Raw genomic sequence first — 576,716 nt, forward strand, 5'->3', positions numbered from 1 at the left:
CCAATCCAAGAACATGGTATATCTCTCCATCTGTTTGCATCACCATTGATTTCTTTCATCAGTGTCTTATAGTTTTCTGAGTACAGGTCTTTTGCCTCCTTATGTAGGTTTATTTGTAGGTATTTTATTCTTTTTGATGCAATGGTAAATTGGATTGTTTCCTTAATTTCTCTTTCTGATCTTTCATTGTTGGTGTATAGGAATGCAACAGGTTTCTGTATATTAATTTTGTATCCTCCAACTTTACCAAATTCATTGATTAGCTCTAGTAGTTTTCTGGTGGCATCTTTAGGATTTTCTATGTATAGTATCATGTCATCTGCAAACAGTGACAGTTTTACTTCTTCTTTTCCAAGTTGCATTCCTTTTATTTCTTTTTCTTCTCTGATTGCCATGGTTAGGACTTCCAAAACTATGTTAAATAAAAGTGGTGAGAGTGGACATCCTTTTCTTCTTCTTGATCTTCAAGGAAATGCTTTCAGTTTTTCCCCACTGAGTATGATGTTAGCTGTGGATTTTTCATATATGACCTTTATTATATTGAGATAGGTTCCCTCTCTGCCCACTTTCTGGAGAGTTTTTATCATAAATGCATATTCAGTTTTGTCAAAAGCTTTTTCTGCATCTATTTAGATGATCATATGGTTTTCATTCTTCAGTTTGTTAATGTGGTGTATCACTTTTGCGTATATTGAAGAATCCTTGCATCCCTGGGATAAATCCCACTTGATCATGGTGTATAATCCTTTTAATGTGTTGTTGGATTCTGTTTGCTATTATTTTGTTGAGGACTTTTGCATCTATGTTCATCACTGATGTTTGCCTGTAATTTTCTTTTTTTGGTGATATCTTTGTCTGGTTTTGGTATCAGGGTGATGGTGGCCTCGTAGAATGAGTTTGGGAGTGGTCCTTCCTCTGTTATTTTTTGGAAGAGTTTAAGAAGGATAGGTGTTAGATCTTCTCTAAATGTTTGAATTCGTCTGTGAAGCCATTTGGTCCTGGACTTTCGTTTGTTGGAAGATTTTAATCAGTTTCAATTTCATTACTTGTGATTGGTCTGTTCATATTTTCTTTCTTCCTGGTGCAGTCTTGGGGGACTGTACCTTTCTGAGAATTTGTCCATTTTTTCCAGGTTGTCCATTTTATTGGCATATAGTTGCTTGTAGTAGTCTCTCATGATGCTTTGTATTTCTGTGGTGTCAGTTATAACGTCTCCTTTTTCATTTCTAATTTTATTGATTTGAGTCCTCTCCCATTTTTTCTTGATGAGTCTGGCTAAAGGTTTATCAATTTTGTTTATCTTCTCAAAGAACCAGCTATTAGTTTTATTGATCTTTTCTATTGTTTTCTTGGTCTCTATTTCATTGATTTCTGCTCTGATCTTTATGGTTTCTTTCCTCCTACTAACTTTGGGTTTCGTTTAGTCTTCTTTCTCTAATTGCTTTAGGTGTAGGTTAGGTTGTTTATTTGAGATTTTTCTTGTTTCTTGAGGTATGATTGTATTCAAAGAAGGATTTCTTTTTTTTTTTGGAACAAAGAAGGATTTTTAAAAGAGGTTGGTTAATCTTAATCTTTTCTTAATATTAATTTAGTATTTTCTACAGTGTTATTTATGAAAGAATTTAGCTTTTATATCTCCAGTGAAAGGGAAAACATTTCAATATTTTACAGGCCATGAATTACAGCCTAATGCTATCGTTTGGAGTTATAAGTATTTGTGATATTAGGTTTAGGTAGGAAAACTCTCAAGCATGGAATTAGTAGTATGAGTTTCTGAAAGGCTTAAAAGTTTAGATTTCATGGTGTTGGGGGGAATCAGATTATGGACTTTTAAACTAGAAGTGACTGTAGAAAAATCCATTAAAAAAAAAGCATCAATGTCTATTCAAAAAAACAAACCAATATATAAATCTGCAGTTTATTTAATCCCCCAAGTGCCAGGTCCCCACAGGCAGCCTCTGCTCATGCTGCAAACCCACCTTTGGGCTGTACTCAACACCTGGGTGCATCTTCCCTAACAATGAAATGGAAGAGGAAACAACTTATTTTATTAGAATATTTTAAGGGGAAAAGGACAAAGGGCTTTGCCCACCACAAAGAAAAACTTCACACAATTCTCTGTGTAGTATCTTTATTTGTTTTCTTAAAATCTCTTAGACTTCCAACACCACATGCCTCCTCTGTCCCCATCCAGCCTCTAAAAGCCTCCTATTAACAGGATCCCTCCAATTCTGGCTCTAAACTCACATTGGGCCACCAGCATACCTGTCAGCCAGGAGGTGCCATGTGTTTGGAAAACTGTTCAGGGACCATATTGCAGTGGCTTTCAAACTTTTAATGGCTGTTTCAGAGTAAGAAAAATAATTAGCATGGTGATCAAGAATACATATATACACAGGAATATAAGTGAAATAAAAATGTTTCGTGAAAGAACTTTTACAGTGGACTTATTCCTCCCTTCCCTTCCCCTCTGCTCTTCTCCTTTCCTAATATATTATATTAAACAAAGAAATATTAGTCCTAACCCACCAATTTCTCTCCACTGGAAATTTGAAAAACATTTTACTATTGTTTAAAAGTCCACATCCCGAGCAACTTATCAAGGTATTTATACCACTAAAAACAGATTCCTTTCTGGGATGTGTCTTAGTCTATTAGGGCTGCTATAACAAAATACTATAGGCTGGCTAACTTATAAGCAACAGAAATTCATGGCTTACAGTTCTCGAAGCTGGGAAGTCGAAGTTCAAGATACCAGCATGGTTGCTTTCTGGTGAGGGTCAGCTTGCAGGTTCATAGCTAGTGTTTCACTGGGTAGAAGGGGCTGAGGAGCTCTAAGGGTGCTCTGTTATGAGAGCACTAATCCCATTCATGAGGGTCTCACTCTCATGAACTAATCCCCTACACCATAGTCCCAACCTACTATACCATCACATTTGGGGGTTAGGATTTCAACATATGAATTTGTGGGAGAACATAACTTCAGATCATAGCAGGATGCTTCTACTGTTAAAAAAAAAAAAAAATCCCTATCAATCATTACCTAAAACTTGAGAACTGAGGAAGTTAAACTCTTGGAGTTGATTATTTAGTGCTTCCTTTGTGATACACCACTTTTAACCTTGGTGTTGATTATTTAGTGCTTCCTTTGTGATATACCATTTTTAACCTCTCTGTTCCATTCTTTCCCAGGTCCAGGTGGAAGATGCCATTGGCCTTGAGAAGTGCTGTACTAATTATCTCTTCCAGAGCTGCTGGCCCGCTATGGTTCTCTTCCTGAAAGGCAAGTCCTTTTTATTATTTTTTTCTTTACATTTCTAAAAAGTGGGAATATTATAAAATATGTGTAAATCTATGTTTAATTTGTCATTTAAGTCATTTATCACTGAAAATATTCCTTCTGTGTCATATTCATGAAGCCTACTCCCAGTAGTCTTCCTGTTAATCCTCTACAGTGTTTTGGCCTGATGCCTAGGGAAGTTCTCTCAAAGCTGTTTCCACACTGGTCGTGGGGGATGTATTGTTTGAATGCACCATCAGTCTCACTACCACTACTTCTTTCCCAGGTGGCAGCAGGTTGAGCTTATGTCACCATTCATCATCATTATTAACATATTTATATGTGGGCACATGAATGGTACTATGGGGATTTTTACATAAATATGGAAGAGTGTGGTTCATGCCCTTGAGGACGTTAAAATTAAATTAGAGGCAGTCACCTATGCAATGCTTAATCATGTCATGTGGTGACCATTTGCTGATGCTCCTATGCCATAGTTCCACAGCATTAGTGTTTTCAAAATGGCTCAGTCAACTCCTGCCAAGATATGCAAAAACAACTAAATGAGCCTTTTCCAAAATATTTTTCCTATTTCTGCTACCAAATTCGTCTAACAGAAATAAGTCTTTGAGTAAGTGCCACTTGCCTACTGTGGAAAATACTTTATTTGGTGGCAATGTTGAAATATCCAATATGGATTATAGCTACTTACTGCAGTAGAATCAAGGAATCCTGTTTCCCCCTTCAAAACCAATGGAAAAGTTGCTACTTACCCTAGATATTCTTTCTTTGTCAGGACAATGACAATGCATTCTCTTGCAGGGTAGTTCAGATATTTCTCAACCAGCAAAGTGGTTTAATCCACCACTTTAACTGCTCAGGTGAGAGGGTCCTTTTGCATCTCAAAGAAACCTTTGTGGCAATATTTTTCACAAATAAGTAACACACTAACTCTATTGTTAATATTGTTTTAAACTAGTCTTTGGGAAGAGAGAGAGCAAGGCATTTCTAACAGTAAAAATTAATGTTTATTTATCAAAATCTCCACTTAAAATCATGTACTCAAAGCTGAAGTGCTGTATGTTTTAAAATTTTAGGTTATATAGAGAGAATATTTTCCATTCATGAAGTTACCCTTAGTAAATTTTTAAAGTCAAACTTCCACAGGATCAGACTTTCCTCCTTGGAAGTGTTCTTGAACCAGTAATTTTAAAAGTCTCGTAGTTGAAAATTTTCTGTTGAATAATTATTCTGTTATCACAGTGACTTTTTATCCTGTATAGATGTTGTCATAATTCTTTATTGGCCTTATTGAAAAAAGATACATATACAATTGCTTGTATTTAATATAAACACATTTGTGTGTGCTTGTGTGTGAAAATTAGGCCAACAATGGAACCCTGTTGAACCATTCACATTAAAATGCAGTTAAATAGGAACATGTATGAATACATAAACATATATAAGTTAGTATGAGAGCTATCAGAGATTCACTGAAGCACAACTGAGTCAACATTTAATATCTCAAGTTTTTTTCCTAAATTTTTTGAATCTTAAGAAAATATCTTAAAAGTGGGAAGTACTCAGACTCAATATTTTACCAGTGACTTTCAGAGAGGCTGAAACAGGGTTTATGAAGAAGCCAAGTGTTATGATTTTCTTTAAGCAGCAGCTAAAGTTACATGGATAAATATACTATTAGTGTTTGTGTTATTGCTTACTATTGACTAGATCTCTTCATTATACTCCTGAGAATCATGTACTTAAACAATAGAAATAACAGCAATAGCATCTGTTTACCAATAAGCAGATCAATCCTGGAGCACAGACTTTAAATATGCATGAGGCAAAAAAATGACTGACTGGGTTATTAGTATTCCAATAAAATGTCCACAGCTAAAAGCAGGAGAAATGCACACATTTGAATAAGTAAGTAAGTTTGGAAAGGCCAGTTTGGCTGATATCAATGTACATTTGAAGGCTATTGTGAATTCCTTTTTTTTTTCTGTGCTTGTTTGTTTCATTTTTTCTGTATAAAGAAAAAGTAAAACAGCATGTAATTAAGAGGAGTAGTGGGTATTGACATTCAGACAATTTGTGTGTTCTTACAAATGTGTTTGATTACAACTGCTTCAAAAGTAAAGTATCCCAGATTTTCAAAAGTTTATTTTAACTTTGAAGACTAGACAGACAAGGTCATACTGATTTTACAACATCCTACATGATTTAAGTATATATACAAAGAAAAAAACCCAACATTAGAATATTACACAGCTTGAAAGTTTGCAAAGGTTATTTGTGTCTTAGTTATTTCTGTACTTACTGACACATCAGACGCCAGCAGTGAATATTATATTTCATAATTTGTTGACTAGTAAAGATACAATCATTAGTACCGTAAGTCTTCAAAATTCACATAAACCCTTACAAAGCCATTCAGAAAGAGAAAGTCAACCCTAAAATTAGAATCAGTGATTATGATAAATGCTTTTAATAAGACATAGATAAACTGGATATGTTTAAAATTGTAATTTCATAGATTAGCATATTATAGTTACTCAATATGGTGAAGGCTAGGTGATTCTTCTGTGCCTTGTTCTTATGAGATTTTCCTTGTTTTACTGTGAATTTAAATAAAATAAATTTGCTTCACTTTGTCATTGATACAAATGACACAAAAGCTACATACTATTTCACAGTAATTATGAACATTTCCACATGTGGGAATCCCTTTGTTGTCATTAATTTGGGGCATCATGGGATAAAGAGATACCCCATGATATGTCATGTTGGTGAAGAACATATAGAGCAGAGAGAAAATGCACACGCAACAGAAGGCCATTTGTATGTATTTCTAAAAGGTAACAAAATTTTAACAAACTCCCTTTGAAAATATTTTTTTGAAAAACTACCAATAAAATAAAATTTAAAACAAACATCATAAGAAGCCATGAGTAATTTTGAGAAAGTAAATCATTACAAAAAAATTACTCATAATTTTAAAAACTCACTCTGAAAAGAATCAAGAATTGTGCATAACCTGCAAGAGAAAATGGCTAGAAATTCAGTGGGACAGTAAATCTTTAAAGAAATAAGGGCCATTGGCTACATAGTGAGTGTGTGTGTAGCTTTGGACCTAAGCAATTATTTGTAACATGACCTTAAAATTTAGCAAATTAAAAATACTTAAATTCCTAATTTAAAGTTATCTTAAAAAGATGATATTGATGACATGGCAATTTCGTTTTTGAAAGATGCTAAAAACTGATCACCATTTCAGATGCTTCAAATCAACAATTTTATAATAAGAGCCTGAAGTAGAAAGCATGTGGGCATAGGACAAATACGTGGCCAGCCAGTCCTAATTTTGTTCTTATTAAAAATGCCATTATGATTGATTGACTTTCTCTTTAAATTCTTCACGATGATTGAAGACCACTCCATATATACATCATCAAGAAATGCTGTTAACACATGGACAGACAAGACAGTGGCTTCTGTTATGCAGCCCAAATAATAAGGAAAAAAAGAACTTAGCAGTGTTGCACCAGGACGTCAATGTTTTGTACACATACCATACTTTCTTTTTCAGGACACAATTTAAAACCCCAGTAATTCTGTGTCTAAGCCTTATAAAACAAATACTTGTGAAGCTTATAAATTAGATGTTGAGGACTTTCATGGAGGCAGTGTGAGCCTTAACTTGAGAGAATGGCAATGAAACCTCCATTATCAATAACAAATCATTATGATAATTGCTTATTATTTTTTCAGGACCTTTGAAGCAAAATAGATAGAAATCAATTTTCACCCTGAAAATGGTTTACTACTTTGTCATTAGTAAACACTTCTCTTCTCACAAATGTCTATGCACTGTGCTCTCCTGAGAAACCACCACTAATTTCAAACCTCAATAAAATTCTAGTTTCACAGGAAGTGCAGAGGTGAACAAAGAAATGATGACTATGCTTGGCCAAGTTATGCAGCACTGTCTGTCAATATTTGCTAAAAACAAAAAAATTAAGTAGACAAATAATTCTATTATTTTAAAGTAAAGATAAGGCTATGGAAATACCATCAAAACAAAGATTTAAATTTTGTCTTAAAGAAACATAATGTGATTTTGTTGTTAATTTTGCAAAATGGTAGTATTCAGGTCTTTATAAAGGAATTATTTGGCGATTACATAGTTATAGCTTCCTTCAAAAACAAGAGAATTGCAGGTTCAATCTACTGATACTAAATATGCTCAATCTACTGATAATCATGTTTCATATATATGTGTATATATGTGCGCGCGTGTGTATATATATATATATATATATATATATACACACACAAACATGATACTTCTTTTAGGCAAGTAATAGGACAAAAGTTAATTGGGAAAAGTATGGACTTATTCAGGCAATATATAATATATAGAATATAGAATAGCACAAAGAGAAAGATAACATAATCTCTGATTAGAAATAAAAGTAAAATGAGAATTATAATTTCAGTTAGTACAGCACGTTACAGATTCTTCTTCAAATTTTGGTTATAAACACTGACAGTGTTTGTCAGGCACAGGGAAATAATTAGGATAATATAGACTCATTACAGAAGGGAAAAAAAACTTATTGCTAACATTGCACTATTCTTTTTATAAGAATAAGTTGAGAATTGATTACGGAAGCTCTAACAACGCTTGCTTTTATTTGATAACTATGAGATTTTTTTAACCCTTGCTATCAAGAGTGCTACTTTCTTTGCCTAATATATTTCAACCAGTATGAAGAAGCCAGAAAACAATGAGAAAAGTAATTCACCGCTAATGTGATGTTGCTTAAGGAATTTAAATGATAAAAATCAAATTAAACCTTTGAAAAGGCAGGCTTAGACCTCCGTAAGAAGACAGTTAGTGGCCTACCGTAATTTGATCACTTTTTCATGAAAAATTCCATTCAGTTTCCAATAGATTTTGCAGAGTTCATTCCGTGGAGATACTTTTAGGGAAATAGAGAGGAGGGTTGTGGGCTGTGGGATCTCCTCACTCCTCCTCTGTGCAGCCCAGCAGCTCCGATCGCAGCGTGATCCTCCCATACCAGGACCAAGGAAGGATCCTTATGTGCCGTGCATAGATGGGAGGGTCGATGACGTTTTTTCTGTGGGTATCATTGTCAAAATTGCCCTGGAAAACCTAGTAAAGACGAACAGACTATCAATCAATCATATGGCTTTCTTTTTCTTGGGAATTATTTTTATTATTTTCTTGTTTGGATCATTTCTCCCATATGTGAGATTTGATAACTAATCATGTTATGTTTTTCGAGACATATTGCAGCTTCTTTTTAATGATCATTTTTAAATTGACTAGCCAATGAATGTTTAAAGACTTAAATAAGTTGAAAATGTATTTCAACTGTCTGAGGCAGGAATACATAGATGTATCATTTTTATGTTTTCTTTTAAAAGGTCAGGTTTGGGTTTTTTTAATGCAACATATCTATTTTTTGCTTCTGTCACAGGCTGCTGTTGGTTAGGCAGCTTGCTGAAGGTGGTCTCTTCTAAGGGGTGATCAGAGATCCAGGCTGTTGCAAATTACCACCATTTCTGAAAAACGCGGCATCCACATTCATAAGGGGCAACGAGAGAGAAAGCTGTTAGATTACACAGGATGTTTTAAAAAACCAGGTATGGAAGCAGCTTAAATCACTTCTGGATACATCTCATTGACCTTAACTAATTATATGACCTCAGCCCAACTGCAAAGGAGGCTGGGAAATGGAGAGGACCATGTGGCTATCTGGTGAGCATAACTGTCTCTATCAATCACAATGTCTTTGGCTTACTTCTCACATAGAGAACAAAATTAACCCATTATCAAGAGAGACAACCACAATCAATGCTAGTAACTACTTTTTTCTTGCCTTGTCTATTAATTCCTGGATCCATACAATACTCTTGTGACCACTGTGACCTATAATATCCTGACATGTTGGCATCCCATGACTTCTTCATACTTCTTTTGTTTCAAAGCTTTTTTGAGGTGTTTATGCCCATTTTTCTCCCAAGAGACTTTTACAGTAAACTTTGAGAAGTGCTTGCTTTAGAAAGAAAGAAAACAAAATTGGCAGTTGGTTCTTGGCACAGTGTGGAGTAGTGGCGTGTGGTCTGAATGACTGAGTTTTTCATATGTGCTTACTTTTGCTGTGAGCACTTGGACTGCCCCTAGACCCAGACTAAAAGGTACACCATCTCCCCTCCTTCAAAGAATCATCATCCAAGGACCTACCAGAGACCACAAGAAAACATAGGGAGAAGCTATCAGCATACATTTGACCAAAATTGAAGTTAATAAGGATGGAGACAAGATGGCGGAGTAGAAGGATGTGAGCTCACCTCTTCTTATGAAAACACCAAAATCACAGCTAACTGCTAAACAACAACTGACAAAAAACCAAAAAACAAACAAAAAAACCCCTGCTGGAACCTACCAAAATGGATATCCTACATCCAAAGACAAAGAAGAAGCCACAATGTGAGGAGGAGCCTGTGAGAATCTGGTTTCAAAGGCCAGCAGGATTTGACTGCAGGAATTCCACAGGACTGGGGGAAACAGAAACTCCACTCTTGGAGGACGCACACAAGGTCTCGTGCACAAAAGGACTCAGGGAAAAAAGGAGTGACCTCCAAAGAGACTGGGCCAGACCTACCTGCTAGTATTGGAGGGTCTCCTGTGGAGGCAGAGGGCGACTGTGGCTCATTGCCAGGACAAAGACAGTGGCAGCTCTGATGAGCACTCATTGTGCGAGCCCTCCTGGAGGCTGCCATTTCCTCCCCACACCTAGCCTTACCCAACAGTCTGTAGGCTCCAGCGCTGGGTCACCTCAGGCCAAACAACCAACAGGGTGGAAACACAGCTCCACCCATCAGCAGACAGTTTGCTTAAAGTCTTCCTGAGCACAGCCCTGCCAACCCACCAGTGATCAGGATACAGTCCCTCACACCAGGAAGCCTGCACAAGCCTCTTAGAAAGCCTCATCCACCAGGGGGCAGAGAGCAGAAACAAGAAGAATTACAGCCTACAGAATGGAAAATGCAATCAAAGAAAATTAGACAAAATGAGATGGCAGAGGGATATGTCCCAAGTGAAGGAACAAGATAAAACCCCAGAAGAACAACTAAGTGAAGTGCAGATAGGCAATCTGCCCAAAAAAGAATTCAGAGTAATGATCGTAAAGATGATCCAAGGTCTCAGAAAAAGAATGGAGGTACAGATTGAAAAGATGCAAGAAATGTTTAACAAAGACCTAGAAACAAACAGAGATGAATAATAGAATAACTGAAATGAAGAAGATACTAGGGACTTCCCTGGTGGCACAGTGGTTAAGAATCCACCTGCCAGTGCAGGGGACATGGGTTCGAGCCCTGGTCCGGGAAGATCCCACATGCTGTGGAGCAACTAAGCCCAGGCGCCACACCCACTGAGCCTGTGCTCTAGAGCCCGAGAGCCACAACTACTGAAGCCCGTGCTTTGCAACAAGAGAAGCCGCTGCAATGAGAAGCCCGCACACTGCAACGAAGAGTATCCCCCGCTCGCCACAAGTAGAGAAAGCCTGCACGCAGCAACGAAGACCGAACACAGCCAAAAATAAATAAAATAAATTAGTTTAAAAAATAAATACCGTTTAAAAAAAAAAGAATATACTAGAAGGAATCAATAGCAGAATAACTGAAGCAGAAGAATGGATAAGTGAGCTGATTGATAGACAGAATGGTGGAAATCACTGCTGCGGAACAGAATAAAGAAAAAAGAATGAAAAGAAATGAAACAGCCTGAGAGACCTCTGGGACAACATAAACACACCAACATTCACATTATAAGGGTCCCAGAAGGAGAAGAGAGAGAGAAAGGACCTGAGAAAATATTTGAAGAGATAATAGCTGAAAAACTCCCTGACATGGGAAAGGAAATAGTCACCCAAGTCCAGGAAGCACAGAGAGTCCCAGGCAGGATACACCTAAGGAGGAACACACCAAAGGCACATAGTAATCAAATTGACAAAAATTAAAGACAAAGAAAAAAATAATAAAAGCAACAAGGGAAAAGCAACAGGTAACACACAAGGGAATTCTCATAAGGTAATCAGCTGATCTCTCAGCAAAAACTCTACAAGCTAGAAGGGAGTGGCACTATATATATAAAGTGAGGAAAGGGAAGAACCTACAACCAAGAATACCCTATCCAGCAGGGCTCTCATTCAGATTCAACAGAGAAGTCAAAAGCTTTACAGACAAGCAAAGCTAAGATTATTTAGCATCACCAGACCAGCTTTGCAACAAATGCTAAAGGAAATTCTCTAGGTGGACAAGAAAAGGCCACAACTACAAATGAGAAAATTATAAATGGAAAAGCTCAGAGGTAAAGGCAAACATACAGTAGAAGTAGGAAATCATCCACACACAAATATGATATCAAAGCCAGCAATCGTGAGAAGAGGAGAGTACAAATGCAGGATACTGGAAATGTACTTGAAATTAAAAGACCAGCAACTTAAAACAATCTTGTTGGGGGCTTCCCTGGTGGTGCAGTGGTTGAGAATCTGCCTGCTAATGCAGGGGACATGGGTTCGAGCCCTGGTCTGGGAAGATCCCACATGCTGCAGAGCAACTAGGCCCGTGCGCCACAACTACTGAGCCTGCATGTCTGGAGCCTGTGTTCCTCAATAAGAGAGGCCGCTATAGTGAGAGGCCCACACACCGCGATGAAGAGTGGCCCCTGCTTGCCATAACTAGAGAAAGCCCTCGCACAGAAACGAAGACCCAACACAGCCAAAAATAAATAAATAAATTAATTAATTAAAAAAACAAAAAAATCCACAGACTACCTTTATCAAAACCTCATGGTCACTGCAAACTGAAAATCCACAATAGGTACACACACAAAAGAAAAATGAATCTAAACACAACACTAAAGTCAGTCATCAGATGACAAAAGAAGAGAACAAACGAGGAAGGGAAGAAAAAAGACCTACAAAAAGAAATCCAAAACAATTAACAAAATGGCAGTAAGAACATACATATCAATAATTACCTTAAACATAAACAGATCAAATGCTCCAACTAAAAGACATAGACTGGCTGGATGGATACAAAAACAAGACCACTGTCTAAAAGAGACCCACTTCAGATCTAGGGACACATACAGACTGACAGTGAGGAGATGGAAAAAGGTATTCCATGCAAATGGAAATCAAAAGAAAGCTGGAGTAGCAATACTCGTATCAGACAAAATAGACTTTAAAATAAAGACTATTGCAAGAGACGAAGAAGGACAATACATAATGATGAAGGAATCAATCCAAGAAGAAGATGTAACAATTGCAAATACATGTGTCCCAAACATGGGAGCACCTCAATATATAAGGCAAATGCTAAAATCTATAAAAGGAGAAATCAACAGTAACACAATAATAGTGGGGAACTTTAATACCCCACTTTCATCAATGGACAGATCATCCAGATAGAAAATCAATAAGGAAACAGAAGCCTTAAGTGACACATTAGACCAGATAGACTTAATTGATATTTATAGGACATTCCATCTGAAAGCAGCAGAATATACTTTCTTCTCACATGTACATGGAACATTCTCCAGGATAGATCACATACTGAGACACAAATAAAGCATTGGTAAATTAAAGAAAATTGAAATCATATCAAGCATCTTTTCCAACTACAAAGGTATGAGATTAGAAATCAATTACAGGGAAAAAAAAAACCTAAAAAACACGAACACCTGGAGGTTAAATTTGGTAAAGTTACAGGATACAAAATTAATACACAGAAATCTGTTGTATTTCTATACACTAACAATGAAAGATCAGAAAGAGTAATTAAGGAAATAATACCATTTACTATTGCTTCAAAAAGAATAAAATACCTAGGAATAAACCTACCTAAGGAGGCAAAAGACCCGTATTCCAAAAACTATAAGATGCTGATGAAAGAAATAGAAGATGACAGAAACAGATGGAAAGATAAACCATGTTCTAGGATTGGAAGAATCAAAATTGTGAAAATGACTACACTACCCAAGGCAATCTATAGATTCACTGCAATCCCTATCAAATTACTAATGGTATTTTTCACAAAACTAGAACAAAAAATTTTAAAATATGTATGGAAACATAAAAGACCCTGAATAGGCAAAGCAATTTTGAGAAAGAAAAACAGAGCTGGAGGAATGAGGCTCCCTGACTTCGGACTATACTACAAAGGCACAGTCATCAAAACAGTATGGTACTGGCATAAAAAACAGAAATATAGATCAATGGAATAGAATAGAAAGCCTAGAAATAAACCCATGCACCTACGGTCAGTTAATCTACGACAAAGGAGGCAAGAATATACAGTGCAGTGGAGAAAAGACAGTCTCTTCCATAAACGGTGCTGGGATAAATGGACAGCTACAAGTAAAAAAATGAAATTAGAACATTCTTTAACACCATGCATAAAAATAAACTCAAAATGGATTAAGGACCTAAATGTAAGACTGGATAGTATAAAACTCTTAGGGGAGAACCTAGGCAGAACACTCTTTGACATAAATCACAGCAGTATCTTTTTTGATCCATCTCCTAGCATAATGAAAATAAAAACAAAAATAAACAACTGGGACCTAATTAATCTTAAAAGCTTTTGCGCAGCAAAGGAAACCATAAACAGAATGAAAATACAGCCCACGGAATGGGAGAAAATATTTGCAAATGCTGTGACAGAAAAGGGATTAATCTCCAAAATTTACAAAGAGCTCATGTAGCTCGATGTCAAAAAAACAAACAACCCATTCAAAAAATGGGCAGAAGACTTAAACAGACATTTCTCCAAAGAAGGCATACAGGTGACCAAGAGGCACATGAAAAGATGCTCAACATCACTGATTATTAGAGAAATGCCAATCAAATCTACAATGAGGTATCACCTCACACCAGTCAGAATGGCCATCATCAAAATGTCTGCAAACAATAAGTGCTGGAGAGGGTGTGGAGAAAAGGGAACCCTCCTACACTGCTGGTGGGAATGTAAACTGTCACAGCTACTACAGAGAACAGCATGGAGGTTCCTTAGAAAAACTAAAATTAGAGCTACCATGTGATCCAGCAATCTCACTCCTGGGCTTATATCCAGAGAAAACCGTGGTTTGAAAGGATACATGCACCCCAATGTTCACTGCAGCACTGTTTACAATCACCACAACATGGAAGCAACCTAAATGTCCACTGACAGAGGAATGGATAAAGAAGATGTGGTACGTATATACAATGGAATAGTACTTAGCTATGAAAAAGAATGAAATAATGCCATTTGCAGCAACATAGATGGACCTGGAGATTATCATACTAAGTGAAGTAAGTCAGACAGAGAAAGACAAGTATCATATGATATTACTTATATATGGAATCTGAAAAAAAATGTTACAAATGAACTTATTTACAACACAGAGACTCACAGACTTACAGAACGAACTTACTTATGGTTACCAGGGGGAAAGGGTGGTAGGGAGGGATAAATTGGGAGTTTGGGATTGACATATACACACGGCTATATTTAAAATAGATAATCAACAAGGACCTACTGTATAGCACTGGAAACTTTGCTCATTATTCTGTAATAACCTAAATGGGAAAAGAACTTGAAGAAGAATAAATACATGTATATGTATAACTAAATCACTTTGCTGTACACCTGAAACTAACACAACATTGTATACTCCAATATAAAATTAAATTAAAAAACTGAAGCTAGTAAATGTAAGCATATAAGGTATGGTAAAAAAGAAGGGAAAAAAAAGAAACAAAACCAAAACACTGGGATCCTGATAGGAATGGCATTAAATTTTAAATTACTTTGAGAGAAATTAATGTATTTATAATATCTAAACTTGAACATTTTACCATTTTTAACCTATAGATTCTGAACATTTATTATTCATTTCTAACTATTTTATATTTGTATTTTCTCCTTGTTCAACTAGGATAGTGAAAATCTCTTCAAAGTTTTCGCTTTTAGCTTTATGAGGCATCTTACAATTGGAAGATAATTTTTAGCTTGCTTGAGATCGAAACATGCCTACCTAGTCAAAGAGAAACCTGAGAATAAAATTCGCCAAAGGGGAAAAAAGAAAAGAAACTCCATTATCTCATGACAGAATATTTAACCCATATCATTGAACATTCTGAAATTAAGGGGAATGTTTTAAAAATGGCCTTCTTCGGTTGGTTCAGTCTCACATGATCACAAAAAGTCCCCTGGAAAGACAAAAATAAAGATATTCTTCTCTAAAGCACTAGAGAGTATGACACATTAATAGACACAACAGACAAGATGCGGTAATCTTTCTGCTGGTTCCATGGAAAGATTATGAGCCATTGAGGGTGAATGCAAAGTGCCATCCCGATCTTGTGGGGGAATAATTTTTCAACTTGACACAAAATATATCTCAAAGGCTGTTTCTGAATAAATAAATATTTGAAGAAGGGAATACTGAACTGTGCCAAGTCTAGAATTCATCATCCTGGCATAACTGAATCTATGTTCTTTTAATACGAATTTTACCGTCAGCAATGTTCTGGCTTGCACTGACCAAAAAGGAACTAGTTTTGGACTGAAATGTGTTAGTAAATAACAATGTCTCTATTAGCAAAAGCTCACATGTATAGGATATACCATGCAAACACTCACCAAAAATCTTGAGAGATGTTGTCATTGCAACAGCAGAAAATAAGAGAGTACATTCTATGGTTTCCAGACAATCTCTCTGATGTATGGGTTCAGATGCTTCACTGAGACTGTGGTGTTAACAATTTAATAGAGGATCTAAAATCCAGTTTCATAGCCTGGCTAGAGAACTTAATGTATATGTTTGGCATAATAGAGTTTAAATTCATTAACAACTTTCATTGCAAATCTGCAACAGTTCAAAATATAGTGTTTTACCACTTTGGGGGAAGGAAATACAGGAAGAAATAATTTTCTTTTAAATCACTGGTCTTCAGCAGAAGTTTCAATACGGAACTATCAATCCCCAAAGCAGTAGTTGAATTATTAGTTATACCTATCTCTTTACACATAATGGAGAATACACAGAGGGAAAGTACAGCAGCTCTGAAACTACATACAGCTATGACATTTCTGATTTAATGTGTGAAATTTATAGATATTTGAGTGCTCATTAAAAAAAATTAAATGGAGTTTCATAAAACAGGATAATTAAAAAACCAAAAATGCCCACAGAAGAACAGCCTAGATCTGTATTGGAATCAACCAAACCAGGATCTAAAAGTACTAAAACTATACTTTCATTTTTGGAGGTCTCTCAGTGATGATACAGCAGAGAACACAAGGCACGCATTTGCAAATTCTAGCATGACATCTTGTGCTTGCTGTGCAAACATGTGGCACATGTGCTGTTTCTTGTCTCCAACACTAGGAAGATCCTGCTAAAGCATGCTATTTCAATGCTTTACCTGGCAAAGGAATGCAAACTCAGTATTTTTAGTTAACTTTATAAAATCTGTAAAAATTCTGGAAAAGTGCTTTCACATACACATTTTAGAGATTTAAGCACCTAGATTGAATTCAAAGTCTGAAAAGACTGATGGAGAACATTAAATCTCCATATAGAAGGGAAAACAGTGAACCTGAGAAAGAGTTGGGAAGTTTTTAGAAAGAGTATGCCCCTGTTTACAATAGCCAAGACATGGAAGCAACCTAAATGTCCATCAACAGAGGAATGGATAAAGAAGTAGTGGTACATATATACAATGGAATAGTACTCAGCCATAAAAAAGAATGAAGTAATGCCATTTGTATCAACATAGATGGACCTGGTGATTATCATACTAAGAGAAGTAAGTCAGAGAAAGACAAATATCATATGATATCACTTATATGCAGAATCTAAAAAAAAAAAAGATACAAATGAACTTATTTACAAAACAGAAACAGACTCACAGACATAGGAAACAAACTTATGGTTACCAAAGGGGAAAGGAGGGGGGAGGAGGGATAAATCAGGCATTTTGAGTTAACATATACACACTACTATATATAAAACAGATAACCAACAAGGACCTGCTATATAGCAGAAGAAACTATACTCAATATCTTGTAATAATCTATAAAGGAAAAGAATCTGAAAAAAAGTTTTATATATATGTATGACTGAATCACTTTGCAGTACACCAGAAACTAACACAACATTATAACTCAACTATATTTCAATTAAAAAAAAAAAAAGAGTATGCACAAGTTTCAGTTTTAGGAGGAGGCTTAGCTAATTAGCTGGTAACAAGTTTGCTGAGATACTCAAACATGATACGCTTAGGAGTCTCTCAGGTTTTTCCCAACACATGGGACCTGAACAAAAAGGCACTCAAGGTACTTTGGAGAGGCTTCTACAGTTACAAACCAGGAGAAGATAAGAGAGAGGATAATGAAACTGCTTCAATGTGATTGAGATCTTGGATGTGGTTTTCTTATGTCAATTCTCCTGTGATACTAGATAAAATTCAAATCAGATTGTAGTGAGGATTCAGATCTCAACACAGAGAGACTATCAGATAAAATAAAACAATTAAACGTTGCTAGAAGCAATATTTTTTGTAAGATGAAGCTTGTCATTCTTCGGTAGGGACAATGGTCTGTTCAGGCCAGAGTAGCCATCGTCAGTAGCAAGCTCCCAGGCATTACAGAGGAAGGCAAGCTTATCCTCCATGACTCAGTCAGAGGGCTGGGGCACATCCCCGGTTCTTTTAGCAGTCATGTGCTATGACTCTGCCTTTCACAAGTACTGAGAAATCCTTTGGGGATTTCTTGCACATACTACTTATTTACTAAGTCATCAGGTTTGTAAAGATGTACTTCTTTCTAATATTTGTCTTAAACTTAACTCATTAAAATATTTTTAAAATTTAATTAATTTAATTAATTTATTTATTTTTGGCTGCATTGGGTCTTCGTTGCTGCGTGCGGGCTTTCTCTAGTTGCGGCGAGAAGGGGCTACTTACTCTTCGTTGTGGTGCGCGGGCTTCTCATTTTGGTGGCTTCTCTTGTTGCGGAGCATGGGCTCTAGGCACGTGGGCTTCAGTAGTTGTGGCTTGCGGGCTCTAGAGCACAGGCTCAGTAGTTGTGGCGCACAGGCTTGGTTGCTCCGTGGCATGTGGAATCTTCCTGGACCAGGCCTCGAACCCGTGTCCCCTGAATTGGCAGGCGGATTCTTAACCACCACGCCACCAGGGAAGCCCCTCATTAAAAATTTTAAAGAGATTCACACTGTTCTAACCTTTTGGAATTTATGTTCACATCATCCAAATAGCCAAGTGGTTTTAAGCATTTTTCTGTCGTCTCCCTGAGCTCTTCAAGGCTAACAGGTCATTATTTTAGCAAGGTCTCAGGTGACATCGCTTTATCCCTGTGGCCTTCTGGTTGTCCCCTTCTAGATTTCATTATTTCTCTTCTGATATGTAGAGACTAGAACCATATTTGGGATTCCAGATATTGTGGAAATAAAAGGGTTGAATCAAGCTATCTCAAGTTTCCTCTATTACTTGCATTTGCATTGTTAATGGTGTCAAACATAGCATTGGCTTTATTGAGTACACCTGTACGCAGACCTGAGGTCCTTAATGGAGAAAGGACAGAGATAAAACCCATTTCCCTAGGGCAACATGTGTGTGTGTGTACTGGGAGGGGGTGCAAAAGCTAAGAATTCTTTACTTAGCATATATAATTTCAATTATTTGTCCTTTCATCCAGAGTGCATATAAAGAAGTTAGAAAAAAAAGTCTTTTCTAGCTCTCATCCCTGAAACACTGTTTTTATGGAATTCTGTCCATACAGTGGAAGAATCTGAGACTTGGAAGAGAAGGCATAGATCTGCTAGTGCCAACTTCCCTCTCTAACATTTCTGACATGGAACTTTCAGCTTATCTGTGGCAAGCCTCAGTATAACAAAGCAGGTATGTATTTAGACACTTTGAAATTCTGCCTTCTTATTAGGTTGAAATATGCCTCTTTCTAACATCCATCTATCAATCTAGAGCTTTATTCTCAACAAGCATAGAAGTCTAGCTATCAAAAGAAAAACACCACTGACATATTTAACAATAACACAAACCTTTCAAACTCAAATTCAACGCTTTAGGCTAATCATTCATGGCTCCTTAAAAAAGTCCACAAGTTAGGTGATTTTCAGACTTATCTTGATTTCATTCCATTGGATACCCTCCGGTTTAACTGTGGTTCTATTAAAGTGTGGTATTTGCTTGGACATAGTACCTAGTTATTATAACAATGGCTCAAAAAATAAAGCATACCTTTGTTGTAGATACAATGCTTCTATCAAAACAGTCTAAGATTTAAAACTATTATATTACATTTTGGGTCATGGTTGATTGATTTATGGTCAAATAAACTCGGAATTTTTTCATAAAATTTTTCCAAAGCCAGAATTTCCCCAATTTCTTGCCTGTAAAATGGATTTATAGGGCATGTAGAAATTTACATTTATCCCAATTTCATTTCATTGAATTCATGGCATTTTAAAATTAGCAATGCCTAGTTAAAACTATGATCTCTTTTAAAAATAGTGGAAATTTGGTAGATATTAGGATTTAAGTATCTATTTCATAAAGTAACCATTTATATATTATATGAGCATGAAATCTGATTTTTGTGGGTGACATAAAGGACTTATACTTACTAGTTTATGGTTCAGCATCATTACTTGAAGTTTTTGGACTGTAAAAAATTTCAGAGTTACAACTTGAATCAATGTGCTGATTTAAAGTCTTATGAAAAATTTCACAGAGTTAGTATGCACAAATGACGCTAAACATAATATTTATCCACATGAATAGTGTTTATAAGAGGCTTCATTTGTTTCTGATGCTATGACTAGATTATTAATATGCTTTAGGCTAAGCTGCATTTTAAGTTATATCCTGCTTTGCCTTATACTGGAGCATTCCGAAAGTCAAAACTTCTCATTAAAAAAGCAAAATAAAAATTGTTTTAAAGTGTACAGAAAATTGTTTTTTAAAAGTTTCAGTGAGTGGTGTAAATCTACATCGCGTTTAAAAAAACTTATTGGAAGTTTTGCACTTTGTGAAACTTCTGTTGGTGATTGGATATAAAAAGTTTGAACCTAAAGTTTGATTCTTTTATCCGACATAGACTCAGGCTATTATTCAGTGAATTCAGTTTTCTAGGAAAATTTACCAGTACCCTGAAACCATTTCATGATTGAATGGCTGGTATATCATTCTGGATGGTTTTCTCTGCGATCAGTTCCACTAAGCCAATGAAAATCTGTAACAAAATTAGCCTAAATATAAGTACATTCTTTCAGATGTAATAAGGAAACAAGAAACAAGTATCCAGGTAAATTCCAATATTCTAGGAAACGTTCCTTGGAAAATAGTGCATACTGAGAATCACATTCTAAAAAGTACACCAAAGCGGGGGAAAAGGCTTTTGTTGGAAAGAGTAGATTGTTAACAAGAGTCTGCATTGATGATCAGTCTGCAGAAGAATAAGCTGGGGGATGAGTCCTCACTATAGTACATCCCAGCAGTGCTGCAGCAAAAATCCTCATTGGCAGAAAGGAATAGGAAGCTGTCAAAATGTCTTCTAACCCAAAGCATCTTGAATAAAACGATTGCCCTCCAAAAGTGCAGATGAGGTAAGGCCATAGCCAACAGAAACAATTCGTCAGCAGGCGAACATTTCTGTATAGTTCAGGACTGTTGAATCTAGTATAGTCATAGTGTTTGCACATACACGTCATTCCAGTAAGGGTTGTACAGTTCATACAACTTTGTGTAATATGAGTGTGCAGTGAAAGATTAACTTTATCCAAGGTGGGGGGTGGGGTTTAATCTTTGCCCTCAGCTCCTGAGCTGATAATCTCTATAAACCCTTGGAAAATCCTGCATGATAAGAGTGTCTTTGTGTACGTGAGGGTCTTGGGTCACACAAGGTAGCCCATGATGACAATGTGATGTATGGTGGGGGCTATTAGCCACCTTGACCCACTGGAGGGCTGGAGACTAAACTCAGCCATGCAGGTGGTCCACCATGTCTATATGATTAAGCATCAATAAAAACTCTGACCATCAAGGCTGAGGTGAGCTTCCCTGGTTGGCGATACACGATTGCTGAGAGGAGTTACCACTGTCCAAGCCTCCACCGAGAGAGCAACTGAAAGCTCATGTTTGCAATTCTCCCGGATTTTGCCCCAAATGCCTCTTCTCTTGGCTGACTTTTATCTGTATCCTTTCACTGCCATAAACTGTAACTACGAATATAATAGTTTTAAGTGAATTCGGTGAGTCTGTCTAGTGAATTATCAAATTGGAGGTGGTCTTGGAGATCTTGCAACTCTCAACTGATGTAAGGAGCGAGGGTGGATTGGGAACTCCCAACTTTGCACTGAGTAATTAATGTTGAAATGTTATAGGTTCCACAGGGCTTTTTGATATTTGCAACATTTGTTTGTCTGAAAGAATTGTGTCCAGCACTTCCTCTACATCATAGGCCAGGCCTGTGACAGATACTCAGGCTTCAAAGTTCATTGTGAACTTCCCTGACATAACAGGCTATTAAAATGTATTTATCGTGGTCCTGCATACACTTTCTAAATCCTCCACTCTTAGTTTCTACTCTCTATTTTACTCACTTTTCTTAATTTCTAGATGATATTTAATTCTTATGGACATAATATTATAAATACAGCAAACAACTGTATTTCTTTAATATTGTTTCTCCAAAGGTTTATACGTTCTTTGGAGAACATTACTTTGGCCTTCTATGGGGATTAATTTGAAATCCCCTGAGAAACTACAGTCAGGTTTTCTGAAAGCTACAGAGCATGGTGACATATATAAATAATTCTGTACCATATTTCATACTGGCTACCAATTTTTATCTCTTTCAAAATACTGTTTTGTTCCATAAGCCCTTTTAAAAATCTGGTTTGAGATTTCTTTGCTTCCTAAAGCCCTCAATGAAATTATATGAGGCTTTCAAACTGCCTAACTAAAGATTTAACTTTAAAGGTCCAATTATAGAACACTTTTGTTTGATGGGGGAAGTGAAAAGAGAAACGTGGGGACAAGTTCCATGTCTTTCTTCCACCAGTGCGTGAATCATTTTAAGCCATTAAAATGAATATATGCATTCCCTGAGAAAATTATTTCCACCCCGTGGTTGCTCTCAGGAGATTTCCTGTGGCTCTGAAGTTTGCTCTCTTTTGTAATTATGTTCTAGTAGGTCTTTGGCTTCAAGGAATGCTACATTCCACTGAACCAATCCTGCCTTGCTTCATGCTCCTGGTATATGTAGCTCTCTGATTATATCCCAAGAAATTTTTTACTACACCACCTAGAATTTGATGTTCACTTAGAATTCTTGCTGCATTATTTGCCATCTATTGTTCTTTCTGTTAGGCATTTTTTTCAAAAGGCACCAATGTGAGATTCTAATAATAATTGCCTCAAAATGCAAGTATGTTGCCTTTTTTTTTTCCCCTACCCTGGCAGTAAAGGGCCTTTTATTGCTTTTCAAATTGTTATACATTCTCCTTCATTTTTCTGTAATTGATGTGAATGCTGGTTGGCTGATATTTAATTCTTGATTGGGAAAGAGAGCTGTGATATCTTTCTAAACTTCCCTGTTTCCTGCGTACTCTGGGGGTTGCAAGTGTTGGGAAAGAAGAGGAAATGGCACAACTTTGGGAGTATTTTTGAGAACATTTAACTGCTGGCCTCTCATAGATGCACTCAAATGATCCAAATTGGTATGAGATTAAGGGATATTACACCTCACTGTACCATCAACCTCTCTATAACTGACAAACAAGCATGGGTTATCCTGTGATTCCCTAGTCCACTGTGAGAACGACAAGTTGAGCTAAAGAATTGCTAAGAAAATAAATAAATGGGACCTAACCAAATTCAAAAGCTTTTGCACAGCAAAGGAAACCATAAACAAAATGAAAAGACAACCTATGGAATGGGAGCAAATATTTGCAAGTGATGCCACCAGTAAGGGATTAATTTTCAAAATATACAAACAGCTCATACAGCTCAATATCAAAAATACCCCAAACAACCCAATAAAAAATGGGCAGAAGACCTAAATAGGCATTTCTCCAAAGAAGACATACAGCTGGCCAACAGGCACATGAAAAGATGCTCAACATTGCTACTTATTAGAGAAAACAAATCAAAACTACAATGAGGTACCACCTCACATCGGTCAGAATGGCCATCACCAAAAGTCTACAAACAGTAAATGTTTGAGAGAGTATGGAGAAAAGGCAACACTCCTATGCTGTTGGTGGGAATGTAAATTAGTGCAGCCACTACGGAGGACAGTGTGGAGGTTCCTTAAAAAACTAGAAATAGAGCTACCATATGATCCATCAATCCCACTCCTGGGCATATATCCAGACAAAACTCTAATTCAAAAAGATACATGCACCCCAATGTTCATAGCAGCACTATTTACAATAGCCAAGACATGGAAGCAACCTAAATGTCCATCGACAGATGAATGGATAAAGAAGATGTGGTACATATATGCAACGGAATACTACTCAGCCATAAAAAAGAATGAAATAATGCCATTTGCAGCAACGTGGACGGACCTAGAGATTATCATACTAAGTGAAGTATGTCACACAGAGAAAGGCAAATATCATATGATATCACTTATATGTGGAATCTAAAAAAGTGATACAAGTGAACTTAGTTACAAAACAGAAACAGACTCACAGACATAGAAAACAAATTTACGGTTACCAAAGGAGGGAGGTGGGGGAGGGATGAATTAGGAGTTTGGGATTAGCAGGTACACACTACTATATACAAAATAGATAACCAACAAGATCCTACTGTATACCACAGGGAGCCATACTCAATATCTTGTTATTAACTATAATGGAGAAGAAAAAGGAACTGCTAAGATTCAACCCAACCAGAGGAGAGGGGGAAGGGGACTGGGGACCGAGTTCCACCTCCATTCCTTCTGTGGTTTTCTAGCATAACCTTTGCACCAAGTAGCTGGAGACCTGGCAGCTTGAAAAGAGCCAGAAGAACTCCTCTGAGAAATTCATATGACTTTTGTTAATAGGTCTTGACCCTGGAAAAAGACCCAGAGAAAAATCAAAGCAAAAGTTTCTAACTCTGTCGACTGTTATCTTCCTTCCCTGCAACTTGCTGGTATTTTGTATGCTCACTCAAAAAGTCAGTAGGTAGGACACACTACCATATTTAAATTCTTTTATGATGAAAGTCTCCTTAAGTAACAAGAATATCCTAGGAAATATATCACATAGGATGATTGCCTATAAAGATTTATGGAACATAAAATATGCCATTCTAAACTGTGGCTATATATTTAAACTATCTGCTTCCTAGCCACTCAGATTTTGACTGCCATAAGAAATATTCCCACAGAAAAAATAGAACTGGAAAAAAATCTCTGATTTTCAAAGATATCTCCAGGAGATATTACCAAGAGTAGTCAGAGAGTAAGGCCATCTAATTTTTCTTTTTATTCTAACATCAGAAATGCGGAAATGTCTTTCCCCTTTTCTATAAAAGTACAGAACATCCTCCTTCTCTACTGAAGCTCAATGCTCATCTTTCAGAATTTCCTAAATCATACCAGGCATTTTGCATTTTATCAGAACAATATGTGGTGTGACTTTAACCCCTTTATAGTAGCCATCTAAATGACGTGGCAGTAGAGAAATTGGTATCTGATAATTTCCACCCCACATTAGGAACCTCTTCATCACTGTAAGTCTCTTTGAAAAGCTTCACCCTATCTTGGTCAGAAATGACTTAGTACAGAGCTACATGTATGAGCACAGCAGTGATTTAAGCATTCAGCCACGTGTCTTCTAAGATAAAATGGTACTGAGGAGAAAGGAGTGTTAGGGAGTGGGAGAAGATAATCCTGGAGATGCATGAGGAGGTGGCAGAGGCGAAACTCAGAGCCTAAGCAGAGTGAGTGAGTGTGTGTGTGTGTGTGTGTGTGTGTGTGTGTGTGTGTGTCTAGGCACAGAAATAAGGCATTTTCCTTTCTCCTCTCCCCCGTGCATTCTCAGGAGACCAGCTGATCCAGCTGGGAAATTGGGGAGATCTTTAATGGAGATAGGGCTGTAAGATATAAGATATGGGATATACATATACTAAAAAAAAATTCACTGTTTATCTGAAATTCTAATTAACAGGTGTCCTGTATTTTATTTGCTAAATCTGACAACCCTAAGTGAAGAGCACAGGGAATCCTGGCCCTGAGCTGAGCAGGTGCAAACTCTGCTTTTGTCTTGAGCTGAATCCTGAGTCTTGTTGTCTCAATGAGCTAAGGGTATACTGATTATTAAAATATACTTGATATCAGGAGGGAAAAGTCAACTTTGCTGTTACTTATAGATATTGATGAACTACCAAAAAGAAGAAGAAAAAAAAGTACAATATTGTATGTAAAAGTAACATTTTCACTCACTCAGGAGGAATGCCTCCCTTTATTATTAATGTTTCATTTATCTGTGCAAAATTAATTTTGTTTCTAGTTTTATTGGAAAGTAGGAAATTAATTTCTATGTTCGGTCTTCTGGGGTTTGGTAATCTGTTCACAGTTGCAGAAAAACTGGGAGGAATGCCCTTTCATGCAGGTATAATTTCTGTATTCATCTTCTATTTTTTAAAGTTCTCTTTTAATCAGCTTTGTGTTTCAAATTACACCAGAAGCTTAATAATGATGAGAAATGCGTTGCCTCTTTAATAAGGGCCCCAAGAGGTTTTGTACAGATGTGTGTCTCAAGAGTGCACCATACATATTAATATGTTTTTTCTTTGAGTTCTAACAAAAGGAAGTACATGAGAATCACTGCCAAATGAGTCATTTTATAGGGTGGGGCAGATTCAGAAATCCTTTTATGGTTTCCAGTAAACATGGAACTGTGACAGGTATCTTTTATTCCTTTTCAGATTTAAACTATGAAAGAGTAGACATGAATATTAATTCTTTTTTTTAATTAAAGTTAGTCTTTATTATCTCCTTAAAGGAAAAAATATGCATATGTGTGTATAAAATCTCAATAGAGAATGTACTTTAAAAGATATCACTTTGGCTGAAGTTAATGAGGGCAAATATCCTTCCTTGTTTTAAAACTTTGGTATTTTACTGTTTCATTTTAAAAGTATTAAAGTAAAGACTTAATTGCTCATGTATTGCAGCTGATGGTGTGATGGTGGATAGGAAAATTGGCATGTGTACCATGGATGATGTCCTTGAGGAATTTTTTATCTTCAAAATATATTAAAAAGTAAAAATATTCATTGTTTGGTAATTATTTAGAAATGAAATGGATTCATATTTTTTGCTGTATTCTAGCCAAAAGTCAGTGCATAGTTCCAACAACCAAAATAATGACATGGTTTCTGTCTTAGACTGATTAAGTACTCATTTTCGTAGTAGGAATGATAACTACCAGATTCACATTAAATAATACTTTGTAATTCTTCTAGTAAAAATAATAAAATTTTTTCTCAGCTAAAAGTTCTCCTGCTTTAATCAGCTTCATCAGTGCCTTTTAATGAATAATAACATACTTGAATTTTCAACAATTTATTAAAGTTTGATAGCCTTGACCATTCTACTGGGGGCCTATCACCATTCAATATAGATATTTTTTACTTTTGTTGAAGCTTTTGTAAATTCACAGCACTCAAAGTTGGCCTTTTGCCTGTCCTCCAAACAATACTTTTTATATCTTACAAATAACAGTGAAAACACAGCCATACAAAATCTATGGGATGCAGCAAAAGCAGTTTCTTAGCGGGAAGTTCATAGAAATACAGGCCTTCCTCAAAAAACAAGAAAAATCTCAAATAAACAACCTAATATACCACCTAAAAGAATTAGAAAAAGAAGAACAAACAAAATCTAAAGTCAGTAGAAAGAAGGAAATAATAAAGATCAGAGAGGAAATAAATAAAATAAAGATTTAAAAAACAATAGAAAAAAATCAATAAAACCAAGAGCCAGTTCCTCGAAGGGGTAAACAAAATTGACAAACCTCTGGCCAGGCTCACCAAGAAATGAGAGGACCCAGATAAACAAAATAAGAAATAAAAAAGGAGAAATAACAACTGATACCACAGAAATGCAAAAAAAAAAACCCAAAAAGAATACAATGAACAATTCATATGCCAACAAATTTGACAACCTAGAAGAAATGGACAAGTTTCTAGAAACATACAGCCCATCAAAATTGAATCAAGAAGAAACAGATAATTTGAACAGACTGATAACTAGAAGTAAAATAGAATCTGTAATTAAACATCTTCCTACAAAAAAAAGTCCAGGACCAGATGGCTTCACAGGCAAATTCTGCCAAACGTACAAAGAAGAACTTACACTGATCCTTCTCAAAAGTCTTCCAAAAGACCAAAGAGGAGGGAACACTCCCAAAGACATTCTATGAAGCCACCATCACCCTGATACCAAAACCAGACAAAGACACTACCAAAAAAGAAAATTACGTGCCAATATCTTTCTTTGATGAATATAGATGCAAAAATTCTCAACAAAATATTAGCAAACTGAATCCAACAACACATGAAAAGATCATACACCATGACCAAGTTGGATTGATCCCAGGTTCACAGGGATGGTTCAACATATACAAATCAATTAATGTGATACACCACATCAACAAAAGAAAAAACAAAAAACACATTATCATCCCAATAGACACAGAAAAAGCCTTTGATAAAATTCAATATCCATTCATTATAAAAACTCGTACCAGAGTGGGTATAGAGGGAACATATCTCAACATAATAAAAGCTATTTATGACAAACCCACAGCCAATATAATACTCAATGGTGAAAAGCTGAAAGCCTTCCTGCTAAAATCTTGAACAGGACAAGGATGCTCACTCTCACCACTTCTATTCAACATAGTATTGGAAGTCCTAGCCACAGCAATCAGGGAAGAAAAAGAAATAAAGGGATCTAAATTGGAAGGGAAGAGGTAAAAGTGTCATTATATGCGGATGACATGATACTACATATAGAAAACCCTAAAGACTCCACACAAAAACTACTAGAATTGATAAATGAATTCAGCAAGAGAGCAGGATACAAGATTAACATACAGCAATAAGTTGCATTTCTTTACACTAATGAGAAAGGGGATGTAGAAAAACAATCCCTTTTAAAAATCATATGCAAAAAAATAAAATCCTTAGGAATAAACCTGACCAAGGAGGTGAGAGACTTATATGCCGAGAAATATAAAACATTAATAAAGGAAACTGAAGATGATTCAAAGAAATGGAAAGATATCCTATGCTCTTGGATTGGAAGAATTAATTTTATTAAAATGGCTGTACTATCCAAAACTATCTACAAATTTAATGTGATCCCTATCAAATTACCCATGACATTTTTCACTAGAACTAGAACAAATAATCCTAAAATATATATGGAACCAATAAAAGACCCAGAATTGCCAAAGCAATCCTGAGGAAACAGAACAAAGCAGGAGGCATAACCCTCCCAGACTTCAGACAATACTGCAATGCTACAGTAATCAAAACAGCATGGTGTTGACACAAAAACTAACATATGGGTCAATGGAACAGAATAGAGAGCCCAGAAATAAACCCACACACCCTCTTCAACAAAGGAGGCAAGAATATACAGTGGAGAAAAGACAGTGTCTTCAGCAAGTGGTTTTGGGAAAGTTGGATAGCCGCATGTAAATCAATGAAGTTAGAACAGACCCTCACACCATACACAAAAATAAACTCAAGATGACTTAAAGACTTAAATATAAGACATGACACCAGAAAACTCCTAGCAGAGAATATAGGCAAAACATTCTCTGACATAAATTGTACCAATGTTTTTCTTAGGTCAGTCTTCCAAGGCAATAGAAATAAAAACAAAAATAAACAAATGGGACCTAATCAAACTTAAAAACTTTTGCACAGAAAGGAAACCATAAACAAAATGAAAAGACAACCTATGGACTGGGAGAAAATATTTACAAATGATGCGACCAACAAGGGAGTAATTTCCAAAATATACAAATAACCCATATAACTCAATAACAAAATCCAAACAACCCAATCAAAAAATGGGTAGAAGACCTAAATAGACATTTTTCCAAAGAAGACATACATATGGCCAGCAGGCACATGAAAAGATGTTCAACATCACAAATTATTAGAGAGATGCAAATCAAAACTATAATGAGGTACTACCTCACACCAGTCAGAATGGCCATCATTAAAATGTCTACAAATAACAAATGCTAGAGAGGGTGTGGAGAAAAGGGAACCCTCCTATGCTGTTGGTGGGAATGTAAGTTGGTGCAGCCACTATGGAGGACACTATGGAGATTCCTCAAAAAACTAAAAATAGAGTTGCAATATCCGACAATCCCACTCCTGGGCATATATCTGGACAAAACTATAATTCAAAAAGTTACACGCACCCCTATGTTCATAGAAACACTATTCACAATAGCCAAGACATGGAAACAACCTAAGTATCCATCGACAGATGAATGGATAAAGAAGATGTGGTATATATATATATACAATGGAATACTACTCAGCCATAAAAAAGAATGAAATAATGCCATTTGCAGTAACATGGATGGGCCTAGAGATTATCATACTAAGTGAAGTAAGTCAGAAAGAGAAAGACAAATACCATATGATATCATGTATATGTGGAATCTAAAATATGACACAAATGAACCTATCTATAAGACAGAAACAGACAAACAGACATAGAGAACAGACTTGTGGTTGCCAAGGGGGAGGGGGCTGAAAAAGGGGTGGATTGGGAGTTTGGTATTAGCAGATGCAAACCATCATATCAATATGTAGAATGGATAAACAACAAGGTCCTACTGCATAGCATAGGGAACTATATTCAATATCCCGTGATAGACCATAATGGAAAAGAATGTAAAAAAGAATGTGTGTGTGTGTGTGTGTGTGTGTGTATATATATATATATATATATATATGTAAAAAAATTTTTTTTAATAGGATACAAAGATATATTGTACAGCACAGGGAATATAGCCAATATTTTTAATTACTTTAAATGGAGTATAACCTATAAAAATATCAAATCACTATGTGGTACACCTAAAACTAAAATATATATATATTTTTATGTTTTAATATTTTTAATCGATGCATAGGGTCATAGTTGGTCTGACACTTGATAGTCCTCACAGTAGTAATACAAGCATGAACTAAAGAAAAAGTAATTCTTTTCCACTGAGGAATATTCTCATTATGCAACTGTGTCTCAAAATACGGAAGTCAAACATAAACATTAGATATCCAGAATTTTCAGTAAGGAAATTTTTATTAATTTTTGATGAGTGATGGTGGTTTAGAAAGGCAAAAATTAGGAAAGTTTAAGGTTTCTGGTATTTGAGTATTGGAAAAAGTAAGGCCATAAAGCAGGCAATAATAAAAAAAATATTTTGTATTTATGAACATTTCACTTGAATAACTATGTAACATATTCCTTGTGTTTTCCACATATATTTTTTCATTCATGCAGAAACATCTGTTAACTAGAAAGACTATATTGTTTCAAATTTTAAGGTAGTTTATCAAATGTTTTGAAAATAAAGAAGTTGAGTTTTCAAGACATATATAATTAACACAAAGAACAAACATATATTCGTTCCTCATTACTGCACTTCTCTGTATTGTTTTCTCTTTTCTGCATAAACTTCGATCTTATTGAGAATGATGTTTCATAGCATCTGTGCTGGATGTTATCTGTCACTAAATATGAGTCATAGTGGCAGGGATGTTTTTCTTCCTCCAACCCACCCCCAAATTGGTGAGTTTTATGGATTTTGTGCCTGATGTTTGGTTTTTCTTTTTACTACCTGATGATATGTCCTTAGACAAGCACTCTGCTTTTGCTTTTTGTTTTAAATAAAGATTTAAAAAATCCAAATTCCTTCTAAGAAATTTAAACGCTTCATTGGCCAGAATGAACCATATATTTTACATTGCTAGTTTTAATATTATAGAACGTGAACTGACATACAAAAGAATTTTCTTTGCAACTTCAAAACTGATCCTTGAAGAAAGGCAACTAGGTTTCTAATTCTGTCTCCAAATAAACCTCATGTCTTTTTTAAATTAATGAGCTCCTTCAGATACATTGGCTTCTGATGGTTCCTGTGGCTAGTCTGTCACTCTAGCTTGTCTTTTGTTTCTAGCATGCAGATAGTTACTTGATTCTACACTTGTAGTTCTTTAAGTTAAATACTAACCCTCTCCCTGCTCAACTCCATCCCATAAGCTCCATTTCCTGTTCCTCTTCCTTTCCTGTTCTGAAACCCTTCTTCACCCTAGGTTCAGGAACAAACATCTTTGGGTAGGCAGGCCGTTTGGAGGTCATGTTAAACACGGAAATGGAAATACAGGTCTCCTTATAGCTGATCCAGCCCTGTTTGCCTCTAGACTTGCATCCAGTCTTCTGCCTTGTTTCTGACCCAAAGCCCCCACTTCACAACTGACTCTAAGTGAGTCCCCATTATGTCCTTTGTGCACCTTACCAACTGCTTTCACACTACTTACTGGTGACAATTTGCTGCTTTCCAAATTTAAATTTGTTCAATGTGCCTGCCCTTTCCCAATCCAGCAGGCAGATCTAGGTCTGCAAACAACATTTGATGAATCAATTCTTCTCTGCTGGAATATTTCTTGAGATGCAGCCTTCTTGGTCAGAGGCCTTAGCAAAATTTACAGGGATCCCATTTTATTTTTGGCAAGATCATGCAGTATAAAAGCTATAAAAGGAACTACAGGATTTCCTTGAATTTTGCAGTTGGTGTATATATTGAAATAACTGAACTTATTTTCTTTTAATCCCTGAATTCCATGATTTACCTCCGTCTATCTACTCCTGGGCAGAGCTATTTCATACAATTTAAAATTTAAAAGGGTGAGCTCATCATTGAACTTTATATTCTGCCAAAATGGAAATATTCTCAGGTGGTGTCCTAAGTTCCAAAATCCAGTAACACCCACATTTATGTGAACATAGGCAATTTTGTATTCTTTACACCAACTGTATCCTAGTCAGGTCCCGTAATATTGAATTACGACAAGGAAGAAAGCAGATAAAATTGTAAGTAACAGTTGATACCAGATGGCGTTTTTTTTTTTAAATAACACTGTCCTTATTTTTAGACAACGCTGAAACTATAGCCTTGTTTCTTTAACTTCCAATTAAGTCACTCACCAGATCCCTAAGTAAGTACACTACTGTGACTACATTACAAATCTCTAGCAAATAGATGCACAACTCACTTGCTATTTTTGAATTTGAGTGTTTTGTGTAAAGTCAATTAGTTCTTGGAAATTGCTTTCAGAAAAGAAGCTCCTTTTCTTTCCCTCCCTGCCTTACTGGAAAACAGCAAGAGGACTCTGAGTGGATGAGACTAAGGGTCTCCATGCAAGATTGAGAGACCTGTCCTTGATCTTGCTATTCAGAAACATGTGGCTGGTCCTCCTTGAAAGACTAATTCACCCCCTTTCATTTTCCCCTCCTAGCATCCTCCTCACCAATTGCCACTGAGGATCACATTTATTTACTTCCTAGAGCATTCTTCAGGTTCTAAATTTCTGATCCAGATCAAATTTCAAAACAACAGCATGGGTATTGACTACCGGACTGATGTCTCATTCAGTCTGCCTCACTGATGAGCTGGACTTTTAAGGCTTTAAATATTCAAATTTAATTTCAGCTACCTGAGAGTGCTAGCATCAGCAGGAAGGACAGCATGCCCTGTGGCATCTGTAATTACTCTTGGATTTGAATATATCCCCCAATACAGATTTGGAGGCTTTATTAAGGAGGGTTATGCTGCTGTTTCTCTTTTTCACGCTGATGTTGAGAAAAAAAAGAAGTAGAGAAGGACCAGGAATTCTTTTTTTTTCTATTGGAGAGTCAGAAACTTTTTGAAATGGACATCTATGTGCTACTTCTTTCCTAGAGTTGTTTTATCAAATGATACATTGGGTAGATGATATTTTGGTTCTTCAAAACAAGCTGACTGAATCCGTTTTTCCACCTTTCCTGAGCTCCTTATTAGACTGGGAGTTCTTTGAGCCACTGTGTCATATTCAGACTCCCCCCTGCCTCTGCCCCATACATCTAGCACAGAGTAGACAATAACTGCTGAACACAAATGTCACATTCTCCGAGATGCTTTCCCACATAATCTGTGTTCCTAACTACTTAAATCTATTTAAATTTAAAATTTGTTTAAAGCTAATACCTGTTTACTCGCTGATGTTCATAAGAGAATTGGCAAGCATATTAAAATCTAAACTTACTTTTGGAAACACTGATTCATGTTGACTTCTACCGACAAATTAGAGCCCAACCAAAGTCCTAAAGAATTATAATAAATTCCACTCTCACTAGAAAAATACAAAACTACATTTAGTTTCAAAAGCTTAATTTGAGTTTTGGTATCAATTAGAATCATCTTTCCCACACTTATTATTTAAATTAGCTGGGGTTTCTGTAAACATTTAAATTCCCAGTTCCTACCCAGAGAGTCTGAAGCAGGGCCCAGAAATCTGTATTTCTTTCTTTTTCTTTTTCTTTAAATATTTATTTATTTATCTGGTTGCATTGGGTCTTAGTTGTGGCATGCAGGATCTTTCACTGCAGCATGTGGGCTTAGTTGCCCCGCAGCATGTGGGAATCTTAGTTCCCCAACCAGGGATCAAACCTGTGTTCCCTGCATTGGAAGGTGGATTCTCAACCACTGGACCACCAGGAAAGTCCCTGTATTTCTTAACTAGCTCCCCCATGAGTCTGTTACGATCAGACAATTTTGGTAACCACTGAATTAGAGAGTTCCAAGATGTTGCAGAATAGTTCTTGATGAATATGTGGAATTCATCTTTTTAAGAACCAATAAAAAACAGGGTTTGGGATTTCCTTTTACAGAAAACCCAGAGTAAAGTTGTAATTTTTTGACTTATGCTTTTAAAAAACCTGGGTAATTTCAGGGGGAGAGACAAAATAGACTATTACCAGCATTTTTTCTCTTCTCCCAAAGAAGAAAGCTCCAATGGTGTAAACTCAGGTTTACTTAAACACCATGACATTATGACTAATATATTGGTTGGGAAAACGCAATTTCATTTCTAATTTTTCCATATAAGTACTTTTCCTGAAATTTATTATTGTTTTACTTTGGCTTCTAACCTTAAAAAGTAACTGCAGAAAGTGTGTATCAAATTTTGCAATTTTCCTGCTAACTGCAGTGAAACAGCCCCAAGAGTATAAAAACAAATATCACTTTCATGAGAGCAAAGGAACATTTGGCTTTTAAATAAAAGTGTATCTGAATCCATGTTGTAGAGAAATACAAAAGTTAGTTAAATGTTAGAAAATATTGTAGACTAGAAAGAGAAAAATAAGAATGCAGGGATTGTATTGAAACAGTATCATCACACGCTGAATAAAAAAAGATTTAATGGGGAATTTTGTCCAAAAACAGAATACTAAAGTAAATTACAATTCTTATGAAAGCTTGGAGAGAGTAATATCTCAATGAAGAGAACAAGGCACCTTTTTTGCTGCAAGTGACTTCTGGTGTGTATGTACACATACACACACACACATATATACATGTGCATTCATACATATGTATAGATACTCCTATGTATGTATATAATTTTTCCCTGTCATTGCTTTCTTGACATTAATCTTGTTTCTGGATCTATTGATACATTAGACTTCCACATACATACCCCCCCAAATCAATTAAAACAAAGAAGTCAATAAAAACAGAAAAGCATAAAAAAGGAGTTAGAAAACTCTGTGAGAGGGCAGACAGCAGAAGCAAGAAGAACTACAATTTTGCAGCCTGTGGAACGAAAAGCACATTCACAGAAAGAGAGACAAAATGAAAAGGCAGAGGACTATGTACCAGATGAAGGAACAAGATAAAACCCCAGAAAAACAACTAAATGAAGTGGAGATAGGCAACCTTCCAGAAAAAGAATTCAGAATAATGAAAATGAAGATGATCCAGGACCTCGTAAAAAGAATGGAGACAAAGATCAAGAAGATGCAAGAAATGTTTAACAAAGATCTAGAAGAATTAAAGAACAAACACCTAGAAGAATTAAAGAACAAACAAACAGAGATGAACAATACAATAACTGAAATAAAAAATACACTAGAAGGAATCAATAGCAGAATAACTGAGGCAGAAGAACAGATAAGAAAACTGGAAGACAGAATGGTGGAATTCACTGCCATGGAACAGAATAAAGAAAAAAGAATGAAAAGAAATGAATACAGCCTAAGAGACCTCTGGGACAACATTAAATGCAACAATATTCACATTATAGGGGTCCCAGAAGGAGAAGTGAGAGAGAAAGGACCCAAGAAAATATTTGAAGAGATTATAGTCGAAAATTTCTCTAACATGGAAAGGAAAATAGCCACCCAAGTCCAGAAAGCTCAGAGAGTCCCGGGCAGGATAAACCCAAGGAGAAACATGCCAAGACACATAGTAAGCAAATTGACAAAAATTGAAGACAAAGAAAAATTATTAAAAGCAACAAGGGAAAAACGACAAATAACATACAAGGGATCTCCCATAAGGTTAACAGCTGATTTCTCAGCAGAAACTCTACAAGCCAGAAGGGAGTGGCATGATATGTTTAAAGTGATGAAAGGGAAGAACATACAACCAAGATTACTCTACCCGGCAAGGATCTCATTCAGATTCTACAGAGAAATCAAAAGCTTCACAGACAAGCAAAAGCTAAGAGAATTCAGCACCAGCTCTACAACAAATGCTAAATGAGCTTCTCTAAGTAGGAAACACAAGAGAAGAAAAGGACCTACAAAAACAAACCCAAAACAATTAAGAAAATGGTCATAGGAACATACATATCTATAATTACCTTAAATTTCAATGGATTAAATGCTCCAACCAAAAGAAACAGGCTTGCTGAATGGATACAAAAACAAGACCCATATATATGCTGTCTACAAGAGACCCACTTCAGATCCAGGGAAACATACAGACTGAAAGTGAGGGGATGGGAAAAGATATTCCATGCAAATGGAAATCAAAAGAAAGCTGGAGTAGCAATTCTCATATCAGACAAAATAGACTTTAAAATAAAGACTGTTACAAGAGACAAGGAAGGACAGAACATAGTGATCAAGGGACCAATCCAAGAAGAAGATATAACAATTATGAATATATATGCATTTAACATAGGAGCACCTCAATAGGTAAGGCAAATGCTAACAGCTATAAAAGAGGAAATTGACAGTAACACAATAATAGTGAGGGACTTTAATCTCTTACTTACACCAATGGACAGATCACCCAGACAGAAAATTAATAAGGAAACACAAGCTTTAAATGACACAATAGACCAAGTAGATTTAATTGATATTTATAGGACATTCCATCCGAAAACAACAGATTACACTTTCTTCTCAAGTGTACACGGAACATTCTCCAGGATAGATCACATCTTTGGTCACAAAACAAGCCTCAGAAAATTTAAGAAAATTGAAATCATATCAAGCATCTTTTCCGACCACAAAACTATGAGATTAGAAATCAATTACAGGGAAAAAAACCGTAAAAAACACAAACACATGGAGGCTAAACAATACGTTACTAAATAACCAAGAGATCACTGAAGAAATCAAAGAGGAAATCAGAAAATACTTAGAGAAAAATGACAATGAAAACACGACAATCCAAAACCTATAGGAAGCAGCAACAGCAGTTCTAAGAGCGAAGTTTATAGCAGTACAATCCTACCTCAAGTAACAAGAAAAATCTCAAATAAACAATCTAACCTTACACCTAAAGCAATTAGAGAATGAAGAACAAAACAACCCCAAAGTTAGCAGAAGGAAAGAAATCATAAAATTCAGATCAGAAATAAATGAAAAAGAAATGAAGGAAACAATAGCAAAGATCAATAAAACTAAAAGCTGATTCTTTGAGAAGATAAACAAAATTGATAAACCATTAGCCAGACTCATCAAGAAATCAACAGAAATCAGAATTAGAGATGAAAAAGGAGAAGTTACAATGGACACTGCAGAAATACAAAGGATCATAAGAGACTACTACAAGCAACCCTATGCCAATAAAATGGACAACCTGGAAGAAATGGACAAATTCTTAGAAAGGTATAACGTTACAAGACTGAACCAGGAAGAAATAGAAAATATGAACAGACCAATCACAAGTAATGAAATTGAAACTGTGATTTAAAAATCTTCCAACAAACAAAAGTCCAGGACCAGAAGTCTTCACAGGTGAATTCTATCAAACATTTAGAGAAGAGCTAACACCCATCCTTCTCAAACTCTTCCAAAAATTGCAGAGGAAGGAACAATCCCAAACTCATTCTGTGAGGCCACCATCACCCTGATACCAAAACCAGACAGAGATACTACAAAAAAAATTACAGGCCAATGTCACTGATGAATATAGGTGCAAAAATCCTCAACAAAATACTAGCAAACAGAATCCAACAACACATTAAAAGGATCATACACCATGATCAAGTGGGATTTATCCCAGGGATGCAAGGATTCTTCAATACACGCAAATCAATCAATGTGATACACCATATTAACAAATTGAAGAAGAAAAACCATATGATCATCTATCTCAATAGATGCAGAAAAAGCTTTTGACATAATTCAACACCCATTTATGATAAAAACTCTCCAGAAAGTGGGCATAGAGGGAACCTCCCTCAACATAATAAAGGCCATATATGAAAAACCCACAGCAAACATCATTCTCAATGGTGAAAAACTGAAAGCATTTTCTTGAAGATCAGGAACAAGACAAGGATGTCCACTCTCACCACTATTATTCAACATAGTTTTGGAAGTCCTAGCCACGGCAATCAGAGAAGAAAAAGAAATAAAAGGAATACAAATTAGAAAAGAAGAAGTAAAACTGTCACTGCAGATGACATGATACTATACATAGAGAATCCTAAAGATGCCACCAGAAAACTACTAGAGCTAATCAATGAATTTGGTAAAGGTGCAGGATACAAAATTAATGCACAGAAATCTCTTGCATTCCTATACACTAACCATGAAAGATTAGAAAGAGAAATTAAGGAAACAATCCCATTCACCATTGCAACAAAAGAATAAAATACCTAGGAATAAACCTACCTAAGGAGGTAAAAGACCTGTACTCAGAAAACTATAAGACACTGATGAAATCAAAGATGACACAGATGGAGGGATATATCATGTTCTTGGATTGGAAGAATCAATACTGTGAAAATTACTATACTACCCAAAGCAATCTACAGATTCAATGCAATCCCTATCAAATTACCAATGGCAGTTTTCATAGAACTAGAAGAAAAAATCTTAAAGTTTGTATGGAGACACAAAAGACCCCAAATAGCCAAAGCAATCTTGAGGGAAAAAAACGGAGCTGGAGGAATCAGACTCCCCGACTTCAGACTATACTACAAAGCTACAGTCATCAAGACAATATGGTACTGGCACAGAAACAGAAATATAGATCAATGGAACAGGATAGAAAGCCCAGAGGTAAACCCACGCACCTATGGTCAACTAATCTATGACAAAGGAAGCAAGGACATACAATGGAGAAAAGACAGCCTCTTCAATAAGTAGTGCTGGGAAAACTGGACAGCTACATGTAAAAGAATGAAATTAGAACACTCCCTAACACCATACACAAAAATAAACTCAAAATGGATTACAGACCTAAATGTAAGACCAGACACTATAAAACTCTTAGAGGAAAACATAGGAAGAACACTCTATGACATAAATCACAGCAAGATATTTTTTGACCCACCTCCTAGAGTAATGGAAATAAAAACAAAAATAAACAAATGGGACCTAATGAAACTTAAAAGCTTTTGCACAGGAAAGGAAACTATAAAGAAGACAAAATTACAACCCTCAGAATGCGAGAAAATATTTGCAAACAAATCAGTGGACAAAGGATTAATCTCCAAAATATATAAACAGCTCATGCAGCTCAATATTAAAAAGACAAACAACCCAATTCAATAATGGGCTGAAGACCTGTATAGACATCTCTCCAAAGAAGACATAAAGATGGCCAAGAGGCAAGTGAAAAGCTGCTCAACATCACTAATTATTAGAGAAATGCAAATCAAAACTACAATGAGGTATCACCTCACAGCAGTTAGAATGGGCATCACCAAAACATCTACAAACAATAAATGCTGGAGAGGGTGTGGAGAAAAGGGAACCCTCTTGCACTGTTGGTGGGAATTTAAATTGATACAGCCACTATGGAGTACAGTATGGACGTTCCTTAAAAAACTAAAAATAGAATTACCATATGACCCAGCAATCCCACTACTGGGCATATACCCAGAGAAAACCATAATTCCAAAAGACACATGCACCCCTATGTTAACTGCAGCACTATTTACAATAGACAGGTCATGGAAGCAACCTAAATGCCCATTGACAGACGAATGGATAAAGAAGGTGTGGTACATATATACAATGGAATATTACTCAGCCATTACAAGGAACAAAATTGGGACATTTGTAGAGACGTGGATGGACCTAGAGACTGTCATACAGAGTGAAGTAAGTTAGAAAGAGAAAAGCAAGTGTCGTATATTAACGCATATATGTGGAATCTAGAAAAATAGTACAGATGAACCAGTTTGCAAGGCAGAAATAGAGACACAGATGTAGAGAACAAATATATGGACACCAAGGGGGAAAGTGGCGGGGGGGGGGGGTGGTTGTGGTGGGACGCATTGGACATATATACACTAATTATGTATAAATAGATAACTAATAAGAACCTGCTGTATAAAAAATAAATAAAATAAAATTCAAAGAAAAGAAAATCATGAGGAAACAGATGAAACCACGCTGTGAGATCCTGTGAAGACATCTGGCCTTGACTCTTAAAAATGTCCATGTTTTGGAAGAAAAAAATGACAAGAGAATTACTCTAAAGGAGACTAAAGAGATATGATAAATACATCATGTGAATCTTAATTGGATCCTCGATCAAAAACAGAAAGCTCCAAAGGGCATTTGGAGGACATTGGGTGTTTAAAAAAAAAAGAAAGAAAGAAAAGAAAACTTTGTAAATATTTCCTTTTGAAATGTGCATATATAAAATATCTCACGGGTATATATTTTCCCCTGAAACACTCAATTCATTTATTATATTTATCTCCATGAAAGCTTGTAGTTGAACTACACTTTTAAATATCGAGGACTTTTTTTCCCTTGTGGAAAGCAACCATGGAAAACAAGACATAAATAATACTAAGAATGAATAGAAGATGGCTTATTCAACTTCAGAAAAATTAATTAATGAGTTGTGTAGGACCTCTCGAAAGAAGAAGAGCACTTCTATAAAGAATATATGAAATGATACCTAAATTCCTAGTAATAATAGTAATAATAAAAACAAAGCACAATAATTACTTGGATATATATATATAAACATATATTTTTATTGGGATATATATGTGTATATACGTGTGTGTGTGTGTGTGTGTGTGTGTGTGTGTAAAATGCCTGTATTTCCAAGTGCTGAAAGAACTCATGCAATCTATTTTCTCATTTAGTTTATAAAATTCCCTTCTCTGTAGGAATGGAGATGTTTATGTCCTATATTTCCTTCTTATACATAAAGTATTTCTTTATTATAATAGCAACCACAGCACTCTATGTATTGTTTATTGGTGTTAGTTGTTTCCTTTGGTAATAAATAGTAAACTTATTAAGGCTTTTCTTCAATGTACCAAACTAATTATAATATTAAAAACAGACTGGATAAATTTAATTTTAAAACTACCAGTTATATTGACTGAGTTTAGCCAACTGTCATACTTATAATTCTAAAATGGTTTATTTTTTCAGAAATTTTACATTGGATAGGTGACGTGACGTTGTCTCGCATGAGGATTCTGGCTTACATCCTTTTCACTGAACGTGTCAGTTTACTCTCATGACTTTCCAACTTGCCTAGTGGGAGTCTTTTTCTTTCTTTACAATAAGACTTATTTGGGGAATGGCAAAATCATGTGTTATAGTAAGTGTGGCTCCTAAGTACGTGGATTTATAACTATAATCTATTTTGCTTGTGCTTATGGAGGTATGTTTCTGGGGCTCTACATTAATTTGAAGGTAGACTCGATAAGTTTAAAATGTATATTACAAAACCTAAAGCAGTGAGTAAAATAACAAAAAAAGTTATAGCAAATAAGTCAACAAGTGAAGCACAATGGAATCACTAAAAAATTCTATTAATTCAAAAGAAGGCTGAAAATAGGAAAAAATGAAAGAAAAGATAAGACATATAGGAAATAAATAGCAACATGATAGATTTATACCCAATATGTCAATACTCATATAAATATAAATGGTCTAAATGTTCCAGTTAAAAAGCAGAGATAGTTGAATTGGAAAAAAGGAAACAACTATATGCTGCATAGAAAAAAATGCATTTTAAATATAAAGTAGAAGTAGTTAGAAGTAAAAGGATGGAGAAAACATATACCAATGTAGTACTAATCAAAAGGAAGCTAGAAAAAAAAAAAAAAAGGAAGCTAGAGTACCTCTATGAATAGCAGCAAAGTAGGTTTCAGAGCAAAAATACCACCAGGAATAAAGAAGGTCATTTTCTAATGATAAAAGAGTTATTTGATTAAGAGGACATTACAACCCTAATCATTCATATATCTTTCAACAGACTTTCAAAATACATGAAGCAAATACCAATAACTGCCAGGAGAAATAGAGAAATCAATGGTTAGAGTTGGATTTTCCACATTGCTCTCTCTGGAATTTTTAGTACAAGTAGCTAGAAAATCAGGGAGGATATAGAAACCCTGAACAACACTATCTAATCACTTGGCCAACTTGACACAAAAGTTTTATGTACATTTCAGACTGAGATAATGAAATAAAATGCATAAATAACAATGTCCAGTCTATCAATTAGGGAAATTTTAAAAATGATTCACAAATAATCATTAAATCACATGCTTAATATAAATGGAGACAAGAAGTATTTCACCAGCACAATGGTTTACACCTCTTCCCTAAATCAACTTATATAAGGATTTAAATATTACAAATGTGCTTTTCAGTGAATATTGCACATGGATTATAGATGAGAATACTTATCTTAAAATTAATTTCAAGAACTGTATAATTTATGAAGTTTAGAAAATTTCATCTTATGGAATATATTTGCATTCTTTACACATCAAAATGCCTACTGTAAAAGGTGAAAACAAGAACTGAAATAGTTATTTGATATAAATCATAGCAGACACTTGTCTACACCTCAAGAAATTTGAAGACATTCTTACAAAATACCCAATATTCATTCAATCTAAGAGGAGGCCACTGATTATAAAACATGCCATTATTTTACATTCTTCTAGAATATAGTAAGGGCTATTAGATTGTGACATTGAGATACACCAATTTCTGAGATGTTAAAATGCAAAATGTGTGTTCTGAGGTGTTAAGTGAATATGTCTGTCCTGAGATGCTAAATGGGCATATTCTGAGACATTAAAAGGTAAAGAGTTGTGGTTTTGTAATCTTAACCTAAAACACATCTCCCCTAAAATAAATTTTGTGTGAACTGAATTCATACTTTATAGTCTCATTGAAATAGTCACTCCAGTCTTAGTATTTCTGGGAAAATTAAATTCTCTACCTTGCATACTTGAAGAAAGAAAGATATTCCCAACCTTTCTATTGGTTAATAATACAACAACAGTAAGGAACTAAAGGGGTTACATAAAATGGAAAAATCATTATTAACTCAGAAATGCTTAACATGTATGAAAGTGTATTATATTTTCCCCAAAATCACTGAAATAAGAGATTACGTTTCTACTGATGTCTTCAGAAAGGTACAGTTATTTGCACAGACTCTAAGCAACAAATTCATTCAATCTCATTAATCTAAGGCCATATTTTAACATCTGATCCAATTAGTTATTGATATTACCCTTGAGCACTTTCGTTCTCCAGAATCCCACAGACATTCAGACCAGTAGCTACCAGTAGATACAAAGATGTTCAACATAGTAAGAACTTTTAGCAAAACAATTAGAGATCGTATGGTGTAGAAGTTTAAGTGCATCAGTATATACTGATCATTATAATGTTAAAACACAGATTTTACAGGTCAAAATATTAATCTATGAATTAAAACACAATCAAGGAGACTGAGCAGAGAAACATCCCTATTTTAATTTCAATGAACTAGTATAATCATCAAATCTGTTCACTTCTATAATTATAATTCTACAATTCCTAATTATCAAAATAATCAAGGAAATAAAAAATGTTAAACAATTTGATCCTCTACTTCTGTATGTCATCAAACCACCAGAATGACTTACCTTATCTTTTCTTTGCTTTTCATCCTGGTATACTGTCCAGTGTTCTCCATCATTGCTGTAAGCTAGTTTGTAGGAGCCTACAAACTGCACATGACCAAAATCTTTAGCTCCTTGTGTAATAATGCCAGTCACTTTGGTAGGGACCAGAAGATCCACCTACAAAAAGGAAAAGACATAATTCAAATGCCATGATAGAGTCCATTATAAATTTGCAATTCTTTTGAACTCAGGAGATTAAGAAATATATATCCTAAAGCCAAAAATCCACTTGATTATTTGTATTTTGAAACAGAAGCCTGAGTTTATTATTGGCTTGTGATTTTGATTATGCCACTGGGTAAACCTGGCTGAAAATTTGAACAACCACTTTGAGCATTTTTAAATAAAGTGGTGGTCTTTTCAGTCTACCAGTCAATTTTATATTAAACTGACTCATCTAGCATGTGGTTTTTGTGTAACTGAGATAGTACAAAACTAGCAAGGCTGATCTTCTTGAGACTGATCATCATCTCCCAGAGTCTGTGCTTATAAATCAATTTTCTGACTTTATTGGTCAATTTTATAGTAATAAAAATTATAGCTGTGTACATATCAGGAACAAAAAAATTTGATGTTTCCTAATTAAGCATTAAAAAGTCAACCCTGTTTCCATGAATTTTAATCAGTTCAGTAATATATAATTGAGTAATAGTAATCATTGTCCAATGAAAATCATCTTTCAGAAAACTACAACCCTAAAACTGTTGAGGAGGAAGTCAAGTATTCTTCAAAAATGAGAGAGAATTAAAATATGCATCCATGACTTGTGGGATCTGTGCTCACAATGTGCTCATTGTTGCAAAATATATATTAAAGGGCATAAGACCCACGGTGATTTGGTAAGCATTAAATTCATCAACTGCAACACTGAAATGCAAAAGATAGGAATGATTTTCATCAAAGAAGAATACATAACATTGAATAGTATTTCCCCTCTTTGTTCTCTAATTCATGCATCTTTTCTTATATCTTATGATGCTAATTAAAAGAAAAATTATAGGAAACTTTGTTTTCCATGTGGACAATTCTTATTAAGACCTTTACCATTTGTTGTATTAATGTTCCTTGATCTATAGCTTCCTCTCTCCTCCCACAATAGTCACCTGCTTCTTCCTACTTCCTATGACTAAGTGCCCTACTGCATCCTTGATCTTATCATCTTCAACTGTCATGATCTCATGTGTGACCTTAGTGGCTTTCAACCACTATGACCTTTTGTTTCTATTTCAGGCTCTCCATCCTGAGAGATGTTTGTAGCTACAAATAGACAGTCATGGGTCAGACGCAGGTCATCAATGAGGAGAGGGGACTAGGGAGACTGCATTGAATAGACCATATTAAGTGACATAGATGCTCATCAATAAAGATATGAAAACGTTACCAATGTTTCATGGCATAGGATTATATTTCTTAAAAAATTCACATGGGCTTTTTGCCCTCTTTTTGTAACATTCATCAAAGACATTAGGCTCAAGCTGGACAATGGATTAAGACAGAAAACCACCCTTAATACTTTATTAAAACATTCTAGAAAGTTTATAAAAAATTATAAAATATAATGTTGTTACTACTTTCCAAACATGTATTATGTCACTTAAAATATCTTGCGTGTCCAGTGGCAATGCAGGATGGCAAAATTATGATATCCTGGGAAGGAAACTGTTGCTGCCTCACATAATGGTAAATGCTTTGTGGTAAGTCTTCAGTGACTCCTCTTAATACTGTTTTCTGGTAGGATATCATCTCCACTGTAGAGGGAACAGTTGCTAGGGAGGTAACATAACATGACATGTGACCGAAAGATCAACAGTCAGTAAAGGGAGGATCCCAGATTCAAATCCATGTCTTTCTGATTCAAAGTTCCGCATATGGATTCTAACTCAATGATTTCTTCCCATTCTCTGTGACTATTTCAGAAATTTCTGAAGAATCGCAAAGCTTTCTCACCACACTCATCAAACGTACAGCCACTCTAAGCCCCAAACAAAAGCAATCCAGGCTTTACAATATTATGAGAGCACTGTCTTTAAACATGAATTTCCTCTCTGTTCTTTAGCTGTCTGGGCTTAAAAATGTGGACTGCTGTTGCTGTACTAAATCCAAATCTAATTGCGCAGAAACGTCTAGGCCTAGCCACTGGTCTTCAAAGTGCTCTTAATGTTGCTGACACTCAATAAATGGAAAAAACGTCTTACAGTACTCTGAGTCACTGTGTTGCCATCAAGGCTGTAAACATACAGGAACTCAAACTGACACCAAGAATACCTCCAGTGGATTCTTCAGTGCCTAAATGTCCATAAATCCTAAGCTAAGATGATGCAGTGAGGAGTCTTGGAGCATCTCTCTTTCAGTGGTATTTCTTAAAGTCAGGGTTTCCTGCTGGGTGGAGATGTTTTCTCCTTAAGTTGTGTGTCTTGGCTCTTTCTAACAGATCTGTTTTTCTCCCACTTTAACGGCTCCCCTTCTCCAGCTTTTTTTTTTTTTTTTTTGATCCAGAAATGTTTTTCTTTTTTGTTCCAGTTAAGTCAACTCCTCGATTTAAATAGTCAGCAATCTGTTTCAAGCTGGATTTGGTCCTAAAATTTGCTACATTATAAACTTAGAATACCAGGCCTAAGCAAACCTTCTTTCAGTATAAAAATAATCAGCATCCCACACTTAACATGAGGTTGCTACAAGAGGGGTGTACAGATCTCACTCTGCGACACACTGAAAGGACACATCACTCTCATGTTCATCATGCAAGATGATCCCAGAAAAGCCCACTCTTCTGGACCTATGCCTACCCCTGGCCCAGGACCACTCTGTCCTCTTGCAGATTTTCTGAGTTAAAGTTGTACTGCAAATATGAGTCTGCTATTTTAGACCCTCACCTCCCAAGGTTTGGCTCAGATAGAGCAGGTTATTTAGGGCACTAGGCTGGGACATGGGTAGACATTTGGCTTAATGCACTGCACTTCATGTCCGGATCTGTATTAAAAGTACCTAACATGTAACTGTCCTCAATAAAGGTTTTGCTGGATTAAGCTGGAGCTACTTCCTAAGTATGTTCTGCAGACAAAACCAACCCGTGGCTAAGGATACTGCAGTGTATCACAGCGGAAAATGCTAGCTGCTTTCCTCTTGTTTCTCTACGTGGCATTACTGGTTAAGGAAACATCATCATAGTTGTAGCAGCAATTTTTATTGGGAAGGCAACTAGTTTAAAATCCTCTCCAATCTTCAGGAATGTGATTGTGAAAGCCAGCCTATTCTAGTAGAGCTGAATGGTCTGGGTTCACAAACTGGCTCTACCCTTACTAGCTATATGCCTTTGGGCAAGCTACTTTACCTCTCTACAGCTCAATATCCTCATTTGAAAAAATGAGAATAGTCCCTTTATTAGGGTTTTAAGGATTTTATGAGGATTAAATGAGTTAACATATGTGTGTAAAACAATATATAGGAGTATTAAAACTTTGTTAACAATAAAACAATAAATCTGGGGGAAGAATCTAATATTGGTCTCAGAGTACCTTTTAGAAACATAAATATGGAAACAGGGAAATCAGGTGGCCAGATTGTCCTAGAAGCAACTTCTTGATCATAGCATATTTTGGCCACCTTCTCAGGATGTACACAAAGACAGTCATTTCATCTTTACTGGAAGTAGAGAAAATATTGAGTAACTAAAATTCACATTTATGGGTGAAATGGTTAATTAAGAATATAATTAATTTTATGGAATGTTGTGCATCTCTATTTAAATATTAAGATTATATTACAATAGGGAAATGGTCTCACTCTTTGCAGATGACATGATAGTATACATAGAACATCCTAAAGATGCTATCAGAAAACTACTAGAGCCCATCAATGAACTCAGTAAAGTTGCAGGATACAAAAGTAATACATAGAAATCTGTTGCATTTCTATATACTAACAACCAAAGATCAGAAAGCGAAATTAAGGAAACAATACCATTTACCATCGCATCAAAAAGAATAAAATACTTAGGAATAAACCTACTTAAGGAGGCGAAAGACCCGTACTCTGAAAACTAAGATGCTGGTGAAATAAATCGAAGATGACACAAACAGATGGAAAGATATACCATGTTCTTGGATTGGAAGAATCAATATTGTGAAAATGACTCTACTCCCCAATACAATCTACATATGCAATGCAATTCCTATCACATTACCAATGGCATCTTTCACAGACCTAGAAAAAAAATTTTAAATTTGTGTGGAAACAGAAAAGACCTCATATAGCCAAAGCAATCCTAAGAAAGAAAAATGGAGCTGGAGTAATCAGGCTCCCTGACTTCAGACTATACTACAAAGCTACAGTCATCAAAACAGTGTGGTACTGGCAGAAAAAGAGAAATATAGATCAATGGAACAGGATAGAAGGCCCAGAAATAAACCCAGGCACCTATGGTCAATTAATCTACAACAAAGGAGGCAAGAATATACAATGGAGCAGAGACAGTCTCTTCAATAAGTGGTGCTGGGAAAACTGGACAGCTACATGTAAAAGAATGAAATAAGAATATTCTCTAACACCTTACATAAAAATAAACTCAAAATGGATTAAAGACCTAAATGTAAGAGTGGATACTATAAAATTCTTAAAGGAACACACAGGCAGAACACTCTTTGACATAAATTGCAGCAATATCTTCTTTGATCTGTCTCCTAGAGTGCGAAAATAAAAACAAAAATAAACAAATGGGACCTAATTAAACTTAAAAGCTTTTGCACATCAAAGGAAACCATAAACAAAATGAAAGGACAACCCACAGAATGGGAGAAAATATTTGCAAATGATGCGACCAAAAAGTGCTTAATCTCCAAAATATATAAACAGCTCATGCAGCTCAATATCAAAACAACAAACACCAAATCAAAAAAATGGGCAGAAGAGCTAAATAGACATTTCTCCAAAGAAGACATACAGATGGCCAAAAAGCACATGAAAAGATGCTCAACATCGCTCATTGTTAGAGAGATGCAAATCAAAAATACAATGAGGTATCACCTCACGTTGGTCAGAATGGCCATCATCAAAAAGTCTTCAAATAATAAATGCTGGAGAGGCTGTGGAGAAAAAGGAAACATCCTACACTGTTAGTGGGAATGTAAACTGGTACAGCCACTATGGAGAACAGTATTGAGTGTTCTTAAAAAACTGAAAATAGAGTTACCATATGATCCATCAATCCCATTCCTGGGTGTATCTGGAGAAAACTCCAATTTGAAAAGATACATGCACCCCAATGTTCAGGGCAGCACTATTTACAATAGCCAAGACATGGAAGCAACATAAATGTCCATTGATAGAGGAATGAATAAAGATGTGGTACATATATACAATGGAATATTACTCAGCCATAAAAAAGAATGAAATAATGCCATTTGCAGCAACATGGATGGACCTGGAGATTATCATACTGAATGAAGTAAGTCAGACAAAGACAAATATCTTATGATATCACTTACATGTGAAATCCAAAAGAAATGATACAAAGGAACTTATTTACAAAACAGAAACAGACAGACTTCGAAAACAATCTTATGGTTATCAAAGTGGAAAGGTGGGGGGAGGGATAAATTAGGAGTTTGGGATTAACATATACACACTACTACATATAAAATAGATAATCAGCAAGGACCTACTGTATAGCACAGGGAACTCAATATTCTCTAAAAACCTATATAGGCAATGAATCTGAGAAAGAATGGATATGTGTATATTTATAACTGAATCACTTTGTGGTACACCTGAAACTAACACAACATTGTAAATCAACTATACTACAATATAAAATAAAAATTAAATTAAAAAATATTAAGAGAAAATTAGACTCCAAATTATAGTGGGTGATTTGTTTTCCTTTAATTATAAGAGTGAAAAAAGAAGATCTATATAGAAAGAGGCTTAAATGATATATAAGTAAAGAAAAAAGTATTGCATGAGTGTTATGTAGGAATATACCTTTTTTTGTTGTAAAACATCCTACAATGTTTTAGCAAAGCATACATATTTTTAGAGTGTCTAACTTAGAAAAACAGTGTAGAAAAACTAAGAGCATTTGTTTGAAAAAGGTCAAGATGAACTACATTTCAGATTATCTGCATAACACCCTGACAGATGGCTCCCTGGGAGGAGACGAGGCAGACCAAGGAAAGTCTGATGATTTTCATGGAGATGTTCTTAAAGGGGTGAAGAAAATGAAAAGTGATATAGATAAATAGGTGTTCAAAAAAAGTGAACAAAAAGACCAAAGAGATTTACCACAGAAATATGGTGCTCTGCTGCATCTACAATGCTCTAGTTTTTGCTCTTATGTTATATCAGTTATTTTGGATTACGTATTTTATAACTTCAAGGAACTTTGTAAAATTAACTCATTAAGCAGAAATAACTTTGAAGCTAATATAATTATCTATACTTAATAATTAAATTATAGGCAAAATATTTAGACTTTTTGGTTTCAATATAGAAGTTTTTACCTTAACATTATATGAAAAATTCTATATAATCGTAGCTACATCTAAAGCCCATAAAGGCATACTTTGTTTTACTGCACTTCGCAAATATCGCATTTCTTACATACTGAAGGTTTGTGGTAACCCTGTGTCGAGCAAGTCTATCGCACCATTTCTCCAACAGCATTTGCTCACTTTGTGTTTCTGTGTCACATTTTGGTACTTCTTGCAATATTTCAAACTTTTCATTGTTATATCTGTTATGGTGATCTGTGATCAGTGATCTTTGATGTTACTATTATGACTCACTAAAGTCTCAGAAGTTTGGTATTTTTTAGCAATATTTTTTAACTAAGGTATGTCATGTTATATTTTTAGACATAATGTTATCACATGCTTAATAGACTACAGTATATAAACATAACTTTTTTAAAATAATTAATTAATTAATTAATTATTTATGGCTGTGTTGGGTCTTTGTTTCTGTGCGAGGGCTTTCTCTAGTTGTGGCAAGCGGGGGCCACTCTTCACCGCGGTGCGCGGGCCTCTCACTATTGCGGCCTCTCTTGTTGCGGAGCACAGGCTCCAGACGCGCAGGCTCCTAGTCCTTTCATTTGGCCACATAATCTCATGTGGCTCACGGGCTTAGTTGCTTCGCGGCATGTGGGATCTTCCCAGACCAGGGCTCAAACCCGTGTCCCCTGCATTGGCAGGCAGACTCTCAACCACTGCGCCACCAGGGAAGCCCCATAACTTTTATATGCACTGGAAAACCGAAAAATTCACGTGACTTGCTTTATTGCAGAGGTCTGGAATTGATCCCACAATATATCTCCAAGGTACGCCTGTAATTAACTATACTTGACATTTGGACAACATTTTTGGTTATCAGATACTGGTCATACTTTTATTCCATATTTGCAGGCTAACTAGTTAATGTGATCAACTTATGATGAAATATTATCCAGTCCCTGCATCTCATACAATTTAGTAGCTCTAAGGTTATGGATTTAGAATCCTTAAAATACTATGGAGGCCTCATAATACACTCATTCCAGCACACATGATTGCATTCCCCCTCTTACTAAAAAAAGTTTTAGTTTCCAATAATATTTAAAAACATTTAATAAAGCAATTGCTTTTCCCATATTGCATTTTAAAATTATGAACACTAATACAAAAAATATATACTATAAAATAACCTTTCAAAGAGAGAGGGAATGTTCTGTTTTATTGATATTTTCTAGTGTGCCTTTTACATGTAAAACCAAGCATGATACATGTTTGATGCCATAAACAAACTTTTTATGCTCAAGAACGTGTTTTGTAGCATATCAGACATATTGTAGACATTCCAAATATCCAGGAATCATCTGCCCTGGATTCAAAATTGAGATAATTCCATATTTAACAATTATCTACAATTATAACATAAACAACTGCATATGTCAACCTGAGCTGCACCCCATGATTGCTGTCAGCTCATGACTATGAACTTTTTAAAAGAGTTTGTTTAGAGTCATGCAGGTAGTTCAACTGCTTATCTTAACTAAGGATGGGAGGCAGCATAATTATGAACATTTTATATTTAATATTGTTATTTTAATAATCTTTCTCAATATAAAATACATGCTAAGAATAAAAATTGAGAAATACAGAGAATATTAAAAAACAGCTCTGTCTTACCATCAGATACAATCAATGATTTTCATACCCCTTAAATGTGGATGTTTTAGACAAATTTGTTGTGTTTATTTGGCATTTGAACAATATTATTGGTTACCAGGTGTTGGTTGCACTTTTAGTCCACATTTGCAGGTCAATTTATTCTTTTTTTTTCTTAATATTTCACTAGTAATTCTCTATGTCAATAAAATATTTTTAAGACTTTTTTCTATCCTAACAAGTCATTTCAAGAGTTTATCACAGTCATTTATTTACTGTAAAACATTTGCGCCTCCCTGTATCCTTAAATTTTCTATTAAAATTAAAACTTTCATAAAATCCTAGTCCTTTCATTTGGCCACATAATCTCATTTATTGGGTTGGCCAAAAAGTTCGTTTGGGTTTTTACATAACATCTTATGGAAAAATCCAAATGAACTTTTTGTCTAACCCAATACATAGGATAAATTCATAGAATCTGGTCAGAGAATATGGAAAATAGGTTTATTGCCTAAACATAAAAGTAATAAACAGTTGTGATTATTTCAGATGGTATGAAGAGATATAAGGAATCCAGATAAAATAACCAAAACTCTATTATCTAGAGTTAATTATTGTTGACCTCTTAATATTCATATTTGCAGACATTTCCTATTCCCATATATCTATCTTCATGAAAATAAGCTCACAGTATGAATGTGGTTTTGTAATTTGCATGTGTATATTTTTATATGTAAATAATAATAATACTTTGTAATGGCTGTGTAACAGTCTCACAGATACAGAAATAAATATGAAAATTATTTAACCAGTCCACTACTGATATTTTAAAAATTCTTGTTTCTAATTCTTCTTCATTGGTAAAAACCTAAAATGAACTCCTATGTGTATTTATCTTTGCTCATTGGCACAACTGTTTCCTTATCGTCATGAAGGACCTGTCATTTGAAATGTGGTATATACATTGTTTCATTTGTTTCTGGAAAAATTATACACTTCCAACTGTGGTATATGATAATTTTTTCTCTACATACTCACTAGTCCTATGTTTTATATAATTCTATATTTTTTACAATTTGAAAAATGGCATTTTTATATTTAATGTATATAAACGGTGAAAAGTGGCATTTCATTTACATTCTCCTAATTGTTCAGTCTCATTAATAATGTATATTATTATTAATGTCTCTTTAGTATCCTTTATCACTTCTGGGATTAGAGATTTTCTTGTTGCTTTTAAAGAATTATATAGCATCAATATTGGCTTCTGTTATATTTATTGTATTTTTTCCTAATTTGCTATGTCATTTAATTTTTTTGACACTAAAGTTTTTAATTTTCCTGTACTCAAGTCTATCAATCACTCCATTTGCAATTACGTATTTTCATATGCCTAAAAAGACCTTCTACTTAATTAGATTGGTGAAAAATGATTTACATGTTCCCTTATAATTTCCTCTGGGTTTTCTTTCTAAGTTTTCTTCTTTACCTCCCTCCTTTCCTTCCCTCCTCCCTTCCTTTTAACATCTAAATCATCTTGGCTTTCTGTGTACATATGATGTGACATAAGGTTCATACTTTATTTTTTATAAAGATGTAATTCGGGCTTCCCTGGTGGTGCAGTGGTTGAGAATCTGCCTGCTGATGCAGAGGACAGGGGTTCGAGCCCTGGTCTAGGAAGATCCCACATGCTGCAGAGCAACTGGGCCCGTGAGCCACAGTTACTGAGCCTGCGTGTCTGGAGCCTGTGCTCCGCAACAAGAGAGGCCGCAATAGTGAGAGGCCCGCGCACCGCGATGAAGAGTGGCCCCTGCTTGCCACAACTAGAGAAAGCCCTCACAGAGAAACGAAGACCCAACACAGCCATAAATAAAATTAAAAAAAAAAAAAAAAAGATGTAATTTTCTCAACACTTTTTCTTGAATAATCCATTTTTAAAATTTTTGTTTTTTCCCCACTATCTGGGTGATAGTTATAAGGTCTGCTCTTTATTCTCGAAATCAGTACTATAAATTATCATTGTCATCATCATCATATACCAGGATATACCTTGGTGAGAGTCTCTTTTATTGCTTTTGTATAGAATAAAGTGTATTCATTCAAGCTGTAGACTTGTTCCTGGGGGAGGGAAGTGCGCTCAAAAGGTTTTCTGGTCTTATATTTTAAAATGTTGCTTCTGCTTCTTTTAGCGTCTCCCACTAGAAGGTCAATTATCCAAAGACGAGCTCTTTACTTCTAATTTTTCCTATTTATAATATTTTCTCACTCATCATTTTGAAATATTATTCTCCTTTGTATTTTCAGAGTTTCTCCACTTTATCCTCAATATTATGGATTTAAAAAAAATAATAAATTTATTTTTATTTTTGGCTGCATTGGGTCTTCGTTGCTGCACGTGGCTTTCTCTAGTTGCAGTGAGCGGGGGCTACTCTTCGTTGCAGTGCATTGGCTTCTCATTGCTGTGGCTTCTCTTGCTGCTGAGCTCAGGCTCTAGGCGCATGGGCTCAGTAGTTGTGGCTCGCAGGCTCTAGAGTGTAGGCTCAGTAGTTGTGGCGCACGGGCTTAGTTGCTCTGCGACATGTGGGATCTTCCTGGACCAGGGCTTGAATCCGTGTCCGCTGCATTGGCAGGCGGATTCTTAACCACTGTGCCACCAGGGAAGCCCTGCATTTTATTTTTGATAATGGAATTTCCACTGCTAAATTTTTAAATTTCCTTGAAATACATAATTTAAGATCCCTCCCTCATCATCTCAACTTTTGTCTCATTCTATTACTCAAGGAAAAAATATCTTTATATATATTCTACTAATCATTTGTTTCTGTAAAAAATTTTCTACTTTTACAGTTTTCTTCATAGCTTTTGAGTAATTTCTATCCTTTTCTTGTTCTGCATATTAAAAAATAAGCCTGATATAATCTTGTATTATTTTCCCTTACTTGAACAGAGAGAGAATAGTCCTGGTGTTTGGCAGCACACTGGTCATAAGCATTCCCCATTGTCTCTCACCATCTATCAGGCTGTTTTATGAATTCTTTCTGACCTTCAGATATAAACACTGCCAAAGGTGTTATTAACAAGGCCCAGCAGACATTTGGGCAGTATAGCTTAGCTGGTCTGAAGGATGAACCTCTCTTACTCTTGCTGTTTATCCTCTACATACAGGAAGGATAACCTATTTTCTTGATAATACAAAATCCAAAGCATTCTCCTATCACAAGTAAAATCACAGTGGCAGGCAACTTCGTCCCTGTTGTTCACTGTACACCTGGCATACACAAGGTATTTCAGTAAGTATATAATGAATGAATGGCTTCATATTTTAGGATTCAGTGAGCTAACATGTAGCCAACATGTACTCTATTCCACTTTTCCAGGTTTGCATTATGGGGTAAATGGGTGTGATGGGACACTGGGAAGTAGAGTGCTGACCACAGCTTGCAGTCTCTGGCTGTAGTAAAGTGACCTCAGGTCCCTCGGTCCACAGGGCAGCCTCTGGGTCTTGGCCACCCCTGTTCTGATTCAGATGTTGGAATCCTCACACTGTAGTTACAGGAAACTCTGCCCAGAGCCTGGAAAGTCACCGACTGGCTTATATTTGTATGCATACTATATGGATGATGGTAAGGGAATCAAAGGATGCGGCAGTCACAATTGAGAAGTTGAATGTAATAAAATAATGTAAGTGATTTCTTGATAAGCTCAACATAGGAACATTTAAAATCAAGCCTGCTTTTGCAGCTCTAGAGGAACCTTCCAAATGTGGTTCTTACAAAAATGTTTGAGAAAATTCATTCAGGCTTCACTAAAACTCTCTATGTAAAAATAGTTCTAAATGAAAGTCCAACTATGATGATTTTCTCACTAAATCTCAAAGAAATTTAAAAGATAAAACAAAGAAATTGAAGACCACCCGAACAGGTTTAAAGATATACCATTTTCTTGGATTGGAAGAATCAGTATTGCCAAAATGACCATAGAACCCAAGGCAATCTACAAATTTAATGTGATCTCTATCAAATTACCAATTGCATTTTTCACAGAACTAGAACAAATAATTTAAAAATTTGTATGGAAACACAAATGACCCCGAATAGCCAAAACAATCTTGAGAAGGAAGAACAGAGCTGGAGGAATTATGCACCCTGATTTCAGACTATACTACAAAGCTACAGTGATCAAAACAGTATGGTACTGGCACAAAAACAGACACATAGATCAATGGAACAGGATAGAGAGCCCAGAAATAAACCCATGCACTTATGGTCAATTGTGGTCAATTAATCTATGACAAAGGAGGCAAGAATATACAATGGAGAAAGGACAGTCTCTTCAAAAAGCGGTGCTGGGAAAACTGGACAGCTACATGTAAAAGAATGAAATTAGAACATTCTCTAAAACCCCATACAAAAATCAACTCAAAATGGACTAAAGACCTACATGTAAGACCGGATACTATTAAACTCCTAGAGGAAAACATAGGCAGAACACTCTTTGACATAAATCACAGCAACAGTTTTTTGGATCCCTCTCCTGGAGTAAGGGAAATAAAAGCAAAAATAAGCAAATGGGACCTAATTAAACTTGAAAGCTTTTGCACAGAAAAAGAAACCACAAATAAAACAAAAAGACAACCTACGGAATGGGAGAAAAATACTTGCAAACGATGCACCCAACAAGGGATGAATTTCAAAAATATACAAACAGCTCATACAGCTCAATATCAAAAACCAAACAACCCAATCAACAAATGGGCAGAACAACTAAACAGACATCTTTCCAAAGAAGACATACAGATGGTCAACAGGCACATGAAAAGAGGCTCAACATTGCTAATTGTTAGAGAAATGTGAATCAAAACTACAATGAAGTACCACCTCATAACAGAATGAGGCATCATCAAGAAGTCTAAAAATAAATGCTAGAGAGGGTATGGAGAAAAGGGAACACTCCCACACCATTGGTGGGAGTGTAAGTTGGCGGTGAACAGTGTGGAAGTTCCTTAAAAAACTAAAGATAGAGTTACCATATGATCCAGCAATCCCACTCCTGGGCATATACCTGAAAAAGACAAAAACTCTAATTTGAAAAGATACATGCACCCCAGTGTTCATAGTGGTACTATTTACAATAGCCAAGACATGGAAGCAACCTAAATGTCCATTGACAGATGAATGGATAAAGAAGATGTGGTGTGTATATAGAATGGAATATTATTCAGCCATAATAAAGAATGAAATAATGCCATTTGCAGCAACATGGATGGACCTAGAGATTATCATACTAAGCGAAGTTAGACAGAGACAAATGTCATTTGATATCACTTATATGTGGAATTTAAAAAAATGATACAAATGAACTTATTTACAAAACAGAAACAGACTCACAGACAGAAAACAAACTTATGGTTACCAAAGGGAAAAGGAAGGGGGGTGGGATAAATTGGTAATTTGGGATTAACATACACACACCACTGTATACAAAATAGATAAACAACAAGGACCTACTGTATAGCACAGGGAACTATATTCAATATCTTGTAATAACTTATAATGGAAAAGAATCTGAAAAAGCATATATACATATATATGTAAATATATATATATATATATATATAAAAAACTGAATCAACTTGCTGTACACCTGAAACATTGTAAATCAACTATACTTAAATTAAAAAAATATAAAAACAACCAAAATTATAAACATTTAGAGTTAATAAAATACTATTATAAGGATTGAATCTAATGCCCTTATATTAATTTACTTAAATCATGATATATAAAGAGAAATTAAAATAACTTGATTTTCTGCTTTTTTAATGAGCAGATTTTTGTAATATTCTATACAAATTTTGTTTTGAAAAAATATTCTCAAACAATTATAGTTACAAGTAACTAAAATTGACATCAAATTAACAGGTAAGCTATTACCCAATTTCTCCAAAACCTATATCAGAAACACTAAAACATATGTGAAGAAAAATATGAAACTTAGAAAATTTTTAAGGAAAAGAATCATACTTTTCTCATTAGGCTACTGAAAGTGATTTTCTGCTGAGTTCATCAAAAATAAGATCACCCTGAGAAAGTAGAACTAACATATCTTCTTTATTTACCTTTCAAGCCCGATTTTGATTAGGCTGGGAACTTTGATTTATTCCACAAACAATAATTCAGGGTGGTGACTAATTGAATTAGTCTGTAATTGATAGAGTAATTATTAATAGGTTAATGGAGACTTAATACAAGTCTTTGATAAAACAGCATGATAATATCCAATAAATGTTATTTAGGTACTTTAATTATAGCAGTGCCAAAGCCCAAATGAAGTAGAAAACAAAGAAAATTACTGGTAAATTTATGCATGTAATTTAGAAAATAATAACATAACTTTTAAGTAGGAATTGAAATAGTTTTTTATTTAGTGGTTTTGAAAGCACAGTGAGAGGAGAGCCTACGTAGAAACTGTGTCAGCATCTCTTTGTAAAGCTAAAGATTCATTGAACTGGCATACACTTCAGTAGCCAGAATTTGATTGGTTGTTGACTTGAAAGAGCTGTTGACAACTACTTCACTGAATAATAAGTTTATCAAAGGAATTTGTGTTTAGTATAACCATTGTATATCTTATAGACTGACATTTACAAGCACAAAACATCTATACACAAATATGTGTATCAATATGCATATTTACATAAATCTTGTTCTGTGACAAATAAATGAAAATCATGAGAACTCTCAAAAGAAAACATCCACAGCATACAGTATACCGCAACGGCAAATCACATTGCATATCTTAAATATTTAGAGGCCCATGAAAGGTAGGAAAGTTGACAAGAACACACAACATATTTTTATGTACCATGCTTGCTTGAGGGAGCTGCGCATTTTATGTTGATATAAAGCTTTGCAATTCCCACAATTTGTAAATCATCTGTAGAGTCCTGTACATCATTTTCTTTCATCAGATCATGCGAGCCTTAATTCTAGATTTTTCCGTCTTTTTTATTTTTTATTTTTTTTAATGAATTTATTTATTTATTTTTGGCTGCGTTGGGTCTTCGTTGCTGCGCGCAGGCTTCCTCTAGTTGCAGCGAGCGGGGGCTACTCTTCGTTGTGGTGCGCGGGCTTCTCATGTTGTGTAGCACGGGCTCTAAGCGCGTGGCCTTCAGTAGTTGTGGCTCGCGGGCTCCAGAGCACAGGCTCAGTAGTCGTGGCGCACGGGCTTAGTTGCTCCGCGGCATGTGGGATCTTCCCGGACCAGGGCTCGAGCCCGTGTCCCCTGCATTGGCAGGCGGATTCTTAACCACTGCGCCACCAGGAAAGTCCCGACTTTTCAGTCTTAACTGGAGCTGTGCACGTTTTATAGTGATTGATTTTTAGGCTAAAACAACAATGTAAAGAAACCTAGATGTAATTTTTCTCCCCTTGTCCTTGCAAAAGAAAGTAGAAAGGGGCATGGCCTCTCAGGAATCAGGATGGTTTGGGAAAATGGACCATCAATGTCAACAGTTGAAAAACAGCCCGTTAGCACATTGCTCTGAAGTGATTGGAAAGGAAAGGGTGGGAGATGGCTCAGCAGGAAGAGAACTGACTGTAGATTACAGGGTTAAGAGCCACTGACACAGAAAGTGGACTGCCTTAAAGGGCTACTTATTAAAAAAATATTCTGTCCAGAGTGTACATATAGTATGGATAACAAGGATACAAATTATTTTCATTCAAATACATAGTCAGTAACACTGTCAGCATTTTATTTGTATAAGAAGGACAAGCCCGACTCTGGTGGAAATGGCAGGCAGGGCTATCTAGCCCATCACAACTCCAGTCACCACAAATTATAATTGTCATCTTAGAGAGCCTCATTAGAAGCCACAGTTAAAGTCCCTCATTGAATATGCATAAAACCAACATGTTTTATTTCTTTATATTAATTTATTTATGGTAAAATGTCTTATCTATATTCTTCACCACTATTGACATTAATTTCCATTTGTTTTGTTCCCAAGTGGAAATAAGGAACAGTTGTTGTATACTTGAAATCCCAATCTTATCAAGATTTTCCTTTAGGTCCCAATATTAATTTCCTATTTATTCTCCTTAACACCGTATCCAAGGTCTTTTGAGCTTATTAAGTGGAAAAATATAAAACTGGGTGCTGAATGCTGATAAAATCTGAATAGTATCTGATGAACATATTTTAATTAAGCCCCACAGTACAATATGGCCTGGATATATCTTTAATGAAGGCCCCAATATAAATATATATATAAAAGCCTAACAGTTATAATGATATGGCTCAAGTATAGGGTATACAACTTTCAAAAAATATGTTCTTTTTTTTTTTTTTGAATTTTTGCATTTTATTTATATTTTTATACAGCAGGTTCTTATTAGTTATCCATTTTCTACATATTAGTGTATATATGTCAATCCCAGTCTCCCAATTCATCACACAAAAAATATGTTCTTCTTGATTGCATGTGAACAAGATGCTCACACTCTCCTTCTTTCTAGAAGTGGCACTTTATTTAAGGGACTCTCGTATATATTCCTATCTCAGAACAAGGGTTCATTTCTTTGTGCAGTCAGCTCCAAACAATCTCATAGTTTTAAAAGCACATTCTTTAACTCTAAAACTATTCATGCACTATATTTTCTATTACTGTAAAATAGCTTATAAACCACAGTGTTAAATTAGGTATGGAATTAATAAATCACTTGAAACAAACTCATCATATTAAGCTTACTTATTTTTTTTGCATATGTGTTCAAGATTTTTAAAACTCCTCAAGTTATACCTCACTTCACTGAAGGCCCAGTTATAGATTTAAGTGAAGAATTTCATGAGACATCCCCCAATGGTTGAACATCTTTGCAATAACTATCTTTGCTATCCCATCTGAGACTTCAGGTGCAAAGCTTCTGACATTTTAAACATAATTTGAAAAAAAATAGAAGTGAAAGAAACAGAAAATTGAAGTATAACTCCCTTTTATTTGATATAAGTGCTTAAGGATCCTGAAATCCAAAGATATTTTAATGAAATTCAAACACTGATTTAAAGAAAAGAGGTATCATGTAGAAATTATTAGCTAGAATAACACTAAAAGTATAATTTTAGAAAGTTATTTACAGTGGAACCAGTCAGCAGGGAAGTATAAAAACAAAAACAAAAATTAAAAAAAGGTTCATCCTCAAACAGCTCACAAGATTTGTCTCTTATCGTGTGGCTTGTCGTACCTAAACAGGTTATTTTGACATGTTTTTCCCATCACGGAAAAATCTGGTACATTTCAAGAAATGCTGAAATACCTGTTAGTTTATAAATCAGAAAATAAGCTTTGACACATCTATATGGTAAACAGAATCACTATTCACCCAACACAAATGACTTTTCCAAGTCTCCCTTTAGGGGACACTGAGGACAGAGCCCACAAATATAATTTACTACCTTTTAAATGGTTCTAGGTACTTTTGCCGTAAGTATCTTTGCTGTAGACATCTTTGCTGCAGACATTTTTGCCACATAACTAATTGGCTGTAAGGCAATTTTGCCATAAAAGATAAAAATAACTAAAAAGAGGGACATTAAAAAGGACATAAAATATAAAACAATAAAAAAAAATAAAAAGGACATAAATACTATGCATAAAAATGAGTAACAAAATTAAAAAGACTTTATTATGAAATAGAAAATATTTGAATACATTTAAAATGTGTGTAGTTTCATAGCAATACTGTGCAAGTAACAGATTTTTTTGTGGGTTGTACCTACGCACTTCCAAGTTTTTCATTCATAGTTTTTTTTTTTTTCTTGCTTGTTGATTTGTCTCTTTATTGGGCATCACACTTGTTTCTTTTTTGCTAAAACTTCTTCCTTCATTAAGAGAGGTATCTGTTTCCAAATACTAGGATGCATATTTGTATCTGACCTTTGTATCCTATTGTGAAAGCCTCTATACTGTTGTTGGTTCTTGACATACTGTTATATGTCCATTGATAGATGTTCCAAAGTCCTGTGGGAAATGTGGTCAGTCAACTCTGTACCTTCCAGGCCCTTGGCCTAGGCCTCCTCCTACTCCAATGCAAAGTGTTTCAAAATAAGGAACCAACTCCTGGGGCAAATCGTCCTCATCTGTCAGCTTGATAAAGCCATCCACAACGTCGCTGCCTGGAAGAAACACTAACGCATTTCGACCAGTTGAAACCAAACTGTCAAACCAAAAACTGTCAACCAGTTATTTTATCTTTCATGGCAAAACGGTCTCACAGCTAATTATTTATGCTGTGAAAATGTGGCAAAAATGCTTATAGCAACGATGTTTAGGGCAAAAAAACTAATGGCAAAAATACCAGATATGCTTTTTAATACCCTGTATTCTGAAAAAGTGTGGCCTTATAATGCATTCTCTCCAACTCCTTTGTAGAGAAACACTTTCTTTAACAAGTTACAGCAGGTGACAAAAACGGTCAGGTAGAGAGTATGCTTTAGGAGCAACACACATCACTATTGTTGGGGAGACTGAAAGTTAAGTTGTGAAGAAGCATTCTGAAATAACATGTTCTCTTGCAAACTTTCAGGTCACAACAACATCATGTATTTTCAAGATGGATTCACGTTGTTATACAGCAGAAACTAACACACCATTGTAAAGCAGTTATACTCCAATAAAGATGTCAAACAAAACAAAACAAAACAGTACAGCTGACTTAAAAATTGCTTCAGAATTTAAAAGGCTAGATCTCATGTTAAGTGCTCTTACCATAATAAAATCTTAAAAATTTACAGTAAAAAAAAAAAAAAAAAAGTAACCCAACAATAAAAATCCAGACATTAAAAGAATGTGTCTAACATTTCTGCACTGAGAATGCTTTTTGATATTGTTTTTTAAAGATATAGTTTATTAGATTAAGGACTTTCCCTTCTATTGTTTGTTTCCGAATTTAAAAATTATGAATATGTGTTGAATATTATTAAATTATATGTCTATTCATATTAAGATGATTACACAGATTTCTCCTTTAATTAATTAATTAATTAATTAATTAATACATAACGAGCAGCCACAAACCCAAGCAACCCAAGAACTATAACACTGCCAATACCTATGTGGGTGTCTTCCACTGTCTTTCTGCTTCTCTGAACCAAGGTTATTCAATCTTACATTTCCCATTATTTCCTTGCTTTTTCAAGCACAGTTTTATTAGATATGAATGGACCTCTAAATGATATTTAGTTTTCAGTGTTTATAAAATTCATAAAAAATGACATATAGTAATCTTTTGGGACTTGCCTTTTTCATTCAATATTATATTACTAAGATTTATCTATATGTTTATAAAGCATATTTATTTTAACAACTGTGTAATATTCCATGTGCACATATAAGACAATATATTTACCTATTCTACTGATATGAGTATTTGATTATTTCCAGTTTTATCTTTTAAAATCAACGTTATGAGGCTCACAGACATAGAGAACAGACTAGTGGTTACCAGTGGGGAGAGAGAGGGGAGGGGAATACAGGGGTAGGGGAGTGGCAGGTACAATCTATTGGGTGTAAAATAGGCTACAAGGATGTATTGTACAACATGGGCAATATGGCCTATATTTTGTAATAAGTGTAAATGAAGTATAACTGTTAAAAGTTGTATAAAAATAAAAAATTAGAAAAAAATCAATGCTATGAACCTTCTTGTACTTGTCTCCTGGTATACACAGTACTCAGAAATTTTGTGATCATGTACCTATAAGTAGAATTTTTTGGTTGTAGAGTACATGAATGTCCAATTTTATAAATAAGCTGAACAATTTCCAAAATGATTTAATCAATTTACATTCCTACCAGCAAGATATATACATTCTTCACATTTAATTTTCTATCATGGGGATAACATTAGTAGATTTTTTTGAGTGTTTTCTTTTTTTAAGTTTGATCACTTTATACATTCCTGGGATGAATTCTTCTTTATTAGTAAACATATTTAAACCTTGATGAATTCCATTTAGTAATGTTCTATTTAAGACTCTTCCATTTTACAAGTGAGATTCTAAATCATTTTCTTTCTTGTGCTTTTACTCAGTTTTAGTAACAGGAAACCATGATGTCATAAAAGAATTTGGAAAGCCTTTTTCTCTGTTTTTTTGTGTGGAATATTTCATGAAACACAGAGGGTATATGTTTTTGGAAAGCTGTAAAGTCTGACTCAATGTCTTTAACAATGGTAAGTCTATTGAGGGATTCTTTTACTTTCTTTCTCTCTCTCTTTTTTGTGTATGATTTTTCTTGACCATACAGGTTCCCAGTTTTCTTTGAGTAAATACATTTTGGTAATGTACCTTTCACTATAAATAGGTATATATATAAACATATAATATATATATGAAGTAAATATGGCATAATGTTAACTTTTGTTAAATTTGGGTATTATACTGTCTTCGTATTTGTTTTCACTTCTTAAGAAGTATGTGGAGGTGAGGGCTGGGTAGATTTTCTCCAGTAATATTGACACTATGTATTCAGTTGTGCAATATGCCCTCAAAACACATTCCATCTTCAAATGAAAAGTAACATAATTAAGCAACTTCTGAATGTTTTTAAAGAAATTCTGCTTGCCCAACAACTCTAGGCCTAACAAAAGCTAATGTATTTAAGTGTTTAAAAATCAAAGTTCTTTATTTTATTTTTTGGCATTTCACATAACTTCTGTTTATTACTGCAGCCATACCACTAACATTGAGCTATTTATTTTAAAGAAAGATTTTTTTCTGTTAGCTGAATTTATTGTATAATTAGTTTTCATGTTTCTGCATTTTTGCTACCTTTGGCACAAGACAGCTATAGCAAAATCATGTAAACATGAAATAACAATGAAATCTGAAATATTTCATAAATTATATTAAAAATCTAGGTGTTTCATAATGACAGATAGATAGGTAAGGAAAGTAAATATAATTATATTCCATAAATTTTATCATCCTCTTATTATAAGTTTTATGGAAAACAAAATCTAACACAGCGACCTTAGATTTTTTAAAAAACATGCATAACAGTAACAAAATTTAATGAAGGTAATTAAAAAATATTTATTGCCTTCATAACAGGTACGGGCACCCCTCCACCCCAACCCAGCTTTTCTTATACTGCATGATGCCTAGTACAGAACTAGATGCTCAACAAATTTTATTGTTTTTCCCATTACTGAATGGGACAGAAAATTAATATGTCAATTAACACATCGACATTTGATATTTGTGTGAGACACAAATGTAAAGGGCTCTAAGCGTTTTTCCAACTCTCAATCTATGTTCTTTAGCCAATCCCTCCATCATAGTAGGTATCACACTGTGGTCATAATAATCTGTTTATGAATGTCTGTCCTCTACTAGATGTTGAGCTCCTTAAGTGCTCCAATCATGTTTTAGTAATCTTTGCATCCTCCAAGTTTATTGCAAGGTCTGCATATGTTAGGTATCCAGGAACATGCTTATTAGATAGGTGGACAGATAAGATGGAAAGAAATTGGATCAGGAGCATAGGTTGGGGTTTGTTTTTAAAAAATAGCAGGGTCAATTTTTTCTTCATAGAAAAGCAGCAAGGAAAAATGATGTGTAAATATGTAAAAAAATGTTTCAGTGAAAAAGATTTTCCTGAGAGAGAAGTTTTAAGGTGTAGTATTAAGAATTTCATGTTTATACTCCTTGGCACTGTGAACTTGGCAACACTGGGAAGTATAAACTATGGCAGGAAACAATTAGTGAGGATGACTTTAATGCTTTGTCAGTAATGCAGAATGTAGTAAAGGTTCCTAGATTCAAAGAGTGGTAATGAGAATGGAAAACCCAGTCTTTCTCTCTCCTTTTTGCACTGTTCACTCAATTTAATCAGCTTAAATCAAGGTAAAGAGCGCCAAAACGACAGCCAATGACAGCCCTCAGGAATTAGAGTGAATTAACATGTCTAGGTCAGAAATAGGTAGGTAAGGATCTGGGGACAAGTAGAAGAAACTAGTAGAATATCAAGTCCAATGTCATTTTGCCAAGTAAGTTTCAGACTCAGGAGGGTAAGGGAAGCAGTATGGGTTGGATTCTCTTGCTAGGGCTGGAAAGGTAGACTCTGCAAATGTGAAATCCACATGGGCTGAAGAGGCTGGACCAGAGGAATGACAGACACAGAGCCAAGGAAAAGAGACGAAGTCAGGCCAATTGGTCCAGAGTGTCTTGGGAGACAACATGTTAAGTTTGGCTGATGGAATTTTGGGGACCCAAGAGTGACAAGAGACAAGAAAGCTGCTGCAGAAAGTTGTAGATCCCAGAGAAGTCCAGCAATAAGCACTATATAAGTAGAGTGAAAGAAGTGGTATCAAATGGGGACTGTCAGGGGTTTTGCAGATGTCTGGCAGAAAACAACAGGTAAAGTTCCAAGCACGTAAACCCTCTGTATCATGGAGCAAAGACATGGGCATAAAACTGTGCCCCCTCAGTGGCTGGATTCTGTTCTCAGGGAATATTGGTGAGGCTAAATTTGGAAAGGGATGGAATGAATATCATGCAGGGGATCAACTGGGAGACCAAATAGGATTGTTGTCCAAAGCTGCATATGGTGACAGAGAGGAACAGCTGCATATGACCCAGAGTTCATATGACAGGATTTTATAAGTCCATTGTCTTGGAACAAGATAAACTCCAAAGTGTGGGACTCTGGTGGATGATACTGCAAGAATGCATGAGGTGCCCTCAGTTGTGGGGGTAGAAGTACACAGAAGTAAAGAGCCAGAGCGGTCGTTATGCTGATGAACTCCATCCAGATGAATGAAGAGCTAAACAGGTTATTTTGTACCTAAACAGGTTATTTTGACATGTTTTTCCCATCACGGAAAAATCTGGTACATTTCAAGAAAACGCTGAAATACCTGTTAGTTTATAAATCAGAAAATAAGCTTTGACACATCTATATGGTAAACAGAATCACTATTCACCCAACCCAAATGACTTTTAGAGCACTCTCTGCTCTAAAATGTCTTGCTCATTCCTGAAAAGTGCTGCACCAGAGGTCATCTGTTCCTCTACCTGTTCCCTGGCATAAATGCAACCCATTCACAACCAGACAGCTTCTGCCTATGACAGACTGGATATTATGATGAACAGAGGCTTACCCACATGGGTAAACACATCATAGTACTAAGCAAAGATGTGCACGTACGCACACACACACGCTGAACGAGTATGGTTTCTACAATTTTTAAATTACATTGATTTGCTCCTCAAACATTTCCTTGTTTCTCTCTTCTTCCATCCCCGACTAAGTAAAAGGAAGAATGAAGGAGAGTTAGGAAGGCTCTTTCTGCTTGGTGTCTGTAGATTCTTTTTCGTGCTAACTGAATGTTATATTCCCTGGTATGCTGATTACTCCAGAGAAAAATAATCAGAAATAAATATAATCAAACTCTCTCATAATCAATATAGGGCACTGCACTAGTTTTCTGTTCTGGCATAATGATTTCTATAGTTTACCAAGGCTTGGTATGGCATACCCACTAGGAAAAATGGAAGGTATTCTTTTGATTGGACAAAATATTCCTTAAGAGTCCTCATTTTTTTCTTTACTCTTGGTTATAGATATGAAGTGTGGGCTTTTAGTGACAGGATTTAATTGAATTTAATTGTAACATCTGTATGTTGGTGCTGTGTCCAGAAAGCTTTGGGAAATGGATAATTTTTGTATACCAGCGTAGTAAATGAGGGCCATACACTCTCTGCTCTAAAATGTCTTGCTCATTCTTATTCCTGAAATCAAGTTTTGGTTAAAAGAGAAAAAAAAACACCAAACCTTATCTTTTTGAAATGAGTAAACTGGCCTTGATTTTATGTTTGCTTGAACTCTCTTGATGATTGCTTTATGTACTTTACCTGTCTAGTGCTAGGTAAAATTTTTTTTTAATTCATTACTTTAAAATTCAGTAAATTAATTCATGCAATTTGAAGTCTGCCTTTCATAGCTGTGTGTATAGTTTTGCATTATTATCTTAAGTACTAAGATCTGGCTTGTTTTCGGTCACGCTGATGTTAGAATTGATGCATTTAAAAACTTTTCGGGTCAACTAAAGTTTACAGTGAAGCATAAAACTTCATATTAAAAAGTATAGGGTTGCAATGCAGAACATGAAAATAAAAACTGGAAACATTATTAATGCTTATTGAAAAAAATGGAGAGGCTCATAAGTGCCCTGGTTTAAAAATATGCATATATTATAAAATGCTCAGTACCACTTCTTTTGATCTAAAAAATAACAAAGATATAATCAGCAAACCACTTCAATGATTAAAAAAAAAAGAAAACAATCATTTGCATAAAAGATCAGTCATCAAGTGCTCGCTAATACTTGCAAATATTTTTATATTTTTATGAACTGGTACAATTCCAAATAACCAAGACATAGTTTATATAACGAAGTTTCTTCATCAGATGGTTTATGATATAAAATTAAAACTAGACGACATGGATTTAGACCTTGAATCTGTTGTATACTAGCTTGGTAACCTGAAGTAAGTGAATTAACCTCCTTGAACACACTTGTAAAATGAGACACATAGTTTGCAGCAGTCCCCAACCTTTTTGACACCAGGGACTTGTCTCGCGGAAGACAATTTTTCCACGATGGGGGTGGGGGTTAGGGGATGGTTCAGGTGGTAATGCGAGCGATGGGGAGAGGCAGATGGAGCTTGCTCGCCCGCCACTCACCTCCTGCTGTGCGGCCCGGTTCCTAACAGGCCGCAGACCGGTACCGGTCCACGGCCCAGGGGTTGGGGACCTCTGGTGTAGAGGATTTTCAAGTTTCCTTTGTATTTGAAAATCTCTGACTCCCTAAGTTAAATGTTCATCCATAATAACCCTATTACATTTCCTCTTCTACTCTATTTATCCAAACCTTAATCCAATACTTACTGAGTGCCTACTGTATGCTAAGCCCTCAGGTGACTAAAATTCCCTGTGGAGCTCTGGTGTCAGGGGAGAAGCAGAGCCCAGTCTGCACAGGTTACAGCAGTGGTATAGACCCTTGAGGCATAGGAACAAAGCACCTGCAGGGTGTAGATTACAGCAGGGGAATGGACCCCTCGAGGCATAGGAACAAAGAGCCAGCAGAGCCCGGGTGAGGCTGAATGTTGAAGGATTAGTATAAGTTGGACAGTGAAAAAAAGAGGGAGGGACATTCCAGACCAGGAGAAGTGTGCTTGCAAATGTACAGTATCTTTAAAGAGCTTTCTGTGTTTAGAGAAGGAGGAGAATTTTCTTGTGGCTGGAGTATATGGCAGAAGAATCTTCGGAGAATGAGGCTGGAATGGAAGGTTTGAACAACTTGTAAAGGGCTTTTCTTAGTCACTAGCCATAGGTAGTAAATGAAGAAATTTACGGCCTAAGGAATTTAGATTTTAACTTAAATGTGCTGTTTTAAAGGGAAACATAGTTAGGTTTTTATCTGTACTCTACTTGAACAAATCCTTTAACATCTCTAGATTTTAGGTTCTTTGTAAAATGCCTAAGCCCACCCTTCAACACTATGTTTCTGGTTTTCAGTCTTCTTAGGTTTATCTCTCAATTTGGGGAGTCCCCAGCTATCAATTTTTATATAAACCACCCCATTTGCAAATGGCTTGGTTTCTTCTTGCTTCAGTGTTCAATAGCATAAAAGTCTATTGCCAATACATAATTTGTGAGTCCAGTGTGCAATTCAGTAGCATTATATGCCTTTTAAAAAAAGTACCATGCATTCACATGGTATGATGTAAATGTAAATCTTTTGACTTAGCCAGACTACCAAATAGTATTCTATCTTTAATTTCTGGTGACATTAGTATGCTTACTTTGTAATGTTTACTATTTGTCAAAGTATATAGCCAATTTTTCATCTAGGGAGACATTTCCTACATCACCTTTTAGGTGTGCTAGAAAAAAGGCAGCTGCTAAAAATCAATTTTCCATTTCTGAAAAGTGCAGATCCTTTGTGTATCTGCAGCCTATATCTCAAAGTGTTTCTTCTTACAGCTTAATCTTTTAAATGGTCACTGCAACTTTGCCTCATTAACTATATGTATGTCCAGTATATGCAGACTCATCAGGTTTGTGTCCAAACCTCCACATTTTTCTTATAGTCTCTGAGGAGGGAAAATTACATATTTAACAAAGAGTCTGAAAAGAATAATGTAACACGTTCTTTTTCATATTTCTTTGGGTTAAAAATGTTTGTTTTACAGATCCTATCAGGGAATATATGTCTAGCTATCACTATATATATACATCACGTAGAGTTTATTATATATAACATAGTAATTAACTATGTATCATATATTTAGTTTATTAAGAAAAATCTCAAATAACATTTGTTATAATATAACCAATGTCTATTTTGCTAGAAAGCAAAATAGAACTGGGGCTGGGGCCCCACCCTGGAACACGGTGAACATCTCCAGACCTCTCTTAGATATGGTATTTTCTTCTGACTATACAGGATACACTTGCCTGCAACTTGCTTTTTCCCACTGAAAAATGACTCTCCTTGTTTAGATATTACCATTTCAAATCTACACTAAAATTTGTCATAAAGGTATCTTTGTAAGTTCTTTCTCATATTTGAGGAGAAAAGTAACGGCAGCATTAAGGCAGCCAAAATCAACACATTTGTGTGTTGACATTTCAAGTGATTTATGTGCTTATCAGACTGCTCAATAAAATAATGCATAATTACCAAATCTACTGACACATAAAAGAACTAATCATATTTTCCTGACTTAGGCAATTTCTTTTTAAAAGGTAAATGAAATTCAGTCAGTTTTATGTTTATTAAATTCAAATGTATTTCCCTCTGAAATTAAAAAAAAAAAATGATCAATTAAAACTGTGCTCCCACAAGAGCAAGAGGAAAACAACCCTTCTTTAATGTTTTCCTCTAGATTTGGTATCTGTCCCATTTTGCACAGAGCTCATCTGTTCTAGCCAGGAAGTACATGGAATAGCTTTCTCTGTAGAGCTGGCAGCCTGGATTCACTGGGACTTCAGTCATTTTTGGCCTGGGTATCCCTGGACAATCATGTATCCTTTCTGAGACTGTTTCCTATAAAGTGGATTCATATTAGCTGTCACTAACCTCTTCATATAATTGTTCTCTGGGTCAAGTGAGATATGAAAATATTTCTATAAAAGTAAAATGCTATACCAAGATATATTTTTAAATGATCTTCCTTTATATTTAGTTAGAAACATGTTTGTTCCTGAAGAGCAATATAAGCTGAGTTTCCTAAAAATAAAATGACACCAATTTAAAACCCAACATAAAGATGTAATAAAAAGCAATAGCAGCTATATTATGACCACCAAGGATGACATTTCTTAACCCTGAGAATCCGTTGAGAGGGAGTATTTTTAAGTCGTGGGAAGATGATTTTAAGATAAAACTAAATCAAATATTAAGGCTTTTATTCACAAATTGATTTAGGGTTACAGAGTAAACTTCAGATTGCTTACTTTCACTTCATGAGGTTCAGGATAATTGAATCCCTAGCTGTGGAGTTACCAGTTCTTCCTTAGGTGCTTAAACACTAGGAACTGAGCTTGTGGAGAAATATAATTTCTCTTACGTTTTAACAAATGCTAAGCAGAGAGAAGCAGCAGCTCCTCTCCATCTGCTCTTCCTCTTCCAGATACAAGAACAGATTAGTCCCATTAGATAAAGATCTGGAACTCACTAACTTCCTTTTCGCTCCTCTCCCCCACCCCATGTGCGAGGGTTGCCTCTGTTCCCACTGTCCAAATGTGAGGCTTTGCTAACAGCTCTGCAGAATGGAGATGGCTCCCAGACAGAGGAGATATATTGCCAAGAGAAATGTTCTGATTTTTTTCCCTTGCTGATGCTATCTTGAAATATGTATTACTCTTTATTTTGGGGGGAGGGGAGATGGAATGTTCCTGATGGTTATTTTGAGCCTTTATAGAGTGTGCTTTGGGATCAGTCCTTTGAGTGAAAGGGGACAAAGGACACAAGGGGATACAGGATGGCTAAAGAGATAAATGGATCTTCTAAGAGGTATCTGACTAAAGTATAGACTTTAGGTGTGGCCCGTGGGCTTTCGGGTGGCCCCATGATTTCACCCTCCCTGCTGTCCACACTGTTGTATATTCCCCTCCACCGAGTGTAGGCAAGACCTGTGACGTGCCTCTAACCAATAGAAAATGACAAAGATAATGGGATTTCAGTTCCTGTTCACATCACATTGTATAAGACTCTTAGCAGATTGCAGCTAGAGTTTCTTCTAGTGGCTTTCTAAATTCAGAGACCATGTTGAGAAATCTACGTGGCAGGAAACTGTGGGCTACCTCTAGAACATGGCCTCTAGCAACTAAATGTGTCCTCTAGCACATGAGGGCAGCCTCCAGCTGACAGGCAGCAAAAACAGCTGGGCACTCATATAGCAACAAGGAAATGAAGTCTGACAACAATCTGAATTAGCCTGGAAGCAGATTTTTCCCCATTCAATCTTCCAGATGTGAATACAGCCCAAATGACACCTCGACTGCATCATTCTGAGTCCCTGAACAGAGGACCCAGTTACTAGACCCCCTGACCCACAGAAATATGACAAAATAAACATGCATTGTTTTAGCTTGTAATAATTTGTTATTTGGCAACAGAAAACTAATATACCAGATAACAGGAAGAAGTCAGAAAGATGATGAAATGATTAGATGTCAAGTAATAGAGAAAAGGATGAAGGCAACAGACTAAGTGAAGGACACAGGGGAACGGATAGCATAAGAGTGTTCTGTATTATTTACGAAGAGTAAAGACCTGTATTTGTGAATGTAATGTGAAGCATTGCTGTTCAGCATACCTTTAGAATGCAAAGTCATTTCAACTTATCCTGTATTTTTCAGATTCTGAATCTTTTCTTCCTATTAAACATTTATGTTGCTTGCTTCTTAAGTGCTGTCCCTGTATTGCGTATTTCATTTCACAGCTTTGCTCAGAATCCCAATAGCAACTGGTCTACTCCCACTTTCTTTCCTTACCTAGTTGAACTGCAAAAACTCTACTTTTCCTAATAGCATAAACAGTGAGCTTTGACATTGTAAAAGTCTCTTTTATTAAGTCTAAGAGTACAATGAAGTCGTTAAATCTTTTTTTGATTAGAAAAAGCTAGATGTACTTTCTGGTAACCAATCACTCTATCTTACTGTATTTGCCTCATCGATTCACCATCTGCTTCCAAATTTCATCCAACAACTTGTTTTTTCTTCTTTGATCACAACTCTTATTTTCTCACTTTTATTTAAATTCACATGAACCTTATGAAAGTTAACATGTTCAGTGTTCTCAACACTGCACATACGATCAGAGTCTCTTGGCCAGTCACTACCAATTAATCTTGGCCATGAGTTAAACAGCACAGGGAACACGGTATCTGGACAACTTGGTGTTGATGGCACTCGGTAAGGGGGTGAGGGGAAACGGGGTTGTACGTAATTGCATTCACAGTTACAAATAGCATCTCTTAGGCTTTGGCAAGATGCTGGCATATACTTTGACTATCTGCCACCCTTATCATAGGCAGAATGTGGGTTTTCCTTACTGCTATCCTTCCCCCTGATGTCTTGGCCAAAGGAGCCTATCTCCCCAGAGTTCCCCATGTCGAATTGTGAGTATACTCACATCCCCTGCTTCAGTGAATCTATTTGTCGTCCACATTTGGCAAACTTGTAAATTCAGATATGCTCTGCAATCTATTAGTAGGCCTTTGCAGGTTTCACAAAGCTTAGCAGGTGCAACACATAAGGATTCAATGATGCAAGAATGATGGTAGATACGAAGTGCTATTGTTACAGTGCTACATTTCTAGATGGCAGTTCACAGCATGGACCTATAAAAGCACCTAAAGGTAGATTTTGTGTAACTCCAAGCCAGTTCATAGCAGCAAAGAATTGAAAGAATATGATAACTGTGTTCAGAAGTCCACTTTATAAATTCTTTAGTTAAAAAAAATCCACATTTGTTCCATAGACACAAAATCATGATGCTCAGCTGTTCAGAGAAACCAGAAAGAATCCAGCCTCGGGGGGTCATCTGGAAGTGAGAGAGCCCTACTGCCATCAGTGTGGATTTCCAGGCTGCCTTGGGCTGTGTCTGCTGCTGCAAAGTCTTTTAAAGATACTCATTACAAAGAAACAAGCAACCAAAAAAAACTGATTTGACCATTATCAGGTCAATTTAGACAATATGCTTCATGAGCGTTCATAATCAAGACTAAACACACTCTTAATCCTCAAAACTATCTTCATAATACATGGTCTTACAATGACTATTTCAATCAAAGATTCAAGACATTGCCATCTAGACACTGGTTAACAAAGTAGCAAGGAAGGGACGGAGGCAAGTAAATAAATAGCAAATTTTGCAAGCATCTAATACTGAAAATATGTTTATATTCAAGTTATTAAGTTCATAGCCAATTCCAGTTTTAAGGTACTTTACCAATGAAGACACTGTGATATATGCAGGTATTTCAGGGGTTTTTTTTTTTCTCACTGTTCAATTAAGAATCTTAAAGTGCAGCCTGGGAAAATGGAAGATGTTTTATTATACATAAATTCATTTTTAATGGTACAGAAATATTATTGTTGGCTAATATTTTATTATCACATTCTGAAAGTTATGACTATCAAACTATTTTTAAAATGATATTGTTTGATTAATTAGTTAATGATTATTTAGTTTTGTCTTCTGGGTTAGTAATATACAAACATAAAGCTTTAAAATTTTGGTCCAGATTAAGTGCCTACCCAAATCAACTACTGCTGAAGTATCTGTGGAATTACCAGTTGCTGTTTTAGAAGATTCAATTTACCTAAATAAGAGACTATCTTAAAATAGTCACTAATATGAAACATTAGGATAGGATGAATAATTCCAGTGAGGAAGGAATAAAAGAGCCCAAGTGGTAATAAACTTCCCTAAAAGCAAAACCTTAATTATAGTAAAGCAATATTTCTTGCCTTTATAAAAGGCATGCTTCCCTTTGTTGAACATAAAGATTTCACAACCTTGTTAATATTATTTGAAATTTTTTTTTAAATCCATGAATAAAACAAAATCAAAGTAATGTGACAAATGGTGTTTTATTATAAACCACACATATTCTCCTCCATTTCCCTTTAAATTAAGAAACCCTAGAGGTGCACTACTTTCTCCTATCTGCATCCTTACCCTTCCATTCTGTAAATGATATCCTTTAATCATATTAAAGGGAAGAGTGGAGAGAATCTTCAGATCATTTCTATTGAATCCCCTCATCCACCTGCCATAGACCTTCTTAAATTCTAAACCAGTGGTATTCAAGCATGCTGAATTTTAAAGTAATCCCAATAGGAAACAAATTTCTTTGAAAAACAAAATGAGGAATGATTTACTTGCATATAATTTAGGTTACACCTTATTTTTGCAAACATAATCTTCCATGGAACCTGAGTCTGCAACTGGACTATTCAGAGTGAGTGAGGAGGGGAGCAAGGCCTCCCTAAACTCACTTTTGAGTCCTTCCTTTGCCCTCTAGCACCCACTTTGCACCCTCTAAGGCAGTCTGGAGTTCTGAGGTATATAACTAGAAAACTACCAATTTAAAATAGTTCTGACATCTTCTGTTATTGCTCATATTGTACCCTTCCTCTTCTGATTCAATTCTTGGCCACTCTACTCCCTAAGGCTCTCCAGAACTATGTGCAGTTCCCTCAAGGGGAATGTGGTAACACTGTTTCATAACATGGTTACTTTAAATTAGGACATAACTGGAAACCTTGCAAATTATATATCTCCATCATTTTTGTATTTAAGCATTTTGTGCTTCCTTTATGGTGCAAATAGTCTTAGATCATCCCACAGAGCTAGGGGTATGAAACAATTTATAAGATACTTTCAGATAATCAGATTCTTTTTCAATAACTATATACCTGCTATACTTATATCATCAGCAGACTATGTTAAATAGAAGAGATTTTGATTATCAAGTTACTTTTTGGAAGAGTATTTGAAACTGAACTTACAGAAATCCACTGGGGACAATTTCACAACACTTCCCCCCCCGCCCCCATTTCATTTATTCTACCATTTCAGGCTATCCTGCAAAGGTTTTTATTTAGCAAAAAAACAGTTTGTTTTAAAAGTTTCATTTTTTTCCTCTATACTCAAACAAATGTTAAAAGCACCCATTTAATAACTTTTTTTCCTATACTGGCTGACAGAAAGAAAGATCCGAATAAAGTCTTAAATTTGGAGTTTGGTAATTGTTATAGATTCTCTTTTTGGCTGGCATTTTATGAGAAAAAACACTGTTTACCAACACCACATTGCTTAGTTCTTTCCAAATCACTTCTTGGCTGGAGAGAAAACCTGGATCTACTGGATGTATTTCCACCTAAATAATGTGCAGAGAAAAACATTTCTCATTTTGTTTTTCAAGGAAACTTGTTTCTCATTGGAATTACTTAAAATTTGGCCAAATTAGAAAATACAGTTATGTGTAAAAGTCTTTCCACAATTTCTAACCCCTTCCTTCCTTCCTTCCTTCCTTCCTTCCTTCCTTCCTTCCTTCCTTCCTTCCTTCCTTCCTTTCTTCCTTCCTTCCTTCCTCCCTCCCTCCCTCCCTCCCTCCCTCCCTTTATATCTTATTTATCTGGACTGTTGGTAAGCGAAAAATACTGTCTCTTCCATTGCAGGAACAACTGGGATTAAACATACACTCACACACACAGTTTGGGTTGTCTTTTCCCTTTCTTTATAGTGGTAATTTTACTTACAATACCTGTTTATTGATAAAAGACATAATGTGAAAATAAGCACTTAAGAATCCAGTGACACTTTTAAATGCATTTTAATTTAATTCCTAACCGCAATACTTATACACATTTTTTAAAATCCTGGCGACAACACTTAATATGTTAGGAATCCAAAGTACCCTAGCAAACCCTCCAGGCCTCCTCTCTCCTCTCCTGCTCCCTAATAACAGGTTTACAGGACTCTGGCTGGGAGTCACTACATTAATATATAGGGGAGAAGGGTGAGGAGCTAAGGGAAGGCATTTATTCTACAGATGTCATTTTCTACAGTGTCCCTGCACCAGTATCTGGCATATAACTGATGAACAATTTGCCAAGTTATTTCTACAGCAGTCTAAAGAGTAGAATTATCTGGCAATAATAATTAAAACTGCTGAGCTGTTACATGCTAAAAATAAATGTCAAATCTAGGAAGTTGAAATTTTAATCCATTTTCATATACTCTTAACATTTTTAATAAAATCCAAACTCTGTAACGCATCACGTAGTCACTTTAGGGATTAAAAATATCATAATCTTGCCTGATGAGTCATTTTAATGGTCAGTGAAATTTGTATGCTATCTGTGATCTTACTTAGTGGATATGTTTCAATTTCTGCTTTATTACATTCCATTACCATGTTTTATTCATTTGCCTATTCCTCTCCTGCTCAAAATTTCCAGCTGAGAACAGAAAATGCCTTAACTTTTATGAAGGCTCATTCTCCCTCCTACCCAGTAAGCAAGGCTGTGAGTCTGATTATGTTCTTGACAGATGTATTTTTATCCATAATGAGCTAAGACAATGTGTACCTTAAATTTACCTTGGCTTCTGTAATTGATCAATTAGGAAGCATAAAGTATAGCTACTATGTTCATATTTTCCCCTGACCTGTTTATGAGTAATCTTAAGCTTCTCTCATTTCAGTAGTAAAATTTAATGATCCCGGGTAAACCTAAAGATATTTTGAGATGAATAATCTAGATGAAAAGAGGGCAAGGTAGCTCTGATTGACTTTAGCTGTTCCTACAAGCATGCCAGCCAACATATTATGTAAGTGCCATCGGACAAGTGTAAACCTTTCTAATAATATTGGACACAGACTGATTAAGTAGTAAAATCTCACATTACGTTATTGAACAAGAATGTTCATGATGACTATATTTCTGGATAACTATAGCTGTGCCTTCTACTTTGGTATTCAAGCAGAATCTACTCTGACTGAAAGGAATGCAAGTACCCCTTCTCTCACCCCGACATGTGGAAGGATATAGAACAGGAGAGAGAACATGGCTTCCAGAGCAGCACAAAACTCTGATGGTGCCAGAAAATGCACTCACCATAGAAAATGTGAGTATTCTCCAACTGAGAGCCAGCACTGCAGGTGATGAAGGAACAAAAGCAGACATAGCAGCAGTAACGGCAAGGACCAGTATCAGTGTGGGACACACTGTAGCAGATCCAGAGTGTTCTGGGCATACTGTGGGTCAGGAAGACTGAAACGGAAGTAGGCTTGTTCAGGCTTCAGAGACGCTATTAGGTCTCTAACCGACTCGTGACCTTGCCTGGACTGCGTGCCTGCCAGTGAGCCTGCCGCCAGCGAGTACGGCGGCACCGAAGAAAAAGAAGGGAGTGGATCGTGGAATTTCCTGAGCCTCGGGGACCTGGCCAGTTCCCGGGGGTCTAGAAACTCTTATGATACACGAAATGAGATAAACAGCATTGTTGAAGAAACCTAGAGCTGCATATTTGCACGCAAACTGACGATATCAGTTTGCTGCCTGGTATTAATAAGCGAGACTCCCCTAAACTGCAACTTGAAGTCTCACTCGCAGAGTGGACGCACTGCCTGGGACCTTTCCCGACTGGGACTCCAGATTGCTGTTTTCGGGACTTCCCAGCGCTGTCTGAGTCTGGATGTAGGTGTCGGCCCAATTTGGTGATGTACATGCTTTTACTTTTCTTCCCCTTTTCATTTCTGTTTCTCTCTTTTGAATGATTTTCTATTGAAGTTAAGTTGAAATTGTCTATTTGTGTGACGAGTCGTGTCTTTTTGCTAACGAATCCTTCGAACCCAAAACGAAAGTAAAACCTTCGGCAAAACGCTGTGATGTACGATGATGTTGCTGGTCCATTAGAGGGAGGTAACATCACAATAAACAGGCAGTAACAACACAAGGTCATGAGTGCTGTGATATGTGGGAATACTCCACATGTTATAATAAAAGCATCTTTCTAACCTAAAAGGTCAGGCAAGTCTTCCCAGAATGAGTGATATCTGAAGTGAGTTCTAGAACCTTCCTAGTCAGAGTGTCACCTACCAGACTGTTGCCATCATCCGGAAGCAATTTTTAGAAATACAGAATCTTGTGCCCAGTCTGGACCCATTGAAACAAATCTGTATTTTAACCAGACCTCCAGGTGATTTGTATGTATGGGAAAGCTTGAGAAGCACTGTTCTGGAAGACAGCTTGTAAGCAGCCAAGTGAACAGGCAGGAAGACAGCCTTCCAGGCAGAGGAAACAACATGGGCAGAGGGCTGGAGGGAGGACGGATCTGTCCTGTACCGGGAACTGCAGGCACATACTGGTTAGTATGGGCAGAAGGCAGAGTTTAATGTCCCATTAAATGTCACTGGAAATGAGGCATGAGAAATGTGCAGAGGTTGGATACTGATAGGCAGATAATGCTATATAAAGGAGTTGGGCCTTCTACAAGATAATGATGAAGAGCATTGGTTTTGTATTTTAGTATGATCCCCTCAGCTGTTATATGGAGAAATTTTTGGCAGAGAGCAAGTATTGAAGCAGGAAGACCACTTAGAAGCCTACTGTAGCAGTTAAAGGGAAAAAGGATGATTACTTAAACTAGACAGTGGCAATGAGGGTGGGGAAAAGTACACACATATATGGGATAGTAATATGAAAAATGTGAACAGATTTAGTGACTAAGTGAATACAGAGAACCAAGGGGGTGTAGGTATGAGAGAAGGAGAAATCTCAGATACTCTTAAATTTCTGGCTTGGGCATTTGGGTAGTTGGTGGACCCAATCCCTGAAAATAAGGATTGAATTTGGATAGAAAAGGTAAGCAACTGGTCGAGCATGTTGAATTTAAAATATCTGAGGACATACAAGTGATATTATCTAGTGGTATTTGGATATGTGGGTCTACAGCTAGAAATTTGGGAGTCATCAAAATAGAGTTGTTTACAAAGGATTAAGAGTGGATTACGTTACCCCAGGGGAAGCATGTAATTTGAATGGCAGAGAAGGCAGAAGAAGGAGTATTGGGCAACAGAAAGAATATCCCTAAAAACGTACCAGAAAGGATTAGCCAAAAGGTTAGAAGAAAGAGAACATATTATTATTTCCACAACAAGAAGGCACTTCCTACGTCATATGTAAAATCTTGATTGCTGATATGATCTCGCTGAAAGTTTCAAAGTGATGGGGCAGAAGAGTGAGCAGGAGATGAGAGGAACGTGAAAAAATGAAGGTAATGAATAGTTGGTTGACTATTAATGGCAAGGCAGAGAGGGGATATCTTGGAGTCTCACGTTAAAAAGCTGCATCTGGGATTGTTAAATATACATATCTGAACTCGGTGGGCCCCCTCAGGTTGTCTGTTTTTTTTTTGTTTCATTTTAAACTTTTGGCCAAAATAGGAAAAATAAAGACAGCCATTTTCTTGATAAAAATCTGCTTCATGAGGCTTATTTCCATTTGACTTTGTTCATATTATACAAATATCGTAACTGGGAAATTATGGAAGTGATCATCAATAACCTGATGATCATTTGATTTAGGGCCAAGAACAGAAGGAGCCAGTGGGATCTCCTGACATTCTTTCTGAACTTGGAAGACTCAGACTGTAATATGAAGAGTTGGTGTTTTCCCTCCCTGGGCCTTATTAAGCCTTTGTTTTGAATAACAGATATCTTTAACACATCAAAGTCACTATCAACCTGTGATATGATCATCTGTAGAAATAATCTGAGCATGCTAACATTATTGTCAGGTTATTAAGCAAAATTATAGGTAGATGAATATTTCATTTAATGAGGCTAACATTTGAGTTAAGAACTTGTGAGATTAATGACATTGAGAAATGTCAAGAGTAAAAAACACTGTCATGAATAGGCTGCTGCACACACCTCGAAGTGAACCTTTATAAAAACACACGCGCCTTTATAAAGGGGAATTAGATGGCTGGAAACTGGAAGGTCTCTAGGAATTGCTGAAAAGTACAACTGGAATCAGATACCTGAAGTGATGAGAAGGGAGAACTTTTCCACTGACCAGGCAGGATGGTCATCAATGCCACATGCAGTCTTTCTTTTCACCACATTGGCCCTGACCCTGACCCTGACCCTGACCCTGACCCTGGCGCTGGCCCTGGCCCAGATGGCAGCCCACTACCACCAATTCAGGCACAGGGTCAAGTTCTATCCCGTTATTTATTTCACGGACAACAATTCGTTAGGTCAGGCGTAATTATCCCTATTCCAAAAAGGTGGGAACTGAGCATAGTGAGGTTAGGCAGCTCCCGCAAGTCACACAGCAAGCAGGTGGCCTACCTGGGACTCAGTCTGGCAGATGCCAAGACTCATGCTTGTAACAGCGAGGTCCCTGCCTCCCAGGAACTCACTGAGTACTTATTTTCACGTGCATGGTTGGGTTGCGTTTGAAATACAAGTTTCACATCCGAACTTCCCATTTCTTCCTCTTTCTTAATACTAGGGTATGCCTTTCTGAGTAATTTCTATATCAAATTAACCTTTTCCTACAATTACCTCACATGCATTTCTTTTTTTTTTTTAATTGGGGTATAGTTGCTTTTACAATGTTGTGTTAGTTTCTGCTGTACAACAAAGTGAATCAGCTAAATGTATACATATACCCCCTCCCTCTTGGACCTCCCTCCCCCCCACCCCACCCATCTAGGTCATCATAGAGCACCAAACTGAGCTCCCTGCAGAAATCTGGGGACTTTATAACAATCATTCTTTCTACTCATATAATCTCATTCTTTGTAACATGTTGCTTGTACTTTTCACTCATACTGTTCCAGGCTGCTCATTTTCTCCAGCTTTGTCTTCGTTTACTGTACTACGTTGTCCTCTCCTTCAAACGTATTATTAATTCTTCCAGATTACCTTTCCAGGACAGGTTCTATTTCCTTCAAAATTTAAATGTGTGGTTGTAGTTGCTTTTACAAGTGTAAGGTACAGTTTCTTTCATATTCTTGTCTAGTTTCACAGGTATTATTTAATGTTAGTAATGCTATATACTGTTTTGTGCTTCTCAGTTTACAGAGCATAGGCATTCTCTCGAGTAAGTATTCTTTTTCATTTACATATATAATATCCCTCATTGTATTGCTAATTCTATCATGTTCTTCCTGCATTGACTATATCTGGGATCTGCTAGCACTGGGGGTTTTCTAAATGCATGTCTAAGAGGCAATTCACACTTACATTCGATCACATTCTCCCCTACAGGAGAGAATTTCAGCTACACTTGAAGCCTGAGGCAGCCAGGAGTGCTTCTGGGAAACAGACCTAGACTTCAGTCAAAAGTAAATCTACCCCGGTGAGAAGGTGGCACATAAAGAGAGTCTCCAGAACAGGGTAGGGGTCATGTGTGCAATGGGAGTCAGCAACCCCCCCGAAAATGGCTTCATATCGCATCTCAGTGTGGAAGGTTTCATCTATGCCCCAGGAAGAACCCTGGGGCGCTGGCAGAGCCAAGTCTCTTGACTGTAGCCTGCTGTGCTACCAACTGCTTTATGTAACATTGCCTTTGCCTTTAATGATATTTCACATCATCTGTGTCCTTACACTTCTTTAGTCAGCTACATCACTATCCACTACAGACCCACAAAATGCTAAACTTGCTCTTCTCCTAATCTTCCCTATCTTGGTAATCAGCCAAAAACCTAGAAATCATACTTGATCTCTCTTTGCTCTCAAACCCTACCTTCATTCACTCTATCAAGGCTTTAGAAGTCCACCTTCAAAACTTAATCTGAGTCTCTCTACTTCTTATCTCCACTGCTGTCACCCAAGTTCAAAATCCTCTCTCATTTGAATACTGTACTGTTCTCTTAGATGATCCTAACTGGTCTCACTGCTTTTATTCTTGCCCTTCTATAGTCAGTCCTCTTCATAGTTGCCAGTATCATCTTTAAAAACCATACATGGCTCAGATTCCTTCCTCCTGGTTTAGAGTCTCCAGTGACTTCTCATCACACACAAAGCAAAGCGGGTGGCCTTGTGTGGTATGCGCCCTGCCCACCTTTCCAACCTCAACTACACGTGTGTCTGACTTGCTTACACTGCTCTGACCGTGGTGTTCTTCTTCTGTTTTCTCTAGTACACCAGTTTATTCCTGCCTTAGAGCCTTAGCTTTTGCCTTTCTCCCCAAGAACTTACTTTGCAAGCCTTGCTTCCTCACTTCATTCAAGTACCTATTCTAACCTCAAGTCTTTAAAGAGGTGGCCCCTCTGACTATCCTACTAAAATAGCAACCCCACTTCTATGCACGCACACATATACACATGCACCCTTACTCAATTTTACCAATTTTGCCCTGTTTGGGATTTACTTTATGGCATTTTTCACTACCTGGCATTATCATTAATTTAAATTCCTTGTTGATTGATTGGCATCCTCTCCGCTAGAGTGTAAGTTCCATGAGGGTAGGGATTTGGTGCATCTGAGTCTTCCCTTTATTCCCAGTGCTTAGCAGGATGCCCAGCACATGGAATGTACTCCGTAAATGTTGGTTGAATAAACTGTAATTATTCATATCCATCCTTTCAGGAAGAATTGAAAAAGGAAGGCCTGACAGGGAGGATTCCCTTAAGAACCAGCATGATAGATGTGAAGAGGATGTGATCTGAAATTGATCTGAAGAGGATGTGATCTGAAATTAGACAGACTACGACTTGGACTGGCTAGAATAGCAAGTCTGCCCTTAATTAGCTAACTGTGTGATCTTAGGCAAGCTACTTACCTCTCCAAACCTGTGGTTTTTGTTTTTTTTTTTTTCTTTGTTGACTTGTAAATAGTGATGATGAGACTTACTTTGCGTAGTTTTTGTGGAGATCAAAGATAACTTCTACGGAAATCCTAGCATTCTGCCTACCACTGCAATTGGTTAATTCCTACAGGACTGTCACCAGACAGGGTACAGTCCAGGTGTCACGACATTGACCTCATTCTGAGTTCAAGTGACAAATATCAATTCAATAAAACAAACTGTTTGGATTTAAACAAATGTTCATGCTCACATTAGAAATACAGTCCAATGGCATTTGGAATAATGCCTGTTTAATATTGACTGTACCAAGGCTTTTTTTTTTAACTGCATTTTAAAAAATTACACAGATTTTGAGCATAGTGGACCAGCTTCCCACTGAATTGAAAACATTCCATTTGTAACTGTAAACACAGTTTCTCAATTTGCTGTTCTCCATGGTTTAAGGCATATTTTAAAATTATAATTACTCTATCCTAACCTACTGAAAGAGATGATAAAGTAATCAAAGAAATTCCAAATCCTTCCAGATATGATTTAATTTTTTTCCCAACTGAAGAAGCCAAGCTCATTACTCTACAAATAGCTTTCATTTTCCATGACTCTAACTGAATATATAAAATCTATTAGGTACATTTCCATTTATATGAAGATTTTTACTGTGTTCAGATAAAATGCGCACTTCCAATCTTACTAGAGTTTCCTCCTAATTAAAGAACATATGGCTGGCAGATTTAAAGAATTTAAAAAGTTTTAAATTGCTTTACAAATATAATTTTTAAATGATAAGAAAACCTTTTCAGGGAAGGATTTTTAACCTATTACGCTTACTTTATTTCTAAGAACAGAAGCTTAAAAAGTACATCTTCCATTTTAACGTAGTCTCATATACCAGTATAATATACATTAAGGGAACTTCAAAATTAAATTTCAAACCTTTAATCTAAAAACAATAAGGGGTATTGTTCATTACAAAAAGGAACCATTCTATGATGAAATCGCAGTTGAAGTGCTAAGCATGGTTTGTGATTTACAGCAGGGCTGATTAAGAGCTGGAATGGCTGATAGTTTAGTTTTTTTTAAAGAATTCTTTAATCATGAAGACTGAAACGATCTGATATTTATCAAAAGGCTTCAGGAATATTATGCTGCCAAGCACAGAGATTCTTCTTTGTGGGTAGTGATTGTTAATATATTAAATGAAGAAATGTTGAAGTATATCAGATAAACACATGATTCACTTATTCATTCTTTCTTTCATTCATTTAACACATATTTACTGAATGCTGACCACATGGTAAGCATTGGGATTCAGCAATGAAGAAAGAAGAATGTGGTGTATAGAAGGAGAAGTTTAAAGTACATGCTCAACCCAAGTCAAATGATGCAAAATACACAAATATATCTTCTGGAACAAAATATTTTGTAAATCTAATCTGTTTTCTGGGGCATAACTCTTAAGTGGAATTAACAAAATGCTGAAGTACGAATCAATTTGGTTGAAAAGTTAGCCAATCCAATGATGTTACATCATACAGATTGAATTGTAATAAACTGAAAGCTATTTTGTTCTTTCTCTGTTTTTAATGAGACATGATGCACCTTAAAATCAGCCACATCTACAGATATTGTTTTTGACTTTCTAAGCTTCAAAATCTGGAACCCTAATAATTGGACAGCTCTATATCTACTCTGTAAGATAATATTTCATTTGGTTAAAAAAAATCTTGACTCCATTATGCTTAACAGGATTTTCAATGTGCTACTTTCACTATTCTTCCGAGAGCACGTAACTGTCATTATCAGTTGTCTAGAACAGTTAAGTCACTTTAGAAAAGTCTTTGATCACATTTGTGACTAAAAATTAGACTCTCTAATGAAGTATAATGTGAAATGAAAAGCTGCTTTAACAAGAATCAAAGAGAAAAAAAAAAGGAAAGGAAAGAAAAACTAGCTAACTACCCAACTAACCAAGGAAACTACTTTTCTCTGTCTATGGGTCAGCTGGCTGTGGGTTTGGCTAACTGAAGAACAGCTAAGGAGCTCTGGATAACCAAATAATACCAGAAATTGTTGTGTCCTGCATCTTGGCTACAATAAGATTTGCAGTTAAAAACAGAAGGAGGCAGGGCAGAGTGCATAGTGACCTCTGTACCATAGAGCAGTTTTGTAGACCTGCTACTTCTGATGATTACAAAATGTGCTGTTCTTCTTTTACAGATGAATGACCTAGGTCACTTCGATGAGCTGAAGAGTGATTTTAGTATGTGGTACACTTGGGACCCAACAGGGTAGAGCTAGTGACTGCTTCATAAGCATGGCTTTCTGAGAAGTAGAAAACACTCTTTGTGAGTGAAGCACTTCTGAAGGGAAAAAAATCTAAGTTGAAGAGAAAAGCAGGTACATCCCAATAATACAATGGCATGTTAGAGCTGGATAAATGGTACAACTCATCTACTACAAAGGGGAAGTGAATAAGACTACTCCCTGACAGGTGGCATAGCTCAGACTGAAATGCTAGACTCCGGTTCTTAGGCCAATATTTTAGCACAGACCCATACCTTCATTCTAGAATTTACTCCTAAGTTTCTTTTCTAGGTATAGGTCACCCATTTTTTCCCCAAAGGTTGCAAATAAGAACTTGAAATCAATTAAATAAAAGTATTTGATTCCTAAAATGAAAATTAAAAAAAAAAAAAGATTATTTGTATACCAAAAATGCATGTTTTCCTAACAAAACTCTCAGTATGGTATGAAGAAAATCCCTTGGCTTAGATGAAGCAAATAATAATGTATATCATCAATTTATAGTGAGAAATATCACAAGAGTACATGCATAGGAACATGGCTGGCTGGTGTTGAAATAGGGTGAGGAAAATAAGGTTTTCATCAGCACAAAAAACTCATGGAACTTCTATTAAAAAAATGAACCAGGCTGAGAAGCTTTAAGAAATGAAAAGATTCATATGAATAGCAGAAGTTCTCTTAAGAAGCAAATGTTAAAATTGTGGCACAGCCTTGAGAGTTTTCATTTAGAAGTACAGCTTTTCTAGAGAACTACTTTTCTTCTATACCTTTGTCATTTGTTAAATCTGTTTATTACCGTGTGTGTTACAGTTCATACAGCAAATTTGCTCTAAACGGCGTGTGATGAGATTTGTAGCCAAAGGAGAATGTTTAAGCCAAAGTTGAGCATAAGTCTAGTTTATCTTCATGCACACCAAAACCATGGTTAGCTCTAATAAAGCTTATCTCATTTATTTCCCTTCTTCCTCTAAAGCCTTTTCTGATCCCAGTGTTGTGAAATGTGTGGAAATTAATGTTCTGAATTTATATTCCATATTGTATTTCATATTTGACAGGTGCTGTAATTCATCTAGTTCAACAGATATTAATCGAGTGTAAACGCTTTGTGTTAAGAATATATGAGATAACAGATGATTTAAAAGTCCTAAGATTATTAGAGCTGAAAAGGTTTCAGATTATTTGTCCAACCTTCTTATTTAAAAAAATAAAGAAACTGAGAAACTGCCGAAGATTTCTGTACTTGTTGGTAGGGCTGAGACTAAAATGGAGGCCCCTTGAATTCTGATCTACTTTGCTTTATACTACACCTCAGCAGGCCAGAATCCCTGAACTTCTGAAGCTTATTATTTTGCAAGGATAATAAATAAACATTTTTATAGTTGGCTTAAGGAAAGGTAGAAATACAGGATGCTATAGAGGCTCAAAATATTATGTTGGAAACAAAGAAAACTTCAAACAAACAAGAGCATTGTGGAATTTATTACAGTAAAGGTGTGATACCTGTAGTCTCTGCTGTCTGGACACATGTAATCCATCTGCAGTAAAGTTATTTCCTCCACTTGGATTGCTATACTTCTTGCTGAAGGCTACCCAACTGCTGCTATAGAAACAAAGTGTGAGTCAAGATGGGTGGTGGTCATAGAGAGAACTAACAACAGGAATCTTGAAACTAACCTAAACTCTTCTCTTACATAAAAAGCCAAATTTAATCCTCTCAAGGATCCTCTGAAGGAGCTAGCAGATATCTTCTTTAAAAAATTATAAATAAAGAGATGAGGAAACATTACCTAAATGAAATTAATCTGGCTATCTGGAGTTAAAGTTTTTGTGGAAGAATGTGAATTCATACCCAGACCTTACTGTTCAAAAGTATATGCCCTTCTTCACAGCACTAGAACAAAAAATTTCACAATTTGTATGGAAACACAAAAGGCCCCGAATAGCCAAAGCAATCTTCAGAAAGAAAAACGGAGCTGGAGGAATCAGGCTCCCTGACTTCAGACTACACTACAAAGCTACAGTAATCAAGACAGTATGGTACTGGCACAAAAACAGAAATATAGATCAAGGGAACAGGATAGAAAGCCCAGAGATAAACCCACGCAATATGGTCACCTTATCTTTGATAAAGGGGGCAAGAGTATAGAATGGAGAAAAGACAGCCTCTTCAATAAGTGGTGCTGGGAAAACTCGACAGCTACATGTAAAAGAATGGAATTAAAACACTTCCTAACACCATACACAAAAATAAACTCAAAATGGATTAAAGACCCAAATGTAAGGCCAGACACTATAAAGCTCTTAGAGGGAAACATAGGAAGAACACTCTATGACATAAGTCACAGCAAGATCCTTTTTGACCCACCTCCTAGAGAAATGGAAATAAAAACAAAAACAAATGGGACCTAATGAAACTTAAAAGCTTTTGCACAGCAAAGGAAAACATAAACAAGACGAAAAGACAACCCTCAGAACGGGAGAAAATATTTGCAAACGAAGCAACAGACAAAGGATTAATCTCCAAAATATACAAGCAGCTCATGCAGCTCAATATCAAAAACAAACAAACAACCCAACCCAAAAATGGGCAGAAGACCTAAATCGACATTTCTCCAAAGAAGATATACAGATTGCCAGCAAACACATGAAAGGATCCTCAACACCACTAATCATTAGAGAAATGCAAATCAAAACTACAATGTGGTATCACCTCACACTGGTCAGAATGGCCATGGTCAAAAAATCTACAAACAATAAATGCTGGAGAGGGTGTGGAGAAAAGGGAACCCTCTTGCACTGTTGTTGGGAATGTAAATGGATACAGCCACTATGCAGGAGAGTATGGAGGCTCCTTAAAAAACTAAAAATTGAACTACCATATGACCCAGCAATCCCACTACTGGGCATATATCTGAAAAAGACAAAAACTCTAATTTGAAAAGCTACATGAACCCCAATGTTCATAGTGGCACTATTTACAATAGCCAAGACATGGAAGCAACCTAAATGTCCATTGACAGATGAATGGATAGAGAAGATGTGGTGTATATAGAGAATGAAATATTATTCAGCCATAAAAAAGAATGAAATAATGCCATTTGCAGCAACATGATATGAGACTCTTACATCTGATATTTTTCTAAAACCTTTGCCTCAGTGCAGCATCTGCTTTATTAGGCAACCATACTAATCCTTGTTGAGATTCATGAAGCAATGATGGCTAAGAAAACTTCCTGATATTTTTAACCCCTATTTCCCCAAGCTGACTAATTCCCTTAATGACAAGAGGGATGTCTGGTTCTTCTAAACTCTCTGAGTTTAACAAACTTGGTAGGCAAGAGGGGCATGAATGAAATGCTCAGTGAATCTCTCTACTGCTGTCCTGACTCTCACATTTGTCCTTACACTCAACCTTGTTCTATTCCCAAGAATCATAAGGTACCATCAGTACCTGGCTTCTCTCACTCACTCCTTATGATGTCCTCTACCTTCAGCTGGAGTAACTGGGGAAGCTCATAAGTTTCCCCATTCAAAGAACTGTTCAGGTCTTCTGAGGCAAGCCTTTCTCCAGTGGTGTTAGAAAGTTATTAATTTTGGAATTACAAAATTTCAAATCTCCAAAAGGTAAAGGGAAACTCTGCCCCTGGGGCTGGTTATAATGTATATCGCAAAGACTCTCATTCCTCTCTTAAAATGCAGAAGAGGGATATAACACAGGGAGTCTAACACACCTTTCTTGGGTTTTTAAATAATTACAAGTGAAGGGTTGGATATGCAAGACCTATTTTCATCTGATTTGCTAGCAACATAAATTTGAAAAAGAAGCCCAAAGTAGGCTAATCATGCTGGTTCTAGCTGAATCTTTGGTTCTGTTTCTGAGTCCTTGGAACTTGTGTTCTAATTTAGTCTAGCTTTCTGGTAAGACCTTCTTGGGGGGTCCTGGGGCTACTCCACTTTTGCCAATGGGCTGGCAAAAGTGCTTTGCAACCAAAGGGCTCCTTGGCTAAATCAGCGTGGGGAACACTGCAATTAATGGCCCTTCCCCGATATTCATGCATATTAGTGTATTAAACTGTAGATTTAACTTTGTGTAGAAAAAAAAAGGCTTTCCTTTTATAATCTCATGTATTTCCTTCAGTATTAGCTTTCTAAACATAATGCTTTGTAAAATGCTGTTATGGTACAATATACAATATACCTTTTACATATACGGAGAGGTACTTCTTAGATGCTTACAACAGATTTCACCCTCATCTGAGCCTTATACTCAGCTATTAATTCCTTTAATAATTTAGGATACTTGAATGGATCGGGAATGACTCAAATTTATATTCACCCAAAGGAAATATGGATTAAGAAGATTGCTTTCTCATGGGCCATTTCTCCAGAGATAGTTTGCTGAATTAAGGAATAAAATGTCAGGTCAAACTCATTTCTTATTACAATCTAGCAATCTAAATGGCAGCCATTGAGATAAGTCCAGAGGGGGTTACATTTACAAGGGAACGGGTTTATTGACTATTTAAAATCAATCCTTCTTTGCATCTCTTCGACTTTTAGAGGAATAATTTTTACAGGGTTAAAGTGGTCATTCTCTTTTAAAGAAATCTTGACCCTCGATATGGTTAACTTTGCAATGGGATGTAACAAGTTGGTTACACACACATACACAGACACACGCACACACAAACACATACCCCATGTAATGAGATCTGTCCCAGTGATTCATCTATCTATATAACTAGCTGCTTCTCTCAACAAGAACGGTAGTATTTGATGGGAAAGGTCTAAATATATACATAACTCATCTTCCCCTGTAGAACGATTGTATTAGAGAAATATCTTTCTAATTCTTTTACATTTCTTTACTAAAAGACTACATAAGTATACCAGTAAACAGTCATGGTATACATGCTAACAGTTTCTACTTTTAGGTAGAATAAGGAAAAAAAATTACTTGTATTTTTAAAAAGAGTTAAAAGTAAATCAAGGAGAAAAAAATGTTGTTATGGGATTATATGAAATCATGTGTATGAAACTTCTGAAAATTGTAAAGCACTATGGAGTTTAAAGACTCATTCAATAAAAATACATGGAAATATTTTAAAAAGGAGAAAAATGTCCAATGCAAAAGAAGTGCATTAAAACTAAAGATCAATAATAATAAATTTGGAAGAGAAAATGAGTGGATTTTAAAAATGAGCTAAAGAAATGACTGACAAATTCATTCTTTATATTCTAAGACTTAGTAAATTGTGGAAATTATTTATGCTCTTTATATCATACAGTAATGTATGGAGTGGAACATTAAGTACCTTTTGAAAATATTTAAGTTTATTTTAGTCCTATATGAGTTCAAGAACAAATAGATATTGGATAGCACAAATTTAGTCCAAGTACTAGTAACGTATCATAAAATCTTGTCCTTTGGAATAAGATAGCTATTAAGCAATATTTTGATGTGAATGTTTCTAACGATTTAACAATTTCAAGATTGCACAAAAAGTTTAAGTATAAGCTATTTGCCTGAATACTGCCTCACACATCCTGTAATAACATGTTAAATGTAAATGCAAAAAATGTATTTGACTATTTAGATTGTATTCAAATTTGAAGCTGAAGAGATGTGTTCTTTATAAGAAACAGTTGGGTGTCAAGGTTCCTATTAACCTGTCTCATTAGGCCTTTCTTCTTTATTGTATACTGTGGACCCAATTACTAGCTAACATAGGGCAAAATGACAAATCATCCCATTATCAACCAAAAAAGACAAAACCTGAAAAATTATTTCAATATTTAAATCACTTGCAAGATTACAGTTCAAATGACACAATAGCATTGCTCAATTTAAACTTACATCTTTCTGTAAAGCTGAAAAACAGATTAAATTTGAATAATTAATTTTAATGTTTTCATTTATATGAGGTGCATTAAAATTTTACTTGCTCTGAGCTGTCGATGATGGCCTATAACCCAGTTTCCAGGATTTAGAGATTATTTCCACACAGATTAGCCTTGGTGTTTATACCAGGCAAACCTTCTAAGAGGCAATGCAAAATCTGTAACTGTACTTCACTCCTAATTGGCCTGACTCAGGCATGCTATAACTAAGACTCTTCACGGTATACGATTCTCAAAGGTATTGTAGCTATTTTCTGGGAAATATCCTCTGTTAATTAATTTTCAATCACTTTTAAAGTACAATATAGTCCTTTAACATTATTCTTAACAGTCTACTTTAAATCAAACATTATTTCGTATAGCCAAGAAAAATGTTTTAATAAACTCTCCTTAGCATCAGTGTTTCATTTGCTTTTTCCTTCTGTCCTGTAATACCTCAAATTTTCAATCACTATTCATTCATTTAATGTCTATGTGCTAAGCACCCACCATACATAATGCCCTGAGCCAGGCACTTTTCAGAGTATAGATGTTTAAGTTCAGAACCTGGTCACTTTGTAGTTTATCACTTAGGCAGCGTGGCAAAACCTGGAGTAGGAAGAAAGAGACTGAACAGGGAGTCATAATCTATGGGTTTTGATCATGAACCTGCTACCTTCTAGCTGTGTGATGCTTTGAGCTCTAAGTAGCTGAAAAACTTAATCCATCATGGCTTAACTATATCGTGAAATTTATTATTTCACATAACATGAAGTCTTAAAATCGGGTTGCTCCAGGATTGGTTAATTGAGGGGCTCATTAGCCTCCCCAAAGACACAAGTTCTTCCTACTTTTGTCACCCTACCATCTTGAGAATATTGATTTTATCCCTTCAACTGGCTTCCTTCAATATCCCAAGATGGCTGCCACAACTACATATCATATTACACTCCAACACAACATTCAACATTCAGTATTCAGCAAAACCATGTTTATTAAGGAAAAGGAGTTGTCCCTTCCTTTGTAACTATATGCAAAAGACTGGGCTTTTGCCACCATGAGTTTACTATGTGTCCTTTGTACCCTTTGCTGCTTCACTCAAACGGAGTTAATATCAAATTTTCTCAAAAAAATTGGGACTGAGCAATGGCTTATTAGTTTGGTCTAGTTGCCTGATGAAGATATAAATTCGATTCCATGAGAAATCCTAGTACCTTTCTACTCAAAGGGAGGTCCCTAGTCCCCTTCTACTCAAAGTGGCATCACCTGAGAGCTGGTTAGAACTGCAGCGTATCCGGCCTCTCTCCAAGATGTACTGACTCAGAATCTGCCTTTTAACAGGATGCGCAGGTGATTCATATGCACACTGAATTTTGCATGGTATCACTCTTGTAGAATATAAGATTCCTATTTTGATCCCACAGATGTTTTGAATCCAAATATTTCATCAGAATTATGCTAACATTGATGCTTTCATAAGAAAGCATTTTCTGCAGTAAATTGCTTTGAGCCAGTTTAATTCTTTAATCAGTTTTCTTTTCAGAGAAAATGTTTCTCTTTTTTATTTTCTTCAAATTATTTTATTGGATCAATTCTTCTTTAAATAAATTTTACAACATTCAATTCACTTATCTTTTATTTTTCATATAAAATTATAGTGTTTAACCTGCTGCCACTGTGTCTTTTTTTGGAGGGGGGGCATTTCTACTAAATCCAATTTTCCTGGCTTAAATTTATCAGTTCTAACTTTTTTTTCAGAAATATTTGATTACTCTATTAATATTTAGACAATACAGATTTTACTATATTTGGTTTTAGCCACAGCTAATTTTATTTTTATTTGATTGTTTCTAACTGTAATTTTCTTTATGAATTAGAAAAAAATCGTCTCCAAATACTTATCTTAAAACCAATTAAACAGCTGCAGCTATCCTGATATGTTGTCTACTAAGGACTTAAATGAATAAAAGGTCTTAATATTTAGGTTCAAAATAACTCATGTGAGAGCATCTTGCTTTAGCTCTGGTATCATTTGAACTCAAGCTAGATTATATTAGTTTATGTTTGTACAATATAAAGACATTATCATATAGAATAGTATGTGTTGGTTACTATATGAGTATCCACAAATAAAGATCCTACTGGATTATAAACTCCTAAAGAGTAAGGTCTATGTCTCTCATGTTTATTCCCCTAGAAGAATCTGTGGTACAAGTGTTCAAAACAATTGTTGAATTAGAAATAATAAATATACCAATCTTCAAACACATGCTATGAGAATTCAGAGAAGGAAAACTTGCTCCTATCTGGGTTATAAGAAGTTTTTATGGAGTAGTTGGTATCCTTCCAAAAGGTAAAGCATAATCCAAACATGGAGATGGAAAATGCCCAGAGATTCTTCTGGGACACTGTCCATTTTGCTTAGGTGTAAAACACTCATGAACTAGCATTAGAATGTAAATTAGGACAGGTGGGAAGACTTTGAAAGAGAGTCTGAACATTCTGATCAGTGAGATAATTAATCTGATAGCCAAGTGCATACTAGATGGAGATAGAGAGTGGAGCAGGATGAGAAGAAAGTAGTAAAAAACTGGAGAAATTAATGCATAGGAGATTGCACAGGTAATATGAGCCTGTACCTAGAAAATAGGAACTGGAGTGGAATAAAAGGGATAGATCCTGAAGATGCTTTGTAGCACTGGTGTCCATTCCCTTTGACCCTCTTCTCTTTTCATGCTGTACATTCTTCTTGAGGAATTTAACCCTCTGTGAAGTTATTTGCTAGGAACTTTCAAATTCTAGTTTGCTTTCCCCTAACTGTAGACAACATTTTAATCACTTTAGTCTACCTGCTGGGCATTTCTACTACCATGTTTTATATGAATTTTGTTGTCCCAAGAATAATCTTCCATGTTCTTTGCCAAATTAAGATTTGCTTTCTCAGAAACTACCTGGTGACATGTAAAAACAATCTTATATACTACTGGTCATGCAGGGCTACTAATTATACCTCTTAATTTGCTCTTCCAGTTTTCTCCCTGCCAATTCCCACTCCTACTGCCTCTACTACACTCAGGGCCTTATTATCTTCCACTTACCTTTACAATTTTTTTTCCTAACTTGTCTTCCTGTCTTATGTCTCTATCCTCCCAGTTCATCCTTCACACAGCTAACAGACTAATCATTCTGATATGCAAATATAACATGTCACTCTTTGACTTAAAATCTGTCAATGGTTCCTAAATCTTGTCTTTGAGAAATGTAGTGAGTTATAATGGAAAGGGCAATATGATTTAAAATCGGACATGTAAATCTGAATCTTAATTCTACTATATATTAGTCATGTGGCCTTGAGCAAGTTATTTATCTGGTCCTCAGTTTCAAAAAACTTTCCTTATAAGACGATTTTGAAAATTAAATGAAATTGTATACATAAAGTGCTTAGCACAGCACATAATGGGCATTGATTAAATACATATGTAAGAAAATTACCATTGAAAAATAGACAATAATAAATTGTAAAATATTCTGGGCAAAACCAAGACTGAATATTTTCTTAGCCTAATATGGCTAAACACCATCAATTACCTAATGAGGAAGCAATGAAGTTAATATTAGGATCAGTGTTAATTGTTTAGGAAAACACAATTCAATTTAACTGTAGAATTACCTATTTTTGGTGAATCTTGGCTTATATCATAATAAAGTCATACATAAAGAAACCCTCTTTGTTATGTTGGTTATTGGTCTCTGAACCAAGTAAACCCAAGTAATATGTCTTGAAAAACTCCTGGTGTCCTATATAAGCACATTAGGTTGGCTCTACTGCTTTTGGATTTGTGTCCAAGTTAAGTACCATTTCTGTCTGGGCATGCCACATGGTAACTGATGGGGAGAGAAGTGGCAAGATGTGGGCACCTTTGGAAGGAAAGAGAATTAGCAGTGATGGAAGTTGAGGAAGTGAATGGGATGAAATTTATCTTTTGGTGGTGGAGGGAAAAGAAATATAGGATTATGCTTTGAGTTACATTTTTCTAGAATTAAGAGATACCTAACCTTCTTTGTAGATAATGAGTAGGAAGAAGTGAGAGAATCAACCTGTCTCTCAGGTTGCATATAACTGAAGAATCAGATGAGGTAGGGGGTGTAATCAGAGGTAATACTTGATAAAGGATCCTTGATTTAAAAAAAAAGGATATTTGATAAAGGTAATCCTTAATAAAGTTAAGTCTTGATAAGAAGGAAGAGTCCTATTCTATTGAAATAGAAAGAAAGGGGTCAAAGATTCTTGTAGTTGAAATAAATTTGTGACTATGAGTGATTTCCAGCCTTGTTTGCACATTAGCATGACTGAGGGAGTTTCAATAAAATGACAGTAATGGGGCACCATTCCGGGATTCTGATCTAATACATCTGGACAGAGGTTGGGCATGGGAATTTTTTTAAGCCCCCAGGTGACTTTAATGTGCAGCCAGGGCTGAGGACTACAGAGTTGCTTTGAGGTAGAGGAGATAAAATGGAAGGGAAATGATATTAGGAGAGATTTTCTTGATCTCAGTAGCTATAAGGAAAGTAGTGTTTTGCAGGATGAGGGACGTGTTTATGGGATGGGGGCAGGGAAATTGTTGAAGGTTGTGAAAAAGCTTGCATTTCTTGTCATACTCCTTCTGCCTACATCTGTATGTGCTAAGTAATACTTAAAGACATCAAGAACACACCCTACAATGAAGAGGAGCTTCATGGAACCATCCATACATCAAATTCCCAAGGTGATGTTTAGTGGAAATGGGGGTGACTGATTTAGAAAGAAGAGATGGCACAAGGAGTGGCTTAGTGGCATATTTTTCTTATCTACATTAGAGGAAAACCCAAGAAAAAAAATTAGAGGAAAACCCAAGAGGAAAATTTACATAAATAAATCCCAAAACAAAACAAGGGCACTGTTAAGAATGTGTATAGATTATACTTGCAGTATGTATTATGAATTTATACTTTTATTCAACAACTTATAATTCTGCCACATAAAACATCTAATATAGGAGAGCCCAATTAGGCAAACCTGATACATGAAAATATACACAAAAAATCAATGGAGAGTTTACTGGAAATTTCATACTTCAAAAAATATTTCCAAAGGTTTCTAATAGTCCTATATGTACATATGTAAGTATGTATATACATGTATGCATACATATAGTTATACATATATATTCACACACAGTCTTTAGATATATATAATATTGTTTATGTATAATTTTAAATGTGCATATATAATATCCATCTGTATTGAAGTTCTAAACACTTCTATATTTATATTTCATGAAAAATAGTAGAAATAAAAGCATAGAAATAAGCTACCTTAATGCTTTCACCAAAAGGGAGTATTCAACTTTCCTCAGGCTAAGGTGATCTTTATCACAGGTATATCTTGGAGAATTGCTTTGGCAGCCTGCAGTTAGTTGGAATAGGAAACAAAATCTTAAAATTTTATGCTGGGGTATACTAACAACATGCAATAACTTCTCTCATCTCTTTCCTGTAAGAAATGTAATATATACCAAAAGTGTGATAATACTGAAAGAACAATAAGAAAACCTTCCCTAGTGCTGGGCTGCATTAATTCAAGTCCGTGTCTAGAAACTCAGAGGCAGGGACACCCTCACAGGTCACTCTGCCCATCTCACTCCACACTGATTAGAACAGTTACGGAACACTGTGATCAGTTCTGAGGACCACATTTTAAAAGAGCTAATATCTTGTATCTTGTAATAATCTATAATGGAAGAGAATGTAAAAAAAGAATATATATATATATATATATATATATACACACACACACACACACACACATATATATATCCGAATCACTTCGCTGTACACCTGAAACCAACACAACATTGTAAATCAACTATATTTCATTAAAAATTTAAAAAACATATAAAAATAAATAAAAGAGCTATTAAATAAAAATAAATTGTATGGAGAGAAAGACAAATGAGTTGGCTAGGATTACCATACTTTATTTACAATGTAAAGGTCAGAAAGTGGCTAGAAACTCAGGGAAGTTTTTTTTTTAAAGGAAGGGCAACTTATTCATTATAAAAATCCAGCAATGGATGGAGTTTCCTGCAACTGGAATTATCTAGGCACAGGCTCAATGCTTATATGTCTATAAAGTCTATGTTCAAAGGATTCTAAACATCAGATCTGACTCATCACATCTGATTTTTGATCTGGATGACCTTAAAGTCTCTTTCTAAATCTACAATGCAATTATTAGGAAAAGAGACACATGCAGGAGACAACCAGTTAATGGTATAAAGGTGTTTGGGTTTTTCTTGTCTAAGTATTTTAAATATCTTATATGTGAAATACTTGATGTTTATATATATATTTGCGTATCTAAATGCAAGTAATATTCTTTAAAAAATTACATTTGTCAGAAAGCTCAAACCATTTGTCTACAATTTTGTTATTTTTTTAACTTCCAACCTTGTAACCTCTACTTCATAAGCATTTAGACATGAGGTTAAATGGCTTTCCCTAAGGAGCAGATGCATCAAGAGCTCTAAAAATATCTACGAAGCAAAGCAATTTTCTAAGATATAGCTGGGATATGATAAATAGCCCAAGAGCATGTATATTGGATTTTTGTTTATTCTTAGGTCGTATTTATATATTCATAATATAGAAGGGCTTAAAGGATATTCAGTTAAACATGTATCTTGAAGCACCTGACAGATTGTTGCGATGTTGTGGATTGCCAGTTTCTGGGATTTGGTTTTATCATGAACGAGGCAGCATTTTCTGTCCTCTCTAGGTTATGTCCAGGGAGGAACGCTAGGGCACCAATTCTGATTTCTAGAGTAGCAGAGTCACAGGCAACTTAACAAGTAGGGCGCAGCCGGGGCCCATGAGCTGTGGCAGCCTGCACTTCCGGACCGTGCCTTCCTTGAGTTTCTCACACAACCCCAACCATCGTTCTACTTCTCCCAGACCTCATCACTTCAAAAAATCCTGCCACAGACTGACTAGTTTCAGTAATTGTATTCGTTTGGTAGGGCTGTCATAACCAAGTACCACAGACTAGTGGCATAAACAACAGAAATTTATTTTCTTACAGTCCTGGAGGCCAGAAGTCTGAGACCAAGGTGTCAGCGGATCGCTGACTTTTCCCTGTGTCTTTACATGGTTTTTCCTCTGTGTATGTCTGTGTCCTAATTTCCTCTTCTTATAAAGACACCAGTTATATTTGATTAGGGCTTTCACATATGACCTCATTTCACTTTAATTACCTTTTTAGAGTCCCCGTCTCCAAATAGAGTCACATTCTAAGGTACTAGAGGTTAGGACTTCAACATACCAATTTGATGGTGGGGTAGACACAATTCAGTACATAACAATTTTCAAAAGTAGTAATACACTAAGCTGATTTTTTATATGAAATACTTGTTTGACACCCTTTTTATTCAAGCTTTGATCAGATGTTTTTGCCTTATGGAATCTTGGTAAATTAAAGAAGATAACTGCACTTTCAGGCAAAAGTCTGGATACTATTTTGAAGTTGTGACTTAGTTGATAATTCTACCTGTTCATTACTTATTACCAGAGAAGCTCTAACTAAAGATGACACAAAACCTTTTTAATAACTTAAAATATTACAGAGGAATTTCAGATTTGCCGGACTTATTAGCACAAAACTTCTTTAAAGTTTGTTAACATGCCCCATGAACCATAAGAGAGAGAAGTGCAAAGTGGTATTTGAAAAGTGTACTTCTTCTTTACATATGGAGAAATCAGTGTTTCCTTTTTCCTATGAAAGAACTTCTCAGAAAAGAATTCATGCAAGATTGCTAAGTGCCTTTCTTATTTAATTAAAAATAAAGTTTTATCTGAAGTGGATTAAACATAACTACTGTTTAATTAAACCAAAAACCTTTAAGAGGATCATTCCAATAAGATCAATTAGCATTCTGTTCCATATTGAACATAATAAGAAAGGCAATTCTTGTAATCCACTGGCATAACCTTTAAAATATGCTTGGCCTTTACGACATATCTATATGGCATTTCTTTAAAAATCCACATAGTTAAACAGAAAAAATTATATACTAAGTTTAATGTTAGTGCTCATTTAAAATAAAAGTTATTCAAAAAACAGAACTAATAAATCTTATTTGAGAACCGGTACTTCTGATTAACTTGAGAATTCTCCATGAAAAACATATTCCCATAGGTGAAAAAGAAAAGAGATTTAAACCTTAGATTAGGGAACTGGAATACTGAACAAATACAAGAAGAATTTGAGTTTACATATTCCTTTTTAAATCTGAAGAGTTTTGAGTCAGGGTTTTTGAAATATTTGCTTTAAATTTCTGAGTCACACAGCTTAAATATACATAGCAAGATTTTATTAATGCCAATAGCAATTTGAAAAGAAAGCTTATATTTTCAAGTATTTGTATGAAACAGCGAGGAAAACTTCAAGAAACAAAAAAAGTATCAAAGTGACCTCTGACCGCTGCTGCTTTGTGGTACAGTGATTATTAATGGAAATTTTAAAGTATGCCCTACACTTTAAGAAATATACATGACACTGTTTGCTGCCAAATATATGCAGTTATATTTTTCCATTGAAAGTATTTTGAAATGTGCTCTAAGACAACTAGGTGAGTGGTTGAGAAGATGTTTGAGTGTAACATTCAACAATGCTCGGGTGGGCTAAGTGACCCTTCAGAGGGATCTGGCCTTGGGCATGCTCACCAGGGAAAGCCAAGCCACTTGACAGGGTAGAGCTTCAGAATGCTCAGGTTTGAGCAGCTCCTTAGTTCCGAAGGTCATATTTTCAGGCCTTGAAGGGCATCAGCCCCAGCAGGTGCACCCATTAAGGAGCTGCCAGGGGTTGCCCTCAGGCTCTTTTTACATAATTAGCTTCTCTGATCCACTATTCCAGTATAGGATGTTTCTCTGGAGAGATGGTGCCTAACTCCTACATTTTCTTTACTATTTGCATATTGCACTGCTATGTCCCTTGCTATTTTGGTGATTCAACTTGATTATTTCCTGGCCCACACCCAAATTTGCATTTGAAAACTCCAATCACTTGACCAGTAAGAATTAGTAACGGGTCTTCTTCATCTTTTCCATACTTTCTTAAAAATTTTTTTTTCTTGTCTTGTTTCAAAATTGATCTAAAGCAACCTACAAGATACAATTAATTCAAAATTATTAAAATATTAATCCGTTGGCATGTGACACCTAGAGAAATAAGATTTGGGGGAAAAAAAAATGTGTCTAGAGCTCTAATACACTTTCCTGTGAGCCACGAGTTACCTCTAGACAGTTGTACTCTGTGGGATACACTAAGTTAGTGATCTGGACTCTGAGTTGTACTGGGACGACGTTTTAACATGGTAGTCAGACAAAAAAGGGTCTGTTCTCTTAACCCCCGTGGCTATTTTTCTGACGCAAGAACAAAAGTTCCCTCTCTCCCTGAACAGTCCTTTCTGGAGGGGAGGCTCTTTTGGGGGTGAAGAGGGGGCACTGGCTGGCTTGTTGCCACTCTCAACTCAGCAGAATACAGGGCAAGATTCTGAACGCACTGGAAAGAGTCCAGGCTGTCCTGTTGGATATAAAAGCTGTGTGCAGCTACTGCATGAAATTAGAAGACCAGAAATTTGATAGTTATAAAGTCTCCAGCATTCAAATTTACTCATTTAAAAAGAGTAATTTGTTATGTATTTTCTAAATAATCAATTTTACTAAAATTAGAAGAGCTGCACATCGCAGGTGCATAATTACAATTGCCATTAAACACAAACACAGATGCTCGCAACAAAATTAGATGCGATCATTTCATTGAGAAAAGAATGGCACTTGTTTCCCATTTTTCATTTTTGATTAAAAAAAAATTAAACTAAGCTTTGGTTTTTCTCAAAGACCAAAGGATATGTTGTATCCAGTATTTTAATTTTTTTCCCCACATTTTACTGGGAATTAATGATCAGGTCATTCTAGAAGTAACGGAAAGAAACTTTATCAGACTGTAGGCTAGGCCTCCTTCACTATAGTCATGATAATCATCACCACGTCATAGTCAACTCTACAAGATAGGCATCACAAAAAGCAAATGTGCCTTCAACCAATCTAGAATGGCCCTTGTTATAATTTTGTCTACTGTATCCATGTGGGGAAAAGACATTGCTTATGTGACAGGCAGTGTGGTAACAACTTTCATGGATGTCCTTTCATTTCAGCTCCACAAAAATCCCTTGAGAAGCCCTGGGGTGGTGAATTCATTTGCCCTGCTAATAAAGACAGTAAGAAGCAGAGCTAGAATTGAACCACAGAAATGGGAATCTATCCTGGCATTTCATCTCCTCACCAGTCAATAAATCCTCAGAAGACCAAGCCTTTTCTAGCCTTGGTAAGACTGGCCACACCACTGTTATCAAGTCTCAGCATATAGGTCCTGTAGGCAGAGTGAGTGACCCCTCTCTGCACTTGACCTTTTGGAAGACAAAAGTCATGGAGATTTACTTTTATTTTCCTGTGATTTTGCTTTTTATCATAGACTGTAAGACCATACTGATGTTTCTAAATTGGGCTTATGAAATTAGAATGAATTTCTCAAACCAACATGACCTTAGGAATGATTAAACTGAATCGCACATCAGAATTCTCATCTATTCATTTAACCATCTGTATAAGTAGAGCTTTTTATTTTAGACTTCATGCAACTTTAGGGGCAACAGGGAGCAAAGTTCACCCTCATGTTGATATAATGTCTAAGTCTCAACAAAGCTATGCTGATTAATTTAGCTTTCTTATGCTAGAATCATAATCTCAATTCTCTTCTCCAACTCTTATTATAGAAACTTTTCAGTTTTAATATTAAATGATGTGGTTTAAAATTTTCTTAGCTAGAGGATTAAGAAATAAATCAGTTACATTTTTTAAAAATGATGCTCCCTTAAAATTAGATTAATTTAATTCATAATAAATATTTATTTGTTACAACTAACTCCTGCTTATATTCTAGATCTCAGCTCAAACATCACGTTCACAGAATGTCTTCCCTGATCCGCAGGCCAGATCAAATTTCTATTATATGTTCTAATAGAGTCTTCTATATTCCCAGGATATCATTTTTCTTCTCTTTCTTGTTTACAGCTCTGCCTTTATGAGCAATAAACTTCATAAGGGCAGGAACCTTGTCTTTCTTCTTCACCTCTGCATCCCCAGAGTTTGGAGCTAGAATTCATTCAGTAAATATCTGCTGAATGAGTGAGTGATACTGAGTACTCTTGCAAAAATGTGCAAATTTTGTTTAAAAATCTCATAGGATAGCATAATAAAAAGTATTGAAATGAGAACCAATAATCACTCTTTGTGTCATTCCCTCCTGAGTAGCCTGAATTGAAGGTTCGGGATAAATAATGATAAACACCTAGGAGACCTCTATCCTGGGGATGGCAACTGGGAACACAACATGTGGCTCCTGGGGTAGGTACGTGTAGAGTCAGGGCAATCAAATCTGTGCTTTTGTGGAGGATCATTCTGGGTTCGGTCTGTATCAGATAGGGTCTTAAGGCACAGCTGTAGACATGATACTTTTCCTCCTTGGATACCAGGCAGGTATCAGTAAGAAAGATAGGCATTTTTATTTCCATTTCTGGGATGATATCCCATCTACTTTAGAAATAAGGAAGCTGGACTTCAGAAGAGGCAGGTCAACTGCCAAGGGGCTTCTCTACTTTTTCATACATTGTAAGGCTAACCTTTCTAAACGCCTCATTTTAAGACATTACTTTGGAGTCATACTTTATTGCCAAGGCCAACAAATCTTAGACAGGTAGGGATTGTAAGGAGACATGCATTCAACATCGATAAGGGGATGGCTCTAAAAGCCACTAAAGACTTAAGGGATTACAGTACAATGCGATTGCAAAAGTATAAAATCTTAGTCCTGTGAGAGAACTTATCTCATTTAGAGCTGCTTGAGAGCTAACAGTTTCTTCACTCCTCTTAAAGTACATCTTTCTCTTTCTGATGTTTAGTCTCTGCTTGTCAAGAAAAGATCAATGTCTTTCATTGAGAAGGTAAGGGGCTTGGCCAAACTTATAAGACCTTGCTTTCCCCAGCTCCCCTAGCTGAACCCCATCTCATTCAAAACTAGACCAAGCCTGACTTGAAGCAGGAGGTATTACGCACCTTCTCTCCCTATCTGTCGGGTCACCTCAGGTTTGCAGTGTATCACTGTACAGGTTGTGTCCACACAGGGCATCCAGCTGAGGCGGCTGGGTTCTGCTCACCAAGTGCCTGGCCTCACTGGTCCACTCAGAGGAAGGGGCACTTTCACACAAACATACCTTATGGGCATGCAGTGGCCCGAGCTTACTCTTATTCTAGGGCTGTGATGTTCCCTTGTTTTCCCCCACCAGGCTACTGTTCTGTCCTCATGTGTCAGCTCCCAGTGTCAGGCCAGTTCTACTGAACTTCGGTGTCACTCTTGAGACAAGAAGTTGTTCTGCTTCAGGAACCGTGGTTCCACAGCTGAGGTCCTGCTCGGGACACATCTCTCCTACTAAACACTTCTCTCTTATTACACTACAAAACTGCTACAAGTGGTGCTCTAGTCACGGTGCCGATTCTTTGCTGGTACCTGGGCTACTTTGTGTGTGTGTGTGTGTGTGTGTGTATCATCATTCACATGTTATTTGCCTGACGTTTACATTTTGTTTACCATTCTTTGTTTTCCTCCTCACCTGAACGTGCTTAGTCATTTTCCAGAGCTGGGCAAGGCTCTGCAACAACCCCTAGTCCCAAGCCCCCAGCCTCAGCTTTTCAGCCATTCACAGCACCCCTCTCTCTGCCCTCTGTTTTCAAATAGGACAGAATGACAGAAGCAAATTACAAATTAAAGAGCTTTGTTTTCTCTAAGTCATATCTCAAGACTGGAAAAAGCTGGGGGACTATCTCTTCCTTGAGGTTCTTAATTTAAAATCAACTGAAATAAAAGCCCTTTTGGTTGTCTTGAGCAAATGAAATGTCTCCACGGGCCTGCAGAGAATGAATCAAATGACAATTTTGCATCAAAAAAGTAAAATCAAGTGGTGGATTGTGGTGAATGAGTGGGCATATGCTCCATTTAGGCCATTCAAATTAGAGATTAAAAAGGACCCAGTGCCATCTGAAAAAAATTAGGCTGAATTTGAATCCAGCCCACTGCTACTGGTCTGCAATCTGTGTCTAAACATTCTTTGCAAAGCTAGCTAATTTTGTGCAACTATTATCATTACTACTATAAAATGTTTGCTTTCTCACCTGGTTCTTATCAATTCTACTTCATTGACAAATATCTCCAACTGGGTGAGGTCCAGAGTAGCACTGCTGTGATGATCACTATCTGCATTCTCCTTATCATAAACTATTTAATGAGGGTTTACTAGGAACAAGCCATTTTGCTGAGTATTATACCTAAATTATACATTTTAATTCTTAGAACAGCCCTATAAATTAGTAAATACTATTACTCTTATTTTGTACATTCTCTCCCCTCTGGCTTCCAGACGTTTAAAGAATTTTATGGTTGACTTCGTTTTGGCTTCATGAGAAGCTGTAGCTGTCAGATGAATCTATGTGACAGTGATATCATGCTCCTGTGCCTAGTTTTATAATGTAAATCAGGACCCACTTTTTTTTTCTTTTCATTTCCAAAATTTTCCACTCAGAAAAAAAGAAGCATTACTTTGCTACCATTCGTTGGCTAAGATTAAGTCACATGACAAAGCATGAAGTTAGCGGTTGAAAAGTTTTATACTTTTTCAGAAAGGAGAACTTCAGGGAAGAGCAGCAGCAAATCTTTTGAACAACAATATAATCTTTCATGCTTTATCTCTTCAATAGGTATCATGTGTCTAGATAATCATGGGCTAGATTCGGTACTTGGCCTCAGTAGTTGTGGCTCGCAGGCTCTAGAGTGAAGGCTCAGTAGGTGTGGTGCATGGGCTTAGTTGCTCCACGGCATGTGGGATCTTCCAGGACCAGGGCTCGAACCCATGTCCCCTGCATTGGCAGGCGGTTTCTTAACCACTGCACCACCAGGGAAGTCCCCTAATTAGCATTTTAATTCACGATATTATTTACAGATAAAATTTTTCAAGTGCTGTATTTTTCAGTTGCATTTTTTCCCAAGACCTAAAAGGCAGAATAATGTTTTCTACTACTATGTTCCCATAGAACTTCAAAGCCAAAAAACAAACAAAAACAACCCCAAAACAATCTAGTGGATAGACTTTTCTACTTAAGGTCTTTCACCACAAATTTTTCTTAAATACTGGCCATCCTCTTGTTGGTTACTATGGCCTGGCGGATAGAAGAAAAAAAAAAAAGGTGTCAATTGATATGAACAGTGAGCTCAAGAAAGAGCAAAGCATGTTGGGATTCTCTTCTCCACTAAACACTACTGGAGTGGCTCTCTGCATGTGGCAGGTTGGGAACAGTCAGTACCTATCCTGTCTCTCAATTTCACACTTGAGGGTGGAGTGGGCGCTCCAAGGAGTTGGTGGCCCCAAGGTGGCTGGGAGTTTTTAGTTTCTCCTTCAGCTCTCCATAAAGCCTCTCTAATAATCATTTTGTCATAAATTATGGTGTGCTTGCTCTACAAGGGCAGCTTGAAGAAATGTCTCCTACTTCTGTTTTTACCTTCTCTGTGACAGCTCCAACAAGATGCTTCCCTTTTACCAGGAAGTTCTGGGCTCTCCCCTGAAGAAAGCTGTGGTGAGTGAATGCATGACTCTGTTGGCAGATCCTATTACAAATACCAGGTTAGACTGGCATTGCTCCCCAAAGGGAGTAACTTTCCAGAAGGAAAGATGGGCTGATAAAACAATGGATAATCTCACAAAGGGGGTGAGGGAGAGGAGTTTCATAGCATTTTCCAGATAGTTAAGTAGAACTATTGTGGAAAAATTCAGGAGTCTAGGCAACTTTTGAAATATATGAAATAATCCGATTGAAAGCTAGAGACACAAAGTACCTATGTTTCCTCCTTACTTTGTCTTGTGATTAAATATAATATAGCCACAGGATTTGGGGTCAAAATTGGTTCCACTACTGCTAATCTCTAAATGTTCTGCCTTAATGCTAAAGAAGAGGCAGGGAAGAGAACTCATACAGGGCACTTAGCCTGTTCCAAGAACCCTGAATTCTGTTTTTTTTGGTTTGTTTTTTTAACATCTTTATTGAGGTATAATTGCTTTACATTGTTGTGTTAGTTGCTGCTGTATAACAAAGTGAATCAGCTATACATATACATATATCCCCATATCGCCTCCCTCTTGCATCTCCCTCCCACCCTCCCTATCCCACCCCTCTAGGTGGTCACAAAGCACCGAGCTGATCTCCCTGTGCTATGCGGCTGCTTCCCACTAGCTATCTATTTTACATTTGGTAGTATATATGTGTCCATGCCACTCTCTCACTTCGTCCCAGCTTACCCTTCCCCCTCCCCGTGTCCTCAAGTCCGTTCTCTACATCTGCGTCTAGTATCTCATGGTCATTGTTAGCAATATCTATTATTGTGCTATACAAATCAAAGGACTAATTAACAAAAATCCATGATAATTTAAATTCTATAATTCCACTAGAGCTATATATATTTCATACCAAGAGAATTCAGTCTTCCAACAGCCCTGTGGAATGGGCATTTACTAAATTTCTCAGATGAACAAACTGATGATGGAGGTTGGGAGGGATACCATCTCCAGTGTCATTCAGGAGATCAAGGGTCAGGTCCTAAGGACTGTGTGTGTCTTTTTATAACATGAACTCAACTGAGCCAAGAATCTTTGAGGATCCTAAACGCCACCTAGTGGTAATTTCTACAAACTGTAGACACAATATCCCAAATGTCATTGAGAGTCACTTAGGGGCATTCCTGGCAACTTGAACACATTCACATGATGGAAAATATTATACGGAGTCCCTTTACATTGAAAGAGACTGACTTCCAGCATAGATTTCCTTGCTCTATGTGTGGATCTCAAAGCGTTCATCTTACCCCCATAAATCCACTAGACACAGAAGAGTCAGAATAAAGACTAGCTTCTTTTTTTTCCAGAACAAAATAGGGATTAATAATTTTGAAGTGGAGGACAATTTAAGCATATTTGTCCGGGAGTTAACAAACTATTAGATTTCTAATATCTATTCATCTGGAATATAGGCACAGTATAAAATAATTATAGGTGAGCAATTTATTAAAACCATTATCTATTGACTAAATCATCACTATATCACCATGATAGCTTAGTTCAGTTGGAGATTCCAGGGGAAAGAAAGCAAACTAGACAATGTGAAAATAGGGTTGCTGGATTTAGCAAAATAAAATATAGGATGCCCAGTTAAATTTGAATTTCAGATTAACAACATTTGTGTGTGTGTGTGTGTGTAAGTATGTCCCTTGCAATATTTGGGACACCCTTATATTAAACAGTAATTCATTATTTATTCTTAACTAAAAATTCTAGATTTTTTATTTGGCAACCTTAAATTAAAGAAAGTGCTATATATAGTTTCACTGGTAACTGATTCATTCTGATTAATAAAATAATAGTAACACATTTTTATAGTAATTTTTTAAAGCACTTTACTATGTTAATTCATTTTGTCCTTAACACAACTCTATAAGATACTACTGTTACCATTTAGAAAATGAGACTATTGAGACACTAATGTGTAGAATCGCTCTTCCATAGTCCCACGACTGGTTAGTGGCAGAGAAAGGGTCTGAACCCAGACAGTTCTGCTATAGAGTTTACCACCCTAACATTACAAAATACCTTTTCTTATCAAATATACCAATTAATTTAAAATTAACTCTATAAACTGCACATATATCAACACGTTTTGAAAACATTATTCAACAGACTTTCAGTAAGCACCTACTTTAAACAAAGCCTCTTTATGAGACAAAAACAGTAAACTTAATACTCTATCTTCACTGAACATATTTTACTCTCTTCAAATGTTACTTCAGAAATTGGTAGTATCTCACGGTAATTGTTAGGAATATCTGTTATTGCACTACACATATCAAAGGACCAATTAACAAAAATCTGTGATAATTCCATAATAACTCCATAATTCCATACACTAGACCTTAATTCTATCTATCTATCTATCTATCTACCTCCCTACCCACCCACCCACCCAGCTACTTTTCATAGCCAGAGGATACTAGAGATACAGAAACCAATACAGATCCTGTTTCTCGGATTTCAGATCTGGTTCTATGTGAGTATGCTCAATACAACTTATTTCCTATAGAATTAGGAGAAACTAAAGATTTGTTGTTGGATTCATTCATTTAATAAAAGTCAGATCAATATAAGGCTGAAAATTTTGAATTCTGCCTACTGGTATAATGACATTTCCTTAATTTGAAGTATCTGATATTCTACTCCTAAGGTGCAGTTAGATACACACTCAAATAATTTTCAATTCAACATATCTAAGCAAGTCCCATTAAAATGGTAGCCTCTAAATGAATATGTTTATCAGTCAAGCCATAAATTACCAATTCCTTTCTCTCCAATTTCACACAGTGCAAGAATCCCTCAATATATATATCCAGAAATGTACATTCCTATGCCCATTCTAGACCTAAAAACAACAGAGTCTTTGGGAATGGCATTTGGGCATCCACATTTTCAGCCAGCTCATGCCAGCTGATTCTGAAGCAGGAGGTCTCTAAACCACACTTTGAGAAAGTGACTTTGACACCAACATGCAAAAAGATACAAGCAGCTGGTGGTGTGCTTTTTCCCAGTGAGGGCGTTAAAGCTGCTTTATTTTTAGAATTTCCCCTATTTCCCATTATGGAGCTTTGAGGCGGTTGTAGAGACATACATAAATATACTTAGTGTTACATTCTAAGTACTCTTAGATCCATTACCTTGTATATACAACTCCTTCCACATCACCAGGCATATACCTAACAGAACAGATGGGTCCTGTGGTACTCAATGAAGGGCCATCAAACCCTACAGCTCTGGGATTAAAATCCATAGTGCTTCTCATGAAAGAAACAAAAGCTGAGCCTCAAATAGTTGGTAGCATGCTGGGAGAAGGGAAAAAAGTGACTCAGAGTTTAACTGGAATGACAGTTATTCAATTACCCTTGCTTTTATTTTATTCATTTACTTTCAGCCCTCTTAACCATATTTGGTTTTGTCAGCTATGTTGCCTATAAAATGGTAATAATAATCGTTATACAATGACACAATGATAATTAATACAATTTTGAATACAATCTACAAAATTTTATTTTAATTTTAAAACTATAGATATCATATAAATAGGTACTAATTAATAATTATGATAGGTAAATATCTCGATTTCTCTCTTACATTGGATAACCTTTGATAAAATGCTTTTTATCTGCTTTTAGCTTTCTCTATCGAAAGCCACTGAGCATGTAGAAGAGAAAATGTATGGGGCAACAGAAATCATATTCAAAGAGACTGCAGTCTGACTTCTTAAGTGAGGAAAACCTGCAAGGAACGTATATGTAAAATAATGATGCGTTCACAGTTCTGAGCTTGCTTTGCTCAACAGACGGATGCTACAAAATGTCCGTTGCATGTGTTTAGTGTCCTACTTTACTGTAAAACAGTAACTATCCTAATATGAATTCTATGTTAAAGTTTAATGCATGTCAGTTACAAAAGCTTCCATCATTGGAATGAAGAGAGAGACCTTTACACCGTGAATACAGAGAAGGCAAAGCCAAAGGGTATGAACATTTGCAGGAGGGCCAACTTTACAGTTTATTTAAAGATAAGTTCCAATGAAAATCTGTCATTTTAAATGAGAGGGAAACAGATTTAAAGAAAATTATCAGATGCACTTTACAACAAATGGGAGAGAATTTTTTTTACCACTTGAGTTGACAAACATTTGTGTGCTGTTGTGAACTTCTCTAGCTAATAAGCTCATTAGCTTATAGGAACTGTTTCTTAAGAGGCAAAACTGTTCACATGTTACTTTCTGTGCTTAGAGTGGTCAAGGTACAGAGCCCATTTTATTCATGACATGGGTTGTCTATGCTTCAGGCACACCTGGGCTAACTTTAGCTTATGTGCAACGTTCTTTCTGAAGAGGAAATGAAAATAATGCTTTGAATGCACTTAGGCAATTTTAAGTGCTTGGTTTGTACATATATGGACATAGAATTGATGAAATTGTTTGTGATATTGAGTAGGTCTATCACAAAAATAGAAGAATGAAGTGAATTGGAAAACCGTATTTCCAAATACACATATTTTGCATATATTTTGCTGTACTGAAAAAAAAAAACATGAAAATCACGAACAAAATTCACGAAAAAAAAAGGCTACTAAGGTTAGACTTCTTCCTACATGATGTCAGATGCAAACAGCCATGAAAAACGGCACTCAATGGAAAAGAGAGAAACCGGAATTTTGAGTCAAGTTCTGATACTTACAGGATTAAGTCCTATAACCTCTATAAATTGTTTTTTCCTATTACACTTTACATAAATAATTACATGTCTCCAGATTATTATAAAGATACAGATTATTAGAAAAGCCTTTTGAAAACAACGAAGTGCTACAGAAATGCAAATTAATTAATACAGAATATTCTAAAGTGGTTTCTGGAGATGTTAAGGTAGTTATTTTTATTGTTATTTAATTGATTAATTTATTTAAATATATAGTTTGTTTTTTTTTTAAGATTTTTTGATGTGGACCATTTTTAAAGTCTTTATTGAATTTGTTACAATATTGCTTCTGTTTTATGTTTTGGTTTTTTGGCTGTGAGGCATGTGGGATCTTAGCTCCCCGACCAGGGATCTAAGCTGCACCCCCAGCACTGGAAAGCAAAGTCTTAACCACTGGACCGCCAGGCAAGTCCCTTGGTAGTTATTTTTAAAAAGCACTCTGTGACCAAATAAGTTTGAAAATCACCAAATAAAACAAATCTCTTTCCTATATGATTCTTAAGCATCCTATGTTAATATTCATCTGAATCAGTAAGAACAGAGAAGAGGATATAGACTTTACTAAATATATTTCAGCATAGGATTTTTTTTTTTTTTTTGTGGAGAACCTTATAAGAAACAGTGGTTTTCAGGGTACATTTTGAAAAATGCTGATAAAAATGACCATTGGGGGAGAAAGGGAATCTAATTCGTTTTAAAGAACACACACCTTCAGGATGAAAGAGTGATATACGTTATCCTAATTTCATCAGTTCATAATCAGACTGAGAAAGAGAGGACCTTTTAGAAACTCTGGGTCTGCAGTCAGGGGGACTGGATTCCGCTGGTAGAACTATGTGAAGAAAAGATGCATCTGGAAAAATAGAAATTTTGAGTGCCAGGACCAGGAGCTAAGAGAGCTAAGACTGAGGTCAGCTATGGCCCTGTGAGAGCCAGGGCAGGGCTGATACTCCACAAAGATGAAAATGAGCTGATGATAAATAGGCAATGAGCCTTCAGAGGGCAGGCTGGAGCCCTAATGCAAGACCAAAGAGGAGATAAACCAAAGAACAAGGACCCAGGAAAGCTCAGATGAGAAGAGGGCACAAGGGGAGGGCAGTCAGATGTGCACCAGGTTTCGCAGGGAGTAGCGGGCAGGCCAAATGGAGCGAGCAGCATTGGATGTCTAGACAGACCTAGGCAAGGAGCTTAAGTCATGAGTTAAGAAGTCAAAACTCTGGTTGGCCTTGATATTGAACCCACAATCTGTCCTGGCCAAGAAAATTGATATCTATTTTCCTCTGAAATATATACTAATTCCAGAAAGTGATTAAAATATATACAAATTCCAGAAAGTGATTAATTGGTAGGCAGCTATGTCCTTAGGCACATCATAAAGGATATGAGAGAATATTCTAACCAAGGGCTAAATACGGAAATGGGCAAGGGTAGATGGACCTACACTTTCCAGTAGACATACTGTGCGAAAGAAATACAATAGCAGCATAAAACGGAGACACAAGAAACTTAAAAGTCATTTCACTGAGGCTTGTTTTCCTCACAGAAATGCTAATTTAATAGTGAAAGAGAAAATGAATGCAATATTGCTATAAATAAATTTATTTTATGTCGACATTAGCTGGCAAATAAATACTTCACAAATGAAAGACACCTTACTCATAAATGTAAATGAAAACTGAATGACCTATTCATCATAGCACCATTGGCTTTGAAGAAAAATTAGAAAGATCTCTAGTACAAACCAAAGTAACCAGGCCAGGTGAGCTTAACTACAACCAAGAGTGTAGGGCAAAGAAGCGCTGTCTAAAATGTGGTGTGTGCACAAAGGACACACCATCGAGTTGTAGGAAGAAAGCTAGAATTTTCATCATATTTCCTATTTGTTTTATCTTAAACCAAAAAAATAGATATTATATTTTCTAAATATTTAACTTGTGTGGGTTCAATGTTTAACACCGTAAGGGGTATACAATTTTTACAGTGTAGAAGCACAGATATAGAGGGCAAGCTGGATCCAAAGAGGTACCAGAAGCTCTCCTTCAAGAAAGGTATGGCCAGAGCTATGCTATGCACTGGACCCTGGAAGAGCTTCCTAATCCAACAAACATTCCCTGAAAAAAAGGAATCCCCTCACTCACTAAATGGTTTACAAAATACTGTGGTAAAAATCATTGCGTGAAGTGCTTTGTGACCACCTAGAGGGGTGGGAGGGAGAGATATGCAAGAGGGAAGAGATATGGGAACATATGTATATGTATAACTGATTCACTTTGTTATAAAGCAGAAACTAACACACCATTGTAAAGCAATTATACTCCAATAAAGATGTTAAAAAAAATAAAAATCATTGCGTGAGTTTCCTGGTGTATTGACTTCCCCTTGTACTGCTGATTGGCTGTGCAATCTTTAGCAAATCTCTCAGACTCTCTGTAGCCTCCTAAAACAGAAATAACTTAGTCACTGAGAGGGCTGCTTTCAAGACAAAATGAGATCACTGATTAAAGTTGATTCCCATTTTATTTGAAAGCCTTCACAAATGCTCATCTTACTTGAAACAGTATTCCCAAGTTCTAAATTTTACTCATTGGCATATTTTCAGTTCATATTTTTAGAGGGAAATGATTACTATTCTTGTAACTATATTTTGTTACTATAAAGATAGCTAATATGCCACAAATTAAAATTTATTTGCATACAAAGGAATCAGAAGTCATTCAGTTTTCATTATCATAAAAACACGAACGGGCCTGCTGTGCACATACAATTCTTTTAAATCCTGCTGTTCAGTTTTTCAGTGGTTTCAAATATGGCTTCTAAGTAGAAGCATCCAGCTTCCCACATTCCTGTTTATTGCTTTTGGAATGTTGAATCCGTAACAATTAGGGCATCAGTAATCACACCTGCAGGTGGACACAATGCCGAATGTATCTTTCAATTCCTTGCACCTGGTATTGTATTTTGTTATAATAGGGGTTGCAAAAATATTTATTTGAATTAAAAAATTATGAAGCCATTTAAAATAACCTCCAAACCACAAAGCTTCCATCCAATTTTCATGTACCATCGGGGCTTGCCTTCCAAAGCTGCACCCTGCACTCAATCTGATCTACTCCTTCCTCTGCCACCAGAACTATTGCTTTGTGTATTTTTCACGATGTGCTATATGTAAATGCTAATGTATTAGTACTTCATAATGGCTTGGTAGGTCTCATTGCCTTGTCTTAGGGAATTCTTTTCTTTCAAGCTGTTTAAAGAGGGATATAAAACAAAGAAATGACTCAAAATGAGAATGGGTGGAAAGGTAGGGGAAACATTTTGGGTATTAAGTAGATATAATATGCAGAATATAAAAGTTAACTTTTTTAAAGGTTAATTTTAAGATTATATGGCTATACCATAACACTAATTAAATTATACGATGTTGTTAACTTCACCAGAAATTATCTGGTAGGCTTGGTAATTTTCTGACTACTTTGGATTTGGCCAATCATCATTTAGATACTAGAATCTTAGTGGTGTGAGAGTTCTTTAAAAGGGAAGGTTGCCTGAGAGGTTATCTTTTTTTGTAATAGCTACATTTTAGGAAAAGAGCAAAAACTGATCCCAGAGTATTGCTGTGACTTGTCAGCCTTCAAAACCAGATGTTTGGAGTTCGAATTATGCCCTCAGTACAGCTACACTGATGTTTATGGCACTTTTCTTTGCCCTCTAAGTATTTTCTGTATAAATATCCTACTCAATTGTGTTTTGCTCATTAAAAGTTTTTTTCCTAATGGATCATGGAGATTTCCTTTGATATTATAAAATTATTAAAAAATTTAAAGATGAATTCATAATCCAAGCAAAGTATAGACCTCCTTTGATTCATTTCATACACTCCAAAATATATTACCACTTATGAAAGATGGAAGATGTTTTACAATCCTGCATAAATTATTTCATTATTTGATCTCTTGTAGATCTGCTTTATAACTGAAACCTTCACGCAGGCTTATGTTTACTAGATAAGAAAGACTGAAATAGTGAATTGGAAATCAGAATATTCCTTCATATTGCCAAATGTTTCCCAGTGGCTTAGAGGTCCCTTGGTCCTCAAAAACCTTTCCTTTAGCTCTTCTGTAAATAAATTGTTCAGAGAGCAAGGGAAGTTAATGGCTTTAAGGAAGTTATAAAATTTATGGCTAGAATACTCCCTTTAAAAAATCTGAAATGGACTAAATTAAACAAGGCTTATTTAATTTGAAAACCTAAATTCAATTGCCTTCTTACACATTTCCACAAAATTAGTACTGAAATGAAGCTGTGTAGGGTTAGCTGCAATTTTGACAAAGGTCAGCATTAAAATGGGCAGTCTAACAACTCTATTAATTCTACTAATTTGGTTGAAATACTATGCAGACTATCTTAAATTAGCAAATGTCCCATGAAATAGACCAAAAGGTCATTTCCTAAGTGACACTCTGACATTTTTCTTCCTATTAGTCATTTATATTATGCTACCCTTTATGAAATCTGAAAAAACTTTTCTTGGTTTCAATTATGGATGATGAATTATCCATTTTCTATAGTCACCACCAATAAATAGGGCAATGAGTATATACACAGTGTATTCACTATAAGAGAATTTATGATGTCTTATTTAAAACAAGTTTTTAATCAATCCAAGTTAATTCGTAGAGTGTTCTTTGTTTAGATGCATCTACTGTAGCAAAATATTTCTTCATAATTTATAAGATTATCATCAGTAATGTTCCTACTCCTGATAGAATGTCACTAAACATCGCAATCTCATGCTGAATTTTAATCAGTTTGTATAATCTGAGCATAAGTAAAAAGGAATTTACTCAATCTGTTGAAAAGGCCCTGAAAATGAACATTAAAAGCACATAGACATTCTAAGAAGAACACGATTTCAGTAGAGAACATTGCCAAATGATATAATGTTCATTTTAAGTTATTAATAAAATTATTATTACTCTCAGGTAAAGAATCTGTAAAACAACTGATGCTGCCTAGGTAAAAATATTTAAATTTTTTGTTTGCCAATGCAAATTTATGTAATCTATCAACATTGCTCACAGTATGCAACTGATCTAATGGTATATTACTTTATATTTCATAGTTTTATTGGAAATTTCCTTTTGGAAGAAGCAAAAATATGTATGCATATCTTCATTCTTGGTCATAATTGGTGGTGTCAGATGATGCTCTCCTGAGTTTTCAGAAGCCACCAGAAAGAGAAAGAAGGGAACTACTTGTTGCTGGGTACCCACTATGTGCTTCCTCGGTTCTGTCATTTGTTTTATTTAATCCACCTTAAAACCCAACAAAATTTCTGGGTTTTTGTTTAGAAACTAACCACAGGAGATAATAATAGTTTGCTTCTAAAAGATCTCTGTAAATTAAATGTCACTAATTTTATGACAGGGTTTAAAATCTAGTCCAACCATGTGTTAGGAATGTCCAACTCTGAGTTAGGAATGACTGCCTTATTACGTTTCAACTTAGGTGTAGGTAAGACTTTCTGAAAGGCAGGAACTACAATTTAACCTTTGTAGGCTTTTGGAAAACACATTGATAGAACTTCTTGCTCAAAGTTTAAGAGACCATCAAACATATCAAGTGATGCAACAACAGTTTTTCAGAGGTCTGAGAAATGCCCCTCACTTAGGAACGCCTGTGGACTTAACACATTTCTGCCATGTTCATATAGGAATAGCATAATGATTTCATGATTAACAGTAGCTCAAGGAAAAGAATCAGTTAGGTAAGATCACTCCTTAAAAAACCCACAAGAACATTTGCTTGAGAAACTTCTGAGATTTCGACCTTAGAGAAGAGACTGGAAGAAACATTAGAGGAATAATAAGAATAAAATGTTAAAGTGATATTTGAATACATAAGAATTCCTTAAAAGAATGCATAAAGATTCCTTAAAATATATCACAATTGGGTAAAGGATTTTTTTTTTTGGTTTCATTTTCAACAATTGTATTTCCAGATACTACATGATCAGGTTTTGGAAAAAACTATCAAACTGAAATAAAATTCTCATTATTAAAGAGTTACGTGTATAGTTGGCATATAAAAGAAATTTCTTAAAAAACAATTAGGAGGAGCCCGATAACGAAGAAAGAGGATTTAAATGGCAGCCATGCTATTTCTCACAACTGATGCATTTTAGTTAAGATCACCGCCAAAATTTATAAGTTCAGAAGCATTAAATAAGGATAAAAATTGATTCTACACCAAAAATTTTAAAACAATCACCCTATACATTATCTATAAAAGTATTAATCTTATCTTCAACAAAGACACTAACAAGTATAACAATGTACAGTTGAACAGATTCTACTCTCTTGAGGAGAAAACACTAAAAATTGTCAGTTCTGGAGCATTTTCTTGCATGATGTCAAAAAAGAAAAAATAAAAATAAATAAAGATGTCAATTTACCTTGCCTTGGAGATTCTGAATATGTTTTGACACAACAAAAAATAGACATATACTATGAACAACTGGTCCACGAATTGACAGAAAATCTGTCACCAACAGAATGAATCAATTTCAGCATGCAAGTGACTTTAAGAAGACAGATGAAAAGTCATCTTAAAAAAAGTGATGGATGAAGGTTTGCATTGAACATTACACCCTGATTCATGTAAAAATACTTGTTTTATTTTGATCTTTCTAAAGAAATTTGCCATTGGCAATACCGTTATGTGGGTATTTCTAGAGTCTACCAGCCTGTCTGAGTTACTTATGGGGTGTAAAATATTTTGTCTTATTCCACATGGCATTATGATTCACAAATAATGTTAGCCACACCCAGTTAATTGAGATATGACTGAAATGTTTTCAATTTTAAAAATATTATACAGCAACAAAGAACAAGTTTAACTTCACCATTCAAGTCTAACAAACGGAAAGGATATTTTCCATGGTTTCTTCTAATTAAGAACTTGAAAAGTTCATACAGGCTATCGATTATGAAAATTTAGTTCCTTTATTAAAAAGGCCAGACCTTTAATATGAAATTTTAGATTTCTTTTTCAAATATTACTTAAAATTTTGAGGATATTAGCAGTTGGTCTCTTAAATTGGGGAGCAAATTATATGCATTTTAGGCCCAAATCACTAAATTGAATAGTACTTTGATCGATTCACTCATTCTTTCATTCAACAGTACTTATTGTGGGAATGTAAATTGGTACAGCCACTATGGAAAACAGTATGGAGGTACCCTAAAAAACTAAACTTACAGATACCATATGATCCTGCAATCCTACTCCTGGGCATATATCTGGAGAAAACCATAATTTGAAAAGATACATGCACCACAATGTTCACTGCAGCACTATTTGCAATAGCCAAGATATGGAAACAACCTAAATGTCCATCGTCAGATGAATGGATAAAGAAGATGTGGTACATACATACAATGGAAAATAGCCATAAAGCATGAAGTAATGCTATTTGCAGCAACATGTATGGACATAGAGGTTATCATACTAAGTGAAGTAAGCCAGACACAGAAAGACAAATATCATATGATGTCGCTTATACATGGAATCTAGAACAAAGAAAAAGATACAAATGAACTTATTTACAAAACAGAAATAGACCCACAGACATAGAAAACAAACCTGTGGTTACCAAAGAGGAAAGGGATGGGGGAGGGATAAATTAGGAGGTTGGAATTAATATATACACGCTACTATACATAAAATAGATAACCAACAAGGACCTACTATATAGCACAGGGAACTATACTCATTATTTTATAATAACCTATAAGGGAAAAGAATCTGAAAAAGAATATATATATGTTCACTGTGCTGTACACATGAACCTAGCACAGTATTGTAAATAAACTATACTTCAGTAAAACAAAAACAGTACTTATTGAATGCCTACCACATGTCAGGTGTTGTGACAGGTATTTAGTTAGGTACTGGACAACAGACTGAGAAAGTAGAAAAAGGCAAATGTGGTTCCATCCCTCCTGGAGCAAATAATGTAGCATGAAGACACAACATCCAATAGAGCGTGATAATGTGACAGTGAGAGAATTACAGGGGACACAGTAGTATCCAGAAGAGAACTTAAGCCAGATTTGGTGTGGGATGGAGCTGGCAGCAAAGCCTTCCCAGAGGAAAGTGCATCTAAACTATAGTTGAAGGATTTAACCAACAGAAGGTTGGGGATGCTCTGGGCAGAGGTGTTCTCTCCATTCTTTTCCTCTAGGAAGAGCACATGTATAACGGAAGGGGAAGAGAGAGGTAGTGTTTGGTTTGAGAAACTGAAGCGAATTCAGAAGTGTGGTAAGAGGTGAACTGAAGCCAAATCACGCCAAGATTTTTAGGCTATTTTAAGGAAGCTGCACTTGATTCTGAGGCTGATGGGGAACAATTGAAGGGTTTAAATAAAGGAGTAAAAGAATCACATCTATATTTTAGGGAAAAAAAAAAAAATCACACAGGTTACAATTTGGGAAACAGGTTTCCAGAGAGTCAGACATTTAGTTCCAGAAAGCTGGTTAGGAGGCTTCTGCAAAAACCAAGGTGAAAGAGGGTGGCAGACTAGATCCTGGAAGTGGCAGTGGGGATGGTGAGAAGAGAAAGAATTTTGGAGAAGCTGAATCCTTTTTTCAGTAGTTGAAATAAACAGTACTCACTAAATTGGCTAATGTGAGTGTGTGGAGTTGGTGAAAATGAGGTTGTCAGGAAGATAACAGGCAGAGGAAGGGTGGCCTGGGGGACAGTGGGAAGCAGCGGCGAGAAGGATGAAGAAAAACAAAGTGTGGTGTTATGCAAAGCAAATAAAAGGAATGGTTTATGAAAGAGGTAATGTCTTCGGAGCAAGAAGAGTGTGTTGCTCGCTCATGTGCCATCGCTATTTATCATGGTATGTGACGCTTCAGAGGTACATCACAAACATTTGTCAAACGAATGATTTAATTTAGTAGTACTGCTACATATAGGCAAGGACATGAGGCTGGGCTCTGGGATGATAAATATGTCCTGTATTACATATATATATATATATGTATAAAGCCTACCTTCAAAAAGTTCACAGAGTAGTAAAAGGAGAAAGACATACATAATTATATCCATTATGTATGGTAATGAAAGAACTAAATAAAGCTTCAGATCAATAAATATCCAGGTAGAATGTTAGGGGACAGTAAAGAAAAAAAGTGAATATTTCTGTAAGAATAGGGAAAAGTAGGGTCAAGAAAGAAGAGACTATTGGAAATTTCAGGTGACTTGGTAAGAAGAGTTTCATATGTGGCAAATCTGGTTTGATGAGGGGTGACATTTGCTATTGTAATTGTTTTCATGATTTCCAGAAATACAATGAATTACCACAGTTCTGAAACGCATACACGCAGCATAAAAATCAATAAGAGGAGAACGCGTATCTTTCAAATAAAATGACCTCATTATGGAATTAAGCTGTCTTACTTTTCTTTGCTACAGAAGACATTAACAAATTTGTGCACACTTAAAAGTACTCCATAAATAAGTGCGCTTCAAGAAGGTTGTTTTAAGAAGCACTGACTATAATCTTACCTCGTTTGCAAATGATAAACAGACTGCAATGTCTATGCTTTCCTTCTACAAGCAAGCTTTCTTATGAGAATGTAATCAAATTGCTCCATTGCTTAGCAACCACAGATAAAGAGCTAATAAGTCATGAGTCATGATTCTATGGGAACAATCTGCTGGTCAGTGGCATGATTTCAAGGCGGTTTGGATTCCTGCTGTGATGCTTTCAAACCAATATTGACACAAAGCATTAGAATAGATGAGAGTTAAAATGCAAATCCTCTCATAATCAATCAAATTGACCTACATGTAGTGTGATTTGGTCCACTCTGCTGCATCGGTCTGACAGTAGCATCTATAAATCAACATCAGAGTAAAAATAGCACACGAAAACGGATTCATAAGGAATTTTTGTTTTACCCATTTAGTTAAGCCACAGAGGAAGGCACATTTAAACTAGTATGAAGATAATGACTCCGATATTTATCTAACCAACAGGAAATCTTCTAAGGAAGAGGAAAAGTGGGTAGTGAGACATTTTTAGAAAATATTACCTGTAACCATTGTGACTGGTCATTGTGGCCGGAGGTCCAGGCATTCACTTTGCCCTGCTTGTCCAGCCGAGCTTTCCTTGGTTCCCAAGTGAACATGTCCATATTGAGAGTTCTGAAGATGCTGGAAGCAGTGATCTGATAGTCCTGTATGTGTCCTGATTTCATCCCCAGAGGCTCAGAACAGCCTGGAAGAAAATGAGAAGGGCTCTATGAGAAAAATAATTTATCATGCTGGGAAGTTTTCTGCATTCATTTTGGATAGGCAAGAGAGGATTAAGCATAATGCTATTCATTCTCCCAAAGAGAGAGCATCTAAATTCAAAAAACGGCTATAATCAGAAATAAATCGGGAACAAAATCGAAAAACAAGATAACCAATTCAAGCTATTTTGTCTGAATATATTTTGGAAAAATTGAAAACAAGACAGACAATTCAAACTACTTTTCTGTGATAGATGATTTTGCAAAATGAAAGCAATGCTGAAATGCTCTCTCCTGTCTTATTACTGATAGCCTCATGACGGTTTCCCGGTTTTCAACAGTTTCATTTTGTCTTTAAAAATGGAACATTTTCTCAGAGAGGATATTTGGTTTTCTTTTATTTGTTTTCATAATACTGAAAATGAAAGTTCCCTCAGTACAAAGTCATTTTCACAAACTGCTCCGATGGTATATTCTAAACTGGACAGCATTTGTTTTCCAAGAAACCTGTTAATCATTATCACTGATTCTTATAATACCAACATGGCTTCTTCTGGAATATAGGAAACTAATATTTATTCAGCGTATACCATATACCTGACATTGTGCTAGTGTAGAATTTAAACTAACAGATAACAGAAAAAAAATAAGCTAATTCTAGCAAAAACCATTACTGGACAAGACTTTTCATAAATTTTTATGTTTTAATCATACTCCATAATCTCTAGTATTGGATATTTTTTGAAGATTTTCAGATCTGCCACATATATTTTCAGGTTTGACATGGTACAAAATTTGGGTTTGTTTGTCCTTGAAAAATCTTGTATGTGTGTATGGACATATACACAGGATTTCCCAATGTTGAATTGCAATTGTGACAAAATTCACATTCACAAAGCTTGTAATGGAAAGCATGATTCTATTATCATATTAGCCAGCGGCTGAGTCTTCCATATGTAAAATTTTACCTTTTGGCCAAGGAACACACAGGTAAGTTTGATCATCAAGAAAGCCAAGATAAAATAGGAGACTTCTCTGATCAATGTCATCTCTTCATGCTCTGCTAATGCCCTACACACTAGCTGTGTGGCCTTGTACTCATTATTTAACCGCTTTGTCCTTCAGTCTTCTCATCTATAAAATGGTCATAATAATCAAAATTATCTTTAAAAAAGTCTTCTAAGAAATTAGTTGATAAAATATTTAGAAACAGTGCTGGCATATAGCTAGCATTCAGTAAACGTTAGCTATTTTTATTATCTCCATAAAGCTTATTCCAACAGATGACAATATTAAGTCCCCAAATCAGCATACCAGTGAGTATTAAAAGAATATCCTATGACTGGCTGCAATTTCTGAAACTACACCATTTTCAGTCCAGGCTCTAAGAGAGGTGGTTTAGAACTTTTCACTGATAAATATAATTCTTAATTGCAATTACTGGCTTTCTGTCCTAGTAGATCTAGATCAAGTCTTCCTTCCTGAGGCTCCTCCGTATTTGCCTTCACCTCCACCCTCTAGGAAATTCCTATCCTATGCAAACATGACAGAGACTGACATAGAGGGCTAGCCAACTGGATGTCTTAGCTCAAGTTTTGTTTAGTTGCAGGCATAGGAGACCTATATACCCCAAGTTCCATGATATAAGTAGTTCTAAATCCTAAATACGAATTCTGAAAAAGAAAAATTTCATGACAAAAATCTCAAAGATTTTAGAAAGCCCTAAAGTCTTAATAGCATGCTCTTTATCTTCAAGCAGTTCTGAGGTAACGTGCATTGTCTGTATTATGGATTTCTGACTTTTTCTTCTGTTATCACCACCAACCCCCCACCTTGCCACTGGAATCTCTGTACAACTGCTTGGCTTACAGAAGAGACACAAAGGAAAGAATTGCTTTTCTCCTTTTTGCGATGTAACACAGTTTTTGAAGTATTGGATAGAAAAGGGATACCTTTACTTTGACCATTTCTGCTTAGTTATAGAATTCATTTCATTACCCACTCTGCTGTCTAGTACTCAGCCCAGAGGAAGTGCTGAATAATTTGTTCAAAGAATGAATGAATGACTATTCTTCTACTAATTACGGTCATGATCCATTTCATGCTAAACATCTTAAATCATATCTCTTTCGGAGAATTTAAGGGAATTTTCTTTGTAAGTATCTGGAAAAAGATTAACTGCTATCTTCTAGGCAGGCTGAGAGCTCTTATAACAGTTTATTGAATACAATAAGGCAGCCTTGGGCTTTACAGTGTTGCACTGGATTGTGGGAAATAGTTTGGTACATTCTACTAATGTTTATTTCCAAGTGTTATAGCTAACCTCTCTGTCAATTTGCCTCACATCACCAATTTCCCTCCTCATCCATATGATTTTATATGTATAAATTAACTCTTTTACCAACATGGAGAGCACCTGAACAAAATGAGGTATTAACAACAAAATTGATTATTTCTAAAGTGAGGTGCCCTAGCTTTAAATTTTTATTTATGTGTTTGGTCACACCACAGGGCGTGTGGGATCTTAGTTCCCCGACCAGGGATCAAACCCGTGCCCCCTGCATCAGGAGCACAGAGTCTTAACCACTGGACCGCCAGGGAAGTCCCATTGTTTTTTAAATTTTTATTTATTTATTTTTTTCATAAGCATTCATTAAGAGATATTATTCTCTGCATACACTTTCAAAATCATTTTGTGGGGTTGGGAGATGAGGTATGGCTTCTTTTTGAAAACATAAAAATCCATAAAGGGTCAGGTGTAACCTCTCGTCAAACTTGAAAGTAAAATATATTCATATCTTAGGGGTGTAACTGTACCATGTCTGAGAGACTGGCCCTCATGAATCAAAAGACTGAAAAATTGGGGAAGGTGATGTTGTAGCACCTGAAAAGCATGGGACTTAACAGCAAACTTCATCATACTGTGGCTTCCTCTTGATTGCTTTATGATGAATGACTTACGGATGACACTGGCCTGTGGTGATATAGTGACATGCAACATAAACACCGTGCAGCAATAATTCCGCTGAGATTTACTGGTAGTCAATAAGCCAGTTCAAATTACCAAAATAAGGAAAACATCCCCATTTTGATAATTAATGGTACTAAAACTGTATGTTGACTGCTTCATAAAAGACACCCATATATAACATGAAAATGTGATTCTTAAAATATCAATAGATTCATTCATCTGCCCAAATGTCTCTAACTCCTTTGAATGTAATGGGTTCATTTAAAGTTTGGTTGTTTTTTAATAGTAACTTCTATTTCCTTGAAAATCATTCCCTTTCTTAACGTCACAAATAAACCCAAGAAGGGAAATAGATAAAGTGTGCGCGTTTTAACCTATATGCAACATTTTGAAATGAATAAAAAGCTCTCAGTTGTCTCTTTGCAGGGATGTGTCCTATTTTTAACTAAACGGCACTTCTGTAAGTATGACAAAAGTCTCTCATACTTGGAGGTTACACTAAAAAGTGGGGCACACGTGAATTTCTAGTTTTCTTAAAAACACAGTGGTTTGAACAAAATCTCAGGCCAAAGTGGCAAAGATAGTTTGTAAATGTTGATAATAGAAATATAAGAACAGCCACCAAAAATATAGCACAGTGAAATGCCTAGACAAGGTTTTCTGTTTAGTTCAGAATCTAGCTAGATTGAAAGTGAACGACTGTGAGATCCACTCATAAAGTCTTCATTTTTATATCTAGTCCTGATGCTCCTGGAAGACAAGGATTATTTAAATCTGAGTCCCTTGATAGATCATCTTTGTGTTCGAAAACCACTGTTTGTACAATAAACAGGTTGTTAGATAAGAATGATCTAAGAATGAATTTATAGTAGCAATCTTGGTTTTAAAAGTATTGTCTCCTTGGAAGCATTGATGAATTTACATGTTTCATAAAACCTAAAAAAAAAAAAAAAGACAAAACTAAATTCTTATGGTAGATGTACAAAGATAAAGCTTACTTTTCTATGCCGTATAGCCTAAATGTAACTGCAATTTATGAGGTCAGGCAGATTCCAGTTTTTACTGAAATTTTGTCATGAAACATAAATCATAGTTACTATTAAAATCAAGAAGGCACATTTAAATTTGACAAAAGTGTCCAATGAAAATGTGTTGTACCTTCTTTGACCACTCAAAGAAATACATTGCCCCTTCTACATTAATTCTATTCTGTAGCATGTTATAGAACTTGTTTATCCTCTCTCTCTCTCTCTCTTTCTCATTGAACCAAATCCTAGACATTTTGTAGCAGAAATGAACATCTATGAGTGTTGAAAATTTGCAAGTTAGTAACACACTACATACAAATGTACTTTTTTTTCCTTTAAAGAGAGTACAGAAATACATAATATGAGACTCACCTGACAGTTCACATCCAAGAAGCTCCATTCTCAAAGTGCAGTGTCTTCGACAAACTTGGGGATAGAGTCTCACATACTGAGCTTTTATGGGGGGCGTGAAAGAGTTAGCATAGGGTGTGTTGTTATCCACATTTCCACGGAACACCTATGTAAAGAGATAACATAGAGTTTAAAATTATTAATTGCAACAGCTTTTTCTTAAAACCTATTTTCATATATTGACCCTATATCCTACACAACGTAATCTCTCAAAGATTGGATTAAATAATCTAGGGGTCTGGAGCATTTAGAAAGCACCTTGCCATGAGAAGTGAATATAAATATAATTTTCTGTAAATTCAATATTTAATACCTTTCTGCAACCTTAGTATTTTATTTTTCTTCTACTGATATAAATAAAATATAATGCTTTTTTCCCTAAAAAAAAAAAAAAAAAAAACAAGCCTATAGACAGAATCCTCATTAAAGCTGTAAACCACTGTGACCGATGGCTTAATCTATACCTTACTATGATGGTCGTGTCAATTTAAGGCCAGTCCTTCAGACTACCTTAATCTTTCAACTTAATCTGGGACAGGGGTCTGTCTGCTCATTTTGCTACTTAGTGATTATAGTTTTTTTGTTTCATTTTGTTTTTAGGAACCAGTCTTCACTATTGCTTCCTGATCACTCAGTTTCTCTAATACTGTGATCAGATTTATGACATTTTAGGGTCTGATTCCTCAAGATTACTTCCTTATCAGTCTGTCCCAGATAAGAGGCTCCTAGTTCTTCATATATATCTCCAGTGAAAAGCTAATTTTCTCTAAAAATTAAGTGCTAAAATGTGTTATTTTTAATTCCTTTAAATCTCATTCTCATTTTACCCTCTACATAATCAGAAAACCTATTTAAATTCATTTAAGAAGGTAACTTAAAAAATCGTTCATAAAATGTAGGAGAGTCTAGTCTAATGACTCAGTTTTAAATGGAATGAGCTGCAGTGCTGATTTTTTTAAGTTAAAAATGGGGGGTAAAATTAATTTAAAAATTAGAAATATCATATGAAAAGGCAAAGGAGACATAGAATATTATATCCATTTCTTCTAAAATATTTTATTCTGCTAAATAACAAAATTTTCTTCCAATATGAAGTATATAAAGATATTTATGTTTTCTATAACTTGGTGTTTTTCTTTAAAAATTATATTTTTTCTTTAAAAATAATAGTTTTGATCTGTATTTATTTGATTAAAGAGAGTGCTAATCTGTCAAAGCAATAAAATGAAATTGAAAGCTGACTGTTGTTAAAATAAAACTTAATTTCATACACAGGACTATGTTAACCTTGTGATAAAGTGTTTATAGGACCACCAATTAAAATCTGAGAAAGATTTCAAAGGTAGCTACTGTACATTGATAATTTGGGATAACACCGTACCCTCTCCACACCACTGGTCCAATTAAAAGAATCATAAATTTATTTTCAACAGCATAAGACTTCTGCTGAATATTCAGCAATCATTTGGTAATCCATGATCACTTATGGGAGTTTACTTTCAAATTAATAATGTCATGTAAGTCTTACCATATCCTCATTGGTGCCTTTCACTGTGTACATTGCCCAAGTCTTTCCATCATTACTATAGGCAATTTTGTAGGATTTTGTATACTCTGGGCTTCCAATCCTCTTGGCCCCTTGAGTAATCACACCAGTAACTCTCATTTTTCTTTGTAAATTTATCTGAGGAGACAAGGCATAATCAACTATAATTTCATTGCTTCCAGGATAACGGTGCTGATGATATCAAATTTGAAAATGGAACACTTTTATTTATTAGTAAAGATTTTAAATAATACAAAACAAGCATACATCAAGCTAAGCTTCAAAATGTCTTTCTCTGATGGTATACTTTTTTTTTTTTTAAAGTAAAGCAATATGTAGGAACAAGATTTGAAAAGGGCCATGTGTCCCCGAAATATAAGTACTGAAAGCATTTGGTTGATTATGATATGTAAGTATGAGTTAGCAAAGTGAAAAATGAGAATGTTATCTTCTCAAAATAACCTCAATGACATTACTATGAAACTAATGTCAATATAACTGTTAATGTGTCTCAACTGCTTTAGCCTTCAAGAAATTTCCATTAAAATAAAACATGCAAACCTCTTTGAGATCTTTGAGTATTAGAATAAGAAAAGGTAAAGACAACAATGATGGCAAAAAACAAGTACAGAAGTATCTTCAGTTTCTCAATCTTTATACTGTAGTCTCTGCTATGGGTTGTGTAAGTACACACTGGCCATGGAGGGTTTTTCACCAAATACTTCTCATTTCATTATATGGAGATGTTCTAACTGATATTTTCTCCCCATTCCAAATCACCCTACAATAGTTTGCTGCAGCATAACTGTCACCTAATAAATTTTTCAACATTTTTCTCATATTTAAATAGAAATCTCCTTTTGACACAACATAATCATTCATTAAATGCTACCATGTAAGAAAAATACTTTCTAATCTCCAAAATATATAAACAGCTCATTCAGCTCAATATTAAAGAAACAAACACCCCAATCCAAAAATGGGCAGAAGACCTAAATAGACATTTCTCCAAAGAAGACATACAGACGGCCACGAAGCACATGAAAAGATGCTCAACATCACTAATTATTAGAGAAATGCAAATCAAAACTACAATGAGGTATCACCGCACACCAGTTAGAACGGGCATCATCAGAAAATCTACAAACAACAAATGCTGGAGAGGGTGTGGAGAAAAGGGAACCCTGTTGCACTGTTGGTGGGAATGTAAATTGATACAGCCACTATGGAGAACAATATGGAGGTTCCTTAAAAAACTAAAAATAGAATTACCATATGACCCAGCAATCCCACTACTGGGCATTTACCCAGAGAAAACCATAATTCAAAAAGACACATGCACCCCAATGTTCACTGCAGCACTATTTACAATAGGCAGGTCATGGAAGCAACCTAAATGCCCATCAACGGACGAATGGATAAAGAAGGTGTGGTACATATATACAATGGAATATTACTCAGCCATAAAAAGGAACGAAATTGAGTCATTTGTTGAGACGTGGATGGATCTAGAGACTGTCATACAGAGTGAAGTAAGTCAGAATGAGAAAAACAAATATCGTATATTCATGCATGTATGTGGAACCTAGAAAAATGGTACAGATGAGCCGGTTTGCAGGGCAGAAGTTGAGACACAGACGTAGAGAACGGACATATGGACACCAAGGGGGGAAAACTGCGGTGGGCTGGGGATGGTGGTGTGCTGAATCGGGCGATTGGGATTGACATGTATACACTGATGTGTATAAAATTGATGCCTAATAAGAACCTGCAGTATAAAACAAACAAACAAACAAAACAACTAATACTAAAGTTTCATTGGGTTATTTGTATGGAAATATGTGAATATAAATGTTTCAGACATTACATGAAATTTCTAAAAATCTTATATGTTCTGGTATAATGTTATAAGTCATAATCCTAGTTATTACTTTAAAATGTATATCTCAGAAATAACTAATTTTCTTGTCAACTGCATTATTATGAACTTTCATCAAATCTTTAACTGTGGTCATTTTTAAGTCTTTTGTCATTTACAGACAGTTCTGGGTGTACTCTGATGCTTTTGCAAATATGTTCCTATAAAAGGGTTTCATCTTCAAGAAATTCATGGAAAAGACTCTGACAAGTACAGGTTTCTGGTAACTGACTGTACTGCTGAACTGAATGAATAAGCATTTTCAGAACTCTAATGAAAAACTGATGAACTCATAAAAGTGCTAACAAAAGATCAAGATGAAAAAAAAAATTAATTACATGGGATTGAGTGAACTGATGAGGATGAGTATAATTTTTGTGACTTTCTGTCTGAATTAAAAAAAAAAAAATCCCACACGGACTCAGAGGCAAAGAACATACAAATCAATTTTCACTGCAAAGTAAAGGAACTGTTACAGTGGAGGATTACTGGACTGAATGTCAATATTATGACATAGTTTGAGTGTGTTTCATGTTTGGTAATTGCAATCATTGTTGCTTTTGTTGTGGTCATCCACATACAATGCTTGGTGTCAGTCTATTTATCTCTTGTAAAAATAAAATACAGTGTGTGTGTGTGGAAAAAAATAAAAATAAATAAAAATTAAAAAAATAAATTACAAAAAAATAACAACAAAAAAAAAAGAAAAATACTTTCTTCATATATGGGCAAATATTAAAAATTGTTCTATTCACTTTAAAATGCCTTTATGATGTCTATAAAATCTTAAGCTCAGTAGAAAAGCACTGTTTTAATGTTCTTGACAAATCGCCATAAAGCTCTCCTCTCCACCAATTACAAATCAGAATAATTTAAATCTGTTATACTATAATATTGTTAATAATTCAGAGACCATTTCCTGAGAAAACCAGAAAATCTTCAGATTCATGTAAGTGATAAGGATTTTCCACTCTCTGACGGGACTATAAGAGTTAACATTTGAAATGGCGGAGGATGTGCATGAAGAAACCAGCGCCTCTAGAATCATTGTTTTTATATGATTAAAAACATGTCATACATTTAAAAAGTCAAAAATTGGAGTTATGAAAGCAATCATTAAAGAGTTCCCACCCCAGACAAACACTGTGACTCATTAAAAGACCTACAATGTTTTATTTCCCTGGATTTATAGATTTTTAAATGTGTTAATGTGTTAAGGGCAATCCTGAATCTTGCACGTAGCCAGTGCCCTTTCAAGCTTCTGAAAGTTTGCTAACATGGCACGGTCCACCTTCCTCCCTATTCTGAGTTTCCCTAAGTCTCATCTTCCCTCTCTGATGGTTCTTCCCCAACTAGTGCTCATAAAACGAGTCTCTGTCTTACTCATCTGGAATTTGGATGAGTTAAAGAACTGGGGTGGATGGTCCCCAGCCTCTGACTGGCGAGCATGCCCACGTTTCACTCTTGTAAAGCAAACCTATAAACAACATTTTTGTTTTTAAATTCTGGGCCTGTGGTCCCTGTTTTCTTCAACAGTGCGAAGTGAGTTGACTCATATATCTGATTTTGCTTTTCTCATTTTAATACTTAGACATCAAAATCACTGACATGAATACATTTTATGTCCCATTCTTGTTTGGAGGTACAAATAAAAGAATACTCCCCATGAAGGTAAATTTTACTTATTACTCTTTTATCTCAATTCGTTCTCTAAAGATGATTTTGTAATTTTAGCTGTGAGATTTGGTAAAGGTTATCTCCAAAAGAGACTTTATCTGTATGTTAGGTAAATGAGCACATTGCTATGAAAGAGCCATATTCTTCCACTAGCATATGTATAGCATTTTTTTTTTTTTCACATGAAGACTCTTCATAGTCTAAATCTTTCCAATATATATAACATAAACAGTGGACACTATGAATCACGTTTCCTCCCATTTTGGAAGCCAAATTCCACACTTGATACTGCTGAACATTCCTTTTTCATTATCTTTTATCTTGTTTCAATTATCTTGTTTACACCCCTTATAGATGGCCAAATTATCTCTGTTAGAGTTTTAGCTGATGAGCTGTAGACTAATTTTCTGAAGCTTAAATTGTGTAACAATCAAAAAATGAAAATCTGAGTACATGTTTCTCTCTGAGTCATATCAGAAATGATGTTTTAAAGGACTCCTGTTTGCTCTAATATTTGCAAGCTCTGAATATATATCTCAAGGAGCTGGAATCCCAGAGAGTAAACAGCACCCAACTTGGGTGGTATCTACTTTTAGTAGGTATTTGTAATTAAATATCAGTACTGTTTTCATCAAATAAAAAATAACAACCAAAAAGTGATTCATAGAATACTGGTTCAGGGATTATTAGCAATTACTAGGTTTTAGGCTTTTGAGTTCTCCTGTATCTAGCATTATTAAACTTGGAGTAATAAGGAATTCATATATAAAAGAGCTAAGATTTCACTGTCATAGTCATACACAAATTTAATACCAGGAATCTATATTACTGTGAGAAATAAACTAAACCTTGGGAGAAGGTTATCACATGATTTTAAAAACATCTCTACCACAAAATTTGCTGCAAGTAATCCCCTTTCATCCCACTCCAACATTATTTTGTGATCTTTTTGTAAAATAACATCGGCTAAAAGGTGATCTGACTTCTGTTTATTCTGCCTGTATGAAGGTGTAAATAAACTAAAGGTCTACTAAAGGGGGTTATATCAGAAATTCCAAAATTACTCCCTGTGGCCTTGATAGATGTTTGGATATGCAATAAAATATTTTCATTTATTTATCTGGTTTCAGAGAAATTACTGTTCCACTGGGTAGTAGGTATACTGCATGTCCTTAAAAAAACAAAAGTACTTTCTAAGGTGTTTTGAGTGAACTGTTTTCCTTGCATTAATGTAAATATTAAGATACGTAATCTGGATCTAGAATGCCTAGAACCCAGGCAAAGACCAGGCAGAAGGCAGAAAAATACTGACAGTTTCGGCCCTGGCTTTTGCCACTTCCCACCAATATATCTTGAACAACTTGTCTAAGCTTTCTGAAATTTAATTTCCTCCCTAGTAAAATGGATTTTAATAGAGTTCTTACGTGTGAAAATTACATGATATAATGCATGTAGAAATTTAATAACACCTGCCACCCAGAAAGCTCTGTGGTTACTCTTTGGGTTGATGTTTAGTTTTTGTTGTTCTTTAAATGAAAAGGGGCATTCCTTTTCTGTGTCCTGCCCTTATATGAGCTAATAATCATAATAACCATATGAAAAAAACTTTGAAATCAACTTCCAAAGCTATGTACTAATAAGATATTTAGGGCTATTATGTTTAAGTGTGTGTGTGTGTGTGTGTGTGTGTGTGAATCTAACCATTAGATTCAACATGGGGGAGAAGGGGAAATTAATGGGTTCCTGACAGGTGGCAGGTTAAGATTTCAAAAAAATTTTTAAAAATCCCTAAAAAGATAAAGGAGTTTTTGAAACATAAGACAGAAACAAGCATCTAAATAATAAAATAATAAAAAACCAATTGGAAATACTGAGAATAAAAAATATAAAGTTAAATAAAGTTTAAAATGAAGCTGAACAAGTTCCCAATGGGGTGACTTCAAGCAAAGAGTCATAGTTGAAGAATAAATTAGTGAGCAGAAAGACAGGTTATGAAACCCTTTCTAAAAGGCGATGGGATAAAGATATTGCCCATATTGGCAGATGATATAACAATTTACTTTGAAAATTCAAGAGAAGTAACAAATAATAAAAACTAATTAAAAAGTTCTGCAAGTTTGCTTAATATAAGATCAACATATAATTAATCAGGCTTCCCTGGTGGCACAGTGGTTAAGAATCCGCCTATCAATTCAGGGGACACGGGTTCGAGCCCTGGTCCGGGAAGATCCCACATGCCGTGGAGCGACTAAGCCTGTGCGCCATAACTACTAAGCCTGCGCTCTAGAGCCTGTGAGCCTCAACTACCGAAGCCCGCACGCCTAGACCCTGTGCTCCACAACAAGAGAAGCCACCACAATGAGAAGCCCGCGCACCGCAACGAAGAGTAGCCCCCACTCGCCGGACCTAGAGAAAGCCGGCGCCCAGCAACAAAGACCCAACTCAGCCAAAAATGAATAAGTTAATTAATTAATTTTAAAAAAACATATAATTAATCTATATCAGCAATTATCAAAGGAAAATGTAATATAAATAATCAAAATAGTGTGATACTGGCACATGTAAAGGCAGACTGATCAATAAAACAGAAGAGAAAAATCAATAAGTAGACCCCAGTAGGTAAGGAAATTTTGTATATGAAATAAGTGATATTCAAATTAGTGGAGAAAAGATGGAATATTCAATAACTGGATTGGGACAATTTGGTAGACACCTTAAATAAATAAATTGAGATCAGTATCTGTCATTTTATCCCAGAATAAATTCCAGGTGAATTAAACACTCTAATGAAAAAAAAGAAAGAAAGAAGGAAAGAAAGAAACCACAAAGGACAGAGGAAATGTAGAATTAAGAATACTCTCAGAGATAAAAATGACTTTCTAATCATGGTACTGGTTTTACAAATGTTATTATATTAAACTAAAATTTTCTTTAAAAAGCAAAATAAAGTCAAAATACAAATGACAAACTGGGATTCATATTTTTATCAGAGCACAGGATTAATCAAAATTATTAGATCTTACCAATTAATAGGTAAAGCACAGACAACCTAAGGGGAAAAAAATGGGCAAAGGATTTCATTAGTTGACATCTAAGGAAATATATATGGATATTAAACATATGAAAAGATACTCAATCTTCTTCATGTAAATTGAATTAAATCTACCCCAAGGTACTATAATTCACCTTTTACATGAGCAAAAAGCAAAAAAAAAAAAAAAAAAAAAAAAAAAATTATTATATGGTATTAGCAAAAGTGTAAAGAAATAGGCAAGCATGTACCTTCGTGGTGGGAGTATAAATGACACAGTCTTTTATGAAGGGCAATTTAGTGACTTGAAACAAAATGACAATTGCACATTTTCTTAAACTCGGCAATTTCATTCTAGGAATGTAGCCTACAAGTATAATCACACATAGGCAAAATGATGTAAGTACAAAGTTGTTCCCTGCAGCACTATGTATAATATAACACAATTTCAAGCATTTTAAAATGTCTATCAGTAGGGGTCTAAGCCATTTCATTATGGAGAAGTCCAGAAAATGAATACAATTCAGTTGTAAAACAAAAGAACAGGAATGAAGGAGCCGGGAGGGGACAGGGAGAGAGGAGAGAAAGAGAGGAGATCTTAGCATACGATTTAAGAAATTACTGCTTTCAAGTTTTGGTGTGGTATCAAAGAAGATGATCTACAATTATCTGGAAATTATGTGAAAAGAGTACAAAGACTTTAGTAACAGGACAGCGTGCACTGCATACTCCTCTTTACTGTAAAGGGCGAATAATAAATATACATATTTTCTTGTACATAATTATAATGTCTGAAAGCAAAAATAAGAAACTGGTTAACAATGGTTTCAAAAGGAGGTAAACAGATATCTGGAAGAGAGAATTAGGAAGAAGAATTTTTACTATACTCTTTTGTGTCTTTCGAAGCTTCTAATTTGTAGATGTCTTACCTATTCAAAATACAAATACAATTAGAGTAAAAAAAATAAGATGTTATTTATAATACCACAGTAATTATAAAATATCTAGAAATTAACCTCAAAAATAATTAATATGACTTATGGAGAATATTTTTGAACTAAAGGACATTATAGAAGACCAGTATAAATTTTAATGGATGAGACAATATAATAAATTTATTCCCTCAATTTTGTTTGTAAATTCTGTGCAGTTTTCATCAAAATGCAGAAAAAAACTATTTGCCATGATAAATTTATTCTAAAAATCTATACTTTTTTATTTTAAATTATACATTGAAAAATAAACTTTCATTAATAGATAGCTAAATGAATCTTGAAAAAGATGTAACAAAATGGGGGAAATCTGCCATGTATTAAGACATTACAAGACCATTTTAATTAAAAATAATGTGGTGCTAGGAGATAGATAGAAAAATATCCGTGCAAATTGGAAAGGGGATCCAGGAAGAGTCCCGCATATATATTGACACTTGAGGCAGCACTACAAGCCAGTGGAGAAAGGATAGATTATTTAGTAAATGGTGTTGAGAGAACTGATTCTCTATATAGAGAGAAATGAAGTTGGATTGGAATGTACTGAAGACCGAATGTGAAAAGTAACACTATTCATCTAACAGAAGAAAATGTAGAAACATAATTTTTGTGACCTCAGAGTTGAAGAAGCTGTTCTTTTAAGAAGACCAGAAAAGCATAAATGTGAAGGAAAAATGGAATTGGCTCCCCAAAGAAATTAAAGGTTTCTATTCAGCCAAGTACACGGTTGGGTAAGGGTAATAGAAAGGTGACAGCCTGGGAGAAGATACTTGTAATGTCAAAAGCTGGCAGGCTTATTTAGTGCACTAGTTCTATACTTTTAGGTCTCAAGACTCCTTTACTCTCAAAAATTATTGAGGGCCCCAAAGAGAAAATACACTGATACCTGACATTGTGGTATATATATATATCAATGCTTATTATATTAGAAACTAAAATTGACAAATTTTAGAAATATTTATTAATTTTTAAAGTTAATAACTTTATTAATAATAGTAAAATAATTGATTAATTAAAAATAAGAGTAACAAACCAATTACATTTTAACATAAACTCCATAATTTTGTAAAATAATAAATTGTCCAAAGCCAAAATTTTACTGGGGAGAGGTTATTTTACATTTCTGTAAATCTCTTTAATATCTGATTTAAGAGAAGATAAGTAGGTTCTCATATCTATTTTCCACATCAAATCTAATGCAAAATATTTTTTGGCTGAAGTATGAAGAAAAGCCAGCTTCACACAGATATGTAGTTGGAAAAAGGAGTATTTTAATAACCCTTCCAGATAAGTGTTTATATTCTTCTTTGCTACCACATCAGAACTTAACAAGAAATGGTTTATTAAATTTAAGTTGCAGTGTGGAATCTGAAATCTACCAGTGGACTTCTCATATTCATTATGTTAAAATCCATTGGTTTATCTTGCACTTTAAATGGGTCTTTTACCCCTGCATGGTTTTGTAAAATCATACATTGGTCATTTGGAAAATATAGACTCACGGAGCTATGTGGACTCGCTAAAAGATTACACATTTTATTATATAATATCAAAAAGTCACATTCATTAATATCACCACCAATTTCATTAAAAAATCTTAAAACACTGGAAGCTCTCAAGCTCACGCTGACAGTTACATTTTTTCCAAAATTCTAATTTTCCCTTGAAATTTCAAGTTTTGTCTAGCAACAAATACTGTCAGTTGTTTTCCTTAATATGGCAGGACTACTTTGTTCATTTTCAAGAAAATATCTGCCAAATATCCAGGTATGAATAGTCATGGTTTGTCAGTTGTTCTCTGAAGTAAACATAATGTTCAAATAAGGAGGGGGTAGTTCAGCTTGCGAGTCACACAATCTCCCAAGTGCTTTTCCTCGAGATCATCCTCATAGTTCAGTACTCAGCAGAAGTGCTTTATGTGTGATTCCCATGTCATCACGCAGAATGTTAAAGACATGGCCAACATCGGCATTTAATAAAATTAATGATCGTTACTGTTTCATCAAGGACATTCTTAAATGAGCTGGAGTTTTCTTTTCTTTTTGGCCTCCAGCGTGTGCATAATGGGGGTGAATACAAAGACTACTAGTACAGTTTGATGCTACTGTCTTGATTTGTGCTAAGACTCCAGCAGTTTTACTCACCATTGTTCTGTGGCAACAGTACAAATGTCAACACAGAGAAGATGGCAAAGAAAATCTTATAATTATTATGGAAATAGTGTTGACCTGTGAACTTCCTGAATGGGACTTTGGGGGTCCCTGCCTCCACAAGACATATGGGTACTTCAAGTTCAGGTGAGAACTACTGATGTGAAATATACAAGGGGTTATTACAAACACACACACACACACACACACACACACACACACACACTCCAAAGAGATGAATAAAACAACAGAAAACGGAGCAAAGCATATTAAAGGGCAATTCAGAGAAAAGGAAATGCCGATAGTTAAATTTTCACTATTAATTAAATAAATGCAAATTAAATAAAAAGAGCAATTTATAGCCAACAAGGTATAGCCAGAATGGCAAAACAAAAAACTGAGATAATATCAAGTATTGCTGAAATATTCCTCTGCTGATGGCGGGAGTTGTTATTAAAATTAAACTATTCCTGGGTATTCCTCCCCCCACCCCTGCAAATTTCTGCATAGGTGCTCAATGAGAAATGCACACACATATTTATTGTAGAATTTTTTATGTTAGCAAAGAAGAGCAGCTTAAGTGACTATCCCTAGAGGAATAGAGATTGAAAATATAAAATGTATGTGTGCACATGCATGTGTCTGTGTGTGCTTTTGCACACATACACAAAAGCATACTTTCTGAGAGTCAGAAGTGATGAACTGGATTCATACATAGCCATCTAAAAACATAAGAATGTGGGAAAAAACAGAATGAAATATACACAACACCATTTATGTAAATTGAAAAACAAACACGTATACAACATAACATCATGCACTTTCCAATAATTCATGTGTCTAAATCAACCCAGGAAAGGTGAAATGAAAGATTACACATCAACTCTTCTAGGCTGAGTTTCTATAAGAGAAGAGGAATGAGACAGAAGGTGGGGAATGAGTAACAGTGCCAGGAAATAAGGAGGTTCATCCTCAAATCAGTGCTGGCAAAAGATATTCAAAGTAGGGGAAGGGATCATTGGTTCCTCTCATTTCCTCCTCTGTTCTCAAGGAAAAGGACTTAAGTATGGCCATCTGATGTACGAGTACCATTACATACAAAAGTATTTTCTGAGACTCATTCCCCAGTATAAAATACAGTGCCATAAGCATTTCAAGCATACTTATTGTATAATAACATACTTAAAAGTATTTATAGTTGTACTTTAGGTAAAAGCTAGTATTAAATAAGCAATTAGCTTTAAAAGTAGCTTTATGAATAACTAATTGTTTTTCTCTACCTCAACCTAGAAGCTGTGATACACCTAAGTAATGCATTCCAGTGTGGGTCTGACTGGTAGCTGGTATCACTACATAAAAACAATATGAACATAAAATGTGAACAAATACAGCTTGCCAAAAGGAACTACTTTCTTATTTTATTAAACTGAAAAAAAAAGCTTTCAGTTTTTTAAATGTTGTAATACTTGGGAAGTGGAAGAGGAAGAATTCCTTTTTGAAGAAAAGGAAACGTTTGCCAATTGAAGATTGTTAAAAGGTAAACTGAGGCATATTAAAAATTTTAAGAGTTTATTTGATCGAAAAGTGATTGGAATGGGGCAGTACCAAACAGGAAGTAAAGAGTGTCCCACAAACAGGAGCTTGGGGGAGACTTACAGAGAAGAGGGGGAAGCTAAGCAAAGAAATTATCTGATTAGCTACAGTTTAAGGAGTTCCATCATTTGGGAAAGCCTAGTTGGCTGTTTGTGATTGGTTGCCCTTAGGTTTCCATTTCTTAACCTTGAGGAATTTACAGGCTTAGGTTTGTGTTTGCCTATGTAGGCTGCTAAGGCATTAAAGTCAACTCAGTCTAAAACACATAAACAGCGCATACAACTCAATATCAAAAAAACCAAACAACCCAATCAAAAAATGGGCAGAAAACCTGAATACATAGAAGATATACAAGTGGCTATCAGGAGCATGGAAAGATGCTCAACATCACTAATTATTAGAGAAATGCAAATCAAAACAACAATGAGATATCATCTCATACCTGTCAGAATGGCTATCATCAAAATGTCTACAGGGGCTTCCCTGGTGGCGCAGTGGTAGAGAATCTCCCTGCCAATGCAGGGGACACGGGTTCGAGCCCTGGTCTGGGAAGATCCCACATGCCGCGGAGCAACTGGGCCCGTGAGGCACAACTACTGAGCCTGCGCGTCTGGAGCCCGTGCTCCGCAACAAGAGAGGCTGCGACAGTGAGAGGCCCGCGCACCGCGATGAAGAGTGGCCCCCGCTTGCCACAACTAGAGAAAGCCCTCGCACAGAAAGGAAGACCCAAACACAGCCATAAATAAATAAATTAATTAATTAATAAAGTTCCTCTTAAAAAAAAAATGTCTACAGGTAACAAATGTTGGCAGGATTTGGAGAAAAGAAAACCCTTTTGGTGGGAATGTAAATTGGTGCAGCCACTATGGAAAACAGTACGGAGTTTCTTCAAAAAACTAAAAATAGAGCCAGCAAGTCTACTCCTGGGTGCATATCTGGAAAAAATGAAAACACTAGCTTGAAAAGATCGATGCGCCCCAATGTTCATAGCAGCACTTTTTATAATAGCCAAGATATGAAAGTAACCCAAGTGTCCATCAACAGACAAATGGATAAAGAAGACGTGATATATACATATATGAATATTACTCAGCCATAAAAAGAATGAAATTCCGCCATTTGCAGTAACATGGACAGAACTAAAGAATGTTATGCTTGGTGAACTAAGTCAGATAGAGAAAGACAAAGACTGTATGTTTTAACTTATACGTGGAATCTAAAAAATAAAACAAATGAACATATATAGCAAAAGAGAAACAGACTCACAGATACAGAAAACAAACTAGTGGTTACCGGTGGGGAGAGAGAAGGAAGGGGGGGACATGTTAGAGGTATGAGAATAAGAGATACAAACTACTATGTGTACAATAGATAAGCAACAAGGATATATTGTATAATACACGGAAGTATAGCCATTATCTTGTGATAACTTTTAATGGAGTATAAACTGTAAAAATACTGAATCACTATTCTGTATACCTGGAACTAATATAATATTGTAAACCAACTATACTTCAATAAAAAAGGCAAATCAGACTAATGGTCTCCTTGTTTAATTAATTTAATAAGATGAATAAGAGAAATAAATGCCTGATTCATAAATTATTAGGAAAATCATATTAAAATCAAACACTTAGTGGTTGTTTACTTCATGATTATTGGGGCACACAATCAGTAGTCTGTGAGTTGCTACGGAAAAAATGCAGATTTGAAGATTAGACAGCATATTACATTAAAGTACTATGTAAATAAATAGTACTTAAATAATGATACCCTATAGCAATCATTATGCATACCAATGTTTTAATAATTTGCACAAAATTTATGTAAATTGACCACTAAGTGCTAGTGAAGAGAGATTTTTAAATTACTAATTTTTCTTTTCTTAATGATGAGGGCTATGGATTATCATATAAATATTAAAAGTATCAAGATTAAGTAATAAAAGAACCTATGAGACAGGATGATGTTGATATATGTCCATCATTAGAATTGTTAAAACATAACTTGAGGAATTTGCTGTAACTGTGTATTAGCTATGAACACAATCATGCTTAAACTAAAAGAAAAGCACATTTCTTAAGGAAACAATGGCCAAACTACAACCATCTTTTAACTTAAGGAAATGAGTATTTCACTCGAATATCAGAACTGTCCTTATGTTGAATGAGAAACATTATTTTTTGTGTGGTTATTATAAAGGACATGTGTAATTAGAGAAAATTAGAGCACCCTTGAAATTGTAAATCGTCATTATTCATGACACTTTCATCTTAATAGAGATTTTATTTTATGTACTAACATTCTACCTCTGGTGGAGTGGAGATGCAAAAAGACATGCATTCAATTAGCTCCAGGTCTGGAAGTATGAAAAAAAAAAATGTATATATATACACACACACATACACACACACATATGTATACATGTATATGTATATTTGAAAATTCCAGATAACCATTTTATACTGATGGTATTTAAACTTTTAAATTTGTAAATGAGATTTTTTTTTTCCTCCACAATATTTTTCATAATCCACCTCATTTAAGTATGCTTTCACAGGTCACAGTAAGGACAATCCCTCCAGGAGGGCTGTCAGTTGGGAGCTGGCAATACAAATAAGCTTCAGGCAAAAAGAACAGGTAACCATCTCTTTTGAGTGATATGAGAAATAACTTGAGCCTCTGAGGCAGTTCTAAATATGTGGATTGTTCAGATGTCACTGAAGGGCTTAAAAAAAAACCCAGGAACATTATTACCAAAAGTTTCTAGTTAAAAATTACAGGGAATTAGACTCTCCTGTAATTCACATTCTCTTATTAACATAAAGTATTTTATCGATTGCATCTTTAACATCTTCTGTGGAGTCCTGGGTGGTGGGAAGCATCATGAACGTGCCTAAGGAGGAAGACCTCTGGGGTGTGTCAGGATGAAAGGAGTAACTCAGACCAACAGTGCATAGGTTCATGGTTTTGAAATGACTGGCCTAGTTATAACAGAATTTCCCTTAAACAACCTCCCTATCACCAATGACCTGATTCACTAACACTTCATTCCCACTGTTAAACACATGCACTGTTCTGCACATCCTGGCACTTTGGCTGGTCTCTGCCAGGCCCATTCTCCTTGTTGCCAGCTGAAACGCACACTAACCGTGAGTCAGTTGTGTTTGATCCTCAACCTGTTTTTTTTTCAAGTTGTGCCTGTTATTTTAATTATGTAATTTGATTAAACATAATTGCTAAATGTGACTGGGAAAGGAGAGGGTTTTTTTGCCTATGAAAACATGAAATAGCTTTGAAAAACCTCGAAAAGGCAAATTACTGAAAACAATTGATATTATTGGGGAAGTAATTAATACCTAGGGTTCTATGCTTGAATAACTTTGCCAGTATGTTTAAGCAACAAATAAAATAAAAACTGAAATCAATAATGCTTCATGGGTGTGATTCATCTAAGAAACATGAAACAGAATTTAAATGCTTTTTTCTTTTAATCAGTTTTTATTAACTAATCTAATACTTAGTTCTGAAGCTCCAGATAAGAGGGGTCCTAATTTGCTCTCCACTGTTCTGGATGCTGGTCAGCCTTTGACATGTGTTCAATTAATCCAACTGTCTTCTTTGAAAAAAAGATGGGACAAGAACACAAGCAAGTAAGCATAAAAACTAGAATCTCTTTATGACTCTTTGCACCGGGGAAAATTTCCAACCAAAGTGAAACACCTCATTCAGTACATAGCACGCAACAGAAGGAATACACACACCATCATGGGTGTAACCTGTTAGCTGTTCCACGAGTCCTGGCATAACAGTTTCCTCTGAATTTCCCCCTATTTCTGAAGAGCTTTCAGTATATTGTACTCTTCTCCCCCTTCTTGGTACTTGCTGTGGCTAGAGTTTCTTCATATCCTCCAGTATTTATATTCAGGAATGAACTGAACTGTGGCTATTTTGTTTAAAGACTTCAATCTGTATATTAAGTTTCATGTAATAGTATATATGAAGGTAGTGGTAGTCCAGAACCCTCATAAATAAAGTTTCATGGTCTGAGGTAGGGATTTTAATTCTTGTGCTCTGAAATTTAGATTTTTCTTGTCTTTTTCCTGGTTACTTTATATGGCTAGGGCAAGAATTAAAGGAGTAATTGTCTGTAAAAAGCCTGGTAATTTGAATAGATTCAGTAAAAAGATGGAAGGAAGGAAGGAGGGAAAGATGGAAGGAAGGAAGGAGAAAAACAGAAACCTCAAAGAGAAGATAGAAGATGGGGAAGAAACAAGAGGAATTAAAAGAGAAAATGATGACTTTACATGAGTAGGAACATTAACCTCAATAAAGATACATTAGAAATAATAAAAATAAGGTCACTTTGCTAATCTATATATTTTTAAAGAAGCCTGAGGTGATACCAAAAAGGAAAAAAAAAAAATCCTTGATGCACAAGCACATGAGCAGTGGATGCGCCATGAAGGGGAGAGGAAAGAGGGAGGCTGTGGGCCAGAGACTGGACTTGCTTAAGTTCCCATAGGTGGCCAATGTCAACAGCAATAGCTCTTAGGCGGATGTGAAGAGGGCAATCACCTGCTCCACCAAGAAACGAGAGAGGGGGGAGGAGTGAGAGAGGGGGGATAAATTAGCATGTTGAAAAATTTTTAAAAGTTTATCAATTGAAAAAAAACTTTAAGGCAGATGTTAGGAGAGGTGCATTACTTCTAATAGCTGACTCAGGAACGAGGGGGAGGAATTTCACTTTAAGGTCCACATGAATGCTCTCCTCCACTTCAACCACCTCGCTGAGTGGCCTTCAAAGTGAATGTGACTGAGGACAGTACTGAGGGAATAGGAAAAGAAAAATAACAACTGGGTCTTCAATTATTTTAAGTGTAGTCTTAGCCAAACCTGAGAATTCCCTGATGTTCATATCCCTAACCAGGACGATGAAGGGTTGGCAGGTAGAGAAGAATGCATTATCCCCTGTGTTCTCTAATTTTTCTTATTTCAGCGTGTTGTTTGTAGCACACAAACGACGACAATGCCAACAGAACAGTTTCCAAGTTTTGCTATGAGAATACTCTATACCTTTCCCTTCATGAAGATATTATTGGTAGTGGCAGTTAGTGCCCTGAAATTTAAAATGCTGACATGGGATCAATCAAACATCAAGACAGAAACAAAATTCACATAATAAAAACTTAAAAGGTACTTCTGGGAAGCAGAATACTATGATACTCTTCATTTTTATGTACTGAAGGAAAAAGTCTAAGCAAACATATGCTCTAGCAAACGAAGTGGCACATTTTCTAGGATATTATTTTCTAGCATTGAGCAATATGAATGAATTAACCAAAAAGAGAAATCAGAGGACTAAACAGAAGGAGTGGAAACCTCTGGGACACAGGTGCAGCAGCCATTACCAAGAAATAAGTTAGTGTTCTATAGTCTTTGTGTACTTCTGGCTTTATTTTAATCTAAATAAGTACGCTCTTCCATCTGTGTTTCAAAAATAAAATTAAACAGTTTTAGAAATTAAATTTCATTGTCACATTGGAATATATCAGCAAATATTCTGAACAATAACCAAACAGACAACATTTCACGGCTTTTTTTGAGGACTTAACTTCATGATTCAAAAACTCTGTTTAAAAAGACAAACCAAATAGTGCTTGGTTATTTTTCCTTATTATTAAATTGTTACTCTAGACCTAACGGTAGCCGCTAGGAATGTTATTACCTGAGCTAACCAGGTTATCCAATTTCAGACATGCTGAAAGTAAGTTTTTAATATGACTCCAAAATCGGACACACACTGGCAATATTCCATCGTCTCCTAAAGTGCTTGCTGCCTGACACAAAAGGTTCATTGCAGTCTATAACGAAGTCTCCCTGGAAGAGGCAAGTAATATCTTTTAATCCTTCTACCTGCTCATACACTTCTATGGTAAGGATTAATTTGTAATTTGCATTGTATTTCTATGGAAAGTATGGGTACTCCACTTAAATATCTAATTATTTTTAACTAAAATATGGAAGGTAAAATGCTCTAAGCTGTTTGAACATTTTGAATCCCTTTATGAGCAAATAAATCCTGAAATTTGAAGTCTGAGTTTTTCACAACAAACCAACATCTGGGACTGGCCTTGTTGAGTTTGGGGCTTCTTATTAGCTGTTGGGAGAATGATGGTGCTATGGGAACACTGGAAAGATGAGAAACACAGAGAAGCAAAAGACTGCAATCGGAAGTCCTGTACTGCATGTCTTTAAGATGCGCATACAGACCCCTCCTTTCTAGGTGATGATCAGTGTTAAGAACCACTAAGACCCAAAATTGCTTGCCTCCACCGAGGGGTATTAGAAGGAACAACAGAAATTCTGTTTCTTTAGGGTGGGAGAAGATCACTGTACTTAAAATGTTTGTCTTCTGAAAACCCATGCTGGAAACCTGGTTGTGCCACTGTACTTCCTAACATGGCCTTGGGCAAGGTTCTTAACCTTCCTGAACCAGAATTTCTTCATCTGTACAATGGTAATGAGATGCTGTCTAACTCACAGGGTCTTCTGAGTATTAAAGGTGATGTTGACCCTTAGGTGCCTAGCATCTTTAGGGATTCTTTGATTGTTTGCTATCAGTACCATTCTTTCCAGGAAAGAGGAAAGTTGAATTTCTCCTTTACAAATGTAGGAAAACAACAAAAAGAAGAAAATGATTCTTTAATTCACACCGATCAGGCATATTAGACTCCATTTCTTTAACTTTTACTTTTCAAAGTGCTTTTATACATATTACACTATTTCTTTGCTCTTTATATTAACCCGAAGAAATACATTGTATAATTCTGGTCTCCCATATGGGCCAAGAGGGGAAGATGATGGGGGAATTTTGGTCATCTATGCTCCCTTAGAAGTAAGGAGAAGAATACACAAAGGGCAAAGGTAAGCACAGAAAAAACTCTACTCCCCACACAGCACTCTTGTCCAACATGGACTCCTTGATAAGGTAGAAAGATAATATTTTTACCTGTTTTCAAAGAAACACAGTTTCACCACTACCAAAAAAATCTGCATAGCAAAACATTAAAATACTTCAAATTTAGGAGGAAGAAAATAGAATATATCTCATTTTTTTAAAATAATAATTTTGCTGAACAGATGTTGGCAATTAGACAATCTTTAAAAATGTAATGACTGTATTGTTCGTAAACTTTTGTTCCACTTCCCCTAACTAAATACTATAATACAATTTGATCTAACATTTTTGAAACCTTGAATTAATTATTTTTAAATGGAAAAATATCATTTTTTAATTTTTGTAATTTCATTAGAGTGTGACTGGAATTTAGAAAACAAGTTATTTTTTAATGGTCAAGAACTACACATACTAACCACTGACCAGATTTATTCCTATAAAAATTACATCCATAACTCTAGCTTTACAGTTCATTTTACAACCCATTATTCTAAGATTCATATGATTTTAAAAGTGACATAAAATTTCTGATGACAAAATACTATAATCATGTTATTAGGACATTCAAAATAAGGCAAACTACATTACACTTGACTTTTTTTTTTTTTTTGGTAGCTTGAAGTGTAGACTTTCTCCAGTCTTAGATCACTTCTTCATTTTCAAACCTTCAGTGGTTCGCCTCCCCACCACCAAATTAAAACATGCACGTCTTTCACTCTGCATGCACTAATTCCTACCATGTCACTGCAACTTATATTTTCAGCTGCACTTCTGATTATTTAATGGATTTAATTTGTCCCACATGTCTATAATGTACAAACATGATGATAGAGACAGTGGGAAATGGAAAGACAGAAAAGATCTTTGCACATGTAATCTAAAGAGGAAAAAACACACAATTAACTGTAATTCGAAGCAGAATGTTACAGATGATAAAGGGACAAATGGGTTGTTATGGGCATAAAGAGAAAATATCAATTAATAGTGACTGGAAACAGAAAACTAGGTCTAGAAAGGTCAAGTTGCCTCCCCAAGGTCACATGCCAGGATTGAATGGTCATCTCAGACCCAGAGGAGAGCAAGAGAGATAGCCCAAAAGGTCAAGTTGCCTCCCCAAGGTCACATGCCAGGATTGAATGGTCATCTCAGACCCAGAGGAGAGCAAGAGAGATAGCCCAGGAGGTGGAGCACTCCCTAAGCTAATGAGGGTCTGGCGAGGCTGGACAAAAAGGTAATTCTTCTGTTGTTCTGTCTGTCTATCTGGAAGGCCCCTTTCATCTACTGGAGCAGTCTGAAAGCTTATCTGCTCTTTAAGTCTCCTTTTAAATAGCTTCCTTTGCACTTACATGTAACACTTAAAAATTATTTTTATGACACTAATACATTTGGCCTTGGATCTAATATTGAACATGCTATTTTCAGAATCATATTAGGTAAGATTCAGTTCAGATGTGAGTGATGAAAGCCCAAATTAACAGTGGCTTAAATAAGAAAGAATTTGGCTTCTCCCTCGTGTAAACATGTGACTAGGCAGAAGGGGCTGATATAGCAGGGCCCCGGGTGCCTTCTATCTTGTTGCCACTGTATGTCACCCTGATCTCATGGTCCAAGAGGGTGGCATCTGAGTTTCTGGCAGCAGGATGAAGAAAGGAATAAGAGGGGAGAAGAGGGCATGTGGGTGCAACCTCTCAAGGAAGATTCACAGAAACCACACTGTGATGCTTTTGCTTATATGCCTTGGGCCATTTGTGAATCACAAGGCTACACCTAGTGGAAAGGGAGGTTGGGAAATATAGCCTAAAAGACTATATTTTTATATAGAATATACAGAATATTACACTAAATAAGATATATAATCTTATACAGAATAAGACTATATTCTGAGGTAAAACATGCTTATTAGCTAGTAATCCTCTTGCTATGGAAATAGGAGAAAGGATGTTGGGAGACAGTTAAAAGTCTTGGCTACAACTCTCAATAAATATTTGTTAATTGAGTGAGAATGTACATTTATTAATCACTTGCTGTATGGTCAATATGTGACAACATCCATTATAAAATATTCACAACAATCTTAAAAAGCCACTCTATTTTTTTTACCACTTTATATATAAAGAAGTTGTATCTTAGAGTGGTTAAGTAATTTTATCCAAAGTGACAGTGGCCAGTTGAATCCAGAACCACTGATCTTGAACACCATATTGCTTTACCATAGAATATAACTGCTTATGCAAATTTGTTTTACTTGTGTTAGATTTATAGGTAATGTGGCTTATCTTCACACTATTTATTAATTCACTTAATAAATACTGAGCAAAGAAAAATTGTTCTAGGTCTTGGGGATACCAATTATGATAGCATTTTTTCTTATTTATTAAAGGTTTAGTCACTGGGATTGGTGAGAATACAAAGTGAGACAACAGACAGTCCCCTACCCTCATGCAGCTTACTTAATATAATAATCTCCTATATAGTCTTTAATTATAAGCAACAAGCAAAAAAGAATAAGAAGTTGTAAGAACATATATTATGAGAACTGTATCTAGTCTAGGGTGAAGAGTTGAGTCAGGGAAAGCTTCCTTGATAAACTTGCCTCTAGAAGAGAAATTGGCACATGGGAAATGCTCAGTGAATATACTGAATGAATGAATGAATGAATGAATGAATTAAAAGGGAGTTGGAGGTCACTTTGGAAGATGTTTTTGCCAAGCCTGGGAAGTAGAAGGGAATAGCCTTCAAGAAGTCCCATGTGGCTGGAACTCAGAATAAATTCTCCACACTTCCCAGAGCACTTCGTTGAGTTCAATTATTCGTTGAATTAAATCAAACAGCTTTTTTTTTCCCTCTCAAATGTCCACACAATGAAGTAAAAATTTTTTGCATAAGGTCATCTAACATGTTTTCTTTACTTAAATAAGCTCCACATAGGCTCAGAAAACGTGTCTATTGCCCAAATAGTTTCTTGCAAATAGGAGCTGCTAAATAAATACTGATTCATCTACAGCAGATTCGAAACTAAGGAAAACATTCTAAAAAATTTGTAATGTACTCTTCTTTCAACATTTACATACATCTTTCCAAATCTGGGTTAATGCTCCTAAGAAAAGAAAAGCTAAGATCCATTGGCAATATCAAAATGTCCCATTTGTTGTTTTGTTTTACAAGATAATCACTTGAAAGAACTTCTTGAAAGCTACCAATATGTAAAAATACAGGGATTTGGGAGAGGGAAGGAGAGATGAATAGGTGGAGCACAGGGGATTTTTAGGTGAATGAAACTACTCTGTATGAAACTATAATGGTGGATACATGTCATTATATGTTTGTCCAGACCATTATATGTTTGTCCAGATTGAACCCTAATGGAAACTATGATCTTTGGGTGATAATGATGTGTCAAGGTTGTTTCATCAACTGTAGCAAATGTATGACTCTGGTGGGGGACACTGATAATAGGGGATGTCTGGGGGCAGGGGATATATGGGAAATCTCTGTACCTTCCTCTCAGTTTTGCTCTGAACCTAAAACTGCTCTAAAAAATAAGTCTATACAACACTGTTAATCAACTATACTCCAGTATAAAATAAAAATTTTAAAAATCAAAAAAAAAAAAAAAATACTGGCTTAGGTTGGGTTCCTGCTAGGAAAACTAAGAAACATTTACATCTGCTTTTGAAACTCAGCACTCACTCTCATAGCAGTGCTAATGATAGTAACTAAGGAGACCTGAGTTTAACACAGTTTTCTTTTTAATCTGAAAAATGAAAATATAGCCTATTATTATAAACTCAGAGAAGAATACTTCAAACTTAAAGTAGCATTAAACACATAATACAAGCAAAAATCTGAGAGCCCATTTGTGGGGGGAAAAAAAAAGGAGATCTTTGTTATTTTTTCAAGGACCAAAATAACAACAAAATAAAACAATCTAAGTACACCAATGTTAAGTTGAAACAGCTACTATTCTAATTAAATATATCAATTTTGGGGAAAAAAGCAGCAGCCACAGCAATAACAACATTAAAAACAAATACATGGAGAAAATGTAACCAACATATAGTACAGAAATGAAATGTCCTGAAAAAGGCGTTAATGTGTAGAATGAATATATTTATCCCCAAGCTCAAAGTTCAGCTCTTTTCTTCCAAAGGGTCCTGTGCAATGGTGCTCCCAGGTAAGCTATGGTCTTATACACTGTTTTGATGAAAATGGAAATAGAAGAGAGAGAGACTTTTACCTCTGTGGGAGGATACTATATTTTAGAGTTCTCATCTGTCCTCTCAAAAATCTATTTCAACTCTGTGGACAGGCATGGCCTTGTGACTCAAAGTGACCAGTGGTAGTAAGGAAGCGTGTCACTTGGTGGTGGTGTCCACTTGATCCACTTCTACTTTCTATACAGAACAAACTCACTTTTCCAGCTTTATGCTGGATATTATTTTCTCTAGGTAAATCACCGAGGCCCAAAATATATGCATCATTTTCCAAGCAGACCAACTCCTTTTCCTGATTTCTACATTTCTGTTAATGGTACCAAAATCATGCTCAGGCTCAAAATCCTGGAATTTAATTTTTCTTACTTTTTTCCTCCCTCCCCTCCCATAACACACAGTTGAATCAGTTGTCAGTGATGCACCCTCAAACCCTCTTACAGTTTGATCTTTTATTTTTATTTCAACAGCTGCCAGTCTCATTCAGGTCCTCCTCTGGGCAGTTAGCCATAAAAGCCTCTCAACTGGTGTGCCTGCTCCTAGACTCACCTCTGCATTAAACACAGCATTTATTCAATAAAATTTTACTGAAAGCCTTGTTAGCACTAGGCTTTGTGTTGTGTACACATAACACGCACCACACCACTGACATGCCACCTTCCTAAACTCTAGTTCTGACAGTATTAATAACCTGCTGAAAACTCTTCAATAACCATCAAGTGCCACCTTCATCCAGTATTGATGTATTTCACCTTCTGATGTCTCCTTACCTTTGTAGACCCTTATCCTCTTATTCCGCACCCTCCCGCCCCCCGTGCCCCCCACCTCCCGACATGTATTCAAATTTTCACTATAGTAAACCAGTCCCTGTGGTACCTTGAGTTCCCTCCATTTCCTTTGTGACTTTGTTCATCCTGTTCCTTCCGTCTGGAATAAGCTCTTCAATGTCATCCTCAAAAATGGTGAATATACTAAATTCACCTTTAATAATTAAAATGTAAATGGCTTTTTGATGTTTTCATTATACTCTGGTTGCATAGAAAATAACTAATTCTTCCTTAAAGATTCCTAAGACCCAGCTGAGGATTTGAAAATAAAACATTTAAAGCCTGGTCTTCCAGAGATGTGGATGTTTTACGACCCGTTTACTATTTAATTATGACTTAATTATTGAAGGTCTCACGTCATAGGCAAAAATCCTTTGAAAATGATTAAGCATTACTATTTCCAGTTCATGGAGGAATGGGGATTCCACTTAAGGCAGATAACTCATACAGGCAGGTTAATAATAAAATATCACCAAAGCAGGTTAAGTAGTTAGGTCTTAGAATTGTGATGTCTTGATGCCATCCATTACTTTAAAATATCCCACACTGATGTCTCATTTGGAAGAACAATATACTATTCTCCAACATCTTTATTTAATTAAGTTGCTTCTAATAGTGAAAGGGGCACATTCAAGGAGGAGTATATCTCTCTTGCTAGACTGTGAGCTCCATCAGGGTAGCGATTACTACTTTTTTCCCTAAGGATCACCACTACCACAATCCACCTGAGGTGTCTGCTTTTTATGTAGTCCCCTGGGTTCCAACTCTGACCTATTAATCCAGGAACTCTAAGGATGGGGACCATAATTAAAAAGCTCTCCAGGTAATTTTTATGTAGTTGACATTTGAGAACTACTGCCCCAGCCTAGAGGTGCACTGCTTGCTTATGGGCAGATATAAATTTTATAAAATACAATAGCTACTTTATAAAGCTTTAAGAAAATCCAAGACTCCCCCCATACCCACTACCAGTGCCGACCCCGTACCTCCAAAAAATAAATAAATAAATAAATAAAAGGGCGCTTCCAAGAGCTTTCAAAGTAAGGACAGTACAGAGGTTAGGAATGGCTTAGCGCTGGCCTCTCACACAAGCTGTCTGTGTTTACATCCCAACTATGCAATTTACTAGATGAGTCAATTTGGACAATTTATCATTCCGTGCCTAAATGTCCCTATCTGACTAATGGGTATAAGAACAATACCAATTACATGGAATTATGGATTCAATATACACCAGGTAGTTGAAAGAGCATATAGTGCTAGCTGTTAGATGATTTTCAAGCTAATACATAATAGTATGGATAATGAGACTCAGCTGGATCCAAAGTATAAGTGACTAGAGTAACTTTTTCTGCACTTACATCTAACCACATTCAGTTAGTTTTAAACAACAACCGAATCCCCCAAATTGAAATGGTTTCAAGTTAATTACTGTCTCAAAAAACTAAAGCTTTCAGAATCAGGCCAAGTGGCTTGGTACTTGGTCACATTTTCAACACAAGGAGGTTTTCAGTGATGCCTTGGGGCAGAATAAATTTGTTCAGTGTCTACAGTGGAAATAAGGGTTTCCTACAGCTCAGTCCAAATAGTAATCCCACTAGTTCCCAGATGATAAACATAAAGAGACAATCAAACCTTTAGCTCAGACTCTCACTTTTCCCCTTGCTTCTCGGCCTTTCTACCCCGCCTGAGGACTCAGGACAGGCTGCCAGTAGCCCTCCTCTGCCCTTGCAGGAGGTGCTGCTGCAGCCCTTTCAGAACGAACTGTTGCATTGGAGGCAGTAGCTGACGCGGACTCATAAGCAAAATCTCCCATGGCAGGTCTCATAAGCACGGTTAACACCTCGGATTGAAGCTGGATCCACAGGCACGGCAGACTCACGTTCCCGAGCGCATTTGGTAACATCGGAGCAAAGTTACTAGAAACTCTGAAAGATGATAGGAACTTAGGGTTCTGTCTCCTTTAGTCCTAAGTGCCAGAAATTGGGATATATAGCCCAGAGGCTGCCCAGATGGTCACGTGAAGAGATTTGAAGAGGGAACCAGAGTAAGTTTGCCAAGAAGGCGATCAAGGTAGATTGGAAAACCAGAGATATTAAACTTTGAATGTTTTGTTTTTTCCATGACAGAGAGTTATTTTCAATCAATTCAGATGGTCTCCATTTCAATCTACCAGTATCATAAACTAAAAAAAAAAAAAAAAAAATCACTCTGATAATATTCATGAGACATTGGGAACTAAACGAACCACAAGACATTTAAAATCTCAACCTTTGTAAATACAGAAGATAAGTTGGAAATGTTTTTCTCATGGCCAAAATGTATAGCAAGTACGTATAATGAAAAAGTCTTTTATATATGAGTGTTTTACTGAATTATCTACTAACAGTTTAATAGATGCTAAAAATTGTGTTAAAACAACTCCCTGGAACTCTTCATATTCTATATTTTATGAATAATAGTAATACATTTAGTTGGGTTTTTTTGACATTTCTGTAAGGGCAAAAATGACATAGCATAAGCTTGGGAAATACTAGTACTTTAAATGTTTTTCTATGGTAAATTAATCTTAGAGAGAGACTGAGAGAGACATTAAAATAATATGATTATTCTAACAACAGTAATGTCTAAAGTTTCAAACTCTGGCGGTGTGATTATAACAACAAACTTATAAAAATTTTGCAAGAAGTTAAAATAGACATTTTTTCTTTAACATTTCTAGAACAAAACATAACCAGGATAGGAGAAGATGAAAATTTTGGTGTTTGGCACTCAGGGTTTAATTAGCAGACTTCCTGGCAAACACCTTACAAATATTACCCACGCTCATCTAACGTTGCATATAAAAGTGGTTTGCAGTAGGTACGGAGGAAAGTATGGGCCACTAGAATTACAGAAAGCTTGATTCCTCTTCTGCCCAGATGCGTGAGGAATTCCTTATATTGTGGAGAGATGTAGCACATATGGCACCAATGGGATCATGCTTAGAGGGCACAATTCACATGTAAGTATATAACAGCTGAACATAGAGATGAGCTAAGTTGTTTGGACAATCTCAGTATCACTCAGTGCAGTATGATTACCATGTGAAAACAACCACTATTTCTCTCCCATCTATTTTGTTCAGTAGTCTCTTTTCATCTATCAATTATCTGTATCTATCCAACACAGTTTGTTTTTTTTTTTTTAATTCAAGGTGCTATGGAAATAGACTTAAATCAGGTGTAATACTAACTCTCAAGTGATATAGGAGAAAGGTAAACAAAGACCCTTTTATGTTAAGTATATTAGCTGCTATGATTGAAACATATAGTTGTCAGAGTGGGAAAAAAGGACAGTGTAGTCACTTATGGCTTTGGAGATAAAAAGCAGGAATTTCAGGAATCACTTTATAGAAAAGGCAATAAAGGAGCTGAATCTAAAGAAGGTTGGTAGATGGTCAATAGAAAAACCATGAAGTGTATGTGCCTAACCACAACAGCAGCAAACAGCCAGGTGAAGCTGAGCAACAGCAAGAAATCCAGGTCAATGAGGTCTCGGGTGCTGAAAGAGAGGAAGCAGCTTAGAGGAAAGAGAAGAGATTCCCAATGCAGCTTCTTTTATATTAGAGAACAATTGCTATCTGGTTAGTCATCTATTCCATAGCTCAGAGAATCTGGAGTTAAGATCCAAAACACATCCATTAAAGCAAATAAGCAAGCAATATGCACTAGTATTAGTATAAATGTGGTAAATGACCAAAAATTAGAGACTAACTATATTTATTGTCAATATTATATATTGATAATATATTTATTATCAATATATTTATTTATCAATAAGTATATTGATAAATATATTATATCAATATAATATATTTCAGTAAAGATGCATCATGTCATTTTTACTTAATGCTAAGTGCCTTTTTGTTTTTAAACATTAAAAAGTTTTTAAAAGCATACACAACTATGTGTGGAAGCTCATTTCTAATAAACAACTTAAAGGAAAATAGTAATTGTCCATACAAGGTTACTATTTTAAACAAAGATGATTAGAAGCAATATATTAATGTCTAGATGTAATTAACCTTAGAAGTTTAGTATGAATGGGAGTGTATCTGAGAATGTAGTTTTTTCAGGAAAAAAACAGGCTAAAACATATTCTACTTGAATGAAGATGTAGTAAAGACAGATTCGATTCTGTGCAATTCAGGTTCTGTAACTAGAAAACAAGCTGGAAAAAAAAAAATCAACTTTTTAATTTTATGATTTTAAAAACGGTTTTTGTGTTTCAAGGAGCTCCAGGTGCCTATAAGTACCAAAAGTCTTCAAACATATTATATATAGGCTTTTGAAATGAAATACATGATTACTCTATTTTTTGCAGCATTTTAAATACCTAGTTCACAAAGTTTAAAAACCCCACCACAAACAAAAGTCCAGGACCAGATGGCTTCACAGGTGAATTCTATCAAACATTTAGAGAAGAGCTAACACCTATCCTTCTCAAACTCTTCCAAAAAATTGCAGAGGAAGGAACACTCCCAAACTCATTCTATGAGGCCACCATCACCCTGATACCAAAACCAGACAAAGACACTACAAAAAAAGAAAATTATAGACCAATATCACTGATGAATATAGATGCAAAAATCCTCAACAAAATACTAGCAAACAGAATCCAACAACACATTAAAAGGATCATACACCACGATCAAGTGGGATTTATCCCAGGGATGCAAGGATTCTTCAATATACGCAAATCAATCAATGTGATACACCATATTAACAAATTGAAGAATAAAAACCATATGATCATCTCAATAGATGCAGAAAAAGCTTTTGACAAAATTCAACACCCATTTATGATAAAAACTCTCCAGAAAGTGGGCATAGAGGGAACCTACCTCAACATAATAAAGGCCATATATGACAAACCCACAGCAAACATCATTCTCAATGGGGAAAAACTGAAAGCATTTCCTCTAAGATCAGGAACGAGACAAGGATGTCCACTCTCACCACTATTATTCAACATAGTTCTGGAAGTCCTAGCCACGGCAATCAGAGAAGAAAAAGAAATAAAAGGAATACAAATTGGAAAAGAAGAAGTAAAACTGTCACTGTTTGCGGATGACATGATACTATACATAGAGAATCCTAAAACTGCCACCAGAAAACTGCTAGAGCTAATTAATGAATATGGTAGAGTTGCAGGATACAAAATTAATGCACAGAAATCTCTTGCATTCCTATACACTAATGATGAAAAATCTGAAAGAGAAATTATGGAAACACTCCCATTTACCATTGCAACAAAAAGAATAAAATACCTAGGAATAAACCTACCTAGGGAGACAAAAGACCTGTATGCAGAAAACTATAAGACACTGATGAAAGAAATTAAAGATGATACCAACAGATGGAGAGATATACCATGTTCTTGGATTGGAAGAATCAACATTGTGAAAATGAGTATACTACCCAAAGCAATCTACAGATTCAATGCAATCCCTATCAAATTACCAATGGCAGTTTTTACGGAGCTAGAACAAATCATCTTAAAATTTGTATGGAGTCACAAAAGACCCCGAATAGCCAAAGCAGTCTTGAGGGAAAAAAACGGAGCTGGAGGAATCAGACTCCCTGACTTCAGACTATACTCCAAAGCTACAGTAATCAAGACAATATGGTACTGGCACAAAAACAGAAACATAGATCAATGGAACAAGATAGAAAGCCCAGAGATTAACCCACGCACCTATGGTCAACTAATCTATGACAAAGGAGGCAAAGATATACAATGGAGAAAAGACAGTCTCTTCAATAAGTGGTGCTGGGAAAACTGGGCAGCTACATGTAAAAGAATGAAATTAGAATACTCCCTAACACCATACACAAAAATAAACTCAAAATGGATTAGAGACCTAAATGTAAGACTGGACACTATAAAACTCTTAGAGGAAAACATAGGAAGAACACTCTTTGACATAAATCACAGCAAGATCTTTTTTGATCCACCTCCTAGAGTAATGGAAATAAAAACAAAAATAAACAAGTGGGACCTAATGAAACTTCAAAGCTTTTGCACAGCAAAGGAAACCATAAACAAGACGAAAAGACAACCCTCAGAATGGGAGAAAATATTTGCAAACGAATCAATGGACAAAGGATTAATCTCCAAAATATATAAACAGCTCATTCAGCTCAATATTAAAGAAACAAACACCCCAATCCAAAAATGGGCAGAAAACCTAAATAGACATTTCTCCAGAGAAGACATACAGACGGCCACGAAGCACATGAAAAGATGCTCAACATCACTAATTATTAGAGAAATGCAAATCAAAACTACAATGAGGTATCACCTCACTCCTGTTAGAATGGGCATCATCAGAAAATCTACAAACAACAAATGCTGGAGAGGGTGTGGAGAAAAGGGAACCCTCTTGCACTGTTGGTGGGAATGTAAATTGATACAGCCACTATGGAGAACAATATGGAGGTTCCTTAAAAAACTAAAAATAGAATTACCATATGACCCAGCAATCCCACTACTGAGCATATACCCAGAGAAAACCGTAATTAAAAAAGACACATGCACCCAAATGTTCATTGCAGCACTATTTACAATAGCCAGGTCATGGAAGCAACCTAAATGCCCATCAACAGATGAATGGATAAAGAAGGTGTGGTACATATATACAATGGAATATTACGCAGCCATAAAAAGGAGCGAAATTGAGTCATTTGTTGAGAAGTGGATGGATCTAGAGACTGTCATACAGAGTGAAGTAAGTCAGAAAGAGAAAAACAAATATCGTATATTAATGCATGTATGTGGAACCTAGAAAAATGGTACAGATGAGCCGGTTTGCAGGGCAGAAGTTGAGACACAGATGTAGAGAATGGACATATGGACACCAAGGGGGGAAAACTGTGGTGGGGTGGGGATGGTGGTGTGCTGAATTGGGCGATTGGGATTGACATGTATACATTGATGTGTATAAAATTGATGCCTAATAAGAACCTGCAGTATAAAAAAACAAAACAAACAAACAAACAAACAAAAAAAACCCCACCACATACGGAATTTATATTCCAGAAATGTGAACTTGTAACATAACTTGTGCTCACATAAGTCTCTTTTGGGTCCATGTATTCTACACTAATTATTATTTTGTTTAAAATGCAGAAGTCAGATGGTCTTGCTTTTGGGTATTTAAACTTTTCTAACAAAGAAGAATCTAATAGCCATTTAAGAACACTAACTGTTGAAAATACTTACAAACTTTATGACTAATGAATAATGACTACTTAGGAATTGCTGCTAAAGGAGGGATGCATTTCTGACTAGGACATACAACATGGTTTTGCCTCCCTCTAGTTTACAGACTTTTTGCGGGTCACATAATTCCTACTATTCTTCTTCATTTTTCTTCACTGTTGTTTCCTCTCCTTCCACCCATGCAGTTGTCACTACTTGCAGTTCCAACAACTAAGTGCTCAGATCATCAAGCAAAAGTGCATTTTATTTATTTATTTTTAATGTATCTCAGGCAGTACAAAACCAGGCTTTATGAGCTGATGAGCCCTATTTTTACAGTGTAGTCTGAGGATGACCTGCAATAAATAGGTCTGTGGGACAATCCAGAAGTTTTAATTTTTATCCAGTGACCTATGTGATTCCTGGGCACATTAAAGTTTGAGAAATAACTACTCACCCCGCCCCCCCACCCACTAAACTCTGGGATATAGAAAAGGAACATATTAAGTTCATATTCACATTTTCCAAAAGGGTAATGAATTATTTAAAATAGATCAAGATCTATTTTTCTGTGATAAAATACTAGCACTGAAACAACTACTCGTAAATTAACTTTCAAAGGAAAATTATGGCTTTGCCTTAATATACCCATCAAATAGATCAGCATATAATAATATAGCTATGTAATACATAGTGTAATGGGAATTTCTCTCCTTTCATATTCTATAACTATGCCAAACTAGTTTTTAGTTTAACAAAAGCTCTATTAAAAATAGACTGTTTGGATATAATAAAATATTATGGTTCAAATAGAATGGTTAGCAGATGATGTAAGACCAGGCTACACATGTTATACTATTATGTTTACTTACTTTTCTATATCCTAGATTGAAAGCATTGTGAAGGCAAATACTATCTTTTTTCTAGTGCCCAATACAGAACAGACCACAGGGTAGACACTCATTTAGTAAATGTTTGTCGAACAGATGAATAAATAAATGCCTGGAAATCCAATGTATATGCATCCCAGAAAGAACATATACAAACAAAATCACCTTGGAAATTAAAAGAAAAAAATAACAAACAATAAATGAAAACTACATGTAGCTATACAAAAAGAAGAGAAAAATAACAGGAGTAGAAAATATTTATCTTTTAAAATAAATAATCAATAATCATCCTGGCTGATCTGATTCAGTGAGCAAAGTTCCCAGAAGGTTTAGATAAGCTTTTAATTTTTATATATTACAAGGCATATTTCCATAATTGTGCAAAGTTGCTATTTCTGACATATCAGTCAAAAGGGAAATTGATATTCCAGGGTGCTAATGACCCAGTTAGTGTTGAAGGTGGTGGTTATTTATTACATGGAAAAAAATCTGGGTGAGGAAATAAAGGTCAGAAAAACTTGAAAAAAAAATAAGAAAAAAAAAGCTTTTTGTTTAACTGAATATACTGCACTAACCCCTTAAATTCAGAACCAATTACGAATATTGTGGTACTATCCATAATTGCATGCTGAGTGTGTAAATTTAAAAATGGCCATTTCAATTTTCATTTCATCAAGACAAGGAAGAAAATGAAATTGAATACTAATTAGGGCATGTGTCTCATACACGTGAAAGATTAGGGGAATACTGTGCTCATTATAAGTGAGTTTAAGTAAAGTACTCAAATGTTTCATTTGAAGGACTGAATATAAATAAAAGAATTAAATGACAAGGGAAATTACTAATGCTCAAACAAAGAATATTTGGTACATAATTAGACTTCCCAGAGCCTCCTAGACACGGTTTTCCTTTAAGAAAGGGATACACGTTTTCTTTTTAGAAAAATAACTTAGAAAATAAGATGTTATTAAAGAATATAATAACATAATACTCTGAACACAATCATGAAGTATGTATTGAATAACAATGGTGAGTTTTCAGTTTTCCTCCCATCATATGCAAGATTTCCTCATCTAATATAAACCCTTTTATTTTACTTTTACTTGTTTTTCTCTAAGAGTTCATTATCATCTTCACACCAAAAGAAAAATAATAATAACCATAGTAATAATAGTAAAAGACTGCCCTTAAAAGAAGTATTTAATTATTCTACCTAGGTTGATAAAGTTATATTTAATCTAAGTTCCTCTAAGAGTCTACCACTATCCTGTTTCACTGAGGTTATTTCTACCTATAATCACTTGGATAAAGAAAATTTAAAATTCATTCACACTCTGAAAGACTTCTGCAGTGTTAAGTAGGCAATAAACCGTGACAAAATAAATGAAAAATCAGGACATAAAACAATCATAAGGTGTTTCTCAGAGAAAAAAACTGCCTAAGTGTGTTATTTATGGTTTACTGAAATAGGAAATCACTGACGCTCACAAACAATTTGTCAAATAGAAACCCTGATGCAAACTTGTGACATTATCTCTCAATTGCTCTACAATTTCTGCTATGAATCATAATTTCTAAAGTTTTATCATGACCTCAATCCTATAAATACATTTCATAAGGTCAACTTAAAGAATGGTCTCTGGAATGATTTTTAGCACATAGAATACAAGCATTTTTTGTTGTTTTGTGTTTATTTAAAACTTAACTGGAACTTCATTAGTCTATGATCAAAACTGTACAAAGGTGCCATTTCCACTCTCTGGAATTTTCTTTGTGCATGTGGCTGTAGATTAGAAAAATCATGTGCAACTTAAGAAGGAATTTCTGCAAATGCATGCAAATTAAATTCATAAAACAAAACAAGAATATCAGGCAACCACATGGAGCCATATAGATAAAAGAAATGTATACAGGATATGTAAAAATTCATAAGAAATCTGAGCAAAGATATATCTGAAGGAGGTTTTGGCCCTGTTTTGAAAGTACTACAGAGATCACGCTACTTGGCCGTAAATCAATTTCCCTTTCTATTAACTGCCTATAAAGCAGTCTCTATCTTCTGCTATAACATCACATCATGGATTCCTATCTTAAAAATTACCTCGGACTCAAACTATGTAGTCAACAGATAAAACAGATCAGCTACCTAAACAAATCAAAATTCTGTAATAACTCCCTATTCCAATGGAATAAAGCCCAAACCTTTTGGTATTCATAAATCCTACGGCGTGCTAAACTCGCACACTAAATTTGAACGCATTCCTCTAGCAACCTAAACACAGGTCATGATTTTCTACATGGCGTTGCCCGGATTCTCACCTAGCATCTTGGATCATGCTGTTCCCTTGATATCTGGTCTCTACTGAAAGCCATCTTCCAAGGCCTATCTTAAAAGCTATCTTCCAGTGAGGCTTTCTCATGATAATTAATTACTTCCTCCTCTGACCCCAGGGTATACTGGATTTTCCCTCTCTTCAGCACACATCAACGACTTGTTAGATGTTGTTAACATGCTCCCCACCAACAGAGGTATAATCTTTCACAGAAATCATGGTTTGATCACCTTTTCTGTTTCCAAATAGGTAGTTTCCTGTCTCACTTCAGCTAAGGGCTCAAAAAGTATTTAAGTAGATAAAATGTAAGATGCAGGCATTACTGCCCTCCATGACATCTTTGGGAAATCACTTAGTCTCTTGGTATGTCATTGTTTTCCCATGTTTTAAAAAAATAGCTGACTGATGCTAATAAATGATAGAGTATGAATTGAAACACACTCAGCTATTGAAAGAGGGTGCTAAAGACTTTTGAGGTATTATCATAATCCATTGCATATTCTATATTTGCACATATGGAACTACTAATAAGACAGAGAAGGAAAAGACATAATTTTTATATTCTTGAAGTATCAAAAGTTGCTACTAAATGTTAACACAGTACTAAGGAACACATGGCATATGTAAAAACCTCCCTCTTTGATACGTACCTTAAGATTGTCATATTTATAACCCAAGAATTTTAACATTTTTAACCCTCTTAACACACTTTCCAATGGAATGTGCATGTTTCCCACAGTTTCAGAGTTTATAGCCCATTTGGACTCTAGCTAAATCATCCTTTCCTCTGTGACCATGAAGAAAAGTCACACTTTGGACACTCACTATCTTCTTTGTGAAATGACTCTGGTCATTCCTTGCCAGTAACCTTGTTCCATCCCATCTGTTACCTGAATCCATGGCCATCTGTCATTTTCTGCAGCTGTCCAGGCATTTATAAGCCCCTTCTTATTAAGACGTGCATAGTAGGGATACCATTTCTGGAGTCCAAAAAGAGCTCGGTGGGTAGATGAAGCTGTGATTTGCTGATTTGAAATGATTCCACCTTCAATTCCCAATGGGCCCGAGCATTCTGGGAACAAATGAGGAAAAAAAATTGAATGTATTAGAAATAATCCATATCAAAATATGGCTGTTAGATTTGATGGGAGATAGTTTTAAAGTGATTTCAATGTGGACCATCATACAATTCAAGCCCCTCGGAATTTACGGATTTGTTACTGATCACTACATGAAGGAAATAATTCTTGCTCCTCATGCCACGCTCTTCTTCCTTTGCTTTGAAGGTGGCACCTGAACAGACACGTCCATTCTGCACTGCAATCCTGCATTATGTACTGTTATCCTTTGCTGATCACATTAACAAAAGTGTAATGTCCTTAAAAGGTCTCTCTCATATTTTATATTCCCATTAGTATGCCTCACAAATCATAATCCCTTAATAAATATCTGTTGATCCATTATTTCTTGACTAGCCTACATCTGAGGTTTGTATCAAAATCATTTTCATACTGACTTAGCATTTCTCACCTCTATAAATTTCTTAAGTTAAATTTTTATAACCACTGTCAGTTATGCTTCCACAAAAAGGGCAATGTTTAAATCTGTCAACATTTAAAATTATTATAATAATAACTTGTGATATGTTATAAGTAACAGGAAATATGTAGACAAATTATTTTTATAGAGTAAGCAGGTAAGCACTCAGACATTATATAGAGTCGTATAAATACCACTTAGTAAATCAAGATATTAAAATATTTACATTTCGAAATCCACAACTCTACCAATTGGGATTCTGCACAGACATTTTAGCTTTTTTCTTTTATTGTTCTTTAAATTTGCAACTTGGAAATTCAAGATAAATTTCCTAATAAAAATTTTAAATACTAAGATTAAAGCATAATATACTCAAATAATATGTTCTCAGATACCAAATGTGTTTAGATTTTAAGATTAGAAATGAAGGTAAATCAATCTAAAAATTATATATGTACTATATATCATATATATTCGAATTTCTTAATTATTCCCTAAAAGTTCACCAGAAAGTACATTTATTGTGAATTCAGTTTTGAAAATTCAGAACAAGCAATAGGATATAATGAAAAGTAATACCTAGTTTTCTTAATTTCATTAACATTTCATATACTACATTCAACTTATTGCAAAATTAGATTTGTAAAACAAATATGATAATTCTATTATAAAATACACTATAATACATACTAGAATTCCTGAAAATATGAAAGGAGCGTACTGCTATTATTAAATGTTAGTGTATATAAGTCAACTTGATCAGTGATTGCTACCAAGCATATTTTAGATTTTAATTACTATTGAAGTCTAATGATTATCAGTAATTAAATGATTACACTCAGATTGAGATTGAAAATATGAAAGGAAGAACTTTGCCACTGGACCATAATATTTTAAAAAGTTACAAAGATGTTTCTCACTGGTAACCATTTTTTTCACTAAGTGTAAACATGTTTTCTTTTTTCTATTCCAAGCTCAGATAATAAGTAGTTCTAAGCACATTACTTACTAACATTTCCCCAATGAATTTAAAACCTTTAAACACTTTTTATAAAAATGAAAATGTGTGGATAAGTAATCATCTTAATCAGTTGTTATTAGTAAAGATGACATTAATACAGCAAAAATTGCATCTCTGTGATTGACAGTTGACAAATCATTCACTTGATAAGTTAAATTTAGGTAGTAAGATCTTTTCTAAAGCATTGTATTTAGCACTCTTTAGCACTTTATAGAGGTGCACTATATCACTTTGAAGTCATTAAATTAAGAAGCCATTCGTTTTTAGAATAGCAGTATTAGAAGCCACCGATAACAATCTGATTTCCGCATTCCTAAAAAATTAACGTTGAAAACTCAAATGTTGAGTCTTTGGCCTCTTGCTTTGCTTTGCATTTCAAATTTCAAGATCTTTACAGATTTCGTAAAAGCACTAAGAAACTTTCATTATGCTCTTTGATTTTAAGCAACTGCAGGAGCCTGGCTTTTTAAGAATATTGCCATTAAAAGGAGTCTCAAGGATACTTGTCCTTGATTTGTACAATGTTTGGATGGAAAAATGCAGCAGGCAGGGAGACCATTTATTGTAGGCCAGTCAGTGGCATGGCAGAGTTAGAGAGCCAGCTTTGATTAATTAAACTGCTTAGCCTTAGAAAGAACTGTGTACCATTTAGTTGTTTACTTCTAAAGATGTTATGCTGAACTGGATATCTTCACCGAATTTGTAACCATTTTAAACAAAATTAGACCTCAAACTACACTATGCAGTATGTCTACTTTGTCAGCACTCTCAACCTACCAACCTCCCCTTATTAGCTACTATATCAACAAACACAGTGGCTGTGAACTGTTGCATTATCATATAGGCCAAACACCAATGAGCAATTTAAAAAATATATTTGCAATTTTTTACTCTGCCATAAGGCTCCCAATCTTTGTCATGCCCTCAATAGTCATTCATTCAGATAAAATATAATTTAAAAAATATATTGGCATGTTATATTTATATAGGGCTTCACAGCTTACAAAATATTTTCACATGAGCTATCTCATTGTTGTGATGTCAAACTGATGAATATTTCTTTTCTCAGTCCTCAATTCCACAATTTTTTTTTTTTAAATAAAGTTTTGTAACATTCACTTACATACTATACTTTATGTTGTTGATCACTAAAGCCCAGCAGAGGGAACATGACTCTGGGGGGTTCTCGACCAAAGCATGAGTCTGTGAGGTATCAGTTTAATTCCTTAAAAATTGAGTGGTCCTCAATTTTTCTCATTTTAAAAGTTGTGGTCATGGTGACCCCTAATTCACCAGCTGTGAGGTAAGGAAAGGTAAACAGTGCTTTGCCTCTGTGACTATAAATTGTGAATAATGAGCTTGGTTCTACAAGGCCACTTGCATTTCTCTCTTTAGAGATGAGGTGATCCTGGCCTTTTAGCTCCTGTGGAGCAGGCACCAGATCTTACACTGCTGTATCCTTAGATGCTCACAGTGGCTTGGCTTGTACACAAGAAGAGCTCAGTAAATATGTGCTGAATATTGATATTGGGGGCTTTTTTTTCCCTCCTAAACAGCAAACTAATAAGCAAATCCAACTCTTACACTTTATTTCACACTGGAAAGTTGTCACAACACCAGCTTTTCTTCACTCATCATTTGGACCACAATCAAATGGATGTCATCATAATAAAAGGTTCAAAATCCAATTTCCTTTTGCCTGTGCCATCCACTTCCCCAATGTCCTATTGAATGCAACAGTTATAAAAACTAATGAAGGAGTTGCAATTCAGAATGCAAACGATCATACACCTAAGATTAACTGACCTTAAGCAGCAAACAATAAGATGCTTAAAAGAAAGATAATATGGAGATATACACTGCTATCACTATCCATAAGTGAGGGAAGGATATGAAATGATACTTGAAAAACAATATTAGATGAGCATTCTGAAGTTTGAAAAATGCATCCACATGTGTTTCCTCACATAATCAAAATAATATTTCAAGGAAAAAAGATTATCACACCTATTTCATAAATGAGGAAACCTTTGAGGAGGGAAGCTAAACTCATAAAAGATGAGTCTGGAATTTAAGCCAAATGCTCTATGCACAAACAGAAAATAATGTCAATTGATAGAGTGAAGAGTTCAGTAATTCTTTAAAAGTTGATTCTGAATTTTTTTTCTTCTGTGTTTTTATATGGGGATGTGTGCATAAACATACTAGAAGATAGGAAAATTAACATGAAGGAAACGTGTAGAATATTACTAGTGGTACACAGGATATGACAGAGCTTTTACAAATTGGGATACCTTAAAATAGTAGACAACAGTCTGTGGCAGTGAGTCACAGAAGTAAATATTGAGGTATTATGGTGGTCTGTGTCCCTTTATAGGTGTTAAAAAATTGACCTACTACCATTATTGGCCTATATACTGCTTATCTAATATGGATATGCTTATTCAGTCTTGACTAATTTATTGACCTCTTACTACATGTCCATCTATTCATCAATATATCCATCCATCCATCCATCCATCCATCCATTCTCCATTCATTAAATTCAGTTTTGAAAAATGCATATTCATTAAAGGGCTACTATATACCAAGCACTTTTCCAGGCAGTGGAGATACAGGGATGAACAAGGCAGAAAAAGTCTCAGCTCTCAGAGTTCACATTCTAGTGGAGAGACAAACTATATACAAACACTTAAATAGACAAGGAAATACCATAAAGTGATAAGTGAAAGAAAAAAAGGGGTGAACCAGGTGGGAGTATGAGATGATCAGAGACGGCCTTTCTGAGAGGTGACATAAATCTGATCTCTGAGTGAGAAGCAGGAGTCAGCTACTGCACTAGATTTACGGTACTGGTTTCCTGAAGGAAACATTTTAATATAGCAGAGCAGAAGCTGTGATGTTGGATGCACAGGATTCCCTGGGAGAATGGGAGAGGGAATTATAAGCCAGCTTGGGCTTCAGGGAAAGACTTCCTGGAATAGAGTAGGGATTAACATAGTGAAGAAGAAAGGGAGGGCAGACAGAGAGATAGGAAACAGCCTGGTATGATTAGGGAAGTAGAGGCAGATCAGTATTACTAGACCAAGACGGGCTGGTCAGAGGATAGTCAACGATGGGATGGAGAAGCAGAGATAGCCTAGATTATTTTGCTGAGAAGAATTGATTCTATTAGTGATGGGGAGCTTTTGAAGGATTCTAACTATGGTGATATTGTCATTTAATATAAATGACCTAAGAGGGGACAAAACTGTGGCCAAATAGCAAGCTACTACCATGGTCCAGGTGAAAAATGATGCAGGTCTGAAAGAGAAATGGAAAAGAAGAAGAGTTCAAAGCATACTTAGAAGTTAAAATTGAGCAGAGCTAGTATTAATTAGATGTAGAATGGAAGAGAGAAATGGAGTATCTTCGAGGGTGACAGATAGTAAATAGCAGATAGTAGCTCCCAGTTAAGGGATTGGCCATGTCTCACAACTAACACCTTTGAATCTAATTCCTTCCTTCAAATTTTATCAAAAATTATTCTTGCTGGTGGATTGCATTTGAGGGGAACTGTTTTAGTCCCACCTGCTATTACCATGCAGAACCCTATGGGCTAGATTCACATCAACCAGGCTGCAGGGACAGGACTGAAAATTGAAAACCTGCCTCTAAGCTGAGGCCACACCCAGAACTTCCTTGCCCCACGGCTCATCCATGTGTGTACATCTGCTGTCCCACAAAATGGGGAGCCCTTTTGTAGACAGGGATTATATCCCACATAGTACCCAGCAGCAAGCCTCATTCTTGGCAGAAAATTAATCTTAAAATAAATATAAAAGGTAAATAAACAGTAAAAATTACAGCTAACATTGTAACATTTTATTTGTGTAATTTATTTTTAAATTAAAAAATTATTCCACTTAGTCTCTCAAGAGTACACAGATACTGAAGCCTTTAGAAGTTGTTTATATGCTGAGTGAAGAGGGAGCGCATTTCTTCCATAAGGAAAAAAAAAACAAAACGGAGTGGCAGTCAAGTGGGTTACTTCTCTTTCAACTAGTTGCCACAAAGCAACCAGGTATTTCTGAAATTGTCCACCGTTACCCCTAGAGTGGGACCAGTGGCAATTTGATCACTGTCAAATATGGCAGTAGGACATGGTGGTCTACATTTCCTGACCATTAGAGCTGTGTTTATGTATCTTTGGTATTGAGCTTGCTTTTGTCAGGTTCAACAATAATCCTAAATTAATGAGTCCAATCAACAACGATTACCAGAGGCTTTTAGGTGTCATTTACATAATCAGTTAAATAACTGCTTTGCCTGAATTGTCTGAGTGGCCTGGAAATGTCTCTGACCTGAGGCCCTGCTGTTCAGATGAACTGAGCAAGTGAGTGATGTCACCTGGCAGGCTGAGCAAAAGCAACTGGGCCAGCTGGGGCCAAGCCTCACATGCTCTCCCCAGAGCGACTTCTCTGCCTTTGCCAAGTTCACGCGCAAATAAAATAGCTTCAAAGTGAAGTCCTTCTCACTCTGCAAATTCATTTTCTGCAGCGTGGCAAAGAATGGCGTCTGCATTTTATTGATCTTTCAGCTGACAAGGAAGCAGTGCCTCAAGATGTCTCACGTCTTGTTCCTGAGTGTGCTGATTAAGCCTTTCAAATAAGGGAGATGCTTGGCTGAATCTGTAACAGGAACGTACTGCTTTCATTCGCTCTATCTCAGTATCCAGACATCTTCAGAATGAAAGGATTTCAAATTAAAGCCATGTAAGAAACAAATCTTTAAACATCTCCAGTCTTCTCCTTCTCTGGGCATCTCGTCTTACAGGAGTGTGAGACCACTCCTGTGCTTAGCATAGCACGATAATTGTGCTGAACACGAGCACGGGCGAAGGAATTACTGATGACCTCCAATACTGCAGAAGCAAATGCTGATTCAAGCAGAAACTTCCCTCTGTGCCACCTGGACCAAGGCCTTTCTTTTATTCCTAGTGTTTGCTCTATTTTGGAGTTGTTTTGATACTGGGTTCTAAATTGGTGAGGGAGAGATCAAGGCCACTATTCCTCACACTGGGGCTCAGAGGTTAACAGGAGCCCTGAAGATGTTTTGCTTGTGAGTCTTGTCACTTAAGCTCCCCCCGGCCCCACCACACACACACACACACACACACACACACACACACACTCACACACACACTCACACTTGCTGATTTCTCTCAGGCTATCATTTTGCTGGTGTTGCAGACTGGTGTCAGAGGAAAGAGGACAAGGGATAGAACGACAACAGGAAGTATAAGAAAGGCTGATCTAGGGAATAGGGTTTGGAGGTAGGAGTTTGGCACTGGTTTGGTGGTAGGAGACCAGGGAGATGGGAAGGAGCTCCCTGCACATGGTGTGAGAATGTGAAAGTGGACACGCACAACACAGCCTTCCCTTCACCCACAAACCCCTGAAGAGCACCCCGGGGGTCAGCCAGCCGCTCCTCATTGCACTGGAAGTGATCACCTTAACAGGACTTAGAGTGAAAATCCCATTCGGTGATGTTTGTTTCTCTCCACACTTAGAGAATGCTGCTTTGTATCAAGACATAGATTTCACATATGGCCACAGTAACGTTGCTTAGGGAAACCAGTAGCTGAAAAATCATCAAAATGGTTTCCAAAAATTAGTTAAGCGTATTTGGAATTCACATAAAATGAATGGGTAGCTTGGAGAAAACTCTATTTCTTTGCATCAGATGGGCTGCTTACCCTTGATAAATGCTAATTTTCTTCACAATCTTGAAGATTGATTCTGTGATACGTGGCCACTAAAGAATTTCCCCCATTCTATTAAGAACTGTATTATTTTCGATATTGAGAAGCTCAGAGGTGCCCGAGATCAATGATGAGGAACAACTATTTGTGCATATTTTTTCTCTTAGATAATACACTTCTTAAAGGTAGAAACCATGCCTTTTGCATTATTTATGTTTCCAAATCACTTAGCACAGTGCCTTACAATTGGAAGTTCTCAATATTGTGGGTTAACATACATTAAAACAAATCATTGTTGTTTTGGAGTTACTTCTCTTCCTTTCTTGAAACGGAATTAATCTTCTTAATGTAGATATTATCACTCTAAGGATTCTACATATTGGGTGGGTGTTAAAATTAGAAATTCTTTCTTGGTATGCTGGAACACTTGAAATATATAATAATTAGCTCTTGGAGGTAGGGGAAGTATCTGGAATGAAAACCAGCCTTCATAAAGTTACAAATTCAATTCTCAGCCATCTAGCTATTTTCCTGTAAAATGTGGTTATGCTTTTCTTCACACTGTATTATCTCAAGTCAATTATGATGTACTATCAGTTTAAATTAATTGTTTTAAATTCCAGAAAAAATTAAACTCATGAATAAGCTAAATTTGAATAGGAAACTGTCCATTAATATTTCCCCAAGCTAATTTTTGAGCATATTGATGCAGAATGATACAGTTATTTAAATAGCAGGGCCAATGGACTCTAGTATTCAAAGGCCAAAATTTGTATTGAGATAATTCACAAAGGTCAGTCAAATCTAATATTATCATCCTATCACAGCTAACAGCATTGCCATAGGACTATCAAAGAGCACATTTTAGTTTGTTTAAGATATATTCTTTCAAAAGAGAAAAGCATACGGGCTTTTCAAGCACTGAATGTACTTTTGCAGCCAGGCAAGATTTCAGTAACTTGTACTCAGGCTTCCACTTCCACTACATAATTCATCTTCTACCAACTATGAAGATAACAACATGGTCGGATGAAACATTTGTCTGTAGAGTCAAAAGCCTGCAATTCAAAAACCTGCAGATGTATACCTATTCTTGCCTTCTGACAAAACATACATCTGCACAGGAAAGAGCTAAAAATGGGTATAATGCCTAGGTAAATGCTAAAGGTGGGATTCAGTTGCTCCAAGAAACATGAGTCGAATAACCAAATGTAAATATCCAAACACTGCCATGCAGAAGACACTTTTCCACACTTATAAGTTATTTACATCTTTTAAGTGTCTTTGGTAAATGCATATAAGGATAAGTACTGCAAGGTGTTGCCTCTGATGTTTTGTTATAGCAATATGATTGGCATGTCAAACAGATTTTTATTTGAGAGATAAATCACTGTCCCATATCCAATTATCAGCTATCTGGTCATTTTTTTCCTGTACAATGCAGCTTTGCTTTTCTTCACGCTGGATGTTATCTCAGGTCAAGTATGAAGTCTCAGTGTTCCAGAGGTCAAAAGAAACTAAGCAAGAAGAGGATAAACAGAAAGCCATTGCAGATGGCAGGTACAGCATAATGAGCCCTCTCTAATGCTAGCATACTTTGGAAAGTTGGTGGAACAAAGGATGGAGGCCCAAATGGAGCCTGGAAGTACACAGTAGATGATTTGATTATTTGAATTCTAGAGATGTCTACATGTATATTCACTGCTAAAAATATAAAGAAACATTTGTCATAGAGAAAATAAATACACAATAATCATAGAGTCAGAGAACTGTTAGTGTTGGAAAAGGGAACTAAAAGTTCTCGCAAGTAATTTTTTTAAGTCTGCTCTCAACGTCACAACCTCAGCTCCATTATTTTTCCTCCTTCCAAACTAAATAAAAAAGTAAATCATTTGTCAGCATTTCCAGTATAGAACTGAGACAGAAGATGAATTCTTGATGATAATGCATTTACTAATCGAACATTCCTAGAGAAGAAAGTATCACAAATGCTTTGCATATAGTATTTGCAATGATTTTGGTAGTTCTGAAAGGGAAAACCCAATGTAGAATTTTAAACAAAACAAATGTAAAGCTACGAAAACAAAGGATGCTTTATGAATTTTATAGAAAGAGCATTCTAGGAGAATTTAATAGAGTAACAATTTTATTACAAATCTGTAGAAGCTAAGCCAGCTTTTCATACATTAACTCTTATGTGAGATTCACATGAGATCTATTTTATAATGTAATGAATATAGGTCGGCCTATTAAAATAAGAAATTTAACTTTTGTTTCTTTTCAAAGTAATTTTATATAATAATGGTAGACCCTGATATTTTGTTATGTTCAGGTTAAATATTCATTTTTGTTGGACAATATTTGCAGAAAAAACAACTAAGGTGTGTATCAGAGCTACCTAATAATGCACACATATATTTCAGAGAAGTAAGGTATTAAAAACCTTAAATCTGGATTTAAATCTTCAACTGCTGAAAAGAAGATAGAATATTAGCTATGTTCAACAAAATATTCATGAGATACATTGCTACTTTCTGGTATGTTCAAACAGAATAAATTATTATTATGTACTCTGACCTAATGATTAAATAAATAGATATGCTTCCTATAAACTTGTGTCAAGAATAGATGACAAGGAGGGACCTTCAAGATGGTGGAGGAGTAAGATGTGGAGATCACCTTCTTCCCCACAAATACAACAAAAATACATCTACATGTGGAACAACTCCTGCAGAACACCTACTGAATGCTCGCAGAAGACCTCAGACCTCCCAAAAGGCAAGAAACTCCCCATGTAGCTGGGTAGGGCAAAAGAAAAAAGGAAAAACAGAGACAAAAGAAGAGGGATGGAACCTGCACCTCTGGGAGGGAGCTGTGAAGGAGGAAAAGTTTCCACACACTAGGGAGCCCCTTCACTGGCGGGGATGGGGGACGGGTGGCGGGGGGGAAGCTTCGGAGCCACGGAGGAGAGCGCAGCAATAGGGATGCAGAGGGCAAAGTGGAGAGATTCCTGCTCAGAGGATTGGTACCAACCAGCACTCACCAGCCTAAGAGGCATGTCTGCGGGCTGGGAGATGAGGCTCGGGCTTTGGAGGTCAGATCCCAGGGAGAGGACTGGGGTTGGCTGCGTGAACACAGCCTGAAGGGGGCTAGTGCACCACAGATAGCTGGGAGGGAGTCTGGGAAAAAGTCTGGACCTGCCTAAGAGGCAAGAGACCACTGTTTCAGGGTACGCGAGGAGAGGGGATTCAGAGCACCGCCTAAACGAGCTCCAAAGATGGGCGCGAGGCACGGCTATCAGCATGGACACCAGAGACGGGCATGAAACTCTAAGGCTGCTGCTGCAGCCACCAAGAATTCTGTCTGCAAGAATTCTGTCACTATCCACACCTCTCCTCCCAGGAGCCCGTGCAGCCTACCACTGCCAGGGTCCCGTGATCCAGGGACAACTTCTACAGGAGAACACACGGTGCCCAGGTTGTTGCAACATCACGCCGGCCTCTGCCACTGCAGGCTCGTCCGGCATTCTGTACTCCACCCTCCCCCCAGCCTGAGTGAGCCAGAGCCCCCTAATCACCTGCTACTTGAACCCTGTCTTGTCTGAGCGAAGAACAGACGCCCTCAGGTGACCTACATGCAGAGGCGGGGCCAAATCCAAAGCTGAACCCCAGGAACTGTGCAAACAAAGAAGAGAAAGGGAAATTTCTCCCAGCAGCCTCAGGAGCAGCGGATTAAATCTCCACAAACAACTTGATGTACCTTGTATCTGTGTCATAACTGAATAGACAACAAATCATCGCAAAATTGAGGTGGTGGATTTTGGGAGCAACTGTAGACTTGGGGTTTGCTTTCTGCATCTAATTTGTTTCTGGTTTTATGTTTATTTTAGCTTAGTATTTAGAGATTATTATCATTGGTAGATTTGTTTATTGATTTGGTTGCTCTCTTCTTTTTTTTATATATATATATTTTCCATTTTCTCCTTTTGTGAGTGTGTATGGATATGCTTCTTTGTGTGATTTTGTCTGTATAGCTTTGCTTTTACCATTTGTCCTAGAGTTCTGTCTGTCCGTTTTTTTGGTTTGTTTGTCTTTTTTTTTTTTTTTTAGTTGTTATCATTGGTGGATTTATTTCTTGGTTTGGTTGCTTTCTTCCTTCTTTCTTTCCTTTTTTATTATGTTTTTATATTTTTAATTTTAATAATATTTTTTTCTTTCCCTTCCTGCCTTCCTTCCTTCCTTTCTTTTTTCCTTCTGAGCCAAGTGGCTGACAGGGTCTTGTTGCTCCGGCCGGGTGTCAGGCCTGAGCCTCTGAGATGTGAGAGCCAAGTTCAGGACACTCGTTCACCAGAGACCTCCCAGCCCCACATAATACCAAAAGGCAAAAACTCTCCTAGAGATCTCCATCTCAAAGCTAAGACCCAGCTCCACTCAAAAACCAGCAAGCTACAGTGCTGGACACCCCATGCCAAACAACTAGCAAGACAGGAACACAACACCACCCATTATCAGACAGGCTGCCTAAAATCATAATAAGTTCACAGACACCCCAAAACACACCACCGGACGCGGTCCTGCCCACCAGAAAGACAAGAACCAGCTTCATCCACCAGAACACAGGCACTAGTCCCCTCCACCAGGAAGCCTACACAACCCACTGAACCAACCCTACCCACTGGGGGAGACAGCAAAAACAACAGGAACTACAAACCTGCAGCCTGTGAAAAGGACACCCCAAACACAGTAAGTTAAGCAAAATGAGAAGACAGAGAAATACACAGCAGATGAAGGGCCAAGGTAAAAACACACCAGACCAAACAAATGAAGAGGAAATAGGCAGTCTACCTGAAAAAGAATCCCGAGTAATGATAGTAAAGATGATCCAAAATCTTGGAAATAGAATGGAGAAAATACAAGAAGCATTTAGCAAGGACCCAGAAAAACTAAAGAGCAAACAAACAATGATGAACAACAAAATAAATGAAACTAAAATTTTTCTAGAAGGAATCAATAGCAGAATAACTGAGGCAGAAGAACGGATAAGTGACCGGGAAGATAAAATAGTGGAGATAACTACTGCAGAGCAGAATAAAGAAAAAAGAATGAAAAGAATTGAGGACACTCTCAGAGACTTCTGGGACACCATTAAACACACCAACATTCGAATTATAGGGGTCCCAGAAGAAGAAGAGAAAAAAAGGGACTGGGAAAATATTTGAAAAGATTAGAGTTGAAAACTTCCCTAATATGGGAAAGGAAATAGTCAATCAAGTCCAGGAAGCACAGAGAGTCCCATACAGGATAAACCCAAGAAGAAACATGCCAAGACACATATTAATCAAACTATCAAAAATTAAATACAAAGAAAAAATATTAAAAGCAGCAAGGGAAAAGAAACAAATAACATACAAGGGAATCCCCATAAGGTTAACAGTTGATCTTTCAGCAGAAACTCTGCAAACCAGAAGGGAACGGCAAGACATATTTAAAGAGATGAAAGGGAAAAAGCTACAACCAAGATTACTCTACCCAGCAAGGATCTCATTTAGATTCAATAGGGAAATTAAAACCTTTACAGACAAGCAAAAGTTAAGACAATTCAGCACCCCCAAACCAGCTTTACAACAAATGTTAAAGGAATTTCTCCAGGCAGGAAACACAAGAGAAGGAAAAGACCTACAATAACAAACCCAAGACAATTAAGAAATTGATAATAGGAACATACATATCTATAACTACCTTAAATGTAAATGGATTAAATGCTCCAACCAAAACACATAGACTGGCTGAATGGATACAAAAACAACACCCGTATATATGCTGTCTACAAGAGACCCACTTCAGACCTAGGGACACATACATAATGAAAGTGAGGGGATGGAAAAAGATATTCCACGCAAATGGAAATCAAAAGAAAGCTGGAGTAGCAATACTCATACCAGACAAAATAGAATTTAAAATAAAGACTACTTCAAGAGACAAAGAAGGACACTACATAATGATCAAGGGATCAATCCAAGAAGAAGATATAACAATTGTAAATATTTATGCACCCAACATAGGAGCACCTCAATACATAAGGCAAATGCTAACAGCCATAACAGGGGAAATTGACAGTAAGACAATCAGAGTCAGGGACTTTAACACCCCACTTTCACCAATGGACAGATAGTCCAAAATGAAAATTAATAAGGAAACACAAGGTTTAAATGACACATTAAACAAGATGGACTTACTTGATATTTATAGGACATTCCATCCAAAAACAACAGAATACACATTCTTCTCAAGTGCTCATGGAACATTCTCCAGGATAGATCATATCTTGGGCCACAAATCAAACATTCATAAATTTAAGAAATCTGAAATCGTATCAAGTATCTTTCCGACCACAACGCTATGAGACTAGATATCAATTACAGGAAAAAATCTGTAAAAAATACAAACACATGGAAGCTAAACAATACACTACTACATAAACAAGAGATCACTGAAGAAATCAAAGAGGAAATCAAAAAATTCCTAGAAACAAATGACAATGAATACACGATGACCCAGAACCTATGGGATGCAGCAAAAGCAGTTCTAAGAGGGAAGTTTATAGCAATACAATCCTACCTCAAGAAAAAAGAAACATCTCAAATAAACAACCTAACCTTATACCTAAAGCAATCAGAGAAAGAAGAACAAAAAAACCCAAAGTTAGCAGAAGGAAATAATTCATAAAGATCAGATCAGAAATAAATGAAAAAGAAATGAAGGAAACAATAGCAAAGATCAATAAAACTAAAAGCTGGTTCTTTGACAAGATAAACAGAATTGATACACCACTAGCCAGACTCATCAAGGAAAAAAGGGAAAAGACTCAAATCAATAGAAGCAGAAATGAAAAAGGAGAAGTAACAACTGACACTGCAGAAATACAAAGGATCATGAGAGATTACTACAAGCTGTTATATGCCAACAAAATGGACAACCTGGAAGAAATGGATAAATTCTTAGCAAATCACAACCTTCTGAGGCTGAACCAGGAAGAAATCGAAAATATAAACAAATCACAAGCACTGAAATTGAAACTGTGATTAAAAATCTTCCAACAAACAAAAGCCCAGGACCAGATGGCTTCACAGGCGAATTCTATCAAACATTTAGAGAAGAGTTAACACTATCCTTCTCAAACTCTTCCAAAATACAGCAGAGGGAGGAACACTTCCAAACTCATTCTAAGAGGCCACCATCATCCTGATAGCAAAACCAGACAGAGATGTCACATAAAAAGAAAACTATAGGCCAATATCACTGATGAGCATAGATGCAAAAATCCTCAACAAAATACTAGCAAACAGAATCCAGCAGCACATTAAAAGGGTCATACACCATGATCAAGTGGGGTTTATCCGAGGAATGCAAGGATTCTTCAGTATACCCAAATCAATCAGTGTGATACACCATATTAACAAATTGAAGGAGAAAAACCATATGATCATCCCAATAGATTCAGAAAAAATTTTAGACAAAATTCAACACCCATTTATGATAAAAACCCTCCAGAAAGTAGGCATAGAGGGAACTTACCTCAACATAATAAAGCCAATATATGACAATCCCACAGACAACATCATTCTCAATGGTGAAAAACTGAAACCATTTCAACTAAGATCAGGAACAAGACAAAGTTGCCCACTCTCACCACTATTATTCAACATAGTTGTGGAAGTTTCAGTCACAGCAAGCAGAGAAGAAAAATAAATAAAAGTAATCTAAATTGAGAAAGAAGACATAAAACTGTCACTGTTTGCACATGATATGACAGTATACACAGAGAACCTAAAGATGCTACCAGAAAACTACTAGAGCTAATCAATTTGGTAAAGTAGCAGAATACAAAATCAATGCACAGAAATCTCTTGCACTCCTATACACTAACGATGAAAAATCTGAAATAGAAATTAAGGAAACACTCCCATTTATCATTGCAACAAAAAGAATAAAATACCTAGGAATAAACCTACCTAAGGAGACAAAAGACATGTATGCAGAAAACTATAAGACACTGATGAAAGAAATTAAAGATGATTCAAACAGATGGAGAGATATACCATGTTCTTGGATTGGAGGAATCAACATTGTGAAAATGGCAATACTACCCAAAGCAATCTACAGATTCAATGAAATCCCTATCAAACTACCAATGGCATTTTTCACAGAACTAGAACAAAAAATTTCACAATTTGTATGGAAACACAAAAGACCCCGTATAGCCAAAGCAATCTGGAGAATGAAAAACGGAGCTGGAGGAATCAGGCTCCCTGACTTCAGACCATACTACAAAGCTACAGTAATCAAGACAGTATGGTACTAGCACAAAAACAGGAGTATAGATCAATGGAACAGGATAGGAAGCCCAGAGATAAACCCACGCACATATGGTCACCTTATCTTTGATAAAGGGGGCAAGAGTATACAGTGGAGAAAAGACAGCCTCTTCAATAAGTGGTGCTGGGAAAACTGGATAGCTACATGTAAAAGAATGAAACTAGAACACTCCCTAACACCATACACAAAAATAAACTCAAAATGGATTAAAAACCTAAATGTAAGGCCAGACACTATAAAACTCTTAGAGGAAAACATAAGAACACCCTTTGACATAAATCACAGCAAGATCCTTTTTGACCCACCTCGTAGAGAAATGGAAATAAAAACAAAAATAAACAAATGGGACATAATGAAACTTAAAACCTTTTGCACAGCAAAGGAAACCATAAACAAGACAAAAAGACAACCCTCAGAATGGGAGAAAATATTTGCAAACAAAGCACTGACAAAGGATTACTCTCCAAAATATATAAGCAGCTCATGCAGCTCAATATATATAAAAAAAGAACCCAATCCAAAATGGGCAGAAGATCTAAATAGACATTTCTCCAAAGAAGATATACAGATTGCCAGCAAACACATGAAAGGATGCTCAACATCACTAATCATTAGAGAAATGCCAATCAAAACTACAATGAGATATCACCTCACACTGGTCAGAATGGCTATGATCAAAAAATCTACAAACAATAAATGCTGGAGAGGGTGTGGAGAAAAGGGAACACTCTTGCACTGTTGGTGGGAATGTAAATGGATACAGCCACTATGGAGAACAGTACAGAGGTTCCTTAAAAAACTAAAAACAGAACTACCATATGACACAGTAATCCCACTACTGGGCATATACCCTGAGAAAACCATAATTCAAAAAGAGACGTGTACCACAATGTTCATTGCAGCTCTATTTACAATACCCAGGATATGGAAGCAACCTAAGTGTCCATCGACAGATGAATGGATAAAGAAGGTGTAGCACATATATACAATGGAATATTACTCAGCCATAAAAAGAAACGAAATTGAGTTATTTGTAGTGCGGTGGATGGACCTAGAGACTGTCATACACAGTGAAGGTAAGTCAGAAAGAGAAAATCAAATACCGTATGCTAACACATATATATGGAATCTAAAAAAAAAAAAAAAAGGTTGTGAAGAACCTAGGGGCAGGACAGGAATAAAGACGCAGATGTAGAGAATGGAGTGAGGACACGGGGAGAGTGAAGGATAAGCTGGGGCAAAGTGAGACAGTGGCATGGACATATATACACCACCAAATATAAAATAGATAGCTAGTGGGAAGCAACCACATGGCACAGGGAGATCAGCTCGATGCTTTTTGCCCACCTGTAGTGGTGGGATAGGGAGGGTGGGAGGGAGATGCAAGAGGGAGGAGATATGGGGATATGTGTATATGTATAGCTGATTCACTTTGTTATACAGCAGAAACTAACACCCTTTTGTAAAGCAATTATACTCCAATAAAGATGTTTAAAAAAAAATAGATGACAAATATAAAGTTTTAAACTACAAATAATCCTATGACTGACCATTAGGAAGTTTTACATTTTGAAAAAAATAGTCAAAACTAGAATTTCATGCTTTTTCTTAAGCTTTTAATTAAAAGAGAACTTAATGTGTCTCATACTTTGGAATTATGTAAAAGACTAGTTTCTCCAGAAGCTTTTGTCTAACTCATGTTGGACAGCTCACCAGGAATTAACCAGGAATCCAATAAAGGCCAATAAATCACAAACATAAAATAAAGCCCAGTCCTTAACCCAAAATGGACATGGAAGAATTATCATGATTTCTAAAAATTCCTGTGCAAATGAGGAAAATAGTGATTTACTTTTTTAGGGATCCTTCACTTTAGTCTCATGCTTCAAAAAGTTACTAAAAGCAGTTATTTTGTAACTTAATGTCATTAGGATACAGCAAGATATGAATACTATTATTAATATACAGGAATGATAAATTACACAAAAATAAATCGAACCAGGGATATAAATTTTACCTGCATTACTAATATTTCATTCATTGAACAATTTTTTCAATTACCCAATACCTCTTTAGCTACAGAAAAAAGAAATGACTGTGTGAACTATAAATTGCTCAGGTAGGGGTTTACGACAATATTTTCTTGGCACCTCAGTACTTTCAAAAGTTATCTGCTCAGCTAAACCAAAACAGCAAAGAAAAAAAGACAATAGAAACACTCATTTTACATTAATAGAATTAAAGCTCCACAATTTCATAGGATCATACAGTTTACAAATGTAAGTAATTTATCTGGGAAATAAGGTAACAACGAAGTGTAATACACTGGTGACTTGTGATGTATGTAAAGTGACTTATCGAGTCTTAGAGACTTTTGTTGTATCAGTTCTTCAAGACTGTTTTCATTGCAAGTTTGGTTAAGGGCATGAACAAAAATGCAGTTCCAGGTATCTGTATTTTTAAAAACCTGGGTGATACCAATATAGAGCAAAGTATGGAAACTGTGAGTTAATCATCTTTACTACTGGGAAAATAACACCCACCTTAGGTTTGTGTCATAGGTTAGAAACAATATATGGTAAGCACATAGTAAACCATATGGCAATCAATATGCCCTTAGTGAATGGGAGCTCTTCCATTGTAATTGTTATGGTTGTTATTTTATTGTTATAAAGCAAAAGTTAGAGTTAAAAGTTATGGTGGGAGAGATTGACTTCCACTGTGACTACCTGAAGAATCCAAGATTGAAAAATGTACTGCCAGTTCAGCCAGGTTTTACGTGCATTTACTTCTTATTCAGGAAATAAAAGAAGAGTAGAACATCTGCTCGCATTTCCCATACAAAATATTCTTTAATAAAAATTAAAATACATACATAAGCACAATTATGAATCATGAACAGTTACTGAAAATGATTCAAAATGTCATGTCACTTGGCGTCTCCTTAATATTATATTCATCATCTGATAATTCTGTCACCAAAGCATTCAAATTGTCAGATAAATCTCTGCCTGGGGGAAATATAAACTATAGCTTCTTGTAATGAATGAACACGAAATGATTCCCCACAGTATAGTGCCAGGCTCACTGGAAATAAAAATAACCAATTAAATAATCTCTTTTTAAAATAGGTCCGTGACTGGCAGGCACTTTTCTTCATTGTGGTAAAAAATAGGGATCTCTCCTATGGAAAAAGTCTCGTATTAACACTTTGATAAACCAGATTACAACTCTGAAAAGCGCCTTTATAATCAAGTTTTTTTTTTCCCCCAATTTAATATCCGAGTAATCCTATCTTTAGGTTAGATGGAGATAAAGTTTTAGCTGGTGGCAATTTTGTTGCAGTAATCAAAGAAATCTCATTTCCTCAAGTCCATAACTGAGAGTAAAGTAACAAACCTTTTCTCCCCAAATTGAGTAATACCTGATTCCCATATCTTCAGCATAACCATTTTTGCTTCATCATGACTTATTTTTCCAATCAATGTGAGAAAAATGTTAACATTCATTGCTTCAGATTTCCAAAGACATAAAGAGGATGGATTGGAAGAAAAATCATGAAATGCCCCTTAGCACCTAGCCAACTCTTTTTTTGATCTGATTTTGAGGTATATGAAAACCATGCATGAATACTGGTTTTTTCTGAAGTGTCAAATAAACAAAGTAAAATGAAGAGACAGTTTCAGAAGAAACTTCTTTCCTCCAAAGGTATGGATCTTTTCTCTCACTGACATTCCTGAAGAATAAAAATGAAGCCTGAACATATTTATTGCAGAGAAAAATATGTCAGGCATTTCGGCCTCAAAATGACCCCATGAATAGCAGTTTCATTCCCAATTTTAATTAAGGCAACTGAGGCTTGGAGAGGTTAAATAACTCCCTTAAAGTCACAGAAGGAAGATTTGACCCCAGGTGAATCTATTACCAAAGGGTCATGATAAACACTGTGATACAATCTGTTTGCCGGGGACACTCTGTTTGCTGCATTATGTCTTAAGCAGTGTGGAGAAGTGATGAGAAATGACAAGCAGGGCACTTGGCTATCATGTTTATAAAGACAAAGAGTGGTAACCTAGCTCACTTTGTGTTCTTCATCATTGTTTCTGCCATGGCTTGTAGACTGAAGGGTCAACATTGATTGTTATTCATTAAACATTTAAAAAATATTTGTCGAACCTCTTCTTTGAGCAAGGCAGAGGCATGACATTTCATACTCCAGTCTTTTAAGGTTCCAGTGATGCTAATTTAAATGCTAATGATGCTAATTTAGCATCATTTTATAGCTAGAGATCCATAGAAAAGGACGATAGTGAACTGCCTACCTCAATGTTTTCTACGTCTTTATTTTTCTTCTCTCTCTTGCTCTTTATTTTCTCCCTACAATATACGAACTGCTTTCAATGTTCACTTATAAGAAAGCCAATTATGATATAAGGCTTTATTCTCTGGTTAATGAAATGCCTCTGGCTAAATTTTGGAGGCAATTGTTTTCCATGTTAATATTTTCAAACAAGAAATTAGCATCTGGGTAAGTATCACAACGTTAGTCTAATTTAGGATACAAAGGTTTGCGCATAATTTCCAAAAGTTGTATCATTACTTTATCAAGAACTTTGTGTTCTAACCCAGAATTGCTTTTGTAGCAGCTGTTATTTTTTGTTTTTCATAGCTTTATATTTTAGGTGCACAATAATCATTAGAAAAATAAACAGACACCAATTAAACATTCATGTGCACATAAACTTGGATTTCCCCAGTATATTTCTCTTTTCTCTCATATTCACTTTATTGTAGATCCAAGATTCATTATCTGTGCCAACAGATTAAAAAGTAAATATGAAGAAAATAAATCAATTGATTATATTTACTCCACATACCTTACAATCATTTTAAAATTCAGTTTTAACTCCCATTTCTCATAAGCATGGCTATTTAATAACATGAATTATTAACTGAAACATGATTTTTACAGTATTTAACTGCTATCAATACTCTCTGGTTAAAGTAGAATACTAAAAAAAAATTCATTTCAACCAGTAATAAAACAGCCTGTAGACCATTTACTTGGCTAGCCAGCTCCTGGAACTCCAAAAACTGTATGTACTATTATATTCTTGGGAGTAGAGAGGCTGCTACTAGAATGTAAAACAGTCATTCCTTTTTACTTATATGCTGTTAAAAAGTGTAAGACCAAGCCCATAAAATTTTCCAATATTTTTCTTTTTTTAAAATTCAGTTAAAATTTGGATTATATGTATCTAGTGGTCTGTTCATTATGTTTAAATAAGTGATAACCTGCTTCCCATTTTTATGTTAATATAGATGAAGGCATCTCTCCTTTCTCTCTCTCTCTAACATTTTTTTCTCTCTCTCAAGAAATCTTAGCTACTCAACTGCCTGGGTTTGTCAAATGTCTAATCTATCCATGCAGGGAATTGAGGTGTTACAGAGACTAGAAAAGGAAGTACATTGAAGAAACAATGTCTACTCTTGAAAAACTTTAGATCTGATATGGGATTTGACCAACTAGACACATGTTAGACACACACTAGAAAGAATAAAGTAACAATAAATAAATGTTATAAGGGCAGTCTTTGGTAGTGTACTCTAACTGGTGGATTTAAATGGACTCTATTTCAGGGGCTTCCGTGGTGGCGCAGTGGTTGAGAATCTGCCTGCCAATGCAGGGGACACGGGTTCGAGCCCTGGTCTGGGAAGATCCCACATGCCACAGAGCAACTAGGCCCGTGAGCCACAACTACTGAGCCTGCGCGTCTGGAGCCTGTGCTCTGCAACAAGAGAGGCCGTGATAGTGAGAGGCCCGCGCACCGCGATGAAGAGTGGCCCCCGCTTGCTGCAACTAGAGAAAGCCCTCGCACAGAAACGAAGACCCAACACAGCCAAAAATAAATAAATAAATAATTAATTAAAAATTTGCATAGGTTCAGCAGAACTTAATTGAATGATTAAAAAAAAAATGGACTCTATTTCAGAACGAAAAGAAATTAAAATGCTAATTTTGTTTTCCAAGTGTTCTTTTTTAGTCATATATGTAACTTTGTAATCAGAAAAACAAAATGTTTAAAAAAAACATTAAAGGGGTGCTCTCTTCGGCAGCACACATACTAAAAAAAATTAAAGGGTCATTCAAAACAAGTGAAATGTAAACAGTTTTTCAAGTTAGACCATCAGAGATGCTATCACCTGTTGCTAAGTGCACAGAGATACTCACTAGAAACTACTTGATAGATAATTGTGCCTAGAAAAACATAATTAATCTATTTTCTAATTAAGGTAGAGGGGTGTGTGTGTGTGTGTGCATGTGTGAGAGAGAAATGGTGTGTAATGATCTTATTGGTTTTGAATTATTCTGAACACATCTCCATATTTGGGAAGGGTAATCTGTGGGCAAATACACTGGCTTCTACAGATATGGCCTGACGTAAATAATGGTAAAGTATTCATACAATGGGAAATACAAATGGACAGCATGAATTTATGCATCACTTTCTTTAGTATTAATCCATATTTTTATTTTATTGATTTAAAAATCATTACTTGCAGAGCTTAGCTCAGATATAAATGCTTGCTAGTAGTATATTTTTTGGAATGGTCATGTTACTTAAATTTCTGTTTTATTATTAAGTTAATAGATTTTAGTGAGACAAAGATCCCATTATTGTGTACCATTTTCTTAAGTACCATTAACATATCAATTATTTTATTTTATTTTATTTTATTTTATTTTTTCCATTTAATTATTTTTATTTTTTTTAATTTTTATTTTATTTTATTTTTTTTTAAACATCTTTATTGAAGTATAATTGCCTTACAATGGTGTGTTAGCTTCTGCTTTATAACAAAGTGAATCAGTTATACATATAAAATATGTTCCCATTTCTCTTCCCTCTTGCATCTCCCTCCCTCCCACCCTCCCCATCCCACCCCTCTAGGTGGTCACAAAGCACCGAGCTCATCTCCCTGTGCTATGCGGCTGCTTCACACTAGTTATCTATTTTACATTTGGTACTGTATATATGTCCATGACACTCTCTTACCCTGTCACATCTCACCCCACCCCCTCCCCATATCCTCAAGTCCATTCTCTAGTAGGTCTGTATCTTTATTCCCGTCTTGCCACTAGGTTCTTCATGGCCTTTTTTTTTTTTTTTTTTTCCCTTAGATTCCGTATATATGTGTTAGCATACTGTATTTGTTTTTCTCTTTCTGACTTACTTCACTCTGTATGACAGACTCTAACTCCATCCACCTCATTACAAATACCTCCATTTCATTTCTTTTTATGGCTGAGTAATATTCCATTGTATATATGTGCCACATCTTCTTTATCCATTCATCTGTCGATGGACATTTAGGTTGCTTCCATGTCCTGGCTATTGTAAATAGAGCTGCAATGAACATTTTGGTACGTGACTCTTTTTGACCTATGGTTTTCTCAGGGTATATTCCCAGTAGTGGGATTGCTGGGTCGTATGGTAGTTCTATTTGTAGTTTTTTAAGGAACCTCCATACTGTTCTCCATAGTGGCTGTATCCATTTACATTCCCACCAACAGTGCAAGAGTGTTCCCTTTTCTCCACACCCTCTCCAGCATTTATTGTTTCTAGATTTTTTGCTGATGGCCATTCTGACCGGTGTGAGATGATATCTCATTGTAGTTTTGATTTGCATTTCTCTAATGATTAATGATGTTGAGCATTCTTTCATGTGTCTGTAGGCCATCTGTATATCTTCTTTGGAGAAATGTCTATTTAGGTCTTCTGCCCATTTTTGGATTGGGTTGTTGGTTTTTTTGTTATTGAGCTGCATGAGCTGCTTGTAAGTCTTGGAGATTAATCCTTTGTCAGTTGCTTCATTTGCAAATATTTTCTCCCATTCTGAGGGTTGTCTTTTGGTCTTGTTTATGGTTTCCTTTGCTGTGCAAAAGCTTTGAAGTTTCATTAGGTCCCATTTGTTTATTTGTGTTCTTATTTCCATTTCTCTGGGAGCTGGGTCAAAAAGAATCTTGCTGTGATGTATGTCATAGAGTGTTCTGCCTATGTTTTCCTCTAAGGGTTTGATAGTGTCTGCCCTTACACTTAGGTCTTTAATCCATTTTGAGTTTATTTTTGTGCATGGTGTCAGGGAGTGTTCTAATTTCATACTTTTACATGTACCTGTCCAATTTTCCCAGCACCACTTATTGAAGAGGCTGTCTTTTCTCCACTGTATATGCTTGCCTCCTTTATCAAAGATAAGGTGACCATATGTGTGTGGGTTTATCTCTGGGCTTTCTATCCTGTTCCATTGATCTATAGTTCTGTTTTTGTGCCAGTACCAAACTGTCTTGATTACTGAAGCTTTGTAATATAGTCTGAAGTCAGGGAGCCTGATTCCCCCAGCTCCATTTTTCATTCTCAAGATTGCTTTGGCTATTCGGGGTCTTTTGTGTTTCCATACAAATTGTGAAATTTTTTGTTCTAGTTCTGTGAAAAATGCCAGTGGTAGTTTGATAGGGATTGCATTGAATCTGTAGATTGCTTTGGGTAGTAGAGTCATTTTCACAATGTTGATTCTTCCAATCCAGGAACATGGTATATCTCTCCATCTATTTGTATCATCTTTAGCTTCTTTCATCAGTGTCTTATAATTTTCTGCATACAGGTCTTTTGTCTCCTTAGGTAGCTTTATTCCTAGATATTTTATTCTTTTTGTTGCAATGGTAAACGGGAGTGTTTTCTTAATTTCACTTTCAGATTTTTCATCATTAGTGTATAGAAATGCAAGAGATTTCTGTGCATTAATTTTGTATCCTGCTACTTTACCAAATTCATTGATTAGCTCTAGGAGTTTTCTGGTAGCATCTTTAGGATTCTCTATGTATAGTATCATGTCATCTGCAAATAGTGACAGCTTTACTTCTTCTTTTCCGATTTGTATTCCTTTTCTTTCTTTGTCTTCTCTGTTTGCTGTGGCTAACACTTCCAAAACTATGTTGAATAATAGTGGTGAGAGTGGGCAACCTTGTCTTGTTCCTGATCTTAGTGGAAATGGTTTCAGTTTTTCACCATTGAGGACAATGTTGGCTGTGGGTTTGTCATATATGGCCTTTATTATGTTGAGGAAAGTTCCCTCTATGCCTACTTTCTGCAGGGCTTTTATCATAAATGGGTGTTGAATTTTGTCGAAAGCTTTCTCTGCATCTATTGAGATGATCATATGGTTTTTCTCCTTCAATTTGTTAATATGGTGTATCACATTGATTGATTTGCGTATATTGAAGAATCCTTGCATTCCTGGGATAAACCCCACTTGATCATGGTGTATGATCCTTTTAATGTGCTGTTGGATTCTGTTTGCTAGTATTTTGTTGAGGATTTTTGCATCTATGTTCATCAGTGATATTGGCCTGTAGTTTTCTTTCTTTGTGACATCTTTGTCTGGTTTTGGTATCAGGGTGATGGTGGCCTCGTAGAATGAGTTTGGGAGTGTTCCTCCCTCTGCAATATTTTGGAAGAGTTTGAGAAGGATAGGTGTTAGCTCGTCTCTAAATGTTTGCTAGAATTCACCTGTGAAGCCATCTGGTCCTGGGCTTTTGTTTGTTGGAAGGTTTTTAATCACAGTTTCAATTTCAGTGCTTGTGATTGGTCTGTTCATATTTTCTATTTCTTCCTGGTTCAGTCTCGGCAGTTTGTGCATTTCTAAGAATCTGTCCATTTCTTCCAGGTTGTCCATTTTATTGGCATAGAGTTGCTTGTAGTAATCTCTCATGACCTTTTGTATTTCTGCAGTGTCAGTGGTTACTTCTCCTTTTTCATTTCTAATTCTATTGATTTGAGTCTTCTCCCTTTTTCTCTTGATGAGTCTGGCTAATGGTTTATCAATTTTGTTTATCTTCTCAAAGAACCAGCTTTTAGTTTCATTGATTTTTGCTATTGTTTCCTTCATTTCTTTTTCAGTTATTTCTGACCTGATCTTTATAATTTCTTTCCTTCTGCTGGCTTTGGGGTTTTTTTGTTCTTCTTTCTCGAATTGCTTCAGGTGCAAGGTTAGGTTGTTTATTCGAGATGTTTCCTGTTTCTTGAGGTAGGCTTGTATTGCTATAAACTTCCCTCTTAGCACTGCTTTTGCTGAGTCCCATAGGTTTTGGGTCGTCGTGTCTCCATTGTCATTTGTTTCTAGGTATTTTTTGATTTCCCCTTTGATTTCTTCAGTAATCACTTCGTTATTAAGTAGTGTATTGTGTAGCCTCCATGTGTTTGTATTTTTTACAGATCTTTTCCTGTAATTGATATCTAGTCTCATAGCGTCGTGGTCGGAAAAGATACTTGATACGATTTCAATTTTCTTAAATTTACCAAGGCTTGATTTGTGACCCAAGATATGATCTATCCTGGAGAATGTTCCATGAGCACTTGAGAAAAATGTGTATTCTGTTGTTTTTGGGTGGAATGTCCTATAAATATCAATTAAGTCCATCTTGTTTAATGTATCATTTAAAGCTTGTGTTTCCTTATTTATTTTCATTTTGGATGATCTGTCCATTGGTGAAAGTGGGGTGTTAAAGTCCCCTACTATGATTGTGTTGCTGTCGATTTCCCCTTTTATGGCTGTTAGTATTTGCCTTATGTATTGAGGTGCTCCTATGTTGGGTGCATAAATATTTACAATTGTTATAGCTTCCTCTTGGATCGATCCCTTGATCATTATATAGTGTCCTTCTTTGTCTCTTGTAATAGTCTTTATTTTAAAGTCTATTTTGTCTGATATGAGAATTGCTACTCCAGCTTTCTTTTGATTTCCATTTGCATGGAATATCTTTTTCCATCCCCTCACTTTCAGTCTGTATGTGTCTCTAGGTCTGAAGTGGGTCTCTTGTAGACAGCATATATATGGGTCTTGTTTTTGTATCCATTCAGCCAGCCTGTGTCTTTTGGTGGGAGCATTTAATCCATTTACATTCAAGGTAATTATTGATATGTATGTTCCTATTCCCATTTTCTTAACTGTTTTGGGTTTGTTATTGTAGGTGTTTTCCTTCTCTTGTGTTTCTTGCCTAGAGAAGTTCCTTTAGCATTTGTTGTAAAGCTGGTTTGGTGGTGCTGAACTCTCTCAGCTTTTGCTTGTCTGTAAAGTTTTTAATTTCTCCATCGAATCTGAATGAGATCCTTGCTGGGTAGAGTAATCTTGGTTGTAGGTTTTTCTCCTTCATCACTTTAAGTATATCCTGCCACTCCCTTCTGGCTTGCAGAGTTTCTGCTGAAAGATCAGATGTTAACCTTATGGGGATTCCCTTGTGTGTTATTTGTTGTTTTCCCCTTGCTGCCTTTAATATGTTTTCCTTATATTTAATTTTTGACAGTTTGATTAATATGTGTCTCGGCGTGTTTCTCCTTGGGTTTATCCTGTATGGGACTCTCTGTGCTTCCAGGACTTGATTAACTATTTCCTTTCCCATATTAGGGAAGTTTTCAACTATAATCTCTTCAAATATTTTCTCAGTCCCTTTCTTTTTCTCTTCTTCTTCTGGGACCCCTATAATTCGAATGTTGGTGCGTTTAATGTTGTCCCAGAGGTCTCTGAGACTGTCCTCAGTTCTTTTCATTCTTTTTTCTTTATCCTGCTCTGTAGTAGTTATTTCCACCATTTTATCTTCCGGGTCACTTATCCTTTCTTCTGCCTCAGTTATTCTGCTATTGATCCCATCTAGAGTATTTTTAATTTCATTTATTGTGTTTTTCATCATTGCTTGGTTCCTCTTTAGTTCTTCTACGTCCTTGTTAAATGTTTCTTGCATTTTGTCTATTCTATTTCCAAGATTTTGGATCATCCTTACTATCATTATTCTGAATTCTTTTTCAGGTAGACTACCTATTTCCTCTTCATTTGTTAAGTCTGGTGTGTTTTGACCCTGCTCCTTCATCTGCTGTGTGTTTTTCTGTTGTCTCATTTTGCTTATCTTACTGTGTTTGGGGTCTCCTTTTCACAGACTGCAGGTTTGTAGTTCCCGTTGTTTTTGGTATCTGTCCCCAGTGGCTAAGGTTGGTTCAGTGGGTTCTGTAGGCTTCCTGGTGTAGGGAACTAGTGCCTGAGCTCTGGTGGATGAGGCTGGATCTTGTCTTTCTGGTGGGCACGTCCACGTCTGGTGGTGTATTTTGGGGTGTCTGTGGCCTTATTATGATTTTAGGCAGCCTCTCTGCTAATGGATGGGGCTGTGTTCCTGTCTTGCTAGTTGTTTGGCATAGGGTGTCCAGCACTGTAGCTTGCTGGTCGTTGAGTGAAGCTGGGTCTTGATGTTGAGATGGAGATCTCTGAGAGATTTTTGCCGTTTGGTATTACATGGAGCTGGGAGGTCTCTTGTGGACCAGTGTCCTGAAGTTGGCCCTCCCACCTCAGAGGCACGGCCCTGATGCCTGGCTGGAGCACCAAGAGCCTTTCGTCCACACGGCTCAGAGTAAAAGGGAGAAAAAATAGAAAGAAAGAAAGAAAGAAAGAAAGAAAGAGGCTAAAATATAGTGAAGTAAAATAAAGCTATTGTAAAGCAAAGCTATACAGACAAAATCTCACCCAGAAGCATATACATATACACTCACAAAAAAAAGGAAAAGGGGAAAAATTAATATATCCTGCTCCCAAAGCCCACCTCCTGAATTTGGGATGATTCGTTGTCTATTCAGGTATTCAACAGATGCAGGCACATCAAGTTGTTTGTGGAGTTTTAATCCGCTGCTTCTGAGGCTGCTGGGAGAGATTTCCCCTTCTCTTCCCTGTTCGCACAGCTCCTGGGGTTCAGCTTTGGATTTGGACCCGCCTCTGCGTGTAGGTCGCCTGAGGGCGTCTATTCCCCGCCCAGACAGAACGGGGTTAAAGGAGCAGCTGCTTCGGGGGCGCTGGCTCACTCAGGCCGCGGGGAGGGAGGGGTACGGAGGAGGCGGGGCGAGCCTGCGGTGGCAGAGGCCGGCGTGACGTTGCAGCAGCCTGAGGCGCGCAGTGCGTTCTCCCGGGGAAGTTGTCCCCGGATCACGGGACCCTGGCAGTGGCGGGCTGCACAGGCTACCGGGAGGGGCGGTGTAGAGAGTGACCTGTGCTCACACACAGGCTTTTTGGAGGCGGCAGCAGCAGCCCCAGCGTCTCACGCCCGTCTCTGGGGTCTGCGCTGATCGCCGCGGCTCGCGCCCTTCTCTGGAGTTCGTTTAGGCGGCGCTCTGAATCCCCTCTCCTTGCGCGCCGCGAAACAAAGAGGCAAGAAAAAGTCTCTTGCCTCTTCGGCAGCTGCAGACTTTTTCCCTGACTCCCTCCCAGCCAGCTGTGGTGCGCTAACCCCTTCAGGCTGTGTTCATGCCGCCAGCCCCAGTCCTCTCCCTGCGATCCGACCCAAGCCCAAGCCTCAGCTCCCAGCCCCGCCCACCCCGGCGGGTGAGCAGACAAGCCTCTCGGGCTGCTGAGTGCTGCTCGGCGCCGAGCCTCTGTGCTGGAATCTCTCCGTTTTTCCCTCTGCGCCCCTGTTGCTGTGGGGTCCCCGCTGATAGCTGCGGCTCGCGCCCGTCTCTGAAGTTCGTTTAGGCGGCGCTCTGAATCCCCTCTCCTCGCGCACCAGGAAACAAAGAGGGAAGAAAAAGTCTCTTGCCTCTTCGGCAGCTGCAGACTTTTTCCCGGACTCCCTCCCGGCTAGCTGTGGTGCACTAACCCCTTCAGGCTGTGTTCACGCCGCCAATCCCAGTCCTCTCCCTGCGATCCGACCGAAGCCCGAGCCTCAGCTCCCAGCCCCCGCCCGCCCCGGCGGGGGAGCAGACAAGCCTCTTGGGCTGGTGAGTGCTGGTCGGCACCGCTCCTCCGTGCGGGAGCCTCTCCGCTTTGCCCTCTGCACCCCTGTGGCTGCGCTCTCCTCCGTGGCTCCGAAGCTTCCCCCCTCTGCCACCCGCAGTCTCTGCCCGCGAAGGGGCTTCCTAGTGCGTGGCAATCTTTCCTCCTTCACAGCTCCCTCCCACTGGTGCAGGTGCCGTCCCTATTCTTTTGTCTCTGTTATTTCTTTTTTCTTTTGCCCTACCCAAGTACGGGGGGAGTTTCTTGCCTTTTTGGAGGTCGGACGTTTTCTGCCAGCGTTCAGTGGGTGTTCTGTAGGAGCAGTTCCACGTGTAGATGTATTTCTACTGTATCTGTGGGAAGGAAGGTGATCTCCGCGTCTTACTCTTCCGCCATCTTCTCTCCTCTTCTCTATCAATGATTTTAAGATGCATCCCAAATTCAGAGATGTTAGTATAAAGGCATACATTTTAGAATTGTGGAAATGAGGAAATGTATATGATGAATGTTTATTTTTTCTTTTAGGGGTGCATGTTTTAATTTTTTTGGACAATTCCTTATTCCCATATTACTGGTATTAGGCAATTCTACAATTGATACAGTTAAACCAGAACTATAAAATTCTCTCTTCCAGGTCATATTAGAAACCAAAATCTGAGGGCTTATTATCAGACTGGGAAAATGAAAAAAAATTTTTTTTCTTTTATATTGGCTTATCCATTTCATTGCACAGAATTTTATATATTACTGTATAATATTTTCAGGCAACAGTGCCATAATCCCCAGAATATAAAAAAAATTGTTTTACTTTTTATGACTAGACAAAACACCAGGACACAGTTAATACTTCTGTGGGGACTTTCGTAGTGTTCTGCATAATGAATGAACTCACTTAGGCTCCTATGATAAAATCCACCTGACTGCTCAAAGGGTTAAATGTGTATAAAAAGCTGGTATTTTGCTATGCTAGGAAGAAGAGTTAAGAGACACTAAATGAATTGTTTTTCCTTCTCAGATACAATTGTAAGCTTATTGCTTTTTTGTGTTATAAGTAACCTTTTCATGTGCAATCCATAGCACTATTTATTATTCATTAAAAGAAGCTACCCCAGGTAAAAATACTGTTGTAATTGAGGAATATTCAATAAATTGAAATTCATTATTCATGCAAAGAAGGAAAGAGAATTAAAAATAGGGAAAAGCAAAAATTCTATGAGAATCTATGTGACCTGGAAACAGGAATAAAGACATAACGAGAAAGCAAGACAGAGGCCCAAGTAGTACATAAGCCTTCTTTATAGTTTTGGTTCACATGTAGTCTTGAAAATAGCCCTCTTAATGAAGTAAATTGAGTGGGTATATTTTTCCTATAATCAAATAAAAAAAGCCAGAAAAAGTATATCAGAGCAATATTTCAAATGTTTTAATGTCAATGACCTTGTGTTATATATTTTGATAGTTGTCTCAGCATCTAGCATCATGCTATTTTCATAGTCCTGTTGCAAAAGATCTAGGTTGTTAGATGTCCAGTCATTTCCACCTTTTTATTCCAGTCCAGCCCTCACAGATCTGTGCAAACTTATCCTCCATAAAGAAAGAAGTCCAAGTATATGATAGAATCACATGAGTCTTGGAAGCGTACACTGCTTAAAATAACTCTAGGTACCTGTAAACTATGAAATAAGAACTAAATTCGAAAATAGACTTAATTATGCATTTAGTGACAATACCCTGATGCTTTAAAACTGATGTGAACATCAACTAAAAGTATAACTTAATAGATTGGCTTTCTTTTTTCTTCTCTCATGTAATGAGCAATCCACATTTACTTTGTACTTGATGCTGTGATTCTGGACCACTAGCAATTTTTGGTTAACTCATACACAAGTTGCATTCTTTTAAAGCAACTGTGTATATGTCACTGGCAACCCAAATAACTAAATTGATTATAAAATTTTACACAGATTATAATTGGTTTTGAGAAAATTTAAAAGATCCTGGTAAAAAGCAGAATGTGCTCAACTTCAGACTGTAGCCCTTGGATGGGAGGGATATTCTTTAGTTTATCTCTTTTCTCTCGTCTTTTAAATATGGGTTAGTATCCATATCTAACGCAGAATACATCAATTCTCTATAGGGTTACAAACTTTCTAAACCTGCATTGTTGGTGAGAAGCAACAATGGGTTCAGTAAAAACTCAACCCTGCTATTAAAACACCTGTAAACACAGTGACAAAAATGTGGCTTAACAGTATCATCTTCTGCTATTTTGCTTATATTTTTTATACATGGAGCTAGAGAACAAAACTCAGAAGCAAGCCTAGAAATGGACATTCAATGAAAATGGATCATTAATAGCTTTTATTTCCAAAAGCTTCATCCATATTATCCAGGAGGAAAAAATATCTTTTGACACCAATAAGCCAATAACTCAGGATTCTGAACCTTTTCTGCACTATGGATATTTCTATCAGTTTTGTAAAGCCTAGAGGCCCTTCTCAGCATAATGCTTTTGAGTTCATAAAATGAAATAGACAGAAGTACAAAGTAATTACCAAAATATTTTAAAATGTGTGATACAATAATACGTGTGCTCATCTATTAACACATTCAATAACAGAGGTGGTGGCAGGACTACTATAATTTCTTATAGTGAAAACGGTAAATGGTATTTTCAGCTATGTACAACAAGTATAATGTGGTATGAAAATATCTGTGATTTCTATTAGTGACAAAGTCATTGGTATTGCTAATGCGAAGATTCATTGTTGCCTACATTTGTAATGGATAGAAATTCTAAGTTTCAGGGAGCCATTAGTAAAAATAAATATACGATTTTTGTTTTCTCATCAAAAACCACAGACACCCTGAATTCTATCCATCCCCGAAGATCCTGTACCCTTGGTCAAAAACTCTGCATTAAGCACTTAAGGGGGTGGGACTGAGAACATCCTTTATATTAATCTCTGTAGGAAAGTGCTCATGTTTTGTTATACTGAAAACTATTAACAGTGGTAGAATCCAAGAATAATTCTAATGGGAAAGGAAAAGGCATTATTAAGTGACTGCTGAGTGGATATGAGGCAACATTTATAAATGAAATAGTCGTTTTATGCATATTCAAAAAGTTGTGTGTCTGCCTGAGTGTACCAAAAAAATATAAGGTGAATTTTATTTTGAACATACCACCACAAATATCCTCGGATTTCTTGGAGCTAAGAGGTGCGGTTTTAATTCTTCAGTGTTTTGTAGTTAGATAATAGTGCTGAGTATTTATAAGCTCCCTTATTATAACTATAGTTCTGTCCATTTTTCCTGTCAGAATAGTTTATTTTCTGTCCCTGCTCCTGTTTTCCTTGAATTTTAGTACTGAATTTACTGACTTTGCTCTGACTCTACTTCTTTTTATAGAACCATATTCCTCAAGTTCAATTTATTTTTAAGTTGGATACTTTATGTGTCCATTCCCTTTAGAGCTCTAAAAAGAATGTGTATTATTGACCAGATAAAGCTGTTAAGGTAACTATTATGAAATATATTTTTAGGTCCTTGACCACCTTAATGGCTCTTTGAGTTTTAAGATATGTTCAAAGTCCAGCGCACTATAATCTGGGAGGAGTGGTCTGTGGCTATTATTTCTTCCTCAGCACCTGCTTGATCTGGAAGAGCTGCAATCTGGCATTCTCTTTACCACCCACCACAATTATTTAAGGGCTAATAATGATTTCAGGATCCAAGTTAAAAAGTCTTTTCTTAGGTATCCATTTCCTTGACAAGCTCCTGTTTTGGAAACACTATTTTCTTTGCCCTCTCTAAGTCTTGATTCTCAATTACTCTAATTACTCTTTTATTTTTTGTCCTTTTGCAGATAGAACTTCTTTATCTTAAATTCTATCTTTAGTAATCTTATATTCTTTATTCTTTTTAATATCTCAGTTGGCACTAACATTCCATCTTACCACTTCACCATTCTCATCTGATTCTTGAATCTGAGTCTTTGTGACCTATGCTTCCCTGAGTTATCACCCGCATTTTAATAACTAGCTGTCCTAGCTTACCAGGATGTGCCAATTGCACCTATAATTCAATATGCCTATGCAGGAAAGAAATCTGTTGGGCCCTTCTCCTTCAGGTGAAGAAGAATGCTTTGAAGATGAAACTCAACACATGTACGAGGCTCTTTGTGTTACATGCTGCTGGAAGCTATCACTTCCAAGTCTGCTTATGTAGCTGACAACTGCAGCCAGGGGCATGCTGGGATTGGTGTCCCGCCCAACTCAGCTCCTTGGGTGCCAGTAAAATTTTACTGCTACTATTTGAAACCCTTGGGATTTCAGGAAATCCTGGAAAACTGTGCACATCTGGTAAAAGATCAGAAACCATCTATGTTCTTTTCTTTCTCCTATTTGAGAAAAGCATTATTTATCTCTGCTGTTCAGTGACTCTGATAAAAGCAGAAACCACAGTGGTTTGTGCTTGTAATTTCCCCATTATGAAACAACGATTTCAGCCTCACTTTGATATTCAGACCCAAAATTTCACCTAAGTACCCAAAAATGCCATGGCAACACATGTAAAGAATAATGACTAGCCCACAAATTACATTTTAACCATGTTTCAACTTTCAAGTCCTAGGGTGACTTCTCTTCTAGTAGTTTCCTTATAGAGAGATTTTTGGTTTTCTGTAGTGTAATATTTTATTTGAGTTCTACCTTTATTTTTTTTCAAGGGTGAGGATGGGGTGATGGTTGAAAAGACTGATATTTACAGTTTGAGAAAAATACAACATTTCTCAATCATACACTACCATTCTAAATGTTATGAACATGAAATCAAGTTATCCTGTTCCCAAACTCTCCTGATCTCTGCATATTTTACCTTACTTGGTTTCTGAGACAGGTAGGATATATTAAAATGAGTTTTAGCCTGGAGAATAAATGCCAAACTAAATTTTAATCCCTGGACACATGCAGTTTAGTACATAATGGGAATGTTACATAATTTGAAAAACAAGAAGGTCTTACTGAATGTTTCAGTAATTATTTGTAATCAAATACAAAATACAGTTAATAAGAACCTGATTCAATTTGTTAGATGTATCTAGTAAGTCCTAGGGGGTCTATTTGAGCATTCTGCAGATATTTTTTCTGTCTTTCCTTTTAGATTATCACTTTAACGTACAACAGGTGAACTTTCAAAGTGTGATATGTCTGAACAAAACTGTTGGGCAACATTTGGAAAAATATACCCAGAGGCAACTGATTGAAGATGGAACTTCCGTGTCAGACACAGAAAATCCAATTCGGTTTTGTCATTGAGTCAATTTTTTGTGTTTATTGTTGCAAAGACTTCATCCTGCAGTAATGTTGGAATCACTTCTTTCCTTGAGGGCTATTGATATTCTTGCACAGTATTCTGGGTTTTTTGTACTTATTGTCATGTCTTTAAAAAGAATGTGAGAAATTAAGTTAAAATAATTATCTATACTCAAGTATTTATAGTTATGGTCATTTCCACTTATATCTCTATATATTTATGGGTAGATTTTTAAATCTTGTGTATATTGGATTAACATCATACAATTAATCCTGAATATAAAACTTTCATCAACCCACAGTCGATTTCTTTCTTTCTTTTTTTTATGTTCACAAAAGGTGACAGCCTGAGGTAAGCTGTCCTTCTCCTGTCCTATTGGAGTTCTGGATTAATTCCTATCCTATGTATTCAAGGAAAGTAATCTTACATTGATATTAGGCAATGCATTCAAAGACAAAAATTGTTGCAAATTACCATTTCAAAATTCTAAAACAGAGCAGCTATTTTTTAACTGGAATAAAACTAGAATTAGCATTCATGATTATTTTTCTTTGTTTTTTTTGATGTCTTGTTACATTTGCAAAAGTTAAAGTCTATTTTGGTGTTTTAAAAATTCCTTGTAGATGCATAAAAGATAGTTTATGAGATGGATTATTAATATATAAATATGCTTGCCATCAACTAGTCTTGACCCCATATTGTCAAAGCCTAAAAGGTAAGTGATCATTCTGAAAACCTCATCATATGATTATCATACAGCAATCAGAGCTCATCCACTTAATATTAAGATTCTTAAGGACAAAGGGTCTGTTTACCCTTGAGCATATTGTCCTTCTTGTAAAATTTTCATCTCCATAGCCTGCCCTCTGTTTGGTACCTACTATATGTGCTTCTGGCCTCAGTTCAAATGTTACTTCCTTAAACTCCCCGAAACAGAACAGGCACCCCTGTCATGGCTCCCTCTTCTTTTCGTTCATGGCACTTATCATGTTTTGTAACTAGACATTGTGTAATTCCTGTTTTTCTCTCCCACTAATCTCTATACTCCATGAGAATAGGAACTGAATTTAACTGCCATTGTCGCCCCAGCTCTAGGGGGTGGCTAGTGTTGGATCCAATTTGGTGAATGAATTAATTCATTAATACATGTTCTGAAAATTCTGTACATAGTTAAGAAAAACTCAATAAATATTTGTGGCTAGTTTATTTATTGAACACATAATTATATGCATTCAGTATGTTTTAATACTGGACTTAACACAATTTTCTTATTAAATTTACGTCTTAATTCTCATCTTTACTTCCTTATAAACACCTTTTATTTTTAAAACTCTTTATTTTAATCAGAATCTCTTATATTTTGCTTTTGGATCTATGTCATAGCTGGATATAGCAGAGTAGAAATTTAGTGTTAGATAGGATAAAATTATAATCTCTGACCATCTATATTAGAGAAGAAAATACTGAAATTATTTTTCCACTGTTAGTTCCTATTCATCATTCACTAAAGTACTTGATCAAATAACAGTGACAGCTTACAATAATTGTAAACATGAAAACATAAAGAAATGAACTTAGGTGTTTGTGGTTCAGAAGTATGTTATAATGTCATATTTTTCAAAAACTAAAGCAACTCCTATCTCCTATAAAGGTTTTGGTTGAATTAACAATATTTGTTTATTAAAAATTATGTTAATGCCACTGGATTTCCTAAATTTATGTACTTGTAAAACATGGCATGCAAGGCATTAAAGCTGACTTCTCCACATTTTGTTCTCAATACACACAGTCAATTACTAAAGATAGGCAGTTGTTTAAAAATTTTAAATTTCACGAAATTATAACAAAAGAAAAAGGGGACTAAACTAGATTTAACTTTTTAGATAACTCAAAATCCTTGTGTCTACTTATTTATTTATGCAATTATTTGCTTTTTTACAAAATGTATTGACCTAGGTATTTTACTAAATGGTTGATATATAGGTTTCTCACTCCAGTTCATCACCATTGTCCTTTCAAGCTGTTTATGAAAATGGCTATCTGAACACTTGAACTTACATCATTTAAAAGTGACAAAGGAATATAAATTAGAACTTAAATTAGAAGAGTATCTGTAATACTGTAATAGATATTATGGAAACATCTAAACGATTTTCACGTATCAATCAAAAGTAACTTCAATTAAAATAAAAAATAATCAAACTTAAATCCCCTGTAATAGAAAATGAAGAATAAAACTAAAAAATAACTGAGATTTCTCAGAGTCAATGATAAGTTGTATGAACCGTATATGGAAATCTAAACTGAAATTATATAAATCAAATGTATTATTGCCTTAACTCACCTGTAAATATTAATTAGGAAATAATTAGTGTGAAAATTACAGGCAGATCCCTTGCCAAGTATTAAAACATTTGTTGTTAACATCTGAACTAATTATATTGTTACTGAAAATGTTTAATAGGTGATTGATAGGTATAATAATTATTACCACATAGTTAGGCATTGTGTTATAATAGATAGGGTTAAATATAAATTTATTCCTTACAAAGTAAAAGTACTTAATAGCTATATTAATTAAAGACATACATTATAAAGAAGTCACATAATTAAAAAAATAATATTAAAGTAGCATCTCAGCATAAACATCTTACCTTTAATGGTTTAATTGAAAATGAATAAATATACTTAGGTTTTTAAAATGTAGAATATCATTAATATTAAAAATATTTCATTTAATTACCCTGATAAAGGTAGTAATAATAAATTGATTAAAATTGAAGGTATGGTAAATATGAGAAAAATGCAGAGAAAAGGTTAAGATCTGAGAAAAACAAATCTTTTGATGATAAGTAGAGAGATATCAAGATCAGTCTGTCTACACCCTGAAAAAAGCACCCTCCAAAATTACCACTTTTATATTTTCAAGGCTCATTAGTAGTAGTAGTTGGTCAGATCATAGCATTCATATGTCTGTTGATTATTTGAAATGAGTGAGAAATAAATAAGTGATCTCAGATAAACTATCAAGATGTCTGCATGTAGAAATGGCCTAAAATGAGAAACAGATCCCCGTCTACCTCTCTTATTTCAAATCCATTTGCATAACCCCATTGCAAAATATACTAAAACTTAATTAACCCATCAGTACAAATAAGAAAGAAGTGGCACAAGTGAGGCAAATATAAGTGCAGCAGCCCCAAATTAGAATGACAGCTTGAATGTGAACACAAGGATAACGATACTTCGGTATGGGTGTCCTCTAACCCCCCAGCAGTTAGTCTCCATCATTCTCCTTTCCCTCTCTCACATGAAATATCTGCTGAAACAAATGGCTTCTCTCCCATTATTGCAGGTGTAAGCTGACCTAGTGGACCCCTGTGGGAGAGCATACAAAGCCTGAAGAAAGTTCATCAATCTTACCTCAGAGTGGAAGTACGCAAATTGGTTATAACCTATGTAATGTCAACTCCTAAGATCCTAAACTCAATCAGCTGGGAGCTAGCATTACCTGTAACCTGCAGGTGCTTCTATATGCCATGTAGTGCGTGAATGTTCTACGTTCTCAATGCATATCACTAAATCATCACTGTGGCAAGATGCACTTTCTTACTGTGGATTTTCTAAACATTCTAAAAAGCCACAGAAAAAAAGTAAAACCATAGCCTCAGAAACCTAGACAATGGGAAGAATCAGAATCCTTAATTTATTACATACTCTTATAAATCAATACAATAAAAACAAATATCCCAAGAGGAACATATTTTAGAGTGTACCTTAGGTGACCTGTTCCGATATCTGTCAGGGCACAGAGATGAACAGAGGGAACGGTAGAATGTCAGAGCATACGATAGGTTAAGGGAGGCACCTCACTATCACATGCATGTTCAGAGAGCAGTCTGGATTTACATATAAATATTTTACAAATATAAAACCAAGTCAGAGAAAAACAAAGAATTTCATTAAACGCAATAGCAAAGACACTAGATGCAAACTAATGGCCATTAAGTTCAAAGTCTATTTCAGTACATCCTTCCTAACCTATCAGGTTTCTTTCTTTTCAAGGGTATTTTCGGATGTGGTGACCTCAGTAAAATCTCCGATGGAGGGATGAATAGGCTTTAGTCATTGGTTTCAATTTCTAGCTCACATCAAGGTCTCCTTCCATTTTCAATAGGTAGGAAACCAACTGGCTGTCTAATTGCTCCTTGGTCAGTACAGGGGGCAAAGGCTGACTAGGCAGCCATATTCAGGTCCCATGAACCAAAAGAAAAAAGATGCAAGAGCTGGGCCTGGGTGGGCCAAGGACCAGTTGAAACTGAATTTAAGTTAACTTAGTGCGTGGTCAGTTAAATGCTTTATAGGAAGGTTGCTAGGTTTGTCGATTGGGTGGCTATTGGTCATCCAGTTGTATGATCAACCTGCTTACTCATACTGTCCTTTCCTTCCATTCATCCATGTCTGAAGCTTCCTTTATTAACTCATGCTCCATGTCCTTCTCAAATTATTTTTAAGCTTAGAAATATTTTCCCCCATCCAAGGTATTTCTTTGATATTCACAATTTCATTATTTTAATGAAGTTTTTCCGGACTAGGGTAATGAGAATCTCCAGATCATCATTTTGTTTATATACATAACCCAAATAAATTCTTCAATAATTTTCCTTGTTTTATTTGATAAATTACCATTGTCAAGGAGGAAGAAAGAGAGGGAAAGTGAGAAATAAAATTGTTACTCTGGCTAAAGAGAGAGAGAGAGAGAGAGAGAGAGAGTGTGTGTGTGTGTGTGTGTGTGTGTGTGTATGTAAGAGACAAAGTGGAGGTGGAGGGTGCTTTCAAGTTTATCTTGCTCAGCTCTATCCAAAGAGATATCATTCTCGGTTTAGAGGAAAATACACTGAACTGGGAATCACAAGACCTGGTTCTAGATTCCTTCCAGTCCTGGTTCTGTCACTAACTGTGAGAACCCGGCAAACCACATAGCCTATGTGTCTCAGTTTCTGTGTCTGAATTCTTATCTGCATTTGCCTTTTGAATTTGCATAATGTTATGATGTTCTAATAGTATTATATACATCAAAGTAGTAGCACTATGAAGTTTCTATAAGTGCCCAACAATTATTAAGCTACATGACTATTGTTCTTGTTAGCGTGAATTTGTGCCCAATTCTGGTCTCCTCTTACTGACTATAATCCTGTTACTACCTCTCCCTAGGTTTTTCATTTGTTTTGGAGAAGGTGGGGTGCTTTGTGCCTCTTTGTAAACATTTCAGGCAAATTATTATCCTATAATCTGATCCATCATCTCAAGACCCTACTGTCTTAGGCTTTCAAGAAGACAAATAAATAGCATGTAAAACTCTTACTGATGTGTTGGCCAGTTCAACATGAACCCTCATGAATCTCTACCTTTTATTTGTGACAAAGGTTATCTGGTTAGAATGCTCTGAATTTACTGTTTGAAACAGAGTAACCACTCTGGGAGAAAATTAGGTCATATGCACAACTCAAAAGCCAAAATGTGATTCATGGGAGAGATGTACTTGGGTCTCTGAGGAACTGTTGACCTCCTTTGAGACCACAAGGCAACCACTCCTATGCCTATCATGCTCTAAGTGAGACCTATCCTGGAGAATAGATGCACATTAATAACATTAACAACAACAAATATGAAATGTGCCATTTCAATACATTATGAAATCTGGAAGCAAATTATTATTGATTTTGGCCCAGATTCCATAATAAATGGAGGTTATGCAAATAAAGGTTTATATATATATATGAATACTTACTGTATTGACAATTTCTTCCCATGAATTCTCCTGGGCACTCACAGGAATAGTTAGCAACAAGGTCTGTGCATATTCCACCATTTTTGCAAGGCTCAGCTTCACATTCATTAATATCTGAGGAAAATAGAAGAGAGGAAGAGAATTATTGGTGAAAAAATGATCAGTTATTAGAAGGTTTTAGGCGTTTTAAATAAAACAAAGTCTAAATAATGCTGTGTGTGTGTATGTCTCTAGTCAATAATGTAAGTGGTGCCTACAATCGACAATTTATTAGCAATCAAATTAAATACAGTTCAAATGGAATTGAGAATCCAAATCCAACAGAACTAAACCACTCTCCTATCCTGAAAATAAATATGAATAGTTTGGGGAAATATTCCACGTATCCTTAGAATTAAATCAAACAAATTAACCCTGATAGAGAAATGAACTGGTATCACAAGATCTAGAAACCTCCCCAGCGGCAACCACTGCCAATTAACACTGTCTCATTTCACCTTAATTCATTAAAATTCTAACTGACAGAGATGTTTTAGTTTCTAAATAGTTCACCTTTGATGAATGCGATGAGAAGTAAATTGGAGTTAATAGCTAAATCTTGTTATATGCAAAGTATAATAAATGTAAATGATGATCACTTCCTAATCTCATTCAAGGGTTTCTAAAGTTAGGAGGGCTAAAGGGACTTACCTTTTATATATCATTATTATACCTGATGCAAAATCATACGAAATATAAAACATTCAGCAAATTATACTAATTTCCACTCTAATTTTGGACAACAGGGACAACAAATGGGATTTTGAATGAAAAAAGAATTAAAGACTAATTCAATCAAATATCAGTCACTGATATTTACACATCCTTTCGTCTAAGCTCAGCACCAAGCTAGGTTCTGTGGGAGCCAGTAAAGTAATTGGAGGACATGCACTGCTCCCCATCACTCTCCCTTCCTATCATCTATCTCAATTGAAATCCTGCTCTGCTCTTACTCCCACAACTCCTTCTTACATATCTAAACGGTGTTACTTAGGGACTGTCTGTTTATGTGCCTTTCACCCTTCCACCTAGTCAATCTGTGAAGTTTACAAATGCAGCACCTGTCCTGCACTGTTCTTTGTACCTCCACAAATGCCATACTCTATCTGGAAAACCACCAGTGCCCAATAAATATTTCTTGCTAAAATTTATAACAAAATAGTGGTGCAAACAATCTGAAAAAAATTATTTCAGATGTGTAATGTGTCTTCGGATACACTACAACATATCAAAAGTTATTCTGAAGTCCTGGGTTTTCATAGTGCTTAAAACAATATGATCATTAAACTACCCCCTCAATATCAAACAAGGACAAAATACTAGAAAACCTCTATTTTGCCCTTTCCTTTAACTTCTTTCTTATAAACAGCATCTCCTCCTGGAAGCAGATTTGGTAATCCTTTCATTCTAAGTTTATGGCAAAGTTTGGTCTAAATTTCTTTAGGCAGGTGACCACTTTCTCTGAAAAAACCATCCCTTTTGGTTTCTGGTCAAGTGCTACAGTTTGAGAGTAGAGACAATTCATGACTGTGTTCAGAGAGAATCTGAATAATTTGAGCATTTTATAATATCAAACAATAGGATAAAATCAGAATCTGATCATCTCTAAAAAACAGCTGTATACTATAAAATATAATAGACTCACAAATATTTGACACTAAAACTCTTAAGCAAGAAGGAAGGAAGGAAGGAAGGAGGGAATGGAGGGAAAGGAGGGAAGGAAGAGTATGTCACGTATTCGTTTTCTCATCTGATGAAATATTTAGCTCTTTTTGTCTTAACAAAAATTCACTTTTTCTTTATATTGGACTAACATGCAAAATATTTTCATTAAACTTTGAAAATAGCACAAAAGTCACTGTGCTACTTATTTTCTTATCAGATGAATGTCAGGAAATGGCAATGACTGGCTACTTTGGAACATGCTTAATATGTCTTTCCCTGTATCCTATCTACTACAGTTTGTTTTAGGTGAGATATGTCAGAGCCTGACAAGAAGTTAAATCTTCATGTCTTAAAGAATGCATTGCCTTATTTTGTAAAGTTAGACATAAAAAGCTACTCTTTTATATACTTATAGGGAAGAAACTGAGTACTAATTAATGTCTGAAAAAGAGCACATAAGGGAAATAGAATTTGATCTTAGATTTGAAGGAAAGTTTTAATTAGGATTAATAAAAACAGGATGAAGAGGGTATTGTATTTCCAAGCAGGGATGCAGAATGAGTCACAACTTTGAAAAGAAGCGTTCATTGTATGACGGTGTGTTCAAGTACACAAACAGCACAGTTTGTCTGGAGGACAGAGTGGGAAGGGGGGTGCTGGGAACCAAGTCTGAGGATGCAGATAGGGACCAGATTACCATGAAGTCTCAGTGTCAGCTGAGGGAACTGGCCATTCTCTTCTGGCACTGAAGGCTTGGAGCCACCTGCGAGGGTATCCTCTATACCCTTGTACCCTAGAAAGATTTATAAAAGCCATATGTGGGTTGGATTTAAGAAATAAATGAAAGAAGGCTGGACAGAGTCCCACCCAGGATTTGATGCTAAGAGGTACAACATATGTTTTAATTCTCAGGTAAGAGAATTACCTTACCTGAACATTTCTCATTTTAATATTGACCTATATCATGAGTAAAATCAAACCCAGCTCTTGCTGCTTTGAAATGTTAATAGAAGGAAGTTTTCATAGTTGATGATGTGAGATCAAGAGTTATTATATGTACTGTTAAGGATATGCAGTTACCGTTGTTCTTTGCTTCCTCATTTCTTCTAAATTTTTACACGATAAGTAGTACTTAACACATGAGAATGTGAATTTAATTGAGACTAATCGACCTTTGAACGTCTATCTATTTGTTCATCAGACCAGGTCTACAATCATCAACAATGGAAGTTAAAATTAAGAACATTTGTTTCTAAAAATACAGTTACACCTTTACCCAGAGGTTAACATGAGGTGGAATGAACTGGAATTGCATTTGCTGAAATGAAAATGCTTTCTAGCCATACTTAGTTTGTGATTTAAAAAAAAAAAAAAATGATCCTCTACTGTTTGTACAATTTTGCTTTTTTTTTAAACCAAAAAACTACCTTGATCTAAATTCATAAAAATAAAAACATTATATTAAATGAGTTACATACTTTAATATAGTAGCAAAATAAGTAAAACATTTCTGCCTATGTACACATCTAGTAACACGTAGGCTCAGATAACAGATGCAAATTACACAGAAGCCTTTATATATCAGTATAATGCAAGAGTTCTTTCAGCGGTGAAGGCTATTTGCACTGTGATTAACACTGCAAGCAATCTAAATGGAAACAGACCTCAACTGGAATAAGTCATGTTTAATTAAAGACTAGATATAAATACTCACAGAATATAATGAAATGAAAGTTAAACATCTTTGTAATAAATCACATACATATTTCTTTGTCACAGATCATGACATTATCATTTCCAGAAAAAAGTCCTCATCTATTCCAAATATACTGGGATATAATAAATTATTTTATAACTAAGAAAAATTTGACATAGCAGTTCCATACAAAATAGGAATTTCCATATTTGGTCATTTTTATAGTTCATTTATAATAATAATAGCTATCATTTTTTGAGGTTTTTAGTTCTATGACTGCTTCCTGAGAATTATTTTTTAAAAATAACATCTTTCAAAGCTAGATTTTATAATTAAGACACCCAGCTGAGTCCTGATTCCTTACTCTGAAAACATAAATTTTTGCTGTCCACCCTCTAGCTGACTGAAGCACAGTGGTAGGAGCTGAGCATGATTTCCAGATACAATCTCGTGATGTGTGTGTGTGTGTGTGTGTGTGTGTGTGTGTGAAGGAATTAAAAAGCAAAGCAAAACAAAACAAAACAAAGCAAAGCAAAGGAGGGAAGGAAGGAGAGGAAGAGATGAGAGAATAGATAGTTGGTCACAACAGCATGCATATCTTTGAAACAAAAGGTACTCTAAAAGGATGTCCAGACACTTTTTCTGTTGTAAATACTTACATAGATTCATTCATATTATATGCATAATTTAGTCTCTTTATCTTTACCATTATTTTGCCCTTAGCCCACCTTTTACAGATTTGGGAAGGTGTGCTGTAGTCTTCCCTATTAGGCTTGGCTTCTTGCTAACAGAAATAATGTCAACCCATGTACCCTCTGGAGATGTCACTGTGAGAAGCCTCCTCTAGTTATTGAAAAACACATACATTCATTGAGATCGTTCTGAGTACTCCTGAACTTATACACATGTGCATCATGAGAAGTGCTCAGTTACTCCTAGTCTTTTTTTCTGGATCTTTGTCAGACCCATCACTGTGCAAATTACAGCCCCAAAGCCCATGAAACTGACTTTGGAGTAGTAGGCTGTCAAAGAGTTTTTGAAAATCAAAATTATATTTGCTAGTTCCTTTATCAGTGCCTTCAAAAAACAGTGGCTTCTCTGGGCATGATTTCTCGCCACAGAAATGATGTTGCTTCTTTTCAGATCATTATATTTAAATATTCAGAAATCCCATTCTTCATTATAGACTCCACTAGCTGGTCAGAGAGGAAATGGAGATTTGCGGAGTCTAATTGCTAGGGCATCCTGTGGAAACTTTCAAAATTAATCGATTAACTAAATAACTAATTAATTAATTAGTTTTCAAACTGGCTCCCATTTGTAATCTGCAGAACAGGAATGATTGCACATTGCACTCTTGGGCCATCAGTGTCCCAATTCACCCTCGAGTCTCTCTAGAACTCCTGAGGTGGATGCCATCTGGCCCCAGTAGTTCAACTACATTTACTTTGCCAACTTGGCCTAGAATATTTTGAATATTGACCACCATTTAGACTAGGACATCCAATCCTTTTTAGGACAGAAATCCATGTAACCTCCTCTTGAGTGGAGGAAAAAAGACAACTTAATTCACTCGTGAAACTACCTCCTTTTGATCCCCAAGTATATCCAGGTCCCATGAGCATCAAGAAAGGAACAACTGATTCTCCGGCTGAGCACCCCCGTTTTGATATATTAAAAGGACACCATAACTAAGCCCTTTTTTTGCTTTGCAAAGGTATAATTCCTTGGCTTCCTTATTCCCTTCCCTTGGGCTGTCTTTCCTCCTGCAATATTGTTATTGACTGTTAAATAGCCCGCAAATGCTTATTTTCAAGTCTGCTATTTTTGATCCTTTGTAACCCATCTTCCCTGGGCTCCCCATTAGCTATTAAATATTCTCCAGACTTCCTGTGAGTGACTGCCTTTTAAAATTTAACCTTTTATATTTTTTCTTACCTAAAGTCTATGGGTTTTCAATTTCTCTTTTAAGGCTGAATAAATTATGATGAATTTCTAGGAATTCTGTCCTCCCACTCAGGTATTGAACTTAATTACATCATAATCAGAACTATCTACAGGATTTCCCAATCATTTTGGGGGCAAGTCAGTATATTTTTAATCTTGTGTGCTTGAGCTCTGTTTTGATCTGGCCTTTTGCTATAATGCTAGTAATTTATTTTAAAGTAGCAAATTAAAATGAGCATTCTTGGATGAGAACATACCACAGGCAAACCTTTTATAATAATTTACTGATAACCTTCACTTACCAAGAACAATAGTGTAAAAAAATATCCAAGAGGTATTTAACCATCACCGCTTACTAACAAAGATAATACTCTATGCTCATCTGTATCCTGGCATTCTCACATTTATTTTGAGATCTCAATTTTAATGCAAGAAACTTTGTTATTGGTATCCAGGTAGGGCCCAGTTCTCTAGGATGTCTCCGTTTAAAATTATTTCAGTAAGGCTTTAGTTGTCTTAATTAGTTATTTGGCCAGCAAGATAAGACAGTTATTCCAAGATACTTATAGAGTCAAAACCAGGGAAGATAGAAGAAGGGTTGGGGGAGGGATAGTCAAGAGGGTGATATAACTCAAATATTTGGGGCCTTGAAGAAATTCATAAATAAATGCTACATGACAAAACACAGTAGAAGCTAAAATGAACCAATGCCTCTGGTAAAATTTTTACCAAAGAGCAAACAATTGCAAAGAACATTACCTTAGGGGTATGCAGCATAGTAACTTGACCTGCAATAAATATTCATTGATTGGTAAGAAAACTGAGAATACCAGAGACCTGGGGAACCATCACCTGTACTGTGACAGTGAGTTCCTGGATTTGGGCAGACGTACCAGCCTACTTCTAAGGCGGTTCTATTAAGGAGAATGGATTTAGAACAATGCTCCTCTTAAAAGTTAGAACTTTTAAAATATACCAATGCAAAGCCTCCACACCAGAGAGTCTAATTTGAATGGACTTGGGTGGAATGAAGGCATAAATATTGTTTTATAGGAGTCCAGGTAGCCAGGGTTGACAAACACTGCATAGAACCTCTGTGTATGAAGTCCATCTATCCATCCACCCATCCTTAGTTCTCTGCCAGGTTCTAAGAATGCAAAGGTTAATATATCATGGACCCTTACTTTTCTCAAGGCTCTTATAGTACAGCAGATAGACGAGGAAATAATCAGTTACAGTACAAAGTGACAAGTGCTCTAATGAATGAACGCACAGTTTCTCAGAGACTTCAAATAGCGATAACTAAATTAGTCTAGCAGGCTAGAGAATGTTGAATTTTAGAGGTGTCTATCTGACTGCGGAAAATGCTTCTGAGGTATGTCAAGTTATAACTAATTACTCTGTAAAGTTATTTTTCTAAATTAATATGCATCTCATTATTCTACATATCCGAGAGTGACTCCTCATTTTCCCATAGTTCTGTGCTCCAAGTATAAAACTCATATATTTCCTTTTATTATATATGTTATAATTTGTATATTTTTGCATATTCATAATGCTTTATCCAAAATCAATCACTCTATTCTGTCAAATGCATGTTAAATTAGTTTGCTTGCAGTTCTCTCTAGTTTTAATGGTCAATACTAAAGATCAACTATTGTGGATTTTTTCCATAGTGAGTTATCAGAAACCCATAACTGGCTAAAATGAGATGGGATTCACATGGGAAGCATAGCTATGATTCACATGGTTGCTTTCACACACCCATTCACTCACTCATTCATTCATTAAAACTTTGATGAGCACCTTCCATGAATCAGGCTCTAAAATACTGAATATATGATTGGATACATCAGTGAACAGGGATAGTTGCAACTGTTCTAAGAGGTCTCACCTTCTATAATTGGAACATAAAAGGACACAATGGTTTCAGAGAGAACTGAGCACTTTTAAATGTCTGGATATGCACAGAGACTATGTGGAACTACTAGGGATGGTGGTTACTAGATAGTCTGGGACCAGATTTTTATGGCCTTACAAATCAAATTAAGGAGTTTGAACTTTAGTCCTTGGACACTGAGAAGTTAATAGAGAATTCAAGAAGTGTGGAAAGGGGGCATGGGATTGAATAGATCTGTGGTTTAGAAAGCTCATTCACTCTAGAATTTCATTACTGGTAACATTTGGAAAAATAATTCAAAGAGTTGGAAGGGCAATTTATGTTGAGTCTGTATCACTCAGACCATACATACAACATGATGACTACAGCATGTATCTTTAAACATTTGGCTTGGTTTGAAATGCATACAGACTTCCTAATATTTAGGGTTGCCAGATTCAGCAAATAGAAATACAAGATGCCCATGCAATATTTGGCTCATACTTTATAAAAAAATTTTTTTATCTGCAATTCAAATTTACCTGGCCATCCTGTATTTTATTTGGGAATCCTACTTGAATAGTCAACTAGAATACGATTTCTTCATATTTTCTCTCTTTCCTTTTATATAAGCACTTTAATTTCAGCATATGGTCATGCTTTCCATTTCGCATATTCAGCAGACCCCAAGGAAAACTACCTACAGTAGAAAATCTTTATTGACAAATGAGTCCTCCTCAGGCTTTTGCTCAAACTAAACTTCGTTGCTTGCAAAGCAGTTGGTAATCTTTAGAGTTTACCTGTATGTAAGCTTCAATGTATTATTTATATAGTTATACTTGTATATATATCAATACTTCAGCTATGTAAGAGCCAAAGTAATCCATTTCTAAATAGACCAGCAGTTATGGATTTTAGGAATAAAATTACAAGAGATGCCCATTAAGCCAAAATCACTTAAGGTTTTGAGAAAAGTTACTAAGAGGAATAAAAGAACTGGGGGAAAATTTGCACTCTTATCAGCAAATTAATTCATAATGGTTTGGAATATACAGTATGCATGAAACTTACAGTAATCACTTATTTCACTTCATATGCAAGTTGTAAGTAGAAGGACTTAACACCAGTATATCAATTTGAGATGCATTTTTTACCAAGAGAGGCTTTTAAGGGAATAAATTAAAACTTACAATTCACCAGGTTAAATTATTTTTCTCTTCAATGACAGTACTTTTTTCAAAAAAAACCACATAGGCAGTAACTTATACTAAACATGATGAGCCACTAAAAGCATACAAGCAATGCCACATTTAAATAACGGGCAATGATACACAGTTACATTTCATATATACAGAAAAATAATTTCACTTAGTTCAGAATTAATTTCTTAAAAATAACTCTATAACATATTAAGTACGGACAAACAGCTCTTCCGGATGACAATTGATTGACAACAATTAGCACATCCACCCACTTGTACTATGAGCCAAACCTTGTTTCAAACATTTTGTATATATCATCACACCCTCTGAGCTACTATTATCATAACTGTTTTCCAGATGAGTGAATTGAGACATTGAAAATACAAATAATATGTCAGAGTCACACAGGTGCTGAAACTGAGATTAAAACCCAGATAATTTGTCTCAGGAATATATGCTTTTCACCAGTTAACTTTACCACCACTAGGAAATATGAATTCTCCTTCACCTTTACTTCATACTTGCCTTCAAGGTACCACTCTATGCGCTGAGGAGGACAGAGAAGCCAGAATACACAGCCCTTGATCTCAAAATGTTTAAAATGTTCTAGTAATATTAGTATCACTGCTCTAGGCCAAAGACTCCAGTCCTAAAATCTTAGTTTGGAACACCTTTTTTCCCTAATTCCTTTATTCCTTTTAGTAATTTTTCTCAAACTCTTAAGTAGTTTGGGCTTAATGGGCATCTGTTCTAATTTTATTCCTAAAAGCCATAACTGCTTGTCTGTTTAGAAATAGATGTCTTTGGCTCTTACATTCTTTTATACTTGACTTTTAACTTTACATTCTGATGAAAAGAATACATTTATTTTTGTTTCTTTCTTTACAGAGAACATGGATCTATTTTATACGTGTCAGCTGAAATTCTTATTTTTCAAAGAGGATAATCCACATTTTAAAAAATCATTATTTGCAAGATAGCATACACATAGAAAAGTACACAAACCAATAGAGTTAAATGAATTATTGTTAAGAGACAACCTGTTTAACAGTCACCAAGGTCACGCACAAGAACAACGCCAACACTTGAGAGCCTTTCCATGCCCCTTCTATTCACAATTTCCCCTCCACCCTCACAAAGGTAACTGACCTCCTGCTTATTATGGCAATCACAGCCTCACTCTTTTCATGGTTTAGAGTTTTGTTACTTAAATACGCATTCCTAAATAGTATCTTTTATTCTTGCCTATATTTGAACTTTATAGTAAAAAAAAAAGAAATCATTCAGAACGTGCTCTTTTGTTTGTGGCTTCATTCACAATGTTTTTGCACGTGGTTACAGTGAGTTCATTTTCATTGCTTTATAATATTTCACTATAAAATGCGCGACAATGAATTTTCCCTTTCTATTGTTAATGGCACTTGTGCTGTTGCTATAAATAAAAGCATCCATAAGTGTGCTTGTACAGAAGTATATTAAATTTCCTCTGGGTATACCTAGGAGTGAAATGGCTGAGTCATTTATATACTTTAGTGGATAATGCCAAACTGGTTTTTAAGTGGTTGCACCAACTTGCACTTCTAATCAGCAACTGAATTCATAGTATTTTTGAAGATACAATACACATGAAACTCGCAGGTAACCACTTATTTCACTTCATATACAAGTCGTAAGTAGAAGGGCTTAACACCAATATATCATTTTAAGATATATTTTTATCAAGAGAGGTTTTTAAGGGAATAAATTACAACTTTCAACTCACCAGTCTGAATTATTTTTCTCTTCAATGACCATGATATTTTTTAAAAAACATGGACAGTAACTTATACTAAAAATGATGACTCACTGAAAGCATATAAGCCATGTCCCAATTAAATAAAAGGCAGTGATACACAGTTACATCTTGCATATAGAGAAAAATAATTTCTCTTAACCCTAGAATAACTTCTTAAAAATAACCATTAATCAACTCTTACCTACAGATATATGTGGACTCAGGTAATAAAATAAGAATAGTTCCTGCTTTTACATTTCAATATCTTTGAAACTTTATATCATAGGCATAATTAAAAATGATGAATTCTATTATACTTTAAAGCTACTCTAAGGATTAAATGAGGTAATGTATGGGAAGAAGATAAACTTCAAGGACTGTAAAAAAAGCTATTTACATTAGTATAATATGGACTAATCGATATTTATATTGCTCTGTTGAATGTTTCTTCATTAGGTTGCTGGATAAAAATGATACTGTTGCTTTTGGGGTTATCATCAGAGTAAATAAATGGGTAGGATTTTCATAAATGTTCTACAGAAGAGCAGCTCTGCCTTGGAGAGGCATGAAAGATAGTATTTATCCCCATAATTGCAAAGCCCATGGAAATTTTGATCCACTGAATGGGATAATTCAACAGATACCCTCAGTATATTTCGTTCTAAAATGGTGACATTTACTATTTTCTAAACATTGACTCTCCATACATTCGGCCTGAGAGATCACTGAGCTCTATATCTGATAGACATACATTATGGCTGGTAAGGTAGAGAACACTCCTTTTAAAATTCTTAGGCATGTCAGTTTCCATCAAAGTAAAAGAGCTGGGTGGCTAGATTACCCTCAGTTCCAGAATCTCATCTACATAATTATAGGAGGTTTCCTGGCAGAGCTGGAGGCAACAAAACATCTGGCACACTCCAGGCCACCACGGAAGAATCTGCTTCAGGAACCAACTCACTTCTCAGAGCCAAAAAAGTGCTGCCTACAAGCTGTTAATTTTTATATTTTATTTTTTCTCCCATATTTATTGCTAAGGATGCCAAATCAGCATATTTTCTTCATTGAAAGTGACAACACATTGGGAGATTGGGACTGACATATACACACGACTGTATATAAAATATATAACTAATAAGAACCAGCTGTATAGCATAGGGAACTCTACTCAATGCTCTGTAATGGTCTATATGGGAAAAGAATCTAAACAAAATGAAAGAGTGGATATATGTATATTTATAATTGATTCACTTTGCTGTACACCTGAAGCTGACACAACATTGAAAACCAACTATACTCCAAACAAAAATTTTTTTAAAAAGTGGTAACGCATTGGGATTCAAGAGAACTCCTGCTTCTGCCCAAGACAAAGTTCAGGGACAAGATTTGCCCTCCTGCCTGAAACAACCAAAAAAATAAAACAGAAAAAACATATAATGGTTTTCAAGACACTGGATATTAGGAAATGAAGGTTAGTAACAAACCAGGTGAGTTCTACAACTGCCCAGGTTTACTGCCTTAAGAGAGATTCCAGGCCATGGCACAGTGAGAAAGAATCCAGGTGGAACCTGGCCAACTCTATGAGTTAAAAAGAGGGAGCTGAGAGTCTGGAGAGCCCAGGAGGCTAGAGTTTGCAGGACAGAGTGAGAGGAGAGGGCTACAAAGAGGCAGCCCACAGGGACCTACAGAGCATATCCTGTATACTGCAGTGCTGCCTCAGGAATTCAGCAGAGCATGGAGCAGCCCATGCAAGGGAGGAAACTACTGAGGAAAAAACCATCTAAATGGACCAGAGGGAGCAATATTTGGAGATCACACCGGGCCAGGAAAACTGCCAGTTCCCTCCAGTGGGACTGGAAAATAAACTAATTCCTGGGGCACTGAGCAGAGGACTTAGAAGGGCCTTGCCTCAGTAGTGGGGAGTAAATTAGTCCTGGACTAAAGATCTCATTTGTCTCACCTAACAAATCTCAGAAGTAACACCCAGAAGAATCAAACCATTTCCAAGAAATTTAACCATGTAAGAGAACTAAGCTCAAGAAGATATATAGGACTACAGCGTATGAGCATTCCCACTCAACAAGGTAAAATTCAATAGTCCTGATGGGAGTCCCCAGTCAGGATTAATAGACATGCGAAAAAGCAGGAAGCGAGCCAGATTTTAGAGTTATCAGACAAGGATTTCAAAACAGGTAGTATAACTGTGCTCCGTATATTGAAAATGTTAAGTACAGACATGGAAAATAGAAAAAGAGACCCAAATTGAACTTCTAGAGATGAAAACCACCACGTGTGAGATGAAAAATACACTAGAAGGAACTACAGCAAATTAAATATTGCAGAAGAAAAGATCAGTAAATTTTTAAGATATAATAGAAACTATACAGAATAAGATATCGATAGGAAAAAAAAAAAAAACTGGACATATGTGAGTGTGGGACACATGTATATAGGTAACCTAAAATAGATGTGATTGGAGTCCCTGGAAAGAGTGAGCAGAAAAATATTTGAATAGACAATGGCCCCAAATTTTCCAAATATGATGAAAACTATATGACAGATCCAGGCACCAGAAATCCCAAGCACAAGTCAGTATCAATGTGGTCAAAATCTGGAAGAATATTCTCCCAACTGTTAATAGTATTCACTATCAGAGCATAAGTGTGGGTGATCAGATGAGTGGAGAGCAGATTTTCACCTGATGTTTAACTGTTTATTTTTTAAACTTTTTGAAAAAAAATTAGTGGGATTATGAGTAAATTTTTCTTTTGATTCGTAGTAGTATTTCAACCAATAAAAAGAAAAAAGAATAATAAAAAAAAAAGAAATCCCAAGCACCAGAAACATGAGGAAAACTAGACAAAGGCACATCATGATTACAAAAGATGTAAAAGTCATTCTGTAGATAGACGTAGTCTTTTCAGTAAATGATTCTGGAACAACTATTTAAATAACTACATGAACAAACAGACAAACAAAACCAAAAACTCAGGTCCATATCTCATACCATATACAAAAATTAACTCAAAATGGTTTGTAAACCTTAGAATAAAACCTAAACCTATAAAAAATTATAGGAGAAAATCTTTTGGGGTTCAATTTAGGCAAAGATTTCTCAGATACAACATCAAAAGCATGAGCCATCAACACTGATAAATTGTACTTTAACAAAATTATAAACTTGTGTCTTTCAAAATCAATTTTAAGAGAATGAAAAGACAAGCCACAGATTGGGAGACTATATTTTCAAATCAAACATCTGATATAGCACTTGTAACCAGAATATGTAAAGAACTCTCAAAACTCAATAGTAAGAAAAAAAAAAGACAAATAATGGACAAAAAATGTCCTTCAGAAAAAAGAAAAAAATATATATGAATGGGAAAACATATGAAAAGATGTTTGACATCATTTGTCAATAGAGAAATGCAAATTAAAATGAAAAAGATATCACTACACAACTATTACCATGGCTAAAATTAAAAAGACTGACCATAGCAAGTATTGATGAAGATGTAGAGAAATTGAACTCTCATACACTGCTGGTCAGAATGTAAAATAGTACACTTAGTTTGGAAAATCGTTTGACAGTTTCTTCAATATTTAAACATAGAGTTACCATATGATCTAGCCAGTCCACTCCTAGGTAGTGACCCAAGAGCAGTAAAACGTCATGTCCATGTGAAGACATTTATGAACGTTCATGGTTGCTTTCTTTGTAATGGGCAAAAACTAGAAACAACCCAATGCCCATCAATCAATCAGTGAATGGCTAAACCAATTATGGTATAGCCATACAGTTGAGTACTACTCAGCAATAGAGAAGAATGAACTATTGATACAAACAACAACATGAAGGGTTCTCAAAGTAATTATGTTGAGTGAAAGAGAACAGCTAAAAAAAGAGTATATGTATATTTTACTCTACTTATATAAATTTCTAGAAATGCAAACTAATCTATAGAGACAGAAGGAAAATCAGTGGTTGTCTGGGATGAAGTTGGAGGGACAGATGGAAGGGATTACAATGGGTAGGGAGAAACTTCTGAGGGTGATGGAAATGTTCAAAATCTTGATTAAGATGATGCTTGGATAGGTGCATATATATGTCAAAACGTATCACATTGTGCATTTTAAATATGTGTATTTTACTGTATGGCAAGTATGGCTCAACAAAGATGTTGAAGACAGTGATCGTGTCAAGGTTCTTTTTACAATCCACTTATTTACTAGCTGTGAACTTAGTTCTACACACACACACACACACACACACACACATGCATCCATGCACACACAATGCATCGCAATAACAGGCCCACAAAATTAATGAGGGACATCAGCCTTCTGAAATTCACATCAGAGGGGGTTTGTTTTCTTTTATGCTTACACCTCAAACTGAGAGCCATGCAGCCCAAATGAAATGAGGCAGGCCTTATTGGAAAGATTGAGTAGTTTAATAAAACATACTAATAGAAGGAGCTGTATTCATAAAAATGACAAAAATACTAATTTTTTCATGGTAGTTCACCTCCTGCTTTGCAGGTTATTTTCATCACTCAAGAAAGGCTTTGCAGGAAGCCTTAAATGAAGACGAATGGAAAAAAAGTAACATAACTGCAAAATTTTCTATTGCTCATGTATTTTTGGTTTTAGATTGGATTTATTTCTGCTATGGCTGACTATCAGAATAATGAAGACTATTAAACTATAACTGATGTTACCCATACCTACCCTAATAGTTCTTATTTCCCAGAAATTTTTCTGCAGTAAGTTCATAAAGTATATTGATGTGTATGTTTCCTGCACTCTTAGGATCTATTTAAGAAGTTGTAATTTTCATATAAAACGCATGAAATAACTCTTCTAGTTTTCTTTGCTCCTCCTATATGAGAGGTATAACTTTAACACACATGTACACATGCATATTTGACAGGATTTTTATTATTAATTTCTATTAATATACAGTAAGATGGAAATCTCAGTGCCATTAATTACTTACTATGTAATTTCACATTTTAGAAGTAAGCCTTCAAGGCAACAATTTCCATCATCTGCAACGAACCTGATTGAAATAATTGGCTATTTCCATAACAAGCACTTTAACAAATGGTCTTATGTCAGAGAGGAGTGGGTCTGATTAGAAATTGCATTGCTGTATTATGCTATTATCAGATTAATGCAGAAAAAGAGTTTAGTTCCTTTTAATAAAATCCAATGACTTGTGAATTGAACTAAATATCAGTTAATAATAAGTATAAGTGTAACCCCATCTACTTAACTTAGTTGCTTAATTTGGCCCCGAGCATAATGATTTAAGCTTACACAGCAAAACTTACTTCCCTACCCTCGTTAAATCTCCTTCTGTGTTTCAGAGGATAAAGGAAGGCTTATGTAGTCTCAGTTAAATGTACTGCAGAGTTATCTTCAGAAGTGATGTTAATATCTTCCCAAAGTAGAATCCATCCACAAAGTACCACAATATTTAAAGTATTTTGGTTAAGTCATGCAGAGGAAGAGAACAACCAAAATCTACTGACGAATCTATTACACTGAATATACAAATATATTTTTGAAATCTGTAGATCTCTTTATACGTACTACCACTAAAGTATACTAAATTCATATCTTAAAGAAATTTAGAGGTTATTGTAATTATACATAGTTAAATACAATAGACACTTTATTTTTATCTACCTGCCATGTATATATTATATGTATAATATATATACACATAATTTTGCAGGTGTATAATTATTTAGTCCATGGCTTTTATATTATTCTATCCTATTCATTATCAATAGTAACTTATTATACAAGTGAGAAAATGATCTCCAGAAACTACCTCCTCTTATTCTCTGTGCCTTCTAAATTTTCTTAAATAATTATTTTCCTTCTTCTATTCATTATTTTCACAATCTTAACCAATATATATAAACCTGCTGTTTGTGCATAAGCTTTAGACATTAGAGCTCTACATCACTTTTCACATTTCTTTCCTGCCTCTAGAGTCCCACTGTTTTTCTTACTACCAAAATGTTATTTATGTTTTTCCAACACGTTCTGTTTTATGGTGGTATGTCAATGAAAGCTACAGTTAGTCTGTGTAACAATCACAAACCTCTGTGGCCCATAATATGCATATATTTATTTCCCAGTGAGAGGTGGTGGTGTCAGGAGATCTCAGGTGGGCTCCACAGAGGAGCTCAGCTTTGACCTAAAGATACTGCCATGCTCAGCTCCTCACTGACATTTGCGCTCAAGTCTGCTCCCTGTGTGACCATTCTGGGATCCAAGCTGAGGGTATAGCAACCGTATTTTGACCTCGTCCATGTGACAACAGAAGTTCAGAAAAGAAGGTGAAACATGCAAGACCTCTTAAGGCCTAGGCTCATTCAGTTAGCAAAACCAAGTCACATCTCTAAACTCAAAGTCAAGGAATGAGAGAAATATATTCCTCCTTCACAGGAAGATCCAAAGTCACATATGACAAAGGGTGAAGATATATGGAGGGATGAAGAATCGGGGCAATAATGCTGTCTGTTGTATATTAATTCTCCAATGTCTTGTGTATAATTAATTGTAAGAACTGGAAAATGAAGAGCATTTGTAATAACACGATGATATAAATATTATTCACTATAGAACCAAGTAGAAAAATGGTACTGTATCTCACCAAAAATGTACCTCACTATGGAGGCACAAATCTACTTCCTTTTGATATATTTTATGAATTGTTTAAAATCATGTCTCATGTAAATGCTTCATATTTACAGAGGTTTTTTTCTCTTTCTCCCATTTTTTCTGGAATATTTGTTTTTCTTGTTGCAAGAAGTATAAAGGTATTCACCATATGATCACAATCTTTCCATATGTTGATTGAAATTCATTCCCATGCTTCTTGAAGACGTTCTTGGGGAGCCCTCTGATTTCTTGTTCTGAGTTGGGCTGACTGCTTTCCAGGCATGCTGCAAGCTACCTCCTGGGACTTCTTTTCCTTGCTCCCCTTTCTTTCCTTTTATATTTTCTTGGAGGCTAAGCTTCTTTTTCATATCCACTTTTCGTTTGCCAGAGAACATCTTCAGGTAATTTTCATGAAAGGAGTAAGGAAAATATTATTTTGTGCCTTTGTCTTATTGTCCCCGCACCTGAATAAAATCTGGCTGGTAATAGAAGTATAAGTTCAAATTCATGTATCCCCAGAAATGTAAAGGTACACTCGTTTCTTCATTAAGTTCTAATATAAACTGTCGCTGTCTGAGAAGATTGAAGTCAGTGTAATTTTTGCGTCTTTAGAGTTAACATGGTACCCCTCTTAGGGATTTGGGGATTTTCTCCATATCCAGATTTCATTAGAATTTATCTGGATACATCTTGCTTTGTGTTCACTGTGTTGGTACTTCTTATTTCAATAATGATCCTCCAATTTCTCTATTTTCCCTGGATCTACAAAATTAGTCCTATGTTCAATTTCTTAAATAGATTCTCCATGTTTGCTAAACATATATCTCATGTTTTTCATTTCTTTATATTTTGATCTAAGTTTTGCAAGACTTCTCTAACTTTATTCTTCTACTGCATCAATTTTTTTCCAATCATACTTTTCATATCCATAACGTTTTTTCAATGTGACATTTTCTAGTTTTATGAATATCATATTTTCTTTATGTTTCTAATTAAGACGTTTTAAAAAGGTCTCGCTGATCCATGAATCATGCTTGCTTCGTCTTGTATCAGTTATTCTATGTGCTCATTTTGGATCTTCTGTTTTGCGTAGTTGACTTCAGTGATTGACTACCTGTCTGAATGAAAAACTAGATTGATTAATATACTTAACTGGTGTGGTTTCTTCAATCTCTTTATAAGTTTATTTTTACCAAGTCTTCCCTCCTACATGGAGGGACTGACTGGAAACTCTAAGCACGCGGGAACGTAAGGAAGCAGGCAGCAAGGCCCCCTCCATTTACCGAATGAAAAAGGTTTTATTCAGTGATACCTACTTCCACACCAGGAACCCAAGCTCTCCCCAAGGAAATTCTGATCAAAGTTTTTAGACAGCAATCTCCCAGTTTTAGACTTGGAAATTATGCTTTATATATGGGGCGGCGGATGGCGGGAAATCAAAGGGTCGCTGGGGTCGCTGTTGCAAAGAGAGTTCTTAATGAATGAACCTGCTTTCTGTCCACTCGTCTCTCTGTACCAGCTGACTCCAGGTGACTCCTAGCCTGCACTCTTCCCCTAAAAGAAAAATAACCTATGACACTATTTCAGACTTTTCCCGATCAAGGGTGTAGGTTCTTGGCCCCCTTCTTTATTAACATTATTCGTTCCCACATTCCATCATCTAGAAATGTCTAAAATCACTGGGGTGCTAATAGTCCCATCTCACTATTTTTGTACCATTAGAATCCTATCCCTTAAAAAAAAATCTTCACTGTCACTTCCATGAGATCTGAGGATCTGAGAATAAAGGGGTGGTAAATATGTATGTTCAGTTTGCCATCATGAAAGGCTAAATTTAAATAAGTAACTAAATAACTAAAAATTAGGTGGAAACATGGAAACAAGAGGAAGATAATCCATTGGGGCATCCTCTTCCCAAACAACTTCACTAAAATGTTCACTATGTATTTTAAGAGTGTAATACTTTACACTATTACAAGGTTGTTAATAAAATAGCTTTTTAAGCACGTGGAAACCAGCCTCTTACTACAGTCCCTTGGACTTAAAGATGGCCTTCTGGGGAGGGTGGCAGCCCCACACACAAAAGCATTTCTTCTGACTGTTCAGTAAAGTTACAGGAGAGCATATTCCCTGAGACAGCAATAAGTTCAGTCCCAGAGTTTGTTTAGGAAAGCTTCAGGAGAAGTTATTCCTTTTTTTCAAATCCAGCATCCACTAGATAAAATCTTCATTATATTCATTTGAGACACCAGAGTACCATCAGCACATGTCAGAGACAGAAAGAGAAGTCAACAGTTGGACTTCCTCCTTCTCCAGTGCCACCTTTATCAACATTTTTGTGCCAGAAATTAACCATCATGCTTAATTTTTCTATAAGTTTCCTTTGCATGAAGAAAGAATGGAGGATTCTTAATACACCTCTGAAAATATCTTTTTTACCATTTGATTCTAATAAAAAGTTGAAGAGTATTTGACAAGAATCTCAGTATAACCCTTTGCTTCTTCCTTTAAAACGAAGTGGGGGATTTACATCATTGACTCTAAAACAGCTTTACATACAATCCACATGTGAAATAAGGTGCCCAGAAAATAACATTCAAACTACCATGAAGACTCAAGATGAAGAAAGGGGTTGGTGATTGTGGGGGGATAAGACACTCAAGGCTTTTCAATTAAACACACACACACACACACACACACACACACACACATGAGTTACACAGTTTCTGGAATTATTTACTTAAACTCTATTTTCTTGAATATTCACATTCTGCACATTCAACTAGTTTCAAAATTACAAAGCCTGCTTCTATGTTTTCCTAAAATCAATTTCTTGGACCCCTTCCATTCTGCTCACATCATATAACTCAGTGTCGCTGACAGTGGCAGAGCTGCCAATCTGTGTGATCTCTGTAAGGAAGCCTGTGGAGAGAATGATCTAGAGGATGATGAGTATTTTTAATTCTTTTGAAGTCTTTGTGGCAAATTTGTTTTTCCCATTTAATTACTCCTTATTAAGATGTGTTATGAATTAAAAGTAGTGGCATATAGAAAAGTAAATGCATAAGTTACTAAATGCATAAATATTCAGAAGACGTAATTAAAATAAAACAATACTTCAGCCTTACAATCTTGCGTATTTTGGTGACAAATAAAAGTGGTGGATGTTTCTGAAACTTTCTAGACCACAATAACTAGAATATATTACTGAACAAAGAAGTGTCACTACAATGAAGCAGCATGCTGCATGTAACTAAAGTATTAAAATAGTACACAGACAAAACGGGTAGGCACAACAAGCTTCATTACACACGAGGAAAGAGAAAAAAGAATACCTTTGTAAAACCAGCTGTCCTAATAAGTAAAAGTAAAAATAAATTGAAATCTGACTGGTTTATAAATCTACCAATTATATCGTACAGAGTCAAGTAACTTTTGGCATTCTCATTTCTCTACTTTTATCTAGCAATTCACAAAAAGAGGTAACCTTAAGGGTTTTACCAATTTACTTCTTAACTCTCAAAGTGAACACTGCTCTGATATTTTAAAGAAGAGTATCAGCATTGAAGAAAATTAAAGTGAATACTGGAAAAATAATTTATCCAATTCCCACTAGCGAAACACAAGAAAGTTCAGCTGCATTCATACACATCCAAATATGTCAGCATTTTCTCAGAGACATACCTTGAATTATCCTACAAAACAGAATACCTGGGAGATGAAAGAGCATTCAGAACATCAACACAGAAATACACTGATTACTAAAACATAATTTTAAAGTGCTTCCAGCATACACAAGATACTTTTATATTCCATAGTTATGTTGTGCATAGTCCTACCTTATTATAAGATAAGCTTTGCATCTATTTGCTATTTATCCCTCAATTACATGGTGAAATTGGATAGTTAAAAATAGAAGACATATAGAAATGTTTGGTTTTATGTCCTAAAACCTTTTATATTAAGATGCTTAAGATATGCAAAAAAACTATTACTTTGAAAACAAAGTATTTATGATAAATTCTCCATTTTCTGTAACAAGGTGTTTACCTTAATTTTTGAAACATTCAGGTCAAGATGCAATTGTGTCATTCCATGCTTTTGTGTTTCAGTGTCATTCTCAGTATATTGATCTAATAATCATACTCTACACCCCAAATATCTCTAGTCATTTTATATACCCCCCAAACTAATTTATTATAAACACCCATAAAATTATCCCCTGTAGTGCCTATAATAAAGGAACAAACAGAACAATAAAAAGACACAATGTACATTTTTATTCTATTTTAATGATACCCCCGTTGCCTATACATGTACAGCCAAGTGGAAATATTTTAGCCACAGGCATCTCTAGAGATTCACTTTTTGCCACTTCGCAATACAAATTAATGGGTAGAAACTTCCATTCTCAAAATAAGGTAAAAGGCAACTAGCTATCCATTATAAATAAACTGTGCATTTTTGAGTTAGCTCATCTTAAATCACTGTGTGAAAACTAGGGTGCAGACATTGTTTACAAGTACTGTATTTCTCCGAGGGCTGCATAAATCTCTCTGACTGAGGTTTTATATTGTTTCGATAATCCTAAATGGACTACAAATTGGTAGGTAGAAAATGGTGTCTTTGAGGTTAGCTAGAAGCAGAGGAAATGGGTCAACATAAATATAATAAGACATTCATTTGTCTTATAAGTTGAAGCGTACATGAGCTCAGATGTTGTATTTTTTTCTTTCAAAAAATGTAAATACTCTTTAGTCCTTTCTAATCATGACCTCAAAATTCTTGATCATATATCAAGTATTACTAAATGAATATATTTTTTACAGTTTAGAACGTATGTAGGAAATATACATTTTAAAAGAATGAGAAAGGTTGCAATACAATTTTTAAAGCATCTTCCTAATTGTGATGGCTTCATATTACCATTAATATCTCAAAACATGGTATCTACTCTGGGTGAGTTCATCAATAATAACGGTAGATGTAAAATATATATCATGTTGACAATCTCAATTTGGGGGCCAATCTCCTGTTAGCTATGACTAGTTTGACACAAATTATCTCATAATTTTTTGTGCTTAGGTCATAATAGAAGAAACCTTAGCTACCATTTTCTTCTCTTCTTGCATCATTGGTAATTTCTCCAATCTGACTTTTCTCTGTAGATTTCTTTTTAGGCCAATTGTGGATTTGGTGAGGGTTAATTTAATTGAAAATAGATAACATAAGCAGCCACATTGTGCTGATAGTGTGCTGCTCTGTAGAACTCCTACCTTCCCACAGAACCTCTGCACTGGTGTCCCTCTGACAGATAAACCCAGTGAGGTGTCTCTGTCAATCCACATGGCAAATAGTAGTATGATTAATATACATAATTGTTAACAATAAGAAAACATAAAAGTTATCTTACTTTCTTTGCACCTATCAGGATTGTCTCTTGCACTCTTCTGGGGTATATGCACCTCAGTGTGGAAACAACTACACTACAGGTAAAGTGTCTAGGAAGATGGATCTGGGGCGTAACATATGTCCTGTTTCTTTTTTAATCATAAAACCACGCTCAACTACTTATGACTCGTAGAGAATAACTAATAGTTAATAGAATTAGACTTTTCTTATTTCAATTCTTTCTAATCTAATGAAGTATTCCAAATTTAAGAAAAAAATTGTTCTTCAGCTAACTTCAGGACAATTGCCTTTTAAAAAACTGGGTTTGGTATGACTAATCTTGTACTCAAGCCTATGTATCTTGGACAGGTGCTATGATCACAGGGTGACTATAAGAGAATGATCCACCCAAACAAACAAACAAACAAATGAACACTGGGTTCTTTATTAACCAAAGAGTTTCCTAGTATGTAAGATTTAAAACAAAATAAAAACATCCTTTACCTAATACTAGATATTTATTTCTATCTATCACTGAATCAAATCTTGAAGCAACTTCCATAGATTTTTTCTGGTTACTTTTGGGTAATAAAGCTATCCTTAGCTTACTTTCAGTTAATAAACGGTCACTTATAGTTTACATACTAAAATAAGTCCACTCTTTTAGCATCTAAAAATCCATAATCATACCCAATTTGGAAATTTCTTCCCCAGCTTAGTCTTACCTTAGGCTGGGAAAATTGCCGTGGGGAAGGAGCAGGCCCTCCCTTAACATTTGCAGTGTCTCTTATATGTCTAAATATTTAAAAATCATAAATAAGGTTAATAAATTGTAATATATATATATATATATAAATTGTATATATATATGTACGCCTGCCTGGAGAGGTCCAAAGACAAGAGATTGTGACTGAAGCTGCCTCTATGTGATATGGAGCAAGGGCAATGCACTGTTTGAGGAATGGACGGCACTTGCAGAATATGGCAGGGAAGGGATGTGTATATATAAAGGATATATATATATTCTCCTACATTTCTAACACTGTGGAAGACTAGGTTTCAACTGAGAATCCCAGATACTTCAGAGTTCCAGAAAACAAAGAGAGGATGCTGGGGGAAAGGACCTTCAACCCACCCTTCTCCATGGATACCCAAGCTATACCTCCCACCCAGCAAACAGCTACCCAACGGCCTGTCACTGAGCTGAGGCGGGGTATGCACACTAGTGGCACAGTCCATTCATGGCAGGGCAGATACGGAGAGGAGGCATGCATAGGCCCTGGAAGTATGTTGGATGCCATTTGACAGAGTATTCTGGGGTCCTGAGTACCTTGAGCATGGTCTAGAAGAGGGGAATCTGTCTCCAGGTGGGCATGCTCCTTGTGCCCATTGACTCTTTGCCCCACGGAGAGGGTTGATGCCAGAGGAAGGCCAGAGCAAGGTCGCCAGTGTGAGGTACAGAGCCCGGGACCCTCCTGGCAGTGTCCGAGGAGAGAACTGGGAAGGAAGTGAGGGACACACCCTCTCTCATTCCAACCCATCCTCTACGCTCTAGCTGTATTTTGGCCTCTCCAGTTTCAGAGTAGATGAGATGAAAGTCTTCCTTGATATTCAGGTTGAAATATGGCATTGGTGACCCTGGATGTGGCATATGTGTAGTTGTGAGCTCATTCTCTTGTGGGGCGATTTTGTGGGTTCTTTGAAAATATCTCGTCACTAGGAGTTCTTTGCCTCTAGCTTGCCTTCTCGGATGGGTCACTATGCTCTGCCCCCGGTTCCCTGAGGACCACCATGTTGGCGGGTCAGAGAGCTTCCCTGGGCTTTCTACTTAGGCTCCATTCCTTTTAAGACAGCACAGTTGCTTGGTTTGGGTTCATATCTGACCCACAAGAAATCCACACACATCCTTTCCCTGCCATAGTCTACAAGTGCCGTTTATTCCTCAAACAATACCTTGCCCTTGCTCCATATCAGGTAGGGGCAGATTCAGTCACAGTCTCTTGTCTTTGGACCTCTCCAGGCAGGCATTAACTCACCAGTATGTAAGTGAATATAAGAAGTCATTGCAAAACAAACAAACAAACAAACAACAGCAACAACAAAAAAAAAACGAGTATTGTACTGCTTTCTGATCTCCCATGGTTTCTTTTTCCTTTATTAGTGATAATGTACTTAATATATACCATGTTTTTTAAAAGGAAATATTTGGAGGAAAAAAGGTTGTCTGCTTTTAAAGTCTACCAAGGCTCATGAGTTTTGTACTTGAGAAGCTTTTAAAAATAAAATGCGAAAAGAAATTAGAACCTCAGAGAATGATTCTGCTTTCAAATGACAAAACAAAATCATGTCCAAAGTCCCTGAAAAACAGAAAATGACCAAAAGGTTCATTTTAAATATACTCTCTGAACCATTTGAGAATGGCACACCATAAACTACAGCAGAAAGATAGCTGGCAATAAATATTTTTCTTCAATTCAATCACTCTGAATAGGAAAGAAAAAGATTATGCTCTCAGATAAAACATCATTTACATTATTACAAGGCCACACTTAAAGAGAAATTGAAATAAGTCATATTGCCTATGAGTTTAAAATATCAATTAAAAAAAAACCCCAGAGTCCACTGAGAGTTAAACTACACCAAGGAAATAAGACAATTTCACATCTGTTTAGTTTCTGATATATAAGACCATCAACACAAAAATATACTAAATACCTTATATGACTTTATTAGTTAAAAAAGTAATTGACAGTACAGGAACTTATCTAAGCAGACTTAAAAGATTAACCAGTGTATCTAGAGGTAACAATCAGCCATCCTGAGTCAATCCATCTATACCACTTAGGGCAATATTGACAGTAATGCATTAACATGGACATTATGTTCTCTTTTACTGACAGAACAATGCACGTAGCAAGTTTTAGAAAAAAAAAAAAAATCACAGGTGTAGACTTGCAGATATACAATGAACTTCATCTTAAATGAAGACACAGAAAATGATTCTAGAAAATGCTAGCCATATTGCCACCAAAGAACACCTTATTAATGTCTAAGTGGACTCTATTGCTTGCTCTATTCAAATATGGTAAATCATTTATACACAGCTCCTTAGAAATTTGGAGTAATTGCTCTGCCTCTAAAAAGGCTGACTTGGACCTCTGGAGCTGGCCATGAGGGATTTATCTTTATTGCTATACATGCTGTGCTGTGCTGTGCTGTGCTGTTCTCGTTATATATGCCAAGCCAACATGGAAGCATTTGGAATAAGTATTTATTTTTAATATATACCCTGCTTTTCTACAAAGCAGTTGAAACAGCTTGCAATAAAATCTCTACAAATTAAAATAGTTGACAATAAAAATAGATGTCCAAAACCGACAAGTAGAGTGGGAGCAATAGGAACTTAGGATAGAATACTTACTGGATTTGAACACTAAGTTTGTCTAAGCCAGCCAAGCAAAACAGCTTTTATAGTTTTCAGTATCTGATGACACAGAGCATCTTTGTACCTCAGAGAAGAAAAACACGTGCTTCCCTGAATTTATATAAAATATATAAGTAGCGCATTGATAATGTGTCCTCATATTTATTCACTCAACAAATATTTATTATTGTACACCTACTATGTGACAGGCACGTTGCTAGATATAAAGGGTAAATTGATATGTAAAACATACACATAACTCTGCCAAGTAACGGCAAGTAACCCCAACAGGTCTAATGTCTAGAGACAAAACAGTTGCAATTATCTCTGTTGTAATTCACCATGGTTTTCTCTAGGTTTCTATTTTAGTATTCAAACAACAAGGAAGGGTTTACGGAGCTCTTCCTAGTCACTCACTTATTCATTAATTCATCAACTATATTTTGAGTACCTACTACATGCAAAGCACAATTCTAGGTTGTGATCAGGAATCGAGGATGGCTCAGGTGGAAAGTGTCTTTAAGCTACCTAGGGAGAGGAGAAACACACAAATCAATACAAAGCAGGGTAGAAAGAAGAAAGAAAAGTGCCATGCAAGGTGGAGAGCAGGGGGGCTTTCTTGCTTGAGGATGGACTGGGAATCATGGAAGTGCTCCTGGAGGATCCGGGGCTGGTTTTATAGACAAGTGATGAGGGGAAGGGCTCCCGGCACAGAAAGCACATCAGCAGAGGCAGCGCGATGGGCAGTTAAGGAATGTGAAGGAAGAATGGCAAGTGCTCACTTGGGTGGCATATTTGGTGAATAAAGGGGAACACAGAAATAAAGTAGGGAAACTAAGTCAGGGCAAGATTTTAGGAAGAGAAGAGGTTCAGCTTATGGAGCTGGTACCCCTAACTGTGTCACTTGCTATGCAAAAGCTGGCAAAGGAAACACACAGCTAGACTCTTGCCCTCAAGGACTTCACGATTAATACGTGCATGGCCAGGCAAATGCCAGATGCTTGCATTTAATTATTCTCATTTACCTTTCATCTACCACATGATGTATAGAGCTCTATACAGAAAGCAACTACATACCTGCCACAGCTCTGGGGAGGGCACGGATTCAAAACCATCTGATCAGAACCACCTCTCCCTGTGCGTACCTTTTATGTGTGTCTAGGGTTCTCAGGACCCATTTCTCCCACAAGTGTAACTCTTGTGCCACGTTCCTCTCTAAGTGCTGCTGGAGTCTGCCTTACAACGTTACTCTTGAAGGATTCACTGCCTAGGCTGCGAAAACATAGCTCACAAAGCTCTTGAGTTCAGTCTGAAGAGATGCAGCATTAAAGCATATACAGCAGCATTGGACTGAGTTGGTATGACGGTAGAGGAAGAAAAGTGACTCCAAGAAAAACAGTGTGTTGACTGTATACCACAAATAATGGCAAAGACTCTCATAGCAAAAGTGGCAAATGGCTCTCTAGATAATCTTGATGGAAAGCATCACTCATCACTCCTTCACCTCTCAGACAAAGGGGTCACTACAGGCAGGGCAACATTAACATAATCACTGTTTCTGGGAGAACTGTAAATGCTGAATCAATGCTCGTAAACAAGTAGGCATGGGTGGACATTTGCATTAAAACATGAATATGTGCAGATGCTAAGGATCCCTGAAATAACTTTCCACCTCACCCCACCCTTGCTTCCTCCATATTTACCATTCGTTTGGCAATAACCCCCTCAACTTCAGTGTCTCTACCTCACTTCGTTTTCATCTGTCCTCTCTCATTTGCCTAAAGTTTCAACCCTCCATCTGAGCTTTCACTGTCATTCCCACTCCCACCTCTTCCAGATTACTGAGTTAAACAATATTAACCAAGTTTTAAAAATTATCTAACAATTAGTTATCAAATAAATTGACAATCAATGTATCAACAACCTATTGGCCTTCTCCAAAAGGAGGAAAAAATGGACAGTTCTCAAACTTATTTGGCCATAGGAGTCTTGCTAGATGACATGTTATTTTTCTCCACACTAATTTCACAAGCTATTGAAGGCAAATTCTTAGAGTTTTTTCTTCTTCCACGGAGCCCAGCATCATGGAAGACAGGGTATTAGTAGATGATGCATTAATGGGTTAATTGTGTAATAGACTAATGGTTTAGTTATTCACTTATTCATTTAACAAATATTTACTGAGTACCTACTAGGAACTTTTTAGGCATAGACAGCAGAGCAAAAAGTAAACAAATCAAGCCCTTGCTCTCAGGAAGCTTAATTTTTAGAGAAAAATAAATAATAAATATATAATATGTCAGGTGGTGAGGAGTGCTAAAAAGATAAAGAAAAGTAAAAAGTTTGGAGAGTAGAGATAGCAGAGGAAGGTTTTACAAAATGACATAAGGGCACTCTGGAGAATCAACACTTGTGCAAAGATCTAATACAGAAAAGAAAGGGAGACAGTCTTGTGATTCTCTTGGAAAGAGAGGTCACGTAAGTGAACACAAATGCAAAAGCCCCAGATTGGAAGCAGGCTTGGATGTTGGAGGGCAGCCAGAACGTTGTGACCCCAGCTAAATCAGCACCGTGGAGCATGGTTGGGAATAAGGTCAGAAATGGCTGGAAGAGAATGCATCAGTCTCTTGTGGTAGATACAGGACTTTGGATTTTACTCCAAGTGCACTGGGAAACCGTGGAGGGTTTTATACACAGAAGTGACCTAACATGAGCTGTGATCTAAGAGGACCACTCTGGTTGTTGTTTGGAAAATAGCCTAGGGACAAGTGTAGAGACAGCACGATCATTAAGAGTTTGTCCTGGTGGATAATGGTGCCTTACGGACGAAGTGAAGGTGGTAGGAGGTGATCGGAATGTTATATAGTCTTTAAGTAATCACAGAGCATATAGAAGACATTGAGTATAGATAACTCTTCTAAGGTGTTTTAATGAAAAGCAGACAAATGGAACCAAAGTACTAATGTGTTTTGTTCTCTCTCTCATTCTCTTTCTCTCTCTCCCCCAACACCTCTCCTTCCCTCCCACCCTCCCTCTCACTCTTCTTCTCCCTCTATTTCTATGTCTATCTCTATCACTGTGTCTATGCCTAGCTCTCTCTTTTCTCCTTCCTCTCTCCCTAGCTATGGAGAAGGCGTATACTCTCAATGACAAGATTTCACTTTCTTAAATTGAGGCATCTAGGCTTCCTATTCTCTCTGCTGCAAAATTCGCTCATATAAAATCAGTGTTTATTTTAGTACCAATTTCTTCTATAATGATTAAAGAAAAAGTATTTTGAAAACTAGTCGGAAATAATAATGAGAGTTTACAAATGTACAGACTTCTAAATTGTCCGTAACACTTTCACATATATTAAATTGTCTGGGCATCATTAACTTGGACCTAAGAGTAGGCAAAGGGCTCAGTTATTTCTATTTTACAAAGAAGGAAACCAAGGCTTAGCATAATCATTAGTTCAAATTGATATGACTTGTTAATAACATAGAAAGAATTCAAGTTTGACTCTCTTCTACATTTAACTTCTTAACCCCCTTAACAATCATGCCTTTACTATTCAAATTAACTATACTCATTTTATTTAGCAAGAGTCAAAAGCAATTCCTTTACTTACCACTGGAAGAGTCTTTTTCATGTGGTTGGGAGGAAGAATACTCATTTAGAAATGTTTTAGTTTAAGATGTATCTTATAAATTGATTAAAACCTCCTGAATATCTAAGAATAATTTACTTCCAAGGAATATATTGCCTCAAATTTCTCTAAACTTATAGGCTGCAGCGTGATTGCAAAATCAATTAGGAACCGTGAGAGCAAAACTGATCAAGTTACATTCTAAAGGCCGATGTTAAATACCCACTCAATGCAATTGTGATTTCTGGATTTCCGATTAAAATGTAAATGTTGTCCTCTTTTTCAAAATCATTATTGTATTTTAGTATGTAATTGTATTAGTCTTGATTTACATATCACTTCCATTATAATGTTTTAAAATATACTGTACTATATTATTATGACTCAGCTAATGTGAAAGATAAAGTGACACAATGTATCTAAATATAACCAATTTTGTGAGTCATTTAAAAATATCAAATTTTGAAAATTCAGTATCTTAAATAACATCGTACACATTTAAAGCATTGATTATATATGTATATATGTATATGTGTATATATACCTTTTTTCTTTAAAATTCTAGATTCTATCCTAATGATGCTGTTAAAGGCTAAAAAGAAATGTCAGTAACTAGGCATAATGAAAATTATAACAATATATTATACTGCCCAAGTTCATGACAAGAAATTAAGTAAAAATAAATAATTATAATGCTGTTGAAATTAATTAGAAAAAAACAAGTATTTACGACCCCAGTGTAATCCACTTGAAACGATTTTCCGAATCTGAACATTGTTCAGCTCCTCTCAAGTCCTCATTACCACCTCAATCCAAGCCACCAACTTCTTGCCCCCAGCAGAGCCTATTCTTCACCAGTGGTCAGAGTCATTCTCCAAACAAATGAATTAATATACTCCCTTGTTCTCCGCCCTCCAAAGGTGCTCTTCCAATTTCAATAAGATAAAAAGTCCTCTCTATGGCTTACAAGGCCCTACCTGATCCAGCCCTTGACCAGGCCTCCTTTCTGCCTCCCTTCTCATCATTCATTGAGCCCTAAGCACACACCCCTCTTGGGACCCTAGCACTCGCTACTCCTTCTGGTTTACTTGGCTGACCCCCGACTTCATTCACATCTCTACTCAGGTGTCAATTCCTGGGAGAAAACTTCAGCCATGCTCTAAAATAGCACTCAAAAACCTCTGCTCCTTAGTCCTTATCCTTATAATACATATTATTATTGTTGATATTACATGTTACTACTACATTACTATGCATTATACATTATATTGCTACATTTTAAATTAAATTTTTATTAAAATAATTGTAGAGTCAAATGCATTTGTAAAAAATCAGACAAAGAAATATCATGTACACTTTACCCAGTTCTCCACAATGGTTAACCTTTTGCAAAGCTGTAATATAAAAGCACAACTAAAATACTGCTATTACTATATCAATCTTATTCAGATTTCTCCAGTTTTACTTATACTCATTTGTGTATATGTAAGTAATTCAGTACAATTTTATCACATAAGTAGGTGTGTGTATCTATCATCCTAGTCAATATACCAAATAGTTCCAATACCACAAGGATACCTCATGTTGTTCTTTTAAGGACTCACCTTCCTCTATTCCTTCCTTAACACTTGGAAATCTGTCCTCCCTTTCTAAAATTCTGTCTTTTCAAAAATGTTTTACTTGGAATCATCCAGTAGGTATCCTCTTGGGATTGGCTTTTCTTTTTTTTTTTTTTTTTTTCACTCAGCTTCATTTCCTGGAGATTTATCTAAGTTGTATTTATCAACAGTTTCTTCATTTTCATTGCTGAGTACTAAGTATTCCATGGAATGTATGTACCAATGTTTGTTTAACCATTCACCTGTTGAAGGACATCTGGGCCAATCTGAGATTTTGTTTATTACCAATAAAGCTGCTATGAACATCCACATACAGACATTTGTGTGAATTTAAGCTTTCATCTCTCTTGGATAAATGCCCAAGAGTATAACTGCTGAGCAATATGGTAAATGCGTATGTCCTGTTTTTTAAATTATTTTTTTCTCCATTAGAATGGAAGTCCTATGACACCAGGGACTTGGTTATTTTAGTCTCTTTCCCTTGTTCCTGGCACAGAGCACCTAAAACCCTTGTAGTTTCCCGGGTGATAGGAGTGTCTTTTGTTCTAATGAGGCAACTGTGGGTGGTCTCTTGGGTGAGGGGTGGTCACCAGAAAGACCAAACCATGATTAGAAGCTTGAAATTTTCAGCCCTGCCCCCCATTTTCTAGAGAAGGGAGAAGGGCTGAAAATGGAATTAATGATCAATCATGCTTACATGAGGAAGCCTCCATAAAAATCTCAATAGTACGGGATTCAGAGAGCTTCCAGGTTGGGGAACATATCCATACTGGGAAGGTGACACACCCCAATTCCACAGAGAGAACCTCCTGTGCTTGGGACCCTCACGGACCTCGCCCTGTGTATCTCTTCGCTTAGGCTTTCACCCGTATTCTTTATCACATCCTTTAATAAACTGGGAAATGTAAGCAAGAGTTTCCCTGAGTTCTGTGAGCTGCTCTAGCAAATTAAGAGAACTTGAGGAGGGAATGTCCTATTTGTAGCCAAATCTGACAGAAGTTGTTGGTAACCTGGGGACCATCCGGAGTGGGCTGGGGGCAGTCTTGTGGTACTGAGCCCTCAACCTGTGGGATCTGACACTATCTTCAGGTATCCAAGGACAATAACACCCACCACCACCACAGATAGAGAGAAACAATTGATGGCTGCAAGAGGCAGCGGGTGAGGGAGTGGGTGAACGGGGTCAAAAGATACAAACTTCTAGTTACAAGACAAATAAGTGCTGGGGATGTACTGTGCAGCATGGTGACTATAATTTTAAATACTGTATTGCATATTTGAAAGTTGCTAAGAGAGTAGATCTTAAAAGTTCTCATCACAAGAAAAAAAATGTATGTTGCACACCTGATATGCATATAATGTTACGTGTCAATTGTATCTCAATTAAAAAAAAAGAAGGCGCAGTTAGGTCAGGAAGTTGAGCAGTTGTGTCCGTAAAGGGATGTGTGATGCTCTGGGAAAAGCCCTGTGACTCTCCAACCCCAGGGAACACAGTAGGACCCAATGTCCTTAAAACGGCTTAACTTGGCCTGATGGTTGCTTAGACCACGTGCAGTTTCAGATGCCTGGGTGGCCACCAGCAGAGGAAAGTGCAGCCAGCCCCTTAGCAACATTTTCAAGGTGGAACCGTCAGCAGAGCCAGGGAGCTCATACTCATTCCTAAGCATGTGGCAGCCTGGCAAAATAGTAAGTAAGCTCTCAAAAATTACTTGTCAAATGCGTAAATAAATAACCTCCTGGCCTGAGTGAGGAAGACTTCAGGAGAGAATGAGGCCCCACAGGGGTAAATGGCACTGGAAAATGGTAGCTAAGAGCAACAGGAATTAGGAAATCAAAGTTACACGTTGCCACAAACTGAGAGGCCTGGGAAGTTTGGATTACATGCAACAAATTTCTTTTCTTAAACTGTATTTGTGGTACCATCTCTATTCCTGGAGAGATCCTTTATGAAATCATGAGTGAATCAGTTCTAGAAGGTCAGGCCTATTAGTATAAATACACCACGTTCATGAGTCTAACCTTTCCGGCAAATTTTAACATATTTTTGTTCAGAACTTATGGTTTCCTGACAATCAGATTTCTTTTAATAAGTAACAGGGAAAAAAAAGAATGTTTAACTGTCATTTAAAGTAGCAATTTTCAAATATTTTGAGTTCGACAATATCTGAATATTTCATTGCAAAAAATCACAGACTGTGTCTATATTTGAATAGTGTTTCTGTGTAAATATCTAGTACATAGCTCTGCCAGGACAGTGCTCTTTGTGAGACTCCTGAAAGGAGTGAAAACAAGAAAATGAAAATGCCTTGGAACGCTGACTATTGCTGACAGATTAAGGGATAACATATTTTAAGAACAGTAAGCTAATATCTTCCTTTGGCCTGATTCTTTCAATCAGTTGAGGGCTCTTGCTGTAAGATGATTTCCGTTATATCAAGTAAAGCTTGAATGACAAAATTCAATAAGGTTGCCTGATTATACATTTAGTGTGGAGTTATATTTGTGTATCCTAAGCTTCGTTTCTCTGTGAGTATTTCTCTGCTTGGTATCTTTAAGACATAGTAATTCCTGGCAGTATAGTTCTAGAACACTGACTCCCAGCCTTGGCTGCACATTAGAATCATCTGGGGAGGTTTTAAAGCTCCTAATGCCTAGACCATACCCCAGACCAATTAAATATGAATCTCTGGGGTGGAAGTCAGGCATTAGTAGTTTTCATAAGTCTCCAAGTGATTCTAATGTGCAACCAAGGTGAGAACCAGTGTTCTAGAATTGTTTGTGTCAGTTTTACTAGGGTAATTGTTAATAGGCAGACCTGGGTCCAAAATTACTTCTATTAAGTTAGAATCTCTACAGATGAGCAAAATGAATCTGAATATTTATCTGTACTCCCAGATGATTCATATGCACACCAAGTTCGAGAACCTTTGGCTTATAGAGTTAAGGGGTCTAACATTGACCTGCAAAGTTCTCAGCGAACAGAAAAATCTGAATTCTCTACAGTCAGACACCTTTTGAGGTTGGAGGCAAGTCTATTTTGGAAGTCTCCTTAGAGGTCTATTTAGCCACTGTGGTTATATAGTTTGCAGGTGTCAGTAATAACTCCAGGTTGTTTCCACACAGTTTTGAAGTGAATACTTTATTAGGACAAATTTATCCTCTAGTGGGAAAGCTAAAATAAAGAGGCCATCAAGCTAAAATTAGAAAGAGTAATTTAACAAAATAATAATTACCTCTTAGAATTAAGGATGTAAGAGAGGAATTCTTATAGAAAAGCATAAAGTTCCAAATTAGGCTTCCCCACTGCCCTACAACTCATTTTTTTTGAAAAAAAAATTACAATTAAAAATTTTTTTTAAGAGAAGGGAAAAATTAAAGACCAATAGGAATCCCCATTATATTTTAAAATATTCATCCATTAGGAATTTGTTACCCTTTAAGATATGTAAAGTATGTTCTAAAATGCCTCATCTTATTCTAACAAATATCCTATTTAGGGAAGCAGGACAAAGGATTATTAATTCTACTTTTTATAGACATATTATTTCCAGCACATAATACAGTGTGAAGTTCTCAGTAAGTGTTTATTGAATTGAATTGAATCATTGGATGAGAAAGCTGAATCAAAGAACCTTTAAATACTAACCAAGTCTTCATCAATTGATCAAGATAGAACTGCATCAAAAATCCAAGTCTAATCCAGAATTCTTTCCCTAAAAGCAAGTTTACTCCCATATAATTTGGAAATTAAAGGTCATTCTTTTAGCCAGTAGTCCTCAAGTCTGGTGCACCTAAGGACCACATGGATACTTTTAACTATATCCAGGGTACCATCCAAAGATTGTGATTCAATAGGGCTGAGGTGGAACCAGATTCTAACAAGCATCACCTATCAGAAAACACATGTAATTGTCAAATATGTCATTAATCCAATTAACAGTGATTGTCAAAACAGCAAATACCATTGGCTAACTCTGAGAAAAGTGACAAATGTAATTTAAAAAAGTAAAATGACTCATATCCCCAATAAATATTTGTTGAATGTATGAATCCATTAGTCAATAGTATAAAATTAACACCAAACTGGTTTACAACATTTAGCATAATATACAAAGAGGAAAATTTTAGATTCTGTGATTTTTCTGGCCAACATTCTCAGTTTGAACTTTTTGGCCAACCCAATAAAAGGAATTGAAGGTTGCAGAGCTGAGCACAGGTAGGGAAGAATGCACAGAATGCCTTCACTAGTAAGATGGGCAAAGAATTCTAAGAATGAAGAAACAGTCCTTCCCTAAGGCATTAGATTTGTAACTAGGCAACAAATAAAATATGATTACTTCTAGCCAGCCCAAAATGCAGCTCCCACCAGAAAAGTGCTTGCTTAAAAATGCCTTTCAAAAGTCTAACCTCTAGACAATTTTGGTGTTCAACTCATCCTATAATTTACATCTTATAATTGACACACACACGTATGCGTATATATACATATATGTACATATACGTATATACACATAATTACATATATATGTATATGATACACATTAATGTATGGCATTTTAAGATCATGTATAATTTGATAATTCTATATAAAAACCAATACTAATCATTATTAGTTATAAAGTTATAACCTCATGCTATTTTCATTACCAAAAAAAGCATTTGTAATGGCTAAAATCCAAAACACTGACAATAATCAATGCTTGTGAGAACAGGAAACTCTCATTCTTTGCTGCCAAGTATGCAAAATGGTACAGCCACTGTGGAAGGCAGTTTGGCAGTTTCTGACAAAACTAAATGTACTGTTACCATAAGAATTACACTCTTAGGTATTTACTCAAATGGGTTGAAAACTTATGTCCACACAAAAACCTGCACATGAATGTTTATAGTAGCTTTATTCATAATTGCCAAAAATAGAAGCAACTAAGATGGTCTTTAATAGGTGAATGAATGAACACACTGAAGTACATCCATAAAGTGGAATATTATTCAGTGGTTAAAAGCAAAAAGAGCCATCAAGTCACAAAAAGACATGGAGGAAACTTAAATACATACTGCTAAATGAAACAAGTTACTCTGAAAAGTCTACATAGTATATGATTCCAGCTACATACTGTAGGATTCCAATTGTATGACATTCTGGAAAAGGCAAAACCACAGAGACAGTAAAAAAAAAAAAAAAAAAAAAATCAGTGGTTGCCAGGGGTTGGGAGTAGGGAGGGAGGGATGAATAGGCAGAGCACAGATTTTTAGGTTAGTGAAACTATTTTGCATGAGGCTTTGGTGGACACACGATATTACGCATTTTTCAAAATCCATAGAACTGTACAGTACAAATAGTAAACCTTAAACTATGGACTTTACTTAATAATAATATATTAATATCAGTTCATCAATTATAACAAATATACCCGATTAATGCAAGAAGTTAATAAGAGAGAAGACTAAGGAAGGGGGCTATACGGGAACTCTCTGTACTCTCTGCTCAATTTTTCTGTAAACCTAAAACTGTTCTCAAAACCAAAACCTAATTAAAAAAAAAACAAAAAACATATGTAGGTAATATTAATGCTAGCACTGGAAACATTTTTTCTAATTTGTAACATACTGACAAAACAGTTGTTAAACTAAACCTATTAACTATGTATTTGTCACTCCTATATCATGAAACTTAAAATTCTTTAACTATTTAGCATATTCCAAAAGATATTTAATTCACATTCTGTCATATAGAACTAAATTAATAAGCCCTGCTATAATTGGATGTCTGAAGAATTTTTTTCAATTCTTTTCCCAAATGAAATGTTCATATCATATTGGTCCATCTCTGATTTTCAATATAGTTTTTATTAGCAAAAAAATAATAAATATTTTGCCTATAATGCATTGTTATGTAACTGAATGCAGAAGTTGCTACCTTAACCTATGAGATGACTAGTTCTAGCTACTGAAAGCCTTGTGCAATTTTTCTCAAACTTCGATATGTGTGGGAGTCAACTGGGGATCATTTTTAAAAACAGATTCTGATTTAATTGGTTCGAGGTGGCACCTGGTAATCTGCATTTCCAACAAGCTTCCAGGTAATGCTGACGCAGGTCTACACTTTGAATAGCAAGGTTCTAGAGTATATCTAGGCTATAAGATAATTACCACTGTGAAACACAAACCCAAATCCCTAGCAGTTCTTGCAAGGGACTAAACAGCTGGTTTTTTTGGTTCTCCCACCTGGAAAAACTCTCAGGGCTTCCAGCACTTCTAAATTTGCTTTCCCAGTATATAATCCTTTTCAATTTTATCTGTAAAGAGGAAGACCTGATAACCTTTGTACAGTAAGCAAGCTACCCATTTAGTCATAATACTCTCCTAGTATAAGAGTATTGTATGTATGAGCCAGAGATCAGTTATTTCTAGTTCAATTTCTCTAGTTATATGTCTTCAAGCACAGAAAGGTCAAGTGACTGGCTCAGGGTCACTTATCCAATAACTTAGAGGTCAGGTCTCAAATCCAGGTCTCTGATTCCAAATCCAATCCCTTTCCCTCATTCTCTGCTGCTTCTAATAGTGATGCACTTCAGAGAAGAGGGACCAGTTTGTTTAGACCACAAAATCCCAGTTCTAAACTGAATCCCTCAGCCTCCAGCTTCCCATAAACCTTAAACATAGGTTTAAGGTCTTATAGAACCTGAGTCTTGAAGGAGGGATAGGATATTGATCAGAGGGAGGGGAATAAGGGAATGGCGAATGTCCTAGCGTGAGTAATGAATATATAAGCCATGAATACTAGAGTGATGATTAAGACCATGGTGTTAAGAATGAGTAAGGCAAAATTGGATATGTCAGCCAGAGCCAGATTTCCAATCATCAGCAAAAAATGTAGAGTGCATCCTGGCTCTGAGACTTTGAGAATATTGTGTACTTTTCTGGAGACCTGCAATGGCCAGGAATTCGTAGAATTTCTGTAGAAGCCTGTTATAATACACATAATACAGCCTACTGTAATACCTACACTGCTTGTAACTGTCTCTAAGGGCTCAGATCACCAACAAGGGCCTGAGAAGCTCCTGATTTTTGTCAGGCTGAGTCCAAAGTCACCACAGCTGATTTTTCCTTATTGTAGCATCACTGCTCAGCCTTCACACATGGATATCTCAAAACATCTCTGGAAAGACAGAGATGGGAGCCCAGAATCTTGGCTGCCTTGACATTTACCTAATCACCTGAAGAGAATATTACTAACTTATTGGCAAAGCTTTGTGACATAGTGTCAGAGCAGCATCCAGAGGAAGACAGTCTGGCAACCCCACTTGAGCCCCCCAATCAAGGGCTGCTTGCATAGAGTACACACACTTACAGAGGAATCCCCCCTTGAAATGAGAATAGAATTTTCATAATGGGTTGCTGTCCAGTGTTTAGTGGCAAGGACTGCACCCAAGGTCATATCATCCTAACTTTTTTTTTTTTTCCTGTGCTGCAGGGCTCTAGGGTGGAGAATGTAAGAGTATACAAAGGCAGATTTTTACTGTTAGAAATCCTTAGAAGGACAGTAATGTTGCGCCATATTTCTAAGAAGAAATCATCACAAGTGGACATATTTTGTTTAACTTCAGGTTAAATAAGAACAAGCATAAAAGAGAGATATGCAGATAGCACACTTGTTGAACTTTCAAAGATTTTCACACTAAAAATGCTGACATGTGAGAAGGAGGAAACTGGCTCATAGATAGGACAGAGTGGGCAGTTTTCTTTTCTGGGTATCATCTCTGAACTGAATCAACAGAATAATGTCTAGGAAGCTTGAAGAATGCAGCTTTAGGACAAATGTGAAAGAAAGAGACACATATCAGTTCAATATAAAAGCAGCATTTTGCAAGTATGGCTGAACAACGATGAAAAGGGCCAACAGAAGACTGCTAGCCCCCCACATGCCTGGGAGGATAGAAACACAGTCCAGGAGTCAGCGGGGAATGTGATATATTCAGTGGGAGAGAAGTAGCATTAGCCAACGGCCAGGGCTCTTTGCTGCTCAAAGATTCTATCATTCTACTACAAACAAGAACGATAATGACTTGTATATTTTGCCATCAATGATAGTAAAAGCACAATGACTGTGGATGACTTACTGTGCTGACAGTGAATCCCATTAAATCCTCGGGGACATTTACAGACATAGCCTATGAATGTATCCCCTCGGTATGCTTCACTTATTTCACAGGTTCCTCCATTATGGCACGGATTAGGAGTGCAGGGACCTGAAAGACAGAAAAAGAATATTGCTGCATGATGCATATGCTTTAAAGTAGACATTGGGTCAACATTTTGCAATTAACAATTTTATAGAGAAAAGTGTTCTGGATATTAGTGCCACAGGAAATGTAGTAGTTGTGGGAGTGCTAGAGATCAATGGCCTGGGTTTGAATCCTGGTTTCATCACTTTCTAGCCATGTGGTCTTGGGCAATTTATTTAACCTCTCCTTACCTCAGTCTCATCTTCTGTTGAATGCAACACTAATACAATCTACCACAAAGGGGGATGATAGAGTTGAAAAGAATTCATACATATAAAATACCCAGAACAGACACATATGAAACACTCAGAAAGTATTAGCACTAAGTAAAATATTATTAAGGTCTCTGAATTATAACATCTCTTCTGCGTGTTTAAAAAGTAATAGTGAATGGCAATTTCTAGAGTTACGAACACAGAAGAGCTTTTGTATCCTGCTGGTGCAAGTAGCATAAACTTGTGAGTGACTATAACCACATGGGTCAAGTGGAGTGGAGAGCTGGTTGCAATACTTTTTTCGACTGTCTGTGAGTTTGTGGTGGGGCATACTTCGGGAGAACTACAATTTTTGCCAATGTATAGGAAGTAGCTCATCGAAAGTCGCAAATATAGAGAAGAGACACTGAGAGTTATTTATTTATTTATTTATTAATAAATTTGTTTATTTTTGGTTGCGTTGGGTCTTTGTTGCTATGCGCGGGGTTTCTCTAGTTGCGGAGAGCGGGGGCTACTCTTTGTTGCGGTGCGCGGGCTGCTCATTGCGGTGGCTTCTCTTGCTGCGGAGCACGGGCTCTAGGCACGAGGGGTTCAGTAGTTGTGGCGCACGGGCTTAGTTGCTCCGCAGCATGTGGGATGTCCCCAGACCAGGGCTCGAACCCATGTCCCCTGAATTGGCAGGAGGATTCTTAACCACTGCGCCACCGGGGAAGCCCGAGAGTTATTTTCAAGCTTTGAGAAAGTAACTTCACCAGAGTGACTGGTACTGTGAGAGTCAATAGAACTGTGGTGCTCCACCTCCCTTGGAGAGAACCAGCTGCCAGCACGGTGGAGGTGTAGAGCTGGGCCAGTCCTGCCTGACCCTGGGACTCTTCTACTGCACATTCTTTACTCTGGGGTGCCCCTTTGGTATGGCTGAGATTTTTTCAACTGGCATAGCATCCAAGGCTTTTTCTTTGCAATATTCCTTCCTTCCTTTTCTCCCTTCAGAGTTGACAGGCTTGTGTCACAGTCTGAAGGCTCATCCTACCTACTCTTGCTCTCTCTCCCGTTTGTCCATCACAGTTATTCCCCCCCAATAAACCTTTTGCATGTCTAATTCTGTCTTATATTGTTGGTTGGCCTCTTGGAAGATGCTAATTGACTCAGGGCAGAACCCAGATTGGAGTTTGTGAAGAAGAGAAAAGTTGAAAGAAGAAAAAGTTCTCCCGGGGAGATGAAGAAAGGCCAAGCAAAATATATAGTATTCTCTAATTTTGTCCTTTATTTTTTAATTGGAGAGACTAGAACACACTAGTTTATGTGATTATGTGAAACAAAAATCGATTATGTGAAACAAAAATCGCTGAAGAGAAAGTTAAGACGCACATACTAGAAAAGGAAAGCAAGAGTAATTAAACCAAGTGTCTGACTCTGTATGTAGAGATGAATTCCAGAGTCTGGAGGAAGATTAGTAAAGAAGAAAAGCAAGTGGTTTCAGCAGGGACTAGAGAGTAGGTGAAAGTGTTGGCACAAGAATGGTGATAACCAGAGTCAACTGGGCGGGGGTTCCATCAGGCAAGACTATTAAATAAGGGGTCCCCAACCCCTGGGCCATGGACCGGTACTGGTCCGCAGCCTGTTAGGAACCGGGCCACACAGCAGAAGATGAGGGGCGGGCGAGTGAGTGAAGCTTCATCTGCCGCTCCCCATCGCTCCCCATCGCTCCCCATCGCTTGCGTTTCCGCCTGAACCATCCACCCCCCCCCACCCCGTCCGTGGAAAAATTGTCTTCCACGAAACAGGTCCCTGGTGCCAAAAAGGTTGGGGACTGCTGTATTAAAAGGTCACAGTAGTAAATGGCTACCCAAGTGTGGGTCAAAGCCATTTAACAACTTGATGAGAGAAAAGGAAATTCAACATCATCACAAAGTTGACAACAGAAAGCACTCAGAGTTTGGGCAACGCTATCCTGCAAGACTTCATAATTCTATCACCTCCTCCAGTAGCTGTTTGACAGTTTCTTCCAGTTTAAAATTTCGCGAAATTCAATGGTTGTAGAATCTAATAAAGATATGCATGAAATAGGCAACAATGTGGCAAACTCTGGTGTCTAGATCCTCAATTCTTGGTAGGGCTGACTTTCAAAGAGTGAAAAGAAATCAATGTATCTGTGATTTTTCTCCAGATATCTTCATACCAATTAAAAATAATACATTTATTCAAGTAGGTAGTTTAGTGCTATGCAGTACTTGTCAATTAGACCAACTAACACCTGTCCTTGAGGTGGTATGTTGTAAATGTTTGAGACAGGAAGAAGGTGTTAACACCAGTGGTCATTTTTTTTCCATCACAAAGAGATGCAAACCATGCTACAGAATCCCTCCCTCATTCTCTTCTTTCTCACTTTCTGTTTCCTCCCTCCTCTCAAATTAATTAACATTAACGATCCTGACAACTTACAAATTCCTTTCACATAAATAATCTCATTTATTCCTCCCAGCAACTAGATGACGTCGTTGTCCTTACCATTCTCTTTTACCTTTTTCAAAAACTTAAAGACAGAAAGATTAGATAATATTTCCCAAATGAACATCTACAAGTGATGCATTTAGGTCTCAAGCTAAGAATCTGTGATCCTAAAACCTACATTCTTTACAGAATCAACCAACTGGGGAGGAGTGAAAGAAATAAAAGTGACATTAGAGGGTTGACTCATCAGTTTACTCAAAATAAGAAAATACATGACTTAGATTTTTTTATTATCTGATAACTGATAGCCATGCATTTAATTTCAAAAAAGATATTAATAATTATAGCTCGAGAATTATATAATTTTAAACAAATAAGGAGCGTTGGAGATCACCTAATCCAATCTTTCAACTTTACAGATGAGGAAACAAGCCTAATAAGAATTCAGTGATTTCTCAAAAATAAAAAAACAAAAACCTCAACTAATATGAGGAATGTTGAGTTTAAGGAATTCTCTCTAGTAGGAAAAACGTTATTAAAACCAAAAATGATTAAGCTATTTCTGACCCCTCAAGAGAGTGATATTATTTATATCAGAAAGAAAATAAATATTTTCCATGTTCCCTTCTACTTACAGAGCTGGGTGAGGGAGGGATAAAAAGCAAACAACTGAAATAGTAAGGCCTCTGCCAGTCCTTGGGAGCAGTTAAAGCCGTGATTATGAGGAAAGTGGTCAATGGAAGTCACTTGGAAGAACAAGGAGCAAATATGAGCCTGGAATAGATGACTCTGTTTACTCATGCTTCCTGCATCTCTGGAAAATTAGAACTTGGCTAGAAGCTGATGATGAGTTAGTGGCTCTGCCGTATAGAGGGAAGAACTTAGGAATGAATGGGGACAACCCAGGAGGGGAGACCCCACAAGCAGAGATGGAAGTAAATTTCAGGGAGCGAGGAGGGTCAAGCAGTATGCTGTGAGGCTGTAATATGGGAAGAAAAGTAGCTGGTAAGAAACTGTGATGTCTAAAATTCAGGTTTAAGTTGTTGGCACTGCTGCAATGTGACCTGTCTCTGCTGGACTATCCAGATCTACAGTCAGACCTGTGTGTGGTATTGGGGGAAATCAAGGGGAAAGAGCTGTGCTATTCATCTGGCTCATCCTGGCAGAAGGGAAGAAGTGTTGCAGGACACGACGCCCGAGGGACTCAAGAATCCAGTGGATACAGGAATCTGAAGACCAAGCTGACAGAGGTATCTAGTCCTAGACACTCTAGATATTTCCTGAGGGCACAGGCAAAGTCTGCCCAGCAATCTTGGTGCAGCCTCTGGGATTCCCCAAAGATACGAGTTAGAGAGTTGGAGCTCATTTTATTTATACCCTCAAAGACATCATGACCTCAGCTGACATCTGGGTTTCAGAAAAAGATTATCTGTTAGCTGCTGTTATTTTTCCTACTCTAAGAAATTCAATGATTTTCATTTACAGGGCGAGGATGAGGTAAGGCAAATGCGGCAAGGATTTAACCTTTCTAGAGTGCTTTATACGCTAAGCAACATGAAATACATAGTATTCTTTATGATGCTCTGTAAGAACATATCTTTGTTCTACAGGCAAGAAAACAGATTTGCGCAGAGAGGTTAAGTAACATGTGTAACTGCAAAAGCCAAGATTTTAACACATTCTGCCCGACTACAAACCTAAGCCCTTTCCATTAAGCCACACTTCCTGCCCCATTGAAGATCTGTAGATTAATATGTTAATCTTGACAGATGACTACAGAATCAGCATGCACTCACTAAGCACATTCCTATAAATAATACAGGACTCCAAAGGCTTCCTAAATGGAAATATTTCAAAGTATTTTCAGCAAATGGGTCAGTGTGTTAGGTATTATGGATATAGAGAGGCTCTGCTATGCTAACAGTACTCCACTTCAGCTATGTTTGAAATCAGCTGTCAAACGCATTTCCCCCTATTATTTTGTAATAATATATTTGTTATGTGTATACTGTTGCTTATACTGTGAAGATAAGAAGTTGACCCTGCTCAACATACAGATTTTTTTCTTTTTTGTCCCTAATAGTTATACCATGAAACTGATGTTATATGCCTTGTATACATTCTTTTGGCGAACTCACGGTAGAGTGTTGAAATGACTGGTTACATGATACTTTTCTCCATTAGACCCTTAATTCTCTGTGGTAAGAGTCATGGTCAGCGCACAGTAGGTTTCTGATAAATTTTTAAGAAACAACGATATGGGACTAATGAGTGATAAACGTCATGTCTTTTGCAGAGACCCCATTAAAGCTTACAAGGTTTATAAGCTATAAATATCTTTTGGCATTTCAATTGGTAATTAATTAGGATACTTTCTGTAACTTTTCTACACCTTTTAAGGTTCAAGTCCTTTAAATTTATAATTAGTTTCCAATATTTTTTGTCTCTAATACGGTTTAAGCTTCTAGAGTATTACATTTGTCATATTATAACTGTAAATAACAGATCATTAGAATGTAAACTTTTGCCTAATGATTATACCTGTATTCTAATTCTTTGGCAAATATATAATCAAGAAAAATTTAACATCATATAATCTGATTAATAGTGTTTTAGTCTCCTAATTTAATAATTCCTGTATAAAGAAAGACATTCACTTAAAACATTAGCAAAAAGAAATAATCAGAATATAACTTAGTACATAAAGATAACAAACGTAGCCCAAGTTCTCAACTCACAAAATTTTCTTGGTAGCCAAAAAATTTTATGTTTGATGTTAAATAGTGACAATTAAAACATGTATCAAGAGTTTCCAGGTTTCTTTCCCCAGATGATAAGTGAGCTCGTCACATGAGAATTAGACATCCTAGGAAACTCTTGTCTGCTTTTAAGTTTTCCCCCGCATCCAATAATCTTCTCTATTTTGATACTGAAAGTAAGTAGGTCTTAAAGTCTTGGCACACTGAAAAATAATAACCATCACCTATAGCATATACCATTGCTTGTACTGTGAGAATAAGAAAGAAACTGACCCTGACCTTGCTCAACGTAGAAGTGTTGTTAATTTGTTTTTTCCAGTTAAGCTTAAATAACATCTATTCATTAGGCATCTATTATGTGCTGAGTTCTGCTAGTAATTTGTGATAAATGTTTTGAATGGAATTGTCAGCAGCTGGATGAGGAAGCTAACAACAAAAGAAAATACTTAGTGATCCAGTTTATGTATCTCATTTTTTAAATGTAATTTTAATGGCTATCTCTCACTGCGAATATACTATGCTCAGTATTAACATTTTTTGTATTTATGTAATGGTTTCTGAAAATTTAATTCTAGAATTTCCTTAGTGATAATCATATTAACAAATGTTTGTAATATGGCCACATTCTTAACTTCTGCTGCCAAAACTTTGGAATATTTAGGACACCTCATATATTTTTTGTAACACGTCAGCGCTAATCTATAACTTATACATTGCTTTGAAAACAATTTAACAGCAGAGCAAAATTTGAAATCAAAGTAATGTTACTGAAACACTCAGAGCTTGTAAAAACAAGGGCCATCTCAATTCGTTTCCATTTCAAAAGTCTGCTTCTTTTTGTATTACAGGTGTACAGAAGAAGTATACACACGTGGTTATGAGCTTCAGTTCTGATTAGTATTCATAAAAGTCGAAATTATCTGATTAGACAACACTTGGTAATGTCATTCTTAATGAAAGTATAAGCGGACTTGCAAGATACCAGAGGCTTCAGGGAGTTTTAAAATCGATAACGCTGCAATACTTTTGTAGGTAATCTTTAAGTAGCTCCTAACACAATGGGGACAGCATATGATCAATATTACTGAACAACTGAAGTCAACAGCATGTTTTTCAGGCATTTTAATGCAAGTTCATATAAATATGTCAACAAGATTAATTGCTCACAAAAGCAATAGATCTGTATATGGTTTGCTGCTTTTCTGCATCTACCTTCTCACAATTCCAACAGTAGAGAGTTGAAGTGATTTCTATATGTGTAACGTGGTTAGCTTTTCACACATTTAGAGACTATGCCCCAAATCATGAATTCCTCATGGTGTGCAAGCAGATTATTAGAAAGTAAATAGGTTAACACTCTCCTATGACAATGTGTACACAGACCTGGTCAATTTTACAAATTACACTCTCAAAACATTGGCACTTAGATATTAAAAATAAATGTACATTTTAGATTATGTAATAAGGAAATGCCAGTAAGACCATTGCAAGAGCTTAGTTTCACTAGTTGTTTTAGCAATGCAAGCAAATAGGAATAGTTATGACCCAAAAGTTCACTCCAAACTCTCTTCTTAAAAACACGCTAAAATTCTATTATAGTGTTGCTTTTTTATTTAATAAGGTTTGAACATTTTGGCAGTTGCCATTTTGAGCCATTGCCACCCTATTTTAAACTAGTTGAAGAAGAAGGAGTTATTCTGGGATCGTTCACATGATTGATGCTTTCAAACCATTTTTTACACTAGTTGCTCCTCTTCCTCCTCCTCCTTCTCCTTCTTCCTCTTCCTCTTTTCTACTCCTTTTTAAACGTAAATTGTAAATTCAGCCATTTGAGGAAACACTTAATATTTTCTGGGTATTTTGTATATGTATAGAGAGGTAAACTATAAATAAATCTAAAACACTCCATTTAAGGGGAGAATCAGCAAATTTAACAGCTTGTTCCTTAAATATAAAATATTTGAATACATCATGAAAACTGAAATCTGAGGCTAAAGAGAGATTTTTCTTTTAATACCTATTGAAAAACTTTCTCCTCGAGAATTAATACCGGCCTCTCTTCATATATAACTGTCTAGAGGAAGGCACTGAGATGACTAGTGGCTACAAAGGTGGTTAGGGTTCCTGTGTTAGTTTCCCAGGGCTGCTTTAACAAATTGCTACAAACCTGCTGGCTTCAAACAGTAGAAATTTACTCGCTCACAGTTCTGTAGGCTAGAAGTCTGAAATCAAGGTGTGTCGGCAGGGCCACACTCCCTCTGAAGACGCTAGGGCAAAACCCTTCCTTATCTCTTCCAGCTTCTGGTGGCTCTAAATGCTCCTTGGATTGTAGCAGCATAACTCCAATCCCTGCCTCCATCCTCACACGCCTTCTTTCCTGTGTTTCTCTGCTTTCTCTCCTCTTCTTATAACTATACCAGTCATTGGATTCAGGGCCCACCCTAGTCCAGAACAATTTCATCTCAAGATCCTTAATTACTTACATCTGCAAAGCCCTTGTGATGGGCTGAATTGTGTTCCCCCCAAATTCATATGTTGAAGCCCTAACCTCCAGTATCTCAAAATGTGACTATGTTTGGAGATACAGGCTTTAAAGAGGCAATTAAGGTGACAGGAGGCCATAATATGGTCCCTAACCCAATCCAATCTCCCTTATAAGAAGAGGAAATTTGGACACACAAAAGAGATATCAGCGATGTTCCAGTACCAGAGGAAAAGGCCACGTGAGGACAAAGTAAGACGGTAGCTATCGACAACCCAAGGAGAAAGGCCTCAGGAGAAACCAAACCTGCTGACACCTTGATCTTGCACTAAGAGAACAGTGAGGAAATGCATTCTATTATTTAAGCTACCCAGACTGTGGTATTTTGTTTTGGCAGTCCCAGCAAACTAATACAGACCCGATTTCCAAATAAGGTCACATTCTGAGATTCCAGGTAGACAGGAATTTTGGACAGGTACTCTTCAATCCACTGTAGTCCCTAAGTAGTTGTTTCTTGTAGCAATGAAGCTGACTAAGGAAACCAGAGCCCTCGTCTATTGTTAGAGTTGGCTGACAAAGCACTCATATTTAGCAACAATTAACACCTTAGCTAAAACTAATTTCACTTGGCTCTCGTCACACAGAGTGGTAAAAAAAATTTGATGATTTTGGAGATCAGGAGAGCAGTTAAATTTGGAGCAGTGCCTAGGAAGAGTGCAGAAGTGGCTATTTAGGTGCCATCAAGGAGGGCCTGTCGCTGCACGATTGAAGAAAATACTGAAGAAAGAATTAAGATTTCTTGGGGTTGATCTTTAGCCATTTACTCTAGTTTAGAGTTGGGCTTGCCAATGGTAGCACGTTTTTTATGTAGTCAGCCAACACTCTGAGGCAAGCCATTATACACGTTATTTCTATAAACACATGTAATCATTTGTGACAATAGTTGATATGTCCTCTTTTCCCAATAAATAGATATCTTATTAAATATTAGTATGACTTTTAAAAATTATTAACAAAATATAGCAAGAGGATCTATCATTTACAAAGTGATAACTATTACTATAGCTCCATCTTACATTTCTTCCTCTGTCCATTCATCCTGCACTGATGCCAAAATAAGCTTCCTAAACCACCATGTCAGCTCAAAATGTTTTATTACTCAAACAGAAATCTGTCTCATTAGTCTGTAGTCACAATGCATATACATTTTTTTAATCCTTCAAAACATGCTGTCTGTTTGGGGACATCTTTTACCTAACCAATAATATTTGCTTCCTGATTGATTATGTGATGTTATCATTAACAGAACAATATGTACTGAACACAAGACAAAAGATAATGTTGCCCTTTGATTTCCTTTCTAAAATAAAGGATGCTAATTCTGGCATATTATGCCTATGAACATTAAAGATAGTGTATAGAAGCCTTTTATAAACTACTGAATGCTGTATAAAATTAAGTAATTATTACTGTTGAAGTTAGTAACGGAAGCCCCAAGTGCACCTTGAAATCTTGGGTCAATAGGATAAACATTTCTAAAATCTACAGGAAACATGGATATCTAAAGTATGGGCCATCATGATAATCAATGTCATGTTTTCCTTTTTTTTCAGATAGCCACTAGAGTAAGAGAAGGGATTTCCTTGTGAAAATTCCTATGAAACTTTAGAAACCATAAATGCAATCCAATCTAATTGAAAAAACTGACATTCAAATATTTTTGATTAATCTAGGGGAAAAAAAATCTCTTTCTGCTTCTAGTGATTGTAATAAGCCAGCTCTGGCTATTGCCAATAAATCATAAGAATTTCTCTCTAATTCCTTAAAAAGCCCTTTAAAATCAGGGAGCTGTTTCCAAACAGAACTCAGCAAATCACCTGTTTGAAAAGTGCATCTGTCAGAACTCACATTCCATGCATTGCAAAATACAATTCGAGCTCCAGAATACACATCAGCAGGTGGTGCAAAGTGATAAGATATCATTCAAGTTTGCCATTAGCTACCTTGGTTTGTTTCCTCTTCTACATGTCAGTAGGACGGGGCATGCAGTAAAGACAGAGGAGAGACCAGTGTGTTTCTGTTATAAGCAAATATCTGAGCCCAGGTTTCAGGAGCATCAAGCAATCTCACTGTTTCACATGGTGTCTCTAAGCAGCTACAAAATTTCCATGTTCTTCATCAGTCTTCCTCTGACAGCTCTTCACCTTTTTCAGGCTTCTACTGAACTTGCCGCCTGTACTGCATGATTAGCATCTCACTGTATACTGCTTCCTGCTCTAATTATTTTATGGGTCTCTTTTGTCTCCCTGACGAGATTATAAACACTCGTGCACAGGAACCCCTACTCCTTGTATTTTTTTTATCCCCATATACGCTGATAAAGTGCTACATACTCTGATGTTGCTTCACAAATATATGATGATTGACTGAAAATCGGTATTAATTTTAGGAATAACAGCATATAATCTAAACTACCTTTCATAGTCTATAACAAAAACCTAAAGTTTAGAGGTTGGTTGCATTTTCACTTGTAGCCCTTTCTCATCCACACCTAACAGGTTGCAACAATCCAATTTTAAGCCTGGAGCCAAGCTCAATTTTGTTTGCTGAAGGCTGTGGCAATTTGTAAAATATCAGATTGTGGATAATCTTATAATTACAAATAGGTATTACAAGTAGGTGCACTCTTTCCACAAAACTACAGCTCTTTCTTTTGAAATTTAGCAAAGTGGTTTTGATTTTGAAGGCAATAACTGGAGGAGGGGGAAAGGATTTCTATTTTTACTTTTGGAATCTGCCCTCTGTGACTGCCATCTTAACCATGAGGCAGTGAGATCCCTGTAGCTCAGGGATCCAGCTACACTCAGATGGGAAGAGCACCTACCCAGACTGCACAGCTGAGAATATTGAAGCACAGCTGGACAGGCAAGTTACTGTTTGGATAGCCTCCTTAGGTCTCGCATGCGGCTTCTTTGTGGCAGACTTGAGAAGGCATGAAATGAAGCAGGCATGGATTCCGGCCAGCTGGCCATCTGTTCCTTCACCCGCTGTGATAATTTGGTCTTGTAGAATTTTGTTAAGTGAGCATTAAGTAATGACCATGTCAAACAGAGTGTGTAATGAATGCTTCTTAATCACTGGATAAAAGCTTAGGGGATGCTTGCCCAAACACAGAAAAGGTCACCAACACAAATGAAGAATTAAAAACAAGAGAGCAATGAAACAGATGCAGAACAGCAATAATTAACTTATTTTCCATTTTCACTTTTAATCATATTGAATCCATGTCAAATGGAAGATAGGGGTCTCATAGGGAAGCTAGGTAATAGCATCATGGTTCCTACTATCCCACTATGCATGTATCAAACTCAGGAAGAATTTTAAAATGAAGAAAACACGTGAGCGGATTCAGCATCCTGACCTGAGTTGAAAGCACTATGGTTATAATCATTAACACCAAACTTTTCCAAATAATTCTCCAGAATAAGACCAAGTAGTCACTGATTGGAAAAATACTGTCTGTATTGTTTTTTTTTAAAGATCAATTGAAATATCCTATTCTGAGAAAGCAGCTTTTTTGCAAAGTCATAAACCTTTTTAATTCTCCCAATGGAATGATGTACTAGATAAACTGTATTATTGCAATGGTCTCCTACTGCCTGGAATTCTGAAGTCCATAAGTTTAGACTAATCTTGGACAGTCAATGTTAACTCCACTGTTTATAAAAATGAACCAGAATGCTTTACCTGATTAAGTTACCATCTTATCACCTAAAGAAGATAATATCTATTCCTAATATTCTGCTTATATGGTTCCCCAGCTCAGAACGCCTTTCTTCGCCTTACTGTCTCTTCCAAATCTCTCCTTCCTTCCAAAACCTCCCCAAGTTTCATAACCTCCGTTAATTTTTCCCTATCATTTATTCTTATTCTCTTCAACAAATTTTTTCTGTTACTCTCTATTATAGTCATTGTTTCATTCATTCCTTCATTCATCCTTTCATTCACAGAATTATTCGGTTCATATTTAGAGCTCATACTGTGTTCCAGACACAGTGCTAGGTACTAGGGTTATAATGGTGAGCAAAACAGATACTCTTTCTCCTCTCATATAACTTCAATCAAGTGGAAGAACTGACACTAACCAAAAAAATCACATTAAAAATGTAATTTTTCAATGAGTCATGAAGGAAAGGTATACAGTATCCTGAGAACCTATTAATAGGAGGTTTCCCGAGGAAGTTACACATAAGCTAGGAACTAAAATCCAAGTAAGAGCTAAAGTAAGGAAGCAGATGAGTTTTCCATTCATAGGTCTGTGGAAGGGTCTTCAAGGAGTCCAGTATAGCTGGAGTAGACAGAGCAAAGACAGAGATAGATAGGGACCAGATCAGGCAGGCTGTCAAACATCATGTTAAAAAAAAAAAAAAAAAAAAAAAAAAGAGAGAGAAAAAGAGGGCTTCCCTGATGGTGCAGTGGTTGAGAATCTGCCTGCCAATGCAGGGAACACGGGTTCGAGCCCTGGTCTGGGAAGATCCCACATGCCGCGGAGCAACTGGGCCCGTGAGCCACAATACTGAGCCTGCGCGTCTGGAGCCTGTGCTCCGCAACAAGAGAGGCCACGACAGTGAGAGGCCCGCGCACCACGATGCAGAGTGGCCCCCGCTCGCCGCAACTAGAGAAAACCCTCTCACAGAAACGAAGACCCAACACAGCCAAAAATAAATAAATAAATTGAAAAAAAAAAAAGAAAGAGAAAGGGCTTTATGGGGATACACTGACATGTTTAAGCAATAGGATAATATGATTGGAATTTCAATTTTAAAGATAATCTGTGTGCTATATGGACAATACTTTGGAAAGTATCAGCATAGATGAAGGCAGACCAGTTAGGAGTCTTCACTCTAGTCTCAGTGAAGCATGATGGGAAGCCTGGATTAGAGTGGTGGGCTGGGGGATATGGAAAGAAATAGACAGATTTGAGAAAGAAGGGTCAAGGATGACTTTTGTGTTTCTAGATTTCACATCTCAATGGTGCGTGCCATTCCCTAAGACAGAAGTACTGGAAGAGGGTCTAGATTGGAAGGGAAGATCATGAGTCAACTTTTTGGATCTGTTATTCAACAGGAGGTATCAAGAAGGCAGAAAAGAGTATGGCCTAGAGATATAAATGTTAGTGTCCCCAGTATAGGTGGAAATTAATGGGTATGAATACAGTCACCTATGGAAAGACTAGAGATAATACAGAGAATCGAGGACCAAGACTCAAGATATGCCATGACTTAATGGCTGGATAGAAAATGCAGTGTTCAGAGAAAGCAACTGGAGAGGTAGGAAAAAAATCAGCAGGAAATCAAGTGAAATGATTATGGCACTTAACATATTGCTTTACATTATTAATAAACTATTTAACATGTATACATTTTATAATTCTGAGTAGATTTTAAGGTTCCAAAAACATGAGATTTCTGTTTTACACTTCTTTTATAACCGACTCGGTGTTTTATATACCATTTAGCACACAACAAATACTTGCCAGATGGATGAAAAGTGTTCACAACTCTATGGACTGAATATACTGGCAAAGTATGTTAGGGATTTAAGTGACATTATTCTATACCAAGAGGACATTCTTGTCGATCCTTTTGCTTATCTAGGGAGTCACTTTCATATAACTACAGGAAAAGTCAAGTTTGATAAACTGCCAATACTTTTTGTTGCTTCCAAAATAAAGCTTATTTAGTCTATAGAGGTAAAAAATTTTTTAGCAATCTCAATTCCTTTTAGAATCCACAAGCGGTAAAGAAAAAACATGGAGAACTGAAAGAGTGATATGAAAATGAAGAAAGGCAGGAAAAATACATGTTGAGAAAATATACATGTTTTCCGATTTACCTAAAGGCCTTTGGCTGTTTTTGATTTTCCATGATCTCTCTGGTGCTACTCTCAGTGTTGTACTGTCATTTCACTAACCTTAGAAATCCTTTTGTTTAACTACACTTCTAAAACTGGTTGCCATAAGATCACTCTGACAAGAGAACCCAGTTAATACTGCTATAGTATTAGGCTGAGAAAAACCTCTATCAAGATTTGCCCATAGGCATACAGAGTGAAGTAAGTCAGAAAGAGAAAAACAAATACCGTATACTAACACATATATATGGAATTAAAAAAAAAAAAAAAAAAAGGAAAAAAAAAGGTTCTGATGAACCTAGGGGCAGGGCAGGAATAAAGACACAGACATAGAGAATGGACTTGAGGACATGGGGAGGGGGAAGGGTAAGCTGGGACAAAGTGAGAGAGTGGCATGGACATATATACACTACCAAACGTAAAATAGATAGCTAGTGGGAAGCAGCCGCATAGCACAGGGAGATCAGCTCGGTGCTTTGTGACCACCTAGAGGGGTGGGATAGGGAGGGTGGGAAGGAGACGCAAGAAGGAGGGGATATGGGGATATATGTATACATACAGCTGATTCATTTTGTTATACAGCAGCAACTAATACAACATTGTAAAGCAATTATACTCCAATAAAGATATTAAAAAAAAGAAGATTTGCCCATAGGGATAAGAACTGTGTGGGTAAAAAAAAAAAACGGAAAGCCATTTAAAAATAATAACATCCCACTTCATGTAAAGTTCTTGTCTGTTCGCTTCCTAGTAGACATGAAAATGTAGCAGGCAGTTAAATATTTGAGAACCCTGGAAATCCACTTAAAAATGTGTATAACAATTTATTATCATTGCAAACCCAATTAAAAATGTTGAGCTATTAAACACAATTCACTTTCTAACCCATGAGCGAAAGTATTAAATGTATGCAGTACAGATCTGCATTATTATAAAAATCTTTATTTCCACTTCTCCATCGTTATGCATTTAAATTTGTAAATTCCATGTTACATTAATCACATGAACATAGATGGGCAATTTTTAGATAGAGAGCTATGGTAATCACTGCATTCCCTATAAAAGAAATCACTCCTGCTGACAAAATTGTGGTGAATTTTGTTAAAATCTGACTATAGTTCATAAAACGGTAAGGTTTCCTTCACAAAAGTTATTAGATGTTTAAGCCCTTCTCAGCTTTATCAAAATAATAAAAAAATTAAATACTACACTTTAATAGCACTGTCTTTGGACTCTTGACATTGTACTCAATACTACATAGAATATGGCCATATAACCATTAAAAGAAGTGGCAATAGCCCATGTTTGACTGCACTGTGATTTAATATTTATAGTGTTTTCATGATCCAAATAAAGTATGCTGATTAAAATGATCAGGATGTCACCATCTGGAGAGACAAAGAAGCTGAGGTTCACATCTTCAGTATAAAATGCCTCAGGTTATTTCTGCCTGTTGCACCTTCTTATTTCCAACACAATTTCTCTTAGATGAAATATCACAGTACAGAGAAATTACATGCAGTAGTCAATAAATGAATTAGTCAATGAGTGAATACCTTAAATAATTAATTCAAGAAGTTATTACCAACATGCTATTTAAATACAGTAGGTCTGAAAATTAAATACAGTAGGTCATTCTTTAAGGTCAGCATATCAGATATAAAAGATTTTCAGGGCAACCAATAATTTACTAGAAGTGACAAGAATGTGCAGCTGCTACTTGGTCAACGTGGTATGGCTTTTAGAGTAATTTTTCCTGCAAAAAGCCTTTTAAAATAATTTAGGAGTCTGATTGAAGTAGGTAACAAACAATGAAGAGACTTATGATTGTTTATTTAGTGCTTCAAAAAAATCAGTTGTAAATGTACAGACATGGTAATTTCCAAAGGAGCAGCTAAACAATATCTTCACACCATTGTACAAGATACTATGGAACTTTGATAGGAAATACATGTTGAATTCTAATGAAGACTGGCAAGCAGCAAAAATGTCTCTAATTTGAGTATTCAAGGATAACCGTATTGTTCAAGATTAAGTACGTTTTAGATGTGGACTCAGGCTCACCCTCACAACTGTAGTAGGAATGTTATTACACTGTTTTAATATTTTTCTGAATAAAATAATTTTGACCATGCTTTATGTCACTGAACTTGAGATGGGGGCTCCAAATTTTCCTTGATCTATGTGCTAGAGGGGAACCTGAAATCTTGAGAATATCAGCTCTTTACACAGAAGCTACCCTAGTGCACCTCTGGGCTAAAAAGTGCAGTCTTTGATTCAGACACTTGTGGTCATCAGGCCTCTCAACTTCCCTAAGAGGAGGTCCTTCCGAACTCTGCCTATGTTGCCCCTTGGAGCATAAAAGGTGTATATGCCTTTACCCTGCATCCAGCTCCTTAGGAAATGCTATTGGTTCTATCTTCAGGATATCACTGAGTGGCTATAAAGCCAGGGAACACAGATAAACACTCATAACAAACGATATATTGATATTACAGTACAAAACAATGAAATAATTTGTGTCTATACGGCCCCTGTTGCTGTATTGAACATGACAGTCAGGCTTCCACTTTAGGAACTTTGCACCGGCTGTTCCCTCAACCTAAGAAATTCTTCTGCTAACCCCTTCACCTCTATCAAACCTTTGCTCAAAATGATGTTACCTGTTTTCTACTTAAAATTGCAAACCATACCTTTACCCCCAATATTCCTATTTCTCCCTTACTGTGATCTAGTTTTCTCAAAAGCATTTACCACTTTCTAATATAACCTATTTATTTTTATCTATCTATCTCCCTATCTATCTATCTACGTATCTATCTATCATCTATCTTTTTGGTTTTTGCTTATTGCCAGAAAGCCCCCTTGCTAAAATATAAGCTCCATGAAGACACAGAACTTTGTTTTCTTCACTTATATATCCCAAGTGTCTGTCAATGATGTACTCAGAATATTTTTGCTGACTGAATATTGCATTTAAGTGGCTAAGTTTTCCAAGTATTTGTCAGGAAACAATATTAAACTTATTAAATACCATCAAAGCTGGATTTAGCCCTGCATTATGCCAAAAAGGCCATTATCCATGTACGTAGGATCATTCTGACAAACAAAAAAGTGCTTTTATAGGATTATTTTTGCTGTAATCCCACTGACCTACATAAAAACCAAACAAAATGAACGAACAAACAAAAAAAACTTTTCGGGAAAAAAACCCAAAACAACCCACCCCGCTTTATTTACTGTGAGGAGTCATGCTATCCGGGATCCAAGGAGCATCTCTGAACTTGAGACCAAGAATAGTTTTGTGTTTCATGAGCGACAGATCTAGTTTATTCTTAGGAACAATTTAAAGTTATAACATCATTCAGTCATCAGAAACTTATTAGGCAGCTGCCATGTGCCAGACACTGGGTATAGTGAACAATATCAAAAACAGCCAATGGCCACAAGAATCCTGTATGCCAAAGAAGATTACAGACAAGTAACTAGAAAACTTCAATATAATGAATTAGGTGCTAATGTATGGCAAGTACGGAAAGCTCTGGGAGAATGTAGGAGGAATACCTAATTCAATATCGGAAACTCAGTATGATATCCTAGATAATGAACATTTAAAGCTGAGATCCACAGGATGAATAGGAATAGGTTGATAAGGAAGGTAGGTTATAGCCCTCCAGGCAGAGGAGGGCTTTATCATGTATGAATACTCAAAGTAAAAAAAAAAAAAAAAAAAAGCATGATTAATCTGTAGAACTGAAACAAATACAGTGTCATTAGAGCCTGAAGTGCAAGAGGGAAACTGGTAGGAGAAAACGTCAGACGGATTAGCAGAGCCTAATTATGACAAACCTCACAAGTCAAATAAGGGATTTAGACTTTATCCTGAAGATAATGGGAAGTTAAGAGTTTTAAGCAAAGAATGACTAATCAGATACACACAAACTGAATGTGTAGGATTAGCTACTTGACGGAGTTACCAAGGGATGATTTCTATTTCCTCTACAAAGTGTATGTCTGCCTCAATAGTAGAAAAGATACAACCTGCAGCCACTATGGAAAACAGTATGGAGGTTCCTCAAAAAACTAAAAATAGAGTTGCTATATGATCCAGCAATTCCACTCCTGGGCATATACCCAGACAAAACTATAAATTCAAAAAGATACATGCACCTCTAACTTCAGAGCAGCACTATTCACAATCGCCAAGACATGGAAACAACCTAAACGTCCATTAACAGATGAATGGATAAAGTGGATGTGGTGTGTATATATACACACACATACACACTATGGAATATTACTCAGCCGTTAAAAAGAATGAAATAATGCCATTTGCAGCAACATGAATGCATCTAGAGATTATCATACTAAGTGAAGTAAGTCAGAAAAAGGAAGGCAAATAGCATATGTTAACACATATGCAGAATCTAAAATATAATACAAATGAACATATCTGTGAAAGAGAAACAGACTCACAGACATAGAGAACAGACTTGTGGCTGCCAACAGGGATGGGGGTGGGGGAGGGAAGTATTGAGAGTTTTGGATTAGCAGATGCAACTATTATATATAGGACGGATAAACAACAAGGTCCTACTGTATAGCACAGGGAATTATATTCAATATCCTGGGATAAACCATAATAAAAAAGAATATGATAACTGAGTCACTGTACAGCAGAAATTAACACAACATTGTAAATCAACTCTCCTTCAAAAAAATTTTAAAAAAAGATAGTGGGAGGTAGTGTGATAGGAAACATAGCAGAAGAATTTTAAATAGCAACTTGTGGGGCTTAGGAGATATGTGAGGAGACAATCAGAGGGTCTGTAGGTAGTACTGATGTTCAGTTGATGCTGAAGACTAGGAAACTGTAATGGCACCATTCTCTGCATGACATGACATTTCTTCTGCTGTGCTTAGAAGAGAAGGATGATGATACCCTTAATCCAAAGTTAGGAGCTTTCTAGTTGTATGCGGCTCAGGAACAGCAAGGCAAAGGAAATGAAAATGTGTGCAAGAGAGTGGTTTTGATGATGGAACTTGTGGTCTTTACTAGTAAAAGGAGGGTGGTCAGGCTGTAAGGAACTGAAAGAGAAGGCTGGAGTACCACAGGGATTGGAGGTCTGAGATCAAAGAAAAGGTGTAGTTTAAGAACTAAATCAGTTCTGGATCTGAAAAAAAAAAAAACAGGTAGTACTGAGTTAAGTCACATAATAAAGGCATACGCACATTTTGAATATACGTTTACAAAAATGTTAGAGACCTGTTAAAGATTACCAACGTACTGAGCCATTCTTGACTTGATCAGAACGAGGAAAAGAGAATTAGCACGAAAGTAACATTCTATGTAACACTGTGTCATTCAGGGTTATTAATGTCTTCTTTGCCCACCAAGCTCATCCAATGACAACCAGCAGTAAGTACCTTACTTTTGGAAACATTGTGTTAAGACAAAGGACATTTCTGGGAAGATGCCCAGCATGTCATGGGATTTGTGTGCCGTGGAATGGGGCTCTTCAATTTCCAGAACAAGGTGAGCAGCAGAAATTTGGATGTGACCAGAGTAAGCAGAGCTGTATGAGAGCATGGCCTAGTGAAGCTCACGAACCAGAAGGCTTCCAGTTTTAGGAGTCACCAAGACATGATGGTTTCTGAGATGGAATGATATTGCCTGGTTGTAAGATTTGCAGACTGATTAATTCCCAACAGGATCCCTACTTGATGGAGAGACTCAGACCTCTGTGTAAAGAGCAAATTGCAACTTGAATTGATTTTGCTCCTGAAAAAGTCTCTGTTCAGTGGGTAGTGATGAGATAGTCCAATGTGTTAGGATCTTTTATCTGTTGAAAACATATAAAGTTAAGGAAGACGTTTAGAGCCAAAGTCATAGCTCACCTCTATCCTACACGTCTATGCCAAGAGTGTGCAACCCCTTTAGACACAGACCTCACCCCAACTTCATCTTAATTTGACTGCTTATTTTTTTTTTCCTTTGTCACATATAACCAGAAGAACATACATCCTCACTCTTTCTAACCACTTTTGGAAAGAGATGGAAAATCCTTATACTACATATATTGAAAGTTCAAACATCACAAAAAAGGAAGACAATAGGCCCCAAAATGTGATCCAGCCCAAAATGAACACCTCTTAGGTAAGTAGGGTGTTTTGCCTGACAGTACTTTCTAATGAACTTGTTTTCTTATACTTAAATAGGTCTTTGCCATTACCTGGAAGCATGAGATTTGCAATGGGAGAATTGAACAAGGCGACAGATTTCAGAGCAAGAGGGAGGTTATTTTCTTTTTCTCTTTTTTTTTGGTTGTTGCTGTTGTGTCCTTTTTATTTCTTCCAGGGAGCCTCAAATCTCCAGTAAAAATTTTGCAACAGGAAGCTTTTGTGTCAGTGGGATTGAAGAGGCTTTAGTGGTGCACAGTAAAAGGAAATGCTAGCTTCCTCCTATCATACCTCAGCTCAACTGAGGGTTCCATTAGCAGCAGCATTTGGAGGAGCCCTGGAAACTTATCCTGTGACCAACTACGAAGTGAGCAAGGGCTGATAGCCAAGCTGAGAGCAACTAAAGCAAATAGTATCTAATGACTGAGGAAAACAAGCCCTTCCCAAGTCTATAGATTTGGGATTTCTAATAGTATATTGGTACAATTCCCCAAGAAGCTTGGAAAAGTAGGGGAACTGGGGCGACTACAATCAGAATTACATCCAGGGATTAATTTTCTTGAGTGAGTTTATTTAGAATATGAATTATAAATGCTGTATGATTTATATCTGAATTTAAAGATGCCTCTGTAAAATCATTCTGAAAAAAAGGCAGAGTATTAATTAATCAACCTATCTAATGAGTTCCAAATTTCTCAGGGATTAAGCATGATTCTATGTAAAGATCTTCAGCACACATAAACAATGAAGCATATTCGTTTTCAATAAAACAAACCAGACATAAAAATTAATTAGTATTTATGAGTAACTGAAGAAAATATAGCAAACTTTCTTCCCAGTTTAAAAAAAAAAAATCACAAGTTTCAAAATCAGAGTCATAATATACCCAAAGAAGAAGAGCTATATTATCTTAAATTATTACATATTTTAATTGATGATATTTGATGAGATTTCAAATTTAGAAGTAGGAGTATATCTTCATATGACACATCCAAATAATTAAAGTTATTACATAGTTTTGTGAAATATTATACTTGTCTTAATAAAACTGAAGTGATTAGTCATATAAGTACTCTAATGAAACTGAAACTCATTTTAAAAGAAACAAAAAAAAAAAATGTTTAAGTCCATATCAGGCCAATGTTAGCAGCAGACAGGCATTACTGATTATGTATACTTTGATAGTAAGAAAAAAACTTCCTCGGAAAGTACTGGCATAATGGGAAAGAAACTGGAAAAATTGTCTTATATGGGTAAAAACTGAGTGACAAATCTTCCAGTTGATATGATTTCTACTAAAATTCATCTTCACAGGAAAGCCTAAGATAATTATTTATCAAGCATAAGGCACTTAGGCATGGAGCACAGTAAAGCTGGGTGTTTTGTAACATTTTAATAGAACATATTTGTTTGGGTAATGAAAAAAAATTAATTTATTGTGTATTACATCTCAAAGAAATAATCTGTGATATGAATACTAATTCCCAAATATATACCACTTGTGGTGAGAGCAGCTAAATAATTAGTTTATAATCAAATTTTCTCCTTTTATCAGGGGTATGATCCAAGGGAAAGAAAGGCAGATGTTTCCGATCTTTGTAAACATACAGATAGCTAAACCTGTTAGCAAATGTTTGCTAGGAGGGGACATCTTATCTATGAATGTTTTTAGCGGTATATCTCTAGTTTAGGATTATTTCTGGTAAACAAATCTTCAATCCAGAATTTATAAGGCATAGTTCCATGGCAAATGTCATATAAGCTAACAGCTACATGAAGATAGACTATCATCTAAACACCCCCCGTAAACGTCGTAATCCGTGTCCAAACTTAGAGACCTCATCTGTTTTTCTGGGTCAGACATCATGTGTCCAGTGAAGGAAAGAAAGACCTGGGGAGCTGTCCTCAATGTCCTAAAGCTCTCTGTTTCACTCGTGCCTCTTGACTGCTTGTATCCTTGAAATCATTAGTAAGCTTTGATATTGGCTAAGATCTCTGATTTGTGTTAAGGCTGATTTGACAATCTAATCTTTTGAATTAACTCTACTTACTCAACCTTTCTAGAAAAGTTTTATAGTAAAAGTGAAACACTTGAAAAAGTACAAATGCCCACAAGTTGAGGAATAGTTAAGCAAACTTCAATATAACATAACTATGAAGTATTAACAGAATAGAAAATTGCCAATTAAAGATATGAAAACAACTTAGCTATATAATAAAATCTACATAAAATTCTATTAAATGCAGAAAGAGCACAGTTTATGCTACAACAAAGTAAAATGTGGTAAAAGTAAAATAACAGGCACTGAAAGAATAGATTTTTTTAAAAATCTATGGATTTTCAATGGAGAATTTTGTTGAAAAGGGTTTGAAGAAGGGGAAGGTCAATGTAGGCAGGAAACCAGTGTGCAGCCCTTGTAATTATCAGATTAAAATAATCAAGACTTCACAAATATTCCAGGTCTCCTAATAGACACATGGTAGTGTTGTACTTCCCCACCCCTTTCCAAGTTAGTAGTGGCCATGTGAATTTCTTTGACCAATAATGTGAGAAGTAATGTGTGTCATTTCTGACAGATATTTTCAGAACTAATTAGTGGTTAATCATGCCTGCTTCACACTGTGTTAGTGATTATAGAAGCAACTGTTGAGATGTAGCCTTTGTGGGCCCAGGGCCCCGAGTACAATGAGCAGAGATCCCTTACTGACCCACACTGGACCTGTGTGACAAGCCACTGAGATCTGGATGTGGCTTATTCTTGAGGCATAATGAAGTTCATCCTGACTGATTCAGCAAAAAACAAAAAAACAAAAAACAAAAACGGTAATGGGAGTCTAATTCCTTCACTGTTTAACATTTTGTAAACCACAAAGAGCTAAGCAAATTTGTGCAAACATAGATTTTTTAGTCCTATAGGATATCAGTTGAGAGTATTTAGTAAGGGGATAGACTTAACAGTATTGCAGAGTAAGAACGAGATGATCTTAACAGGTCATGTTCAAGAAGAGAGTGAAATAGAAGGTGACTTGGATGTTTTATGTCTGACAGAGAAATTGGTAATGCCATTGAGAGAGGTAACACATGAAAGCAGGGGGGAAAAAAAGTTTAGAATATTCATTTTTGCACATAGACCATTAGATGTGTCTGGCTGATGTCTGAAAATGGAAATATGAAATTCAGGAGAGAGGCCAGGGCTATAGAGAAGAGGGAGAAGAGAAAGCAGCCTCCCATATTTTATGAGCTGAGTATTCCCCTAGGTATTTTACATATAATATCTCCAATAATAATTACAATTTCACCATTGCACTGAAAAAACTGAGTCACTAAGAGGTTTAGCTACCCAGATTTGGGAATACTCTATCCATATAGGAATTAAGAGAAGCCTGGGGGAGAAAAAGGGGCAAGGAGATAGTAAAAGCTATATTCAAAAGACAGGCAAAAGAAAGAGGACACTAAGTAAAAACAGACAATTTTAAAGCCAAACAAAAATACAGAGCCACTGAGGTCAAGGGGGGAATGTCAGGAGTTAAAAGACTGTTGTTCACGTTGAATACTGCAGAGAAAACTAACTAGATTCATTATCTTCAAACTACTGAATTTTGACTCAAAATGCTTAACTTATGAGAGGCAAAAGCTGAAAAGTATCCAGCTTTTAATATATTAATATTCTGCAGAACATTAAGCTGAATGAATCTCAGAGATGGGTTGTTTTATGAGCATTACACCTCATGTTTGCCTAAATTAAAATCTAGGGAATTAAGTAAACACTACCACTAGGAATATTTTTTGTTTCTTTAGATAAAAAAATCTCTAGCAAAGATGACCCAACAGATGAATGAACCCCTTGACAGGCCTAAATCATGTAAGTAAATTAATTCCACAAATTGCTCTCAAAAGGAATTTGAATCTCAGTGCTGATTTTGGTATGCCAACAGCACATGTTCCTGGTGGGTCATAATGCTTCATGAGATGCACGGGAACCTCTGAATCAGATGAATATTCAAAGTGATTTTCAGAGAAATCCTAAATTAGAATGCACTTCAATGATTTAATTGAAAGGTCACATAGGTGAGTGACTATTATAAAATCTATAACATAATGGAAGCATTGTACTCTCACAAGTGGCAGTTAAGAACTTTAGGTCAAGGGCTCATCAAATTTCTAGATTTATAAGAAGACAATATTCTTTACTTATAAAAAGTGTTCACATTTCTCTAAGGAAAAGAAACCTCCTTTTTAAATATAACTTAAGACAAAATACTCGTATTTCTAATATTAACTATCTCAGAAAAGAGGCAAATTTTAAGTAAAGCAAGTGCACGTCTGTAGATACATTCTTTTTTTAACATTTGAAATGTTACAGGCTTTTGCCAATTCCTTAGACATGATCGACAATTCTTGCAGATACTGAATTCTTCCATTAGAAAACAGCTTGGACTTTACATGTTTGTTCCACTTTTGTTGCTTTGTACTTTTATTACTTTTATTTTAAAATAGGTGTGAAAGCAAAACATCAAACACGATTTTACCTTACTGAAGAATGTTTACAGCATTTTTGGGACAAATAAACCCAATAATCATTATTATAAAATTTATTTAAAATACTTCATTAGAAAGTTATTAGTTGCCCAAGGACAAATTACACATTTATATAGTCCTATTAGTCAAATTCATTTTCATATATATATACTGCAGGGAGTAATGTCTACTGTACATCCCCTGAAAGTAACAATATAGAATACAAGAGATTTTAACATTAAAATATTTTGAACACTATTTATCCTAATTATATTTGGTACAGAATTTATTTCCTTTATTTTCATCAAAATGTAGGTAAAAATGTAACTGAATTTTCACAATCAAGATACTATCTTTTTAGAACCAACTTCTATACTTTTGATGTTCAGCCACTTCTTTAATTAAAAAATGATTTCGTTTTCTCCAATTCTATCATAAAATTTGCAAGCATCTCCATTAAGAGTCTAGTTTTAGTTATTATCCAATTATTTTCTGTCTCTAGGTCTATATGCAACCTGTTCTTCCCTTATTGGCTTGAGTTCCAATTAACTTGGAAATTCAGTAGGCCCCTTATGACTGTGATATCAGTATCCTCCAAAGAGTCTTCTGCTCTTCTTTGAAATAACATATTAGTGATCTCAAAGTAGCTCTTAAAATTCTCTCTTTTCTATTGTGACCATTTATAAGCATAAGTTAATTGGTCCAAGGCCAACTATCAAAAAATGGCTATATGACCTAAAAGGGAAATGTTACTTTTGTATCATTTTTAAATGCAATGTGTCTTATAAGAAGCCTTAATAATTAAAATAGTAAATTTCTACATAGTCATGTCTATATGTTTGTACCTATCTGTGTCCCACTTTTCTTCCAGGAAGGATCTTAGACAGCCCCAAAATAATGTAAAATAAGCTAGAAACATTCAAATAATGAACAAAAATAAAGATGAGCAGTAATGTAACAAAGGAGCAAGAAAAACAATGAAGGCAGCTGTGTCATTGCAAAAGACTACATCTCTTTCACAGAGGCAATAGGAAATGTGTAAGTCATAATATTTAAAATCTCGCAAAGAAGCTGTGTCCACTTGAAGAACTTGACTCTTTAATGACAGATGGTGAAAAGTAAGGTTATTCTTAACTTCTATCAATCACAGGGTAGAGAAGCTGGCAGTGCCATAAACACTGAGCAACAGAAATAGACGCATTTATTGGGTATCCTGTTCACTGATAAATAAAGTGGAAGAAATTCCGTTAAAATGTTTTCCTGACACATTTTTCACAGCAATCTACTGGTATTTTCTGCTCTATCCCTCAAGTTACTCAACATGATGATTTCCCAAGGGTCATTTCCACATCACACTGAGACACTTGGCTTTTGTTACCTGAATCTAGAAAGAGCTTAGACTCATGCCCAAGCACATTCTAATTCACCCTTTACTGCCACCACCTTCAAAGAACATTTTCTAGGTACAAAAAATACCTTGACTTAACAACAAGATTTACTATATGTTAAAATTATCATGAAAGTAAAAGCTTAATACTAACAGTTTAAAAGTTCTGTATTCATTATAGTAAGGTTAAGCTTTGGCTCCCAAATTGCTAAAATGAATCTGAACAAAAGACTGTTCATATTTGCCACAGTAAATATTTGTTTTCTACTTAAAATAGATTACCCATATTGAACTTTTTTCTGCCAATAAATAATAAAACTAAAATAAAAATAAAGTAAGGTTTAATTTTATGTTTTCTCATTATGTGTTATTTTAACTAACCTGACTGGATAAAATAAATGCATTTTAGGCTTTTAAAATCTGGGGCTCTGCCTTTCTTTTTTTCCTTGCTTTTACAAATGAATGAATTCAGCATTAAAGTTGGAGAAATTATAAAACATCAAGTAATTATAAAATTCTGTCAAAATAATTAAGAAGAAATTTGTGAATAACACTTTTCTTCTTTAAAATGGAAAGGAGCTACTTTACAATGTGGTTAAGATGTTGCATATCTCTGTTTATTTCCCCTGCAGATGTTACTAAACATGCCTGTTTAAATATATATTATTATAGTTAGTATCTAATTTTATTTACTTAGAACCCATTTCTTAGAACATACAGCGTTTCCACTGATACCGAGGTTATTTCCACTTCACTGAATTATATTAGGCTTGACAATGCCTATAGGCTTTATGAATGCTCTCTGTGCTGCTTTATTGAGTAAAGTATGATTTCATCATTATATTTTTATGAACAGTTTTTAAACAAGGAAATAAAAAATATTCGAGGTGTAAGAATAGTCTACCATTCTTGCAAATCTTTCATTATACATTAATATGTTCATTTACTTAAAATTTTCAGGTCCCAAAAAAGGACAACCTAATTCATTGTACATTTATTTACCACATTTACTTTAGCTGTTGAAGTATGTTGAATGGTGTCCCCCAGAAAGATATGTCCATGACCAAATCCCCAAACCTCTGAATAATACCTTATTGAAAAAAAGGGCCTTTGCAGATGTAAGGGGGAGGACCTTCAAGATGGCAGAGGAGTAAGGCATGGAGATCACCTTCCTCCCCACAAATACATCAAAAATACATCTACATGTGGAACAACTCATACAGAACACGGGCAGAAGACTTCAGACTTCCCCAAAGGCAAGAAACTCCCCATGTACATGGCCATGTGGCTGACAGGGTCTTGGTGCTCTGGCCGGGTGTCAGGCCTGAGCCTATGAGGTGAGAGAGCTGAGGTCAGGACACCGGACCACCAGAGACTTCCCGGCCCCACGTAATATCAATCGACAAGAGGTCTCCCAGAGATCTCCATCTCAATGCTAAGACCCAGCTCCACTCAACGACCAGCAAGCACCAGTGTTGGACACCCCATGCCAAACAACTAGGAAGACAGGAACACAACCCTATCCATTAGCAGAGAGGCTGCCTAAAATCATAATAAGTTCACAGACACCCCAAAACAAACCACCAGACCTGGTCTTGCCCACCAGAAAGACAAGATCCAGCATCATCCACCAGAACACAAGCAGCAGTCCCCTCCACCAGGAAGCCTACACAACCCAGTGAACCAACCTCACCCACTGGGGGCAGACACCAAAAACAATGGGAACAACGAACCTGCAGCCTGTGAAAAGGAGACCCCAAACACAGTAAGATAAGCAAAATGAAAAGACAGAGAAACACACAACAGATGAAGGAGCAAGGTAAAAACTCATCAGACCAAACAAATGAGGAGGAAATAGGCAGTCTACCTGAAAAAGAATTCAGAGTAATGATAGTAAAGATGACCCAAAACCTTGGAAATAGAATGGAGAAAATACAAGAAACGTTCAGCAAGGACCTAGAAGAACTAAAGAGCAAACAAACAATGATGAACAACACAATAAATGAAATTAAAAATTCTCTAGAAAGAATCAATAGCAGAATAACTGAGGTAGAAGAATGGATAAGTGAACTGGAAAATAAAATAGTGGAATTAACTACTGTAGAGCAGAATAAAGAAAAAAGAATGAAAAGAATTGAGGACAGTCTCAGAGACCTCTGGGACAACATTAAAGGCACCAACATTCGAATTATAGGGGTCCCAGAAGAAGAGAAAAAAAAAAGGGACTGAGAAAATATGTGAAGATTATAATTGGAAACTTCCACAATAAGGGAAAGAAAATAGTCAAGTCCTGGAAGTGCAGAGAGTCCCGTACAGGATAAATCCAAGGAGAAACATGCCAAGACACATATTAATCAAACTATCAAAAATTAAATACAAAGAAAAAATATTAAAAGCAGCAAGGGAAAAGAAACAAATAACATACAAGGGAATCCCCATAAGGTTAACAGCTGATCTTTCAGCAGAAACTCTGCAGGCCAGAAGGGAGTAACAGGACACATTGAAAGTGATGAAAGGGAAAAACCTGAAATCAAGATTACTCTAACCAGCAGGGATCTAATTCAGATTCAATGGAGAAATTAAAACCTTTACAGACAAGCAAAAGCTAAGACAATTCAGCACCACAAAACCAGCTTTACAACAAATGCTAAAGGAACTTCTCTAGGCAGGAAACACAAGAGAAGGAAAAGACCTCCAAAAACAAACCCAAAACAGTTAAGAAAATGATAATAGGAGTATACATATTGATAATTACCTTAAATGTAAATGGATTAAATGCTCCAACCAAAAGACATAGACTGCTGAATGGATACAAAAACAAGACCCATATATATGCTGTCTACAAGAGACCCACTTCAGACCTAGGAACACATACAGACTGAAAGTAAGGGGCTGGAAGAAGATATTCCATGCAAATGGAAATCAAAAGAAAGCTGGAGTAGCAATACTCAAATCAGACAAAATACACTTTAAAATAAAGACTATTATAAGAGACAAAGAAGGACACTACATAATGAACAAGGGATCAATCCAAAAAGAAGATATAACAATTGTAAATATTTATGCACCCAACATAGGAGCATCTCAATACATAAAGCAAATGTTATCAGCCATAAAAGGGGAGTTCGATACTAACACAATAATAGTAGGGGACTTTAACACCCCACTTTCACCAGTGGACAGATCAACCAAAATGAAAATAAATAAGGAAACACAAGCTTTAAATGACACATTAAACAAGATGGACTTAATTGATATTTATAGGACATTCCATCCAAACACAACAGAATACACTTTCTTCTCAAGTGTTCATGGAACATTCTCCAGGATAGATCATATCTTGGGTCACAAATCAAGCCTTGGTAAATTTAAGAAAATTGAAATAGTATCAAGCATCTTTTCCAACCACAATGCTATGAGACTAGATATCAATTACAGGGAAAAAATCTGTAAAAAATACAAACACATGGAGGCTAAACAATACGCTACTAAATAACCAAGAGACCACTGAAGAAATCAAAGAGGAAATCAAAAAATACCTGGAAACAAATGACAATGAAAACCCGATGACCAAAAACTTATGGGATGAAGCAAAAGCCGTTCTAAGAGGGAAGTTTATAGCAATACAATCCTACCTGAAGAAAAAAGAAAAATCTCAAATAAACAACCTAACCTTACACCTAAAGCAATTAGAGAAAGAAGAATAAAAAAACCCCAAAGTTAGCAGAAGGAAAGAAATCATCAAGATCAGATCAGAAATAAATGAAAAAGAAATGAAGGAAACAATAACAAAGATCAGTAAAACTAAAAGCTGGTTCTTTGAGAAGATAAACAAAATTGATGAACCACTAGCCAGACCCATCAAGAAAAAAAGGGAAAAGACTCAAATCAACAGAACTAGAAATGAAAAAGTAGAAGTAACAACTGACCCTCCAGAAATACAAAGGATCATGAGGGATTACTACAAGCAACTCTATGACAATAAAATGGACAACCTAGAAGAAATGGACAAATTCTTAGGAAAGGACAACCTTCTGAGACTGAACCAGGAAGAAATAGAAAATATGAACAGACCAATCACAAACACTGAAATTGAAACTGTGATTAAAAATCTTCCAACAAACAAAAGCCCAAGACCAGATGGCTTCACAGGCGAATTCTATCAAACATTTAGAGAAGAGCTGGCACCTATCCTTCTAAAACTCCTGCAAAATACAGCAGAGGGAGGAACACTCCCCAACTCATTCTACGAGGCCACCATCACCCTGATACCAAAACCAGACAAAGATGTCACAAAAAAGGAAAACCACAGGCCAATATCACTGATGAACAGATATGCAAAAATCCTCAACAAAATACTAGCAAACAGAATCCAGTAGCACATTAAACGGATCATACACCACGATCAAGTGGTGTTTATCCCAGGAATGCAAGGATTCTTCAGCATACACAAATCAATAAATGTGATACACCATATTAACAAATTGAAGGAGAAAAACCATATGATAATAGGTGCAGAAAAAGCTTTTGACAAGATTCAACAACCATTTATGATAAAAACTCTCCAAAGAGTAGGCATACAGGGAACTTACCTCAACATAATACAGGCTATATATGACAAACCCACAGCCAACATCATTGTCAATGGTGAAAAATCGAAAGCATTTCCACTAAGATCAGGAACAAGACAAGGTTGCCCACTCTCACCACTATTATTCAACATAGTTCGGGAAGTTTTAGTCACAGAAATCAGAGAAGAAAGAGAAATAAAAGGAATCCAAATTGGAAAAGAAGAAGTAAAACTGTCACTGTTTGCAGATGACATCATACTATATGCCACCAGAAAACTACTAGAGCTAATCAATGAATTTGGTAAAGTTTTAGGATACAAAATTAACTCACAGAAATCTCTTGCATTCCTATACAGGAATGATAAAAAATCTGAAAGAAAGATTAAGGAAACACTCCCATTTACCATTGCAGCAAAAAGAATAAAATACCTAGGGATAAACCTACCTAAGGAGACAAAAGACCTGTATTCAGAAAACTATGAGACACTGATGAAAGAAATTAGAGATGATACAAACAGATGGAGAGATATACCATGTTCTTGGATTGGAAGAATCAACATTGTGAAAATGACTATACTATCCAAAGCAATGTATAGATTCAGTGTAATCCCTATCAAACTACCAATGGCATTTTTCACAGAACTAGAACAAAGAATTGCACAATTTGTATGGAAACCAAGAGACCCTGAATAGCCAAAGCAATCTTGAGAATGAAAAATGAAGCTGGAGGAATCAGGCTCCCTGACTTTAAACTATATTACAAAGCTACAGTAATCAAGACAGTATGTTACTGGCACAAAAACAGAAATATAGATCAATGGAACAGGATAGAAAGCCCAGAGATAAACCCATGCACATATGGTCACCTTAACTTTGATAAAGGTGGCAAGAGTATACAATGTAGAAAAGACAGCCTCTTCCATAAGTGGTGCTGGGGAAAGTGGACAGCTATATGTAAAAGAATGAAATTAGATCATTCCCTAACACCATACACAAAAATAAACTCAAAATGGACCTAAATGTAAGTCCAGACACCATCAAACTCTTAGAGGAAAACCTAGGCAGAACACTCTATGACATAAATCACAGCAAGATCCTTTTTGACCCACCTCCTAGAGAAATGGAAATGAAAACAAAAATAAACAAGTGGGACCTAACGAAACTTAAAAGCTTTTGCACAACAAAGGAAACCATAAACAAGACGAAAAGACAACCCTCAGAATGGGAGAAAATATTTGCAAATGAAGCAACAAAGGATTAATCTCCAAAATATACAAGCAGCTCATGAAGCTTAATATCAAAAAAAGAAACACCCCAGTCCAAAAATGGGCAGAAGACCTAAACAGACATTTCTCCAAAGAAGATATACAGATGGCCAACAAACCCATGAAAGGATGCTCAACATCACTAAGCATTAGAGAAATGCAAATCAAAACTGCAATGAGATATCACCTCACACTGGTCTGAATGGCCATCATCAAAAAATCTATAAACAATAAATGCTGGAGAGGGTGTGGAGAAAAGGGAACCCTCTTGCACTGTTGGCGGGAATGTAAATTGACACAGCCACTATGGAGAACAGTAAGGAGGTTCCTTAAAAAACTAAAAACAGAACTACCATATGACCCAGTAATCCCACTACTGGGCATATACCCTGAGAAAACCATAATTCAAAAAGAGACATGTACCACAATGTTCATTGCAGCACTATTTACAATAGCCAGGACATGGAAGCAACCTAAGTGTCCACCAACATCTGAATGGATAAAGAAGATGTGGCAATATATATACAATGGAATATTACTCAGCCATAAAAAGAAACGAAGTTGAATTATTTGTAGTGAGGTGGATGGACCTAGAGTCTGTCATACAGAGTGAAGTAGGTCAGAAAGAGAAAAATACCATAGGCTAACAGATATATATGGAATGGAATCTAAAAAAAAAAAAAAAAAGGTTCTGAAGAACCCAGGGGCAGGACATGGATAAAGACACAGATGTAGAGAATGGACTTGAGGACACAGGGAGGGGGAAGGGTAAGCTGGGACAATGTAAGAGAGTGGTATTGACATATATACACTACCAAATGTAAAATAGAGAGCTAGTGGGAAGCAGCCACATAGCACAGGGAAATCAGGTCGGTGCTTTGTGTCCACCTAGAGGGGTGAGGTAGGGTGGGTGGCAGAGGGACACAAGAGGGTGGTGATATGGGGATATATGTATATGTATAGCTGATTCACTTTGTTATACAGCAGAAACTAACACAACAATGTAAAGGAATTATACTGCAATAAAGATGCTAAAAAAAAGAAAAAAAAAGAAAGTTAAGGATCTTCAGATGAGATCATCATGTATTACCTGGGTGGGTCTTAAATCCAATGACAAGTGTCCTTATAAGAGACAGAAGAGGAGAAGCCACAGACAGAAGAGTAAAAGATAATGTCAATATGGAGGAAGTGATTGAAGTGATGTGGCCACAACCATAGAAGCCAAGGAATGCTAACGGCCACCGTGAACTAGATTAGGCAAGGAAGGATTATCCGCTAGAGCATGGCCTTTATGACACGTTGGTTTCAGACCTCCCTCTGGGCTCCAGAACCATAAGAGAATAACTATGTGTCGTTTGAAGCCAATGAATTTATGGTAATTTGTTACGGGAACTTTGGAAAACTAATACAGCTGTAGTCAAAGTGATTAAGGAATGATATAAATCAAGAGATGTGACTGACATAACTGTAATTTACACAAATCCAAGAGGATATAGTAGCTGCATACGTGTACTATCACACAGCTTACATATTTTGTATATTTGAAAAGCACTGTGCTCATTTAATTTCTTTTTTTTTCTTTTTGTTTTATGATCCTAAGGTGTGATGATAATTTTAATGATATGTATCTTTTGGGCACAATACAGATATTGATCCCTGATTCCGTCTTCAGCATTGCTGGGAATACAATAGAAGGATGAATTACAGTCAGCAGTGAGTCCCCAGTCCAGGTGGAGAAGGAATTCCAATGCACTTCCAGTACATAATAACGGAACTCAAATCCCTTTAACGATAGAAACTATTGTCTCCCCAACCTCTATTCTATCCCTTCTTTCATACTCACAGAAACGTGGTTTATTTAAAAGGTAGTAGTGAAGATCCTGTGATCTCAGAGAATGGACTCCTTCCCCAGTCATGCTAATCTCAGTTACCTGCCACAAAGAACATTCCTAACAGATACACAAGTTGAGATTTGGGAAAAGAGACATCAGTGTGGGTTACAGCAGATGGGAGATGTAGGACATGAGATGACTGTGAAAAGATAGATAGGTTTTGGAGATATAAAAGGGAAAGAAAAGTATGCCCTAGACAGACAAACATGAATTAAAGCTTTGAAGTGAGAATGAGCACAGCACGTATGACTTGGAATAACAGAAACTGTTTGTCTCCTAGGGAGAAGAAACACGGGTGTGATGGGTCATAAAAGCCAGGCACAGGTTTCATGGAGTGAAATGAAAGAATGTCTTTAAGAGGCCAGCTTTCATTGGTTTCCTCATTTTCAGAATAAGAATAAAATTAGTGGGAAGCAATAGTTTTGTCTCTCTATCTCCCACCACCCCCCAAACTGTCAAGGAGCACAGAAATTGAATGATATAAACACAGGAGACTGAAAAAAAAACCCCACAGTCTGAAAACTCAAGTTACTTAAAAATATGCTAATCTCCCTCTTCTGTAGCTATATGAATCTTGAAAGTTAGACAAACTTGCTTGAGCATTCTGCCTAAAAGTATCAGATTAAGGAATGGCATATCATAAGAAACTCAACATGGATCAGAATTCTCAGTGGTTTCTTCATGATATTATAAATAAAACTTACTGCAAAACAATGTGTTTAGATAGGTAAAGATGATTAAGGTTAAAATTCTGGGGGATAAATTCCCTATTTATTCACTTCCTGATCATACTTATTTTAGCTTTGTTTATATTCATGGCTTAGTACCTGCACAATTCTTCCCACACATTTTTAAACACTAAGTTATGGAATGAAATAGATTTCAGAGGGCCTCAGTCTCAGAAAGGTATCACAATGTCTTTCAAACAACATCTAAAGCCTTGGCACAAACTATTAGCTGATGTGAACAGTGGTTTTTATTTCTTGTTTTTATTTTTGAGAACTGGATTGCTCACTCTTTTTCAAGAGCCTCTAGTAAGTTTTCAAAAACAATCAACAATATTGTAACATATTATTTAAATTAGGTAAGAAATATTGGATATTTTCTCATTTAGATTTATGTTTAGAAAAGCAGAAAATTAGATGCAAAATATGGGACGTATCTCTAAATCTTGGTGAATTCTAGCAGTTGAAGATCTGTATTGGATAAATAATTAGAAACAAAAAGGTGTATCCCAAGAATACTATACCCAGGTACATTTTATTTTATTTTATTTTTAAATGTATTATTCAAAGACTTAAAAAAGTCTACCACCCACACAACGTTGAAAATAAAATTACCTGAAAATGTCTGTGAGCTTATTAATGAGACATGCATTGATAACAATGCAATAAGGAGGAAGTTATTGTACCAAAAAATTGCAGGCCCTTTTTTATTCTACTTGGAGTCCAAACCCAGGAAGCCAGTGGCCTTGCTCACATCCTTTTTGCTGCCTCCTTGACCTAAGCCCACCCACTCTTCTACCCGTGCTCAGCACTAGATAGTGGTTGTTGCCAGGTTTGAAGTTTTTAAGATCACTGCTGCAGGTTCCATTCAGTAATTCCTAACAATGGCTAAACTACTGACATTGTTAGGACACCACACTCAAAGAAGTACTAAACAAAATGTATTTTATCCTACTGCAACCAAAACAGAAAAACAAAGATCAATGTAATGGCTTTTCACTGCCAAGGGATTTAAGTAATTTTAAAGCATCTTTAAGATTCTTATCAAATTATTAGTGTTATCCTTTTATTTCTTAAATTGGGAAATATATCTATCACCCCCTCTCTCTTTATATCATCACACAGGGAAGAACTATGCATGTTCTTGGGTTAACAGTGCTTTAAAAGCAGCATTAAATCAGTATGGCTGAATTTATTCATTAATTCAACCATACAACAAATGTTTATTAAACGACTACCATGTACCGAACAATTGTTCTAGCAGCAACGGATTCAGTATTGAATAAAATAGACCAAAAAAACCCCATCCCTGGGGGAGTTTATATTCACACTGGACAGAAAATAAGCTACATAAACTGGGCAGACTGTGCTAACATTAAAAAATAAAGCAGAGCAGGGGACCATGACAAGGTGGAGAAGGTGTGACCTTTTTAGAGACAAAAAGAAGGCCTTTCTGAGAAGGCATCTTTAGGTCAAGACATGAAGGATGTGATGGAGGAGTCATGCAGATACTTGCAGGAGAAGCTGTCAGACAATGGACCTATGAGTGCAAAACCCTGCCCAAGACGGGGATGGGCTCAGGGTTTGTGTTTGTTGCATGAAAAGGAAGGACAGGGTGGCTGTAGAGGAAACGCAGCCAGGGAGGTAACGAAGGGTGCAAATTACATCCAGTTTCAATCCTAAATCTACTGCAGGGTTGATTGAGAGGTACTAAATTAGCCTTAAGGCTGAAGAGTGATGGGATCTCATGGTCTTGTAGGAGAATTATCCTGGCCTCTCTGTTGAGAAGGACCTGCAGAGGGGTCAAGGGTACCAAGAAGAAGACCACTCAGAAGGTTACTGCATGATAAGCCAAGTGTGAGAAGATGGTGACTTCGACAAGAGTGATGGTATATGTGATGGCAAGAAGTGATTAGATTTTGGGTACATTTTGTAAGAAGAGGCTAAAAGGGTCTGGTGAGAATGGGATGTAGTGGGTATTATCAAAGTTGACCCTGAAGATTTGGATTGAGCCACTGAGATGGAGAAGACTGTAAGAGCAACTAGATTGAGGCAGAATGTTTTCTGAAAATGCAAATATTCAGTGTGGATGAAGGTAGTCAGAGGGATTTCCATTTCCTATTTTATTATTTTAAAATTGTCTACAAGGTCCATAAAATTACTATAGTAATCAGATTATCATTTAAAATAACAGGTAAAATTTTGCATGTTATTAGGTATAGCTTTATAATATATGCATGACAAAAAACTTGAATAACTGTGCATTACTTTTACAAATGAAAGAAATATATGTTATTTAAAACTATTTATAAGTGAATAAAAGGCAGTTTGCTTCATTAGAATAAGTACAAGTTTCTCCAGAGAAACTTGAAATTGAATCCTCCTTTTGTCGCTTGCTTATTATGTAACCTTGGGCATATTTATGCTTTAAAATTCAGTGTTCTCCTCTTTAAGTAGGAATATATATATATATATATGTATATAATTAGCTTCATTGCTTTATTGTGAAAATTAAATAAAAAACTGCACCTAAAACGCTTAGCACATTGCCTGACAAATACTCATAATCAAAATAACAATATTAATAATATGGGAAACAACAGTGATGATAATAAAAGAACAGCTTAGATTCCTTGTACTTATTATAGGATGGGCATGATGTGATAAACGCTTTAATGTATCATCATGTTTGATCCTTCCATCAAACATTTAAGGTGGGCACTATTATTAATCCATTTTACAGATGATGAAAATGAAATCTGTAAAAGGAAAATACTGTACAGGTAGGAGACAGCTACTTATCTGAAGATAAAAACACCTAAAGGTATAGGTTCAGGCCTTCGGGTACATGGGGTTTTATCCTACCCATCATGAACGGGAATGCTTAATGCCTTCCTTGAGCCAACAAATCCCTGGAATATTAAATTAATACTTCTCAGTGCTCTATTTGTAATAAACTTTGAGGTGAAACTTGGGACAGCAAAAAAATTGACCCAGACAATTGGAGATGGCCTTGAAGATGAATCCATCCAATGCAAGGAGCACTAGAAATTAAATAAGGCTTGAAGTCTAAGTGTACACAGATAGTGGGGTAACATGCATTGTTATTAAACATTGCAAATTATGCTTGGTCTATTTTCCTGAAATAGGTTTGTTGAAAATTAAAATATTTTGTGTTTATATAATTTTTACTCACTTTCTGTGATGGTTAAATTTTATGTGTCAACTCGGCTAGACTGTGGCACCCAGTTGCTTGGTCAAATACTAGCCTAGATATTGCTGTGAAGGTATTTTGTCAATGTGATTAATATCTACAATCAGTTGACTTTAAGTAAAGCAGATTACCCTCCATGATATGGGTGGGCTTCATGCAATCAGTTGAAGGCCTTAAAAGCAAAACGTGAGGTTTCCCTGAGAAGAAAAAACTTTGCCTCAAGGCTGTAAACCATAACTCCTGCCTGAGTTCAGCCGGCCTTCCCTATAGAATTCAGACTTGCCAGCCCCACAATCACATGAGCCAATTCCTTAATATAAATCTCTTTATTTTATATACATATATATCCTTTTGATTCTGCTCCTCCAGAGAACACTGACAGATACACTTTTCCTTTCCATGTATATACCTTTATTACTATTTTTAAGTTTACCTTAAATATGAATATTTCTTAAATATGAAATAAGAAAAATACTATCTACATATAACAGAAATTTAAAAACCAACTATTTTTCTCACAATTCAATGTCACTATCAAATATCTATCAATAAGGAAGTTTTGTTTTATTAAAAACGAAGTAAGCAGTATTTGTTCTTTAACGAATGTCTTAGTGAACTGACCAAAGATAAATCTTTAGAGGCAATGATTTCTTCCCTATTCCACTGAGAATCTACAAATAATGACTTCTTTCTATTTTTTAGAGATTATAGCAATAAACTTTTTAGTTTTATATATTGGGTTTTAATATTTAAGCCTGCTTAGCATATATTTATGAACAAGAATATACTTGACAATATAATTAGAAACGTTGCTCCAGGCACTAGAGGGAAAATAGCCATGTCTATATAAAAAAGGAGAAAATTTGCTACAAATGTAAGGTGAACAAAAACGAGGATGTGCAGCTTTACGTTAGACCCCCAAGGAAATAAAGTGCTAAGATCAAAATGCAAAAGAGTGTTACGCTCATTAGAGAATAATATGGTTAGATATCATTCCTTTCCAAAAGCATGAGTTGTAGAATAATTGAGCATAGTCTGCCATGCAGAATTAAATTCTATAAGAAAACAGGAAAGAGATCTAAAAGAATCTGTAGCATAATTAAGAAAATCACAAAATCCACCATAAACAGAAGTAATGTTTTTGTAGGACTAAGATTGAGTATTTCAAAAACAAGACAAAAATATCTAATCACTGCGTCCTGTGTTTAGCTGCACAGATATATAACATATTTGTTTTAAACTATATATATGGTTTGTTTATAAAACTATGAATATATATATATATGTAATATAGCCTTAAGTCTTTATTACTGCTAGTCAATGTTCTATTATATGTATAGATTATTAGTTCTTAGGTGTATTTCCTCAGTGGCCAAACTGATCATTTATAAAAGATTAAACATACTAAAAGATTTAGAAGGAGCTAGTAAAAATGATGAAGTTCTGCTGTGCTGAATCAACACTGTCTCCACCTCTGATGGGCATCACAGAGGTCACAAGAGTCTACTATAAACTACTGTATCCAGGCAGTAACCTGTATCATCACTACCAATTGGGATCTGATATTAATAGGCCAGAAATGCACTTTTACATGTAAGTAAATTATGAAATTTTAACTTTATAAACATGTGAAGAACAGTATGGCTTTTGCACTTTAGTGTTTTAACATAGCTGATTGCTAAAAAGATTTTCCTTTTACATTCATCTGAAAATTCCATTTTTTCTAATCATATTTTTTGTTATTATATGAGCCAACAGTATTAGTAACTACTTTTATACAAATTCAAACTCAGTCTCTTTCTTTGATATTGAGAAATGACAAATGACAATTAGAGCAATTAAAAATCTCCCTTTAAGCAAGAGAAGAAAAAAAAAAATCAAGATTTGCTTCTGAGGTGGTATAAACAAAAAATAGTAAGTTGTGGTTTTATTAATTTTAGCCACTGATTTATCGTACAACTACAATATCTCAACTGTGTCACTTTCTGACTGACTGATCCCATTCAGTAACATTTTCCATTTCTAGTCCTCTTTTAATTCTTACAATGATTTCACTAATTTGATGAACAAATGGTATTTCTAGAGAGGTAAAATAATAGCTAATGAGACAAAAAGAAATAAAGAGGAATGAAGAAATTTATATGACAATAAGCCTAATTTGATAGACCTTATAGTTAATAAGTTACATTTTATATGGATTAGTTCATTTGTAGCAGTCAATTTTCTAATGTAAATGTCTTAATTTCTTAAAGAACACAGACAAAGGCATTGGTGTAATCAGTTTATCAAGTCTGTCCTTACTATGAAATTTAAATGGAAGATAAATAGAAATTGGATTTGTGCAACATGGGAGAAGCAGCCACTGACTTAACTCTATTAAAGAGTGTTATTAAAGTTATAAATGGATCTGTATCTTACACCTACAGATACACACACACACACACACACACACACACACACACATGCACATTCTCTTAATATTTGCAAATCTTTGTTTTTGAAGGCCTATTTTTTAGACCAGTGTCTGATGAATATAGTAGCACAGTTCTGAGACTATAAAAGGGAATAACCGATGTTGCAATATCTGAAGGAAATTTCAAAAGAGAGTTACCAAAATTATTTGAGCAACAGCAACACAATTGGATTACATATATCACCTCTAAACAGGACTCATTTGGAGGTACAGTACCCGTTATGGTTTCTTTAAAAAAATGAATCTCATTAGTTTATAATTAGATCTTAGTATATAACCTAGTTTGAAGGAATTTCTTGTACAGTTCATAGATGTGTTTTTGTACTCAATGATAAGATGTTTAAATACCTGAACATAAGATTCAACTAAGATAAATAAAAAGAAGCTTCTGGTAGTTACAGAAACAGGTGTTAGGTGAAACGGCCCTTGTAACTCAGATACTACAAACATGGTGCTCTGGGCTAATACATCCCATCGGAACATTTGAAGATGAAAATAATTAACAAATAGGTGCTCCATATTCAATAAGGGGACACATCTCCATGAGTAGAAACACAGATGTGACATATTATGCATCCCCTCTATAAGTCAACACCAAAAAAGCTGTTACTAAGCACTTGCTTTTTGCATGGCAATTTAGAGGTTCAAATAAGAGAAATTACGCATATTTGAAAAAATGACTAAAGACAGAGTGAAGCATAAAAATATTGTAAACAGAAACATTTGGTAACAGAGTAGAGGAATCACTTGTCTGTTTTATGGTGGCAGTTATAAAAATTCTAAATATAAGTCAAATCAAATATACTCTATTGTAAAGAGAAAAGCGCATATCATTTCGCAGCATTATAACACAAGTAACACACTATCTAATATCTCATTAATTTTCTCAGGGTTATATTGTCTCTTTCTAATTTTTTTTATACTATATGTTAGTCCAGACAGAAACCTATTATTTTCTCTAAAAAGTATTCTGGACAATGAGAATTTTTCATGATTATTGAATTATAATTAATCCAATTCTGTGTACCTCTGGGGTAAAAAAACTTAGATTTGCTATATAATATCCATACATTGCAAATATTTAATAAATAGTATCATTCAGTAGTATCCACTAGGCACCTGCACATTTAGATAAACCATGTATATATTTGTTTTTAAAAATATTAATTTTTAACTTATAATTCATATATTAACAACTGGTGATCATGAGCCTGTGACTATCTGGCAGCAAGAAACACCCCCATTTACTTTATTCCTTCTACTGTTGAACTCTGAGGAGTAGCAGATCTATTACAAATATCTGAATTATTTAATTTAAAGAAACTGAAGTATTATTAGAAGAAGTTACAGTCCAATTATGCCATGAAGCTGAAGGAAGAATGTGAAACTGATAAAGATATCATGTGGGGACATATGAAAGTTTAATTCAGGTACAATTTCTGTGGCAAACAGATGATTGCATTTCACTGATAATTTAAACAGAATGGAGAAATAACAGAAAGAAAGATCAATTAAAGAAGGATCAAAAAGATAAAGGAGTCTGAGCTTGGGAAAGATCATTCTAGTTAAACTGTTGATGGAAGGAGATGAAAGTAAAAACAGAGACAATCAACAATATTTTAAATATATTTTGGGTAATAGTTTAAAATAAAAGATATATTTTGATAAATATTACTGAAAAAGACACATAAACAGAATAATAGATATTTAATTGAGAAAAATAGTTGTTGAAAAAATTGGGGGCAAGAAGTACCAAAAAAGCTCTAAAACAAAATCACAATCCACTTTCCACAATTATTCATATTCCTTATGAAATCAAGCCTTTACAAATCTCATAATACCTTGTCAAAAGTTTTAATACAACTACACAATAATACTTTTTATTATACACTTTGATAAAATTAACGGAAGAACATTTGGCTCCCGTTGGCAGTTTCATATAAAAGGAATGTCTGCTTTACTAAATGCAAATTTTCTTAATGTTAACGTAATCTGTATGTGAAACTATTTAGTTAAAATATTACTTAATACATTTGCTCTATTCTAATCGTCTGTGCTAAAATCACAACAAAAACATCTGGTCATATATGAAAACAAAAATATTTTAAAAACATAATTTAAACTCTATGATGTTCAGATCACTCTAGAGTCAAATAAATATTTGGGGAAAAATGTTCAGTTGCATTTACAAAAGAGTTTCTTAATAAGCAGAGAGATTATTAAAATAATTTTAAAATAAGAAAATTACACCAAGAAATAGTTATATGTATTACTTACATTAAATTAAAATTAATCTTCATCATGCAAAAATAATTCTTTTGCAAAGTCAACTAAACTGCTTGGCAGGCAACATAGCTAGGAATGAGGTGTAAGAATATTAGAGGAATGAAACTGCTCTAGAAAAGCGTAGGCTCACAAGGACTGGTACTCACACCAAGAGAAAATTCAACTAAGGCTGAGAAAGACAGAGTCTTTGAGCAACCCTGTCAACACTAAAGCCTCAAGTCAGGGCAAAAAGAAGTCAGAAACTAGGCAGAGGAAACTCATAACAACACGTAAGTCTGCTACTGAGTCATGTGATTAGGTTGCTCCTAAAAATAGGCTACATAATACTGACTAGAGTAGGAGAAAATTATAGGCAGTTCTTATCATCCAAATCAGGTTATAAACTATCTAACAATATTATGAAAATGAAACATTAACTGAGAGTTTGTCTTCTGAGATTCCATTTCAAGGCAGTGATAATGAGTATAATGCAATATGGCATCCTTGGAGTTTACCAAAGATATTTGTAAGATGTCTATTTCATTTTCTTCCATTGAATTTTTGATGTTTTGAACCACTTTTACAGGTAAAAATCCCTGCCCAGTTCTAGAAGAAGGTAGAAATCAAGAAGTCTCCTACCAATTGAAATAAGTTAGGTCTATGAATTGAAAAGACCCTATACCGTACCTGAGTTCCAATAACTGGGCTACATTCCCCATTTCCTATACAATCAAGCCCCATTTTTGTCCATTAGCTTCAGTAACCATTTCCTGCTCCTGTCTCTCAGGCCTAACTCCCTTCCTCAATTGCCTAAGAAAGAACCTGGTGCTGAGTTCTGGTCTTTCTCTTCCAACCAGCATCTAACCCCTCCATCTCAGGGCTTTATCCCTTTTCCCTGATGTTGCTAGTCTGCTAGCCTGGGCCTTTTATTACTTGCTAACCAGATTGGCTGTGGTGCCTGCTTTCTCCTTATAAATGTGCCTGGTCTTTGACCCATCCCACTGTCCTAGAACCAAGTTGAAAACACCATGCCTTCTCTACCATTTGCATTCCTCACAGTATTTAGTTCAGACCTGAGCCTGTTCTTGATCAATGCTGATTAGATGGATGAGAAGCAGAGTCATGATGCCAAGTTTCAGTATCATTAAGTTATAACTGCAAAAATTATTTTCTTAACGAAAGTGAGTATTTGAGGCAACAACATGATTTTTATCCTTAAACTTAAATGAATATCATATTCAATGTCAGTCATATTTGATAATGCAGTATTCTATCATGGTAAGTCATATTTCTGAAAGTCTGTTTCATCATTTTCCTCTTTTTAATTTCAGTCTCCTCATTTTATTAATTTTCTACATTTTATCATTTTAGTTTTTTCTCCCCATTTTATGACTTATTGGCATTTTTCTCAATGTTTTAATTTTCCAATTTTCCTTATTCTGTAATAGTGATGTGATTTTTTGTGTTATGATTTCCTCTGTGACAGTTCATTTTCAATTATTGTCTCTTTTTATTCAAAACTCATAACCAACATCATTTAGACTGGGACAGCGTAATGGGTTCAAGAAATAAAGTAAATAAATAAAACTGTGCCAGTTTTGTGGTTGAAACCTGAACAAATACATTTCAAACGGTCTATATTACTAAGGGCATTAAATTAAATAGGAATAATCTTTACAGCATAGGAACTTTACCTGCTGAAGTTGGCTCTTCTTCATCTGATGCTATGATAGAGGAAAAGAGATGGGGTGGGAACAAAGAGAGGAAGTGAGTGAGATGAGAGGAAAGGAGTGAGGTGAGAGGGAGAGAGAGACGGGGCAGAGAGCGAGAAAGAGAAATTGAGATTGAACATAAATATATTTCACATTTCTAAATAATGACTAAAAGTCTCTGACTTGAAATTTTGTATATACATCAGAAATTTTTCATTAGATAATTAGATAATGACAGATAAATGGATAGTACTTACATTAAATTAACATTTAAATACTCTCATACTTTAAAATAAGCAAGCATTAGAAAAGACCATTCGGTTGTCTGAATTTGAATTTTCCTTTTGCAAACAAGGTTGAATTTTTTAGCTTGAGTGGAAATTATTATAATTATTATAAATAATATTGTTTAAAATATAAATTGTATATAACATAAATACCCCAACCATCCACTTTGTGGGAATTTTCTATTAGCAAAGAGGAATTAAAAGGTATTGTTGACAGTCAAAAATTCTGTTCCATGAGTTAGAAATTATAAAAAGGTAGGAATTATTAAACCTTAGAGTGACTCAGAATCACTCTGAGTGTTGGTTAAACACAAAGATTCTCTCTCTCTCTCTCTCTCCCCATCACATACACACACAAACACACTCAACTCATGTGTACCACAAACTTCAAGATTCAGTGGTGGTGTTTCTGTGTTGAAGCCACAGGAACCTGCATTTTAAAGGTTGACCCCAAGCACACATGGATAAGTACGGATATTACAAAAGGAGAGGTCACATTATGAAAACATAACTTTATGCTAAAGCAGTGGTTCATGACCCTGCATCTATACAAGAATTGCCAAACTCTGGGCCCACCTCAAAATGATTCAGAGTGTGAATCATTTTGATTCCTTCTTTAAAAGGGGACATTTTTGAGAGCAGCACAACTCCAAGGGTAATAATCTCCTGTGTGCATGTGTAGGACGGAGCATGGTGTTGCAAAAGTGAAGTAGCTTCACAATTTTGCCTAGAATGCACGTCTTCATCTTTATACTAACAGACATGCTCTGTGAGAAGATATTTCTGCTCTGTGCACAATTGCAGCTTTATCAGAATATTACTGCTGAATTATATTACTCTAGCCAGCACTACTTCATTTGATTCATGAAGTTTTAAAATAAAAATTTACTCAGCTGAATTGCTTATACAGGAGTTTTGTTTCCAGGTGATTTGTTCATCAAGGTATCGCTGTGTAACTAGGGAGCAGTCTCCACTATTTTCCGTTAGGGTTACATCTGCACAGAGTACACATTAGACAAGCTTACTCTGTGTCCTGACAGTATTTTCCTCTCACACTGTTTGGCTTGTCTCCTTGGCACCAAAAAAATAAAATAAAAAATAGAGCAAACACACTTGGCACGCATGGTGTGGAGAACATAAATATTTAAAAGCTGTTTGCTGCTTTATCATGTCCAAAGCACTTCACAACATGTTCAAAGAAGAAAACTGTTGGTAGCTTCTAGGAACTCCCTTTTAGGAAAATACCACAGGGGCTTGTAGAAGTGCTGACTTGGGTGGGTCACTGTTGGTAAAAGTCTGGAGATTCAAAAGGAACAAGAATAAAAAAGCTTACACTTATAGCTGGTCACTTTGTGTACGTGAACTGAATTTATAAAGCAACTGATGAGATGAAATATACTCTTATTTGATAGATGAAGATACAGAGATTCAGAGTGACTGAACAATTTGTCTAAGGTCAGTTTGAATTCAAGCTCACGTGACTTTAAAACCAAACTCTTTCCACTGTGCCTTACTGTCTCACAAAGTGCTAATTCAGTATCCACTAAAAGAGAAAAGGAAATGGGAGAAAGGGTCATGGAATAAGGACTGGCTAGATTTCAGATAATGTTCCCTGGACTTAGCCTAAGGGAAAAAACAAAAACAAAAACTGGATGTAAGGGCTACAAGAGAAATCCCTTTAAGAAATGAAGTGGTCCCTTGGAAACTTCTTCAAGTCCCTGACAATCCAGGAATAGACATAGGCAGGAGAGGGACTGACTACGAGGTTAAACAAAACATCCCAAGCCTGTGATGCCTAAGAAAGAAATATCAGAAGGGCTAAGATTTTATTCCTCCATTATATATGGATAAGCAAGAAATTTTAGGAAATGACTAGCAAGCACAGAAGTAAAGACAATTCTAAACTTACAGGAGTCACAGCAATTAGATAGTCTTAAAGCCAAAGCTCCTGGGGTGTACTAACATACACTTGAGCCTATAATACCTGAAAGCATGTTTGTAACAAATTAACAATATTAGAGGGACTTCCCTGGTGGTCCAGTGGTAAATAATCCGCCTTCCAATGCAGGGGATGCAGTTTCGATCCCTGGATGGAGAACTAAGATCCCACATGCCGGGGGGCAACTAAGCCCGTGTGCCACAACTACTAAGCCTACATGCCTCAACTAGAGAGCTCGCATGCTGCAAACTACAGAGACTATGCGCTCTGGAGCCTGTGCACCACAACTAGAGAGAGAAGAACCTGCACGCCACAACTAAGAGCCCTTGCGCCGCAACAGAAAGATCTTGCATGCCGCAATAAAGACCCGATGCAGCCAAAAATAAATAAATAAAATAAATATTTAAACAAACAAACAAAAAAACAGTATTAGAATCAGCAGGTACACAAGTCTGCACAGAATTGTATTTCTCTGAAACATCTCCATAGTGGTACTTCCTCATAACTTGCAGATGTAACTATATTCATACTACTAAACATATTCATACTATTAACCAATATACATACTATTAAAATACACACACATATTCACAAAGGTACATACAGGGTTAGGATTGGTATTAATTCACCATTTCAGTTATTGCTGGCAAAGATGGCTTTGTAGGCTAACCGCATTACCAAACAAAGCATCGTGAACTATTAACAGGTGGCAGCAAGAGCCCCAGAAGTACAAATAAACCTCAAAGTGGACATTAGTGGTCTATTTAGTGACATTTAAGTGAAATTACGGATCGTAGAAGTAATTTCATGATACCTAAATGAGATTCCTTACTCTTCCTACTTGCTTCTTGGAATTCATGAATCAGCAAATAAAAATACACACACACACACACACACACACACACACACACACACACACACAGGTCTGTGTCACATGCAAGTTCCTCTAATCCTGGAAATTAAAAACACATGCACCAAAAGAAATAAAAGCAAACTAACAACTCTGTATTGTTCAGCCTGGTGACAATGTAGACGAATGTACTGAAATTATGGTGATGGTAGGGAAAGAGAGAGTAAAAGTATATATCTAATACACAGAATTTAACTCAGTGTGGTCCTCTCATTGCCCATAACAGAATCACCTAGGATTTTGTTAAAATGCCACAGATCTAATAAATTTGAATTCTGGGTGTTAGCCCAGGTTTTTGCATTTTTAAAAAGCTCAGCAGGTGACTGTTATGAACACTAAGTATTGAGAATTATGTCTCTATCCATAAAAAGTTTATTGCAGAGCCATGGGTCCAATTGTTGGAACTGCAGCAGTAAACTAGCAGGCTTGTAGAAAACCCTTTGCAACGTACTCTGTGGTTGTTTGGCCGACTTTCAATGCTCTTTCTCTTGTAACGTCTTCAGGTTTATTTTGGTATCTACATTGATGCCTTGGGGGAAGATGACTCTTCCTTTGGATTTAGAGAGAGAGTCTGTATCTCAGAACTAAGTAAATCTTTTCCCTTTTCCTGGCCACAGTTATTGGTCTAGGTAGGTATATGATCCAACTGGAGACAATAATGTGTAAGGACAGGTTTGTAGGTGTTTGGGTGAGGAGAGATCTTGGAAAGACACTTTCTTCTGCGGAAGTGTCTGCAAATAACCCTCTCTCTCACTTCTTTAGGTAAGGACCAGGAAGTCTGTGGCCCTAGAAGCAAATTGTTAGACATCTTGCAACCATGATGGGAGCCAGCTTTAGAAAGAAGCCAATTCTCAAAGACTGAGTAGATAAACAAAACGAAATTAGATTACTGATGATATTATTGAGCCACTGAATCATATCCTGACCTTACTCTAGACTTCTAGCTCTGAGGAAAAATACTTGCACTTTATTATTTATTTAGTTTTAGTTGAGCTTTCTCTTATTTGCAACTAATGGCATTCAACTGCCATGGTAACCAGTTTTGTTGTTCCCATTTAAAATATATTAGAACGCCTGAGAAATTAATCATCTCTGAGGCAGGCGAGACCAGAAATACATACAGTCTAGGGCTGTGCTTTGAGGGCAGCTGGGCTTTCAGCAAATTTTTATTTTAATTTTTCCACAGAGTTTACCACCACATTTTGATACAATAAACCTATTCCTCTGCTTCTGAAGTTGGTCACAATTTTTTCAGGACAGTCTGGCAGTGTACATCTTCATGAACTGGGTTGGTGCTTAACCGAAGGAGAAGAAGGCATCCTACAGATTTTCCTTCCCTTCCCTCTTTCCTCCCTCCCTCACCTTTCTCCTTTGCTCACAGGATCAACTGTCAAGTACAATAACTACACAAACCCAGTGAGTTTTGTATTACCCTGATATACATGTGCTAGCAAAACACACATACTTCTTCATTGAACAGGCTCTAGTCTCTTCATGTGGTCTCAACCATTTTTATATCTCCTGGGTTTTTTTTCTTTTTTTCTTATCCTTGGGTGTTTTAAGGAAACTTTCATACCTTGGAAATTCTATCCATTTAAAACAATTCTATACCCAGCCCAGCATCGCTCACCATCAAATAGGAAAAGCTCATTATGAAATACATAAAATACATTCCTTAGCATATGATAATCTATTTTACATAGAGATGTTAGTTCATATTGACTTATGGATCATTTTGTTTGCTATACTATAAATCTAGTTAATTATACACAAATATGCTTTGCAAATATACAATTATCTATGTAATTTATGATTTCCATGAGCAAAGCAACAAGAAGTATGTATTCTTGTACTCTCACAACATTTTAGAATGTTTTTATTCAACTGCAGTGATGCAAAAATAACGATGATATGTATGCATGATTATTCATGCCTGCCTAGAGGTTAAATGCTATAAATGTGTGTGTGTGTGTGTACATGTGTGTTAGTACTAAAACAAAGAGGAGTAAATGAACATTTAAAATTTGTGAATTCAGTCATTTAATTAAGTTGTGGAGTTGTCTCTGGAAGTATACAGAGAAGTATTTAGAAAGAGGTTTTATGAGTTTACATGATCTTTGTTTTATTGTTTGTTGATTTGTTTGTTCTTGGCCAATGGCCCAATGAGGACAAGCCTCAGGACTTAAAAGTTGCTGTTACCAACTCCTTTTTTGTGAAAGTATGAAGAGAAGTGTTAGTCTCTCCTGGCCAAAGACTTCAGACAGCATACTATGTGGTCAATTCTCCACTCTCAGAACTGCAGAATAATTGGGTCATGGTAAGCAGCAGCAGTCAATGGATTTGCAGAGAAAATGTTCAGAGAATTTCAAAGTCTTCTCTATTCTATCAGTCTTCCACATGCAGTTTGATTCTTGTGCTAGATTTGGAGGACAGCATTTATTTGAATACAGTTAATAATGTGTAGTACATAAAATATAATTATGTATACATGTAGTTAGCCTGTAAGTATGTATTTGTATGCTTACTAGTCTCTTCCGTTAGACTAGGAGTTTCATGAGGGCAGGAATGTCCCTCTTTTGCTCACCCTTATAACTACAGTTTTTAGAATAATACCTATAACACTGCAGGGCTCAATAAATATTTGTCAAAAGAAAGAAAGAAAATATGTGTAAATATTTAATACAGTCCTCTGTTACTCAGTAAAATTTAGTTGCTTCTTTATGCTACATTACTAGACTTGCCAAAGAGAAAGCCTTAAATGTCATCTATATTTTTGTTATATAAATTTATATATAATCATATATAATAACTTATATAACTATATAATCATATTTTCTTTCTTGGGGCAGGAGAGAAAAGGAATAATATTTGAAAAGACAATGATTGCTCCAATGACCATTTCATCATCTCATGAAAAAATAAATCTGTGATTTTAAATTAACTCAAAAAGCATCAAACTATAGTTTATTAATTAAATAAATTCATTAAAATAGAACCACAAAAATGCACTTTCTAAAGTTTAGTAGTAATATAGCTCACATGAGTTTTACAGGCTACTTATACAGTTAATCTTGTTAACAGCAATTAATGCATTTGTGATTTTCTCATTTTAGAAAGCGGTACAAATGGGGAAAATAATAAAGAATGAATGAAAGCTTTGGTTTCATTTTTTTCTACTAAGTAAAAAACATATGTAATTTACAAAGTATTCCCAGAGAATTGGGTAGCTGGGAAGTAATATGCCTCAAGTAACAGGCCTATATTCATACCTCAGCTAGTATTAAAGAGACTTTGGGGACAGAATTAGGACACATTTTGCTACTTAAAGGAAGCACTAGGTTTCCTTTAGGCTAGGTGATTTAACATTACAAAAGCCTATAATTCAACATTTCATGTATTTATACAACTGTCCTCAAAAATCCTTTGTTTATTCAATGTGTCCTCCCTCCCTATCCAAATTCACCTCATCATTGTAGAATGAATGCAAGTCTCACCACCCTCATTTCTTTAGTATTTATTTTAGTTTCCCGATTTAGTTGCCTCCAAACATCCCCCACTAGCTTTTAAACTACAACCTAAAGCCAGTTCTAAACAAAATGGCAATAATATTTTCCAATCTTGTTCCCAAGCTGGACATTATCCATGCTCCTTCTTTCAAAGGCAGCAGTTATGTTTCAGTTTTGTATAGTGCACATAATTAGTACTGAGTAAATATTTTTGGAAAGCTATCCAGTTTTAGACATGAGAAAATGAAGTCCAGTAAGTGAATTTAATGGCTGTTTTACATTACTGGGAGCCATCTAAAAAGAGAATTGGGAATTAAACCTAAGGTAACCAAAGAAAATTCATGGCCAAATAGAAGAAACTTGTGAAGGATAAAGCAGGTCAGAAGTTAATATAAATGGCTGCTCACATTTATCAATTTCCAATAAAATTAATTCATAATTTTTTGAAAACTTAATACAGGAGAGGAGGGAATAGTTCTGGAAGAAGAATGCTGTTTAATGTGACAGGAAAGCCATGCAGCTGAAGTTACTTGCTTATCATATGTGAATTTCAGATGGTTAAACACCTATATTGTTCTGTTTCACAGCAACTGACAGAAGGAAGCTAATACCACCAGGCTCATATTCTATGGATTTCTGCTTTATTTACGTGTGGGCAACTGCTCACTTCACCCTCAATTCATTCCCATAAGTCTGGACAAATTAGCTAATCTAAAAAGTAAATCTGTTAAAACCAAAAGAACCAAAAACGAAAAAATAATGGATAAGTCAGCAATACTGGCACAAATCCCAGAGATAGCATCCACTTAAGGAAACCACGGAATCATTGCACATAAAATGTTAATGTCAGAAGAGATTTTGTGATTAAGGGGTTGGCAAAAAACCCATTGTTATAATGGGTTAAGATCTGCGTTAGAAATATATTTATGATATTTATTAAATCATCTAAATTATCAACTAAAAACTCAAAACAAACTGAATTTTGAAGTAAAAATACTTAAACATCAGAATACATATATAAAAATATATGTAATTATAATTAAATATTTATACTATAAATAAAACTAGGATTATATAATATATGATGTTCTTTAACTTGCTTTCATTAATATATTGCACATATTTTCTATCTCAATATTATCAGTGAATATGGACAATAATAATATTTTATTTTATGGATAAACCATGATTTATTTAACTAAGTCTCTACTGAATGATATTTGGATGGATTCAGGGTTTTTCTCTTAGAAATACTATTTCAATGAATAATCAGACTCCATTTGAACAGTGGTAGAACCATGAAACAAAAATAAATGACCAAATAATTTCATTTAATAAATAAGAGCTCATAATCTTAAACACAATATAAAATATTCATTTTTTATAAATAAGGCTTTTAAAGGATCCTCTTTTATGCTGTCAGCCTATCTTTAGTAACATGCTTCTTAAATATATTGGACAATATTATATTTGTGACAGCATAATATATTATGCTGTCAGCCTATCTTTAGTAACGTGCTTCTTAAATATATTGGACAATATTATATTGTGACTTATGAAAGTTACCTCCCTTGCAATAGAGTTATTATTAATGGAGATCAAGTAAAAGTTCCAGTGACCGATGCCCAAGCACAAGACACAAGAGACAAAGAAATGGCTGAGCTGTGGGCTTAAGGAGATGCAGCCTTAGACTAACAGATTTCCCTGCCCATCACCTTCACCCCACTAGGGGGTATGTAGGGCTGTATACTGAATATAATATTCTTATATTAAATAATATAAAACTTCAACGTTTAAAAAAATTAATGGTGACTACTTGAAGACAGAAAATTACCTTATTACAAAATATTGGCATATAATGTGTGTGTGTGTGTATGTGCACAAGCCAGTATTTAATGATACGGTTATTTCAAACATGACATTTATACCATTTATGAAATCTGAGAAGCCTTTTAGTAAAATATCATTCTTTTTTCACTACTTATATTCCAAAGAGGAATTCAGAAATTTTATGATGGCTTTGAAATGATGGGTTCCCAAAATACAGATCCACACATCTGGCTTAATTAAAATATCTTTTGAAACTCAAAAGATGAAGGGAAAAAACAGTGGAAGGTGTAACTTGAATAGAGCTGAGATACCTCTGGTGGATCTATCTGTTTCTCTTTGGTCAAGGGGAATTCTTTTTTTCATGTAGCTTGAACTCATCCCAAGGACACTGACTATAAGTGATGAAGCACAGGCTCTGCTTGCCTATACAGAGCTCAATTAATCTAATGTGCCACTGACTTATTCAGCACTGAGTTAATGACTGCTATAGAGGATTTTTTTCCTGCCTGTTAAAATAGAAGCTAAAATTAAATGTTTTCTTTTCAGAATCATTAGGACCTTCTTGAAAAGAAAATAGTCAGTGTATCTACATTCAGGTGTTAATCAAATGACATTGACAATGTAATTTCCCTATCTTCAGAACTTGTCTCCCTAGGATGAATTTTTCCTTAATTGGAATGTCTTTAAGGATAAAAAAAAAAGTGATAAAAAAAGTGGACAGGTCTAACTTTAAGGCAATGAAATTGAATAAAGGTACAAGGCTATTCAGGGAGGGCCCAAGCCCCATTCTTCTTATCTTTGAGGTTATTTTCAAGTTGTGAATGCACACTATTAACTTCTACTTTTCCAAACTGTCAAGAAACAGTCTAGGAAACAGCCTGTTCAGAAAGCAGGACGTAAGCGACTTTGCATAAATAAAAGTTTAAATCCAAACTGAAATTAAAGGTCACTTAGTCCAACCTGCCAATCAAAAATCTAAACATTGCTTCAAAACTTCTAGTGGCAGGGAACTCATAATCTCACAAAGAAACACATCATATCACTCTCCTAAAGACAGCATCTGGAAAACAATGGAATAATGTGGCTTTCTTTGACATACCAGCCATTCAAATATTTGAAGACAACTAACATATTCCCTATAATTCTCTTCTTAACTGAGACAAACATCTCCACTTAATTTCATAATCGTGACGTACAACCTGGTCATCATTTTTATTAACCTCCTCTTGATAAATTCAAATTTGTCAGGGTCTTTTAAAACACAGCAATACGAATGACATCTTACAGCAACAAGATTTAGATGTCCAGATGAGATCTAACTAGCACAGAATACAATGGTGTTATTACCTGCCTTCTTCATGTTGCTGAAAGAATTAATTTCCTTTCTCCCCTTCCTCCAGCCTCATCTTACAGATCAATTCCTAGAACACTGGGGGCTACTAATCTTATCTCCTTTCTATCTGAAGGCAAGATTGGGCAGGAAAAAAAAGGGGGAGGGAGACATGTGGTGAAGGTCAAGAGAGAACAGACTGGCTTGCAAGCCAGTATCTAAAAGTACCTTAGCAATAGGAAAAATTGCAAAAGTTTGAAATCAAGCAAAGCCCTAAATGTATTTTTCCAATCTTTCCTTTTCTCTCTAGCAAAGAATCTAGTTTGCATATATTTCATATGTAGTTGATTACATTCACAGACAGGAAAACCAAACATTTGTCTTCATTGAAACAGTTTCCTTAGTGTCCAGGACTAGGTGTCCATCTAGATGGATATAAATATTTTGTGGTTTCTCATGGGATTTTCCACATGTCAGTTGACATTTCTGTTCATAGGAGGGTCTCCTGAAAACTATTTTTGAAACTTTGCAGTTGCTTCTTTCAGCAATTAATTTCTGGTTAGAAATTCTAGGTTAGAAATTAACACTAATTTCAGTCAATAAGCCACGCTGAGCCTTTTCCAAATCAACTACCTATTAGACCGAGTCTTATTGAAAACAATCATGATAATTAATGAGTTGAAAAACAGGTTTATCTTGGAGGCAGAAAAAAACATAATGGAAAAAAAAAAAAAAACAGTACAATTTAATCCTCAAAAGAAAAGCCTGAGGTACTACTTAAAAATTATCACAAATTTTGTTAATAAGAGTTTTGTGTTGTTTTGTTTTTATAATGTTGGTATGCTTCAATTATACATTATCAAAAGAAATTACAGAATCATGTTCCTGGGATGATATTGTTAATAACATTGAAAACTATATTATGGAAATAGTTCAAGAGGATGACTAAAGGCCCTGTACGGTGTAGATCCAAACCACCTTCCTGTCTGGCTCCTCAGAATCTCTGCAAACACCAAATAATCTAGGCAACCACTAATGCTAATTCTTCCAGAAGGTTCCCATGTCTCTCATCTTTGTGCCTTTTATTATCCTGCATTTTGCTTAAAATGTTCCCACCAAATAATTTTACTGGTGAAGTACACTTCCAACCCAGCCCATCTCAAAAGCTATCTCACCCACTGATTCTGATTCCTAGGACTGGAAGTAACCTTTCCTCCTCTTGATACCTACAGCACTTTGTTCTCCTCTCAGGATGATTATTTTCTGCATTGTGTAATGACAATTGCTGTGTGTGTTTTATAGTCTTTCCCAAATTTGTCTCAAGGTCAAGCTCTTTATCTTGGAGGCATAGACAAAGGGGAGGTTAGGCCCTGGGGGTCAGGAACAGCTCTCCAGAGATGCTCAATAACATTCATTAAATGGAAGATTCTACTGTTCTTTTCTGCTCTGTGATTCTATCTTTATGCAAAGCCACAAAGAGCTTATTGTTGATGTATCACATCTGAGAATCTAATATTAATACGTTGTCATAAATTCCAACTTTGTATTTATTATGCCTTTACAGGATTCCCATTTTGCAATCTTATAAAGAAAAATCAATTCATAAGTTATTTGCTGTAAGCATAAGGAAAGCTCTATTCCTGAAAGGCCAATTCCTAATTATGTAAACATTACTTACATTACTCATAATTTTCAAATAATAAAACATAGGGTTCTCTTTTTTCCCATAACAAATGAGGTGATCTGTCAAATTATGCACTGAAGAAAAGAAAATTTTGAAAAATTAAAAGCTGACAGCTAAATTGCCCCCAGTTTGCATATTCAAGCACAAGCAGAAAAAATCCTGACATAAAAATAATAGGTCAGGATTTATTGGACATTTCAATGTTATTAATGACTGAAATGATGGAAGAATATTCAGGGACTTGGAAACTTGATTTCTTCATGTAACCTTTGAATTGTCTATAAGGTCTATTTTTATTTACTTATTTCATAACTGCTACATAGCTCTTTTATAAGTCAGGAACTATTCTAAGAACCTTACATATACCAATTCACTTAATTTGAACAAAACCCCTTTGAAGTTGGTACTATTATTACCTGGATTTTACAGGTAAGGAACGAAGGCATCAAGAGGTTAAGCAACTTGGCCAAAGTAACAGAGATAGTAAATAGAACAGTCAGAATTTGAATTCAGTATGGCTGAGTTCTTGATCACAACATCATGATGAAATTATTTAGAGAATGTGTTCCTACAGAATTCCAAGAGCATGCTCAGCATGACAACACTGGAATAGAGGTTTTAATACTATTATTATTGTTATTATATCTCCGGGTTCTCTTACTGCTTCAAAGTATCCCTCCCCATATGTGTAACAGGTACACTTTAATTTGGACACAAACACTGGACTGTAGAAAAAGCATGGGACACAATTTCAGGTTTAATGCCTGTTCTGCCCACCTTTGAGCAGGAATTCATGACCTTGGTATAGTCATCGTGTTTATCACAGAATCCTTTTCCCATTTAACACTGAGATTGGTGTTACCTCAACTGGTTATTTCAAGATTATTGCAAGAATAATGCATACATTAGCCTTTTAATGGATAGAGTACTCTAAAAACACTATTAAAGGGAAAAGGTGAAAGAAAAAATGTCATTGGCATTATGGTGATTGGCAAATTTCATAAATGCCCCACTTCAATGTTCATTGATTGGTAAATTTCATAAATGTCCCACTTCAATGTTCACTACATGATGACCTGATAACCGGAATATCTGGTTGTGAGGTGAGACTTACCACAGAAGTTTTGGGTCAGGAAATCATTGTGGAGATAATATAGCTCAACCTCCAGAGTTGAATAATTAATGGAAGCTGACCTCAGAGCCCAGAGCATGTTGTGTGATGCACCCTGCTTTATGCCATTTATGCCATTCAATCGATGACATTGATTGAAATAGAGCTGAGTTGACACAAACAACATGTGTGTTGTTGTTGAAAATATATAGTAGCTACTGTGTCGATGTGTAGCAGTAATGAGTTCTATACTCAATTGCTCTCTATGATTTGGATGAAGCACTTGGGGGTCTGATTTCTCAATTAAAATTTTACCACGTAGAGACATTGTGGGGATTTATCAACATACTATGCAAAGAAGGTGCTAATTCTTACTTGAAATTTGATACATTTTCCCAGGATTAGTACTTAAGAAAACACCCTTATCTGTGGTTCTATCTTTTACTGAGGAACTGAAATTGTGTCCTCCTACTTTATTTTCCAAGCTTTGATTAAAATAAAATAAACAGAAAATATTGATTATTGTCCATTTTAAATCATAGTTCAGTGAATTTTATTCTTTCAGAGGGAAAAATTAAATTCTGAAAAGGATTCTGCCCCAATTCTCTCTCATTAAATGACTTATTTAAAAATTATGTGTTGCCACTGTCCTTTAAGTAATATGGATTACAGAATTTGCCTTCACATAAATACTTTGACATATGTTGAAAAATAAATTGTCCTAGAGTACAAAGTTACCTTAAGGTGTCACCCAGTTTTCCTATGACTTCAGGGACTGTGGCCAAATAAGCCTTCACACACAATGACGTCTACTTGAAACTCCTTGAGAAAAGTTTCATGCCTTCTATTTCATTGTAGTAACCCTTATGCTTTACTCTAGTAATTCCTTGTAACAAACAGTAGGAGCCTAGCACATAGTAGGTGCCAATAAGATTTGTTGATCAATCTAATTTACTAATATTAAAAGCTACAGGGGGTTCTAATAGTTTTAAGAAATAAATATCAACCTATCAAAATACAAATTTCAATGAATTCTTAATGCTTCATCTCTTTCTCTTCATTCAGGTAACTAACGGTAAGTGGAAAGAAGAGAGCAAACGTTCCCTCATTCATCCAAGAGCCTTTCACTTTCCATTAGCGTCATATTAATCTTTCCCCCACTTCCTACCTTTATCTAACCTTCTTAGGCTTTCCTTACCCAGTCATTCTAAGTCTGTTCCATACTCTAGATGCTCTAGAGCCATTTTTAAGGTTTCTTTGATAAAATGCCTGCTCCCTCTCTCATTGGTCTTACTTTTAGAGAATAGCCTTTTCCTCACAGTTTTTACCAAACTGGACTTTCTGTATGCCTATCTATAGTTTGTCCTTTTTAAATGATTTATGCCCTTATATAATAACTGTTTAAGTGAAAATAAAAGGGGATGTAGTCTTCATATGGTATTTAAAAAATATATTTGATAGGACAACAATCTTTTCTTTTGCTCTCCAAGTATATTTTTCTTCTCTTATTATATAAATCAAATAACTCCAAATCTACATTACTGTGATTAAGTAGATCTAAGCCCATTAAGCTTTTTTTTCATTAAAAAAACCATCATGATAAACTGTTTACCTTTCCTATACAATACTTATGATAGTAAAGGTTCTCAAATAACTCTTATCCCAACCATTTACTTTTAAGAATTTAGTCTAAGGAGACAATGGTGAATGTACACAAAATTTAGTTAGAAGAATATGTACCAAAATCTTTATAATAGAGGAAATTTGCAAGTAACTTATATGTCCAAAAATAGGGGCTGATACAGATTCCCAACAAACACATGAAAGGATGCTCAACATCACTAATCATTAGAAAAATGTAAATCAAAACTACAATGAGATATCATCTCACACCAGTCAGAATGGCTATCATCAGAAAATCTACAAACAATAAATGCTGGAGAAAAGGGAACCCTCTTGCACTGTTGGTGGGAATGCAAATTGATACAGCCACTATGGAGAACAGTATGGAGATTCCTTAAGAAACTAAAAATAGAACTACCATACGACCCAGCAAACCCACTACTGGGCATATACACTGAGAAAACCATAATTCAAAAAGAGTCATGTACCAAAATGTTCATTGCAGCTCTATTTACAATAGCCAGGACATGGAAGCAACCTAAGTGTCCATTGACAGATTGAATGGATAAAGAAGATGTGGCACATATATACAATGGAATATTACTCAGCCATAAAAAGAAATGAAATGGAGGTATTTGTTGTGAGGAGGATGGACCTAGAGTCTGTCATACAGAGTGAAGTAAGTCAGAAAGAGAAAAACAAATACATATGGAACCTAAAAAAAAGAAAAAATGGTTTTGAAGAACCTAGGAGCAGGACAGAAATGAAGACGCAGATGTAGAGAATGGACTTGAGGACATGGGGAGGGGGAAGGATAAGCTGGGATGAAGTGAGAGAGTGGCATGGACATATATACACTACCAAATGTAAAATAGATAGCTAGTGAGAAGCAGCTGCATGGCACAGGGAGATCAGCTCGGTGATTTTTATCCACCTAGAGGGGAGGGATAGGGAAGATGGGAGGGAGGTGCAAGAGGGAGGAGATATGGGGATGTATGTATACGTATAGCTGATTCACTTTGTTATACAGCAGAAACTAACACACCATTGTAAAGCAAATATACTCCAATAAAGATGTTAAAAAAAAAATAGGGGCTGGCTGAATAAAATGAAGGTAAGCGATGGAATGTTAGCCTGATATTTTAAATGATGTCAGGAAAGAATTTTTTATGAAATGGAAAGATTTTAATTTCATATCCTAAGTGAAAAAGAATCATCAAAGAATATGCTATGTATAGTATGTTTTATGCACACATATGTATACACATAAACACATGTAGACAATTTTGTATAAAGGTGTCAATTTAAATTGCTATCACTCATTATATGACTGTATATGACTATAGATACAGACATAGATAGAACTTTAGATGTAGGTAAATGATAGAAAAGATAATGAAAGTATATATAACCTAGGATTATGATACTTTTTATTTACTTCTTTTATTGTATATTTCCTAAGTTTTCTTCTTTATTACTCTTGTAATAAAATCAATAATTCTATGTAAAATATAAATTCTTAAATATAGCTGGCTATGTCAAGGTAAAAACAATGCACACACTGTTCACTTTTCTTCCTGTTAATGGTATTTAGCAACTCAACCTAAATTATGTTTTCATTTTCTTGTTTCTATTGTAATCATAGGAAGAAGATTTTGTTCATTCTCCAGCAACATATCAATTTCCCTGAAATGATAAGATTTTAACACCTTGTCACAATTGGTTAAAAACAATGTTATTTTTTAATGACTTGCTCTGTTTAGGATACAGTGGGTTGATGGGTACTTAATTCAATTGAAAGGAAACAAACAATAGCTATAATTGTTAAAATCAAGCAATAGATTAATGGTGAAAAATCAATGAAGAAGATAAAACCAAGTAACAGTATAGAAGGTTTGAAAGATTGTTGGGCATGTTTTCTCTATTTTATAAGTCATTTGCAAGTCTCCTGTAGACCTCTTTTCCATTAAATTGGAAGAGAAAAATTTCCCAGAGTTTAATGCTAAATATGTCATTTAGCCTATCACTTTAAAATAGTAATTTTCATAAATATTCAGAATTGTACATTTTGGTAGTGCCACAACCGACTTCATGCCACTCCATTTGGAATCTGAATAAAAGGAAAAATTAATGTCACTTTGCATTTTCACTTTTCTAATTTCTTCAATGTTATTTCCTTAAACAGAAAATAATCAAGCTTTTCCTTTTAAAAGAGTTTTTACTTTTTCCTCCCTTATAAAAAATAGAGGATTTTTTTTGATAAAAATCAGTGTTACTAAAATTTTTGTATTCATAGCTAGTAACATAAAAATAAATATCCACAAACATATCTATATGTTTACCAACTTTTTGCACTGCCAATAAAAACTTAAAAAATCAAATAAAGAGAAAAGCAACTAACATTCTATGGTAAATTATAAAACTGGCTATAAATTCTTCCCCTTCTTGCATCCTCGCCTTTGCAATATGAAGCGGCAAAGCCTCCTATCAAAACTGTCGTTAGCTAATGTGACACAGGCTGAGGTTTGATAAGTGCTTTTAATTGTGATTTGATCTTTCTCTCTGCTCTTGGGACCTTCCCACCACCACTATGTAAGGAAGCTTGATCTATCAGAGACAAGCCATACTAGCCAAGCCATCTTCAACTATCCAGTACCAGTGAACCAGAATACCACTTAAGTGACTTTCAGAATTGTGAGATGAATTGTTGTTGTTTAAAGCCGCTAAATTTGTGATTTGTTAAGCAGAAAAAGCTTAATGATACACATCTACTATCCCTTCATTCACGAAGTATTTATTCCGGTTTAAATGGTACACATCAAAAAAGAATTAATTTGTTACATTGTCTTTTCCTGAAAGTAAAAGCCTTACCACAAATTGGCACTCATCTTTTGACTGGGCAAGAGAGGATTTCTGTACTTGATATTTTCTGAAGTCCTTTGATGTTATATATGTGTTTTCTGAGGTTAGTATATAAATGTTAGGGCTTGGAATTGCAAACTAACAAACTCTGATTATTATAATTCACAGTAAATTAGAACCACTTTAAAATTAATAAGCTGGTTTATAAGCTATGTTATAGAAATTTAAATATATATAAAACAAAATTATTTTTCTATAATATATGCAAAATAAATGGCAAAACATTTCCCTTAAATTATTAATTCTGTCATCTTAAGTGTATAATTCTATTTGTAAGAACACATATTTAATCATTTTTATTAACAAAAAAGTAAGTAAACATAACTCTGAAAATAAATGCCTTTGACTCTTATTGACCGAGAAATTTCTAAGCTATCATCCATGGGCTAGCAGCTTTTGAGAAACTATTTTAGTGTATGAAGAATAGCTCTCATTATGATAATTTCTAGAAATATGGATTCAATCATGAGCTACCTTTCCTTAGTCCAAGAAGTAATCTTAAGGGGAAAAAAAAACTGACAGTTACTCATAATTTCATCTAATATATGAATAATTTAACTGAAATTTACCAAATCTCTCATTTGGTAACCAAAGTTCAGAAATCTAAAAGTAGCCTCACTCTACCCAAGAGATCTACTTAAAGCTTATCAATATTCTGATATTTCATGCTCACTAACAAGAAGTCTTTTAGACAGGCTCAGTCTCTACTACAATACTTGAAATTCTGACACTGGTCATCTTCTAAAAGATAAACATGAATATGGTTATGCATGGTGCAAGACGTACAGTGGAAATTGGTGTGTATTTTTTTTTTTTTTAATTTTTACGAGATACTTCGTGTTTCTGGGGCAAATGTAACCAATTTCTCATAACGAAATGGAAGCAGAAGGATAGATTAGCAGTGAGGAGAGCTGAGGGCCACAAATTTAAAAGAACCCGAATTCATGTTAGAAAATGGATACCAATTACCGAAGGGAAATAAGTTTCAATGTAGAACCATAGAAGAGGACAGGAGAAGACAGAACAGGATAAAGCACCTTCATGTTTATTAATTTTTTTCTAAATGAGAAAACCTGATTAAAAGCCAATGAAATGACAGACAGGATAAAGAGGAAGAACTAGAAATGAAATGATATGCTTCGTTTCCCTGTACTGAACTACTCTCAGAAACACAGGTACTTTGAATTCTTTCTAAAAGTGATGATGGATTTTAAATTACTACAAAATTCCAATGTTTATGTCCTCTGTTGTCAGACTGATAGTTTTAATAGGTTAAGCGTATGCTAAATATCATTAAAATATCTATATGAGTCATCTGATTTAGTTTATTCTTAGTAAAACACAGCTTAGGTTTTATATCATATTTCTGAATCATAATGCCATTATAGTTCTATTTTAAAGGAAAAACCCCCTTGGCCCAAATTCCTCTTTAGTTACTGTCATCACTCTGCCATCTGTATGCAATGAAGGTATCTCAGCTCTTCTCTCTGTTCAAACATCAACCTTTCAGTCTTTCCTAATAGTCCTATCCAAAAATAACCTCCTTTTATTCTACCTCACACTTGTCTTTATTTTTTTAATAGAGCTTACCATGATAAGTGTAGTGGTTTACTGTCTAGTTCCCCTTTTGACTAGAAGATTTGTGAAGGCAAAGCCTCTTTTTTAATGGTCATATCCTCACTGCCAGGAAGAGTGTCTAACACATAGTATGTGCTCGCTAAATATTTGATGGATGGGCAAATGAATAAATTGATGAATGTTTGTTATAGTCATTTTTAAAACTTAAAGACTACTTTTTACAGCAGTTTTAGATTCACAGCAAAATAGAGGAAGGTATAGAGATTTCCTATATGGTCTCTGACCTTGCACAAACACCTCTCCCATTATCACCATTCCCCACCAAAATGGTACATTTGCTACAAATGATGAACGTACATTTACCCATCATAATCATCCAAAGTCTATAGCTTGCATTAGGGCTTACTCTTGGTGTTGTACATTGCATGGGTTTGGACAAGTGCAGAGTAACATGTATCCAATGTTACAGTATCATACAGAGTATTTTCATGGCCCTAAAATCTTTGCTCTATTGCTATTCATCCCTACCACCCTGCCCCAGCATCCACTGATCTTTTTACTGTCCCCAGTTCTGCCTTTCCCAGAAGGTCATAGAGTTGGATTCATACAGTATGTAGTCTTTTCAAACTGGCTGTTTCACTTAGTCATATGCATTTAAGCTTCCTCCATGTCTGTTCATGATTTGATAGTTCATTTTTTAAAGAGCTGAATAATACTCCATTGTCTGGATGTACCACAGTTTATGTATTCACATACTGAAGGACATCTTGGTTGCTTCCAAGTTTTGTCAGTTACAGATAAAACTGCTATAAGCATCCGTGTGCACGTTTTTGCGTGGACATAAGTTTCCAACTTCTTTTGGTAAATACCAAGGAGCATGATAGCTGGATCACATGGTAAGAGCATGTTTTGCTTTGTAAGAAACTGCCAAACTATTTTCCAAAATGGCTGCACCATTTTTGCATTCTCACCAGCAATGAATGAGAGTTTCTACTGCTCTACATGCTTTCCAGCATTTGGTGTTGTCAGTGTTCTAGATTTTGGTCATTCTGGTAGGTGTGTAGTGGTATCTCGTTGTTTTAATTTGCATTTCCCTGACGACACATGGTGTGGGACATCTTTTCATATGTTTATCTGCCATCTGTATGTCTTCTTTGGTGAGGTGTTTTTTAAGGCTTTTGGCTCATTTTTTAAATCAAGCTGCTTGCTTTCTTATTGTTGAGTTTTAAGAGTTCTTTGTATATTTTCGAGAACAGCCAAGATTTTTTTTGGAGAACAGCTATGTTTTTTCCAAATATACTCTCCCAGTTTGTGGCTTACCTTCTCATTCTCTTGACACTGTCTTCCACAGACCAGAAGTTTGATAAAGCCCAGCTTATGAATTCTTTCTTTCATGGATTATGTCTTTGGTGTTGTATTAGAAGAGTTATCTTCATACTCAAAGTCTTCTAGATTCTCTCTCATGTTATTTCCTAGGGGTTTTATAGTTTTGCACTTTACATTTAGATCTATGATCCATTTTTTTAAATTGAAGTATAGTTGATTTATAGTGCTGAGTTAATTTCTGCTGTACAGCAAAGTGATTCAGTTATACATATTATACACACACACACACACATATATATATATACACACACACATATGTGGTCCATTTTGAATTAACTTTCTGTGAAGGGCATCTATGTCTATATTCATTTTTTTTTGCATGGGAATGTCCAGTTGTTCCAGCACCATTTGTAGAGAAGACTCCCTTTGCTCCATTGTATTGCCTTTGTTCCTTTGTCAATGACCAGTTGACTATATTAATATATATCTATTTCTGAACTCTCCATTCTGTTCCATTGATCTATTTGTCTATTGTTTCTTGATACCACACTGTCTTGAGTACAATAGCATTACAGTAAGTCTTGAAGTCAGGTATTATCATTCCTCCAACTTTGCTCTTCTCCTCTAATATTCTGCTGGCTATTCTGTATCTCTTGCCTCTCTATACAAGCTCTTGAATCAGTTTGTTGATATGTACAAAATAACTTCTTGAGATGTTGATTGGGATTGCTTGAATCTATAGATCAATTTGGGAAAAACTGACATCTTGACAATACTAAGTCTCCCTATCCATGAACACAAATACCTCTCCATTTATTTAGCTCTTCTTTGATTTCATTCATCAGAGTTTTAAATATCTAATTATTTAATTTTTGTGGATGCTAACGTAAATAGTACTATGTTTTTTAATTTCAAATTCCACTTGTTCATTGCTGTTATATAGGAAGATGATTTACTTTTGTATATTAACCTTGCATCCTGCAACTTTGCTATAAATCCTCATTAGTTCCAGGAGGATTTTTTATTGTTGACTCTAGGATTTTCTAAATGATTATGTCACCTGCGAACAAAGACAGCTTTATTTCTTTCTTTCCAATCTGTATACTTTTATTTCCTTTACTTGTCTTATTGCACTAGATAGCACTTCCAGTACAATATTAAAATGGAGTGGTGAGAGGGGCCATCCTTGCCTTGTTTCTGATCTTATTGGGAAAGCTTTGAATTTCTCATCATTAAGTATGAAGGTAGCTGTAGGTTTTTTATAGATATTCTTTATCAAGTTGAGGAAGTTCCCCTGTATTCCTAGCTACTTTTTAAAAAATTTCCTCTAAATCTTCCATGTGCCACAACCTAGCTCTTTCCTCACAACTCCAGCAAAATTGATCTTGGCAAGATCATCCATAAGTCACATGTAATCAATGTAAGTGTTTACCTTGGTCAACTTCTCCACAATATTTGACATTGCTGACCACCCATTCCTGTCTACCCTTAACTTTTGGGGCACAACCCTTTCCTGGTTTCTCTTCTATCTCCCTAACTACTCCTTCTCAGTCTTCTTTATAGCTTTTACTTTCTCTACCTATTGCTTAATTATTGATGAACCTCTCATCAGTTTCCATTTCTTGGTCTTCTCTTCTTATCACAAGTTATTCTGCTTCTGGACAGATTCATACAGTCCCTGAGCTTAAATCACTGTCTGTATAATTATGACTTCCAAATCTATGCCAGACTTCTTTATGAATGTCTAGCAGATTCCTCAAATTCAGTATGTGAAATACTCAACTCATTTTCTGTCTTCCAATCCAGTGTATCCTCAATTTTCACTGTCTCAGTAAATGGACCCAAGTTGCTCAGGCCAGAAATTTGAGATGTTTCTTCTTTACTCCTCCCTTTATGCAAACCCCTTTTATCCAGTAACCCCATAAGTCATGAAAATTTATCTGTTGTGTCCTTTAAATACTTACTGACTCTCTCCTCTCCATCCTCTTTGTTACTACACTGACCCAGGCTAAGATCATCAAGTCTGACCTGGTCTCTGCAGTAGCCTACAAATTGTCCCCTGCCATACTCTGCTCTAATTTTTTCCCCATATTGCAGTGACAGTGATATTCTAAAAGTACAATTCCTCTCTATTACTCTTAGAACGAAGTCTAAATTCCACAAAACATCATGCAACCCTGCAGAATCTGCCACCATCACCATCTCCAGACTCATTAATGGCCATCATGTCTCTCCCCGTTTAAGCCACAGTAAATTTCTTTCAGTTCATGGAATTATGACTTTTCTTATATCCTGGTTTTCCTAAAAATTATTTCCTCTGTCTGGAATACTTTTAGCTTTCTGCCTGGTAGATTAAAATTATTTTTTAGAATTATGTCAAAATATTATTTTTTTCAGGTAGGCATGCATTCTCTGACACCTAGCTTAAAAGAGGACACCTGCTTTATATTCTAATGGCTCCATCTACTTCTCCTATCACAATACCCATCATATTTATCTACTTACTTATTTATCTTCTTTCCTAGATAAACAGTAATTCCTGTAAGTTTGTTTACTGATGCATCTCTATCATTAGGTAACTACTATTTAGTCAGTGCTAAATAAATATTTGTTTAAGAATAAATGAAAACTAAGATTTTATTTTTTTTAAAAGTCAATCCCTTACTCTGTCCTCTTTGGTTGCATTAATATACTATGTAATTGAGTTTTAAAAATTATATTTGTTATTAGTTTACAGAAATACTCTGATAGCACACAGAGGAGAATTATACCATGGAACGTGGACAATTTAATAATTCCCAAGGTTTCCATATATGAATGCTAGAATGTTCACTAGTAATAGAAATTTTTCTATGAAATAAATGTGTCAACATTTGGCTGCAAACTACACAGTGCCATTCAAGAACGTGAGCAAGCAACTGGGAAGTAATTAGGGTCTTAACCACATGGTGCTTATCTAGCAGTCCCCTGGAGAAGGTGGCATTGTCCACTGCACATCTATGCAAACACTGGTAAATCTGGCTGATGTCTTCAAATCAGAGGATGCCAACTAGGCTTTTTTCCTTTCCTTTGCTCATAGAGATGCTTTCATATTGCCTTTTGTGGATATCAGAAGTGAGTTTTCATAACTCTAAGAGGCTGAGAACATCACGGTCTATAGGTATGTCTGTATAAGGGGGATGTGTGTGTGTGCTGGCGGGGGGGCAGACAAAGAGACAGGGAGTGATAGAGAGAGATAAAGTATAGATATTGGAGTACACAGCCAGATCAAGAATTAAGTACAAAGAAGAGCAATGCTGCCTAGTGAATGAAGTTCACAAATCTGAGCAAGTTAATTTCTCCAAACTTCCACAGGTAGCATAGGAATGTAAGTGATGTGAGGATTGGTCACAAAGGGAGTAAAGTGTTTTGTGCTTACCTGACACTAGATGCTTTGAGAGGGAAGAGTAAAAGTCCAAAAATGGATGAGGCTCTCTTTGAAATAAGTAGCGTCAAGAACTTATAATAAGGCTACTGCAAAGTAATGAAGTTTGAGGTAAAATCAAGAATCAACTTTTATCTCTGAGAGTGGCATATGTTTGAAATTCCCCTCTGCAAATGCACTACAATAGAGTATATTTTTGATTGTAGAATAAATAGAGTAATAATAATTTTTAAAGTTAGATCAAAATGCAAGTTTTAATAAGGTGATTTAGAACTTCATGTGATCACAAAATATATATGGTTCAAAAGGCTAGCAGCCTATCTCCATCTTTGCAAGGATTAATGTTAAACTAAAAATACAGCAATGGTGACAGTTCAACTCTTTTGTCTTTTATGATATCACATCAAAATACCTATAGCTTTTGAGGTTTTTCTGGTATAAAATTCTAGTACTACACTCTGCTCTTCTGCACTGGTGCTACCCAAGAGCAGGGAAACAACAACAGCAATGTCCCAGAAATGTTCCAGAAAAGTGGTAGATTTTTTTAAATTAAAAAGGCAGGATTGTCTTTAATGATCTAACGTTCATATATTTTGTACCAATAATTAGTTTTAAAGACACGAAAAAAATAAGGTAGGCTAGATATTAAAGGCATTGCTAGTAAGTATTTTTATTCAATAAATACTTAGTATTCCCTGATTATATGCAAGAGTTAACAAAGAGGTAGAAGAAATGTGAGGTGTTTTAATAACAGAGAATAATGAATCTAAGTAAAACTTAATTCTATAAGCACTTGATTTCTCAAAGTCTCATTGAACTAAGAGGAATATGGCAGTATGTTTAGTTTTTAAAGTGTTGCAGCCTATAGTATCATTCTTCTGATAAAATGACAAATGTTGAATTAATGTTTAAAAATATGGCCCGAAGTATTCAAGTATTTAGTTCAAAATTCTGTAAAGATACTGGTTTCTTAATTATTTAAACACATTTGCCTCTTCAGTTCCAGATTTGGCCCTTACAAAGTAGCAACAAAAACATTATATACTACAAATCTAAGGCACTGCCGATTTGAGGTCAGTGGGCTTAAAATATAACTCTAAATTTTTATTCTATTCATATATTCCTGTTGGGAATATTTATCATTCTAATTTTCTTCAGAGATATAGACTTTTGTGAGGATAGAATTCTCATATTAAACTCTGAAACTCACTGTACATATTTGGAGACTTGGTCAAAGTGGTTACAACAGTTTTATTTCTATGGCACTGAATCAAATCCCCTAAAATAGCAGCAAGTTAATAAAAGCCTTAAAAGAGAATTGTCTTTGAAATGAATCAAATGAACATAGTACTTTTCAGCAATAATATAATTAACTTTTTTGAATGTAATACATTCATACCAATGTGACATAAAAATAAAAGTAAAACACACTTAAAAAATAAAGCACACTAAAATGCAATTAATAGTGGCCAAAAATGGCTAGTTAGTGGTTTTATTTAATTATTCTTTCATTCATTCAACCAAGTTATTGGGTATTGGGCTCCTACTACACATAAAGGAACTAGCTAGGTGCATTAGATACAATGGTGAGTACCTCACACTGATCCCTTCCTGTAGACAGAACTACTTTTCTTCTTCAAAACTATTTTTGAAAAGCTATGGACATCTCTGACTTTTCCAAGGTTTATGCTGGCTGACTGAACTTTAATCCAATACATGTTTGGTTTTCCTATATTGAACAGATATAGTTCACTTTTTTCTTCTTTGTATTGACATGAAAAAAAATTTTTCTTCCAACTTAACCACGGTATTACTTTTAAACAGAGAAAAAAATCTCTATACAAATTTATGTAGTGTTAAGTTATTTAAAGTACCGATATCTTCTTAATGGAGAACTATTTGGAAATTATGGAAGCTACCCTGAATCCACAACTATACATGCCAATGAAGTACTTAACAGATGAAAAACATTTTGAAATGTGATCACTGACTAATATCTGCCAAGCGTGTTTTTGAGACTTTGAAGAACAATGCAGCTGGAATATTTTTTCTTTCATCATGTATTTATAGTCTTAGAAAAGTTTTGATTAGAACAGCTACAAAATACTGATGAATATTTTCAATCACTAAAATAAGTTCTATTTTATTCAGAGTGACTATCTAACTTGAATAAATTGACTTGGGAATTGCTTTCCAGTGAAAATAAAATTTAAATGTATATTAATATTAGAAAAATAAATTTATTATATTCAAGTAGTACATGTAGTGCCTTTAAAGTATAATGTTAATCACTAAAATATATTTTTAAATTTTTTGAGAGCACTACGAATAAAAATATACTTTAAATATAAAATAAAAATGTTAAACTTGAGAGGCCTACAGAGGAGTTAACTAATTAGCAACACGTAAGAATCTTATACAGAGTACCCATAACGCACTGACAGCCAAATTTGTCAGTCACTCATGAAAACAAAGAGGATAACTATTGAAATGCTTAAATCTTACACTTACCAACCTCCACAACACTAGAACAATTGGGATCTGTGAAGCCATCTGGGCATTTGCAGGAAAAGGAATCATCAGACAATCCTGACACACAGGTACCTCCATTTTCACACGGATTGTGATCACAAATATCACCTGAGGAACAAAGAAACAGATATTGAATTTTCTTGCCTTAGGCAGTGAACTGTACTATTTCACATACCCCACTCATCTTCCTTTGGTAAAGTCACCATACTATTTAGATTTACAGGTAAGGTAGGCAAGACCCATTTGAAACCATGTGCTTCTAAGAGAGATGGTATGTAACGTGGTAAAAATTAAATTTTACGATTCAAACACTGCATGCTGAATTGCATACTAAAAGTGATTAACTCAGGTTGGGTCCCTTCATTACATGTAAATACTGTCTAATTTGTTAAAGAAGGTTAACTGAAATATCTGTGGTTGAATGGTTTATTAATTATTCCAATAAATAACCTATCTATATCCACATGCTTTGCTCTGTAACTTTGCAATTTCTCTCAATAAAGGGGTGGGGTTTATTTCTTGATCCCTAGAGTCTGGGCTTGTCCATGTGACTTGCTTTGGCCAATAGGATGTTAGGAGACCTGAAGTCAGCTGAGGTTTGAAAAAACACTTGAATATTTCTGCTTCCTCTCTTAGAACCCTGCAACCACCCTGAGAATAAAATCTCTCTCTTGCTTGAGAGAGTTGAGAGAAACATGGGAGGAAAGAGAAATAAGTTGCGCGGTAACAAAAACCTAAAATATGTGGCCTTGACTTTGATACTGGTGGCAGATGGAATCCGGAAAGGCACTGAAAGAATGGCTACAGGAGGCTAGGAGAAGGGCTCTCCCTGCTATACAGAGAGAAGCAGTTGGTAAAACTATCACCTGAGGATACTTGGTTGATAGAGAATGTACCTAATAAACTTTTGTATATGAGTAATGAGATTTGTAGGCAGAATGTTAAAGTGTCACTTGACTCTTAATAGCTGTATCTGATAAGGCACTACAAGAAAGAGACATGCTAAATAAAGAACTGATGATTTTGAAAGTAAAGAAAAGGAATAGAGAGGCACCAGGACTTGCGATAGAAAATAATTTCTCAACTCCAGCCTCTCAAACCAGTGAAAGATCAAATCCAGAGCTTTGTCAGAAAGATGGCCTCAACATAAATATAAAATGAAGGATGTAGCTACAAGACCTTTGTGAAAACATTTCATATAATTCAGGTGTAGCCTGGAAGAATCTCTCAAATAAAAAAGGAATTCTAGAAATCTTAAGGGTGTTATCCCTGAGCAGCCTTAAAATACACAAAGCAGCACTGATTAAGTCTGGAGTGAAAAACAGGCTTCAGAGAGTCACGGGTGTGCCTTTATTTATTTATTTTTTAAACATCTTTACTAGAGTATAATTGCTTTACAATGTTGTGGTAGTTTCTGCTGTATAACAAAGTGAATCAGCTATATGTATACATATATCCCCATTTCCCCTCCCTTTTGCACCTCCCTACCACCCTCACTCGCCAACCCTCTAGGTGGTCATGAAGCACCAAGCTGATCTCCCTGTGCTATGCAGCTGCTTCCCACTAGCTATCTATTTTTCATTTGGTAGTGTATATATGTCAAAGCTACTCTCTCATTTCGTCCCAGCTTACTGTTCCCCTTCATGTGTCCTCAAGTCCATTCTCTATGTCTGCGTCTTTATAAACGTCCTGTCTCTAGGTTCATCAGAACCTTTTTCGTTTTTTTTTTTTTGATTCCACATATATGTGTTAGCATACAGTATTTGTTTTTCTCTTTCTGACTTACTTCACTATGTATGACAGACTCTAGGTCCAACCACCTCACTACAAATAACTCAATTTCGTTTCTTTTTATGGCTGAGTAATATTCCATTGTATATATGTGCCACATCTTCTTTATCCATTCGTCTGTCAGTGGGCATTTAGGTTGTTTCCATGTCCTGGCTATTGTAAATAGTGCTGCAATGAACATTGTGGTACGTGTCTCTTTTTGAATTATAGTTTTCTCAGGGTATATGCCCAGCAGTGGAATTGCTGGGTCATATGATAGTTTTATTTTTAGTTTTTTAAGGACCCCCATACTGTTCTCCATAGTGGCTGTATCAATTTACATTCCCACCAATAGTGCAAGTGGGTTCCCTTTTCGCCACACCCTCTCCAGCATTTATTGTTTGTAGCTTTTTGATGATGGCCATTCTGACTGGTGTGAGATGATACCTTATTGTAGTTTTGATTTGCATTTCTCTAAAGAATAGTGATGCTGAGCATCCTTTCATGTGTCTGTTGGCCATCTGTATATCTTCTTTGGAGAAATGTCTGTTTAGGTCTTCCACCCATTTTTGGATTGGATTGTTTGTTATTTTGATATTGAGCTGCATGAGCTGCTTGTATATTTTGGAGATTAATCCTTTGTCAGTTGCTTCATTTGCAAATATTTTCTCCCATTCTGAGGACTGTCTTTTCATCTTGTTTATGGTTTCCTTTGCTGTGTACCTTTTAAGTTTCATTAGGTCCCATTTGTTTTTTATTTCCATTTCTCTAGGAGGTGGCTCAAAAAGGATCTTGCTGTGATTTATATCATAGAGTGTTCTGCCTAGGTTTTCCTCTAAGAGTTTTATAGTGTCTGGCCTTACAGTTAGGTCTTTAATCCATTTTGAGTTTATATTTGTGCATGGTGTTAGGGAATGTTCTTATTTCATCCTTTTACATGTAGCTGTCTAGTTTTCCCAGCACCACTTATTGAAGAGGCTGTCTTTTCTCCATTGTATATTCTTGCTTCCTTTATCAAAGATAAGGTGACCATATGTGTGTGGGTTTATCTCTGGGCTTTCTCTCCTGTTCCATTGATCTATATTTCTGTTTTTGTGCCAGTAACATACTGTCTTGATTACTGTAGCTTTCTAGTATAGTCTGAAGTCAGGGAGCCTGATTCCTCCAGCTCCGTTTATCTTTCTCAAGATTGCTTTGGCTATTCGGGGTCTTTTGTGTTTCCATACAAATTGTGAAATTTTTTGTTCTAGCACTGTGAAAAATGCCATTGGTAGTTTGATAGAGATTGCACTGAATCTGTAGATTGCTTTCAGTAGTATAGTCATTTTCACAATGTTGATTCTTCCAATCTGAGAACATGGTATATCTCTCCATCTGTTTGCACTGTCTTTAATTTCTTTCATCAGTGTCTTATAGTTTTCTGCATACAGGTGTTTTGTCTCCTTAGGTAGGTTTATTCCTAGGTATTTTATTCTTTTATGTTGCAATATTAAATGGGAGTGTTTCTTTAATTTCTCTTTCAGATTTTTCATCATTAGTGTATAGGAATGCAACAGATTTCTGTGCATTAATTTTGTATCCTGCTACTTCACCAAATTCATTGATTAGCTCTAGGAGTTTTCTGGTAGCATCTTTAGGATTCTCTATGTATAGTATCATGTCATCTGCAAACAGTGACAGTTTTACTTTTTCTTTCCAATTTGGATTTTTTTTAGTTCTTTTTCTTCTCTGACTGCTGTGGCTAAAACTTCCAAAACTATGTTGAATAACAGTGGTGAGAGTGGGCAACCTTGTCTTGTTCCTGATCTTAGAGGAAACAGTTTCAGTCTTTCACCATTGAGAACAATGTTGGGTGTGGGTTTGTCATATATGGCCTTTGTTATGTTGAGGTGGCTTCTCTCTATGCCTACTTTCTGGAGAGTTGTTGTCATAAATGGGTATCGAATTTTGTTGAAAGCTTTTTCTGCACCTATTGAGATTATAATATGGTTTTTATCCTTTAGTTTGTTAATATGGTGTATCACATTTATTGATTTGCATATACTGAAGAATCCTTGCATTCCTGGGATAAACCTCACTTGATCATGGTGTATGATCCAGTTAATGTACTGTTGGATTCTGTTTGCTAGTATTTTGTTGAGGATTTTTGCATCTATGTTCATCAGTGATATTGGCCTGTAGTTTTCTTTCTTTGTGACGTTTTTGTCTGGTTTTGGTATCAGGGTGATGGTGGCCTCGTAGAATGAGTTTGGGAGTGTTCCTCCCTCCCCTCTATTTTGGAAGATTTTGAGAAGGATAGGTGTTAGCTCTTCTCTAAATGTTTGATAGAATTCGCCTGTGAAGCCATCTGGTCCTGGGCTTTTGTTGGAAGATTTTTAATCACAGTTTCAATTTCAGTGCTTGTGATTGGTCTGTTAATATTTTCTATCTCTTCCTGGTTCACTCTCGGAATGTTGTGCTTTTCTAAGAATTTGTCCATTTCTTCCAGGTTGTCCATTTTATTGGCATATAGTTCCCTGTAGTAATCTCTCATGATCCTTGGTATTTCTGCAGTGTCAGTTGTTACTTCTTTTTCATTTCTAATTCTGTTCATTTGAGCCTTCTCCCTTTTTTCTTGATGAGTCTGGCTAATGGTTTATCAATTTTGTTTAACTTCTCAAAGAACCAGCTTTTAGTTTTATTGATCTTTGCTATTGTTTCCTTCATTTCTTTTTCATTTATTTCTGATCTGATCTTTATGATTTCTTTGCTTCTGCTAACTTTGGGGGTTTTTTGTTCTTCTTTCTCTAATTGCTTTAGGTGTAAGGTTAGGTTGCTTATTTGAGATTTTTCTTGTTTCTTGAGGTAGGACTGTATTGATATTAACTTCCTCTTAGAACTGCTTTTGCTGCATCCCCTAGGTTTTGGGTCATCATGTTTTCATTGTCATTTGTTTCTAGGTATTTTTTAATTTCTTCAGTGATCTCTTGGTTACTGAGTAGTGTATTGTGTAGCCTCAATGTGTTTGTATTTTTTACAGTTTTTGTCCTGTAATTCATATTTAGTCTCATAGCGCTGTGGTCAGAAAAGATTCTTGATATGATTTCAATTTTCTTAATTTACCAAGGCTTCATTTGTGACCGAAGATATGATCTATCCCGGAGAATGTTCCATGAGCACTTGAGAAGAAAATGTATTCTGTTGTTTTTGGATGGAATGTCCCATAAATATCAATTAAGTCCATCTTGTCTAAAGTGTCATTTAAAGCTTGTGTTTCCTTATTTATTTTCATTTTGAATGATCTGTCCATTGGTTAAAGTGGGGTGTTAAAGTCCCCTACTATGATTCTGTTACTGTCAATTTCCCCTTTTATGGCTATTAGCATTTGCCTTATGTACTGAGGTGCTCCTATCTTGGGTGCATGTATATTTATAATTGTTGTATCTTCTTCTTGGATTAATCCCTAGATCATTATGTAGTCTCCTTCTTTGTCTCTTGTAATAGTCTTTATTTTAAAGTCTATTTTGTCTGTTATGAGAATTGCTTCTCCAGCTTTCTTCTGATTTCCATTTGCATGGAATATCTTTTTCCAGCCCCTCACCTCCAATCTGTATGTGTCCCTAGGTCTGAAGTAGGTCTTTGTAGACAACATGTACACGGGTCTTATTTTTGTATCCATTCAGCCACTCTATGTCTTTTGGTTGGAGCATTTAATCCATTTACATTTAAGGTAGTTATTGATATGTATGTTCCTATTACCATTTTATTAATTGTTTTGGGTTTGTTAATGTAGGTCTCTTCCTTCTGTGTTTCCTGCCTAGAGAAGTTCCTTTAGCATTTGTTGTAAAGCTGGTTTGGTGGTGCTGTATTCTCTTAGTTTTTGCTTGTCTGTAAAGGTTTTAATTTCTCCATCAAATCTGAATGAGATCCTTGCTGGGTAGAGTAATCTTGGTTGTAGGTTTTTCCCTTTCATCACTGTAAATACGTCCTGCCACTCCCTTCTGGCTTGCAGGGTTTCTGCTGAAAGATCACCTGTTAACCTTATGGGGATTGCTTTGTGTATTATTTGTTGCTTTTCCCTTGCTGCTTTTACTATTTTTTCTTTGTATTTAGTTTTTGATAGTTTGATTAATATGTGTCTTGGCATGTTTCTTCTTGGATTTATCCTGTATGGGACTCTCTGCGTTTCCTGGACTTGATTGACTATTTCCTCTCCCATGTTACGGAAGTTTTCAACTATAATCTCTTCAAATATTTTCTCAGTCCCTTTCTTTTTCTCTTCTTCTTCTGGCACCCCTATAATTCAAATGTTGGTGCGTTTAATGTTGTCCCAGAGGTCTCTGAGACTGTCCTCAATTCTTTTCATTCTTTTTTCTTTATTCTGCTCTGTGGCAGTTATTTCCACTATTTTATCTTCCTGGTGATTTATCCATTCTTCTGCCTCACTTATTCTGCTATTGATTCCCTCTAGAGAATTTTTAATTTCATTTATTGTGTTGTTCATCACTGTTTGTTTGCTCTTTAGTTCTTCTAGGTCCTTGTTAAAATTTTCTTGTATTTTCTCCATTCTATTTCCAAGGTTTCGGATCATCTTTACTATCATTACTGTGAATTCTTTTTCAGGTAGACTGCCTATTTCCTCTTCATTTGTTTGGTCTGGTGGGTTTTTACCTTGCTCCTTCATCGGCTGTGTGTTTCTGTGTCTTCTCATTTTGTTTAACTTACTGTGTTTGGGGTCTCCTTTTCACAGGGTGCAGGTTCGTAGTTTCTGTTGTTTTTGTTCTCTGCCCCTAGTGGGTGAGGATGGTTCAGTGGCTTGTGCAGGCCTTCTGGTGGAGGGGACTAGTGCCTGTGTTCTGGTGGGTGGGGATGGATCTTGTCTTTCTGGTGGGCAGTGCCATGTCCGGTGGTGTGTTTTGGGGTGTCTGTGAACTTAGTATGATTTTAGGCAGCCTCTCTGCTAATGGGTAGGGTTGTGTTCCTGTCTTGCTAGTTGTTTGGCATATGGCATCCAGCACTGGAGCTTGCTGGCCATTGGGTGGAGCTGGGTCTTATGTTGAGACGGAGATCTCTGGGAGAGCTCTCGTTGACATATTATGTGGGGCTGGGAGATCTCGAGTGGTCCAATGTCCTGAACTCGGCTCTCCCACCTCAGAGGCTCAGGCCTGACACCTGGCTGAAGCACCAAGACCCAGTCAGCTACACGGCTCAGAAGAAAACGAAGAAAAAAAAAGGACGAAAAATAAAATTAAATAAAATTAAATTTAAAAAAAATTTAAAAATATAATAAAATTTAAAAAAATAATAATAAATTTAAAAAAAGAAAAGAGAGCAACCAAACCAATAAACAAATCCACCAATGATAACAAGCACTAAAAGCTAAACTAAGATAAACATAAAAATCAGAAACAAATCAGTCACAGAAAGCAAACCCCAAGTCTACAGTTGCTCCCAAAGTCCACCGCCTCAATTTTGGGAACATTCGTTGTCTATTCAGGTATTCCACAGATGCAGGGTACATCAAGTTGATTGTGGGGAATTAACCCACTGCTCCTGAGCCTGCACAGAGAAATTTCCCTTTCTCTTCTTTGTTCGCAGAACTCCTGGGGTTCAGCTTTGGTTTTTGCCCCACCTCTGCATGTAGGTCACCCTTAGGCATGTTTCCTGCCCAGACAGGAGGGTGTTAAAGCAGTGGCTGATTAGGGCTCTCTTGCTCACTCATGCCAGGGAGAGGGAGAGGTATGGTAGTCATAATTGGAATGCGGGGTGAACTTGTGGCAGCAGAGGCTAGCATGACATTGCAGCAGCCTGAGGCGTGCCATGTGTTCTCCCAGGGAAGTGGTCCCTGGATCTTGGGATCCTGGCTGAGGCATGCTGCACAGATTCCCGGGAGGGTCAGGGTGTGTGGATAGTGACCTGTGCTTGCACACAGTATTTTTGGTGGCAGTGGCAGCAGCATTAACGTTTCATGCCCATCTCTGGGGTCCAAGCTGATGGCCTCGGTTTGCGCTCGTCTCTGGAGCTTGTTTAGGTGGTGCTCTGCCATCTGTGGGCACACAGGGAAGGAATCCCCTGTCCTCGCACACCCCAAAACAATGGTTTCTTGCCTCTTCGGCAGGTCCAGACTTTCCCTGACTCCCTCCCGGCTAGCTGTGGTGCACTAGCCCCCTTCAGGCTTTCTTCACGCAGCCAACCCCAGTCCTCTCCCTGGGACCCGACCTCTGAAGCCCGAGCCTCAGCTCCCAGCCCGCACCTGTCCCGGCGGGTGAGCAGACAAGCCTCTCAGGCTGGTGAGTGCTGGTCGGCACCAATCCTCTGTGCGGGAATCTCTCCGCTTTGCCCTCTGCCCCCCTGTTGCTGCGCTCTCCTCCGTGGCTCCGAAGCTACCCACCCCCCCGGCCATCCCCCATCTCCACCAGTGAAGGGGCTTCCTAGTGTGTGGAAACTTTTCCTCCTTCTCAGCTCCCTCCCAGAGGTGCAGGTCTCGTCCCTATTTTTTGTCTCTGTTTTTTCTTTTTTCTTTTGCCCTAGCCAGGTACGTGGGGATTTTCTTGCCCTTTGGGAAGTCTGAGGTCTTCTGCCAGTGTTCAGTAGGTGTTCTGTAGGAGTTGTTCCCATGTGTATATTTATTTTTGATGTATTTGTGGGGAGAAGTTGATATCCAGGTCTTACTCCTCCACCATCTTGAAGGTCCCCCCCACGGGTGTTGCTTTATTGCACAAAGAGGATGTGAATCAGATTTAGAAAAGCCCATATAGTTTCTAAGGGAGCTTTATAGGTGAAGGTGCCACCTCCTGGATTAAAAGAGAATGAGGCTTTTCAAAATTTTAAAAAGCAGTGAGGTCCCAACTTCCTTACTGCTTGGTATTTCTTAGGAACTTTATTCCCTTATAGGAGCTTTCCCATGAATTATTTCACCTCTTTTCCAGACTAACTGCTTTAAAATTTTAGAAAAATAAAAATGGAGGTGAAGATATTTGTTAAATTTACAAAGCAAGTCATTAGCTATATTAACATGATAGATAAAAATACTACATTAGCACTGGAGCATATATTAGAAAAGGGAGTCATGAAATAAGTGAATAAATGAATGAATGAATATGATTTATTTGAATACTATAGAATTTAGCATGGCTGGACCCTGGAGTATTTGATTGTCAATGGCTGAGAAAGTATAATTATGTCAGATCAGGGAAGATTAAAAAGTGGCATCATAATTCGTAAGATGAGGAGTCAATGAATGTTTTTAACATATATTTTAAAGTTTTGACATGGTCAGATCTATTTTAAGAAGACTATCCTGGCAGAATTCTATAGAGTGCCTTTGAAAGTGGAGGTTGATGACTGGTAAAGATATTTCAATAGACCATCTGTCTATCTCTTTATATATTTAGCTAGTGAGCCATTCAACCATCCCTCGGTTTGTCCATCCATTTGTCCATGCATCCATTTATTCCTTGAGCACCCATTTTATGATAGGCACTGACGTAAGTGCTAGCCAGACAGAATTAAGACAGTCCTTACAATCAATAAGTACAGAGCCCACTGTGGGAGATTAAAAAAATGGGAATGATTACAGCCCATAGTAATAAGAGCTGTGATTAGTATACATGATCCTAATCTTAGGACCACAGGAGACTTCTAAACAGATGCAGTGCTGTTAGGTGATGCAGAAGAGGAAGGGGGTATATGCTCAACATTCCAGGCAAAGAAAATAACATATACAAAGGAAAAAGATCATGGCTTATTCCAGGAACTTCAAGTAGGCCACTATAACTAAAGCATAGACGTCTATGATGAGTAGAGAGAAATGAGCTCAGAAGGGTAAAGGCCCTGTATGCTGTACAAAAAATTCTGAAGTTTATCTGTAAGCCCTGGAAAATCATAAAAGGACTTTACATATGGGAAAGTATATTATCACATTTGTGTTCTGGAATGATGACTCAGGCAGCATTGTGTTGAATCAAATGGAGTAGTCTAGGCTGATGGCAGAAGGACTAAGCATTAATCTTTTGAAGTAGTCCCAGCAAAAAATAATGAGGATTTTCTTAACCCTCTTTAGAGATAGCTGTGGACAGGGAAAGCAATGCAGGCACCATTTACATCCAATCCAGTTAATAAATACTAGGTAATAAAATAGGAAATGGAAGTCCTCCCAGATCACTACCTCCCATTAGAAACAAGGCATTATTGTTGAGATTTTCTAGAAAGAGCCAATTACCAGTTTAAAAGTGTGATCCTGCCTCTCTGACTTTGGTGTGAGCAAAGCAGCACAGCTTTGTACAGTCAGACTAACAACACTGCCATCTTCTAACTCTGTACATTGAATGAAGATGAGTACTAACACTCAACCTTTATTTAATAAGATGTCAGTCATATTTCTGTGTATTGTGCATACTACAAAAAGAGGAGTTCTACATTCCCCAGACCAGGATCTGTTGTCGCAGCCATTTCAACAGATCAAGTAACATTGTAGATGTTCATACTGATTTATTCACACTGACAGAAGCAGCCTCTACAGGAGAAAGGCAAGGGATGAACAGTATCTTAGAGGTTCTGGAGAATACAGACTATATATATTTATCCAAAATCAAGACCTCTCATTCTGATCCCTCTCACTCCTACTGCCAGGTTCCTGCAAAGTTTATTAACTGACGTGAGCTTACCCAAGGTCACATGAGGCCACAATGTCTGGTCCCTTTGGTTATCCCATCATCATGGGGAGTTTTGGTGTCCTAAGAAAACTTTCTTGGTACTTGTGCTGCCCTTTCTGGTATTAATACTTAATCGGTTTTCTACCAGGTATGTGTGGCAGTCATATGATGCTTCTGTGGTCAAAATGAGACAGGACAATCTGTTCACCTCTCATTATATCTTGTAGATGCCAGCTTCTGTTTAGCTGACCTGTTTTCTTTCTTGTCCTTGTACTTTTTTTTCTTTCTTTTTGCTTACTACCTATTTCTAAGAAATTAATACTTGTGAAAACTCATATTTTATCCCCAGTATTGATATTTACTCAGTGTCTTTTTGAAACATAGGAAAGAGGTAATAGGTATGACCAAAATGTACCAGGTAGAATCAAGATGACATTGTGACCAAATTGATGTGGGGTTGAGGGAGAGCAAATAATCTGGGTTGATTTCTAGAGCTCCTGTCTGTATGACTATGAGGCCATCTTTCATAGGCAAATATAATGGGCTTAGTGTCAAAGGAATTATTGTGTTTGAGAAGTCTGTGGAATATTCAAAATGAAAATGTCTCATAAAGCTATTGAATAAGCAGATATGCAATCGGAGAGCTTTTGCTAAAACAGGGATTGTTAAGTACGGACGTGAATACTGTATTCCAGTGACAGTCATTAAAGGGAGGACAGAGGAGGGGAGTGGAGCAGAAAGGAAAGGAGAGGGGAGGAGAGGTCCTTGGGCACACTAACAAATAAGTGAGAAAAAAGAAGGGAGATTCTTCAAGAGAGAAAAAGGAGGAAAATAGTGATAGGTCCTTTCCACTACCATATGAATATCCAGTTTATTCACTTAGGCTCTATTATGTCAAGGTCTGCCTGAGATTAAAGGCTCCCACATGTACCTGTGATAGATGGACAATGTCAGCAAAAAACAAAGTTTTGATGGGCACAACAGAGCCCATCAAATATAATTAGGGTTATTAGAGGCTGTGCTATATATCTGTTTCCCCACACCTAATTATCAATAGCACCCCTTTGTCAGTTGGGTTCTCCACAAAGAGTATATCAAGTTTACTGAGAAGTAATGCCTAGGAAAGATAAAATGGGGAGGAAGCAGAAAAGGGAAGGAAAAGCCTTCATCTTGGGATGCAGATCTGACATCTGTGAAAAGAAAAGGGTGGAGGGCGGTTATTGAATGAGGATTGAGCAGGGGAGCCTCAGTCCATAGTGCAGACTTGACAAAGTCTTAGCCAATCTACCAGGGAGCTCCAGAGCAAAGATTACACTTTAGAGGAATCCCCCAAGGGCAGAAATGACCAGGCACTAGTGCTCTTCCTGTGTTCAATCATTGGCTGGAGGAGGCTCAAGGCTCAATCATAACGCTCAAGTGGGATCATGAAAGTGCTAGAGAAGAAGGTCACTGGAAGCTAATTACATTCTTTTCAGCCAAACAGCTTGTTCTTTCTTGAAAGGATATTGGAGTCATGCACCTCCACTGGTACCATAGTCCCCTTTCACTCTCAAAACTGTCCTGGTTTGGATAAGTTACATAGTTACTTTTGTCAAAACCATCATATCTTAGCCTGCTTGTTTTCTCTCTACACCCACTATCTCAGTGGGTGGTACAGATGTAGGCTGATACCTTAAGTAGAAACAACCCCTCTCTGGCTAAAATTTCAAGTCTAATTAAAATGCACTGTAGGGGCTTCTGATTCCCTGTTATTTCAATTAATCTGAGAAAGCATCAGTTTAGGTAAGAATCCTGATTAAAATGCAATAGACTTCTGGATTTCAAGTTTTGTTGTCTCTTTGTTTGTTTCCCAGTGGATGTATTGGTTGAGTCTTAAAACTAAGATGGCAACCAGTACAAGAAGGCAGGCTCAGGAAAGGAAAATAGGACAATACACGCTTTCATGGTTCTTTATTTCACTGTCAGCAGGCTCCTAAAATATACCTCCGCATATCGTAATCTATGCGCAGTGTTATATCCTGATGCATCTTGGCTGGCTGGCCTCACCTGCTTTAGATTAGGACAGATGTGTTTAGTTTGAATCTAACTATGTTTTATGATTCCATCTGCAGTTTATGGCAGACTCAGGCAAATTAAGCTGATGCCGATTTGCCTTTTGGCAATAGAAGGAAGCAACTGTTTTTCCCAGGGACTAGAAATCATTGCAGGCTAAATTTAACTTCCCATTTGCCTCCTCTTCCCCACCCCCTTCCCCCGCTCTCCAGGGTTCTGCTTGGACTGGGACCATCCTGTCTGTGTTCAGTGTCAGCTTCATTCTTCTCGTTGACCCACCACCTGCTGCCAGTCACCTCCTGTTCAAGGTGATTCAGGGACTGTCTTATTTCACTTTATTATCAATTTGCCTGAGCTTTTAGCCAGGATTGCAAAGTGTTTATGAATCTATAAAATATCATATAGCACTGCACAAGACAATGCAGATAAAAAAACCCCGAACACTAAAAGTTGTACCATTATGATCGTGGTTGTGTTTTTTCTGTGAGCTCAGTATACAATCGTGCAACTTGTAATGCCAAGTAAAGGAGAAAATTCTATGTTGGCACTACTCTGGGAATCAGGTGGATAGAACAGCTAATTTCTCTCATTGATATATAAACTCTTGGATGGTGTGTGCATTCAGTTTTCTTTATATGTTACTGCCTATCTCCAAGTTCACAGATCAGAGGGTCACTGATCCAGTTATCATTATTGATATTCCAGCAACCACATTAGACATTGGGAATGCAGCTTAGATGAAGACATACAGCTCCGGCATTCCTGGAATTTATAGTCTAGTGGAGTGGATGCGTAATGAAAAACTTAACAAATAAATAAGCAAAGTATTAACCACTGTAATAAAAGCCATGTTAGGGGTGGGGTGGGTCAGCGAGTAGAGAGGAGAACAAACTGGACGAAAAAGGCTGTAAATAGAACTGGTTACTTAAGATAGCCAGTCAAGAAAGGATTCTCTGAAGAGGTGCCACTTGAGCTGAAGGATGAACATTCGCTAGTCATGTTAAAACCTAAGGAAGAGTCTTGTAGGCAGAAGGAACGGCAAGTGTGTAGCCCGAGTGATAGGCAAGACAGTGATGAATTCAAGAAATGTGAAGGAGGTCGAGTATCTGCAAAACAGTAACTAAGTGTCACTAAACTTATTTTGTCAGCAACACAGTTTTAGTAAGAACCAAATTATAATTTAGAGCCCTACATTTAATTCTCTGTCCTCATGATAATCAAGGACATTTCTGCTCAGCTTATTCTTCCTATGTTATCAAACATCTACTGAAAATATATTATTGTATTTACATATTAATGTACTTATGTATTTATATACTGATATCTTTTTTAGATATTAATATATTTACACAGTATTGCTAATGTACTCCTGTATTTACATAGTATTGTAAATATATTAATAATTTATTTGGATATAGGCATGCATCTCCATTTGCTCTGTTCCTTTAGCAATGCTAGAAGCCACCTAGAATATGTCTGTACCTTCATCCCTGCCCTCTGTTCATTTCTGAAAAAAAAATTGGTATACAGATGTAAAATTAAAAACAAAAAGGTAGGGCTTCCCTCGTGGCACGGTGGTTGGGAGTCTGCCTGCCAATGCAGGAGACACGGGTTCGAGCCCTGGTCTGGGAGGATCCCACATGCCGCGGAGCAACTGGGCCCGTGGGCCACAATTACTGAGCCTGCGCATCTGGAGCCTGTGCTCTGCAACAAGAGAGGCCCCGATAGTGAGAGGCCCGCGCACCGCGATGAAGAGTGGCCCCCACTTGCCGCAACTGGAGAAAGCCCTCACACAGAAACGAAGACCCAACACAGCCAGAAATATGAAAATTAAGAAAAAATTTAAAAAAACAAAACAAAACAAAAAAACAACAAAAATGTAGTAACATATCTCTCAAGTATGTAACTACACTAACACAAGATATTATTTAATTTCTTCAACATCCCTGCAAATTAAATGTGAAGAATATTACAATACATATTTATATGTGGTAAAGTAAAAGAGACTATATTTTTGTTTGTTTTACTTTTGATCTTTTTTAATGGAATTATAATTGACATCCAATATTGTATTAGTTTCAGGTGAACAATAAACACAGTGATTCAATATTTTTATACATTACAAAATGATCACCACAATAAGTAACCACAGTTACTACAATATTATTGACTATATTCCCTAAACTGTACAGTTATACCCCTGTGACTAATTTATTTTATAACTGGAAGTTTGTACCTCTTAATCCCCTTCACCTATTTCACCCATCCTGCCACCCTGTTCTCCTCTGGCAACCACCAGTTGCTTCTCTGTATCTATGAGTCTGTTTCTGTTTTGTTTCATTTGTTAATTTGTTTTGCTTTTTAGATCCACAGTTAAGTGAAATCATATCATATATGTCTTTCTCTACCTGACTTATTTCACTTAGCATAACACCTGCTAGGTCCAAGCTTACATGGTCAATTAATCTATGACAAAGGAGGCAAGAATATTCAATGGGGGAAAGACAGCCTCTTCAATAAAGGGTTTTGGGAAAACCAGACAGCTACATACAAAAGAATGAAACTGGACTACTTTATTACACCATATACAAAAATAAACTCAAGGTGGATTAAAGATTTAAATGCAACACCTGAAACCATAAAACTCCTAGAAGAAAACATAGGCTGTAAGCTCTTTGACATCATTCTTAGCAATATTTGGGGGCGGGGGTGAGATGTCTGCTCAGGCAAGGGCAACAAAAGCAAAAATAAACAAATGGGACAACATCTAACTAAAAAGCTTCTGCACAGCCAAGGAAACCATCAACAAAATGAAAAGACAACCTGCTGAATGGGAGAAGATATTTACAAATGATATATCTGGTAAGGGGTTGATATCCAGAATACATAAAGAACACATGCAACTTAATATCAAAAAAAAGAAAAAGAAAAAAAAAAAAAACCTGATTAAAAAATGGGCAGGGGACCTGAGTAGACATTTTTCAAAAAAAAAAAAAAAAAAGACATACAGATGGCCAACAGGCACATGAAAAGATGCTCAACATCACTAATCACCAGAGAAATGCAAATCAAAAACACAGTCAAAACCACAATGAGATAGAAGAGACCATTTAAATTCATGTTCCACAACCAGGACAATGCAGGTCTGTGTACTACAACCTCATCTTCAGTTTATTGCTCTCCCACTGAACTTGGCAGCTATACCATCATTTCATTTAAAAACTGAGAGAAAATAAAAGCTTTGTCTTCAAACGCACAAGTTAGAATTTGAACCAACCTGTAAACAGAGTACTTGGCAAAATGACCCAATTCTAGTACACAAGTGAGCAATAACTCTAGTTAAAATGAGAATTTGCATACTCAACCTGGTAAAAACTCACAGAAAATGTTAGCACCCTTATGACTTACTGCCCGTGAAACTGTACAGAACAAAATAAACGTCACTTTGAATCAACAATAGGCCTCTCAATTTACTTTGGTGCCTCTTGAGAAACATTTTATGCTGAATATTGAAATTTTATTTGTTGTATGCTCTAATGAGTCTGATGCATAGATTTTGATTTTAAAGCCTTCTTTCACAAGCTAAAGCTTGATACTGTGTCCAGTTATAAATTTCAAAAAAAAAAATACAATTCAAAAGGTATGATATGATTGTTAGCTTCATTTGTGCTTTAAAACTAAATTTTAGTTGATATTTCAGACCATCCTGCAATTTGGAAGAGCAGAGAAGGAAATAAGATAAAAAAGCCAATAAGAATAAGTTTATTCATGTTGAGAGGATCTGTCATTTTACCAGAAAATCACGAGACATACTTGTAATAAAAGACCACCCAATTCTACACCTTAATGTTCACAGCGCCCCTAAATGACCACGTGAAGTCATGGAAGACACAAATCTAATGAATGAACAAAGAAACTTTGTAGACTCACTCAGAGCCATACTAAAGCTAATTTAAAGCAGGATGTTTCTTAGCTGTTAGCCTGTGGTTTATCCCACTATTTTTAAAAACATTTTTTCTCTTTAGATAACTTTTTAATGCTAAGGAAATAAAGTACTGAATAGAATTAGAAGAAAATGAGCAATAATTTTGAGTGTTGACTATTTGAATTTTACATCCTTTAACACACAGCTTTAATCAAGGCTAACTGCTTGAAAAGACAAAGATATTTTGGCTCTACATTTTGAAAAAAAGTCTTTTGGCATATTTTGTATTTTAAAACACTCCGGAGAGTCCCTTAAAATAACAAAATCTAGAGTTTTTAGGATTGAAAGGGACATTAGAGATGATCTAACCCGGTGGTTCTCAAACTTTGCTGAATATTAGAATCACAGGGGAGCTTTTAAAATTCCTGATGCCCAGTCCAATTAAGTCAGAATCACTGGGGTTGGAACCCAGCCCTCCACATTTGTTAAAGCTCATCCAAAGATTTCAATTTATTAAAGAAGAAGGAAAATGAATAAGAGAAAGTGAGGAAAGAAAGAAAGAAAAGGAGGAGGAAGGAGAGATGGATGGAAGGAAGGAAGGAAGTTTGTATCTTCCTACCTTCAATTGAGAGGAAGGCAAAAGAGAAAAGAAATTTATTAGACTAGCTTTCTTTGTTGGTTCACTATGAGTCGTGAAAAAAATATTTGCAGGAAACTAGAATCAGCAAGTTGAAAATAAAGGCACACAGCATGTTAGGGAGAACAGAACAGATAATACTTACTACTAACATATATTGAATTTCCATAGAATACTTAGCTGGATTTCATAAATCACCAGAAAATTCAACCATATAATGGAATTCCCAAGTGTTTTTTGACTATATTATTTCTACCTATGAAGACTATCTGTCTAGTTAATATAAACTGAAGTCCATTTACATGACATTAAGTGGTATTTGCTACACATATTATGGGGTCCCTGACAGACAATTACCTGTTCTTTAGAGTCTAACAAAAGGCATAAATAAGTTGACAGGTAGTTACCACCACATGTTAGGTCTATGAAAAAGGAAATGCCTGATGCCAAAGGAGCACAAGAGGGGACACCAAACTCAGCACTGTGAGTTAGGAAGCCTTCCCAAGGCAAGTGATCTCCAATTTAATACAAGAGGATTAGCGGAAACCAGCCAGACAAAAGGGTGGGACCAGAAAGACCATGCAGAGGGGAAAGCATGTGCAGACTTAGGGAGAAGAGCCAGAGCATGTGCTTAAGAAACAGGATGAAACTCACTTTAGCTAGAGAGAAGAGAGAAAACAGAAATGGCAAGAGATAAGACGGAAGAATAGGCATTGCCCAGGGTATGCAGTGTCTTTAAGACACTCCCAAGGAGTCTGGGCATTCCTGAGCATAAAGGACAGCCATTTAGGGGTCTAATCAGGAGGGTGACATGATTTGGACTTCAAATAATTCACCCTGGATGCAATGCAGAGAATGGATTACAAGGAGGCAAAGTCTAAGGGTGACAGACCAGTGAGAAAGAGGCAAAGTTTATTCTGGCACAAGGGATTGCCGGCTTGCATCAGAGTACTAAAAACTAAATGGAGAGAAGTGAATTCCAAAAGACATATTGAGAGACAAAATTTATAGATCCAATGTGATGGCTGAAAAGAGAAGAACGAAGGAGGAAACTCATACATCAAAATTTAACAAAAAGCTCTGCCTTTCATTTTGATAGAAAATATGGTCTAAGGAGCAAGTTTGGGGATGGTAGTGAAGGGGGATGATGAATTCTCTTTTGGAAATGCTTGGACTGAAATGTCTACAGACATCCATGTGGAGATATTTAGTGAGAAGTTGATATTATGAATTTGAACCTGTGGAGAAAGATTCAGGTTAGAGATAGAGAAATTAGCATAAATTTGATCTTTTAAATCATGGGAGTCTTAACAAAAATTCTGAGAGGTGTTTTTGGAAACATGGTCTAGAAGCAGACACATGTTTCTACCTTGTAAACTCTCTTAAGTTTGGAATCAACTTATTCACCAAATTCTCCCCGTGCCAAATACCAGTGCCTGGCGTATAGTCAGTGTTATTCAAATAAGATGTTATCCAAATGAAAATGGGGTGGGAGACAGAGGCTAGAAGTGTATTTAAAATGGCAGAAACCTGACAGTGTTTTGTGCTGATGGGAAGCAGCTACCAGAAGAGAAGAGGTTAAAGATGCAGTAGAGAAGGAATACTCAGAAGAGTAGGGAGTGAGAAAACACTATGAAGGGTGGGCTTCAGAGTACATGTGCAAGGAATTGCCTCTGGCGTGAGGAGGGAGATGACAGAATAGGAAGTTTCACTTGGATGCCTGTATGTTTGTAGATGCTGTTAGACAAACTGAGGGAGCTCCTACCTGGCGTTTTCTCTGTGTAGTAGGGCTGCTGAAAATGTCATGGGATCGGAGGGTTGAGAAGAGTAGAAAGTAAGTAATATGTACCTGCAGTAAACAGAAGGTTGCTGCCTGGAAAAGCATAGAAAAAAAGACTGAGGGAAAGCACTGAGGGCCCAGCTGGGCTTGGAGTCAAAAACTGATAGTTGGGGCTTCCCTGCTGGCGCAGTGGTTGAGAGTCTGCCTGCCAATGCAGGGCACACGGGTTCGAGCCCTGGTCTGGGAAGATCCCACATGCCGCGGAGCAACTAGGCCCGTGAGCCACAATTACTGAGCCTGCGTGTCTGGAGCCTGTGCTCCGCAACAGGAGAGGCCGCGACAGTGAGAGGCCCGCGCACCGCGATGAAGAGTGGCCCCCGCTCGCTGCAACTGGAGAAAGCCCTCGCACAGAAACGAAGACCCAACACAGCCAAAAATAAATAAATAAGTAAATTAAAAAAAAAAAAAAAGAAAAAGGGAAAAAAACCCCAAAACTGATAGTTGCAACATGTACCCAACCATGTGTTTGGTTAGAGGACAACAGCTAGTGCTCGTACAGGAAGGAGACACCCTGATACAGCTTTGTTGTTTTACTAGATACGTGTGATGAAGCTCAACAAAACAAAGGCGTGACACCTGACTGCTTTGGATATTTTTTTTAAAGATGCATAAATAAGATAGCTTATTGAATTTTATGCTCTAAGATTACATATTTTTATAATTATGCAAAAATTATAAACCCAGTTAATTGTTCTTTCAGACTATCGTAGTTCTTCAGTTGACAGCAAAGGACAAACTAAAAGATAGAATTTGATTGCTTTATATAAATAATGCTGTACATCATGATGATAACACTTAGTCCATCAATCTTTGTCAAGAGCACAAACTCACACTGACTTTACAAAAACCATCAGGTGATACAAAGAAGATGAAATCCAGTGCCATGTCCAACGGTGGAAGTTTCACATTGCCTTCTTATTTAGATCTTAGATTGTGAATTCTTCCTTTTCTAAACGTAAAGCCTCATGGCCACAATAGAAACATAACCTCCAAGGAAAATGAGTAGGAAAACAAATTGGCTACATTGATCACCTGTTAAGCACAGTGACCCAAAGAAATAACGGGACATTTTATTAATCACTAAATAACCCATTTAATCTTTTTTTTTTCCAGGTAGAAAGGATATGCCATGTTAAAATTACAGAAAAAATTTGCAAAGTCTACTTTTGTGTTTTATTTAGAATCTTCTTTTAAAAAGTCATAATTTAAGACAGCTGTAAAATGACAGTTTCAAACTACAGCATGTAAAAGCTGAAGCAATATATTTCACTGTTTTAAGGGCAGCCCCAACTAGTCACTGCTAGAATGTTTAAAGTAGTCAATCATCTCATTACGTAACATGTTTATAAACTGTGCCACTGACCCTGACTATATATGTTCATCATTTGGTGGGTGGAGAAAAGAAATCACAGAAATTAAAGCTAGTCCTCCTTCAACTAAAAATAAGCGACAGACACCTATCTAATTTATAGAATGTAAGTCATATTTTAAAAGTCTGATTTAGATCTTGATTAAATTTTGTAAAAAGTGAATGATTTCATATTCACCTTTTACAGCAATATTTTCACATGAAAGCAACACTTTATAGAATAGTTGCTGAATGCTCTAATTCCAGATAATCTCTAACATTTCAGAATTTATACCTTTTATCCACAGACAAAACAGTCTTAGGGAGCAGAAACATAAATCACTTTGATAGGCCACTCTCTGTAGATAGCTTCCTGATCAACATGAAAACAAATGAGCTCTTTAATTCTTTTGACAAACATGGAATCTGCTAGTCAGATTTAATGGCTATATGGCCAATGTGTTTTCTTAATGCAGGGGAGTTCCTGACAATTAACTCAGTGGAAGTCAGAAATTATGGGCATTCTTGCCGTCTTCCCAGTTTTCATCAGGTATCAGGTTATTGCTGTTAGCACACCAATTTGCATCTTTCTAGGGAACAACTTGATTGTAAGGAGGAAAGCAAAGTGCCCTTTCTTCAGGAGTTCTAGATGCCTTAATGGAACTCCATTTAGAATATTAGTGCTTTTATACTAAAAAGACCAGGGAAATAGTTCAGAAGTGAGACTGTGTTATCCCTCTGGCCTACCAAATAGAGATATGACTTGTTAAAAGAAGCCACTAAGCACAGAAATGGACAACTCTTTGAGAAATTGAATGCATTAAAAAACGCACTGTCTCTATTTTATCAATAGTCTGGATTCTGCTTTGGATCACACCGTGTGAGGTCTTACCTGGTATTCAATCTCTGTACCCCTCCTGTCCTCATTGTTGTGATCATTTGATACCTACCAGCACCTTCCCAGTCCCTGAACCAGCCCTGATCTGAAATGGGAGGGTTTTATGCAGCTCTGGCCAAAGGCTCAGAATCCAGCGTCAGTTTGTCTCTCTGCTATTAGTGAGGCTTTGACTTTGTCTCCCTTTTCTCATTGGCTGAATTACTGTCTCTGCAATTTTGTCAGTGACTCTCATATAAGAATGGTATGAATGCAGTTTAGAATAATCTGGGGTATGGGGCTTCAAACTACATAAACCTTTGGGAAACTCCTTGTCCCAAGCCTCATAGAGCTCCCTTTTGACGTAACTGTCTTGGTGACATAATTATCCTTAGTTCTAAAATCACGCAACCTGTTCCTGAAAATTTTTTTTTCTGATACAAATTACCTGCTTGCTTAAATTTCCATATTTCATATATCCTTTGATATTTTTCATTCCATTACTCAGCTGATCTGTTAGAACATTTCATTATTTTATAGTAATATTAGTTAATATTTTTGTGCCTTATGTGCCAAACATTATACTAAGTACTTTATGAGTATTATATCACTTAATCCTCATAATATCCCTATGATAAACTTTGCTGATATTGCTAATAAGCCTCATTTTATATATGAAAAATTAAAATTTACTAAAGTTCCAGAATTTACCTAGAGGCATAGAATAACAATGGCAAAATAAAATTCACATGTAGTCAGCATGGCTTCAGAAATAAGAAACTATGCATGTTGGGATGGTTTTCCTTGCCCTTGTTTTCCTTCACCTTTCTGCTCACCACTTCAAGTTCTTTATATTTTTCAAGTTCTTTTCATTCTCTGACTAGAGGCCAATTATTTAGTATTATTGTGTGTTGCCTACCTTCTCATCTTTGGATAATTTCAGCCTCTTGGAAAATTATGTGGATGAACAACATATGAATCATTGTTTGAGTCAATGATAGCAAGTACTAGAATAATATCTGGTTTATAGTAGGTAATATATATATATATGGGGAAAGAATCTCATATATTTACATTTGAATGAACTTATGTATAAGCTCTCTTATCACAAGAAATACAATGATGACAAACAATTACCTGAAAATAACAAAACACTTGCAATAGAAATAAAGCTTTTAGAAGCTTGAGGTAGCATATATCAGCAGTAATTTGCCTAGAAAGAGGTCATTGTCCCTCCTATTTAATGACAGATGTAGATTAGTAATCACTAAAATAGAGCTAATAGCAGGAGTAATGAATGACTTCTGGTCTGTGTGGCTTATGATTGTTTTTCTTCAAGTGTTGAAGGATATTTTAAGGAATAGAATCTCTTGTGCTTTTTCTCCATGTAAACATCAGTCCCCTCTGAATCCCTGTTATGTTTACAAAGATAAGATTATAGCCAACCTACATATGAAAGTAAAATGGTTCACCATTGAAAACTTAAGTATAAGAGCATACAGATTTTTAAAAATGCAGTTAACAACATCTCTCTGATAAAACTAATGCATAATTTAATTCTAATTCATTTTTTACTTTGACTGATATGTATTCTGGGAGGTTAAAGTTTTTATTTGTTTAATTTTATTTAATTTTGAAAATACCAACACCAACAACTATAAAAGCTAACTGTTAAGTACTAATTATATACCAAGCATTGTTCTGTGCTCTTTATAGATATTATCTCAGTACTTCACAATAACCATATGACATGGATACTACTATTATCACTATTTTGGTGATTAAAAACAAATAGTGAATAAAAAATAAGGTTAAATAACTCACTCAAGATTCCACATCTAGTAAGTAATATCACCTATATTCAACCCCATTCAATCTGATTGCTTATTCTCTGATCTAGAACCTGACAAGGAATGAAGTAATATCCATGGAGTAGGCAGACATGAAAACACTATAAGAAATATAACTAGTGGTCTAGATCACTTATACAGCCCAGTCCTGAAAAGAAGTCTTAGTCCTTCATCCATCCCTTGAGTCATTCAAAAATAATTCATCACGTCCCTACTAGATTCAAGGCAGAGGGTTAATTAGTGTGAATTAAATTACAAACTTATGACACAGTCTGGGTCTTACCAAATTTATTCTTCAAATATTATCTAGACAACTTAAAATCCACCTTTTCTGGGTCTTCCTAAAGGAAGAGAAATAGACAAAATTGACTCTATTTGAAAGCATTACATTATTAGTATGACACTTAATGTGAAACTAGAATGCCCCTTTAAGTGTCACTTAAAATAAAAATAGGGACATAGTTTATTACAGAAGGAAAATTAATGCTGATGTTCAGAGGATCCCTCATGAATGATTTATATGCCTTTCATTTTCCCCATGAAGCCACTAGATACTGATGTATGTATTGTAAGCTTGTAAGCCACTGAGATTTAGTTTACCTCTGGAAAGAGACTCTATTTTATGTTCATTTCAAATCCCTTAACAGGTTTCTCACTTTGATTAATATAATTATGTCTCATGCTTTTTAAAGTAATTACATAACTACTATATAAGCTACATTCTAATACTATTGGGAGTAGAGGTCAATTATAGTAGCTTTATTGACATGATAAAATCTAGAAGCGTTTTCAGGGTCAATATAGAAACTCTTCAGGCAGGATGACATAATTCATACCAGTCAAAGGAATTACACACTGCATCCTCAATTGGGGAATTACTCAGATTTGGATTCTCCACTACCACTATGTTCTTGGAGCTTTTCTTCTTGATTTAAAATTTTTTTTAATTTAGTTTTGTTCTTTAACAATAAAAGGAAGGGAGGCAGGAAAGGAGGGAGGGAGCGGGGGAGAGAGAGGGAAAAGAGAAAAAGGGAGGGAGGAAGACAGAAAACCTGTAACTACTTACAATTTCTACAGTTCCTATTGTTTAAGGGCATGGAGTTAAAAGCTCAAGAAGCATCCAAGCCTGTGGCAAGCATCCAAGACACTTCACGCGTTGGCTTCTGAGTAGACAGTGACTCTACCTATGTTCTCTGCAGTTCTCTTGGCTTTGTTTGTCTCTAGTCCCTGGTAAGGTATCAGAAGGGCTTCTCACACAGTGCCCAAAAGACCAAAGCAGTAATAGGACTTGAAACCTCACACTATGCTATCCAGAAGAAGAGAATCTCTTATAAACACTCTTTACTAAGAGCAAGGGGATTTCTCTCCCAGAAGACATGGGAATTTTCCCCACTACTTATCGGTCCTAAATGTGTATATACAGTACATATTTCTGATTTGATTCCTATCTTTACGGGAAGTCTTTGTGCTAATGTCCTTAATCAGAATTCCTGAATCAATCACTCAGCCAAAGAGAAGGGGTCTTTTTTAGAACAATCAGGCCCATTCGTGGGACAGGCAGAACATGAATCTGCTAATGATGAACCCAGCCAGACTCCTGGGGTCAAATTTAGCTTTCCTGCATACTTGGGCCAGTCCCTTAACCTCTGTATGCTTCTGTTTCCGCATGTAAAAAGTGGGGTTAATAATAGTGAGTACTTGACAATGTTGTTGTGAGAACTAAATTAGTTGATATTTATAAAATGCTAAACAAAAAAGTTCACACTTAACAGGTAGTACTTTATTTAATCGACCCATAAAATCGATTTGAATAGTCAGAGACACAACATTGTCGCAGTGCCCTGACAGTTCTCAACCACACATTGTTTCAGTTAACTGTTAATGCAAACTCCAAGCCTGGCATTTCTTTAATTTCTAGTTTTATTTCACCAACGTTTCTACTATAATCCTCACATATAGTGCGTCTTCATGGTAGCAGTCCTATGGCACTGCCTTCTTTCATGCCTTGAAATAGTTCTACACACCCATCGTCTTGTATTTCCAGGTCTTTATAATATGGAAAGACGTTAGGCCACCTTGCTTCATTCCTGTACAATTAATCCTTGATTATAATCTTAATACTAGTTCACATTCTTCCCAGTGTGAGCAAGTATGTTTTATAATCAAAATAAGGCCAAGAGCTTGACAACAGGTGGAGATGAACTGACCTATTTTTCTATTGTCTTTGTGCCATGCCTTTTGTTTTTGGTGCATATCTGCTTTTCCTCAGAATGCTGTATTTCTGATTTAAACTGTGTGGTTTGAATTTGAACATCCTAAAATATTCTAGTATCATTTTTACTCCTCAATATTTAACCTCTCTACATTCACCATTTTCTAATTATATTCCAGCCCAATTTTTACAAATATTAAGAGAAGGCTTTTAAGTAGTGCAGGAAAGAGTACTTTATTTATTTATTTTAATATGCATTAGAAAAAATAAAATTGACATATGAAACTCACTTTATGCATATCATTGCTAACTTTAAATGTGAGATGATTTTTTAAGATATTAAATAATTTTTGTATAAAAATGTTGGTAAAGAGACATAGTAAAAAACTCTGGCTATCATAACGATGACTGATATTTGGAAATACTATACACCACTGAAAATCAACAACAGCAAGAACAACAACTACTGCTACTACTACACACACACACACAAACACACACACACACACACACAGAAAGACCTTCAGAGCACAACAGTCATCAGAATGGTAATAAAAAGAGTAATAATAAGGTAATAATTCATTGCATTTTGCACCAATTTAACTCTTTGGGCATATGATCACAAACGTATATTTTATTTCAATCTCACAAAATAACCCTTTGACTTCATACATAATACATCAATAAAATTTCAGAGATAAAGAGGACCCCAAAGGCTGTATGATCTATCTCCCTTGTCTTTTAAGTGAGTAAAGGGAAGTCTAGAAATGTAGTGATGCACCACCCAGCCAAACAGTTTCACATTTGGGATTGGAATCTTGTCAACCTCCTGATCCCCGAAACAGTATTTGGTTTTTATTTAATTTTACTGTACCACACCCTCTACCCCATAGTTATTCTTATTTTAGGGAAGGAAAAACTTAGGCTCTGATGCTAATAAGTGACTAGAACCCAGTTTTGATAAGTCAAGCCCCATGATGTTTCTACTACCTGCTACACCACAAGGTTGAGAAGCTAATAAAAGCCACTCTCCAGTTTACATTCAGTAAAGATTTCTTTTTGTCAAATGTGCAAAATAATTGACTATCACAAAAGTGTTACACCAGTTTTTGATTTCCTTCTTTAACCACGCACTTAAAATATAGTCGGTTCATTTAGCGGCACAAGAAGGAAATCAGAAGCATCTGTATAAAATGTGTTAACATACTCTTAGCAAACACTCTCAATTATGTATAACTTATAATTTGTTGGTTTCATTTACAAGTTGAATTCCTGTTGAATGTCCTTCCACTTCTTCCCAACTGAACTGGTTTTGGCGTGTGATATCTGTTAGATATTAAAAGAATACTCTGGAAGTTCTTTATTTTTATTCTGAAGGCAATCTAACGAATGGTGGGAGGTGATAAACTGTAGTGTTAATGAGTGATTAAAGAAGCATCATTATTCACAGACAGCGGATATGAGAGAATTGCAACAACTAGGCAAATATATTAACTGAGTCCCTTGAGGGAGGTGGTGAATGATTTTGACAAATACGTGCTCAAAAACAAAGATCTGATAGGTAAAATGCAAAAGTAAATCTTAAGCATCAACGTTTTTCTTGTCAGCTAGAAATATTAATACTAGCTCAGTTTGCAGGGTAGAAATAGAGACACAGATGTAGAGAACAAACGTATGGACACCAAGGGGGGAAAGTGGGGGGTGGGGGGGTGCGGGGATGAATTGGGAGATTGGGACTGACATATATACACTAATATGTATAAAATAGATAACTAATAAGAACCTGCTGTATAAAAAATAAACAAAATAAAATTGAAAAAAAATACTAGCTCAGGGCCTCATTACGGCAAGACTGAACTACTTTTTATTCATTGGATTTCTTTATTTGCTGCAGGGAGGTTTCCTAGTTTGCACTGTTCATGCATGAATATTCAGTAAGTTTCCCCTTGTTGGTGGGATCTAGTTTCTTACTACCCTGAGTCTTTTAAAACCAGCCCCAAGTTATCTACAGTTTTCCTTTATAAACCAGTTTGAGCCTTTACAGGCCGGTCCTTTGCCATCTCTTCCTATTGCACGTTATCTCTTTTGTTGGATGATTAGTCATATTCATCTGTTTGTAAAACTTTTGGTTTGCTTAGTTACACAGAAAATCCCAAAATAAGAAATATGGCTCTCTAGTTCCAAATCAGTTTTAGAACACTACAGTGTGAAGGTGTGCCAAAATTTACACTCAGATGAATTTAGAATGTATCTACATTTTCTTGCTTACGAATTTTCAGTGCAAATTCAAGATGTGTTTCCAGAATTCTCAGCTCTGGTTGTTAATTCTCCCCCATTAATCTCTAACTGTGCTTTAATTGCTTTTCTGTAACTTTTTAATCCTTTTCTTCACAATCTGTCAATATGAATTTGCTTTTCGATCTGTTTATTTTATTTACCAATATCTTTATTTCCTCCTTGGCATTAGTTTGCTGCTATACCTTTTGACTTTATGTTCAAGTCAAATAATGTTGGTTTTACATAGCACATTCTAAGAATAAATAAACTGAATCAAAAACATTTTTCACCATTTAAACTTTTAAAATATATAACCTATAATAATCACAACTTTGTTATTCTCTTACCTTGGTCCATTAACACCAGCAGTCTATAAAACACTTCCTCTCATATAAAGTAAGCCATTTTTAAAATTAAAAAGCTGTTGTCATTTTTTGCTTAATTAAAATTTCAATTATTAATTACTGGCTATTTTATGTTATATAAAGAATTATATTTATTTGAAAAAAAAAATTACCATTCATTTACCTTCACTTTCAAATACATAACTACTACAGTTATTAAGACCAGTATTTCAAATATCTTATATGTTTACTTCTTAACAGTTCATAAAACATAGTTCAGTATTACTGTCATAATTTTAAAATTCATTCATTCATTCCACATGTATATTTCAAGCACCTACCTGTGCCTAACATAGTGAAATAGCAATTTATAATGTCACAGGTATAGTTTCTACCATTTACATGGAGATTTTGTAATATATTTTCTTTTTTTTTGAAAACAGTGAACTAATAACAATCAAATTAAAATCACTTATTTAAATTTAGAAATCAGTTTCAATGCAAAAAATTGAAGCCCTTACTTTGAAAGTTAATTCACATCATAATGAAGTTATTTTTAAAAATGTATGCCCTTCTATTAGTACTATACCCCTGAAGTACTATCCCTGAAGACTCAACCTTTTAATGTCTCCATCAATGTGATTAGAATTCTAATAATACCTGATTGTGTGTAACATATCTTCCCCCAAGTAACTCAAAGCACTTATACAAATCTTTTTTCCCTAATAGCCCATATCAATCACATCGTCTAGGTTGTTCCTTTGATTTTAGATAGAAAAGCTGTATGGGAATAGACAGAAAAGGGAATGTCTGAGAATGATCTTAAGGATGAATGAGAGTTTATGGAACAAGAGTAGATGGAAGGCTAAAGAAAATTTAGTGCAAAAAGTGTAAAAGAATGGATGCATAATATAACAGGGTGTGAGTCCCTCTCATGTGTCTCACAAAGTACTTCATTCATTCATTCATTTAAACCACTGCCTCTGTTACTACATTGAGTGTATGCACTTGAGCATATGGATTGAGTCTACTAAATATTTGTGTTTCTAGCATCAACCTTTGCACGAAATAGAGACTCAAAAATTATCTGGACTTTTATAGAATCAGGTGGGTAAAATTACTTCCTCAAAGACACAAACTTACACATAAAGCTTGAAAATTCTGATCTTCTCAATTTCATCCTTTCAACACAAATCAGCATATCGAGGACCTACCATGTGCCCAATCTTATGACAGGGATAAGGGACGAGAAAGAGTGTCTGATGTCCCCAGCACTGAGGAAAGGAGCCATTAACATACCTGTAAGTCCACTGTTACTCCCTAAGTTCTAACCTTGCCTCAAAGAGACCAAAATTCTTCATGGAAAGAAAAAGAACAGTGCAGAATGTCAGTACATAACATTTTTGCCTTGATCAAGTGCGTTTCATAAGTAAATGCAGATCTGCTAATTCCTCTCCTGGGGGAGTAGAGATTCCCCATCCTCCTAGAGTTCTTCTTGACATCTCTGACGGGGCGTCACCAGTAATTGTCCCTACCCAGTTTCCCTGCTCCTCTTGAGAGCACACAAAGGACAGTATTTCATAATACAAGGGCTGTAGGCTCTAAGAGCTATATCCACCTCTTTCACATCCCAGCTCTACTACTTTTAGCCTTGTCACCTTGGAAAAACCTTCTCTGCCTCAGTTTCTTTTTCATTCTTAAATTGGGAGGCTTAACTGGGAAAACAGAATAATGCATGTAAAGCAAAGAGCACCACGCTTAGTGCATAATAGGCATTCAATGGCTATAAATTCCCTTCTTCCCTTCTTTTGATGAAAGAAAACTTATTCAAATGCTGCACTAGAATAAAGGTTAAGTCCAACTCCCTCCAGTGAGAAGAGAAGGAATAATTTAAATAAATGTGTAGTAATCACATCAAAACACTCTCTTAACTATTAGTAAACACAATCAATAAAAGAAAACCAATACTTTCGTTTGAGAAGTTCCCTCAGCATCCCACTGACATGCTAAAAATTGTTTTCTTATATTTTCCTTAGGAATCCAGCCATATAGATTAGCGTAAACACTGCAATCTGCATTCTACATATGCATTCTTTATCTGCATGCAGTGGTATTTACAGAGATTACTAACACTGTGTGCTCCTAAACCTACAATGGCAGCTGCTTTAGGAACAGATTATACTATACTATACCTATCTTAAAACTGTTCCTTTTTGTATCTGTAGTCAACGCTAGTATTTGCTGAGCCCTTTGCTGTTTGTAACACTGTCTCTCCTATTCTACTTTTGGATGGATACTTTGGTCTGCAAGGATCTCTGCCCTTCACCACTGCTCTATCTTGTTCTCCTTGTTACTCGTGACTCGCTGCCCACAGCGAAATCACAGGGCTGAATCTTCTTTCAGATATTTCTCCTGCCCTTTCTGCTGACACCTTCTCTTTTCCAGCTCCCATTCCAAAATTGTTTGAATACTCCACTGCTGCACGTTCTCCCCAGACATCCAGGAACTTTGTACTAATATAAGCATTCCTTTATTGCCAGTGGACTGATACACACCAGTACTTAATCCCCAGGGTCTCTTTCCTGCTATTTAATGTACCACTGCTCAAGATTTGATGCTGTCCAGTTTTCACAGACAACTGAAAGCTGCACATTCACGTTGCTTTATGGGCTTGACTCTTTGGCCACATTGCTTTTCATTCTTCCAACATGACTGGTATCACTGAAGGACAATGGCCAAGTGAGGGGAAGGCAAAATGTAATGTTCTTGTCTCTTCACTCTCAACATGCCTACAAAGAATTGTTTCCCTGTGGCATCCAAGATTCATGTCCCTTTTTTGCTCTTCCCTTTCTTTCACCTTTACTGGGTAGTAAAGAGTGTGTCATTTACAAATGTCGTGAGGGATAACAATAGCATCTCCCAAGAATCCTAGCAGACACAGTGAGAACATGAAGCCCAAATAGAATGTGCTATGGTACAGAGACCTGGATCTCTGGTCCAGAGACCTATGTTCAAATGCTAGCTCCACCAAGTATGAGATGTACAACCTTGTACCAATTCATTAATTTCTCTAGGGTTCAGTTTCATCTCCTTGAAATTAATATCATTAAATAAGATAATTATCATCCAGCAGGCCTCTAGTCGACGGTGGCCGCTGTTTTACCAGTACATTGTAAAAGCCCCTCTCTACAGTGTTTTCTCTTCATTGTCATGCTATTTGTCTGTATAAATTTTTCTTGGTAGACTGTATTCTTACAACTATTAAATAATGTTGTTGTCTTTTCTTCACTTGTGAACTATTGTCTGCAAATATATTTTTTCTATCACCTTTTCACATCATTACTGTTGGCATTACACTGTGGTTAAGAATGTGAGCCCTGGAATTCTGTCCTCATAACAAACTAGTTTTGTAAATTTGGGAAAATTGTTTACAATTTGTGCTTCAGTGATCTTTTCTGTAAGGAAAAAAAAATCTAAGGACTTAACTCACAAGGGTCATTGTGAGAGATAAATGAGTTCATGTTTGCAAAGCCCTTAGAACTGTGGCTGGCACATAGTAAGTGTTCAATAAATGACCACCCTCATCAACTGCTAACTTTCCATGATCTAGTTAATAGATTTGGTACGCTTCCTGAAGTGTAATATGCTACTTTTTTGTTATCACTTTATTCTCATTCAATTCTAATTCTTACCTTTACTGTGATCATTAGAATTCAAATCTGACTTTTATGAGTTCTGGTGTTTTATGCATAGGCAACCATCTAAATCAGTTTAAAGTGGAAAGCAAAATTGATTCCAAATAGAGGACGATGGGGTCTATCTTATATGATATCACTTCATCCCCAAATACATTATTCATTTGACTTTTAATGCCTTTTGTAACCCACATTCCCTGCCAGTAATGGGCGGTCCACTATAAAGCAGTTTAGGTCTCAAATGACTTTTGTTTTCATCTCACTCTAATGCCATAATCCACATAAAACATTCAGCAAAGTATCTAATCAGTGGTTTAAAATGGTAGCTGTTAGTATGACTTGTGGGCGACATGTGTGATCACAGTGTAGAAATGGCTTGGTCTTCTTCTGCATGGGCGGTTGTGTGTACAGACCTGACTCCCGCTTGTTCTCTTCTGATTATGACAACCAGATGCTCTCCAGTCCTGGCTCTGCTTATAATAACTTGTAACCTCAGGCAGTTCAAGTTCTTTTTTCAAATTATGAAATATTTCAAGAAAACAGAAAAGTGTGACTAATATAATCAATACCCATGTATTTATCTGCCACCTAATTTTGCCAAATTTTAACATTTTTGACTGTTTCACTTTTTTTTTAAGAGGCAAAGCATTAAAGACATGGTGCTAAGTTCATATTCACCCCTCCTTGATTCCATTTCTTTCCCTTGCTCATTCTAAAGAGGAAACCACTAATATAATTTTTATATTTATAATTTTAATACATGATTTATACTTCTATATAAGTATGGATCCACACAAATCTAGAGTTTTATATTACTCTCTAAACTTTACATATAATATTATACTAAATGTACCCTTCTGCATTCTTCGCTTTTTCTTAAAACTGTATTTTTGAAATATACTCATGTTTACCCACAAAACTCCAATTAGTACATTTTAATTGCTTTATTGTGTTCTACTGTATACATATACTGGAATGCATTTACCTTTTCTCCTGTTGATGGATATTTAGGATTTAGGTTTTTCCAGTTTTGTTTTGTTTTTGCTAATACATTTTAGTATGTTTCTCCTTAAACACTGTGCAAAAATGTCTTTTGGATATATATCTAGAGGCAGAGTTGCTGGGTCAAATGATATGCATGTACTAAACTATTTTCAAGTTGCTCTGCAAAGCAGTGGCACCTAGTAATATTCCCAATATCAGTGTGTGAGTCTCCGTTATTCCACATTCTTGCCAACACTTGGTGCTGTTGGGCTGTTTATCCTCTGCAAACTGATACGTATAGTACCACCTCTCTTTATTGCTTTAGTTTGCATTTTCCTGATTACTGTTCAGTTTTCTTCTATTTAAGTTAAGGAAACTGACATCTGTAGTTAAGTATCCAATACTGACATTCACTAACTGACTCTCCATTATGTATTTTTCAGTGTGTTTCTTACACTTTTTTGAAAAACTACTACATATTGATTATATTTTATCAATGAATTTGTTCTTGGGACTACCTAATCAAATATCATGTAAGAGAGATAAAACGGTACAAATTAACTTCAAATAAACTGTGTCTGTTTCTTTCTGTTCTTCTTTTTTTTAAACCTACATGTCACTGTGAAAGAAGATAAGCTGGTGAAATTCCATATTGGGTTGCTATGTTCAGTATTCACTTATAAGAGCAAACATGGAATATAAGAAACATATTAAAGAATTGACTATAAATACCCACTAAGAAGGGCTACAGTTTCTTCCCAATTATGCCATCTTGTGATTATTTAATAAATAGCTGCTGATGCTACAATAATCATAACATTATGATTGTAATCATTATAATAATTGTAAGATCAGTCAACTATTCAGGTTTATGTTCTAAGAGTTAGAAACTGCTGTGATTATAGTTGACTGCTCTTTTCAAATAAACAATTTTCTTCACCCTAACTCTATTTATCTTTCATGAGAACAAACTGAGATAACTCTGCTTTGCCAAGGTATCTTTAAGGATTCCTATTTTTACAGCTAAATATAACCCCAGGTTTTCCTTTAAAGGCCATTTTAAAGTAAACCAGGCTACAGCTTAATATCCTTCAGAGGTGCACCATTCACTTTAAAAGGAAAATCTCAATTATTTAGAATTAGACACAAATTCTTGTCCATTTCTGGCCATACTGAACTACTACGACTTGCAATTGACAAATCTTTCTCAATCTCTCATCCTTTAGCAACACAAGTATTATCTCTTCAGGAAACACCTTTTACATATATTCCTAGTTTCCTAGCATATATTCCTAGATTTCTTCCTATTTCTCTGGCCATTGTTTGTCTTTTCCTGGTCAGTTGATTATCCCAATTCATATATCTCTATGGCACCAAGTTTATTATATTCAAAATTGAACATATGTTCCCTCTAACTACCCCAGAGCCTTCAGGGAAGAGCACAACCATTCATCCAGCTACACAAGACAGGACTGTGTACAGGAGCTCTCTCCTCCCTCATCCTCAGCATTCAGTCTATGACCGCCAAGTCCTCTTCATCTTCTACCTTGTAAATCACCTTGGAATCCGCTCCCTTCCCTTCACCTCCGCTCCCAACACCAGCAACACACCTCCGCACTTTCCACACACACGTGCCAAGAATCCTCCCCCCCACGCTTCTGAGTCTTCACCTCTTAACTACGGACTGACCTTCCCAAGCTGGAGCCCCTTTCCCTGCCCTCTCTCCACACCCATTTCTGGTGAAAGAGCTCCTCCCAGAAACCCCATGGCAAGTCTCCTACGGCACTGCTACCATACACATGCACCTGTTCTGTGTACTGGTCCTTCCCCACTAGGCCACAGCATTTCTGTGGACAAAGGCCTATCCTTCATCACTTTATCACCAGCACCTAGAATGGTACACAGTGCCATCAACATGTTCAAAAACCATTTGCTTGAAGAATTGATTATGATAAATCTAACGAGATGGACATTATCAAGGAAAATAGTCTTAGGGTTACTAGTTGCTTTTCCTCTTTTGTTGCTTTTGACGAAAAAATGTTTCTGCCTCATATAAGAAAAATTCTAACTTCTAAAAGTCTTTAAATAGTTTTGTCCTAACATCGTAATTAAGAGGACTGCAATAAAAACAAAAGTCTTGAGGAATTCAGACCAAAGAGCGTAAGAGGAGACAGATGCCACAGCTCATTGCTGTAATGCTACCTTTGTTTCCAGTACAACAAAGAAAACGCTGTCCCATTCCTTCCTGAAAGATATATGTTTTGATTAGCTGCTAAGCATCAGTTACCATCCAGAAGACAATGGGAAAAATCTATAGAAACTATTATTTTCAGTGACATTCTGTGTACCAGTGAAAGCTCTGTGATGGGTTGAAATTTAGTTTAACAAACAAACCAAACAACTGTCACAAGAAGTCGATATCTACAAGAATGTTTCTAAAGGCACCTGTAAGTGAATCTACGTTTAACAGCACTATGATGAGAGTATAGTTAAACTATGTACATAATCTGTGTAACAGTGAAATTGAATATTTCTGAATAAGTAGGCTCCTTTTAAATGTCAAAAAATTGTGAACTCTCACATAATCTGAATTGCATTTTCAAGGTTCATTGATTAAGAAAAAGCTAAATGACAAAATGCTATTAAGTAAACTAAATTTAAATGTTCTAATCCCAACAGTGTCCACATATCTTTCAACAATAATAGTGTGTGTGTGTATGTATGTGTGTGTGTGTGTGTGTGTGTGTGTGAACTTAGCCTTCAAATGCTACTTTGCCTACATAGAGACTTGCTAATCTGAAACCAGTTGAGAGCTACTGATACCTCATATACAAGCATTACCAGTTAGAAAGCAGGGACCATGTCTAGGAGGCTTAGCATCTTTTGTGCCTAGCACAGTGTCTGCCATATAGTAGGTATGCAATAAATGGCCACTTGAATGAAACAAAACACTTTGCCTTTACAATATTAAAAAATTAATATGGTTCTTATTACCTAAGACAAAATACATTCATAAAAGGAAACCATAATGAAAAGATAATCTTATGTTAGACTGAGGCTTCCAGGTTGTTGAAAATAAATTCCACATGTAGCTACTAAGATGTTTGGATCCATTTGGTATGCGTTACTGCACTTTCAGTGATAGCTGCTGCTTTCACCATGGATTTAATGAAGGGAAGTGATGGACTGTGGAAGGCCTCAGGTAGAAAGGCTTAAAAGGAAAAGTGTCAGGGTGATTGTTCTGTCAGTGGTATGAGGGATCCAGTGGCACTGATTAATTTCAGTACTTTATATGGGAATGGGGAGACACGCAGAGCACTAAATTGGAACTATATTATATATGGAGTTCTTTTTACCTGTTGACCATAAGTGCTGGCAGCCAGAATTTCAACCTATATGATTCCATGGGAATTTTTTCCCATGGATTTTCCTAAGATGAAACTCTTGTCCTGTATCTTTAAATTCTTGTTTTAGCCTTAGGCTCTATAGTCAGACTGCATAAATATTCTTTTTTTTTTTTTTTTTTTTTTGCATAAATATTCTTGAGCCATGCTTTGAGAAGCCAAGCTCTCCAGACAATAGCATAGGCAGTAGACTGCAGTTTAGGATATTAAAAATGTTTTTAATTCTGTGATATCACATATTTTTACAAAAACTGATGTGTGTTTTAGCTTGCTACACTCTTTCCATTCTATACTTTTAAAGGGAAAGGATCATAAGGAGTAACAGTCTGTCCCTGATTTAAAAGAGAAAGACATACCTATCCAACCACATGAAGGAACAGAAGATTTATAAATGGAAAACAGAATAAATAAAATACTCTTTAAAGTATGAAAAAAGGCGATTCAGCAATAAATCTTGCGGTACAGGCTGATAGGCTGTGCTTAAGGTCTTATCAAGCCTGTATTGAAGGAATTCAGCAGACAGCCACACTCTGGATCAACACAACATATTTAGCATCTATTCTTCGAGTGCTTGCTTGTTTTATTTTGATAAATGTAAGCTAGAGATCCACAACGCTATATATTTAGTTGGATTCTTTATACAAAGAACCCTTTATTGCCCTTTTTGTATATTTTATAACTTACTAGGTTAAATAGGGCAGCAGAATACCGAGAATAGTGTAGACTCTATGTATTCTCTCTAAAGATTTCAGATGCATTGCTTTCTCTATTCATGGTGTTTCTCTTGCCCTCATAAAACAAGGTCCCGCACTTCAGGTTAGAATCAATTAGGCCGATCCTCAGCTGTTCATAGGTCAGAGTTCCCAGTGGGGCAGCCCATGCACGGTGCCTGCTCTCCCCATTGGGGCTTTAGGCTGAACTCTCGGAACTCCGCCCACTTTTACACCCTGCACAACGTCCCAGCCAGGCTAGTGCGTAAGGCTAGAGAACACTGTAAGAATCCTGCTTCCTGGTGAAGGTAACAATTTATTGGTATGCTGGGGAGGGGGAAATTTCCCCCTCTACCCCTCTCGAGTTCTTGTGCCTGGACTAATAATAAAAATGACACAAGGCAGATTAATAGGAGAAAAAAAAAAGTTTTAGTTCATGCACAGAAATGGGATCTAAGAAGTGGCCAAAGCAGGCAGCTTTTATACGTTTTAGACAAAGAAACAATAAATTTATGAGGAATTGACAGGACAAAGAAACAGGTTTTAGGTGCCCAATTAGCGAGGAATCTAAACAGAGTTTGGGCTTGGGTAGTATAATAAATTAAAGAAGTAGCAAGGTTTTTTATATAGGCTTCTTGGCTCAAATTCCCTATCTTTGGCGATAAGGGTGTCCATCTAAATGCACAGGCAGGGAGCACACCTCTGACATGAGAGACTTATTTCCTGCTTTCAGGGAGACAGAAGAGGGTCAGAGTATCCCTCTTGTGTTGACCATTTCTTAAGTAACTTTAATTCAAAATAATCAATATGTCACTGAGGCACATTTTGGGGTAGGCTACTCTGGGCCCCAACAAGTACTCTTCTGAAAACAACCCCCTACCTAAGATGTCTATGACTGAAGACTATCCCCGGAAATGAGAGAGGAAGGCAGCCACATAACAGCAGACACAGAGACTTTTGGTTGGTGACGATTCACATAATATTGTTGAAAGATGTAATATATGCATATGTTTTATAAACTTAGAGTTCTACTGATTTTAAACCTGTGTTTGTCAACTCGCCTTATTTCTATAAGGTATACATAGTAATTTATTTTCCAAAGAAAAATGTGCTATTTTGATCCTTTATACAAGCTTAGTTCTGGATGTAATATGATACGTGACATTATTTTAAATGGAAGACTTATTAAGGATATAAGAGATTGATGTCTGACTTCCAAAGGTATTGGTCTTAATCCATGGCATATCTTTACATCATCATTAAAAGAACTGAGTTGAACAAAAATGAAGAAAATAATAATACTGCTTTTCAGATTCTGACTATTGAGGATATTACATTTTGAGGTGAGATCACCATGTAAATATTTGTCAAAATGATTTCCAATGTTGTTTGGAATTCTGGTTGAATTTTTAAATTAATCAACAAAATTACACAGGCTTAATAACTGGGGATTGGAATGCAAGAATGTCTGCATCTTAGAAGGTCTGATTTCTACATGGTCATATGGGAAAATGAAATGAACCCTTTAAAGTTGAAAACACTACTTCATGCAACTGTCAGTTCTTAGTCTTCATCTTACTTGACCAGTCAGGAGTCTTTGACATAGTTAAGCACTGCCTCCTCTATAAACTATTTTCTTCACTTAGTTTTCAATACACTTCTTTGCCCTGGTTTTCCTCCTACTTCTCTGGCCATTTCTTCTTTGCAGGCTCTTTCTCTTCCTCCCTAACTCTTAATTTCAGAGCGCTGCGGGACTCAGCCAGTCCTTGGACTTCTTGTCTCTTTTATCTATACTCACTCCCTTTATGATTTCATCCAGTCTCCTGGCTTTAAACACCACCTATAGACTGATGACTTAACATTTTTACCTCCAGCCTGGTACATCCCATTAAATTCCAGACATGTAATTACAAACTCCCTTGGATGACTAATGGGCATCTTAAATTTAATACGTCCAAGCTCCTGATCATCTCCATCAAACTCACTTTTCCTGCTGTCTTTCTCATCTCAGTTAACGTCAATTCATTCTTCTAGTTGCTCAGGCCAAAAGCCTTAGAGGCATTCATGACTCATTACTTTCTCTCATACCCACAAGCCTATCTGTCAGCAGTTTCTGTTGCCTCAATCTTCAAATTACATCCAGAATTTGACCACAACTCACCCCTCCACTGGTTACACTCAAGTTCAATCCATAATCATCTTTTGTCTGGATTATTGCAATAACCTCCTAACTGGTTTCTTTACTTTCATCCTTGCCACTTCCAGTATTTTCTCATATGTCAGCAAGAGTGATTTTGTTAAAACATGTCAGATTATGTTACCCCCCTGCTCAAACTTCTCAGTGAAAGGATATATTCGAAAACTTTAACAGGGAATATAACATGGCTCTGACAGACTGAAATAGATGCCAGCATCAGTCTAAGACTGGATCAGTACCTACTAAAATAAGCCTCACATCCAATCCCAATGTGGGTGTGTGAGGGAGATTCCCATACCAACAAGCAATTCTCAGACACCAGCTGGGTGTCCTAAAACTCAACTTAATTCTGACAATATCTACTCAGAGATAACATCAGATCCCACAGGTTAAGGGTTCAGTCCTACCAGACTGCCCCCACCCAACACACTTCAGACGCCAGTCACAAGCACAGGTTGTCCCTGTGCTTCAAACTGACTGGCTATTATAGATCCAAGGTTCCAATGACCCCCTCCTTGGGTTCCATTAATTTGCTAGAGCGGCTCACACAGCTCAGAGAAACACTTCACTTACTACATTACCATTTTATTACAAAAGGATATAACTCAGAAACAGCCAGATGAAAGAAATGCATAAGAGAAGGTACGTGGAAAGGGGTAGAGCTTCTATGATCTCATGGCGTATACCACTGTCCCTCAAACATCCACATGTTCACCACTCCAGAACCTCTCCTAACTTTTGGTTTTTTATAATGGCTTCATTGCACAGGCATGGTTGATTAAATCATTGGTCACTGGCAACTGATTCAACTTCCAGCGCCTCTCTCTCCACTTGGAAGTGGATGACCTGAAAGACTAACCCTCTAATCATGTGGTTGGTTCCCATGGCAACCAGCTTCCATCTTTAGGTTACCTAAGGGTTTTCCAAAAGTCACCTCATTAACATAACGAAAGACACCTTAATTGCTCTTATCACAGGAAATTCCAAGGTCTGTGTCAGAAACATAACAAATATATATTTCTTATTATAAACCACAAGATTACACTTACCAACTAAATATCAACCATACTCCAATGGCTTCCCAGATTCTCGTTATCTCTCTGACCTCATTTCCCATTCTTCTTTCTCTCCATCTCTCAGGTTTGCTCCAGCCCACAGACCCCTTGCTATTTCTCAAATATTTCAGCCATGCATTTACCTCAGGATCTTTGCATCTAAAAAACTTCCCTCTGTTAAGAATGCTCATGATCCATGCATGAGAAGACCTTGTATCCTTGCCTTATTTAGTCCTTTACTCAGATATTACCTTCCCAAAGGCCTCCGCTGACTACTCAACTTAAATTGTTAAGTTCCTTATCCCCAAATCCAGGCATTCCCTTTATAATACTTACCACCAACTATCATACTACTAATTTTACTAAATCATTTTGTTTATTGTTTCTCTTTTCCACTAGAATGATCACTCACAAAGGTAGGATTTTGTTTTTTATTGCTATACCCATTACTTAGAACCGGCCTACATATAGTAGGTGCTTTAGAACATTACTTAATTTTAAAATTAAAGTTGAATGATTGAATGAATCAATAAATTTGAAATGTGCAGTATAGAGCTAAGAAATGCAGATCAAGGCTTGGGGATTGTGACTAAAACATCCCTGCCCTACCCTGGAATGCTGCATTTTAACAATATTTCTGTTTTTTTCCAGGCAAACTGCAAAATTCAGTAGTTCACATGCTTTAGATTTCTAAGCTGGGCATATAAAAACAATCAAACAAATAAAGAGAATAAGTTCTACAATGTAAGCTTGGCTTTTGGTTTTAAAGTTACGTACTTAACATTCTGTTCCTTTATCTAAATAAATTTACTTAAACTTAGCCATTAACAACAATAGAGTGTTTTGTTAAATATTTCTTCCTTTAATAAAAGAGCTTAATTAGGTAGACAGATTGCTGTTTGAGTTATCTATACTATGTCTTCTTTTCAGAACATACCCTTTTCCACCTCCTCATTGGTGAGAGATGCTAGCCCCTAGGTCTCTGTTCTTTGAATTTTCTCTTCATAAGCTCTTTCTGGTCAGCACTGACGCATGCTCAAATTGTCAAATACACTTTCTCTCCTATGAATCATTCAATCACTTCTTCACTCCTTGCAAGCTGTTAATTGGCCTCCAGTTCCTCACCTTAAAAGGAACCAAGGACCACTTGGTTGTGAATCTAGTGGGTATTTCTCGGTCCATATCTTTCTGACTTCCTGTCAGCAACTAACACAGTTGACCACTCTCTGATTCTTAGAACACTTTTCTCTTGATAGCATTCACTCCCTTTTATCCTTCCATCCCTCTAATCTCTCTAGGTTATTCTTTCTGATGTTACTTCCTTGTCAGAAACAAATAGGTTTCCTGAAGTTATTAATAATCATTTCAGACACCTCCACCTTTCAAGTTAAGGAACTACTTAAGCGCTAAAATATACTGAGGAAGTGAAAACCTTAATATATGAATTGTATACTCTTCCAGAGAAACATCCTGACTGTCTCACATAAGTAATGTCATTGTAATACCCCAGTGCCTAATGAAAAGAATTAAACACAAACTTTTCCTGTCTTCTAAGTAGTATGTTGTAAAAGATATATTGGTGGGCTTCTTGGATCCCCTGTCGGGAACAAAGCATTCATTTTTCCCCAGTTGGGAGTATTAGCTCCTACAAGCTCCAAAGTTAGTTCCTTCTCAGTAACTGCCTGGACAAGGGAGCTGCCTCACTGGAGACTGCACCCCCTCCCTGGGGACAGCAAACATCCAGGGACTTGTTGATGCTGGAGTACAGAAGCACAGACCCTGGCTTCAATGCCAGACAACTTGCAAGGGCCATCTCGGCTTCAGAGCTGCCCATGATACCATCTGAGACTTCTTTTACAACCTCATCATGGTCAACCTCTCCTTCTGCCCATTCCTGCTTCCCTTACTCCCTGCAAGTATTCTTCCTGCATGCAAACCTCCATTTTAGAGTCTTGTGTCTGGGGAGCCCCATCTGGATATACAGCATCTCTAATACTAAGATACTGACTATCTATGCTATTTCAAGTAGCTCAGTTTCGATCCTAGAACAGACTGCTCACTGAACACTTGCTATTTTGGCTTTCCTCTGACTGCAACATTTAAGCTAAAATATTCTCCACCAGGGAACATTATAACCAGGATAGCTTGCTCATATTATAATCTGCCTGATAACCCAATTTAAAATTCAATATATGGTACCAAAAAAATGCAAGGTAATGCCTGTCCAACAGCAAGGCTACGTGACATTTAGAATCATACAAGTTACTTGGTAGCTGTTTGTAGAACTGAACAGAACTAAAGAGAGAAAAGAGCTCATAACTTTATATTCAGCTAAATCAATTAAGAGCTACTGTTTCTCCTTACTAAATTGATTTTCATTATCTGTACCAGAATGTTAGACAAATGATAAGAGACATTTAATTATATCTTAACTCTATTTACACACACACACACACACACATAAGCACACACAACTGGTTTGCTCAAATATAGTTAAAGAATACTAGAACAAAGGAATCATTTCACTTTTTAAGACAGAGGTTATCAGACTGAATTTTTGGAAATCAATTTCTAAATATACCTTTTGAAAAGGGCAGAAGGCAAAGCAACTCTGAAAGACAGAAAATAATAGGATACTCTGTGTGTGTATATGTACATATACACAGATATATCTATACATAACTTACAGGAAAACTATATAAATATTAAAAAATGAAACTTTAGACAAAATTCTACACAAGGATTATGAGAGAAGTAACAATCCATCAAGAAGTAAGAACATTCATTATCACGTACACACATAAACACATAGCCCATGTATACAGAATAACTGAAAAAATGTATAGCACAAAATATAGAAAAAATTTAATTATACTTTATAGTCCTCCCTCCACACATAAAAAAAATATACCATTGGTTTTTTCAGATACAGTTTAAAAAAAACTCTGAAGATGAACTAGAACTTTACTTCCAATATGGTAGCACTGGCTACAGTGGCTATGCAAATTTATTTAAAGTTATAAATAAAATTACAAATGCAAACTCAGTTCTTCAGGCACACTAACCTCATTTTAAATGCTCAGTTAGCCATGGGGCTATTGAGTAGCTACCTCACTATATTCATCAGACACAGAACATTTCTGTCATCACAGGAAGTTCTATTGGGCAGTGCTCTTCTAGAGTACAGATCAAACTTTTAACAGAGAAGAAAGAGGGATTGGGGGGAGTCACTGAAGATGAAGTTAAAATTACTTTTAAAAATGAATGACCACTCCTCACAGAACTGATGACTTCAGTGAATGATTCTATGCATGATAATGTCTTGCATATTTACATTTATGTAAATTTTGACCTACATCATGATATGTCACAGCTGGAAGAAAACTTATACAGACCAGACCAGTTAAGTGTCTAACTAGACTCTTATTGTTACAGCAAAACAGAATCAGAAACTTTGCATCCTGATACACAAGTACTTGGGGCCCAATTGTGTCTCCTCAAATCCATAAGTCCTACCCCTCAGAACCTCAGCATGTGACTGTATTTGGAGATATGGTCTCTAAAGAGGAAAATAAGCTAAAATGAAGTCATTAGGTGAGCCCTAGTCGAGTATAACTGGTGTCCTTATAGGAAGAGAAAATGTAGACACAGAAATAAATGTACAGAGGGAAGACCACCTGAAGATAAGGGGAGAAGACAGCCATCCACCAGCGAAGGAACAAGGCCTCAGAAGAAGCCACATTTGATGACACCTTGATCTCAGATTTCTAGCCTCCAGAACTGTGAGAAAATAAATTTCTGCTGTTTAAGTCATGTAATCTGTGGTACTTTGTTATGGCAACCCTAACAAACTCATACATCAAGCTTGACATCTTTCTGCTACACCATGTTCATACCTGTTCACCAACAGTGACTGTGAATATCAATGTGGTGATCATATTATTCAGGAAAAAACCTTCAAAATTATAATTTTCAAAATTTAGACCTTGTTTTCAGAATAAAACATTAAAAGGCCCTCAGAGTTTCAGAGTCTATCTCATGCTGAATAGGATATAGTGTTCTGGAGCCAGGAAAGCATTCGCTCTCTATTAAAGCTTTTTTGTTCAGTTCTCCCAGCTGTGTGCAGAAGAGGACAAGAGCATGGCACAGATTTACACGGCAGATTGTCAAGCCAACAACAATGATACAAACTCTTCATGGCAGAAGAGCAGCTATCTGTGTTTATCATTAATGGCTGAAGGTAGAAAGAAGTATGCTACAATTGCATCCTCACTATTTTAAAATATTTTTGAGAATACCCTACCATTAAAATATTTGGCTCTCAGACTATATACTCTTAGTGATTTCACAGACTGATGAATATATCAGATACTAGAAATTCATGAGTATGTTGAGTAAACCAAGGGTTACTGCTAACAACACGATTGTAACAGTTGTTATATTTACTTAGTAAACACAAAGCACTTTACCAAGTCAATTAACTTTATTTTTCTAACAATCCTATGAGCTAACACTATCATTGTAACCAAGCAGGATGCTATAGGGCCTTCCTGGGACAGACCCCTCCCATCATGTCCTCTGCTTGCCTCTTGTTTCTAGAAAAACTGTAGTCTCCTAGGCTTCCCCTGGCTCAAGAATCAATGATTAAAAGGATGTGAACATGTAGTGACAAAAGGAGCAGGTGGGCCAGGAGAACTGGTAAGAATGAAAACAGTAAATCAGCCATATGGCAGTCACAGAATCTTTAGTTCCTCTCTGAAGTACCTAGATAACAGTATCTGATGCACATTTCCTGAGTTGTTTTACAGATACTAAAACCCCCACCAAATGGAAGAAAGTAACTACTTAATGAACATGAGCCCATAGCCCTCAGACCTACTGGTGCCTGAGGATTGATAATGTTAACCCCTATGACACCGCCCTGTTATCTCACCATCAACCAATCACAGAACTGTGCATGAGCTGTCACACACCCTGTGACTCCCTTCCCACACCTTGCGTTTAAAAATGCTTCCCTGAAACCCATCAGGAAGTTCGGGTTTTTTGAGCAATAGCTGCTCCAGACTCCTTGTCTGGTGCCTTACAATAAATGCTGCACTGTCTTTCACCACAACCTGACATCAGTAGATAGGCTTTACTGTGTGTGGGCAAGCAGACCCAAGTTTGGTTCAGTATCTTCATTACTGAGTTATACAGTTCGAGGAACCTGAGGTACAGAGGTGTTGAAAAACCTTCTCAAGGTTACTGAAGCAGAGCCAGCATTTGAACCCAGGTTCCCCAGCTCTAGAGTCTGTGCTCTTAACCACTGAGGCTCTGCTAATACTCGTTTTCAAGTAAAGACTTAACCCATGTGTGGGGAAAATGAACCATGTCCAGTTCAATCCATATGTGTCCCAGTAAAATCTTTACATAAAGACAAAATTTTAAGCTAGCAAATCTATAGCCTTTAGGGATACATTTTCAGGTTGTAATGTGGTAAAGAAATCAACAAAAGTGATAACCATACAAATGAAGATACAGTTTCCTTTGCCAGTTGGGAAGAACAAGGGAGGGGAGGGCTGTGGTTAGTAAGGGGCACCAGAGATAGCATATCAGGGCTAGGGATTTTTAGACTAGGTGATGGTTACATGAATTTTCTCTTTTAAGTAATTCAGTCATCCCAATGTATACTTGTTTTATTCACTTTTCTGTTTCTATATAATTTTTCACAACAAAATTTTAATATATAGACATACAAATACATCTTTTGCATGTATTGGAAACAGAAGAATGTATATCACATCTGCAAGTATTTATATGAAATACACGAAGTATGGCAGCATGTAAAATATAGGTCAAAATTACATACTGCAAAGTAATAGATTCCTTTTAAAAACAGCACAGGGAGCTCTATTTAATGCACCCTTGTGACCTAAATGGGAAGGAAATCCAAAAACGAGGGGATATATGTATATGTATAGCTGATTAATTTTGCTGTACAGTAGAAACAAACACAACATGGTAAAGAAAGTATACTCCAAGAAAAATTAATTTAAAAAGAAAAAAAAATCAAGCAGGACACCTTAAATATAAACAACTTTATTGTCAATTTTACCTCAACAAACCTGAAAAAAAAACTAAAAAAACCCCCAAAAACTGCATGTACCATAATGACCATAAAGTGACCCAACATCAGATAGAAATGCTGTGAGAAATTCCAACTAGCCATATATACTATACAAATACTCCTAAGAAATAAAATGTTTTGAAACTAATTTATCATCAGAGCGTAGTCTTTTAGCGGATGTATAATACATACATACATATATACATGTGTATATCTCACTTGAGTACTATACCAAGTCAACGGATTCCTATTTAGAAAAACCCTGCAAAACAGTCATACTATCTGAAAGCATTTTAAAAAGCCAAGTGGATCTTCCAGTTAGGAAATATATTAGCTAACATTTACTGGTTAATCTTTATTGAGTACTTACTATGTGTCAGATGGCATGGTAACACATTATGTGTACTACCTCCCTAAACCTCAGCAATGAATTAGGCACCATTACCATCCTCATCCTACAGAACTTAGAGGTTAATAACCTGAAAAGGTTACACCGCCAGTACATGCTGATTATAGGATCTAGAGCAAGGAAGACTTTCGAGGCATCACGTTACTTCACAGAAGCAATGGCAAAATTGAAGTGTGCAAGTAAGTTGAAGACAATGTACATTACAATGTAATGTATCTTAATATTTATACATTTCAATAAAGTGTAAGTTTATCTGGAGCTCTTATCTAGTTCCCATAGATGTTGAGCAGGGAATTCAATACAACAATGGTAGCCAGAAAAGAAAAAGGCAGAAGACACGACAGTCATGAGAAAATAGAAAATTTTAGTATTTTTCTCTCTTCCTATGCCACACATCAGAACAAAGAGGAAATTAAAGGAAAATGTCATTGTCTATATAAATTTTAAAAATAACAACTCTGTAAATGTGAATATGTAGGCGTGTCTATTTTAATCCATACATTTAACTAGTATGTCACTTGAAGAAAAGATGTTACCCCACCCTAAAATAATATTAAATTGCATTTATGTTCTAAGAATATGAAACACCAGAGGAAATCACCTAAAGTAATTCAGACAATGGTACTCATGCGTAATGACAAATTTAGCAATTATTACCGAAGCAACAGGAAAGTCTGTCATTATAACGGTGGGATATTAAAGCGTACCTAACATAAAGATTAACTAAATTAAATTGTTAAGAGTTTAGGTATTCTTGTGAATATTCAACAAAGATTTCATGTGTAAAGTGGGAAGAAGGCAGACCTACTAACTTTTCCTAAATTTAACGACTAATTTTTGAAAGCTACAGAGTTCATTGCTTCATTTTAAAAATAGCAGTAAGAGTAATAATTAAGGATATGGCTCTTTAATTTAAATATATCACTCTTAAAAGACAACTACAAATTTTCCTAAACTGTTTATAATACAATACGGCAAACTGATATCCACTGCCACTGTCTATTATACAAAAGCATGGGTTGAATCATTCCTCTATGTTTCCTAACTGCTACACAAACACCATTTACTATATTGTAATAGAAACATTTTGAATGCCCAAAGACTTTGTCTCCCTGTGAACCCTGACTTAGGATGTCAGCAATCATATAGGGAAGGAAGACTTACCATAGGCATTAACAGAAGTTAGTGTATCTTTACTTCAAAGTTGGGTTTTACCAATTTTCTACCTGGGCCACATTTACAGACAGTAAGAAAGAGGTAAAGTAAACCTCTTCTAGTCTTAGTCTCCTCATTTGTAAAATGAGGATAATCAGAGTTACTACCTCGATTTGTTAAAAGGATAAATTTGTACTACACGTAAAGCAACAAACTCTGTATGTGACACATAGTAGGCAATTTATACCCGTCAGTTACTTTCCTTCCTCCAACTCTAGCAAGAATTAGGTAGTCACAGAAAAGATATTAAACTCCTTCCCTCCTTCCTTGCCCCAGGGCATTCATCTTCCTTTCTACATCATTGGAGCTCCAGGCAGTAAAGTTCAGACTAGCTAAGTAGGTACCTTATTACTGTGTATCAATGTTTAGTTAGGTATTTTAGTGATGTTTATGGACAACATTTATATTCTAGAATAAGTTTGTTCTATTCTGTATTTCCCACAGGATCTAGGAGAGAGACTCATACTCAATGAACATTAAACATGTATTTTGAAATGAAAATGAAACTATATTTGTACCTGAAGAGCACAAGATATTTATTTCTTATTTTGAGAAACTTAATGTGCCTTTAAACTGATAAAACTAATCATACAAGTTAATTTTTATGTCATCTAAATTTGAAACAAAATGATGTTTTACAGCAAGGGACCTAAGGTAAACTTGTCACCAGCATGTGATGCATGCCCTCTCTAATTCACTCCAGTGGAGCGATTGGCTCCAGGACTCTGAAGAAACTGCTCTTGCCCAGGTCACGTATAACCTCCGAGTTGTGAAAGCAATGGTCACATCCTCACTGACCTATCCATCCTTCTTGAAACCACTCTCCTCTCATGCCTGCCACCATCCACTTGTTCCTCTCTTGTCTCATTGAATACTGATTCTTAGTCATTCTGGTTGGGGCCCCACTGGGTTCAGCCCTATGGTTGCTATTTCAAGGACTACCTCATTCTCTCTAGAAACCTCATAGAGCCTCATTTGCAAGCTGCCTACTGGTCACTATAACATCTAAATCTGCCATGAAGAGGGGACCCATAACCAGAAGATGAAGTATTTAACAAATGTCTAGAAAACCTATGAGCTTGTGCTGAGAAATTAAATACTGAGAGGGACAACTTAGTTCAGAATACTCTGTTAACAAGTTGCAGTGGAGATAAGGAGGATCTGCCTCTGCAATCCACTAACAGGTAATGGATAGAAAGACAGGTACAATCCTCATCACACGTGGTAGGACTCTAGTGTCCAAAATTGTTGAACTAACAGGTGGTGGTAGACATACATTTTTAAAAGCATGTAGGCTAACACGAGAAGAAGGAGCTAAAGCAGGTGAAAGTGGTGATGCCTAGAGCAGCAGGATAGGGCTGGATGGCAGGGGATTGCTATTTCCTCTATGAGGACTTTTGACATTACTTGATATATTTTTAAAACCATATAAATTATTAATTAAATATATTTTCCATTATATGTATATATAGTTGCCTTAAGATCCCCATTCCCTATAGATCCCTATACAAATGTATATTATCATTAAAACAGACCCAGTAATTCTACCTCCTTGAGTTGATTTTTTTTTCTACAGCAGAAAATATTTTATCTATCTTTTGAATCTACCCTCCATTCTCTCAATATAAATTTAACTATTTATATAGAATTGTTTCATTTTTATGACTATAATTATTGTTCTCTGCTGTTCTAAGTAGTCTCAATTTAGTATATTTATTTTCATTTACAAAGTTCAGGGGGTTTTTTAGAGTTAGCAACAGCCTTTTTTTATTTTCATGTGTTTAGCGATCTTTGTATGTACTGCCTCTATTTCAATTACATCTCAGAATGTATAGGGGGTAAACACAAATGATAAGTTAATCACCAGAACCCCACAGCACCTATATTTTTGTCTATAGAGCAATCATTATTAACCAATACATTTGGAACATTCTGTATATCATAACATGTTGGAAATTTATATTACCACATGCTATGTCTCTATTTTTCTATCTATCTATCTATCTATCTATCTATCTATCTATCTATCTATCCATCCATCTATCTTTTAAAAATCTACCCTTTTGAATTTACCATTTTTCTATCTATCTATCTATCTATCTATCTATCTATCCATCCATCTATCTTTTAAAAATCTACCCTTCTGAATTTACCATTTCCCAGTGCAATAATTTTCTACTGTTGTCATAAAAACTTACCACAGATTTAGTGGCTCAAAACAACACAGATTTATTATCTTAGAGTTCTGTAGAAGCGTGACATAGTTCTCACTGGATTAAAATCAAGGGGTCAGCAGGGTTGCATTGCCTTCTGGAGGCTCAAGGGGAGAATCTGTTTGATGCCTTTTCCAGTTTCTACAAGCTGCCTGCATATTTTGGCTCTTGGCCCCCTTCCTCTATCTGTAAAGTCAGCAATACTGCACCTCTCTGACTACTCTGTAGTCACATCTTCCTCTCTTCTGAGCTCAGCTAGGAAACTTCTGTGATTTTAAGGCCCATGTGATTAGGTTGGGTCCACCTGGATATTCCAGGATAGTCTCCTCATCACAAGGTCCTTAACCTTAATCATACCTGTGAAGTGCCAAGGAAAGCAGCATATTCATAGGTACCTCGGATTAGGAAGGATGTAGACATCTTTGGGAGGCCATTATCCTGTCTCGCACACCAGTACATATTACCAATGCAATCTTATCAATAAAAGCTCTTAAACATGGGTATGCTGTATGGTCTAAGGGAATCATTTTATTTCCTGAGTTAAATGTCTATAATTTCAAATTATTTCATTTTATTTTTTCAAATTTCTATTGGAGTATAGTTGATTTACAATGTTGTGTTAGTTTCTGCTGTACAGCAAAGTGAGTCAGTTATACATATACATACATCCACTCTTTTTTAGACTCTATTCCCATATAGGCCATCACAGAGTACTGAGTAGAGTTCCCTGTGCTAATCAGGAGGTCCTTATTAGTTATCTATTTTATATATAGTAGTATATATATGTCAATCCCAATTTCGCAATTTATCCCTCTCCCCGTTCCCCCTCCTTTTTTAAAAAATATTTACTGGAGTATAGTTTCATTACAGTATTGTGTTAGTTTATACTGTACAGCAAAGTGAATCAGCTATACGTCTACCTATACCCCTCTTTTTTGGATTTCCTTCTCATTTAGGTCACCACAGAGCATTGAGTAGAGTTCCCTGTGCTATACAGTAGGTTCTCATTAGTTATCTATTTTATACATAGTATCAATAGTGTATATATGTCAATCCCAATCTCCCAATTCATCCCACCACCGCCTTTCCCCCTTGGTATCCACACATTTGTTCTCTACGTCTGTGTCTCTATTTCTGCTTTGTAAATAAGATCGTCTATACCAATTTTTTCAGATTCCACATATATGCGTTGATTATATAGAAAATAAAGTGTATATCCTTACAAAAAACATAAACAGAAATCCGTCCTTAAGAAATATTTGTTAATTAAGAGTGAATGTACAGCAGGGGGAATACAGTCAATATAGTCAATAATAATGTAGTATTTTTGTAGGTTGACAGACGGTAACCAGACTAATCGTGGTGATCATTTTGTAATGTATAGAAATATTGAATCTCTTATGTCATGTACCAGGAACTAACACAGTGCTGTAGGTCAATTATACTTCAAAAACAAACAAACAAACTCATAGAAGAAGAGATCAGATTTGTGGTTACCAGAGGTGGTGGATGGGTGGAGGGGGAATTGAATGAAGGTGGTCAAAAGGTACAAACTTTCAATCATAAGATAAATAAATAAGTACTAGGGATGTAATGTACAACACAATTAGTATAATTGATGCTGCCATATGTTATATATGAAAGTTGTTAAGAGAGTAAACCCAAAGAGTTCTCAGCACAAGAAAAAAAAAACTGGGGTAGAACCTAGACTAGAACTAGAATCCAGGTATGATGAGTCCAAGCCAATCGCACATGCTCATAGGCACACGTACACACACACATATATGGCTCATAAAATATTTTAGAAATTTTACAGAATCATAGGGAATCAGAATGTCAAATGCAAACTCATGAAGTAAAATGAATCCAACAGCATGAAGTATAAAAGATAGTTATGACAGGACAAATTTTAGACTTGTCAATTTCAAAATAATCCTTTAAATCAAGTCATATGTAATACAGCATACTCTTATTCTTGCAAGCCCTAGTATCTGCTTGCTGTAGTGGGCCAAGTACAGAAATAGAAAGGTCAGATCCATCCCTGCTAAAATGTCAGCCTCCATCTTGTCATATAAATCACAGTTATCATCACTTTAACAAAAGCCTGTCATACTCGTAGTAAAGAATGAAAGTACAACTGTAAATCATCAAGTTGCAGGCCACTGTGACTTACAACTTTGTAAATAAATCATTAATCCAATAAATTCTACATTTTAAAAAATCATCAAGACCAAGCTCTCCTTTGTGATGATCTTTGCTGATCCTTTCATGGAGTATCTCTAATTCTTTGGCACTGATTGGTCCAAAGCAGATAAAGAGAATTTGAGGAAGAAGATGAAAAAGTAACAGGAATTCTGTTTCTTCACCTGGTATCCAGATGTGTGTGTTTTGTGTGGGATTATTTTTTTCCTGACTCGAGAGGCCATAGTTTTCATCATATTATCGAAGTAGTGTGAGACACAAGAAGTTAAGATCCATCCTAAGATGAATTTGAATAGCTGCAGAAGCCAACAATAAACTAGTTTTTTTTGGTAACATTTTCTCTATCAAGAGTATTAACTATGTAGAGTGTATATTTGTATAATATCTGTCTTAAAAATCAGTCTTTTAATGCAATTAAAAATCTGATTGGTAACTTCCTGAGAGATTTAGTATTAATCATAGAGCCTTCATTTTATTTTTTTTATCAGTTTGATTTTAATGTTTTACTCCTTTTTTTCTGCAGCTTACATTACCACATTAACAGTTGTACATGATTTTTTTTAACTTGAAATATCAAGTACTTTAATTTTAAAAGAAACCTTTGTAGTCTGTAGATGGTTCAGCATGGATTTATCCTCTTCATTTCTCAAAAATGTCCATGACATGTCACTTCCCAAAGTCTTTCCTATGTTATCTATCTCTATTATACGTCTTCTATTCTAGGCGATCTCATTGTCTTATCTACTGGTGACTTTGAGCCCACAGGGACAATAGTAAAAACTAGTTCAATCAACGTTAGAAGGTGGCCAATCCTCAATATTTGTGGAGAAGATAGATTATCTAGAAGAAACCCAATGAACATCATTTATTTTTTACTCAGGATAAAAATATTTCATTTAATGCTTCCTATGAACTTTGAACTGTGCTATCATGATGCTTACAATATATGAAGCTCCTAATTGAGCCCTCTCAGAGACAGAGATGATTTCTTTTCTATAGAGAATTTCTCTACCTGCACTCTGGGTTTCATCTCTTGCCACACCTGCCAGACTTTTACTTCTGCAGTCATTGCCCCCAGCACTTCTTTCAATTATTCTCTTATCATGAAACTTTTCTTTTGAGCTCCTATTTGTGCCCAGGTCTTTCTTAACCTTAAAAATGAAGGACTGTACTTAAGCCTCAAAATTCATCTAGCTTCTCTGTTAATATCTTCAAAACAGTGATCTCTGTAGTCTCCACTTCACTGCCCCATCTCAGGCCCTTTGAGTGGAAGAAAATCATTTAATCATACGTTAATTTACTGTATTCACTGAATAGGCTAGACATCGTGCTTACTAGAGCTATCTCCATCATAGTTTGTGGTATGAGCCACAGTCTCTAAAAGCAAGTGAAAAATACTGATACTTTTCCTTGAAGCAATTTTCTGATCAAATCATGAAGATCTCTTTCAGGACAGTGTGGACCACTGAACAGGTAGTGTGCTGCACAGCTCCGGAGGTGCCTTATATAAGGATGTGAATGGTGGCAGCTGCAGTTGTATAATGTAGGGGCCTTGGTCTCTTTAATCTTGTGCCTCTATTATGTAAATTCTCCTTCTGTCTTTCATGGGTCCTGCTTGGACTGGTCTGTCATTAACCACACAATCCTGTTCTCTTATAAATAGCTGAATAACAAAACACGTCACCTAGCCCCCATCTTTGAGTCATTGCCTGTATAACCTTTGTGCAACATCAAGGTGAACCTGTGCACTTATGCTCTAAAGTGCCATTTTCCATTTTCTTTCTGGTATCCACTCTCTGCTCTCTTTCTTAGCTCTTTGGCCAGAATCCTCCCCACCCCTATTTCTTTTCATTATGTATAATATCTTAAGACTGGCTTCAGCGTGTTTGGAAATGCTTTCTGCTACTTCTGTCCTGATTTCACTGTCCTCACATCCCATTAAGAGAACTAGAGAACCAAGAACCACCTTCAAGCTAAACACACTACGCATCCTAGCCTTGCTCTCCTAACCTGCCTTATAGACGTCCACAATTAATTTAGTGATTAACATCCATGTGGGCACATAATAAATAGTTTAGATTTTCATTATTTCTATGTTTTATTATTATTAATATTAAAATATATTGTTAATATATTTTATTATTTATTTTATTATTATTCCTAAAGTTAATAATTAAACAGTTAAATTTTTATTAGGTATAAACTATTTTTAATAGTTACAACTTAATTTTTACAGTACAGAAAAGCATAAGATGACAATTTAAAATTCTTTCTATTCTTCCCCCACTCAAATATGACTTTCCTAATGCAACTACTTGAACGGGTGTGTTTTTGTGTGTATATGTGCGTGTGTATTTGTGTCTGTGTGTGTCTGTTTGAGATAAAGTGGATCATGCCATATAAACTGTTTTGCAATTAGCTTTTCCACTCAACAATATATCTTAGGCCGCTTTTCATGGCACCCTATATAATCTATCACTTTATTTTTAATGGTTGCAGAGTAATGTATTCATTGGTGTGTACAAGGCATAACTTATGTAAAAATGTGACTCTAAAGCTTTTGGAAAAATCTGCTATAGCAGTAAATATATGAAGATATGCAGAAGTAGATGGTCCAGTAAACAATATAGCTCATGTTTAATATTTTCACCATTGAGTAACAGGGATGTTTTCTAGGTAAAAACTGAATTGGTAACAGAATGTCTGGTTTTAACATTAGGCAACAAGCCCTGACTACATTTTTTGTTATATGTCAATGGACTGACAAGAATGTTGAATTTAGGATTTTCAACTCAAAGTCACCTAGGGTACACCAAAATTGTGTTAGAATATGGCGCTTTCTCAATGTGTTACAGAACATCTGGGGCATTTCTGTCACTTAATTGACATGCATGACAGACCACAAAATACTGAATGCCAGCTCGCATTTTGTAGTTTTGAACAGGCACAGCCTCTATTCCACTCTTCTTGCTTTAGTGAAGCTGACACAAAAATACCAGGGAAAAAGTTCTTATTTTATGTATCCTAAATGAAAATTTGAAACCAAACCTCAGAACAAATTGTTATAAAGATCAATTAAGTGTGCAAGGTGAAATTATGTTTTGAATATCATATTGAGGATCTGATGAATGATACATATTGTCTTGGGATAAGTCTCATTGAAATCCATTAATTAGTTTTATATCTTTATGACTAAATCTTCAAAAAGTTACTTCAATATAAACAAATCTAAGCAGCCAAAAAATACTACCAATATGGATACAAGGCAAGGAATCCCAGGGATGATGAAAACTATCATGTTTTAAAATAAAGAAAGAAAGAAAGAAAGAAAGCCCTCACTTCTTATGTGGTAACATGGTTTAGAAATGTGTCAGAAACAAGGATCTCAGTCATTGAAAATAACGAAGAAAAACAGTCCTCATGAATATAATCCCAGATATGGGAAAATATTTTTTAATATAACTTTAATGTAGCTAAAAATAAATCTAAAGCTCTTAGGAGGGCAAAACACTGCATTAGTTAGTGGCTTGGAATATTTTGGATAAACTAACAAAACAACTCATAGTATTTAAGACGGTGAATAAAATTAAGCAGTCAGAAAATAAATCTAGAACTAACAAATTCAGGGCTTAAGCAGTAATTAAATAATCCTGACTTCATCGTTCTTTAAAAAGAAAAGATACATTTAAATGCTGTTAACATTTTTTTTAATTCCAGTGATTTCTCCATGGGTACATATGTGAACAATTATATTAAACATCTCCTCCCTCTCAAATGGTAAAACTGTTTCTTTGGACCTCCTTGCAACTATTTTCTGTGCCTATGTTGTACACAATTTGTTCTACGGAATTTAGCTCTTAACAGTTTTTGTGGAATCACTCCCAAAGGCACAGATTAGCTTAGTTGCCCTAGGTCCCAGGATCCTTTTTAGATATAGGCTGTAATCTACTAGCTAAATGAAGCAAGGTCTCTCAAAAGCTCTCAACAGAGTTTCATTTGGTGCTACACTGTACAATTCCAAGCTGTGAGTTCCGTTACCAGTTACTTAAAAATAACTTCAAGATACACTGTCTATATGTTTTCTTTACTTTTGTCACATGTCCTTCAAGTTCTCTGATCTGTGAATTTGAGCACATTCCTCTTCAGATTTATGAAAGCAATAGAGTTTCCTTTGTTGTGATGAGAATTGTTGTTTTCTAACTTTCTGCTTTTTTAGACGAAAGCAAAAAAGCAAGCTCAGGACATTACCCTAGGAATAGAGCCCTTTTCTTTCTTTCTTTTTTTTTTTTTTTTAATAAATATATTTATTTTACTTATTTATTTTTGTCTGTGTTGGGTCTTCGTTGCTGCGTGTGGGCTTTCTCTAGCTGCCGCGAGCGGGGGCTACTCTTTGTTGCGGTGCGTGGGCTTCTCATTGCGGTGGCTTCTCTTGTTGCGGAGCATGGGCTCTAGGCACGCGGGCTCAGTAGTTGTGGCTCATGGGCTCTAGAGTGCGGGCTCAGTAGTTGTGACGCCCAGGCTTAGTTGCTCTGCGGCACATGGGATCTTCCTGGACCAGGGCTCGAACCCGTGTCCCCTGCATTAGCAGGTGGATTCTTAACCACTGTGTCACCAGGGAAGTCCCAACCCTTTTCTTTTTACATTTCTTTCATTGTTGGCAGAAAAGTATTAGAATCAGCTACTATGTAAAAAGGTCACTGGCTTAGGTTGAGCATTGGCTAGAAACATAGGATGAAGACCAATCACAAGAGCAACCAAACTGACGATGCATTTGGGATTGGATTCCTTAAAGTCAAAGTTTGATTAATACTGGAAACAGTAACATATGAACTAACTGAAGTCTAATGCTCATGATATACTTCTAAAATTAGGGCACACTTGATTGAAAACACCGCACTGGTAAATATTACTATTATAAATAACAATAATTTTACTCTCATTTCCCACCTTCTATAAACTAAATAGAATCTTCCTTGAGATCTGGGATTATGGCAAATGGGTAAAGTATATTCTACAGTCAAATTGTCCACAACTCTCTCTTGACCAATACAGCTTAGATGGTATCGGAAAAAATTTAGAGCTTAGTGAATAAGTTAGTCCTAAATCATGAGTCAAGTGCTAAACACAAATCCATTTCTAGTGAAAGCAATTCTTCCCAGTGCTTCTGCTTTATTATTTTGTGGTGGCAAAACTTTCAGGGTTGTAAGGCATGCTCCCTGAACAAGTAATTTCCTGAGAAGATTTAACCAGCAGCACCATCTTCTGTAGCCCTTTTAAGTCATATTTCCAAACTGAGTTAGTGATTATGTACAAGGCTCCAAACCCCAGCTTCACTACTCACCTGCCATATGACCTTATACAAACCGTTTTACCTCCTTGTGCCTTAGTTTCCCTATCTGCAACAGAAGAGTAATAATAGTACCACTTCAGAGGAGGTTTATGAAGAATATATGAGATGATTCATGTAAAATACTTTATATAATACTTGACGCCTAGTGAATACTCAGTAAGACTTAATTATTATTCATATACTCTTCCAGTAAGCATCAACTAGGTATCCATCTCTTGTGTATTAAGTACTAGAAATTTAAAAAAAGACAATGACCTATCGTAACATGAGAATACGAAAAAATGACATGATCATAACAGATAAATAATCTAGTTAGGGAGGTCCAATTAAAGAACAAAATGAAATACAAGAACACACTTTAAAAGCAGAAGATAAATCCAAAGTGAGTAACAGGAGAGAAGTAGGGTTAGTCAGAGGTTTCACAGAATAAGTGGATCCCACCTGTGTCTTGTGTTAAATAATACCTGCAGATTAATGGAAAATTGGGAAGGATGTTCGAGGCACAGAGACCAAAAAGAAGTCACAGAAAAGAAAATAAACAACATGATATGGGTAAGATCAGTGCTGAGGTAATGTGGATAAGGAAAAATAGAGAGCCTCCACAAAAATAGAGGGGATGCTTGATAAGAGGCCCCACAAAACAGAGGAGTAAGTCATATGCAGAAGTGGCATATAAGCTACAGTTATATAAGAGGTATTTATACTAGCTTTATGCATATATACACATGAGCAATAAAAAAAAATCACTATAGGTTCTTGAAGAGGAGAATAACTGGTCCAAAGTTATGTTTTAGAAAGGTTATGTAGCAGCTGTAGGCTTCATGCTCTGGGCTGAGGAAACACGGGAAGCACAGAGGTGGCAGTTGAAGCTTTGAGAGCAAATGAACTCTCTCCGAGGGAGTTATTAGAGGGGAAAAAAAAAAGCAGAGGGCAAGGCCAAACTTGATGGAAGTCCACAATTAGCTAGAGCCTGTACAGGAAAGAGAGAGATATAAAAAATACAGGAGGAGAGATGAGAAGGTGCCGTATGTAAAAACGTTTGGTCTCTAGTGCACAAAGCAGTGAAGAGGTAGAGGATAATATGAATTAGGAGGGGAAAAAAAGACAAATTTGGGTTTGAAAAGAGTGGCTTAGTGTAGAAAATGAAAACAGAAAGGCAGTTTGAGGCCAGAACTTTGTAGGATTCTTGCATTATCCTTTCACCCACTAAAAGATTTCAAATAATCATGATTAGATCTATATTTCACAACAGTAACTCTGGACAACAGTGTAAAGGAAATATGGAGGGCAGAGGAGGTTGAAGGCAGGGAGGCAATTTCGGGGTCACATGGGATACTCAGTGTGAGAGAAGTGGATACAGGAATAAAGTGGAGAGGAATTTAAGAGACAACTGTGATGTTGCATCAGTCTGACCTCGTGGCCTCCTAGCTTTCTGGCCTTTATTACTAATAAATGATCCAGCCTGGGCAGACAGAGGAGAGATTACAAAGTATGTTTTGGAAATGCTGAGTGTTAAGGGCCTGTAGGATATCTGGTAGGCAGGTACGAACATGTATCTGGAATGTAGAAGAGAGAAGCAGAAGCTGTTTGTGTACAGGACTGTAAAGCTTACGGTGATTTGTGCACATGAATAGTCCCAATGCCTCTGGCGCTCACTCCCCAAATGAAATCTCCGAACCAGCTGCAGAACAGTCTAAACTAGTGACACCTTAATTGCAATTGGTTTTTATATGAGCGATACATGCCCTCTACTGTATTTTAAGTTAATTCCATTGAGAATTATTTCTTTGGCCAGGTATAAAGATAAATTTAAGACTCGTTTTTGGCTACTGATTTTTTAAAAATATTGAAAATGATAAAAAGTAAATTATTAATTTAGTATTCAGATTTTATAAAATAGAAATACTTGGTATTCTATCAAGACAAGATTCATAATATTGGATGCAAGACTAAAAAATTATCTTTTAAAAATAATATCATTTGTATAAAGAGATCTCTATATTTGATACATATTTGATAGTGATTTTAAAAAATTAAGTTGATACTTCTTTTTCTAGCAACATATTTTTCAAATAAAGATTCCTCAGGAGATGCAACATAACCTTTAGATCATGCAAGTGGGCAAAATTCTATCATCAGTCACTCAGTTAATTCATTTTAAACCCAGGAAAACAGTTAATAATTGTTTATGTAGACTAAGTGATTTTTATCGGACATACAAAAGGAGATACTATGTTCACATTTTGTCAAATAAATTTCTTTTCAGAGTTTATATAAAGATATAGGACTTAATATGACGTGTTTATATTTCCTTCTATGAGCTATGTACTGGTGATACATATGGAGACCACAATTTTTACCTGAGCTCAAACTTACATGATTTGATTATGTTGAAGATTTTCCCATTTACCTTCTCCTGTCCCTTTATATGAAATCTTTACTTTTAAAGAATTGTTGCTGGGAATTCCCTGGCGGTCCAGTGGTTAGGACTCGGCACTTTCACTGCTGTGGCCCGGGTTCAATCCCTGGTCGGAGGACTAAGATCCAGTAAGCCTCATAGCAGGGCCAAAAAAAATTTTTTTTAATAAAAATAAAATTAAATTAAAAAATAAATAAAATTTGTTGCTGGTTTGTTTGTTTCTTTCTCAAGCCAATGCGTCTGTGCTTACTTGGTAGTAATCCATGTTCTCCCTTAGACCCTTATGTCCACACTGGCACGCCATGCTATCATTGCTTCCCCTCAGTTCCAGAAATGTCTTACAAATGCGATATAGAAAATACCCATTGAGAGAGATTTTCATAGAAAACAAATAACTGAATTCTGACACTGAGACCACACACTTTAAAATAGCTCTCTAAAATCATTCTCTTGACAAAGAAATAACTGAACCTTGATATCTAAACATTTTTCATAAAACACTTTTTAGCTCAGAGTAGGACTAAAACAATAGTTATTGTTGTGCCAGATGCTAATGATGATCAGGTCATATTAGAAATCTCTGTAATGGCGGGGAGTCATTTACCCAAAGTAACTGAGAGAAAACAAATATATTTTTTTAATATGGGGGAGAGCACATTAAGGGCAATGTGAAGTTTTAGGTCCTGCTGTCATTATGCAAAAACCATGTATTGTAAGAACGGTATGCTCAATTTCCTTTATGTTTAGACTGCAATTTAAAATTATTTGAAGAATTTACAGAAAAAAAATTAGTTCTATTGCACCCCAAAGGACAGGCAAACGTTGGAAAGCAGATCAGTTATCTAAGCACTAAGGTGAGTGACACAGCCATCTAGGGTGCTAATTCTAAATCTTCTGAGGTCACAATTTTCTTTATGCTTATACAAGTATTTGCTGTGTCCTAAGGTCTTGCTCACTCAGGTGTCTGTCCTTTTAGACCAAAACTTAAAAGAATAGATGCACACATGCAAGCGCACACGTGCATACATATACCCAATGTACTCTGATGGAGTTACAACTTGCATAAAGTGCAGAAATCATGTGTGCAGCTCCATGTTTACACAGGCGTGCTCCCTTATCACCTTCCAGATAAAAATATAAGGCATTTTCCACACTCCAGCCTGCTCCTTTGTACTCTTACCCAGTCAACAATCATCTCCCAAAGGTAACCAGTCCTGTGACCACCGTCACCATAGATTAGTTCTGCCTGCCCCTGGATTTCATATAAACAGAATGCATTCTTTTGAGTCTGGTCGCTTTCACGCAACATTATGCCTATGAGATTCAGCCATATTGTTGCATGAAGTAGTTTTTCTTCATTGCTGTAGAGTATTCCTGGGATGAATATACCAGTTTATTATCCTTTCCACTGTTGGTGGACTTTTGGGGTTTTCTCTAACTTTTTAAATTCATAAGTGATGCCACCTTAAACATTCTTTTACAAGCCACGTATTATGAATTGCTTGGACTTAGGTTATGTTTAGTTAGTTAATTAACATGCATTAGCATCAGTAGATATTGACAAAAAGCTTCCAAGAGGTTACCTACTGCCCTCTCACCATTCGATGCACTTTCTATTGAACGTTTTTACACTTTTGGTAGGATGTTTCTTTTTGTTATTAGGTTACACTTCTTGTCAGCTGTACAAAATAAACAAGCAAAGTGCTCTTCTTTTCAGTTAAGGTGCCTCTTTCCTCAACAAATGAATGATTTAAATATAAACAGTAATTTTAGCAGATAGAATGAGGAAGAGGAAATCCATAATTTAAAGTAGTTATCAAATAGAATATTGGATTATCTTGAATAAACATATTTCAAAAGAAAAATGTAATTTTAACAAGCCTCAGCAATGTTTTGAGTGGCATTCCACTCCTGCCATAAAATTACATGAATTAAATGATAGTAAAGGTTTGGTTTTTATGACGGGGCCCACAATATTGAAAACACACACATATATTTAAATGCATATATAAAATTAAATAGGAGAAGATTAGAATTCCTTATCACTAAATGAAATATAGCAAATATCAAATAGCTACCTTGGCACTGTTGGTCAGGTTAAAAGACATAATGTACCAGTTTAAATTCAAATGGACCACTGCAGCTCCATAATGAAAGGGAAAAAATAAATCATTCTACCATTATAGATGAAGAGAGTTAGTTTTACATATAAGTAAATATTGTTTCTTTAACTTTTTTATGAAGACTACTAATATTGCAATACAATAAGAAAAGAGACCTTGGCTTTGCTAAGAATCTGGGCCACACAACATAGAATTAGGCCTACTCCCTCCATAAGGGGAGGGAGCTAGGCTGCCATTGTGGAAAACTTGGATAGAATCCTGTGGCTACCACGTACTAGTGACATTAACCTTAGGCAAGTGAAGAGTAGCAGAATATGTTATTGCAAATTACAACTGTAGAAGCTCAGGACAGGCTACTCCAAAATATGCCACTTTAGTATATTGATTATTTCGAGCTATAGGCACTTGAAAAAACAGCAGATGCAGGGAGAGGCTTTCTCTGAACTCCCTTTATCTGTCTAAAGACATATCCTCCAAAGGGGACTCAACTGTCATAAATCCCCTCCCAGGGAGTTTCATCAACCAGGGAGGACTGACTTTTATCACAGGAGAGGGGACTAAAGGTTGACACCACACTCAGACAAACTGTCATAAATTATCACACCTTCCATTTATTCTTTTAACGGTCCATTTATCTCTCCTAAAAGTCATTTACTTTCCCCTAAGAGGCCTACATTCCCCTCCCCTGCAAACTTTCCCTATTAAGATGATATTTAAGCCTGAATTCTAAAGCCACCTCTTTGAGTTACCCTTTTCCCCCAAGGATCTCGCATGTATGCATGAGGTACACAAGTTAGTAAATTTCTGTTTTTCTCTTGTTAATCTATCTTTCATTAGAGGGGTCTCAGCTAAGAAGTCTGAAGGGTAAAGTGAAAATTATTTTCTGCCCCTACACCAGTTATTTAACCTTTCTGATATTCCATTTCCTTTTTTCTACAATGTATGTAATATCTACCTAGAAGGGTATTTTGACATCAAGTAGAAGGTGATCCCAAAGAGACAGGTAGACTTCCCAGTACATTTCAGTGGTTCTCAAATTACACATTAGACACGTGGAAAGCTTTTTAAAACCCCAAAGCCCAGACTACATCTCAGATCAATTAAATCAGAATCTCTGGGGGTAGGACCTAGACACCAGTATTTTTTAAAGCTCCCAAGTGGTCCAATTTTGCAACCAAATTGTAGATATTTACACAAGATCCATATACTGAAGGTACAGAGAATATAGGGTAGATACCATTTAGTGGGGTCTGGGAGTTGAGAAAGGAAAGAAAAGGAAGACCACAGTGGGAACCAGAAGGGAGTCCACATTAGGACAAAGTAATCTGAGATGCACAGATCATGGGGAAGGGTGTAAGGCGGTGACTCCAACGACAAATCTCTGCCATCATAACTGTGACTTACTCTGTTGGCCTTTACAGTATCAGAAACATCTGCTTTATCTTCATGCCCAATTTGCTTTATCTTTTTCCTTCTTAATTTAGCGTCTGACTTCCATATAATAAATGCATGCAAAGGAAAAGTCTATTTTAGGTTATGGAGATTCTTTTATTAGTACAGATGTGCAGAAATATAAGTTAAAAGGTTTCTTAGATTTCATAAATTTCACCATGCTAAAATTATGAGGCCAATTTACCTTTGCAGGAAAGAACACCAATCTTTCTCCAAAAACACTTTGAAGATAAAAGGGTATCATTTAATCTTTTCCACTATCTCTCTCCTGATCTGTAATGTGAAATAGTTAAAATATATAAAATATAACTTTTCTATGATGTCCCAAAGAAGACATTATAGAGTGTAAACTTTTGAAAAGTCTTCAAGACAACAAGCTTTAAAATCTACTCGTAATTTAATGAATATGTATGCTTATTCAATTTTCTAAATGAATAAGCCTCAAGAATCAGAGAAGGATTAAAGCAGAAAAACATAACTGGCGAAACAAAATGTTTTTGTTGTTGTCAGAGTAGAATTACTCAAGGTATGGAAAGTGGAAAAGTTGTCAAAAGGACAATTTTTGAGAACACCTACTGAATACTGGCAGAAGAACTCAGACTTCCCAAAAGGAACAGAAGCCTGAGGGCAGCCTACACACTGAGGTGGGGCCAAAACCAAAGCTGACCCCCAGGAGCTATGCAAACAAAGAAGAGAAAGGGAAATTTCTCCCAGCAGCCTCAGGAGCAACAGATTAAATCTCTACACTCAACATGATGTACCCTGCATCTGTGGAATACCTGAAGAGACAACAAATCAACCCAAAATTGAGGCAGTGGACTTTGGGAGCAACTGTAGACTTGGGGTAGGTTGTCTGCAACTGACTTGTTTCTTATGTTTATGTTTATCTTAGTATAGTTTTTAGCACTTGTTATCATTGGAGGATTTGCTTATTGGTTTGGTTGCTCTCTTCCTTTTTTATTCCCTTAACTTTTTAATTTTTTTATTTTAATATTTAAAAAAGTTTTTTAAATTTTATTTATTTATTTATTTATTTATTATTATTATTATTTTTGTCCTCCCTCTTCTTCTGAGCTGTGTAGCTGACAGGGTCTTGGTACTCTGGCCTGGTGTCAGGCCTGAGCTTCTGAGGTGGGAGAGCCGAGTTCAGGATATTGGACCACCAGAGACCTTCTGGCCCCACGTAATAACAATCAGCGAGAGCTTTCCCAGAGATCTCCATCTCAATGCTAAACCCAGCTCCACCTAACGGCTGGCAAGCTCCAGTGATGGACGCCCCATGCCAAACAACTACCAAAACAGTAACACCACCCCACCCACTACAGAGAGGCCGCCTAAAATCATAATAAGTTCACAGACACACCAAAACACACCACTGCATGCAAGACCGCCCACAAGAAAGACAACATCCACCCCACGCACCAGAACACAGACACCAGTCCCCTCCACCAGGAAGTCTACACAAACCACTGAACCAAATTTACCCACTGGGGTCAGACAACAAAAACAACGGGAACTACGAACCTGCAGCCTGCAAAAAGAGACCCCCAAACACAGTAAGTTAAGCAAAATGGGAAGACAGAGACATATGCAGTAGATGAAGGAGCAAGGTAAAAACCCACCAGACCAAACAAATGAAGAGGAAATAGGCAGTCTACCTGAAAAAGAATGCAGAGTAATGATAGTAAAGATGATCCAAAATCTTGGAAATAGAATGAAGAAAATACAAGAAACATTTAACAAGAACCTAGAAGAACTAAAGGGCAAACAACAATGATAAACAACACAATAAATGAAATTAAAAATTCTCTAGAAGGAATTAATAGCAGAATAACTGAGGCAGAAGAACAGATAAGTGAGCTGGAATATAAAATGGTGGAAATAACTGCCAGAAAAAGAGCAGAAAAAAGAAAAAAGAATGAAAAGAATTGAGGACAGTCTCAGAGCCCTCTGAGACAACATTAAACGCACCAACATCCGAATTATAGGGGTCCCAGAAGAAGAAGAGAAAAAGAAAGGGTCTGAGAAAATTTTTGAAGAGATTATACTTGAGTTGAAAACTTCCCTAACATGGGAAAGCAAATAGTCAAGTCCAGGAAGCACAGAGTCCCATACAGGATAAATCCAAGGGGAAACACGACAAGACACATACCAATCAAACTATCAAAAATTAAATACAAAGAAAAAATATTAAAAGCAGCAAGGGAAAAGCAACAAATAACATACAAGGGAATCCCCAAAAGGTTAACAGCTGATCTTTCAGCAGAAACTCTGCAAGCCAGAAGGGAGGGGCAGGACATATTTAAAGTGATGAAAGGGAAAAACCTACAAACAAGATTACTATACCCAGCAAGGATCTCATTCAGATTCGACAGAGAAATTAAAACCTTTACAGACAAGCAAAAGCTAAGAGAATTTCAGCACCACCAAACCAGCTTTACAACAAATGCTAAAGGAACTTCTCTAGGCAGGAAACACAAGAGAAGGAAAAGACCTCCAAAAACAAACCCAAGACAGTTAAGAAAATGATAATAGGAGCATATATATTGATAATTGCCTCAAATATAAGTGGATTAAATGCTCCAACCAAAAGACATAGACTGGCTGAATGGATACAAAAACAAAATCTGTATATATGCTGTCTACAAGAGACCCACTTCAGACCTTGGGACACATATAGAAGGAAAGTGAGGGGATGGAAAAAGATATTCCATGCAAATGGAAATCAAAAGAAAACTGGAGTAGTAATTCTCATATCAGACAAAATAGACTTTTAAAAAAAAGGCTATTACAGGAGACAAAGAAGGACACTACATAATGATCAAGCAATCCAAGAAGAAGATATTACAATTGTAAATATTTATGCACCAACAGAGGAGCACCTCAATACATAAGGCAAATAATAACAGCCATAAAAGGGAAAATCCACATTAACACAGTAATATTAGGGGACTTTAACACACCACTTTCACCAATGGAGAGATCATCCAAAATGAAAATAAATAAGGAAACACAAGCTTTAAATGACACATTAAACAAGATGGACTTAACTGATATTTATAGGACACTCTATCCAAAAACAACAGAATACATTTTCTTCTCAAATGCTCATGGAACATACTCCAGGATAGACCATATCTTGGGTCACAAATCAAGCCTTGGTAAATTTAAGAAAATTGAAATCGCATCAAGTATCTTTTCTGACCACAACGCTATGAGACTAGATATCAATTACAGGACAAAAACTGTAAAAAATACAAACACATAGAGGCTAAACAATACGCTACTAAATAACCAAGAGATCGCTGAAGAAATCGAAGAGGAAATCCCCAAAAAACCCAGAAACAAATGACAATGAAAACACGACAACCCAAAACCTATGGGATGCAGCAAAAGCAGATCTAAGAGGGAAATTTATAACAATACAGTCCTACCTCTTGAAAGAAGAAACATCTCAAACAATCTAAACTTACACCTAAAGCAACTAGAGAAAGAAGAACAAAAAAACCCCAAAGTTAGCAGAAGGAAAGAAATTATAAAGTTCAGATCAGAAATAAATGAAAAAGAAATGAAGCAAACAATAGCAAAGACCAATAAAACTAAAAGCTGGTTCTTTGATAAGATAAACAAAATTGATAAACCACTAGCCAGACTCACCAAGAAAACTAGGACAAGACTCAAATCAACAGAATTAGAAATGAAAAAGGAGAAGTAACAACTGACTCTGCAGAAATACAAAGGATCATGAGGGATTACTACAAGCAGCTATATGCCAATAAAATGGACCACCTGGAAGAAATGCACAAATTCTTAGAAAAGCACAACCTTCCGAGACTGAACCAGGAAGAAATAGAAAATATAAACAGACCAATCACAAGCAATGAAATTGAAACTGTGATAAAAAATCTTCCAACAAACAGAAACCCAGGACCAGATGGCTTCACAGGCGAATTCTATCAAATATTTAGCAAAGAGCTAACACCTATCCTCAAACTCTTCCAAAATATAGCAGAGGGAGGAACACTCCCAAACTCATTCTGTGAGGCCACCATCACCCTGATACCAAAACCAGACAAAGATATCACAAAAAAAGAAAACTACAGGCCAATATCACTGATGAACATAGATGCAAAAATCCTCAACAGAATACTAGCAAACCGAATCCAACAGCACATTAAAAGGATGATACACCATGATCAAGTGGGGTTTATCCCAGGATTGCAAGGATTCTTCAATATATGCAAAACAATCAATGTGATACACCATATTAACAAACTGAAGGATAAAAACCATATGATCATCTCAATAGATGCGGAAAAAGCTTTTGACAAAATTCAACACCTATTTATGATAAAAACCCTCCAGAAAGTAGGCATAGAGGGAAATTACCTCAACATAATAATGGCCATATATGACAAACCTACAGCCAACATTGTTCTCAATGGTGAAAAACTGAAACCGCTTCTTCTAAAATCAAGAACAAGACAAGGATGCCCACTCTCACCACTATTATTCAACATAGTTTTGGAAGTTTTAGCCTCAACAATCAGAGAAGAAAAAGAAATAAAAGGAATCCAAGTCGGAAAAGAAGAATTAAAGATGTCACTGTTTGCAGATGACATGATAGCATACATAGAGAATCCTAAAGATGCTACCAGAAAACTACTAGAGCTAATCAATGAATTCGGTAAAGTATCAGGACACAAAATTAATGCACAGAAATCTCTTGCATTCCTTTACACGAATGATGAAAAATCTGAAAGAGAAATTAAGGAAACACTCCCATTTACCATTGCAACAAAAAGAATAAAATAACTAGGAATTAACCTACCTAAGGAGACAAAAGACCTGTATGCAGAAAACTATAAGACACTGATGAAAGAAATTAAAGATGATAGAAACAGAGGGAGAGATATACCATGTTCTTGGATTGGAAGAATCAACATTGTGAAAATGAGTATACTACCCAAAGCAATCTACAGATTCAATGCAATCCCTATCAAACTACCACTGGCATTTTTCACAGAACTAGAACAAAAAATTGCACAATTTGTATGGAAACACAGAAGACCCTGAATAGCCAAAGCACTCTTGAGAAAGAAAAACGGAGCTGGAGGAATCAGGCTCCCTGACTTCAGACTATATTACAAAACTATAGTAATCAAGACAGTATGATAGGCACAAAAACAGAAATATAGATCAATGGAACAGGATAGAAAGCCCAGAGATAAACCCACACACATATGGTTATCTTATCTTTGATAAAGGAGGCAAGAATATACAATGGAGAAAAGACAGCCTATTCAATAAGTGGTGCTGGGAAAACTGGACAGCTACATGTAAAAGAATGAAATTAGAGCACTTCCTAACACCATATACAAAAATAAATTCAAAATGGATTAAAGATCTAAATGAGGCCAGACACTATCAAACTCTTAGAGGAAAACATCGGGAGAACATTCTATGACATAAATCACAGCAAGATCCTTTTTGACCCACCTCCTAGAGAAGTGGAAATAACACCAATAATAAACAAATGGGACCTAATGAAACTTAAAAACTTTTGCAGAGCAAAGGAGACCATAAACAAAATGAAAAGACTACCCTCAGAATAGGATAAAATATTTGCCAAGGAAGCAACTGACGAAGGATTAATCTCCAAAATATACAAGGAGCTCATGCAGCTCAATATCAAAAAAACAAACAACGCAATCCAAAATGGGCAGAAGACCTAAATAGACATTTCTCCATAGAAGATGTACAGATTGCCAACAAACACATGAAAGGACGCTCAACATCACTAATCATTAGAGAAATGAAAATCAAAACTACAATGAAGTATCACCTCACACCAGTGAGAATAGCCATGATCAAAAAATCTACAAACAATAAATGCTGGAGAGGGTGTGGAGAAAAGGGAACCCTCTTGTGCTGTTAGTGGGAATGTAAATGGATACAGCCACTATGGAGAACAGTACAGAGGTTCCTTAAAAAGCTAAAAATCGAACTACCATATGACCTAGCAATCCCACTACTGGGCATATACCCTGAGAAAACCATAATTCAAAAAGAGTCATGTACCACAATGTTCACTGCAGCTCTATTTACAATAGCCAGTACATGGAAGCAACCTAGGTGTCCATCGACAGATGAATGGATAAAGAAGATGTGGCACATATATACAATGGAATATTACTCAGCCATTAAAAGAAACGAAACTGAGTTATTTGTAATGAGGTGGATGGACCTAGAGTCTGTCATACAGAGTGAAGTAAGTCAGAAAGAGAAAAACAAATACCGTATTGTAACACATATATGTGGAATCTAAAAAAAAAAAAAAATGGTTCTGAAGAACCTAGGGGCAGGACAGGAATAAAGACGCAGACGTAGAGAATGGAGTTGAGGACATGGGGAGGGGGGAGGGTAAGCTGGGATGAAGTGAGAGAGTGGAACTGACATATATACACTACCAAATATAAAATAGATTGCTAGTTGGAAGCAGCTACATAGCACAGGGAGATCACCTCGGTGCTTTGTGACCACCTAGAGAGGTGGGATAGGGAGGGTGGGAGGGAGATGCAAGAGGGAGGGGATATGGGGATATATGTATACATATAGCTGATTCACTTTGTTATACAGCAGAAACTAATACAACAGTGTAAGGCAATTATATTCTAATAAAGATGTTAAAAAAAAAAGTATATGTGGAAAATAAAGAATCAGAGAAGTCTCAAGAAAAATATATTCTAACCTCATTATTTCAAATAGTTCAAATAACTTAATTTAAAACATAAATATCTTACGATTTTGTGCTTTTTATGGTATTTGTAGAAACTGGATAATGAGAAATGTGAGGTGAGTTTACTAAATGTTCACAATACATGAAGGTTTTTCTATTGCAATTTTTCCTTTTATTTATCTCTGATTTAACAGAATATATGGCAATGACTAGAAAGATAAAAGGTGAACTGATCTATTTCCAGTGAATTTGATCATCTTATACCAGTAACCCAACTGAAAATACTCATTATGTTTCTCAATGATTGAGATAATAGCCTGGATTCGACTCCGCACTTTGCTGCTTACCTTATGTATAAATGATCTGAAATCTCATATGTGAGCTACGTCAAAACTACTGTAATTATGAAAGTTCTATAATCATGGCAGTTTAGAGTTGCAGCAATCCAGAGAAATCATGCAGTTCATTCAACTCCTAGTTCTTCAGATTAAGAAACCAAGATTTCGATAATTTAAATCATAACCAAGTAGTTACAGACCTGAGACTAGCACCTTGGTCTGATGATTACCAAATCCAGAGTTTCTCACTTGTTTATTTTCTGTTACACCTTGATATCTCCTCCCATGCTAGAATTGTTTTTGAAGATAAACTACTTCACTGATATTAGTGTATCTGTGATATGAGCTATATCAAGTAGCTAATTAAAGAAATTTAATGTAACTAATACTTTTGAAAAAGTTGCCTGTAATTGAATTTCTTTTTAAGTTCAGTAAATAAAGTATACTGATTGAAAGAATTACTCTAAGAGCCCTGTAAAAAATGACTTTGCTATCTGAAATGCTTTACTTAAAAACATGGAGCAACAGTTCTGGCATCACTTGTTAGAAAGGCAGAAACTCGGGCCCCGTGCCAAATCCAATTAATCAGTATCTGCATTCTAACCAGAGGCCTAGGAACTTAGATACCCACTGAAGTTTGAAAAGTATGGCAGCCAGCTCGGGCTGCACCCAAGGAAAATGACTGTAAACACAGTCTAGTCAGCAGCAGGAATTTTGAAGAACCAGAAATAGCAGTTGAGACTTGCAGACTTTATGAAAATCTCTCAACCGAGGCTGAATTAGAATCAAGCCATTCTAAGTCTCTCACTACCACACCATACAATAAGTCCTGTGCACTACTGACTGCCTCTAGGTAGATCCAGCCCTCCTTATGGACTGTAGAAGCAGGGAAAGCAACCTGAACCTCAGAATGCTACAAGGATTCCAAGCCATCTCACACCAGATACAGAAGGAAAAAAAAAAAAAAAAAGAACTTCCACCGAGATTTCCTCCACACAGGGATACCAGCAGGAAGAAAAGCTAACACAGTAGTATATACAGTCTTCCCTCAGTATCCACAGATTAGTTCCAGGACGCTTGATGATACCAAAATCCACAGATGCTCAAATCCCTTACATACAACGGCGTAGGGCAGTTGACAGGCCCACTGTACATACAATTACACCATTTCTTGTGGGTCTGAGGTTTGCTGAAGTTATTGATGTAGAATGCATATCAAGAAAGGAATTCTTTTCTACTTTGCTGAGAATGTTTGTCACAAATGATTACTGAATGTTACTAAATTGTTTTCTGCAACTATAGATATGTTAATATGGTGAACAAATTTTAAAAGTTTGAGCCAGACTATATGCATGGGATAAATTCACTTTGATTATGATGTACAGTATTATCTTTTTCCCCACATTGCTTTAATTTTTGCTAAAATTTTGTTTAGGATTTTTGCATTTATTTTTAATGACAGACCAATCTGTAACAGTTTCTTCTCCAGCTGTTCTTGTCAGGTTTGGGGATCAAAATTATAAAAGCCTCACAAAATAAGATGAAGCATTTTATATTTCTCTTTTAGGATGACTGCTTCTAAAAGCTATGCATTTCCTTTTTAACAGTTTGAGGAGTATTCAGATTTTCTATTTCTCGTTCACTGAATTTTGGCAAATGTATTTTTCTAGGAATTTGTTCATTTTATTTCTCTAATTATCTTCTTATTCTCTGTAGTATCTGCAATTACGACCATATCTTCCCTCCAAATGTTGTTTATTAGGGCCTTGCCTTATAGAATCTTTAACGCCTTATCTTAGGAATTTCAAAGAAGCAACTATTGATCTTATGATCCTATTAGGTATATTTTATTAATTAGTGCTCTTAATGTTATCTCCTTAATTCTAATTTGCTTGGATTATTTTTTAAAACTAACTTCTCAATTATAATGCTTACACAGTGCTCACCTTTTTCTTATTTCCTAATATCTCTATTTTATTCTTCATAATAACTCTAATGGCTATATATTTCCCTCTAATTATTTATTTGATGCATCCCAAGTGGACATGCAATATTTTTATCATTCATTTCAAAGTATTTTATAATTCCCACTATTACTTCTTTGACTCATGAGTTTTTTAAATGTGTTTTTTAAAATTTCCAAACATATGGAGTTTTGTAGCTATTTCATGTTATTGATTTTTAGCTAAAGTTATGCTCTGAGAATACAACCTCATAATATTTATTCTCTGAAATATGTTGACATTTGCTTTATAACATATAAGGCTAAAAATTTTGGATAATGTTTTATGTATTCTTAAAAATTATATGTATTCTCTATTTGTTGGTGGCAGTACTCTATATGTGTCCTTAGATCAAGTATATGTTGTACATATTTGCTATATACTTACTTTTTTAAAATCTGCTTGTTCTATCAATTATTAGGATATGAGGTCTAAAATCTGTCTTGACAGCTGATTTGTCAATTTATCCTTTTCAATTTTGGCTTTCATATTTTAAACTATTATTGGTTGATATACTATCAGAACTGATATATGACACTGGAGATTTAACATTTTATCAATAGGTAATAACCCTCAATCTCTAATAATGCTTTTCCTTTAAGTCTATTTTGTCTAATTAAAAAATTGCTTCATTTTGGTATTTGCCTACTATATATTTTTTCATTATTTTACTTTCAACATTTTGTATCTTTATATTTTGAATGTATGCCCTGTAAATGTTTTGCTTTATTATTTCTTGGCAACCTTTTCTTTGAATTGGAGAGTCCATTCATTTTGACTGAGATCACCGATATGTTTGGACTAATTCTACCATCTTACCTTATGCTTTTAATTTGTCCTACATTTTTTTCCTCTCATTTGTACTCATCAAGATTCTCCCTACCCTCACCCTGATTCCATTCACCGCCCTGTTTGGGATACACATTTCTATTTCTTTCCTTTTAGGTATTATTCTTCAGTTGTTGCTTTAGTTTAGTTGACTAGAAATTTGAAAATCCGTCTTTTATTCAATATGTTAGGTTAATCAATATTTTTGTCCTCTTTCAGACTAATACAATGATCTTTAAATCTTTACCTGTGATCATTCACCTCTAGACTTAAGTACAATTGCTTTCCAGGGCTTTGCTTGTAACTTGATTTTTCTAACCTGGAAGAGATTTTATATTTTTGTTATGATTTTATACAGTCAACATTTGATTACATTTTCCTCCATGTTTACCTTTTTTATTTGCTCACTATTCCTCTGCACAGACTTTCCTAACATGATTATGCTCCTTCTTCTGGAAGTGTGAAATTTAGCAGTTCCTCTAGATTCTGTTGGTACTGAATTCTCCCAATTTCTGTTTTTCTGAAAATACCTTTATTTTGCCCTCATTTCTGAATGTTAAGCTTATAGGATATAATTTCAGACTGCAAGTACTCTTAGCTTTTATAAAACATGATTCACTATCTTCAGTCTTCAACTATTGCCATTATAAAGTTAAAAGTGAATCAAATCTTTTGGTCATCTGTATTTTCTCCGGCTACTCCTAAGAATTCTTCGTCTCTAGCATTTTATAGTTTCAGTATGTTGTATTTAAATGTGGATTCTTAATTTTTTTGCTTTCATGTCCTGTGCATCTAAAATCCTTCATAATTTCTAGAAAGTAGTTCAGCTACTTTTATCTTCAATGTTGTTTCTTCATCATTTTCTAAATTTTCTCCCTCAGAAAGTTCAATTAGACATATGGCGGAATTTATTTGTCCTTCATTCTTAACTTCTAATTTTTCCCTCTCGATTTCTCTTTGTTCTGCAATAAAGATAATTTCTTTAGATATATTGTCCTATACCCTAAATGTTTTTTCACTGTGTCTACTCTTCAGTTTTTCAGTTTAATGAATCCATTTTTTAAAAAGAATTTCAATTATTGTTTTTCCTTTCCATAAGTTAAATTTAGTTCTGTTTCAAATATAACTGACCAATTTTTATAGTCATTTCTGCCTTTGTCACACTTTCAACTCCATCTTTTTTGGTTGGTTTGTTTGTTTAAAGAGATTAAAGATATTTATTTTATATTCTGCATATAATAATAATAAAATTACATGCATAATTACATACATAATAAAATGTACAGTCTGTGCAAACTTGATTCCGCATTTTTAAAACTTTTTTATATTAGATTATTTCTCTATATATTTAGTGTTATTTTGTTTATTTTTTAATTCATGTTCTTTGGAGCTTTTTCTGTGAGAACACTTAGAGTTAGGTAGTACATATTTTTTCCCTGTAGAGTGGTTTTGCATTTACTTCAGTTACACATTATGGACACCAACTTCTCAAGACCACTTTGTATTAAATTTTAGCGATGCAGTTTCAGAGCCATGCAGTGAGTGTGAATGGCAGTCCCAACGCCCAATGAAGGAATTAGGAATTTTCAGGGAGACACTTTATTTTTATTATTTTACCTTTTTCCACTGACTGGAAAGATTAAGAAAGCTGGGTTTCTTTCCACTTCGCCCATTGAGGGTGTAACCCTAATTCATCTTAGTTTTATATGAGGATAGTGCGTGGAGGTCTTGCCAGCACACGGGGGCACTCCAAGAATGCTGGGAGGTAGTGTGTATTTCTTCATTAGATGAATAAACGGATGCTGCTCAAAGAGAATTTATTTCTAATATTAAATTTACCACTTTGATAACATTTATTAATGCTCTTTAGAAATACTATTTCCTTTTGCTTCATTAGAGTAAAAAAGGAGCCAACAATGAATAATATTTTTTTAAAAGGACAGGTAACATAGAACATTTTCTGAAACGTAAGTGTAGAAGTGTGTCATGTGCAATTAAACATTTCAGCCTTTCTCAGTAATCCTCTTCTACAGAACTAGATGTTCTATATATAGAACGTGTTTCTTAAAGCTGTGTCTTAAGATGAAATCAATCCAAGCATATTAGATTTTGTGAACATTTATACCATGGTGAAATTAGCTATACAGAAAATCCTTCCCACCGCTATCGTCTACCTCCCCTCCATCTCTATGCTCTGACTCTTTAGATGTGGCTACTGCCCTAAGAGAAGGAGCTTTAATAACCTCAAGGGAATAAACCTTTGTATATTCCCTTTGAGTGGTGCAATTCACCTAACAACAAATGCTTCAGGTGACTTTTGATTTCTGAAACCTGAAAAAACATTTCTGAAATGGATACATGATTCCTATATGCCTAGGGTCTCTTCATGTATATTATTGGCTCTACAGAAATATAAAGTTCACCCCACTATCTCCTTACCAGGCCTCTGCTTCAGTGCAGAAAATGGCAAATTTCTTCAGCTCAAAGAACACCAGGAGGACATTCAGCTGAGATAAAATGCCTCATATCATTCCATCAGTAAAAGAAGTGCAGTACCCTGAATGAAGTAAAATTCAAGTAACTGTCGGTGGTTCACATTATCTCTCACTGCATCTGTAAGGTTATTTCAGTTGGGAAAAGGAGAAGAGGCAGATACTTGTAAAGTTTCCTACAAGCACTTGAAATTTTCCTCAGGGAACTTTCAACTTCGCTGTGTTTGACTCTTCAGAGCATGAGTATCCTCTAAAAGAACTACAGTTCTTTGCCACAGACATACCAGTGCTGGGAAGCAGGCAGCACTGAACCTCTATCACTACTTATGAAATTCACTATCTGCATACTAAATGATTTTATGCTAAGTACCCCTATTCTGCACATTTCCTCCTTATAATATATGCAAGAGTATATCTTCTTTGAGAACAGGAAAACTGCTATTTGGTTTCTTCTTCTTTTTTTTTTTTTTCCCCCAATAACAAGAGAGAGAAAGGCATGAAAAGGAAAATGACCATTGTTTTTTCTCTTCCATGGCAACCTCTTTGTTGAACAGCCTAAATGCCCTATCTACCAGCTGAATGTTACCAACATCCCATACTACAAAGAAGACAGGAAAAGTGAAGTAAAAGTTGGGCAATTTCCATTAAACGTGTACTGATGTTCTTCTATAATACTAAGATTTATCTTCAATATTCAAGATAAATACTTCAGCTCTGTTTCTGAATTTTGTAAATGCACAAAATATGCTCTTTAGATGCCTTACTATGAATACATCTGTGCCTATTACACAGTGCTTATCATGAAAGGCTCCCAGAATTGTATAGCTCCTCTGACTGCATTCCACAACACTGTACCAGGTATTAATTTAGGTAATTTTCTTGGAAGTTAGCATATTGATTATACTTCCTATTGTCTATACTGCTTGTCTCTATTTCTGCATTTGATAGTCTCCTGCTACCTTAAAATTAATGTTATTACTGGTATTATTTTGCCTCTTCATTCTACTGTATAAAATTATCACCATTTTTATAATAATGCTAAAGACAGTTTTAAAAATAATAATAAATACAATAATAGCACTTTTCAAAGCATTTTCACATATACTATTCACAACAATATTGATAGATAAGAGAGATTATCTCCTTTGCACAAAAGGAAAGAGACTTAGAATTATCAGGTGACCTGTCCAAAATTATACAATTTGTATTTTTCTACACATTACTTATAGATTTTTTAGAAGAAATTCCATTGCAGAGACTGCAAAATTATCATCAGTTTGATTTCCAAATATCAGATTAAAATATCTAAATACCTAAATACCTACATTTCTAATTACTTACAGCTGTCAATAGAAAGTGAGAACATAATTTTCCAGAGACATATATTATAGATGATTATTCTGTTCTAATATTAACTTTCAAATAACTAATTCATTCCAAATAAACGTAAAATACAAGTAAGTATGATAAGCTGAGAGACTAAAATTCCCAGAAAAACTACCATTTTCTCCTGGAGTAACTAGTTGCTTTTTCTTTTCAGTGCAAAGAGAAAAGGTTTAGTTCTAAAACTGGCCTTGTAATTCTGGGAACTCAGAATGTAGCAGAGTACCTCTTGCTTTCACTCAGATGACAATAAACAAGCATGAGACAGATAGACCAATATAGGCAGGCTGCAGTGCACACTACACTGAGTTGCCAAAAATGCTTCCTGAGAGGTACGGCTTGTCACATTAATGTTTAAGTACTCAAGTAATTTATACAGCAAAGTCTCAGGATGGTTAATTTCAATGTTTAAACTAGTACAATCCATGCTTTCTATGTATGTACATTTCCTTTTCCTTAATTGTCAGAAAACTCATTTTATGAAAATAAAGATGGAATTAACTTAGTATATGTAGTTGTTAGGATAGAATTAGTGTAAGTACAGCTAGCTCTCAGATTCATACTTGACATCTTATTTTTTAAAATACACGAAGGAGGGACTTCCCTGGTGGCACAGTGGTTAAGGATCTGCCTGCCAATGCAGGAGACACGGGTTCGATCCCTGGCCCGGCAAGACCCCACATGCCGCAGAGCAACAAAGCCCGTACACCACAACTACTGAGCCTGCGCTTTAGAGCCCGTGTGCCTAGAACCCGTGCTCCTCAACAAGAGAAGTCACTGCAATGAGAAGGCCGTGCACCGCAGCGAAGAGTAGCCCCCGCTCGCCACAACTAGAGAAAGCCCGCGCCCAGCAACGAAGACCCAACGTGACCAAAAATGAAAAAATAAATAAATAAAATAAATATATAAAATTAAAAAAATACATTAAGGATATGCATTTTATATGTAGTCGTGTCCATTCCCATCAGAACAAGCTGAAAAGAACACAATTTTAAAAAATATTTTTCTTATTAATAGGATGATTCTTCACATTCAGCTATCTTCCTTTATCTGTCTTTATAAAGAACAGAGTCAGTAAAATATCTAGATGAAGACACAGACATAAAAAATGTGGTCAACGTTTACAACAGAGATCAATTATCAATAAAATTCTCTAGTTCTTTTGTTTTATTTATAATCCAACTTCTCAGTTCTGCTTACCTTTTAAGTAGACAGGGCCACTAAGGAGGCTCCTGCAGGGCTGCATGCAAGCCTGTGGTCAAGCTCATCCTTCCTGAGTAGCAGAGCTGCCTTCAGTTAACAGCAATAATGAGCATGGTTGATTCCATGAAAAATGGATCAGGAAGGGGTTGGCATACCAACTCTTACAGCAAATTCTCTGTTATTTTATTTCATTTTGTTTCCTCACTGATATTTATCTTCAAAAGATTTTTTATAGAACAGTTATATAAATGTCCCTCTGTATACTAGTTTTTTCTTTAACAGTAGGACCCACCTGGGTACAGGGACTGTTCATTTTTTTAACGCATACACATACTCAGAACTGAGTATGGATCCTCAGTCAATACTTGAAGAAAAGAGAAGTAAAATTATTAAATGAGCTCCCCCAAATTATTGAATTATTCACCTATAGAGTTAGGGGCAAACTGGCAAATATGTTATAAGGCTGAATACATCTGCTCACTAGGAAACTCACTGAAAGCCTCTCCAGGCAATCCAGTGGAGGAGTATTCTCTGACTGATAGAAGAGAGAATCTAATATCAGATTCTTCTAGGAAAATAAAGTGTACAGAGTACTAAAAAGGTCGATTGCCTAAATCAGGTTAAAGCTGAAAGCCATTACAAAGCTCTCAAGATAAACTTCTGGTTACAGAATTTTAACTTTCAGTGCAAGATTTCATGAGCTGAAGTGGCTGCTTTCCTGACTACACTTAACAGGACACCTCTCCCTGCAGGCACACAGGATACGTGCCAGACTCTCGACTGGCAGAGACATAAGGTCCTGAGAAAGGAGGACCCAGGGCAGTATTGCTGTATTACTATTACTGGTGTTTGGCACTGATTCAATCAAAAATGTAATGGCAGGAGTACAGCTTCAATAAGTAACTCCACAGTTCCTCAAAAGGCTATGATGAAAACAAAGAGCTTCTTATGGTAAAGATCACCTTGAAAATCCCATCAGCCTATTGCAGAATCAGGGTGAAACCTGACAGTCTACATCCTTCTTATTGCACTGAGGACAAGGATAGTCAGGCTGTGTTAAATGTGTGTCTACACATTCATAGACAGATGATGTAGGTAAGTAGGTGGTAGGTAAGTAGGTAGGTAGGAGTGAGGGAGGAGACAGAAAGAGAAAGAGAGAGAGGTGTGAATGAAAATGAGAAGAGTTGAGAAGCATAAAGGGATAGAGGGAAAGGAGGGTGGCCAGTAAGAAAAGGGGAAACATGATAATATTAAATAATAATAATATTTGCGAAAGGAGGGCACAGAATTATACTAAAGCTCAAGGATAACCTCCTGTTGACTTACGATTATGTAATTTGGTACTTCTCCTTACCTTAGGTTGCAAATTAGTACATTTTAAATAATTTCTTATATTTAAGTTGCAAACAATACGGCTGACCACCAAGAGCTGAAGCTATAATAAGAATTTAGCAACTAAAGCTATGCACTTATACCCACTCTCACCTCTTCTATTCAACATAGTATTGGAAGTCCTAGCAACAGCAATCAGACAAGAAAAAGAAAGAAAAGGTATCAAAATTGGAAGGGAAGAGGTAAAACTGTCATTATATCCGCATATAATTGTCATTATATGCAGATGATATGATACTATATATAGAAAACCCTAAAGACTCGACACAAAAACTACTAGAACTGATAAACAAATTCAGCAAGGTATCAGGATATTAGATTAACATACAGAAATCAGTTCTATTTCTTTATACCAAGAATGAAATATCAGAAAGGCAATGTAAAAAAAAAAAAGCAATAGCTTTTAAAATTGGAACCCCCAAAATAAAATACTTAGGAATAAATCTCACCAAGGAAGTGAAAGACTTATACACTGAGAACTATAAAACATTAATAAAGGAAACTGAAGATGATTCAAATAAATGGAAAGATATCAAATTACCCATGACATTTTTCACAGAACTAGAACAAATAATCCTAAAACTCATATGGAACCATAAAAGACCCAGAATTTGCCAAAGCAATCCTAAAGAAAAAGAACAAAGCAGGAGGCATAACCCTCCCAGACTTCAGACAATACCTCAGAGCTACAGTAATTAAAACAGCTTGGTATTGGCACAAAACAGACATATGGATCAACAGAGCAGAATAGAGAGCCCAGAAATAAAACCACACACCTACAGTCAATCAACCTTCAACAAAGGAGGCAACAATATACAATGAAAAAAAGACAATCTCTTCAGCAAGTGGTGTTGGGAAAGTTGGACAGCCACATGTAAATCAATGAAGCTAGAACACACTCTCTCACCATACACAAAAGTAAACTCAAAATGGATTAAAGACTTAAACATAAGACATGACACCATAAAACTCCTAGAAGAGAACATAGGTAAAACATTCTCTGACATAAATCGTACCAATGTTTTCTTAGGTCAGTCTCTCAAGGCAATAGAAATAAAACCAAAAATAAACAAATGAGACCTAATCAAACTTACAAGCTTTTGCACAGCAAAGGAAACCATAAACAGAATGAAAAGACAACCTACAGAATGAGAGAAAATATCTGCAAACAATGCAACCAACAAGGGCTTAATCTCTAAAATATACAAACAGCTCATACAACTCAACCACAACAACAATGAAAAACCCAACTGAAAATTGGGCAGAAGACCTAAATAGACATTTTTCCATAGAAATACAGATGGCCAGTAGGCACACGAAAAGATGCTCAGCATCACTATTAGAGAAATGCAAATCAAAACCACAATGAGGTACCACTTCACATCAGTCAGAAGGGCCATAATTAAAAAGTCTGCAAATAACAAATGCTGGAGATGGTGTGGAGAAAAGGGAACCCTCCTACACTACTGGTGGGAATGTAAATTGTGCAGCCACTGTGGAAAACAGTATGGAGGTTCCTCAGAAAATTGAAAACAGAATTACCATATGATCCAGCAATCCCACTCCTGGGCATATATCAATACAAAACTATAATTCAGAAAGATACATGCACCCCTATGTTCATAGCACTATGCACAAAAGCCAAGGCATGGAAACAACCTAAATGTCCATCAACAGATGAGTGGATAAAGAAGATGTGGTACATATATACAATGGAATACTACTCAGCCATAAAAAAGAACAAAATAATGCCATTTGCAACAACATGGATGCAACTAGAGATTATCATACTAAGTAAGTCAGAAAGAGGAAGACAAATACTATATGATATCACTTACATGTAGAATCTAAAATATGACACAAATGAACCTATCTATGAAACAGAAACAGACTCATGGACATAGAGGACAGATTGGTGGTTGCCAAAGGGGAGAGGGGAGGGTGAAGGATGGAGTGGGAGGTTGGGGTTAGCAGATGTAAGTTTTTATATAGAGAATGGATAGACAACAAGGTCCTACTGTAGAGCACAGAGAACTATATTCAATATCCTATGATAAATGATAATGGAAAAGAATATTTACAAAAAAGACTGTATATATATGTATAATTGAATCCCTTTGCTGTACAGCAGAAATTAACACAACATTATAAATCAACTATACTTCAATTAAAAAAAAGCTATGCATTTCACTTGCTTAAACACTGTGATTTATCCCCATTTGAAAATTAACATAATTTGCCTTTTGAAATTGGGGTTGAAAGGAATTCAGTTTTTGACAGAGGAGAAAATTAAGAATAAAAACTGATTTGAGTGAAAAATTAATCAAGATTTCAAATAATAAATCCATGCATTAACACATATTCTATTTAATTTCAAAGGAACAAGCTATTAATGAACTAGGTAGACAGAATAAAAGAAAATCTGCATAATACTCTTTAGTGCACTTCCTTTTAGAAAGGAATGAGATAAATATATTTTTATAAATAGAAATAAATACTATTTCTATAGGGACTTCTGAAGATAAGTTATATACATTCAGAAACCATTAAAATCCAATAGTGAAATAATTATAAACATTAGAATATCACTAAATAATACATTACTTATATATGCAAATTGAAATTTATGTATAATAAATAAGGTAATAAAAAGAAAATGCACAGCTTTCTAGGGAGGAACAAAAGGAAATATTTTCTCCCATTTTATACCATGGGTATAAAATTAACATTTCACTGAGAAATATTTTAGAAAAATAGTCCTGAGAAATGGAGATATGCATGATACGGCGATTAGTTATGATTTCCTTAACAACAAACTAACACAAAGATCAAAAGTACAAACTTAATGAAAGAGTTACTTCACACTGAAAGATAATTTCTGTGTCAGAAAATAAATCAATAGAAACTAAGTGTTTTTAGGACATTCTCTCATGATAAAATTTTGCTTTTCATTGTTTGTTTTTTAATCTTTGAAGCGTATACTCTTCATTAATCAATAGGGCCACAAATACTAAAATCCATAAATATTATATCAATATATTCTATTTCCTATAATAACATACTCAATAGGAAAAAGATATTGACACAAAATTCCCCCCCCAAACATTAGGAAAAATCAGTAACTTATTAGATTCGAAGTTCTTATTTGGAAGAATTTCTAAATGCTGCCTGATGGAAGGTAAAGAAACCAAAGATACATAGGATGTAACCTTTAGGTGCTCAGGGAAATGGAGCAACCACCATGACTTAAACAGTGCAATAATTATACAATATGTTTCTTCCTGACCAGAAGAACAGAAGTAGGTATCAGTAGACACTGAGTTTCTTTCATCCTGAATCTTTTCATGTAAGAATGACGCCCTTGTACAGGGGCCATGTGGGATGAATGAAATATTTTATTCTTCAAATAGTGCAACTAAAAAGAGGGAAGACTTTTTTCCTACAGAACAAGTAACCAAGTTCTACTACCTTCTTCATTTTAAATTTAATCTGAACATCCCATTCAGAATTTGTTGCCAATTTGCCCTGATTTATTCTGCCTTTTCAGTCTTTGGCGTTCAATTTCCTCCCTGCCTTTCAGATGGACATACTTATTCATTAATTTGGCAGATATTTATTGAATGCATTAAATGTGCTGGGCAAAAATGGTGAAAAACCTGGTTCCTGCATCCATTGAGCTGATAGTCTCATTATAATGAAACCTCAATCTTTTTTAACGAGACCTTTACAGATTTTTAAAATTTATTTAGATTTATCTATCTTTTGCCTCAAGAATCATCTTCTATAAGGCCTCCTAAAATGATCTCCTTTACTTATTTTATTGAGGTAACACTGGTTTATAATATTATGTAAGTTTTGCATATACAACATTATACTTTGACTTCTGTATTATACACTACAGTGTGCTCATCACCAAAAGTCTAGTTTCCACCCATCACCATACAATCGATCCCCTTTACCCATTTCCTCTCCCCATTTCACCTTGCCCATTCCCCTCCAGTAATCACCAATCTATTCTTATATCTGTGTTTGTTTTGTTCATTCATTTTTTTTATTCCCCATATGAGTGAAAACATACAATATTTGTCTTTCTCTGTCTGACATTTCACTAAGCATAATATCCTCAAATCCATCCACATTGCCACAAGTGGCAAGATGTAATCATTTTTATGGCTGGATAGTATTGCATTGTGTGTGTGTGTGCGTGTGTGTGTATGCATATATACACACACCACATCTTTATTCATCTGTCGTTGGGGACTTAGGTTGTTTGCATACTTGACTATTATAAATAGTGCTGCTATGAATAGTGGTGGGGGTAATATATCTTTTTGAGTTAGTGTTTTCATATTCTTTGGATAAATACGCATAAGCAGAAAAGCTGGATCATATGGTAGTTCTATTCTCAATTTTTTGAGGAATCTCCGTACTTTTTTTCCACAGTGGCTGCACCAATTTACATTCCCACCAACATTCTCTCTAACACTTGATAACAGCCATTCTGACAGGTGTGAGGTGATAGCTCATTGTGGTTTTGATTTGCATTTCCCTGATGATTAATGATGTTGAACATCTTTTCATGTCCTGTTAGCCATCTGTATGTCTTCTTTGGAAAAAATTCTATTCAGAACCTCTGCCCGTTTTTTTTAATAGGGTTGTTTTTTGTTATTGTTGAGTTGTATGAGTTCTTTACAATTTCTGATATTAACTTATCAGATATAAAATTTGAAAATATCCCATTCGTTTGTTGTCTTCTGTTTTGTTGATGGTTTCCTTTGCTGTGCAAGAGCTTTTTTGTTTGACCTAATCCCATTTGTCTATTTTTATTTTTGTTTCCCTTGCCTGAGGAGACATACCCAAAAACATACTGCTAAAACTAATGTCGAAGTGGGCACTTTCTTTTCTTCTAGGAGTTTTATGGTTTTAGGTCTTATATTCACATCTTTAATCCATTTTGAGTTCATTTTTGTGTATGGTATAAAATAGTGGTCTAGTTTCATTCTTTTGCATGTATGTGGCTGTCTAGCATTCCCAACACCATTTATTGAAGAGACATTCCTTTCTCCACTTTATTTTTTTGGCTCCTTTGTTGTAAATTAGTTGCCTATATATGCATAGATTTATTTCTGGGCTCTCAACTCTGTCCCATAATCTGTGTGTCTGTTTTTCTGCCAATCCAATCGTCTCTTCTTTTAAATTCTCCCTCAGTAGATACTGGTTGTCTGTTTCTTAACATTTTAACTAACCACTGATTAATATCTGATCCACATGCCTTTTTTGTGCAATAAAATTTTAAACTAAGTTTGAGTGAGAGGACTCTTAAATCCTCTCCCGCTCTATTCTCCAGGTCAGAGAACATTAAATAACTGGGAGATAAAGTAAATATAAATTTTATATAAAGTAATTCTTGTTACTTTTCATTGTAATACTTATTCTTGATCCTCTCAGTTACACCAAAATTAAAGAGAGGTCTTCTAATTTCCCAGTACTTCACAAGTGGAACTTTGTAACTGCAAATACCAGCAGTATATCAGCCCTATGAATTCGTTCACTGAGGTACTATTGTCCAGTAGAGCATGTTGGTGAACAGCTGGGCTCACTATGAAGATGTGAATCTTGTTCCTCCTCTCACTAAATGGTTGGGAACAAAATGGTTTTGTCTTCTCTAAACTTCAGCTTCTTCTTCAGACAAATGAGAATAATAATGCTACCTACCTTGGAGAGAGAGTTTGAGGATCAATGAGAAGATGAATGTAAAATGCAGCTTCTAACTCATAAGTAAGCCTCTGGTAACCGTCAGCCCTTACCCTTGTAACATGACACATTTCCAGTGATTTTAGCAGGAGCTGACTGTGTGGGGACATTTTTCCTCCAGAATCTGTTAAACTGGACATTTTCAGATATATTTACACTACAAATAGTAACTATTTTACAGTATAAAGCTATCTAGCATGTACAAAATGACTTCACTGTAAAAAACAATAACAGTGACTAGCACTTAGATGTTGAACCTCCAGCCAGTCATAACTGGCTGGTCCCCAATAAGGCTTAATACTTAAACCACAGTAGTAAATGATGTGACATTTAATGACCAACATAGATCAATTTAAAAAATAAATTACCTTGGTTATTAAAAAATTGAACCCAGGAGTGGGAGAAAATAGAAGAGGGGTGAGGGTGGGAAATCAAGTTATGTTATGCCAAAAATCTTAACAGAGAAATGTGGAGAAATAACCCTGATCTTACCTGCCTCGCAAGACCTGAAGCTACTTCTAAGTGAACCATCCAGTCAGCCCAGCCATCGGGGCAATGGGGCTCCTCCTACTTTAATCCAGCTGAGTCCTGTGATGAAGCTTAGCCCTGGGCTCAGGGATGCTGTTACTCTCGCAGAGGCTGACTGGCTCATGTCTTCCCTCCTCTCAAGTACCAGCTAAAGCCTGGCATCTTTAAGTGATGCTATAGTGAAGGACAACCTAATGGTGACGGTTCCTTGCACCAGTTTACCTTATACATATTCTCTTTCTTACTATCTTCTTTCATGTTATCATTCATGCATAAGAGGCTTGAGCTTGATATTTTGTCCTCCCTTCTGCCAGGAATAGTGTATTTTAAAGCAAACCAAGAGTACAATTTACAGCTTCTTATTCCATTTTGTTAGTAATAATGTAATTCTAACAGAAACTAGATATTATTTTTAAAAAGGAATCCCATTTTCTTTATAATTCCAAATTTAATAACAGTATTTCACTAGACCCTTCACAGCAATTTTTTTATTCTTGCTCTTAGTTTACACAGTGACAATTTCTATTACTCCCCATCACTTCTTAAGTCACTTTTAATTTTATGCCCTTGGTTTGTGATCTTGTCTATACCTCCTTTTGGCATAGCCACCAAATATTCAAAATGTTTAGTCTGAATTTACTTGTCCATTCTACACAGTGCATTCTAGACAATCTCTTCGTCTACATTAAAATTTTTTTCAAATATTACGAGTGTTCACCTTTCCTTTCTCTGGTAAGGGCTTTGCAGTTTGATTTGTCCCTGCTTTCCAAATCTGCTCCTTATTCCTCTTTCTGACCTCCTGTCACTAGGATCTCCTTTCTTCTTTTCATTCTCTTTTTACTAGCATTATTATATCCTCCAATTTACCCTAGGTTATTTCTCCTTTTATCGTATGATATCTGTACTGGAAGCGAAGCCCTAACCCAGACACTGAATGTGTTAAGTATGGCCATTCGTTGGAAAACATGTGCAGAACAGCTATTTTGAGTCATCCCTTAAATAAGAATCTAAAGATATTTAAAAAAATGGAAGTCAAATAAACAAATAAAAAACTAAGGCCTTGGCTTCTAACTCAAAGCATACACAATCAAATGGAGACCACAACTTGTAAATAAATAATTACCATACAAGTGGCATTAATTTTTACAAACAAGGAAGGGGTGCATGCCTTGGGAAGGAAGTGGAGGAAAGGGGGAGGGGTTAGGGAATATTTGAACTGACTTTGATATTCAAATAGGAACTTAATGAATGGGTATGAAATCACGGGAACTGGGAGTGCAGCATTTGAGATAATGGGGCTAGCATGTTCAAAAGCAAAGAAGTGTAAAAAAGGCTTCATGTGTTTAGGTCTATATGTAGTTGAAGAACATGAAGATAGAAGATGAGACTGGAAAAGTCAATGGGGATCAAATCATGAAAAGCTTCATACGTGATTCTTACGACTGAGATTTATTCCTGTGCACTACGGTCTGTCATTGAAGGATTTCAGGCAGAGGGGATAACTGCACTGTGAAGGGACACTATGAAGAATGGATTCATGGGATTGAAACAGGATTCAGAATTGATGGGGAGTAATTATAATAATGCAAGAAAGACATAATGAGAGTCTGAACCAAGGCAGCGAGAGTGGTGATAGAAAAAAGGCGAAATACAAATTATTTTTAAAGAGAGGGTATTAATGAAGCTCAGTTACTATGACTGGGAGAGGAGAGAGGGTGAGGAAGGTGATTCATAAAGAATCCTTGGACCCAGGCTTGGTTCACAAAGTGGATGATGGTGTCTTTAATTTAGAGATATTTAATCCATAATTAAGTTGACATTATGCTAAATATCACAATAAAAATAACAACATTCTGTAGCTTTATTACTCTTATATAGAGTCACAGATGTAGAGAACAAATGTATGGACACCAAGGAGGGAAAGTGGCAGGGGGCAGGTGGTGGGATGAATTGGGAGATTGGGATTGACATGTATACACTAATATGTATAAAATAGATAACTAATAAGAACCTGCTGTATAAAAAATAAGTAAAATTAAAAATAAAATAAAATAAATTAAAAAAAAAAACCATATAGTTCCAAAACAAGACGTAAGGACACGTCTCCCCTGTTCTCCCTTGAAGTGAGACCATATCTCAAAACTCTAAGATAAATTTCTAAAAAACATCTTTGAAGTTTAAGGGACTTGTTCAATGTCACAACCAAATTCTTGTCTAGGCTGGGGTAGGTCTTCTAATCATAGGGACTCCATACAGTTGCACAGGTTGTTCATGGCACAAGTGTGCCAGGACAAGCAACCAAAGAAGGGTTGAATTCCAGCCTGCGTTCCATTGGCTTAGTCCTGTGCACGGACCCAAGCCTGCATATAAAACTTTGAAGAGGTACTTTTTCCTAAGTCGTAGAAAAGATACCAAGCTGTGTACCCTAAGAACTCTGTCTTCTTGGAGGGGTGAAGTCTTCCAACTTGCACAAAGGTACCAAAGCCACCTATGGTCTTGTGGTGGCTCTTTATCCACTGTATTTTAAGAACTATCTAGGTACACATTGATCTGCTTTGGCAAACAGTATAGGGAAACTATCCCAAAGCTAGAAACAAGAAGGGAGGGCACGGGCTTCACTCTGAATTTATACGTAAGAGACTATGGGGTTGGAAATTCCCTGCATTTGGTTCCAAATGGCAGCTACATCTTCAAATTAGAGAACAAAGGCAACTAATAATAAAACCGTTGCTTTTCTAGTGTGAATAAAATTAATTATATATATATATATATATATATATACACACATACATACACACATACATATATATATTGCCCCTTTCTGTTCTGAAACTAGTGAGAAAAATATTCCACACTGAGGGCCTGGCTCTAGAGCACATACACACAGAATATGATTCAGATATAACAAAGAATAAAACCCCCTTTTCTGGCACTATGTAGGTTTTATTTTACATTACCTACAAATTTATGACTCAGTGACTATATTCAGACTGACCTTCAATATTTTACATAACTATTTTTGGTCATGGTAAATGATGAACCATAATCAGGAGAGGGATGTCTTCTATAACGATGCACATATTTCATTTTTACTATAGAACTGTAATATTCAATTCCGTACTGAATTAGAAATCATAATGATATGCAACACTAGGCAAAAGCTATGAGGTTGCTCTTTTTTGTACCATAATAAAATATGAGGTTATTAGTCATCAACTTTAAAAGAACATGCATTTTTCTTTCTGTTTGCGTCAAGCATCTATGCTTCTCTGAAGTTTCATGGCTATTAAAATACTAATCTACACACTTAGACACATAAATGGTCAAATAATTGAATACAGAAACATATTTAGAAAGCTAACTCTAGATTTATGCAAATCAAATTCTTTTTTTTTTTTTCCCCCAATAATACTATCCAGGCTAGAATCTCCATAACAAACTACCACTTGAAGTTATACACTAACTCTTGGGAGGATGAGGACTAAGGAGACCATCCCTTAAGAAGCCCATTTCTGACTAAATATAGCTGGCCCTGTAACTTGCGTTGGCTAGCAGAATGCAAGCAGGTGTGAGAAAAACAGAAACATTAAAATGTGCTTCTGCAGTTTGGTTAGCTTCTTGTGCACTCCTGTCATTTGTCATGAGAAGACCATTCCATGAAAGATATGAACATAAGAAGTAAACATGAATTCAAGTTGTAGCCTGTGGTCAAGCCCAGACAACCTAAGGCAGGAAGAGGAACTACGATTCTGGGCCTAGTCTAGATCTGAGCACCAGTTGATCTGCAGACACGTAAGCAAAAGACTAATGTTTTCTGTACATGTGAGCAAAAAATTAATGTTTCGTGTTTTAAAATGCTGAGTTTGTCAGTGTTTGTTATGCAGCAGGAATTTGGCAGTAGCCAACTAATATAGCAGCCATATAACCTTGAACAAGGTATGTAGTTTCTCTGGATCTCACTTTCTTCATTTATAAAAAGAAAAATGGTTGGCACATAATGATAATACCTAAGGTCAATGGTGGTTGTAAAATAAAATGAGATAAAATATGTAAAATCCCTAGTATAGTCCCTTAACTATCTTATTTCACATAAGCAGTTGGCAAATTGGCCCTGGCTCTGCTCTATGTTGATACTATTGAAGCATTAATTTTATCCCTTTGCCTAGATGAATCTTGTGACAAAACCCAACATCACTGGGTTGAGGAAGTAAAAACTCCTCTCACTTTCATGCACTGTAAGCTCACACGATGAAGAATTGAGAATAATAATCCAATCCACCAAAACCTTTCCCTAGAAAAAGAGATTACTGCATCTCTTTTCCAAGGTTAAGGCAGCTCCCCAGGTCTGGCTATATGGGCATGCGACCTATGAAGTCATACAGGACCCTACACTCTGAAGTGTCCCTCACTTGGTTTAATGATCTTCTATTGCTGCTTTGTCTTGATCATTTTTGAACAAGGAGTCCCATATTTTCATTTTGTACTAGGCTCTGAAAATTATGTAGCTGGACCGGAAACTCAATATTTCTGCCTTCCTATCCCTTTTCTTCCTTGCTTTTCTTTGTGCTGGGGCTGCGGTAGGTGCCAGGGAGACAGTAAAAATGAATGACTAGGACCTACTTTACCTTCCTGGACTGTACAAGAAGCCATTTATCAATTCATCATCATGGTTAAAAGCAAAGACTCTTAAGTCATGCTGTGTGGGATCAAATTTCATTCTGCCACTCTTCACCTGTGTGACACTGGGAAATTTACTTAACTTCTCTGTGTTCCAGATCACTGTTTGGATAATAGGGATAATGCAATAACAGCCTCTACTTCATAAGGTTGTTGTAAGAGTTAAGTAGCGATAGTTGCTGGGACAGACCTTGACATGCAGTAAGCATTATGTAAATTATACTGGTATTATCTGCATCATTATAATTATTTTATGTTTTAAGAAAATACACTAACTTTTATCTCCTTTAACTTCTTCTCAGGAACTCTATCAGTCACCCTGTAGTTTTTATATTTAATCTTCCTCTTAACTGGGTGCCTTCCCTCTGCCTATAGATTGGCTCAAATCCCAAGAAGTTTGTATATGGATATTTTCCTGTCTACTTGTATGGTTGACTTATTCCCTTAAATATACTGTGCTTTAAAATACTGGAATAACTTTTTGAATTTTTGTAACATTTTGTTTATGGCTTTTAACAATTACCTTTATAAAAATCCTGCATGTTAATGTGTGATACGCATGTTATTTAATCCTAACTCCATTATGGACCAAGAATGCACAATAAAGTACACTTGATATATACCTGTAATTGGAGTAACTTCTAACTCTGATGCTAAAAGAAAAAAAATAAGAACTTAGGAAAGATGAGGAATGAGGAGCAGGATACCCTGGAGGGTTTTTTCTTTAAGTCTTAATCTGTGAAAATATACTTAATGATTGAATTTCACTTTTGTTCTAATCTCTAAAAAATAATTATTTTAATTTCTGTAAGTGTAGAAGAAAATTTAAAAATACATTAAAAAGAAAGATATTTTAGTATGGAAGAATAAACATATCTTTAATAATAGTTGATTTTCTGAAGTATATAAATATTACATTTCATAACATTCTAGGCTACTGAAGGATTTTTTGTTGTCGTTGCTTTGCTTTTATTGATACTTCCTTTTATTCACTGTTCACATATCACATTACAGGTACCATTACTGCTATGAAGAAAACTTACTCCTGATTCCCAAGCAGATTATGAACAATACATTTTACTAAACTTATAATTTCATGGTCTTCATAAATGTAAATAAAACTTTTACATTAACAACAATACAAAAATGAAAAACAATTTTAGAAAGTCAGTGGTTTAGAGCACGGGCTCTAGAATTAGGCAGCTCTGCTACTTGTAAGTTCTATACCCTTGGAAAGTACCTCTGTTTCCTTATCTCTAAAATCGGGATAATAATAGTCCCCTTCTTATTTGAATAATGTAAGACAAATGAGTTGATGTTTGTAGTTAATTAGAGCATAGCCAAACAATGTGAATTAGTGCTATTACTCATGGGATTTCACAAAGGGAACATTATTATTTATATTTTTCTATAACAGAACTATGATTCCAAGTAAAATGCATGTCTCTGGCTTTCAGATTCATCTGGAATTAGAATCCTTACAGTATTTCAATTGTAATGGCATGCCCATTGTAAATCTAACACTGGGTGGACTTATGCTTGGTCCCCCACACCTGCACATGCCTTCCAATTGTTACATAAATACAAAAATGCACTCTCACTGTTATTTTATTCAACATAGTTTTGGAAAGCCTAGCCACAGCAATCAGACAAGAAAAAGATATAAAAGGAATCCAAACTGGAAAAGAAGAAGCAAAACTGTCACTGTTTGCAGATGACATGATACTAAATATAGGTAATCCTAAAGATGACACCAAAAAACCTTAGAACTCATCAATGAATTTTGTAAAGTTTCAGGATACAAAATTAATATGCAGAAATCTGTTGCATTTCTATACACTAACAACCAACTACTAGAAAGAGAAATTGAGAAAACAATCTCATTCACAATCACATCAAAAAGGATAAAACACCTAGGAATAAATCTAACTATGGAGGTAAAATATCTGTACTCAGAAAACTATAAGACGCAGATGACAAAAAATGATGAGAACACAACCAAATGGAAGCATAGACCATGTTTATGGATTGGAATTAATATTGTTAAAATGCTCATACTACCCAAGGCAATCTACAGATTCAGTGCAATTCCTGTAAAAATACCAGTGACATTTTTCACAGAACTAGAATAATTCTAAAATTTGTATGGAAACACAGAAGACCCCAAATAGCCAAAACAATCTTGAGAAAGAAGAATGGAGCTAGAGGAATCAAGCTCCCTGACTTCAGGCTATACTACAAAGCTATAGTAATCAAAATAGCATGGTATTGGCACAAAAATGGATACATCGATCAATGGAACAGAATAAAGAGCCCAGAAAGGAACCCACACTTACATGAACAATTACTCTATGACAAAGGAGGAAGAATATACAATGGGAAAAAGACAGCCTCTTCAACAAATGGTGTTGGGAAAACTAGACAGCTACATGAAAAAGAATCAAACTGGACCACTTTCTCATATCATCTATAAAAATAAACTCAAAATGGATTAAAGACTTGTAAGACCTGAAACCATAAAATTTCTAGAAGAAAACATAGGCAGTACACTCTTCAACACTGGTCTTAGTAATTTTTTTGGATATGTCTCCTCAGGCAAGGGAAATAAAAGCCAAAATAAAATAAAAATAAAATAAAATAAAAGCCAAAATAAACAAAAGGGACTATATCAAACTAAAAAGTTGTCAACAAAACAAAAAGGCCACCTACTGAACGGGAGAAGATATTTGCAAATGATATATCCAATAAGGGGTTAATATCCAAAATATACAAAGAACTCATACAACTCAACAACAAGAAAGCAAACAATGTGATTAAAAAATTGGCAGAGGACTTGAAAAAACATTTTTCCAAAAGACATACAGATGACCAAGAGGACATGAAAAGATGTTCAACATCACCTGCCATCAGGGAAATGAAAATCAAAACCACAGTGACATATCACCTCACACCTGTCAGAATGGTTATTACTAAAAAGACAATAATTAACAAGTTTTGGTGAGGATGTGGGAAAAAAGGAACCCCCATGCACTGTCAATGGGAATGAAAATTGGTGCAGTCACTATGGAAAACAGTGTGGAGTTTCCTCAAAAAATTAAAAATAGAACTACCATATGATCCAGCAATCCCACTCCTAGGTGTTCATCTGAAGAAAGGTAAAACACTGCTTTGAAAAGATAACATGCACTCTTATGTTCACTGCAGCATATTTACAATAGCCAAGATATGGAAGCAAATTAAGCGCCCATCAACAGATGAATGGATAAAGAAGATGTGGTGTATTTATATACAATGGAATATTATTCAGTCATAAAAAAAGAATAAAATCTTGCCATTTGTGACATGGATGGACCTAGAGGGTATCATGCTAAATTAATTTGTCTTTCTCAGAGGAGGACAAATACTGCACAATTTCACATATATGTGGAATCTAAGAAAACAAATGAACAAAAATAACAAAAGAGAAACCGATTCATAGATACAGAGAACGGACAGGTGGTTCCCAGAGGGGTGGAGGGTTGGAGGATGAGTGAAATAGGTGAGAGAGATTAAGAGGTACAAATTTCCAGTTATAAAATAAATGAGTCACCAGTATTAAATGTACAGTGTGGGGAATATAGTCAATAATTATGTACTATCTTTGTACAGTGACAGTTTTATTTTTTAATAAAAAAAAAAAAATTCTAGCCTTTCATCGCCAGTACGATAGAGCTCAAACAGCCTAGAGGGGATGATGTGGCCCGTGAGCTATACTCCATCAACTTTCAAAGCTCTACTTACTATTTAAGTCTGCTCCCAATCTCACAAATTTTCTTTTAGTTTCTCAAAGGCACCATATTTCCTTCTGCCATAGGGCTTTGCCTGATGTGCTCCTCGATGCCCCATCCAAAACCCTCCCCGCCACCACTGCACCACTTCAGTTATGTCAATTCCTCCACTCTTCATGGCTCAGCTCAAAAGTCAACTCAGGGAAGACGTATGTGAAAGTGGTCCTCAGCCCTGCCCCCATCGAGGATTGTGCTCTCAAAGCACTGAAGGGAAATATAATTCGCAACCCCAAAATAAACCTTTTTGACATGAAAATTATAATCGGCTGATTATTTTTGAAAAGCTGCAGACACAGGGGAAGCTCTGAAAAGCAAGTAAAAGTTACCCTTTTATGAGAGACGTTTACAATTATAAGGGAAATCTCCATTTTTAATAGTGTGTGCCTTTCTCTTCTCCTGGGAAGAGAAGGAGGACAAAACCTCTAGAAATTCTTGATCCATGGTGAAGGCAGTGACTTAAATCTGCATCACAACCATACCCTTGTTTACTGAGCTCTTTTTGCTAACCTCCCAGCACTGGCCTTCCCCTCCCCACATCTTCTATCTTTAGCTGAAGACGGAATATAAGGTGGTGACTCGGGCCATTTTGCAGAGTTTCTCAGTTTTCCTGGGTTTCTCCCATGTATACAGGAGGTAAACCTGTTAATCTGTCTTTTATTATAGGGGAAGTCTCCACCAAGAACCTGGAAGAATAGAGGGAAAATTATTTTTCCTCCCCTACGGCACCCATTGCATTTCTTTTTCAGTTTACATTCATTGCCTGATTAATGTTTATCTTCCCTGACAGATCCATCAGGCTTGGTACCAGAACACATCTTCCTGCTAAAATAGGTTCTCAAAAATATTTAGGAACTTATACACATTTATCTTTCCTTTTTCACATAGCTCAATATCTTACACATAGCATGCACTCAACATGTTTCAGCAAACCTTGAATGAGCTCCTGCTATGTGCAATATTCTAGACTGGAGATAGAGCAGTCAACAAAACACACAAAAATCTTTGCATCGATAGGCTTTATATTCTAGTTGAATGAACAGCTGTTTGACAACTGTGCCTGACTATAAAAAAAGAATTCACAATAATCCAAACAGAGCTGAGCCTCATAGAAACCAAGGGAAAGTCAAAAAATATTTCAGGTTAACAGAAAAGACAAGTGTTTCATACATTTCTATAAGGTTTGTTAAATATTTCCGTATGTTTTTTTCAAGGTAAGTTTGAACAGCTTCTATTGTCATTTATTGTGTGGGTCAGAAGTCTCACACAATCACCTCAAATCCTTCTAAGAATAGACCCTAAAAAAAAAAAAAAATGATGATCAGAGGAAACTAATATAATCTGAAATGGGGTCAGCCAGAAAATCCCATTTCAACTAATTATTTTTTAAAACATTTTTAACTTTCTGGTGGATGAAGAAGTTTTGAAAAAGGTCCTTCTTTTTGCCACTGGCACACAGGCATATTTCATATGAAAAACCCAACGGACCACTTAAATATAATATCCCTTCTATGTATCCAAATGCCCCTGTCATAACAAGCAATTTAATGCAAATATTATAGCTTATTTTAAGACAGCTTCTTTCTCCCTAGAAGCTCAGTATGCAGTAACCGCATTATCAATGCATGCTTTTTCCTTATACCATTCTTACGTATTTAATAAAAATAGCAGCCTTTCTCCCTTTTTTAAATGAGGAAGGTTTACAGTCACTTTGTGCTCTCTTTTGGCCCTGAGGGGTGAATTGATTTCTTTCCTTTGAAAGCAATTTGATCAATAAAATTTATGAACCACCATTACTCAGTTTCCTAGAACTAAATAAGCCTTTCTTTCATCTATTCTTTGAACACAGAACAGCAAGTCAATCTTTGTATCATGAATTATCTATCCTTCATGACTGCTCAGTATTACATTTCAGTTTTAAGTTTAAATACTGACTTAGAATCAAGCTGTCTGGCAGAATATTATTCCTTATTTTTCATTGTTTCCTCCTCATTTCAGAAACTTTCAAACTTCTAGAGCTGAAAGCAAACTTAGAAATCATCTATCCATACATTTGTAATCAAGTTCCCTTTCAAATTTAGATAGTACTTTTTATAACGAAAGAGTATTTTCACTGAACTTCTCAGCTGCTAAGTAGCCATGAATTCTATTTATACACCCTCCCTATTCAAAGAACCTTAATGTCCTTAACCAAGGTGTTGAAAGTAAAGTCAGGACTGTAATCCTTCACTTATTTGCTGTCCAAATTCCTTTCCACTTTCTCATGAGTTACTTAAAATCTTCATGATCCCAAACTATAATTTTCTACATTTGCAAAACTCAGACTCATGGTAAATATGTATGTTGATTTTTTTAATGGCTAAAATGCAAGGAACAACCAATTTTTAATGGCTAAAACGCAAGGAACAAATACAAGTATTTGCCTGTTCTTTTTCTTCTTTAGAGATAAATTTAAAGAGGTGTTTAGAAGTCATTTAAATTTGGCTCATTTAAAATTTGAGATGTGCACTGTCTTTGCCTACTAATATATATTTTTTTAAGTTGGAAACTTTCATCTGATAAAATTCAGCACTTGAAATAACTTGTTTTTCTTTTAATTCTAGCTGAGTTCTTATTACATTTAAAATTTAAAAAAAAAAAAAAAATGTGCTTGGCATAACTTCTCTTCTTGGCCGCGTTCCTGAACTGCTGTAACAATGGGTCAGGTCTTTGAGTCCTTTTAACCTGAAGTAAAAATGGTTTTTTGACATTCATGTTATGTTGTTAATGAATTGCTTTTTTTCTTTTTGGAGGAGAAATAAAATTGTCTAGTTTTATCTGTTTTAAGATGGGCCAGCTCATCTGTACTGGGGCAGGAAGTACACTTGGATTTACTTTCATTTTTTGGAAAATTGTGAGAATTAACAAGTGATATAATATTTCCATAGAAACTTCTTCCTACCTTAGGACTTCAGAAAGGCAACCAAAACCAAACAACTATTAAGGTATATTCCATACATATCACATGAGTAGCTGTAAATTTATTTAAACTTTTTTGTCCACAGGAGGTGAACAATTGAGATTGATCTCTATGGATTCTGGTTTGCCTCTAACTCATAATCTCTAGCAGGACCCTTTGGCTTGGAACAGAACCTGGGAAAGAAATAGGGGTGTCTTCTCTCCTATGGGAAAGCTCTAAAGTTGATTCTAAAGGCCCGGGGCCTCTGGCCTCCATCACCTAAGATTCACTCTGCAGCCAAGGCTCAGGAAGAGTTTCAGACTGGGGTCCCGTCAGGAATCTGACATGAAACTCTTCAGTATATGGGAAAATAGAACAATATACTTTAGATGAATGTTCCTCAATAAAATAATTCTATTAAAAAAAATGTAGTCCATCTATCTTTGAAAGCTGCTACCTGTGGTAGCAGAGGCTCTTTAGCTGTGGAAGAGAAGCCACTATTTGGGGGTGGGGGGGGGGGAAGGAAACATCCAAAATGCCTACAGAACATATGCCAGTCAATTTTTGGTGTGAAAATTCATTTTAATATATTTTGTTACAACTGGCATATTGTAGATACTCCTATTCATATGTTTTGTTACTATAAGGAAATAAATCACAAGTATTTGAAAATTTTGACTTGTATGACTGAGTAACATCCTACACCTGCACTGCCCAATGGTATCTACTAGCTACATGTGGCTATTGAGCACATGAAATGTGGCTAGTATGACTAAAGAAATAAATTTTTACCTTTTTGCTAAATTTATGAATTTTAATTTAAATATAAATCTAATAATGTAGCTATTAGAAAAATTTTTAACGTTAGCAACAACTTGGATATGTGATTCTCCTCTTTCAAATATAATTTTATGAACTCTAAATACAGATAAAGTATTTTTGATGAAAACTTAGCATCTAGATTGAGATGTACTGTTATTGTAAAATACACTCCAGATTACAAATACTTAGAATAAAGCATAGAACGTAATATATATCATTAATAATTTTATGCTGTTAAGTTTTTAAATGAGAATATTTTTGACATACTGGGTTAAAAACATAAAACTATTTTCTAAGTTTTATTGAGGTATAATTCACAAAACTGTAAAATATTTAAAGTGCACAACGTGGTGATTTGATATATATACATTTGAAAGGATTCCCGATGCCCCCCACGCCCCTCAATTGAGTTAATCAACACGTCTATCACCACACATATTCACTTTTTATTTTGTTCTGATCAGAACATTTCAGTTCTACTGTCTTAGGAAATTTCAATTATACAATACAGTGTCATCAACTATAGTTGCCATTAAACTATATTATTAAAATTCATTTAACCTATATCTTTTTGTGTTTTTTAATATAGCCACTAGAAAAATTTAAATTACACACATGCGGTTTGCATGACATTTCTATTAGATAGAGCTTCCTTAGACTACCACAAATCATTTGCTGTGTCAAATGCTAGGGCTCTTGATTTAAACGTTTTATGTTGCTTCAAAATTATAATATCATTTTCAACCAATCAGTCATATCACTTACACTTAAACTGGTGGCGCCATTCTAAAAACTCTTGGATTGCTTATGAAGCATTTTAAGAGGATTATGTATTTTCACAGAAGTATTTGAATGACCAAGTTGTTATTCTCTCATCTTGTCCTGTGGCTCATTTTCTTGGCCCACACAGATAATATTCTACAGGCTCTACAGTAGAAATCTATTCTGTAACATTTCCCATTTCACCTCAGAGGAAATACCTAACCACTGAAATCTTTCTGTAATTACATTATTGGGTAACACACCACTAATTCTCTTGCCATAGAAAGATAGAACCCTACTAAATAGAGACATCTGAAACACATATTCTGCCAAGGAAATGTCATTTGAGTTCACCAACTTGCAAAAAGAAAGAAGAATTACTCAAATATCCTTTTCAAAGTATCTATTACTCTTGGGGTAGTTTTTAATGAGAAAAATAAAGTGATAATAAAAAATAGGATACCAAAAAAGCCAGATACTCTCCAAATCTAAAAGCTATCGCTTCTATGTGGAATCTAAAAAAATGGTACAAATGAACCTATTTACAAAGCAGAAATAGAGTCACAGATGTAGAAAACAAACTTATGGTTACCAAGGGGGAAAGGGGGGCAGGGATAAACTGGGAGATTGGAGTTGACATATACACACTACTATATATAAAATAGATAACTAATAAGAACCTACTGTATAACACAGGAGACTCTACTCAATACTCTATAATGACCTATATGGGAATAGAATCTAAAAAAGAGTGGATATAGGTATGGCTGATTCAGTTTGCTGTGCAGCAGAAACTAACACAACATTGTAAATCAACTATATTCCAATAAAAATTAATTTAAAAAAATTAAAATTAGAAAAAAAAAAAAAGGAGACACACAAAAGACATGATCTCTCTCTCTGCCATGCAAAGATACAGCAATAAGGTGGCAGTCTCCAAACCAGGAAGACCTTCACCAGGAGCCATATTGGTCAGCACCTTGATCTTGGCCTTCCCAGCCTCCAGAACTGTGAGAAATACATTTTTGTTGTTTAAGCCAAAAAAAAAAAAAAAAAAAAAAAAAATTAAAGTGGAGCTATGGCTCTCCAATTACAGTGTTGCCAAAAGCTGACTGAGTTATCATGTAACAAAATATCTACAATCTGAGAATCTCCCACAGATGGTCTACTTTAAAAAAAATATACCACAACGTTATTAATTGCTCCCTAATTAGTTGGGACTCAGGATGGTACGGAAAGAGATAATGTGTTTAAATTTCATTTTTAATTTATATGGATAAAAAAAAATCATTAGGTATTGTGAATACACATACACACACACACACATAATTAAAGAAGCATTTTGCAAAGTTTTCCAAAAATGAAATGTAGTCAGATGCAAGTACACAAAGAAAAAAAAAAAAAAAAAAAAATTCCAAGCTAGTAAGGCTGGTTCAAAACCTCTAAAAATAGGTACAGATTGAAGAATCTCACTCAGCAGATCCCTATGCAACCAAAGCAATGTTTCATAAACTACTGAAGCAGATGATTTCAGAAAATTCTCTACTGGAAAAGGTTCCAAAAGCAAAATGTCTGTTTTAAAAACTGATGCTTGTACCAATTTTATTTACTCTATTAAGTGCACCAAATTAATTCTATTATTTTTCTCTTAAATCCTTATTTCAAGGTCATCAAACTTTTTCCAAAGAAAAGGCAGGTAATGAATATTTTAGGCTTAAGGGTCATACTGCTTCTGTTGATATTACTCAGCTCTGCTGCTGTAGTGCAAAAAAACAGCCAGAGATAATACATAAACCATTGGGCATGGCTGTGTTCCTATAAAACTTTATTTACAGAAACAGGCTGCGGGGGCTGATTTAGTCTAAGGGCTATAGTTGACTGATCCCTGCTCTATATCTCTGAACTACTGGTCTTGCCAATTTAATTTTGCTTATCTTGGTATTTTCATGAGTACTCTCCTTAAGAAGGTGAGTACAGTGGACATGTTTTGTTTTGCCTGCTGGACTTCTATTCCTTGTCTTCTGTTAATAGGCCCTGAGGTTCCTTGGAAACTCCCCTCTCCACTAGTCTCCATGTTTTAAGTGGCTGTGAGGGTAACTCAGGAATGATGAGGTGAAGCAACAAGGATATCAGAGCCAGTGATACTTACTGCAGGACTTTTGTGAAACTCTCCTGAGACAGAAGAGCTTATCCCTTTTCTACTAGCGTTGAAACTAATAACCTGTATGCTTAGAGCCACTGATAACCATCTTGCTTCTGTATGGGGAGAGCCTGTCTGAGAATGAAACCAACACAGAGCCAAGGGATGAAGTGAGACTGAGTCTTGACAGCATTATTTAAACCCCTGGATCCAGCTGTGCGTGAAGCTGGAACATTTCAATTCCATGAGACAATGAACTCTTTTTTTTGCTTGAGCTGGTTTAAGTTCGTTTTCTGTCTTTTGCATGCAACAAGTACTAACAAAAATACATTGATAAATTATAATATCTTAAGGCTTCTAAGCCTAGCTCTGGGACTTAAGCTGCACAGGTGAGCCTTGGCTTCTTTTATGACCTGTAGGAGCTCCCAGGTTGTAACATGGTGTCCCTGTGTTCACAGTTCTGTTCTAGGCAGCATTAAATATATATGAATGGAAGGAAAATAGTAAATATGTGAATGTATTCAGATCCCATCAAACACAAAACTCTATTTTTATCTGTCCTTTTTATCGGAAAACTCATCTCATATTGTTCTAAATTTACAGATCTTGTATCATGAAGCAGAGGACAAAAACTGAATATGTACAAGAGGAAAGAAATGTTATGCTCCATTTGGGAATAGCTAATTGACATCTCCAGTAATATTTGCCTTTAATTTTATTATAATGCATTGTGCTAACATCATTAATTATAGTAACTAAAACTAAGTGCAGGTGACTTTTCTATTGATCTTCTTTACCTAATTATACATAACCATATTTTGGCTTTTTTTCCTATCATCTTAGATACAATCTCTTAGCTTCTAAAGATACAATCTCTTAGCTTCTAAAGACAGGGTTGGATTAAGATTAATTTAGGAGAAAAATTTTAGTAAGCATTAAGATCTAATATGCATTCAATAATAGGAATAATTATTTAATTTGAATTCACATATTGCACTTGTCTATCTTATAATCATCTTTATATTCACTGTCTCTCCCAATAACTGCAATTTCCTGGAAGGTAGATATGTGTCTCACTAGTTTTAGCCCCTGCAGGGCTACTGGAGTTTCTTCCATGTTGAAAGGACTCAATATCTACTTAATTGAATTACTTTTCTCTATAAGATACATTTAAAATATTTGCTCACATGTATATTTTAAAGACCCGGAATGTTAACGTTACTATTTTGCATGAATAAGATAAAGATCTTTCCGACTCCTGCCCCTATGCTCTTACCTCATTCAGGTTCCCCAGAGATAAACCCTGACACTAGATTCAAGCCCAGGAAGCAATAGTGAGGGACTGGAGAAATGATTCATGGAAGGAAAGGCAGCCAGGAAAGAGTGCTTACAAAGGAAGCTGCTGCAGAGGGTGACTTGGGCTAAATTTTATGGGGGAAAACTCGGTAAGAGGTGGAAAATGCACTTCAGAGACTTATACCATTTGGAGAAGAGAGCCAGGCTATTTACACACCAACTCCCTGAAATGATCGCTTGAAGACTAATCCGTAGGGGGTGTTCATTCCCTGTCATCTCCGTTCTACCTGTTCCAGAAAAAGCCTTTAGGCATGGAAATAGTATGGCGGCTGGACATCATCCTGAGCACCGCAAAATGCAGGGCCTGAAGGATTTAGGTGGGTCACTGACAGCATCTGCTACATCCATCTTTTCTGTCTCCTTTCCACTTTGCCTGTGCAATATTCTAAAAAAAATACCTATTTTATCAAATTTCCTTATTCAGAAACTTTCAGTGATTCCCTCTCTTTGGTTTTACCCAAATCTAAAATCTCTCACCTGATTTACCTGTTCTGTTTTTTTGTGTTCTTCTATGGCAAAACCAAACCAAAGCAAACCTAACAAAAACTATCCACAAAAAATTGTCAATTGGGGATGCTGCATGGTTAGGTGGTGGATTAAAGATGCATAAGTTGAAACATATTAATGATTTCCAAATGTGCTAAGTTTATCTCTCTGACCCTGTTACCCAGAAAAGTCACCAACACATAGAAGGTCATCAATGTCTATTGAAGATATAAATATCCCAATATTTTCAGAATATTTAAAGTACCACTTCAACTCCTACAAAATTCAATTTCTAGTTAGCATTTGTTAGCAATGTTACATTTGATACATCTTTCATGTTTCATTAAATAAAAATCACATTTCATTATCTCAAACTATGGAAACTCAATCATCATTTTAACAAATAATACAATTCCTACTTATGATATGTCACAGCCCCAGTCCATAATCTTAATAACTCTTGCATATTATAGCTCAAAATTTCATCTAAAATATGATGATATCTCTTCTCTTTACTAAGTAATATAGCAGCCTTTTTAAGAGATAAATAATATTCTTGTTAACTTCTATTGCCAAATTTAGAAACATGTTCTACTACTGTTATTTATAAAAAAATAACAGCTTCTTTCCCAAGCATGGGTCTCGAGGCAACAGTGCACCAGACATCTCTGAAGCCTGTGTTGTGGAAAAATCATGGTCCAGAAGAGTCTAATTAGTGACAGCCCTTCCACCTGGGTTCCCTGGCCCTGCTCGGCCTTAAGCAGCTTGTTTCTTCTTCCTATAACTATACGTTAGGGTGAATTGTAATGAAGTGATCTAGTTAGTAGATAACAAAAACTAACCCTCTTATCCTAAAAGGTAACTAAGAGTAGTAATGTACTTACCCACTTGCTGACTCAAAAGGTACATAATTCATTATTGACGAAAAGAACTAAGGATTTGTGACTTACATTTTTAAATAAACTTAAATTTAAATATTTTAAGTATTTAAATATTTTAAATATAATTTGAATTTAAATTTAAAAATTCAGGATCGTTTTGAAAAATAAAAACAAGTCCATTTTATAAAGCAAAATTCCATTTTCAAAAGAATCATGTTCACATGTTTCCAGTCATTTTTCTATGAATAGACACAAAATAGAATAACACTACATATTATGAACAGCACCGACACTCTTCCATGTCAATAAATACAGCTCATAACATTTTAATGACTGCATATTATTTTATAGCATGGATATACCATTCATTTAAATTCTCACTTTCAAATTTTGTATTATATGTAATATCACAGATTTTTATATGTACATATATCTTAGCAAATACTTTTTAATGAACTTAAAAATATATATGTAATTTACTGTGTACCAGGCACTGTTCCAAAAACCTTAGCAATATTAACTTATTTAATCTTCACAACAGCTCTATGAGGTAGCTATTACCCTTGCTTCAATTTTACAGATGAAGAAACTGAGGCACAGTGGAAGTGGAAGACCCTGGTGTCTAACTCAGGCAAACTAGCTCTAGGATTTGTGCTCTTACCCACTGTAGTAAGTTATCTTAGTGTATTTATCTCTCAATATTATGTGACTAGTGATTAGTGGTTATTTCTTTCTCAATATTACGCCTCAACTTTAGTTACTATATTAAATTCCTTAAACTCTTATGTCTATTGTCAATTTTCCCACCAGAAACTTTAAACCAATTTGCACTCTCTCCAGGAATCCATTACCAGAATAACATTAGATATTAACAATCTTTTAATTTTTGTTTTACTGACAGGAGCAAAGGCTATATTATACCATTTTAATTTGTACTTATTCGTTTACTGGTAAAGGTGAGTACTCTTTGACACATCTATTAGTCATTTTAGATGAACGCCGTATTGAGGTAAATAAGTACTTAAAAGAGTTTGGTTTTTCAACCACTTAAAAGATTTAGGACAATCTCATGTATATTTAAACTTCTCAAGGTTGTATGTACTGAAACCATAGGCCAACCATTTATCTGACAATTCACAAGAGATTAATAAGACTTAGTCTTGAAATAACAAAAAATAATAGTACTAAAGTAATAGTATGCTATTATCGAGCTTTTTAAATAATAGTGAGCCAGAATTATCTTTAAAGGGCTGCCATACTATGTATCATTTAAATTTACAAACAAAAGTACTCCAAGAGCAGAGGTCCTGCTTCTGATTTGAATATTCACCATTATCTCTTATTCTAGTCCAGCAGTGTTCAAGAGAAATATAAAGCAAGTTACATATGCAATTTAAAATTTTCTAGTAGCCACTTTAAAAAGAGGAAAGACACAATAAAAATTAATTTTAATAAAATTATTTATCATTTGAACATGTAATCAACATAAAAATTAAATGAGATATTTTACTTTTTTGTGTGTGTCAAGCCTTTGAAATCCAGTGTGTGTTTTACACTCACTGCACATATCAATTCAGACTAGCCACATTTCCTATAATCAACAGCCATGTGTGATCAAACTACTGTATTAGATAGCACAGCAATAGCCTTTTTCAGCTAGAGCATCCCCCACCCCTTTTAAACCTTTAAACTAGCTCTTTGGGGGTATTAAAAAGATGTTCATAGGTCAGCAAGGACAGGTGGTTCTGGGAAACTGTATGATCTTATTAGTGCTATTTGGATATTTTTTATCTATTTTGACTCCACTCAGGATTGTTGAGACAATAAATTTGCAGCATCATTCTTATTTTGCAGTATTATCTGATTCAAAATCTATCTACAATCTTTGGCATTACTTTAAGAGCTCCTGTTGACAAACACTGTGTCCTGGTCCTAGGTATGTTCCTAGTCAGGTGTGCGGACTTGAGCAACCCAAGTTGCCTGTTCTTCATCTCTATAGGAAACAAGTAGTGCAGGCAACCATGAACTAGGCTTTCAGCCCTACAATTCTGTCAGGGCTCATGTCCTATCTCGCTGATGATGAGCTGGGTGATGATGGGAAAGTCAATGAAGCTTTCATTTCCCCTATTTGTCAAATGGAGGTAATACTCACCTACTAGAGCTGTTGTTAGGGGTAAATTACATACTGTGTACTCCGTATTGAACTTCAGTTACATTTAACAATTATTAAATGTAAATTCCCTTATCTACAAAATGAGGATTGGATTTGAACAAGAATGCTCGCCAAGATTCCTTCCGATTAAAATACTCAATAATTCAGTGAAATGTATTAAACCTTGGCCTGTGGATAACAGAAGTAAATCTAAAGAGAACTCACCCCCCTCAATTGCCACCACAGGGGAGGGTAGGTTAGTTTTGTTTCCCTAATGGCTGTACAAAGACAGCCTGGGTAGAGGGCACGACCAGGAGTCCCTGCAGCAGGCCTAACTGGGAAGAGTATTTCTTAGAGGCAGCAGAGTCAGGGGTGACAGGCAACATATGTAACAACGGGTAAACCATGAACACCAACCAATCACAACAGTTGTTGCAACTAATCAAAAGGGAGGGCAGTTTACATGGAACTGCCACACTGGTATCTCCCAGTGAGTACGGACGCTGGCAACGAGGCAGGTTGTAGGGAAGAGTTTGAGCTCTGACAACTTACTTAATGTGCAATCTTGGGTAAATAACTTAAAATTACAACTCTGGGCATGTGCATAATAAATACTTGTGTAATAAGGACCTTGTACATGAATCGGTTGTGACTCTAGTGAAAGCCAAATGAAGTAATGTCAACTAAAACACAGGAGGTACATAATAAAAGCCAAAGCCTAGTCTAGTCTTCCATTTGACCTCAGTGGGCATGAAGGGCAGATGCCAATCTTGGAACAGGATTCTGGGAAGCAAGCCATGTTGGGGCCTCTTCCCTTGAGCTTTTTATGTTGATAATGCTTGGAAACCAAGAAAGGAAGGAAATACGTTTCTAACTGTCAGCGACTCCACCAGAAATAATTTTTAAATATTCAGCTAATCAATGCTAATTAAATAACTATCATATAAAAAGGCATTTAAAAGTAATTAATTTTATATTTTCTTAGGCTTACATGCATCACAATTCCCCAAATATGTATAATTAAAATACATTCAAGACATAATTTGGTGTAGAATCCCATCTTATATCTTATATAATTTTTGTATCCTAACAATTTTCTTCATTTTCTTATGAGAATTTTTATATCATTGTACTACCTCTAGGTTCATGTTTGCCTCATATTTTTTAAGTACCTAATTAAAAATCACCTATCAAATTCTGTTAAAATGGTACTCTGGATATATAGATCTCTGTGTGAAATGAAAAATGCTTCCAAATCTCAGCAGATGGTCCATTTATCTCAGGCAATCTTAAATATAACAATATTTTAGTACTGAAATTATATAGACAACTTTTAGGATAATTTTTAACAAAGTTACAGGAGTATTAGTATAATTTCACATCAAAATTAAGAAAAAGGAACACAATCTTGGGAGAAAATTGTAATCCAGTTCATCACCACTATTAAGTGTTTTAAATGAATTGATAGACATATTTTTAAACATACTGTCCTCTAAATTAGTTTCTAATTCAGATAATTCACTCTATGAATGTTTTAAAAATCTTAACCAATCACATAAAAATCATGTGAAAATATATTATTCCCAGGATTCAGGATGCCAAAGCAAGAATGGTGATAAGGAGGGAATGGCCAGGATTATGTAAGTGGGAGAGATGCTCTTGCATCAGTATATTAGTTTCCTGTTGCTGCTGTGACAAATTACCACAAAGTAAATAATTTAAGACAAAATAAATTTATTATCTTACCTACCATCTGAAAGAAAGAAATATAAATGGGCTTCACTGGACTAAAATCAAGGTGTTAGCATGACTGCATTCCTTTCTGGAGGTTCTAGAAGAATCTGTTAGCTTGCCTTTTCCAGCTGCTAGAAGCTACCCACATTCCTTAACTTGTGAGGCCCCCTTGCATCTTCAAAGCCAGCAATAGCCAGTTGAGTCTTTTTCACAATCCTCACTTCGACTCTGCCTCAAACATCACATCTCCTTCTCTGAATCTCCTGGCTCCCTCTTTCGCTTTAAGGAGCCCCTTGTAATTACCTTGGGCCCAACAGATAATCCAGGATAATCTCCCCATCTCAAGATCCTTAATTTACTCATATTTGCAAAGTTTCTTTCTCACAGGTTCAAGGGATTAAGACCTGGAAATCTTTGGAGGACCATTATTCTGCTACCACATCAGATACAGGGTTATTACTTCCTCATCTGTATTATCTTAGACCCAACTGGTCATACTTATTTTCTTCCAAGTAGTCATTATATCAATGATTCAGGAATTGAGTCTTCAAATATCATTTATTTGGCTTTTCTGACCTTGAGAGAACAATCTTTCTGATGTCAGTTCCCACTTTTAGTGGCAGCCCCACTCCCACCCCCAACCCCTGCCCCAGGACTCCCATCAGGTTCTTATTTTTCTGTGAGTAAAATGGGAAGGACAGGATCACTAGGAACACGGGCAGAGTGTTCACCCATTTCTTTCTCTCCAGGGCTGCTGAATCAGTCATGGCAGCCACAAGGAAGCAGAATTCACATAGAAAACCCAGACTAACCACAAGAATACTCCATGCAGCCAAGGAACATTCTGCACAGGCAATAATTAGCTCTGGTATACCCTGGAACCTCATAATTTTGGGGTTTAGAGGCCAGTTCCAGTGAATGCATTACAAATGGAGATTGTGTTCTGGAAATACACCTGGCCTTCTCTAACTATTTAATGCATCTTCTCTTCTCCTTAGACCCTAAGTGGGGCACTCTTCTCTAATCCTGTGTAAGCCATAAGGCCACAGAAAAGTGTTGCTCATAATCACGAATATCTACAATAATGTCACGTGAGCAGGTGACACAGAAGTTGCTCTGAAACAGCACAAGGTTCCCTTTTGAAATTGCTTTCACATATTGTGCTATAATATACTGAAGAACCTAACCAGTGGTAGTTTTTGGTCATTTGAGGTTATACACAATTTTTAGAAGAAGTAAAACATCCCTCAGTATCAAGCCCAGTAAACTAGTTAAAAATAAAGCTGAGTTTTGGGACGGAATCTAACTGTGGCATGAAAAAGATGGTACTCATTTTATCCTGTGGCTTTAAAGACAGTTCCAAAAGGAGTTTAAGATACCATTTGAACAACTGTGGTATCATTTGGAAAAAAAGGAATAAACATCCCTGGGTGATTACCCCAGGGATGACAGCATTCACGTAGGTATGGGAATTTGGGTTTATTAAGAACTGCCATTTTAACGTTCCTGCTGCTGTGCTCCATATGAATTAATTTTTATATTTTTTAGCTTGTGGTTTCAGTCTAAGATGACTTAAATATGATGAATAAAATTTTTATCAACCATTTGATTGACTAAGACATTACCAGGCATGTCTGCCTTTATAGCATTTCATAAAATGTGCAAGGCAGCTATACTCAACACAGCAAGAATTTGGATAAATGTCCTCTCTAGTTCCCAGCTTTTGCCCAAAATTTGATCACATAAGAATTTAATTAGATAAGTGATATAACACGTTGCTAATCATTTAATGTAAAAGCACAAAGGGCATTTCTAGAATATGCAATTTTCTTTCTGAAATAAATAACAAACCCGAGATTTTAAATTCCAACATTATGGCCCTCTAGTTATATGGCTCATGTATACTGAGGCTGCAATTTTAAACAGGTTGGGAGTTCCCTGAGAACTTGGAAAACTACAAAATAAAATTGCCAGTTGCTGGTTAAATTATAAAATCCCAACAGAAAAGATTGGCTTTTCAGGATAGCAACAGTTGACATGGAACTAACAGAATGTATAATTGTATCCAAAGAAAGAATGCCAGAATGCTTTGGTGGATCAACAGGATTGGGGAAAAAAGGTTATTCATCAGTTAAAACACCCAAACCTGAGAGGCAGAGGCTAACCTTGGCATTGCCCATCCAAGCACTGACCAGGAGAATGGGGGCTGCAGCACAGACTGTGGGACAGGTTTATCTCTGCTGTGGTCAGATCATCTCAGCCTCAGACCATTAAACATTCAAGTTGTTCAACTAACTCCTTTTATCTAAATCCATGATAAATAAGATGTGAATGACCAGAAGTCTCCTGTGTCTTTTTGTAACCTCAGTGATTATAATTAGCATTATGGAATTAAAAATTCATTCTGATATAACAGTTTTAAAAATTATATGTACACCTGCGAGATGAATCTCTTCTCAATGCACCTACTGGACGTGTTTCTAGGACTGAAACACTAAACTATTACTACCAACTAAGGCTGAACAAATACCAAGTGAAAGCAGCTCAAGGCCTGGGGGAGTTGAAGATTCACAGGGGAGCAGCTCACATAGGGGCAAAATGATATAAGCTGAATTGAAAAGTAAGGGAAGGCAAGAGGAGGGTTAATAGAGGGAAAAGGAGAGATTTTATGAGGTCAAAGAAGAGGTGTTACAGGTGTAACTGAGTAATTCAGACTCTAATTCCTTTCCAACAGTTTGGACCCTACAGAAATGCGTGAGAAAACATAGGAACAACTATTTGTACAGCCTTCTCCGAATTCAATTAATTCAGTAGGAACCCAGCTAATTTACTTAAAGACTGAAGTTTGACAAATGAAAGGCCAAGGTGTTTGAAGCCTGGGAATAGAGTCACTGCCCTCAAAAACATCTCTTAATGTGAAGTGAGTAGATAAATCGAATGCCCTTTATCAGTCATTTCCTATTAAATTAGTAAAGAAGGAATAAGTAATGCCATCACTTATGTAGGCTATACCCTCCAGAATGGTAATTATCTAAATAAGAACCCAGTAAACACTGAAAGGAAAAAAGACCTCAGCAAATTTCAAAGTAGTGCTTGGTATAGATCTGAGAAATCTTATCACAGATCCACATGACAAAAAGTAGTCTTTTAGAAGATTTTTATTTCATTTCACTGTGATCATATGTGGTATATCTAAATCATGGGAGGAGACTGGATATAAATACACTGCTAATAATGGCCTCTCAAGCAGGAAGAATGCAATCCCTTTTCCAATAACTCAATCTACCATTTAATTATCATATAAAGCAACAAAAATAGTTTACTTGGGGAGTGGCTTACAGTTATATAGCAAGATTCTTCTAGGAATATTTTTTTCCTAAAATGTTCTAGGTGCCATATTAACATATTAAATATTTTCGAATGTGCTGGAAAGGTACCAGCAATGAGTGGCTCAAAAGCATATGTCTTGCCTTTCAGTATAGCTTTGGTCCACTTTCCTAAGTCAATTCTGCAAACAAGTGGTAATAGAAAAAAATAGACAATTGATGGGTTTTGCTCAACCTGTTTCAAAGAAAATCACATTCTTTTGGACTTGGTTCAAGAGATTCAGTCAAAGCAAAAGCTTTCTGGTGATAACACTCTTCTGGAATAAGATCATCAACACATACACACACGATCTTTAAGCTTCTAAAGCAGGATAAAGCCTCTGTACGATGTCTTCCTGCCTTAGGAGCCTGACTACTCTGTAAAAAGCTAGAAATAACTAAAACTACCATTATCTTTATAAATAGAAGACACACTTACCTATTCAAGCTGGCTAAAGTACAATCTTTATTTCTAGGAGAATAAAATGCTCACAGGTGCTCTAAATTTCTCTGATTCCATTAACTACTTCCCAGTGTTTTAAAGGTTTTGTCATTTCAGCTTTTAATAGGTCTAATGCTATGAATCTCAGTTTATTTTTCTGGAAACTTGCATATTTATATACTTCAGTTTAAAAAACTTCATTATTAGAAATGCTATTTTTTTTTCCAACAGCATTGTCATGTTATAAAAGTATTAATAAAATGGTTTTCTGGGAATTCAATTTGTCTATCAAGTATATCCTATGTGCAAAGTGCTTCTGTAAGCACTGTGAAACACACTATGGTGCTGAATGATCTCCGCTTTTTATACTTAATTCCTGTTTTAAAACAAGATAAAGTATGAATAATCAATGTAAAAATGCTTTATATTTTATAAAACTCTACAAAAATAAAAGGAATTAGTCCTTTTGTTAAATATGGATCCATACAGATATATAAATGAACAAATGTAATATCTTAATTGATTGGAAGATATAAGATTGTTAATATGGCCATTCCTCTCAAGGTGATCTATAAATTTAATGCAATTTAAATCAAAATCCCAGCAGGCTTTTTTGAAGAAACTGACAAGTTAATTCTAAAATTTATATAAAAGTACAAAAGATATAGAATAAAATATATTTAGAAGAAATTACATAAATTCAACCCTTACAATGTAGCTAAAGTAATCAAGGCATCCTGGTATTGGTGTAAAGATAAAAAGATTAAAGACACAGAATAGACACAACCAAGGCACCAAGTCAATTCAATGGAAAAATCAGTCTTTCCAACAAATGGTGCTGAAATAACTGAATCTCCCTATGGAAAAAATAAATCTCAACCCGCACCTCGTGATACATACAAAAATTAATTTAAGAAGGATCATAAACCTAAATGTAAAAACCAGAAATATGAGATTTTTAGAGGAAAAAATAAGACAATATATTTGTGACATTGGGCCAGGCAAAGGCCTTTTAGAACATTAGAAACACTGACTCTAAAAGAAAAATATCTATAAAATGCACTTCATCAAAATCAGTAAGTTCTACATCAAAAGACACCATTAAGAAATGAGTATCAAGCCACAGACTAGGAAAAATATTTGCAATATGTATCTGGCAAAGTACTCATATTCAGGATATATACAGAACCAGTACAAATCAGCTTTAAAATACCCAAACAACAGTAACAAAAAGTAATATTTGCAAAAGATTGGACACTTCACAAAAGATACATGAATGTCAAGAAACTCATCTGTCCTCAAATCCTTAGTCATTAAGAAACACAAATTTAAAATACAGTGAGATACCATTTCATATCAACTAGAACAGCTACAATCAAAAGACTAATACAGTTGACCATTGGACAACAGGGGTTTAAACTGTGGGTCAGTTTTATGTGGAGGGTTAGTAACCCTAACCCCTTCATTGTTCATCAATTGTAGAACAAATTTTGGTGACGATATGGGAACAATTGGACCCCTCATACATAGCTGCTGGGAGAGGAAAATGACACAATCACTTTGGAGATCTGTTGAATAGGTTTTTATCAAGTTAACGTATATGTATCTATGACTCAGCAATTACATTCCTAGGTATTCATCCAAGAGAAATGAAATCATATGTCTATGGAAAAATAAACCTTCCATAAGATTTTTCAGATTATCCTTATGCATAATAGCTAAAAACAGGAAACAACCCAATTGTCCATCAACTAGAGAACAAATAAACAAATTGTGCTATATTTATATGAAATACTATTCAAGAATAAAAAGGCATGCACTCATGATATGTGCAATAGCAAGGATAAATAAACTCATCATGTTGAGTGAATGATGCCAGACTAAAATTCTCTCTCTCTCTCTCTCCCTATACTAACAATGATATGAAGTCCAAAAACAGACAAAGTTAATCTATGGTGACAGAAATTAAAAAGCAGATGTTGGAGAGAGGAGGGGTAAGGATGGAATTTGGCTGGATATAGCATGGGAGAATTTTCTAGGACTATGGAAATATTCTATATCGTGTTTTAGTCAGTGATTAAATGGACACATACAATTTTGAAAATTCATTGAACTAGACACAAGATTGTAATGGTGTTCTGCATATCAAAAAATTTATAGTACCATTTTGTTACTACAAATATATCAGCAATTTTCATAAACCTAAAAAACCAACAGTGACCATTCCAACATAAGACTAATAACCTAAATTGGAAGTCACAAATACTCTGGTTACACAAGAGTTTTCTGTATGTTGTTCCATAGCAGCAGTTTGAGTAACACCCTACAATAACAAGCTTATATAGATACATAACAAAATGAACTTAACGTAGGATATATATAAGGCAACTTCCCAAATGAGCAGCAATGTCAAAAGAACCAATTTTTAACTATAAACATGCATTAGTAGGTTTCCTGGAATGGTTTCGACTTAATTTCTGGACTATCAGTTTTAAAAGCACATATCAGTAATATCTTTTTGCCTTACTACACACCTTGATTATTACTCCAACAAAAGAAACAACAGTGTTTAAGTTCCTGGAGTGCAACCAAAGTATTCATCAATTCATTTTACTTTAATTTCCTTTTGTAGGTGTCAGGGAACCAGCGAACCATCTGAATAAGCTCTAAATTGTTAAACTGTATCTTCCTCATAGTCAGTGTTTTCCTACAATTTCTAGAATCAAAAAAAAAAAAGAAAAGGTTGATCCAAGCTACACTGTTCTGGAGTGATGGTTTACATTCCTCATATTGCCAAATGACCTAAATATTAAGTTTTCTATAATGCAGTTACTTTTTAAAATGCATACTTTCAGACTGATATACTGACATAAAAGAGCCCAAGAAATCACTGTTAAACTTTGCATGCTCCAGCGGGCTCTGATTATAGGCTTTGCTCCTAATAATTGCTTTCACAAACAATTGATCCTGGAAGAGTTCTTTATGCCTCTTATTATCCCAAAGTCAATTGACTTATTAATTTATAACATATTTCCAATTAAAGTTAAACCAGCAACCCAAAACCACCAACCCTAGATTGCTTTACTATGCAGCTGCTATCAGTAATAACATTTTAAATATTTCAAGGTACTCGAATTATGGGGAACACAAAACTAAAAAAATAATCTCTTTAAAATAATCAAGAAATGTTAATTCAAATTGATCTATACCGCTTCCCAAAGAATATACAGAAATTAGTTTTAGCAGTAATTTTGCTTATATTTTTGTTTTCCTATTTGTAAAGTTGACTTCTGAATACATTTTATTTTTAAAGCAATCACCAGGTGAACTCTATTACTAACTAAAGAGGTCATTTATTAAGGTATTAGGTATTTATTCCTCCAATTTAATACTTTCTTTTACAATAAAGTATTAAAATTTTACATATATATACAGTATATATAGTATACATTTATATTTACCAGGGGGAAATCTCAATAATGTGGTTGCACTTTGGTAATAGAATCTAAGCTAATTCTTGTATTGAAAGGTATCAAGAAATTGCTAATTCAAAAATAAGTTATGGTTTATGATCCATATATAATTTTGAAATTGAGCTTTTTAGAAACAAAATAAAGCATGTTTTTCTAGAAACAATTCTATAACACTAGCTAAAATATTTTAAATAGTGTCACTGCTACTATTTTTAAGGAAATTTGTATTAAGCTATTTTTGTGGACTGGCATTGGGACAAGAAGAAGTTGAAGGTTTGGGTAGCAGGAACACAGCAAGAATGCAGCAGGAACACAGCCAGAATGCAGCAGGAACACAGCAAGAATGCAGCAGGAACACAGCAAGAATGCAGCAGGAACAAAGCAAGAATGCAGCAGGAACACAGCAAGAATGTAGCAGGAACACAGCAAGAATGTAGCAGGAACACAGCAAGAATGTAGCAGGAACATAGCAGGAGAGAAGATGACCCTGATTCCTTTGGAGGTGGCAATTTTGTCAGGAGGGTGACAGGATGATTTAACTTTTTAATTCTCTGCATTTGCATGAACAAAACAATTTTCTAAGCCAGCCACTCTAGATCTCAACCTAGGGTTGAAAAAGGCAGGTGAAATCAGGGACATTTGGGGATACCAGATATAAACATGCCCATTTTAACATGTAGGAGCTGTCTGATCACCACCAGTTAAGTTCTCATAATGCAGTGACTACCTAATATCAGATTTGTCATCATTTCTCGTGTGTTTATGTTCCTTTTCCAAACAACTGTAATCAAAAGTTTTCATGGCATCTGGATATGTTCAGTTAAACATACAAAAACAAATGAAGGGAGTATCATATAAAATATCAGGAATCATCACGACTTCTAATACTAGCTTACTCTATAAAGGAATAGAAAACAAAGCAAGAATTTGAAGCTACCACCAAACCAAACAATTTATAGGACAGCTTTCAGGTTCCAAAATCATTCCCAGTATATTGATTCATTTTCATTTTGATCACTATAATAAACCCAAAAGACAAATAGTGTAGAGGCTATTATCTCTATTTTTGCCAAATAAAGAAACCAAGAGATTAGTTTGCTCAAAGTCACAAGGCAAGTACTTGGTAGAACCACGAGTAAGTTTTTTGAGACCTAAACTAGTCCACACTGCTACAGCAGATGAAGTTATACAAACCTGTATCTACATGAGATTATGTATAAAAACAATAGTAGGATTCTGGTCCCATGATCTTCACTCCTTGATGTTATACACATTAAATATGTTATGTTACATGGCAAAAAGGACTTTGTAAACGCAATTAAGATCACTAATTAGCTGACCTCAAAACAGGTAAATAATCCTGAATCTGTGTATTACCACTGCTCCTTCATGGAGACTCTCTTATAATACTCAAAATAATGTTTTTAACTGTGAATTGACTTGGAAATAGTCCATGCATAATATATTTTCTTGATAAATCTCAATGATTTTAACCATGTAAATCTCATGTGGAATCCTGCTTGCTTTGGCCATGAGCTGATTTTAGTCATAAATGTTACTTTGAAAATAAGTACAAATTGACCTAGTTGTCTTATACCCTAAAATCATTAATGTCTATTTCTTAATTCATCTGAACAAACTGAGTCATTCTGTAGGAAACCATGTAGTTCTACATTAATTCTTAAAACATGTTTGTATATCTATTTCTTGTATTTAAAAGTATTCCCTGAATGGAAAGTTTTTTTTGTTGTTGTTGTTGTTTTTCTGGCATTTTTCCCCCCAAAGAGGGGACAGTATAAAAGTCAATTATTTAAAATGCAAACAGAATTATTTTACTTTAAAATCTTTAGCCCAACATGAACTTAATTTTTACCCATTTAGATACATAAGAGATAACAGTTTTCTGAATACTAAGTACTGACCACAGAGACCACCAGTCATGAATAAGCAGATTAAAAAACCTTCATGTTCTAAACTTCCCTATATACCATATTCACAGTTGAGGCCTCTAAAGCAAAATGTGAAATAAAAATAACCTAAAGTATTTTAGAAGTTTCTATTATAGCTTATAAATCAGGACACAACTCACAGTCAATATTCAGAGTAGAGAGTAAGTGCACCTAAGTGGAAAGAATATAAAGGAAGCAAAGACCTCCTGGTGAGTTAGGAGACGTTGAAGGCTATTCTACTGCAGATGACACTACAGATTGATTATGTCCCCTCAGAATCCACATGTTGAAACCTCATCCCCAATATGATGGTATTTGGAAGTAGGGTCTTTCGGGGGTGATTAGGTCATGAGGGTGGAGGCCTCATGAGTACTGTTAGTGCCCTTACAAAAAAAGCCTCAGAGAGCTCCCTTGCCATGTTGACCACATAAGGTCACAGTGAAAAATGGCCACCTACGACCCAGGAAATAGGCTCTTACCAGACACTGAATCTGCTGGCACATTGATCTTGGACTTTCTAGCCTCCAGTACTGTAGAAACAAATTTCTGTTTTTTATAATCCACCCAGTCTATGGTATTTTTATTATAGCAGCCCTAATGGATAAGACAGTTAAATACCCCCCGAAATACAAATAAAGCCAGAAACATAACCAAGATTCATTTAGCATAAATTCAAGAATTGCTAGACTTTGTTGATCAGCCAATTTGTCAGATCCATCCAGGTTCCCATCCCCTCCTTATACGATTCTCCTCAGGAATGTGTCCCAAGGTAACTGCCCCCTTTACAGTAATGGCCACAGCCACAATTAAGAAAATAATAATGCATAATGTTTATTGAGGTTTATATTGTGCCAGGATCTATAAGCACATTATGTGGATTATATCTTTGAATCATTACAACAACCCTATTAGATTCCTACTGCTTTATCCATAGTCTACAAGCTAGACAAACTGCAGAAGGCTTCAGAGCTACTGACTGTTTGATCCAGGATCCAACTCCCAGTCTATCTGATTCCATTCTCTTAACAACACATTATATTAATATACCTGTAAGTTATATCTCAGTTAAAAGACTGAAGTCTTCTTGATAAATATTGCACCAAAAAGTAAAATAATAATTAAATAAGAAAAAAACTTGATTGGTACTCCATTCATTTACCAGTTAATTTTTTATCATAATGTGTGCCAAGCATTGTGCTATGGCACTGGAAATACTGCAGTGTCATCATCATTATTATCGTCATATCCATCACAGGACACAAATATCGTTCTAAGCATTTAACCTGTATTAAATCCTCACAATAATCCTAGGAGTCAGGCTGTATTATTACTATCCCCATTTTATTTATTTATTTATTTTTGAAAACTAAGGTTAGTCATCTACTGAAACTGAAAACTCTTGACTCCTGAGCCTGGGAGCTTTATCTTGTTTTATGTTTTCACTTTGTGGTTATCACACTGTATATAGATTACTGTAATATGTTTCATTTTGCATAAATATGTAACTCTTCACAAACATTTTAATGCTATATATAATGTGAGTAAATTAGAAAATATTCTAATTTATTATATGATACATGCTTTATTTTCTAACAGTTTTTTTAAGTAGTGTTGGAACATACCCAACCATTTGGTTGGAGAAACAAAGGGCGATTCTTGTGAACTTAAATATGATGCCAAAAGCAGAATTCATAAAGGAAAATATGGATTATTTTACAAAATAAATTTGTTTTACCTTTTGCATATTAAACATAATAAATATAATATAAAGATAAATGAAACTTGAGACAACATACTTGCAACATGTAAGCCACTTCCTTAATGTGTTTGAACAGTTAGGCTTGACATAAGCACCCTACATAAAGATGAAATCAACTCCTGAAATCCATACCCTCTCCTTTTAACCTACAAGACAATTTCCTTAGTTTATTCTCTGTTCCACTTCATTAGAATGTAAGCTCTATGTGAGCAAGAATTTCTGTCTGTTTTGTTCACCGTCTGTAATTGCAACACCCAGAACAGTTCTTGGCATCCATCTCTACATAATAAAATGTGTATGAATAAATTACAAAACTAGGTGGTATGATCTACTTTATGGTTAAAAACATTACTTTGAGATATTTATTTATTGAAACAAGTCTCTAAATATAGACACCAAAGTGTTACCATTACAACTTTTCTTCAATGAGTATATACTTCAGGTTAAAAAATACTTAAAACTAAAACAAAGATGAGGAAGTAACTGTCCCTCAAAAAAAAAAAAAAAAAAAAAAAAGCCAAGGTTTCTTTCTTATCACATAAGAAAGAGCAAAGCATTAGATTTTAACATTTTTATTCTACATAATCCTTTGCCGTTGTATACCTTTTTTAGAAAGACACGTCATCTTCAGAGCTTTTAGACTAGGAGTTGAAATCACACAATTATTGGGGTCACAAGCATACAAATTGTTTTAGAACCACCGAGGCATTTAAGAAAGGTAGAAGTATAGTTGCCCAAAGGGAAATAAAAAGCAGTTTGCAGTGACATAAAGATGGTCATTACACAAACAACTCTAAACAGAGCTGTTTCAGAGGCTCTTGACTCCTGGGCAGACACAGTGCCCAGGTGCTGTCTTTTCCCCTCTGCCAAGTATATCTGGGTTCAGCAGGTGTGACTGCGTGGTGGGAGGAGGTAAAGAAGTTATGGCTGGAGGAGCTCATGGGAGTGATCACCAAGGCACTGGGGCAATTAGCATATCAGAGGGCTACCTGCAGCTCCTCCACCTGACAGTGAAAAACCACCAAGTGCTTTGATTTTGTTGCATATACATTTCTTTTCAACTCCTGATAATAAAATGATAGTCTGAAGCTTACTGTCTATCTTGCATATACAATTACAACTATTTTATTGTAATTTGATAATTTAAGGTAAAACCCGAATCTAGATTTTAAAGTGTTTATAAATTAGACAGAGATGAAAACAAGTTGGTAATTTATTTAGTCAGCTCTTAGAGTTTGCCTCTACTTAAGTATTTATTACTTTCTAAAAGTGTATCACTTGTGCCATAAATCACACGCCAATGCATCAGTGCAAGTAGATAAGAATTTATTAAATTAGTTAATGGGTCTATTAAAGGAACACATTTTTTGTTTTAACCAGAGAAAGATTTATACACCAGTAGAGTTGTTTTCCATTCATGTTTTTCACTCCTTCATGCATGCATAAACTCAGCCAACAAATATTGAGTGCCTACTGTGTACAAGGCATCACGTTTGGAGCTGGATATACCCATTAGGGAATAAAACAGATGTTCTTCCAGCCCCCATGGAGCTTGCAAGAATACATTACGAACAGGAGAGAAAATAAGATAATAAACAAGTGATTATATAAATGTGATTTTTGAAAAATGCGTAATTTCAAAAAAGAACAGTAATAGAAGCTAGTGACAGGGGTATATTGTTTGTATCTATGTGTATGTTGACACCTCAGTACTTGGAGAAGGTGATCACAAAGATTCTCTGAGGTTGTGCAGTTTAAGCTGAGGAATGATCTGGGAGCAGAAAATGGCAACATATAGAAGGAGATAGCTAGAAATAAATAAAGAAATAGGAAAAATACAGAAATAGAGACAGATGATGGTTTCAAGAAGATAGTGAATACTTCAAAGGCCCCAAAAGAAATAAATATGCAAAAAAAGGTAAGGATAAGAATTTATACATTGTATTATTATTTAGCTGATATGTACATGATATTAAAATAGCAATAAGTAGCAGAATAACAATTTACAGTGAAGAAATCAGGTTATTCTGAGATTCTGTGGGCAGAGAATACATCATACAGTAGTAATGGTCATCATTCTGAATGCAGAATGAAGAAAACTATAAAGTAAAACTCCAGTGAAGGCTAGTGCAAAACAAAATTATGAAATAAAATGACATAGATAAGTATTACTTGGAAAAAGGTGGTCTGATAGAAAAAATTAACCAGCAAAGCAATAGATTAAAAATTAAGATTGTATTTGCAAAATTAAAAAGTACAGACTAATGTGTGTGGTGTTATTTTAGGGAAGCACATCCCTGGAATTCTCTGTTGAGTTTTTGGCAAGCCTGTTGCATAAATATGTAGGCTACTTGGACAGATTCCAAATGACACAACTAAAAGGATGAAAGGAATGGCTTACAAGGACAGATTAAAGGAAAAATATGTACGACTTTAGCATCTCAGAAACTAAAGAAGAAACATTATGGCTTACAAATATTTGAAACATGTAAATTGAGGGAAAAGAATTCTTTGTGTACAAGGTTGCACAATTACGAGCATATTAAAAAGGAAAAAACTTCCCCTAGTAATAATGTTGTTTTCCAGTAAGAACCATTTGGACAAATAATCCAAGATGGGCAAGGATTAAGGCCACCAAGCAGATATAGACATTCCTAGTAACTTAAACTCTGTAGACCTCAAAATACATAGAGGCCTATCTGAATAGGACAAAGTAGGACATCTTCCCATTACCCAGCTATGCTTTAAATTTAGAAGGGATCCTTCCTCGGATTTAAGGCTTTTCTCTGCCATTGTGCTAAAGTGAAAAGAGCCCTGGACTTGGGTCTACAAAACCTAGTTTTGAGTGTTTATCACTGGGAATAGAATTATTCTGTCTATAGCTTCATCTGTCAATGGGGATAATAATAATCCACTAGGTTTTTGTGAGGTTTAAAAGAGCTGTTGCATATGAAAACATATTTTATGTGCTTGAAAGCATAGCTCTTAGTGAATATATCAATTATCATAATGAGCTCAATGTGTCAAAAGGTGTAGGATGAAGACTGTCAAAGTGCATGATGCCTGGGACTAGGCTATTACATCAGTCTTCCTGCTCTAGAGAAAATCAGCTCTCCTCTGAGTTACTGCCTAACCTGCAGTTCTCTTAATTGGTTACCGTTTTCTCTCCCATAGCTTATAGAGATGTGGGAGGAGTCCCTCTTGTTCCTCAGTGCAACTTCCTGAACATTCTCTCCTTCTGCTCAAAAAAAACAACAGCAAAAAAACCCTACCCAGTTTTAATTTCATGCCATAGATCTCTATTCCCCAATACTACCCCCCTATTATAGTTATTTCTTCATCTCTGTACCTCTCTCACTCCTTAAAGATTTCTGTTCCTGGTTCACTATCATTCTCTCCAACATTTCTCCTGGTATAATTTTTTGGGGAATTTCAATACCCATATAGATAATTTTTCCAAGTGTTTTGATTCTCCTCTTCCAATGATCTTGTCTTCTACCCTCCTTCAACCATAACTCCTATGGTCATACTCCCAAATTTATAATTATCAATATCTGTAATTATAGTATAATTACTGCAATGCCCCCATCACCTTACTCCTCATACCATCACTTTCTTTCTTGCTCATTCCCTTTTGGACCCAAAACTCAACCTTTCAAATTCACCAGGATTTCCAGTGGATCCTATTACCTCTTGACAGAACTCCAGTTTTCTCATGGCCAATGAGGGGAAAGGGACGTTGGAAATTACCTTAGTTTGAGACTTAAAGAAGCAAAAATGATGAAAGCATGTGGGCTGAAAAATTCACAAATGGGTGAATACATCTTGAAATGGATAACCACAAAGACCAGGCTGGTAAAGAAGAGAAATAAGAAGAACTGAAAATTACAGCAATGACAAGAGTGGGTTTACTGGGAATGAAGGGCAAGGAGAGGTAGAAAGACTGAAAATTCTGGCAAGAAATGGAAAGTCTGAGAAATTTAAAGTACTAGTAAATGAGCAAATCATGCGATGAGAAAGTGTAATGAACAGCATTGCCAGTAGGTACCTAAGAATGGAGCTGGGAATCATTAGTGTTGGGAACTTCCAGGAAGTTTAACACCAGAATATTAAAAGGGTCACAAGTTTTTAAGGGAACAAATAATAGAGAAGAAACAAGGTTCTGAAGCCTCTGAGGAAGTTCAGTATGTTGTGATGGTTAGTAATTGGCTCCAAAGAGGAAAGGAGATGTTATAGGCTGATGGCAGAAAAGTGTGAATGTCGTACTAAGAGGCAGTTAGAATAGTTTCCGAAAAAGCAAGTAGTACGCCAACTCCTCCTTCTCATCTTGTGGGTCCAAGAACTGAGAAAAAAGCACCAACTATAACTACCTAAAGCAAAGTGGTATAGCAGAAAAGAGCAAAAGATAAGCTGGAATCACAGTCAAGTTCAAACTCTGTCAATGGTTGCTTAAATTATAGGACATGTTGAATTATAAATAATGTGACTTTCTCAAACCTCAGGTTCCTTATCTGTTAAATGAGATTAAGAGTGCCTTTTCCACTTATGTTCCCTAGAATAGACATGGAAAATGCTTAAGAAATTTTAACTATTGTTTTTATTATTATTATTATTATTTTAGGGGAATAAATATAATAAAGCATGTAGAGGTCCATTTCAACTATAAAATACCATACAGATGTACAGAAGAAGATATTAACAAGGTGATCTCATATGATGTAATTTTCATTATTTTGTAAAATACTTAAAGTTAATCCAATTCTAGTTTTAAAAAATAAATATCTTGGTTAAATAACTCTTAAAAGAAACCAGAAGATATCATTTTCTAGTTGATATGGTTTGAGACCATTTGGTGCTTTTGTTTGGCTCAAATTTCTTAATGGGGTTACACAGAAATAAAATTAAATGAGGATGGAATGTAAAGCAAATAAAATACCTTCATTAAACTAGCAGAAATAAAAACCTAGTTAACCTTTAAAATCACCATGTCCTACATTATGTATCTGTTAACCTCTAAAATCACTTTTTCCTACATAACGTATCTGAAAATTATAGAGAAAGCATGCTCTTACATATCATACTGAATAACAGTGGAGCAATGGAATCCTAGAAAACCAAAATAAATTCTAAAAGTCATGTTGAAATAAAATTGAATGGCAAGGTTTTGAATCACTTCCCGAGTACTCCTCTTCTTTTTCCTGTCTTCACTATTCATACTAGTGATGCATTTTTCTGAAAGACACATTAACTCTTTCTGACCAAACAGAGCATACGCCACCCTTTATTTCTGAATGTGAAAAGAAAAGATGTATTGACACGTTACCAAACTAAATTTGAAAATTTTAAAAATTTTGTCCCAAGAAAATAAATATAACTTACCCCTTCCAAAATATCTACCTGTTAAATAGAAATTGGATATGATGTGTGTGTTTTACAAATAAGAAAATCATTTAACAAAATACTTCCATGACATACAGGATGTGTCGCTCACTGAAATACAGCATAGTTCAGTAGTTAAGAGAGCAGGCTCTAGATTTAAACTGGATCCTATTTCTAACAAGCTACTTAGTAGATTATTTATTTGGGAGATTACTTAACCTCTCTGTATCTCTCTTCTCATTCATATGTAAATAATAATAGTACTTGCCTCCTCATAGAATCATAGTGAGAATCAAAGATGGTACTTAGAACAGGGGAACACCTAACATGCACCAAATAAATACTACACTTACTAACTATACTTAAGAAAGACATCCGAATGAATGCTCCTTGTTAAGTTATCTAGCAAGATGCTTAAATAGACATGGTGGCAGTCCCCAAATAAAGAGGAGAAAGCAAAAAACAAACTGATGTCTGAAAAATTATTGTTTCTAGATCAAAATTAAAGTTAGCTGGAAATGTTAGAACCTTGTATCTAACAAAGAAATCAATCACTCAGAGGTAGGTTTTCTTTTAACTGAAGATGCACAGCAAACACAGCACTTCTTGTCATGCCTGCATGTTAATATTATGTGTTTCGCAATGCTCTTGCAGGAGTATTGAGAAATATTTTCAAAGTAGTTCACTCTATAACATATATTGTAAAAAAAAGAAAAAAAAAGTTAATATAACAAAGTGAGAAACAAAGCTTTTAAAGTTCCTGGGACTACTTTGGACTTATCTTTTATAACATACTGCTGTTTAAAATATGTGGGTATCTCTCACAGAACACTGACGGGGGCGAGGGCGGGGAGTGGATAGCTCCATTCATTTGGATATATATTGAGTGTTTCGGTTTTGTTGTTGCTGTTGTATAGTTGTGTTGTTTGTTTTGCCTTGCACTGCTCTAAGCCCTGGCTCTGTAGGAAGTACAACATATGACACAAGAATTTATAAATAAATATGAAAGCATTTTGAATGGTAATTTGCATTTTGTTTGCCTATAGACAATTTCAAAATAGTGTTGACAATACAAAAGTTAAACTATAGAACAAAAAAAGATGAATAAACAAACAGGAAAAAGTGTGTGGATAAAATTAGAGTTCAATTAGCATTTGGAGCCAAACATGTGAGGGGAGAAGGGTATCGGAGATGTGAGCAAAGATAAGACTGATGCCTATAATTGGGAGACTGCTCTATGCTACTGGGAGGGATTCGCCAATTTATTTCAAACAAGAATATTCTCCAATGTTCCCACTTGACTGTCCCAGTCTTTTCTGCCCAAGGGTCATGAGCCCGTTTGACCTGGGCTGTCTTCAGATGATCTCCAGTAGCAGTAAAATGTAAATGGTCATCCTGACCTCAGAACAAGAAGAGACTTAAGAGGATTACTGTGCATTCCCAAAATAAATGTCTTCATCAAATACCAAGCATAAACCTTAAAGAATGCATGTGGTGTCCTAACCCATTCAGAGACCACTTTCAATCATGCACAAAGTCATTTAACAAAAAGAGATTAAAACCTTGGCCTTTCGTCTGTGGGCGGTTATACTATATTAAATTAGTTTTAAAGAGACTAATCAGTTTGATACAGACCTGTTTTAGAAAATAGAAAAAAGTAAAGCTTAGATCTAGAGTCAATTTTCTTTCTCCATAGTAACAATCACATTCAAAAGTGCTTTAGTACTCAGAAAGCCTTCACTTAAATTCTTGAACTTAAATCCTCCATTCTACTTCATGCACTATTAAATCTTCTGTTGAACAAATCCTACACAGCTTCTATCACCATAATAATGCATATTTTAAAACAAAATAGTAGTACCTTTCCTTCTAAAATATAACCAAATAATTGCAGGGCATCTTATCTGCATTCTGAGATCTACTTCTTTTCTACAAAATTGAGTCCTCTGTTTTGTAATTTGTACCTTCATTCATTACTTTAGGAGGAAAATCAATAAAAAAATGTATAACAACATATTATCTGAAATGATGGGAAAATAAAGTTTCAAACAAGCACATTCTTCAGATATGTCTCTTTCACCTTTAAACAGGTTTTTCAAGCTTAAACATTTTGGACAAAATCTCTTCAATAATGCACATATTTCACTGCCTTTGTATCCCCCAAATGTTGAACATATTGCAGTGAGTCTTTGTCTAGGATGCAAGATCAATATTGGCATCAAATACAAGCATATTCTCTCACAGGGTAATGCCTTTTGGCCTTTAAACATAGCCCCTCTCCCACCCCAAATAAATGTCTCTAGTTTTTTACACTGTAAGGTAGCTCTGCTTTTACATATACTTTTTCAATCTCCTCTTTGTCTAACAGCTGCCATGTTTTATTGCTCTGATTAAGTTTGACCTATTACCTCATATGTCTTTAATTTTTTGAATTCAGTTTATAGAGAGCCCAGGAACTTAAAAACCAAGAGAAACAGACTTTTCTATATGATTTAAGGCCGAAATGCATTATCTATTTTAGGTGGTCAGGAGTTTTTGATGTTTTCTCCTAGGTTCTCAGCTCTGTGCTACAGGCAAAGCAAGATACTTCTCTACAAGTGGGGTGGATGGAAGTTATTGCCCAGTTGATAGTTTTAGGCAGGACACTGTGATCGTATCAAGGTGTAAAATCCTGAGTTGCTCCATAATTCAGATCCTAATTTATTTCTGTTTATGTTTTAAACCTCAGGATTTAGTAGTAGAGGCTTTACATTGTCATTTTTTTTTTCCTCACAAGAAAGTAAATTGCAAATGCCACAGTGTTTTAGAGATTTGCAACCTTTTAATAATGATGACAGAGTTTTATAGTGGATGCTGTGCCCTAGTTGCTATCCAGCAGGGAAATGTTGGGAAGGGGGTTATTTAAGGAGGACTCTGACACAGAAAGGATACCACTGGAGACAGACTGCTTGACATGATATCAGCGACTTTATAAAAAACAGAGAGAACGTGTAGAAATGGTGTGACAGTGAATCTGTAACACTGTTTTAAGGGCTATATCAGCAGATGCTAGAACTAACTTTTGAGGAATGGTTAGCAGTTAAGGATCAATTAGAAACAAATAATGTCAAGTCACTGACAGCTATTGAAACACAATAGGCACATACATAAGGAATAATAACTGGCTTAAATGGGTAATGACAAAACTTTATCATGTCATTTAGTCTCTTTTGGCCACGTGACTTAAGTTAGAAACTTACAGGTTTCAGGAAACATACACTTTACCATTGTGACCGAAAAGGATAAGCTGTAATCTCCTCCAGTACTTTAGATCTGTACATATAAATAGTTGAATATACATCCACGTAAATCAATATAACAAGTACTTACTTCTATGTATAAAATATACAGTTGGTATGGAGAGTAAGCTTAAAAGTATGCTAAATATTTCAGTAATAATTGTTTTACTACAAGCTCCTCATAGCTCTATGTGCATTTCCTTGGAAGTTACTCAGGAACCCCCTGAGAAATAATGGCTCAACCTAGACATATAGTTATTTGTGTGTGGCAGTTAGAGCAACTCTGCTTCCAAGTAAAAATCCTTTGGTACAAGCAGCAGGTCCTTAAAACTCACCCTCCCTATCTTTCTCAGGGGAGCACTGAAAACTTTAATAATATCAGTTTCACAGAGAGTAGAAAGTCACTTTATGTGGATTTGCAGATTAACATTTACTACTTTACTTCCCCTGCCCGCCACCCAACATCTTTCCTTTAAAAGATCTCCATTGATTATCCTGACACCTGCTGGCAAGGGCATAGTCAATGATCCCAGTCTACTTTTCCCTTCAACAATTCTCCCAAAGCAAAGACTGTTTAGAGGTATTTTCAGTAACAATTAAGGGGTAATTCATTCAGTGTAAGTATTTATAGTACTTAATTTTTAGCATTATCACACAACCATGAGAAAATTTTCAATAATCCATTTCACATAGCCAACAACTTAAGTCTTTATATATAAATACATGTTTGCTTTGATTAACCAAAAGATATTATAATCATTATAAGGGCTGTGATTTAAAAAACAAAAACAAAAACATGCTAGACATCTTCCTTAAAAGACAGGTAAGAATTAAGTAATAGGAATGGCTTGGCTTTGGTTTTCTACTATTTTTTTTTTTCATCATAATAACATCAGTTTGCAAACTACTTAGGAAATACACTCAAACTCATATAAACTCATAGGAGTAAACTGATTACAAAATTTGCTGTTTGTTTCTCAGTACCCAAGCGTTCTGATTTACTCTGATTTGAACTGAGTTCTGAAACCCGCACTGTTTTTCGTGGGTTTATTTGGCAAGGAATATAATGAACCTACTACATCATAAATGATACTCAAAGCTATTGGCGCCTGCAAGTATGTTCAGTAAACAACAAATATCAGAATTACTTTCTTAGGCTTTAGGAAACTCTCAGATCAGGCGGGTTTTCAAAACTGTACACAAATGATAACATATACAGTCCATCCCATTATTCAAAACCCTTCAAAAGATGAAAAGTTTTAAAAATAAATTACCTAATTAAAATTTTTATCTTAATTAATATCAGTGAAATTAAGAGTGTGGACTACTAATTTAGAGTCTAAAAACTGTCAAACTTATACTTTGTAATGGTTTTGAGCAACCAAGCTTTTTTAGTCTAGTCATGTATATGGTATTCTCATTTTGTGAGAAGGAAAAATCATATGTATCTGACAAGAAAGGAAAATTTTATGAAAATATTTATTAAAAATACCCTACATCCTGAATACACGTTTTATATAAACACTGATCTTAAGATATTTGAGAAAAATACAAGAGAGTTTTAATTTAGAGAAGAGCTCAGAAGTAAAATACATTTGCCTGGTTTTGAAGATCTTTGTAAATTCAAGACTACAGAGGGGAGAACAGACCATTTCAATTTTTGTAACCCTTAATTTGTATTATTATAAATGTTTTCCCCAAACAATATAAATTTAAAACAAAAATACATTTCAATTCTAAGAAAATATTTCAAAAATAATTAGAAAAAAACTTCTTTAGGACCAAAAGGGAAAAAATGTGTTTTGCATCATAACAGTGGTCAGCGCTTTGCATTAGTGTCAAACTGTACCAGCAGGATACTTTATCTTCAATTACTTATTATTTTTAATTCAGTATTTCAAAATTATTTTTTTTAATGTTTCACCTGGAATCTGCAGCTAGCATTTATTTTTAAAGTATAAAATTAATGATCATGTAAATCAAGTAATGAAGACACTAATGTGTAATAATTTTTTTAAAGTACAGTAGCCTGTTATTTCAGCATCAGTATTGCTATACTAATCATAGAAGCACGGGTGCTTTTACCTCGAGTGAGACTGTTCAGGTACTAATTGATCCCCATGTAGAATTAACTAAAAATCGCCATTGATTAAAAAAGGAAATGCGAACGCCAGTGATTTCATAGTATTTAGGACATGTCTAGACATTTTTAAACAGTGCCATTTGCTTAAAGACTTCAGACACAAACTGCAAGCACAGGGACAGATTGCATAAGATGTCACGTGCTTGCTGCAACTGTATGCATGTAATTGGGTTTTTTAGAGCAACCCATAACAATGAATAATTTAAGAGTTAATGAAATATTCAATCTGACTGATCCATTGGTTTAATTTTAAAATAAAAACGACTAAGAAAAGGAATTACATGTCCTTATCAAATCCCAGTCATTAATACGCGTAAATTGCAACCCACACAGGGAAACACCAATTTATAAAACGTATACATTAGACAAATGATATCTGGGGAGGTGGGGTGGGAGAGGTGCAAGGTAAATTCTCATCGTCAACACTGGCCTCAATAAGTTTGCTCAAAGTTTAATTGTTTGGAGATGTCACGCAAGCTGTACTCTGCCTTTCTGCAGAGCTGAGGGAGAATAAATTAGAACGGTGCAAGTTTAACAAAAAGAGCTCGTGGAAAATGGTCCATTTCTTTCCTATCCCTCTCCTCACAGGCTGTCTGGACAAAAAGAGAAATCTACGGAAGAATGTGGAGTACACACTGCCCAGCATTGTCTAGGGGACGGAAAGAGAGCCCAGGCAACACACCAAGGTTGGATTGCCTGGCGGAGTAAGCTGTGCCCTAGGCGTGTGTATCTTTAGACAGCAGAGCTTCGGGCTGCAGCGAGACGGGACTCACCGCGCGCCCGAGGGCTCCAGCAACCAGACCTAGGGAGGCTAGCGCGGTACACAGGTTAGATACACTTTCTCCTCCTCCACCTGCGCCGCCCTCCGCCTAGGTGCCAGGACCGATGATGGAGGCGATGGTGTCAAGGAGTAGGTGCCTGTGAGTGGGTGAGTGTGTGTTTTCGGTTTGGGGTGGGAACGGAGGCGGGGAAAGGAGGAGGGGAGGGGAATGCCTGCCGTTCTCCCCCTCCTTTCCTGCTGAGGGATCAAAGTGCAGAAGGAATCCAGACGGGAAATGAAAGAAAGGAGAAATATCGGCGGTGGAAGCACTGTCCTTTTCGTATAGCTGGGGCAGTCCGCGGTGCAACTACAGAGCCATTACCATTCCTTAACCTTCAGTGGAGCGGCTGGCTGCCTCTGCCTGATAACTGGAAGGGCACATAGTAAACGCGGGCGAGGCACACACCTACTCGCAGGGGGAAATAGCCACGTTCTGGGGGAGGGAGGGAGGCCGAGGAAAGGTGCGGCCTGGATAGCTACTGGTAGGGCACCGAGGGCATCTGGCGAGGAACACCCGGCTTCTTAGGCAAATAGTAGCCCAAGAGTTCACAATTTTCCTGTGAAACAAACAGACGGATGGGTGCATGGATGAATGGTGTAGAATTTTCATTCAGCGTCTAATCTCAAATGGATGTGAGTCAATGCATTTGTAAATCCAGCCACCGTTTTCGAGAGGCACAGCATTTTAAACCCTGTAGTGCACTCAGCTCTCCACTTGAAGCAGCCTGCGGAGGGTTTCAATACCCACTGAACACAGAGAAGGAGCCGCCTGTATATGTGGGCGCAGAAGGGACTCGGGTCCGCCTCGAGCAACCTACCCAGAGTCCCTGCAGCTCCCCCTGCCCTTTCCAGGCGCCAACTTCAACCCCAGCGCGAGCGTAGATGGAACCAAGACCAAGGCTTGTCCTGACAGGCCATCCTTCCCAGGGACCTGGAAGCCGACTACGCAACTCAGCGGGAGACTCCTCAAAGTCCTGTGGGGTTTTTTTTGTTTTTTGTTTTTTTAACAGACTGGTTTATTTCATGCAATTCATGAAAACCACCACCAGACCACCTCTTACAACTTTTCCGCCCTTGGGCGGGGGCGCCAGGGTAGTCTTGCAACGCAAGATTCCTTATCACCAAGAGTTAGGCTCCTACCAGGAGGGAATGCTGAGCAAAGCTTGAGGCCCTTTGGGCTAGAGGAAGGGCGGGTTCCTGGGGTTTTTCTGCTATTGGTGCTGCGCCTCCAGGATGGGGAGATGGGAGAAAGCCGAACTGACTTATCAGACCCGTCTCCACCGCACCCACCGCCCAAACTCCCAGCACCGGGTTCGGATTTGCAAACTGCTTGGCGTGGGCCGGGCACCAGAGCACAGCACCCTGGAGGCGGACAGCCCAATGGCACTCCAGCCTCTTCCCCTTTCCACTACTCCACTCCCGCGGCACGCTCGCTTCCCTCGCTCCCCAGCGAAAGCCCCCGTCTGGAGCCAGGAGCCGGCATCACCCACACTGCCCAGGGAGGGTTCGCGTGGCTACCCGGGGGCCAAGTAAGCCGTGCAAGATCTGGTTTCCCTCCCGCCTCCCCTGCGTCCCCGTCCTTCCTCGATCTCTTCTGGGTACCCCACACCCTCTTCCCGGCTCAGCCCCGCACACTCCGCTCTGACTTTGCGAGCACTTTTCCTGGGCACGCAGGGCAGGGCGCAGCCTCCTCGGTGCCGCCCACGGCGCTCGCCACCCCTGGAGCGCCCGGGGGACCTCCTCCAGCCCCCTGCGCAGCGTTTCCCAGGGGACTCTCTGCCTGTCCCGCAACCGGCGCCCGGGGCCGTCGCCTCACCTTTGCAGAACTGAGGGACACCAAGGCTGAGCCCAACCAGGAGCCAAGCAGCCACCGAGCGCTTCATGTTCCCGTCTCTCGGACGTGACCCCGCTGGCCAGGGGTCCTAGTGGAGGGTAGTGTCGCTGAGGTGGCACCGCAGGGCAGCGGCAGACCCCGCCCCGACAGAGGATTCAAGAAGATGTCTTTTTTCCTGCAGCGTCTCCTTAAACAAATTCTTGGAGAGAGCAAGAAAGAGTGGTGAGCAAAGGGAGGAATCTTTCTTCCCCTTTTGCCTGCGCTCCGGGGCGCTGGGAGGTGGGCGAGCTCCGGGGAGTCGCCAGCGGGCTCAGCCTCCTCTGCGGGTGGGTCCCAGGCGAGGCGCGGCGGGCGGGGCCGGGCGCCGGCTCCGGCTCCGGCGGCGGCTCGTGGTCACCCGCGCTGGCGGACCCGCAGACTGCGTGCTCTGCTCGCGCCGCCGCGGCCGGCTGCGGGGCTTCTGACTTAAGAGAACAATGAAGCGTGAGCAGGCGGGGAGCGAGGGAGCGAGCCGAGAGCGCACTGTGTACAAACAGAGGCGGCGTGCGTGTGAGCTTGAGCCTCGCAGGCGCCCGCCCGCCCGCCCCGCGCGCCCCTCGCGCCCCTCCTTCCTATTCCCTCCGGCGGCCTCCCCCTCTTTCTCCCCCCACCCCCCAGAGGTGGCTCCTTCTGCTGGAACAGAAAAGGGAGACAACTGCAGCCACACCCTGGCACCTGCCACCACCTCTGAAGTTCCTACAGTGCCTGTACCTTCTGCACACACGCCAGAGACTCCGGGGTTAAGGGAAGCAACCCTTGGTGTCTGAGATTCTCTTGGTTTCCAGCACTGACTTTATAATTAACCACGTTAAGGAATCCCCTGAAGTCCCGTTCTCAGTATAGCCAGAAAAAGAAGTCAAGAGATTTTGAAAAGTGGCTCTTGGGGCACAAAGCTGCCCGAGAGACAGAACGCTGCAAAGTGAATTGTCCCGGATTCCAGGAAATGCAACGTGGTCAGCAGCCAGACTCTAATCAGCTGAGACAGGGCTGCTCTGCTGCTGTTCTGGCTGCACTTTGGTTGGCTCTAGTGTTGGGCAGAGAGCCCTGTGGGCTCATCTGTCCACCGGGGCAAAAAGGTGAAGGCACAGGGCAAGCCAGTGGGAGGCATACATCTCCTCAAGGAGGACATCTGTTTCAGATGAGAAATAGTAGGGCGAGTTTGGGGACCGTGCAAGAAAATAAAAGGCAAAGACAGATTCTTGAAGCATCACCATGGTAGATCAAATTTCGCTGCTACCCACCAAAAGCAATATAAATTGACTGGCTTTTGCAGTCAAAGTGGCTGAACCAAACTACAGCCCATGGCTTACAATAGTGTTTTCTCCTCTGTTTTCCATTTAAAGTATTTGCTTAGGGTACCTGGATTCAGCTCTGGCAGTTGCAGGTACCAAAATGAAAAACAGCCTTTAATTTTTTTTTTTTTTTTTTTTCCTTCTAGAGAGGGAGGGAGGGAGGGAGACAGAAACACCAACAAAGAAACATTTAAGGAAACATTCTTGAAGGCAAAGATTTGAAAGGAGACCGTACTAAGAAAAGGATAGCAGAGGACAATTGGTCATGCAATTCATCTCCTTTTGCCTCCTTGAGTCCTTTAAACTTCAATTTCTACCTTCCTTTGGAATTTGAAGTGAGATCAAGGATGTAAGGCTGATGGAAAAATAACATTGCATACTGCCATCGAGAAGTTAAGGTACCGCTGGCAAACAAACAAAAAAACAACAGCAACAACAAAAATTATTTGAAAACAAGGTTTGTTCAGATCTCATGTTTGGTGGGGGTACAGGAACATTTTTTAAAAAATGATTTTGCTAAGGGAAAGGGGAAGAATCATTTATTTACATTCTGTTTTCTTGCTTAAAGCCACAGATGTTAGTGTAAGGTACCACTGTCCAGAGCTGCAGCAAAGCAGTTTTAAACAAGCAAATTCCAACTTTCTGTCACATCACTGTAACTTAATTTTAAAAGTATGCTTTTTATCAGTCATGTGGTGGCACGTCCATCATAAAGTATCTCTAACTTTTTGAAGTGAGATGTTTAATATTAGTTTTAAGGTATTATTTCTAAAACATAGTACTAAATCTCAAAAACGAACAGACACACACTACTATATATATGATAGGTAACCAACAAGGACCTACTGTATAGCGCAGGGAGGTCTACTCAATATTCTATGGTAACCTATATGAGAAAAGAGTCTAAAAAAGAATGAATATATGTATTTGTATAACTGTATCACTTTGCTGTACACCTGAAACTAACAAGACATTGTAAATCGACTACACTCCAAGAAAATTAAAATAAATAAATAAATAATAAAATCAAATCAGAAACCAATGACTCTGTGATATTAAAGAAAAAAGTGTGCCAGCCAAGAGTTTTGTCTATTTTCCTATTTATTCCCTGTTTATTTCCACTTTTCTGACAATATATGACCTCAGTAGGCATGTTAGAAAGTTAAATAATTTTTTTGGCAACAGTGTATGTTACTAAAATTTTCTTTCTTTTAGTTTAAGTTCTTAAAAAAAAAAACTCCAGGAGAGCATAAAACTACACTAAAATTCATATTCTATGACCAAATGCCTAGAATTGTGACTATAAATGCCATTCTGTATTACCTGGTAGTCGACTTGTAAAATATGTTGCCAGTTTAATACCTCTACTTTCTTAAGTCCCATTTCCAATCTAAATTTGGTACATAATCTTAGATTCATACCGCCCTGTACATAGTTACCCCTTTTCCCTCACTTATTGATAATCATCATGTACTAATAAGCCTTTCATTTTGAAAATTCCAGGCACTTTACCTAATTTACAGTTATAGGACTCATTTCACTCTTACTAAACTCATATACAGCCTGTCCAGAAGTGGAATACAAGAAATGTTAAAGGACCACAAGAAATAGACATTTTATAAAAGGAAAAGACAAAGGGTGAAATTCTGTTAAGAATTTTTACCTCACATAAAGTGCAAAAGGACCTTTACTAATCACATATGATCCAACCTACAGTTTTATAGCTTCTCCAAATATATGCCTAGAGCATCAAAAATGAATCTATACATCACTTGAAGACAGCAGGTCCCAAAATATTTTCTGCAGGCTTACTTTCCCCAAGATGTTAATGGGGAAAAAAAAAGTTTCATAGTCAAATAATTTTGGGAAACATCGCCAATCAAAGCAGCCTCTTAAAGATTCCTGGTGAATGTTAGCATATTAAAAACTTTGAAAGGTCCTGTGATTAAGAAACTTTTTCAAAAGTGTTAATCCAGCATTTTACAAAGTTTGTGGGGTTTTTTTGTTTTTGTTTTTTTACTAAGGTAAGCTTTTTCTCTGCACACCTGTTAACATATTGTATTTAGCGCTATAAGGAAAATAACTTGGGAAATGTTGTCTGAAAATAAAGCAGAATAAAGTATCAGCAAAACAAACAAAAAAGAGACTGTGGAAAGTTTACTAGTTTTCAAGAACTAGTTGGCTATTGGCTCCTTGTTTAGATTCTGGAACAGAAAATGTCTGAATTGGAATACTGTCTCTACCACTTTAACTCTTTTAACATAGGCAATTCAGTTAATCGCCAAGTCTCAATATTCTTATCTGTAAAATGGAATTAGTAATACTATCAAACTCATAGTGGTAAATTATTGTGGTTATAAAAGGGCCTAGGCCAGTAGTGGGCACACGGTGGTGGTGGTGGTGGTGATGATGATGATGATGATGATGATGATGATGATGATGACGACGACGACAGAGACAATATTCACATACAGAATTCCAAAAGAATTTTCCTCAATAGCTGATTATCTCAATTTCCCATCCCTCACCCCCGTTAAATTATCTGGAAAAAATTTTTTTAACTCATCTTTTAATTTGTCAATCAGCAAATAAAGGTAGCATTTTGTATTCCTGTAATTATTGAAAGATATTTATAAATAAACTAGATATAGGAAGCGTCTTAGATTATTTGATCAAATTACACTCAGTACTACTATTAATTTTAAAAATCATTTTGTGCTTAAAAACTTTATTTTGCATTTCGAAAATTCTATTTTCTTTAATATCCCAAATGCCTCTGAATTAAAATCTCAGTATTGTGGGATCCAAAGCAGAAAACCCAGTCAAGCCGACCTGGACTTCTGACTTACAGAACTGTGGGCTAATAAATTGGTGCTTTAAACTGCTAAACTTGTGATAACTTGTTAAGCAGCAAGAGAAAAGTAATACAGTGAGTCACTATCATCATCCCTTTTTTAGAGAGAAGGAATGCGGCACAGGTTGGTTACATACATTGCCTATGGTCTCAAGTCAGTGTCAGTCTGAATCCGGAATCCATTTTACTCTACTGGTAAAAATCATGGAGGGTCAGCTGTATGCTAAGCACTAATGCATCTTTAAATATATTGCTTCACTAAGTCATCCCAACAACATTTATGAAGTAAATATTATTATTATTTCTATTTAACAGTTGAGGAAACCAAGGATCAAAACGTGTAAGTAATTTGCCCAAGATTAAGGCAGCAATGAGGGATGGAGCCAGGAGCCATGATCTGAGCCCTGGTTTGATTCCAGGAGCAATGTTCATAACCATTATGCTGTAGCATCTATTTATTGAGGGGTCTAACTTATCTCATTCATTTATATTTTCAATTTAAGTGGCTATAATTGTAACTGTCATTTTTTTTAGTACAGTCTGCATTCTCTTTGACCTTGATTTATCATTTTAGAGTATACTCTGCTTGAGTGTAGAGTTCCAAGTACATTTTAAAATTCTCTAAAATATTTGCATAACTCATAACACTTTTTTTCATTGCTCTCCATAAACACCACGCTAATTCTTTCCTCCAGTCCTCTGTTCATGCTGTTGCCCCGATCTGAAAGGACTTCTTACAAATTCTACTAGCTGAATTCCTGTCTCCCTGTCAGACCTCCCAAATTATTCCAGTACCACAGAACCACGATTTCTTAGAATTAGTACTTCTTATTTTTTTCTAGTTGTTTCATTGGTGCTAGCCTTATCTTTCCAAATAATTACAAACGGATCTTGCCATGAAGATAACTGCATTCCTTGGATATAGCTGAATGTTATGTTCTAAACTTCTTCAGTCTTTCCACTATGAACACTAAGGAAAATTCATTTTTAAAAATACACATTTTATACAAAATTCAGAGTTCCCAGTATTTCCCTGCTGGATGCTGTTTCCAGAACATATGCAGGGCCATTACACAGGGGTGAGCCTTTGCCTTCAGGGTCTGACCCTGGTAAGAGAAATTTCTGGTGCCTCTAATTACTTCCCCCCAGTTTCCTGCTCAACCCATTGAGCAACTTAGTTTTCAGCTCCCTAAAATATTTTTTTAATAACTAATACATGCACATAATAAAAGCTCAAAGGTACAAGTGGGTGTACAGAGAAATAAAGGTTTCCTTCTTGATGACATTCCCTCCTTACACAGGGATGCTTCCCCAGGGCCAACAGCTGGTAGCTAGTAGCTATTGCTGTGTATCTTTCAAAAGATATGTGTATATATACGTACACACATACAAACACACACCTATGCACATGTGTGTATATAGAGTATTGTACACATGCTTTTGAAAAAACTTGCTAAATTATACAAACATTATGTATCTTACATTTTTTCACCAAAAAATTATATATTTCTGAAGTTGCATCAAAGACTGGCATAGTATTTGCATAACATAAATCCTTTTTGATAGACATTTCTTTCCAATCTTTTGTGATTGCAAGCAATGTTGCAATGAATGCACATCTTACACACATGTGCAAGATAAACTCATTAGAATAGACTGCTTGAAGTGGCATTGTTGGGTGAAAATTGTGGGACTTCCCTGGTGGCACAGTGGTTAAGAATCCGCCTGCCAATGCAGGGGACACGGGTTGGAGCCCTGGTCCGGGAAGATCCCACATGCTGCGGAGCAACTAAGCCCATGCACCACAACTACTGAAGCCCATGTGCCACAACTATTGAAGCCCACACAACTAGAGCCCGTGCTCCGCAGCAAGAGAAGCCACCACAATGAGAAGCCCGCGCACCGCAACGAAGAGTAGCCCCCGCTCGCCGCAACTAGAGAAAGCCCGCGCACAGCAAAGACCCAACACAGCCAAAAATAAATAAATAAATAAATAAAATTTATAAAAAAAAGAAATGATTGTTTAAAAAATAAATAAAAAATAAAATAAAATTGTGGTAGATATTGCCATACTGCCATTCATAAAAGATGTATGAATTCTTCCTTCCACCTATAATACATCAGAGAACTTGTCTTCCTTACATCTCGGATGATACATTGTGTTTGCAATTTGCGCTCTTCTCAATCTTGCAGATGAAAAGTGGTATCTCAAGGTTTTGAATATTTTTTGAGTGGTTTTAGCAACTTTTCATATACTTAAAAATAATTTACATTTTCTTTATGTTACCTACATTTCATGCGTTTTGCTCTCTTTTCTTGATTGGTAATCTGCATATAATAAAGAAGTTAGCCCACTGTGTGTCATATTTATGACAAACAATTTATCCAGCTAGTTTACAGCTGCTTTGTTTGATTTTGCTGTGCTAAAATGTTTTCTATTTGGAGTGATGAAATTTAACCACCTTTGCTTTATGATTTCTAGGTTTTATTTTTTTGCTAAGATAGACCCTCACCATTCTGAGTTTATAAACATATTCTCATATATTTTCTCATAGTACTTTTATGGATATTATGTTTTCATGTGTGTATTTACAATTCTTACTCAACTGAAAATTATTTTTATTTTTTAATTAATTAATTAATTTATTTATTTATTTATTTTTGGCTGTGTTGGGTCTTTGTTGCTGTGCTCGGGCTTTCTCTAGTTGTGTCGAACGGGGGCTACTCTTCGTTGCGGTGCACGGGCTTCTCATTGCGGTGGCTTCTCTTGTTGCGGAGCACGGGTTCTAGGCACGTGGGCTTGAGTAGTTGTGGCACATGGGCTCAGTAGTTGTGGCTTGCAGCCTCTAGAGCACAGGCTCAGTAGTTGTGGTGCATGGGCTTAGTTGCTCTGCGGCATGTGGGATCTTCTTGCACCAGGGCTCGAACCCGTGTCCCCTGCATTTGCAGGCAGATTCTTAACCACTGGGCCACCAGGGAAGCCCCATAGGTATTTAATATTTTTATGTACTTATTTAAATGGTTTTTTTCAGTTATATTTTGTAACTGGCTGTTTATAAGAAGGCTATTTGTGTGTGTGTGTGTGTGTGTGTATGTGTATACTTATGTTATAGTCACTTTATTAAAGTCTTTTACTGTTTATCAGTTTTTTTAGTTTACTCTTTTGGATTTTTCACATATACAATTATATCATCTGAAAATAATATTAGTTTTACCCCCTTTTTCAGATTTTCATACTTATTTCTTTTCCCCATGAAATTGTTATAACTGCTGCCAAATAAATGCTAAATAAATGGACACACTTGTACTGTTCCTGACTCTGATGTGACCATTCTAGTGACCTTTTATGGCACAGCACATGGCCTCTGGTCTCCTGGGTCCAGGTCAGGTGGTACAGTCATTTTCTATATACCAACATTTGCTCAAAAAATAACTTTAAGGGGTGAAGACATTACTGTCACTGTAGAAAGGAAATAAGTGTTCATGAATGTACAGGATATGATAAAAAGAAAAATTATGTTTTCGTTAGCAAGAGAGGCTTGTGAAGATTCGGCAGGATTGGATGTCGTAAAATTTGAGGTTGCATTTGACAGAAATCTGGAATGCAACGTATGTCTTCTGATTTAAAACAAAATGATAAAAAATTCTTTTGTGCCCACCATACCCATAGCTATTTAAATATATGGTTAACTGGGGGGAAATGATAGTATAACAGTCCAAAGGACAATTTTAGACTATTTCCTCTTTTATCTAGTTTTCATTGGCATTTCCCTCTCTTTTTCCCTCCAGATATTTATTTATTTAAAATATACAAGACTTCTGGTTTGATACATCAAACATAGTAGTTGGACCAAAACTAAATGAAACTTAGAGAAAAATGTTTCTGTCTCCATAAACAAATGAACTCATAAGATCTTCTTTGATTTTCCTGGTTCCAAAAGACTACAACTTAATGAGAAAACTCTGTCAGTAAAAATTTTTCACAATCACTGGTTCATTTAAAAAAAAAATAGAAAGTTCAAATGGAATATATTTTAATAGATGGTATTTTGGCAAACGCATTTTGAAATTCGCAATTTGATTTCATGTGTTTAAAATTGACATTGATTCTGTTACTTGCATCTGAACACAAAATACTCCTAGCACATTCCCTAACATACATAGTAATTTTAAATACTTCACTAAAATAAAATATCATGCATCTCTCATATTAAAGTTGTAATTTGTCTTAAATTATTATTGTATTAACATAATATGAAATACCAGATTAAATATTTTTAACCCATACTTTTCCCATACAAACCTATACAAAACCATAATGCCTATATTAAAATTGGAGGATTCAGGAAATATCATGGTTCTCACTGTGAAGAAAATTATAACATCTTGACCTTATGCCTTTGAGGGTGAGCAAAACAAAACAGTAATTTAAACCAAAAGATTTTTAATAAGGTTTTAAAAACACAATGGCAGCATGCCTTTTTTGTTTTATTGGATGATCTTGGGAACTTTAATTCATAGGGAAGCTTTTATTTTCAAGAACAAAATCATAAAGCATATATAAAAACTATGAAGCAAAATTTCACCATTGTCTCACTAAATCCTTAGAGAACTGAGAGATTTATAGTTTGATTCTAATCATTATATTTTTCTTAAGGAATAATACATAGGAATGCAACTTGATTTGTAATGCAATTTATGATCTGAAATATAATGAAATGGATAGTTCAAATTGAAAAGTTACAGCTGATATAGTAAAAACCCATTGTAATATGGGCCTTCAGTTATCTAATCATCAATAAAAAAATTTAAAAATTAATTTTCCACTTAGCTGAATTATTATTTACCATTTTATTGTAAGGAATACATTCCTGAATGTTTGCTATAAAATAATGTAATGAAAAAAATTAACATGAATTTGAAAGTAGAGATTATAAAGTAACCTAAAAGTCAGGGTTTTTTCTTTGTTTTTTTTAATGGTGAGTTTAGAGGATACTTGAAACTGTCAAACTGGAGATGAATAAATTAAAAGCGTACTCAGATGGAAGGAAGGTAGGTACTCTTGCCAAAAAGTTTTAAAATTGCATCTGTCTAATTTTAAAAATAAAATTAACAGGAATATTGATATGTAAACTACTTTCTAGTCTTCCTATATGAGTAGGATACATCATAATAGTGTGTAGCGTGAGGGGTGGAAATGTTTCTAGTATTGCCTATGATGATCTGACTCAGCATCAGCTGAAAAAACACCCTTGTATTATTTTAACATTTTCCGTTCCTGTATTAAGTAATGTGTCACTCTGGGCTATGGCTCAAGCTGGTGACTCAGTTCTGTCCCTGACTCTGCCTGGGAACCTTGAGCAATGACTGAAAAGGCCCAGAAATTTTCCCCTTGGAAGAGTCTTGGTTTTGATAACTTAAGTACATAAACTATTGATCTACAACTTTTAGCCAGTTTCCTTAAAATAAAAGGAATTGCTAGTCCCTTTACCTTTAATATTTTTTAACCATAGCAAAATCTTTTATTGTTTTACCTGCTTTATTTTCTACTTTACTTATATTTGTATTACTATAATATTTCTTTTAGCTTTTTTAATTTTTCTTTTTCAAATGCAGAAGAATAATCTTATGAATTCTCTGAATAACTTACATCCCTAACAAGGGAGGTGGCCAGTCCTTTTGCTTCTAATTCGTTCTGTAAAATCCTTTTTTAGTGCTATAAAACAGCTCTCCTTTTCTAATCCCAGATGGCACCTTTGCCCTAAGAGGCAGTCTTGTGGAGGAAGTGAGTAGTACGGAGCTTAAATCCCTGCTCCTGGCAGTGGCTGGCACTGTTGGCTGAGGATTCCTTCCCACGGGAGCAATAAGCACCAACTCACAGATATCCCAGGGTAACGACTAGAGTGTTGTTGCTTTCTAATGTCTAAGATCAGTCAGTCCTTATTAAACAAATCTATGAATTAAAGATAACTTCCTGACAGTGACCAAGCCTTACATTCAGCCCACAGTATGGGGTGAAAAGGAAATTGGAAATCTTCATAATTCCTTTTATTCTATTTACTTTGTCTGGCACTTCCAAGCAAATCTAAATAACTCTCAATGCTATGAACTTCCAGTGGCATTCTAGTCTGACTACAGCACCAGAGGTGTGCAAACAGGAGCAACTGAGCAATGGATAGAAGCACATGATAAACTGGCTAGTCTCTGCCCCCTGCAGGAATCTCCCAAATACCTGAGGCTGAGAAGGAAGATATAGCATACCTCTTTGTATAAATCTTTAAAAAGAGTAGTGATTCTGTCCCTATGTCCATTTAAACAATTTTGCGGTTAAGAGGTCTAACAAAGGAAGTTAATTTCTAGGTTGATTTTTGTCTCTTCTTTGAAGACAGACAAAGTAGAAAAGGAGGGTGGAGCAAGCGGGGAGGGAATGCAACGTCCTCCTGGAAAGACAGGGAGAAGTATTCCTCTCTAAGGTTAAGAATATCCTCATGGATACCTTCTGATATCTGGATAACTGGAGCTCAGAGTACACATTGGAATGCGAGGGGTTGGTGATGGGGAGGGGTAGGGGTGGGTGGGTGGAGGATAGTCCTAGAGGGGCCCGAAGCAGAACACTCAGAAGAAGTTAGGCAGCGAAATACCTGGAGAGCACATTACAGGAAGCAGAAGCCTCAGCAACCATGAGAGAAGAAATTGAAAAAAAATCAGAAGTGGGCATTAGCCTGCTTTTCACTTGCATCCTAAAAATAAAAAGATTTTGTTAATTATTTTCTGCTTATTAAATTTCATTCTTCAGAATAAGCCTCTATTAAGAATTCCTGCAAGCAGGAGTGTTGGTTGTCTAGTATAATTTGTTTTCCTAAACTTTACTTCATCGTCGATATATCGAGAAGTTTGATTCTCTCAGAAAATATGTCCAGATGTACTATGCATGTATGTCTTCAGATAAACAGGTAGCTGTTTTTGCATTGACCAGCTACCTCACAGAATTAGACCAACATAAGGGGTCTAAACATTATACCCTATTTTCTTAATTTGAAACATCATCTAATAACGTTTTTATCCATTAAATTTTCTGATCAGTCTGTTTCTTTGATCAATCTGCAGAGTTAAACTCATGACGAGCATTACCAGCTCCTCTGTCACTTGGTACTATTTTCCTCCTCACTTTGAGCTCTAAGTTTTTTCAGGAGTTTAGGTTGTCTCTCACTCACTCTCAGTTAATTTCTCTTGTATCAGCAGTGAAATCTACTTGTGGGATGTTCAATCACTCATCTATCATACATTCTAAAAAGTATTAATTTAAGGCATTTTACTACACAGTTCCGTTTAAATCATTAAATTTAAGATTTTTTTTTTTGTTGACTAGTGTTACTGTGCAGCCCAAATATTCCACTAACCAGTAGCTCTTGACTAAATTCACCAGAATACACCCCCATACTCCACTTATACACCCCCTAACACTGGTCAGCCAAGACTACACAGTCACTTGAACCCAATAGACATTGGAACCCATTCTGCTCCAGACACCAGCAACAGCACAGTCTTATTAAGGAAAACAGAGCCCAGATTAATCCTGATGTCTTTTCTGTGAACATCTACCTAATCTATTATTTAAAATAAAAATTCACACTAAACGCCTACTATGTCAAAGCAGGCACATACAGGAATGAAAATAGACCCAACAGAACACAATAAGGAGTGGTGGCAAATTGGAAAATGCATGCAATCTAAAGGGTGTAGCAGCTACCCAACTACAGTTGGTTGTTGCCTTGGGGATTATGGGCCCAGAATAGCCAGAATCCAATTTTTTAAAACCTGATGTGTAATATGAAATTTCTCAATTTTTAATATGCAGGTGTAACTCAACATTTCTGCAAACCAAATAAAGTAAACATACTTCTAGTAATTGAATTTTTTTTGAAAATAAAAATTGATTTTCAAGCTAATTAGCTTTCTTATCAAACCACATATAATAGAAAACCTTTAGGTCAATATTTTAATCTATAATTTTTGAATAAGTAAAAAACAGTTAATGAAAATATGAAAGAAGTTAGTGACAAATCTCCTTGTCTACATAAAAATGAAGATAAAAACTTCTGTACATCAAAAAAATCATAAAAATAATTAAAAGGTAAATATCAAAGCATGAAGAATAATTTACTGTGATGACTGTCATATACCACTAGTGGGAATGTCAATTCCTTCTATCGTCTAAGAAGCAATTTGACACTATAGATGAGGGACTTAAAATATAAGTTTTGGCCCAGTAAAACAATTTCTAAGAATTTATCCTAAGGAGTTAATTTAATACAGTTTTATATATGATTATAATTCAGTTAAAAGAGTAGTTATTATTAAATTATTAGATCAAGTATAGTATGTCACATTATTTATTATATCAAATATCTGAAACAAGTTAAATGTCCAGCATTAGGTAAAGTTTAAGTAATCTTAACCAGTTCAATAAATATAGTTTTATACTTTTCATAACACAATGGTTTTGATTAATTTTTAAGACATTAAGGTAAATGCTTATGTTTAATCTAGATTTTTTTTAAATGCTAGAAAATATTCACCCATAAGTTCACCTCTGCTTCTTAATGACTGCTAACATTTTAGAATATACCTTTCCAGAATGTATCCTAAATGTTTACAAACAGAGTATATGAATATGTATACATTACATCTCTCTCCCTTTCTCTTTTTTTTTTTTTTTTTTTTTTTTTGCTGCACCCTGTGGCACGTGGGATCTTAGTCCCCCGACCAGGGATGGCACCCGAACCCCCTTCATTGGGAATGCAGAGTCTTAACCACTGGACCGCAAGGGAAGTCCCTCTCCTTTTCTATCTTCGTTTTTTCCTCTCTCTCATTAGGCCTTAAACAATGTATCATAAATATATTTATTGTTCATTATGTATTTAAAACGTAATTTTAAATGGCTATATAAGTGTATTTTCATTTAGAGTGACCAAGATTATTTTTAAATCTTAAAAAGCTGAGACCTATCTCAAAACTTCAAAGATCACAAAATAAAACATTTTATTAACATAGCCTGACACATGTCTTATATTCTGTCAGTTCTTTTGGATGTATACTTTTTGATCACTTTTTTATTTAAGAAGAATTTAAAAATATGAGTACCTATAGAGAGAATGGAAAAAAATTGATTTTTTTCTCTAGCATGATTAATCAAAAATAATTAAATGAATAATTAGGTAATTTTCTTTATATGTCACAACTCCTACTCAGTAATGTCAAAACTTTTAGAACTGGTATTCTAAAACTCTCTCAACTGTTTTTTATAAACAAGGTGTAACATTTCAAGGAACATTCCGCAGACTGGATCTCTGGATCTATATTTGTCAAACCGTGTTTCTCTTCCACTATCCACATACAGTTGGTGCTGGTTACTTCTATAGGCTTTAGTCCTGTATCTTGTTGTCACAGTCTGGGTTAGTCAGGCTAGGAAGTGGTGGTAATATTCATGGAGTTATTGCTATACAACCTTGAGGGTTACTTACTACAAGTAAAAGTGACTGCAAGCCATATAAATACATGGCATTAAACCCAAAATAAATGAGTTCTAAACTCAACTTTTTCATAAGCATATCCCCCAAATTCCCATGGCTCCTCCAATGCCACCCCCCAAAAAAGGAAGGTGCTGACAAAGGGAGAGTTGGACTAGAAATAGAAATGGTTATAAACCTTCCTTTTCAAAATTTTCAAAAGCATATGACCATATGAACATATTGCCAGGTCCCTCCCAGGGCCCTGGAAGGAGCTGGTACAAATGAAAGTCCCTGAAACTTAAGCCTTACTAGCATCAAGGTAAATATGCCTCTAGCGAGAACTGTGAGCAACCTATGAAATTGCTCTGTCCTTCTCCAGAATAAATCAGTCAGTTGCTCAGTAATTTGTGGAGTAACTTGCATTTTCTGTTACCAATTTGGAAAGGAAAGGTAGAATAAGTGACAAACTGATGCTAGAAATTCTGGTTCATGGTGGGCATCATATAAACCAACCAAACTGCTTACGAGAGGTAAGCACATTTTATTCAAGAGAGAGGGAAACTTTATCCTTTTATTCATCAGAGCTTTGTTTCCAAAAGTTAATGTTAATGCTAACAGGCTAATTAAATGTAAATATTTGATTAATTAAATAATGGTACTCCCAGCAATGGGATACAGTAACTCTTAATATTGTATCATAGACAAATATTCACTAATACAGAAAAATAATCATAATTCAGTGATCAAAAAATGCAATTTTCAAAATTATATATAATGACATAATTTTTATAAAAATATGTTTGTAGTTACATAGGAAACATTTTGGAAAGTTTTAAATATTAGCAAAGGTTATCTCTAAGCCTGTCATTATAGATATTTTAAAATTTAATTAAAAAGTTTTAGTTTAAAAATTTTGAATGTTACATACATTGCCTTTTGAAATATACTGTAAAGTGATAAAAAAACATTTTTGTTTAAAAAGCAATAAAATATATGATGCTTAGTATATAAGCCACACAATAATGTGAAGGTTTCAAATAATAGAAAAAACCATTTTGGTTCACATAAACCTCCTTTTATTCAGCGCTTATTTTTATACCAGTTATTTGACTCCAGCATCAGTCATATGGCATTTCTGTACTTCTTAACAAACCCATGGGTTTTCTACTTTTTTCAAGCGAAATCTTGATGAAGCAGTTGATAATCTGAGGCTTGCCTGCTATACTGTAAAATCCCTCTGTGTTTTTAATAAAGGTGTCCTCTCTGCTCTACCTAAAGTATGTGTCAAGAGTGGATAAATAACACTTTTTAAACACAGAACAACATATTTATTAACTAATTACTTATTTGAATTACTAATTATTTATATAACTATAAATATATCTTTATGATAACATATTAACTATTTCTATGAATCGCTTATTTTAATGTCAAGAATACACCCAGGATTCCAGTAAAATTTGTTTTCTCTATTTTCAAAGATAAGGAAAAGCAATAAACTGAAATTAAAAGGCAAGTGAATAATAGAAATAAAATAGAATTGAACTAGTATAATTATCTGATTATATATTTTACAGTCTATGTTGTGTGTGATTGTTTAGGAACACAATGTTACTAATCTTTGAGATATTGTAGCCAGTGTGGCCTGCAGAGTTTAGCACTTCAATTTATCTTATCTTTAATATGGATCTGTGGCCTCTTAGGGCTATCAGCTATCCTATGAAAAGGCCCTCCTTTGCTACTTATATTTGTCATTAAACTTTTGTTTTCAATCCATCAGCACACTTTTTACCGAGTTCCTGTTTTGTTAAAGCAAGACTCTGAGGAAAAGGGAAAGAAATGTAAGAATCACAACCTGCCGTTCAAAAGCTCAGAGTCTGTATGCAGGTGGAGAATCTGTGACATTTGAAGATAATCAGGAGAATTTACAAATACTAGTTCAAGAATAAATATTGAGGGTTTTTTGTTGTTGTTGACGTCATCGTCATTCTGCTGCTTATGTGTTTTTGCCAACAGTAAAATATAACGTTTAAGTGTCCAGAGATGAGAGAGGAGACAGGGCAGTGAGTAGCATACCATGTGTGTCTATAATATGGCTGGAGGTGTAGACTGAACATAGAAAGAAACAAGAAGGAAACACCAAGTTCTGGAAGACTTGGAAATGAATCTATTACTGAAACTTTTATTTGAACATATATCAGTTAGCATTATTGTTTTTAACTCGCAGGTAACCAAAAACTAAACCCATACGGGAATTTCTTGTTCATGTGATTACAATTTAGGGACCTTTCACAAGCCAGGCATGGCTGGATTCAGGGATCAAAGATTGTTACAAGCACTGACTTTTTCCCACCTCTTGGTTCTGCCCGCTACTGTGTTGGCTCCAGTCTAAACATGTTCCATGTGGTGGAGAAATGGCTACAGCAGTAGCCATCACATCATCCCAGTGTGTACTACATGCAAACAACATCTCTTCTTCCATAAATTTGAGCAAAATTCCATGGTGAATGCTCTAGATAAAGGAGCATGCCCATCTCTGAACCAATCTCTCTTGAATAGAAAATGAAATGTACTGCATGGCTGTGGCCTGGGTCACATACATACCCCCGAAATAGGGGATGGAACCAGCTCCACCGAGGCACACGGACTAAAAGTGGGGGCAGGTCTCTCCCCAAAAGGAAGTTCAAAGAAAGTGAAATGGTTTTTAGACTTTCAAAAAACAGTAGGCGTACATTTCATGGGGTAAGATAAATATCAGCTGGGGCATTGTGGGGCTTCCTCTGTAATACTTTTATAATTCATATAGCTGAATGTTTTGTACCAACATATGGAAAAATGTTAATGAGGTGGCCAAATAACATTTAAATGTTATTTAAAAAGAGGACTTCAGTGTTTGGAAGAGTGTTAGGAAGTAAGTACAAATGTAAAACGATTTTTAAAAATTCTATAGGGAAATGTAACAGTAAAAATCAGAACTTTTAAAACTACTTCACCATTTCACCTAAAACTTTCATATCTTGAAATTTATTTTAAGGGAAAAAATAGTCAAGTACAGATACATATACACATGTTTATTGCACATTGCCAATATCAAAAATGGGAAAATCATTAAGTAATAATAAAAAATTATTCATTATAAATTATTTTTAGTTTATAAAAAATTAATAAAGTTTCTTATACCCATGTAGTCAAATACTTTGGATGCATTGACTACTATAATTTGTATTTGTTTATATAAAATATTACATAAAATAAATCAGATTAGAAAAAGAGTATATGTAGTATGATTGTATTTATACACACAAATGCTTAAAGAAAGTTTGGAAGTATATGTACCAAGAGATTTAAAAAAATAGTTATATCTATATTATGGAGTTGAAGGCAATTTTTCCTTTGGCTTAACTGTATTTTTTCTTTTGTAAAATTAAAAAAAATTGTAATTTAAAAATAAGTAATGGGAGCTCTACCCACCACCAGAGCCTCCCATCAAGCCTCTTAGATAGCCTCAACCACCAGAGGGCAGACAGCAGAGGCAAGAAAAACTACAATCCTGCAGCCTGTGGAACAAAAACCACATTCACAGAAAGATAGACAAGATGAAAAGGCAGAGGGCTATATACAAGATGAAGGAACAAGATAAAACCCCAGAAAAACAACTAAATGAAGTGGAGATAAGCAACCCTCCAGAAAAAGAATTCAGAATAATGAGTGAATATGATCCAGGACCTTGGAATAGGAGTGGAGGCAAAGATCGAGAAGATGCAAGAAATGTTTAACAAAGACCTAGAAGAAATAAAGAACAAACAAACAGAGATGAACAATACAATAACTGAAATGAAAACTACACTAGAAGGAATCAATAGCAGAATAACTGAGGCAGAAGAACGGATAAGTGACCTGGAAGACAGAATGGTGGAATTCACTGCTGCGGAACAGACTAAAGAAAAAAGAATGAAAAGAAATGAAGACAGCCTAAGAGACCTCTGGGACAACATTAAATGCAACAACATTCACATTATAGGGGTCCCAGAAGGAGAAGAGAGAGAGAAAGGACCAGAGAAAATATCTGAAGAGATTATAGTCGAAAACTTCCTTAACGTGGGAAAGGAAATGGCCACCCAAGTCCAGGAAACGCAGAGAGTCCCATACAGGATAAACCCAAGGAGAAACACGCCGGGACACATAGTAATCAAAGTGGCAAAAATTAAAGACAAAGAAAAATTATTGAAAGCAGCAAGGGAAAAATGACAAATAAGATACAAGGGAACTCCCATAAGGTTAACAGCTGATTTCTCAGCAGAAACTCTACAAGCCAGAAGGGAGTGGCATGATATACTTAAAGTGATGAAAGGGAAGAACCTACAACCAAGATTACTCTACCCGGCAAGGATCTCATTTAGATTTGATGGAGAAATCAAAAGCTTTACAGACAAGCAAAAGCTGAGAATTCAGCACCACCAAACCAGCTCTACAACAAATGCTAAAGGAACTTCTCTAAGTGGGAAACACAAGAGAAGAAAAGGACCTACAAAAACAAACCCAAAACAATTAAGAAAATGGTCAGAGGAACATACACATCGATAATTACCTTAAACGTGAATGGATTAAATGCTCCAACCTAAAGACACAGGCTTGCTGAATGGATACAAAAACCAGACCCATATATATGCTGTCTACAAGAGACCCACTTCAGACCTAGGGACACATACAGACTGAAAGTGAGGGGCTGGAAAAAGATATTCCATGCAAATGGAAATCAAAAGAAAGCTGGAGTAGCTATACTCACATCAGATAAAATAGACTTTAAAATAAAGAATGTTACAAGAGACAAGGAAGGACACTACATAATGATCAAGGGATCAATCCAAGAAGAAGATATAACAATTATAAATATATACGCACCCAACATAGGAGCACCTCAATACATAAGGCAACTGCTAACAGCTATAAAAGAGGAAATCGACAGTTACACAACAATAGTGGGGGACTTTAACACCTCACTTACACCAATGGACAGATCATCCAAAATGAAAATAAATAAGGAAACAGAAGCTTTAAATGACACAATAGACCAGATAAAGTTAACTGATATTTATAGGACATTCCATCCAAAAACAGCAGATTACACTTTCTTCTCAAGTGTGCACGGAACATTCTCCAGGATAGATCACATCTTGGGTCACAGACCAAGCCTCAGTAAATTTAAGAAAATTGAAATCATATCAAGCATCTTTTCTGACCACAACACTATGAGATTAGAAATCAATTACAGGGAAAAAACCGTAAAGAATACAAACACATGGAGGCTAAACAATAAGTTACTAAATAACCAAGAGATCACTGAAGAAATCAAAGAGGAAATCAAAAAATACCTAGAGACAAATGACAATGAAAACACGACGACCCAAAACCTATGGGATGCAGCAAAAGCAGTTCTAAGAGGGAAGTTTATAGCTATACAAGCCTACCTCAAGAAACAAGAAAAATCTCAAGTAAACAATCTAACCTTACACCTAAAGGAACTAGAGAAAGAAGAACAAACAAAACCCAAAGTTAGCAGAAGGAAAGAAATCATAAAGGTCAGAGCAGAAATAAATGAAATAGAAACAAAGAAAACAATAGCAAAGATCAATAAAACTACAAGCTGGTTCTTTGAGAAGATAAACAAAATTGATAAGCCATTAGCCAGAGTCATCAAGAAAAAGAGGGAGAGGACTCAAATCAATAAAATTAGAAATGAAAAAGGAGAAGTTACAACAGACACTGCAGAAATACAAAGCATCCTAAGAGACTACTACAAGCAACTCTATGTCAATAAAATGGACAACCTGGAAGAAATGGACAAATTCTTAGAAAGGTATAACCTTCCAAGACTGAACCAGGAAGAAACAGAAAATATGAATAGACCAATCACAAGTAATGAAATTGAAACTGTGATTAAAAATCTTCCAACAAACAAAAGTCCAGGACCAGATGGCTTCACAGGTGAATTCTATCAAACATTTAGAGAAGAGCTAACACCCATCCTTCTCAAACTCCTCCAAAAAATTGCTGAGGAAGGAACACTCCCAAACTCATTCTATGAGGCCACCATCACCCTGATACCAAAACCAGACAAACATACTACAAAAAAAGAAAATTACAGACCAATATCACTGATGAATATAGATGCAAAATTCCTCAACAAAATACTAGCAAACAGAATCCAACAACACATTAAAAGGATCATACACCACGATCAAGTGGGATTTATCCCAGGGAATGCAAGGATTCTTCAATATATGCAAATGAATCAATGTGATAAACCATATTAACAAATTGAAGAATAAAAACCATATGATCATCTCAATAGATGCAGAAAAAGCTTTTGACCAAATTCAACACCCATTTATGATAAAAATTCTCCAGAAAGTGGGCATAGAGGGAACCTACCTCAACATAATAAAGGCCATATACGACAAACCCACAGCAAACATCACTCTCAATGGTGAAGAACTGAAAGCATTTCCTCTAAGATCAGGAACGAGACAAGGATGTCCACTCTCACCACTATTATTCAACATAGTTCTGGAAGTCCTAGCCACGGCAATCAGAGAAGAAAAAGAAATAAAAGGAATACAAATTGGAAAAGAAGAAGTAAAACTGTCACTGTTTGCGGATGACATGATACTATACATAGAGAATCCTAAAACTGCCACCAGAAAACTGCTAGAGCTAATTAATGAATATGGTAGAGTTGCAGGATACAAAATTAATGCACAGAAATCTCTTGCATTCCTATACACTAATGATGAAAAATCTGAAAGAGAAATTATGGAAACACTCCCATTTACCATTGCAACAAAAAGAATAAAATACCTAGGAATAAACCTACCTAGGGAGACAAAAGACCTGTATGCAGAAAACTATAAGACACTGATGAAAGAAATTAAAGATGATACCAACAGATGGAGAGATATACCATGTTCTTGGATTGGAAGAATCAACATTGTGAAAATGAATATACTACCCAAAGCAATATACAGATTCGATGCAATCCCTATCAAATTACCAATGGCATTTTTTACGGAGCTAGAACAAATCATCTTAAAATTTGTATGGAGTCACAAAAGACCCCGAATAGCCAAAGCAGTCTTGAGGGAAAAAAACGGAGCTGGAGGAATCAGACTCCCTGACTTCAGACTATACTCCAAAGCTACAGTAATCAAGACAATATGGTACTGGCACAAAAACAGAAACATAGATCAATGGAACAAGATAGAAAGCCCAGAGATTAACCCACGCACCTATGGTCAACTAATCTATGACAAAGGAGGCAAAGATATACAATGGAGAAAAGACAGTCTCTTCAATAAGTGGTGCTGGGAAAACTGGACAGCTACATGTAAAAGAATGAAATTAGAACACTCCCTAACACCATACACAAAAATAAACTCAAAATGGATTAGAGACCTAAATATAAGACTGGACACTATAAAACTCTTAGAGGAAAACATAGGAAGAACACTCTTTGACGTAAATCACAGCAAGATCTTTTTTGATCCACCTCCTAGAGTAATGGAAATAAAAACAAAAATAAACAAGTGGGACCTAATGAAACTTCAAAGCTTTTGCACAGCAAAGGAAACCATAAACAAGACGAAAAGACAACCCTCAGAATGGGAGAAAATATTTGCAAACGAATCAATGGACAAAGGATTAATCTCCAAAATATATAAACAGCTCATTCAGCTCAATATTAAAGAAACAAACAACCCAATCCAAAAATGGGCAGAAGACCTAAATAGACATCTCTCCAAAGAAGACATACAAATGGCCAAGAAGCACATGAAAAGATGCTCAACATCACTAATCGTTAGAGAAATGCAAATCAAAACTACAATGAGGTATCACCTCACACCAGTTAGAATGGGCATCATCAGAAAATCTACAAACAACAAATGCTGGAGAGGGTGTGGAGAAAAGGGAACTCTCTTGCACTGTTGGTGGGAATGTAAATTGATACAGCCACTATGGAGAACAATATGGAGGTTCCTTAAAAAACTAAAAATAGAATTACCATATGACCCAGCAATCCGACTACTGGGCATATACCCAGAGAAAACCGTAATTCAAAAAGACACATGCACCCCAATGTTCACTGCAGCACTATTTACAAGAGCCAGGTCATGGAAGCCACCTAAATGCCCATCGACAGACGAATGGATAAAGAAGGTGTGGTACATATATACAATGGAATATTACTCAGCCATAAAAAGGAACGAAATTGAGTCATTTGTTGAGACGTGGATGGATGTAGAGACTGTCATACAGAGTGAAGTAAGTCAGAAAGAGAAAAACAAATATCGTATATTAACACATGTATGTGCAACCTAGAAAAATGGTACAGATGAACCAGTTTGCAGGGCAGAAGTTGAGACGCAGATGTAAAGAACAAACGTATGGACACCAAGGAGGGAAAACTGCGGTGGGGTGGGGATGGTGGTGTGCTGAATTGGGCAATTGGGATTGACATGTATACAGTGATGTGTATGAAATTGATGACTGATTAAAAAATAAAATTAAAAAAAAATCAATGTGCTTAAAAAAAAATAATGGTAAGAAGAAGGATTGGAAAATTTCCTTTTTATTTACAAAGTAAAACACAACTTTAATGACATAAAAATTTGTTTTATTTCTTTAAAATATATGAGAAATATGGTATTTCAGTCTCAAAAAGAAAAATGACTTGGCTTATGTGTGAATGCTTGTATATGCATGTGCATACAAATATCATATATGCATAACCCTCCATCTTAAAAAAAAAAAAATGCAGATTTTATGTTATGTTGTTAGTTTTATCCAAATACCAGCTTTTTCTTCCCATGACCAAATCACTGAATTACATAAAAAGTATAAAATAGAGCACTGCCATTGTGCTTTATAAATTTAACTGCATACTTGAGCCAAAAGACTTTGTAATTTCCAAGTCAGAAGAGAATTACTAGCATTAAAAGACTTCCAGTCACACATTTCTTATTCTGAAATCCAGCACTTGATACCAGCATAAGACAACTTTGAAAGGTTTATCACAGGATAGTGCCAATATCTTACAGAGTAAAACACATCACATTTCCAAATATTTATAATAGCTGACATGAAAAATAAATACAACTATCTAAATCCAGATAACTCTTGTTTAAAAAGGAAAATATAATTCAAAGAGGTGTGTGAGAGAATCACAGAATTTCAAATCTGGAGCAAGTAAGTCTTGGAGAACATCCAGTTTTGGCTTTGTATTTTATAAATATAAGAAACTAGATACCATGATGCAAGATGACACACCTAAAGTTCTGTAGGTCAGTGGAGGGAAAATCCAAGACCAGGTCATCTGACTCATAGTCGCTTGCTCTTGCAGCTATGCTACACTCCTAAAGCAACCAGAAATGAGCCCACTACTTGTCGGATTTTCCTCAATGCAGGTGTGGAAAAGCAATGACTTGCCTTGTGGTGTCAAGGAAAGGGTGAGACTGAGCCAAACAAGCTGATCTTTCTCACAATTTATTAATGATGTAAACTTGAGCATGTTAGTTAAGCTCTCTGAGCCTTGCTTTCTTCATCTCTTAAATGGGATGAATAATATTTACATAAAAGTGTTTGTGAGGCTTGTAAGTTTGGGAGGTAATATGCATGAAGAGCCTAGTATCTACCAGGTTTTGATCAGACTGTCCTATTGATTCTCTTTTAAGCTTGTTATGCTATCTTGCTCAGGATTAAAACTGATCAATCTGCCATGGTTTTAGGAATACTGATAAGGTGGTTGCCTTCAGTACTCTACTTTAGATGACCTTTATAAAATTGTTTTTGCAGGACACAAGATGCTGATACTTAATTCTCTATTTACTGTATTTAGTCACCTCCTTTATTTTATGCAAGAAAATCTGATTTTTTATTACAGTGGGAAGGGAAGTTTTGTTGGTCAATATAAGAAATGGGATGACAAAGGAATTCTGTCAACCGTGTTTTTGTCTGCATTTTCAGAATGTATATCTGACTGTTTTCAGGTGTGTTTATCTGAGTATTTCTTTCATTAGGGTTCATAATTATTTAAAGAAGCTTAATTTTTTATTTTTAATTAATTCAGACAGTTTACCTAAGTTGTATATTTCACTGTCATTTAAAAATACACATAAAAAATAACCTTTTATCTTCAGAGGGAATTTTTAAAAATTAATATCTCAGATTACCTGCTAATAAACTATTCCTCAAGAAAAAGCTATTTTAAGATATCCCCTTGAGCGGTAAATGTTAGTGTGTAACTGTGATAATCTCAAGCTCTAACCATCACCTCAGGGAGTGTATATATCCCATTAGAATCAAGGAAATAAGCCAAAACCTCAAAGAGACCTAACAAGTATGATACCCAAAGTGAAGGGCATCTCCAGCAGTCCAGGGAACCATAAGAAGCTTCCATAATTATCAGGGTTTGCAAAAACCATTAGAATAACCACTGGCGCCAAGACATCCTTTCTACATGGAAGAGGAAGTAGTACTTGATAGGATGGAGAGAGCTGTGGGTTCCACTATGGAGAGATCACTCTAGAAAGGGCTTAGGTAAGAAATACTCAAAAGAAGTTAGCAGGAAACAGATTTTAGCCATGGAAAAGGAGGAAGATTTTAATATTCAGAGCTGTGCAAAGCTACCAAGGAGATGGTGAGTTCTTTGTCACCCAGTTCTTCATGAAAGGATTGATATATTTAAACATGCTCCATTACTTCCCTAAAATATGAAAACCCCTTATTCATATTATTGCAAGGCAAACATGATGAAGTCTAGTTTTTGAAAATGATACTTAGATAAGTTTAAAATCTTCTTTATTATGAGATTAATTTCCAACATTAAAATATAATGCTGTTTAACTTGCCTTTCAAAAATCAACTATTGATTCAGGATTTAAAAGTAAATAGCTTTATGTTTACCTGTGCAATGATCTTTAAAATTATGATCCTTACAGATGTTTCTCCTTACACTGTTTAAAATTAAAATAACATTATACCCTACTATTGAATCAACTAAAACAATTATAAGATTTTAATTAATTTCTTAGATCATTCTTCTACAGTAACATCACCAATATTAAATCACATGCATGTTGTTATGTATATGTATCTGGGTTGAACGCTCACATGCATCCATACACATGTGCTCTACAGTTATTGAATAAATATGAGAAATTCTCCATATACAATTGAATTTAGAGAAGGGATATATGTTGAATTAGAATTGCAGTTCATGCTTATTAAATCAATCGTATTACTTCTAGGGAAAGTCTATCAAAAAGTAATAGTTTAAAACAGTAGTTATAATAATACATTGACAAGTAATTTGAAAATTCTTATATGCCCTTTATTAAAATCTTTACATATGTTGCTTACAAGAGATATCTTTTGTTTCTTTTGTTACATAAAAGAGGTAAGGAATCAAGAGTGGATTGTGGAGGAAATTATTATCCCCATAAAGGATACATATTAAAAGATTAGATCAAACTCTTGCTGTACTTGAAATGTTTAAATCTGGATAATTCTTTTAATTTCTCTGGGCTTTAGTACCCTCATTTATAAACTAAGTTAGTTCAACATTCATGTGCAAATACAAGCATGCAAACAACAAACATAAAAATAAACCAAGGAAAATAACAAAAAATCTCACAATAAACAAAAAGTTTACTATATTTATTATACCTACTCGATACATACTATGTATCACAACAAACCACCAAAAACGCCTACTTTGTTTATTGTGCCAATTCAATCCATACTATGTGAAAGGCTGCTTGGTACTGAAGATATAAGGTTTAAAAAACAAAACAAAACAAACAACAACAAAACAGCCAGCTTCCTGACCTCATGGAGCTTTCTTTTATTGGGTTCTATGACTTTAGTTTTTCTCAGCTTTACTGAGATATAACTGATATATAATATTGTGTAAGCTTAAGGTGTACAATATGGTAATTTGATACACATATTTGTTGTAAAGTGAACATCACAATGGTTAGTTAACACTTCTATCACCTCACATTATTACCACTTTTTGTGTGTGTGATGAGAACATAAGATCTACTCTCTCAGTGACTTTAAAGTATGTAATAGAGCATTATTAAATTTAGTCACCATACAGTACGTTAGATCCCCAGGACTTATTCATCTCATAGCTGAAGTCTGTACCGTTTGACCAACATCTCTATTTCCCCTCTCCCATAGTGCCTGGTAATCACCATTATACCCTCTGTTTCTACGACCTTGTCTTCTTAGATTCTACAAATAAGTGAGATCATACAGTATTTCTCTTTGTCTGTCTGACTTATTTCCCTTAGTGTAACACCCACAAGGTCCATTTATACTGTCTTAAACAGCAAGGTTTCCTTCTCCCCACCCCCATACACGCATACACAACTTGTTTCTTTATTAAAAAGTCTTACAAATAATAAATGTTGGAGAGGTTACGCAGAAAAGAGAACCCTCCTACACTGTTGGTGGGAATGTAAATTGGTACAGCCACTATGGAGAAGAGTATGGAGGTTCCTTTAAAAACTAAAAATAGAGCTACCATATGGTCCTGCAATCCTACTCCTGGGCATATATCCAGGGAAAGCCATAATTCAAAAAGGTACATGCACCCCAACGTTCATTGCAGCACTATTTACAATAGTCAGGACATGGAAACAACCTAAATGTCCATTAACAGATGAATGGATAAAGAAAATGTGATATCTATACACAATGGAATACTACTCAGCCATAGAAAAATGAATGAAATTATGCCATTTCAACAACATGGATGGACCTAGAGATTATCATACTAAGTGAAGTAAATCAGACAGAGAAAGACAAATATCATATGATCTTGCTTATGTGTGGAATCTAAAAAAAAGATACAAATGAACTTATTTACAAAACAGATATAGATGCAAACACATAAAAAACAAACTCATGGTTACCAAAGAGGAAAGGGGGGGAGGGATAAATTAGGAGTTTGAGATTAACATATACACACTACTACATATAAAATAGATAACCGACAAGGACCTACTGTATAGCACCGGGAACTATACTCAGTATTTTGTAATAACTTATAAGGGAGAAGAATCTGAAAAAGAATAGATATATATGTATGTATAACTAAATCACTTTGCTGTACACCTGAAACTAACACAACATTGTAAATCAACTGTACTTCAATAAAAATAAAGCAGATATTTCAAAACTTCCTCAGTTAAGGAAACAGAAGAGACAAGAATGAGTCAAGATTTCAGTCATCACATATTGCATTAATTCTCCGACTCTTTGACAACTGAGATATGATGGCTTATGTTAAGGCAGAGAAGTCTATTTTGACAGAATCTATAACCTTCCTTTTTGAAGATTCTAGGTCCTTTATGATTTAATCCAGCAAATGTTGATTCCTACTTACACTTGTTTTCAGTGTATCATAGAAACCTATTAATATTTAATTAATGTTTTCTGGGTACACTGACTCACAATTTACTTCTTTCTAAAGTGAATGTTCTGGGCTTCCCTGGTGGCATAGTGGTTGAGAATCTGCCTGCTAATGCAGGGGACATGGGTTCGAGCCCTGGTTCAGGAAGATCCCACATGCCGTGGAGCAACTAAGCCCGTGCGCCACAATTACTGAGCCTGCGCTCTAGAGCCCACATGTCACGACTACTGAAGTCCATGCGCCTAGAGCCCGTGCTCCAAGAGAAGCCGCCGCAACGAGAAGCCTGCACACCGCAATGAAGAGTAGCTCCCGCTCGCCGCAACTAGACAAAGCCCGCACAGAGCAACGAAGACCCAATGCAGCCAAAAATAAAATAAATATAAAATAAATAAATAAATAAAATAAAGTGAATGTTCTCTTCTCATGGATATTAAGAGAACATGATAGAATGAATTTCACTTTCAATTTTCCAAACATTTTGAAGGCTACTCCATGGAGGCACCACTGAGACTCTGAATATCTCTGGGGCCTAGGTGCAATCTCATTTATCATTGTGTTCCTGAGGCTAACATTTTGCAGTTCTGTGGCAGAAGGAGATTATTCATTAGATGTTGGCCTGCTCAATGAATGATCAGAGGATAGTGGTTAAATCTAAATATTTATAATCCACATTCCTGGTAGCTGTATGATTCTGAGCTGAAAGATCTGCCCCCTCTTTATGTCTTCCAAAAACTTAACATGAAAAATATTGACATGCTCAGTTTGCCCAGACAAAGTGAAATATATTATACGATTGCCTTTGAATAAAAACCAGTGAGGGAAAAATTATTTATAAAACATATGTACTGATTTTGTTTATCAAAATTGTGACATACAAATATGTTATTGGAGGAGAATCAGAATGGAAAATGGGAGAAAAGTACTTCTAAATTGTAACACTTACACCAGAGTGTAAAACTCTCTGCAAAAAGTCTGGAACGGATTAAAGGAAAATCGAATATTATTCCAGCACTGTAGCAGTTTCCATGGCCATGCTTTCTGTCTCATGATTACTGGGCTGTTATTCCTCCAATGCATGGGCCATATACTTAACTGCTTTGTCTCCAGGAGGAGAGAACACAGGGGCATCCTAAATGGAAAGAAAGAGGAACTTTCTAGTGCCCATTATCTTCCACTGTCCTTTGACTTTGAAAATGATTCCCCCGCTGGATAGGTTAAACAAATTTTTTTTCAGAACATATTGATTTGAAAAAGCACTTTGTGGTTTACTTGTAGAAAGTGCACTTAGTACTAATAGCATGCTTGTTCCTTGCCCCTGATGTTGCAGAAACAGGTCATTTTTCCAGAAATAAAGACAGAAATAGTTTTATTTTGGAATAGACTGTACTTTTACCCCATGTATTTATATTTGGCTTGAGGCCTAACATCTTTAAATTAGCCTTCAAAATTAAAAACTAAAAATAAACAAACAAAAGGAACAATAGTAATTCTAAAGAACATGACTTAAGTATAATTCACAATTGTAACAAAGTATATGAAAATTATCTTCAGATGCTGGAGCATAAGCTAATTGAAATATACATTCAAAATGTCTTCAATGGTGTATAAACTTCACCAATTTAGACTACTGCCAAATATAATAATATAAAAATATATAGCAGTCAAACATTAGATATGAGTTATGCTGTTACATGATTAATTTTGCTGTTTGTGAGATTTTTATAGAAGAGATCTCTGAGTTGGGTATTTAAATACATAAAACAAAGCAAAGGTATTCTGAATTGCCATTTTCTGGAATAATATTTTCCAAGGTTCCTCAGTGTGATATTATAACTGACCACACAATATGTACTCTTTAACCAAAATGACTGAGGAAGAAATCCAGAAGCATAATTACAGCTGTTCCTTTCCCTTCCTTCCTTGGATTATTCCATTCTAAAGGAATTAGGTGGACAAAGTAAAGATGGCTTTCATGTAGAAAGGAAGGCTGGCATCAGGAGTCAGAGCCCAGCCCAGATAAAGAGGTTGTCCTGCTGGGGGCAGCATGCTGGCACAGAAATGTTCCAGAAAGAGGAAACGTTTTTTGTATTGTACTTGCAACTCTTCTGTAAGTTTTTTTTTTTTTTTTTTTAATGATGCAAAGAAATATAATGACAGAAGTTTGTGCTTGCTTAACAGAGATAAAATAAAAATCAATAATTATCTAAAGTGTAGATTGGATATGTCCAATAAAACTTCTCACCAAATTAGTTTCTTTTTTTTTTCCAAAGAAGCCTATGTTTTTAAATACTTTTTTAGATTCTGTGATGATGGTAGAAATCATTATTTATCCTGGGTTTTTATGTATCACTGAGCAACAGGTAAATAACTCAATGAATACTGACTGACTGAAAATTATAAACTATTAACTTTCAATATGCAATGAAATCAAGTAACACTACTTGGAAATGTAGTTATGGCACAATCTTTTGGAAAAAATCTAATCAAAACCTTAAACTTAGAAATCTATCCCTTTTAGATATTCTTATTTTCTTTGTCACTTTGTATTTTATATGTAGAAATAAAACTGTTATAATGATTAAGAACTTAAGAAATGGGTTAAACTAGATTATTGTAGCATGAGTTGATGGTCGTCAATGAACTACAGAAATAAGCATTTAGTGTGCATAATCTTGTCTTGACTTTGAAGTATTACAGAGACACAGCATCATAGCTTTCTCTCAGCATTTACTGGAGTAAACACAAGTAAACACAGCTCTAAAATCTTTCTAAAAATAAAGCAATTTATCAGGAGTCTGACTACTAACCTGACCTTTGTTACTAACCTATTTATGGGTCTTACATTTTTCAGAGAGTTAAAGTGGATTTTTTCTATGTGGCGACTGGTAAGAAGCTTCATAAACTCATTTAAAAAAGTGATTTAGCTTTACCATTTGTTTAAGTATTTTTAACCTTAGGGTAAAAACAGATGAATTAAACTTTGTACTAAAGCCTGTAGTAAGACACTGTGGACTTGAATAGCATATATGTGGACTACAGTGAATGGGAAGTTTTCAGTTGTTTCCATTTTCTGTAGTTCCTTGCTCAGTAAGTATGGTATATTAGATTTTTTTTTTTTTTTTTTAGCAAATATCCAATGCCTCTTCCTCACACTGCCATGGGAGAGCATATTTTTCTACCCCAAAGACGCTGGGTTGGTTATATGACTTTCTTTGGCCTGTGGGGTGTTAGTGGATGCGATGCAAGTGAAGGTGTGAAAAATGTTTTGAGGTTGGGCTTGCTTTCTTGGCTTCTGCCTTCTGCAGTGAAAACATGCTTCAGATAGTTGCTGACCCAAGAAAGATGAGAGTCTTGTAAAGCAGATAGGAATACACATGTCCTTTCTTTAGAGCTAGTGATAACATTAAAATAAAGTTCTTTATCAAGCAAGTACAATAGTGTATTAAGTATCATAGGGAGAAAGAGAAAAATCTACAATGGCAAAGAGAGCAAAGGCACATTAAGAGTAAAGATCATAGAAAAATATGAATTTGTGTTTGGGCATATTTATCTATAAATCAGTAAACTATATTACTATATGTCAAGTCTTTCTGTGGGATAGTAAGGATTTAATGAGATTTTGATTAAGGTAGTCACTGAGTCAAATGAAGACTTGTTGTGCCTGAATAGGCCCATAAGTGTTGATGAAAAAGCAGGGAATGTGCAGAAAAACAATATACAGTACTCCTTAATTTAACAAGCTGCTAACAATAGACTTTAATATTTTATACAGTTTATACATTATTATAATAAAAATGAAAATCTCATTAAAATTTTATTTATTTTAAGCTTTCATACTCTGTGAAAGTTGTAGCTATTTCTAAGAACTCAACAGACAAATAATTGAGCTTTTGTCTGTGTACAGATGTCAAGTTATTGCTGAGGAGGGGATATGTGTGAGGGATATCTCATCCAGCCACCTTGCTGACATCACTATACTAAATGCTTTTTACAACTTGATATTGTAAAAAGCCTCAGAAGAGTTCATACTGATGTATCAGAATAGATATTATAATGTCACCTAATAAGCAGTTTTATGCCGAGCAGTTGCAGAAAAACATTACTATATAATCCAATACGACATTATATAGTCTAATATAACAAAGTATAAAAAATTATATTGAAACTTATATCCTTTCACTCCTTTATACATCTAACAGTATTAACGATGTTGATGCTGATTTAGTTGTTTACATAATCCATATAATTATTCTAACTCTCCACTTCAATTTTCTATTAGAAATCTAATTAAACTGCAAATGGAAAAGGATGCATATTGACAGCAAACGGTAAAAGTCTGCTTTGAAAACTGTTTTGATGTCATCCAAAAAACTAAAATAATTATGTATGATATTAAAATTTAACATAAATGTATTATTCCATTATTAAATTACCACTTAACTGAGTCAGATTGAATTTATTAATTTGATGTACAAGGTTTCTTTGGAACCTTTTTATTTTCAACAATTATTGAGGAATGATATATTTCAATAAATATAATCTTTATAATGTAGCACAAGTTCTCAAATTTTCATGTCTTCACTCTGTTTGCAGGCTTTTCTCCAACTTTTAAAGATTTTTCTGTTTATCATTCATTTTTCTTTTTTGGTAAACTTTTAAATATCAATTTTCTTACTGTAGAACACTGACAAAGATTAAGAAATAAAAATTATTTTATTAATTAAATTAAATTCACAAATACACATTCAATTTTAATTTTTCACTGATTTTGTGATGGCTTTAAATTAAATTTATTCATTCATTCACCTAGTAGTTACTGACTGCCTTTTATGCATTAGGCATCGTATTAGGCAGTAGAACAAAATGGTGAGCAAAAATATGTAATATTTTACTCTCATGGAACTTAAAATCAACGTAAGGACAGATAATTAACCTAAAAATTACAAGAATGAAAAATTTTGCATTGTGATGAGTGCCACAAAGGAAAAACACAGGGTAAAATGAGAACTCTTTGACTTAATTAGGGAAGTCAGGGAAATCATCCATGAAATGATAAGTCAGCTGAAGTTTAAAGAAAAAGTAGGTTTCAACAAGTCACAAGAGGAGAGGATGTAACATAAGCATAGGAAATCATAAGTGAGGTGGTCCTAGGCAGAAGAAATTGTTGGGATACGTGTTGTGGAAGGGATGAGTAGCTACTACTTTCACGTGTATTTAATGAGAATATTTTCAACCATAAATCCAATAAAAAAGACAATCAGTTTGGTGATAATTTCAGGTTATAATTTGTTGTTATGCTAGAGTTGTAGTCTATAGCTGGTGTCTTCTACAAAGTCAGAATTACAAAGCATGGGAATGACCTCAATCAGAAGACTGCTAGGCTCATTTCTCTGAGGCATTTCTCTGACTCTGGCTGTGTATGGCAGAGAGAACCTTTGAAGTATGTAATGGTGTATCAGTTGTTTATTGCTAAAACAATGCTGCATAGCAAACTGCGCCTAACATTCTGTGACTTAGAATAGCTACAAAATAAGTGTAGCTCACAAATATGCAGGTAGGCTAGGGGCTTCTTCTTGCCTCAACTGGGCTTACTCATGGGTCCTTTCTTAGCATTCCATCTGCAAGAAGGCTCTTATGGTCTTGACTGGGCTTATTTATATGTCTGTCGGCTGGTGTAGAGTGGCCTCAGATGGGACAAGTGAGGAGATTCAGGTCTACACCAGTCGACTTATGTTCTAGCAGGCTTGGCAGAAAAACAAGAGAGGAAGTGAGAATGCACAGTTGCTTCCCCAAGCCTCCACTTTTTGCAAATTCGCTACTTTACCATTGGCCAAAGCAAGTTACATGGCCAGGAACAGTCAGTATGGAAGGCCATTAACCAAAGGCATGAGTGAAAAGAGTGGTAAAAAATTGGGGGTATTAATTCAAGCAATCAACCACCAGTGGCATCTGGAACAGCAACTGTGATGTCAGGAAAATAGGAGCGCTCTGCTTTTGGAGAGTTTTCTCACAGGCTTCAGAGCCTGACAAAGAAACTCAAAGGTCAGTGTGCCCAGAGGGCAGAAGGCCAAAGCCAGCAAGGTGGGAGCTGGAGCTAGAGAGGTTAGCCCTATGGAGGGCCTTATTTCTGAATTCAGTTATTATTATTATAGATTTTTTTCCTGAATGAGTGAATGAACAATAAGCTTTTCCATTAGGAATAATTAAGTGACAAATTTACAGAGAAACCAAAATTAGTTTCTTTGGTATGTAATTTTCTAAGAGTAACACTGAAATTTAAGTAATAATTTTAATAAAACAAAAATTATAAAAAGCTCATTGTAATACTTAAGAACCTTATAATTCTACAACTTAACATATATTTAAATATACTTTTCTTTCTAGTTCTTTGATGTTTTCAAATGGAAAATGATTTCCCTACTTACTTCAGTGCAAAAGTTGATTTGCGTTTTAAGAATTCAATTGTGTCTGTTTTTCTTTTTTGTGTTTAAGATAAAATATGACTTTTACATGGCTTACTCCTCTTCTAGTTTTCCTAAAGTGTACTATTCCAATTTAATATTTCTTTTGATTCTTAACCTTTACAGCATTTACTTTTAGCTGAGTTTGGTAAATTTTTGAAGTGTGATACACAGCAGAAAAGCACACAAAACGTATGTGGACAGCTCACTTCTCAAACTGAACATAACTGTGTAAGGAACACCTAGATCAAGGAACAGAATGTTATCAGTACCTCAGACACTCCTCACCCATTCTCTCCCAAGTATTACCTCTTCCTCCCAAAAGACAACCTCTGTTCTGATCTCTATCACCATGAACTAGTTTTTCTTTTTTGAACTCTATATAAATAGAATTATATAGTCTGATTTATCTTGACCAACTTTGTGATTGTGACCTTAACTCATGCTGCATGTAGCAGTATTCTGTTGATTTGAATTGCTAGATAGAATCCTATGCATGATACACTACAATTTATATATTCCATTAGTGACGATGTTTGGTTATTTCTAGTTTTGTGGCTATGACAAAATGGTGCTTTATTGGTACATGCCTTGTACATGCCTTTTAGTACATATATGTGCACATTTTAAATAGTTATATACCTATGAGTTTATACTTATGAGTATTGTGTTCATGCCTACAAATACATGACTAAGAGAACTGGGGGATATACCTAGGATGTATACCTAAAAGTATTGGGAAAATAGAAGAATATTATGTTCACCTTTAGTAGATAATGCCAGATAGTTTTTCAGAGGGCTTGTACTGATTTTCACTTCCCCCACCAATGTATGAAATTTTTATTGCTCCAAATACTCTCAAATACTGGCACTGTCTTTATATTAGCCATTAATTAATTTTATTCATTCTGATACATAGGTAGTTGAATATAACTGTGGTGTGCTTTATAATTCCCTGTCAGGTAAACAGGCTAAACACCTTTAATTTGTTTTCTGGCTACTTGGATACCCTCTTTTTTGAAGCACATCTTTAAGTCATATTTTGCTTTCAGACTAGAAAAGTGAGTATTTTTCTTTTGTATTGTTTGTCTTTTTATTATTGATTTATAGGAGTTTTAAAAAATATATTATGTATATGAATCCTTCATTGCGTATTTGCATTATGAGTATCTTTTTCCCAGCGTGTGGTTGCATTTTTCATTCTTTCATTGGAGTCTTTTTATGAAGAGAAGTTCTTAAGTTTAACGAAGTCCAATTCTTCAGTCTTTTATGTTTACTACTTATTGTGTCCTCTGTAAAATACTACTATTTATTAAGTATCTTGAAGATACTCAATATTTTTCCTTTAGAAGTTTAGTATTTCATCATTCACATTTAAAGTCTATCTGGAATATACTGGATTTTCTGCATACACAATCAGGTCTTCAACAAATAAACATAAATTTATTCATTCCTTTCAACTAATGATTTTTTTCATGTTTAATTGTACTGGCTAGGGTCACTGGTAAAATATTAAATAAAAGTAGGAATAATAGTAATCCTTTTCATTCCTAGTCTCAAGGAAGAAGCTTTCAATTTCAAACCTATTCCTAATTTGTTTAAACATAAAATCATAAATGATTTAATTTTTAAAATGCTTTTTCTACATTTATTGAGATTAACATATGATTTTCTTTTTTTTATTAATGACATTGTGAATTATAATTAAAATTTTCATACTGTTTAATTTTTGAATTTTAAAAAAATGTTGCTTTTCTGAAGTAAATTGACCCTCTAAAATATATTACTAGATCTGTATTATGGTTTCCAGAGAGAACAACACGAGAACAACACACACACACACACACACACACACACACACACACACACACATCCTCTCTTTCTGTCTCTCTCTGGATACATACACACACACAAACACACACACATGAAGAGAGAGAAAGAGAAAGAGAGAGAGAGAGAACTACTGATTATGAATAACATTTTGCAATTGTTTTCCTTAAAAATCAACTTGCCTATGACATTCCCCATAAATCTCATGAAGTTTACTAACAGAATTTTTCCAGACTTCAGTGTCTGAACTCCAGTGATACTCACCTACTCTTAGCACCAAGGAAATTAATCCATGAACCTAAGATTTCAAAGTGTTTTTCAAAATCTCTTTATCCTTTACCACCATGACATCACTACAACTAAGGTGACCAGATGTTAAGGGTACTTTTAACATGACCTTTTCACATTTCCACAGACCTTCTAATCTCGGTACTCTTTTCAGGAGCAACAGTCTATAGCAATCACAGAACATTTGTTTCTTTGTCCTGATATTCTGAGCTGGCTCCACATTCCCTAATGAAACCATTCAATTATTTTCCAAGATATATCTTCCTTTTCATTAAGACAGACATTCTGTACATCCTCTGTTTCTTATTATCTTTATTCTTTTCCCAACATTATTCCAGCCTATCACTTATTGAAGCAAAAGAAATACAAACAAAAACCTACTTATTTTTTAAGCAACTGATCTGTTTTTCTTTAAAATTTTACCCAAACTCACTCCACATGTTACCCAATTTTCCTTGGATTCATAATTGAAAAGAACAGGTATTTTCTGAAATAATTTTTTTTCAATAAAATAGAAGTTATAGGCCTTTTGCTTAAATTATAATAAATGAAAATGTTTATTAATTCAAGGCCATTTCATAGTGAATCTGCATAATTTAGTTCATTAAAAATATGTACTGATCACAACTATTTTCTAAGCACTTGAGAGAATAAAAGGTGAATAACACATGATCGCTGCCCAAGCTTGTTATCTAGATGATGATACAGGTATGAACAACTAATATAAAAACATATTAACAGCTGTAAACTATTCAAAGTGGAAGGATAGAGGGATATAATGAAATCAGAAAATTAATATTAACCCTGAGAATTTTGGTAGCCAGTATTTTTACATCAATTATGCAGAATTGCTGCTAAAATTGTCAGTCCTTCCATATTAGCCAAATAGATGACCTCAGTCTTTATTTTCTTCTCTTTGGCTCTCGTGAGGACTGTATAGTCATAATCGTTTTTTCAGCTTTCAGGAGGGAATTAACACGTCCATTAAATCTCTAATCCATAAGCTTGTTTTCCAAATTTCTAAAAATATCAAACATTTAGCTCATGTTTTTATAGAAATTAGAAATTATCTTTGAGCAGCTGCATTTTCCCCCCACAACTTTCAAATTTGTTTTAAATACTTTAAAATTAACAGACACTTTCATTTCTCAGCATCTCAGTGAACGAAAGGAGAATAAATGGAAGTTTTGTAGTAGCCATTTCTCTTGCCTGTAACTAGTGTAAGACCATGGTTCCATACAGAAGGAACTACATATAACCATCTCAATTTCAGAATTTGTTATATTCTTTATTCATATATATTGACTTCCTTTTAGTTTTAAGAGGATGAATAAAATCTTAATTCTACAGAAAATAAGAGTGTCATAAAAGACAGGGCTGCAGTTGGTTCTTTCCTTTAGATGTAGGTGGAAAAAAAGCAGAGGAATCTACATAAGAGAGGACTGACGGGGAAATAATAATCTAGAATCTTCCAGGGAATTAAGGCAGACACGTTAATTCATTTAATATACACTGTAATTATTTCAAACAGGTATTATAATGCCTAAGTTTTAGCTCACACTCCCATCCTGACCCAGAAGGCAGCCTTTTATCCACATAAGAACCTGTTATAGCTTTGTCAGACATGGGGAGATTTCTGTTTTATTTCATTGCAAAGGTCTTCATCTTCTGGGTTATTGAAGATGAATTGTTCTTATGCTGTTTCTTAGTAGTTCCAGCCCTTGTGATGACTAAAATGTAGGCCTAATTCTTTTCTTATTACCATAATAGTTGCCTTAGACTGTACTTTGTAGTGATATTGATGCCAGTACCAATACAACACCAACACCATTAAGAGCAGAACACCACTATAAACACAAATATCAATGCCAACACCAGTATCAATACAGTCATAATACCAATGCCTCTAATTTATTTCATGTCAAGGACAATGCTAGTGCATTCTATCTGCATTAAATTCTCACAATAAGTATATACTACAATTATTAGTAGTATTCTTATTTTAAGGTGAGGAAACTGGGCCTCGGAGAGGTTGAGTAACTCGCTCAGTGTCTTAGAGCTAGCGAAGTGGCAGAGTCAGAACTGGTTCTCAAGTCTGTCATTGCAACAAATATTATACACTAAGCCTTCTTCATGCCAGCTCTGAATCTTTCAAATTAACCATGTGTTCTCCATTTCCCACCACCCATGTAGGTTTTCTTCTTAAAATTATACAGCTGCAAGCCTCCTTTCAGATTTCAGAAAGAAATGAGCATATTCATTAGTTTAATTTTAATTTTCCAATCAAATTGCAGAAATATTCATTGCTGATTGTTCTTTTAACAATATGTGAAATTGCTCATCTAGTCCCTTAACCTTGTTAAGGTTTCATTGGGCCTCAGTTTTTCAGCCATAGTTGAGGAATTTATTAAAATATTTTTGAAGAAACACTTTTATACTTAGATTGTTAGCATTGGGACTTAGGGTCATAAGTGCATTTTGGCAATCTGCCAACACATCCCTCCCATTTGTCGTGATTCCCAATCACCACGGTGATGCAAGCGTCATCACTCTAGGCAAACTTTTGTTCATTGTTCAGCACAGTCAATGGATTTGGTCTTGCCTCCTAATTCATTTTCCACCCGCTGGCCTTTTAAATGTTCAAACTCCCCACTTTAAAAAAAGAAATATTCAGGTGTCCCTGTAGCTCCCCATTACCTTTAACAAGTTCTATAAAAGCAACAGAGAACATTAATGGTGTACAGACTCATATCCTTTACTTATATTAACCTTTCATAACATAACAAAGGAGAAAAAATATAGGATTTCCAGGTGCATGGCCAAATACACATTGACAAGATCAAATCGAGGTGGAAACCTCACGCTTTGCTTACCTCAAAGCAATCTCAATAGCCATTTACTCTAGTGTGGTCAGCTCACATTAGGATCTCTGCTCCCATTGTCCAACTAATCATCATGTTGTCCTGTCTCTAATTCCAATTGGCAGTTGGAAGTAGTCCATATTTTCAGTTATATCCCAACTTAACTACGTAACAACTAATATATTCTTTTAGGGTTTGCTCTCCTTTCTGATCAGCGTCCCATTTATCTTTGCTTTTACAGGCCAGCTCCTTAAAAGAGTTGTTTATTCTATCTCCACTTTTTAAATAACTCCCAATTCAGTGCTCAAACTTCTCAACCAGGATATAACTTCACATTCCCCATACCCTACTTTTACTTTACTCTGTTTTTCCACATGGTACTACTTCTCATTTGTAATTTACTAGATAATCTACTCATTTTAACACTTATTGGTAAATATTTCTCTCTCCTCATTAGTTATAAGTTTTGTACAGATAGGGATCTTCTTCCCCTCCGATAGATATTTTGATGCAAGTGTCTAAAATAGTGACTGGTACAAATTGGCATTCAATTAATACTTGATAAGTGTGAATGAGCGAATGACCCAGGATCTCATCCATTTCATTCTATTCATGAAAATTTTAAAAATCATACTTAATATGTTACTATTTAATCTATAAAATATTAATAATAATCAATAAAATATTAAGTTTTTTGGTGGTAATTACAAGTAAAACATTGAGTCCAAGATGGAAGAGTTTGTATAGAGTGTGATAGCTAATAAAGGTGGTCACACAGTGGTAGAAACTGTGATTGGAAAGATTATGATTTGATGAATGGGTTCTATAAATGGAAAGCATTTCGGGTATCAGAAATAGCATGAGTAAACATAGAGTGGTGGAAATGGATGCGGCATTCATGAAGGCAGTGAGAAGACAGGACTGGAGGGCTAATGTTAGAGTAGAGATAATGTTAAATAGCTGGGGAGGAGCAGAATGCGGAGAGCTGTGGGGTCTGACCAAATGCTTTGATTTTAGAACAAAAAATAAATGAGCAAATAAGCTGTTGATTATAGAAGTGGAATGACAAAAGACGTGTTTTAGAAAGTTTAAGCACTGACATCACTTGCTATTTGTAACTGAAGGTGTGTGGGATACTAATGGAAAGTGCAATTAATACATAATTTTTACTAACTACTTCATGCCGGGCTCTGTCCTGTGTGCTTTAAATATTTTATTTAACTAAAAAGTATAATGCAATAGGATGACGTTATTTTGTAAAGTACATTAGCTTCCTCCTCTTACAAGCAAAATTAGTTCACATTTCATAATACACTACATTTGCAGATATGGTCTCTTGATTTCTCTGATATATTTCAGTGTTTTATGAAATTGCTCTGAATATACTGATAACTGTACTGAATCACACCTGTTTCTTCTTTATGTCAACCAGAATAGCTGCTAAAGTGCCCTGTATCTGAAGCATTTAATGTGTCCTGTATAAATAACTTAGTTTGCATTATGCATGTATATATTTATATGTATGTGTATACATGTACATATATAAACATAATGAAGAAATATATCTATTTCAGTATGTTACATTTTTAAAAAGTGTCAACAGTATAAAGTTACAAGATTGAGTTGGTAAAGATCAGCCAAATTATTTTTTATTGGAGTATAGCTGCTTTACAATGTTGTGTTAGTTTCTGCTGTACAGCAAAATGAATCAGCCACACATATACCTATATCCCCGCTTCCTTGGATTTCCTTCCCATTTAGGTCACCACAGAGCACTGAGTAGAGCTCCCTGTGCTACACAGTCTGTTCTCATTAGTTACCTATTTTATACATAGTACTGTATATATGTCAATCCCAATCTCCCACTCCATCCCACCCCCTCTCCTCCTTCCCTTGGTATCCATATGTTTGTTCTCTATGTCTGTGTCTCTATTTCTGCTTTGCAAATAAGTTTATCTATACCATTTTTCTAGGTTCCACATATATGCATTAATATACGATATTTGTTTTTCTCTTTCTGACTTACTTCACTCTGTATGACAGTCTCTAGGTCCATCCACGTCTCTAGAAATGACCCAATTTCACTTATTTTATGGCCGAGTAATATTCCATTGTATATATGTACCACATCTTCTTTACCCATTCCTCTGCTGATGGACATTTAGGTTGCTTCCATGTCCTGGCTATTGTAAATAGTGCTGCAATGAACACTGGGGTGCATGTATCTTTTTGAATTACGGTTTTCTCAGGGTATATGCCCAGGAGTGGGATTGTTGGGTCATACAGTAGCTCTATTTTTAGCTTTTTAAGGAACCTCCATACTGTCCTCCATAGTGAGATCAGTCAAATTTTTATGTAATATTCCACATATCCATTTTAGACAGTTGACAGGTGCTTAATTGGATTATGTTACTATGTAACAGTACTTTTGCATAAGAACTCCATAATGGGGACTTCCCTGGTTGCACAGTGGTTAAGACTCCACACTCCCAATGCAGCAGGCCCGGGTTCGATCCCTGGTCAGGGACCTAGATCCCACATGCATGCTGCAACCAAGAGTTCGCATGCCACAACTAAGGAGCCCATGTGCCACAACTAAGGAGACTGTGAGCTGCAACTCGACCCGGTGCAACCAAAATAAAAAAAAAAGAACTCAATAATGACAATGATGGAAGAGAGTAGAGTGACACTGTATCAATTGATCATTAAGGTCTCCCTTCTTCCAATCATTTTCTATGTACTTTTAAAATATTTGGGAGAAATGATTTTCTTAGTCACATCACTATAACTTTTGGCTGTTTTTCTAAGAAATATAACATTTGCCCTTGTTAGGATTTTTATTCAGAAAATAGGTACATATTTTTCTCAATGTCCTCTAAAAACAGTGCAGGAGATGTGAGTTAGACATAAAGAAAACATTCTTGACAGCGTGAGCTGTTAAACTATTGAATAAATTATAACTTTTGGAAGGTTAGAAGACTTTAAAAATGAGATGAATCATCATCTTAATATCATATCAGAAAAGCACATCAGAAATGTCATTCAAGATCAGACCAGTGTCTATTCAGCTGCTGCCACATAAATACCTGGAATGTAGTCGTTTCTGTCCATAATATTCACCTTAAAGGAATATAACTCAAGTATTGTTAGTTTCACTTCATATATTTCTTGAGGTGTGAATTTAATCCACCTTATTCATCTTTTTATCCAGCACAACCTCTTTTAAGATATCAGAAGAATTTTCCTCATTCTTTTTCCTACCTATGACATTCAGGCTTTGTGGAAAGTTTCACCATTAAATAATTTTAATGCATTAGTTAATTCATCTGATAAACATAATTTGAAAGATCATTAATCAGAGTTTATAACATAGAAGGAACTGAGTTATGCATTCTATGAACTCAATATAAATGGCACCTTTTCAATCTGATCTCTGTATTTATCAGTTAAGAACTGCATTCAGTTGTGAGAACAGAGACCCATAAAACAGTAGCCAACCAAGACAGGGAATTCTTTTTCAAAAGAATATACAAAAATAAACAGAAGTCTGGGAATGGCACAAGTCCATTGTGTCATCAGGACTCTGGATTCTTCCATTCTTCCACTTAGCCTTCTGTAGGATATACTTATTGTGTCATGGTCATAAGAGAGCAGCTAAAGCACCACCCTTCACATTTGCATTCCAGGAAGGAGGAAGAAAAAAGGCAAAGGGCAAAAACAACCCACAGAATGGGAGAAAATATTTGCAAACGATGAGATAGACAAGGGATTAATCTCCAAAATTTACAAACAGTTCATGCGGCTCAATATCAAAAAAAAAACAAAAAACCCAATCAAAAAGTGGGCACAAGACCTAAATAGACATTTCTGCAAAGAAGACATACAGATGGCCAAGAGGCACATAAAAAGATGCTCAACATCACTAATTATTAGAGAAATACAAATCAAAACTACAATGAGATATCACCTCACACCAGTCAGAATTGGCCATCATCAAAAAGTCTAAAAACAATAAATGCTAGAGAGAGTGTGGGGAAAAAGGAACCCTCCTACACTGTTGGTGGGAATGTAAATTGTACAGCCACTATGGAAGGTTCCTTAAAAAACTAAAAATAGAGCTACCATATGATCCAGCAATCCCACTCCTGGGCATATATCCAGAGAAAAACATGGTCAGAAAGGATACATGCACCCCAATGTTCACTGCAGTGCTGTTTACGATAGCCAAGACATGGAAGCAACCTAAATGTCCATCAACAGATGAATGGATAAAGAATATGTGATACATAAATACAATGGAATATTACTCAGCCATTAAAAAGAATGAAATAATGCCATTTGCAGCAACATGGGATGGACTTGGAGATTATCATACTAAGTGAAGTAAGTCAGACAGAGAAAGACAAAAATCATGTGATATCACTTATATGCAGAATCTAAAAAAATGATACAAATGAACTTATTTACCAAATAGAAACAGACTCACAGACTTAGAGAACGAATTTATGATTACCAAGTGGGGAAGGGTAGGGGTGAGGGATAGATTGGGAGTTTGTAATGCACATATACACACTGCTATATTTAAAATAGATAACCAACAAGGACCCACTGTATAGCACAGGAAACTCTGTTTAATTCTCTGTAATACACTAAATGGGAAAAGAATTTGAAAAAGAATAGATACATATGTATATATATATATATATATATAAAACTGCCTCACTTTGCTGTACTACTGAAACTAACAAAACATTGTTAATCAACTATACTCCAATATAAAATTAAAAAAAAAACTGCCTGCCAGACATCAGCCTCCTTTTAAAGAATCTTTGCCTATAGCGTACCCAACAAATTTGACCAGAACTTAATCACATGGACACCTGTACTGCTGCAAGGTGGCTGGGGAATAGCATTACTAATTTGGGAATATTTCTTCCTCAAATAAATCAGAGTCCTGTTGAGAAGGAAGCAAATTAAGCAAATTAATGGATATTAGATAAGAAATGAAAGGTTTATGCCACATTCCTTATATATGCAGCCTATGTTCATTGCATTGAACTTTCTCACCATTCCCACACTAAATATCTATTTTCACATTTCCTTACTTTTGCTTGTACTTTGCTACTTATTCCCTCTGACTAAAATGTGCTTACCCTGTTCACTACCAGTTGAAATCTTAACTGTTTTCAAAAGCACATGTCAGATAGCACCTTCTTTATGAAATCTTTTTCACCTTCTTCCTCAAAATTCATTATTCTCTCTTCTACATAGTCTCCTAAAGGTTTTCTTCTTCTCATACTGTGTTTACACAGAGTAATTTGAATTATAACAGTTTTACATGTTGTGTTCCCTTTGGATATATTTTTTTTCTGGCTGCTTTTTAAAAATCGAATTAAAATACACATAAAAATTTACCATCTTAAATATTTTTAAGTGTACAAACCAGTGGTATTAAATACATTCATATTGTTGTGCAGCCATCACCACCATCCATCCCTGTAACTCTTGTAAATCTGAAATTCTATACCTATTCAACAATAACTCCCCCTTATCCCCTCCCCCTGGCCCCTGTGAATCACCATTCTACTTTCTGTCTCTATGATTTTTGACTCATCTAAGTACTTCATATAAGTAGAATCATACAGTATTTGTCTTTTTGTGACTGGTTTATTTCACTTAGCAGAATGTCCTGAAGGTTCACCCAAGTTGTAGCATGAGTCAGAATTTCCTTCCTTTCAGATATTTTTAACTCTTAGAGATCAAGGACCCATTCTATTTATTCTTGTGTTACATATCGGTGCCTTAACTATAACAGTTATTCAATGTACTTGCTAAATTAAACATATAGATCTCAGTTTAAATAGTTTAGTCAGGGAGACAACCTGTTTTCATAAATAACATAATAAAAGAAAGAAACTGGGAATGGTCTGACAGAGGGATTATTACATTTTTATAAAGGGCAGTGTAAGTTATCTCTGTGTTAAAGGTTTACACTACATGTATATATTCCCTATTGCCTTGATCATTTTGGACTTAATGTTTGTCATTGATGTCGCAGTTCCTGACTTCAGATTTTTGTTTCCTCAACTATTCTCTTTATCCACATTTTCTTCAATCTGCTTCAGTTTATGACATCTCCTTTGTTCATTAATATGTACTATTCTCTCATAGTGGAACAAGAAACCATTTTTTTTTTTCTTGATCTTAATTTGCTCTTTACCTGCATGGATTTTAAATCTTATGTTTACTAACCCCTCTGGTTATTTTCTGTTTGCCTTCCATATCTAGTCTTCTATCTTTCTCCACTATGAATGTATTACATCAATGGATTCCCGAGGCTTCAGGTGTCCCTTAGGTCTGGCAAAGAGGAAATTAAAGGGAAAAGGGAGAATAAAAGTGAAGTATTCATTCTTCCAACTCCCTCCCTGGGAGGTTAGTTTAGTCCCTTTACTGAAAGTCACTACTCCTTTCAAGACATCTGGGTTTCTGTAACTATTCTATCCTCCTATCCTTAGGGCTTAGCTGTGGTGACAGCTTAGCCATGGTTCCCCCCAAATCTGCTCCCACCACTGTAATCATTCCCTTTATAGACAAACTCTTTTAAATTTTGATGGGAACCAACTCTACCCATTTCTTCACCATAAATTCCTTCCTTAAAGCTTTGCAATCTGGATTACCTTTTTTTCTCTCCTTTCTAGGAAAATCACTTATTGCTACTTGACAACGAGGACAGATAGAACTCTGAAGATTTATTCCAAGACAAGTACCCTTCCCTTTAGAGAAACAGTGCTCATTAGAACATCTGTGAGAGAGGAGGTGGATGCAAGCTTTGGATAAGGTCATAAGTATATGACATAAGATCAGTGTAAGATTAACCCTATTTATTATTTATCAGAGGAAAGCAAGGCAACATGGTCAAGTTATTTGAAACAATTTAAAGCTTTTACACTAACATATTTGAATTGGATACAAGCATTTTCATACATTCTATGAGAGCATGATCTTTAAAAACTAGCGCTTGGCTATACCATTTATTATCTAGATCGATCAATGGAGAAATTAGCGAGTTTATTAAAATATGTATCATTCAATCTTATTAACTACAAAGTAATGTTTACCCTAGAGCCCTGACAAGATTTTAAATTGTAGGTAAATTATCATAGTACCTAAAATATGTAAGAGTTAAATATCTTAGATAATACCACATAAATGTTTCATTAGTTTTAATTCTAATGCACTTTTAAATTCTATTGAATTTTCTTATTTAAGTAATGTAACAAACTAATCACCAAAATGAAAACTATAAAATATTAACTTGTGATTAATTTTATGACATATTATTTGATGGTATTGGATATTATAACAAAATTAACTGGTAACTTAAAGAAATTTAGCCAAATTATTCTATATCTCTAATTGGGCTTTTAGAATGACAGTGAGAATAATATAAAAGTAAATTAGAATCTTGATCTGACTCTGTTTTTACTGCATAGATATGGTCAATAGAAAACACTGGTAGGAGATAAAATAAAATAAAGACTAATTAAATTTTTAAAATCCTCTTTTCATGTGTATCACTAATATAATAGTTCCAGACTAATTAACAGCAATTTGCCTTTAACTATTTTGACCTGGTCCCTCATTTCTCTTATTCTCTCCTTTGAGAACTACATGGAGAATGTACCTAGGGAACAATACCTAAAAGATACACATGGAATGCTAACTGTAGTTACCCCCTGTGTGGTAGGTTTTCAGATGGTTTTATTATTGTCCTTTTTGTTCATTTGTACTTCTAATTTTATCTACAAAGAATATATGTTCCTTGGAAAATTAAAATAGAAATAATCCAAACCCCCAAATGCTAATTTTATTAATATCTTATCACAATATTATATATACATATGCAAACCAGTCAGAACTAGACCTGAGCTGTCTCTTCCTATTAAAGTCAATGTTTCAGTTTCACTGATTTTAGAATACACTTGAGCTTAACTTGATTCAATTTACAACACACTGCTGAGTACCTATTATGTGCCCTACATTCCCTGCTAAGCCCTGAACAAGGATGAGGAGATGCAGTCTCTACCTTAAAGGCAGTCACAAAGATATCATGAATTGTAGTACAAAGTCAGAGAAGAATGAAGTCTACTCTAGGATTGTACCAATTAAAGCACAGAAGAGGCTATTGTTACTTTTCTACTTTTTGGAGGTGAAGGATTTTAACAAGATAGCAATATATTTCGAAATCTTTAAGGATGAGTAAAATCTTAGCATATAAAAAGGATAGAACAGCATAGAAAGGATGTGAGGATTTTTAATTTGGACAAAAGAATATTCAGGTGACAGTACATTTTGGTGCCCTTCAAATATGAAAATGACTATTATATGGAAGAGACTATAGATGCATTCTATGTTGCTTTAGCCAGCAGGACTAGGACATATTTTTGTTTTTATTGGCCATTGTTGGTTACCTCTGTGATTTATGTCAATGCCTTGAGAAAATACAAACCTTACAAACACAATATTGTTAATGAAGAAAATATGCACCAATTTATGAATATCACTTTTTGACGTGGTTTCCAGGAATTCATTCTGCTCTCAACATAGAAGTTGCCTTTACATACACATGTAAATTAAACCAAGCTGCCTTGGTTTAATATGTTTATTAAGAGTGGGCATCTTTGCTCTTTGTTTTATGTGCAAAGTGACATGATGTCAATTGTCTGTAACATTATGGATGTAAATGGATACAAGAAAATTGGAAATTGTTATTGAGTAAAATCTACTGAACAATTTATGTCAATAAATGTAAAGACAGTCTGGCAGATCGTGCTCTTTCTGCTACTTTCATCAATGAACTTTAATAGAGAGTGAAATCAGAGTCAGAAACTGTCAAAGGGAGAGATGAGAAAGTTTACTACAGTGAGAAATCAACTATGAAAGTTAAATCCTGTGTTATGAAGTTCACAAACAGATGAAAGTTTAAAGACAATAAAATACCCAGGGTTATGGACCTAAGCTTGAATGTGGGAATCTGGGTAAGTTTTGTGATTTGTGAGCTTCCATTTGTGCCTCTTAAAGCTGAAAAAAAAAAAAAAAAAAATAGAGTCTACTTGGAAGTAAGAAAGAAGAACCCTACAGAGAGTAAGCTGACCCCATGGGAACAAAGTGTTTGATTTGAATGGAACGTATTCAGTATGCTTTTGTTTTTATTTGTCTCTTGCCAGAAAGACTTCACAGTCTACAGTTTAGGAAACATAAAATGAAATAACATAGCTCTTGGAGAAGGGAGTACTTCTTTCAAAATCAATTACAGATAAGCATAATTATTGAACTTGGATATGTTAGAATTCTAACAGAATGCAGTGCTATGAATTTTTTTTTGAAGATCAACTTTTATGTTTTGCAAATCTCTTAAACTATGATTAGAAAATATCCTACAAAGATGGACAGAGCATAATTAAATTTGCTGTTAGCTAATGTTATTGCTGTAACTGGGATTAAATATCCTGAATATTCAAACATTTATATTTTATAAATTTTGACAAAGAAATACCAAATGTTGGTACTGTTCTAGGTACTAAAAAGATGAGACAAAGAATAAAATAGTAGATATTGAAGGGCAGTACCATAGTTGTAGAGGGCATCAGAGATTAGACTGAATTCATTCAACAATTACTTATGGGCTGCTATATTCCCATCATCATTCTGGGTGCTGGGGACAGAGTAAGAAACATGAACAAAAGAAACAAAACAAATGATCATAAAACTTACTGCAAAGGGAAGAGTCAGAGGGCATTACATGTAAAGAACTTAATTTGATGGCAAGAGGATTAAAAAAAAAAGTCTCAGAAATCTAACCACTTCCATTTGCTCGGTGAAATGGGAATGAAGATAATCAGTAGAGAGTATGGGAGAAGACTGTTGATAGTGTGAGGACAGAAAGGAAGGTGTGAAGTACTCATCTTAGAAAGGGTAGTAGGATTGGTTGGAAGCACTAAAGACCTGTTTAAGGTTTGTGATCATAAATTGACTTAGAGCATACTTGTATGTATTTCTTCAAGCAGATGTAGAATACAAAGTTAGATTAAACCAGAGTTGGGATTTTTCTCAGAAAATATAATGGAGGGAGATAAAGAAAGGTGTGGAGGATCTGTGCACAGGAGTAATAATAATGATTGGTGTAGAATCTAAGTCAGATAAGGAGGGGGTGGAGGAATAATAGGGTTGAGGAGGAATAAAAAGATGGTAGGATCAATGAATTGGAGGTTTTGATGGAGTCAAAGAATTGTTGTAATTAGGACACTAGAGAGAGTGAGCTGAACGATAAAATGTTATAAATGGAAAGTTGGATGCTTAAGATTGAGAGTATGGAGTTGTGGGCAATTATTAGTAAAAAGTTCTAGAGCCTGATTGTGGGAATGAATTGACTGAGGAAAGGAGAAGAACAGTATCATTTTAAATGAGAAAGTCAAGGTTGCCAAAAACCAGGATTTTGCCAAGATCAGCTACAGAGAGGTTGAAATAATCAGAAAGTATTTGCACTGATCCTAGGCCATACTTTGAGAGAACTAATATAATGTAAATCTGTAATGTTCACATAACTTTACTCATTATTCCTTTTTCTTAAAATCAAAGCACATAAAACTATTCTAACACACTAGGCATTCAAATCTATTAATATACATGCATATACATATGCATGTATCTCAAATATTGTAATACGAGGTGCTCTTTTTCTTGAGCCAAGTCTAACATTGGCATGGGAACACAAAGGGAAAATCATTCTGACTCTGGAAAGCTTGTAGATTATAGTAACTCTTTAATCTAGATTTTCTTGAATATATGTAGAAGTAAGTACAGCATACATCCCTCATCAAAACTTCTTAAAACTTCTACTAATTAATTTTTTGTCCATTCAGTTTTTCTTAACTTCTTTTCCCATCTGTGCTAGTACACTTCTTTTTTAATTGTCTCACACTCTTCACTGTGTGGTCACTCTGATGAAGCTGTAAGGCAACCTGGAGCTCTTAGTACTTCTGCCATTTGTATCTTCCCCTCTTTATGCAGTGCAGATCATACATTTTATTTAAAAGGCATGAGAGGAAAAAAGTTATAAGTAAGCACTTATACTTTCATTTATTTAGTCTCTGTCAAATATCTTTATGTATACCTAATATGCATAAATATTTATTTGTATGTGTCAGAGGCTGAGAGCTTATTTAAAGACATGAGATACAATGATTTACCTCAATTGTTGAGAATCAGAACTGTGGTGGAGGAAAGCTTCATTAAATGATAGATCTTCATGGGTTGCATATTCAGGTAAGTTTGGGAACATGACTATAAATAAATGAATGAGGAATCGAGTTTGACATTTGCATGATGAAATATGAAGCACATTTTCAATAATTTCAGTGATCCCCTAAATATCATTCAGAAATGTTAGCTGACCTAAATTTGCATTTGGCTAATGACTTTCTCTGCAAAGCATATGACAAGCTGTCACTGCCATAACTCTAGTAATACATCAATAAATTCTACCTGAGTTTTTATATATTTATACCTAAAGCAATGGAAAAATCCCTGGGTAGAATAGAAATTGACACAATTTCTTACAGGCTCAAAAGAGAATATTAATCTTTGAAACATTCATGTATAATATTTGAATGGAATGCAAAATGTAGGGCTGTATATATCTGTTTAATAAAGAACATTTAGCTGTATCCTATGGTAAAAATCCTCATTTATTATTTTTGGGTATAAACAAAATAACCTGCAGAAGTCTATAACAAAGTTTTTCTGTAAAAATACTTGCAAAGCAAAAGGATTTCAATAGGCAAGGATTCTTTTTTTTTCCCCCCCTAAACACAGTTAAACCCTTAGTAAACAACACTAATGTGTTTCTCCCATATCTGCTTCGGTTTTTCAATGGCAAATTATTAACAGGAAATAGATACGAGAAAAAAATCTTGAAATACATATTTCAATTTTTAACTCCAATGCTGTGAATTGAAATTCTTATTAATTTATATACTTGAATAGCTATTAGCTCATAATTAGGTGTTCTGATCACTGAATGACATGAGATCATTTTAAACTGATCTTTCATAAATGGTTTGGCATTTGCATAGAAAATCAGCGCGGAATAGGTGAGGGTCTAACGCTGTAGGCAGAGATTATTTGATTTCAAGAAAATGAAGCAACACAAGGGAGCTCAAACAAAAAAGGAGAAATACTTGGTAGGTGCATACCATATCATCCAGAGGCATAAAAAGAAGCCGGGTCTCCCCAGGGCCTAGAGTTAGGCAGTTGCCATACATTCATATCTTCTCTTTCTCTCATGTACACCTCTGTGGCCCTATCTCAGGCTACACAGTCTCTCATCTCTGTTAAACTTTACACATCTACTTCTTTTACTCTCTCTTTCTAGACCAACTCCTTTAGCTTACTCACAAATGGCCTACATATGGCTGTCCTAGTGGAGCTTTCACACAGCCTCTAGTTCAAGGGCTCAACAGAGTCAAACTAGATACTATGAGTTGCAAATTCAGCAGCCTCATCAGGTGAGTACCCCAGAACCAAGGAACTGTGACATGGAGAGGGGTACACAGACAAAGGGTGATGGAGGGAGGTCACATTGGGAGCATACTCTCTCAGAATGGCCCAAGGCCAGTGGCACAGAAGATTAAAAATCCCATCTATTTGCTATTTTGCAAAGGTCTAGAAAGTCTCTTGGCCCATATACCCTTCCACAGTTTCCTGCAGAACTCCCCAGAATTCCTATTCAGAAATCAATTCCTTTTCTGGGAAAGCATATTCTCTCAGAAATTCAAAAATCTTAGGGGAAGGTTACATGTGATAAAACAGAACTGAAAAATACATGTTCATTTGAAGGAACTCAGTCATCTGCTTGTAATAGTTATAACTGCAAGGAACTTGAGAGATCATCTAATCTCACTCCTTGTTTTATAGGCGAGGGAAGTAAGGTGCAGAAATTTAAGGGCTTGCCCAAGTCCATGTGGTTGGTTGGTTTTTTAAAGGTCAAGGCTATAGTCCAGTTTTATTAACTCCAAGTCCAATACTACTTCTATTGTACCAAAGTCTTTCCTTTTTAACAATGCACTTTGACCAGTGTACCAAGGAAACTGAAATTTTGTCGTATTGAAAGTTCCTGTATAGTTTTCTATTGCTACTGTAACAAATTACAACAATTGTGTGGCTTAAAACACAAATTTACTATCTTGCAGTTCTGGAGATCAGAAGTCTGATGTGGGTCTCACTGGGCTAAAATCAAGGTGTCAGCAGGGCTGGCTCCTTTATGGAGGCTCTAGGGGAGAATCCATTTCCTTGCCTTTTCTAGCTTCTAAAGCTTGCCCACACGCTGTCTGAAGGCCCCTTCCATCTTCAAAGCCAACAATGTCAGGTTGAATTCTTTCACATCTAAACACTCCAGTCTCTGCATGCATCCTCACATCTCCTTCTCATCCTCTTCCAATTTTCAAGACTGTTGTGATTATATTGAGCCCACCCAGATAATACAGGAAAATCTATTTTAAGGTCAGCTGACTAGTAACCTTAATTCCATCTGCAACACTAATTCCCCTTTACTATACAATCAAATATATTCACAGATTTGGGGGATTAGGACATGGAAATGTTTGGCGGGGGTGGGGTGGGGGCGTGGGAGACCTATTATTCTGCATCAAAGGAGATAATCCTTAAAATGGGTCATAGAGATGGAGAGATGCTTATCAGGGAACAGGTGGGTGGTCTGGAAGACAGTTTCCTTGGTTTCTGCCACAGCTGCCATCTGGGTCCTCTACCAGCCTTCTGAAGTTTCTCTATCACTTTAGTTAGCCCCACATCCTTCTACTGTACCTCCTAAATATAGGCCTTTCTCAAGATTCAATTTCAGGCTGTATATTAAGTTACATCTGTCAGAAAATTTACCTAATTTCAGAAGGTCCTCCTACACCCTTATCCAGCCCATCATCAAATCCTCTTTATATTACTTCTCATTACTAACCATTTCTTATTCCAGCCCAGTGACTCTGATTCTCTCCAGTTATCTGTGGGAAAAATTAGTATCTCTATTTGTTTATGTGGAAAAACAAAGAGATAATTGCTTTGGTGACTTCACATAACCTAGAGCAATAAGACAGTGACACAGCTGAGAATAGAGTTCAGTTCTTCAACTTTCAATTCATGTTTCCTACAAAGCATAACTCAACAACCAGAAAAAAAAGTCCCACATGAATTAAACATCCTTCTTTGAATTGAAATAGTTTTTCTTTCCAACATCAACACCTTCACCACAGGATATTCTGTGAACTGAAAAGAAAGACCCTGTGCTAATGCTGTGTCACGCTAACACTACAGCAGGCATATTAACTTCTCATTGGAGAGCTATTTAACTTGAATAGAATCTGAGCAGTTACAATGGTAGGAAGATTTTATGTAACCCTCATTTTTCTATTAATGAAAGCTCTACTGCCTTTTAGATCTGAAAAGGCAAGACCTCTGCCATTAAAAAAAAAAAAATCAGTTACCTGGAATACATATTCACAAGCAGTTAGCAAATACTGCATTGGATTTAAATGATACTAGGCCACAGAAGAGGTGCAGTGATGAGAAGAGGGAATTGACAGACTGTATAAGTTGAAAATAATACTGACTTTTAAATGAATATATGATTAAACTTGAAATATATAAATATTTTTCTCTTACATGTTAAAGCTTATCTTGGAAAGAGTTTAAATTTCAATAAAGAATATAAGATTTAAAGGAAATGACCAAAATTTTAGCTAAAATTCAATGAATATAATTTTCTTGCTTATAAGATTGATTAAAGTAGCAGCACTTTTAAAACAAGAAATTCATATATAATCTGCTATCGAGTTTGAAAGGACCCTACCAATGTATCATTTGTCTACTGAGAAGAGGTGAGGGTCTTTGCTTTCACCCTGAAAGGACCCAAAGTAGTTTTTAAGGGTTGCATTTTTATGCACAGAATAGCTTGCTCCTCTGTGTAAGCAGATATACTTGCAACACATTCTTGGAGCACATTTTCTTCACCCATTATAGGGTGACCACATTTTAAATTGCTTTAAATGAGTTATGATAATTCTTGTGCCACAACTTTGGCATTTCAACAGGTAGCTAAGCTCTGGTTGAATTATGAAGATTAAGTTGAGTTATTTACATTTTCTGTTAACATGGATAAACATTTTGAAATTGATATACTAATTTGAACTCTACCATTCATTCACAACAATGCACTGAGTGTGTTTATTCTGTTCACCTGCCATGTTCCAGACAGCTGAAGATGGATAAGATGCCTTGGGGTAGAAAGCATACACATGGATAATTATTCAATAATGGAAAACTTAGGGATAGACATATATAACCTGAATCTTTAAAAAAAAAATACCTTGTAGGAATTATTCTACAAGGTGAAGAGTGGGGTAAGAGCATTCCCATCATAAGAAACTTCATTTGAAGACCCATGAAGACAGAAAACAATGTCATGTAGGTGGAAAACTAGAAGCAGCTCAGTGTAGCTGGATCATAAATTTCAAGCAGACGAGGATGAAGATATGTCTGGAGAGACAGAAACAGTCCGGGTCAAGATTAGTTAGTTATGGCATACAAGGTGGTTTGGACTTTATTCTATAGAAACTAAAGAGCAATTGAAGAGTTTTAAGAGATAGTTTCTGTTTTAAATAGGGCACCCTGGCAATGGGAGAGAACAGAGTTGACAGCCCAAGATTAGAAGCAGGGAAAGCAGGTAGTTAAGAGAGTGTTGAAGAGGTGCAGGAGAAGGATGTTTTGAACCTCAGCAAGGACAACGATACTAACGATGAAGAGGTGGGAAAAGTTTAAAGACATATTTAGGAAACAAAACTGCCAAGCCAAGGGGCAATTGTCAATTCTAACAGGCTGTGGGGCAGAGAGAGAGACAGAGGAATCAAGAGTAATTATTCTTGGGGTTTTTACTTGAGTGACTGCTAGATGGTGTGGCATCAACTTCATTAGATAATAAAAAAGATGACATGCAAGAGGAGGAAGAGGATGAGAGATGAGAGGGAGGGAGGAGGGAATGTTTACAGATCATTGCACTTGCAGGCAAACTGGCTCCTTTCCCATTAGTGGATGCTGAATGATAATGTAGTGACATCAGAAAGTGTTCATTATATTTGAAGAATTTTAATACAGGATGTGTATTCTCAGCTACATTAGCATATTTATTATTTTGATTTTCACTTTGGAATACTATACCATTTTATTAGAATTTCTTCTATTTTTTCAAAGTTTCTTTGTATATGAAAATACGATAAGCTTGAACATTTGTAGAGAAAAACAATAGTGAATTAGACTGATTTTTGAGGCATTCCTTCATTCTGTCCCAGGGTTAACCTTTAAGATGTAATTTTAAAAGTTTAAGGATATTCATTAAGCATCCTTAAATTTATTAATGAGTTAAGGATTTGTCAGACTTAATTCATTTAATCCATGGAATTACGGCTGAAATAATAGCTCAACCTACCTATCTGATTCATGTTCACTCTGAGATTAACGTTTATGCTTCTTAGACTTGGTCATTACCTAATCAGTAAGATGCAGTGGTAAAACCCAACCCAAACAAAACTAAACAAAAAAATCATCTAACCAAAAATGCTACCTCGTAATGTAATAACCTCCATTTCATTTCCAAGTAGCAATAACTTAATGGTGTGTTAGACTCTGAAAAGGATTTCAAAGCCTGCCTAAATGGAAATAAGAAAGACCTGTGTTCTATTAACTGATCCTGGAACGATATACACTTTTATGTGTTCTTCCTTCACAAAAATAAATTCTAAAAGGCTATATTATACCACATAATGTAGAAAGACCTGATGACACAAAATTTCCAACAACACTAAAATAAAATACCTCTAGATTTGTCACATTTCTGTGACTCCAAACACTAAAAATTTCTTCATATACATTTATAACACTATACCCTGTAGAATTATACTTGCAGTACAAATGTTAGGAAGTAGTTTATACCATGATTTGTTATGCATATGATGGCAATGATTTATCTGTTATGATATAGTTTATTTTCACTAAAAGGAATTTTCTATAGGGCTGGCACAAAGGTGGTCCATAGGAAAAAAGGCCTTTTAAACTTCCAGGTTATGGCTTTTAATTCTTCGTAAATTACTATGACTACAACGTACTAGATGATACCCAAGTGACCTAAAAGACATGCTTCCCTAAGCACTTAAAGAGTACTATACTTTGGCAGTGGAAAAATATGACATTTTATGTTTAATCAATTACAACTAAGGGTGCTTTCTATATTTCCTCCTGATTTTGCTAAATATTCTTAGAATACTACTTAAATCTCAAAGGAATGAATGCCATCCACCGGAAATCATTAAACTACGTAAGCTAAAAGGATTTAACACTATTGAGTAATTAGAAACATGGTCTATCTATACAACTACACCTTGTCAAGGCAGTTTAGTGGAAGACTGGTTTAACTTCTTAGTAAGTTTCAGGTTTAACTTCCTAGTAAGTTTCAGGTTAGGTACTGGGGTCATGAATATCAGAGTGATATTTGAAATTTGGTCTAGAGACAGATGTGATTTCTCATTTTCTTTGTAAAGTAGATCATAATCATTTTTTTCAGACTTTGTTTTGTAACCATTGTCTTTGTAATAATTTTGCTCAATATTTTTTTTTTTTTCTGAACTGGTTTTAACATGTTTCTCCATAACTGTTTGAAAGCAATTGAACTAAGATTTTCTCCAGAAGTGGGAAGTAATTTTAATGCTACCATGAGAAGAAATAGTGATTCCAGGACACCAACCAGTAAGGCCAACATCCCTATAATCCTACTACAAGAGTGAAATTCATTTAAGTGAGTGTCTTCTGGGAAAATTTGGCAGAATCATTCTAAAATACTTTTAACATGAGAAATAACATATACTTGTTAATTTCCTAGTTACCAAAGGGCCAGATTAAAAAGATTTGTTGCAATCGAGGGATTTTTCAAGGTTATGATATCACCCATCAAACATCAAGACGTGCGATGCACAAGACTCTGAAAAAATTCAGTAACTTTCATTTTTACATTCAGTAGTGAGTCCCTGGGAAATAAGTAGATGTCCTTGACACTGTACTATGGTTAGTTTCTGCTGCTCTAGGCATTTTGCTGAACACTGTTTTAAACTTTATGGGCATGCAGTCATCAACAGTGCCAGGGAATGGTGAAGTAGGTACGTGAACTTATTTGGTCTTGTTTACAGTAAGAATTCAGGACTCAAGAAAACATGGACTCATGATTAGAATGAATGCTTATTGTTTTTATGTGTTTAAATAATTGAATGTGGTTGTTTTAAAAATTAGAGTAGAATAACTTTGGAGCAAAAACAATTTTGGCTTATGAGTAATGCTTGATTTTACTTGAAATTAAATTATTAGATTTGAAACAGTGGGTTGTGGAATTCCAGTTTATTATTTCTTCATAGAAGTATATTTCCACTTTAATAAGAAAATCAATGCAGTTGAGTCATGGAATTTAAACATCGTTAAAGCCAAAAATGTATTATGGTTCATAATCTCGGGTTTCACATATGAATCTACAATAAGTATAAACAGTATACAAATACTCGGTGAAAGGACAAGTTCCTTATGATGGAAACATGCTTTGTTATGATTCGTTATTGGGAGACAACATAAAATGTAAAACATACCTCATCAATTGAATTTTTAATGTATATATATTATAAGAAAAAGTTAGGTATTTTTTGCCACATGCATTCCATAGCCATAAGTCTGATTTTAATAGAGACACAAAATGGTCTCACATGGGGTCCCAAAGTTCACGCTTAAAATAATGCTTACAAAAACCTTTATTTCGCTATTCAAATTTTTCCTGAGCCTGTTATCCATAAATTGAAGTGAATATTTTATATTAAATAGGAATGTTGATGCCTCAAAGGACTATGTCATTCGACTATACTCTGTATTCCTTGTCTGTCACATAGTAGGATCTCTATAAACACTCACCAAATGAATAGATGATTTCACATACAAGCATCCTGAAGTATTTATAATTCATAACCCTACATTATCTCATTAGCTGTGTTAAAGTGCTTTGGCACATTATGCATTTGATACAAAATCAGAATTGTGAAAGTTCTTTTACATAATAAATTTGGTCATTTTTTTAATCTATAATTTAGATAACATATAATTTTACAAAACATAATGACGTATCCCTTCCATGTACAGCTAGCCAGAGGTTTTGTTAATGATTCATTTTCCCAAAGATGGGCATCATTTCCTATCAACCAAAATAATTTCTAAATAGGCTAGGTTCTTACTAGGTAACACAGTAATTGAAAATATAACCCTAAGTGGGCTTAGGATTTTTAAGACTCATATCCCTAGCAATGAGAACTCCTCAATACAAATACAGAGTGAAATTTATTTAAAATCATAAAACTCATACATGAAATAAACTGAAGTATTATCTCACTTGATTTGTAAATATTTATCAGCATTTTAGTAAAAGAGTATATTACCTTTACTATTTTGACCATTTCACCACTATTACATTCCTTAGCACAATGAAATGTAGCCACTAAGGTGAGGACAAAAGATTACATAATTTTTTAACATAACTGTAAATAACAGTATCGTGAAATTTAGAAAGAAAGCTAAGAAAGTGTCAACCTCAAACTCCATGTCAACAAGAGTAAATTAACCTCCTTAGCCTCAATTCCATTAGGAAAGACACTTCTAATATCTACTTATACTCTAAACATTCCTTGCATAATGCATTTATTACAATTACCGTTATCACTATTTCCATCATCATCATTATTATTTTTTTTTTTTTTTTTACTAAAATCTATAAGAATTTAAAGCCTCCAGGACTTATTCTAGCAGAAGGCATAAGTTCATAACTCCTCCTCTGGCCTGATGGATATCTCCTCTTCTAGGAAGTAATCCAGAGACTATGGATGGTGATTTTTTTTTTTTTATATTATGATCATTTTTTTTTTTCCTCACTGAGTCATGACAAAAAAAAAAAAAAAAGAGTACAGTGAGTGAAAAGTATATGAGAAAATATTTCCCACAACACAGTATTTTCACTACATAGTAGACTTACTCTTCACAAATTGAAAAATGCATTATTTACATTTTAACCTGACACCTACACAAATATGATTTAACTTATAAATTACATTGCAAAAATTTGAAGACTATGACAAAATGTAAATGATTTATTCCAGATTGCATAAGAATGCAGTTGCTAAGCCTTGAGTAGTATAACTGAGATGGACGAATGCCTACTGAGAATATGTGTTTTCATTTATTTGATTAATCATTAAGCATTTTCCTAAAATATTTTCAGCAAATTAAATTTTAAATGTTTTCCATTAATACTAAAACTAGATAATATCACCCTTCACAGAAATTCGAGGTTTAAGTTAAGAATAAAATGTCTTAATAGGTTCACAGACATAGAAAACAAACATATGGTTACCAAAGGGGAAAGAGTGGAGATAAATTAGGATTTTGGAATGAACAGATACATACTACTATATATAAAATAGATAAACACCAAGGACCTACTGTATAGCATAGGGAACTATATTCAATATCCTGTAATAATAACCTATGATGGAAAGGAATCTGAAAAAGGATATACATGACTGAATCACTTTGTTGTACACCTGAAACTAACAAAACGTTGTAAATCAACTATACTTCAATTTAAAAAAAAGAATAAAATGTCTTTCCATATGTGGTAACTTTGTCTGTTAACCTAGCATTTTATTACACTGGCATACAATTAGTATCACTATTTTTTCCTTATCAGAACTTTAGGTTGCTTTAAAGAATTGTTGTTTCAAGGTATTTCAGTAAAGGAAAGCTTGAGGCATCTGTGCTTTGAAATTTTATTTTGGGACATTTCATTTTGACATATTCATGTCCTTATAACATAACTATCAAACTTTAATTTTCTGTGGTGGTGTCAGGGAATGAATATATATATAATATATATATATTTACTCTGCTATAACTTGGTATCTGGTAGTATGGTCTACATGTAAAAATGTGCCATGCTACAAAACCGAAAAAGTTAGAACCTAATAGGTGGGTAAATAATGACTTCCAATTTTGTTTTCTAAAACTTTTGTACTTTTAAAAACAATTTTCGTACCCTTGAAGTAACATAGAGTGAAAATTGTATTACACATTCTATAATGAGTGATCCAATGGTTCTCAAACATTTTAGCAGCATACTTCTTTTCTAAAAAAATAAATAAAACCTACGAAGTAGAGGTGGAAGATAATTTTAATAGCATTGTCTTCTATGCTGTGCATGTGTGTGTGTTATAGTAAAGGCCTGCCAGTTTCTAACTGAAAGACTGGATAATTCAGTTCCCAAGACTCAGATTCTTCATTTGTAAAATGATGTGAATAATAGTTTACTCACTGAGTAGCTGTGAAGATTAAATGAGACAATGCTTGTGCAGCTTCTACCACTCAAAGCAATAATTACAAATGAAATAGGTGAGTCCCTCTGGTGAAGCATAAATTGGAATATCTACAGTCCTGCTCTCTTAGCTTTATTCTTGTTCCCTTCTGGGCATGATTCATGGTTCAGAAGATGAATTTGAAATACTTTCTCCTCCTCATTCCCACATTAAACAGAGGTCTTATCTACAAACCAGAAAACAGTGGTTCAGATAAATGTTAAGTATTTTCCCTATTACATGCTAGATTCTTCCCTACTGTCTCGTTAAGACACAGAATCAGGATCATTTCCTTGATTACAAGAGCCCACACGTTAGAGCAGCTTTACGGTTACAGTACAATTACGAGCTAACACTCAACATGACTCCTGCCTCATGGATAATGGTGGATAATGGTGGGTGGGATTTTAACTCTAACTCCTACTAAGTACTAAGGGAGGGGTAACATTTGCTATTGACTGAACTCCATGGAGCATCAGAGAGTCCAGGATTGTCTGCTCCCATTTTCCAATCTTAGGAGGTAACTCACGTGTCATGAGGGCAAAAAAGAAACCCTGGTTTGGGATAGATGACAAGTTCCTGTTCTTTGTTATCTGAAAACATTCCTCCTCATTATCTAGGAGACTGACAACCAGAATGATTTCCAGAGTTAAGGCGCCCACATATTACTTACTATCAGGGAAGGTTTTATGTGACAACATGGGCATTACACTAGGCAATTGCAAAATATTGTGTCTAGCATAGTGGATGCAGTTGTAGGTCAACCACTATGCTAGACATAGAGGCTAGGAAGTTCTTCTGGATACAGCTTGACTCCCCCATGCATCTGTGGTCTACAGGTGAGCAAGGAAACTCTTTTTCTAGGATGACAGAAGCAACTGAGTCATATGTTTCTCATCTTCCAAAAAGGCTATTCTGGACCTAATCACATCGTTTCCAAAAGCGATACATGCTACTGCCATCCCCGGATCCCTAAAAGTCTCAACCAATTATGGCTCCAGGCTCAAAACCTGGAATTTGCAATCGACATCAGTTTTAGATGTAGCTATTTGGATATACCTCCTTTCACTCCAGACATCTGTGAAAGATGAACTGTCTTTCTCCTAGACCCCAACAGATAATTGAGAAACAGGAACAGACAAACTACATAAGGACTCCCATTTGGGGAGGGAGGTGGACAAAAGAATAGTGCAGTCACTGGTCCATGACAATTCAGAAATCCAGTGAGACAGATGTTACCAGGCCTACCCATTCTAAGAACAGGGACCATTTTTTGATAAGGGCCTGGTTCTGATCCTTGGAAATCACTTCTCCAGCCCACTGTTCTGAATGGATTTCAGCTCTAACTTTTGATATCCTCTCACTTCTACTATATCTTTAAGGATTTTTCCTAGTCTAGTTCTTGCTAAAAGAAACATAGGGACCCAAAGGTCTTTTCTCATTTAACTGCCTCAGTCGCCTTACTTCTAAGCAGGCAGTGCTTTTGCTAGTATAATTCTCTTAAAAACTTGTGGTTTCCAATGAATTTTGTTGTATGAATTCTGTTCACCAAAAGCCATACTCTCAAATTCTCTCTACTTTGATGAGGCATGTCAGGCTGCTGGAAAGGTCCCTTAAAGACTCTTAGAAACACTTTTTTTTTTTTCTAGTTGAGAGGGTCTAATAGACACTATCTGAATTCTTTCAGATGTCTTTAAAAAGGGGTCTTATAGTCTATACCCTTGATTTAGTCATTGCCCCAGATCTCGCTTATTTTGAGAATATTTTATCAGTTGAAGAAACTAGATATGAAAAAAAACCCAGTTTTTATTTTCCAACCCAGTTTCAGGCAGGTTGGGAATCTCTATTTCTGGGGTTTGTCTAGCTGTTGACTGCAGTAAGGGGGGCAACTGGGCAAGAGTATCACATGCTCCAGCAGGCCAACTCTGGTCTTGTTCACACGGCAGTGTCACAGTTCTACATGGGAATAGAAAGAATAAGGCCTCAGAACTGGTACATGGTCACTTCTTCCACATTCTAATGGCCACCTCAGATTCAAGGGGAAATAGACTCTGCCTCCTCGTGGAAGGAGTGAAGAGTAGTGGTCATTTTTGCAATCTGCCATAGGAATGATAACTAAACTGTTGGTTGGATTTCATGCAGCAACAGGCAACCTGGAATTGACTGCTACCATTTAGTGTTCTTTGTGAGCATCCCAAACACCATGAGAACCAGAAATAAACAGTGGTTGGCCAAAGCAAAGTTTCTGTTCCTACTGTCTGTTAAGAATTCCCTCCATTGTCTCATTTAGTCAAAAACCAGGATCATTTCCTTCCGGCAAGGAACAAAGGGCAGATCTTATATACTCTCCTGGGCGTTAGAAATAGCAAATGCAAAGTATCATGCACAGCATAATAGTTAAAAATAGACCCTCCCAAGACACTAATTGTGACTTTTAGATTACTGGAGTCAAAAGAAGTTTTCAGAGAGGAAAAATGAAAAGATCTCCAAAGAAAGATTATAATCAGAATGGCTCAGATTTTCATATCTGCAGCAGATCTTGATATGGAATGGGCTTCAGGAAACATTTTCAAGAGATAAGAGCAAGGTGTAGAACATTATGTACAGTTAGCCACCATTTTGTTCAGAAAAATAAACATTCACATACACATCTGCATATATGCATGAAGACAAATATGTATTCACATATATGCACACACACATATACGCACATTATACCCACATGCACATACGTTTGTTTCTTATTCCTATAAGACCTTCAAAATAATGTTTTAAATATTGGTAAAACTGGTAACCTCTGAGGAAAAATATGGGTGCGTGTGGACTGAAGATGGAAGAAGCATACTTTTAAATATAAACCTTTTTATACTGTTGATTTTGTACCAGGTCTACTTATTAACTCAAAAATTAATATAATATAAAAATAAATAACTTCCACCAAAATGATAAAGTCATATAAAATTGTGACACTCCTGGAGAACTGAGGTTATCTGGTGAGTCCTTGCTCAGCTCTGCAGTTTGCCCTACAGCTTAACTTCAGTTAAGTGACACAACCACTTTATGGGCCTCAGTTTTCTCATCCGAGGTCCAATAATATTTTACCTAATAACATTTACATTTCATGTTTCTTATAATTTGTATTAAAACATGACAACCTTGTGTAATTTTCTGTTCTATCGAACACAAATTTATGTTTTGTTTTGCAATTAAGTAAACCAGTTAGCACCTAGAACAGTGCCTGGACACTAAACAGAGGTGTAGTGTAGAGTGAATGACTGAATGGAAATCGTCTCAATTGTTATTAGAAAAATCTGCTAAGAGTCTGACATTTTAGGCAGAGTTTGAAGCTGGTTAAGCTGTCAATATGCAACTGTGCTCTCATTAGAAGTGCACGTTATGAAAGTGCTCACCCTGTTTGAACAGTCCGGAAAGTAATGTTCTCACTCAGAGAGAAGCTGTTATTTGTATGTCTCGTCTCCTCTCCCTCAGTGGTTGCAGCAATACCTATTTAGTCCTGAACTTATTTGTGATTAGATCCCAGACATCATTATTCCAACTAGCATCCATATCTCCAGAGAATAAGGGACAAGCTGCCTCATACTGCTACAACCTGAAAATTTCAGATTCTGAAGAGAAAACCTACACCAATTTGTTAAAAGAAAATCTGACTTGTTTGTTAGAGCTGGAAATCATTTTCTTATACATTTATAATAGATGTCTATTTCTGATTCAATCTGAAAAAATATACCCCACCAGAATTTGCACGGAGGTTTAAGTAACATTAACTATTTTTAACTGATTAATGAATAAAAAATATATTGCAAGAAATATATCTAAAAACTAATTAAACGTTCACCTGCTCTGTAACTGCTTTTCTGTGGGTGACATTTGTGATAATTAATTTTTCATTTCATAGAACACATAATTTTGCAAAAAGTTCTGAAAGCTACGTTCAAAAGTTATGGTTTGAGGGGAAAATAACCTTAGAATTGAAAATTGTCATTAATTCTAAAGTTGAAAAAGTTTTGTATATTTGATCTTAAACCATCTCAAGTTTTCTATATATTTCAGTAGAGGAGAAATCCATATTGTAAAATTTCCCAAGCTGACATTAAAATAGGAGAACTAAAAATGTACATGCACATTCATTCATTTATTCAACAGCTACTTACAGTTAAGTACAGGCACTATATTCAGTGTTTGGGATTTTAAAATACATATGGCACATTAATTTTTCTTGAGTCTTGAAAGCTTCATATATATGAACCAAAATGAATATAAGCAAGAGTTTAAGCATTTTTTTTTTTTAAATCATGCAAATCTAAACTTCATATCCAAGACAATTCAAGCAAACTTTGCTCAGGAGAAAAACTACTGAACACACACTACTGTAATATTCCTAACTAGACTGATAAAATTCAAATCCATCCCATAGTCCACCTATTTTCCAGCAAGTCATTCATTAAACCCTTCATTCCAGAACTGTTTTAGGCCTTGGAGATACAGCAGTGAGTGAAACAGACACAAGTTGTCATCTTCATCTACTCTAATCTCCTAAAAGCCACAAATCTCCTAAGAGCCACAAAGCACAGAATTGATAAAGGAATTAAATTGAAAGCATAGGGCTTCCCTGGCTGGGTGAACTTGCACATTGCCCAGCACTAAGGGGAGGATGAATAAATGGTCAGTGGGCTTTGCCAGTAACTTACTGGGCTATCAGTAAGCTGGAGGTTACGATTAAGCCATTGCTATGATTATCAGACAAAACTCCTCCCACTTCACACCTTTGCCCCATCGCTCTTTCTCAACTCTCCAGATCACTTTATCACTTTATCTAAAGTAGTACTGTTCATCCCTACCACTCATCCCCTGCTTTGCCCCACCCAGGTTCACTTTTAAGCACAAGCCCACGTTTACATCCTTCATAGGATATAAATGTTCACAATCTATATTTATCTTGAATTCCTGGTTAATCTCCCTCTCCCCCAGAAGAAGGCAAACTCTGTGAGGGCAAGGAACTTATCTGTCTTGTTCACTGTTGCCAAGGACAGTCCCTGACATATGAAAGAATCTCAGTAAACAAAGAATAAAGCAAACTATGAAACATTTTAGAGATACACAGAATAGAGAGTGAAGAGACCTGGAGGTCATGAGTGGAGAACTCAGCTGACATACAGAGAATACATAAATCAGGTTAATGCTAACACAATGGAAAGGGAGATTATAATCTCTTGCTCTTAACACAGAAAAATATGTTGAACCCATAAGAGTTTCTGCATATGACCCAACCTGATTATATATCCTACACTTAACTTCTGTGAGATTCTGCCTCTTTTCTTGCTCCATATAGATCTCGACATTAAACTCCTTATCGTTAGCTAATCTGGATGAGTCTCTCTCTGGGTCAAATAATGAAATCAATCTACTGGCAATACCTTATTTGATTCATGAGTTATTCCCTGAGAGACCTGTGTCACAATATCTGGGATACAGGTTAACTTTAAAAAATCCTCTCCTCAGAGAATTGACATTTACACCAGTAAGAAATGAAATTATTCTAGTTATGTGAAAAGGTTTACCCTAGTTTAGTAATTCAAAATCAATTCAGGCTATGTTGATTATTTTGTGTGTGATCTGGGGTCATCAGAATATTTCCTGATAGTAATTTATATCACAATCATAAAACCACAATATCCAAGTTGGGTCCCAGTCATCAGCAAGAGAAAGCAATTTAATGAAATATAAAAAGCTTTTTGGCTACTCTGAGCTCAACTGAGTTATTCTCATCTGACAGCCAGTTCCAGTTATGAGACTTAAACTCTATGAGGTATTTGAAGGTTTATTATTTTAGAGATTACCTAACCTCTCAGGTGGCCACAAAGTGGCTGAAGATTACTCCATTTAGAGATAACAGGCTCTAATTTTTATATTTAGGTACTAGAAATGGAGTATTTTATCAAGTGCTCTACATTCTAATGGAACTTCTTAGCATCGACTGTACTGAGGGCTAAACATTCCACTCATAAAACACTGAAGCTATTTTTGGATTTACATAAACTTCAGGAAAATTTGCCATAAGTTTATTTCTTCAGGACGATTGGAGGATTTGTGAGACCTGTGACTTGCATATAACTTCAGAGACGAATTTTTATAAGCAAGTAATGTAGGTAAAGAAAATTGGGTTAGTATTTTCATTTCTAAAACTTACAGACCTTTCATAAATAATTGAAAAGAATGCTTTCGATTGAATAGTTTTATTTCTGGAGACCTGGTGCAATGAAATAAATGGTGAGCAAGTTGTTGGACATGTTGATTCTAGTTAGGGGCAGATGTGGCAGCTGTAACTGGGTGAAATGAGACTTCTTTCTCAAATATGGGCTTGGCAAGGAGACCTTCTCCTTCTGGCAGGCAAAGAAGCAATGTCCTCATCACCTCCCACACAAGTACACCAAACTACTTGCACTGGTCTTTTCTGATGTCACTACAGATGCCTCTTCCCTATCTCAGGCCAATTTTTTCACTTGGGTTCTGGATCCAATCCACTTTTGCCTTCTTAGAAACAATGATTTTGTAATAATATTCTCCTCTATGAATTTTTCCTCTCAAAAACCCTATCCTCAAACAATTAACTTATATTTTATCTTAACAGAATTAAGCCAATAACAATTTGAATTATTTTAGAAATGTAAAAAGGCTTATCCTACAAGTATCAGCATATAAATAACTAGCAGTATCTTCCATCCTAAAAACAAACAAAACCTCTCTTGGCCCAGTGGTGTGCATATAGTATATACTAGCAAATGTTGAATAACCAGTTTTCCAGGGGGTGTAGGAGAAGGAGGCTGGCTTAGAGCATTTTCCAAACTCTATGATAGAGGTACTCTCACCCTGGCTGATTTCAAGTTATCAGTATGATGTCACCGAACATGGAACTGGGAAGAAATGCACAGTAGCACACTGTTACAGTCTTTCCACCATACAAACATAGTAGATATAAATAACCTAAATGGCATACATTATGGAGGAATGGTTGTGTTCCCCCAAATTCATATACTGAAGTCCTAATCCCAGATGTGATGGTATTAGGAGCTGGGGCCTTTGGTGGGTAATTAGGTTTAGATGAGCTAATGAGGGTGGGGCCCCCATGACTGGATTAGTGTCCTTTATGAAGAAGAAGAGAGATCAGAGCTCTCTTTCTCTGCCATGTGAGGACACAGTAAGAAGACTAGGAATAGGAGTAGGGCTCTCACCAGGAACCAAATCTGCCAGCACCTTGATGTTGGACTTTCCAACCTCCAGAACTGAAAAGTAAATGCCTATTTTTGTTTGTTTCACCTCATTATTATTGAAAAAAGATACTCTGTATGATTTCAAACTTTCTAAATTTATTAAGACATTTTATGGACTAACACATGGTTTATTCTGGAGAATGTTCCATGTGCACTTGAGAAACATGTGTATTCTGCTTCTGTCATCTATTTTTTAAATTGAGATATAATTCACATATAGCATTATATTAGTTTCATGTGTACAACATTATGATTATATATATATATATATATATATATATATATATAAATGATCAACACAGTAAGTCCAATAAACATCCATCATCACAAATAGTCATAATTATTTTTCTTGTGATGAAAGATTTTAAGATTTACCCTCTTAGCAACTTTCAAATATACAACACAGTATTGCTAAATATCTCCTGTTTAAGCCTCCTAGTCTATGGTATTTTGTTATAACAGCCCAAACTGATTAAGAGAGAATAGCTAACAGTAAACTATTGTAAATATTAGGAATTGATGTGGTTTCTTACCTTTGTTTTTTTCTTCCTTTTTAATAACAGCTCCTTGAGATATCTACACATTCTCCATCAGTGATCTTACCCAGACCCACAGTTTAAAGACCATCTGTAGATTTATCATTCTCAAATCTCTATTTCTAGCCTTAATTTCCAAACCCAAATTTTCCCCACACTCCACAATCATGTGCTGCCTTCCTGATTTGTATATTTAACAGACATTTGAAATTTAATATATTTAAAACAGAACTCTTATTTTTCTATTAAAAAAAACCCTGCTCCTTTAAGGACACTATGTCCTATTATTTTAAACTTATATTACTACATTGTTCTGAGTTATTTAAACTGAAAATCTAGGTATCGTCCTTCATTTCTCTTTCCCTCACCTCCCAGATCCATGTAGAATAGATTCTATTTTCAAAACATTCATTCACTTCCTCTTATATTACCATCTTTATCCAATCTCTTGCTTGGAGCTTATGTATCCCTCTTTTCTCCCTGACTCACCTCTTCTCCTTCTAAAATCTATTTTCCAAACCTTAAAAAAATGAAACAATATATAATGTTTAAGTACTTATTGAGTGCCAGATATTGTTTCAAAGTACTTTAAAGTTTAAACTTACTGAATCTCACAGTGAACCTATGAGTTACTGTATTATTGTTATATCCACTAGACTAGGAAACGAAATGCCTAGATGTTTAAAATTCATTGACCCATATCATATAGCTGAGAGAAAGTTAATGCATAGCTCATAGAGACCAGGATTCAACCCAAAGATGTCGAGCACCTGAGCATGAGCTGATAACCAGTATTTATCTGCCTTCGTGAAAAATCAGACCATCTCTGTCCTCTAACAGCCCCTCATTCTCCATCCCCCCCTCAAGTCTCATTTTTTTCTTTTTATTAAATTCGAAACGCTTTGTACTTGCTGTCAATGTTCTTAATGATCTACCAATGGTTACCTCTCTGTATTAATTTCCCATGACCAATTACCCCAAACTGGGTATCTTAAAACAATAGAAATTTATTGTGTAGCAATTATGGAGGCCAGAAGTCCAGAATCAAGATACTGGGAGGTCCAGAACCCCTCTGAAGGCTCTACTGGAAAATCCTTTGTTTCTTCCAGCTTCTGATAGCTTTCAGCATTCTTAGGTTTCCTTGACTTGTAGCCACATCCCCTCAGTCTCTGCCTCTGTCTTGTACTGCCTTCTCATCTTTCTCTGATGAAGATAATTATCATTGGTTTTAGAGTCTACCTGATAGACTCTATCAGGATGATCTCATTCCAAGATTCATTCTTTGTATCTGCAAAGACCCTTTTTCCAAATAAGGTAACTTTCACAGGCTATAGGACTTTGGACTTGGACATACCTTCTTGGGGGCCACCATTCAACTCACTATACTCATCGGACTCATACTGTGCACTTAACCTTCTCCACCATTAGGCTCCAGGCACACTGGCTTTATTTCCAGTCTTAGGAAATAATAAGCTCACTCTCTGCTTGGACTAGCCCTACTCTCTTCTTAGAATGATTTTTCACAGAAACTTAAAGGCAGTCTGCTTTTCATCATTTAGATCCCAGATAAAATGTCGCTCCCTCAGAAAGGCTCTCTTCCCATGCAACTGGGAGTAACCATTCTGTCACACCCTCAAGTTACTTTGTTTAAATTCTCTACAAATCATTCACTTTCATCTGATATATGTGTTTGCTAATTTTTTATTTGCTTATTCATTCATTTATTAAAAAAAACAAAACAAAAACTTGTCCCTCACCCTCAAAAACAAACGTTTAATAAAAATGGTAACCTTGCTTGTCTTGCTTGCTTGGTGATTCCAGGGCATTCAAATGGTAATATGTGAAAAAAACATTAGTAAAGAAATTACTAAATTAATAAATTTTGTGTTTTATGTGGAAGAGCAGAATTGTGTGCTCTTCCCATCAGAAGTAGAATAACAGCATAATATCTAGATAGTTTGTTAACGTGGGATGGAAATCTGGTGAGGTTGCTTTCTGCATCTATGAGAAGTTGTTTGAAAAAAGGTTTTCCTTTGTGACAGTGCCAGTTACTGAGAAAATGATTACCTCTCTGCAACAGACTATGTCCTAGTGGAGAAATCAATGAAAAGCAGAATTTTAAAGATTTTTTTCCTCCTCTATTGTTCATCTTTCCAGATGCACAAGGGAGAATCGAAGGTAGTGAAATTGGGTTTAATCATGAGATCAGAGAAGAAATGTTCAAGATCTAGTTAAGTCATTTATGTATTCATATTATGTATGGATTAAATGTCTTTTTTTTTTTTTTTAAGTGGAAGGTTTGAGAACTTCATTGATCCCAGACGCCCCCCCCCCCCAAAACCCCACTCTTTCATTCACTATAGCAAACCTGGGGCAGCTGCATGGAACTACTAAGTCAACCAAGAGTATATCCCTTTTTCATAGTGCCTAGTACAGTGCCCTGCACAGAGTAAATGATTCCCAAAACAATGTGTCTCCAAGGAGATTACAAGGGAAATAATGCATAAGCATGTGTATTAACCTAAAAAAATCATCAGTTTTCTGAGAATTAGCATCCTTATTCATCCTAGAGATGTCATAAACCAGGGATTAACCAGGGTTAGGGTTAGGGATGGGGTAGAGAGGGTTGCAGAAGCTGATAAGTATAACCATTAAAAATATTTTTTAAAGCCTGTCGGTTTATGTTTGATAAAATATGGTCAATCATTTTGCCAAACAGATAGGAAAAAACTATTAATTGCAGCTTTCACATCTGTGGGCACATGACTGGATACATACATATGTTTCTTCAAGATTTTTATGGAAACACTAAGAAGTGAAGAAGAATTAATAAGAGGAATATGATATGAAAGGCTTGGCAACCAAACTATGTTCTTGCAAAATAAAAGGAAGTCTCAAAAGAAAACAAAAAACACAGCAGGATGGAAGGACCACTGCAGAATTCTGAAAAATATCAGTGACTGTGTCAAGAAATCATTAACCTATAATGATTATCTAAAGGTTGTTGACTCAGTTTGGAACTGTTCAGGCATTCAGAAAATTAAAATAAAAAAAAAAAGTTTGATCATTTTAAGAAAAGCTATTAAGGAAAATAAAGAATCAAACTGAAAATTTCAGATGTTTGGTAGAATATCAGTAAATAAGGTAATAAAACATAATGGCTACTATTCAAAGGAAAGTACTAAGTAGCAGATAGGTACCCAGAATCACACTGGAGAAGAAACAGCATTGGAGCAGGCACTTCTACAGAGAATACAGACATAGCACGGGGTCCCCGTGAGCATGTGGTATTCAGTGCTGGCTGTGGAGGCACTTGGGAACTGGAGGTAGACATTTTTTAAACAGATAAGGTACTACGGGAAGCAATTAGATTGATAAAAAGGTTTTGACTTACTTACAGAAAAAAAAAAGAGCCCTGATTTGTAGCATTTGCCAATTTCTGTGGTGTAACTACTCCCACTACAGCTGATTTCAGGCTACCAAGGTGATCTCTCTCAGCACAGAGATGCACACTAGCACTCCATTATATAGAATTTCTTTCATACAGATACCATAGATATAAGTAACTTCGAGAGCATAGATGACAATAAAATGTAAAATAATTAGGGAAAAAAAAGGTTTTGACAAGGGAGCAGCCTACTGCATATGACATGTTGACATCCTCTGTCTTAGAAATGAATCAGCATTTAGAAATTGCTGTCTTAGAGAACTTGGCAATGAGAAGGAGCCAGAAGGAGGTCAATCCAAGACTGAGTTGTAAGCAAGTCTTGTAACATATGTTGAGAAAAGCCAGTGTAAGGTAAACATCGATAATCTTTATTTTCTAGGCAGACTTTATTAAAATATTATGAATATGTCAGATTTTGCTATTATAGTTTAAGTAAACTTGTCTCAAATCACGGGTTAGGTCATCATGATTTGTTATAACAATCATGTTATAACAACTCTTTAAAAGTTATACCATTTTTTGGACAACAAATAATTTTTTTAGTACAGCTGACCCTTGAACAACACAGGGATTAGGGGTGCCAACTCTCCAGCAGTGTAAAATCCACATATAACTACAAGTTGGCCCTCCCTCTACATGGTTCCCCTGGATCGGCGGTTCCACATGTGCAGATTCAACCAACCACAGATCATGTATTAATAGTACTGTAGTATTTACTACTGGAAAAAACATGTGTACAAGTGGACCCATGGAGTTCAAACCGCTGTTGTTCAAGTGTCAACTATATAATGTTTCTTTCACTTCAAAACACATCAAATAAATGTTATAAAATTAATAATTCAACATTATGCTTTTAGACAAAAACAATATGTACCAATTAACTTTATACTACTTTACTAATTAGAAAAGTTCACAGGAACAAAAATTAAGTTGTGTTGCATATTTGAATGAACCCAAATGGCTTGCTATGTACACTTATACTAAGCAAGAGTAATTAAGAGCTAGCAACTTATATAACTTCCACATGTTTTGAAGTGCTCTTTTGCTTTTATTTTGGTTTTATTTTGCCATAAAGTTTTTCTTTTCCTGTGTTACAAGTCTGTTTTAAATGTAGTTCGAAAGTACAGTAACCAAGAGCCCCAACTGGTTTTAAAAAACGCTGAGAACAGAGACCTTCAAGATGGCAGAGGAATAAGACGTGGAGATCACCTTCCTCCCCACAAATACATCAGAAATACATCTACATGGGGAACAACCCCTACAGAACACCTACTGAACACCGACAAAAGACCTCAGACTTCCCAAAAGGCAAGAAACTCCCCACGTACCTGGGTAGGGCAAAAGAAAAAAGAAAAAACAGAGACACAAGAATAGGGATGGGACCTGCACCTCTGGGAGGGAGATGTGAAGGAGGAAAAGTTTCCACAAACTAGGAAGCCCCTTCACTGGTGGAGACAGGGGGTGGGCGGTGTGGGAAGCTTCAGAGCCACGGAGGAGAGCACAGCAACACGGGTGCAGAGGGCAAAGCGGAGAGATTCCTGCACACAGGATCGGTGCTGACCAGCACTCACCAGCCTGAGAGGCTTTTCTGCTCACCCGCCAGGGCAGGTGGGGGCTGGGAGCTGAGGCTCGGGCTTCGGAAGTCAGATCCCAGGGAGAGGACTGGGGTTGGCTGCGTGAACACAGCCTGAAGGGGGCTAGCGCACCATAGCTAACCAGGAGGGAGTCCAGGAAAAAGTCTGGAACTGCCTAAGAGGCAAGAGACCATTGTTTTGGGGTGACGAGGAGAGGGGATTCAGAGCACTGCCTAAATGAGCTCCAGAGATGGAGTGAGCCACGGCTATCAGCACAGACACCAGAGATGGGCATGAAATGCTAAGGCTGCTGCTGCCGTCACCAAGAAGCCTGTGTACAAGCACAGGTCACTATCCACACCTCCCCTCCCAGGAGACTGTGCAGCCTGCCACTGCCAGGGTCCAGTGATCCAGGGACAACTTCCCTGGGAGAACACTTGGCGTGCCTCAGGCTGTTGCAACGTCACGCCGGCCTCTGCCACCGCAGGCTCACCCCACATTCCGTACCCCTCTCTCCCCCCAGCCTGAGTGAGCCAGAGCCCCCTAATCAGCTTCTCCTTTAACCCCGTCCTGTCTGAGCAAAGAACAGACGCCCTCAGGTGACCTACATGCAGAGGCGGGGCTAAATCCAAAGCTGAACCCCAGGAGCTGTGCGAACAAAGAAGAGAAAGGGAAATCTCTCCCAGCAGCCTCAGGAGCAGCGGATTAAATCTCCACAGTCAACTTGATGTACCCTGCATCTGTGGAATACCTGAATAGACAACGAATCATCCCAAAATTGAGGCTGTGGACTTTGGGAGCAACGGTAGACTTGGGGTTTGCTTTCTGCATCTAATTTGTTTCTGGTTTTATGTTTATCTTAGTTTAGTATTTAGAGTTTATTATCATTGGTAGATTTTTTTTATTGATTTGGTTGCTCTCTTCTTTTTTTTTTTTTTTTATAGATATGTAAATATATTTTTTCCTTTTTCTCTTTTTGTGAGTGTGTATGTGTATGCTTATTTCGGTGATTTTGTCTGTACAGCTTATTTTTTTACCATTTGTCCTAGGGTTCTGTCTGTCCTTTTTTTTTTCTTTTTAGTATAGTTTTTAGCGCTTGTTATCATTGGTGGATTTGTTTTTTTGGTTTCGTTGCTCTCTTCTCTCTTTCTTTCTCTTTTTTTTCCGTTTTTTTATTTTTAATAATTTAAAAAAAAATTTTATTTTAATAAGTTTATTTTATTTTATTTTATTTTTTCCTTCTTTCTTTCTTTTTTTCTCCCTTTTCTTCTGAGCCATGTGGCTGACAGGGTCTTCATGCTCCGGCCAGTGTCAGGCCTGTGCCTCTGAGGTGAGAGAGCTGAGTTCAGGACATTGGCCCACCAGAGACCTCCTGGCCCCCATGTAATATCAAACAGTGAAAGCTCTCCCAGAGATCTCCTTCTTAACACTAACACCCAGCTTCGCTCAATGACCAGCAAGCTACAGGGCTGGACACCCCATGCCAACCAACTACCAAGACAGGAACACAACTCCACCCATTAGCAGAGAGGCTGCCTAAAATCATAATAAGGTCACAGACACCCCAAAAAATACCACCAGACGTGGTCCTGCTCACCAGAAAGATAAGATCCAGCCTCATCCACCAGAATACAGGCACTAGTCCCCTCTACCAGGAAGCCTACACAACACTGAACCAACCTTACCCACTGGGAGCAGACACCAAAAACAATGGGAACTACGAACCTGCAGCCTGTGAAACGGAGACCTCAAACACAGTAAGTTAAGCAAAATGAGAAGACAGAGAAATACACAGCACACGAAGGGGCAAGGTAAAAACCCGCCAGACCAAACAAATGAAGAGGAAATAGGAAGTCTACCTGAAAAAGAATCCAGAGTAATGACAGTAAAGATGATCCAAAATCTTGGAAATAGAATGGAGAAAATACAAGAAACATTTAACAAGAACCTAGAAGAAGAGCAAACAAACAATGATGAACAACCCAATAAATGAAACTAAAACTTCTCTAGAAGGAATCAACAGCAGAATAACTGAGGCAGAAGAACGGATAAGAGAAAGATGCAGTCCTCTTGCTCAGCTTTTTAAAAATTTTTTTAACATCTTTATTGGAGTATAATTGCTTTACAATGGTGTGTTAGTTTCTGCCTTATAACAAAGTGAATCAGCTATACATATACATATATCCCCGTATCTCCTCGCTCTTACATCTCCCTCCCACACTCCCTATCCTACCCCTCTAGGTGGTAACAAAGCACTGAGCTGATCTCCCTGTGCTATGTGGCTGCTTCCCACTAGCTACCTATTTTACATTTGGTAGTATATATAAGTCCATGCCACTCTCTCACTTCATCCCAGCTTACCCTTCCCCCTCCCCGTGTCCTTAAGTCCATTCTGTACATCTGTGTCTTTATTCCTGTCCTGCCCCTAGGTTCTTCACAACCATTTTTTTTTTTTTTTTTTTTAGATTCCATATATATGTGTTAGCATACGGTATTTGTTTTTCTCTTTCAGACTTGCTTCACTCTGTATGACAGACTCTAGGTCCATTCACCTCACTACAAATAACTCAATTTTGTTTCTTTTTATGGCTGAGTAATATTCCATTGTATTTATGTGCCACATCTTCTTTATCCATCCATCTGTTGATGGACACTTAGGCTGCTTCCATGTCCTGGCTATTATAAATAGTGCTGCAATGAACACTATGGTACATGACTTTTTTTTTTTTTTTTTAATCAAGTGATGCATTTAATGAAAACCACCTAAGATAGTAAAGGAGACATGAGCTAACTGCAGAGAATTTCTGTCGTAGAATACCTCCCCTCCACTACCGCGCTGGACACCACTGCAGAGCAAGTCATGGCCGGTGAAGCAGCGGAGCTGGAGGTGAGGAAGCTCACTGGCCAAATGCACTGAACTCAACGAGGCACGTGGAGATGAGGAACCTGCAGATGTAATATCCCACCTAGATGGATGTGGTTTGGAACCCGTGCTTTGCTGCAAGGGCTGGTAACCCTAGGGCAAGTTATCCAATATCCCCCAAGCAGCCTCATTTGGATCATGTCTGTTAGACCCTCCTTATTCCAAAAGCAAAAACCAAACCAAAACAAACAAACAAACAAACAAACCCCCCCCCCCGAAGACAATTAAATCAATCCCTACAGTCTCACTTTCTCCTCTTTCCTTCAACCCTTTTACAAAGGATAATACAGGGGCGACAGTTCTGAGCTCTCAGGAAATAGGGTCTTAGATGCTTTTGGAGGTTGAGAGGCTAGAACGGCAGTCTAGAAATTCCTTTCATCTTATGGCACTGATTTAGTTTATAGACTTTATTTCTCCTCCTCTCCCTCCACCCGTGCTCTCTCACCCCCAGATGGACATATTGGCATCAAATAGCTCTAGCTTTCAATCTGTACTGGGATTTGCCAGCAGAAGAGACGCTGGTCGTTGTCATCCTTAAGTTCCCACTCCACCACCAGTTTTATAGAGGGGTATTCACTCTTCACGGGTAGTTTATTCAGGTAGCTATAGGTCTTGTCTTTTTCAATGGGGCAGCTGATTCCACTCTTACAACCATCAGGCTCAGGAATAGGAAAGGGAATTGCGACGCCCATCACAATGCCATGCACCACGGCTTTGCTACTTTGAGACTGAGTGCTACTGGTGAACGTGACATTGACACTGTAAGACTGTCCTTTGTGCAGTTGGCAGGGCTGGGTGGAGCATGGGTTCACATTCACTTCCTTTATAACTCCGACGCCAGAACCGCAGTCCTTGAAATGCACCGGCTCGGCCAGGGCGGAGGCGCTGAGTGCCAGGAACAGGAACGCGGCGCACAAGAAACGCATCGCAGCTAAGACCGCAAGCTCAAGGAAACATGACTCTTTTTAAATTATGGTTTTCTCATGGTATATGCCCAGTAGTGGGATTGTTGGTAGTTCTATTTTTAGCTTTTTGAGGAACCTCCATACTGTTCTGCATAGTGGCTGTATCAATCTACATTCCCACCAACAGTGCAAGAGGGTTCCCTTTTCTCCACACCCTTTCCAGCATTTATTGTTGGTAGATTTTTTGATGGTGGCCATTCTGAGCGGTGTGAGGTGATACCTCATTGTAGTTTTGATTTGCATTTCTCTAATGATTAGTGATGTTGAGCATTCTTTCATGTGTTTGTTGGCAATCTGTATATGTTCTTTGGAGAAATGTCTATTTAGGTCTTCTGCCCATTTTTGGATTGGGTTCTTTGCTTTTTTGATATTGAGCTGCATGAGCTGCTTGTAAATTTTGGAGATTAATCCTTTGTCTGTGGATTCATTTGCAAGTATTTTCTCCCATTCTGAGGGTTGTCTTTTCGTCTTGTTTATGGTTTCCTTTGCTGTGAAAAAGCTTTTAAATTTCATTAGGTCCCATTTGTTTATTTTTGTTTTTATTTCCATTTCTCTAGGCGGTGGGTCAAAAAGGATCTTGCTGTGATTTATGCCATAGAGTGTTCTGCCTATGTCATTTATATTAAAATCAAGACTTTTTTAAAAAACACTAATTGTACTTTTCAGAAAGCATGATTATTTTATATCCATTTTTTTCTTCTGAAAATGCACGTAAAATACCAATGAAGAAATACTACTTGACTTATAAAATCCAGCTTTTACAAAAGGCGTCTTTTTAGAAATATATCTTGTTGCATAATGCAAAAATACTTTAAAGTTGGCTTGGAACATCAAAATCATCATACATAAAATAATCCTCATTATGTTGTTGAGTGAGTCACAGATATAATTACAATTGGAAAAAGTGAAGGACAAGTGATTTTTCTCAGTATAGCAAGTCATATTTTCATCATATACTTAGCCTATTATCTTGATGTAATCAATCCCATGGGGCATTTGAATTGGTTGGTCCAGTTGAAATAGAATTGTTTGAAATGAATGTATTTGAAGATATTATATTTCATAGTTTGAGGAATTTTGAAATGAAAGAGAAAACTCAAGTTCAGTGTTGTAGGAGAAAATCAGGATGTGATTTGAACCTACTGGATAGAGAACTAAGATATATAATTGGCTTCCTTTCACTGTCATTTAAAAGAATATTTAATGTTTCTGTTTTTTGCTTTGGGGCTTAATTGTGTGTTAAAATTTCAATGATTTAATTTTGCTGTTTGAACTGGGAAGAGTAAGCAGTGTTGAAGGTGAAAAGAGTAGCTATTTAATGACAATACAGGGAGTATGAAAATTCACCTGCAATTATTTGCTCCCTACACCAATGCAAAGAGCAAACAAATGAATTTTTATAATTTAGTACCAGAAAAATAGTTGTGGATAAGTCTATTAGTTTTCTATTGCTGTGTAACAAATGACCACAAACTTAGTGGTTATAATCAACACAAATTTATCATTTCAGTTTCCTTGGGTTTGGAGTCTGAGCACAGGCTCTCTCAGTCCACTGCTCAGAGTCTCACCAGGTTGAAATCAAGTTGTCAGCCAGGGCTGTGATCTCATCTAAAGCTTTAGGTTCTCTTCCAAGCTCACTGGCTGTTGACAGAATTCAGTTCCTTGAAGCTATAGGACTGGGGCCCTCAGCTCCTAGAATTGTGACTGTTCCCTGTCTTGCGGCCCCCTCCACAACTTGGCAGTTTACTTCTTCAACACCAAGGGGAAATGGACTCAGTTATTTTGAATCTCTTCTGTCGCTTACCTCTAGAGTTTTTTTTAGTGGACTCTCTGATTAGGTGAGGGCCACCAGGATAACCTCTCTTTTGATTAACTTAAGGTCAATTGTTTAAGGACATTCATTATTTCTGCAAAGTCCTTTCACTTTCTCCATGTAACCTTGTCATGGGAGTAATATTCCATCATATTCACAATGGGCCTACCCACACTTAAGGGAAGTAGATTATGCAGGGCATGTACACCAGGGGGCCAGAATCTAGAAGGCCAGTAGAGCACTGTGCCTACCACAAGAGCCTTCTGCAGGATGACTGCAATCTGTATCATTTTCAGTTTATGACATGTAGAAGGGATACTGCCAGGTGAAATTCGATACTATTTCAAGTTAATTATACAACAAACGGTATGTCTCTAAAAAATTAATACAAACAAGAACATTCTTAGTAAACTTTATAATTACAGAAATATAAATTAAATTAACCACTTTTTATTTAATCTAAAAATGTTCAAAATGCACTGAAACATTATGCGCTTTATATTTTTGGTATAAAAATATAAATACTATTTTTATGAGAAGGTACTTCTGTGTTGTATCACATGCCTATTTTGAATTAGCCACATTATTAGTGAATTGAATTTTTGAGTTAGGTTCAGCAGTAAGACTGTTCCTATGTTTTGCCTTCATTGTGGCATATTAGGAAAACTGTTTCATACTGGTAAACTTTCAGAATAGGGAGGAAGACAGAAAACTGACATTTACAATGCCCTTGAATTAGCCTGTGCCCAAAGTCATTTATCATTTCATCTTAGGCAGCTTACCTCCCATTTGTTGGAAATCAGTGGATGCAATTTTGCATCCTTTATTTGAAATATTCTGACTTCCGTACTTTTGATTTGAACACAGTTTTAGAACCATAACTTTACATTTAAAATATCTTACTGCCTTGGATCTCAATGTAGAATATATTTTTATAAAATGAGAAGTAAACACATAATAAACAATAAAAATCGCACAAATATTGAAATTATACAAAACAAAACTAACAATAATAATTAAGCCAATGATATATATAATCTTGAGAATTAGACATGCTCCCTGGTATCCATACACAAATAGAGCATTAGGGCTTCCTGTTCATGTGTTATATTATACAGAACATATAACTTCTTAGCTGCTCACTCCTTAAAGACTTAAAAACAAAGTATTAAAAAAAAGTTCAGTCTTTCCTTAAGAATATATGATAGTAATTTTAGAAAAAAGCTATTCCTAGCATCTATTCTATTTATTTCCTTTTACATTAATTTCTGTAGTTTTAGGGACCCCTAATATCCCTATCAAGTCTAATGCAGACTTGTGCTGTACCAGATCAAGTCCTCTTTTGGGGGGTCTTCCACAGGCCCATGACCCCTTTGTGATAGTATTTATTGAAATGCATATGAATTTATTGTAGGCTTTGATACTGTCTCAGCCCAGGCAATAGAATCAGACAGAACTTAAAGGTGATCATTGTGGCTCAGACACTGACCAGCCAGTGATCTTGGCCTGTGATTTAATCTCTCTGAAGGCAATTTCTTCAGCTCTAAAGTCAGATACTGCAGAAATGATCCATGAAAAATGATTAGCATAATGTCTGCGACAAATTATGATCTGAGGAAGTAGTAGTTAATACTGTCATTATTAGAAAATGGGCATCTTATACTTTCTGATAATCAAAAGTGAATTTTTGGCTCCAATTTTGGCTCTTGCTTTATGAAGCACTGGAAGAGAATGTAACAATGGTTTAAGCAAAATAGTACAAGAACTCATGCTCTTGCAGAATGAGTTACTGGTTAAACAAATGAAAGGACTGTGTTTGTTTGACTATCTGCATGTCAGTCCCATACTGACCATATTCTACCTTGTTTCTGCGATTTGGGAAAATGGGCATCATTTCAAAGCTTTATGTTAAGAGCTAGAAGAAAAATTACATTATGTCAACATGACCCACTCCCATTTTGGGACCATTTTGTTTTGGTAGTATCTGTGGTTTCCTTTTAAACTTGAGGAAAAACAAACAAAACCCCCCCCCAAAACAAAAACCATGGTACATGTAATTGAGGATTTGAGACAATTTAGAAATCATCACTTCCAATTAAAAAAAAAAAAATCCCTCTATCCAGGACAGAGATTATTTAAATTTTGCCAGATTTTAACTCCAGGGAATGTTGTTGACATTCTCAGCCTGCCATGGTTCATCAGAACATGGTGTGTCTTTAGCAAAGACAGATGTCTGCCCAAACTTCTGCACTAAGTGCTTTGCATGTCTCCTGCCAAGCACTTGATGTTCACACAGACATCAATGATCACTGTCATTTCTGTGCCAAAATTTCCTTTATGCAATAACACTCACAACTAGAGCTTCTTAAATCAGTATACTATGTTCTGGTCACCATCTTGGCTAACTATTCTATATTTACTCAGTGAAACAATTTTTTAAAAAATACTGCTCCTTCATGCCATGAGACTGCTCATGTCCAACCAAAAGAAACAAATATATTATTGAGATAATGCTAGGAGAGTGGGCTGATTGAATCATTGACTCAGTCACTATGTTTTCGTTAGAGCCTACTCTGTTTACAGATGGTTTGAAGGAAACTGGAAAACAAATGGTTCTTGTCTTTGAGAAACTAAAAATTCTGTTCAGAAATTTATAATCTAGGGTCTATAGAGAACACTATTTTAAAAATCAATGCCCGGGACTTCCCTGGTGGCACAGTGGTTAAGAATCTGCCTGCCAATGCAGGGGACACGGGTTCAAGCCCTAGTCCGGGAAGATTCCCACATGCCACAGAGCAACTAAACCCGTGCGCCATAACTACTGAGCCTGCATTCTAGAGCCTGCGAGCCACAGCTACTGAACCCACGTGCCTCAACTACTGAAGCCTGCGTGCCTAGAGCCCGTGCTCTGCAACAAGAGAAGCCACCGCAATGAGAAGCCCGCGCACCACAACGAAGAGTAGCCCCCGCTCACCACAACTAGAGAAAGCCCGCGAGCAGCAACAAAGACCCAACACAGCCAAAAAAATGATAATTTAAAAATATAAAATCAATGCCCACCATCCAAATTATCCTATTTTTGTTTAAATTGCATTCTTGTTCCTTCACTCCTCAGGCTTTATTCTTAACTCTTTCCAGTTATATGACCTTAGTCAGTTTGTTAACCCATTTAAATTTCAGTTTCCTTGTTTGTAAAACAAATATTAATGTAGATAACTCAAGAATTTTTCTAGGGAAAAATATGATGACCGCAAAACGTCACTTCCTAGTACAGACAAAGAGCTAAATAAGCACTAGGAATCAGAATCATAATTATGGTTTTCTGAATAATAATCACAACAATAAAAATTACAATGATAGTTTTTTGTTAGTTGTTCATGATTGAATTTCACTGTAATGCTGACATTTTAAAACAAACATTACATATAATCATAGCCACAGAATAACAGAATCTTGGTGTTTGAACATGGGAGATCAAATACTACAATACTAGTAGTTTCACAGATGAAGATACTGAAGTCTGGAAAGGCCATGCAACTTGCTTGTTAGGGGTGGGGAGCCTAGCTCTTCTTCTACATCATTCTGCATTACAGTTACTGAACACTTACTAGGTCTAAGTAATGCACTAAAGGTACCAACATTATTTCACTTAATTTTCACAGCAATCTTACGATGCCTGCATGTAACGGCTACTATCTCTATTTCTATCCATGTGGAAACTGCGGTTTCTCTGCTCTGATTGGCAGATCCTGGATGTGAACATACATAACCTAAATCTAGTACTCAAATATATGACCACTTTGTCATGTGGATGAGTTTGTACATATGTCTGTCTCTCGGTATGTGTGCTTAACTACACAAATGGAACGTATGAATTAAAAACATGTATGTGGTGATTTTTATAGATTTTAATTGTTTTTTTACCCCTCTTTCTAAGGCTTTAAAGAGTATATATTTTAAATTTTTAAAATCTTTTACAATGTCCATTTGCAATAATGGTTCAGAATATGAGAAATTAGATAACTTAGGGGAAAGAATTCAGAAATATTCACTGTTCAGATGACCTTCAATCTGGGATAGTATGCAGTAGGAAGAAGTTCATGTTCTTTAAGAATAAGAGGAAGAAAAAATACAACAAAAAGAAAAAATACAAAAATACAACAAAAACCAAGAAATGATACAGACATGCAATGGGAAAAGAGTGGTTTCTTCTACACAACAGGTTAAATATATTGTAAAAATAGTATTTTAACAAAAGTTGAATATGGTGTAGTAACATTTTGACAAGGATGTAATAGATGAGTTCAGTGTTAAACACTCTACATTTATAGTCTACATTAGTCAATCACTAATGGCAAAGATTGGAAGAGAATCCTCTATGGAGCTTATGAGTTTCTGAACATCTTGCAAATAGAAGCACTGAGTGCCATTTTTCCAGAATATCTTTTCAAGGCGATATTTTGTAGCAAAAAGCATTGGAAGATAGAGATAGATTGTACCTCTACCTCCCTCTGGTGTAAAAGATTCAGGTTCCTTAAACTCAGATTTCCTCTCCTGTAACACAATCCACCATATGTGCAGGTGTCTCCTACCCTTTTTCCATCCCTCTGGGAAATTTGGACTTGAAGAACGAACACCAGCTATGCTCATGCTCAATGCTGCTTGCTGTGTTGAGAGAAATAGATGCTTCTGCCCCTGCATCCAAGCATCTCATGTCTTCTACCAACATTCAAGAAGTTGAGACTTTTTAGCTTGCAAGTAGAGTAAGATGTCAGACTTTTTCACGATTCTTGACACTGAGGTTCTCAAATTATGTTAACTGACTGATGTGTGGGCACCTTTGGGCCTGTCTAACTATACTAGGCACTTATTTTCTCCACAAAACAAGTTTTATAGTGGGAGACAGGTTTCTCAGTTATCCTTAATATTCTTTACAGTTTCTCCTTTACAGGGAAATTTATTTGAATATATTTTTAAAGGCCTCTGCTTTCATTCTCCTTCCATCATGTAACTTCACTTTTGTTCCCTCTTCTGAGTTTTGCCTTTATAATACAATAATATTCAGATACTTACTATGCTACATAGGAGAAACTATCAGTTTGGGTATGGATTTCTTCACACTGTCTTTATATATAAGCATTCTTAAAAGTCTCACATCTGCATTATAATAATTTTCACTTTTTGTGACACTTAACATTTTTTAGTTCCTAGACATAGACAAAAAACCTAAAATGATTTCTTCATACTCATTCAGAAAATTTGAAAGAGAATTAATCTTTGTCAAAATCCCAGCTATATACCAGTCTGGGTCAGTAGCTGCTAGATGTGGAAGGTACATCTGGAGGGCGTTTAAGTCAGGAAAGGAAGAAACTGCTGAAATTTTGCCTAGTCTCATCACTGCATTTGAGTATCTGTTTGTTTTTCATGATCATGAACATAATGAATTATTTTCTCTCGAAGTTGAAGAAAGTTTATATGGTACTGATGTTAAAATTTTCTTAGCCAATAAAATTTCATCAGGTGAAACTGTAAGGTATTAAATATGAGTGGCTAAAATTGCATGTTTTTCTATGTGATTGGCTAAAATGTCATCAGTAAACATTTATTTGACATCATTTTTAACATGCTCTATGCTAGGCATTAGATAATAAGTTAAAAAGAAAAATAATTAAGCCAGCATGTTTCTCAGTCAACTACAAGAGAAAAACAAGGGTTAGCCAAACCAATCATAGAATGTTTAACATGAAAAACGTTAAGCCTGGAGTGACTTTTAGGACATTCCATTCCAGGAGTATCTCTGCTCACAAAATGAAATGAAATATATATGTCTCTATCTTTGAGTATCCAAGATACATCTGTATCTTCTGAGTATTCACATTACTTAATACTTCTGCACTCTAAAAAATGTGCTTTTAGTATATGTAGTACTGACTGAAATAAGTCATCTCAACAATATTTCATAATTTAGGAAACCACATTTAGACTCCATGTACCTTATTGTTCATGATCATTTTACAAAGGTTGCCGTTGTCCAATCTATTAAGTGATGTTTCTAGGCAACCTGGTAAAATAAGTGACAAAGGGGATGGCAGCTGTCTGTTTTAGAAACTATATTCAAAATTTATTTTAAGAGCCATTTAGCAGCATATATGTATAAAATAATTAATACACTTAATTTTACCTATATCCAGGTTGTAAATACAATTTTAGAAAACCCTACACATCTAAATATAGTAGTTAATGATAGTAAATCTCAATAGTCTCAAAATATATCATTATATCTATTAGACCTTCACATAATACATATTTGATTATTCTAATGTATTGTTAATACTGATTGACCAACACCTTGATTATTACGAATTAGAGACACTTTTGGCTGTATCCAGTCACTACAGTTTTCACCTATTGTTTAATCCTGAAGTGGACACGAGATGGACACAAATATATACAAGAACTAAATGTGGAAACAGGGCTTTTTCTAATATTTTTATAGAACAGAGTAGCCATTTAGAAACAATGAAGGTGGATACAAATACATCTGCTACCTTATGAATACATGTCAATGATTTAAATGTAATTAACCCAAAAATATACAAGAAAGAACTAGGTAAGTACTTTCTAAGCCCAGCATATAGAAAACTGTTCTAACAATGATACCACACGAAGAACCAAAGTTGATCATTTTACCAAGCAATGAATAAATTTGACTAAAATACAGACACATATACCAAACATACAAATGTCAAAGATCATACGTAAGCAAAGTCAAAAACCAAAAACAAACCGGTAAAAATTTGCAATTCATGTTATATAAAAAGGCCTAATTTCTCTAATATATATTTAGGCAAGTTTGGATTTCTCAATCAAAGATCATACAATAAGCTAAATCAAAAAACAAAATCAAACTGGTAAACATGTACATTTCATGTTATCTATGAAGGGCTATTTTTCCTAATATATTTAGGTAAATTTGAATTTCTCAATATAAATTTATAAACTAATAAGAAAGGGACATACCACGCAATAAAACTGAGCAAAAGATGTAAACAGAGAATTCACTGCCAAAGAAACAGCAATAGCTCTAAAGCACATTATAGATGCTCTACTTTACCCAAGAGGAAAGCACATGCAAATTTCACTTAGGACTCATTTTCTCATCCACCAAACTTGTAAATATTTTGCTATTTCTTTTCATTCCCTGAAAGTCTGAATTTCCTAGGACATATACATGTCGGGGTCATCAGTGGGGGAGTTGTGGTGTGGAGGTATGGAAATACATGATGCTAATTCCAATCTCCTTTTTAGGATTAGTCATTAGAGAGCAAAGTTTCTATTGTGGTCATTTTTGAACCACTGTAACGTTAGTACACCGTTTGCAACATATGAGGCACTTAAAAAACATATGTTGAATAACCACAGTGGTGGCAATTTTTATGAGAGCATACAATAAAGGGCCATGATGCCCACAGAGGTGCCTTGTCGAGGGGTCCAAGATGTCATTAAATCTGCTCTGTTTTCTCGCTAGGAATTATGGAGAGTGGGTTGTATGTAGAGGTAAGACTTAGCAGGAGCAAACAGATTACAGACGCACAAGTTCAAATGTCAGTATCATTTGAGAGATTCCAATCAACTGGAAGGGACCTTGAGTTCAATGATTCAAATCGCAGGAGTGAGTAGCATGTTGGATGATATCTGAAATGCAATTGACAAGAAACAATTGCAGGAGAAATATAAAACAAAATAATGAAAGAAAATTAGAATCTTCTCCTGAAAATGTGATGACATACCTTCAACCATTAAAAAAAAAGTCATAATGGAAGCTGCTATTCTTACCTGAGAGATCATGTGTTCCCTAATGACTTAAAAGTGTGAAGATTTGAGTTCCTGCCAATATATGAAAAATTTCCTTAAAGGAGAGTTCACTTCTTATAAATAAAGTCTATTTCCCTTTTCTGAGTTAAAAACAAGTGTTTTTCTCATATGCTTTTAAAACGTTGCAAAGTAGATTTTCTTTTCTCTTTTTCTTTCTTTTTTTTTTTGGTATTTGCTGGTTACCTTGCATACTCTAGGGTTCTGTATCCTTCAAAGACTGTAAACTACTTTCCCTGCTCTGTTAAATAAAGTCTTTAGGATTTGGTTAATTGTTGCCTTTTAGGTCATAATTCTTCTTCAGGTCACTGAAGTTCTTCTGTAAAGAATATTTATGACTGAGTAGATTTCAAACTTAGGACTTAGAAATCCAAATTTACCAGACACAAATAATCTTTCAGAAGCTTACAGAACCATGAATCCTTTAAAATATTTTCGCAAAAATTTGGGGTAAGCTCCCTATGCCACATTGCCTTTTTTTTTTTTAATATTTATTTATTGATTTTCTTTTTATTTTTTTGGCTCTGTTGGGTCTTAGCTGCGGCACATGGGATCTTTGTTGAGGCCTGCGGGATTTTTCGTTGCAGCATGGGCTCTTCGTTGTGGGGCACGGGCTTCTCGCTGGTTGTGGCGTGTGGGTTTTCTCTCTCTAGTTGTGGCACGCAGGCAGCAGGACGCGTGGGCTCTGTAGTCTGCAGCACACAGGCTCTCTGGTTGAGGCACGCAAGCTCAGCAATTGTGGCACGCAGGCTTAGTTGCCCCGCAGCATGTGGGAGGATCTCAGTTCCCTGACCAGGGATTGAACCCGTGTCCCCTGCATTGGAAGGCAGATTCTTCACCACTGGACCACCAGGGAAGTCCTGCCGTGTTGCTTTTGAATAGTCTGGTTTTCTGTGGCTCAAGAGGGAAAAATAGTTTTAAATATAGGTGTAGAAAGGTAGAGAGAAGTAGAGGTCGCCTCCTTCCCAATATGTGTGTACAGAATGGATTGAAAGACAAGTCCAGGAATCACTGATGCCTGCCAATCTGTAGCTAATTTTTGAGCAAAGGTGTTCTAAACCCCACGCGCCATCCATCACACCTTCCTCTCCTGCCATTTTTCTGTAAACTGCTCTTGTGGTACTCCCTTTAAAGAAGGCACAGCCCTCTTCTTCCCTAGTCCAGGGAAAGTGGGCTAGAGAGTGCTTCCTTTGCTGAAGGTGACTTGAATTCCTTCTAACCAAAATGCTCATTTAGGATAAAATCAAAGCACTCAAAGTCTTATCTGTAGAAGTTACTCATCTGAGGTTGCTGTCCTGAGGACCGCAAAATTTTCAGTTGCTTTAATTAAGCCCATTTTGTTCAACAGTTAGGAGAAATGGGGTTTCTTTTCTGAGGCTGATGAGGTGGATTCCTCTTCCTTGTCATGTTTCTGTGTTGATAACGAGCTTCATAGCTGGAAATCATTTCCATGTTTTTCTGGTTCGGGATCTTAGCAAATTGTCCCTCTGGATTGATAGGAGGTTGTTATATGTTGTTGAAGGATAGTTTGTGTGAGTTAGAAGTTCACCAAACTTAAACTATTCACAATTCATCCTTGCCATGTGGCGCTGTGTTATAAAATATATTGATCCATATCACTGGATGTACGTCATTTCAGAAACTGATCTCCCCCTTCTGTTTGTGTTTAAAATATTGGGAGGAACATTCCCCATCCCCTTCTGTGTTACCATCCATACTTTTAGATTTTATGCTCACCTGTACCTTAATATATACATTTTACATGCATGCTTCCTTTACATGTACATACACATATATGTGAGTATATACGTATATATAATCAGAAAAATATCCAGAAAATATGTAAAAAATAAATACAATGCATGCATTTACTGATTTAAAACGTATATTAAATGTAAAACACATCTATATCCAAACTTCCGAAGAAGTCAAGATACTAAAAAACTGAAAAACCGTAGTACTTCTCTTCTTTTTTTAACCCCCAAAGAATTAAGGAACAACTGCTGTGTTCAGAGTACTGTCCCTTCTTTATAAAAGCTTTATAAAAGGCCCAGACACAAAGATGAAAACTGTTTGATTCTATGTAAATGATTGTCCTGTGGGGAGCAAGTGTTCTCCAAACCCAAAGCCCTAGACATCTGTCTGCATTAGAAAACTCCTACAGGTTGGCTCTAGAGAAGCAAAGCTTCTGAAGGCTGCAAGAGTCTCCTTGAAGTAGAGGAAATGCTTCTCTTCTGAATCATCTTCTTAGAATTTTTTGTTCTCATTTTTTTTTCTTCAACTTCCCTAATTTTGGTGCTTTTAGCCACTTTAAGAACATGTTTGCTCGTGTGCAAACTGCCTGCCCAAGCCCTAATAAGAACGGAAGGATTAACACATTAGGGACATTAAAATCTTTCTCTTTAGTAGGGCTTAGAAACTGTATCTATTTAAATTGTTGTCATTTCAAATGCTCTGAGAAACATACATCTTGATATAACTACCAGAACTCTATTCTAGAATGGTTAGATTAAAAATAAAGCAACTCTGTGGAAAAAAAAGAAAACAAAAAAAAAAAAATTGCAAGAAGAGATTAATGAATTATGACTCAGAAAAGAAAAAAAAAAAAGAAGAGCAGAACTGAAAAATTATGAGCTGGTTCTTTTAGGAAAACTAAAAAAATGGTGAAATCACTGGAAAATATATTTAAGAAACCAAAAATTACAACGTAAAATTAGAAATATCAAAGGTAATACAGCGAGAGATGTAAAGCTTTTTCTAAAAGAGATTATTATATATTTAGATTTAACTTCCGAGACTGATGAGCCTTGTTAGTTTGTTTTATATTTATCCTAGATCAAACACAGCAAGTCTGAAATGAAAGAGAGGAAGGAGAATCAGAGTTGTTACAGGAGAGTCACCAGAGAGGTAGGTACAGACCAACACACAGGCAATGTCCCTGCCAAGGGAAGACGATGCCCACCTAGTGCTCTGCTTGATAAGATGCGACAGCTAGGAAAGGAAGCTACTCTCTTGGGTATACATTTTGGTAGGTGGGGGCTAGACAATTAGCAGGAAATTCCAATGCAGTGGGATAAGCATTACATTGGTGGTGGGTGGAGAGGAGGAGAGGGAGCTGGGAACTGGGAGCAATTAAAATGGATCTGCTCACAGTTGCCTGTGATGGCACAGGAGCCAGGGAAGGATGAGAGATGAGACTTGAAGAAGTAAGCAGAGCCTAAAGATTGGGACTGACACGTATACACTGATGTGTATAAAATTGATGACTAATAAGAACCTGCTGTATAAAAGAATAAATAAAATAAAATATAAAAATTAAAAAAAAAAAAAAGGAATGTAGGAATAGTCCTACTGAGGACTGTTGAGAGGATTAAGTGAGATGATAAATTTAAATGGCCTAATCTAGTGCCCACCATATAGTAACACTCAATAAAGATTAGCTAGTATTACCTAATGCTTATACATCATGAGCCAGCAGTGCTTTAAAGTAATTAGGGATGTATAATTGACACCAATCTTTTCCTGTCAAAACAAAAAAGAAAACTCCCTTCCTTGTTCACAATTTTTGTTTTCCTCCATGGGCACTTACCCTATACTGTTTTGGATTTTCCTGTTTATTTCACTTCAGCTTAATAAACATTTATTTGAACAGCATTGGGAATACTCAGTTATAGAGTTTATGACACTGAGTAGAGCAGATAGAAAACTGTGCACACTCACGTGACCTCGCTTAAATCAATTTTTAATAATTGTGTTTAAAAAGTCAAAGCAAGACGTAGACGTAGAGAATGGACTTGAGGACACGGAGGGGGAATGGTAAGCTGAGACGAAGTGAGAGAGTGGCATTGACATATATACACTACCAAACGTAAAATAGATAGCTAGTGGGAAGCAGCCACATAGCACAGGGAGATCAGCTCGGTGCTTTGTGACCACCTAGAGGGGTGGGATAGGGAGGGTGAGAGGGAGATGCAAGAGGGAGGGTATATGGGGATATATGTGTACATATAGCTGGTTCATTTTGTTATACAGCAGCAACTAACACACCATTGTAAAGCAATTATACTCCAATAAAGATGTTAAAAAAAAAAAGAAGTCAAAGCAAAACAAAATATTCATTCACCCTTGAAAAGTGCAAGAACCAAGTACACCTTGAACTGTGCATACATATTTAATAACTGATTTGAAATCAGAATGTCCTTATGCCTCCCCAGCCTATAGGTCCAATAAGGTCACACTAATATAAATTCCCAAATGTTGCTGGCTTGTTTTTTGCATAATTTGAGGAAATCAATGTCTACTTCAAAACTCTCCCGGTTGTTTCTGGGAGTCTCTAGAATTTGTCTAAGGGGAATCAGAAAGAAATCTGCTCTGGTTCTGTGTTCTTTTGCAGAAGTGCATGCCAGTGACTGGTGATGGTCACTGCTATTCCTTCAGTGGCAATACCTCTCTTCCCATGGCAGATACCCTGAACCCTGAGCTGCCGAAGCTGTGCAGATCCCTGGGGCAGAGAGTGGGACCATTTTCAAATTGTACATGTTGGACATGGTGTGCTAAAGCTGGTCCAGCCAAAGGACAAAACGAGAACAAGGCCTGCAAGGAAAAAGTTTATTATACTCACAGGTCCCAGAGAAGGGAGTAAATGTATGTGACTCAGGGCCACAGGGGATGACACCAGCATAGGTCAAGAGGCAGAAGGGAAGGAGCAGGGGGAGCTTAGGCCATGGCCTTTACTGGGGGTTCTGTAGGAAGGTTAAGGCAAGGCAGGGTCAACAGTTTAGGACTGGCTAATATGAATAATTCCAGTTGGCTTGGGCTAGACGGCCTCTAGTTGCCTGGTAACTGGCCCTGGGATGATGAAGGCAGAGGAATATCACCTCCTGCGGTGCATAGGCCAGGGAGAGAAGATATGGCTCTAGACTGGTTAATTTGCATATCAAAGGCATGTTCCCCACTGGGCCCTTTGCTATATCTAAGAATTGCTTAGCCGAGAGGGACAGTCTCTTCCCAGCAAGAAAGGTTGGTTTTTTTTGTTTGTTTTATTTTTTGTTTGTGCTTTATGATGTTAAAACATCATAATATACAGAAAATAAAAAACTACATACCATATAGGCAGAGAAGGACCACTTCTCAACTCTGGATTATATATGTCAGCATATGGGCTCTGAATCAGCACTGTTTGTGTCAAAACTTCAGAATGTCTGTTCTGAAAACACTTGTTTTAGCTTCTGCCCTTAACCCTTCCCCCTGTGTCAGTCCAAGCTTAGATATGTTCAACTCTCAGAATACAAAGGGTTTAATTTATGTCTCTTTTTTCTCAAACTTTCTAAGGAAGGCTAGCTTTAATGATTCCAAGATAGTTGTCTGGCAATTCTTTCACTAGAAAAGAGGAAAAAAATACAACTTTACTCTCTGGCAGGGCAGCCTTTGTTAGAGTACTTGTTATACTAGCACGCCCTGAATACCAGCTGAGCCTCAGTCTCAACTCTGACTAAATATTTATCACTGTTATCAGCATAGCTTTAGAGTCCGACCACAGAGCCAGAAGAAGTCACAAGATACGTGTGAAATCCAATGGGAGGTGATCTTAATAAGTGTAAAAGTTGTGGACTTGCAACACAGGAAAAAACGTGTGGAAAGTAATATAGCGTTCTTGCTAGCTACATGAGGCAAAAGAATTTAAAATTATATGAAAGAATATATAAGGGTGTGAACTGTACAAGGGAAAGGAGTCTTTAGATGGTGAGAAAGCATTAACATATTCTCAAAGCCAACTAAGTTAAAAAAAAAAGAGGTCTAAATAATTAGCAAAAAATGACACCTATAATCTGGGAATGAGCTTGAAGATTCAAATGAAAATACGGTAATATGTAAATTAACTCTGAGGGACAGGAGCTGAAAGATCAGCCCTTTGGTATCACACAGAATCCTCCTTATAGTAAAAATAAATAGCAGTCAGCCTGGGGTCAGGTGGAGGTGGGGAGGCAACAACTACTAATTCCCTGCTAAGCACCTCTTGCTGTATATAACCCATGACAGCTGTGACTGAGAGTCCAGTTCATGTGGGATGGTGATACTGTCCTTTAGTGAGTCTTTTAAACATAAAAGGTTTAGAATTGAGCACAGAAATAACTAATGGAGTACATTTGTGATGATGAAGACAATTTGGCACGTTTAAGTATCCCAAAGCTTACTCTTTTGATCCAAATTTAAAATATGTAAACGAGTAATTATTATAGATTTGTCATTTTATTTGAAAAATGAAAGATGATTTTGTTAATAGTACACAAATATTTAAGAATCATAAAAGAGGTAATATTTATAAGTATAATTTATTTGATACCTAAACATTTCTGGAAGACTTGAGAAGATTGTTTTTTATTTAGAATAAAGAAAAATTTGAATAGATTTTATTCAGAAATACAGATAAAATATTAATGAAACAAAATTAACCAAGCTATATTTAAGGCTACCTTAAAGATGATAAAGTTTATTAGAATTATATATTAAAACACACTAGATTTAAAATTAAAGTTGACTAGATTCATAAACTAGATTTACAAATTTCCAATGATAATAATTCTAATATGGATTTTAAAAACTAAATTCAAGTGGTCTTTTTACTGTACCTGAACACTGAAACAACTTACTGTGAAAAATATATACCTAGTAAAATATTCTAATAAAAAAGAGGTAAGTAAGATTAATCTCATATAGTTTGGCAAGTTGATGAAAAGACACCTGTTTTTAGAAGTCTACTTTGTGAGAATTTTCTCTCTAGATCATCAAAAACTTAGTGATATACATTATTTAAGAGACTTGTTTTTAGAGTTAACAGGTAACAACTTTTTAATGTATGTAAAATACTTTCAAATAACAGCTTGGGAGATTTTCTTTTTTAAAGTATGCTTGTTTAAGTGAACTCTAAGTACTTCCTGAAGATTTATTTTCTGAGGTTGGAGGAAATGTTGATTATATTTTTCCTCATAGCATCTCACAGTATTTTATCCCTTTTAAAATTTTTTAATCTACTTTCAGACTTGACTAACATTAGAGAACGAAGGATTATTAAATGGTAGTGCTTTTGTAATAACACTATTGACTTGGGAATAATTTCTGTCATGACACTGATTTGTGCTCTCAGACTCAATTATATCTCTGACCCCCTGGGCTACATCCCCTTTCAGCAAAGGATCTGTGTTGACCTTTATTATGCCCATTATGGATACAAAACGCAAAATGCTCAAAGCACAAAATCAGAATTGTTTGGTAAGAATATAGGAAGAATAGCCAACATTCCAAGGTAAATTTATGCATGCTCTAAAATTAAATATACATTTAAAGCATAAAATAGCAGTTATTGGATCACTACAGTTATGAGGAGGTGTTTAAAAATTACCATAATGTAAAATAAGTCACTTCAGTATTTACTGAACTTTTATTTTCATATTAAACAAACAGATGAAGTTACCTTAAACTCTTAATAGCTGCCTAAGATAAAGACACAAACTCTGATACCACCAGCCAGCAATGGGCTCACGGAACAGAGTTTATCATGTCAGTTGAGACCATTCTAAGCTAGCTAGCCCCCAGTCAAGGAGCTAGGTGACCATCTACAGATCAGCCAAACCTGGCCTGTATCAGAATTGCCTAATCAACCCATAGACTTTGGAGAAGTAATAAAAGTAATAATGATTTAAAGCCACTAAATTTGGAGAAATTTGTCATACTGATAACTAATTAATATATAAACCACATCTAAGTATTTAAAGTCATTAAGTTAAGCTCGCTGTTAAAGAAAATGTTTTATCTTCTTACCATTATAATAATTTGGAGGGCCAGGCTTAAGTTTAGAATTCTCAAACCTTTTGTTGTTCAAGGGTATAACTTAGAGGCAAGGGGAGAGCCTGCCTCCTGGCTCTATCCCCAGCCAGGGCTCTGTCCCCACCTTCTCTTACTACTCTCAGCTCCCTTTTTCTTCATCAACAACCTAATGCACACATAAGTGGATACTTCATTCCTATCTATACCAGGGCATCTATTCTACAAAAGTGTGCACATGCAGATGTGGCAGATGTGGTCAATCGTTGGAAGGGGAGACCCAGGAAAGAGGTCTTACAGGCTTTACAAGGAGATTTGGGGCTACTGGGCAGAGATTTACAGGGGACAAAGTACCCTAAGCATGATCTAGACAGTGGAGGAGGGCACAAGCTCCAGACGAGCATATCACTTTGCCCTTGCAGATCCTTTACCTCATGAGAAGAAAATTCAGAATTATGGAGTCCAGGACAAGCCCTTCTCTGGACCAGATCTAAGGAGGCTACTGACTGTAAGAGCAAGAGAACCTGACTGAAAACAACAACTGTGGTCCAGTAAAAAAATAGAACTTTTCTCTCCCACTTCTGCCCCTTAATTATAACACAAAGTTTTGAAAATTAGATAGGACATAAACTCTACAATTAAGTTACACTGAAGAAAGATTCAAATAGTGTTTGAACTAACTTAAACCAGGGTTAAAGTCTTTGTGAAGACAAGTATATAATCCAGTTTTCTCTATTCCTATATCTTATTCCTCCTGAGAAGTTTCAGCTTTTGTTTGCAATGATATATTCCTATGTTCCCTTACTTCTAGGATATAGACCTTCAAGTTTCGTGACTAAAAGTCTGGAGTATTTTCCAAAGCCCTTCCTCCTTGCCAGGTCCTTAACTCTAACTTTTGTCTCCTAGCCCCATTCAACTCTCAAAAATTGTGCTCTACATCTCATTCTCCTTAACGGATGTGTCAAATTAGCAAATGTATCAAGGGGGCTATGGGAGAGTGAGAGACAAGTGCTTGGAATCTTGGATTTGTATCACAGTACTTTTCTTTTGGATCTTCATTTCTCAAATCTGGTTGCCATTATCTAATGGTTTTTAATAGATATCTCATATACTTTTTATAGCTTCTTGACTTGTTTTCTGCAGAAGGATTAGTCTGACTTAAGCTAATTCACCATAGCTAAACGTGAGAAAAGTCATATTTTCATCCAATTTCATTCGTGACCTCAACTTCCTTTTACAAATTATCTCATTGAACTTCAGGATTTATATCTAATAAATTGTCATTCACTGTTCAATCATTTTAATGATGTATTTATTCCGTTATTAAATTATTTATTCCAAGGTCACCACTCCATACATCCTTGAAAGCTGTATGTGAGAACACAATTTCTGTGTCTTTTTATGGATAAATGTAAACTGATTTGCTTCCTGGCACAAAGTCTGCATCTGTTTTCTGAATATTAAAGTATTCCCAAATATAAAAAAAGATAAGAGTACCACACTAAAAGTCTATATCTTTGTGGGTCATTTAGGAAAGCTCAACAGACAAAAGATATTTGTTTAGTTTTGAAAATACAGGCTCAAAGCTCAAAACTCACAGGAGTTACCTTGGAAAATAATCAAGATGAACAAAGTATGGGTGAAACATAGCTATATCATATAACAAAGGAATGGAAAAGTTACTGAATGTTCAATGTGACTGAAAATTGAATGGATGATTTGCAGGAAGATACAGGTTAGAAAAAAATAGGTTTTGTGATAACACTGAGCATTAGAATAAGAAAAACTATAGAAGTGAGATTATTCCTAATAGAATTTCCCAGGATAATTTACATGTATCCATTTTAGGATCACAATTATTATATTTCCTTCGATTTTTAAAATTTATAACACTTTTCAATGTTATAGAAAAAGTAGCTAAATAGTAAATATTCCTGATCATGTCATGTTATTTCTTAATTGGCCATATGATACAGAATATTTTTTCAGATATTTTCCAGGTTTTTTTCAGATAGTTTCACCAATTTTAAAAAGATGAATTTTAAACATGTGATGAAATCCATTCTACAGCAAATTGAGTTATAGCTTTAAGACCCTTAAAAAGACTAGATTAACAATTTTTTGATTTAATGTATTTATTTCTTAGGTAGTGGGGCAGTTATAAAAGTCAACTAAAACAACAGTATGTAGTATATTCTTCAGTGAGTTAAAAATGCTGACAAATGGAACAACACCAGAAAACTTATTGAGTTACAAACAAACATGTATTTGAAGCATCAAATATATGCTTGAGATGATACAGAAATAAGTTAATCATTTGTATAAAAATCTTCCTTTGAATCCTTACCTGGTTCACAATTTTCCATTAGCAAATTATATTAATAAATTCAATTCATTCAGATTTGTCTAAACTCTTATTGATTCTGTTTCCTAAGTATATCATTTAAAGCATTTCTGACATTGAACAAAGTGAAATTCAATGTTTAATGACACTGCAATTTCTTTCAAAAATATTTTTCTAACAAAAATATGACAGTGATATGCAAATTAATTATCCATCTAAATATTTTAATTTTATAGTAAAAAGTCTATACCTATTGTCATCATTTTAATAATTAGAAAGATAAGTGAGGGCATGCTAATAATAAACTATTTTTTATGAACCACAATGTAAATCTTTTAATATTTTAACATACTAATGTTGAATCTATGACTCACTTATTGTGCATATTGTACCTTAGACTGTATTTTAATTTTTAAATTGTTTTAAATTGAAATTCAGATCAATATCATTACGTTAAACTCCTCAAAGTAACATCTCATTTTATTCCTTTAAATAATGCAATCTGTAAAATTCCATTTATGTTAAAGTAAATGAACTATTGAGTGTGGCTAAGCACATTGTGTTTAGTTCTGGGAACCATATATCAAAAGGATTTCAGGTAATCTAAAACATCTTAAATAAGGAAAAATTTTGGGAGGGTGAAAGTCTAGAACCTATGTTACACTAAGAATCATAAGCAGGGCTGCTTAGTATGGAAAAGAAATGTTCAGGGCTGTCATATGGAATAGGAATTATATCTCTTCTAGATGGCCCCATTAGATAAAATATAAACTAAACCCATGCATAACACTGAGAAACAGCATTAATTCCACATAAGAAAATGTATTCCTTGTCTAATTTATTTAAAGATGAAATGAATCTCTTTGAGAATTCAAGTACAAGATTTGTGAGGGAGATGAGAGTAAATTTAGGAAAAAAGTGTATAGCCCTTGAACGTCCATTCCAAAACTTATAATCTGCCATAACGAAGATCAGAAAAATCTATGAACAATTATACAGTTTTAATCACCACTGAAGCTATGCAATGATTGAAATCATCTTATACTCTAATAGTGGAGAGTCACATTGTTACCATGTTTTTAACACTAAGAAATTTACAGCTTATCTAAGGAGTTTTATGTAGTTAGAGTGACAGAGTACAGCTCATGTCCATAGACAATGGCATGCCAGTAGAGTGATTAAGATCACTGGTATTGGTATGAAAGAAGACCCACTCTACCACATTAAATTTTGAGATCTTGAAAAAATTATGTAATTTTTCTAAACCTTTGTTTCCACTTATGTAAATTTGGGATTGGAGAGAAGAAAGTTCTTATGAAACTTCCTATGAATATATGAAGGAGAGATAAATAATAAGAAATATGATATAGTAGAGGAAATTGTTAAAAGGATTATTCATTTCCAATTAACTGCATTACCTTTTGGCGCTTCACGAAATGTCTGTATGTTAATATTTTTTGCTTCTCTAATATTTCCTTTACATTGGTATGAATTAAAATATTAGTGCTCAAAGCATAGCTTTATTTCCCTATTATTTGTACAACTTCATTGAATTTTTATTGTATTTAGGCTGCCTGAGATCTTAGAAATTGTTTCTTGATTAACATTTAACAAAATTTACTAATTTTATTTACTAACTTTAATACTAATTTGTTTTTAGAATTCTTCTGTAAGCTTCAGGAAGTTTTTTTCTTGTTTTTTGTTTTGTATTTCAATTATTTCTAATAATAAATATATGCAAGGTTTGAACATTGTGTGTACCATAAATGCTAAAAGAGAATAAAATAAAAATACATTTTAGAGACTTCTAATCATACCGAAAGTGATTTTCAATAAAGCGGTATGCTTAGAAATATACTATTTATGATTTCTCTAAAAACTCAGGAAAGGCTATAAATTAACGGAAAAAAGTTGATATTGAACTAACTAAAATTGTATTTCAGATACATTTTGGCATTCTAGACTAATTCTATGTGACTTGAATTCTTGGTAGTAAATCCCACATATTCTTTTTCAGTAAACTACAAATATCACAGCAAAGCTAAGGCATGAATTTTGGACCATCTGTGAATAATAATTCATTTTAAAATATTTAATGATTCAAACATGTCTGAATACCAATGCAGTACATGATTTAGTCTAATATTACATCAACATTTTTGACTTCTCATAGAATCATTAACCTTTCAAAGCAGAGGTACTTCTAATAGCTCTTCCCGGAAGAATACTTAAAGTTCCTCCATGATTTGAATGTATTATGAAGTGGTTATATGCTGGTGTTTGGACAAGTTATGATATTTCGTGCCTATAGAAGAAACAAGCATCAGGTTCCCTAACGCAATCAGGTTCATTGTAACTCCTGAAGTACTCCTGACAATATTCTGTGTTCTATTCTTTTTATTAGAAATATTTATTCCTGTCAGAACTTTCTCCATTATGCCTTTTTTAATAGAGCAAAGAAAAATATTATTGAACTCTCCAAAGTTATTTATAACCTTGAAAAGGATATTTCCCTTGTCACTAAAAAGAGCCTTTGAAAATGTTATTTAATATTGTCAGCGTGCCAACATCAGGAACTTGATATTTCTTTAATTCATTTGATTTGCCTTTACTTTTGCTAATGAAATAAGTAGCTTTGTGAAAATGAAAGTCATTTTAAGAGCTACTTTCAGAAAAGGAATGCTTATAGTTTCAGTTACTTTAAAGAGGTTTACTCACATACACAGTGATTTAAAGTAGCAAAATAGCTACTGGTTTAGCAGCGCATCTTCTAAAGATTTAATAGCATTTTTAATCAAGGACTACACAAATATCCATCCTTATTTTCTACACTAGAGAAAGACATATACCTTACTGACAGTCAAAATACATGAAGCTGTCCTGGATGAAAATGACTATACCCAAAACAAAATAATAAGCACCTCAGTTACACAGTTATTCCTCAACCCAACGTGAAGTAAAATTTCAAAGGATCTTTTTCTTTTTTTTAATTTTTTTTTTAGGAGCCTCCACAGTGTTTTCCATAGTGGCTGCACCAATTTGTATTCCCACCATCAGTGTACATTCTTAGCAATACTATTTTGGGTATGTCTCCTCAGGCAAGGGCAACAGAAGCAAAAACATACACACATACACACACATATACACAAAATGGAATATTACTCAGCCATAAAAAAAATGAAATTCTGCCGTTTGCAGCAATGTGGATGGACCTAGAGGAATATTATGCTTGGTGAAATAAGTCAGAGAAAGACAAATACTATATCACTTATATGTGGAATGTAAAAAATAATATAAATGAATGTATTTGAAAAACACAGACTCACAGATATAGAAAACAAACTAGTGGTTACCAAAGGGGAGAAGGAAGAGATGGAAGGGCAAATTAGGGGTATGGGATTAAGAGATACAAATTACTATATATAAAATAGATAAGCAACAAGTATATATTGCACAGCACAGTTATTATAATAATTTTTAATGCATTATAATCTGAAAAAATACTGAATCACTATGTTGTACACCTGAAACTTTTAGGGATGCAAATACTAATCAGTGGATTCAGATACTGACAGCCTTATTTATTGATTATTAAATTTCTCATCAACCTTTTACTTATTGAGCTGAATTTTCACTAATAATCATTGCATAGACTATTTCAGTAAGGGTTTAAAATGGTGATTTTTTTCTATCATTCTTTTTATCTTTAATACCTGGAGTTCTTCTATAGTATTACTATACTTTCCTTCATCAACTAATTTATCACCTTGAAATAAAGTACTTCTAGGAGGTAGAATAAATGATTGATTCTTTACCTAAAATACCAAATGCTTAAAGAGATAATGTATAGATGGCCTCATTTGGTTACTAATTTGATTGATATGCACTGAGAAATGGAATCTTTCCTGCCATATCAGTAAACAAAGGATGTCACAGTCATCAGCAATTGCAGCCCTCCAACGTGAGCCCTGAGGGAACTCAGGAAGGAAACAGTACCTGCCATCTAGCAGCCATCAGACTGCAGCCACTCCCTATGGTGAGCCCTGAGGAGACTCAGGCTGTGAAAATACAGGATACTGGCCCCTGAGAGCTGAGGTGCATATCGAAGGAATGATTTCAGTGAACCCAGACTCTTGCAACTTCCCATACATAGAGAAGCACTAAATTCCTTAAGTTGACATATCTGGTTTCTTTAATTAACAGCAATCTTTTGATGTTCCGACTACCTGCCCTTTGTTGCAAAACTCCTACATATCCTAGCTCCCACCTTGCCTCCTTGGAGCAGTTTCTCAGAGCTATCTGAAATTCTGCTTCCTGGGCTGCAGTCCTCATTTTGCCCCAAATAAAACTTAACTCACCACTCTCATGTTGTGCATTTTTTTAAGGCTACAGTTAGCACCGTAGGAAAGAATTATATGTATATATTTATTTATATTTATATATATTTGTATTTAAATATGTATATACACACACACTTGTTTTCAACTGAAAGACTGGTTTTCAAAATATGCTCTATGAATCATCCTTAGGAATCCATGAGGACTTAAATGCCAAGATTTTACATTATGAGGGAGACCACTGGTCTTGCAATATTGCTCTCCTAGTTTGAGGAAACAGGGGAAACCTGTCTCCTTTTCTGCATTTTTTGTAGATTCTGCTCCTGCTATTAATTGTGCATCTCTTTCTGTATCTCAAGTTCAACTGCCCCAAACATGAGTGTCTAGGTAAATTAGTCACCATTCTCGTAGCTTTTATGCTGAATCATTCATCCAGGGTGATCAGTCTAAGATTAGGTATCCCAATGGGAGAATTTTAGAAGCCCAAAAGTAATACAAGAACATTTGCTTACCTAACCAATTTATTTATGGAAAAAATTAATTTTATTTTAGAAAAAAAAAAAACATTCCAAATGCTTTTTATATTGTAAGCAAGTCCAACATTAAAATATTTACCTACATTATATATTATATGCCAGTTCATGAAAAAGAAGAGAAGGGTGAAGCACAGAAACAGTAAAAAGAGACACGAGACAGAGGGAATACAGATGGCTGCTAAAAGGTGCACTTGGAAAGAGAAATATGGAGAAACAGGAAAAAAAAATATATAGTCTTGTATGAAAGGCTAAACAGGAAACTTTAGCAGCTTTGGTTCATGCCACACATATTGTTCATCTTGTCAAAAAGTGATAATTCCTGAACTATCAGTGAACTTTCTAGCAGTTTAAATTAGTCCTTTCTGTAAAAAGATTCTCTTAATTTATTTTCAATTACTTATTTTTATTTACTTTTAGCACAATTCTAAAAGTTTCGCATGTATATGAAGGATTTCTGAAATATATCTAAAAGGGAAGTATTTTAGAGTTAAACAAATATACTCTATGTTATCAAGTGATACATACAGGCCAATGTGTCAGCTTACAAGAACCCAAAGTCATTATCTGGCTGTGTTATAAGGCAAAGGTTGACTCATTCACTAACATTTTTTTTTTTAGTATAAGAAAATTAATCCCTTATCTAAACAATTTACAGAATTTTTTTTTTTTATAATTTTGAAAATCTACTTCTATTTAAATTTAAGATCTACTGTTCCTAAAATCAGTAATACTAGGGGACATTACCAACTAACGGTAAATAAGGTTCTACAAACACTAGTGCTGAAACAGGAATTTACAAAATGATTCTGTGATTGAAGATTGTTTCTAGGACTAGATACAACTTCTTGTAAGGGAACTAATTATGTAGAGATCTAAAGTTATTTTCATTTATGTAATTCTTAGACTCAAACTGTTGCATGAAGCTGTAGAAAACTCAGGGGTAACACTGGCATGATGAAAGGATTAAAATCAGAATAGAAGTAAAAATATATATATATATAGTGTGTGCAAAAAGTTGGATATAGATATGATCAGCCACACACACAATAAAACACTTACAAATCATGATGGCCAAAGATGACAGAGGGCCAAACAAGATGGCAGGTCAGATCTTAAACGGTTTGCAGATATGGAGAAGCAACAAGGAAATCATGAATTGAAACTACTTCAATATGGAACAGAAAACCTTGTATGAGATTTCAAATTTTGTTTGGATTTGTCACGGACTCTGAAGATAGCAGTTCATGGGTCATTAGATATAATAGATATGGGGAGAGTTTGGCCATAGAATTTGGCATATTCTATACAGCAGACATAGAAGTCTAATAATATGGAGGTGAACAGAGTGTAAAGTAAGGAGAGTCCTTAAGACAAATTAATGATCTTTAGTGTGGTCTTATTTCAACAACATACCGTTTATTATATGGTATTTCCATGATGTTGTTGAACAGTGAATATTTACTGATAATTTTTAAAAAGATTTCTACAGTTATTATATTATCTAAAATTCTTCTCTCATGTTTCAGATGAGGACTCTGGAGCTTAGTGGGTGTACCTGGACTAAAATGACATAACTAATTAGTAGTAGATTCAGGTTTAAAACTTTTTGTTAGGGTTTTGTGTTAATACCAGCAACCATTTCCCTATCTTTTGGCGGTAGGAGACATGTAAATGAAGAAACCCTAGATGCGGTAACACCTCTGGCCATCATGCAAAATATATTGATTGCAAAATGGTAGTATAATTGAGGCGCCTGTATGGTAGGGATATGGGGCAGAATTTTATCGCTAGAATCCTGTTAATTCCTCTGTCTTTTATGGCTTCTTTCAGGGGCACTATATGTACAGGATTTGAGGGCCAATTAGAAATACCCAACCTTAATTCCAATGTGTCTCCAGTTCTGTACTGCTAGAGAAAAAGGCTAATGTCATGTTTATTATCTTTTGCAATATTCCTTTTTTATTTCTCTAAAATTATATCCAAATTGTGAAACCAATACATTTCTGGGCCAGATTAATGCAGAAGCCAAGACAACTTGCCTTCAATTTTCAACAGAGGAAAACACCAGAGCGTCTTATGATATACCCGACACTTGCTCAATATTCCACTATATCCAAAGGTAAGTTGTTCTTACAAACCTTTGTGATGTAAGATATTTAAAAAGAGCATAACTGTAAGTAGTGGCAGTGAATTCTAACAAGTAATTATATGGCTCTCTGTCCTTACCTTTAGTTCATCCTGACAATCATTCCTCCTAGAAATAATTTATAGTATTCATCTAAAGTTTCCTGCACTTGATGTCATCTTGAGAATTGGAACGATTTTATTCTTACAGAAGGTTGTACTGAAATGTATTCCATTTTAGCTTATATTCAATTTTGCCATTATTTGACCTGGACCTGAGTGTACTTAATGAACACTGAGTAGACAAATTCTTATATATGACTATCTTGATTAACTTGATCTTTCAGCAAAATATTGCACAAATTGAAACCACACTCCAATATGTAATATACTTGAAGTCTGAGTCAGTTATTCTATTACTGTTTACTAGAAAAAGTAAAAGGTTATTCTATGCTAAAATGTTACTTAAAGCTTAAAACACAGTCTCACTTAGTTTCACTTTTGTCAAATGCCTATCTAAATCTCAGGACATAGCTTGTGTCCCTGCTCTTACACTACTCATTTTCTTTTTTCTTAGCTTAGAAATGCTTCATACTACATATATTTTCTAAATTTTCCCCCAATTTTACTCGAGATCACTAACATCCTCATTGTGTGTGTGTGTGTGTGTGTGTGCGAGTGCGCTAGTGAGGGAAGCCCATTTGAGAATGAGAACTGTGTTAGATACAGCAAGAGGGGCTGCAAGAGTTGACTTCAGGGACTGGCATCAGCCGTCACCATTTCTTCATTATATAAATAAAGTAACACACTAAGTGGCTGTTCATCTGTTTTACCCTTAGGACCAACTTGACCCATTGCTGTAGATGCTTGTGGGTCAATGCACCCTAACTGCCACTTTAATCTTGCTGTCCATCGATGGAATTGCATCTACCTTGTAGCTTATAGCTATGAGTTCACAACTAGCCTCTCCCATCTGGGTTTACCATTAGATTCTGATATTTCATAGGAGCCTCATCACTGCCAGCCTCTAGAGGTCAGCTTCTACTGAGCATCTCCGTGATGCTGGGACCACCATCACTAGTACATTTCTCATTTCCTTAGTGAAGGCAGTGTCCTCCGGCAACTCCTAAGGCAAAGAGTGAAGTGATGGGTTCTCAGGCCATATATAATCCCATTCTAACATTCCCACACCCCAAAGCCCCCTGATGAGGAAGGAAAAAAAAAAATGTAAGAAAGGAAAGAGAAAAATGTTGAGCAATAAGAACTATAAAGTGAATTAAAATATGTAACAGATAGGTATAATTGAATTGTTACTTCAGATTGGATGATCTGGTAAGGTGTCTCTGCTGAAATGATATTTAATCTGAGAACTGAATGAAATAAAGGAGCCAGTCATTTTAAATTAATAGAAGGAAGTTTTAAGAAGAAAATTCTTCATCTATAGATTCAGCTCATGTATCTTTCCTTATCTTAAAAGTTTATATTTTCAGTTCCTTCTGGATTTCTTCACAGTGACCTCAAATATAACCAATGAAAATCTGAATCATTAACACCTCCTACCCCTACCAATAATCTTGCTTGCTGTATTACTTTCCTAGTTCTGCCATAACTAATGACCACAAACTAGGTGGCTTAAAACAATAGAAATTTATTGTATCACAGTTCTGGAGGTCAGAAATCCAAAATCAAACTGTTGTCAGGGTTGGTTCCTGCTGCAAGCTCTGAGAGATAATTCATTCCATGCCTCTTTCCTTGTTTTGGCAGTTGCCACCAGTACTTGGTGTTCCTTGGCTATTAGCTGCATCACCCCAATCTATATACCCATCTTCACATGGCCTGTTTTCCTGTGTGTCCTATTGTCTTCTTTAAGGATACCAGTCATTGGATTTAGGGGCCACTCTAATGCAGTATGGCCTCAACTTGATATCTACAAAGACTCTATTTCCAAATAATATCACATTCACAGATTTCAGAGGTCAGGACTTGAATATATCTTTTTGGGTAACACAATTCAACCCACCACACTTGCCATCCTATATTCCCAGTATTAGTGATGGAATATCTAGCTTAGCTCATTGCTCTCCACATTTAGTCACCAAGTATTCTCGAGTTTTTTAGTATTTCTTGAACGTCTCTAAGTCTAACCATAGCTTGTAATATTACTTTAATTTAGATCCTCATTATTTTTAGAGCCTTCAGAAAAAAGCCTTCCAAAACATCTCTCTGCCACCAATATTGTCTTCTCTCACCCATCCATTCTTTCTAAATCCATTCTACAGCCAGACTATTTTAGAATCCAAAAAAATCAAATTTACTTGAATCATGTCAATCTCCTACTAAAAAACATTAAAGGCTTCCCTTTGCCATCAGTAAAAAATGTGTGTGTGTGTGTGTGTGTGTGTGTGTATAAATAAGCAAAAGCAAATAAAACAAAAAACAGATCATAAAAAATTTAAATATGTTTTAGGGTAATAATTAAATTCTGCCTTTGAAATTAGAAAGACCTTCATTCAACACCACTTTTTATGCACACTGTAGTGTGGGTGGCTACTATCTGAATCTCATTTTCCTCACTTGTTAAATAGGGCTAAAATAATTAGCTAAGCAGAATTGTAAGATTGTTTTGAACAACAAGGGCTCACTCCAATTCCTGGCACACCATGAAAGCCTAACATATAGAACTCCCATCTACTACCTCTCCAGGTCCTTCTCCAAACCTAGTATACAGTGGGGTTAATATCTGAGGTCTCAGATGACTTCTATGCCTTTGTAATAAAGGGTAAAATAAACTCTCTCAGAGTAAGAGCTGTATCATGAACTGTGATACTAATTATGAGGGTTTTATGTTCTTTTATTGGAGTGCTCTGCAATTTTGAGTTTTAAATGGGGTTTGGGACCCATGGAACATTTAAATAAAGAGTTACTCATGAACAAAACAAAACAAAACAAAACAAAAATCTCATGCCAATCTCTTCTTTCTCTTTGCCTAGTGTGCTCATTCAGCGGAAAGTCTTCCATTTCCTACCTTGTATAATCTACTCCCTTGCTTCTTGACCTTTCACTTGACTTGCAAAGCTGTTTAACTCCCCACCTTTAGTGGGTTAATTTCTTCACACGTGTTTAATCCTGTTGGACACAGGTATCAGCTCTACCAGGAAGCTGAGTTTGACTTCTTAGTCTTAATTAGAGTTTCTCCTTGGGCACACTCCTGTGCCAGCAATTATCAATGTCAACTGCAGTTGTCCTCCTGCATTTCTGTCTGCTTTGATATGCTATCACTCTTTGAGAGCAGGGACCACACCTTATGCTCGTGTCTATCCACCAGCACCTAGCCCAGTGCTCTGTGTTCTTGGAATAGGTGAAAAGATGAAAGAATGTTTCTTGAGAGTAGTGATTTATCTATCCCTGGAATAAGGATACATTTATTTTTACTAGAATTAAGCCCCATGGGAGCACTGACATCATATACTTAGTTTATTTCTGTATCTCTCAGTTTAAAATAGAGGTGGGCATACAGTGAATGCTCAACAAATACTTGTTGATTGTTTAATGGGTAAGAGAACCACTTCATTTAAATTAGCAAAAATGGAAAGGTATTTATCAGAAACGTTCACTCTTACTCTAAACAGTAAACAAATTTATCCAAATACAGGAAGAAAAATGCAGAGCTATGTTGGGGAATAAATGTCTATTACTGGGGCTTCCCTGGTGGCACAGCGGTTAAGAATCCACCTGCCAATACAGGGGATAAGGGTTCGAGCCCTGGTCCGGGAAGATCCCACATGCCGCGGAGAAACTAAACCCATGTGCCACAACTACTGAGCCTGCACTCTAGAGCCCGCAAGCCACACCTACTGAAGCCCATGCTCCTAGAGCCCGTGCTCTGCAACAAAAGAAGCCACCGCAGTGAGAAGCCCGCACACCGCAATGAAGAGTAGCTCCCGCATGCAGCAACGAAGACCCAATGCAGCCAAAAATTAAAAAAAAAAAAAAGTCTATGACTTGGCATCCAGGAGACCTGGCTCCTGTCTCGGGGTGGTGATATATCTATGCACTTCAGACCAATCCTTTCATTTTCTTTAGGTCTCAGTTTCCTCCTTTGAGAAGTGAAGGTCCTGGATTATTATCTCTAAGGTCTCTTCTATGCTTAAATTCTTTCATTTTTAAATAACCAAGTCTTATCTAGATAATCTATGATTCCATAGCATTTTTCATGAAGGTATAAGTGAGGAGAATTGACCTATATAGTCCTTGTGTTAAAAATAAATCCCACCCTGACAATTTGCAATAGAAATACTCTGTGTCCTAATTAGAGAAGAATTTTTCATCTGAAATGATGGAGTTTTGCACATTTCCCTGTTGTCTGTTAAAAAACAGTACAGTAGTTTTGCAGTTAAGTATTAAAACTAAATATGCCCATAAAAATAATAAAGATATTATTATTATTATAAAGTATTAATGTTTCAGCACTGGGAAAGATGTGGAGGTAATTAGCTAAATCCTTACCCTTTGCAGACAGAAGGATGGAGACACAGAGGCTGTACATGGCTGTCCCAAGTAACCATGGGGTCATTTCAGGGCAGCAAATTATGAGAATACAGTGCTCCTAATTTTTTAAGGGGTGCTCTTTCTGCTACACTAGGTTTTTCTATCTTCAAAGTGCTAATTGATAATATAATTTCACCAAGAAAATAAAAGCAATCAGAAAGAAACATCCACAAGTACCTACCACATCCTCCTAGATACCAGCATCTGTTCCTGGATAATCAGTGTTCTACCTTCACTCCTATCACTATGGAGGGACTCTCCTTGCTCTACGAAGCTTAATTCCTTCAGTTGTGTATAAGATCCCTTTCCCTCTAGCTTACTCAAGGATGTCATTCGAAAGCATCAATTTTTCACATTGTAAAGGATGATTCCCCTTAGCATACAAATATGCTCTTATTTTTCTCACGTTAAAACAATTTGTTTTAACCTCACTTCCTCTGCCCTCTGATACCTCTCTCTCTGATTCCCTTTACAGCAAAACTTCTTAAAGGAGTTGTCTCCACATCTGCTTTATCTTCAATTTCTCTTCTCCCTTGCTCTTTAAAATTTACTCCATCCCAGCTGAAGCTGCTGCTACGGTAAACGCTGTTCTGCACATGGCCAAATCCAATGGTCAGTTCTCAGTTCTCATCGTATTTGATCTATTACCAGCATTTGACAGACTATAACACCTTCTCTTCTTTGAAATGCCTGTTTCACTTGCACCAATGACACCATATTCTCATGGTTTTCTTCCTACCTCTTTGGCCACTACTCAGAATCCTTTGCAGTCTTCTGCTTATATTCCAAACTCTGATTATTCGTGTCCCAAGGTCTGGAGATGGAGGGGGGACATGTGAAAAGAAATGAGAGCAGTCTTTAGGAGCTGAGAATCACCCTTGACTGATAGCCAGCAAGGAAATGGGGACTTCAAACCTACAGCAGCAAGAAACTGTATTCTGCCAATGATCGTATTAGACTTGCAAGCAGATTCTTCCTCAGAGCTGCCAGAGGGGAACTCAGCCAAGTTGATAACTTGCGAAGGTTAACGTTGTGTGTCAACTTGCCTGGACTTAGGAATGCCCAGGTAGCTGGTAAAACATTTCTGGGTGTGCCTGTGAGGGTGTTTCTGGAAGAGATCAGCATTTGAATTGATGAACTGAGTAAAGCAGACCGTTCTCCCCTACATGGGTGGGCACCATCCAACCCACTGAGGGCCCCAATAGAATAAAAGGAAGAGGAAGGGCCAATTCCCTTTCTCTGTTTGAGCTAGACATCCATCTTCTCTTGCCCTCAGACATCACTGCTCCTTGTTCTTTGGCCTTCCAATTATTATCAGACTTACACCATCAGCTCCCTGGGTTCTCAGGCCTTTGGAGTTGAACTGGGTTATACCATAGACTTTCCTGGTTCTCTGGTTCCAGGGAGCAGATTGTGGGATTTCTCAGCCTCCGTGATCATGTGAGCCAATTCCCGAAATAAATCTTCTCATTTATATGTGTGAGTGTGTGTAATCATACACACCTTGGTTTAGCCTTTGAGACCCAAAGCAGAAAACTCAGGCACACCATACCTGGACTTCTCACCTAGAGAACTGTGAGCTAATGGTTATTTTAAGCGACTATGTTTGTGGTAATTTGTTAAATAGCAATAGTAAACTAATATAGCACTTAATAAATATGTGTTGAATTGATAACATTACGTTTTATCACTACAAGCCTTTCAAATAATTGGTATTTTTATTGTGCCATGAATGCTGATTTTATATCATATAAACAATCAATTTTTCTATTCCCTGAAACATCTCTTTTGTTTCTGATCAAATATATAGTATTATTTTTCCATTTCACAGCATTAAAAAATAGCTATTTGATAATATTAGAGATCCACTCAGTATTATGTATCTTGGATTTTTAGGATTAAATGATGTTTATATTTTCATTAAAGTTTTTGTTAGTCAGTGATGTGTTTAAAGTTTGAAACTTATAAAGATAGGCTTAGATTTTAGCCTTCTTACAGTCCTGAGGTCAAATTTTTTTTTTTTTTTTTTTTTTTTTTCCTGCACACCACTGGATACTAATGACAGCTGTTCCATTTTTACTTTGGTTGATCACAATTTGAAAATGATTGAGCACGGCAAATTAGAGAGCATATGAATAATAGGTTTTCACCTAGCACTTTTCAAATTCCCATCTATTCTGCAAAGTCTCACTAACAGGCAACTGTTACATTTTAATCACACTTTCTGACACAGCTTTTCCCTTTCCTATTGAAAAATAAATTAGGTCTTCTTCCCATCTGCATACCCTATCATAAAAACTAAGTGGTATCTTACTGTTTGATGTTAATTTGATATGAAAACCATCATTCTTTGATAATGTTTTCAATTTTCACAACATCTACAAGAAATGTTTGTCTTATTACAGTTTTAGAAATGTTTCACATTAACAGGTAAATATAAAGATCAATTAGAGAATAGACCTAAATGGTCATATCATATGAAAAAGCCAAGATAAAATGTGATAGTAGGTAGCTGAATTTTTTTCATCATTTTCTAGAGAGTGAAAAATATATTGTCATTTGTTTAATTGTTCTTCTGGTTGTCATCTGTAGACAAAAACATAATGATACTAGTAATTTAAAAATAAAAAGGTTCACGCTGGAGATGCCATGCTGAGGCAGAGGCAGTGTGGATTTTATGTCTTAAATAAATTGATAGTACTCTTTTATTCCATTAACATTTCTGATAAATTGTTGTTCAGAGTTCTCTTGACTGCTTATGAAAACAATGCAAATGGTTTTCTCTGGATAACTATTACTACTCAGTAGGAAAATTTCTCCTTTTTCATATTAAAAATGTAGTAAACCTGCAACTAAAAGGAGTTAGCAATTTTTTCCTGAGTGTTGATTAAAAATGAAAGTAGCAGAAAGCTAACTCAAAGAACACTGTTTGGTCAATTGCACGAAAACCTGATGTGATTTTACCTGTGAGTAAATGTTACAAAAAGTGGAAGAATGGAAGGTCAGAGGTCTTGCTCTCAACTGCAGCAATAAGTCATGTTAAGACACGCATTATGGGGACTTGCTCTATGCCTGACTTCACTGTATTTGTTCCTCCTTCATTTTCCCTAGAAAAGTGCTTTCCTCTCTTCTGACATATTCTTTCTCCATGTCTTTTAGCAAACTAATTCAAATCCTTTGATTAGAATAGGTGAAAGGAAACACCATCTTTACTCTTGCTGGGCAAGCAAGTCTTTTAGCAAACTAATTCAAATCCTTTGATTAGAATAGGTGAAAGGAAGCACCATCTTTTCTCTTGCTGGGCAAGCAATAAAAACTAATGAGGAGACATCTCAATTATCAGGCTAGACATATTACAAAGGTTTAACATTTTGCTTATGTATTTTTCTTTCTCTACGGGTTGCTGCTAAGCTATCCATCTGTAAGATATATTTAAAGTACTCAGTAATTTATTATAAAGAGGAGAACTTTCTACTTGTTCTTTAAAATCAGGTGCTTGGGGTACTTTTATGTGTTTTTGCTTTTGTTTTTGGCCAATAACTGAAAAACCTTAAAAAATGTCAGAGGGAAATACTACCAACTATTTTTTAAATTTGGATTCAAAAAATTAAATGCATTCAGAGAAAGTGTGAAAATCATGCTGTAACCAGTTACCAAGTTTAAAAAGGGAAAGAAGTTAAAATTTTGGGTAGAGAAACTCCGAGTCTCACTTTTTCTATCCTCAACAGAAAAAGGCTGGAAAAATGATATTGAGTTTTATGACGTTCTGAAATCCCATGACTCTGCTAATCAGTTTAGTCTTCTGACAATTTAATATGCTGTAAAAGTGAACTTCTTTAAACTCATCTTTTACAGCTTGAAGAAATTCTTCAATGTATCTTTATTATTGTGTCCCTATAACAATAAAAATGGAATAAAAATAAATAAAAATGAAACTAAAAGGCATAATTCTGCAAAAGAATAAAATCTGAGATGCATTTGTAGCTATGCTAAAGACTGTTTTGAATGTACTTAGAGCCAATAAAGGAGAAGAAAACTCTCTAGAAGTTCAAGGCTCCAGAATCACGCCTACAAACTCAGACAGTCTGGCTGAATTTATATGGAGCAGAAACGGCATAGAGTTATGAGAGCCATTGTAGGGGAAATTCTATTAGTCTTTTAGCTGAAACAAGCCAAGAGACAAAAATGTAATGTGATCCATGGAGGGATCGAGGTTGAGTGAATGAAGGTATGTTCTTAGTGGAGAGTGGTGTAGGTGTATACAAGAAGCTGAGAAAGGCTGAATAGATATGGGGACAGGTCATAATGCTTCTTTCTTGGGAAGGTGGAAAACTGCTTATAGGTTCCTTCTAAGCAAATCCTAAGGTCAGAAGTTTCTTGTGTGTTCTCCCACAGGCTTTTGTGTGCCTCTTATTTCAGAAGTTCAATTTATAGTGGATAAATAATGCCGTATTTGAAGGGTTTTGATTAACAAAAAGAAATTTTCATATTTGAGGAAAACAGTGACTTTTCCATGGAAAGTAATACAAGCATTATATCATCTCATTAAAAAGTAAAACAAAACAACAACAACAAAAAACAGCTTTCAAAGTGCTTCCCAGAATGCCAAGCTGCAGTGCAGGGAGGGAATAGAAGACAGGACTTTGAAGAGTCTCTTTTGAGGATACCACCAAACAATGAAGGATTCTTGGACAAAACATATTTTATCTGGTTAATTTACTCAAACTTTCTGCTAAAACACTCTTTCTTCGCAAGAATATTTCCCAACTAATGTTCTTTCCTCGACCACAACTCCTGGCAGAAACTTTCATCCTCTAAATTTGATCTTACTCATACCCTCTTTTAGCACTTACTTCTCAGAAGTGTAATTATTTTTCACATGGTCATATCTTTTATAAGACTGTGTACTTAATTGACAGGAAGTGGCTGTGTCTGATTTATATCTGTTCTCATTGCCTGAGACTTATGCTAGTCACACTATAGCTATTTAGTAGTCAAGGAGTAAATGATTACCAGTACAAAAAAGCATTTGTCATCCCAACTATGAGTAAGACTTGCACAGTTTATATGTAAAAGCTTAGTCTCATAGGACATTCTAATTTATTTTTTAACTAAAAATGTATGTGGTTTGAGATAAAATTTTAATAACTTACAGAAACCCTGGATGCTTATCAAAACTCCATGAAATCTTTAGAGATTCACTTATCACTTAATTGATAAATCTAAAATCTTCCCCAATCTGTTCTTCATTGTTTAACATGCATAGAGATAGCTGTGTAAATCTTAAAAGCTGAATTTATTATGGACTTCTGAAATGCCTATTTCCAAGTATATGCTTTAATTTTGCCCTGTGGTTTACTTAAAGAATTAACAAGCATATTTTCTGAATGGCTAGAAAAGGCCCATCGCACTTAAATTGTCTTAATATTAATTATAATGAACTCTAAAGTTTAGATAATATAATTTTAGGGTCTATCAGCTGATTAAAATTCAATTCTCTTTCCTAAAATGACTGGCATACACTCAGGTGTGAAAGAATATTATTGTTTATCAAACTAAAAGCCTAAGAATTTAAAACTAGGCTGTTACTCTATGTAAATTTATAGCCAGTGTTACAGGAAAAGTCAACCATGCATTTATGTGCCTTGGCGCTTATTCCTGGGAGCTGTGTGATTCTTTACCCCTGAAGAAATTGTATTTATCATGAAAGTAAACAAACAAAAAAAAAGATTCTTCAGAAAATCAGAATAGCCACTGTATTGTAATTGATGATGGCACTCCTGCACATTGGGATCAGCCAGCCATATTTGTAGATCCTGGTTTTGCCACATAGTAAGGTTATTTAACCCTCTGTGACTCAATATCTTGATCTACAAAGTTAAAGATGCAGTATTTGCAGGACTGTTGTGAATATTAAAGGACCAGAACATAAATAAAGCTCAACAAATGTTGGATGTTATTATTACTTTACTACCTAGCTTTCTTTTTTTTTTGTCCCCTCTCCTCCCTTCCACTTTGCCAATTCTGCCAATTCTTCTTACTTTTTCATGTTGTCTTCCTACTTCCTTGGGTTTGACAATGATCCTGTTACGCACTGCCACTCCCCTCCAAAAAAGAATTTGGAGTTAAATGTTTACTCCAAATAAGATACAACACTGAAAGAAAAAAAAAAAAAAAAAAAAAAAGACCTGATTTTCTATTTCTTTGTTCATCTCCCAAATCACAAGATCTGTCTCTTTCTCTCCTCCTTTTACAACCCCCTTGAATTAGGAAACAAGGTGGATATATGAAGTAACAAATTTAAAATTAAGGAAGATACTAAAGAATATAAAACGAATATTGGAAAATGGATAAAGGGTTCAAAGATTTAACAAAATCTCTGAACAAAAAATTTAAGGAAATTGAGAACTATCTTCAAACTTTAACATGTTTATACTGCAGGAAAAATGGCCTAACCAATGCCAAGGAAACAGATGGGCTCAATATAAAAAATGGATTCATAGACTGAAGAGTCCAACAATGAAGAAAGCTTTTATTTGGGAAAAGTGGTATCACCAATCAGAATTTTAGCCTTGTCATTTTAGCCCTTGTCATGCTAGTCTTGAAGTACTTCCAGGGTGTTTCATTTCCTCCTTATCCAAATATTGCCATGTCCAGTGCAGAGAGCAATTTATTCTCTGTCATTCCCTATCTGTGCTTCTGGTCCATGGTTAGATCCAGCATTAGAGAGGCCATATTTAACAGTAAGAAACAAACAAATTATGTATTCAAAGTTACATGAAAGAAGAATGCTTAGAAATTGCAACTTTCTTCTTTCTTCTATATTACAGAAGTTATGTTGGCATATATTTCCAGCTAGATTAAAGCCACAGGAAGTCAATCAAACTCTACTGGGTGAAGTTATGGAAAAGTTCCAGGACCACTGTGTCAACTGAATTTTACTAGACTTTTGGGAAGGCTATTCTCAGGAAACTCCAGTGAGATTAGAACACTAATTATTACTCATTTTAACTAATCAGAATTACATCTTGGAAAAGTGCTTTGCTGATCTTCATTATCTGAAGCCATACTATAAGACTTTCCACTGACATAGGACATTAACTCCTCCTATATTTACTATAACTTAGTTGGCTGATGACAGTCTACTTATCTTTATACTTTTTGGAGAAATTTTTTTATTTTCTATCTCATTACCAGCATCATGAGGAAAAGAGTAAAACATACAGTATAATAACTCAAATATTACTAAATGATACACTTGTGTAAATATCTAAGAGAATTAAATGTGGTGGGGACGACAGTGAGTGCTTTAAAGAGAGGACGTAGTTAGCCTTTCAACTAAATATAGTGCTTCATACATTGACTTTGTGAGAGTCAGTACATCAGAGCAGTATCAGACACTTTAACCTGTCCTCTTATTTTTACCACTTTTAGACCTTTACAATTGTTCACCTAGCCAAAAATAAAAAGTGAAAAATTAATGGACCATTGGCCTTCCAAATCTTTAACTATAAATTTGAGGTATAAGCAAAGGTCAGTAGCAGTTTCTTTAGGCTTACAGATAATTCTTGAAAAGTTCAAAAGATGTCAGGGTGGAAAATATGTGAGAGTCCCTATTTCATTGAATTTACTGTGGTTCAGTAAAACTTATATTTCTGGGGGTTCCTGAAAGAAAGCTGGAGTCTCTCTCACAAAAAGTTATAGGGATTAAAATTTGGACCTTTGTGGAGAACTCTGTCATAATGTAAAACTGTATACTTATGGGAGAAAAAAAGATGCAAAAGTTGAGTACTATATATTTCTGTTCCTGTTTATATTGACATTTCTGTGAGATATTATCCCCATTTTCAGATGAGGTACTTGAGAAAAGAGAAATGAGGGAGGTAATTTGTCCAAGATAACAGAGCTAAGAAAACATGGGAAAGAGTCTGAAATCAAGATGGGAAGGAGGATAGGAGGCTGTGAAAAAGAAACTCATCAAGCTCATTCAAAGCCATGAGTGTTTTCAACAGATAAACACAAAAGTTCCACCAAAGAAATATTTTCATGAAAAAGGCAATGGAAAATTTCAGTTCTTTGAGATAGACCATTTTGTCTAAGTATGTTTTAAAATTTGTCACCAAAATTTTGAAAGTAAAAATTGGATATTTTTCTTTGTGAGGGGCAAAAGCAGTGAGACACCAACCCATGTATTATGTCCAGCAGATGTGAGGCACACGGGAGCCCAATGCCCTCCAGGTATTGGCACCGTAGCCCCTGCCCTACTGTACCAGGTCATCCAACGTAGGTGTCACCAAGGAGAATCCCCTGCTTCCAGGGCGAGCAGCCCACTCCTAACTGCTCTCCCCAAGGCCCATGCGAGGGCCGGTCTCCAGACCTAGGAGAACCTGACTCCAGCCCTTGACAGCTCAGCAGAGGTGGCTATGACATGAGCACTGCTTTGGGGACAGCAACAAGGACCTCCAGACACTGCCAAGACCTGAAGCACCGAAATTTGTGCTCCATAACCAGCCTCAGCTGCTGCTTCAGTGTCTGTAGGCAGCACTTCTAGTGAAGCAACAATAGGGCCCCCAGATCCCAGAGCAGTTGAAGTAGATTTACGTATCGTCCAAGATATATGGTAACTGATTCATTCTTACATTCAGCAGACAGCAATTCTTCACCCCCTGCAGCTGTTCTACAATTTTTAGCAAATATTGTTGTCAGTAGCCTTTCTTCCCCATGTCCAACCAGATTTTATTTCATGAAAATTTAAAACGAAATCCTTCATATCTATCCTTCATAAAAACTGGGAGTATTTGTTCTGAATTTTTCCAATCCTTTCATATATGATGATGCGTACTAAAGAAAATTCAGTTTTTTCTTAGTTATTATGCATCTGTATTTAGTCTTAAGATTCTGCAGCTTTTAATTTTAGTCAATGAAGCTTTTCAAACATCTAGTAGTTCACATTATTTCCTTCTTTCCAATAATATATATTGATTTAGCTTTCAAATAGTAATATTCTATCGTTATCATTTAATATATAATGTGTAACTCCCAATACTTTAGTCTCATTTTGCTAAAAACTTATGAGTAATTCTACTTTTTAGAATTTATCTTCTCTAACCTCAAAGTAGTACTATCATTTATTTTACTTTGCAGAAAACTCAACCTGTTCTGGAAAAAACCATTCACAAAATTCTGCCGTACTGCTGTAGCAAGGCTCCATATACTATACATTTTATAATTCTATAGAATCACAAAGACCCCAACTAGTCAGAGTGATCTTGAAAAAGAAGAACAAAGTGGGAGGAATCACACATCTTGATTTCACACTGTATTACAAAGCTATAGTAATCAGTCAGTATGGTATTGTCATAAAAACAGACACAGAAATCAATAGAACAGAAATACAGAGCCCAGAAATAAGCACATGAGTAATCAATTAAATTATGACAAAGGAGCCATAGATAGATATACATCTGGAAAGGGACAGTCTTTTTAATAAATGATGCTGGGAAAACTGGATGCCACATGCAAAAGAATGAAACTGGATCACTATCTTACATCACATACAACAATCAACTCAAAATCCATTTAAGGACTAAAATATAAGACCTAAAACCATAAAACTCCTGGAAGAAAACATAGGCAGTGAGATCTTTGATGCTGGTCTTGGTGATAATTTTTTAGATTTGACACCGAAAGCAAAGGCAAAAAAACAAAAGTATACATGTGGGACTATATCAAACTAAAAAGCTTCTGCATAGCTGAGGAAACAATCAACAAAATGAAAAAGCAACCTACAGAATGGGAGAAAATATTTGCAAATCATATATGTGAAAAGGGCTTAGTTTCTAAAAAGAACTTATACAACTCAATATAAAAAAAAAATGTGATTAAGAAATGGGTAGAGGAATAGAATAGATATTTTTCCAAAGAAGAAATACAAATGACCAAAGGGTACACAAAATGTGCTCAACATCACTATCAGGGAAATGCAAGTCAAAACCACAATGACACATTACCTCTCACCTGTTTAAATAGCTATCATCAAAAAGACAAAAGATAACACATGTTGATGATGATGTGTTGGTAGGAATGTAAATTGGTACAGCTACTATGGAAAACAGTATAGAGGTTCCTCAAAAAGTTAAAAATAGATATGATCCAGAAACGATCCATATGATCCAGAAAGTTTACTCCTGAGTCTATAACCAAAGGAAATGAAAACAGGACATTAAAGAGATATCTGCACTCCCATGTTCATTGCAGCATTACTTATAATAGCCAAGACATGAAAACTACCTAAGCGACCATCATGGATGGATGAATGGATAATGATGATGTCACACACACACACACACACACACACACGGGAATACTATCCAGCTATGAGAAAGAAGGAAGGAAGTCCTGCCATTTGAGCCAACATAGATGGACTTTGAGGGCATTATGCTAAATGATATAGCGAGACAGAGGAAGACAAATGCTGCTTGGTGTCACTTATATGTAGAATCTAATAAAAAGTCAAACTCATTGAAACAAAGAGTAGAAAGGTGGTTGCAAGAGCTGGGGGCTGGGGGGAATAGGATAAGGTTAGTAAAAGGGTACAGACTTTCAGCTATAAGATGAATAAAGTCTGAGGATCTAATTTAAAACACAGGGATTATAGTTAATAGCACTGTATTGTCATGACACTGTATTGTAAAATAGAAAATTGCTGAGACAGTAGAACTTAAATGTCCTCACCAAAAATGAAAAAGAAAAAAATAATTTTTTTTATGTTGTAGTTCTGTTCAATTTGGTGGCATTGAGTTTATCAATTTTCTACTGCCACTTAGCAAATTGCTACACAGTTAGGGGCTTTTAAATGTACACATTTACTATCTCACAGTTTCTGTGGGTTGAGTCAGGGATGGGTTAGCTGAGTCCTCTGCTTTCAGAAGGCTGCAATCAAGATTTTGACCAGATTGTGTTCTCATCTAAAGGCTCAAGTAGGGAAGAATCTGTTTTTTGGCTCACTCAGGTTGTGGGCAGAATTAATTTCCTGGCAGCTATATGACTGAGGGCTCTGGCTTCTTGCTGGCCCTCTCAGGTCCTAGAGGCTGCCCACAGTTCCCTGCCATGGGGTCTTTTTCCCGGGCAGTTTCCAACATGGCCTCTTGCTTCCTCAAGGCCAAGAAGGGAATCTCTGGCTCCAGTCTGCTAAAACAGTATGTTATGTAAAAAGAAATATTTTTGCCATATTCTATAGTCTAGAAGCAAGTCACAGGTCCTCCTGCATGCTAGATGAAGGGATCATACAAGGGTATGACTCATGGGGGGGTCACCTTGGGAGTGTCTGTCATATCTTTCCAATCTCATGATTAAAAGACCTAGCGTGATCACTTGACAACTAAGCATATATTATTTAATGTATCCCGTGAGATTTTTTTTGTATTAAAGTATGCATCCCCAAATGGTTCGAGACATACTAAAGGACTTCCGTTCTCAGAAATATTTTTTAGCTATTTGAATACAAGCGCTACTAACTCATTTACTGCATTTTGTAAGAATAACATTCCAGTTAGCTTACAATTCTTTTTCTTTTCTTCCTTTTTTTTTTTTTTTTTTTTTTTTACTATTATGGGCACAGTAAATTAAGTTATAATGTTCTCCGTTTTGCATTTATTCACATCCTGAGGTCTTCTCTTTTTGTAACAAAATGCATTTTTGATCTTCAGTAATGGTTTCATCTACAATCCTTCTATCTGTGTTTCCTTACAAAAAGGGAGAGTGAGAGGGAGTGAGCCTTGGTGCTAGCAAACTCGGCATTCAGAATAACAAAGGTAGGCATTGAAAGGCTGGGCTGGATTGACATCAGTAGTGAAAACAAGGCATTATTTATGAAGCCTGCCTGCCTATAATTTTCCAGTGGTAATTTTTATTCCCTGACTCATTCCTCTTTTAGCATACACATTTAATAAAAACATTATGGAATAAAAACCAAAAGCAATCTAACGCCAAAGCATACTTAATTATTGCTTAGCATGATGAAAAATGTTGCAAGAACAAATCGTTGGGACTGGGATATTAATGGGGCAAGCCAGGACTTCAAAGTGACTGCAAATGTGTAGAATTTGGTACACCAGGTAAACAAAGCAGCAGCTTTTGCCTTTGTATAACACAGAAAGCCACACCTTTATCTAATCGCCAGGCTAAATCTTCCCCCTTTTCAGTAAAACTGTAGTGTTGGTATTTGGAGGCAGTTTCCCTGTGGAAATTACCACAATGGACCAGACAGCTGAGGTAATGACGTAACCAGGGTTACTGAATATTTTACTGCTTGCATTAGCAAGAAGATTATATAGTTAATCAGTCCACAAATACTTCCTGAGTTCTTATTAAATGCAAGACACACAGGGGCAAACCTGCCTATAATCAAATGAAATAATGCAAATGATAGCACTCTGTAAACTACATCTCCATTAAAAATGTGTCATGATTATTTAAAATAATATAAATTATTATTATATTATTTTGCAGCCTGGCCCCCAAGTGGCAAGATAGTGCTTTTAATCTATTCTGTTGGGAGAGACCCAGAATTATCTGGACTGAAGTACACTATGCTTAAAACCAAGCATACTGGGCTTCCCTGGTGGCACAGCGGTTAAGAATCCACCTGCCAATGCAGGGAACACGGGTTCGAGCCCTGGTGCGGGAAGATCCCACATGCCGTGGAGGAACTAAGCCCGTTGCCCACAACTACTGAGCCTGCGCTCTAGAGCCTGTGTGCCACGTCTACTGAAGCCCGCGCACCTAGAGTCCGTGCTCTGCAGCAAGAGAAGCCACGACAGTGAGAAGCCCGCGCACCGCAACGAAGGGTAGCCCCCGCTCACCGCAACTAGAGAAAGCCCGCGCACAGGAATGAAGACCCAACACAGCCAAAAATAAGAACAAATAAATTAATTGATTAAAAAAAATAAGCATACTGGGAACGGGGTTCAAAGATTAATGGTGAGGGATGCTCACTAAATGTATTGCAATAATAATTTCACAATATATGTAAGTCAAACCATTATGTTGTACATCTTAAACTTGTACACTGATGTATGTGAATTATATCTCAATAAAACTAGAAAAAATGGTTAACAGAAAGCAAGTCAGATTCTTAGGAAGTTGGCCCCAATACTCCATTATTTTCACTATATATAATAGCAAGATAAAGAGTCTTTGCTCCCCACTGAAAAAATGGACCGACTTGGATAGAGAACAGTGCATTTGTGAGTGCCCAATATTCCAGACAAATCTAGTTTATTAATCAGTGCTCTAAATTGGAGATGTTTTTCTGCTATGCAAAGTGCAGTAAGCCTCAAAACCATCATGTTGTCACCACACTTACCTTTGATTATAAATTCATAGCTTGGCATAACATGGGCACATTTTATATAGAGAGACATTGAAAAATGGCTTTTATACATTTCATTGGTTATAAAAGGAAAGTTATGATTTAGCCTTAAGCCAACTTCCCTGCCTTGGGCTCTAGGCATTTTTTTTTTTTTTTCTTATTTTCTATTTTCTATTTCTTTATCATTTACGGAGAAGCTTTTATTCTTCATTTCTCTTCCACAAATAGAGCCCTGAATTCAAGCCAGCATTTTTAAGAGACAGCACTAATCCCAGTTACTTATTAAGTGGGTTTTGAATACCTATAATTCAATGGTATCTTTTGACTTGTCAAGTTTGGTGTTGCCTTCAGCTGGAGGGCATACACAAGCTTGGTTTTTTTTTTTTTTGTTTTGTTTTGTTTTTTGCCTTTCTGCTTTGCAATCAGCAGCAGTAATATCAGAACTCAGACGACCAACAACTCTCAACACAGCTGGCTTCTGGTGCTGCCTTCATGTTCTTAAGTGAAGGAGGGTAAGACTTGCAAACCATTATAATAACCTTTCAACGTGCATGTTGCCATTTTGATGCTAATGCAGTTTTCCTAGAGAATATTCCCCAAACTACAAGTTGCACAAAAGATGCATTCTCCTGACATTCCTCTTCAGTTCATAGGGTGTCTCAAATATAAAGGCACATAAAATAGTCTTCTTGCAGTGAAGTCACTTGCTTCTATACTTGCCAGTTAGAATTTCATGTATATAAGGAAAATTTAATGTGTCTTTAAATTTAATTTTCACCTTCTTTATAATGCCTCCAAGCTAAAACTCAAGATACCATTTTTTAGCATTTTTATTATTTTTTTTTAATGTAGAAAAGCCTGGAGCCTAATTAATACCCCGTAAATTCTAAATAAACCTACTATACGCTAGCCAAAAGCAGATGGGGACTGAGATCCAACCCTTCAAAATAGCTTCATAGAACCCAACAATCCACCTGTCCAGAGATTACTTGGCCAATTTTTTTTTACAACAAATGTTTAAAATCCAAAGCAGTTTTGGCTTCAGGGAGAGCATCCTACAACATGAGCGATTCCATGGTTATTCGGTGCTTTTCTCAGAGTGCCCTGCTTTTTGGAAAGTTATTGACCAAGAGTTGTAGATGTTAGACACCACAGGAAGAGAGCCACCAAGGCCAGACAGGAGCAGGTATCACCAACCTCAATAAGTAGACAAAAGAATTAAAACTTAGAAATGAACTTGCCCAGAGGAATTCTATTTAAAAATAAAAATGTAGTTTGGTGAAAGATTTTGTAGGGTTCTTCCACAGTATAGTGAAGGAATATATAGGGTTGTTGGGCTGCACCCTGCAGGCCTACAAGCCCTGAACTTGCCCAGCTTCAAGACTGAAGAAAGAGCCTGGAGTCAGCCACAGAGACATCAGTGGTTTAATGGAGAGGGGCAACTTTTATTCCCTGCCGCATTCCTCTTTTAGCATACACATTTAATAAAAATGTTATGGGACAAAACCCAACACGAAAGTTAATCATTTTCATTTTCCTATGTACCAGCAATAAACAAGTGGAATGTGAAATTAAAAACACAATGCCATTTACATTAGCAGCCCTGAAAATGAAATACTTAGGTTTAAAATTAACAAGGTATGTACAAAATCTATATGAGGAAAACTATAAAACCCTGAAGAAGAAATTTTTTTTTTTAAATCTAAATAAATGGCGAAATATTCTATGTTCATGGATAGGAAGGCTCAACATTGTCAAGATGTCAGTTATTCCCAAATTGATCTATAGATTCAATGCAATCCCAATCAAAATTCCAGCAAGTTATTTTTATGATATTGACAAACTGATTCTGAAGTTTATATGAAGAGGCAAAAGACCCGGAATAGCCAACACAATATTAAAAGAGAACAAAGCTAGAAGACTGACAACACTTGGCTTCAAGACTCACTATTAAGCTACAATAATTAGGACAGTGTGTACTGGTGAGAGAACAGACAAAGGGATCAATGGAACAGAATACAGAGCTAAGCAATAGACGCCCATAAATATAGTCAACTGATCTTTGACAAAGAGGCAGAGACAATATCATGGAACAAAGGTGGTGTTTTCCACAAATGGAAAGCTAAAACAGCTAGACATTCCCACGCAAAGAAAATGAATCTAGACACAGAGCTTACACCTTTCACAAAAAGTGGATCGCAGACACAAATGTAAAATGCAGAACTATAAAACCCCTAGAAAATAATATAGGAGAAATCCTAGATGACCTTGGGTATGGGCATGACTTTTAGAATACAACATCAAAGGCACAACCTGTGAAATAAATAATTCATAATCTGGAATTCATTAAAATTAACAGTTCCGGTTTGCAAAAAACAATTTCAAGAGAATGAGAAGACAAGCCAGACTATGAAAAAATATTGGCAAAAGACACATCTGATAAAGAATATTATGCAAAATACACAAGTAACTTTTAAAACTCAATAATAAGAACATAAACAACTTGGCTTAAAATGGGCAAAAGACCTGAACAGACACCTCACCAAAAAAGATGTATGAATGGCAAATAAGCATTATGAAAAGGCACTGCACATCATATGTCATTAAGGAATTGCTAATTAAAAAAAAAAAAAAGAAGATACTACTACATACCTATTAGAATAGCCAAATTCTGGAGCACTGATATCACTAAATGCTGGTGAGGATATGGAGCAACAGGAACTTTCATTCATCGCTGGTGGGAATGCAAAATGGTACAGCCACTTGGAGGACAGTTTTGTGGTTTCCTACAAAAGTAAATATACCCTTTACCATATGATCCATTAATTTCGCTCCTTGGTATTTACTCAAAAAAGCTGAAACATGTATCTTCTCAAAAACCTGCACATGGATGTTTATAGAAGCTCTTTTCGTAACTGCCAAAACTTGGAAGCAACCAAGATGTCCTTCTGTAGGTGAGTAGATAAATAAAGTCTGGTATATCCAGACAATTGAATATTTTTTAGCACTAAAAAAAATGAGCTATTAAGCCATGGAAAGACATAGAGGAAACTTCAATGCATATTAGTAAGTGAAAGAAGCTAACCTGAAAGGCTACATACTGTATGATTACAGCTATATAACATTCTGGAAAAGGCAAAACTCTAGAGGCAGTAAAAAGGTCAGTGGCTGCTACTAGTTGTGGGTCAGGGGAGGAAATGAATAGAGCACAAAGGATTTTAAGGCAGTGATAATACTCTGTATGATGTTATAATGATGGATACATATCATTGTCATCTTCCTAAACTGATAGAATGCATAATACCATGAGTTAATGCTGATATAAACTATGAACTTTGGGTGATTATGATATGTCAATGTAGGTACTTTAATTGGAATTAATGTACCACTCTGGGGGATATTGATAACTGGGGAGGCTATACATTTGTACACAGTACACAATACAGGGAATATATAGGAAATCTCTGTACCTTTCAATTTTGTTTTAAACATTAAACTACTCAAAAATAACATAGTCTTAATAAAGAAAAATTACTTTCAAGGCAAATATAATACATGGTATGCGTCCTTACAAAATTTGTGATCCAATTATAGAAATACATTGTGAGCCATGAGAAGTTAAATAACAAATGTAATATATGATATAGAATATTTCATGGTTAATGAGTCCAGAAAGAACTGTGAGTTCAGAACAAGGAAATCTCTTTGCCCAGGAAGATTCAATGGAAAAGATGAGACTGAAATTGATTCTTAAAGGATAGTTTGGTTAAAGGGAAGGGAGAATGACGAGCCTGGGTTAGAGATTAGCTTATAAAAAAAATTCATACCACTTTTTAAAAGCAGTGCCCCTTCCCTTCATGTTCTGAGATTAGTGTGTGAGTTTGCTGCTCTTGAAATGATGTTAATGTTGCTTTCTCAAAGGATTGGTGCAAAATTTTTTACTTAGTGTGGACAATCTTTATAATATTACAGTATTGTGTTTAAAAATAAATTTGATGAATAATTTATTGATTTCATGAGAAAATACCACTGTAAAGGAAGTTCTATATTAAAGCTTGCCTATTCCATTTTAGTTCAACATGAAAAGGCAGGTCATTGATTCAATGTAAACATCACAATATTATATTCTTGAAATTCCAAAACATCATATGAATAAAGGAAACAAAAAAGTTTAAGCAAAAAAATCTGTAATACATTGTGAATTTCTTGGAAGTAACTGGTTTTATTTATTAATGCTTACAGGAAACCTAGCACATAGAAGACACTCAAAAATCTTTTTCTATTTTGAATTTAAAATAATTCTAAGTTAAGTCTAATCTCACATTAAACTTTTTTTTTTTTTTTTTTACATTTCTGACGATGATCCTTAAATAACCAAATCACAACTATTATACTATTTAAATTTCATTTACAACACAGTACATAAATGCATGTTCATGCATATTTAAATCTTAAAGGTTTGCATGTATGCAGATTCTAAAATGTGGTCAAAGATAATTGTTACATATCATTTATATTGAAGAGGTGGCAGCTTGTGGGCAGAAGAACTAGCTTTGAATGCACTAACTTTTGTGCATATAAATTTATAGACTCCAGCATATTTTGATTATGGAATGGGGCTTCAGATTCTTTTAAACTTAATTATCTGAATGAGAGATAATTTTCTCACATACATTATGTCATCCCACCATATTTTCAAACTTCCTAAGTTATTTCTTTTAAATAATGAGCCAAATGATTTTTTTTTAAATGACAGGCCAGTACATTGCTAACAACTTGTTCAATTTAAAAGGTTGTTGGAAAGATGTTATTAAAATTCTGAGAAAATTCTGCATTAACACTAATTTATACTAATTTTGACAGCTTTTCAGTAACATGATATGGCAGTAAAATTAATATGAATCACACCTCAATGTTAATTTTAAAAAGTCCTGAGCCTATCTTTTGAGTAACAGACATTTCTATAAACTGCTCAGGTATCGTTAAAGCACAGAGCTGAGCAAGACCATGATAAAAGTGTGATATAAGTCCCATGTTACGTTCACTCATCCACTGATACAGTCATGCCTCGGTCTTATAGTTTCTTTTAATGCCTTTCACCATTTGAAAGGGACAAATGTCCTTGTCCCATGTTATAATTCTATAGCATCAAGACTGTGAGTCCATGAATCCCACCACTTACTGTCTATCAATTTCCTCCTTCCTCTATTGCCTCCCTACCTATTTCATGATCCATACAATCATACCCTTGCAAATGCCTTCTGCCCTTTGCTTTCTTCTTGCCTGGACCCATGAACTGAATTCTGGTGAAAACTAATCAGTCCTAAACAGAATCCCACAACTGGGGAAGTTGGTTTTAGTATAAATGCACCATCATCTCCTTAATACTAGTGAAGTTTTCTTCCATCTTCTTCTCTACCACTGCCATCAACTAACTTCTCTTTCCTGATGTCTAGCTCCCTCCTGGCTACCTAATCTTTAACCAACTTTCATGATGAGCTTTGTAAAATGTAAATCACTTTCCACCACTCCCAAGGTTAAAAGGCTGTAATGGTTTTCAGTTGCCCTTAAGTAGCGCCCTAAACCCCTTAAGGAAATTTAAATACTCTATACATTACACAGCTCTTTTATCTGCCTCTCTTTCTCCTCTTAGGCTGTCTTTCTCTTCAGCACACTTAGTTCACATTGTCCTTTCACTTCCTCAAACTTTCTCACCTGGGGCCTCATTCATTTCTGCAGTCAGGCTGCTGGACAGCCTCTTCTCATTTTCAGGTAGGCCTTCCCTTGTCTCCAAATCTAAAATAGATTCTCCATTATTACCTCTCAAAGCATCTTTTCTTCTAATCATTTTTCATCATGTGTAACTACAGTTTTGATTTTTCTTTGCTTACTCTCTGCTTCTCCCAGTAAAATCTATGATCCAGGCAGCAGGGCACCTTACCATATGCCCATTACATAGTAGACTATCTGGAACACAGCCACTGCTTCATAAATATTGGTTAAATGAATGAAAAAATGAACATGTGAATGAAGCATGCTGTTAGTTGACAAATACAGTAATTTGGGAGCACTATATTCTAAATACTAGTACATAAGCTGAGAAAAACTCCCTTAGGATTTCTTAAATCACCAACGGATTAACATGTTTTTCAGAAGTTCTATCAATATGTGATTTAAGTCTAATAAAATGAAGTGTTCTTTACTTCTTCAACACAGATCTCATTGTGTAATCACCAATTTTTCTTTGATTTGAATTTTATTTATTTTAACCAGTTTTTATATTCTTAATATGGTTCTAAACCAGCCTTATTATACAGAGGCAGAAACCAAGAGCCACAGAATTTAAATGAATCTCTAAACGCCACACAACTAGTAAGTGGCAGAACTGCTACTAGGATCTGAGTGTAAACTTTAAATCTTCCTTTTTATAAACTGTAATGTAAAAATCTTCCAAATGTTTAGGTTTTACCTAGCTACTTATTTAAAATATGATGACAGAGGATTTTAATAAGGTCCTAAGGTACTGACTTCTCATAGTTCATATGTTCTAACGGTAGCTAAATACTACTTTCCAGCTCAAGAGAACACAGTGTTGCTTTTCTGTAATTGGTTTTCAATGAGCCTAGGACATCTGTATTATTCAGTTCTCTTTGTCAGTGATCCACATAGAGGTCTTCCTACACAGCGGATGCCTGTTTATTCACATGCACACTGATATTTAAGCCCTGATTAGCTTTCTTTAGCTATCACTTCAGACTTAAATTGCATTTAGTTCTTGATTGAAAGCTGGAGATAAGATCAGATCTGTCAACTTAACTGGATCCCCAAGATCTCCAGAAAGGGATTTATAAGGGAAATATAAGGAGACAAGAAATGTAAGTTGAACCTCTGTTCACTCCGTGTAATAAAATAAGCAGAATTTGTTATAATTACATTCCTTCTAGATTGCATTCAAATATACATATTTTCTCCAGGCCAATAGTGGTTAATGTATCTGGACAGTAAGCTTTATTTGGCCTGTTTCCTTATCACTGCAGTTTTCCAAAATTTCTCCTGTCCTTGTCTCCTTGTTTCTCCTTTCCACGACACATCTTTCAGTTAATTCACAAAGAGACTGAGACTTCAACAGAACAACTGTCAGAGAAGTGTTTCCAACTAGGCAGATTCATTCAATTAAAATAAAGTGAGCTGTATTTCATCAGAATAGGTAATGCTGTAGAGTTCCAAGGCAGAGATAATTGCATCCACAGGTCATGCTGCTTTTATTTATGGTTTTATTAAATTGTATTGCTTATTACCATGTGCAAGTCTATAACCCACACTTATCCTGTTTTCTTTTTATTTTTCTTTGTTCCTGAAGAATAATACGCCTCTACATCCATTTCTAACTTCCCACTCACAGGTTGTTTTACATGTTTTTCCTTTTAGTTTATATTGTGATTCTTTCTACTCTGTGGAATCTCTATTCACCCTGAGAGCATTAGCAAGAGTTATTTATAGTGCTTGTCTCTGAATGTAAAAAAGGTGCAAATACAGTTCTCACTACAATAAGCCTGGCTTCTTTCCTCTACATGCCTATCACATTGTAAATCTCTGGATCTACAAGTGATATGAATTTCAAAATGTACAAGCTTTGTTACCTTGGGCAAGTCAAACATTTAAACATCAATTTCTTTAGGGATAACAATACTGGCCCTATCTAATCCATAAATTACTGTTAAGCTCAAATATATTCTTATTAGAAAGCAACTGTGATACAAATATATAATAAAATTTGCTATCATTATGTTATTATTTACTAAGACACAGAAAGAAATACAGATATGCAGCTGTTCTGTAATGATAAATCTCCAAAGGGTTTTGCAGTCTTCCTCAGCTTCTCTTCTACTCAATGAAGTGTGCCGTTAGTTGACAAATACAGTAATTTGGGAGCAGTATATTTTAAATATTAGTACATAAGCTGAGAAAAACTCCCTTAGGATTTCTTAAATCACCAACGGATTAACATGTTTTTCAGAAGAAGTTCTATCAATATGTGATTGTAAATGCCAGTACAGTGCTCACAGTTGAAGGTGAACATTTTTAATTTCTAACTTAAGTAAAGTATAATTAAAATATAATTTTTAAAAGTCAGATTGTTGCAAACAATGCAAAACTTTAGCATGTAACTCAAAAAAGATGCTGCATTTTAATTTTCTCAGCAGGTGAATTTTCATCTATGTTATTTTAAAAGTTTGCACTCTTCTCTAAGCTGGTTTTCATCCATTTAGCATTACTATTTGTCTGACGGCTTTAATATTGTTAGGGCCACAATAATCTCATCTATTTGGAGCCCATTTGTTTAATCACTGGAATTTATATGTTATCTTAAAAGCATTCTGTTAAGTTGCTTAAATATTCTGTATGTTAATTTGTGGGTATTTTGATTCCTATAAAACTTAATTGGAATTAACAATATTTTTAAACAACTTTTTTTTTAAAATGTGAATTATGCATGTGTTTGAAGCTTTTCTCTAAATGTTCAATTTTATTTTGCAAATACAATGGCGATTAATGTAAGCATTTTTGAGAAAAAAAATAAGCCCTTTCAGGCATTAACAGAGCAGCTGATAAATTAGTTTGGTTAGTGGTTTCATAGATTTCTAACATAACATCCTAAAGTCAATTATATTCAAAAGAGACTTAGTATATCAAAGATGGTTGGTAAACTTTTTTTTTTTTTTTTAACATTTTATTGGAGTATAATTGCTTTACAATGGTGTGTTAGTTTCTGCTGTATAACAAACTGAATCAGCTATATATATATACATACATCCCCATATCTCCTCCCTCTTGCGTCTACCTCCCACCCTCCCTATCCCACCCCTCTAGGTGATCACAAAGCACAGAGCTGATCTCCCTGTGCAATGAGGCTGCTTCCCACTAGCTAGCTATTTTAAATTTGGTAGTGTATATATGTCCATGCCACTCTCTCACTTCATCCCAGCTTACCCTTCCCCCTCCCCATGTCCTCAAGTCCATTCTCTACATCTGCATCTTTATTCCTGTCCTGTCCCTAGGTCCTTCAAAACCATTTTTTTTTTTTTAAGATTCCATATATATGTGTCAGCATACAGCATTTGTTTTTCTCTTTCTGACTTACTTCACTCTGTATGACAGACTCTAGGTCCATCCACCTCACTACAAATAACTCAATTTCGTTTCTTTTTATGGCTGAGTAATATTCCATTGTATATATGTTCCACATCTTTATCCGTTCATCTGTCAATGGACACTTAGGTTGCTTCCATGTCCTGGCTATTGTAAATAGAGCTGTAATGAACACTGTGGTACATGCCTCTTTTTGAATTGTGGTTTTCTCAGGGTATATGCCCAGTAGTGGGATTGCTGGGTTGTATGATAGTTCTATTTTTAGTTTTTTGAGGAACCTCCATACTGTTCTCCGTAGTGGCTGTATCAATTTACCCACCAACAGTGCAAGAGGGTTCCCTTTCCTCCACACCCTCTCCAGCATTTATTGTTGGTAGATTTTTTGATGATGGCCATTCTGACCAGTGTGAGGTGATACCTCACTGTAGTTTTGATTTGCATTTCTCTAATGATTAGTGATGTTGAGCATCCTTCCATGTGTTTGTTGGCAATCTGTATATCTTCTTTGGAGAAACGTCAATTTAGGTCTTCTGCCCATTTTTGGATTGGGTTGTTTGTTTTTTTGATATTGAGCTGCATGAGCTGCTTGTATATTTTGGAGATTAATCCTTTGTCATTTGCTTCATTTGCAAATATTTTCTCCCATTCTGAGGGTTGTCTTTTGTCTGGATTATGGATTCCTTTGTTGTGCATACGGTTTTAAGTTTCATTAGGTCCCATTTGTTTATTTTTGTTTTTATTTCCATTTCTCTAGGAGGTGGGTCAAAAAGGATCTTGCTGTGATTTATGTCATGGAGTGTTCTGCCTATGTTTTCCTCTAAGAGTTTTATAGTGTCTGGCCTTAAATTTAGGTCTTTAATCCATATTATTTTTGTGTATGGTGTTAGGGAGTGTTCTAATTTCATTCTTTTACATGTAGCTGTCCAGTTTTCCCAGCACCAGTTATTGAAGAGGCTGTCTTTTCTCCATTGTATATTCTTGCCTCCTTTATCAAAGATAAGGTGACCATATATGTGTGGGTTTATCTCTGGGCTGTCTCTCCTGTTCCATTGATCTATATTTCTGTTTTTGTGACAGTTTGCCAATCAAACTGTCTTGGTTACTGTAGCTTTGTAGTATAGTCTGAAGTCAGGGAGCCTG

The 576,716-nt window shown here is 35.8% G+C and overlaps 2 protein-coding genes across 3 annotated transcripts; both read right to left on the reverse strand.

Moving 5' to 3' along the window:
- Nucleotides 1-5,057: 5,057 nt before the first annotated feature.
- Nucleotides 5,058-445,758, reverse strand: EDIL3 (EGF like repeats and discoidin domains 3). 2 transcript variants are annotated; one of them, XM_068535611.1, is made up of 12 exons: nucleotides 445,516-445,758; nucleotides 444,748-444,964; nucleotides 312,575-312,703; nucleotides 286,576-286,605; nucleotides 242,406-242,534; nucleotides 203,338-203,451; nucleotides 162,640-162,821; nucleotides 127,904-128,059; nucleotides 126,337-126,481; nucleotides 121,765-121,949; nucleotides 43,861-44,016; nucleotides 5,058-8,462 (listed from the first exon to the last, which is right to left on the reverse strand). In XM_068535611.1, exons 2-12 carry the CDS (start codon nucleotides 444,812-444,814, stop codon nucleotides 8,313-8,315), a joined length of 1,443 nt encoding a protein of 480 aa, XP_068391712.1. In that variant the 5' UTR covers nucleotides 444,815-444,964; nucleotides 445,516-445,758; the 3' UTR covers nucleotides 5,058-8,312. The 2 variants fall into 2 exon arrangements, with proteins under 2 accessions (XP_068391712.1, XP_068391714.1); XM_068535613.1 differs by lacking the exons at nucleotides 286,576-286,605; nucleotides 445,516-445,758 and having other exon boundaries at nucleotides 444,748-445,302.
- A 75,328-nt stretch (nucleotides 445,759-521,086) lies between these two features.
- LOC137759417 (NPC intracellular cholesterol transporter 2) lies at nucleotides 521,087-521,647 on the reverse strand. Its single transcript, XM_068535614.1, has one exon. It carries the CDS (start codon nucleotides 521,618-521,620, stop codon nucleotides 521,171-521,173), a length of 450 nt encoding a protein of 149 aa, XP_068391715.1. The 5' UTR covers nucleotides 521,621-521,647; the 3' UTR covers nucleotides 521,087-521,170.
- Nucleotides 521,648-576,716: the final 55,069 nt, after the last annotated feature.

Source organism: Eschrichtius robustus, chromosome 2 (genome assembly GCF_028021215.1).
Source record: "Eschrichtius robustus isolate mEscRob2 chromosome 2, mEscRob2.pri, whole genome shotgun sequence".
Taxonomy (NCBI): domain Eukaryota; kingdom Metazoa; phylum Chordata; class Mammalia; order Artiodactyla; family Eschrichtiidae; genus Eschrichtius; species Eschrichtius robustus.

Excerpts from the sequence above, each read along its gene's own strand:
- EDIL3 (XM_068535611.1), bottom strand. The coding sequence starts at position 444,814 with ATGAAGCGCTCGGTGGCTGCTTGGCTCCTGGTTGGGCTCAGCCTTGGT. Across the intron at positions 128,060-162,639 it reads ACAGATGGCCATGGATTCAG|ATAAATTTACAAAGAAAAAT; the intron begins GTAACAGATGGG and ends TTGTCTCCTCAG. Across the intron at positions 126,482-127,903 it reads AAGGCACCAATGAGGATATG|GTGTTCCGTGGAAATGTGGA; the intron begins GTAAGACTTACA and ends CTCTTTACATAG.
- LOC137759417 (XM_068535614.1), bottom strand. The coding sequence starts at position 521,620 with ATGCGTTTCTTGTGCGCCGCGTTCCTGTTCCTGGCACTCAGCGCCTCC.